The 493,190-nt window shown below is 37.8% G+C and overlaps 1 protein-coding gene and 2 pseudogenes across 7 annotated transcripts; 2 read left to right on the top strand and 1 right to left on the bottom strand.

The window, feature by feature from the left end:
* Nucleotides 1-112,013: 112,013 nt before the first annotated feature.
* On the top strand, nt 112,014-116,243 carry LOC105466508 (plastin-1-like; annotated as a pseudogene).
* A 46,459-nt stretch (nt 116,244-162,702) lies between these two features.
* On the top strand, nt 162,703-419,583 carry LOC105466503 (transient receptor potential cation channel subfamily C member 6). Of its 7 annotated transcripts, XM_011715464.3 has the most exons (14): nt 253,992-254,291; nt 264,816-264,872; nt 365,217-365,991; nt 377,913-378,095; nt 380,602-380,766; nt 386,501-386,717; nt 393,130-393,363; nt 395,997-396,261; nt 397,486-397,681; nt 398,425-398,628; nt 400,644-400,718; nt 416,483-416,566; nt 417,836-417,911; nt 418,451-419,583. In XM_011715464.3, the coding sequence occupies exons 2-14, from the start codon at nt 264,832-264,834 to the stop codon at nt 418,600-418,602; spliced, it is 2,667 nt and encodes an 888-aa protein (XP_011713766.1). In that variant the 5' UTR covers nt 253,992-254,291; nt 264,816-264,831; the 3' UTR covers nt 418,603-419,583. The 7 variants fall into 7 exon arrangements, with proteins under 7 accessions (XP_011713768.1, XP_011713766.1, XP_011713771.1 ...); XM_011715466.3 differs by lacking the exons at nt 253,992-254,291; nt 264,816-264,872 and adding an exon at nt 162,703-162,782; XM_011715469.2 differs by lacking the exon at nt 264,816-264,872 and having other exon boundaries at nt 253,993-254,291.
* On the bottom strand, nt 271,350-272,317 carry LOC105499147 (putative monooxygenase p33MONOX pseudogene; annotated as a pseudogene).
* Nucleotides 419,584-493,190: the final 73,607 nt, after the last annotated feature.

The raw sequence follows: 493,190 nt of genomic DNA, 5'->3' as shown, positions 1-493,190 counted from the left end.
TTTTCCTAGTTGAAAGATACTAGGAAGAAATGGCTGCATGTATAACACACATGGAAACTATACTGCCAAATAACTCCCTAGATGGGCGGCATTTACCAAAGGAGATGAGGGTTGAAAAATTCCACCTTTGGTACAGTGTTAGCTATTTGGGTGATGAGTACACTTGAAGGACAAACCTCATCATTACGCAATATATCCATGTAACAAACCTCCACGGGTACCCCCTGAATCTATAATAAAAATAAATAATTAAGTTTGAGGTGGGGGGATTGCTTGAGCCTGGAAGGTCGAGGCTGCAGGGAGCCGTGTTCATGCCACTGCACTCCAGGCTGGGCGACAAAGTGAGACCCTGTCTCTAAATAAATAAATAAACAAATGAACAAGTGTATGTTACAGTTTTTAAAAAATGATTATCATGTTTTTCTCCCAATCTTTAACTTACTTTAATGCTTCAACTGACTTAAGTATGTACTGCTATATATTATCTGTAGTATCTTCATAATATTCCTGTTGAGGTGTTGTGTTGGGTACAAGAAAAGGCGATGTCAGGAAACCTAACTCATGCTAAACAAGATGATATGCGATGTGAAGCATGTTTTTCAACAAATAGGCAAGTATACACACTGGGCCTAATGTTCATTCCTTACAACTGCAACTGAAGACTATCAACCTTCCTGGAAAAGAGCCTTCCTAACTATGGGGGACAATTAGCATTGGTCTATAAATACAACCAGGTGATTGATTTGTGACCAAAAGGGGGAGCTTATGAGACAAAGAAGCAAATGTAAGAAGCCACGTTGCTCATTTCTGTTTACCAGCATAATTTCACAAAGTCCCTGACTCTGTGTGACGACCTGCAGTTCTCCAAAAAGATGCTTTGGAAACAAGAACAGGCTCCAAGTCTCTTACCTAAGTCACTACACTCCTTAAAATGATCCTAGTCCTTGCCTTTTCCTGTACATAAAATGACACCTAACAGGGTTAATGATTATGCTTCTACAATCAATAACCAAATGTCCTTTAGCAATCTATAACCAGATGTACTCTTACACCCAAACCTCTTTAAGTGGCTAGACTTAATTAAAAATGTCCTACTAGCTAATTACCAGCATGTTAGCTATTAGTCTTTTTGTATTTGAGTTTTGGTCTGAAGAATTATTCAGTTATAACTGATGTTCAAAGATTCACAACTATTTCTGATTTTTTTTTTTTTTTTGATTTGCACGTTAAGGGAGCAGGCATAGGTAGGCTCTGTTTCTAAGCTCAGGTTCTTGTTCTGGACCAAGGTAGGAGGTGGATGGGCTATCCGAGAGGAAAACGATGTGATTCATGGTGCAGGACGTGGGAATGGGATTCAGTGGGAGCTTCATTAGATATCTACTGACACAGATGATGGAGGTCCAGGAGAAGCCCCTTCTTGTTGCCAGATGTTCTTTTATGTGTCAGTAACTTTAGCGCCTTTTTAAGGGAGTGTGTGGGGTCTCAACTGCAATTACCTCTGGCAGTTTAGAAAAACTTGGTACCAGATAAACTTCCTTCTTGAAGAAACATGAACCACATAATGGTCCTGTCTGTAAGTCCCTCAGGAGGGTGGGTCTGCCTCAGGGCAGATTACATATAATCATATGTAATGTAATCATGTACATAAGCATGGGTTACATAGAGTTTGAAAAATATCCAGGCTCTTTTGGAGGGAGACCAAAAGAATTAATAGTTACCAAGCTCTGTCCTCTCTGTATCCTTAAGGATACATTTTCCTCTCAGGGTCTGTGAATCCTGAAAATTTGAGACAGGTCTCAGTTAATTTAGAAGGTTTATTTTGCCAAGGTTGACGACAGGCCCGTGACACAGCCTCAGGAGGTCCTGACGACATGTGCCCAAGGTGGTCAGGGCACAGCTTGGTTTTATACATTTAGGGAGACAGGAGACATCAATCAACATATGTAAGAAGCACATTTGTTCAGTCTGGAAAGAGGGGACAACCTGAAGCAAAAGCAGGAAGACTTGAAGTGGGGAGGAAGCTTCCAGCTCAAAGATAGGTGATACACAAACGGCTACACTCTTTTGAGTTTCCGATTAGCCTTTCAGAAGGAAGCAAATCAGATATGCATCTATCTCAGTGAGCAGAGGAGTGACTTTGAATAGAATGGGGGGCAGGTTTGCCCTACGCAGCAAGCTTGAGTTTTCCTTAGTGATTTTGGGGGCCCAAGATATTTTCATTTCACGGGTACCAGGGGCCAACAAATATAGAGCTAATTTGTGAAATGTGTCTTAGTTGGCAAAGGCTTTACTGTGTCATCGTGACTTTAAACTATAGTCATACACCGCATAATGACCTTTCGGTCAAAGACAGACTGAATACATGGTGGTAGTCTTATAAGATTATGATGGTGCTGAAGACTTCCTATCATCTAGTAATGTCATAGCCATCATAACATGGTGGCAGAGTACCTTATTCACGTGTTTATGGTGACGTTGATGCAAACAAACCTACTGTACTGCCAGTCATGTAAGTCTAGCACATATAATTATAAAATGTACATAATACTTGATAATGATAATAAATGACTGTTACTGGTTTAGGTATTTACTCTACTATACTTTTTATTGCTATTTTAGATTGTATTTCCTCTACTTATATATAAAAAGGTTAACTGTAAGACAGGCTTCGGGGACTCACTCAGGAGATATTCTAGAAGAAGGCAAAATTGTTATCCTAGGAGATGACAGCTTCATGTATATTATTCCCACTGAAGATCTTCCAGTGGGGCAAGATGTGAAGGAAAAAAAGATAGTGCTATTAATAATCCTTACCGTGTGTGGGGCTAGGCTAATGTGTGTGTTGGGGTATTAGTTTGTAACAAAAAAGCTTAAAAAGTAAAAGACGAAAATAAGAATGAGGCTGGGCATGGCAGCTCGTGCCTGTAATCCTAGTGCTTTGGGAGGCCAAGGCAGGCAGATCACTTGAGGTTAGGCGTTTGAAACCAGCCTGGCCAACATGGTGAAACTCCGTCTCTATTAAAAATACAAAAAACGTTTAGCTGGGTGTGGCGGTGCATGCCTGCAATCCTAGCTACTCGGGAGGCTGAGGTGGGAGGGTTGTTTGAACCCGGGAGGTGGAGGTTGCAGTGAGCCAAGATCACTCCATGGCACACTCCAGCCTGGGCGACAGAGAGAGACTCCATCTCAAAAATAAATACATACATAAAAAATTAAAAAGGCTTATGGAATAAGGATATAAAGGATGTATTTCTGTACACCTGTATCATATATTTGTGTTTAAATTGTGTTTAAAGCTAAGTGTTATTACATTTCAAAAAGTTTACACAATCAAATTAGAACTCAAGATTAAGAAACTCTGTCAAAACCACACAACTACATGGAAACTGAACAACCTGCTCCTGAATGACTCCTGGGTAAATAATGAAATTAAGACAGGAATCAAGAAGTTCTTTGAAACCAATGAGAACAAAGAGACAATGTACCAGCATGTCCGGAACACAGCTAAGGCACCATCAAGAGGGAAATTTATAGCACTAAATGCCACATCAAAAAGCTGGAAAGATCTCAAATCAACATCCTAACATCACTACTGAAAGAACTAGAGAACCAAGAGCAAATAAACCCCAAAGCTAGCAGAAGACAAGAAATAACCAAGATCAGAGCAGAATTGAAAGCAACAGAGACACAAAAATCCCTTTAAAAAGTAATGAACCCGGGAACTGGTTTTGCAAAAATTATTAAAATAGACCATTAACTAGATTAATAAAGAAGAGAAGGGAGAAAAATCAAATAGACACAATAAAAATTGATAAAGGAGATATCACCCCAATCCCACAGAAATACAATCATTAGAGAATACTCTAAACACCTCTATGCAAATAAACTAGAAAATCTAGAAGAAATGGATAAATTCTTGGACACATACACACGCCCAAGACTGAACCAGGAAGAAGCTGAATCCCTGAATAGACCAATAATGAGTTCTGAAATTGAGGCAGTAATAAATAGCATAAAACCAAAACCAAAACCAAAACCCAGGACCGGATGGATTTACAGCTGAATTCTACCAGAGGTACAAAGAGGGACTGGTACCATTTCTTCTGAAACTATTCCAAATAATTGAACTGGAGGGACCCTTCCCTAACTCATTTTATAAGGCTAGCATCATCCTGATAACAAAACCTGGCAGAGAAACAACAACAGCAGCCAAACTTCAGGCCAATATCTCTGATGAACATCGATGAAAAAATCCTCAATAAAATACTGGCAAACCAAATCCAGCAGCACATCAAAAAGCTTATCCACCATGATCAAGTTGGCTTCATCCCTGGGTTGCAAGCTTGGTTCAACATACGGAAATCAATAAACATAACTCATCACATAAACAGAACTAAATACAAAAAACACATATTATCTCAATAGATACAGAAAAGACCTTCAGTAAAATTTAACACCCCTTCATGTTAAAAACTCTCAATAAACTAGGTATTGATGGAACTTACTTCAAAGTAATAAGAGCCACTTATGACAAACCCACAGCCAATACTATACTGAATGGGCAAAAGCTGGAAGCATTCCCCTCAAAAACCAGCACAAGACAAGGATGCCTTCTCTCACCACTTTTATTCAACATAGCAGTGAATGTTCTGCCAGAGCAATCAGGAAAGAGAAAGAAATATTCAAATAGAGAGGAAGTCAAACTGTGTTTGTTTGCAGATGACATGATCCTATATCTAAAAAACACCATTGTCTCAGCCCAAAAGCTTCTTAAGCTGATAAGTAACTTCAGCATAGTTTCAGGATACAAAATCAGTGTGCAAAAATCACAAGCATTCCTATGCACTGACAATAGACAAGCAGAGAGCCAAATCGTGAGTGAACTCCCATTCACAACTGCTACAAAGAGAATAAAGCACCTAGGAATACAACTTACAAGGGATGTAAAGGACCTCTTCAAGGAGAACTACAAACCACTGCTCAAGGAATTAAGAGAGGACACAAACAAATGGAAAAACATTCTACGCTCACGGATAGGAAAAATCAATATCATGAAAATGGCCATACTGCCCAAAGTAATTTATAGATTCAATGCTATTCCCATTAAACTACTATTGATATTCTTCACAGAATTAGAAAAAAAACCTACTTTAAATTTCATATGGAACCAAAAAAGAGCCCATATAGCTAAGAAAATCCTAAGCAAAAAGAACAAAGCTGAAGGCATCACAGTACCTGACTTCAAACTATACTAAAAGGCTACAGTCAAAACAGCATGGTACTGGTACAAAACCAGACACGTAGATTAATGGAACAGAATACAGAATTCAGCTATAAGACCACACATACTACAAGGTTACAGTAACCAAAAGAGCATGGTACTGGCACAAGAACTGACACATAAACCAATGGAACAGAATAGAGAACTCAGAAATCAGACTGCACATCTACAACCATGTGATCTTCAACAAACCTGACAAAAACAAGCAATGGGGAAAGGATCCTGTATTTAATTAATGGTGCTGGGAGAACTGGCTAACCATATGTAGAAAATTGAAACTGGACCCCTTCCTTATACCTTATACAAAAATTAACTCAATATGGATTAAAGACTTAAGTGTAAAACCCAAAACCATAAAAATAAAAACCCTAGAAGAAAATCTAGGCAATACCATTCAGGACAAAGGCATGGGCAAAGATTTCATGACAAAAATGTCAAAAGCAATTGCAATAAAAGCCAAAATTGACAAATGGGCTCTAATTAAACTAAAGAGCTTCTGCACAGCAAAAGAAACTATGATCAGAGTGAGCAGACAACCTAGAGAAATGGATAAAATTTCTGCAATCTATCTGACAAAGGACTAATATCCAGAATCTACAAGGGAAACTTCAAAAAATTTACAAGAAAAAAACCAAACAACCCCATCAAAACGTGGGCAAAGGACATAAACGTTCTCAAAAGAAGACATTTATGCAGCCAACAAACAAAAAAAGCTCAACATCACTGATCATTAGAGAAATGCAAGTCAAAACCACAATGAGATATCATCTCATGCCAGTCAGAATGGCAACTATTAAAAAGTCAGGAAACAACAGATGCTGGTGAGGTTGCAGAGAAATAGCAACGCTTTTACACTGCTGGTGGGAATGTAAATTAGCTCAACCATTGCGAAAGACAGTGTGGTGATTCCTCAAAGATCTAGAACCAGAAATACCATTTGACCCATCAGTCCCATTACTGGGCATATGCCCAAAGGAATATACATCATTCTATTATAAAGATATATGCACACTTATGTTCATTGCAGCACTATTCACAATAGCAAAGACACAGTATCAACCCAAATGCCCATCAATGATAGACTGGATAAAGAAAATGTGGTACATATACACCAAGGAATACTATGCATCCATAAAAATCAATAACATCATGTCCTTTGCAGGGACTTGGATGGAGCTGGAAGCCATTATCCTCAGCAAACTAACACAGGAACAGAAAACCAAACACCACATGTTCTCACTTATAAATGGGAGCTGAACTATCCAAACACAGGGACACAGAGAGGGGAACAACACACACTGAGTGGGGCATGGAGAGGGAGAGCATCAGGAAAAATAGCTAATGCATGCTGGGTTTAATACCGGGGTGATGGGTTGATAGGTGCAGCAAACCACCATGGCACATGTTTACCTATGTAACAAATCTACACATCCTGCACATGTATCTCGGAACTTAAAATAAAATTTAACAAACCCCAAAAATCTGAAAAAATGAAAGTTTAAAAAATTACAAAGTTTATGGCCAGGCATGGTGGCTCATGCCTGTAATCCCAGCACTATGGGAGGCTGAGGTGGGCGGATCACCTGAGGTCGGGCGTTCGAGACCAGCCTGACCAACATGGAGAAACCCCATCTCTACTAAAAATACAAAATTAGCTGGGTGTGGTGGTGCATGCCTGTAATCCTAGCTACTCAGGAGGCTGAGGCAGGAGAATTGCTTGAATCTGGGAGGTGGAGGTTGCAGTGAGCCGAGATTGTGCCACTGCACTCCAGCCTGGGCAACAAGAATAAAACTCCATCTCAAAAAAAAAAAAAAAAATTACAGAGTTTATCAAATAAAGAAGTTACAGAAGTTGCTTACTTGTTACTGAAGAATCAAAAGTATTTTAAAATAAATGTAGAGTAACCTGTGTACAGTATTTATAAAATCAACAATAGTTAACAGTAATGTTCTAGGCCTTGACATTCACTCACCACCCACCACCCTCTCACTCTCCCACCTAGAGCAACTTTCAGTCCTCTGCAGGTATACCACGGTTTATCTTTTAAGGTGTATTTTTACTGTACCTTTTCTATGTTTAGATATACCTAGAAACACAAATAGTTATAATTGTGCTACAGTTGTGTACAGTAACATGCAGGTTTGTAGACTAGAAGCAATGGACTATATCACAGAGCCTAGGTGTGTTGTAGGTTGTATCTTCTAGGTTTCTTATGATGTTTGCACAACGATGAAATTGCCTATCAATGAGTTTCTCAGAATGTATTCTTATTGTTAAGTGACATATGACTGTACAAGAAAATGAAATTATGGGTTAGGGTCACATTGAGAAGGGCATTTTTAGAATTTTTAGGGGCCAATTTGATGTACACTGGACCATGACTTCTGATGACTGGGGATGGGGTGGTGTGCTGTGAGGTTGCCTCAACCAGGGCTAGAATTCTCCCAAGTTGTTTTGCTGAAGTTTCACATCAATGATCCCTTAGTCGAGCTCATCTGCCCTGTTTACTGATAACAGTGACAGTGATGATTTGCACTGGATCTCAATGAGGCCTCACAGGGTTCTGCCATTATATAGCAGACTACGCCCACGTGAACAGCAGGGTAGTAGAAGACCAGGCTGTAATGCCATTTTGGCCTCACTGGATCTGAGAGGTTTGTGCATATGTAGGTAGTTCCTGAGCAAACAGAAAAGTGCCTCCATACATCATTGCACAGGGAGAATACTTGGAGCCCACTCCCAGCCTCTTTGGACCCCTCCCTATGAGGCAGCCTTAGGCTGAGATGTATATCCTTAAACTCATGCTGTTGCTATATTGTATCCTTTGCCTGTAAGAAACTGTCTTTGTCAGCATTGCCAGTTTGGATCCTGAGGGTCTTTTTTTAGCAATTGAACTGGACTAACTGCCACCACTAGAGCTGATCTGAACAGCAGTGTGGATATCATTGGAATATCAAATGCAGAGTTCAGACTTGCTAACATAACTGTGTAGGAGGGTATACTCTCCTGGAAAAAGGCAATTTGTGGAATGACACTAACTGAGCTCATCTGCCTGTCCTAATATTGCCTTCAACACGGTTCGGGGATGGTTGCTTAGTCTGACCCAATTCCTAAACCTATTAAATTACTTGTATAGTGACTTTATCACAGAGGGGCTTAGGAAGATGTTCCAGGTTGTCAGGAAAAAAGAGCATAATTTTCTTTTTTTTTCATTTCACAGATGGAGGAACAGATTGCCTGGTTGGCTTACAAGACACCTAGCTTGCAAGTGGCAGAGTCACGATTTCAATGCAGCCCTGTTAGAGGTAAAGCCTACACTTGTCAATTCCGTTAAGCAACTTAATAACTCCTGGTGAATCCTCCATGCCATATATTTCTTAAAGTTTCACTTTATTTTCAATTGATAAATAATAATTGTATATATTTATCAGGTACAATGTGCTGTTTGGATACATGTATACATTGCGGAATGATCAAATCAGGCTACTTAGCATATCTGTCATCTCAAATACTTATTTCTTTCTAGTGAGAACATTTAACATCCTTTTAGCTATTTTGAAGTACATAACGCATTATTACTAACTACAGTCACCATGGTGTGTAATAGATTCCCAGAACTTATTCCTCCTGTCTAATGAAAACTTTGTACCCTTGACTAGTGTCTTCCCTTTCCCCCAGCCTCTGATAACCACGATTCTATTCTATCTTGATTAGACCTTTCCTGCTAGCACTGGGGAATTTTCCACACTGCCCTTTGATTTGAGATTTGTGAGAATGCGGAAAGATGTACTAGTCTTATTTCTCTCCCTTCAACTAGGATTTCTTTGAATTCTCTCTAATTTCTTCCTAAAACATGATCCATCGTGATATGGTTCAGCTGTGTCCCCACCCAGACTCTCATCTTGATTTATAATCTCCATAATCCCCACATGTAAGGGGAGAGACCAGGTGGAGGTAGTTGAAATCATGGGGGTGGTTTCTCTCATGCTGTTTTCGTAACAGTGGGCTCTCACGAGAACTGACGGTTTTATAAGGGGCTCTTCCCCCTTCACTCCTCACACTTCTCGCTCCTGCCCCCTTGTGAGGGGTGTGTTTTCTTCCCCTTCCATCATGATTCTAAGTTTCCTGAGGCCTTCCAAGCCATGCAGAACTGTAAGTCAATTCAACTTCTTTCGTTTATAAATTACCCAGTCTTGGGTATTTCTATCTAGCAGTGTGAGAACAAACTAATACACACAGAATACCGCAAAAGAATCTTCACCTGTAGGTGATAGTGCTTTAGTCTCAAGCGCAGACTACTGGTTCATCCAAGCTGCTCCCTTTCCCTTAGACTACCCTGTGGAAATATTGCTTTCACAATCAGCCCTGTCTCCAACCCAACCATTTAAGTGGACATACCTCCAGAAATTCCCATTTTTCTTACTGGCAGTGCCCATAACACCTCTGTTTAGGGATTAGAAAGTGACTTCCCACACAGCCAAACAAAAGGAGGGAAACTGAGTGTTTGAAGCCCAGTGTAAGATGAAGGCACAAAGGAGAGAGAGAAGGTACCAACACACCTAGTTTTATGCCTCTAAAAACACACTCATATTCATCCACCAGCAGTTTTAAATCTTCCTTAGTGTTTGAAATTGCACTAAGTAGCCTGGGAAGAAGACTGGTTGCCAGAAAGATTGGATGGCAGCTTGAAACACCTGGAAGCCTCTCGGAAGGAAAAACCTATTAACCCCATACTTGCCAGGGTCTTCAGCAAAGTCCCTTATAACTTGAGCAGTTCCTGCTTTGGAAAATAGTAGGGAAAACCTGGGACCTTCAGTAAAATTCCACATGGAGGACCTTAGTATTTCCATAAGGAAATATGAGGATGAAAGCAGGGAACATGAGTCACTGTGTTTCCCTTGGCGTTTCTGAAAGCGATATATGAATCGCTGTAATGCAATTGGGGGCTGTAAATGGGAGATGGAAGTGAATGAAGGAACATAAGTGCTACTCTTAAGCTTTAAAGGTCAAGCTACTGTAGATATGGGTATGAGGGAAAGGGCATGAAGGTCATGAAAGGTGATGTTAGGTTCATTAAGATCGATATGAGTGCCAGAGGACACAGATTGCTCATTAATGTTATGTAGGTAACTTCGTCAAAGGTGAATATTTCACTTACTGCATGGTTAGTGTGCCATTATATAGGACTTAAAGTGACTCCTAGCTATAGGATAGTTATTCCTGGTTGCAGTCACATGGGGAATATACCTAACATTGTTTCATGGTTCTTGTACCATCTGTATTTATCTGTTTATTTTCTCTTTTAGTGTTTTCAAGTTTTAGCACATCCAAGATGTTATAATGGACCCTTAGGGAAAAGTTTTATGTGTACATATGGAGGAGAATTAAAGGGAGACTACCACCTATGCCCAACATGTAGCGAGAATCCAAGTAAAGACAGAAAAAGGATACAGAAAAATGAATTTTCATTACTGGTCTTCAGCCACTTTGGTCAGCATACTTATGGAATGAAATGTTGGAAGTTCTATTTACATGCACATAATGCAGAGAGCAGACAGGGGAACCAGGATATGGGTACCATGAGCAGCTGTGTCAACATCATGGCCTGGGAAAACAGCTTTACAAATGGCTAAGACTAGAGAGTGGTTGGCCCTGATGGAGAAGTGAAAAGAGTACTGGAGGGCTAAACAGGCATGGACCTTGGCCATACAATTGCCAAGGGTCATATTAATAAGAGATTATAACAATAATTTCACCTTCCATTAAAACATTTGACCTTCAACACAGCCCCATGGAGTTGCAAGTATTATGAACATGGACCTGAATATGTTGAGTCAAACCCCCAGCTGAGAGGACACAAGTTGGATGAGGGGACATTGCTGAGGGGACACAGTCTGTGTCACCAGACTGGGCAGATAAAAGAGAAAATTTAGAAATCTAGAGGAAACATACACAGGAAAGTCTGTGTTTCCCAAGACTAAATCTGGGCATTATCTTTCTTTTCATAAGAATTCATTATACTAAACCCATCATCAGGCTTACCTCCTGTTGTGTGTGCCTTCTCAAAGGAGTATAAAGTTCATGAACATACTGATTTTCTGTATTTTTCATAATTGATCCCAGGTGCCTAGAACAGCATCATGCACATTAAAATTATACAAGTATTTGCTGAATGAAGGAATAAATGAATCCCTCCTTTTAGCAACACTTTCCAACTAGAATCCAGCTCAAATGTGTTTAATACAATTCATTAGTCCAGGGACACCAAGTATTTTAGGCTGTTAGCCAATTAGAACCGCCCCCATTGCTTTGCCAGGTCAAGCACGTACATCTTCTAGGTTTTTAAGCAAACTCTAATGAGGGGAAAAGGAAGTGAGTGGATTAGAAGTTATTTGGGCAGAGGCTTGATTTGCATGTGTCTTGTGTCAAGGCTTGTGGAAAACTAAAACTATGATTTTTTCTCTTTCTCCTCACTTTTTTTTGATTTTTCTAGGTGAGATGGAGTAAGTTCTCAGGATATAAGAGCTAAGTTCTAAACCTTGTCTTCAAAGAAGGTCTTTGAGGGACTTTTCTTCCCTTTTTTCCTTTCTAAAAGACACTTGACCTTGAGAGAAAAGTTAGTAGAGTCCCCTTTTTATTCCCCATCTTGGGATTCTGTTTCTTTATTACTCCCTAGGCTTTGTCAGTGAGTATTGACAAAAGAAGTGCTATGGTCTGAATGTTTGTGTCTCCCCAAAATTCATATGTTGAGATCCTACCCCCAATATGATAGTATGAGGAAGTGAGGCCTTTAGAAGGTGATTAGGCCATGAAGGTAGAGCCCCCACGAATGGGATTAGTGTCCTTATAAAAAAAGGCCTGAGAGATCCTTTGCCTCTTCTATCATGTGAGCACACAGTAGGAAGAAATGATTTCAATGAGAAATGATCCAGCATGTGGGCCCTCATCAGACAGTGAATGTGCCTGGATGTTGGACTTCTGAGGCTCCAGACCTGTGAGAAATACATTTCTTATGTTTCTAAACTATCCAGTTTTTGGTAATTTGTTTTAACAGCCCAAATGGAGTAAGAGAAGAAGAAAACTTGTTTTGGGCCTTAGAAGGTTGCTTAGGCTAGTCAGAGTTCCTGTCTGGGAGATTCCCCCAAGTGTTACTTATTTCATCTCGCCTTACATGGCTCTCCCTCCACTGACTCTAGATTTTTATTGCCCACTTAAATGCCTCATCGGCTTCAATTCTCTCTGGCTTAATTTGTGTGTAGGGGTCCAAATTACTTTCCAGCTTTAGAAGACCTGCCTCAGGAGTTTCCCTTGTAAACCTTGCTTATTTTATAAGCAAATGAGAAGGACTAATTGCTGGCTGAATTCATGGGTCTTAAGCTTAATAGCTCCTTGTAGGGAAGTACAGAATATGGCCAGGGTTGGGAGGGAGGTGAATGACTAATACAACACCATATGTGCTCTTCTTTAGGGAGATTAGAGAACCCAGAGCCAGGATATTGTTGAAATGCTTGAGGGTGGTGGCAATCCACACTGTTCAACTGGTTATACTTTGGGTAGCAAGGATGACAGAATAAATGAGAGTGGATGACCAGTCTGGTTAAATAGCAACCAGAAGAGGTGGGTCTGGCGATTAAAGTTCAAAGAATGGTGCCTTTCCATTGGTACCTTCTTGATGGTGTGAGCTCAAGCAAAGCATGGGAAAACATCTAAGCCATGAAGGTATGGGTCTGTGTGGCTCTGATATCTTTTTAGTGGTGGAATTTGGAGAAATTTGAACACTTGTGCTGCGGAGTTATGACTATGTATGAGGATGGCTCTGGTCATCCCAACATTTCTCTACCCATGTATTAATCCCAAACTTTTCTCTACCCATATGTTAACAGGAGATGCTTGTGATGAATTTGCCAAAGTACCTGAGGAGATCATCAGAATCTCTGACTTACACCTTTGGTCTAGATAATGTGGGGTGGGGTGGGACTGAAGAGTAGATTGTTAGATTCTGGGGTTTGTTTCTTGATCCTTACTTCCAGGCATCATTGAGAAACTTCTTTAGCAGCAGAAGCTTCTCTTTCACAAATATAACTCTTGTGTCCTTGTCTGTGGAATGCAACAATTTTCGTGGTTTGAATTGGACAACCAGATTGGATTTCTAGGTTTGGGAATGGGCAATATTCTCTTTGCCATCTCTATTCATGAACAACTGCTGGGTATACTGGCACTGTCCCATAGGTGAGACTATATTTTGCTTATATTTGCTCATAGGTTTTTTGAGAGTCTCATTTGAATAGAATTTCTGGGGTTGCTGCTCCTTTACTTTTTATAAAAAAGATCTGCATATACAATCATGTCATCTGCAAAGAGGGACAATTTGACTTCTTCTTTTCCTAACTGAATACCCTTGATTTCTTTCTCTTGCCTGATTGCCCTAGCCAGAACTTCCAACACTATGTTGAATAGGAGTGGTGAGAGAGGGCATCCCTGTCTTGTGCCAGTTTTCAAAGGGAATTTTTCCAGTTTTTGCCCATTCAGTATGATATTGGCTGTGGGTTTGTCATAAATAGCTCTTATTATTTTGAGGTACGTTCCATCAATACCGAATTTATTGAGCGTTTTTAGCATGAAGTGCTGTTGAATTTTGTCAAAAGCCTTTTCTGCATCTATTGAGATAATCATGTGGTTCTTGTCTTTGGTTCTGTTTATATGCTGGATTATGTTTATTGATTTGCGAATGTTGAACCAGCCTTGCATCCCAGGGATGAACACCACTTGATCGTGGTGGATAAGCTTTTTGATGTGCTGCTGAATCCGGTTTGCTAGTATTTTATTGAGGCTTTTTGCATCGATGTTCATCAGGGATATTGGTCTAAAATTCTCTTTTTTTGTTGTGTCTCTGCCAGGCTTTGGTATCAGGATGATGTTGGCCTCATAAAATGAGTTAGGGAGGATTCCCTCTTTTTCTATTGATTGGAATAGTTTCAGAAGGAATGGTACCAGCTCCTCCTTGTACCTCTGGTAGAATTCAGCTGTGAATCCATCTGGTCCTGGACTTTTTTTGGTTGGTAGGCTATTAATTATTGCCTCAATTTCAGAGCCTGCTATTGGTCTGTTCAGGGATTCAACTTCTTCCTGGTTTAGTCTTGGAAGAGTGTACGTGTCCAGGAAATTATCCATTTCTTCTAGATTTTCCAGTTTATTTGCGTAGAGGTGTTTATAGTATTCTCTGATGGTAGTTTGTATTTCTGTGGGGTCGGTGGTGAAAATTTTTGCAATCTACTCATCTGACAAAGGGCTAATATCCAGAACCTACAAAGAACTCAAACAAATTTACAAGAAAAAAACAAACAACCCCATCAAAAAGTGGGCAAAGGATATGAACAGACATTTCTCAAAAGAAGACATTCATACAGCCAACAGACACATGAAAAAATGCTCATCATCACTGGCCATCAGAGAAATGCAAATTAAAACCATAATGAGATACCATCTCACACCAGTTAGAATGGCAATCATTAAAAAGTCAGGAAACAACAGGTGCTGGAGAGGATGTGGAGAAATAGGAACACTTTTACACTGTTGGTGGGATTGTAAACTAGTTCAACCATTATGGAAAACAGAATGGCGATTCCTCAAGGATCTAGAACTAGATGTACCATATGACCCAGCCATCCCATTACTGGGTATATACCCAAAGGATTATAAATCATGCTGCTATAAAGACACATGCACACGTATGTTTATTGCGGCACTATTCACAATAGCAAAGTCTTGGAATCAACCCAAATGTCCATCAGTGACAGACTGGATTAAGAAAATGTGGCACATATATACCATGGAATACTATGCAGCCATAAGAAAGGATGAGTTTGTGTCCTTTGTAGGGACATGGATGCAGCTGGAAACCATCATTCTTAGCAAACTATCACAAGAACAGAAAACCAAACACCGCATGTTCTCACTCATAGGTGGGAACTGAACAATGAGATCACTTGGACTCGGGAAGGGGAACATCACACACTGGGGCCTATCACGGGGAGGGGGGAGGGGGAGGGATTGCATTGGGAGTTATACCTGATGTAAATGACGAGTTGATGGGTGCAGCACACCAACATGGCACAAGTATACATATGTAACAAACCTGCATGTTATGCACATGTACCCTAGAACTTAAAGTATAAAAAAAAAAAAAAAAAAGATCTGCAGTATGGAATGCATTACTCATGAAAAGAGACTGCATTAGGCTGGATAACTGAAAGACTCACAAGGCCTCGAAGAGCATATTCGATAAAGGCAGAGGATACAGTAAAGCAGGAACAAGAGATTGCAAGCAAGCATCAAAGGTCCATGAAACTTCCAAGCGCAGCTCCCCAGTGTCTTTCTTATTTGCATCAGGATATGCAATGTTTCCAAATTGAATTACCAAGAATTGTGCGATGATAAATCCTTGTTTTGGGAAGGGTACTTAAACATTTCCAACAGGGTCTTTTATGTCTCTCTTGGTCACATAGCCAAGCCAGGATATCCAACTGGTTATGCTGGATATAAGCCGTCATTAAACAAACTGGTTCTGACTGCCACCAGAAGAATCTGAACTTTAATCATCACATCATTAATCATTAGCTCACTAGCCTTGTCTTGCCTAGTCAGGGCCAGAATCCCAGGAATTCCTGAAGATAAGCAAAGAGTTGTCCTGGTCAAGCTCTAAGGTACCTATCTTATACAATCTACCCTCTGACACTTAGTCACGCCTTTTGAAATATATATTACTGGCTCTTTTTCCTGAAATTTTGGCTCTTCATAGAAAAAAGAGAAAGGGCATTTTCCAAAGAAATAACTCTTTTCCAATGGAGTGCAGGTGTTTTAAAGAACCATTTCAGTTTACCCATTTTCCAGCATAAACATGTGCAACCATTACAATGGTTTTACACCTTTTCACTACTGAAATTTCTGGGGAGGAGGGAGTTCCTTTTGTAAACACTGAGATATAACTTACATATCATAAAGTTCACCCTTTTAGTGTATGCAGTTCAGTGAGTTTTGGCGTATTCACAAGACTGTGTATCCATCACCATTATTTAATTGCAGAATGTTTTTATCACCCCCTAAAGAAATCCCATAACCATTGTCAGTAACTCCCTTCCCTCCAACTTCTGCAAGCACTAATCTAGTTTGTGTCTCTGTGGAATTGCTTATTATGAACATTTTATATGAGTGGGCTATATGATATGTGGCTTTTTGTGACAGGCTGCTTTCACTTAGAACAATGTTTTAAAGGTTCATCCATGTTGTAAGGATGTATTAGTACCTCATTCTCTTTTTAAAAACTTTATCGAGATATAATTAACATACCATTCAATTTACAGATATAAAGAGTACAATTCAATAGCTTTTTGTATATTTAAAGTGCAACTGTCACAACAACCAATTTTAGGATATTTTAATTCTGTCTTTGAATGTATCCTGGTTGGAGTTCCTTGAGCTTCTTGGACATGTAAATTAATATTTTAAAATTAAATTTGGAAGCTTTTGGTCGTCATTATTACTTTTTGGAGATGGAGTTTCACTCTGTTGCCCAGGCTGTTGGAGTGCAGTGGCTCGATCTCTGCTCACTACAACCTCCACCTTCTAGGTTCAAGCAATCCTCCTGCCTCAGCCTCCCAAGTAGCTGGGATTACGGGCTCCCACCACCAGGCCTGGCTAATTTTTGTATATTTTGTAGAGACGGGGTTTTGCCATGTTGGCCAGGCTGGTCTTGAACTCCTGACCTCAAGTGGTCTGCCTGCCTTCACCTCCCAAAGTGCTGAGATTACATGCATGAGCCACCATGCCTGGCTAGTCATTATTTTTTAAAATATGTTTTCTGCTCTTTTCTATCCTCTCTTGGACTTCTATTATGTATATATTGGTAACTTGATGATGTCCCACAGGACTCTGAGGCTCTATTTATTTTGTTTATTCTCTTTTCTTTTCTCATGCTGAAGAATCTCAACTTATCTTGACGTTTGCAGATTCTTCTGCCTGCTCAAATCAGCTATTGAGCTCCTCTAGTGAATTTTTCACTTCAGTTAGTTTTCAACTTCAGAATTTATATTTGGTTCTTTAAAAAATAATTTCTGTCTTTTTATTTTTTATTTAATGAAACATAATTTTCATACTTTCCTATAGGTCTTTAGATATGGTTTCCTTTAGTACTTTGAACATGTTTAAGTAGTTGATGTAAAGGCTTTGTTTAGCAAGTTCAATATTTGTTCTTCCTTAGGGAAAGTTTCTATTGACTGTGTGTGTGTGTATGTATTGTGTATGGGCCATACTTTCTTGTTTCTTTGCATGACTTACAATTTTTTGTTGAATATTGGACATTTAAGATAATACAGTGTGGCAACTTTGGAATTCAGATTCTTCCCCACTCTCCAGGGTTTGTTGTTGCTGTTTTTTGTTGTTTGTTTAGTGAATTTTGGGAACTAATTTTGGAAAATCCTATTTCTCATGTGTGGCCACTGATATGTCTGATTGGTTAGTTTAGTGATCCACACGATTGGATAGAAATTTCCTTAAATGTCTGGAATCAATCCTTGTTTGCTAAGAGATTCTGTGTGTGTTTTGGAGCATGCCGTTGACATGCAACTGGGTAGTTGGCAACTTTGCCTTAGCCTTCACTTCCTGTTTGTGCAGAACCTCAAGACTAGCCAGAGGAGACAGTCTAGAGGGTTATCGGGTATTTCCTGAGCATATGCAGAGCCCTGTACATACACACAGCTTTACACATGTAAGTGGCTTCTATAGTCTCAGAGACATGTCACAGTTTTTCAAGGTTCCTATGGACAGCTTATCCTCTAGCTTTCCCTTTAAGCTTTTTAATTAGTCTATTGTTTGCCGTAACTGTTATCCACCACTTCAGGCAGCTGCAATTGCCTCTTATTGTTTTCAACACTTTTGGGGAAAAGAATTTTTCGCAAGGGAGAGTTCTTAGTAAGGTAAAATGAAGACAACCCTGTAAGTGGGCTCTTCTAGGGAACCAACAGGCAATTAACATAACAATTTTCTGTGTATGTGCTTTGAAGAAGCTCCAACCCCATTCTACCTTCACCAGTGTATGACAGGCTGCTGGTTTTCACTGTGATTGTAGGTTATTGATTTTTGAGGCTGTGACTGAGCTGGGAGAGGAGATGGGAAGAGGGAAGTTATAAAACTACAAACCTATTTTTCTTACCAAGATTGAGGTTTTTTTTTTTTTTTTTTTTTTTTTTTTTTTTTTTTTTTGTAAATAAATTATTCCCAGATTGTTGCAAGCCTTTGGTTAATTTCTGTAGTTCTGCAACAGTTGATTCTGGCAACATTTTGTTGGTCAGTATTCTTATTTCTTTTATAGATGAGAAGATTTTTGGATGAATCAGGTACAGTGAAAAAACACCTTGTAGAAGTTTTAATTCAATCTCCCAGTACATTTTATCCTTGATATTAGTAGAATCAGGCTTTGTTAGAAATCAAATCTTACTAATTGTACTAAATAGGGGTTACATTATGAGTTAGAATATAATTATTACAAAATTAATTCATAATAATTAGCTTTTTTTAATTTTAAAAAAACTAAAAGTGGCCTTTGTTCACATGCCACATATTGTTATGGATTGGAACATAGATCAAGGGTCAAGTCTCATTTGAGATTAAAAATTTTGTGGGCAAAAACATGCCATGCTTTATACCAAAGGTTATACTGACATGGGATCTAATGAACTTTATCTTTAAGTGATTGTCATCTTTCCCTAACTGTTAAAATCTTAGTCAAGTTTAATGAGCTTCTATTATGACTAACTACATTCTTATTTCCTGCTGGAGAAGTACCTCAATGTGGGAGAAGGGGCTGTCTGTACACTTTACATATCCCTCATCAGTTTGGTATGTTGATGGAGGATCCTTTTTGGAATAATAAAGATCTACTGCTTTGGAAGTTTTAATCATCTGGGGATATGCTGGAACAGAGTGTTGGTGACCAGTAGTATAAAAAACCTTCAGCTTCCAGAAGTCAGGGAGAAGCTCTGGGTTAAGCCTCCCGGTGAATTAGGCTGATAAATATTCATGGACATAGGCAGAAACTTATTCTGGAGATTCTCAACAGGGATACTGACACCTGATTATAGGCATAGAAACTGTGAACACAAAGAAAGGAGGCAAGTAATTCTCCAAACTTTGCTGAGAATGATCTAGAGAGGGCTCCTGTTCTAGTGAGCACATCTTTAGAATTCATGGTTAGAAGAAGTAAAAATTATGTGATGTAAGGACCCATGACATATACTCAGAAGTAACATCAAGTCACTAAGAAGGAAAACAGCAGCCTGGAAAGAAGTGGACTAACAGCTACCATTAAAGCAGGGCCTTGCTTGCATAGAGGCCAGCCAATTCACAGTGGCCTTGCGTTCCATTCTGGAAGTTGTCTGCTCTATTTAAGGTTGGGTTTTTTGGTAACTGAGAAAGGAAGGATGAGTTGCCCTAACTTTCTTAATGCCTGAAACATCTGATCCCAAATTTTGCATGGATTTTCTCTTGAATGGCCATTGCTGATTGGAAATGTCAATGTCAATGGAATTCTTATGTAATTCCACTATCTTTGGGCTGCTCCCTAGTTCCCCAAGAAACAGTCTCATTGTATGAGCCTGCTACCTTTGCTCTTGTACTACCACTCCCCTCGCCTGTGCAGTACACATATCTATGAATTGTGCCATTTTATGCAATCTTCTCCTCCTCTCTCCCTCTGCAATCTCCTCCCCTGACCCCAATAATCTCAGAACATCAGTATATTTAGCACAGATATCAGTCACTATTTCACTGCTGCTCCCTTTAGTCGCACCACAGTGGACTTGACAGTCTGTTTTCCCCCAGAACTGGTTAAGTGATTCCATCCATGGGTGCTTGGCCTATGATTGCATCACAAGCTGGGTAACACTTGTTTTTCTTTTCTCTTTCACTCCCTGGCTTGTCTTGTATCCTTCCTCATTCCTGTGTTCTTAGGAGCTTGTTTTTGTAGTAAAAATGCATCTTGAATGTAGAGTTACAGAAAGAATTTGAGATTGGTGAGAAGTTTTCTTTGTGCTAACAGAGTCTCTTCTAATACTTGTCTAGGCTGTGCCTTCATTTGCTGTGGGCAAGTTATTTTACTAATTGGAGTGGGGTTATGATGACATATTTACAAACACTGAAGTATGAGCCTGTGAAGGAGAGTCCATCCCAGGACATCATTAAGGGCCAGGGATGAACGGATTAGGGGTATCTCTTGGCAATGCCTTCATCCTCTTTGATAGGACCTCACTGACAAAGCCTGACCCTTACGGTGCATGGGTGTGCATAGACTGTAGTTTTCAATTTTCTGCTTGAAGGTGGCAGAAGGAATTCCAATCGTCATGAGATGATTGGTGTCTCTCTTCAGAGCTCATGGACAGTATTGCTAAAATAAATGCCTCATCTAGCTTAGATTAGCTTGGGTTTCTTTTTCTTATGAGACAGGGTTTTGTTTTGTCACCCAGGTTGGGATTTTATTTGCTGAAACAAAAGATGCTGATGAAATGCAGTAGCTTTCTTAACATGAAAGTTAATCCATGTTGTAGCTTAATTTTCACTCTATCAATTACTCAATGGAATACTACTCAGCCACTAAAAGGAATGAATTAATGGCATTCGCAGCAACCTGGATGGGGTTGGAGACTATTATTCTAAGTGAAGTAATTCAGGAATGAAAAACCAAACATTGTATATTCTCACTCGTAAGTGAGAGACTTCTGCCATGATTGTAAGTTTCCTGAGGCCTCCTCAGAAGCTGAGGAGATGACAGCATCATGCTTCCTGTATAGCCTGTAGAACTGAGCCAATTAAACACTTTTTCTTTATAAATTACCCAGTCTCAGGCATTTACTTATAGCAATGTGAGAATGACCTAATACACTATTGAATTTAGGGAGGCCATTTAATCTTTAGCATCTTTCACCAGCATTGTGCTATATGGAGGACTACTACTCTAGCACTTCACAGCTGTTGGCACACTCCTCTCCTATGTCCTATGTCTTGATGGAGAGAGTGTGCCTTCTGCATCCTTTAATAGGATATAGTTGTTGTGGTGATTATCTGGTTCCTATGTGGTAAATCCATACTAGGATTTCTATCTTGTGAAGTATTTAGTTGACAGAAATTCTTTGTTTACAGTATAGAGGCCAAAATCTAGCTTAGACCACCTTTGAATTCAAGTTTCTATCAAATTAGATGAGAAACAAAAAAGCAACTTCCAGCTGCTTCAGCATTTATAGTTGAATCCAGAATCTGGTAATTATACCCATATTACTAAATAAAGCTTGAGCTAAAATTTAGTACTTGCTTGGTCTAGCAGCCTCACATTTTCCAATCCAATCCCTTGTATCTTCCTCATGTTTTGCTGATTTCAAATAGCAATATCCTACAATCGTTTTGGCAGATGAATTTTCCTTTTATAACCTCATCTGAGTCCCTTCACTACTGCCACCAAGTGGTAGATGTAGAGATGTGCCACCCACTCACTTGTGTAAGTGGAGCCTGGTTGTGGGGAGTGCAGAGCACTTCTGGCTGTCAGCTCCTTTAAGGTCAGCCTCCATGGTAGAAAGATTCCTCATCCAATGTCACTCCCTTACTGGGGAAACCCATACCCAGTAATTAAGTAGGGTACGGTTAAAAAGCCTGGCCATCGAAGCCTGAAGCAGGACAACTGTGATGTGTAATACTGACTGTTGAACTGTCCTTCTGTTTGGTTAGGAGATCTGTTGCATTGTAGTTTGACTTCTTCTGTTCAAGTTTGCTTCCTCCCCCTCCTGTTGATAAGTATTAATTCCTAAAAAAAATCCGGCACCCTGATTTGGTCTCAGAGTAGCTTCTGGAGAACTCAACCTGTAACAATTGTTACCAGAGGTGGTATGGACTGAAAAAGTAGGTGATATGGTAGGGTTTTGGAGCTGGTTTACTTGATGCTCAGCTGGAAATGAGGACCCTGTCACTATTGGTGGGAGGAGCACATACAACTTTCACTGGTGGTATATTGTGTTGCTCCAGTGTCTAGCATGGGTAGAGAAAGCATTGATGGATACAATATTTCAGGTGTTTGGGACACATAGAGGAAAGAGAAGCTATAAGAATGAATAAATTGGATGAATGTCCTTAAGAGTTTCTGTGCCACAGAAAGATAATGAACAGGCAATTAAAAATTAGGTAAGTAGGCAAGAGGAGTTCTTTGTATACAAAAAACTTTTATCTTCTGCATCAGGGAGGCAGATAAAAATGAGGGCCAAGCCCATTCAAAAGTGAAATGATTGAATGTAAAAGATAGTTAAATGTCCCACAAAACAGATCTGTTACATCAAGTTTGGGGCTCTGATTAGGATAATCTGGGGCCCTGACACATAGGATGAGGACATCTGGGTGGATGGACCCCAAAGTTTGACTTCCCAGACTCTCCTAAACTTTCTTAGCATTCAGAAATGGCCCTCAACTTCCTATTAACAGTGAATATGTCTTTGGGCTGAAAGATAATGCATAGGAATCTCTTCTGCAAAGTGAATGACACATGCCCCTCTGAGGACCTGCTCTCGCCTGGCTACTAGGCCTATAATTATGGCCAAGTGACAGCATAACCCAATTTGAGAGGTGATGGGCCTGAAAAGTGCTACACCTGAGGAATGAGGAATGGAACTCCAAAGACCTGCAGAAGTATACAGTAGGAGCTGGGGGAGTGTGATTGAGGCTGGCTTCTCAGCATGCTTGATCATCGGTCTAATATGTATAATTAATAAAGAGTTTATTGATTTGGTAATACTCTACTGAGACAAAGGATTTAAGACACTGGCAAGGATACTAGGAGATAGGACAGTCTTGCTCCTAGAATGAGTTCTAGAAGCATGAAAAATAAAATGACTCAGGCTGAATGAAATTGAAATGTCATAATTATTGTGGTAGACAGCAGAGGGAGGGATTGAAAGGTTCAGCGACATAGGATTGATATCCTGAATCTATTACACATGGCGGGAAGATCTGCTTGATAATTACATTCTATGGGAAGGCCCAGAGGCCACACCGTTTACAAAGGTCTTATGAAAAAAAAGCACCTTGAGAAGGGCACTGGAATCACTAAAATGTTCAGTAATGATTCTCCTCTGTAGGAGAGGCAGTCATAGAACTTGGCTTTCTGATAGCAATCGGAATGATAGGACCTTGAATAAAATAGAGGCCTGATCCTAGCACTTAACCATCAGAAGCTACCATAACGACTTGTAAGGATGGATAGCAGTCACGACCTTTCTTCACAGAAAGTTATAAAGATCAATAAAACATGATAGCCAACAAGGAAACTACTTAAGCAACTAAACCAAGGATAAATCAAATCAAGGGCAGAAGATCTGGAAGCTGAGAACGGTTGTTCCCAGTTTAAAAAAAATCACAATCTCTTGCCCAAAATCCAAACCTGAGTCAGGTCAGATCTCAGAATACATTGAGAGGTAACTGAGTTCTCAGGAAAGGACCCTATAGCACCATGGAAAATGTATGTGGTAATGATCCCCTATGGCTATTTCAGCTAACTGTATAGTGGGGAAAGCAGAATACACAAATAGGTGGAGGACTCTTGAACATGGAGTCTGACATGACATTAATACCCAGACAACCAAAGCATTTTCATGGAAAAGGGATGCCGGGTAATGAATTGAGTCCTGGACAAGGCCCAGTTTACAGCAGATCCATTTGCTTCATGGACAAACCCAGTGGACATTTTCCAGTCCTCAAATGTATAATTGGTTTTGCCATACTTGGTGGTTGGTAGAACACCCTCCTTGGATTCGTAGTCTGTTGGGGAAAGTTATTATTGTGGAAAAGTCAAGAGAAAGCCCCTGAAATCATCCTATGCAATACCAGCCATGATAGTAAATAAAAAGCAAAATCACATATTGCAGGGGGACAGGGAAGAGTGGAGATGAATATCACTGTTGAAGATCTAAAGGATGTAGAAGTGGTGGCCGTATCATAGATCTATTTAATTTACCACTCTGGCCTCTGCAGAAACCATATGGATCTGGGAGGATAACTATAACTAACTGCTACAAGCTTGACCATGTACTAGCCCCAGTTGCAGCTGTCATGTCAGGTATGGTATTTATGCTAGGCTAGATTAATATGGCTGCTATCCCAATGAGAAAAGAGGACCAGAAACAGTTATCACCAAGTAGACAAATATATAGATTTATGTTTTTCTCCAGGCTATGTTAACTTTTTCTCCCTCAGTCTTCTCATAGTCCAAAGAGATCTGGATCATCTAGACATCCTGAAAAACATCATGTGCTAAAATATCATGTTGATAACAGTATGTTGATCAGTGCTGTAGACTGAAGGTTTGTGTCCCACCAAATTCACATATTGAAATCCTGACCCTTAATGTGATGGTATTAGCAAGTGGGGGCTTTGGCAGGCGATTAGATAATGAGGGCAAATACCTCATGGATGGGATTAGTATCTTTATAAAAGAGACCCTGAGAGCTTCCTTGATTCTTTTACTATGCGGGTACACTCTGAGCAGATGGCTGTCTGTAACTGTAAAGAGGGCCCTCTCCAGAACCGGATCATGCTGGCATCCTGATTTTGCACTTCTAGCCTCCAGAATTGTAAGAAATAAATTTGTTTATAAGCCACCCAGTTTGTGGTAATTTGTTACAGCAGCCTAAACTAAGACAATTAGGTAGAATGAACAAGAGGTGGGTAGCATACAGGAGGCCTTTATAATACACACGTACCTCAGAGGCCGGGAGATAAACCCTATGAAGATTCAGGGACTTGTCATATCCATGAAATTTTAGGAGTCCAGTAGTCAGTGGTATTCTGGGACATTCCCTCCAAAGTAAAAGATAAATTATTGCAGCTTCCTCCTTCTACCACAAGGAAGAAAGTCCAATATCTGATGGGCCCTTTGATCAGACAGTAGAGGAGGTAGGGAGCAGGCCTGAAGAGGCCATGTGTCATTTTGCAAGGGGAGTCCCTATGCATTGTCTTTTAGCATAAGGGAGTAATAGTTGAATGACTGTCTTAAAAAAGGGGGTGGGGAAAAATGCCCATTATGTAGCAAAATAACCTCATCGTAGTGTCAAGTTCCTAGAATATTTTAATCTTTGAAGCCATCAGTCTCTTTTTCTGATTACTAATTTGGACTTATCAATTACCTTAATGAGGAGAAAGCATTAGGGAATAATATGCCTCATTTTAACCTACAAATGGACATTGTTTATAATTTTAGCTAATATTAATCTGTTACTATGTGTTGACCATGGTTCCTTAGAGAAACAGAACTGGTAGGAGATTAAAATACATATTAATACATAATACACGAAATATATAATACATTAAAATACATAATGCCCATTTGCTCCTCACCCTTTTTTTATGAGAGAGAGAAATTTTTAAGGAATTGGCTTGTGTGCTTTTGGAGGCTGGCAAGTCCAAAATCTATAGCATGGAGATCCAGGGGACAGTTAATGCTGGAGTTTGAGTCCGAAACTAGTCTGCTGGCAGAATTCCCTTTTTCTGGGGGAGATCAGTCTTTTTTCTTTTTATAATATATAATATATAATATATAATTTATTTATTTTTGAGATGGAGTCTTGCTCTGTCACCGAGGCTGGAGTGCAGTTCCGTGATCTCGGCTCACTGCAACCTCTGCCTCCTGAGTTTGAGCAATTCTCCTGCCTAAGCCTCCCAAGCAGCTGGGATTACAGGCGCCCACCACCACACCCAGCTAATTTTTGTATTTTTGGTAGAGACGGGGTTTCACTATGTTGGTCATGCTGGTCTCGAACACCTGGCCTCGTGATATGCCTGCCTTGGCCTCCCAAAGTGCTGGGTACAGGCGTGAGCCACCACGCCCAGCCTACATATATATTTTAAATGGACAGAAAAATTGTATTTATCATGTACAACATGAAATTTTGAAGTATATATAAATTGTGGAGTGGTTAAATCCAGCTAATTAACAAATACATTACCTCACATAGTTATCATTTCTGAAGTGAGAACACCTAATGTTCATTCTCTGCATTTTTCAAGAACTGCATATATTGCCATTAAGTATAGTTACCATGCTGTGCAATGCTCTTGAACGTATTCCTCCTATAACTGTAATTATGTGTCCTTGACCAATATTGCCCCAATTCTTCTTCCCCAACATTCACCCCAGCCTGTTAACCACAACTCTGCTCTCTAATTCTATGAGATCAACTTTTTTTAGATGACACATATTTTCTTTTCTTTTTTTTTTTTTTTTTGAGACGGAGTCTCGCTCTGTCCCCCAGGCTGGAGTGCAGTGGCCAGATCTCAGCTCACTGCAAGCTCCGCCTCCCAGGTTCACGCCATTCTCCTGCCTCAGCCTCCCGAGTAGCTGGGACTACAGGCGCCCACCACCTCGCCTGGCTAGTTTTTGTAATTTTTGGTAGAGATGGAGTTTCACCATGTTAGCCAGGATAGTCTCGATCTCCTGACCTCGTGATCCGCCCGTCTCAGCCTCCCAAAGTGCTGGGATTACAGGCTTGAGCCACCACACCCGGCCTAGATGACACATATTTTCTATGAAGGCCTTCAACTGATTGGATGAGACCTGCCCACATTATAGAGGGTAATCTGTTTTACTCAGTCTACTGATTTCAATATTAATCTCATTTAAGGTATACCTTTACACAAATTTCTAGAATAATGGTTGACTAAATAACTAGGTACCATGGCCTAGCCATGTTGACACATAAAATTAACCATCACATCACAAAACATAGTTACCTTTCTTAGTCTGGACAACCCCTTCATTTTACAGATGAGAAAACATAGAAATGAAGTGACCTGCATCAGGCTCCGTGGCAAGATATTGACCAACTGGCACTCTTAACTCTTTCTGTGATACCATAATCCACAGATTCCAATACGGAAACATCTGGAATGTAAACATGTTCACTTTCTGCAGTTGAGTTACTTTCCTACCTTACAATGTTACTTATATTACACATGTAGGTTCCCAACATAGGAATAACAATGGTTACAACAGACATAAAAACAAAAACCCACAATTTGTGAAATAATGGAATTCTTAGCTCACAGCCTATTGGAGACTTTCTTTTCATCTAATTTATGTTAACACCTAGGAATATTAGCTATCCATATTTATATCAATCAACATTTGTGAATTTTATTGTTGAACATATACTTAAAAACTGGCCATAAACACCAGCAGCTGCCCATGTGTCATTTCTATGGTCAGTAAATTGCAAAGTAATACTGGTGACGTTCAGTAGGCGATGTGGTCGATTTAAGTGTCTCTGTATCAGTAGCAATGCTTAAGTGCTTTGTTGTAGGTTGTGCCACTTTTTGGAAGGTGAGAGAGTTGTCCAACCTTTTTGGAAGGTGAAACACATGTTGGTCTCTTCCATGGGTTCTGCATATTGTTTCCTTGGGAACAGAAGTACAACCACAGCCAGAGTGGTGGACTACTGACCTGCATTTTTCTATACAAGTTGTAATCTTCCTCCTAATGTATCTATGTATATGTATATCTATGTACATGAATACATATGATTTTGCTTCCCCCTGCCTTTCGATTTTGACACCAGTTGTATTTAAATGAGCAGTGTACTTTTATGGTAGAAAAAGCTCCATGAAAGTGCAATGCTCACTTAAATATGAGTAGTGGCAAAACAGAAGCTCATCGGCTTTCTCTGCTTCAATGCCTTTGTCAAAGAATAATCTCTACCCCGGTTCCTGACAACCTTAGCTTTAGTGATGTGGCTAAGTGTCGTATAGCCTTAGACGTAAGGATGACAATGGACCAAACTCTGAGTGTAAATGAGTGCTCCTCAAAATCCTGTTTGTGTATTTTCCCAAAGCATATTTTATGATATGCCTTTTCTGTGTTCTAGATTTGTATGATGGTTCAATGTTTTTCTCTTCTAAGGTTTTAAATTTTAAAGTGAAACATTCATTGAAAACAATAGCAAAGAGTTAATTTTAAAACAAAATAAGTATTACCTCGTTATATGAAATTCTCAACATTTCCACCAGCAGGTGGCAATATAATCTTAAATATTACTGGTAATAAAAAATTAAATTTATAGAAGGTGAAAATAATATTAAATCCGTAGATTAAACTCAGTTTTACTCATGATTTTTTTAGATCAAGAATTTTTATGTCCACTTAAAAGCCATAAAGGTCATTCATTTTATGACTTTAAAAAATATATAGAAACATTAGAATACATCTTTAATCATAAAATTAAATTATATGTGCTGATTCTGAATTTATGAGAGTTCATAAATTCTCCCATATCCAGACCACACTCATTTCACTTAAATAAGAATCTGAGGGTTCAATCTAGGTATTGGCAATTTTTTTCTTCAATTTTAAGTTCAGGGATACATGTGCAGGATGTGCAGATGTGTTACATAGGTAAACCTGTGGCATGGTGGTTTGCTGTACAGATGGTATTGGTAATTTTTAAAGCTCTCAGTGTGATTTTAATCTGAAGGTAGGGTTAAGAGCCACTGGTTTAGATCAGTTCTTCTTAGTTGACCTTAGTGCACCTGGGCCATTGTTGGCTTTCTTATCTCTCCAGTTGATGCTGATACACACTAAAGTTTGAGAATGGCTGTATGCAAATATCACTTATTTCGAAGGTTCAAAATACCTGCATTTAAATGTCAGGTCTTTATTCATTAGGAGAGTCCTTCTAAAATCAGGTACTTTCCCCAACCAATTAAAAAATCATAGACACTTTTGCAACTAGTTGCTAATGTTTGTATCTGAACACTTCTCTAACTTAAAGGGCTAACATATATGTTATTAAATTCTATTGTTTCGTTCTATACCATATATTATAAATTAAGCTTGTGTACATGTATACAAAATGAAGTTAGTGAAAAGATTAATTTCTTGGAATATTCTTTAATTTTTCTCAAATTTAGTTAGGTTTGTTTTTCATTTATGGGACTAATTAAAGACTACCAAGGAGCTCATCTTAGTTTGGTTAACTTACAAAATAAAATCCAGCAATAGATGGAAACACCTTAGAGCAGAGATTTGCACGTTTTACTATTAGAATCATCTGGGAAGCTTTTAAAACTCCCATGTCCAGGCCACACTTATTTCAATGAAAGAAGAATCTGAGGGTTTGATTTAGGTATTGAGAATTTTATTTACTTATTTATTTATTTATTTTTTATTATTATTATACTTTAAGTTCTAGGGTACATGTGTATAACGTGCAGGTTTGTTACATATGTATACTTGTGCCATGTTGGTGTGCTGCACCCATCAACTCCTCAGCACCCATCAACTCGTCATTTACATCAGGTATAACTCCCAATGCAATCCCTCCCCCCTCCCCCCTCCCCATGATAGGCCCCGGTGTGTGATGTTCCCCTTCCCGAGTCCAAGTGATCTCATTGTTCAGTTCCCACCTGTGAGTGAGAACATGTGGTGTTTGGTTTTCTGTTCTTGTGATAGTTTGCTAAGAATGATGGTTTCCAGCTGCATCCATGTCCCTACAAAGGACACAAACTCATCCTTTTTTATGGCTGCATAGTATTCCATGGTGTATATGTGCCACATTTTCTTAATCCAGTTTGTCACTGATGGACATTTGGGTTGATTCCAAGTCTTTGCTATTGTGAATAGTGCCGCAATAAACATACGTGTGCATGTGTCTTTATAGCAGCATGATTTATAATCCTTTGGGTATATACCCAGTAATGGGATGGCTGGGTCATATGGTACATCTAGTTCTAGATCCTTGAGGAATCGCCATACTGTTTTCCATAATGGTTGAACTAGTTTACAATCCCACCAACAGTGTAAAAGTGTTCCTATTTCTCCACATCCTCTCCAGCACCTGTTGTTTCCTGGCTTTTTAATGATTGCCATTCTAACCGGTGTGAGATGGTATCTCATTGTGGTTTTGATTTGCATTTCTCTGATGGCCAGTGATGATGAGCATTTTTTCATGTGTCTGTTGGCTGTATGAATGTCTTCTTTTGAGAAATGTCTGTTCATATCCTTTGCCCACTTTTTGATGGGGTTGTTTGTTTTTTTCTTGTAAATTTGTTTGAGTTCTTTGTAGGTTCTGGATATTAGCCCTTTGTCAGATGAGTAGATTGCAAAAATTTTCTCCCATTCTGTAGGTTGCCTGTTCACTCTGATGGTAGTTTCTTTTGCTGTGCAGAAGCTCTTTAGTTTCATTAGATCCCATTTGTCAATTTTGGCTTTTGCTGCCGTTGCTTTTGGTGTTTTAGACATGAAGTCTTTGCCCATGCCTATGTCCTGAATGGTACTACCTAGGGTTTCCTTTAGGGTTTTTATGGTATTAGGTCTAACATTTAAGTCTCTAATCCATCTTGAATTAATTTTCGTATAAGGAGTAAGGAAAGGATCCAGTTTCAGCTTTCTACTTATGGCTAGCCAGTTTTCCCAGCACCATTTATTAAATAGGGAATCCTTTCCCCATTTCTTGTTTCTCTCAGGTTTATCAAAGATCAGATGGCTGTAGATGTGTGGTATTATTTCTGAGGACTCTGTTCTGTTCCATTGGTCTATATCTCTGTTTTGGTACCAGTACCATGCTGTTTTGGTTACTGTAGCCTTGTAGTATAGTTTGAAGTCAGGTAGCGTGATGCTTCCAGCTTTGTTCTTTTGACTTAGGATTGTCTTGGAGATGTGGGCTCTTTTTTGGTTCCATATGAACTTTAAAGCAGTTTTTTCCAATTCTGTGAAGAAACCCATTGGTAGCTTGATGGGGATGGCATTGAATCTATAAATAACCTTGGGCAGTATGGCCATTTTCACGATATTGATTCTTCCTATCCATGAGCATGGTATGTTCTTCCATTTGTTTGTGTCCTCTTTTGTGGTTTGTAGAGGTCCTTTACATCCCTTGTAAGTTGGATTCCTGGGTATTTTATTCTCTTTGAAGCAATTGTGAATGGAAGTTCATTCATGATTTGGCTCTCTGTTTGTCTGTTACTGGTGTATAAGAATGCTTGTGATTTTTGCACATTAATTTTGTATCCTGAGACTTTGCTGAAGTTGCTTATCAGCTTAAGGAGATTTTGGGCTGAGACAATGGGGTTTTCTAAATATACAATCATGTCATCTGCAAAGAGGGACAATTTGACTTCTTCTTTTCCTAACTGAATACCCTTGATTTCTTTCTCTTGCCTGATGGCCCTAGCCAGAACTTCCAACACTATGTTGAATAGGAGTGGTGAGAGAGGGCATCCCTGTCTTGTGCCAGTTTTCAAAGGGAATTTTTCCAGTTTTTGCCCATTCAGTATGATATTGGCTGTGGGTTTGTCATAAATAGCTCTTATTATTTTGAGGTACGTTCCATCAATACCGAATTTATTGAGCGTTTTTAGCATGAAGGGCTGTTGAATTTTGTCAAAAGCCTTTTCTGCATCTATTGAGATAATCATGTGGTTCTTGTCTTTGGTTCTGTTTATATGCTGGATTACGTTTATTGATTTGCGAATGTTGAACCAGCCTTGCATCCCAGGGATGAAGCCCACTTGATCATGGTGGATAAGCTTTTTGATGTGCTGCTGAATCCGGTTTGCTAGTATTTTATTGAGGATTTTTGCATCGATGTTCATCAGGGATATTGGTCTAAAATTCTCTTTTTTTGTTGTGTCTCTGCCAGGCTTTGGTATCAGGATGATGTTGGCCTCATAAAATGAGTTAGGGAGGATTCCCTCTTTTTCTGTTGATTGGAATAGTTTCAGAAGGAATGGTACCAGCTCCTCCTTGTACCTCTGGTAGAATTCAGCTGTGAATCCATCTGGTCCTGGACTTTTTTTGGTTGGTAGGCTATTAATTATTGCCTCAATTTCAGAGCCTGCTAGGAAAGAAGAAAAGATAGAAGAATCAAATAGACGCAATAAAAAATGATAAAGGGGATATCACCACCGACCCCACAGAAATACAAACTACCATCAGAGAATACTACAAACACCTCTACGCAAATAAACTAGAAAATCTAGAAGAAATGGATAATTTCCTGGTCACTTACACTCTTCTGAGACTAAACCAGGAAGAAGTTGAATCCCTGAATAGACCAATAGCAGGTATTGAGAATTTTTAAAGCTCCCAGTGTGATTCTAATCTGAATCTAGGGTTAAGAGCTACTGGTTTAGATGAGTTCTTTTTAAAGGTGTAGGTCTATATAAACCACCTGAAAATCTTGTTCATGTATGGATTTTCATTCAGTAGGATTGGGGTGGGTTCTAAGACCCTGTGTTTTTAACCACCTCCCAAGGTGATGATGCTGCTGGTCATGGCTCACACTTTGAAAAGCAGCACCTTAGCTCTTTTAGGTCAGTGGTTCTCAAAATGTTGTGTGTATCAGAATCACTTGTTAAAATTGGTAAAAGCAATGTCACACCTTAGTCAACTTCAGTGTGCCTGTCCATTATTGGCTTTATTACCTCTCCAGTTGATGCTGCACATGCTAAAGTTTGAGAATGACTGCTTTAAGACAGGTAGAATTCTTCAGTTTAGCAGTCCTGAAGATTGCACATGAGCATTTAGTTTCTCTGATAATAACGTTAACGTTGGCTGGCAAGTCGTTTATCCTGGTTTGATGTTCTTTCCACTGGTTAGAAGGGCCATCCACCTCCTCTAGTTGTAGAAATTCTATCTACCTTTAAGGCCTGACACTAGTCAATTTGTCTAAGAAGTTTTTGATAATCATCTCCAGTAGTTTTGAACTCTCCTCCACCTGTGGATGCCTCCATAGGCTCCTGTAGCACTTTTCTCTTTCACTAGTGTCAAAAGTAAAACCAGAAGCCAAATTTTCCATTTTTATATGTCTTCCTTTACTCTGAAGTCTTTCTTGATAAGATTTTATTCCTGTTCTCACCTTGGTCTCTGTTGTAGTCCCTATTCGATGCTTGAAGTCATGAATATTTATCGTCTGATATGTGGGATAAATATTCTCTCTGGGGAAGAGTTAACACTTGATTTTGGCTGCAGCTTGTAACATATGCTTCACAAACATGGACAATGTGGGTCTTCTATGCCACCATATTCACTATACCTTGCATATAGTGGATATTCAAATGTTGCCTTTGGCTTGATGAATGACAGGAATGGAAAGAAATGAGAATGAAGCCATGAAGACATTTGATGGGGTGGTAGGGATTTAAGAGTTGATCTTGTAAGCATTATGACTAAATTTGTCAATAAGAAGGGGGCATGATTCTTTTTTTTAATTTTAATTTTTTAAAATATAGGAACTTTGGTAACAATAGGATGAACTGCAGTGAGAAGAGACAGAAGGCAGAGGGTTCTATTAGGAGTATGTCATAATAATCAAGATCACATTACACACCAAAGTATGAGACACAAGTTGTATGGTTTGACTGTGTCTTCACCCAAATCTCATCTTGAATTGCAGTTCCCATAATCCCCACATGTCGTGGGAGGGACCTGCTGGGAGGTAATTGAATCATGGGGGTGGTTACCTTCATGCCATTCTCATGATAGTGAGTGAGTTCTCACCACATCTGATGTTTTTTTAAGGGGCTTTCCCTCCCTTCACTCTACACTTCTTCTTGCTGCTGCCATGTGAAAGAAGGATGTGCTTGCTTCCCCTTCCACCATGATTGTAAGTTTCCTGAGGCCTTCCCAGCCCTGCAGAACTGTCAGTCAATTAAATGTCTTCCCTTTATAAATTACTCAGTCTTGGGTATTTCTTCATAGCAGTGTGAGAACGAAACTAATACAACAAGTTAGCCACCATTTCGTTGAGTACCTACTATGTACTGAATATAATGGGAGGTGATTATTATACATTGTCTTTTATCTTTATAAAAATGCCACATGGCATATAGTCCCAATTTACAGATGATAAAAATCTAGGCTCAAAGAGGTGAAGTAACTTGTCAGAAGTCAAACATGAGAACTAGAACTTGAATCCCAGACTGTTCAACTCCAAAATCTTACACTGCAGCATTGGGAATGATGGGGATGGAACAAAGGGGGAGGTTTCCGAGATACTTTTATTTTGGGTAGAATTGACTAAATGAGATCACCAATTTGGGCTTCTGAAAAGCAGGATGAGGAAGGAAGAAATAATATTTTATGTAGTACTACTATAATTATTTACCTTTTGCTGCTAGCTGTGATTATAAATGCCATTATGTAGTGAGGGTTGATGTGATATGATCTGGCTGTTTAAGACCTTGGTTACAAATTGCTAGGAGGAATGACCCAGGAGAAACAAAGAGAAATTAGCACTTATATTCAGACTCTGCTTCAGTCTCTCTCATCATTTTTCTGGTTCTCTTAGTGTAATTTTCTAATAGATTAGACACATTATAAAATAAAGGCAAGCAGTTGGAAGAAAAAGAGCTTTTGCTAATATTTAGTGTGGCAGGTGGGTGTGAGGTCATCTCTTATACCTCCATTTTATGTACCTATTAAAATGCAGTGTTTTTAGAAAAACTTCGACAATAAGTGTGCATTCCAGTACATTTTCAAATAATGAAGTTACAGCTTGAAAGATCAACAATAGGGTATTTATTCATATTGCATAAAATAAAAACTCTACCTACTTTCTACTTGTATAGTCTAAATCAATTTAATCCTATTAGAATGGGAGAAAGCATGCTGTAACTCCAGATAAGAATAAAAATGGATTGAAATTTCTGATGACTGTAGTTTGTCTCTAGTTTATAAAATACTATTTCAAATTGGTAGGCCCGCCCGCCCGCCCGCCCTCCCTTCCTTCTTTCCTTCCTTCCTTCCTTCCTTGCTTGCTTCTCTCTCTCTCTTCTCTCTTTTTCTGTTTTTCTCTTTCTCTTCTTTCTTTTCTTCTTTTTGTTCATTCGTTTTTTTTCTTTAGTTCCTGTACAATAGCACCACAAATGATCTCCTAGGGTCATTTTTTTGACATCTGTTGTATTCATGCACATTAAACTGCTTCAGTGTGTCTGGTACCTAAAACTCAGCCTAACAATAGAAACTAATAATAGGAAGAAATGTTTCATGCTACTCAAGGGTATTCTGTATCTTTTCCAATTTTCTTAATTTTGTCATCGCTTTTGTTTTTTAAAATTATTTTGCATGTTCTGAAAAAAAGGTCTTAGAAAACATGCAAAAGCATAGAGAAAAAAGTTCCCTATAATTTTCCTATTCAGTGCCAACTACTGATAACGTGTTCTAAGTAACTTTGGAATGCAAATATGTGGACTTGCTCACCCAATTTTATAATGGAGTACATGTTATCTAATTTTGTAATTGATACCGTGTAGGAAAGTGTTGAAAGTTGTTGGAAGGGAGGCATACTGACACGGATATTGAATGTGAAACTGGACGACTCAACAGAGAATTATATTTATTTCACTGGAGGGCCCAAGGGACATGTTCACCATCAGGAATACACTGGTGAGAGGGAAACCAGCATCATTTAAAAGTATGTGGTGACTCTTCTCTGGCCACTAGGATTGACAGTAGAAAGGTAGTCATAGAGCTGGGTTTTTAATTGAAATATGGATAATGGGGTTACAAAACAATAGAGATTGGTGGTGCTTAACAGAAGCCAGATTACTGTAATGGCCAGCAAGTTTGGAAAGGCAATCCTCAAAGTAGCTTGATCAAGAGGGAATTGCAGAGATGGATAGTAGAACATGGTGTCTCCATGGGCAAACTACGTAGGCAGCCATTGAGGTGCTGTTAAACATGTTAAAATGTGGGTGTCCTTCCTGTTTGTTAGTTTTACTTCTAACAGTCAGCAGAGAAATGCAAATCAAAACCACAATGAGATACCATCTCACACCAGTTAGAATGGCAATCATTAAAAAGTCAGGAAACAACAGGTGCTGGAGAGGATGTGGAGAAATAGGAACACTTTTACATTGTTGGTGGGATTGTAAACTAGTTCAACCATTATGGAAAACAGTATGGCGATTCTTCAAGGATCTAGATCTAGAAGTACCATATGACCCAGCCATCCTATTACTGGGTATATACCCAAAGGATTATCATGTTGCTATAAAGACACATGCACACGTATGTTTATTGCGGCACTATTCACAAGAGCAAAGTCTTGGAATCAACCCAAATGTCCATCAGTGACAGACTGGATTAAGAAAATGTGGCACATATACACCATGGAATACTATGCCGCCATAAGAAAGGATGAGTTTGTGTCCTTTGTAGGGACATGGATGCAGCTGGAAACCATCATTCTCAGCAAACTATCGCAAGAACAGAAAACCAAACACCACATGTTCTCACTCATAGGTGGGAATTGAACAATGAGATCACTTGGACTCGGGAAGGGGAACATCACACACCGGGGCCTATTATGGGGAGGGGGGTGGGGGGAGGGATTGCATTGGGACTTATACCTGATGTAAATGAGTTGATGGGTGCTGAGGAGTTGATGGGTGCAGCACACCAACATGGCATAAGCATACATATGTAACAAACCTGCACATTGTACACATCTACCCTAGAACTTAAAGTATGATAATTAAAAAAAAAACATGTTAAAATCAGAAGAAAGCAGAATCAATGAGTGGGAGACTGACATTGTTCAACCTCCACAAACAAGTCATGATATCTCTCTCAGAATCTGGACTTAATTCATTTCACAGCCCGGGAATCTGTTGACTGAAGAGGTGGTCAGGATAAGTGTGCCAACTAAAATATAGGATGCCTAGTTAAGTGTGAATTTAAGACACACTGTGAATAATATTTTAGTATTAGTTTGTTCTATTTTATAGTATACTTATAAAATACTTATCTTCAAATACTTATGCTAAAAACTATTTATCTGAAATTTGAATTCATCTGAGTGGTCTGTATTTTTATTTGCTAAATTTGGCAAACCTACACTGGAAGAAAGGATCCTGCAATATCACAAGAAGTCATAACAAATGTCTACTGTGATGAGTCCTCTGATCTTCCCCCAAAGACACCCATGGCTTTTACTTAGGGGAGAGTGCACTAGACATTCTGAGGAATATTGGGCACAGAAGTTGAGAAGTTGGGTTGGCATGGATCCCTGGAGACCAGAAGAATCACGTTGGCTGCCTATCTGATGGCTATTTCTTTGGAATTGGAATGTGTAAATGGGATTGATACACAGAGCAATTGGAGTAACCACCATACTTGGTCCTTGCTCTTTTGGGAGGAAGGCCAGGTGGGGGCCTCTGAAACTGCATGGATTCCTTGTCATCCTCTACCTTCTACCAAGATAGCCAAACAAAAACTTTACATCTTGCATCTCAAGAGATATGATAGAGATTCATACTACCTTTAAGGATCATAAGGATGCAGGAGTGGTGGTCCTCATCTGTTTAATTCTCTTGTCTTTCATCCATAGATGCTGATAGATCCTCAAGAAAGACTATAGATTACCATAAGGTTAACTAAGTATTAGCCCTGATTGCTGCTGCTGTGCTGCATGTGGAATCATTGCTAGAGCTAGTTAATAAAGCCTTAGGTACATGGTAGGCAGATAGTGATTTGGCAAATGTGTTCTTTTCTACCCCCATCAGAAAAGAGTATCATAAACTGTTTGCATTCACGTGGAATTGGCAAAAATGAACACGATAGTTTTGACCCAGGCCCTCCTCTGTCATAATGTAGTCAGAAGAGATTTGAACCTTGTAAACATTCCATGGGAATGTTTATGGGCCTTCCCCCCAAAAGGCCAAGGACCCATTGTGGTGGTTACTCCAACTTTTCTGTATATCAATCCCATTTATACATTCCAATTCCAAAGACATAGCCATCAGATAGGGAGCCAACAGGATGCTTCTGGTCTCTGTTTACACTGATGACATCATGGTGATGAAGTGAGATGAGCAAGATGTGGCTAGCACAGTGGAGTCCATGACAAGAAATTTTCATTCCAGAGCATGAAAGATAAACCTGTCAAAGATTCAGTAAACTGCCACTCAAGTAAAACTTTTAAGGGTCCAGTGGTCAGGGTCATGCTGGGATATAAGTATAAGATAATTAGTTGCATATTGCATCCTTAATCACTAAAAAGAAGCACAGTATCTGTTAGGCCTCTTTGAATTCTAGGCCAACACATTTCATACTTAGCAGTTATATTTTAAACCAAATACTGGGTGACCCAGACATCTTCCAGCATTTACTAGGATCTGGGCAGGATATGTATTTACAGCAGGTCCAGGCTGGGTACAATCAGCCCTGCTGCTTGGGTCATGAGTTGGCAGACCCTGTGGTTTTGGAGGCATCCGTTGTGGGAATAGATGCAGCGTGGGGTTTATGGCAAAGCTCAGTGGGAGAATTAAAATACAAGCCTTGAGTTTCTTTGGCAGGACCATGTTTTCTGCAGTGGAGATTTTTTTGCCTGTCAAGGAATAGCTCCCGCTGTGTTACTGGGCCCTGGTAAAGCAGAAACACATGACCATTTTTTTTTCCACCATATGACCATGCTTTCAGAACTGGCTATTATAATCTGATTCTGTTGGACCTACTAAGTTGTAACACTGAGTGGGCCCAGCAGCAGTTCCTCTTCAGATGGAAATGGCACATTCACGTTTGAGCCCAAGCTGGACAAAAGCACGAGTCAGTTGTGTGAGCAGTACCCCAGACAATCGCATCAATTTCAAGGTTGGCATTAGCACCATCCCTTAGCTTGTACCTATGAATTATGAGTTCTGCATAATCAGTTGATGCAGGAGAACTGATTGGTTTGTGAATTGGTTGTATTGGTAAATGGGTACAATTTAAAAATGAATGGCAGGTACTCTATAGCCACACTTAAGGGTAAACTTGAAATATAGTGGCAGGAAAAAAGTTCCCTGATGATGGAACTTTGAGCATCAAACTTGATTATTACCTTTGTGTGGAAAAAGCGGCCTGAGGTAAGAATATGAATATATGTATGTGTGTATGTACATACATGTGTACGTACTCCTTGACAGAAGTGAATGTCTTGCTGGCTGGTCAGAAGCCTAAAAGGAAAAGAACTGAAAGATTGTATACAAGGGAGTGTGTGATGGAGACACATGGATGGACAGATAGGATTGGATGTGAAGTGTGAAGATTTTTATATCACATATAATGCCCACCAGAAAATAAGTGTCCATGGCAGAAGAGACATTGAATAACAAAGTAGATCAAATGTTTTGATCAGTTGGCATTAGCCAGCCTTGTCATTGGTCACCCTGAACTGGAAGGGTAGGCACATAAATGGAATGGCCATAGGGGGAGGGATGGTGGCTGAAAATGGAATCAATGGCATGACTTTCATTTACCAACTACTATATGAATGTATATGGAGAAGTGGGTCTGTTCAGAGCTGCAGTGGGTAGTGGCAGCCATGGAGACTCATTGGTCAGAAATCCTTTTAAGAAAAAAACATGCTGATCAATTGTGAGGAGCACAACTTACAGTCCCTTCCTCTGGATTGTCAGGGTATTTGAGCTACAGACACCGTCTCTTCCCAGGCAGCCCCAAGCAATGACTGGGCTTTGTGAGGACAACAGGGTTTGACACTTTCTGTCCAACAAGAGACTCTTCTACCATGAATTTTTGCTTAGAGCTCCTAATGAGCTTTCCAGAACTGTACCTTGATCTGAGGCTTTTCCTACCCAATGGTCCTTTTCTCTCCCTTTCTTTTCACAAGTTTTAGAACTGTATCACTGTCTGAAGATTTTCCTTGCCTACTCCCACTCCCTTTTCTGCTTTATTTTTCATAGACACCACCTCCAGTGAGTTTCTTTCCATTCTATTTTCTCCTGGTTATCTGCTTCTTGGAGGACCTAATAAATGCAGAGACTTTTCAGATTTTCATTATTGTAACAAGGAATACAATTTTAATCTTAAAAATACATAAATTTGAATAATTCTGTTCTCTATTGTTTGCTTGTTTGCATTAAGCATAATACTACATAGTACATTTTCACCCTAAATCTGAAATGTACTGAGTACAGGGATACCTTGGAGATATTGCGGATTTAGTTCCAGATCACTGCATAAAACTAATCTTGCAACAAAGTGAGCCACAAAAGTTTTTTAGTTTCTAGTGCATTTGAAAGTTATGTTTCTACTACAGTTTATTTAAAGGGCAATAGCATTATGTCTGTAAAGCAATGTACATACACCAATTGAAAATACTTTGTTGCTAAAAATGCTAATGATCATCTGAGTCTTCAATAAGTCATAATTTTTTTGTTGGTGGAGGATCTTGCCTGAATGTTGATGATTGCTGACTGATCACGGTGGTCGTTGCCGCAGGTCAGGTGGCTGTGGCAATTTCTTAAAATAAGAGGACGATAAAATTTGTCATATTGATTGACTTTTTCTCATGAAAGATTTCTCTGCAGCATGTATGCTGTTTGACGACATCTTACCCACAGTACAACTACTTTCAAAATTGGAGTTAATCTTCTCAAACCCTGCTGCTAGTCTATCAACTAAATTTATGTAATGTTCTAAATCCCATGTCATTTCAACGATGTTCACAGCATCTTCATCAGCAATAGAGTCCATCTCAAGAAATCACTTTCTTTCCTTATCTATAAGAAGCAACTCTTCTTCTGTTCAAGATTTATCATGAGATTGTAGCCATTCAGTCACATCTTCAGACTCTGCTGCTAATTCTAGCTCTCTTGCTATTTCCACCACATGTGCAGCTATTTCCACCACATGTGCAGCTATTTCCCTCTCTGAAGTCTTTTTTTTTTTTTTTGGTGACTTTTTTTTTTTAATTTTAAATTTATTTATTATTATTATACTTTAAGTTGTAGGGTACATGTGCATAACGTGCAGGTTTGTTACATATGTATACTTGTGCCATGTTGGTGTGCTGCACCCATCAACTCGTCATTTACATCAGGTATCTGAAGTCTTAAACTCTTCAAGAGTTAAGATTCCATGAGGGTTGGAATTAACTTCTACCAAACTCCTGTAATGTTGATATTTTGACCTCTTCTCATGAATCATGAATGGTATCTAAAATGGTAAGTTATTTCCAGAAGGCTTTCATTTTACTTTACCAAGATCCATCAGAGGAATAACAATCTATGACAGCTATATAATATGTAGCCATATAATAAAATGTATTTCTTAAATAGTACGACTTAAAAATTGAAGTTACTTCTAAATTCATGAGCTGCAGAATGGATGTTGTTTTAGCAGGCATGAAACCAACATTAATATTTTTGTACATCTCTATCAGAGCTCCTGAGTGAGTAGATCCATGGTCAAAGAGCAGTGATATTCTGAAAGGAATCTTTTTTTTTTTTTTTTTTTCTGAGCAGTAGCTTTCAACAGTGGTCTTAAAATATTCAGTATACCTTGCTGTAAACAGATGTGCTATAATCTAGGCTTTGTTTTTCTATTTACAGAGCACAGGCAGAGTACTGACTTAGCATAATTTTTAAAGGCTCCAAGATTTTTAGAATGGTAAATAAAAATTGGGTTTAATTTAAAGTCATGAGCAGCATTAGCCCTTAACAAAAGACTCAGCCTGTCCATTGAAGTTGTCAAGTTTTGATGCCTTGAAGAGAGGTGTTGACTTTTTTTTGTCTAGCTGTAAGTCTTACATGGCATCTTCTTCCAATGGAAGGCTTTCTGTCTACATTGAAAATCTGTTGTTGAATGTAATCACCTTCATCAATTATCTTAGCTAGATCCTCTGGATAACTTGCTGCAGCTTCTCCATCAGCACGTACTGTTTCACCTTGGACTTTTATGTTATAAAAATGGCTTCTTTCCTTAAACATCATGAACCAACTTCTGCTAGTTTCCAGCTTTTCTTCTGTAGTTTCCTCGCCCATCTCAGCCTTCACAGAATGAAGAGTGTTAGGGCTTTGCTCTAGATTAGGTTTGGCTTAAGGGAATGTTGTGGCTCATTTGATTTTTTATTTAGGCTACTAAGATTTTCCTCACATCAGTGATAAGGCTGTTTTGCTTTATAATTCATGTTCACTGGAATGGCACTTTCCATTTCCTTCAAGAACTTTTCCTTTGCTTTCACAACTTGGTTAAATGTTTGGCACAAGAGGTCTAGCTTTTGACCTGCCTTAGCTTTCAGTATACCTTCTTCACTAAGCATAATTATTTCTAGCTTTTGATTTAAAGTGAGAGATGCATGACTCTTTCACTCGAATACTTAGAGGCTTTTGTAGGGTTGTTAACTGGGTAATTTCAGTATTGTTGTGTCTCAGGTAATAGGAGATCTGAGGAGAGGGAGAGAGATGGCAGACTGACCAATTGGTGAAGCAGTTAGAATACATACAACACTTCTTAAATTCCCTGCCACATATAGGCGTGGTGTGTGGAGCCTCCAAACAATTCCAATAGTATGATCAAAGATCACTGGCCACAGATCACCATAACCGATAAAATAATTGTGGAAAAGTTTGAAATATTGCATGGATGACCAAAATGTGACAAAGAGATACAAAATGAACACATGCTGTTGGAAAAATGGCACCAAAAGGCTTGCTTTATGCAAGGATGCCACATACCTTCCGTTTGTAATAAATGTAAAATCTGCGAAGCACAATAAAGCGAAGCACAATAAAATGAAGTTTGCCTGTATTTATGTAAATCATTCATGAAAATCTATTTGAGCATGTTAATGTATCATCTTAGTATAACAATTACACAAAGTAGTAAATTATGACATTAATTATGATGTGAACTCCTACGAGTTAAATGTATCTCCATTCTGTGAGGCATACAGATAATACAGACAGGTATGTCAAGTAGTAAAAATATCCAGCGATTTTGTAGAGTACATCATGGAAACTTTAAATGTAGCCTCAATGTAGTTTGAATGTGTTCATCAATCTTTTGCTGTATGAATGCCTGACGTAATAGGTACTCCCTAAGTATTTGGTGAGTGAATGAGTGCATAAAATAATTGTCATGCAGCAATTGGCCAAACAAGATTTCTTAGAAGTGTTAATGTAGAATCAGATTTAGAAATTATTTTACTGAAATTATGTCATAACTTGACTAAAATTCTGTAATAATTATAAATCATTATTTTAAAATAGTAATTTTCAGCATAATTCTCTCGGGAGCCATTTCACACAAATCTATTTACCTTTGCTTCCAATTATCATGGCTTTTTCCCATACTTTCAGTCCTGGTGGTAGTTTCTTACTATTTCCTATTAATGTTAGACTCAGCATACTGAATTATCCCTCATCAATTTCCTTACTGCCTGCCCAACTTTTATAAGTAGTTCTCTCTTTTAAAAAATCAAATTCATTTCAACTACCCAGTTGGAGTATGACATCCGTTTCTTGCTGGGACCTTGACTTATTTAATACTGAATGGAAGCAGAGCAGCCAGAAAAGATAATGACAAAAGGGCACATGTTTTTAACAAAGTCCAGATGGAAGGACTGTTCACATTCAACCAAAGTATTAAGATTGGTGGAATGATCCAAGGCAAGGATTTTAAGACATATGGCAAAGAAACTTCATGGAAAAATTCTGTAGGAATGTGTTGACATAGTATAGCCAGTCAGGTTTTCTGGAAGTAGATATAGCGAGAAAGTTTAGAATGTAAGATATGTATTAGGGGTCAACATCTACGAAAGGAAGGAAGAAGAAGCAGGATTAGGTAGAGGAAGAAATCGAGTCTGCCTTACAGTTCAGCAAAATTGTGGCCAGTGCAAAGGGGAGCACCAGAACAAGTACTGTCTATCAGTATGACCCAGGTCAACTCAAAATGATTGGGCCTCATTCAGTCATGGGAGGCAGGCTGTCCCAGGAGAAACATGACCTTGGGGTAAGTCAGCTCTTTTAGGGATTGCCTTGGCTACAGAAAACTGGGAGGCTGTGTGTGGACAGTATTCTCCATAGCTGGCTAGCGGGTCCTTACTCAAAGGGGAATTTGGAGGGGATGGCTTATCTCTATGTCTGTATGCACGCATACATATACAATGTTGGCGGTCTTTGGTGTCTAGCATTGTCTCTCAGCTGCCATTAATTTCTTTTTGAGTTAAAATCTATTTTACTGTATGTAAATTATAAGTGTGCAGTTCAATGTGTTTTGATAAATGTAAGCACCCTTGTAATAAAAGAATTCCAGATAAGATGTAGGATGTTTTCATCACCCCTGAAAATTTATTCTTTCCACTTCCTGCTCAACGCTTAATCTTTTATATATTGTTTATTTAGTCTAATATGATATTTTTGAGATTCATACACTTGTGTATTTCGGTAGTTAATTTTTATTGCTGAGTAGTGTTCCATTGAATGAATGCACCAAAATTTGTCAGTTCTACCTAGGGTTGATAAACATTTGATATTTGTTTTTTTGTTTTAATTTTTAAACTTTTATGAATAAATTAGTAATGGATAAACATGTATAAGAATTTTTGTGGACATAAGTTTTCATTTTTCTTGGGTAAATGTCTGAATGTGGAATTGTTGTGCCGTGCGGTAAATGCATGTTTAACCTTGTAAAGAAACTGCAGAATTATTTTCAAGTGGTTGTATGAGTCTGCATTCTTTAGAAGGGTTATATGTCTGTCTTTTAAATTTAGATTTCTTGATTTATCTCAAATTATTATTTTTTGCAAGTTATCCTTATTCTTTTTTTGGTTAAGCTTAGACAGAATTTATAAGTTATACTTTTTTTTTTTTTAAACAATAATTTCAACTTTTTAGATTCAGGAGATACATGTGCAAGTTTGTTACCTGGGTATATTGCGTGATGCTGAGGTTTGGGGTATGATTGATCCTGTCACCAAGGTACTGAGCATAGTAACCAATAGTAGTTTTTCAACTCTTTCTTCCCTAATTCCCCACCTAGTAGTCCGCAGTGCCTATTGTTGCCATCTTTAAGTCCTTGAGTACCTATTGTTTAGCTACCAGTTGTAAGTGAGAACATGCAGTATTCAGTTTCCTGTATCTACATTAATTCATTCAGGATCATGGCCTCCAACTGTATCCATGTCGCTGCAAAAGACATGATTTTTTAAAATGGCTGCATTGTATTCCATGGTGCCTACATAGGCACCACATAGGTGCCACATCTTCTTTATGAAATCCACAATTGATGGGTACCTAGGTTGACTCCATGTCTTTGCTGTTGTGAATAGCACTTGAATAAACATATGCATGCATATGTCTTTGGTACAATGATGTATTTTCTCTTGGCTCTATACCCAGTAATGGATTGAATGGTAGTTCTGTTAAGTTCTTTGAGAAATCTCCAAGCTGCTTTCCACAGTGATTGAACTAGCGTACATTCCCACCAACAGTGTATGAGCATTCCCTTTTCTCCACAGCCTCACCAGCATCTGTTGTTTTTTGACTTTTAATAATAGCCATTCTGACTGGTATGGGATGGTATCTCATTGTGGTTTTGATTTGCATTTCTCTGATTAGTGATGTGGAGCATTTTTGTCATGTTTGTTGGCCACTTGTATATCTTCTTTTGAGAAGTATCCGTTCATGTCTATCATCCGTTTTTTAATGGGGTTATTTGGTTTTTGCTTGTTCTGTTAGTTTAAGTCTCTTATATACTCTTATAGATAGTAGGTTATTGTCAGATGCAGAGTTTGTGAATATTTTCTCCCATTCAGTAAGTTGTCTGCTTACTCTGTTAATAGTTTCTTTTGCTCTGTAGAAGCCCTTTAGTTCAATGAAGTCCCACTTGTCAATTTTCATTTTTGTTGCTGTTGTTTTTGAAGACTTAGTCATAAATTATTTCCCAGGGAAGATGTCCAGAGTGGTGTTTCCTAGGATTTCTTCTAGGATTCTTACAGTTTGTGATCTTGCATTTAAATCTCTAATCCATTTTGAGTTAATTTTTGTAAATGGTGAAAGAGAGGGATCCAGCTTCATTTTTCTGCATGCAGCTAGCCAACTATTCCAGTATAATTTACTGAATAGGGAGTCCTTTCTCCATTGCTTATTTTTGTCAATCTCATTCAAGATCAGATGGTTGTAGGTGTGTGGCTTTTTTCTGGGTTCTCAAATTTGTTCCATCAGTCTGTGTCTGTTTTGTACAAGTACCATGCTGTTTTGGTTAGTGTAGCCTTACAGTACTGTTTGAAACCAGGTAGTGTGATGCCTCCAGCTTTGTTCTTTTTGCTTAAGATTGCTTTGACTATTCAGGCTCTTTTTTGGTTCCATATGAATTTTATTTTATTTTTTTAAATTTATTTTTTATTTAAATAGGTTTTTGGGGGAACAGATGGTGTTTAGTTACATGAATAAGTTTTTTAATGGTGATTTCTGAGATTTTGGTGCACCCAAGCAGTGTACACTGTACTACATACGTAATCTTTTATCCCTCACCCCTTCCCACTCTTTCCCCTGAGTCTCCAGAGTTCATATCATTCTTACACATTTGCATCCTCATAGCTTAGCTCCCACTTATAAGTAAGAACATATGATATTTGGTTTTTCATTCCTGAGTTATTTCATTTAGAATAATAGTCTCTAGTTGCATCCGGATTTCTGTGAACGCCATTATTTCATTCCTTTTTATGGCTGAGTAGTATTCCATGATCTATCTATATAATGGAATATATATACACACATATATATGTGTGTATATATATATCACATTTTCTTTATTTCTAAAAGCTGTTCAAACCTACCAGTATTTAGAGATTTACCAAGACAGATATAATTCATCATTATTTGCAGAAAACAAATAGCATAAGAGTCATGCTGTGTGAGTATATGTGTGTGAGTTTCTTTTTAAAAGTGGTTTAGATTGAGGATCTGTAGACTTTTTATTAAAGGGTTAGGATTTTAGGTTAGGTTTTTTTCTGGCCATATGGCCTCTGTTGCAACTACTCAATTCTGCCATGTTAGTCTGAGAGCAGCCGTAGACAATACATAAATGAATAGACACAGCTGCATTCCAATAATGCTGTTTTACAAAATCGGCACTGGCCCACAAGCTATAGTTTGCTGACTCCTGCTTTAAATAATATATAGATTTGATATAACAATTTTAAATGTCATGATGGTTTATATTATGTGTTAACTTGACTGGCCACAGGATGCTCAGATTAAACACTATTTCTGGATGTGTCCGTGAGGGTGTTTCCAGATGATGAGCATTTGAATACATGGATTCAGTAAAGTAGATTGCTCTCCCCAATGTGGGTGGGCATTAGTCAATCAATTGAAGACTTGAATAGGACAAAGGTAGAAGAAGGATGAATATGACCCTTTTGCTTCCTGCTTGCTGCTTGAAATGGAACATCTGATCTCATCTTCTTCTGCCTTAGGACTGGGACATACATTACCAACTCCCTTGGTTTTCAGGTATTTGGACCCAGATTAAATTACACCACGGACATTCCTGGGACTCTGGCTTGCAGACAACAGATCATGAGACTGCAGGCTCCATAGTCATGTGAGCCAATTCCTCATAATACAATAGATACTGGTACCAAGAAGTGACAGTGCTACTGTAATAAATGCCTAAAAATGTGGAAGTGGCTTTGAAACTAGGTGATGGATAGAGGCTGGGAGAATTTTGAGATGTATGCTAGAAAAAGACTATCCTGTTGACATAAATCATTAAAGATGATTCTGGTGAGGGCTCAGAAATAAAAGAGTAGAGCTGCAGAGAAAACCTCATACTTCTTAGAGAATGTCTAAATAATCATGACCAGAATATTGAGAAAAATACAGATGGTAAAGGCCATTCTGATAAGGCCTTAGAAATGAGGAAGATGTTATTGGAAACTGGAGGAAAGGTGATTCTTGTCGCAAAGTGGTGAAGAAGCTGGTTGAATTATGCTCATAGTCTAGTGCTTTGTGGAAGGTACAACTTGTAGGGAATAAAATTGCATATTTAGCTGAGAAAATTTCTAAGTCGTGTTTAAGGTACAGCTTAACTTCTCCTAACTGCTTATAGTAAAATGCAAGCAGAGAAAAATGACTTCATTTTTAGCTAATGACTTGCTTTTATTAAGGAAAAATAAAGACAGTAAAAGACTGGAAAGAGTTTTGGCCTATCCATATTGTAAAAAATGAGAACACTAAGGGTGTGGCCAAACCACCATTTGATAAAGAGATTAGAATGGATCAGCCATCTCAGTAGAAGTCAGGCACTATTCTTCAAAACTGTGGAAGAATGACTTCAAAGGTGATTCAGACATCATTAGGGTTGCCACCATCAACACAGGCCCAGAGGATATGGGCCTGGAAGGTATGGCGGCCTCCACTTAGGTTTCAAAGGACAGGGCTGCCTAAAGCTGTAGCGCTACAATTCTAGCCTGGAGGTAGCTGCTGCTGGGGCAGGGCCATAGCAGAAATCTGGGGCATGGGCAGGGCCACCGCAGAGACTCAGGGCTTGTGTATTACCCCACCAAGCCAGGGGTGCGACACTGTTGCCCCAGTGGGTCTAGAGAGTGAAGCATTAAGCTGAAGAGGGTTATTCTTAAGCCTTAAGGTTTAATATTGTTTGCCTTGTTAAGTTTCTGACTTACTTGAGGCCCATTACCCCTTTCTTCTTTCCTATTTCTCCCTTTTGGAAAGAAACTGTTTTGTGCCTGTCTCACCATCATATTTTGAAAGCAGATAACTTGATTGGTTTCGCAGGTTCACAACTGAAGAGGAACTTGCCTGTGGATGAATCATACTTTGAATTTCATTCATATCTGATTTAGATGATATTTAGATGAGACTCAGGACTTCAGAGTTGTTGCTGGAATGAACTAAGACTTTTGGGGCTGTTAGATGGAATGAATGCATTTTACATATGACAAAGACATACATTTTTTGGGGCTAGGGGTGAAATGCTATGGACTGAATGTATCTTCCCAATTTATATGTTGAAATCCTAACCTCTGATGTGATGGTATTAGGAGGTGAGGCCTTTGGGAGGTGATTAGGCCATCACAGTGGAGCCCTCAGGACTGCAATTAATGCCCTTGCGAAAGAGATCCTGGAGAGATCAATCCCTCACCCTTTCTGCCATGTGACGACACAATGAGGAGATAGCCATTTATGAACTAGGAAGTGGGCCCTCACCAGACACTGAATCTGCCAGTTCCTTGATCTTGGACTCTCTACCCTCTAGATTGTGAGGAATGAGTGTTTGTTGTTTAAGCCACCCAGTATATTATAGTTTATTATAGCAACCTGAATGGACTAAGACAAACATTAATTCTCAACAACTATATTATCATATGTTGTTTTTATTTTTCCTCTTGGAACAATTTTAAGTGGTGTAAAAACAGAAAAAAATGTAAACATTAACATAATGAGTCTCCCTCATGTACCTCCCCTCTCAGTTAATAATTTACTTGATCACTGGGGAATAGTGAATCTCATTCTTTTACCTCATAAAGTGAGTATAAGAATTTCTCCAAATTTTAATGTAATGAAGTCCAAGTAAATAATTTTACTGTATCTATACCTAAATGGGTCTGTTAGTTTTTTCCAAACAGCTGTGAAATCCCGAATCATTTGTTTCTGGAAGGCATTTTTGAACTTCCCTTTTTAAAATATAGGCAAAATAGTTTTGTCTGATTTGGGAGTTTGTAGCACCGTGAACATAATACTCCTTTCCATAGAGCTGTCTCAGGAAGAATTAGAAAGCTGTCTTACTACTTCATCCTTTGGTAGGGCTTCTTGGTCCTCCTAGCCAGGTACAAACAATTTGAGGGAAAAGATCTTGAGGCTGAGTAAGGTGTTGGAAGATGGACAAAAAGCCACCCCCAAGACCCCAAACCGAAAAAAATCAGGAGAGATGTGCTTCTCAACTTGTTTATTTTTATTTATTTAGTTTTGAGACAGGGTCTTGCTCTGTCACCTAGGCTCACTGTAGCCTCAACCTCCCAGGGTCAAGTGATCCTCTCACCTCAGCCTCCCGGGTAGCTGGGACTTACAGGTGTGTGCCACCATGCCTGGTTAATTTTTGTATTTTTTGAAGATGCAGGGTTTCACCGGGTTGTCCAGGCTGATCTCAAACTCCTGAGCTCAAGTGATCTGCCAGACCTGGCCCCCCAGAATGCTGAGATTACAGGCATGAGCCACCATGCCATCCTTATTTTTATGGCAGAGAAAACGAAAACCTGGGCAAGGTTAAGGAATTTGTCCACAGAAGACAGAGATTTCTCTTGGTGCCTGATTATTTGGATTCTTTTACTATATTGAATTTATTCTATTTATATTCTACTTGATTATGTTTTTGTTTTTAAAAATGGGATTGACCTGACACAAACTTCAGGAGCATTTCTAAAACAATGACGCACAACTTAAGATGTTCACGGTTGGAAAGCAATGTTTTGTTGTGAGGAAAGACGATGTCGCCTTCCTGGATGCAGATGCATCTGCAGTTTGTGCTGTATTGCTCAATGTTGTAATATAAAGTTCATCTGTTCTGACTTTCCAAAACGCAGTGACCCGAGGCCAGAAAGGATGAAAATATTTATTTTAGCATTGTCTTATAAATAAAAGTTAATTTTATTCTTTTTTGAAGTTTAAAATAGTGTGTATTACATTTCAATCCATCCTAATTATAAAATATTTGACCACAAAAGTCTACCTACTTATAATGAACAGATTTAATGATGTGGTCATAGAATTTTAGAGTAGAAGGGACTCCATAAATCGTTTACATTGGTGGTTCTGTTCATTTTTGGATTATAGCTCCCTGTGTTCATCTTAAAATATTGGAATCTATTCTCCAGGACAATATACATGTTTGCATTTTTACTATGTATGTTTGTATTTGTGTGTGTATGTAGTATGTATTTTTTTAAACCACCTCACAGATAGCTAAATTTCATTCATAGATTCTCTTCCTTTGGCTTCTAAGAATACCTGATACATTTACTTTGGGGAAAAAAAAAAACCTACGAAAAGTAGTATTTGAAAGACTTTTAAGAAACAACATGTGGCTTATACTTAAGTCATTCATTATACCAATATAGTATAAAAGAAAGAATGCAAGAATAAAAGTCAGAATCAATGGGCCCTGCCAATAATTAACTGTTCATTCCTGATTTTATCACTTAACTTCTCTGGGCTTTTGTTTCTTGTTAGTAACCTGGAAGACTCTGCGAGTTGAAATACATCTTGGAAATCAAGTTGAAATGCCTAGAACTGGAGAATTCATGTTATTATACAGGAACACCTTCCAAACCTCAAATCTTAATTTATACATACTAATTTTTAAATAGCATTTAAAATATTCATCATGTACTCAAGAATTTTGTTTTAATAGCACTTAAAATATTCATCATCTACCCAAGAATTTTGTCAGACAAAAAAATTAATCACTTAGCTAAGGAGACAAACTAACACATACAACGATTTGGAGAATACTGATTTGTTATATTTTGTGTATACCTGAGTTCCCCCCGTAAAGGCAGACTGAAGCTTGGTTACTTGCCCAAGCTCATGCAACTCACAAGTGGCAGATCTGGGTGTAAACTCAGGCAGCTGGGCATCCGAGTCTGCTCTTCACCATCACACAACCCTACATCTTGAAGGTATGATCAGTGTGAGTAGGGATGGCCAGAGAAGCTCTTTGCTGTGTTAATACTTGAGCTGCCTCTGAACAGGGAAGAGGTTGAGGGGAGGAAGATATACTTTTCAGGATTCTGGAAGGGGATGGGCAGGTTTCAGAAGGAACATACACTGCTTATCTCAATATAGACAATATAATAATGGATATTTAGAGTCTTCTTCCCAGCATTCAGTTCTCTCATAAGGATTACATTAATTCCAGCCATCAAGCATTGCCTGGATCTGAGCTCTATCTAATAATTCTTCCCACCCCTATGATGATACCTCCCTGTGGCTCTCCCCCGAGCATCACAACCCAGCATGTCTCAAACCAACCGCTGTGCCCTTTCTGCTCCACCTGACCTTCTTTCTAGCGTTTCAAATTTTGTTAGACAACAAGTGAAGGAAGATGGCATCATCAAGGTTCCTTCTAACTCCAAAGACGTACCAGCATATCATATTGAGAATGGCAATGTACCTCTTTTTTTTTTTTTAAATAATGTTCCTTATTCAATTCAGAAAGAAAAAAAGATAGTACATTTTTTTTCACTTTTTGTGACATATTTTTTTATCCTGGTCCTGTTGTTCGTGAAAAATTGCATTACCACAACTTTCCTGTTAGAGTAAATTTTGTGTACGTTATTTTAAAATAACAATCCTATTTCTTCTTCTAGCTTCACCCTAAACATTTTTACATTATATAAAATCCACTTAAAATCTGGAAAACACTAGAAATCACCACTTCATCTGACTAAAGTTTGCAATGGGAATACTGGTGTTTTGGCAGGAATTTTAAACTTTACATCAAATGCCAAATTCAAAATGACAAAGGACTGGCAAAGATACATTAAAGATGTAAAATGTTATAGTTTTGACATTTTTGTATATGCCCTATGATCTTTGTTCACATCTTTTAATAACACTCTTTCCAAATGGCATTAATTTTTTCTGAGTCTCTTCCACTGAAGTGTGAGCTCCTAGGGGTTAGGGAGCAGTTTTGTCATCTCAGCCCCTGGTATGGTCATTGTCTGTAGTGCGAATAGGTAGAAGGGATGAATGGGTATATGAAAGATACGAAGGGTAAGAAGGAGAAATTGATCTGCTGAACACAATTTAACTTTTAGAGAACCTGATTTGATTAATTTGTATACAAATACTGATGCTTTGCATATTTCAGTTTCCAAATTGAATAAATGAGTATTTTAAGAAATGCGTGCCGGCGCGGTGGCTCACGCCTGTAATCCCAGCACTTTGGGAGGCCGAGGCGGGCGGATCACGAGGTCAGGAGATCGAGACCATCCTGGCTAACACGGTGAAACCCCATCTCTACTAAATATAAAAAAGAAATTAACCGGGCATGTGGTAGGTGCCTGTAGTCCCAGCTACTCGGGAAGCTGAGGCAAGAGAATGGCGTGAACCCGGGAGGCGGAGCTTGCAGTGAGCCGAGATCGCGCCACTGCACTCCAGCCTGGGCAACACAGCAAGACTCCGTCTCAAAAAAAAAAAAAAAAAAAAAAAAAAGAAATGCGTTAAGACTTCTTAGTTTGCAAGGTACAGAGCTCTACTTGAATTACCTTAAGGATAAGGATGTTTATTTTCACAATATTAAATGGAAAATGTCCAAGTATCTAAAGGAGGAGTTATAATACCTTTAAACTTGATAATTAGAAATGTCCAAATAATGACGATAATAATAAAAAGATAAAAAATAAAAAATAAGATAAAGACAATGTTTTAATATATTTAATATGTTTAACTTGTTAATACCCCACACTCACCATTGTTTATTATTTAGTCTTGGAATGATTTAAAAAATTTTTGTTTGTTTCCTCATTAGGATAATTTTTTTTTTTTTTGGAGACAGAGTCTCGCTCTGTCACCCAGACTGGAGTGCAGTGGCTCGATCTGGGTTCACTGCAACCTCCGCCTCCCAGGTTCAAGTGATTCCTCTGCTTCAACCTCCCAAGTAGCTGGGACTACAGGCGCTCACCACCATGGCTGGCTAATTTTTGTATTTTAATAGAGACGGGTTTCACCATGTTGGCCGCGATGATCTCGATCTCCTGACCTCATGATATGCCCACTTCCACCTCCCAAAGTGCTGGGGAGAATATTTCTATCTTCTAATCATTGTGAGGTTTACATGAGGACTTTTATTTAAAATAAAAAAGCTCAGTGACTGACTTTATAGGTACAAAACTATAATAGTTTCTTTCTCCGTTCCTTGAAAAATAAGAATTATGTTTTGTCTGTGTAACATTACTGATTTTATGCTCATGATAATAAATTATGTGAATGGATTGTGAAAACTTCAAAGAGATTCACAAATACTTGTGTTATGGATAATAATTGATTGATATTAACCACTCAAGGTAGTATCTAAACAGTAAGACCCAGAAACCTTCAGAAGTAGAGTTCTTTTAAAAAATTAAAATCAAGCTGGGTGCGGTGGCTCACACCTGTAATCCCAGCATTGGGTGGCTGAGGTGGGTGGATCACCTGAAATCAGGAGTTCGAGACCTGCCTGGTCAACATGGTGAAATCCTGTCTCTACTAAAAATACAAAAATCAGCTGGATGTGGTGGCAGGCGACTGTGATCCCAGCTACTCGGGAGGCTGAGGCACTAGAATTGCTTGAACCCGGGAGGTGGAGGTTGCGGTGAGTCCAGATTGCACCACTGCACTCCATCTTGGGTGACAGAATGAGACTGTCTCAAAAAAAAAAAAAAAAAAATCAAGAGTATAAATTTATTTGCATGCTTATAAGTAAAGATTAAATTTAATTACATACAACCAAAAAAATTCAATACAATTTACAGTCAGATAGCAAATACAAATCATTAGTAAACTTTAAAAATTGACTAAAAGTTGTCATTTATGTTTGCAGGCACTTCTGTAAAAGTTCTTTTAGATTTTGATTTCTCAATAGGAAGTTGTCTTTCATTTCTTACTTTGAACAAACAGAAAATTCCATTTCTAATAGTAAGTCTTTATAAATAGCTTTATAATTGTTTCCAGTTTATATTTGTAAAAAGGCTCCACTAGAATAGTGAGAATTATTCACATATATTTTTTCATGTCTTTGAAGTTTGTGCAAAGTGAAAAAAAAATTAGCCAGAAGTACCTAGAATAAAAAAAACGATAGCGGCAGAAAGAATCTTATACTTTGAAAATTATATTTTTCAAGATTTTCACCATTATAGCTGAAGAATCTGAGAATCTAGCGTTGAGTAACAAAACTACATCCACAGAGTGTTACTGGAAGTTCTAGGACTACAATTTAGATGGCAGAATCCAGTTCTGAGGCAGTCTTTTTACGTAAAAAGAATCTCCACTGGTCTTTTGTAAAGTGTAAGAAGCTGGCGTGTGTTAGTGTACATGTTAGCCATTCATGCTGTTTAACTAAAGGAAAGCAAGTTTATGTTCTTTAATGGGTAGCTATTTGAATATTTGCCTTCTCATGAACATAGTCTACTACACACCAAATAAAAACAAAATCTCAAACAGATTCTGTTTATTTTTAATAAGAAAGTATTGTGTCTAGTAGCACCCTTATAGCCAAGAGTGTTTTTCAGTAAAATGATGTGACTCTCTTTAAAGACTCTCAGTTCCTACTCACCCTAGGATATTTTCATGGAAAAAAAAGTTTTATTTGTGAAATGAGATCATAATTTTTGTTGAATGTTTCCACTGATCAACTCAGGTAATTTTTTTGGGGGTTATTCTTTATGGACTGAGTAAGATCTCACTATACTGAGGTTACCTGTCTCAAACAATTTATTTTTAGGTGAAAATAAAATTAACTTTTATGAAAGTTCTCAAGTGCCTTCATTATCTTTCATGAAATACAAAAATTATCTTCACAACTATTTAAAAATGTTAAAGTGGGCTCGGCATGGTGGCTCACCCCCCATAATCCAGGTACTTTGGGAGGTCAAGGTGGGCAGATCACTTGAGGTCAGGAGTTCGAGATCAGACTGGCCAATATGGTGAAACCCTGTCTCTACTAAAAATACAAAAATTAGCCAGGTGCAGTGGCAAGTACCTGTAATTCTAGCTACTCAGGAGGCTGAGGCAGGAGAATCACTTGAACCCAGGAGGTGGAGGTTGAAGAGAGCCAAGATTGTGCCCCTGCACTCTATCCTGGGCGACAGATTGAGATTCCATCTCAAAAAAAAAAAAAAAAGTTAAAATGATTTAAACCTAATTGTTTTTATCATAAAACATACATGTTTATTGTAAAAGATCTGGACAAATGAAAAAAAGTTGAATAATAACCTCTAAACAGTGAGATTACACATTAACACTTCAGTGTATACTTCTGGTCTTTTGCATTTTCATGTACACATTTTTCTAAATATATATATATTTATATATAATATATAAATATGTTATATATAATATATAAATATATAAATATATAAATATATATATATATATATATATATATATATTTTTTTTTTTTTTGAGACAGGGTCTTGCTCTGTCACCCAGACTGGAGTGCAGTGTCCTGATCTTGGCCCACTGCAACCTCTGCCTTCTGGGTTGAAGTGATTCTCATACCTCAGCCACCAGAGTAGCTGGGATTACAGGTGTGTGCCACCATGCCCAGCTAATGTTTGTATTTTTAGTTAAGATGGGATTTCGCCATGTTGACCAGGTTGGTCTCGAATTCTTGCCCTCATGTGATCTGCCTGCCTTGGCCTCCTAAAGTGCTGGTATTACAGGTGTGAGCCACCGCACCCACCCCCAAAATAATAATTGAAAACACAATGTTTTAGACTTGTTTTTCTAAATGTAATGTTATGTCTTGGATAGCTTTCTACGGCAATTATAAATTGTTCAATAATATTTCAGTGGCTTATTCTAATATGTCACAAATTTGAAAATATTACTTTGTCAGACATTTGTTTCTATAATGTTTTAAAAATAAACCTTGCTGTGATGAATATCCATGTTATTAAATGTTTGAAGATACAGTTATGTTGATTTCCCTCAGGATAAATTTCAAGAAATAGATTTGCTGGGTCAGAGAAGATACTTTTTAGAAGCTTTTGATTTATACGGCTAAATTGCTCTCCAGAAGTGTGATAACATGGATCCTCTTTAAATAAAACCATGTGAAATATAAAACTTTTTTTTTTTTTTGTGATGGTGTTTCACTCTATCACCCAGGCTGGAGTGCAATGGCCCAATCTCGGCTTACTGCAACTTCTGCCTCCCGGGTTCTAGCGATTCTCCTGTGTCAGCCTCCCAAGTAGCTGGCACCACAGGCGCAGACCACTACGCCAGGCTAATTTTTTTTTTTGTATTTTTAGTACAAACGGGATTTCACCATGTTGGCTAGGCTGGTCTTGATCTCCTGACCTCGTGATCTGCCTTCCTTGACCTCCCAAAGTGCTGGGATTACAGGTGTGAGCCACTGCACCTGGCCTGAAATATATAACTTTTATGTGGCCTTAATAGTGGTCTTGTTTAATAAAAAACACCAGCAGAAAGTTTCTACTGTTAAGAAGTGGAAAGGAAGGATGGAAAAAGACAAATGGATGCAGAGCAAAGGCTGGAAAGTTTATTTTCAATATCAAAGCAAGATTTACTCTTCCAGTTTGGAATAAACTTTCTTTAGCAGACTGGGCTAATTGTCATGATAATAGACCCCAGGTGAGGCTTTGTTTTGCCTTTCCATATTTCTCCTCCTTTTCCACTTTTCTTCAATTTTACTTCCCCATTTCTTCTATTCAGATACTCTTTCTTCCAGAGATGGCGCCAGTGACATTTGGCTGATTGTCCTCTGAGGGTCCTTCCAATGTGAATCTCATGAGTAGTTTAGGTCATAGGCTAGAGACAGTGAAAGGTAACCTAATACCCTGGGGCAGTCCTATGCATTTCATCAGTGTCCCATCTGACTTCTTCAGGGTGTGGAATCCTGACATCTGCTTGTATTTAGAAAGAGCTAGTTTTTGAATCAACTAATATAAATTTTTGTTACCATATTAGGACACAATAGGAGTTATTTCTCTTGTCCATTTAACAGTTAACTTCCCATAAAAATACGTTAATATAAGAGAGTGATGTAATAAATATCATAGCCTGTTTAAGCATCCTATAATTCTCTGTGATTCCCAGATCTGCAGCATCAGTCCAGGGAACTTCTCAGGAATATACATTCTCAGTCCTGATCACACTCCTACTGAATCAGACACTCTGGGTGTGAGGCCCAGTATTCTGTTTTAACAAGCTCTCTGGGTGATTTTCATGAATGCTGAAGTTGGAAAACCGTTGATCTAAGACAATAAAGTCATGTGCCCTATAACAATGTTTTGGTCAACAAAGGACCACATATATAATGGCCATCCCATAAGATTATAATGGAGCTGGAAAATTCCTATTGCCGAGTGATGTTGTAGCCATTGTAACATCATAGCACAGTTACTTTATTTTTTATATATTTAGCGTAGCCTAAGTGTACAGTGTTTTTGAAGTGTACAGTAGTGTACAGTAATGTCCTCGGCCTTCACATTTACTCACCGCGCACTCCTTGATTCACCCAGGGCAACTTCCAGTCCTTCAAGCTTCATTCATGGTAAATGCCCTATGCAGGTGTACCATTTTTTCTTTTATACTGTATTTTCACTTACCTTTTTAATGTTTAGCTATAGGGACACAAATTCTTATAATTGTGTTACAGTTGTCCGGAGTTTTCAGTACAGTAACGTGCTATACAGGTTTGTAGTCTAGCAACAATAGACTACCATATAGACTAGGTTTCTTGTGGACTTTTCCATCTAGGTTTGTGTAAATGTGATGTTCAGCAATGACAAAATCACCTAATGATGCATTTCAAAGAATGCATTCCCCTTTTTAAGTGACACATGACTGTAATCTGAAGTTTTTAGGAGCCTTTAAGTCAATGATTTTGGAAGCCTGTGATTTATAGGAAAGAGTCCTCCACCATCTCCCCAAGGATTTGACTAAGTTGTACTATACAAAGCCTCAAAGATATCTCTAAAATGTGTAGAATCAGCAACATTTCCCTGGAAAAATAATAGGAAAATTGTTATTTCTTAAACTGCTGAGGCTGGAAAGTCATGTTTTTAGGAATGTTTTAATGTTATATTCCTCATTTAGCTTAGTACAGCTGAAAGGATGTTTCCCATTACTGTTCTTTATTTTCCCCAGGGGTTACATGTACCCTCTCCACCAGATTTCTGGTTGCTATGAGTAAAAATTTCTATGTCATCATTCATTCAAATGTTTTCACTTGCAAAAAAGCATACAGACTCATGAGAAAAAGTAACTCCAGTAGTGCTTTTCTCACAAGTATTATCCAATTAAGATAGTGAAATGATTTTTTGATTTGTAAGACAATCTTTGCTCGGGGTAAGAAACAAGGTTAACTATCCCTTTTTAGGGTTCTATGTAGCTTACAGATTGGAAAAATTAAAAAAATTTAATAAATGTGAGACATAAAATATATATGGTTGCAGCTCCTTACTCATGAGTCAGGTGAAAGTATCCCAGCAAACCCCAACTATTTAATGAGGACAAAGACCTCTTCCATCAGTGATGTGGTTTGGCTGTGTCCCCACCCGAACCTTATCTCGAATTAAAGTTCTCATAATCCCCACATGTCGTGGGAGGGACCAGGTGGAGATAATTGAATCATGGGGGTGGTTTCCCTCATCCTGTTCTTGTGATAGTGAGTGAGTTCTCATGATACCTGAAGGTTTTATAAGGGCCTTCCGCCTTTGCTGGGCACTCATGCTTCTCTCTCCTGCTGCCTTGTGAATAAGGGTATGTTTGCTTCCCCTTCCACTATGATTGTAAGTTTCCTGAGGCCTTCTAAGCCATGCAGAACTGTGAATCAATTAAACCTCTTTTTAAAATAAATTACCCAGTCTTGGCTACTTTTTCATAGCTGCAGGAGAAGGGACTAACACAATCAGTTAACATCCATAGCGGGGCCTTGTCAAAGGTTGGCCACAGAGGAAACTATGGGAAGACATAGGCTCTGGGCAGCAGACACGTGAAGGCCGGTTCAGTGAAACAGGCCAGAGAGATTTCTTGTTGCTTGAACTTCACTGGGTCATGGACCTGTTATGGAAAATTATTCTTGTCCTTTTCAGCTCTCCTGGGTATGGTCAGAGCCACTCCTTTCAACATTTGTGAACAGAGGGCAGGAGGAACCATGGTTTCTAGGGGAAGGGGAAGTGTTAAGAAGGAAAGAAAAGTTGAGAGATGTAGAAAATGTGTTTTCTTGCTGAAGCCACCTCATGATGTTTTGTTTCTTTGTTGTTTATAAATAAGATTGCCAACTATAAGTGAATGAAATAAAAACAAAGTATAAAATGACTCTGTTTACTGTATCGTGTTACTCTTTGACTTTTTTCATGAGTGACTATATATTGTCTCGTTGTAAACATACATAATATTCTCTTGTCTCTTTGTAAACATACATAATATTCTCAAGTTAAATTCACCCATGATCTCTGCACAAATATCTGAGCATAAGAATTGGTGTAAAGTGGGTAAATAATGAATTAAATGATGTTAAAAAACATATCAACAAGGTCCCTCAGTTATAGAGAATATGTTAAGAAAAATAAATTTTTAGAAAATGTATACAAAGGCCGGGCGCGGTGGCTCAAGCCTGTAATCCCAGCACTTTGGGAGGCCGAGGCAGGTGGATCACGAGGTCAGGAGATCGAGACTATCCTGGCTAACATGGTGAAACCCCGTCTCTACTAAAAATACAAAAAACTAGCCGGGCGTGGTGGTGGGCGCCTGTAGTCTCAGCTACTTGGGAGGCTGAGGCGAGAGAATGGCGTGAACCCGGGAGGCGGAGCTTGCAGTGATCCGAGATCACGCCACTGCACTCCAGCCTGGGAGACACAGCGAGACTCCGTCTCAAAAAAAAAAAAAAAAAAAAGGAAATGTATACAGAAAGGGAGCATAGAATGAGTGGAATTGTACATAAGACCAACAGTATAGTTGCTTGTAGTTGAAAACAGATGACTAGATAAGGAATTGACATCCAATGTACTAAAAAAGTATTCCTATAAAATAAGCCTTTGGAGCATTATATTAAAAAAAACCTTTTTGGACTGTGTCTTGCATTTATTACAGTCCAGCATTGAGTTCATTATCGGGGCTGATTTTTATAACCAGATCATAGTGTAAAATAATGCATTCAACAAAAAAGTAACAAATATGGGCATACTGAGAGAAATAAGTGAATTTAAAACTAAGGAGCCTTTACAATATTTAACTGTTTTCCTAAAAAAGGGGAACATTTTCACTCTTTCCTTAAGTTATAAATCTTTGAGTCAATTTCACTAATCAGGAAAGGACTGAAACCAAATGATGTAAGCTGCTCACACTGCAGTGAACCACTAACTGTAAAGAGGCCTGGGTAACATTTGCTCAGGAGGAGCAGTAGGTCTGTATAATAGTTATTTGCTTGTGGGCAACACTAAATTTTATCTTAAGTATAATCTTCATTGTGGAGAATGATTGATATAGTCTCATAGGAATCATATGATGAAAAAAAAGCATTATACTTAACAGAGTAGGAAACCACATTTGAAAATAATTCAAGAGAAAACCTATAATTTCCAAGAGCACATAATGACAACATTTAAAATAAACCTTGAAACACCAACACTTGGACTGATTGGGTGGGTGGCATCAAATTAGAAATTTCCAACTAGTTTATTATTCTCTATTTGCCAAACATCTGCTCACTTACATATTTTTTAGTTTGAAAATACATGGCTAGAGGTTGATCCTTGTATTTTTTGAATAACAATTTGTAATAATCATATGAAACTGGGGTATGATTTAAGCAATTATCTATTGGGATTTTGTTGAACTGCAGTAAAGGGAAAAGAAATCAATATTTATTGAACACCTATTATATTTCAGATGCATCATCTATATCTCATCGCTTGATCATTAGAACAGCTCTGTGAGCTAAGTAATCCAACCCCTAACTTAAAGACGAAGACATGGTATTCAAGAGACATCATGTTAAGTTGACCAAAGTCAGTCAGTATATAAGTGATAGCATTAGTTACTTAACCTCTCCAACCCTGTAAAGTCAGGATAATGTCTATCTCATGGTTATAAGTACTAAGTGAGATGATGTAGGTAAAGACCTTAAGGAAGTGCTGCTAAATCGTGGTCCAAACTCTCTCCTCAGAGTTCTTGGTCACCATGCCCATTCACCTTAGGTTGTGACCGAAACAGAACTTCAACTTTTAATTATTGATGTTTTTGCTAAGTACACACTATTGAAACACCACAGGAATCCTGTTGAAGAATATGGGCAATTCTAGTGTTTCCGAAAGAGTTTGCTTCAAGTGTTATCTTTTATTTTATTTTACTTTATTTTGAGACAGAGTTTTACTCTGTCACCCAGGCTGGAGTGCAGTGGTGCCATCTTGGCTCACTGCAAACTTCCACCTCCTGGATTCAAGCAATTTCTCCTGCCTCAGCCTCCCGAGTAGCTGGGGTAACTGGGATCACAGTTGTGTACCACCATACCTGGCTAATTTTTCTGTATTTTTAGTAGAGACAGAGTTTTGTCATGTTGACCTGGCTGGTCTCAAACTCCTGGCCTCAAGTGATCCACCTGCCTTGGCTTTCCAAAGTGCTGGGATTACAGGTGTGAGCTACCACCCTGAGTTACCACCCTGGACCTCTTTATTTTTATTTTAAGGAGGTGATGAGTTATAAACATGTTATTATATTAGGGTTCTCTAGAGAAACAGAACTACCTATCAACTCCTCACTCCCTTTCCCTCTCTCTCTCCTTGTCATAAGGAATTGGCTCACATGATCATGGAAGCTGAGAAGTCCTAAGATCTGCAAATTGGCAAGTGGAAAACCCAGGAGAGCTGCTAGTATACTTGCAGCCTGAGTCTGAAGACCTGAGACTCAGGAGAACCAATGATGTAAGTTCTAGTCCAAGCTCAAAAGCCTGAGATCCAGGAAAACTGTTGATGTCAATTCTAGTTCGAGGGCAGGAGAAAACTGATGTTCTAGCTCAAGTGGTCAAGCTGGCAGAGTTCCTTTTTTGTTCTATTCAGGTCTTCAATAGATTGGATGAGGCTATCTACATTAAGGGAGGGCAATCTACTCATTTTACCAGAGATTCAAATGTTAATCTCATCAAGAAATACCCTTACTGACATACCCAGAGTGATGCTTATTTATTCATTTATTTTTAAAATTTTAGATTCAGGGAGTATATGTGCAGGTTTGTTATATGGGTATATTGTGTGATGCTGAAGTTTGGGCTTGTATTGATCTCATCACCCAAATAGTGAACATAGAACCCCATAGGTAGTTTTCAACCCTTGTTCCCTTCCCTTCCTCCCCACTTTTGGAGTCCCCAGTGTTAATTGTTTCCATTTTTGTGTCCAAGTGTACTCAGTGTTTAACTCCTTCTTGTAAGTGAGAACATGCAGTATTTGATTATCTGTTTCTGTGTTAATTCACTTAGGATAAGTGAATTTCTATGTTAACTCACTCTGGTTGTGTCCATGTTGCTGAAAAGAACACGATTTTGTTCTTTTTTTATGGTTGCATAGTATAAACTAGTGTTTGACTAAATGTATGGGCACCTCATGAACTAGTCAAGTTGACACAAAAGCTTAACCATAACAGATACCTTTTGGTATTTCAGTAGATGTAGGAACGTGTTTTTTTTTTTACAGCTGACAACATCCTTGGCATTATGAAAAGTAGTCATCCTGATTTCTTAACATAAAACTACCTTCTCTCCAGAGGTTTAGTTACTCAGAATATTCCTAACATGTAAACTTTTTATAGTCAGCCCGGCATTTGAGTTCTACCATCAACCTGAAGTCAGGTATTGGTGCTGCTGTTAGTAGTAAATATCCAAAGGTTGACAGGGTCTGGGAAGCTTATATATAAAAACTTCCCAGCGAGCTTTTCACCACATTTATCTCTTAAATGTATTATGTCAGTGTTTATTGGTGGTGTGGGAAACTACTTCACAGGATGTATTACAATTATAGACTAAAACAAAATAGGCATTGCTACTTCTTCTGAAAGATAAGTACTAAGATGAACATTTTCCTTGGTGATTTTGAGATGCAACCATTTCTATTAAATGTTATGAATATATAAACAAACATATTGTTAGAAGATAAGAGCACAACCGTTATCTCAGACAGTTGCCATAAGGTGGCATGTCAATTGTCTAGAAAACTTCCCAGTGTACAGTAGGAGATCAATAAATTCTTCTCGCATTCCTTCTTCTTCCCCTCTGGTACAGAAACCACTCCTTCTATGACTCTGCTGTTATACATTTTAAATGCTCTGTGAAAACTTGTTTGTTTGGTTGTTGAAACTATGACCAAAAAAGGGTTTGGCATTTTAAGTGGCTTAAATAGGAATCAGAAAAGCCTAAAGTCTTGCAGAGTCTAAAGTAACATAATTGTAAATCTAGTTCTGGCAACCTAGATGGTTAGATATTTGGGTAACTATTTGGTGTGTGTGGCTTTTGCCAAAAACAAATTGCATAAGGTCATGGGATTTATGCAGTTACATTGTTACTTTAGGGGCTGTGGGAGTAAAAATAATTCCCCAACTCCTCCATTTTAAATATATTCTTATAATCTTTTTGTATTTTCTCCTGAGAAAACTCAGCTAATCTGTATATCCTAAAGACACACATACACAAAGACACATGTAGGCTAAATATTAAACTATACATTGAATACATAAAAATTACATATATAAACTGTATAAAATTTATATACCTAAACTAAATAGATAATATAAAAGTAAATAAATATATTGATATCTATATTTATGCTTATATCTATTAGAACCATGTCTTGATTTCTTCCTAGGGACTAGAAAATTGTCCTAGGGATATAAGATGAATAAAATGTACAGTCTTTCTCTTCATGAACTTCATATTTTATCTGGTGAAAAGATAAAGAAATAATTAATGTAGTGGTTATGCCTGACATAATGGAAATCTAACACAAAGTAATAATGGTAGAGGACAGCATATGGGGTGGTTGGACAAGGCTTTCTAGGACAGATGACAATTGACTTTTATGATAATTAGTAATTCATCAAGAGGAAAAAATCTGGGAGGGATCAAAAGGATGGCCTGACAAAAGTCACAGCAGCATGACAGCACACAACTTGTCTTCAATAGGAGGTGCATGAGTGTGGGTGGAACGAAGTAGGTTGGATTGAGAGGATAGGTTGTGTAACAGCAGAAGAAGAACCTGAAAATGAATGGAAAGATTGCTGTATTAGTCCATTCTCACACCACTATAAAGAACTGCCTGAGACTAGGTAAATTATAAAGGAAAGAGGTTTAATTGACTCACAGCTCTGCAGGCCTGGGGAAGCCTCAGGAAACTTATAATAGTGGTTGAAGGGGAAGCAAACATGTCTGTCTTCACATGGTGGCAGGAAGGAGAAGAATGAGAACTGAGTGAAGGAAGAAGCCCTATATAAAACCATCAGATCTCGTGAGAACTTACTATCACCAGAATAACACTGAGTAAACTGTCCCCATGATTCAATTACCTCCCATCGGGTTCCTCCCGTGACACATGGTGATTATGGGAACTACAATTCAACATAAGATTTGGGTGAGAACACAGCCAAACAGTATTAGCCACCTATATGGAACTGACAAAGTTTGGAACTATATTCCAGAGACCTATGTGCTATAGGGAATATGCATGATAAATTACCCTTTTTCTTTTGGAAACTGAAAGAGATAAAACAAGAAGACCAAATTAAATTTAAGACAGATTGTAGTAAAACGTCTAAACCAGTTCTTCCCAAATGCTAGTGTAGACACAACTGGCCTGAGGTACTTGAAACAAGTCAGATTCTGACTCAGTATGTCTGGGATGGGCCCAAAACTCTGCATTATTAACAAGCTTCTGGGTAATGCCTAGTTGTTGGTCTGCAGACCACCCTTTGAGCAGGGGCCACAGCCTGAAAGGACCAGGAGGGAAACCAGTCCTGTTAGGAAGCACAGGAACAGATGCAGACAGGGCATGTTTGAAGAAAAATTGGTTTGGAAAAAATTATTAAAATTTCATGGTAGGAGCAAATACACATCAGCAATGACTCAATAATTTTGCTTGTTATGAAATAACATGATGAGAATCAGTAAATTTATTTCCCAAAATACATGAGTGTTCTGTGGGACAGGGTAATGTTTATATGTTATACTTCCCCAAATGACAAACTGTTACTAATACTATTCCATATGCCTAATGTTCTGAAAGTTAGGCTTTTGATCCACATTTTGTTGACAGAGACGTTCTTATCCTTTGAACTTGAAAGTCTTCCCATGACCCTGCATGCTCAGATGGCTCTCCACCACTTATCTCTCATCCTCTTCATCTATCAAAATAAACTAATATTTGCTGTTTTGCATTTTATTCCACTTCTTCAATCCCACTCTTAATGTAGCAGACATCTTACAATATTTGGCTCTTCCATTGTCTAAGGCAAATCCCCAGTGGTTCTATGATTCCATCTTTCTTACCCTCGTTCAGGGATTTTATTTCACTGATTACCCCATCCCCTTCCTGTATCTTAAATCTCTCTCTACAAAGAGACTCTGCCTGCTCCATTGTCTTTCATGTTCAAATGTCTTTCATGTTAGACATAAGTTTCTCTCTAGCTAATGCCCTCTCTTCTTCCCGCTAGGCTATATTTGAAACTTTCTCACCTCTCTTCACCGCCCCTCACATTCATTCACCAACCCACTGTAGTCTGATTTCTATCCCCTCCCTGAAATGGCTTACCTGAAATGACTCTTGCTGAGCCACCAGTGAACTGTTAAATGAAATGGATATTTAATAACTTATTTTACTTGATGTGAGGGCCACTTTTCATGCCACTATTCCCCTCTTAAGAGGCTCCCTCTCAGGATCTTTTATTTTCTACTTAGTGTCTATACTTTGGTTTTCCCACATACACAATATGTAAAAATGAGGATTTTATCAATTCTAGGATTCCTAGGAAGAATATGAATTGTATGCAATGTATATGACACAGCATCTGGACATTGTTTGAACTAGTACCTAGTAGGGGCAATATGGTGGTTAAGACATTAGACTGGACTCTGGATTTCCAGCATTCAAATCCTGTCTCTGCCACTTCTTCGCTTTGTGACTTTGGGCAAATAGCTCAACCTCTCTGTTTCTTCATTTCCTCGTCTGTAAGATGGGGACCACAATAATACTTGCTTCAAAAGATGGTGAGAATCTAATGGTGTAGTGTGCGTAAAGTACTTAGTGCAGTGCCTGGTACATAGGGAAGTCCTCAATTATTATTAGCTATTGATAACATAAATCTTATTTTTCAGTTTGGTCATCAAATATCCTTACACCAGTTTTAACTTTCTATTTGTCATTCTGAAATCTCAAGATTTTCCAACCTCTTACATTTTTAAATTTATTTTTTATTATTTTTGAGTCAGCATCTTGCTTTGTCACCCAGGCTGGAGCACAGTGGCACAATTTTGGCTCACTGCAACCTCTGCCTCCTAGGCTCAAGCAATTCTCCTGTCTCAGCCTCCCGAGTAATTGGAATCACAGGCATGCTGCCACCATGCCCGGCTAATTTTTGTATTTTCAGTAGAGATAGGATTCTGCCATGTTGGCCAGGCTGGTCTTGAACTCCTGGCCTCAAGTGATCTGCCTGCCTTGGCCTCCCAAAGTGCTGGGATTACAGGCATGAGCCACTGCACCTGGCCCCAACCTTTAAAAAAAAATTATATGTATATATACATTTCTTTGAGTAGCTTTAACTGATCTTTTAAAAAGGATTTAAATAATTAGAACACATTTGTGCAAAGCATGCTCTGATTCACTCAGGACCTTTCCCGCTGAGTGAAGTGCACCTACCTCTCCATTCTACTGCTTACCTTCGTCAAGAAGCCAGGTCTACTCTGACTTTGGAAGTTTTTGAAACTACTCAACAGAAGTATAGGGTGCGGAAAAGGTCCTGGAGCTGGGGACTAGAAGCCCAAGGTTCAAGTGCTGTCTCCTTCCACACCTTGCAAGTCACAGGACTTTTGTCAAAACATACCCCCCATGCTTTAGTTTCTACAACTGAAAAAATGAGAGTATCTGCTTCATTATAAAAGCACATATGAAAAACAGTCAAAACTATGGAATTAAAAATTTATAAAATGCAAAATTATGAAGCACTGCATAAATATGGAATGTAGCTAAACCGCTTTATTTCCAATCTCCTTTAGCATCTCAATGACCCAAATTTTGGTTATGGCCACAAAATGAATTTCTGTGTTTTACGGCTCATTAAACTGTGGTGGTGTAGCTTCCTGTGCCCTCTCAATTTGGGCTCTTGATTTCACGCCTACGATTGCTCCTACATCTCTACTCAAAGGGTTTTGGAGTTTTTAATTTCCAAGTTTCAGAACTTTCGAAAAAATGATTTTTCCTTTCTCCCTTAATGGCACATTGAAAGAAAAATCAATTACTGTCCTTACAGACACGTGACTGAAAAAAAGTCAAAGCTGTTAGCTGCAAGCATTGCTTCTCTCAAACAATACCATGTCTCTTCATGTTTCCACTGTAATATTTTAAAACTAGAGGCAAAAAAACTAACATGAAAAACAAGATAGTCTAGTTGTTGATGCAAGTACATTTTCAGTGAACACATTCAGCTATAAGAGGACAATATTGGCTGATGAGTTTCCACCTGGGTGTCTAAGCCAACAGTAATTGCATTGGTGCTAGGACTGGCTTCTAGTTGATTCAAATTTGGATTGTACATGACTGCCACTTTTTTGTGTTATGTATAATCAAGTGAATGAACGGAATATGAAATCCACTTAACACATGCAGTTTAACCAGGAGAAAAATGATTCTGCCAGTACTAAGATTTATCTCTGATGAGTTTTCAGTCTGCTAAACTGGGAAACTTATAATTTTCTGTCAGTTTAGGCTCTAAATTTCCTCCAATGGGAAGTGAGTTGGGGGTGGGTGGGTAGAGATCCTCTATTAAGCTAGCATCCACAATTTGCCAGCGTGGGAATATATGCATTTGTATTTCATGTTCAAATTTTCTGTTGGAAGAATAATGTCATGAACTTTAAATGGGTTGTAGTTTTCTTCCGTCGTTATTCAGCTTGCAATTTACCAAAATAATGGGCTGTTTTGCAAAGATCATTAAGTGGAATTTGTTTTGTTTTGTTTTGTTTTGTTACATATTCCTAATGTCGTGGTTGCAGGAAGTCTTACTTGCTCTTTCCCCAGCTGGAAGTGATCTCTCACATATTTTTATTTTCGGATTTCTTTTATGACATGTGTCACTTCCTGTTTCAGCTTATAGATACCTATGTGTGTTTTATTTTTCCCACTAGAATATTCCCACCACTTTGAGAAATGGTGTTTTATATACTGTATTTCCAGTATTTTGAATAGATTACATGGTTAAAAAAATAGAATACATAAATAAAAAAAAATGCCTAACTTTAATCATAACAGCAAAAAATCTAGAATCCCCAGAATGAACAGGGTTATCTAGTGAAAAATGTTCCCGATTTGGGTAAAAGAATCAGCTCTGCTATTTTCTGGCTACCAAAGGAGTCCTACTTGGTATGACCTTAAGCAATATTCTCATTTTCTCTAAGTTTTTTTCTTTTGTGAAATGGAAATTATTTATGTTTACCTCACAGAGCTGATACACAGCTCTAAGTTAGGTAATGAGTGTATAGGTGTTTTGTGAACTACAAAGCACTGTATAAATGTAAGAAATCAAACCATATGTGAAGAGGAATCCGGAGCCTTTGCTGATTCGCACATTTAACTGACTTTGAAGCCCTTGAGAGAAATTGATGAGCCACATGTAAGTATCTAGAAGAGGGCCCGCCTCATGGTAGGTACTCAAAATGTATTTGATGAACTGAATTATTGATAAACTCCAATTATCAAAAGGGTTCCCTTAGAGAGTCAAAGGTTGAAACACAGGAAGAAGAAACTGACAGCTAGCTGTGTGATTTTGTGATGGTTGTTGGATTTGTGTGTAATTTACAGTTCTACAGAGCTTTGGACCTATTCCTTAAGAGAACTGTTGTTTGAAAGTACTGTATAGGATTTACCTAGAGGGCTCAGCAGGGACCATTTCTTGAATTGCTTAACAGAAGCGGTGCTCAGAAATTATCCTTGAGCCATCCAGCAACTGGAAATCTAAGAACTGTTTCAGAGGCATGATATTCCTCAAACTTAGAGTGATTCAAACAAGCGGTGCTGAAGGCAGTTTTCATTAGTGACTGTTGCCAAATGGAATCACAGCAGTAGCTAAGATCTATCCTTTAATTCATTAAAAAATTTATTGAATGCCTAATCTGTGCCAAATTCTGTTTAGATACAGGGATTTAGGTATAAGCAAGAAGGATAAAAATTCCTGACCACCAGAAATAAAATTCCTCAGGAATAGCCATTGGCAGGTGCTGCCACTAAAAGCCATTGGCAGGTGCTGCCACTAAAAGTATCAGTGGAGAACTCACTGATGGTGGTGGCTCTGTCCCTGGGTCCATGAATGGTGCGCATGGACAGAAGCACCTGCAGAGGAAATCCTGAGGTCTCTCCACCACTCCAATGTGAGCCATCCAAGACTCAGGGGAAAGGGTGGTGGTCACTGATTTTTAAAAAATAAAGGCCGGGCGAGGTGGCTCAAGCCTGTAATCCCAGCACTTTGGGAGGCCGAGACGGGCGGATCACGAGGTCAGGAGATCGAGACCATCCTGGCTAACACAGTGAAACCCCGTCTCTACTAAAAATACAAAAACTTAGCCGGGCGAGGTGGCAGGCGCCTGTAGTCCCAGCTACTCGGGAGGCTGAGGCAGGAGAATGGCGTGAACCCGGGAGGCGGAGCTTGCAGTGAGCTGAGATCCGGCCACTGCACTCCAGCCTGGGTGACAGAGCGAGACTCCGTCTCAAAAAAAAAAAAAAATCTTTTTCAATAAAGTTATGACTTGATTCCCAATGTTAGTTTACCTTGATTAATTCTCGACATCTGTGCACTGTTCTCTCTTATATTGCTTATCACTTTCTAGCTTTTCTTATGGTTAATTTTTCTTAAAGGGAATATAGACTAGAAGGAAGTAGAATTATCACTGCTAGAAAATTTATTAAAGATATCCGTGCTTTAGTAAGAAGTCTAAAGTAGTTTTTAAAAAGTTGAGTGACTCAGTAATAACATTCTCTTCCCACGGCTGCTTGACATAATATTTTGACTGATGGTGGACTCCTTTATACTTTTAGATACTGTCATTTAGAATTCATTATGGCACTAGAAATGATGCCAAAAGATTGAAGAGTGCATGAAAATATTCACGGGTTGGAAATGCATTCTATAGACTATTAAGTGTCATGCTGAGAAATGGAATGTGTTTGGGCAAAATAAGATAATTGAGGTTAATTAAAGATTTTTCTTTTTAAATTTTTGCTATTTGGAATAGTTGCCCATGTTTTATATAAATGTATGGGTGATATTGTCAGATTAAGAGCCTCGGCTTTGATATCAGCCTGGTTGGGTTTCAACATTTAGTGGTTATGTGATCTTGGGGGAAATAATTTATCCTCATTCTACAGATGAAGAAACTGAAACTCAGATCATTATTGCTACCTCTGATACAGGTTATTAGAAGAATCAAATAATGGGCCGAGTGTGGTGGCTCATGCTTGTAATCCCAACATTTTGGGAGGCCGAGGCAGGAGGATCATTTGCAGCCAGGAGTTCGAGACTAGTCAGGGCAACATGGTGAAACTCTATCTCTACTAAAAATACTATATATACACATATATATGTGTGTATGTGTGTGCGTGTATATATATATACACATATATATATACACACATACATATATATATATATATATATATATGCTAGGTGTGGTGACAGGTGCCTGTAGTCTCAGCTACCCGGGAGGCTGAAACACGAGAATCACTTGAACTGTGGAGGCAGAGGCTGCAGTGAGCTGAGACTGCACCACTGTACTCCAGCCTGGGTGACAGAGAGAGACCCCATCTCAAATAATAATAATAATAATATATGCAAAGGAGTTAGCATAGTGCCCACATCTAAGCACAAAATAGATTTTCTTTTTTTTTTTTTTTTTGAGACGGAGTCTCGCTCTGTCGCCCAGGCTGGAGTGCAGTGGCGCGATCTCGGCTCACTGCAAGCTCCGCCTCCCGGGTTCACGCCATTCTCCTGCCTCAGCCTCCCGAGTAGCTGGGACTACAGGCGCCCACAACCGCGCCCGGCTAATTTTTTGTATTTTTAGTAGAGACGGGGTTTCACCGTGGTCTCGATCTCCTGACCTTGTGATCCGCCCGCCTCGGCCTCCCAAAGTGCTGGGATTACAGGCGTGAGCCACCGCGCCCGGCCCTAAGCACAAAATAGATTTTCAATGATGGTGAAATCACTCTTACTTAGTTATATCTGAGAATATTTTGGTTAATTCCCTGCCAGAAACTGTCTTCATTTGCATACTATATATTGGCTCACATACCATTTTAATGAATGTGAACATTTATATTTAAATAGTAACATTTTTAATTCTTTAAAATCAGCTTATAGCTTATTTAAAAGATTTCTGATTCAAATGAACACCTACCATGTGCTAAATATTTTTACAGATGTTTGAAGAAAAAAAGACAAAAGTGCAGTTAACCTTGCAAGAGATGTTTTTATTAATGATATTCAGTGGTCTAATTTGTTAATCTTAACTCTCATATAACCTTGGAAATGTAGATTATTGTATATATCAATCAACTTTCGCTATGTGTTTTCTGTGTGCCAAACATACTTACATAACAGAGAGATACTGTTAATTTGGTAACGAAGGATAAAGTTGGATTCAAGTTCAAATGAGCTTCTGGGGGCAGAATATAAAGAGGGCCACTTATGAACACATCTATTCGGTGTATCAGTTAGCATACTTATATTTCCAAGTGACGGAAAACCTGACACTCATTGACTTAAGCCAAAACAAAAAGAAAGCCATAATAACAAAAGGAGATGTATTTGCCCGTTCAACAGAAAACTCCAATTGTAGTATATAATTCAAAGGCTCAAATTATTAGGTTGATGCAAAACTAATTGAGGTTTTTGCTATTATTTTAATGGCAAAAACCACAATTAGTTTTGCACCAACCTCATATATTATTGAAAACCTGTATATCTCAATCTCTCATTTCTTCTTTCCACCTTATTTGCTTCATACTCCACAGACTACAAAGAAGTCGGCAAAATAGCCACCAGTAGCACAGACCCATAATCCTCCCAGGTATAAGTTGGTAGAAAAGGAGGACTTCCCAGTTTTCTTGGAGTAACTTGTGCTACATATCTATCCCCAAATTAGTTACTTGGCTCGGGTGATTTGATATGCTGGCAAGCCAGTCCTGGGCTATTTATGCAACCCCTGGCACAGGAGTCCATCCTATGAGCCACACAGGGTGAGAGGAAGTCAAGGAGGACTCTAGAAGAAAATTGAGAGTACTCTTTCCAAAAGGAGGGACGATGTGTGCTCAAGAGGAAACAACAAATGTCTATCATAGAGGAGGTGTTATTAATAAGTCAAGGTCAAATCTGTCAGATGTAAACTCTACCCTGTAGAGTAAATTCTGCTTGGAATGAGAACTTGAAGCAGATGACCACGAATGACCTCTTAATTTCTAAAATGTGAATCTGTAATCATATAAGGAGGTGTTCATAACTGATTATCTGTAATAACAGGAAAAGAAAATTACTTAGAATTATGGCAAGATTGTGACAGATTTAATAATACATTCTAAAGTTTATCAAATCATACTAAAAGCACGATTGGGAAGCTTCTTTCCCCAGACTTTTTTTTTTTTTTTCATAAAAACAAGAGCAAAAACATCAGACACTGATTTATCATAAGAAGTCAGTTATAACAGTCACTTCAATTATTGGTGATTCAGAGCTTCTCCATGAGACACACAGTAGTGTTGAAGATGAATTCCCATAAACTTTCCTGAAAGATCTTTGACTATTTTAGAGAGAGCAAAATACTAAGAGTTAACATTCACGGAGTAACTCCTACACGGTTGCCACTACCCTAAGAGGTTCACTTATGTTACTCAGTGAATCCTAGCCATAACCCTCTGAATAGAGTAATATGATTGTTACCATTTTACAGATGAGAAAACTGAAGAATAGAGAGATTAAGTAACAAGTAACGTAGGTTATAAATTATATAATAATTATATAAATATATATTTATTTTAGATTAATATATAATAATATATAATGCTGTTATAAAGACACATGCACATGTGTGTTTATGCAGCCCTATTCGCAATAGCAAAGACTTGGAACTGACCCAATGTCCATAAATGATAGACTGGATTAAGAAAACGTGGCACATACACACCATGGAATACTATGCACCCATAAAAAAGGATGAGTTCATGTCCTTTGTAGGGACATGGATGAAGCTGGAAACCATCATTCTCAGCAAACTATTGCAAGGACAAAAAACCAAACCCTGCATGTTTAATGAGAACACTTGGACACAGGAAGGGGAACATCACACATCAGGACCTCTTGTGGGGTGGGGGGAGTGGGGAGGGATAGCATTAGGAGATACACCTAATGTAAATGACGAGTTAATGGGTGCAGCACACCAACATGGCACATGTATACATATGTAACAAACCTGCACATTGTGCCCATGTACCCTAGAACTTAAAGTATAATAAAAAAATATAATAAGCATGTGATGTGTTTTAACCTGTTTTTAATGCTATTAAATATGATAATAGTTTAGATTTCTAAAATAGAAGGTCTAGTTGTGATTTAATTGAGATTAATAAATACATTAATATTTGTGTATTTTGATTCATTATTCATATAATACATTGATATACTATGTATTCTTGTTTGTGTTGTCAAAACTTTGACAGCCAGGAGTTCAATTATTTTGTATTAAGCAGCCTCATACCAATAATGCCATAACATATGTTTCTTTATAATCTTTACTGATTTATTTATAAAAAAATTTACAAAAATATATTTGGAAAATAACTTGTGGGTTTTCCAAAATTAAGCTAAATAACAGGTGACAGAATGTGTTTATGCTATATACATAATATATATAAAATATATGTTGTATAATATGTATAAAATGACTCAAATTCAAATCTATAAATATGTATATATTTAGATATACATATTTATATATATTTGGGTTTGAATTTATTTTGTAAGTATTTTAAGTATATATGTTTTATATATTTATATATTCAAATATAAAAATATATATTCAAATACATATGTTGTATATATATTTGGATTTGCATTACTTTATATTTCTTTTTTTCATTATACTTTAAGTTCTGGGATACATGTGCAGAACGTGCAGTTTTGTTACATAGGTATACATGTGCCATGGTTGTTTGCTGCATCCATCAACCCATCATCTACATTAGGTATTTCTCCTAATGCTGTCCCTCCCCTAGCCCCCCACCCCCTGAAAGGCCCTGGTGTGTGATGTTTCCCTCCCTGTCCATGTGTTCTCATTGTTCAGCTCCCACTTATGAGTGAGAATATTTGGTATTTGATTTTCTGTTCCTGTGTTAGTTTGCTGAGAATGATGGTTTCCATCTTCATCCTTGTCCCTGCAAAGGACATGAACTCATCCTTTTTTATGGCTGCAGAGTATTCCATGATGTATATGTGCCACATTTTCTTTATCCAGTTTATCATTAATGGGCATTTGGGTTGGTTCCATGTCTTTGCTGTTGTGAACAGTGTTGCAATAAACATAGGTGTGCATATGTCTTTATAGTAGCATGATTTATAATCTTTTGGGTGTATACCCAGTAATGGGGTGGCTGGGTCAAATGGTATTTCTGGTTCTAGATCCTTGAGGAATCGCCACACTGTCTTCCACAATGGCTGAACTAATTTATACTCCCACCAACAGTGTAAAAGCATTCCTATTTCTCCACATCCTCTCCAGCACCTGTTGTTTCCTGACTTTTTAATGATCGCCATTCTAACTGGCATAAGATTGTATCTCCTTGTGGTTTTGATTTTCATTTCTCTAATGACCAGTGATGATGAGCTTTTTTTCACGTTTGTTGGCCACATAAATGTCTTCTTTTGAAAAGTGTCTGTTCATATCCTTCACCCACTGTTTGATGGGGTTGTTTTTGTCTTGTAAATTTGTTTAAGTTCCTTGTAGATTCTGGATATTAGCCCTTTGTCAGATGGGTAGATTGCAAAAATTTTCTCCCATTCTGTAGTTTGCCTGTTGATTCTGATGACAGTTTCTTTTGCTGTGCAGAAGGTCTTCAGTTTAGTTAGATCCCATTTGTCAATTTTGGCTTTTGTTTCCATTGCTTTTGGTGTTTTTGTCATGAAGTCTTTGCTCATGCCTATGTCCTGAATGGAATTGCCTGGATTTTCTTCTAGGGTTTTTATGGTTTTAGGTCTTATGTTTAAGTCTTTAATCCATCCATTTATTTTTCTAAATACAATGGAATGATCTGCATTTTACATCCACCCAGCTTTTAATTAACATTTTAGTTTTCTTTATCACATTTTAGTAATACTTTTTATTTTTATTTTCTTCCCAATTTTTATTTTGATTTCAGGAGGTACATATTCAGGTTTGTTATGTGGGTAAATTGCATGTCACAGAGGTTTAGTGTACCAATTATTTTGAGGTGACAGAATAATTTTGACTAGAGCTATGAGTGATGTTGGTATAACATAGACTTGAAAATAATTATCTTATTAGCTTCCTGTACTGCATTGCCTTTCAGTCTTTAAGTCTATTTTTTTTTAATATGCATTCCTGTCAATTTGATTTTATAACATAATGTTAGAACTTAGAGCTTTTCTGAAAACAAAACCAGAGAGTACACACACACACTTTGGCCAATTTGTAAAGCCTCAAAAGATAACACCTAGACCATCAGAATAAATAAGCCTGGTTAAAAACATTGAACCTGTAAGTATTGCCAATTTTCCAACTTGCGTGCCAATAAATAATTTAAACAAAGTTCCTTACATTGGGCTAGGAAGGATGTTAAAAGGATGGAATTCTGGACCAGTTACTAGCTAGATGGCAATGCAGATACTTCACTGGTGGCAGCTAGACTACTGAGGGCTCCCTTTCTTTTATTGAAAACTATGGAAAGAGCTTAAAATAGGCAGTGCCTTTTAAGATAACTTCCCTTATCAGATCTATCTCTGTCTCTCTTCCTGGCCCTTATTCCATAATTGGGGGCAATTAAAAAAAATTATTTTTGCTGAGGTAAATACGCATCTATAATTTACCATCTTTACAATTTTTAAGCATACAGTTCAGTGGTAATAAATACATGTATGTTCTCTTTTGTTCCCTTCATCAACCTCTCCCTTCTTGTTTTCCCAGCCTCTGGTATCAACCATTCTACTCTCTGTCCTCATAAGATCCACTTTTTTAGCTTTCACAAATGAGTAAGTCCATGTGATACTTGCTTTCTGTTCTTGGCTTATTTCAGTTAACATAATGACCTCTAGTTCCATCCATGTCGCTTCAATGACAGGAGTTTATTCTTTTTTTATGGCCGAAAAATATTCCATTGTGTGTATGTACCATATTTATTTATTTGTTAATCCATGGATGGACATTTATGCTCATTCCTTATTTATGTTGATTCCTTATTTTGTGAATTGTGCTGCAATAAACATAGGGGTGCAGATATCTCCTTGACATATTAATTTCCATTCTTTTGGATATATATCCAGTAGTGGGATTGTTGGATCATGTGGCAATTCTAGTTTTGGTTTTTTAAGGAACCTCCATATTGTTCTCTATAGTGGCTGTATTAATTTACATTGCTGCCAATAGTGTACAAGGGTTTGGAGTCAAATATTTGCACAGTCCAAGTGGGCAAGTATTGGATTGCTAAGGGAAGAAAAATGGTATATATGAAAGGGGGAGCTGAACCTGGCTTACACATACTGCCAGGAACATGAGAGTGTGACTGAGGGGGAATCTCGAGGGTGCTTGATCAAGTGGCTAGGATATGTAGCTGGATTAGGAAGAATTTGTCAGCGTGAAAGCATCTTCCTGTGACACTCTGTAGTCACCGGAGATGGTACTTCTCTGGTTCTGTCATCTCTTTTTGAAAGCTTAGAGGAAAAATATTTCTCATTAAAAAAAGAGTAGGCGTGGAGACTTACCTTTTAAACAAAGAAGAAAAGTGAGAATGTTACTGGGAACTGAAGAATACTCAGTTTTTTGCCTTTCCTGGGAGAAGGAATTCAGCCAAGAGACAATTTAGCCAAAAAAGAGAATTTATTAAAGGAAAATAGAGAGTAGAGAGTTTATTGAGAGAAACAGCACACTATGAAAGATGAGTCAGTGCAGAATGCCGAAGGGAGTAAACCAGCAGCCAACTTGAGGGTTCTGCATTGGGTTTTTATGATGTCAGATTTTTAAATGTAAACTTCCACCTCTGTCTTAAATCTCCACCTTTTTTCTTTGTCTAGTTTTCTTGCTTCTGCTTTAAGTCCCTGCCTTTGTCCCTACCTAGTTTCTGCCCAGGCTTGTGGGACCTTCCCTTACTATTAGTTGGTATGCATGTGTGGTCCTGGTGTTGGATACAAATTCTACCTAATGGTGGCATTGCTCATTACTGCCACTGAAGGGTGGTTGTATACCAGCCAAGTCTATACTCATTGCGCCTGTGTGTCTCTTAGGAATTTCTCTTTCACTCTCTTCTCCTCCTCCTCAGCATGTAGCTAACTACATTCTGACAGGTTAACTGTGCTGTGAGCAATTACCGGGTGTCCAAAGAGGCATTCCTTTTTGTATAGTTATTTCCCCTGCTCTTTACTCATATCTAGCATGCATTTTTTGGGTGGTGTGAGATTATGTGGGGTGTGATATTTTTCAGACCTTTCCACCAGGGACTCCTCCTCCTGCTGCTCATGTCTAGCTATCTGCCTAACAGGAATACTAGAGTGAGTTTGTTATATAAGAAGAGAAAAATTACTAGCTTACTATGTTCCTTAGAATACTCCATTTAACAATGCAATAAGGAATATACTGATGAGGGAGTCACCAGCATCATCCAGGGCTTGAAGATGTTCTTCAGAACTCCCTCCCAGTGGCACTGTGGATCATAGGATCCTGGAACAGCTGAGGCCATGTAGCAATATTTTACCATCATAGGCAAGATAAGGAAGTGTTATCGATACTATTGTGCTTCACCCACATGCCCACTTCTTCAGGGGTGACTCACACCCCAGCTTCTGGGAATACTGGCTGCTACTGGCTTCAAGGAACTATATTATCCAAGGTTTTACTCCTTCTCAGGAAACAGCATTTTGCCAATGATTAGCTAATGAAGGGGATGTAAAGGCCTGGCCCCTTGCCTTAATTTGAGATAATTCTGAAGTCCTTCTAGCTTCAGATCTCCCTGTAAGATTAGTTAAAGTCTCATTTGTAACTTCACTGCTAATGGGCTACCATAAACCTAACCAGGTAGATCCCTAATGCAGTTGTTATACTGGATGTGATTTCTTTGCTGCAGTAGATTAATATTATTTTATCTATATGATATTTTGCTATTGATTTAATAAATGCATACTTCAATGTATCCACGATGAAGAAAGATCAGTAAGAGTTTGTGTGCATAAGGGAGGGTCAACAATATACATTCAAATTCTCATCCCAAGACACTATTTTATTCTGTTTGTGTAATTTAATCAAAGGGGACCTGGATTGTTTGGACTTTCTGCAGAAGACCATTTCTCCCCCGTATTGATAACATCATGTTAATGGAATCTGTGAAGCAAGAACTGGCAGGCATTCTGGATGCCTTTATAAAACAATTGTGTTCTAGAAGGTAAGAGGAGAACCCTACAAAGTTCAGGGATATACCACATTAGTGAAGTGTTTAGGGATCTACTGGTCTGGAGCACCCCTTTGTATACCCTCTACAATTTAGGACAATTATTACACCTTGCACTTTTTACCCCTAAGAAAGAAGCACAAAGCTTGTTAGGGTTCTTTGTGGTTTAGAGTCAACGTATTCTACATTTGGTTAGTATTACTTCCATACTCTATTTATTTGGTGAAATGAAGCCTTCTCACTTTGAGAAGGGCTCAGATAAAGATCAAGAAAAGGTACTACAGCAGGTCTAATGTTCAGTAAAAGCAGCCCTGCTGGGTAAAGAAAGTTGCTGGTTGCAATTTCTGGCAAGACTAAATAGTAAAAATAGTGCAGACTTATAAAACTCTGGAGTAAGGACAAGACTTACGCAGCTTTCAACTACTATATACTGTGCAAACAACTCTGGCATGCTATTGGCTCTAAGAGTAACTGAACATCTCATCATGGGGCCTAAGTAACCATGAGTCTGGAACTGTCCATCATGATCTGCATGCTGTCAGATACACCAAGTCACAAAGTCAGGTGAATGAGAAGCCATTACCTAGCACTGTCATCGATGCTTTTCTTTTCTTTTTTTTTTCTTTTCTTTTTTCTCTTCTCTTCTCTTCTCTTCTCTTCTCTTCTCTTCTCTTCTCTTCTCTTCTCTTCTCTCTTCTCTTCTCTTCTCTTCTCTTCTCTCTCCCCTCCCCTCCCCTCCCCTCCCCTCCCCTCCCCTCCCCTCCCCTCCCCTCCCCTCCCCTCCTCTCCTCTCCTCTCCTCTCCTCTCTTCTCTTCTCTTCTCTTCTCTTCTCTTCTCTTCTCTTCTCTTCTCTTCTCTTCTCTTCTCTTCTCTTCTCTTCTCTTCTCCTTTCTCTTTTTCTTTTCTTTAAGACAGGCTCTGTCTCTCTGTTGCCCAGGTTGGAGTGCAGTGGCATGGTCACAGCTTACTGCAGCCTTGACCTCCTGGGCTCAAGTGATCCTTCTACCTCAGACTCTTGAGTAGCTGGGACTGGAGGCATGCACCACCATGTCCAGCTTAATGCTTCTTTTAAGCCTAAATTTATATATAGATGTTCTCTATGACAAGTTGATGAAGGAAGAAAAGGCTTAGCTTGATCACAGATGGATTGGCTGAAACTGGACAACTGATTGATTACAGGCCCACTCAAGGGTAGCCCTAAAACACAGCAATGAGGAGAAATCCTCCCAGTGGGCAGAGATGTGTGTGGAGAGAAGGGCATCCACAGACTCATAGGCAGCGGTTAATAGATTAGCAGGTTTTTGAGGGACCTAAAAGGAACAAGATTGAAAATGAAGGACAAGGAATGCTTGGGAAAAGACATGGTCATGAATCTGTGGAAGAGGACACACAGCGTGAGGATATCTGTATTAAAATTAATGTCTACCAGAAAATATCCACTTTAGAAGGGGCACTAAATGACTCAGTCAGGAGATATCTGCTATGACATGAGCTCAGGCACTACAGTGGTCTTAGTAGGGATGGAGGCTATCTAGGAGGCACTTGAGGGGAAATTGATTACATAAGATCCCTTCCATGCTGGAAAGATCAGCGATTACTTCTGACAGGATTGACATGAAATCCAGGTCTTGTTTGCTACGTATTGCAGTGCCTCAACCTTCACTACCTTATGGTTCACAGAATGTCTGTTCTACCTTTATGGGATCTTACATGACATCAGATCAAACCAGGTGCCCCCTAAAAGAGTTGAAGTTGAGGGGATATGACCATGAGTTCACTGGTCCCAACTACATCCCATAACATACAGAAGCTGCCACCTTTTGAAGGTGCAGCTGAGATGCCAACTTGAAGGTGATACTTTGCAAGAAGGCGGGGGTTATCCTTCAGAATGTGGTGTTCACTTTAAACCAAGAGCCATAATATGGTGCTGTGTGTCCTGATAGGTAAAATGTAAGCATGTCAGAAGCAAAGGGTAAAAGCAGGAGTAATCCTGGTAATTGAAGCATTGAATTTGTCAATGCTCCTGGTAAGTGAAGAATTTGTGTTTCCCAACTCTTGAATGTTAGGCTTTATAGGTCTAGAAGTTATGGTTTGCAGAGAAGATATGCTTTCATCAGGGAGCATTGTAAGAGTCTCACTAAATGTAAAGCTACAGTTTCTGCCTATTCATTTTTGTCTCCATGTGCTAGTAGTCAAGCAAGCCAAGAAAGGAGATACCATACCTGCAGGAGTAACTGACCTTTATAATCATGAGAAAACAGGGGAAGGATTGAAGCTACATAACAGGAAGGAATAGATTTGTTACTCAGGTCTTCTGCTGAGTTATCAAAGTACTCCCATGCCTTGTTGTGTCTGTTAATGGGCCACTAGGGCAAGTATGAACTGATGAGTGCACAGTAACCAGGCCTGAGACCCCACAGAGATGAGATTCTAGGTTAACCCATCAGGGAGTACACAGATCAATAGAAGTACTAGACAAAGTGAAGGGAAATCTAGAATGGGAAGAGGGAGGGGATATGTATCATTTATGGCCTTGAGACAAATTGCAGCAGCTGGGGCTATAGTTCATGCCACTGAACTTCCTTTCCTTTTCTGGGAAAACTTTCAAGTGGAAAGTTTTCCCAGAAATTGTTACTAATCACAGTCTTGGAGGAGTTGTGTTTCGATAGAATAAACTTAATGTGAAAAGCACATAGATCTGAGCAATGCAAGGGCAAACGGATGTAGTGGATGTCTTGGTGCCCAGACCATCTTTATTATTTTGGTATACCTATCTTCCAGCAGCTGCTTTGAATGTTGCTTAAGAAACAGCTGTCAAATGGAGGAGATTGTCAAACAGAGAAGACTAGCTACCAGGATCTGACTTACCTAGGTGGTTTTATTTCATGTCCCCCCAGGCCCTACTTCCCCAGGCTGACTAAAACCAGTGACTAACATGAGGGTACAAAGGGGTGCAGCCTTCTTCCCTTAAAATGAGACTGTGTTAGTCTGTCCTCATGTTGCTGTTAAGAAATACCTGAGACTGGGTAATTTATTAAGGAAAGAGGTTTAATTTGGCTCATGGTTCTTCAGGCTGTACAGGAAGCATGGTGTCCTGATGAGGGCCTCAGGAAGCTTACACTCATGGCAGAAGATGAAGGCGAGCCAGCATGTCGCATAGGGAGAACAGGAGCAAGAGATCTTCAGTGAACTAATGGAGTGAGAGCTCACTTGTCACCAAGGGGATGGTGTTAAAACCATTCATGAGGGATCTGCCTCCATGATCCAATCACCTCCCACCAGTCCCCACCTCCACCCATTGGGAATCACATTTCAACATGAGATTTGGAGGGAACAAACATCCAAACCATATATGAGAGACCAAATCTGTGGTGCACTTTGCATTCCAGAGCTTTCGTATAGTATCAGACTGAAACTAGTCTCCAGACAAGACCATATTCTTGCTTGGTTATTTTCTTCACCTTATCTTGCTTCTTTTACCTCCCTTCTCCTGAGAACATTCTGTCAATAAATAATTTTAACAAGGATGTTCATCTCAGGCTGTTTCTCAGAGTCTAACCTAAGACAGGAGCCTTTGGCATAATGGTGGTATTTGAAGCCATGTATGTTAGTGGGATCATTTAAGAAGAGTGTAGAATGGGAAAAACTCTGGGGGAATAACAGTGGTTAAAGAGCAGGAATAAGAAGAAAAACTAAGATACTGAAGAACGGGAAATAAACCAAGAATGATGGAGAAGCTAAAAAGAAGTATGTCAAGAAAGAAACAGTAGTTAAAATGGCAAGTGGAAAGAAAGCTGTAGCAGATGCTTAGTTTCCTCACAAGATTTCTTGGGTTCTCTTTCAATTTGGAGGCTTGCCCTTGGGCAATGAGAGGGTCTTACCAGTTGTGCCTGGTAGTTCAAAGTCAGACTGGGGAGTGGGTGCAAAAGCTCTGATCCTTTGCTTTAGGGTGAAATAGCCTCTGCAGTACAATTTATGTTCCAGAGCTTCCTGTGGAATCTCGTGGAGGCTAGTCTTCACCTGAAACCACATCGTTGCTTAGCCTCTTCCTCTTTCCTCACACTATTTTTTTTAATTTTTATGTTTTGGAGATGGAGTTTCACTCTTGTTGCCCAGGCTGGAGTGCACTGGCACAATCTTGGCTCACGGCAACTTCCACCTCCTGGGTTAAAGTGATTCTCCTGCCTCAGCCTCCTGAGAAGCTGGAACTACAGGCCCGCACCACCACGCCTGGCTAATTTTTGGTATTTTTAGTAGAGACAGGGTTTCGCCATGTTGTCCAGGCTGGTCTTGATCTCCTGATCTCAGGTGATCTGCGAGTCTTGGCCTCCCAAAGTGCTGGGATTACAGGTGTGAGCCACTGGGCCCAGCCCCTCTTTCCTCACACTCTTTCAGGCTCCTTCTGAAAGCTTGGGCTCCTTAGAAGCCAACTTGAAGATTCTGGTTCACATAATTTATTGGTGGATTGTTAAGATGAAAGTTCAAGTAAGGTAAGTATCAAAAAATATTTTTAGAATTTGGAAACTAGGATATAAGTCATGATCTTGGGGCAAAAGTCAGATTAGAGTGGATAGAAGTATAAATGGGAGGAGAATTACGGAAATCAATGCATTTAGATAACTATAAATTTTTGTTGTGAAACTAAATAGAGCCATAGAAGTAGACAGACTTGGAAATCAAGTTAAGGGAGATATGTGTGTATGTGTGGGTGTGTATGTGATGTAGGTGTTTTAAAATATCAAACTCTTGGGCATTCTATGTGTTTAGAGAAAATAGCCATTGAAAAGAGAGAAGTTGACAATCCAGGAAAAGACGTGGAACCAGTGTCACTGAACACCTGTGTGATTCTCATAAAAATGTATGTGAATAAAAACCACAAACTCAGAATAAAATATGAATGGCAATTTTTTTTTAACATCTAGTAAAATTACTTGCAGTATTGAGACTCAGGTACTCGGAAGCATCCAAACCTTCTGAATAGAAAATGATGATAATTTTCTCTAAAACAGATAAATGGGACCTTAAAAACAATAGATTGCTGATTGCCTGGTTTGTGCCATATAAAATATATTTCCTGTTGCTAGGTAAGATGTGATAAATGACATGGCAAATTATATGTGCTATTTTAGGAGCTTACCAATGACTTAAAAGGAGACTGACACATCACCAAATTGGACTGGATAAAGGAAACAAAAATCTAGATAAGGAGAAAAGGAACTAAATAAGAATTTGAATGTTTTAAATTCAATTAATAGTCCAGGCATGGTGGCTCACACCTGTAATCCCGGCACTTTGGGAGGCCGAGGTGGGTGGATCACTAGGTCAAGAGATGGAGACCATCTTGGCCAACATGGTGAAACCCCATCTCTACTAAAAATACAAAAATTAGCTGGGCGTGGTGGCACGTGCCTGTAGTCCCGGCTACTCAGATGCTGAGGCAGAAGAATCGCTTGAACCCAGGAGGCGGAGGTTGCAATGAGCTGAGATCATGCCACTGCACTCCAGCTTGGCAACAGAGCGAGAATCTGTCACCAAAAAAAAAAAAAAAAAAAAGAAAAAATCAATGAACATAGACCCATAAGTAGGCTAGATGTGGTAGTCTATTAAAATATTTAGATAATGAGCCCTGTCTCAAGGATCTTGTAATTCTTACCATATACTTGAAATCCTTACTTTAAAGTCTAATAGTTTTTGAGAGCAGCTTAGCCTCATCATGTGAATGTTTCCCTCTCATTTTTTCCATCTGCAGTTGCCAACTGTCCATTGATGGTCATTCATCTTATTTTCCATTTCTCCTTGTTTTTCAAAGAGTTTGTCTTCTTAGCTCTGGAAACTCTAGCCTATTTGTACAGTTTCATCTGTTGGCTCAATTCAGGAAATTTACAAATTGGTAATTCTTCATCATGTTTAGCACATGACGCAAGCACATATTTAAGGATTGCCTCCAAGGTCAAAGATGGAGCGCTATCTTCCAGTCTGAAATGTGGCAAGAATCATTAACTTCATGAGCGTCTATTCTACAATTTTTGTACCTCAGAATGTCCATTCCTTTTTGCTTTCTCCTTGGCCCTTCCATTACATTTTATTCAGAGAAGCAAGTATGAGGAGTTGAGATGCATCTGGTTCACAAGCTTCGGGCAACAGCTTGACCTAAAACGTTAGTTCTATATTTTGCTTTGTGGGTTAACTGATTCAGACTGTGTCAGGCCCCAGTGAGTTAGTCATTTTAAAGGCCACATGCCATCCAGTGAGACTGTCCTCCCACCAGCGTGACTTTTTCTTCTCCTTTCCTACTGTGCTCTTAATACAGTGGTCACTCAGTGTGGTCTGAACTGGAGATGACTTTTCCATGATAGTCAGGTTTGGTAACTGCTTTCCTTACTCTTTATTGTAAAAATAATAATTAGTCAGTGTGAACCTTTGTAAAGATAATCCTCCATTATAGATTCAGCCACAAACCTTCTGTTGCTGAATATTTTCTGTAACTGTTATTATGAGGAAGAGCTAATGCTCTGTCACTAACTCTGCAGACCCTTTCTAAATCCCTCAGTTTTCAAAAATCAGTACAAGTTATCTTTAGATAACTGTAGGGGTAAAAACCTTTCAGATGAAAAAAAAAAATTTATGGGAGGTACCACATAAATCCAAATGACAATGTCAGCAGGTTAGGTTTTCAGCTTGCCAGAAAACCAGCCGCATCTTCAGAGCTAGTCAAAACATTAATGAGAATGCATGTTAAAACATCATTCTAACTAATCTTGGTAGATATAGTCACCAAATATACAAACAGAAGATATGATAAGCACTGCACAATTTTTTCTTTTGTGTCCCTCCTGCTGCACTGTGCTTACCCTGCCTCTTTTCCTCAAGGTTGTACTCCTGCTTGAACAGCTCTGAAGTCTGACATAAGACTGAATAAAACAAAAACAAGAAATAGGGAAAGGATTCCCTATTTAATAAATGATGCTGGGAAAACTGGCTAGTCATAGGTAGAAAGCTGAAACTGGATCCCTTCCTTACACCTTATACAAAAATTAATTCAAGATAGATTAGAGACTTAAATGTTAGACTTTTAACCATAAAAACCCTAGAAGAAAACCTAGGCAATACCATTCAGGACATAGGCATGGGCAAGGACTTCATGTCTAAAACACCAAAAGCAACGGCAACAAAAGCCAAAATTGACAAATGGGATCTAATTAAAGAGCTTCTGCACAGCAAAAGAAACTACCATTAGAGTGAACAGGCAACCTACAGAGTGGGAGAAAATTTTTGCAATCTACTCATCTGACAAAGGGCTAATATCCAAAACCTACAAAGAACTCAAACAAATTTACGAGAAAAAAAAACCCCATCAAAAAGTGGGTGAAGGATATGAACAGACACTTCTCAAAAGAAGACATTTATGCAGCCACAGCAGACACATGAAAAAATGCTCATCACTGGCCACCAGAGAAATGCAAATCAAAACCACAATAAGATACCATCTCACACCAGTTAGAATGGCAATCATTAAAAAGTCAGGAAACAACAGGTGCTGGAGAGGATGTGGAGAAATAGGAACACTTTTACACTGTTGGTGGGACTGTAAACTAGTTCATCCGTTGTGGAAGACAGTGTGGTGATTCCTCAAGGATCTAGAACTAGAAAAACCATTTTACCCAGCCATCCCATTACTGGGTATATACCCAAAGGATAATAAATCATACTGCTATAAAGACACACACATATGTTTATTGCAGCACTATTCACAATAGCAAAGACTTGGAACCAACCCAAATGTCCATCAATGACAGACTGGATTAAGAAAATGTGGCACATATACACCATGGAATACTAAGCAGCCATAAAAAAGGATGAGTTCATGTCCTTTGTAGGGACATGGATGCAGCTGGAAACCATCATTCTCCGAAAACTATCTCAAGAACAGAAAACCAAACACTGCATGTTCTCACTCGTAGGTGGGAACTGAACAATGAGAACACTTGGACACAGGAAGGGGAACATCACACACTAGGGCCTGTTGTGGGGTTGGGGGAGTGGGGAGGGATAGCATTAGGCGATACACCTAGTGTAAATGACGAGTTAATGGGTGCAGCACACCAACATGGCACATGTATACATATGTAACCTGCACATTGTGCACATGTACCCTAGAACTTAAAGTATTAAAAAAATAAAATAAAAAGGACTGAATAAAAGACTGTTCCTCTGCTCCAGGTACCTAGAGTACAGTGGGAGTGTGTGTGGGGGGATATTATGTCAATAAATAACCACAGGACAATGTTTTAAGTGTTCTGAAAACAGTAAATACAAGGTGCTATATATGAGGATGAGAATGAGAATGTCAAGGAAGAGAAATTAAACTCAGGTGGTGAGGGTTGGGGCAAAACGGAACTCATATTCTTCCAGCCTTTTCTTTCTGAATTAAAAATGTTGCTGCTCACTCAGTCTTTCAAACTCCTTCCAAGCTTTCACCATGAACATGCGATCCATCAGCAGATCTTGTAGATCTGTCTCCTCTCCCCTGCATGTGCTAAAAATACAATTCCTCTACTAAAAATACAAAAACTGGCTGGGTGTGATGGCGTGTGCTTGTAATCCCAGTTACTGGGGAGGCTGAGGTAGGAGAATCGCTTGAACCCGGGAGGCGGAGGTTGCAGTGAGCCGAGATGGTGTTACGGGACTCCAGCCTGGTGACAGAGTGAAACTCCGTCTAAAATAATAATAATAATAATAATAATAATAATAAAATAAACAAAACATTTCTTTCCCCCATAATCTTCAGCTGTGCTTTTCAGTCATGTATATTATGGAAATACCATTTACAGGGAAATATGTTTCATGGATTTCCAGTGCTGATTTAAAGAATATTATCTTTCTTAAATATGTACAGATGTGAAACTAGTTATCCCTTCATGCCTGACCTTTTATTACTGTGAAATGAAGACAAATTTATAAAATAAATAAAAACAAAACTACAAGCCTTATGAAAGTCCTATTCATCGTAGGAATTTGAAGCAATAGGTGGTGGTTGGTGAAATTGAGTTGTGAGTTTGAGTTTAATAATAGAAAGATATACCTACTGATATTTATCTATCAATATATTTATTTATTCATTCTTTTTATTTTTACCTAGATTGACCATCCTTAGAGTCACTATCATTATCAGTGTCATTATTATTAGCTAGGTTTTGGCTACTGCTCCATTATTTTGTTGGGTCAATCAATTTGATATTATATAGCAAACAAAACACCCCAAACATAAAAGAAAATTTAATATTTTCTTACCCTTTAGGGTACACTTTCCCTTGAATATTTAATTGTAAGTTGTTTTGAACAAGACAGGATTTGTATAAGCAGCTACTAAAAGTCATTATGGCACTGAGTACTATGGTGGTGGTACCTTTGTGTTCAGAAATCTTTGCTATCAGGAGCCACATGGAAACTCAATTCTTCCAACTCTTTTCTTAAAATAAGTCACAATGGAACTTTTTTTCATACCCTGTAACATGAGGTAGTCATGACTTGGTGCCAACTCCTAGATTACATATTAAGTCTGCCAATGTTTTTTCCTCATTAAACCACAACAACTAAATGTAAGTATGACATGACATATAGTGTTATTTTCCCAAGTGCCAATTTGTTAAAAAGCTTAGCTAAAATATAAAACTTTTAAAATTTGAAATGTAAATGTAAAATATTTTAGTGCAACAGAATTATTTTACAAATTAAGAAAAATGTTATAAGCGTACAATGGTGTAGATGGAAAAACCAGATTAGTTTGTCTTTATTTCTCCAGGTTTATTTTACATATTCTGAGTTTAAGATAGTGATTTATCTAATTTTGATTATTTATTCAAGCACTTAACAAATATTTATTGAATTCCAACCATTCAACATATTTATATTATAGGATATATCATCACAAACACTGCTGAGCTTGAATTGTGTGGAGGTCAGTTGACAAACTAAAAATTTGAACTGCCAAGTTCAGCAGTCCAATTAGAAAATGATGAGTGTCTGAACCTAGGTAAATCAATGAGGATGGAGTGGAGGACGGACATGTTTAGGAAGTAGAATTGACAGCATGCTGCATAAATTTGAGATCTGAGAGTTATCCTAGACTCTCTACTTCTCTCAGCTCTTGCATTCTATAATTCACCAGAATAGGTGTCGTTTAGTTGGAGTAAAACTATGTCAGACTTTTCCTTCCTTCCTTCCTTCCTTCCTTCCTTCCTTCCTTCCTTCCTTCCTTCCTTCCTTCCTTCCTTCCTTCTCCTTTTTCTCCTTCTCCTCCCTCCTTCCTCCTCCTCCCTCCTCCTTCCTCCTCCTTCCTCCTCCTTCCTCCTTCTTCCTCCTCCTTCCTCTTCTTCCTCTTCTTCCTCCTCTTCTTTGGTTGTGAATTCATTTTGGAATCTTTAAGGTGCCCATGGACATTAAGATGGAGCTATTCTGATATGGCCCCTATGACCTATGAATAGACCCATGTAAGAGGAGGGGAGATGCCCCCCTGATTTCCTTGGTTCTTAGGATAAATTGCAAATCTGAAAAGTATCATATATAGAGTTTGGGTAATGAATATTAGCTTCTTGGAAGTGTAAACTTCTCTGAACATATATGTATCTTTTATTTACCTTTTAGACATTTAATTTTATTTTTTGCTCTTATTTTTAATCGATGCAAAGCAATTGTACATATTTATGGGGATATGATACTTCAATACATGTATACCATATGTAATAATCAAATATGGTAAGTAGCATACCCATCACGTCAAATATTTATTATTTCTTTGTACTGGAAACATTAGAAATCCTCTCTTCTAACTATTTGAAAATACACAGTAAGTTGTTAATTATAGTCACTCTGCAGTCTTACAGAACACTGTTATACACTGTTACAGAACTTATTCTATTTATCTAGCTGTACTTTTGCATCCATTAACCACTCCCTTTCCCCTCTCCTCCTTTCCCAGTCTCTACCAAGCATTATTCTACTCTCTATTTCTGAGATAATTTTTTTTTTTTTTTTAGCTTCCACATGAGTGAGAACATTTGGTATTTGTCTTTCTGTGCCTGGCTTATTTCACTTAACATAATGTTCTCAGTAATGGTTAATATTGAGTGTCAGCTTGATTGGATTGAAGGATGCAAAGTGTTGTTCCTTGGTGTGTCTGTGAGGGTGTTGCCAGAGGAGATTAACATTCATGTTAGCGGAGTGGGAGAGGCAGATCCACCCTCAATGTGGGTGGGCACCATCTAATCAGCTGCCAATGGGGATAGAATAAAGCAGGCAGGAGAAGTTGGAAAGTGCAGACTTGCTGAGTCTTCTGGCCTTCATCTTTCTCCTGTGCTGCCCTTAAACTCCAAGTTCCTCAGCTTTTGGACTTTTGGCCTTATACCAGTGGTTTGCGAGGGGCTCTTGGGCCTTTGGGCACAGACTGAAAGCTGCACTGCTCGCTTCCCTACTTTGAGGTTTTCGGACTCAGACTAATCTACTAACTTCCTTGTTCCTCAACTTGGAGATGGCCTATTGTGGGACTTCACGTTGTGATTGTGTGAGTCAGTACTCCTTAATAAACTCCCCTTCATATATACATCTATCCTATTAGTTCTGTTCCTCTAGGGAACCCTGACTAATACATCCTCCAGGCTCCTCCATGTTGCTGCAAAGACGTTCAACTTCTGAACATACTTTTTGGAAAGAGAGAGACAAACTGTCGTAGACTCAGAATTTATTGGTGCAGATTTGACACCAGAGGAGAAGAGTGCTCAAGGAGTGTATAAACTAGTAAGATGTGAAAAAGCATTAAGCGTAGAACTTTGGGAAATTCCATGCTTTTTTTTTCTTAAAACTTTTCATCGTAGTTATTTTTTCAGTAAAGAAAATTTGAGATAGGAAAAGACAGAAAAAATTACTTATATATCTAAACATAACCATTATTAAAATGCTTTTGTATGGATCCTTCTAGCACTTTTTCCTCCACATAAAGTTTTTAAAAAGTTCTAACTCCATTTGAAATGGAGTGGACAATAACATAAAGGGACAGGTGGAAGAAGAGGAACCTCTGAAGATAATTGGAAGGAGGCCGGAGCAGAAGCTGTTAGAGAATTGGCAGAGAACATTACTGTAGAAGCTTAGAAAGAAAACCATTTTGACTGTTAATACCATCTGCATGACTGTGATTGAAAGCCCTTTGGCCGGGCGCGGTGGTTCACGCCTGTAATCCCAGCACTTTGGGAGGCCGACGCGGGCGGATCACAAGGTCAGGAGATCGAGACCATCCTGGCTAACACGGTGAAACCGTGTCTCTACCAAAAATACAAAAAATTAGCCGGGCGCCTGTTGTCCCAGCTACTCCGGAGGCTGAGGCAGGAGAATGGCGTGAACCCGGGAGGCGGAGCTTGCAGTGCGCCGAGATGGCGCCACCGCACTCCAGCCTGGGCGACAGAGCGAGACTCCGTTTAAAAAAAAAAGAAAGGAAAGGATTAATTCAAGATGGATTAGAGACTTAAATGTTAGACCTAATACCATAAAAATCCTAGAGGAAAACCTAGGTAGTACCATTCAGGACATAGGCATGGGCAAAGACTTCATGTCTAAAACACCAAAAGCAATGGCAGCAAAAGCCAAAATTGACAAATGGGATCTCATTAAACTAAAGAGCTTCTGCACAGCAAAAGAAACTACCATCAGAGTGAACAGGCAACCTACAGAATGGGAGAAAATTTTTGCAATCTACTCATCTGACAAAGGGCTAATATCCAGAACCTACAAAGAACTCAAACAAATTTACAAGAAAAAAACAAACAACCCCATCAAAAAGTGGGCAAAGGATATGAACAGACATTTCTCAAAAGAAGACATTCATACAGCCAACAGACACATGAAAAAATGCTCATCATCACTGGCCATCAGAGAAATGCAAATCAAAACCACAATGAGATACCATCTCACACCAGTTAGAATGGCGATCATTAAAAAGTCAGGAAACAACAGGTGCTGGAGAGGATGTGGAGAAATAGGAACACTTTTACACTGTTGGTGGGATTGTAAACTAGTTCAACCATTATGGAAAACAGTATGGCGATTCCTCAAGGATCTAGAACTAGATGTACCATATGACCCAGCCATCCCATTACTGGGTATATACCCAAAGGATTATAAATCATGCTGCTATAAAGACACATGCACACGTATGTTTATTGCGGCACTATTCACAATAGCAAAGACTTGGAATCAACCCAAATGTCCATCAGTGACAGATTGGATTAAGAAAATGTGGCACATATACACCATGGAATACTATGCAGCCATCAAAAAGGATGAGTTTGTGTCCTTTGTAGGGACATGGATGCAGCTGGAAACCATCATTCTTAGCAAACTATCACAAGAACAGAAAACCAAACACCGCATGTTCTCACTCATAGGTGGGAACTGAACAATGAGATCACTCGGACTCAGGAAGGGGAACATCACACACTGGGGCCTATCATGGGGAGGGGGGAGGGGGGAGGGATTGCATTGGGAGTTATACCTGATGTAAATGACGAGTTGATGGGTGCAGCACACCAACATGGCACAAGTATACATATGTAACAAACCTGCACGTTATGCACATGTACCCTACAACTTAAAGTATAATAATAATAATAAAAAAAAAAAAAAAAAAAAAGAAAAAACCCTTTTACTTGAAAACTGGGGATCTTCACGGATCTTAGGTAAAACAATTTTATGGAAAAGATGATTGGCTCAGTTTAATTTTAGAGTCACTTAAAACTGTAGGCCATTTTTAAGCTACGCTTTAAGCATAAATAACACAAATAATTGAAACTACTAACAGCCTACTGAAGAACCCGTATTAACAAAGACTATAAAGAAGATGAAAAAATTACAAATCTTTGTTTGAAAAATCAGGAAACAACTCAAATAACCCATAATATCAGCTAATCATTTCATTCTTCTCATTGGCTCAGTTTTTCTGGGTGATATTTTAAGTCTCTGTATATGTTCTCAGGGGTAGAACATTATTTTGAGGATCCTTCGTTACATAAACAAAAACATGAATAGTGTTTTTCATGTAAATTCAAGCTGTCAGATTAAAAAAATAATGTGGGCCAGGCTCAGTGGCTCACGCCTGTAATCCCAGCACTTTGGAGGTTGGGGTGGGAGGATTTCTTGAGACCAGAAGTTTGAGGCTAGCCTGGGCAACATAGTGAGAGCCCATCTCCACAAAAATTTATTTAAAAAAATTAGCCAGGTGTAGTGGCATGTGGCTGTAGTCCCAGCTACTCTGGAAGCTGAGGCGAGAGGATTGCTTGAGCCTAAGAATTTGAGGTTACAGTGAGCTAAGATTGCGCCACTGCACTCTAGGCTGGGTGACAGAGCAAGACTCTGTCTCTAACAAGAAAAAAAGTGAAAAAATTTATGAGCACACGGGAATTTCTTTACAAGGCATAGCATGATGGGGATTTCGATTCTATTCCCCAAAATGTAAATTACTTTATTAATTTACATAATACATCCTCATCTCTTTGGATTGGGAAGCCCTTGATAATAAGCTAAGGAACTCCAAAAATAGCATTTTATTACCTCCTTCACTCTTGCCTTGAAGATGTACTAATTGCTGCTGCTTGTTAAAAAGCCAATGTGGCTTTTTAAAGTGAATACATTTTCCTCATATCTCATATTTTCTTTTCATGTGCATTGTGCAGATCTATCCCCTTGGCCAGCACCACCTGCATACTGGGGAATATTGCTACCTCTGCATCACTATTATCCCCAACATTTTTCTCAGGACAGTTTGACAGGTTATTAGTCATGCATGACTCATGAGCAAATGAAAACCCAAAAGATATTTGTGATGCTTGATAGTTTTCCCAAAATAACATTTTCTTGGTACATGTGTTTTTCTAACTGTTGTTTGTGCATTTTCTTACATATTTTGGAAATATTTCAGTGATTCAAAGGAAAATTGGAAAATATATTGTTTCTCAGATCCAGGTATGTAAGTCTAAGATGCTTAGAGTTTTTAATTGGTTAGAATGAAGGAAAAAAATTAGATATGTAGTATGAACTTGTCTATTTGGGGAAAAAATGTATTTTGCTTTAATTCAATACTCATCCTTTTGGTATTTATTTTTAGGAAGTAATGAATGTTGGAAAAATAATAAGAATTATGTAAACTCATCACTGAGGCAGTGCTCTGTGGACCTCTCAGATGAGGAAGATGATGTCAGTATGTTTTGGCAATGCATCCATTGTGTCTAGCTCAAAGAACAAAAGTAAAATGTTTAAATAGTGTTTTTGCCTGCAAGGACATTCAATCTTTAAAGAGTACTAATGTGCTTTCACTTAAGAGTTTTAAGTGTTTGTTATTTTACTAAAAACAAAATTAACCTTAGAAGTAAATCCTCTAGACACTGAGAGAAGAAATATGAGTGTAGACTGAAGTGTTTCTCACACTTCATTAAGACAGCTGATCTTGACTGGGATCTGGATTCTAGAAAGATAAGTAGAAGGATTGAGTTGGTAAATGGTGAGATGGGGCACATGGGATTTACAACAGGACCTGATGCTTTCACCCTTGGCTTCAAAAAAGGGCAGTTGAAAAATTTCCTCTCAAATTAACATATGGAAAGCATCTTTTCACCTCATCCAAAGCCCTGCTTGTGGGTATTTTTCCAAAAAAGTGGTGAGATTTTGACCCTGAAATTGAAGCCACCTTATATATTAAGAGAATAGTGTAAAAGCAATGCATATTCATTCCATGAAAATTGCTTTTGCTCAAGCTTGTACCATTTTTCACAAGTAATGCTAATGTCTGTTGCAAACAAAAACCAAAAGTGAGCAGAAGTAGCTATTCTTATATCAGATAAAACAGACTTAAAAGCAACAGCAGTAAAAGAAGACAAAGATTTGGTCATAATATAACAACAAAATGATCAGTCCAATATGAAGGTATTATCTTAATTATATGTACTTAACACTGGAGCTCCAAGATTCATAAAACAATTACTACTAGACCCTAGAAATGAGATAAACAGCAACACAATAGTAGTAGAGGACTTTAACAGTCTACTGACAGCACTAGACAGACCACTGAGATGGAAAGTCAACAAAGAAACAATGGACTTAAACTGCAATCTAGAACAAATCGACATAACAGATATTTAATCAACATTTTACCTAAGAACTGCAGAATATACATTCTTCTCCTTAGCACATGAAACATTATCCAAGATAGGCCATATGATAGGCCACAAAACAAGTCTCAATACATTTAAAAGAATTAAAATTATATCAACTATCTTCTCAGACCACAGTGGTATAAAACTAGAAATCAGTTCCACAAGGAACCCTTAAAACTCTACAAATACATTGAAATTAAATAATCTGCTCCTAAGTGATTTTTGGATTTACAATGAAATCAAGATGGAAATTAAAAAAAATTTTTTAAATGAATGATAATTGTGACACAAGTTATCAAAATCTCTGGGATACAGCCAAAGCAGTGCTAAGAGGACTTAGCACTAAATTTATAGCACTAAATGCCTACATAAAAAGTCTGAAAGCCAATAATGAATGAGTTCTGAAACTGAGGCATTAATAAATAGCCTACCAACCAAAAAAAAAAAAAAAAAAAGCCCATGACCAGAGAAATTCACAACTACACAACTAGATTCTAACAGATGTACCAAAAAAACTGGTACCATTTCTACTGAAATTATTCCTAAAAATTGATGAGAGACTCCTCCCTAACTCATTCTATAAGGCCAGCATTATCCTGATACCAAACCCTTGCAGAGGTACAACAAAAAAAGGCCAATATCCTTGATAAACATTGATGTAAAAATTCTCAACAAAATACTGGCAAACTGAATTCAGCAGCAGCACATCAAAAAGCTTAACCACCACGATCAAGTAGGCTTCATCCCCAGGATGCAAAGTTGATTCATCATAATCAAATCAATAAATGTGATTCATCACATAAACAGAACTAAAGACATAAACCATATTATCTCAATAAATGCAGAAAAGACTTTTGATAATTTCAACATCCATTCATATTAAAGACTCTCAATAAATTAGGTATTAAAGGAACATACCTCAAAATAATAAGAGCCATCTATGACAAACGCACAGCTGATATTATACTAAATGGGCAAAAGCTGGAAGCATTCTTCTTGAAAACCAGCCCAAGATTAGGATGCCCTCTTTTACCACTCCTATTCAACATAGTGTTGGAAGTTCTGGCCAGGACAACAAAGCAAGAGAAAGAAAGAAAGGATACAAAATCATTGTGCAAAATTTATGCATTTCTATACACCAATGAGAGTCAAACCAAGAGCAAAATCAGGAACAAACTCCTATTCACAATTGCCACAAAAAGATTAAAATCCCTGGGAATACAGCTAACTAGGGAAGTGAAAGATCTCTACAAGGAGAACTACACACCACTGCTCAAAGAAATCGGAGATGGGCTGGGCACGGTGGCTCATGCCTGTAATCCCAGCACTTTGGGAGGCCAAGGTGGGCTGATTACCTGAGGTCAGAAGTTTGAGACCAGCCTGGCCAACATGGCGAAACCCCATCTCTGCTGAAAGTACAAAAATTAGCCAGGGGTGATGGTGCACACCTGTAATCCAAGCTACTTGGGAGGCTGAGGCAGAAGAATTGCTTGAATCCAGGAGGCAGAAGTTGCAATGAGTCAGGAGATGGTGCCACTGCTCTCCAGCCTAGGCAACAGAGTGAGACTGTGTCTCAAAAAAAAAAAAAAAAAAAAAAAAAAAAAATTAAAATGACACAAACAAATGGAAAAACATTCTATGCTCGTGGATAGGAAGACTCAATATCATTAAAGTGGCCATACACTGAATTAGAGAAAACTAAAAATCTGTATGGAACCAAAAAAGAGCCTAAATAGACAAGGCAATCATAAACAAAAAGAACAGAGCTGGAGACATCACACTACCCGACTTCAAACTATACTACAAGGTTGCAGTAACCAAAACAACAGGGTACTGGTACAAGAATGGATATATAGACCAATAGAACAGAATAGAGAACCCAGAAGTAAGACCACAGACCTACAGCTATCTGATCTTTGACAAACCTGACAAAAAACAATGGGGAAAGGCCCCCTATTTAATAAATGTTGCTGGGATAACTGGCTAGCCATATGCAGAAGATTGAAACTGGTCTTCATTCTTTACACCATATGTAAAAATTAACTTAAGATTTATTAAAGACTTAAATGTAAAATCCGAAACTATAAAAACCCTGGAAGACAACCCAGGCAATACCATTCAGGACATAGGAACCGGCAAAGATTTCATGATGGAGACAACAAAAGCAAAAATTGACAAATGGGATCTAATTAAACTAAAGAGCTCTGCACAACAACAACAAAAAAACTATTAACAGAAGTAAACAGACAACCTACAGAATGGGAGAAAATTCTGGCAAACTATGCATACAACAAAGATCTAGCATCCATCATTTTTAAGGAACTTAAACAAACTTAAAAAAAATAAAAGTTAAAAAGTGGGCAAAGGACATGAACAGATACTTTTCAAAAGAAGACATACGTGCAGCCAACAATCACATGATCATTAGAAAAATGAAAATCAAAACCACGATGAGATACCATCTCACACCAGTCAGAATGGCGATTATTAAAAAGTCAAGTAACAACAGGGGCTGGCAAGGCTGTGGAGAAATAGGAACACTTTTACACTGTTGGTGGGAATGTAAATTAGTTCAACCATTGTGGAAGACAGTGTGGCAATTCCTCAAGGACCTAGAACCAGAAATACCATTTGACCCAGCAATGCCATTACTGAGTATATACCCAAAGGAATATAAATCATTCTATTACAAACAAACATGCATGTGTGTGTTCATTGCAGCATTTTTCACAATAGTTAAGATATGGAATCAATTCAAATGCCCATCAATGAGAGACTGGATAAAAAAAAATGTATATACCATAGAATGCCATGCAGCCAACAAAGGAATGAGATCATGTCCTTTGCAGGGATGTGGATGGAGATGGAAGCCATTAACCTTAGCAAAGTAACACAGGAACAGAAAACTAAATACTGCATGGTTCCGCTTTTAAGTGGGAGCTAAATGGTGAGAATACATGGACACATTGGAGGGAACAACACCCACTGGGACCTTTTGGAGAATGGAGGGCAGGAGAATGGAGAGGATCAAGAGAAACAACTAATGGATACCAGGCTTAATTCCTGGGTGATGAAATAATTTGTACAACAAACCCCCATGACACAAGTTTACTTATGTAACAAACCTGCACTTGCACCCCTGAACTTAAAATAAAAGTTAAAAAAAAAGTCTGAAAGATCACAAATTGACAAGCTACTGTTACTTCTCAAGGAACCAGGGACACAAGAACAAACTGAACCCAAAGGTAGCAGAAGAAAAGAAATAACAAAGATAAGAGCAGAACTAAATGAAATTAATACAAACGAATAATGCAAAAGATTTCATAAATAATGAAACAAAAAAGTGGTTATTTAAAAAGATAAACAAAACTGACAGGCCATTAGCTATATTAGCCAAGAAAAGAAGAGAGAGGATACAAATAAGTTCATTTAGAAATGAAACTGGAGACATTATAACCGACAACCACAGAAATACAAAAGGTCATTTATTTAAGACTACCATGAACACCTATATATATTATATACAAACCAGAAAACCTAGAGGAAATGGATAAATTCCTGGAGACGTACCACCCCCCTAGATTAAATCAGGAAGAAATAGAAACCCTGAACAGACCAGTAACAAGCAGCAAGATTAAATCAGTAATTTAAAAAAATGCCAACAATAACAAAAAGTCCAGGGCCTGATGGATTCACAGCTGAATTCCACCAGACATTCAAGGAAGAATTGGTATCAGTTCTACTGAAACCATTCCAGAAGACTGAAAAAAAGGAAATTCTTTGTAAATCATTCTACAAAGCCACTATCATCCTGATAACAAAACCAGGAAAAGATGCAACAAAGAAAGAAAAGTGCAGACCAATATTCCTGATGAACAAAGATACAGAAATCCTTGACAAAATACTAGCTAATGTAATCCAACAGTATATCACAAAGATAATACTCCATGATCAAGTGGGTTTCAACCCAGGGATGCAGGGATAGTTTAACATACGCAAGTCAATAAATGCGATACATCACATAAACAGAATTAAAAACAACCATATGATCATCTGAATAGATGCAGAAAAAGCATTCAATAAAATCTAGCATTCCTTTATGATAAAAACCCTAAACAAAGTAGGCATAGAAGGGACTTACCCCAAAGTAAGAAAAGCTGTATATGAGAAACCCACAGCCAACATCATACTGAATGGAGAAAAGTTGAAAGCATTCCCCCTGAGAACTGGAACAAAACAAGGATGACCACTTTCACCACTTCTATTCAACATAGTACTGTAAGTCCTATCCAGAGCAGTCAGGCAAAAGAAATAAATAAAGGTATCCAAATTTTAAAAAGAGGAAATGGAACTGTTGGTGTTTGCTGATGATATAATCATATACCTAGAAGACCCTAAAGACTCCTCCAAAAGACTCCTAGATTTGATAAACAAATTCAGTAAAATCTCAGGTTACAAAATCAATGTACACAAATCAGTAGCACTGCTATATACTAACATCAGCCAAGCTGAGAATCATATCATGAACTCAATCCCTTTTACAACAGCTGCCAAAAAAAGTCCTAGGAACATACCTAAACAAGAAGGTGGAAGATCTCTACAAGGAGAATTACCAAACATGGGTGGAAAAAAATCATAGAAGATACAAACAAATGGAAACACATCCCATGCTAATGGATTAGAAGAATCAATATTGTGAAAATGACCAAACTTTCCAAAGCAATCTACAAATTCAATGCAATTACTATCAAAATACCAACACATTTTTCACAGAATTAGAAAAAACAATTCTAAAAATTATATGTAATCAAAAAAGAGCCCTAACAGCCAAAGCAATCCTAAGTTAAAACAAACAAACAAACAAACAAAAAAAACAAAACCTGGAGGCATCACATTACCAGACTTCAAATTATACTACAAGGCCATAGTTACCAAAACAGCTTGGTACTGGTATAAAAGTAGGCACATAGACCAATGGAACAGCATAGAGAACCCAGAAATAAAGCAATATACATGCAGCCAACTGTTCTTTGACAAGGCATACAGAAACATAAATTGGGGAAATGGTACCCATTAATAAATGGTGCTGGGAAAACTAGCCACGTGTAGAAGAATGAAACGGGATCCCTATCTCTCATCTTGTACAAAAATCAACTCAAGGTGGATCAAAGACCAGAAACCATAAAAAATTCAGAAGATAACTTTGGCCTTTGGCCTAGGCAAATAATTCATGATTAAAACCCCCAAAGCAAATGGAACAAAAATAAATAAATAAATGAGTAAATAAATAGATAAATAAATAAATAAAATAAATAAATGAGAACTAATTAAATTAAAAAGCTTCTGCACAGCAAAAGAAATAATTATCAGAGTAAGCAGACAACTCACAGAATGGAAGAAACTATTCATCTGACAAAGGACTAGTGCATTACTCTGTTTTCGCACTGTTAATAAAGGCATACCTGAGACGATAATTTATAAAGGATAGAAGTTTAATGGACTTACAGTTCCACATGTCTGGGGAGGTCTTGCAATCACAAAAGAAGGCAAGGAGGAGCAAAGTCAAGTCTTACATGGATGGCGGCAGGCAAGAGAATAGGACTTGTGTAGGGAAACTCCCATTTATAAAACCATCAGATCTTGTGATACTTATTCACTATCACAAAAACAGCATGGCAAAGACCTGCTCCCGTGATTCAGTTACCTCCCACCAGGTCCCTCCCACAACGTGTGGGAATTCAAGATGAGCTTTGGTTAGGACAGAGCCAAACTATATCATTCCAACCCTGGCCCCTCCCAAATCTCATGTCCTCACATTTCAAAACTAATTATGCCTTCCCAACAGTCCCCCAAAGTCTTAATTCATTTCAGCATTAACCCAAAAGTCCCCAGTCCAAAATCTTACCTGAGACAAGACAAGTCCCTTCTGCCTACGAACCTGTAAAATCAAAAGCAAGTTAGTTACCTTCTAGATACAGTGGGCGTACAGGCATTGGATAAATACACCCATTCCAAATCGGAGAAATTGGCCAAAACAAAGGGGTTAAAGGGCCCATGTAAATCTGAAATTCAGTGGGACAGTCAAATCTTAAAGCTCCAGAATAATCTCTTTGACTCCATGTCTCACATCCAGGTCATGCTGATGCAAGAGGTGGGTTCCCATGGTCTTGGGCAGCTCCAACCCTGTGACTTTGCAGGGTACAGCCTCCCTCCCAGCTGCTTTCATGGGCTGGTGTTGAGTGTCTGGGGCTCTTCCAGGCACACAGTGCAAGCTGCCAGTGGATCTACCATTCTGGGGTCTGGAGGACAGTGGCCCTCTTCTCACACCTCCACTAGGCAGTGCCCCAGTGGGGACTCTGTGTGGGGGCTTTAATCCCACATTTCCCTTCTGCACTGCCCTAGCAGAGGTTCTTCATTAGGGCACTATTCCCACAGCAAACTTCTGCTTGCTCATCCGGATGTTTCCATACATCCTCTGAAATCCAGGCAGAGGTTCCCAATCCTCAATTCTTGACTTCTGTGTACCTACAGACCCAACACCATGTGGAAGCTGCCAAGGGTTGGGGCTTGCATTCTCTGAAGCCATTGCCTGAGCTTTACCTTGGCTCCTTTCAGCCATGGCTAGAGTGGCTGGGATGTTGGACACCAAGTCCCTAGGCTGTACACAGTAGGGGGGCCTTGGGCCTGGCCCACAAAACCATTTTTTCCTCCTAGGCCTCCAGGCCTATGATGAGAGGGGCTGCCACTAAGGTCTCTGATATGCCCTAGAAACATTTTCCCCATTGTCTCAGTGTTTAACATTCAGCTCCTTGTTATTTATGCAAATTTCTGCAGCAGGCTTGAATTTCTCCTCAGAAAATGGGATTTTCTTTTCTATCACATTGTCAGGCTGCAAATTTTCTGAACTTTTGTGCTCGGTTTCCCTTTTAAAACTGAATGTCTTTAACATCACCCAAGTCACATGTTGAATGCTTTGTTGCTTAGAAATTTCTTCTGCCGGATATCCTAAATTATCTTTCTCAAGTTCAAAGTTCTGCAAATCTCTAGGGCAGGGGCAAAATGCCACCAGTCTCTTTGCTAAAACATAGCAAGAGTCACCTTCTCCAGTTTCTAACAAGTTCCTCATGTCCATCTGAGACCACCTAAGCCTGAATTTCATTGTCTATTTCATTATCAGCATGTTGGTCAAAGCCATTCAACAAGTCTCTAGGAAGTTCCAAACTTCCCCACATTTTTCTATCTTCTTCTGAGGCCTTTAAACTGTTCCAACCTCTGCCTGTTACCTAATTCCAAAGTTGCTTCCACATTTTCAGATATCTGTTCAGCAGTGCACCACTATACTAGTACCATACTGTATTAATCTGTTTTCACACTGCTAATAAAGACATACTGAAGACTGGGTAATTTATAAAGGCTAGAGGTTTAATAGACTCACAGTTCCGCATGCCTGGGGAGGCCTCACAATCATTACGGAAGGCAAGGCGGAGCAAAGTCATGTCTTACATGGATAGCAGCAGCCAAGATAAGAGAACTTGTGCATGGAAATTCCCCTTTTTAAAACAATCAGATCTCATGAGACTTATTCACTATCACAAGAACAGCATGGGAAAGACCTGCCCCCATGATTGAATTACCTCCCACCAATCCCTCCCATGACATGTGGGAATTATGGGAGCTACAATTCAAGATAAGATTTGGGTGGGGACACAGCCAAACCATATCAACTAGTATCCAGAATCTACAAGGAACTCAAGAAAAAAAAAATCACATCAAAAGTGGACAAGTTACATGAATAGACATTTCTCAAAAGATATACAAATGGCCAAGAATCATATGAAAAAAATGTTCAACATCACTCATTATTGAGGAAATGCAGATTAAAAACCATAATGAGATACAAGCTTACTCCTGCAAGAATGGTGATTATTAAAAAGTCAAAATCAATAGATGTCACTCTCTCAGAGTAAAGAAGTGGCTATGCAAAGGGCATTCCTTGAAAACATTGTAAGGCAAATGAACAACTGCTGCCTGGGACAAAAGATTACAGTTAACAGCCTGGGATGAAAAGCCAGAGGGAGAGTTTCTTTGGTAAATCAGGGAATTGAAAGGTGCCTACCTATACTGGGAAATTTAGAATGCCACATGTATGCCCAGGGCAGGATGCATGCTAGGAAAGGACCAGAGAAGACCCAGAGTTTTCACCTTTGGCTGACCTTTAGGCTTAGTACAAGCACAAAGTTCAGGTTAACACAGAGTTGTAAACAGCCTAAGTATTGAAAGAGCTCCTCAATCTCAAGACAGTTTGCAAAGACTAGGAAAGTTTGTTTTTTTCTGTTCTTGGCTCCAGGCATTGAAAGCAATGTCTGTCAACACTAGCTAACCACAAGCTAAAGGAACAAAGAACTCAGAGCATACACTCCCAAAATACAGACTTTACAAAAATAGTTTAGAAAAGTAAACAAACCACTACAATCCACAGCAAGCTGAAACAGAATAAAAAACAATGATAAGGGGGAAGAATCTGATTTCCAGAGCTACCATATTATATTAAATATGTCCAGTTTTCAGCAAAAATTATGAAGTATGTAAGGAAACAAGAATGTATGACCTATTCATAGATTAACAGAAACTGTGTACATTTAAGTGGCTAATTTTTTTTCTTCAACTTTTAAGTTCTGGGGTACATGTGCAGGATGTGCAGGTTTGTTACGTAGGTAAATGTGTGCCATGGTGGTATGCTGCACTGATTATCCCATCACCCAGGTATTAAGCCCAGCATCCATTAACTATTCTTCCTGATTCTCTCCCTCCCTGTGCCCACTCTGCCTCAACAGGCCTCAGTGTGTGTTGCTCCCCACCATGTGTCCATGTGTTCTCACTGATTTTCTGTTCCTGTGTTAATTTGCTAAGGATGACAGCTTCTAACTCCATCTATGTCTCTGTAAAGGACATGATCTTGTTCTTTTCCATGGCTGCATAGTATTCCCTTGTGTGTATGTACCACATTTTCTTTATAAAGCCTATCACTGATGAGCATTAAATGGTTAATTTTATGTTATGTGAATTTCACCTCCATTAAAAAATCATTGGATCCTAAATTTCAACACCTTGCCCCCCCCCAAAAAAAAATGTACCAGAAAATTTGATTTGAGTGATCTTGATTAGCAGTAGAATTAAAATTAAGCTACCCTGGTAAAGTACACATATTAGGTAAAGGGTACATGGGAACTGTCTGTTATTATTTCTCTTCTTTACTGATACCTGATAAATGTACATATTTATAGGGTACAGGTGATATTTTGATACATGCATGCAATGCGTAATCATCAAATCTGGGTATTTAGGATATCCATCACCTCAAAGTCATCATTTCTTTGTATTTTGAACATTTCAAATCTCTTCCAGCTATTTTGAAATATACCATAAATTGTTGTTGACTATATCATCCTACTCTGTTATCAGACACTAGAACTTCCTTCTAGCTAACTGTATGTTTGTACCCATTAACCAACCTCCTCACTGAATCTATAATTATCTAAAAATAAAAACGTTTAATTAAAATATATCAGGAGTTTGTTGAAAAGCTGAGAGGTGGCTTAAACTTTGGGATGTACTTAGACACTTAGGATTTTATATATTTATCTGTTTTCTACTTATTTAGTATACATGTAGCACTTAATATGTATTAGACACAGTCCTAAGTGCTTTACAAAAATTAACTCAGTAAATGAATCATTTTACCAGCCAGTTCCTGGAGCAGTGTCTCTAGTAGTTGGAACACGTGTGGCACTCAGTAAACACTAAGTAGATATTGTTTAATGATTCGATGGTAATATTTTCCAAGTTGCTTTTACTGCCTTCATGTCCCAATTTCTGCTTCTGGATTCTTTCTTCATTCCTGGTTTCTGCTATCTAAATACCTCTAGATTTTAAGATATTTCTGTCTTTGTTTGGGCTCCCCTGAAAGCAGAGCATAGGATTAGAAGTTGGGAAGCTGGGAGCATATGCTATCATTAGGAGGGGAACCCAGGAACCAGTAGTGAAGAAGCTTAGAATGAGATAGGGAAAGAGAAGAAGCCATATTAGGATGTGTCGTTAGAATTGCAGTCTTGGTGGTGCAGTTTTGCAAGATCCTCTGTGAAGCACACAGAATGCCTATTAGGACTGTTTGTCTAAAAGACTAGGGGTTGGGGCATTTATCTGCCGGTTCCTATCCCTGCTGATTGAGTGTGTCTCTGTACCTTTAACTCCCTCATGCTCCTAGGCTGTGCTTTTGTAGGATTAAGCAAGTTCCTTGGTCATGGAAAAAGGCCTTAATGTAGAAAAGCAGAGACAAAAATGCACAAGCTTAAGATGGGATGTTGGCATTTTGCATAGACCAGTCCACTCCTACTGTAGCTGGGATCAGAGATGGGCTGGGGATGAAAAGTGGAAGAGCAAAAAATATCTGCCATAACTGATGAATTGAATTTTTAATTTAGTAAATGATTTTTAAATGATGATCAAAGGAAATGCCATAAATTAAATGCACAATATAGCCATTACAAATGGAGGCATTAAAGAGCTACACATCAGTGTTCATTTTCAGAAAAGAGGTCATTGCCTCAATGGATTGTGGAAATATTACGATGATAGACACAATCTGTACAAACTCTCTACTCTTAGGTCATGAAAACCTTGTGCTGCTTGCTGTCCTGCCACCCACTCACTCGTACTCAAGCTTTTCAGTTTATGGTTCACTCTTCTCAAGTGTCTGTGTTTACCGAACAGCAATTCAAACATTCCCATAAATGGTTTTTGCTTCTCTGCTTTTGTTTCATCATCCTCAGTGGTGAGTACTGCAATTGCCTAAAGTTTAACGGGAATGGTTTTGACTGGTTTATACTCTGATATCATCAGCAGGTCTGCGACCCACCTGGTGTTTGTAATACGGCAGTTTCTCAGATATCAGTCATAGGATATGCAGTTATTAAAAGAAAATGAACACACATCTTTATCAAGAAGCATCAATGCAAGTGTAAAGCTGTGTTTATTTTTAAAACGTAAGCCATATTTCATTTATTTTAAATCACAGAGTACTGTTCTCTAAATGCAACGAGTAGAAGGCAATAAATTCACCCATAGACAAGTCCCTGAGGATGTCTCTCGTCTTTTTTACGAATCTCCCAAATGTCAGAGGGGTAACATGATTGGAAATATGGAGGAAGAGGTAATGGCACATCATCTGGGGGTAAATGTCTCATAGATTATAGCAACGGGTGAGTGAGTTATTGTAGTTGAAGATAGTAATTATGGTCATTTGGGGAGAGGATCTAGCCATTCTGAGAGTAAAGTAATTTGGGATATGGCATGCTGACAGGTGTTGGGGCTTTATCTGCTGAGTTGGGTAGAGGATTTAGGTATTCGGGTGTCTCCTTGTTTTGAGAGCCTCTGCAGATTTAGTACCTGTGGGCTGTGGACACTGGAAGAGTGGCTGGAGGTGGGGAGATGTCTTGTTTCCAGGAGTCAGAATAGGTTTGGTTTGTGGTATTTCAAGTGGAGCAGGCCCTCTAGGGATATTGTGAGAGCAGCATACCACTTAATATGACTCTAAGGGAATTCAGAGCATTTTCTTGACTAGTTATAAGAAAACTTGGCCATAGGGACACAGAAACATTGCACTGCATCCTTAGAGGATAAAGGAAAAGAAATAACCAGTTGGCAACGTCTGCTTTCTCAAACCAAGATGGCAGAATCATATAGTGCTTCTTCAATTTGAAATGTCAGTCCCAGCTTGTCTCAGGAGATGGCTGAAGCCAGTGAGTCTCACCCTGATTAACTCAGATTACAGTTGGCCCGTCCTCATCCCTCGGCCCCTCTCTGTTGCTTCTTTGCTTAAAGTAAGGTTTGGTGATTTCACCTGTGACCTGAAATGGTCAACATTTCCCTTATGTCTTAGAGACCAGGGGCCCTAATTTGTTTTGTGTGTGTGTGTGTGTTTAATAAAAATAACATCCCATAGTATCATCTTCTAGATTGAATTTTCTTACCCTAATACACATACTTCACTGCTTTTATTCTCTGTAAAATTTTGCATTCAAGCACTAAAGTGACCCAGGTGTGAGAAAACGATTTTCTAGAAAGGAGTAACAAGTAACAATATTTTTTAGGTGCTTAGATTTACTTTCTCCCAATTCAACCCTGTCCCATTAAGAATGTCATCTAGGGTAGTTTGTCTTTCAGAGGCACTATTCATGGATGAAACTCCTTCAGAAGCGGAAACATAATAGCCTGTCATTTTGGGAGATTGCCTGGCCATTTGGGCCTATCTCACCCTGTAGACATGTCTTTTGGTAATGAATCTTCATTGTAAGAGCCAAAAGGCACGAATATTTCCATAAAGTGTTTCAGTACACAGTGAACAATGACATTCTTCTTTTGAAGAACTTAGTGTATTTTTTAGTTCACTTTTAACTAAGACATTGAAGAAAATGTGCAGTACATGGTAAATTATCTATCCTAGACTGGATCACCAAAATATACTTCTATGTATTTCTCCATCCTGACACTATATTTTTATTGCACATATAATCATTATGGCAGCAATAGTAGTTAATACTTATCGAGTGCTTATTCCTTTTCAGGTACTATGTTGAATACCTCCTTACAGTATCTCATGTAATTGTTAAAATGCTCCTATGAGTTAGATGATGATTAATCCTGTCTTTAACCTAAGATTTGCTTTCTTTCCTATTGTCACTCAGCTAGTAAGATGGTAGAATTTGAACTCAGCTTTGACTCTAAAGCCAGTTTTTACATACTAGGGAAGGAATACATTATAGCATGGTGATTAATTAAATCCACACAAGAAAACATTGATTGCAGGCTCGCCATATGTTTTCACTGTGTGAGATGCTAGTTAGCTGAGAAAAAATACAGGGAGTGTGTTAGATGGCTGGGACTGCCATAACACAGTGCAACAGACAGGGTGGCTTAAACAACAGAAATTTATTTTCTCACGGGTCCTGGAGGTGAGAAGTCTAAGATCAAGGTATCAGCAGGATTGGTTTCTTCTGAGGGCTGTGAGGGAAGGATCTGTTCTGGGCCTCCCTCCTTGGCTTGTAGATAACTGCCTTCTGCCTTGTCTTCACATCATCTTCCCTCAGTACACATCTGTGTCGAAATTTCCTCTTCTTATAAAGACATTAGTCATATTGGCTTAGGGACCACTGTAAAGACCTCATTTTACCTTGATTACCTTGGTACAAATCTGTCTCCAAATAGTCACATTCTGAGGTACTGGGAGTCGGGACTTCAACGTGAATTTTTGGGAGGACACGTTTCAGCTTATAATAGGCTTCTTGCCTCAATGAGCTACAAGCCTATCAAGATATCTCGATATAAAAGAAAGTTGGATGGAATAATATTTGAATAGAAATAATGAAGTTGTGTCATGGCTGTAGAGAAATGAGTGATTAATTTTCACTGGAGGTAACAGGAGAGACTTCAATGAGGCAAGCGACATTAAAGCTGGGCTCTGATTATTATGTAAAAATGTAAAAGTGTGAGAATGGACAGGAGAAGACAGGATTTGCGTGACCTCTGGTGTACAGAATGCTGTAGTGTGGGAGAAACAAAGGCATGAGGTGAGAGACGATGTGATGTGCTGGCAAAATGGCTCAGGAGAAAAAAGAGACCTGATTTGTATCATTTGCCACGGCCTCTGCTCATGACTAATGAGTGCTCTTGGGAGAGTTAACTCCCCAACACATGCTTATATGTGAAGCGTGCTCCTGCTCTTGCCCACTGAATCCGAGAAGCCCTGGGCAGAAAGTAAAAAAGGGGCAAGAAGCTGTGAGTGCAAAGTGAGTCAAACCCATATGGAGAGTCCACTCCAGCTATGCGTGGAGGGGAAGCTGAGGCACTAAACCAATATGTCAGGAATCTGACATACCAGGTGAGAGGGCACCATGTTAGACAGAGAGCAGAACATACAATAGCCTGTGATGGGAGATAGCATGGTATGTTTGGAAAAGAGGCCAATGCTGATAAAGCATAGAGAGCTGGGGAAAAGTGGCCAGATGCAACTAGGGTGTGGAAAAAGGACGAGCCATGTGCCCACATGCTTTTTGGTCATTCTAATGTTCTTGGTGTTCATTCTGCAACCCAAAGGGCAACCACTGAATTGTTTCAAGTGTGTTACGAACTGCATGAATGTATGCATGCACACGCACATGGTATGGCAGGGACAAATTTAGATTTGGCAAGATCACACTGACTATAGTGTGAGCAAGTGGATGAAAGGAAGCCAGATTTCTTGTCAGAAGACCAACTGAGGATTGTTGCCATGGAGTAGGGTGGAGGTAGTAGACATGGGTTAGAGAAGTCTTTAGGCCATACTCAGTAACAGTAACTCAATGGGCCATGGGATCTAAGTACCATCCTCAGTAAAAGGCAGCAGGTTCCTTACAGTAAAGGCTGTTCACAGGTCTGGAGAAGGGAAAGTAAAAGGAGAGACTGTCATATCTTGTTGGGTCAGAAAGCAAATATGTGTTCAGCAAATGAGAGAAGTACATCAAAATGACTCAGAAGCCAGTTTGGAGGAGTTCTCATTGGCTAAGTGTGAGACAATCTGAGCATCAAAACCATAATAATGGTAATGGATTAAAATACATCAAAGGCAGAAATAGAGTCTGTAACTACACACTTATAAAATAAAGGTCAGTGTGTGGAGGGAGAAACTCTTCTTTACAGAGCATATCAGCTAATTTAAGTGGAGAAAGTGAAATAATTAGAAAACCATTATTTTGCAACACATGTAATAATTCAAGGAAGATTTATCAATGGACACTAAATTCATTGGGTTAACAGAATAGTCTCAAAACATTGCTCTACATGTTATTTAATTACAAAGAGAAAACAGTAACTTTATTGGAGAGATTTGATGACACTACCTTGACTGATGAAATTTAGCATCATTAACACTGGAACAAACTGACATTATGTACTTCTGGTGATGATACATCTTCTGAGACACACAAAATCACCTAAGCAGTATTTTTGCCAACCATACCTAACCTGCATCTAAATATAAAGATTTGTCTCCTATCAGAGAAATCAAGATTGAGATACAAGACAAATTGCCTGGACAAATGCTACTGTCACAAAGAACAAAAAAGAGCGTGTGTTTGTGTGTGTGTGTGTGTGTATGTTCTCCATCAAAGGCTAAAAGGATGTGACAACCAAATGAAATGCATAATCCCTCGATTGAATCCTGGATAGGGGAAAAATAGCTATAAAGAACCTTTATCTAGATGAAGGCTATACAGGTGCTCATTGTGTTGTATTTCAAGCAGAAATAACTTTCCAATATAAAATATATCATGTTATATATGCCATACATGCGTATATTCATATATCATAGAATAATAATTATATCTTATAATCTGTATTCAGAAATAAATATATTGTCAAAATTGTCCTAATTTGCAATAGATGTGTTTCATTATAAGATATAGTTTTTCCTCAAAATTCTTTCCTATGATTTCCTTTTTAAAATTTTGTTCCTCTTACCATTCGATTCTCTACATGTCTAAATTTTCATCACATCTCAAACACAGCTGTTTGCTTTGATTGATATCAAGCACTATGCCAGATGCTGAAGACCCAGAGATAAATAAGAAAAAAAGATTTTCTGCCCCAGATGAACTGATAGGCTACTAGAGAACAGAAAAAAGATAAATTACAATCCAGTGTCTTAAGAACCTTAGCACGACTGGATTTATTTAAGCTGATTCATTATTGTGCACTGCAGTTTAAAATGATGCCTAGATGTAAGCAGCTAATGGGGGTTTTCTCAGCTTCCTTTTAAAAATGCCCATCCAGTCACCATAAAGGAGGAAAACTGACAACATCACTTAAAGTTAAGACTTAGGGGAATGATGGATGAGAAGTCAAAGTTTGTGATTCTGTTTCTGACCCCTTGAGAAGGGAGGCCTTCTCTTCAGCTGTGGGTTTGATGCTTAAACAAGATAGTGAATGTGAAAGCAGCTAGTAAACTACAAGATAAAGAGATATGAAGACCTGATGGTAGTCTTTCCTGTCCAAAGTTGGAAATAGTACTACTACCATTTCTTGGGAGGAGCTTGAAGAAGTAAAAGAAGTGTTTAGTGGGATTATTCACAATAGTGGGTATGTCTGCGACTGTGAACTCCAAGACCTGTTTAATGAAGCAAGCCTTCCTATGCCAGGCTACAAGGTATATGAGAAAATTCTAGCAGTTGCTGACAACAACCAACATGGCAAAATCAATTTGAAGAATTTGTGTCACTGATGCAAGAATTAAAAAGGAAAGATATTAGCAAAACATCCTGAAAAATAATGAACATGAGGCAAATAATTACTGCTGTGAGAGGAACTTCATCTATTTCCAGTAAGGGCACACAACATTCATATCAGGGGGAAAAAAGGGGCTTTTGTTAACTGGATAAACAAAGCCCTGGAGAATGAACCTGACTGTAGTCTTGTAAATGAAGCATCTTATACCCATGAACTTCAATGATGGCAGTATCTTTAAGTTACTTGCAGATCTCATCCTTCTTTGCAAAATGATCAATTTATTTGAACCAGATACAACTGATGAAATAGCCATTAATAAAAAGCTCACCACTTTCACTCTTTCTGAAAGTTTAAACCTAGTCGATATGATTTAGCTCTGTGTCCCCACCCAAATCTCACCATGAATTATAGTTCCCATGATCCCCAAGTGTCATGGGAGAGACCTGGTGGGAGGTAATTTAATCATGAGGGCAGTTATCCTCATGTTGTTCTCATGATAGTGAGTTCTCAGGGGATCTGATGGCTTTATAAGGGGCTTCCCCCCTTTTGACCTGCAATTCTCCTTCCTGCCATCATGTGAAGAAGGATGTGTTTGCTTCTCCATCCACCATTCACCATGACTGTAAGTTTCCTGAGGCTTCCCTAGCCCTGTGGAATGGCAAGTCAATTAAAGCTCTTTCCTTTATAAATTACCCAGTCTTGGGCATTTCCTTAAGGCCATGTGAGAATGGACTAATACAATAAATTGGTACTCGATAGTGGGACACTGCTGTAAAATTACCTGAAAATTTGGAAGTGATTTTGGAACTTGGTAACAGGCAGAGGTTGGAACAGTTTGGAGGGCTCAGAAGACAGGAAGATGTGGGAAAGTTTGGAACTTTCTAGAGACTTGTTAAATGGCTTTGACCAAAATGCTGATAGTGATATGGACAATGAAGTCCAGGCTGAAATGGTCTCAGATGGAGATAAGGGACTTGTTAGGAACTGGAATAAAGGTGACTCTCAGTATGTTTTAGTAAAGAGACTGGCTTTTTTTTTTTTTTTTTTCTTTTTGCCTCTTCCTTTGCCCAAAGATCTCAAAGATCTGTGGAATTTTGAACTTGAGAGAGATGATTTTGGGTATCTGGCGAAAGAAATTTCTAAGCAGCAAAGTGTCCAAGACGTGACTTGGATGCTGTTGAAAGCATTCAGTTTTATATACTCACAAAGATGTGGTTTGGAATTGGAACTTATGTTTAAAAGGGAAGCAAAGTTAGGAAAATTTGCAGCCTGACAATGTGATAGAAGAGAAAAACCCATTTTCTGAGGAGAAATTCAAGCAGTCTGCAGAAATTTGTATAAGTACTGAGGAGCCAAATGTTAATCACCAAGACAATGGGGAAAATGTCTCCAGGGCATGTCAGAGGTCATCCCAGCAGTCCGTCTCATCACAGGCCCAGAGCCTCAGAAAGGAAAAATGGTTTCATGGGCCAGGACCAGGTCCTTGCTGCTTTGTGCAGTCTCAGGGCTTGGTGCCCTGTGTCCCAGACATGGTTAAAAGAGGCCATGGTAGAGCTGAGGTCGTGGCTTCAAAGGGTGCAAACTCCAAGCCTTGGTGGCTAACGCATGGTGTTGGGCCTGAGGGTGCACAGAAGTCGAGAATTGAGGTTTGGGAACCTCTACCTAGATTTCAGAGGATGTGTGGAAATATCCGGATGTGTAGGCAGAAGTTTGCTGCAGTGGTGGAGCCTTCATGGAGAACCTCTGCTAGGCCAGTGAGAAAGGGAAATGTGGGACTGAAGCCCCTACACAGAGTCCCCACTGGGGCACTGCTTAGCAGAGCTGTGAGAAGAAGACCACTGTCTTCTGGACCTCAGAATGATAGATCCACTGGCAGCTTGCACTGTGAGCCTGGAAAAGCCACAGAGACTCAACACAAGCAGTCAGGAGGGGGACTGTGCCCTGCAAAGTCACAGGGGCAGAGCTGCCCAAGGCTGTGGGATCTCATCTTTTGCATCAGCATGCCCTGGATGTGAGACATGGAGTCAAAGGAGATGATTTTGGAGCTTTAACATTTGGCTTCCCTACTGGATTTTAAACTTGTATGAGGCCTATAGCCCCTTTGTTTTGGCCAATTTTTCCCATTTGAAACAGGTGTAATATGCCTGTACCCCCACTGTATCTAGGAAGGAAGTAACTTGCTTTTGATTTTACAGGCTCATAAACGGAAGGGGTTTGCCTTGTCTCAGATGAGATTTTGGACTTGGACTTCTGAGTTAACCAGAATGAGTTAAGACTTTGGGGGACTGTTGGAAGGGCATGATTGTATTTTGAAATGTGAAGACATACAATTTGGGAGGGGCCAGGGGTAGAATAATATGGTTTGGCTCTGTGTCCCCACCCAATCTCACCTTGAATTGTAGTTCGCATAATCTCCTCCTGCTGTGGGAGACATCTGGTGGGAGGTAATTTAACCACAGGAGCAGTTACCCTCATGCTGTTCTTATGATAGTCAGTTCAAATGAGATCTGATAGTTTTATAAGGGTCTTTCCCCGCTTTTGCTTGGCACTTCTCCTTCCTGCTGCCATGTGAAGAAGGATGTGTTTGCTTCCTCTTCCACCATGATTGTAAGTTTCCTGAGACTTCCCCAGCCGTGTGGAACTGTAGTCAATTAAACCTCTTTATAAATTACCCAGTCTTGGGCAGTTCTTTATAGCAGCATGAGAATGGACTAATACACTGGACACAAATTCTGTCTCAACCATTGGTTGTACAGGGGTCAACATCAGTGCAAAGAATCTCAAAGAAGGAAAACCTCGTTTGATCTTAGGACTTCTCTGGTAGATCATCTAAGTTGGTCTTTTTGATGAGATTTCTAGGAATGAAGCTCTGATTGCATTGCTAAATGAAGGTGAGGAACTAGAGGTGCTGATGTAGCTTTCTCCTAAGGACTTACTACTGTAATGGGTGAACTATCATCTGGCTGAGGCAGGATGGTGTACCATCAACAACTTCAGCCAAGGCAATAAGGATTCAAGAGCCTATTTTCATCTGCTTAAACAAATGGACCCTAAAGGTTACTGGGAATATGGAATTTCCAGTCCATCTTCAGGATTTCATAAGAAAAATGATCTGAAGTGTGCTGGACATATGCTTCAAGAAGTAGATCAACTTGGCTGCAAACAGTTTGTTACTCCTGCGGATGTGGTTTCAGGCAATCCTAAACTTAATTTAGCTTTCATAGTTAATCTGTTTAATACCTATTCATGCCTACACAAGTTGGATAATAATGACATGAATATAAACTTATTGGAGGCAGAGAGCAAAGAAGAGGGGACATTTCAGAACTGGTGAATTCCTTGGGAATGAATGCATACATTTATCATTTGTACAGTTACCTTGCAGATGCTTGAGCGATCTTTCAGCTCTATGATATGATCTGAGTCTCATTCAACTGGAGCCATGTTAACAAACCCCCTTATCCTGCCCTTGGAGAGAACATAAACATTGATAACTAACCATGCAGTGGAACTTGGGAAGAATAAGGCCAAATTCTCCTTCATTGGCATTGCTGGGCAGGACCTAAATGAAGGGAATTCAGTGTTTATTCTGGCGTTGGTTATGGCAGCTGATGAGAAGGTGTGCATTGAATATGAACAAAGCCAAATTCTCCTTCGTTGGCATTGCTGGGCAGGACCTAAATGAAGGGAATTCAACATTTATTCTGGCATTGGTTATGGCAGCTGATGAGAAGGTACACATTGAATATGTCATCAGATCTTGGAAAGGGTGAAAGTGTACTTTTTAAAGTGCAAATACAAATACTTTTATTTCCAGCTTCAAGATATGCCACTTCAGTTGCTTGTGAGATCAGTGCCCAGATATATGCATTACGTGTTGACCTTGTGGAAGTGAAACCAAAAATGGTTATGTCAGTGTTTTCTTGTTTAATGGGAAAAGGACTGAACAGAATAAAATAATGAATCATTTAATATTTTTTCTGCCACATTAAATACATCGAATGCCCCGCAGTTTAAAGAATTTTGAAATGCAGTGGGTATAAAACTAGGGATTATTTGTGTGCCCAAAATAGTTATATATTCATTAATGAATTCAATATTCTGTTCATACTAGTTAGAACTTGTCAACCTTTTTGGATAACAGTTAATTCACCAATTGATACTGATAATAGAATATGTTCATTTTCAAGCTCATACTTCATGATTAAATTATTTCTGTTTCTTGAAAATCTTATTAAAATAAGACAAATTCATTCTATTTCATGGTTCAAAAAGATGAATACAAAAAAGCTTTTACAGGTTCTGCTGCAAAATGTGTTTTGATTTTTTTGTTTTACATAATTTTGATCATAACTGTATTTGAACTCATAATTTAGTTTAATCCTTTTGTTTTCTTCCTCCAACTATGTAAAGTGGTCTAAAAACACTTTTCTGTAAGTTTTTATATTGTCTAAAACCTTGAAGTGACGTGTATTATTCATTAATATGAAACTTTTTTATATATGAGGACTAATTATTGAATAAACTTCAAAGTTTGCTCTCTTAAAAAAAAAGACTTAGGGAAAACCTAACGCCAGAATCTGGTTGCAAGTCCCACTGATTCTGAGGGAAGTGATGCTGGACTGAGGAGGACACACACAGGCATGGCTTCTGGAGCAGAGGCTGCTGGAGGACTTCATGAAGACACTGTTACCCCTCCAATTGTGTGTCCTGGGTCCTTGATTTGTTCCTGTAGGAAACATGGCAGCTGCCTTCTCTCATGGGCCGGACTAAGCTCTTCCTCTTTCTCTCTTTCTTTTTCATATTGGCTCTTTATTTTATAGTTAATTATGAAATATTTCAAAATACAGAGAAGTATATACAGAAAAAACTATAACAGAAATTTATGTACTTACACCTAGATTTTAGAAAGGCATGAAATCATTTTTTAAAAAGTGTTTAGCATGTTTATTGAAAAAAGTTAATAGAAAACAATTAAAACATTTGATTTTCCAGATTCTCATTAAAATTCAATAGTAATTTTTAGGATTTGTGAATATTATTGTTATTATTAATTTTAGGGACTGGGTTTTTGTCTGTTGCCCAGGCTGGAGTGCAGTGGAAGCCTCAAATCTCCATAGCATTCGTTCTCTCCATTCCTAGAGGTAACCACTAACTAAATTTAGCATCTATTCTTATTTTATATGTTTTTAAATTTTTGATATTACTTTTAATACATAGGTTTATGTGCACAAAATATATATTATTGCTTCCTGTGTTTCCAAAATAGACATGAATTGAATCATGCAGAAATTTACATTCTTTAAAAACTGTTCTTATTCACTCTATTTTCAATATTTGTCTTTGTCAACCTGTGCAAGTCTTTTTGTATTTCTACACTTACATGGGTTTTTATTCTATTAAAAAGCCATGCTTTGTCTATCTCCTCATCTATCAGGCTCTTGAGAGCTCTTCTTTGTCCTTTCCTGTACTTTTCTACCTGGAAGGGAGGTTGACTTTTTCAGAATATATCACCTGTCTTCCTCTGCTCTTTTCCTTTTGGTTGGATTCAGGAAATGGGAGGTGCTAGCTGGAGAGCAAAATGTAGAAACAGATAAAAATCATAGTATTTATTTGCTGTTTATTTCCTTTCAGGCCAGGTATCTACTCAGGCCATCTTCTTCCATAGCTACAGCTCTCAATGGGTTGTGGAAACGGCACAACACCTTTTCCTTACCCTTCAGGCTAGTGAAGGTGATGGCTTCCTATTGCTGTCAGTCCCCTGTGCTTCTTCACCCCTTGTTGGATCCCTAATCATGTTCTTGCCTCTGTCAATAGACTTTTCATGAACTCTTATCAATAATCCCTTTGAGTGTGTCATCTGGTTTTCTGCCAGGACCCTGACTATTGAAACTGGTTACAAATAAGTATTCTAGCAATGACTAGCAAGTAGGACAGAAAGATGTCTCAGGTGCCAGGGCAAATCTTTATTATTGTATAGGCACATGTATGTTGTATAATGGGTGCTTTGATTTATATACACCTATTTGCTTTTGTACATCAGCTGTCTATATTATGTCCCTTAATAATATGTAAGCAAATCCTATTTGAGAAAAAATAAGCTGCCATGGGACATGAAAAGTAGAAGTGACTGAATTATGCTGCATGCCACATTCTTGAAAGGCTAAGCATTATTTAAAAATCAATTTCTAAATTAATTTATAATGAAATGCCTATAAAAATCCCATTAGGCTTTAGAGTAATTTTGAATGTGGTAGTGATTTTAAAGTACTCCTGAAGAATAAACAAGTAAAAGTAGCTAATAAAATTTTGAAGTCCATTTGAAGAGAAAGCAAATATGTGTAGTTAATGAAATTTTGTAAATGGATTTAAAATGTGGGGGTATTTGATACATTAGATATTTAGCAAAATAATGTGATATTAGCATAAGGATTTAGAGATAAATGGAACAGTAAAGTAACATGAAGGTATTCTTGTGTGCATATGGCTTTATTAAAAAATGCAAGGAATTGGGTAAAAGAGGGAGTCACCCAACGTTTAGGGACAAACGAATAATAATTAGAAAAAATAACATATTAAATTCCATACATGTTGAAATTTTAAATGTAAAAAAATACCATTAACATTTAGAAGAAAATCTAAGTACATATTTCTAATATGGAGATGAAGAATGACTTTTGAACTTAAAGTAATGGAAATCATAACAAAAAAAGTTTCAAAGAATGCTTATACACTGTTTGTGGGGGTGCAAATTAGTTCAACCATTGTGGAAGACTGTGTGCCAATTACTCAAAGACTTAAAGTCAGAAATACCATTCAATCCAGCAATCCCATTACTGGGTATATATCCAAAGGACTATTAATCATTCTATTATAAAGATACACACATGTGTATGTCCATTGCAGCTTTATTTACAATAGCAAAGATATGGAGTCAACCCAAATGTCCCTAAGTGATAAACTGGATAAAGAAAATGTGGTACATATATACCATTTACTACTATGCAGCCACAATAAAGAATGAAACCATGTTCTTTGCAGGGACATGGGTGGATCTGGTGGCCATTATCCTTAGCAAAGTAACACAGCAACAGAAAACCAAATACCACACGATCTCACTTATAAATGGGAGCTAAATGATGAGGCTACATGGACACATAGAGGTGAACAATAGACACTGGGGCCTATTGAAGGGTGGAGAGTGGGAAGAAGGAAAGAGTCAAGGAAAATAATACTAGGCTTAATACCTGGGTGATGAAATAATTGGTAAAACAAACCTCTATGACACACGTTTACCTATGTAACAAACCTGTACATCCTGCAAATATACCCCTGAATTAAAGAAAGTTTTAAACATGTAATAATTTGAAAATTTATTTTAAAATGAATAGATCTGAGTATTATTGTGTTGGTATACTCATATATATCAAATGTATATATGAGTATACACATTTGGTATGTCATAAGATAAATTTGAAAGGTAAATGAAAGTATTAGAAAAGATTTATAATAGAGCCTAATATATAAAGACCTCACACAAATTCACATACACTCAACACAAATTAGCAATAGGGTAACAAAACTACTCAAAATCCCTAGAACAAAGTTTAGATCAGATAGTATGTCATGCTCTATCTTGTCAAAGGTAAAGAGGAAATCAAAATACTTAGTATTGGAGAGGGTTCATAGAAACTTTTACATACTCTTGGTTGGTGTTTAAAATGGATTAACTTTTCTTAAATATATTTAGACAGTTTTTAAAAAGTGTATGCTTTTGACACAAAAGTTCCATGTCAGAAAATATAATTTGGAATAGATATATGCAATATATAAATGGATCTTATAGCACTCTTGCTTAAATTGCTAGTCCTAGGCCTAAGTAGTCAGAGCTAACCTAGTTCAAATTTCACTACCTGCATCTCGGGCCATTGGATGGATCCGGAGAAGCTTGCTAGTAAGTTCAAGAGTCACTCCACACTATTTAGCCTCCAGTTGAATCTCACTCTAGTTAACTTCATTATCTCTAATCACTGTTTTAAGTTTCAGAAGTCCAAACTGTAGCTTTGCCGAGAGGAAAGTGGTGCATTTCATTAATAAACAAACTGAAAAGAATGGGGATCATTATTCTAAGGAAAATATGTCAGATTTTTCATTGAGAAATAAAGCAGTTGCAAATTCAAAGTCTAAGTTGACAATTTAAAAAGGTTTATGCCTGGGCTGGGTGTGGTGGCTCATGCTTGTAATCCTAGCACTTTGGGAGGCCGAGGTGGGCAGACCACGAGGTCAGGAGATCAAGACCATCCTGGCTAACATGGTGAAACCCCATCTCTACAACAAAATACAAAAAAAAAAAAAAAAAAAAAATGAGCTGGGCGTGGTGGTGAGCACCTGTAGTCCCAGCTACTCAGGAGGCTGAGGCAGGAGAATGGCATGAACCCGGGAGGCAGAGCTTGCAGCGAGCCTGGATCATGCCATTGCACTCCAGCCTGGGTGACAGAGCGAGACTCTGTCTCAAAAAAAAAAAAAAAAAAAAAAAAAAAAAGGCCTATGCCTGGAATTGTCCATCTCTAGGAATCAACTTTAAGGACTAAAGAAGAGTAAGATTGATTTGAAAAACCTATTTTAGTCTGATTATCAAAACAGTAAGAGCAGAACCATGGAAACAAAATGAAGGAAGACTATATGGCAGATATTGGTGCCCACCCTTATCTTCTAAATACTTGCTATTCCTCTATATTTCTGCAGCTTCCCATTGCAGACCTCTGCAATACTATCTCTGAGGCCTTTTCTGGTCATGTCCTGCTATAGACTAAAGGTTTATGTTCCTCAAATCCATGGTATCTGGAGATGGATTCTTTGGTTGGTGTTTAGGTCATGAGAGTAGAGCCCTCATGAATAGAATGAGTGTCCTTACAATGCTCACCTCCTTCCAAGAGAGACCTCAGGGAGCTCTCTTGCTGCTTCTGCCATGTGAGGCTGGGAAGACCACCCTCTATGGACCAGGAAGTGGGCCCTCCCTCACCAGACACTGAATCTACTGGTGGCTTGATCTTGGACTTCTCAGCCTCCAAAACTGTGAGAAATAAATTTCTATTATCTGTAAGTCACCCAGTTTATGGTATTTTGTTATAGCAGCCCAAGAGGACCAAGACACATGCTTAGCCTTTGCCCAGAAAAAGGTGGAATTGCCCAGGAAATAACACCCTGGGGCAGTCTTCAGGTAAGGACTGACAAGCGCTGGTGGCTAAACCATCAGCTTCCTTCCCCATGAAATAACTGTGAGACATACATAGATCTCATGATGTCCTCAGTGGGATGGGGCTCACATCAGTAACTTCCTTGTTAACACACACTGTATTGGTGTCATTTCTTTCCTTGTCTCACTTCTCCACTCCCTTATTAGTGCTTCCTGGGATCACTTCCAAAATAGAAAACTTTCACTCAAATCCTTATATCCAGTTTTATTTCAGGAGTGGCTCAACGGAAGACAATGGTTCTAAGGTATATTCCAAAGCAGAGCCTCAGGATGGGATTGTGGAATTGAAACAGTCACTGTCCAAATAGCAATAAGTACCTCACTGCTGGCAGTAAATGTGAGATGGGGAAACATCTGGAATACTGTAGCATCACTATTGCTAAAGCTCCCACCTGTGGAAAAATTGGGAATGAACACAGTAGACAGTAATGCACTGGCTTACTTATGCAATATTTCTAGAGCTTGGAAGAGACTGAAACAACAGTATTTATAGTGACTATGGGGTAGCTCTCAACCAATGATGGACAGGAGTTGGGGGATAAATTCCCCTCTTCTTCATTCTTCAGTGGGACAACCACCCAAAGCACCCATTAGATTGAGTCCCAGATGCCCGCAGAGCCCATCTACTCATAATTGAACACTGTAGTGGCTCCCTCCTCTTTCCTGTCTCATTCCCCACTCCCCTAGTGGTGCTTCCTAGAGCATCGCCTGCCTGCCAAATGAACTGCACTCGCCTTGTCTCAAGGTCTGCTTCTGAGGGAACCTCAGAAAGATAGCTTGGATAAATTGGAGAAATGCAGTATTTCCTTAGAATAAAGGTTAGACCTTAGAGGACAGACTTGACAGATATGACAGGGAAATAAAAACTTGAAGATGAAATAAGTTAAAAAAGGAAAAAGACTTACTCTGCCTACCTGTTTTTTAAAATGGTATTAGAAACTGGATAGATATTTGAATTTTTAACTAGATCAGATGGAGTGTAGCCAAAAAATCAGAGAAAGGGGGCATAATCCTAATGAGCAGACTGGAATGACTGTCCCATAGATGGTCAGAATCCAGAAATCTATGATTGCCACTCAAAGCTCTGAGTAGAAAGTCTTTAGGAAGAGAAATTGAACAACTACTCCTTTAAACTTCAGATAGCTGTACAAAATAAATTACGTGTGTAGAGATTTTTGAGGAGATAACCAGGAAGATTCGAGAAAAATGCTGTAAAAAATTTCTGGTAGGTGTAAAAGTGGTGCATTAATTATAGGTGGGGATGCAGCTATTCCTAGTCTTCTGAGGGACCATTCTTAAGAAATTTATACTATTATAACTTTATAGAAAGGAAGAGTCAAGATGAATTGGATAAGAAGTGGTGTTTAATAATAGCTTAAGCCCAGACTAGGATTACGTGTTGGTTTGTTGGGTGCATTTATTTTTCAAATCAGAGTTAAATCAGGCAGCATCTGAACTTATTTCTTCTTTCACCCTGAAAAGCAAAATCTAAAGGAGATATTTTGGAAAGATGGAAGTTTGGCTAAACAAAAATAAAAGCAAAGAAGACACTCATAAACAGGAAATGGTGCTAGCCCTTGATGCACAGAGGTAAAGTCCAAGTTCAGCTGAGCCAGCCTCCATGATCAGAGCAGAAAGAAATGGTGCTTAAGGCCTGGAACATTCAGTATCTGAGGAAAAAGACAGTGCAGCACCAGCCAGCAGTATTAATCCTCACCAGGCCCCAGAGGCAGTATCAGTTGTAGGAATTTGCAGAAAAAGCATCCTTTTCCAGTTGAGACATATGTGATGACTAGGATCAGATTTTCCTTAGTGAGAGGGTTTCCCAGTCCTCATCAGTGCCTCACCAGACCCTCTGGCACAGGAGGGAAAAATGCCTGTGAATGGGATACCCAAGAGCTGCTGCTGCCAGATAGAACCCCCACTCAGTTTCCAGTTCCCATTTGATTCCTTTAATTTCTGCAATCCCAGGGACAAGGCCAGAGTTTTGAATATGTATAATGGAAGCAAAAAATTACTTCATGTGAGATAACTGGGTCTGACTCAAGGCAAGTTTCTAAATAGATCAAGAAGTGAAGATGGTCTCAATGTCATTCTCTGAGAGAGAGACAAGTTGCCCAGGTAAGTCTCCCTTCTAGGTGTAGTAAAGGCACAATGCCAAGACTAACCTTTACAAATTGGTGAAATTTCTCATCAGGTTCCCAAGTCACAGAATCAAGATTTCATATTGTCAAGGCTGAAAAAAGAGAACATCTTTGCCCGTGTTTTCTCCTCAGGTACCACTAAGCTTCTGCTTCAGTCTCTGGTGTTCTGAGAACCTAATTTTGTCTGGAATAACTGTGAGGTAAGGGCTGAAAATCCACGTTTCCTCAGTTGGTAGGGTGAAATCATTATCGATTGTTAACATTTTGGATCTTTTGAAATTGAGGCACGGAAGAGGCGAGCATTGAGAATGCTGTAACTCAGGGTGCCTGGGTTTTCAGGTACATACTGTGAAAAAGTACCCACTTAAAGTTCCAGGAAGAAGCTCAGGCCCTGAAAGACAAACATCAGTTGGGTCCAGAGATACCTGAGTTGGGGATGAACTTTGGTGAACTCTCCTCATTACCATACTAAGAACCCCACCCTGGGAGGAGCTTCTTGGCCGTTTGCTATTGATACCATGTATGTAGAAGCATGATGGGCATGTGCCTGTGCTGCCTTTACTCCACCTCTACGTACAATGACTCAGCTAACCAGCTCAATCAAAGACCTATTTTCATCTTCGAGGAGACACTGCTTTGGGTAACTATACCGGGTATCCTCTTTACTTGTTGCAAGTAATAAAATCCCCTTTTAAAATCCTCCTTGGTTGTGGGTTGTGGTCATCGGACTGTCACTTGCCAAGCAATTGAACCCACTTGTCATGTGGGTAACAATTTCTGGATGAGGTTGCACACATAAAGAGAGTATCTTTGTAATAAATTTAAAATCTTTCTGCAAATGTGTACGAGTCTCCTCCACCTCCAATAAAACCAAAACTACATTTCCAGGCTTCCCTTCTTGCTTTCTCCCTTCTAGAGGTTTCAGTTCAAGAAAGCCCTTGTGGAATACTGGAGGGAGAGGGGAGAACGAGATTATACCAGTGCTTGCTTCCCCAGGTCTCAGGCAGCCACTGCATTTTGGAAGATCCTGCTCTTATCAGACAGTCCTTCTTCAGGTCCCTGGTAATGCTGGGCAGCCCAGCTGTGGTGGTTCAGCTCCATCGGTACTTTCTACTGTTGCATTCCAAGTCAAAAGGTGGTAGCAAGTTTTTGCTACTGCAGAGTTCATCCCTTGTTGGGCTTCTCCATTCTTTTACCACCGTTAAATAATCTTTTCTTATTTTTATTTTTGTATGACATCCTTCTGTTTAAATACCTAGTTTTCTTCTTCCTGATTGGACTTTGGTAAAATTCTCAAGATTTTACCATATCTGTTTTACTCTTTTTCTTACTGATGCATTTTAGTAAATCTGAGGCATCACTCTGTTTCACTCGTACAAACAGTGAGATGCATCTCTAAAAATATGAAAATGTTCTTACATAACTTCCATCTTATAGGAACTCACAAAATTAATAATTCCTGGGTATCATCCAATATCCTTTCTAAATTCACTTCTCCATGAAAATTTTTTTTTCTTTACAGGTGGCTTGTTTAAATTAGGATCTAAACAAGGATCACACATTACAGTTGCTTTTTATGTTTCTCCTAGCTCTTTCAATCTGAAACCTCACTACTAATCATTGTTTGAATGCTATTGACTCATTGAAGAAATTGTTTGCCGTCTCATAACATGTCTCAGATTCTAGGTTTGTCTTAATGTTTCCTAGTCTTGTTATTTAATTGGTTTCTTTTTTTATTCCCTGTTAACTGAGAGTTAGCTCTAGGAGCCTTTCAGGTTTCAGCCCAACCTGGAGTCTGAGGGTAGTCAGTAGACAGGTGGTAGGTAGTTGAAAGAACACTCGGAGGACATAGACAATTGGGACATGGCTGTATTCTCCCTCTGTCAGCCTTTGTCTCAGCCGCCCACTGGCCACAGCCCCAAAACGTGCATCTGCACTCCCTGGTGCACTCGTGGCTTCCTGGCTCCCTGGCTCCCTGCTGTCCACCTGCAAGGCAGCTGGCTCTCTCTTTGTCTGTCTGCAAGGTGGCTGGCTCCATTATGCAGGTCCTCTCACAGTGTTGGTGATACATTTATGTACCTTACAGGCAACAGTGGTTCAGAGCCAGGTGATGAGCCCACTCATAACATGGTTATATAACTGAGATTATATAATGCATGAGATTGTGCGCCTGCGCTCCATTCCTGCTGTGTTATACTGCACTGGATGTTATACTGCACTCGGCCTACTCTTGCCTACAGTGCAGCTATTTCCTTTACAGGGCTTGTTTACATTAAAATATTTTTGTTTGGTTTTGTCTGGTGTTTAATTTTTCAAGCATACTTCATAGGTGGTGTTGTGTATCCCATATTGCTTTCTATCAGGGGTAGACAGTGACAGATTTTTCTATTACAGATCAGTGGGATAAAATGATGACTGCTTGATCTCTCCTTTGGAAAGGTCCTTCATTAGTGTTGTTCACGCATATTCCAGTTTTCCTCTTCTGAGCACAAGCAGAATTGAACCTCCAAAACTCTCTTGAAATTAGATATAACCATGTGAATTAATTTAGCCAAAGAAACATGGCATTTACAGGTGGAAGCTTTTAAGAGCCAGTCTGCAAATCATCACATAACTTTTTTGCTTCAGAATCAGGGAACAATGTTCTAGATGGATCTCTGAGTGAGTCCGAATGGAGAGGTCCTTTTGTCAGCCAGCATTGGACATGTATCATGAGTGAGAAACCAAAATTATTTGTTTTAAGCTGCTGAAATTTTGGGGTTGTTCATTACTACAGTGCAGCATAGCCCTTCACAATTAGTATACTTATCTGCCAAGTCTCAATTGGTTTCATCCATTATTGATCATTGTCTGAATCAGTTATTTCATTGGGAATTATAAAATGGTGCTCTTTCCCCCTCCCCTAATTCTGGTATTCATTTTACATTAATCAGCGAAAATTCTTTTGCACAGAAGAATTTAATACCATTGATTAATCCTCTTGGATTGGAAAAAAAGAATGAGTGTTTCTATACACTTGTATTTAATATTTTCTAACTTGTTAACAATTACATTTTACTTTCATTCTTGTCTTTAACTCACAGGGTAAGATAATCTAATTTTGGATATTTACTTCTTTGGGGCATAACTTACATGGATTTAATCTTCAGATTTCATTTCTTCTCTGAGAGCTTTATAATGCAAGAAAGTTTACATTAAAATTGGGTATCTAATTGTTAGCACTGAAACATTTTATTATTGCAGTATCTGGTGTTGTCAATTAATCTCAGTGAAGAAATTTAGATGAATTATTTGGCAAGAAAATTTGAAATAAAAATAAAATAGAAGCTAGCTTTTAGTCATAAGAAAAGTCTGCACGTTATGCACATGTACCCTAGAACTCAAAGTATAATAATAATTAAAAAAAAAAAAAGTCTTGTCAGATTACTACTAATTCATTTCAGAACATTTGCCAGGGCTAGAGAGATATGGCATCTAAATGATCCATGAATAGACTTGGAGTAACTCAAATAACTAGGCAAATAGTTTTCTGAAGATGGGAGTAGGATTGTGAATCTGTTCCCCCAATTTTCCATAGTTAGCACCTGGATTATCTAAACCCGGCGTGTTAAGATACAAGTTGGTGGTGAACTATTATTACTGCTCCTCAATTAATTCCCAACCCTGCAGGCTGACTCTGGAAATTAACACCTGGTCAAAGAGTGGACCAAAATGTTCTCTATATAGAGGCAGCAGATCCCAAAAGCGAAGGGAAGGATTTGCTAAATATTCCCATATTCTTCCAAGCTCATCAATCAGATTCAAGTTTTTTCTGTTTGTTTGTTTGTTTTGGTGCAAGAGAAGTTAAGGGTGAAGAGACAGCTTAGGATGGTAATTTCTATTCAGAGAAATGTTAGCATGCCCATTTTATTGAAGACTTACGCAATGTCCTCTAATTGATCTTTAATTATATTTTAAATTAATAATGAAAAAGACATTTTAATGCCCAAAGTCTAATTCCTAAATCTATCCTTTTATTAATTCTGAGCTTGCGTTTGCTTATTGACTTTTGAAAACCAAAGCAATGTTTTCAGTGAAAGATGATATTCTAGGTATGCTTCTCTTTCTCCTTGATACAATTCTCTATTTTTCTCTCCTTCCTGTCTTAATTTTTCTTTGTCATAAAAACTTTAATAATTATTTTAAAATGTATTTAAAACATCATAAAATGATACTGAGGAAGATGAGGTATTCTGTTTTGCACATATTAATTTGAGATGACCAGGAGGCATCTATCTGGAGGAGATTATGCAGATTTGGGTGACATGAGAAAGGTAGAAGCAGAGATTAGCAATTGGGAAGTCATTCCCATGTAGAGCACAGTTGAAGCTATGGGTACAGAAGAGCCTGCCTTGAGCCAGTGTATTGGTAGATGTCTGGAATACTTCAGAAAACAACACTTAAGATTTGGGAGAAGAGAAACAACCTGATATTCATATTAACTCAGTGTCTCTAAATCATTTATGGCATGTACCCTTCCCTGTAGAGCTGACATCATCAGACTTAATCATTAAAAAGTCAACTGCAAGTCCTGGTAGAAGCTTATGGCAGTTTTCTATCTTTGAGGTCAACGGAGGACTGTAACAGCATTGAATGAGCAAGCCATAGGAATTCAAAGTCAACAATGACATAAATAATAAAGAGATTGAGGTTCAACATGGAATTTACTTGAAAGTTCTTAAAGCTTTCTGCATACAGATAAACATTTCTATCAAAACTGTGGGCTTCCTCTGCAGAATTAGTAGGCTCATCAGATTTTTGGTTTTTGTTTCTCCATATCATGCTATTCCTCTGACTTTCATTGAAACAGAGACAATGGTCTACCTCAACAGCATAGCATTATAGTCTCTGTAAGATGTCATTACCTAGACAGTAGTAGACAAGAAAAACCTACAAAAGGTCCAGGCTGGGATTATGAATGGATGTGGAAAAGTTGCTGGAGCCTACCTGGTGAGAGGGAAGCAAGTTTAGAGGGTGAGGCCTTACTCAGGGCCTTTATACTTCTCCCTGGCTGGAATATCTTTCTCTTTGATATCACTGTGAGTGGATCTGAACAGTGCATGGGGTAGACTGCAGCAGACTCTGCCAGTGCCCCACTTCTATCTCGTCAGCCCTGCTATTACCTTATACACAATGCTTTCTTTCTGTAAGACCCTGCAACTCTGAGGGTTTTCTCTGTGAAAGCAGAGTAGGTAGGAAACACCAGTGAGTTGCTTCTCAGGAAGTACTAAGTTGGTGCAAAATACTTGTGGTTTTTGCTGTTAAAAATATGGCCAAAACCGCCATTAGTTTTGCACCAACCTAATAGCTCTCACAGCCAGTGATGAACAGGAGTGGGAGGATAAACTCCCATCTTCCATACTCCTGGGTGTGACATTTCTGAGGAATAGTTACAAAGACTACACCTACACCCAGCAAGATTGAACCCCTGGTGCCCATAGAGTTCATATGTTCATGACTGAACCCAGTGTTGGCTTTCTTCCCTTTCTTGTTGCACTTCTCCAATCTCTTTCTGGTGCTTCTTGAATCTGCTGCTAAATAAACTTGTATTCACTTTGTCTCGAGGTCTCCTTCTGGGGAAACTAAAGACAGATAACTTGGTTAAACTGAAACAAAATACATCCTTAGAAGAAAGCTTGAGCCTTAAAGGGCAAACTTGACAGATATGAAAGGAAAAATGCAAACTTGAAGTCCAATATATTCCTTGAAACATGAAAAAGAGTGATGACTAGAATTGTCATTGTAGATGGAAGAAGAAGGAAATGAAAGGACCAGAGAAGTGGGGATGCCAGAATGGAAATGTTACATAAATCCAGAAAACAAAACGGGTGATTTTATTTCATGGGAAGGTTCGGAAGATACACCATTTACTAGGGTTTGAGGGAATGGTCTGGTGAGAGGGGCACTATTGACACTAAGAAATTAAGCTGTGGCTCCCCTCTGTAGGCCACGGCTGATGGGGGGGGGAAGCAATTACATTTTAATCTCACTGATCTCAGTTGGGATGATGATGCAGGGACCTTATGTTTGAATTATTCATATTCCTTTACATTTCTACTGCATACTAGCCAATTCTCTCTTGAGCTCATGTCTTTCTTTTTAAAAAATAACACTTTGCCAAATGCAACAAGTCACCACCACCACACCATACTAAGTTATGTTTTTCAATGTTTATGAGTAGAGTTATAAGCTTAGTATTCATGTTGTGTGCCTTCAAAATTCTCTTAGGCAGTCATTTATCAAATGCTATGGTATCACATAACATGGATTTCCAGCCATCCAGCCTGCTTTCTTACCCTAATATAGACAGCATTTTTGAAGATGGGTGCTGTCATAACAAAAAGGCTAAAAAAGGGGGCATCAGGCCATGGATAGTGTAAGAAAACAAAAGTTCAAAATCTCAGTGGCTTACCAGAATCCATGTTTATTTCTCACTTACACCATAATTGTTAGGTCTTTCCTGTGTTTTAGGGATCCAGATTCTTTCCACTTGGTGGCCTCATGATCCTCTAGGAATCCATCACTGGGCTCCTGTTTCCATCAAGGAGATGAAGAAGAAGGGGCATGGAGAGGATCATTGAGAAGTTTCTGATGCCAGACTTGGAAAATAATTTAAATGCTTTTGTCCTCATTTCATTGGCCATTAGTTACTTTATCCCCACTTTGTGGGCTGCAGCTTCAAGGGGGCTGGAAAATACAGACTAGGTACTGTGCCCAAGAAAAGGCAAATCATGGGTATTGACGAGTACTAGTATCCTCCAACACTCTGAATATGGATTGTTTATTTTATTTTTTACTAAATTAATGCTAATTTTCCTTATTCTAAGGAAAACTCCATGAAGGCAGAGACTACTGTTTATCATTATGTCCTCAATATCTACAGCATGATAGGCACACAGTAGGAACTCAGATATTTGTTGAATGAATGCTTTACTGAGTGAATAATGAATGAATGGATGGATATGTGTCTATGAATGCATCAACATGTTAGTACAGTAGGAAAAATCATATCCAAGCAGGGAGGAACAAGTGTTGAAGCCCACAGGGAAATTTAAGGTCAAGTTTAACAAGTTTAACTAGAGACAAAGCATACATCCTAAAGCTGGTGTTTTGTTGCTCAGGTGGAGGAGGAAGTATTTTGAAGGCCCTCTTAAATGTATTATTTTTGAGGATAAAGTCTTAGGAAATATAGTGAATTTATGCGTTCAATATTATAGCATACAGAATTACTTAAAAGCTGTATTTTTATTGGAATGGGCTATTGGGAAAGTTTTTAGCCTTAAAAGTCATTGTTTTGTTTAGTCATAAACATCACTGTTTCTAAATTTCTAAAAATTATTTAGAAAATGTTTACTTTAAAAACCTTAAAATACATTTGTATAAGACCACCCTTGTGAATTTTGCAGGTTGAATATATAGATGTTTTGAAGATGTGTGCTATTGAAAAATATTTCTTTGAGTTGATTTATAAGTACTTTCTTATCACCTGTTATGATTTAATGGACTTAATATAAAATTCATTACAGCACATTCAAGGGTTAAGTTTGAGAGCAATTCAATTTACTCTAAACTTATAATAGGAGTTAGTATTTGATTGCTAAAGAAATGGGGACGTGGAAAGAGCCAGGATCTGGAGTCAGTAAAACCTGGGTTGAAATCCAGGTCCTGCTACTTCTCAGCTAGAGATCCTTAACTATGTTATGTATCTTCTCTCGGCATTTTATAAAAATCATTAGTAAAATGAGACTAACATTTCTATGCTAACATTATGGTGTGGATCAAATGGGAGTGAAGATGCACAAATCTTAGCAGTGTCTGACATTTTGCAGGTTCTCAGAAAAGAAATAAACCCAAAACCTAGTTTGGCCTCTCTCTCTCCTCCCCAGGTGTAATAGTATTCTCCAAACAGAAAATTCTTTTCCCTACTCCTCCATCAGTACCCATAAACTAAAATTGACTTATCAACCTGAGGCCATGTTACCTAGTAGAGATAGGCTGTCCCTAATTCTCTCCTCCCCATGTGTTAGGGATGGCCTAACATTGCCCTCCAATGGGTAACATGGCCTCACTTATGCTAAATCAATTTCAGCTTATGGGTACTAATTGAGGGGTGGTGAAAAGATTGCCAGCTTCTTCCAGGTTCAGTGGAAAAGAGCACATGGGTTTGCTGACTGGAGTTCTCTCTTCAATGTCTTGTATAAATCCTACCTATAGGCCTGGCATGGTGGCTCATGCCTGTAATCCCAGCACTTTGGGAGGCCGAAACAGGCGGATCACCTGATGTCAGGAGTTTGAAACCAGCCTGGCCAACATGGTGAAACCCTGTCTCCACTAAAAATACAAAAATTAGCTGGGCGTGGTGGCACATGCCTGTAGTCCCAGCTGCTCGGGAGGCTGAGGCAGGAGAATTGCTTGAATCTGGGATATGGAGGTTGCAGTGAGCCGAGATCATGCCACTGCACTCCAGCCTGGGCAACAGAGTGAGACTCCATCTCAAAACAAATCCTACCTATAATACAGCATTTGCCATCTCCTGTTTCTGCTTCCTTATAAGTGAAGTAACTTAAAAGAACTATACTGCAATGCATTTTGAAAGTGAAACTTTCTTAGGTTTTTATTATTTTGTTCCCAAAACATTGGTCATGTTCCGATGACCAACATCAATTTTACATTAAATTTTATTGGTTTTCCGAAGTAGTCAATGAATTTTTCAGAGAAACAATTTCCCTTTTATACCCCTACTGCTTCAGTTTACATGATATTTAATCAAATTTCATGCTAACTATACAATAAATACAACGGTCATAGGCAGTTCTGGGAAGAAGCACAACTTATTCTTGTTTGGCACACAACTCGGTGGAGCAGAAGAGCAGGCACACATCAGAGATCAGAACCTACGAACACAGCTATTGATAAGTTTTAAAGCAGGAAAGAAAACTTTTGATGAGTCCAGCGAGTCAGTTAAGAAGTAGGTTAAAAGAGCTTATACAAACTGAATTGTAGACTACTACATAGCTTTCTCTTGCAGAAAACACAAAGTGAATATAAATATGAAATGGGGCTACTTCTGTGCAATACTAAACATTCAGAAAAAAATTGTAAGTTAACATCAGCCATCCAGATGTTTTAGTTTGTAAAGACATAATTTTAGTGATTGGATATTTCAGCTTGCATCTGAATGTTCCTATTTTAAACAAAATGTCACTTCATTTTAGGTGCTCAATAAATACTTGTTCAATTTTAAAAGTAAACCCAGTGAATTGAAGCATTATCACCGTTTTCTGATCTTAAATAGCTGTTCAGCTTTGGGATTGTTGAACAAAAATGTCCTGTGTGATGTGCTGCCACATGCTGGCTAGATGAGACTCTCAGATATCCCATGGTTAATAGTTAACAAAGTAAATTTAAAAAAGGAAAAAAAAAAAATCTAAGGGGCTCAATTGATTGAAAACTACATATACCCAAAAGACATGGAACTGTTTCAGTGAAAGGACTTCAAGAGACCTTGGTGGTATAGACAAGGCAAAGAGAAAGTAGGCTATATTTTGAAAGATAAAGAAAGAGGCTGAATTTGAAAGATGCAAATACAACCTCCTGGGCATAGCATGAATATTTCCCGGTGTTCATTAAAAAAGGCAAAAAAGAAAGAAGGCTGAAGTCTAAGCCAGAGGCAGTGAGAAACAAAACAAAGGTGGAAAGAGTGGAATGCATAGGCAAGTTATTGCTTAGGCCAGCAGCCAGGGCTACTGACCTGAGACCACATTTCCCTCCTGAAGGGTCTTGGCCATATTTGGGGGTCTTAGTTTTGGAGAGCTGGGTGTTTAGTCTACACATCCTAGTTCTAATATTGTTAGTTGCCCAGGAAAATGCAAACTTTAATGGTTTTGCAGGTTTTGCCTCAGTGTTTTTGTTTGTTTCTCTCTTGCCCATAGAGATTTCACTTACTTCCTGAATATCTCAGTGATATATCTAAAAGCACAATTGTTATAGAGGACAGCAACTCATTTCACAGTAGAGGAGTTTGTCCGAGTATCCTGTCCATAATATTGGGGGAAGCTTGCCTGATAATTTCCTAGGAACATCAAAACTGAGAGTGGAGCAGATGTCTAATTAGAATACATATATAGATCTGAGCTTGCATTAAATGAAAAGAACGGTTTCTGCATTTTGCTTCAGTCTTTTTCTTCCAATGCCACCTAGCATCTTTCATCTCAGGGCTCTTTTGTGAAGATAATATCAATGTAATATATTTTTTTGTGAATATAATATCAACGTAATATATTTTCTTATCAATATTATATTTGATATTAATATCTAGGTATTATCAGACAACAAAATATTTCTAATATTAATGTGATTGTAATTGTTTCTTCTTATAAAATGGCATTTATAGTTGGTAAGAATACAACAAATTGAGTTCAGTGCTGCTAAATTTCAGATAACAGAAATTTTCCAAAGCTCTCAGATAACCTTACCATAATTTCGGAGATATAATAGGATCATGCTTTGTAAATGGTACTTTTTGGATGATTGATAATGTATCATTCAAAATAAATAACTTTTCTTTTGTTTAGAAAGAAAGTAAAATCATGATATATTTAAAATATTTAGGCTTTTTCTTGGGTCATAGTCCCTTGACCCAAAACTTTTTTTTACATATTTCAGATGAACAGCTAAGTATTAATGTGTGCATAAGGTAATTCAAATAACAGGATAGTGTATATTAATTTGATATGGGATGGATGAGGCCTCTCTGAGATAATAAGAAAACATTAGAAAACTACTTGGTAGGCTGAAGTGAGGGGATGGCTTAAGCCCAGGAATTTGAGGCTGCAGTGTGTTATGATTGTAATTCTGCATTCCAGACTGGGCAACAGAGTGAGAGCTTGTCAGTAAAAAATACTAAAACAAATAAAACCTAAAAAGATCATATTGACTGTATAAAATTAAAATATTCTGTACATAGAAAGTACTATGTTCAATCAGAATATGAACTACAAATTAGAAATAGAACAAATTGTGACAAAAGCTAAGTTAAATATCTAATGTATTCCTGTAGAATAAAAAATTTAAACACTTCAATATAAGAGTTTTCAAAAATACAATTTTACTTTTCTCAGAGTTGAAGTAACAGAACTTTAAATAATGTTATCATATTTTAGCAGAAAGTTTAAAAAGATTATAATGCCCAATGCTGGAGAGATGAAGTATGGTGGATATTTTTTTAAAGATACGTACTTTTATGAACTACTTGGGTCAGCTTATACTAGTACATGCATTTTGTAGGACAAAATGGTAACAAGTGTCAGAAATCTTAAAAATAATATTTTTGATACAGTAATTTTACTTTTTGAAAGTTGTGTTTAAGAAATAGAAATATATATGTAAGATTTAGCTAAAATAGTATTTACTTCAGCATTATTTATAATATAATTGAAATAACATCAAATGTTATTTCATAACATCAAATGATACATTTCATAACATCAAAAATGATATTTTTGATACAGTAATTTTACTTTTTGAAAGTTGTGTTTAAGAAATAGATATATACATAAGATTTAGCTAAAATAGTATTTACTTCAGCATTATTTATAATATAATTGAAATAACATCAAATGTTATTTCATAACATCAAATTATAACATCAAATGTATGATATATCGATATTATGGAGTATTATGCCATCTACTTAATTTAATAGGCTAGAACGTTCGTGGTGTATATTTAGAGAATAGAAAGTTTCCAAAAATATGTATAACACACTTCAATTTTATATGTGTAAATTATACAAAAGATGAGAGAAACATCACAAAATATTAATAGTGACAGTTTTGGATACTGAGATGATGGGTAGGCTTATTTTTATGTATATTTTTTCCATAGATAACATTAAACATGACATACTTTGCAAATACTCTTTCATATTCACATATTTCTGTATTATCAATCTCTTAATGTGATAGTTTTATAGAGAAGCTTCTCAATTGCACCAGGCAGAAGTTTACTTTTTCTTACAGGGTGGAAAGGAGGAGGGAAGTACAGCAGGGGTAGATAAGAAAGGATATAAAGGAGATGTTTTCTTTGCTCTTTAGCTTCAAAAAGTGCCCTGTACCATGTTTCAGTGGCAGGTATGAGTGAAAAAGAAAATAGAAGAAAAACAGATAAATAGATGGATTTTGTGATCCATTTAAATATATCATTGATATGTGTGATGATCCATTGCATTATCTATTCATGGACAGAAATTATTCTTTTAATAAAAATGCAAACAGCCTTTTATTTTTGCTATACATTTGTACCAAATACAAAATACTATTTTGTTGTCATTTCAATTTCCTCTGGTTGCTGAGGATGTACTCTTTGAATTCAGTATATTTTGACAGTCCTTCCATTTCTCAAAGTTTAAAATGTGAGATATTTTCTAATAGAACGATTTGTTCTCATGCATAACTGTGGTCAGGAAAGAGGAAGTCAGTAACTCAGAGTGTAGTCTTGCCTGAGACAGAGGTCACAGGACAGCACAACACAGCATGTTATTACCCCATGTAGTTGAGTTACATTGTTTTGTCATAAATATACGTGGAATATACATTTTTTCTATGTATCAGCAGCCCTTGAACTATCGCTGTCCTTTTCCTGTCTTCACTAGGATCAGATCACAAATGCAGTCACAATCTCCCTAGTTATAAGAACTTTTGCAAATTTCTATGGAAGACTCACCTTTTCGTTTCGACGTCCTTGTCTCTAATGCAATTTCAGATACGTTGGGTTTTCTGAATTCCAGACTTTAATTAATTGCAGGCATTAATTGCGTTATCTGGGCTCCTAGACTTTCTTTTCTTTTCTTTTCTTTTTTTTTTTTTTTGAGACGGAGTCTCGCTTTGTCGCCCAGGCTGGAGTGCAGTGGCCGGATCTCAGCTCACTGCAAGCTCCACCTCCCGGGTTTACGCCATTCTCCTGCCTCAGCCTCCCGAGTAGCTGGGACTACAGGCGCCCGCCACCTCGCCCGGCTAGTTTTTTGTATTTTTTAGTAGAGACGGGGTTTCACCGTGTTAGCCAGGATGGTCTCGATCTCCTGACCTCGTGATCCGCCCGTCTCGGCCTCCCAAAGTGCTGGGATTACAGGCTTGAGCCACCGCGCCCGGCCGGCTCCTAGACTTTCAACATATTTTTGATGATGGTAGACTGTTGACTCCCTCAGTACTGCTTTTGTTTTCATGGCTTCCGGAATTTTAGCTTTACACTGTCCCTGGCCTCACTGAGTTATTTCTAATCCTTCTACTTGCCCCAGGACTCTGTTACTTACTCCAGTGTTATTAAAATGCTTATCTCAAGGGTCTCTTCTTTCTGTTTGTTCCATCTTAATGTAGTTTTGGTTTTCTATATAAATGGAAAGGTGTTGTGTAGAAATATATATTTTCCAACTAAAAGTATGATTTGGTGATCTTTCCAGCCTGATGAATATGGATAAATTTCATTTTTTTTGAGTTGCTACAGAGGAGCATCACAGTATTGTATCATAATATTTATTCTTCTACTGATAAATAATGGATTTCTACTTCTTTTGTTATAAACAATGCTGTGATGAAAATACTCACATATTTCTGTGCATGTGTTAAAAATACAAAACTATGTGACAGAGCAAGACTCCGTCGCAAAAAAAACCAAAACAAAACTATGCAATGGATAAATAAATTTGAATTCTTAGATCAAAGCTTATATACTTTTGAAATTCTGGTAATGAGTTACTTTTAATCAATACTGTCAAATTATCCATTAATATGGCTATATTAGTTTCTACTCTGTCAATCATATTTAAGAGACTGTCTGCACCAGGTGTGGTGGATCACACCCATAATCCTGGCACTTTGGGAAGCTCATGCAGGAGGATTGCTTGAGGCCAAGATTTTGAGATCAGCCTTGACAATGTAGAGACACCCCATCTCTACAAAAAAATTAAAAAATTAGCTGGATCCAGTGGCACATGGGTATAGTCCCAGCTACTCGAGAGGTTGAGGTAGGAAGAATACTTGAGCCTAGGTGTTCGAGGCTGCAGTGACCTATGATTGGGAGCCTGTGTGTAAAAAAGAAACACAAACAAAAACAGAGGGTCTATTTACTCACATTTTTATCCACTTTGACTATAATCACCCTCCTTAATTTTTACCAGTTGGATGATGAAAAAAACCTCTTCTTTAAAGTTACATAGTAAAGGGGAGCATATTTTCATCTGTTTATCGGTGATTTGTATTTCATTTTTGTGACATTTATGATTGATGGCTTATTTTTATATTTAAAAATTTATAAAAGTGCTTTATGTATTACAGAAGTATTTTCTTCTTTTGTTATTTTTAGAAGTCCTTTTCTTATTATGAACTATAATACATATGCAGCCCCAGAAAAACGTATATCAACTTACTAGTAGAGCAAACAACCATGTATCCACTCAAGTTAAAAAAAAAGCTTTCAAAAAGTTTTAAACAATTCTTCCTGTTTCTTCACTTGTCTGTAGTGGAAGGGTTAACCTAAATCAATTTGTTTGCTGTAACCACAAGCAGAAGTCTTTTATTCCTTTTTAAAAATTTTTTTTACATATTTTATGTATTTCCATGGGAATGATAGTAGTTTTATTCACATAGTTTGTTAGACCTATAAAACCTACAGATAAATCTTCTGTCAGTTTAACAAGTGTTGTCTGTGTAGTGAACAGCTCATATTTTGTTTGCCTATCTCCCATTCCTCTGGGAATGGGAAAATCGCTGCCCCCTGACCACAGAGGGTTGAAGTGATAGACTGGGAAATGAAAATATGAGGTCATTCTCTTTCTGGTGGCTGAAAAGGAAGCCAAGAAACGGAAACAAACAAACGTGGGCAGAGGAAGAGAGATTATAGAAGGAATAATATTTGAGTTATTTTTCAAGTTTTATTCTGAGGCCCTGTAACAGTTCTGTACTTAAATTCCATGACAGTTTTGTTAGGATGACTTTCTTTTACGTTTAAGCTGGCTCAGGATGGGTCTTTTCTATGGCATGGGACAGAAACATGTAATGCATATAGAATAACTGCCTGATTTTGAGATAGATTAATTTACTTCCTTTCAATAGAGTTTGGATGTAAATTTCTAGGAAGGGCATTAACACACCACAGAAGCTATGTGCAGGTAAGTTTATTGATGAGATGTTGTTATCCTTCTTCCTTTTGTTTCCATATTTAAAAGTTTAGTAAAATTGAGGGAAGATTAGGTGATAGAATTACAGGGAGAAAGAAAGGATAAGAATTTGTTAAAGGTTGCTAAAAACACCAGATAAAATGCATAATAGGGTTGTACATTTCACTTACTGTGTTTTCTGATCTAGAAGTGCTAGTTAGCTCTCTGTCATATCACTTCTGAGACTGGGTGCATTGACTCATGCCCATAATTGCAACATTTTGGGAGGCCAAGGTGGGAGGATTGCTTGAGCCCAGGAGTTGGAGACCAGGCTGGGCAACTTAGACCCTCGTCTCCACAAAAAATTTAAAAAATTAGCCAGGCGTGGTGGCGCGTGCCTGTAGTTCTACTTACTTGAGGGGCTGAGGTGAGAGGATTGCTTGAATCCAAGAGCTCAAGGTTTCAACGAACTGTGATCATGCCACTGTACTCCAGCCTGGGTGACAGAGTGAGACTCTGTCTCAAAAAGAATTGTCACATTACTTTTTGTAGTTTTTAGTTTCTTTCAGATATTTTAAAGATTTTAAAAATTTCTTTTATCATAATGATTTCATAATAGGTTTGATAATTCTAATATAGGAAGTCTTTATGACTCCATTTCAGTTGTGTCTGATTTGTCTGGATTTGAGCTCAAAGTATCTTGTTTCCTTGCATGTTGGTGGTCTTATACACCACCTTATCCAAGTCCAAAGATTATCCAAGTCCAAAGATTTGGTTATCCAAATCTTTGCTTATCCAAGTCCAAAGATTAAACTTTTCTGTCAAAGTTTAATTTTAAACTAGTAGTTTATTCCAGTTTACTCTTTTTCAGACAGCCCTAATTAAAGAAGGGGTCGTGGTGCTTGTCAGACTTTCTACTTAGGTAGGTGCTGGCTTTTACTTTAGTTATTCACATTCTAAGAAGCTACTAAAATGTCAGATCTCTTCACAGCCATATCTTCAAATAGACAAATACTCTCTGTACCAAAACAGTTTTGCAAGTTGTTCTTATTTTATTGGGCTCCCCCAATTTTCCTAGATTTTGGTCTGGTAATTTTCATCCAAATTATAATTTTTATATATATATGTATATATATATATATCTGCATATATCTATACACACACATATATGTATATCTAATACATTATGCATATAATATAGAGTTTTTTTTGTTTGTTTGTTTTTTTGTTTTTTTTTTGAGACGGAGTCTCACTCTGTCCCCCAGGCTGGAGTGCAGTGGCCGGATCTCAGCTCACTGCAAGCTCCGCCTCCCGGGTTTACGCCATTCTCCTGCCTCAGCCTCCCGAGTAGCTGGGACTACAGGTGCCCACCACCTCGCCCGGCTAGTTTTTTGTATTTTTAGTAGAGACGGGTTTTCACCATATTAGCCAGGATGGTCTCGATCTCCTGACCTCGTGATCTGCTCGTCTCGGCCTCCCAAAGTGCTGGGATTACAGGCTTGAGCCACCGCGCCCAGCCATAATATAGAGTTTTAGCTGCCCTCATTAGGAGAATTGATCTGTCTTACCTGATCCAGCATATGAGAAGTGGAGGTCCTTTCTAGCACTGAAAGTGGAGCCGTGGTTGCTAGAGCCTGAGATAGGAGTGAGGATTAACTTCAGATGGCTGTAAGAAAATGTTTTAGGGTGATGCAAGTGTTCTGAAACTACATCCTGATCATGATTGCACAATAATATAAATTTACTAAAATGCAATCATCTGTATCCTTAATACGAGGAAGTTTTACGGCATGTGAATTATACCACACTAAAGCTGTTTAAAGAAGAAATTCAGAGGTGATGATTAAAAGAGTGACAGAAATCTCAGCTAGACTGAGAGGAAGTATGAAAGTGCAGAGAGCTTATACTCTCATTCCCTGTTGCGTTTCAGGAAGGAGATCTGTGCATAGGGAGCTCCAAGGCCAACATGGTGACCATAGCAGAGGAGAAACGTGATTTGGCATGTTTGGGCTGGGAGAGTGCTGAAGATTGTTCTTCTCTCTTGAATACTGTGTTAGCTGGGTGGCATGGAGAGAGATACAAAATTTCACACTTGCTTCTTGTAGAGGACTTGGAATGTAGCTGAGGAAGAACCAATGGCATCCCTGTGATGAGAACCATGTTGGGGAGGCCATGGCATGGGCAGCTGAGGGAGAGGCCAGATGGAGAAAGTAGAGGAGATCCAGAACATCTCAAGTGCATGCAGGAGTTGAGGCTGGGACGTTCAGGTGAAAGGCAGCAACCACATGATGCTGAAAGAATAGACCACGAGCTACACAAGCTGAACGTTCTAGAAGCAGAGGTGGTAGGGACAGGAACTGACAGATCTGCAAAGATAAAATTGCTTTTCAATAAACCCTACACTGCCTCTCCATCTGGACCTCAACCACAGATGGATGGGAGCCCCTGCCCGTCCAACTCCCTGAGCATGTATGAGCTTTACCTTGTTCCCAGAAACTGTCTTACAGAAAAGGAAGATAGTCCTTTTGAGAGAGGAATGACAGCCTTGATAAATAGTTCGACCTTTGAATTGGCTGAATATTTTTCTAAATGGGACTTTTAAATAAAAAAGACGATTTTGAACCAGAAGAGAATGATTCACCTCTAATTGGCATTTTAACACTCTGCCTCCACCCAACCCCCAGCCATATGCCTGAATGGGTGTTTGGCAGCAAACTCAGTGCATTTGTTTCAAAATGAAGACACTTCACTTTTGTTATACATCTGAGCTGTAGTGTGTAAATGTTAGTTCCCACACCACTGCATCAGCTATCATCTATTAATAACCAAACACATTTTCCATGTAGGGAGATGATTGCCAAATAATATGTGTCCATATGAATAAACAAGAGGTATTTTTCTTCTTGTAGATGAGAAAGCCTCATGGCTCTGTGTGAAAATTTGCAGCCTCTTTGTTTTCTTTGTCAATGCTAGTATATTTCACTCTGCTTAAAAGAGATCATCAAACTGGTTAAGATGGTGCAGATTTTCAATAGTGTGGGTACTGTTTCCATTTCTCCCAGTTTCAACCAAGTTGGTCAACTCTCTGCACTAGAAATAGCATGCTAATTTTTGAAACTCTAAGACCTATTTCTGTTGTTGCTACTGCTTTATATCCTCTTGCTCCTCTCCACTTAGTCCAAATGCTCCCCTTTCTACTAGGCTCAACTTGTACTCCCTCCCCCACAAATTCTTCTCCAAGCACTTTAAATCATACATATTTCCTAACCCTCTGAATTCACAAAACATCTAAATACAGACATTTGGTTCCCCACCACACACTGCCTAGGATAGTAATGTAACCATCTTTTATGTGTTGATCTAAAATCTCTCTCAAGCTTCATGAGGTTAGAGCCTATAGCCTATATTTCTTTGTATATACTCAGAGTGTTTATTACATTGTTTGGTGTCAATCAAATCTGAGCACCTCTGCTGCTCTTTTACTTTATTAGCTATATGCCTCTGAAGCAAATATCTCAGCTTCTTTTAGCCTCAGTTTCTTTGTGAGGTTGTTGAGAAGGCTAGTGAGATTAGGAATGCAAAGACTTTAGCTTGTGTATGTATAAATGATGGCACACAAATACTCAATAAATGTCAGCTGTCATTGGGAACGATCCTTGAAGGCAGAAATTGCATCTTCTTTCTTCCTTCTTGTTGACTAACCTTCAAAAAGGATTCATGTCCAACCAGTTCTCATGTCCTTCCCAGCTACAAGCCTCCACTGATCCTGGGCCCTGTCATCTCTTGCCTGGATGGTGGCAGTACCTCTTAACAACTCTCCCTGACTCTCCCCTTACCAGCCTGAAGTCTGTCCTCCATACAGAGTCCAGGGTGACTCTACTGAACTGAAGAGTCATGGGATCTCGGATAAAGTTAAAACCTTTTGTAGCTTCTTATTTCCCTTTGTGTAAAATCCCAAGTCATTGTAAGGACTGCTTCCATCACCAACTCCCTGTCTTCATCTTCTACCTCTCTCCTCCTCAGTCACTCAACCCTGGTCAAACTGGTCTCCTTTTGTCTGTGGACTGCAGCAGGGATTTATCAATCTCAGGACCTTCATTCTTACCTTTTCACCTGCATGACTGGCTCCCTCATATTTTATGGGTCTCTGCTCAAATGTCACCTTATCAGAGAGGCCTTCCCTTACTACCCAATGTAAATACCATAACTTACGCCATCCCCCAAAACTCTCTATCTCCCTTACTTGGCTTTATTTTTCTTTGATTCACTTATTCTTGGAGGTATTATATTTCCATCTATTCACTTGTTTTCTGTCTTCTTCCACTGGAAGGTAAGCTTCATGTGGATAAAGTTTTATGTTGTTCTCTGCTCTATTTCCAGTACTTTAAAAAGTACCTGGCATAGTCCATAAAAAGAATGAAGACATTAATGAAAGCATAATTAAGTAATGGCGTATGTTTAACAGCTATATGTTGAAAAGTCATCTGAATGGTGTTAGCAATAGGAATGATGAAATTTTTTAATATACAAGTTTACTCTGTAACCTCCAAAGTTTCAGCATTATTTTTTAACTGAATAGGTTCCAACAGTCTATAAATTTTGACTGTGTTAGGATGGCCATATTCACTCTATCACCCTATATCCTATATTGTTTATTGTTGCACTGTATCCTTTTCATGGTGAGTGTATTGTTATTTACTGTGTGGCGATCATAGGATTTCTATTGTGAGCCCAGTCAGACACTGCTGCTATAATTGTTGGAATCCATTACTCACAGAGTTGCCAAATTTAGCAGATATAATACATGATGCCCAGTTACATTTGAATTTCAGATGAACAACAACTAATATTTTAGTGTAAGCGTGACCCAAATATTGTGTGGGTCATACTTATACTAAAAAGTCACTGTTCATCTGAAATTAAAATTTAACTAAACAGCTATATTTTATCTGGCAACTATAATTAGTAGCTGAATTTCCTACCTGTTTATCTTATAGTTCTGGATGTTTTCTACCTTTTCGAAATCCAAATCAAGCAACTTTAGCTTGGCCACCTTGGTCTGTGATCTCTTTTACCACTAGAAGGATTATTTCACTTTTGTTTTTGGCTATTTGTAGAAAGCAAAGCCAAAAGACAAAAAGGATTAGATAAGAATCCTTCTTTTCCCCTGATTCTAGTAAAACAGAGTATAGAGCACACACAGTTCAATTAGAGCTTCATTTTGAGAGGGAGCTTTGAATAATGAGTTGCTTTCGCTTGTCTCAACCATCTATTAACTCACCATCATGAAATAACAGATGGCCTGGTGTGAAATGTGCCTACAGGGCTCTGTTTATGGGAGAAACTTATGCCAAGGGCTGCATTTGTTTCTCTTTTGTAATTACCCATTTGGTGGAGATATTTTTGGAATTTCCAGCAGTGAGCATTACTAGGCTGAGGATATGATTGGAACCTGTATCACTTGTATGCGATATCTAGCATCTAAGCTCTTGCTTTTATATGATTTCAGGCTTTGTGTATTATTGTTCACTGAAACCTGAATAAAATATTTTTGGCCATGAATGAAGAATTCATAAATTCAAGTTATTTATTTATTTATTTATTGAGACAGGGTCTTCCTCTATTGCCCAGGCAGGAGTACAGTGGTGCGATCTTGGCTCACCGTGAACTCCACTGCCTGGGTTCAAGCGATTCTCCTGCCTCAGCCTCCCGAATAGCTGGAATTACAGGTGCCCATCACCATGCCTGGCTAATTTTTTTGTAGTTTTAGTAGAAACGGGGCTTCACCATGTTGTCCAGGCTGGTCTTGAACTCCTGACCTCAGGTGATCTGCCTGCTTTGGCCTCCCAAAGTACTAGGATTACAGGCGTGAGCCTAATCCTAATTCAGGTTTATCTATACAGTGATGGTAATTATTTCCTGAAGGTTGTACAAAAATATGTAGTTTTTCTGATAAATTTCATTTTGTTTAGCTTTAATACTCCTCAGTTAATAGATTGTTCTTACTTTTTAATCCCAGAACAAAGCATCATCAATTGATGTATGTAGGAGTCACTTTATCTAACAAGCTATTTCACCTTACCCCACTTTAAGAGGTGGGCTAGTGGATTTCAAAGGCCATTTGACTCAATAAACAGAGTTGAAATCTCTTATGTTATAGGTTGCTTTTCAGGTCTTCTTTTTGTCCCATAAACTACTTCTAGTTTTGATTTTCTAAAGATATGTAGAACTCTGTGAGGAAATTGCATTCTTAGAATTATTAGACTAAAGTGTAGGGCAAATATTTATAAAGAGAGTAAATATTGATAGAACAGGCAGTATGGTGTAGAGCTCAGATTAAATAATATTTGGTTTGCTTTGTTCTCTTACCTTTCAAATTTTGCTTACTCAAAGGCGCCGTGTGAAGCAGAAGCATCCATTATTGTGTACCCATTGGGATTTACTTCTTGAAGAACATCGAGTGCTCCGTGTCCATGTCCTCAGGGCTGTTTTATTCCAGCTCAAATAATAATAATAATAGTAATATTAAAAAATATAGTTAATTTTTAAGCACTCACTATGTGCTGGTGGCTTTTCATGCAATATCTTACTTGCCCTTCCTACTCGTGGAGAACTGTAATCAGTTGTTAAAATTCTTCCACTCATTATGTTTCTCAGTAAGGGGAGAATAAATAATAAATAGGTGAACAAGAAAACTATTACTTAAAATGTTAGAGGAGGAGGATAATTACTGGATCACTCATAGTAGTCAATTTTTTAAATAATATATTTAAAATTATATTTATTTTACCTTTATTTTTAATATAATATTTGATATATACTAAAGAATATATATATGTGTGTATATATATATACACACACACAAAATAAAGCATGATATAATGACTAATCATGACCTACCATCCAAATCAGATCCTAGATTATTACCAATTACCTACCTATGTATTCCTTCCTTTACCCACCCCCACTGCCTTCCCTACTATGGGGTAATGACTGTTCTGAAAAGTTTATTCATCATTCCACCATTTTTGTTTTTTTAAATATTTGTATGTATGTATGTATGTATGTATGTATGTGTGTGTGTGTCTAGAGATTATATTGTTTAGCTTTGCTAATTCTGTGCCTTATAAAATACGGTGTCATACTATACAAAGTCTGCAGAAACATGCTTCTTTCACATAGCATTATGCTCCTAAAATTCCTCTATATTGTTGCATGTGGCTGTAGTTCATTCATTTTATAAACATATAATATTGAACTGTGTGAATAAACCACAATTTTTAAATTTCTTCTTCTGTCAGTGGGCTTTCGGAGCTTGATTTTTTTTACTTTTTTGCTAGTATAAGTGATACTATCCACATTCTTGGACACATCTTTTAGCACTTGAGCTAGAAACTCCTTCAGGCATATACCTACAATGAATTGCTGGGATGAAGGCTATGTGATTGTTTGACATTACAAGATAATGCCCAATGATTTAAGAAGGCAATCACCTTATTTCCTGGGTGAACCAGAATTGAGAACCCAAAGTTAATCTAATTCAAACTACTTACCTTGTTTTCTATTTAGTTTTATGTCCTAGAGACTGAATATCTGTTAAGGAGCAAATTCCAGTCAAGACAACATTTTACTAGTTATAACTGAGTTCCTGATGAACAGTATATGGTCTACAAAGGTTACTTATTGGGTAAAGTCTTTGAGAGATGATTCTGTAAACTAAAAGTCTAAACTCTGATGGTTGCAAAAATATAGAATGTTATAAGTAGAAGTCCTGAATACTGTAATTCCCAAGAGCTACTTCACTGAAATCCCTGGAAAGCAAAAGTATTATTTTGAGAAAATAAAATGGGAAACAACCTTTCTATCCCTTCTACTGATATGGAGAATATCTTGATACAGGATGAACTCAATGTGTTTAGTTAATTCTTTCTGGAATATTTTTGTTTTGCATAATTTATCCTTCTCTATGTTATGTGCTGGTCTATTGCAGGAAATACAAAAGAAATCTTAGTTGAGTGTGATTTACTGCTAAAAGTATATTTTATCCATATATACAGTAAGAAAACGTATTCACATAGTTAATTATATGTAGTCATATCTTTATTAGACATTTGTATACATCTGCTACAAATTGGAAATTTTTGGCTGGAGAAAAATCTAATACGTTTCCATCTCACCTAAAAGTCTTCTGATCCATTTGCAAGATTACTTCCCAATAGATTCCAATATAATCCAGATTCTTAAATTGCACACACTATTTAAGATTCAGACACAAAGTTACACATTGTAAATGTTACCAGAAAATAGACCAACTATATAAGAAACTATTGATGTTCTGCTTGCATACAGAGATTAATCCCTCAAATGCTGTGTCCATGCTTTTGAACTGATCAAATTACCAATCTTTTGTTTGAAATCTGAGCTGTTAAATTTCATACTCTTACCATTTGGAAAAGGTAATACAGTTGAATAAATAACAACTACCCAGTCTTCAAAATTATGTTTTTTGAGCACATACCAACATGCGTTGTCCTGCACCAGACAGTATGGGAGCTGGCAGAAGCTCCCATTCTGTACATAGCCCCATTCTGTATTGTGGAGCAAAGGAAGAAATTTATATTGTAATAAATGATGAACTTTATAGGGTAGAACATTAAATGTTGAGTGAAAATTGTCATAACTTTTGGGAGAGAGCTATCTTTGGAGCAACTTATTTCTTGTTGTATTTATAAATTGAAAGTCCAATTTATACTGGATCTTTTTTCACTCTATAATTTTTTTGCTTTGAGTAATTAGAGTTGTTAATATTAAAATTTATTCACTGAAGTCAGATGTAGATTTGTAATTAGTATAAACTTCTTTTTCATTTGTTTCACATCTTTATTCTTGTTGCTTATAAATGTGTTGAGCACACAGTGCTAATTCTATGAGCTATTGCACACATTTTAAATAATTATAAAAACCAACAGAAAATATATTAAGCCAACACAATGGTGGGTGTTCAATATCTAGTGATCAAATTGAATGGCCAAAGCTCAAGTAATGTTTGAAAACATTGCTTATGTGATAACCAGAGTTTAGCCAACAGAGTCTAATTTGTCTATCTTTACTATAGACATGCTCAAGATATTTTATTATAAACTGTAGTCTCTGAAATAATATTGGTGATGAGAATTTAGTGACATGCAGTCTATGAAACACTGAATTGTTTCACTTGAGATGTTTGATTTTCCTTAAAGCAGTTTGCTATGTTTCCACTTGGCAGCAGGGTTATGACTAAATTTTGGCTTGAAATGCATTATACTACAGCCATGACTAATGTAGTCTAAATTTCTTACTCACATTTAAGGAGGAAATAGAAGATGGTAAATGATAAACTAAAGATGATAAATAATAAGCTAAAAATGGTAAATGATAAACTAAAATATTATATATATATGTGTGTGTATACACACATACATTAAGTGACACATGACTGTGTGTATATATATGTGTGACACACATATAAGAACATATCCCACATCGTTAAGTCACACACACACACACACACACACACACACACACACACACACAGTCTTGTGTCTTTTAATGATGATGGGGGTATGTTTTGAGAAATGTGGTGTTAGGTGATTTTGTCATTGTATGAAAATCATAGAGTGTTCTTACACAAACTTATGTGGTATAGCCTACTACACACTTAGGCTATAGGGTATAGCCTATTGCTCCTAGGCTACAAACTTGTACATCCTGTTACTATACTAAACACTGTAGGCAACTGTAACACAATGGCAAGTATTTGTTTAAACATATAGAAACATATAAAAGGTACAGTAAAAATTTGGTATAAAAGATGAAAAATGCTACACCTGTAAAGGGCACTTACCATAAATGTAGCTTGCAGGAGTGGAGGTTGCAGGAGTGAGTGGTCAGTGAATTGTGAAGGCCCAGGACATTACTGTACACTGCTGTAGACTTTATAAACACTGTGCACTTAGGCTACACTACATTTATTTTTTTAAAAGTAATTGCACTGTGACATTATGATGGCTATGACATCGCTGGACAATAGGAATTTTTCAGCCCTGTTACGATCTTGGACTACCACTGTATGCGTGGTCTGTTGCTGACTGAAGCAACAAACTCAGGGGAAGATGCTTAACATCATTAGTCATTGGAGACATGTAAATGAAGACTACAATGAAGTATATCTTCGTATCAACTACAATGGATACAATGAAAACAGATACAACTGACAACTGGAACCCTTTATACAATACTGGGAAAATGTAATCCTATAGCCATGTTTGAAAACAGTTGGCAGTTTCTTTAAGATGTTAAACATAACTTCATCATATAAACTAGGAATTCCACTCCAAGGTATCTGCACAAAAGAAAGAAAAACATAGGTCCCTCCAAAGACTCATATACTATATTAATAGCAGATGATTCCTCAAAGCTCCAAACTGGAAACACCCAATGTCTATCAACTGGTGAATAGAATATGTTATATCTATGCAGAGTGGCATGCAACTTAGAAATAAAAAAAGAACAAACTACTGGTAAATACTACCACATGGAAAAACCTCAAAAATATTGTGCTATGTGAAAAAGCCAGACACAAACGTCTATGTACTGTGATTCTATTTATATGGTATTTCTAAAAAATTCACATCTATAGAGATAGAAAGCAAATCAATGGTTACCTAAGAGTGGCAATGGGGATTAACAGCAAACAGGCACAAGGGAAACTTTATGGTGAAATGTTCTAAAGTGCATTGAGGTACAGATTGCACAATTCTATGAATTTACTAAAAATGATTGAACTCTAAATGTGCAATGAATTGTATGGTATTGTATGAATTGTATGGTACAAATTGTGTTTTATATAAAACACAACTTGGTTATTGAGATATTTGGGGCATTTTTCCCCCTAGGACATATGAACTAATTTAGGGTGAATGTTTTAAATCTTCCTTTTGTGATCTGTTTGTGAATATGCAATTCAGCAGGATGTAGAGGCCTTAAAAACAAATGAGGAATTTTAATTGCAGTTCTCTGGACAATTTGTGGCCAGTGGGCCTGTGAACAGAGAGGTCACTACAGGCACTGCAGTTTCCTTGCCAAGATTATAACTATTAACTGTTAATTTATGGAACATGTTTCTGCCTACTCTTCAATTGTTGAGAATATTACTGGTTTAATTCATGCCCTAGGATAGGGTTGGGTAGGGAGTAAATGACAAAATAGATGTTTTCTTGGCAAGTTATGATGAGGAGACTTTTCCAGACCAGACTTTTACCAGGATAATAGATCTAGACTTGTAGTTCAGTTGCATTAAGTTCTTTAACAATAAAATAGTTTCAGACCAGATTTAGCTTAAAGAAGATAAGTTTCTGTAAATCTTAATGATTTTAAATAATAAATATACAAATTTATACTTATTCAAGTTTATAAGAGTGATTTTCTGCTTATTTTTGGAAAAAAATTTAGATAGAGCTAAATTTATACGCCATTTTTTTCCCTATGTTATCCAAAAAAAGGGCTGTTTTCTACTGTTGTAAATTAGTGGTCACTTTATAAATGTTTATTCACAAATAATAGATTGTTATGAAAAGTACGAATGACTTTTGAGTCAATTTTCTAGCCAAATGTTCTCATTTACAAATAAGGAAATTAAAGTGGAGAGGTTAAGAGACTTGTGCAGAAGTCCTTAGCTAGTTAGCAACTGAGTACTATAACTTAGATCACAAGACCCCATCCTATGTTCTTTCTACTCTGCCACAACGCAGATTAAACCTAAAACTTTAACAATACCACAACATGGTCATAGTCCTATTACTCTTTCAGTATTAGTAGACGATTAAATGAAAAGTTTGATCAGGGGACTCAGAAAAAAAAAAAAACTACTCACAGATTTTAAATATTTTGTTTTACATTAAAACCCTAAATAAACATTTTTCACCATCTTTTGGTGTAGGATCCAGGTCATATCTTTTGGTGTGTGCCCATTGATTAGGTTATCTGTGCTTTTTTTTTTTTTTTCCATAAATCACACTGACAGTACAGCATTTACTATTCTAGCATCAATTTCTTTAGGTTATTAGGGAACTTAAATACACTTGCAAGTAATTTGAGTCCTGAATCTTTCTAGATTTTTATTATTTCTTCCAATTTAAATAATTTTTAGTCCAGCAAACATATAGGCAATCCTTCCTCCCTCCCTCCTTCCCTCTCTTCCTCTGTCCCTTCTTCCCTTATTTTCTTCCTTCTTTTCCTCTCTTTGTCTCTTTCTTTCCCTCCCTCCTTGCTTCCCCCCTTCCTATTTCCCTCCCTTTCCCCTCTCTTCTCTCTCCTCCTCCTCCTCTTTCTTTCTCTCCTCTTCCTCCCCTCTCCTCCCTACTCTCTCATTCTTCTCCCTATCTTTGCTTTCTGAGTCCGTCTCCTATCTCTCTCTCTCTTTCTTTTTAACTGACTGGACTTTATGGAGTCTTTTCTAATCTTTAACTTGGTTCTTAGAAACAACATCTGTTTCCCTGCTCCTATTGCATGTATTTTCATGCTAGTTAATTAAATTATAGTATAACAATAATAAGTGTAACTGGCATAAACAGGCTTGGGAAACAATAATAGGCCCTTGATAAACATGATTTAACTGTTGGAGCATTAGTGCTGGAATGTCTTGGAGAGCATCATCCTAACTCCAAGTCCTCAGCACGGATGGGAATCAGAAGAGGTTTAGAGAAGGAAAGGAGGGCGCATTAAGAGAGCTTTTACTCAACATAATTACAGTGCTGAAATAATGATTTAAATGTTTTTTAAAAGTTTTTCTGATGGGAAAAAAAGTATGTTTTCAAAAAGATTAAACAAAGTAAATCTACTTTGAGATTACATTACTATGAATAATTTAATATAGTACCTTCTAGTCTTTTGTGGTCATATATATTTTTATTTATAGATAGGATCATGTTGGACATATAGTTTACTATTTGTACTTTCTATCATTGATTTACACTATGAGTATTTCCCATATTAAATGTTCTTTCAAAGTGTACATTTTCAGTGATTTACTGGATTTCATCTTATACATTTACTAAAATTATTTACGTAATTGCCTATTATTGTATGTTTAATTATTTCTAAGCCTCTTCTCCACTTTTAAAGGAGAAGTTGTATACCAGAGTGAATACAACATGAACTTTATAGTCAGCTGTACTAATTATAGAAAATGGCACATAGTAAGTATCTAAAAGTATTAGTGATAAATAGCAGTGCAAATTGTCTTCCTTATTTTTATGTTTTAAAGAAACTTCTGATTCTGTGTGTGTGTGTGTGTGTATGCGTGTGTGTGATTTTTTTATACAGTTTTCCCAACCATGTACTTTAAGTAGTAATTGGATTTGTACTATTCTTATAAATGAGTTTGACAGGACATAATATATTGTCAGGTATATTTCACTGAGACTTGTCATCAAGGAACACATTTCAACTTTTCATCTCTTCAGGTTTTGTTTTAGATCCCTGCATTAAGTTCCATGGTTTCTGTGATATAGGTGATGCATATTTCTTTTAAAATCTATTTCTTGGTATTTATATTTCTGTCATTATTGTAAAGACAATCTTTCTTTACTATAACATTCTGAATCACTAAATTTTAGAGTTGTTAAACTGTTCTTAGTTCTGAGTTTCTTCATTTGTTGACTTTCAAAGGTCTATTTAACACAATTATTCATTTCAATTAAATGTAGACTAATAAAAATTCCAAGAATAGAAGAAATGAATGTTCATACTAGGAATATTTAATAAAGACACCACTACCTAGGTTGTTTTCCCTATAATTGAAAAGGTCTACATTTTCATAATCATCTCAATTTCATAGCCATATTGTACCTGACTAATGAGATCATAACAATGAATGTCAACACTGTCAGATCAATGATGTCTCTTTTATAATGAATAAACCTTTAGTCCCCAAATTAAAATTATATGCATATAATTATACATTAAAATATCTGTTTCAAAAAATATCAATTTCAATATTTAGGCAGATCGAAACTGTAATGAAGTAGTCAGATGCTTTCACCTATTTGTAAAATATAAATGTGAATTTAAGGGAATAAAATGATCAGAAAACATACCAAAGTGGGAAAATTGAAGAGTATAGACACCAAAGAAGGTTAAAAACTGAGTTAATACTTGACCAGATTTATTTATACTTAAGAAAAAAAGATAAAAGGAAAGAGTTGGTAGAAACTAATTACAGATTTTAAAGTGGAAACCGATGGACGTTTGCTAGTCTGGTAAGTGAGCTCAGCCTTCTTTTACTCCTCCCACTTCAGGCCTTGGATGCAAGTTCCCAAGTATTCTCTTCCTCTTGCCTCTTGCCTAAACCTTTACAAATGGTCCCTCTAAATTCTCCTTAAGTCAGCCAATCTGAGGGTGCCATTTATTTCTCACTGGAGCACTGAGTAATATAGTACTTGGTATTCAAAATGGCTCCATGAAAGACATACTCAAAGTGGGAGTGGATTGCTCATATAATTAAGGAGCAGGGAAAATCTTCCTGATTGATTGGGAGAAATAAGGCACAAGTAAGACATGTCATGTGGTGATACCAACCTTACTTCAGTGGTGCTTGATGTTGGCATGGGGTGGAGGGCAAATAATTGGCTGTCAAATATCTGTAGAATTTAGCAACTAAGTCAACAAATATGACTACAATGATTGTGGAGTTAGTTATCTGGTGCCCTAGTTTTGTTAGTGTCAGTGTATACATCACCATTTGTGGCTTCTCTACTCCTTAATGATGTCTTAGAAAATTATTTATTGAATGTTCCTTATATCACTTAATTTGAATGTGCATATATTTATACTGGCTGGGGCCCTATGTAGTAGGAGAGACTATATCTGTCATTAGGTGACAGAATAAATGATGATCTTTCATAAAAGCATCCATGTGAGAGCTGCCTTAGTCCCTTCAGGATGCTATAACGAAGTACCACAGATTGAGGGGCTTATAAACAATAGAAATGTATTATAATCCTGGAGGGTGGAAGAAATTGGAGGGCCAGCATAGCAGAATTTGGTGAGGGTCTTCTTCTGGACTGCAGACTGCTGTCTTCCCCTCGTGTCCTCACATGGTAGAAAAAGAGTATGAGAACTCTCTGTGGTGCTTCTTATAAGGGTACTAATTCCATTCATGACGGATCCATGCTCATGGTCTAATCACCTCCCAAAGGCTCCACTTCCTAATACTATCACATTGGGAGTTAAGATTTCATATGAGTTGTGGAGGAGCACAAACATGCAGTCCATTGCAAGAGCAATATATTTTCAAATACGTTTCTTTAAGTGTATTCTTATCTAGCTGCTGTAAAAATAGAAACTCAAAAATACTCTGTCCAAAGTAATAATGTCTATGCTTAAGTCCCATAATAATTCTCATCACTTTTTGATACTGATTTGATCTTTGCATCTTAATAAGACCCTCATTAGCTTTTCAAATATATATGAAAGATGTATATCATGTCATACTATTTCAATTTTTAATATTTAACTTTTCACTGGTTGAATGAAAACTTAGTATCAAATAGTAAACAAAATATTTTTAAACAATTTCCTTTAGAAGCCATCATCTTCTCTGTTTAGGATGAAACATTCAAACTCTCCTTCATTGTTATTGCATAGTTCAGATACAACTCTTAATTGTATTAATAGCATTGAACAGCACTCAGTGATTTGTGGAGCTTTCTCCCAAGATACTTGGTGACCAAATGTGGCCAAAGAACAATATGATGAATTTCTAAAGAACTTAGTGCTACTTTTAAAAAGTTGGCTATACATATACGTTGCTAAATATTGATGACATTCCATGTTTTTCCATGTAAAGGCATTAGAAAAAGATTTTTTCCTCTGAAGTAATTATGGTGGTTTCAAGCATCTAATTTTAGATGACACTTTTGTATTCATTTCCAATAATTTTGAAAATAGTATTATCTCAGTTCTTCATTTCACTGGTAAGAACCAAGATATGTGTATAGTAAGACTATTATTCCACAGAACATGTTCATCCTATTGAAATGAAAACTCAGTTGATTGCAACTCATTTTCAGTTGCTTTTGGCAACTTTTATCAAATCGTTTATTCTTCTTGAAATGTCACCATTGTTCAATGACATAGAAAAGATAATTTATTAAAATGTTTCCATCATCGCACTAATCTTTTTTGAAGCTGGTATGACAAGTTTTTATACAAAATCATACGGTTTAACACACTTTGTAATCACTTAAACTATTTTTCAGAGACTTCTCACATCCATTGCACCTGATCACTAAAAACCAATAGTGTCTTTCTAACCTTTGTGACATGCAGAAACACTCATACATGTTTCCAAAATGCCCCTCACTAGGAGGAAGCATCATTCCCTTGAAAAATCACTGGGCTACAGTAACATTAAGCCAATACTTTGAAAGTCATTGAGAAAGATTGATTTCGGGTTATTGAAATACATTATACCATGAGGTTGCAAATTTATTCCAATAGAAAACATTTTAAGGTATCTTGCATTCTTACAATCTCACTCCTAATTAGTGAACACAGCACCTTCACAAACCTCTCTGAGAAAAAAATCAATTTCTGACTAATTTTTCTGAGGACTAAGGGCCCAGTACCTTAAAAGGCAGTCCATCTACTCTCAAAGAATCATACCTTTAGAAAGTCTTTTCATAGAGCGAACACGTGCCTGCCTGGAGTGCCCAGTGTAGAATGAGGGAACTGAATGAATGTGGAGTGCTTCCTAGCACTATTTGTTTTCCTGTCTAGAACATGGCCTGTTCCATTGACCTGATTTGGGCTACTATTCATGTTATAGAGAATCAGACAGGTAAGTGTTTCTATCTAAACAATCAGACAAATAAGTGTTTCTATCCAAACAGCTTCTTTCAGGTCTGATCTGTCTCTTTTTTCTTTAGGTGAAGTTCAAAATCTTATTTCTTCTCACTCCCTCACGTGTGAAACTGCAGAACTATTCTCCAACTGAATAGGTATTACATTTTCCAGGGCAAGAGTCCACAGCGGGGGCCTGTATTTCAAGCTGCTCTTTCTTCTTTTGCCTTCTAAATGTCATATTCCCCAAGCCTCCCTCTTCCCCAGCCCTGCCTCCTCCACATGTAGGACTTCACTAGCCACCAGAGTACTGGTGACTGTTGAGTCAATATCCACGCTTGGGCCCCTCATTTTTGCTCAAGATCTGTTCATCTTCTGTTCACCTGAATAACCGAGGTATATATGTTCAAAACCTAGCTCTCTTCTACCTTGCTGAATTATCCCACCACTCCTTCCATCATCCAAAACAAAAGCCTACAAATGTATGAGTCATCTTGAACTCACAATCCATATTCATTTAATTGGTAAATGCTATCAGAAATCTCTCACAGTTGTTCAGTGTTCTTGAGCATCAGTCTCAGTGCCTTAATAATAATGGTTCTCCGCAAATGAGAGCTGTGGTTTGCCAGGAACTGTGCTAGACTTCTCGCATACATTCTTATTTAGTCTTCTTAAAACACTGAAGGAAAGTAATATCATTCTAATGTTACCTAGGAATAAACTAAGGCTCAATTAGGTAATATAATTCTCCCAAGGTCACGTAGCTGTTATCCGATGAAACCAGGATTAAAACTTATTTCACACTTTCACCAAATCCCATATTTTCAACTTTCTCATCAATTTCTTTCATGAAAATTCTTGAGAGTATTCTCTTGGTTTCCCTGCTTCCACGTGTTTTTCCTCTAATCTCACTTCTATACGGCTGCCAAAGTAAACTTTCTCAAATACAAATTCAGTTGTGTGACTCCTGTCCTTAAAATCCTTCTGTGTCTCTGCCTTCCTTGTATTTCAAGACAAAACCCAGACTCCTTGGCTTAGCCCGCAAGATAATTCATGAGGTGGCCTCTGTCTACCTCTCTAGCTTCATTGTCTGCCATTTCATCAAGGACAGGCACACTTCCCTCTAGTCACAGAAGCAACTTTTAGTTCTCCAAATACATCATGCTGTTTCATCCTTTAATACCTTCTCATGTGCTTTTTGGTCTGCTTGGGTGCCCCCAACCCACCTTCTCTGCCAGGCCAATGTCTTCAAGGCTTGCTCATGTTACCTTCTTTAAGAAGTTTTCCTTGATAATTCTGTCTTTTATTTAGACAATTTCATTTTCATCTATGATGCCCCGTGCATGCTTCCATTTTAGAGACTTCATTTTTTCACCTGTACTTTCCCAAAAGCAAACCCCTGAGTCAAGGATTCAAGTATAAGTAGTTTATTTGGGATGTGCATGGAACACTGGCAGGGAGAGGGGCAGTGACACAGGGAAGAGAAATCAGAAACAAAAGGGTATGTGATTAACCACTGTGGGACAGTAGATCTTAAATCTGACCAGAAAACTTTTAGGAAGGCAGAGACACAGAAGGATTTTAAGGACAGGAGTCACACAATTGAATTTGTATTTGAGAAAGATCACTTTGGCAGCCGTATAGAAGTGAGATTAGAGGAAAAACACGTGGGAGCAGGGGAAACCAAGAGAATACTTTCAAGAATTTTCATGAAAGAAATTGATGAGAAAGTTGAAAATATGGGATTTGGTGAAAGTGTGAAATAAGTTTTAATCCTGGTTTCATCGGATAACAGCTACGTGACCTTGGGAGAATTATGCATGGAACACTGGCAGGGAGAGGGGCAGTGACACAGGGAAGAGAAATCAGAAACAAAAGGGTATGTGATTAACCACAGTGGGACAGTAGATCTTAAATCTGACCAGAAAAATTTTAGGAATTGGCACGAAACACACAACTCAGAATTAAACCACCCAAGGTGGGAGGGGGCTGAAATATTTATACACCAGCACTTGGGTATAAATTAAGAGTGGAAGGTGCTGCTTCTCAGATTTGGGGGGATTACTGTTCTTTGGGCAGAGCAGACTTCTGTGGTTCAGAGTAAAGCAATCAGGCCCAGAGATGTAGATTACGGCCAGGGGTTAGGGTTAGGCAGCTGTAAGTCATCTGGAGCATGTCCAAAGGGTATGGACTGCATAGTGAGTGGTCTGCATGGTAGCCTTTACTATGGTCCTTTGTTTACTTGTCTGCATTCCCAACTAGGCTATAATGAGACTATAATGAGAGCAAGTATCTTATAGTTACCTCTACTTTCTCCACAGCTAGGAAGGTTGCTGCCACAGGGTAGATTACTCCCTAAAAGATAGTGGGATAAAAGACTGAATAATATGAGGCCTGTCAGAAGTGCAAGTAGGTACAGGAGTCCCAGGTGCAGAGGGGTAGTAGACTGGAGTCTTTCCCTGGAGGTTAGGTTGGGGAACATCTTCAGTATTTGAAGGTGTTTCCTGGTGGCTTAGCTATTGGATTTCCTCCTTAGTTTTGGAGACTCAATAAAATCATATCCTAAAATAGTTGTGACATGAATTCACTTATTCATTTATCCACAAATATTTATTAGCCATTACCATGTGCCAGGTACAGTACAAGAATCTAGCATGAACTCTTTCAAAATTTTGTGTCCACTGAATGGAGTTCTTGTTGTTTGTGGATATTTGTGAAATATGTGAAATTCTGTGTAAAAGTATCTGAGTATGTGCATTTTTATGCATGTCATGTTCTTTCACGATTATGACTCATCTACTGAAGACGTTAAATGGAAATTTTGCCTTGAGAATAGCAATACATCACAAGTATTTTGCAAAACCCTTTCATGAGCACAACTACATTAGACTGTTGCAACACTCGTGTGAGATAAAAAGAACAGACAGTATGTCTCTACTATATACGTGAGGAGTGACGTTCAGGGACGGTAAATCACTTGCTCATGGTTATTCATATAGTAACTAGCAACCTTGGCTCCAAATTTTTAGAGTCTAAATTTAGTTCCACTATGCTTTATTATTTTTAGCTTTATACAGAAGCCTTTTATTAGTCACTTAACATTAACTGATGACTAAGAAATGAACATTAACTTATAAATAGATACATACATGACTAAGAAATGAACATTTTTATTGTCTAATTATTACTGGTAATAATCTCCAACCACTTAAAAGATTATAATTTAGCTTATATGCTGAAGTCCAGCCTCTGATACAAATTTTTACTGCAGTGGCACAGAACAGTGTCCACATCTATTTGCATGTTCAGGAAACGCTCTTTATTATCTATCTCCTGCCTACCTTTCTGACTTATTTCCTATTATTTTTTCCCAAAAGACATTAGACTTTAAACACATTAGACAGTTTCCCAAACACAGGATACAATTTCATTTCATTCTGTTTTAGCTCATCTTCTTTCCTCAGGCTGGAATGATTTTGGCCTAATTAATGAATCCAAGAATAAACAAACTCCAAAGTCCCCTCCTTTCAGCAGCTTTCCCTGACTGGTCTAGGCAGGATGAATTGCTCTCTTATCTGTATTCCCACAATGCATTTTGTTGGGAATGTGTCACAACTTTTACCACATTGTCTTATAGTGATTCATGTGTTTCTCTTCCTAGTTACACACAATTTCTTGAGGGCAAACACCATGTCCTATTCATCTTTGCATTCTTAGTGTTTTGCTCTGTCCCTAGCATGGCATGGTGCTTCAATAATGTCTGTCAAATTAACTGATTATAAAGAGCATTGATTATAAACTGCACTCATTATAAGTGTTAATGTTCTTAAACTTGCCTTGGTATCTCTTATTTAATCTTGTTTAATGACATTGCTTCTGCCATGTATTTTGCCCTGGAAAACTGTGGTTTTGAGTCTCTACCTTTACAAATAGTGATTCCTAATTTATTATTGAGTTTTATTTGTAGTTAGTTGATTAAAATTTAGATCATAAATTGATTTCAATTTTTGCTTTTATGACTGTGCTTAAAATATATATCTTAAAGAATTTATTAGCTCACTGCTATTTTTGAGAATCAACTCCATTATCTTTAGAGACAGCTTTCTTAACATCAATGTTTGACATGTCATAGACGTTTAGCATAATGATTTTTAATTCTTCTTCATATATCCCTACCATCTGACTGAATATAGAGTGGAAGGCTGTTTTCCTGTGATTTTAGATTGTGAATTTTCTGAAAATAATTCCAATCATTACTTTCTAAAACACTGTTTTTTTGTTTCATGGTTCAAATTTTATTCATGTTCTTTATATCAGTTCTCTTTTCATATTAAATTGAACAAATTGAAGTAGCTCTGAATGCTACAATGGTGAAATATAATTATCTCATAAAGTACTTTGATTTTGCAGGATAGAAACAGTGGACAGAAAGATAATGAGAGATAAACTGAGCTATTATACCATTATTATACTTGTGAAACAGTGAATCAAGCTTTGTTGGGTTCAACCAGAAAAACACAAATCACCTCTCCACATTTAAATCAAGAGAATGGAATAAAGCATCAGTTACACGGGTGTGTAACAAAGAAGTTATAAAAGATATGTTGAAGCAACTCAGAAATTAGCAAAAGCAGGAAATGCTATCACTCCTTGGCTGGAGAAGGATGTTTTGGAGGCCCAAGGACAGGGTTCTGCAGCAAGCACTGGATCCACTGCAGTCTAACTACTAGGAGCTGGAGCTACAGAGTGGACACAGACTGAGTCAGAGGGAAAAGGCAAAAAAGTACTCTGGTTTCTTCTTTCCTTCCACCCTACAGTCTCCTGACAGTGCCTCCTAGTGCACAAATCCAGTCGGATGTCTGTAAAATAGGGCCTGAAGGGGTGACCTCTATGATGCAGAGTAGAGGAGAAGGGAGAGGAATGAATATGAGATCACATAGGCCAGTACTGGCACCCACATTATTTATTATTTGGTGCCTGAATCGACACGCTCCTAATGTCTTATGGATCATTTAAGCTTGGAATGTTTGGAAGACCTGTGATTGGCCGAGGTATTGGATTAGCTGGTTGCTCAGTCTAGACAAAATATTACTAGACCCTACTGCTTACAATTTTATACTGCTATTATGCACTTTAGCCCCATTTTCTAGTGGCCATTATGAGGTTGTAAATAATGCATCTTAAAAATAGTTTCATTGTGATATAATTCACATATTGTAAAATTCGCTCCTTTTTTTTTTTTTTTTTTTTTTTTTTTTGAGTCAGAGTTTTACTCTTGTTGCCCAGGCTAGAGTCCAGTGGCGTGATCTCGGCTCACTGCAACCGCCACCTCCCAGGCTCAAGTGATTCTCCTGTCTCAGTCTCCTGAGCAGCTGGGATTACAGGCATGCACCACTATGCTCAACTAATTTTTTGTATTTTTAATATAGATGGGGTTTCACCATGCTGGCCAGGCTAGTCTTGAACTCCTGACCTCACGTGATCCACCCACCTCGGCCTCCCAAAGTGCTGGGATTATAGGTGTGAGCCACCACGCCCAGCCAAATTTTACTCATTTAAAGTGCACAATTCATTTTTTGCATATTCACAGATATGTGATATTATCACCACAGTCAATGTTTAGAATATTTTTATCACCTCAAAAAGAAACCCCTTACTCTTTAGTTATCGCCCCTATACTCCCCCATTTGCCCTGCCTCCTAGTCCTAAGAAATATCTAATCTCCTTTTGTCACTTTAGATTTCCCTGTTCTGGACTTTCATATGGATAAAATCATATAACATATAGTTTTTCTAACTTTCTTTCACTTAGTGTAATGTTTTTGAGGTTCATTCATGTTATAGCATGTCTCAGTATTTCATTCCTTTTTATGACTGATTATTATTCCATGTATGAGTGGTTATACCACATTTTATTATTAGTTTGTCAGTTGATTGAGGTTATTTCCATCTTTAGCTATTATGAATAATGTTGCTATAGACGTGTGTAAATGTTTCTCTGCGGATATATGTTTTCATTTCTCTTGGGTATATGCCTAAGATAAAACTGGAAGGTCATGTGGTAAGTCTGTGTTTAACTGTTTGAGAAACTGACTGTTTGCCTAAGTGTCTGTAACATTTCACATTCTATTAGCGGTGTGTGAGTGTTCAGATTGCACTTCATTTTCACCAACATTTGTTATCTAGCTTTTTGATTCTAGCCATTTTAGAAGGTGGAAATAAAACATTTTTATATTAAAGCACAACTTTATGGCAGAAATTGTTCCTTTGACATGAGACAGGAACATATTTCCCAAGCAGGGAAAAGAGCACTGTAGTGCTCTCTTTTTCAGATATATAGTTAGTTCAAGATCTGCTATTTAAGAACTGTTATATGAGCAAGGGTTCAATATTAGATGTGTTCTTTTTTGAGTTTTAATTGCATTTCATTACAGTATCTGAGAGTGATATACTTAGAGCGGTGTTAGCAAAACTGTATGTATTTTTACATTTATTATTATGTTTGATACAAATGAATTTATCTAGTATATTTTTACGTTATAAAGCATAACAATAAAGTCAACACTTCTGAAACAATTGCCTACACTGAGAGACAGAACATTGTCTTAATCACTAATGTTACCCCATGTGCATATTCTAGATATCAAGCTATTGACTCACTCCCCAAAATAACTAATTCCCAGTATCTTGTGTTTAAAATGTGTGCTTTCAAAAACGCATTTTACCTCATATGTGTGTGTCCCTAAATAATATATTGTTCAGCTTGTTTTTGAGCTTTGTAAAAGTGGTATCATCTTATATGAAGTGTTTTGTGACTTTCCATTTTTCATTATTTCTTTTATAGGATTCATGTATATTGTGGGATATAGCTAGAGTTCCTTAATTTTTGTTTTCTACAATAATCAAGTGTGTGAATATGCAATATCATTTAGTATCCCGTGTTTAAACACTTAGGTAATTTTGTTTTTGTTTGTTGCTTTTATGACCAGGGCTGATATAAACATTCTTGTGTATCTACTGGGGTGTATGTGCAAGGCTTTCTCTAGAAAGTGGAGTGGAATTGCTGAGTGGTAAGGTAAGTGCATATTCAAATTTATATTATAATGCTAAATTGCTTTCCAAAGAGTTTAAACCAAATTATTAGAGTTGTAGGGCCTTCTACATAAAACCTACTTTAGCTGACAGTAATACTGCTATACTAGCTTTACTTGGTTTAGTGTTTGACAGTATATAATTTTATCATTGTACATTCTATATTTTGAGCATGCATATTTAAAGAAGATATAGGTGGATTTTTCCTAAATTTTTATTTGAGATACAGGGGGTACGTGTGCAGGTTTATTACCTGGGTATGTTATGTGATACTGAGGTTTTGGGTATAAATCCTGTCACCCAGGTCATGGGCATAGTATCTAATAGGTAGGTTTTCAACCCATGTGATATGGTTTGGCTGTGCCCCTACCCAAATCTCATCTTGAATTGTAACTCCCACACTTCCCACGTGTGGGAGGGACCTGGTGGGAGGTAATTGAATCATGAGGGCAGGTGTTTTCCGTGCTGTTCTCATGATAGTGAATAAGTCCCTTGAGATCTGATGGTTTTAAAAAGGTGAGTTTCCCTCCACAAGTTCTCTTCTCTTGTCTGCCACCATGTGAGATGTGCCTTTCACCTTCCACCATGATTTATGAGGCCTCCCCAGCCACATGGAACTGTAAGTCCATTAAATCACTTTCTTTTGTAAATTGCCCAGTCTTGGGTATGTCTTTATCAGCATCATGAAAATGCACTAATACACCATGCTCCCCTCCCTCACTCCCCCCATTTAGTAGTTTATACTGTCAATTGTTCTCATGTTTATGTCCTTGTGTGCTCAATATTTAGCTCCCACCTATAAGTGAGAACATGCAGTATTTGGTTTTCTATATTATTTCCCATATTATTTTGCTTAAGATTATAGCCTCCAGCTGCATCTAGGTTGCTGCAAAGAACATAATTTCATTCTTTTTTATGGCTGTGTAGTATATCCTGGTGTATATGTACCACATTTTCTTCCAATCCACTGTTGATGGGCACCTAGGCTGATTTCACATCTTTGCTATTGGTAAAAGCACTGTGATGAACATATGAGTGCATGTTTCTTTTTTCATAATTATTTCTCTTCTTTGGGGTATATACCTAGTAATGAGATTGCTGGGTTGAATGGTAGCTCTGTTTTAAGTTCTTTGAGAAATCTCCAGACTGTTTTCCACAGTGGCTGTACTAATTTACATTCCCATCAACAGTGTATAAGCATTCCCTTTTCTCCACAGCCTCACCAGGATCTGTTATTATTTGACTTTTTGATAGTTGTTCTGACTGGCGTGAGATGGTATCTCATTGTGGTTTTGATTTGCATTTCTCTGATGATTGTGATAAGAGCATTTTTTTTCATGTTTGTTGGCTGCTTGTATATCTTATTTCGAGAAGTTCCTGTTCATATCCTGATATGGTTTGGCTCTGTTACCACTCAAAATCTCTTCTTGAATTGTAATCTCCATAATCCCTGTAATCCACATGTGTCAAGGGAGAGACAAGGTGGAGGTAACTGAATCAGGGCGGTGGTTTCCCCCATGTTGTTCTTGTGATAGTGAGTGAGTTCTCACAAGATCTGATAATTTTATAAATGTTTGGTAGTTCCTCCTGCATTCATTCTCCTTCCTGTTACCTCTTGAAACAGGTGCCTTGCTTCCGCTTTGCCTTCCGCCATGATTGTAAGTTTCCTGAGGCCTTCCCAGCCATGCTGAACTGTGAGTCAGTTAAATCCTTTTCCTTTATAAATTATCCAGTCTCAGGCAGTTCTTTATAGCAGTGTGAAAATGAACTACTATATGGCCTTTGCCCATTTTTTACGAGGTTATTTGTTTTTGCTTGTTGAAGTGTTTAAGTTCCTTATAGCTTCTGGATATTAGATCTTTATCAGGTGTGTAGTTTGCGAATATTTTCTCCCATTCTGTAGGTTGTCTATTTACTCTGTTGATAGTTTTTTGTTTGTTTTTGTGCTGTGCAGATCTTTAATTAGGTCCCACTTGTCAATTTTTGTCATTTTTTTGCAAGTGTTCTTGAGGACTTAGTAATAAATTCTTTGCCAAGGCAGATGTCCAGAATGATGTTTCCTAGGTTTTCTTCCATGATTCTTATAGTGAGGTCTTACACCTAATTATTTAACACATTTTGAACTGGATTTTTGTAAGTGGTAAAAGGTAGGGATCCAGTTTCATTTTCTTGCATATGGCTATACAGGTATCCTAGCACTATTTATTGAATAGGGAGTCCTTTCTCTACTACTTGTTTTTGTTGGCTTTGATGAAGATCAGATGGTCACACGTGTGGCTTTATTTCTGGGTTCTCAATTCTGTTCTATTGGTCTATGTGTCTGTTTTTGTACCAGTACTGTGCTGCTTTGGTTAGTGTGGCCTTATGTTGTTGTTTGAAGTCAGGTAGTGTGGTGCCTCTGGCTTTGTTCTTTTCACTTAGGATTGCTTCGGTGTCTATTTGGCTTTTTTTTTTTTTTGGTTCTTATAAATTTTAGAATATTTTTTCTAGTTCATTGAAAAATGACATGAGTAATCTGATAGAAATATCATTGAATCTGTAGGTCGCTTTGTGTAGTATGGCCATTTTAATGATACTGATTCTTTCCATCCATGAGCATGGAATGTTTTTCCATTTGTGTTGTCTCTGATTTTTTTCTGTAGTGTTTTGAAGTTCTCCTTACAGAAATCTTTCACACCCTTATAGAAATCTTTCACCTTCTTGATTTATGTATTACTAGGTATTTCAACTTTTTGTGGCTATTGTAAATGAGACTGTGTTCTTGATTTGACTCTCAGCTTGAGCATTATTAGTGTATGGAAATGCTACTAATTTTCGTACATTGAGTTTGTATCCTGAAACTTTACTTTGAAGTTGTTTATTAGTTCTAGGAGCCTTTTGGTGGAGTCTTTAGGGTTTTCCAGATATATAATCATATGATCAGTGATGCAGGATACTTTGACTTCTTTTCGTTTTGGGGTGCCTTTTATTTCTTTATCTTCCCTGATTGCTCTGGCTAGAACTTCCAGTACTTCGTTGAATAGGAGTGGTGAAAGTGGACATCCTTGTTTTGTTCCAGACAAGGGAATGGTTCCAGCTTTTGCCCATTAAGTATGATGTTGGTCTTGAGTGTGTCATAGATGACTCTCATTATTTTGAGGTATGTTCCTTCAATGCCTAGTATGTATAGGGCTTTTATCATGAAGGTATATTGGATTTTATCAAAAACTTTTTCTGTGTTTATTGAGATGATCTTACATTTTTTGCTTTTAATCGTAAGTGGTAGATCACATTTATAATTTGCTCATGCTGAATCAGTCTTGCATCCCAGGAATAAAGCCTAATTGTGGTGAATTAACTTTTTGGCATGCTGCTGAATTTATTTTTTTTAGTATTTTGTTGAGGATTTTGGCATCTTTAAAATCAGGGACATTGGCCTGTAGTTTTCTATTTTATTTTTGTCTCTGCCAGGGTTTGGTATCAGGCTGATGCTGGCTTCATAGAATCAGTTAGTGAGGAGCCCCTCCTCTTTGATTTTTTTGGGCTAGCTTCAGTAGAATTGGTACCAGTTCTTTGGACATATGGTAGATTCCATTTGCCTGTGAATCCATCTGATCCAGGGCTTTTCTCTGCTGGTAGACTTTTTATTACTGATTCAATTTCAAAACTTGTTACTGGTCTGTTCAGGGTTTCATGTTCTTCCTTGTTTAATCTTAGGGGGGTTGTGTGTTTACTGGAACTTATCCATTTCTTCTAGATTTTCTGTTTTGTGCATAGAGGTGTTCATAATAGTCTCTGAAGATCTTTTGTATTTCTGTGGAATCAGTTGTAATGGCATCTTTGTTATTTCTCGTTGCACTTATTTGGATCTTCTATTTTGTTTTCACTGTTAATCTAGCTGTGTCATTCTGTAAAAGTCATAGATATTTTCTGCTTCAATATTGCCTCTCCTCCATTCTTTCTATTATCTCTTCTAGGGTTCTGATTAAATCTTATTTATTCTTCATTTCTTTTATCTTGTCTTTCATGATTTTATTTTCCTTGTTTTTCTCAGTAATTTCTTTTTCCATTGAATTTGCATTTTAATTACTATGTATTTTTTGTTTCTTAAGTTCTGTTTGGTTCTTTTTTACCCGGTCATTTTTATAGTTTTTTGTCTCTTATTTTCATTTAAGATTTTAATTTGTTAACATTTCATACTTAGTTTTTAATGTTACTTTTCTAATAATTTTAATTTTCCTTATCTATATCACTGACGATTTTTTTTTGTAGTTGTTTTGTTTTGTTTTAACTAATTGTGGCTTTTTCTTTGTAGAGTTAACAATTTTTATTGTGATTTTATGTTTGGTTAAACTTAGTCTATGGAAATGAATTTTCTCCAAATTATGGAGATTTATGTTGGTTTCATCTTGTTTCCAGCAAGTACTACTGAGTTAGTATTCCTTTCCCCCTTTCTGAGGCTGCCAAATTCATGTGCCTCAGGTGTAGCTCCTTGACATTGCATAGAGCGTATGGATATGTCTTCAGTCCCAGTGATTCAGTAATGGTAAGGCGATTGTCCTTGGAATCCTTAGAGCTTACCTTTCTGATTTCAGTTTACCATTTATTATGATCTTTACTGTTGTTATTATTAATCTTACTAGCTCATAGATATTTTCTTTATTTACTTGTGGGTATGATTTGTATTAGAAAGCTTTTCTAAATTTACACTACATCTAATTTTTTTTTGTAGAAGAAAGACCTTTAGATCTAATCTTCCTTATTGCTAGTAGAAATCTCTAGGGTATCTTTAAACAAAATAGCCTTTTATGGCCTCAAAAGACGGGCTCATTTCCTGCCATTTTTTTAAAACCACCTTACACTGCATCAGCTGGTGAAAACAATTGAAAAGTGTTTATTATGGTTGTTTTATGTGTTAAATTGACTGAGCCAAAGGATGTCCAGATAGTTGGTTAAACATTATTTCTGGGTGTGCCTGTGAGGGTGTTTCTGAATGAGAAGAACATTTAACATTTGGATTAATAGACTGAGGAAAGTCGGTTGCCCTCCCCTATGTGGGTGGGCCTCACCCAATCTGCTGATGGCCTGAATAGAATAAGAAACTGAATAAGAAGGAATTCTGTCTTTCTCTCTGACTGTTTTGAGCTGAGACATCAGTCTTCTCCTGCCTTTGGCCTCAAACTGAGACTGGAGTTTACACCATCAGCTCTTCTGCTTCTGAGGCCTTTGGACTCAGACTGCAACTATCCCATCAGTTTTCCTGGTTCTAGATTTAGTCTCTACAATCATGTGAACCAATTTATTATTAATAAATGGTACCTACCTACATACTTACCTTTTGGCCCTCTTTCTCTAGAGAACCCTGACTAATACAATGTTCTAGAAAATATTGGCAATAGCAGACAATGTAAATCCTGTCCCAGCTTTTACTAGTAAGCACTTGAATATGGTTGTTGTATTAGTTCATTTTTACACTTCTGATAAAGACATACCCAAGACTGGGCAATTTACAAAAGAAAGAGATTTAATGGACTTACATTTCCATGTGTCTGGGGAGGCCTCACAATCATGGTGGAAGGTGAAAGGCACATCTCACATGGTGGCAGACAAGAGAAGAGAGAGCTTGTGTTCTCAAAAGCATGTTTTTAAAAACTCCTGTTTTTAAAACCATCAGATCTCGTGAGACTCACTGTCACGAGAACAGCATGGGAAAGACCTGCCCCCATGATTCAATTACCTCCCACCAGGTCCCTCCCACAACACATGGCAATTCAAGATGAGATTTGGGTGGGGACACAGCCAAACCATATCATTCCATCCCTGGCCCCTCCCAAATCTCATCCTCACATTTCAAAACCAATTGTGCCTTCCCTCAAATTCTTAGCTCATTTCAGCATTAACTCAAAAGTCCACAGTCCAAAATATTATCTGAGACAAGGCAAGTCCCTTCTGCCTATGAGCCAGTAAAATCTAAAGCAAGTTAGTTACGTCCTAGATACAGGGTGTATACAGGCATTGCATAAAGACACCCATTCCAAATGGGAGAAATTGTCCAAAACAAAGGGGCTATAGGCCCCATGCAAATCTGAAATCCAGCAGCATGATCCAATCTTAAAGCTCGAAAATGATCTCATTTGACTCTGTGTCTCACATCCAGGTCACACTGATGCAAGAGGTGGGTTCCCCTGGTTTTTGGCAGCTCTGACCTTGTGGCTTTGTAGGGTACAGCCGCCCTCCTGGCTGCTTTCATGGGCTAGTGTTGAGTGTCTGTGGCTTTTCCAGGCATATAGTGCAAGCTGTTGGTGGATCTACCATTCTGGGATTTGGAGGACAGAGACCCTCTTCTCACTGCTCCAATAAGTGGTGCTCCAGTAAGGATTCTGTGTGGGGGTTCCAACCCCACATTTCCCTTCTGCACTGCCCTAGCAGAGGTTCTCCATGAGGGCCCTACCCCTGCAGCAAAATTCTCCCTGGGCATTCATGTGTTTCCATACATCTTCTGAAACCTAGGCGGAGGTTTCCAAACCCCAATTCTTGATTTCAATGCACTCACAGGCTCAACACCACCTAGAAGCTGCCAAGGCTCCTCTAAAGCCATGGCCTGAGTTGTATCTTGGCCCCTTTTAGTCACGGCTGGAGTGACTGGAAAGCACGGCACCAAGTCCCTAGGCTGCACACAGCACTGGGACCCTTGGCTGGGCCCATGAAACCACTCTTTCTTCCTAGGCCTCCAGGCTGTGATGGGAGGGGCTGCTGTTAGCTGTTAAGACCTCAGACATGCCCTGGAGACATTTCCCTCATGTTTTGGGAATTAACATTTGGCTCCTCATTACTTATGTAAATTTCTGCAGTGAGCTTGAATTTCTCTTAAGAAAATGAAATTTTCTTTTCCATCACATTGTCAAGCTGCAAATTTTCCAAACTTTTATGCTCTTTTTTCCTTGTAAAACTGAGTGCCTTTGACAGCACCCAAGTTACATGTGAATGCTTTGTTGCTTAGAAATTTCTTCCTCCAGATACCATAAATTATCTCTCTCAAGTTCAAAGTTCCACAAATCTGTAGAACAGGGGCAAAATATCGCCAGTCTCTTTGCGAAAACATAACAAGAGTAAAGACTTGGAATCAAACCAAATGCCCATCAGTGACAGACTGGATTAAGAAAATGTGGCACATATACACCATGGAATACTATGCAGCCATAAAAAAGGATGAGTTTGTGTCCTTTGTAGGGACATGGATGCAGCTGGAAACCATCATTCTCAGCAAACTATCGCAAGAACAGAAAACCAAACACCGCATGTTCTCACTCATAGGTAGGAACTGAACAATGAGATCACTTGGACTCAGGAAGGGGAACATCACACACCGGGGCCTATCATGGGGAGGGGGGAGGGGGGAGGGATTGCACTGGGAGTTATACCTGATGCAAATGACGAGTTGATGGGTGCTGACAAGTTGATGGGTGCAGCACACCAACATGGCACAAGTATCCATATGTAACAAACCTGCACGTTATGCACATGTACCCTAGAACTTAAAGTATAGTAATAAAAAAAAAAAAAATCTACAAAGCTGTGGCCCAAATTTTTATTATTTGGTTTTCTGTGTAGTTAGAAAGAGGCGGCATCCTTAGTAAGGATTATTGGTTTATTTGTGTTATTTTGTAGTAGATTTTCTAATATTATTTTAAATAAAACATTGTGTAACTATTATAAGGCCTGCTAAAACAACAACAACAACAACAACAACAACAACAACAACAAACCATAACAAGAGTCACCTTTGCTCCAGTTCCCACCAAATTCCTCATCTCCATCTGAGACCACCTCAGCGTGGACTTTATTGTCCATATCACTATCAGCATTTTGGGCAGAGCCACTCAAGTCCCTAGGAAGTTCCAAACTTTCCCACATTTTCCTGTCTTCTTTTGAGCCCTCCCAACTGTTCCAACCTCTGCCTGTAACCCAGTTCCAAAATGGCTTCCACATTTTCGGATATCTTTCCAGTAATGCCCCACTCTACTGATACCAGTTTACTGTATTAGTTTGTTTTCACACTACTGATAAAGACGTACCCCAGACTGGGCAATTTATGAAAGAAAAAGGTCTACTGTGAAACCGGCATATTTTTTTTGTGGTCAGATTCACTGAAGAAAATCCAGGAATGTGGAAGAAGATAAATGGTAATTTAGTGTTCATTAGTTTATGTGATTCTATACTTAAAAGGAGATTACCCTCAATTTTTCCAGGGAAGCGATTTCAGTGCTTTTCTACATGTGATTCTTTAGGAGGCATTCTATTATTAACAAATAAAATGCAGTGAATCAACAAATGCTGGAGTGTTTCTCTGTTATGCATACTAACAGACAATAAGCAATATGACTAATGACAAGAACTATGACTAAGGTATGCTGTTTCTTAATGTTTTCTCTCTCTTTCCTTTCAATCTCTCCTCCCCTGATAAATACAAATATTGTGTTAAGAATTTAAATAGCTTATATACTTAGAATCTTCACTGAGATATTAGATTTATTAAAATTGCTGCTAATTCAATATGTTTTAAATATTTAACATAAAAACTTTTAACATGTTAAATTTAAATCGCCAAGCCAATGAATTGAGGGTGATTGTGAGGATAATTAGATTTCAAAATTGTCTCTTAAATTAAAAAAATAATCACTGTCCAGAAGAAATTCTTAGGAAATGAATTTAATTGACTTGGCTCTTGCCAGGCAACCCCTTTCTACTTTTCTTGTAAATGACCTCAGCTTGATAGAACTTGACCACCTGTTCTGTGTATTGGTTACAGGGCTCAACTTCAGCTTATTACACTAGCCAGGTTGCTTTGATATGAGTCCCAGGTTTCATTCCTGCAAATGTTCCTGCCTCCATAACAGCTGGCCCCTGGTTTCCTAACCCCCCTGCCTTAGAAGTCATAGTGGCAAGTCTCAGCCACTCTGACCCCTTCATCGGCTCTGCTTGGATGAATTTATTTCAGTTTAGGATCTCCTGTTACAACTCCTTTGAAATCTACAAGGAGCGAAGGCAGTCTAGTCTTGCTGCCTGAAGTCTTGGCATCTAGTTATACCATTAGGATGCTTTAGGGTCCAATGAAAGAAACCAGAATTTAAACTGGGGTGAACACAGGCATATGTTATTTTATAAGGGGAATCCCGGGGGGATAGCAAACTCCAGGATTACTTAATTGGTGAATGACACTAAATATTCAAGAGCCAAGTTTCTTTTGTTCCTCCGTTGTGTCCTCTGGGGCAGAGACTTTATCCTCAGGCTGATACCAAATTGCTGGTAGCAGCGCCAGTCATCATTTCCAAATGTAACCATATCCCCAAGATGAAGAGAAGTATTTCTTGCTTTTTTTCTCTGTCATACTGAAACCCTGTAGACTCCAGTGGGGATGGCACCAGGTTCAAGAGGCTGAGGAAGAGACTCAAAACCAGCAAACAACACATGGGGTTTCACTGGGGGCTTACATACGGGGGAGAGAGTCCACTGGTGGCAGGCCAGAGAGAATAATTGCACAGCTCGGTGGGAGCAGACTGGGCAGAAGAACTACAACTAGTTGCAAAAAACATGAGATTTATATAGTATTTTTCTCAACACTCTTTCCCTAACAACCTCCACCTGGTAACCTTCATGCAACCCAAAATGTGGGCCTTGATCCTGTGTGTGGCCCATATGCCACGGGATGGGCTAAGGACTCAGAGTTTCCCATAGACAAGGAACGAATTTGCTGGGTGGCCACTCCTGGATTCCCTAGCTCAGAACACGTATTCAGGTATGTCTGCTATACAGGGCAATTCTCAGGGTATGCTTAAGTTACTGCTATCAGGTGCATTTACTATATACTCTCTAAAGAGAGAGAAAATAGTTGTTTTTTTTTTCGCCCCTGAAGTGCTATCCATCATCTGCCCTTCCATGAGCAGATTTCCCCTTATATGAAATTGGCTAGAATTAAGTTACTTTTGAACCCTAAAGCCTTCACGGCAAAGGGAATGGTAATGACCATTCCAACAGGCACCCCTTGAGTAGGGGATGAGGTCTCATCCTCTGAAATACACAGTGATGTGTGGGAGGATGGTTATCTTAACATCTGGATTTTATTAAGATGAAATAAGGGACAAAAGATGCTGGGTAGGCACCTGCCATGTCCCTTTGCACCACTTACTATGTTATGCATGGATGCCTGGGCTGTGGAACCAGGTAGATCTGGATTCAAGCCCTAAAGAAACCTTGGTCTCTCCAGCTGACCTTGATCAAGTTACTTAACTTTTATGGGGCTCAGGATGTTTTTATCCTTAAAGTGGATATCAGTACCTTTCAGGGTTATTGAAATGATTAAATAAGAATAGCAATAACAACTGTAAAACAAAAAGGGTTTATAGCGTTCTGGACTTACTAAGTTTTTTTCCCTTCTACTTCATTAACCTGTCAACTCCCCATCCCTGGCAAAATCACTTAAAATTTTACAAACTGTATTTATTGCTTTTCTGACAATGATTTTGCTGGAGAAACACAATATCAAAGTTCTTCTACATCAAGTATATGTTATCTTATTATGTTTCCTTTCTGAGTATGGAAGTGTTTGTTGAGCCACAGTGTTAGCAAAAGTTTTATTTATAAAATGAAATGTTAATGGTTATACAACCTGCCTAGCCCTAAGACAGTGCCATGTTGTTCTAACTGAGGGAACTGTATATTATGCAGAAGGATGAGAGTCAGATACATTAGACATAAAATGTTTGTCGACTTGTCAGAAAACCCCAAAACCCCAAACAGACAAGTGGACAGTGACCCGACTGCCGTGAAATCTCATCTGACCTAGTTTCAAACAATGTTTTGAATCAAAGCCAGTTGGAGGCCAGTGATACCCAAGTTGGAATTGAGTGGTAGCCATGCAGTTAAATCCCACACCAATTTACCATTGCAAATGAATTGGATGGTTGTCCCTAAAATATTTGAATTCCCTCTTGATGAGTTCAGTTTCATTAGGTGGAAGGATGTAATGTGTGATGAGTTATGAGAGTTGATTTAGGGGAGAAAATTGACACAAGATTCAGAGCTGCATTCCCTGTGTTGATGATAAGTTCACCAACTGTTGATTTACAATTTGCTAGTAAATATGTCTTGAGAGTATTACTTCCCCTCCTTTCTCAGTCTATAATTTTTACCTTTTTCTCTACGGTAGCCAAACACAGACAAAAAATCTGACTTTCCCCATTTCCTGCCTTAGGGGGTGTGGGCATCTTGAGGCTATGAGGAGGAATGCATTTCCCCTGCATGGGGAGCCATGGCAGAGAGGGAGCAGCCTATTTGAGCTGTAGCTGATTCTTGACACTATCTCCTCACTGGTGTGGGAGGTAGCTGCCTATAATGAAGTGCCATGTTCTCCAGGCCTAGGATATTCTCTAGATACTTGGCCTCACATTTCCTGCTTGGAACTTCTATTCTTATCTAATTTCTCCAGATTTTGCCCTGCTCCCCGTCTCTGTAGAGCCCTTCCAGACCCACAGCTTGACTGCACGTTCTGCCCAACTTTCAGTCTCTGGTCCTCTTAACAATACCAGCTCTCAGTTGCTGCACTCAGGGCTGGAGTGCACAGCCATGGCAAGACACCCTACCACCAGGCTCCACCTGGCTCCCCAGAGGGCAGCCCTGCAGTCCAGACCCTGCTCCAGTGTTCCTATTGTCTTGATGCGGGGACAGGGCATAGCTAAATTGCAATCGATCGTGGATATGGTGTTAGATCTAGGCTTAGTCTCAGTTCTGCTGTTTTCTGTGTGGTCTTCGAGTCACACCTCTTCTGTAAGCCTAGGTTTCCTCATCTAAAATGCTAATTTATTTACCTCAAAAAGTCTGCTTTATGCAACTTTATAAATATTTTCTTATTTTCAAAAGTAATATGAAATTAGAATGTATTACTTGACTTATAGAATAAGGACAAAGTAATCCCTAAACACTTTCACTATTATCCTCTTGTTATCTTAGAGTATATGGGTGAATGCTTGGAAATTTGGATATTAAAACTGTACTCTGAGCCAGGCACGGTGGCTTACACTTGTAATTCCATTGCCTTGGGAGGCTGAGGTGGGAGGATTGCTTGAGGCCAGGAGTTTTAGATCAGCCTGGGCAACACAGCAAAATCCCATCTCTACAAATAATAATAATAATTAGCCAGGTGAGGTGGCATGTTCCTGTAGTTTCAGCCAGTTGTGAGGCTGAAGTGGGAGGGCCACTTGAGCCCAGGAGTTCAAGGTTACTGTGACATATGATTGTGCCACTGCACTCCAGCCTGAGTGACAGAGTGAGGACCTCTCTCTAAAAAAGAAAATGGCAACAAAAAAACTGTACTTTATTCTGAGTGTAAGCATCCTTACTGCTTGAAACATCCATGTTTTTATCCATGTCAGCATTTACTGTATACAATTTTTCCTCTGTGTGAATGTACACGGTATAGAAGAAAAAAATCATTCTAATGTATATTATAATTTGTTAATGAATCAGCAAGTTATTACCTGGAGCCAAGACACCTAAAGGCAACAGCTTTCCATTGGTTTGTGTCCCAAAAGCCTGCTTTGTTTTGTCTGTGGAAAGAAATCACTCCTGGTTCCGCAGATAAGGATGACACTGTTGAAAGGTAATAGCAGACATGCAGTATATATAGTAGCATTGGTTATTCTTGGAGGAATTAATTTTTTAAGCCATTTATTTAATCTGTTGACATACGTTTATGAACATCTACGTTACCTCTGGGACTGTGGTTACAAAGACAAGGATCCCACCTTTGAGGATCTGGAGTTCATCCAGAAAGTTAAAGTAGCGTGTTCTAAAATGGGAAGATGCATATAGTAACTAGATTTTTGGCAGGTGACAACGATACAGAGGGATAGAAGGCTCAAAAATAGCACAAAGACAAGTATTTGCTGGGGCGTGGAGAATAATAATAATAAGTTGTAGATTTAGGTTTTTGGAAGTCATTTTGAAAAAGTCTGAGATGAAGGGAGCAATCAGGTCATATCGGAGATAGAGCCAAAGTTGTACGGGACAGGGGCTTATCTTTTGATTGGACAAAAGATGACAAATTGATGTCCCAGTAATTCAAAAGCCACTTCTATCTCATACTGTATAATGATTAGGTATATTTCTGAACTCTCTACAAAATTGCATTAATCTATTGATAACTGGTACAAAGAAAGAGTGTAGCTTAATGGTTAAGGATGAGGCCTCTCGGGATGGGCAGCCTGGGTTTCAATCTTGGCTTTGTCTTTAGGACCTGTAAACTGCAGCAAGTAGCTCCGCCTGTCTGAGCCTGAGTTTTTAATGTATTAATACTTTAAACAACATACATTTATTATCCCACAGTTTCTGTTGGTCAGGAATCTGAGCACAGCTTAACTTGATCCTTTACTCAGGATTGCACATGGCTGAAATCAAGGGGCTAGCAAGGCTGCATTTTTATTTGGAGGTTTGATTAGGGAAGGTATGTTTCCAAGCTCATTCAGATTATTGACAGATTTCATTTATATTCTAAGTTCCTTATATTTGTTGCAGTTGTATGACTTAGGTCCTATTGGTCAGTGTCTTAGTTTGAGCTGCTATAACAAAATACCATAAATTGGGTGTCCAATAAACAGCAGAAATTTATTTCTCACATTTCTGGAAGCCAGGAAGTCCAAGATCAAGTTGCTGGCAGATTCAGTGTCTGGTGAGAGCCAACATTTTGGTTCACAGACAGTATCTTCTCGCTGTGTTCTCACATTGTGGAAATGGTGAGAGGTCTCTCTTTAACTTATTTCATAAGGGAAGTAATCTCATAAATGAGGGCTCCACTGTCATGACCTAATCAGCTTCCGAAGGCCCCATCTCCTAACACCAACACCTTGGGTGTTAGAATTTTAACACAGGAATTTTGGGAGGACATAGACTGTAACAGTCAGGGACCACTCTCAACAACTAGAGTTGCCCTCACATCCTTGCTGTGTCTCATAGGCCCTCTCGCATCATGTGAGTTTACATCATCAAGGCCAGCAGGACAATCCCTCTTACTTCTAGTCTCCTTAAGGGTGGCCTGGGCCTTTTACAAAATGCTAACCTGATTAGGTCAGTTCTACTAAAGATAATCTTTTTAATTAGTTCAGTCAACCGATTAGAGACCTTAATCAAAGAACAATCTCTTTATCTTTTCCAGGTAGTATAACATAGTTATGAGATTGAAATTCCATCGTATTAACAAGTCCTTCCTACACTCAAAGGAAGAGCAACGTACAGCATATGTATGCTAGACGGTAGCTGCCTTGGGAGCCATCTTAGAATCCTTCCTACCACGTGGGACTATGAAGAAGACTTACCCTTCTTCCCCACCTGCCACCACCAAAAAGGCAGAAAAAAATCAAAGTAACCAAAGAAGAGATGAGGCAAATAGAAAGCAAATAGCATGATAGTAGATTTAAACCTAATCATATTGATAATCATATTAATTTCAAATGGTACAAATATCACAATTAAATAGAAGAGACTATGAGCTTGGAGAAAGAAAAAAGGCCCAACTATGTACTATCTTTAATAAACCCACTTTTCATATAAAAATGCAAATAACATCAAAAGTAAAAGGATATAAAGAGATAAACCATCCTAACACTAATCAAAGGAAAGCTGGAGTGGCTGTATTTATAACAGACAAAGGAGATGTCAGAATCTTGCCAACAATAGAGAGAGTCCTTTGATAATGATGAAAGTGTGAGTTCATCCAGAAGGCATAAAAATCCTAAATATTTATATATTAATAACAGAGTTTCAAGATATGGGAAACAAAAGCAAACAGAACTACAAAAAATAGATCTCTAATTATAATTGAAAAATCCAACACCCATCTTTCAATAGCTGAAAGTACAGTAAAAAGAAAATCAGTAAGCATATAGAAGCCTGAAGTAACACTGTTGATCAATGTGACGGATATGGTTTAGCTGTGTCCCCACCCAAATCTCATCTTGACTTGTACTCCCATAATTCCCACATGTTGTGGGAGGGACCTGGTGGGAGATAATTTGAATCATGAGGTCGATTCCCTCATACTGTCTTTGTGGTAGTGAATAAGTCTCATGGGTTCTGATGGTTTTATCGGGATTTCTGCTTTTCAATCTTTCTCATTTCTTCTTGCCACTGCCATATAAGAAGTGCCTTTCACCTCCTGCCATGATTCTGAGGCCTCCCCAGGCCATATGGAACTGTAAGTAAAATTAAACCTCTTTTTCTTCTCGGTTTCAGGTATATCTTTAACAGAAGTGTGAAAACAGACTAATACAGTGACCTAATTGACATTTTAAAAACACTCTACCCAACAATAGCAGAATACCCAGTCTTAACTGTTGACATTTTAGGCTGGATAATTATTGGTAGGGGGTGTCTTGTGAATAGTGGGGTGCTTATTAGCATATTTGGTCTCTATCCACTACATGTTAGTAACATCTTTCCTCTGGTTATGACAACCAAAATTGTCTCCAGACGTTGCAAATGTCCTCTTGGAGGCAAAAACATCTCCAGTTGAAAATACCCAGTTTAGAAGATAGTTGTGTCATGAAATGTGTGTTTGGGGGAAAAGGAACACTAGCTGGTTTTCTAATTAAGACAGTTCCTGGGTCACAGTGGTCACACGCTGCCTTTTTTTGATACAAATTTAAGGGGTACAAGTGCAGTTTTTTTACATAGATATCTTGTTTAGTAGTTAAGTCTGGGCTTTTGATGTAACCATCATTAAAATAATGTGCATTGTACCCATTAAATAACTTCTCACCCCTAACTGCCTTGCACCCTCTCACCCTTCTGAGTCTTCAGTGTCTATCATTCGATACTTCATGTCCATGTGTATATATTATTTAGCTCCCACTAATAAGCAAGAATATGCAGTATTTGATATTCTGTTTCTGAGTTGTTTAATGGCCTCCAGTTCCATCCATGTCACTGCAGAAGACATAATTCCGTTCTTTTTTTATGGGTGAATAGTATTCCATTGTGTAGATATACCAAATTTGCTTTATCCAATCATCTGTTGATGGACGCTTAGGTTGATTAGTGGGCATTTTGGAATTTACTAATAGTTTTTTAAATTTTCATTTCAAAATGTGGGCTTGGGCTATGGTTTATTCATGGATCTTCATTGATACATTAGTTAGATATTGGCAAATGATGTATCCAGCACTCCTAGTCTTGTGCCATTATTCATTAATTTCATTCAACAGGTATTTATCAAGTGCCTAGTATTACCTAGTTACTGTTCTTGCACTGAGAAGTTATTAGAGAACCAAAACAATGTACTTGCTTAATAGAGCTCACGTTCTAGTAGTAGGAATCAAGCAATAAATAAGAAAACATTTATATGTTTACATTATATGTTACATGGTGATAGAGCTATGGAGGTAAACAAAGCAAGATAAGAAAGACAGGGAGTTGAATGGGAGAAAGTATTCAGGGACCATTCCAATAATAACATAATACTTGAGCTGAGAACCTGAAAGAAGTGAAGGAGTAATGTGGATATCTGTGTTTTCATTTAAGGTAGAAGAAAAAACAATTGCAAAGGCCTTGAGGCAAGAGTTTTCTTGAGAATGTTCTAGAAGGAGCAATGAATCTGGTATGGGAACAGAGTGAGTGAGTTAGAGTGGTAGGAGAGGAGGTCATAGAAGTAGCAGAAGAATCAGATTATAAAGAACATCTAGGTCACTGTAAGGGTTATGCCTCTTGAGTGAAATGGAAAGTCATTAAAGGGTTTTAAGAGAAGAGATATGACATTGAAAATATTGAAAGAGAATCACTTTGGCTCCTGGGTTGAACCTAGGTTGTTGGGGGCCAAGGTTAGAAGCTAGGAGAACAGTCTGAGGCTGGTGGAATATTACAGGTGAGCCATAATGGTGGCTCTACCCTGAGTGGTAGTTGGGGAAGTGTTGAGAAGTGCAGGTTTATTATCAGATTGGATTTATTTTGGAGGTTCAGCAAACAGGATTCTCTGACAGATATGATGTGGAGTGTGAGAAAAAGAGAGGCATCAAGGATAACTGAGGTTTTCGGTCCATGAAATGGGAAGAATTGAGCTGGAGCTGCCATTTACTGATACAGGGAAGATAACAGAAGGACTGTGCATTGGAGGATATGTTAAATTAAATTTGAAATGCCTTTTAGACACTTAAAGTGTCAAGTGAGTTGTTGGCTATAGCCAACAGAATCTGGAGTTTAGGGAACCCTGATCCAGAAAAATAAATCTGGGAGTCATCAGTGTTTAGCTGGCATCTTAAAGCCTTGAAACTGGGTGAGGTATCCTAGGTGCTGGCATAAAGAAGGCGAGAGGTCCTAGGGATGAGCCCTGGGGCAGGTCAATGTGTAGAGTTTCTTTGGTGAGGAGTATATTAGTTTACTCTTGCTTCTATAACAAATTACCATACATTTAGTGGCTTAAAACAATACCAGTTTTTTTCTTACCATTCTAGAGGTCAGATGTTTAAAATCAAGATCTCATCAGGGCTTCAGAATGGTGTTCCTTTTAGAGGTTTCAAGGGATAGTTTAGTTTCTTGGCATTTCCAGTTTGTAAAGGCTGCTTGCATTCTTTGACTCATGGCTCTTTTCTCATGTTACTCCAATCTCTTGTTTCTGTCAACACATCTCTTACTACCGACTTTGATCCACTTTGTGATTCCATTGGGCCCACTTGGATAATCCCTATCCCCAGATCTTAACTGAACCATATATATAAACCCCTTGTTATCACATAATGTAACACAATCACAGGTTTTTGTCCCCTCACCTTTGGGGGACCAATATTCAACCTACCACAAGGAGGAACTGGAAGATAAAACTAAAGGGAGCAGTGTCCATTGAGGTAGATGGAGAACAGAAGTGAGTTCTGGAACTGGTTGAAGACATGCTCCAACAAAAACACAGTGATCACTGCTAAATATCACTCAGGGATTCAGTATGATGATGGGGAGAATTGACTGTCAGATTTGTTCTATGGAAATCAGTGCAGACATCAAGAAAAATCGTTTTTCTTAGTAGAATTGGTGGAGGATGAATGCCTGATTGGCGTGGGCTCAGAAGACAGTGGAACAGGGCCAGCTCCAAGGCCCTATGCTTAGAAGAGGCCACACTGAGATTAATGCTCTGCTCTCACTGTCTTGAAATTAATAATAATTTTCAACAAGGGTCTTACACTTTTATTTTGCACTGGACCCTGTAAATTATGTAACTGGTCCTGCAGTGGAGGAACAGGAACTGGAGACAGTGATTATAGATAATTCTTTTAAGGACTTTTATATAAATAGAATCAGAAAAATGGAGCCAGAGGAGGAAGTGGGGTCAAAGGAGAGTTTTTAAATTTAGGATGGTTACTTTTTAGTCTGGTGCTTACTATGTAATAGTAGAGAGTCATGGCTGACTGGGACCCATTTTCTCTACTGCCAGATGTCCCACATGCAGTCTTCATTGATATTACAGTATAATTTGACGGGAGCCCTGTGTAGGAAGACATGACTCTGTTTCCTGAGTTCACCTCCATTATTTTTCCTGTGGGTTGGTGGTGTCATGCACAAAGAATCAAAATCCTTATAAAGTCAAATTTTAATGTGTCTTTGTAATCTACTAAGCTCCTGTCACTCTGAACTCAGAATTGGCAGAAGAGATTAGTTTTCCAGGCTTTGTTCTTCAAAAAGCCATATTCCTTTAGAAGAATTTGCAGATTGATTTTATCAGAATTTGTTCAAACATTTTCCCAGGCATGCCAGTTAAACTGACTCAGACCCAGAGTCATTCATTGCTGTCTTAAAGAAAGGCACAATGTTGGCATCTGTCCAAGCTGCAGGCATTTCTCCATCTATCATGATAACTGGAAACAAATTTTACTGCGAAGGGCTCGTAACCACACTTAACAAATAATCATCCAAAGAACTGTAGGGAGCAGCCAAACACACCAACCCACCCTTCCACCAAGAAAGCAAAATGTAACACACACACACACAAACACACAAACACACAAACACACCTCCCATGGCCCCAGGAAGTAAACTATCTTTGACATTATGGGTTAGAAACTTTCAGAAATCCCTGAGATGAGTACTTTTGAAACTATTCACTGCAAAGAAAAACTATCACTCTCAAACCATCTTTAATACTTATCTACAATTGTATAACTTGTCGGAGCAAATTATTCTTTTGTATTATAGCTTCAATTTTGCATCACAGGATAACAAATCTTTAATGCAATCCATATTAACAATTACAGTAAAATTCAGATAAAACGCTGTTATCTGATATTGAAAATTTCAAATTTATGCAGGACTTTCCTCTCTCTTAACTGACAGCACTTACCTGCAGTGCCCAGTCCTAGTACTTGCTCAATAAATGTCTGAAGATTGGAAGGCAACAGGTGAAGAAGGATGAAAGGATGGACAGGTGGATGAAAGGACAGGTCTCAAAAAAATTGAAACATACTTTTCTTCACTGATTTACGCAGTTTTTGTTTGCCAATTATATACTGTAATACAAGCTTAGGAAATATAATTCTTGCAATCAAGGTGCTTATATTTTAATCAGGAAGACGCATACATGAACAAGAAACTACAGCATATTGTGAGAGGTGACATGTAATCAAGGTGTAAGTTTATGGGACCCCCCCTTTCCTTTTTTCTTCCCAGGTTTCCTCAATCTTGAGTATTCTCATGGTGCTCAAACTTCTTGCCTTGGTTTAACTTTTATCTTTTTCTTCCTTTTCATTCTTCCATCAACACTCATTCTTTCTGTTTTATTTGTCTAGAATCTCTTTACTCTAAACTGATAAAAAGTCACTCCTAACATGTTAGTAACTGAATAGTTTACCCTATCCAGATAACACGTTAAGAAATATTAGAGATTTTAATTATGAATCTCAAAATACATTTTCCCCTTCTGATTTTATTTGAAAATAAGTTTTAATAGTGACAACTGCAGGCATTTTGGTAGACAAATGCAACACCCTAAAAATTATAATAAAAATTTTTAGAGTATTTTCAGGTACAGCTTATTTAATATTTATGACAAAAATTTGTTCTTTTCATTTTACACGTGAGGAAACAGAGGGCCAGGCCAGAATCACACAGTTGGTAAATGATAGAACTTCAGTTGGTATCTACTTGTGATTTTTAAACCCAGTGCTCTTTTCAAGACATTTTTGCGACCTTTCTAATTCCAAAGTCAAGTTTCTGAAAGTGCTCAGTCATGTATTTGATTTTGAAAGAAAGGAAGGCAGGAGAGAGGAAGGGAAGGAGAGAGATAAGAAGAGAGAAAGAAGGGAAGGATGGAAGGCAGTAAGGAAGGAAGAAATGTAATGTAAGAATAGCAATGGCAGGTGGAAGTTGAGTCAGGGATTGAAGACAGCTATGCTAAGTATAAGACACCTGTGCTAAGTGTGGTACCAAAGAGGAGCTATAAGTTTCTTCCATATACTCCTCTGTTATTGCCCTTCCAAGCAGCAAGTGAAAAGTAAAAAATCCAACATATTAAAAACGTATGCGTCAGTCCAGAAATTCCTTTGTCATATTGAAGTTTGAATTAATAAATAAGTAACAGCTAGAGAGGCATGTTTGTCAGATGATTAACGAGGTATCACCTATACAAAAGATTCACTCTATGCTGTTTGATGATCTTTGATCAGGATAGAATAGCTTTAGCTCTGAAAGATAACATTAACTTAAAGTAGGTTTAATATATTATTCGTATCTATAAAAAGAACAGATCAGAGGTAGAATAATTCAGTGACTGAGTACTAACCTAGAAGGAGGGTATTTGCAAGCAAAGTAGCTCAAACTAATTTCTCTTCTTTCTTGTTTTCTGTATTAATTATTGAATGTACATTTTAGATTTCAGTATTTTTTTTTTTTTTTTTTTGAGACGGAGTCTTTGCTCTGTCACCCAGGCTGGGGTGCAGTGGCGCGAACTCGGCTCACTACAAGCTCCGCCTCCTGGGTTTACGCCATTCTCCAACCTCAGCCTCCCGAGTAGCTGGGACTACAGGCGCCCACCACCTCGCCCGGCTAGTTTTTTTGTACTTTTAGTAGAGACGGGGTTTCACCGTGTTAGCCAGGATGGTCTCGATCTCCTGACCTTGTGATCCGCCCGTCTCGGCCTCCCAAAGTGCTGGGATTACAGGCGTGAGCCACCGCGCCCGGCCCGATTTCAGTATTTTTTTGTAGTTTCCTATGTTAATCTTACATCCCTAGATATTTGTCTTGATGTCAATGATGTGACATGTTTTTTATGAATGAATGATAATATCTAGCAGGGCTTACATAAAGAAATTCAGAAGTACCTATTTTAATTAAAATGGATTGAAATTTTTTTCAAAAGAACTTCTTTCAGGAAAAAAGATCAAATAAAATCTAGTATTTTATTTCGTTTCTTACGTAAAGAGAAAATTTCAAGTGAAACTGTCCACAAGAGTTATCTTCAGCCATCTGCTCGCATTCACAAAACGTTTTACACAGTGAAACCTCTTTATGCTAATATTGCTACCTCAAATAAAAGTAGAAAAGGTGTATTGTTAATTTTTCCTAGTGCTTTTTAATTAAAATATTGATAATTTAAATCTTAAGTCTAAGTATGTCTTTTTTATTCCCTTGAATTTTCATCATTGTATTTGTTGAAATATGTTTTTGAAATGGTCCTTCCCTGAAAATGGCTTATTGCTGTGGAAATAAGCTACAACCTGTGAAATAGATATTGCATTTCATAGTGATAAAGAAAACAAAAATAGAAAGTGACTTGAATAGTCAAATTTCCTCTGAAAATTAGAAAATTTTGTTAGTTATATTTTACCATCTTGCTGAGTGATACCTTAAACATATGGAAAAAGTCTCCTTTAGGAAAATAATACTTCTTTGCTTGAACATTTATATTTTTCATGTATCTGTGTGAAAATAGAAGCTTAAAAGGAGATTTATCAACTTGGACTTAATTCTAAATTTAATTCTAAATCCAAGTTGATAAATACATAAATATTTTAAGTAACAACCTGGAACCACTGAAAGGAACAGTTGGGTTGGTCCAAAAAGCATCCGTAAAAATGAATCAGTTATTTATTTATTCAATATTGTCTTGTCAAATAACTATTTATCAATGCTTTGCTTTTAAAATGTTTTTTTTTTTGTCCTAAGAGAAAGAAAAATATTGTTCTGTAATGTACCTACTAGATTATACAAGCATAAAATGTAAATATTTTTAGCGTTTCTCCATTTTAGGTAACATCTCTTTTTAAGGCTAATTTATCTTGTGAGCTGAAGGGTACATTCATTTTAAACAAGACAGATTTCCATTCTAAGTAGAAAAACTGGGTCATAAATTTAAAAATTATTAGCTACTAGAACATTTTAAAATCAAACTTCTGATTAACATCAGCTTAGCCGGCTAAGAGGGAAGAGCTGTGGGCTCTCGCACCAGTTCTGCACACCCTGTGGTGTGAGATGATGGCAGCACGACTTGGTTCTCTGACTTCACTAAAATGCGAAGCTCTTTCCTGTGCCTGTGGCCACAGCATCACCATTTTCCCCTTCATCTCCCGTTTGTCCTTATTATGCGTAGTCTAAGGTACTTTCAAAACAGCCCTCTAAGTTCAATCCAAACAACCAGACTACATAAAGCATATCTTAAACAACTATGGCTCATAAGTTCTAATAGAAACATAATTTATGCCTCTCACTACCCCCTTTAAAATGTATTCAGCAGGGTGGATTTTGTCTTTGTGTCAGGGTGAAATCTTTGTCTCAAGCAGGCCCCATACTGTTCTGGAACCTTGAGGTCGTGTCAGGAGCTCTGGGTGAGGAGTCCCAGAATCAGAAAGCTGTGATCAGCCCATTCACTTGGGCATACAGCTTCTATTGAATCACTGTGTCTTGGTGGAAACCTCGATGTTAACATCTATTACACTGCTTTCTTACAGATGTCCGGATTGATAAAGGTGGCAAACTATAGCAGATGGGTAATAAGAGGTAGGGAGTTTCAGCTCCACATGAATCATGAATCTTGAGTTTTACTTAGAGATGCTCTCAGGTCTTTTCAATTCTGCCTCAAACCCCAGCCTCTTCTCAATTCAGAACTTGCTTCCTATTTTCCTGAATTCCATCCTACTTCTCCACTATGGTACAGGATAGATACCAGCTGTGTTCTCTGGATAGTCAAAACAATCAGCTCAATTTTTATTTGGAAACATTTTTTATTTCAATTTTCAGATTGCATATATTTTATGTTCCTAGCTATTTAGGAAATAAAAAGCTTATTTGACATGGACTATGCCCTTCAGATTTTTACAATGTATTTTGCTTATTCATTAACAAAACTTTACCAGCTACTTTGTTGATGTACTTGAGAAAATAGAAAAAAATGAATGCACACAAAATACGATATCGTTAAATAAAATATTTGGTACAAATATCAGTAGCTATGGAAGAGGAGAGGGGAGTGTACTGTAATAGAAAAAGCACTATATCTAGCCTTACACTTTGCTAATCAATCTGTGGTCCATATGAACCAGCCATTTCGGCACCATCTACGAGCTTGTTAGAAGTTCAGACTCTCAGAATCTACCCTATATCTACTACATTACAATCTGCATTTTAACAAATCTCAATTAAACTTTGAGAAGCATTACTCAAGAATATGTGGACTTAGTTCTTTTGGGGCCACTTTTGAGTGTATGTCCATGAACTGCTGTATGATGGGAATGACTAAAATCAACAGGATTACTATGAGACTCAAATTCAAGATGATGGATATGAAAACTAAAAACTACCAAATGATATAGAGATGAAAGTTATCTGTGTTTTTAGAATTTTTTTTTTCATGGAGAATGTGTAACTTCAGGATGATCTGTGTGATAAAATGCAACCTGAAGATCTCTTACTTCTCAGCTTCTCCTTGGCTGACAACACTTTCTCTCATAAAGATACACTCTTTGATCTCTATTCCTGAATTCTTTTTTGAGGTGTTTTTAATTTTGTTGCTGTTTTTTATTCTACTCTAGAACTCCTGAGTCATTCTACCCCCGAAAGAGTCAGCATTATCATTTTTTCAATCTTTTTCAATTAACAGTGAACTATTCTCAGTAATATGAATACTTACTTAAACAGTCATACCAAAAGGTGATCAAACACCTAAACTTAGGAAATTAGAGTAATATGACATGAAATACTTAGGGATTATATGTATATCATTTGTTTGAAATTCAGAAGCATGTGGAGATTTAATTGTTTAATATTAATCTTATATCCCATTGATATGTGACAAACGGCAACTAATTCAGTCTGTCAAATTCTTTCCCCTTTGCTTTCCAATATACAACTTCCCTGGAAGATATAAAATGTTATCAACTCATACCATTACCAACAACTACGAGTGACAGTCATTCTATTGCCAGAACATGGAGGGATTTCCCCTAACCATAAGGCTTATTGAACAGAATTAAGATTTACAATTGCTGGCCAAAGTAATTTTCCATTTGAATATTTCATTTCCAAAAGTCATATGGAATATCTAAGGATCACAATACAATTTTTTTCTAGTTATTTGTTGGTTTTGGCGGGGTTGGGGAGTGAAGGAAATGTCAAAGACTGCCATGTGTCATACATTTGGGGCAAGCTTATAGTTGATAGGATTCTGAGTTTGAAAAGAACTTTATATCCAGATAATTAAGCCACATATCAAAAGATTTATTTCAGTTGTAGGTATTGGAATGAAAAGCAATACATCACATATTTTGTCTGTAATGGGGACATAGTAGGAGTAATTAACATACTTAGAACTTCCACTTCTGGAAAAAAATTTTAAAAGTATGTTATAAGCTCTCATTATTCTAATCCATGCCCCACCCCCAAAAACAGCACTTAGTGGGAAAACACTGACTTACAACTGCTTTATTAACTGGTGTTGATCTATTGTTTAACACAAAAGAAAGTTAATGAAACTCTTTTATCTCTGACCCTTTCTATGACATTTATGTTATCCAGTTATGACACAGAACAATTACGTTTGATGTAATGCATTTGAGCATGTTGATATTGTTAGAAGCTTTGTATGTTTATTAAGTCATCCATTGTTTTTCAGTACCCCTGACTGAAAGGTGGAAGGCTCTCAAATTGGATTATTCATATTTGGCAGATTGAAGAACATATCCAATGTTTTGTATTCTTAAGATAAGTGTTTATTTAATCTAAACGTCATACAATGAATTTCATAATTGCTTCCAAGATTTTTTTCTTCTTGGAACCTGAGATTTTACAACTATGTTAATTAATAATAATGTTTTGCAGTTCCGTGGCACTCTTTTGTCTGAAAAAATCTCACTACTTAATCTTCATCATATTTTTGGGCATGTGTGAATCTGCAATATTTACTTTTCTGCTTCTTTTTAAGTATAAAAATGTGTATTAATCTCAATGTTTACTTAATCTTCATCATGTTTTTGGGCAGATAGGAATCTTCTCTGCTTCTTAGGAATCTTTTCTGCTTCTTTCTTTTTATATATAAAAAAGTGTATTAACCCACTTTGTGTGGCTCATTGTACAAGTAAGAGGAGGGTCTCAATCAGTTGTTGTGTTCAAGGAGCCTGAATGAGCCCTAACTAGTCTCCTGCCTGCCTTTGATGAAGGTGCCAGTGAAGGCAGTTAATGAGCATGCAAAAGTACTTAACAGACTTCTTGGAGGTAAAGACTATACCTTTACTTTTTGATAATCATTCAATGTATTTTGCATTATAGGTGAAATCAGGTAACTATGAACTCCACACGTACACACTCCACAGAATAACAGAATGGTAAATTTGTAGCATAAGGTGAACTACAGCCATGGAAAATTTGAGATTAAGTTCAGATTCCTTGTGTTAGCAATCTACCTTGGCATAACAAATTATCACAAATGCTGGAGCTTAATATGGCACACATTTATTATCTCACAGTTTCGGTGGCTCAGAAGTCTGGGCACAGCGTAGTTGATTTCTCTGTTTAGGATCTCAAAAGTTTGCAAGCAAGGTGTTCACTGGGCTGTGTTCACATCTGGAGGCTGACTGGGAAGAACTCACTTCCAAGCCTCTTCAGATTGTTGGCAGAATTCATTGCCTAGTGGTCACAGACCTGAGGACCCTGGTTTGTTGTTGGCTCTTGGATATAGAGACCACTCTCAGCTCCTGAAGGCTGCCCTCAGCTTCTTGTCATGTGGACTTTCAACCTGGCTATTTCTTCAAAGCCAACTAGGAAGACAGAGTCTCTAGAATCTGCTAAGAAGACATAGTCTTACATACATAAACATGGGAGTGACACCTCTTTGCCTTTGCCGTTTCCTGTAGTGAGAAGCAAGTGATGGGTCCTGCCCATGCTGAGGGGAAGGCGATTGCCCAAGGGCATGAGCAGTAGGAGGTGGAATCATGGAGGACTACCCTGGAGTCTGTCCACCTGACTCCTCCACTGTACCAACTGAGATTAAGGGAATCTGTATATAATAGAGATGCCAAGTTGATGGTGACTAAAGCAGAATAGATCTTTATTTCTCTTGTGTAAAAAAAAAAAAAAAAAAAAAAAAAGATAAATCCAGCCAGCTGCAGTGCCTCATACCTGTAATCCCAGCACTTTGGGAGGCTGAATAAGGAGGATTGCTTGAGTCCAAGAGTTCAAGACCAGTCTGGGAAACATAGGGAAACCCTGTATTTACAAAAAATAAAAAATTAGCTTATTAAAAATAAAATAAATTAGCCTGGCATGGTGGCACCCACCTGTAATCCCAACTACTCAGGAGGCTAAGGTAGGAGGATTACTTGAGCCTGCGAAGTTGAGACTGCAGTGAGCCATGGTTGTGCCACTGCACTCCAGCCTGGGTGATAGAACAAGACCCTGCTTAAAAAAAAAAAAAATCCAGAGGAGTGCATGCCATGACTGGTAGGGCAGGTTCATTTGTTCATCTGGGACCAATACTCTTTCTATCTATGTGATGTGCAATTTTTAGTTAATCACTTCTAGTCATGGCATCTGGTCTCACTCAAGGTTACCTCATGGTCTAATATGACTGTTAGCATTTATAGTCATCACCGACAGAAAGGAGGAACAATAGACATAAAGAAATTAACACTGGCTGAAGCAGCTCCCTTAGTCTTCCTGGATACCTCACAGAACACTCCATCTCTTTGACCAATTCTTAGTTACATATAGCTGAAGGTTACATACAACTTAGTTACACATAGCTGAGAGGGAGGCAGAGAGAAACATGATTCTTAACTAAAGGTATTCTTGCTGAAAAGAAAAAATCATGGTTCTTTTACTAGGAAAGGAAAGAATAAATATAGATCATAACTTGCTGTTTCTGCCATGCTGGCATTCAGAGCCCCTTACAATCTTGCCCTGACTAAATGCTGACTCTTATTATCCAATATTGACCTCCTCATGGAAACCATTCACCTGGACCCACCTCTGCCCTAAACAGAAAAACAATATGTTGATCCCTGCCTGTGCTAGGCTAGTGTCTTCACCAGGGAAAGCTCCACACATTGAGTTTTCCATCCTTGCCAGAGTTCCTGCATTGGTAACATGCTGGGAATCAATCAACAGCACTTGGGCTGTGCTTTGTTTTTTTACTAATCCTGCCCTTCATCTCCACTCTTTAGATCCTCAAATTCTTGGGTTAGAGTCCTGGATCAGTCCTCTCTTTCACTTGGTGATTTATTGTCTGTTCTGGAATCCCCATCACTGTTCACTGTCTACATTTCGGGACTTCGGATTATATTTTGCATCTTTGATGCCAGGTCCTTGTTTGGAGCAGATCCTGTTCTCTGTCCTCATGCTCCTGGTTATGAGCTGCTCTATGATCTATGGCTGGAACTAACTTCATGCTTGACATCTCTCACTGTCTGGACCTTGTTCACATTTTATCTACCCTCAGCCTCAGTCTTATGACCGTTATCTAGGCCATGCCAGAGGTAGAACAGCTGGTGATACTAGTTTAAGTGTATAGTAGGTACTTGGTGAATATTTGATTGATTGGTTTGATTGACATATTAATTAAACTGGGCCTAATGAGTATTGTATTTTAGAAAAAGATTATTTGATCTTACTGATGCCAATCTCCCTCACATACTCAGGTCATGCTCTTCTCAGACAACAATTAGGTGCAGGCCTAAGACCATTTAAGTTGCAGATAGTAGACTTGGGTCCTATCTTTGTCAGTGCCAAAGGCAGTTTGGGTGGGAATCTTAATCAGTGGTGAAATATTTGAAATATTTGGGAGCTTTTTAAATGCTTTGAGCCCCCTGTGACTTGGATGCTAAGTTTAGGATTGTCAGGAGGAAGAGAGAAAGGAAAGGTAGGTTAGAATTTTGCTGAGCTGTCTGGGACTTTTGCTGCCACATTTATATTTGCCACTGTTGCTTAAAACCTCCCTCCTTCCTCTTCCACCACTGTTGTTGGAGATCTTACAAATGTTAGTAATGTCGTCTTATAAAAATTATCCTTTTTTGTCAGGTGATTGCCCTAGGTCATCCCACCCACCCTCCAAGCTCATCTTTTTGCCTTAGTGTATGACCTACTTTGAACCCTAGGTTTCTAGTATGAAGTTGCAAGTACAGTGGCCAATATTCTCACCTCTCCAGTAAAAACAACATCACAGTCTCAGTTTTTCATTCCCCTTACTATCTTTTTGAAGCTCTTCTTTGAGCTGTGGTTTCTTTGAACCACTGTTCCTGGTGTTTGGGATACAATGTTTAATAAGAGAATATCCTTACTCTCATGTTGTTTATATTGTAGAGAAATACACAGACAAAGAACAAGCAAACTAAATGAATAAACATGAAAAAATTCAAGGAATGACAAACACATTGTAGGGAATTAAACTATTGTGATAGTAGGTGACTTGGGTTTAAGCGACTAAGAAAGGCCTCTGAAGATCCAAAAACTAAAAAAGAGCTAGTTATGTGTTGATAAAAGTGAGGTTTTTCAACCTTCCCACTGTTGAAATTTTGGACCAGATAATTATTGGTTGTGGGCGGCTATCCTGTGCACTAGAGGATGTTTAACAACATCCCTAGTCTCTAGTATGAGAAGCTAGTAGCACCTCCCCAGTTGTCAAAAAAAAAAAAATGTCTGGGCATTGCCAAATATCCCCCTGGGGCAAAATTCCCTCTGATTTGAGAACCACTGGATTAAGAGAAGAGCATTCCTAGCAAAGGGAACAGCTCGTGCAAAATTATATCATTGGAGATAAGTTTGATATTTTGAAGTAGCAGAAAGAAAAGTAGTATATCTATAGCATGGTGGTCAGGGGAGAGTGGTACCCAACGCAAAAGAAAGGCAAGATCCATGTAATGAGGGGATTGCAAACTGCGTAAGGATTTGAATTTTATCCTAAATCTGCTGGGAAGTCATTGACAATTTCAAATTATGGTGAGATATAATCAGATTTATATTTTCAAAGATTATTCTTAATGTTATATAGAGAATTCGTTATGGAGAGAGTTGGAGTGGTTGATACATGTGACAGTGGCTTGAGCTAAGGGAGTCATAGTGAAGACAGGGAAAAAAGAATGGATTTGAGATATATCTCGGAGGTACAGTAGATAGAAGCTACTCATAAAATGGATGTAGAGATAAAAGGAAAAAATAAGAAATCATGTGAACTCAGATTTTTGGTCTGAGCAACTTAGTACTAGTGATATCATTTACTGAGATGTGGGAGACAAATGAGGAACAAATTCAGGAAACTATGAATTCTGTTCTGGCCATATTAAATTTGAGGTGCTGATTAGACCATGCAGTGGTATTGGGAAGGCAGTTAGATATATGAGCCCAAGGAAGGGTCAGGACTGTAAATACAGTATGGGAATCATTGTTTTTTATGTGATCTCTAAAGTGACAAGACTGTGGGAGGTCACCTAAGATATAGTGTAAAAAGAGAAGAGATCAAAGCCCAGGACTGAGCTTTGAGTACTGCACCATTAAGGAATTAGATGGAAGAGGAGCCAGCAAAGGAGTTAGGAAGGAATTGCCCATGAAATAGGATGGATGCCAAGAAAGTGTGGCATTCCAGAGGCAAGAGGGGAAGTTGCAACTTTTCTCACACCAAGGGCTTTATGCCACTTTTTTAGTTATGCCCAGCTGTTTTTCCTGAGACTCCATTAAAAGTTCAGCCTGTGAAATCGGACTACTTGAGATTAAATCTTGGCATTACCTCTATGACATGTTGACCTGACTAGTTGTTTCCTTGTGCTTCAGCTTTTCATCTGTAAAATGAGAATAATAATCACAGCCCCTACATTATAGAATTGTTTTAAATGTAAATAGGACCATGAATTTAAAATGCTTGTGAACAGATGCTGCTCTGTAGCAAATGTTTCAAAAAGTTAGATTTTGCTATTACTTGTACTCAAATTTTTAGTACACATAACATGTGTCTCAGGGTGAAGAAAATTCTCACATGATAGTGGGAGTAGATATTGGTATGTTCTATCTGGAAGGATGCATGTTAATGTCCATGAAAAGCTTTAAAAATGCCTATGCCCTTGATACGACAGTCTTCTGTAAACTTATAGAAATAACGCAAAACAATACCTGTATAAGGATACTCATCATAATATCATTCAAGAACAAAATAAACTAATAAACTGAGCACCCATTAGTAGAAGACTGATAAAATAAAGTTTAAGTTTAAAAGCATGTACATCCACATAATATACTGCAACTAAAATGAATAATATAGATGTGCATTTAGGTAAAGAAGTGAATGGTGCTACTTTGTGCAAGTTTATACAGCAAAATGTTTATAATAATTAGAAATATTTTTTACACTATGTAGTGAGGTGAATTGTGAACTAAAAATTTTTCCCTTGTTGTTTTTTTTTTTTTTTTGAGACAGAGTCTGGCTCTGTCACCCAAGCTGGAGTGCAGTGGCCGGATCTCAGCTCACTGCAAGCTCTGCCTCTCGGGTTTACGCCATTCTCCTGCCTCAGCCTCCCGAGTAGCTGGGACTACAGGCGCCTGCCACCTCGCCCGGCTAGTTTTTTCGTATTTTTTAGTAGAGATGGGGTTTCACCGTGTTAGCCAGGATGGTCTCTATCTCCTGACCTCGTGATCCGCCCGTCTCGGCCTCCCAAAGTGCTGGGATTACAGGCTTGAGCCACCGCGCCCAGCCAATTTTTCCCTTTTTACTTTCATGTGTTATGTGGATTTTTTTTTTTTTGCAGTGTATAAGATTTTCTCTTATATTAAGAAAAGAAAAGCATAGAAGCACTTAATAAAATAGAAAGAAAGGAGTACAGACAGGCTGCCCCTAAGCATCTCCCCTCTGCAGTCAGAGGTTAGTGACTCTTCATCATTACACCAAGGAGCTGCTCTTCTTATTGTTCCTTACACTTTTTTTTTCTTTTACACAAGATGAAGTACTACCCAAGACTAGATTTATTTGAGATCCAGCTGAACAAGGATGAAGCCATGTGCAGCTTGTAGTTGCAAAGAAATGAAACTTCAGACAGGTTAATAAGAAAAGAAAGAAACAGGCCACTGAAGATGTCTGCTTGTTACTGAGCTATAAATCCTTTCTCCAATTACTTTTCTTCAGCCAGCTGTGCTATGTGACCTGATGCTTTGCTCAGGAGACCATCCATGTTCAACAGATTGTGCTAGAGCAATAGTTTACCCATCCAGAAACATGAATATATTTTCAAAGAGAAGCAAAGTGAAAGTTCAGGAACAATATAAATTCTATACTGTGCTGATTTCTCTTTTATATATAAACACATTTTATAAGCATGCCCCATTAACTTAAATAAAGTTATTTATTTTGAAGATGTATAGCTGGTTCTGAAAGAAGGAATCAGATACATTTTTATACAGCTACATTTGTCCTATTTTTCTGTTTTACTATACCCCAGTATTACTAATATGCTATCTAGAACTATAGTCAGTATGCATTGAATACTGTGCAAATTGTACTAACATGACAACTTATAACTCTTTCAATTAAAATAAACAGATTCATTTCTATGTGTGTTGTGATCTACCTATTGCTCAAAGGCGTATCCAAAGCTCTTAGAGTAAGAATGTCCCTTAGAAATAGTCTTGTCTAGTTTTGCCACTGTAGAGGAGGAGGAGTTTGTTTCAGAAACTTACGAGTACCAAAAAGCAGGCCAGAAGCTGTGAAGGATGTGACCCTTAAAGGAGGAAAAACTTCACTGGATAAGGTACACTTTAACATGGCTTTTTCTCTGTGGGAACTATCTAGCCTGAAAGGCACAGAATAGCTACAAATAAGATGAAAGCTGTTGTGTTACTGACTTAAGGTGCCAGAGAACAGAATTGAGGTCTGCCTGAGAAGTTGGAAATCGAGTGGGAAATCCTGGCAAGGAGGAAGCCATAGAAGAAAGAACCTCCAAATCTTTATGTAAGCAGTCCTCGAATCTTGGCTGCCCTCTGATATGCATATAAGGCGGGAGATTCTAAGGAACCCAGCAGAAGGCAACAGTTGAAATCCTGAGAGAGATTTCAATTGCTGCCCTTCATAAGGGAGACAGAATTTGGAATTTGAATCTGGCTATATTGAAACAGTTTGGTAAACTCAAGCTCTTCATGGAAACCCTATTAATTTCATGTTGCGGGAGTAGAGTATCCCAAAATTTAAACCTTAAGGATTCATACTAGATCTATGCATAAGCCGTGAGACACACTCCAAAAAGTGTGAAACCTCCAGAAGTTTGAAGTGATCATCCAATAATTGAACTGCCTGTTAGAATAAAAACCAACATTATCCAGAAGATAACAGAATCCAGAATCTCTACAAAATATTATCTACAATGTTCAGTACAGATTAAAAATCAGCAGGCATGCAAAGAAACAGAAAATTGTGACTCATAGTCAAGAGAAAAATGAGTCAAAATAAATCAACCCTAAGATAACATAAGTGTTGGAACTAGCAGACAAAAATTTTAAAGCAGCTGTTACAACTATGTTATCAGTTTATTGTCTCTCAGCTCCAAGTCTACCGTTTTTTTTCCCTGCCTTATGATCTATAGCTAGAGTGAATACACTTTTCTCTTTTGTCAGCACAATATTAAGATTTTTAAAATGTTATTTGGATACAAGGTCTTGCTCTGTCACCCATGCTGGAGTGCAATGGCATGATCCTAGCCTGCTGGAATCTCACACTGTTGGGCTCAAGAGATCCTCCTGCCTCAGCCTCTCGAGTAGCCAGGACTACAGGCATGTGCCACTATGCCTGGCTAATGCCTTTTTGTAGAGATTGGGTCTCACTATGTTGCCCAGGCTTGGCATGAGCCCTGAAGGCTTGGTAATAGGAGGTGCTGAAGGAACATTACAGGAGAAGGGCTTCTTTCTCTTCCTCATTCTGATACGCTTTTTATTTTTTATTTTTTTGAACATTCTGGTTGCTGTGTGTGAGGTAGCCTGTAGAATATGACACCCAGAAAGTGGCTTTCCAGTGAATTTCAGCAACACCTGATCAGGCAGCTTCTCAGTAGTACATCACTGGGCTGGGCACTTCAGGAGGTGATTTTGTTTGCCATCCCTAGATTAAACACATCACTAGCTTTCCTACCATCCAGGGAGCCATAGCCACACCCACTCCAATCACATCTGAATCTCAGCCCTGGGAATAGACGTAACTTATTTTATATTTATTTATTCCTTAGTTACTCTGCTTCAGTCCTAGAAACAGTGGCTGCTCTATCTCTAATTTAAATATGGCTTGGAATTATTTTTATTTCTTAGTAGTTAATAATTATTTTAATTACATTTTCCTACTCAAATTTTTGATGAGTTTTCTACTTCCTGACTGGGCTCTAGAATACAGCAATAAAATATGTTCCAAAAGAATAGAAAATCTGGGGCAGAGCAAGATGGCAGAACAAAAGCCTACACCATTTGTCCTGTCCCCAACCCCACCGCTGGAATGCCGAATTTTCACAACTCTACACAGAAAAGCACCGCCACAAGAACCAAAAATCAAGTGAGCAATTACAATTCCCAGTTTTAGTCTTGAATTGCTGACACACCCCTGCCCCCAAGCCCTTAAGCAATGACCATGTGGCACAGAGAGTCTGTGTGCTTGGCAAAGGGAGAATATGGTGACTGAAGGATTGACATTGAACTCAGTGCTGCCCTGTCATAGCGGAGAGCAAAGCCATGCTGGGCTCAGCCAGCACCTGTGCAAAGAGGGAGCACTTGAATCAGACCTAGTCAGAAGGGAATCACCCATCCCAGTGGTTGGAACTCGAGTTTCTTGTCAAGCATCACCGCTGCAGGCCAAAGTGCTGTAGGGTCCTAGTAAAGATAGTTTAGGACACAAGGACTGCAATTCCTGGGCAACTCCTAGTGCTGGGCTGGGCTCAGAGGGTGGCATTTTATTTAGGGAGACAGGCAGCGTTGCTACTGGAGTGGTTGTGCTATGCCTCCCACAACCACAGGCTACACAGCTCACAGCAATGAAAGTAACTCCTTCCTTCTGTCTAAGGAGAGGAGTAAAGAGGACTTTGTCTTGCATCTTGGATTCTAGGATAGGATAGGGCACTGGGCAGAGTGGTGAGGTCCCCATTTCAGGCCCTAGCTGCTCGATGACATTTCTAGAAACACCCTGGGCCAAAAAAGAACCCACTACCTTGAAGGGAGTGACCCAGACCTGACAGGAGGACTCATCACTTACTTACTAAAGAGCCCTTGGGCCCTAAATAAGCAGCAGTGATATCCAGGGAATACACCATGGGGTTCTGGGCTCTGAGACATGCTGACTACAGGTATGACTTAGCACATTCCCAGATGTGGTGGCTATGGTGAAAACTCCTTTTGTTTGAGAAAAGTAGAGGGAAAAGCAAAAGAGATTTTGTCTTGCACCTTAGGTACCAGCATGTCCACAGTGGGATAGAGCAATAAGCAGGGATTTTGGGTCTTGAGTCCAGGCGTAGGCTCTTGGACAGCATTTCTGGACCTACCCTGGGTGAGAGGGGAGTGCACTTCCTCGAAGGGTGTGTCCCGGGCCTGGCAGCATTCACCACAAGCTGATGGAAGAGCCCTTGGGCTTTAAGTGAACATCAGTGGTAGACTGGCAGAATTCCCCCATGGGGTGAGGGCAGCAGTGGCCACAGAAAGAGGCCTGTCTGCCTGTGGAAAGGGAAGAGAAGAGTAGGAAAAACTTAGTATTGCGGTTTGAGTGCCAGCTTAGCCACAGTAGAATAAAACATCAAGCAAATTACTAAGGTTTGTGACTCAAATTCTGGATCCCAGATAGCATCTCTGGACCTGCCTCGGGCCTGGAGGAACTCACCACCCTGAAGGGAAGGATGCAAACCCGGCTGGCTTTGCCACCTGCTAATCATAGAGTACTAGGGCCTTCGGTGAGCATAGGAAGTAGCCAGATAGTGGTTACAGCAGGCTTTGCGCAAGACCCAATGCTGTGATGGCTTTAAGTCAGACCCAGCACAGTCCCAGTGCTGGTGGCCACAGAGTTACTTACATCACCACACCTCCAGCTCCAGTTAGCTCAGCATAGAGAGAAGGCTCTGTTTGTTTGGGAGAAAGAAAGGGAAAAGAACAAGAGTTTCTGCATGGTAATCTGGAGAATTATTTCCTATCTTATCCCAAATCCCTAAGATGGTACTTCTTTGAGTCTGCAAAAACAACAGTGATATTGGGCTTGTGGCCCAAGGTTCTTTCAAATACCTGGAAAGTCTTCCCAAGAAGGATGGGCACGAGCAAGCCCAGACTGAACACTACAGTAAATACCTAACTCTCCAATGCCCAGATGCTGATGAACATCTACAACATTAATATCAACGCAAAAAACAGGACCTTACCAAACTAAGGAGCCAGGGACCAATCCTGGAGCAACAGAGTCATGTGACCTTTTAGAGAATTCAGAATAGCCGAGGAAACTTAAATTTAAGAAAACACTGAGAAAGAATTTAGAATTCTATCACATAAATTTAACATAAAGATTGAAATAACTACAAAGAATCAAGCCGAAATAGTAGTAATAACAGAGAACTTCCCAAACCTAGAGACAGATATCAACATTCAACCACACGAACGTTATAGAACACTAAGACGATTTAACTCAAAAAAGACTACCTCATGGCATCTAATAATTCAACTCCCAAAGGTCAAAGATAAAGAAAGGATCCCAAAAGCAGCAGGGGAAAAGAAACAACATACAATGGAGCTCCAATACATCCGGCAGCAGACTTTTCAGTGAAAACTTTACAGGCCAGGAGAGAGTGACATGACATAATTAAGGTGCCACAGGGGAAGAAATAAAACTTTTGCCCCACAATACTATATCTGGTGAGTATATTCTTCAAGCATAAAGGGAAAATAAAGATCTTCCCAGACAAACAAAAGCTGAGGTATTTCATCAACACCAGACCAGTCATACAAGAAATGCTAAAGGGAGTTCTTCAATCGGAAAGAAAAGGATGTTAATGAGCAAGAAGGAAGTCACCTGAAGGTGGAAAACTCACTGGTAATAGTAAGCACACAGAAAAACATAGAATATTATAACACTAAAATTGTGGCATGCAAACAATCTTTATCTTAAGTATAAAGACTAAATGAACCAATCATAAGTAATATATTACAATAACTTTTCAAGCCATAGGCAGTATAATAAAACATAAAGAGAAAACAAAAAGCTAAGCAGTGGGATGAAGTTAAAGTACAGGGTTTTATTAGTTTTCTTTTTGCATGTTTGTCTGTTTATGCACTTAGTGTTGTCATCAGATCAAAATAATGAGTTATCAAAACTATAAAAACCCTGGAAGATAATCTAGGCAAACCATTCAGGACATAGGCCTGGGCAAAGATTTTATGACAAAGATGCCAAAAGCAATTGCAACAAGAGCAAAAATGACAAATGGGATCTAATTAGAGAGATTCTGCACAGCAACAGATACTATCATCAGAGTGAAAAGGCAACCTGCAGGATGGGAGAAAGTTTTTGCAATCTGTCCATCTGACAGAGGTCTAATATCCTGCATCTGCAAGGAACTTAAACAAATTTACAAGACAAAAAAACCATTAAAAAGTGGGCAAAGGACATGAGTAGACACTTCTGGAAAGAAGATATACATACAGCCAATAAACATGAAAAAAACTCAACATCATTGATCATTAGATAAATGCAAATCAAAACCATAGTGAGAAACCATCTCACAGAACAATGGCTATTATTAAAAAGTCAAAACACAACAGGTGCTGGTGAGGTTGTGGAGAAAAAGGAACATTTTTATGCTGTTGTGGGTAGTGTAAATTAGTTCAACCACTGAGGAAGACAGTGTGGCAATTCCTCAAAGACCTAGAGGCAGAAATGCCATTTGACCCAGCAATTCCATTACTTGGTATGTGCCTGAAGAAATAGAAGTCCTTCTCTTATAAAGACACATGGACACATATGTTCATTGGAGCACTATTCATATTAGCAAACACATGGAATCAACCTAAATGCCCATCAATGATAGACTAGATAAATAAAATGTGGTACATATATACCATAGAATACTGTGTAACTATAAAAAGGAATGAGATCATGTCCTTCACAGTGACATGGATGGAGCTGGAGGCCATTTTCCTTAGCATACTAACTCAAGAACAGAAAACTGAATACCACATGTTCTCACTTATAAATGAGAGTTGAATGATGAGAACACATGAATACACGGTGGAGGTGGGGATGACACACACTAGGGCCTGTTTGGGGGTTGGTTTGGAGAGGAGGGAAAGCATTAGGAAGAATAGCTAATGGATGCTGGGATTAATACCTAGGTGATGGGTCCCTCTGTACAGCAAACCACAATGGTACACATTTACCTGTGTAACAAACCTGCACATCCTGCACATGTACCCCAAACATAAAATTTTAAAAATTGTCTGTATTTGTATTCAGTATTATCAATAAATTTATTTGAGGTTATAAGCTGGTATGGATTATAAGGTAGTATTTGTAAACCTCATGGTAACCTCAAATTAAAAATCATACAGTGCATACACGAAAAACAAAAAGCAAGAAATTAAATCATACCACCAGAGATAATTACCTTCATTAAAAGGATAGTGAAAGTGAAGGAAGGTAAGAAAGAAGATAAGATCACAAACAACCAGAAAACAAATAACAAAATGGCAAGAGTAAGTCTCTAGGTATCAATAATAACATTGAATGTAAATGAATTAAACCTTCCAATTAAAAGACATACAATGACTGAATGGATGAAAAAACACCCAATGTTCTGTTGCCTACAAGAAATCATTCCACCTATAAAGATACACACAGACTGAAAATAAATGGATGAGAATAGATATTCCATCTCAATGGAAAACAAAAAAAAGCAGGAGTAGCTGTACTTAAATCAGACAAAATAGATTTCAATACAAAACCTGCAAGAAGAGACAAGATCATTATATAATGATAAAGTTTTCAATTGAGCAAGAGGATACAATGATTATAAATATATATGTCTCCAGCATTAGAGTACCCAGCTATATAAAGCAAATATTATTAGAGCTAAAGGGAGAGAGAGATCTTATTATAATAATAGGTGGAGATTTCAACACCCACTTTCAGCATTGGACAGATCTTCCAGACAGAAACTCAACAAAGAAACATTGGGCTTAATCTGCATTATAGAACAAATGGATCTAACAGATATTTACAGAACATTCTATCCAGTGGCTGCAGAATACACATTTTTTTTCCTCAGCATATGGATCATTCTCAAGGAGAGACCATATGTTAGGTCACAAAACAAGTCTTCAAACATTAAACAAATCTGAAATAATACCAAGCATCTTCTCTGACTACAATGGAATAAAACTAGAAATCAACAACAAGAATAATTTTGGAAACTATACAAGCATGTAGAAATTAAATAATATACCCATGAATGACCAGTGGGTTAATGAAGAAATTAAGAAGGAAACTGAAAAATTTCTTGAAACAAATCATAATGGAAACAACATAGCAGAACCTATGGGATACAGTGAAAGCAGTAGAGAAAACCTTACAGCTATAAGGGCCAAAAAAGAAGAAAAACTTCAGCTAGGCACAGTGGCTCATGCCTGTAATCCCAGCACTTTGGGAAACTGAGGCAGGCAAATCACGAGGTCAGGAGTTCGAGACCAGCCTGGCGAAACCCCGTCTTTACTAAAAATACTAAAATTTAGTAAAAATTACTTTAAAAATACTAAGAATTAGCTGAGTGTAGTGGTGGGCACCTGGAATTACAATCCCAGCTACTTGGGAGGCTGAGGCAGGTGAATTGCTTGACCCCAGGAGGCAGAGGTTGTAGTGAGCCGAGATTGCACCACTGCACTCCAGCCTGGGTGACAGAGTGAGACTCCATTAAAAAAAAAAAAAAAAACAAAACCTTCAGGCTGGGTGTTGCTCATGCTGTAATCCTAGCATTTTGGGAGGCTGAGGTAGGTGGATTACCTGAGCTTAGGAGTTTGAGACCAGCTTGGGCAACATGGTGAAACCATGTATCCACTAAAAATACAAAAAATTAGCCAGGCATTGTGGTGTATGCCTGTAATCCCAGCTACTTGGGAGGCTGAAGCATGAGAATTGCTTGCACCTGGGAGGTGGAGGTTGCAGTGAGCCAAGATTGCATCACTGCACTCCTGCCTGGACGACAGAGTGAAACTCTGTCTCAAAAAAAAAAAAAAAAAAAAGTAAAAAAACGTTTATATAAATAACCTAATGATGCCTCTGAAAGAACTAGAAAAACAAGAGGAAACGAAACCAAAAATTAGTAAAAGAAAAGAAATAATAAAGATCACAGCCAAAATAAGTGAATTTGAAATGAAGAAAACAATACAAAAGATCAATTAAACAAAAAGTTGGGATTTTTGGAAAACATAAACAAAATTAACCTTTAGCCAGACTAATAAAGAAAGAGGGGAGAAGACCCAAATAGGTAAAATCAGAGATGAAAATGGAGACAGTACAATTGATACCACAAAAATTCAAAGGCTCATTAGTGGCTACTATGAGCAAGTATATGCACATAAATTGGAAAATCTAGAGAAAATGGGTAAATTACTACCTACTAAGACTGAACCATGAAGAAATCCAAAGCCTGAACAGAGTAATAACAAGTAATGAGATTGAAGCCATAATAACAAGTCTCTCAGCACAGAAAAGCCCAGGATCTGATGGCTTCACTGCTGAATTTTACCAGAGATTTGAAGAACTAATATCAATCCTGCTCAAACTATTCCCAAAAATAGGACAAATGCTTGGGAGGATAGATACCTCATTTTTTATAATGTACTTATTTCACATTGCATACCTGTATCAAAATATTTCATGTACCCTATAAATATATACGCATACTATGTATGCATAAAAATAAAAAATAAATTTTAAAAATAAAAATTTGCATGGGAAATCTCAGTGGAGATTCTGAAGCTAAAAATAAAAGGACTAAAATATGAAATACATACAATGAAAATAATATAAATAATATATAAAATATCCAAAATAAAAATGCATGGCATGGGCTTACTTAACAGCAGATTAAACAGGACAAAAAACAAGTATGAACTTAAAGATTGGTTAATATCTCTGTATATCTCAGAAGAAAGGAAAGAATAGAAAACGAAAAAAATAAGTTAGCAGGGCTTTACGGACCTGTGGAAGATGGTATCAAAAATATAACAAACATGTAAGTGTAGTTTCACAGAGAAAGGAGAAAGAAAGAGAAAATGGGACCAATTTTTTTTTTTTTAAATAATGGCCAAAAACATATAAATGTACAGGTTCAAGAAGTTCAGTAAACTCCAAAGAAGATAAATATAGAAAATATAATTCTGGCTGGGCACAGTGGCTCACACCTGTAATCCCAGCCTTTGGGAGGTCGAGGCGGGCAGATCATGTGGTCAGGAGTTTGAGACTAACCTGGCCAACAAGGTGAAACCCCGTCTCTACTAAAAATGCAAAAATTAGCCAGGCATGGTGGCGCGTGCCTGTAATCTCAACTACTCGGGAGGCTGAGCCAGGAGAATTGCTTGAATCCAGGAGGCAGAGGTTGCAGTGAGCCGAGATCATGCCACTGCACTCCAGGCTGGGCGACAGAGCAAGACTCTGTCTCAGAAAGAAGAAGAAGAAAATATTATTCTTAGGCACATCATAGTTAAACTGCTGAAATCTAATGATAGAAAATCTTGAAAGCAGACAAAAATGATTTGTTGTATAAAAGGTAACAGTAATATGAATGGTTGCTGCTTTCCTAGAACTAATGGAGAAGCAGAATATTAGGAACTGCATCTATAAAGTACTGAAAGAAAAGAAAAAGAAAAAAAGGTCAACTAAGAGTTGTATATCCCATGAAAATATACTTAAAAATAAAAATAAAAGTAAAATAAACAATTTTCAGATAAGTAAAAACAGAAAATTCTTCACCAGCAGGTCTGCACTATAAGAAATACTGAAGGGATTTCTTAAGCAGAGAAACAGAGAAAATCACATCTATAGTTGGAAATGAAGAGCACTGGAAATTTAGAAACTTATTTTTCTTTTAATTTGCGTAAAACACATAAAATCAAATGAAACAAAGTTTATAATGTATGAAGATCTATAATATATAAAAACCATAACACAAAGACATGCAGCAAATTGATAATGTTGTAACATTCTTATATTTTACAAAACATGGTACAATATTAATGCTAATTAGCTCAATATTGTGACAGGTTAAAGGTGCATAGTGTAATCCCTAAGGCAGCAATTTTATTTTATTTTATTTATTTTTTCTTTTTTATTATACTTTAAGTTGTAGGGTACATGTGCACAACTTGCAGGTTTGTTACATATGTATACATGTGCCATGTTCGTGTGCTGCACCCATTAACTCGTCATTTACATTAGGTATATCTCCTAATGCTATCCCTCCCCCCTTCCCCCACCCCACAACAACAGGCCCCGGTGTGTGATGTTCCCCTTCCTGTGTCCAAGTGTTCTCATTGTTCAATTCCCACCTATGAGTGAGAATATGTGGTGTTTGGTTTTCTGTTCTTGCAATAGTTTGCTGAGAATGATGGTTTCCAGCTGCATCCATATCCCTACAAAGGACATGAACTCATCCTTTTTTATGGCTGCATAGTATTCCATGGTGTATATGAGCCACATTTTCTTAATCCAGTCAGGCAGTAATTTTTAAAAAAGAGTTATGCCAAAATAGTCAAAAGGAATACAACTATTCTGTTAATCCTAAATAAAGGGAGATGGAGGGGAGAAAACAGAGTGACAAATAAAAACAAAAAATATAACCCTTTCTCCTACTTTTTTGTTTTGTTTGGGCTCTCAGTGAAAACATGCTCACAGATACACTCCAAAATAATGTTTTGTAGCTCTCTGGGTATCTCTTATCCCTGTCAAGTTGTCACATAATATTAACCATGACAGTGGGATATCTTTCCATTAATTTATGTCTTCTTCAGTTTCTTTCATCAATGTCTTACAGTTTTCAGTGTACAGATCTTTCACGTCCTTGGTTAAATTTATTCCTAAGTATTTTATTTTTTGATGCTATTGTAAATGAGATCATTTTCTTAGTTATTTTATTGAAATAGTTCATCGTTATTGTATAGAAACATGACTGATTTTTGTATGTTAGTTTTGTATGCTGCAACTTTACTAAATTCATTTATTCACTTAACTGTTTTTTGGTAAAGTCTTTTGAATTTTCAATATATAGATTATGTCATCTGCAAATAAACAATTTAGCTTCTTTCTTTCTAATTTTTAAGACTTTTGCTTCTTTTTCTTTCCTAATTGCTCTAATTAGAACTTCCAGTGCTATGTTTTTTAGAAATTGCAAGAGTGGGCATCTTTGTCCTGTTTCTTACATAGAAGAAAACCTTTCAACTTTTAAGTGTGGAGTATGATGTTAGCTATGAATTTTTCTATATCTAATTTGTTGAGAGATTTTTTTAAATTATGAAAATGAATAGAAAATGGATTTTGTTTAATGGCTTTTCTGCATCTGTCGATATGACTGCATGGTTTTGTCCTTCATTCTGTGAATGTGTTGTGCCACATTTACATATGTTGAACCGTCCTGCACCCACTTGATCATGGTGCATGATCCTTTTAATGTGCTGTTGAATTTGGTTTGCTTATGTCTTATGGAGGATTTTGCATCTATCTTCATTAGGTAAATTGGTCTGTAATTTTTTTTTCGTGTAATGTCCTTGTCCGGGTAATGCTGCCCTCATAAAAAGAGTTTGGAAGTATTTTTCCTCTTCAGTTTTTTGGAAGAGTTTGAAATGAATTGATATTATTTCTCCTTTAAATATTTGGTAGAATTCACCAGTCCCTCTGGTCCTGGACTTCATTTGCTGTGAGATTTCTGATTACTAATCCAATGTCCTTACTTCTTATGGGTATATTCATATTTCAATTTTTTTTAAATTTATTTATTATTATTATACTTTAAGTTGTAGGGTACATGTGCATAACGTGCAGGTTTGTTACATATGTATACTTGTGCCATGTTGGTGTGCTGCACCCATCAACTCGTCACTTACATCAGGTATAACTCCCAATGCAATCCCTCCCCCCTCCCCCCTCCCCATGATAGGCCCCGGTGTGTGATGTTCCCCTTCCTGAGTCCAAGTGATCTCATTGTTCAGTTCCCACCTATGAGTGAGAACATGCAGTGTTTGGTTTTCTGTTCTTGTGATAGTTTGCTAAGAATGATGGTTTCCAGCTGCATCCATGTCCCTACAAAGGACACAAACTCATCCTTTTTGATGGCTGCATAGTATTCCATGGTGTATATGTGCCACATTTTCTTAATCCAATCTGTCACTGATGGACATTTGGGTTGATTCCAAGTCTTTGCTATTGTGAATAGTGCCGCAATAAACATACGTGTGCATGTGTCTTTATAGCAGCATAATTTATAATCCTTTGGGTATATACCCAGTAATGGGATGGCTGGGTCATATGGTACATCTAGTTCTAGATCCTTGAGGAATCGCCATACTGTTTTCCATAATGGTTGAACTAGTTTACAATCCCACCAACAGTGTAAAAGTGTTCCTATTTCTCCACATCCTCTCCAGCACCTGTTGTTTCCTGACTTTTTAATGATCGCCATTCTAACTGGTGTGAGATGGTATCTCATTGTGGTTTTGATTTGCATTTCTCTGATGGCCAGTGATGATGAGCATTTTTTCATGTGTCTGTTGGCTGTATGAATGTCTTCTTTTGAGAAATGTCTGTTCATATCCTTTGCCCACTTTTTGATGGGGTTGTTTGTTTTTTTCTTGTAAATTTGTTGGAGTTCTTTGTAGGTTCTGGATATTAGCCCTTTGTCAGATGAGTAGATTGCAAAAATGTTCTCCCATTCTGTAGGTTGCCTGTTCACTCTGATGGTAGTTTCTTTTGCTGTGCAGAAGCTCTTTAGTTTAATGAGATCCCATTTGTCAATTTTGGCTTTTGCTGCCGTTGCTTTTGGTGTTTTAGACATGAAGTCTTTGCCCATGCCTATGTCCTGAATGGTACTACCTAGGTTTTCCTTTAGGATTTTTATGGTATTAGGTCTAACATTTAAGTCTCTTATCCATCTTGAATTAATTTTCGTATAAGGAGTAAGGAAAGGATCCAGTTTCAGCTTTCTACTTATGGCTAGCCAATTTTCCCAGCACCATTTATTAAATAGGGAATCCTTTCCCCATTTCTTGTTTCTCTCAGGTTTGTCAAAGATCAGATGGCTGTAGATGTGTGGTATTATTTCTGAGGACTCTGTTCTGTTCCATTGGTCTATATCTCTGTTTTGGTACCAGTACCATGCTGTTTTGGTTACTGTAGCCTTGTAGTATAGTTTGAAGTCAGGTAGCGTGAACATACCATGCTCATGGATAGGAAGAATCAATATCGTGAAAATGGCCATACTGCCCAAGGTAATTTATAGATTCAATGCCATCCCCATCAAGCTACCAATGAGTTTCTTCACAGAATTGGAAAAAACTGCTTTAAAGTTCATATGGAACCAAAAAAGAGCCCGCAGCTCCAAGACAATCCTAAGTCAAAAGATCATATTTCAATTTCTTCGTGATTTAGTTTTGGAAGTTTGTAAGTTTCTAGGAATGTATCCATTTATCCTGTGTCATACAATTTGTTGGCATCTAGCTGTTCACAGTAGTCTCTTATAATCTTTTAATTTTCTGTGGTATCAGATGTAAGGTTTCTTCTTTCTTTCCTGATTTTACTTGAGTCTTCTCTTAGCTAAAGATTTGCTAATTTTATCTTTAAAAAAAAACAAAACAAAACTAACTTTTAGTTTCATTGATCTTTTTATTGTTTTTGAGTTTTTTAGTCCTTATTTTAATGATTTCTTCGTGGATATGTATTATTTTTTCTTTAGGCTGACTTTGGACTTAGTTTGTTCGTTTTAGTACCTTGTGGTTTAATATTAGATTGTTTATTTGAGAGTTTTCTTTTTTCTTAATGTAGGTGTTTATCTTCATAAACTTCCCTTTCACTGCTTTTGCTGCATCCCTTATGTTTTGTTCCATTGTGTTTCTATTTTTATTTCTTTCAAGAACTTTTAAATTTCTCTTTTGATGTCTTCTTTGACTTATTGGTTGTTCAGGAGTGTGCTGTTTAATTTCCATGTATTTGTCAATTTTACGGTTTTCTCCTTCATATTCATTTCTAGCTTAATACTATTATGGTCAGAAAAAATACTTGATACAATTTCAATCTTCTTAAGTTTAAGACTTGTTTTGTGACCTAACCTATGATCTGTCCTGGAAAATTTCCATGTTTGTTTAAGAAGAATGTGTATTCTGCTGCTTAATGGATGGAATGTTCTGTATGTCTCTTAGGTTCATTTGTCCTAAAGTGTAGTTTAAGTCCAATGATTCTTTATTGATTTTCTGTCTGGGTTGTTGAAAGTGCAGTGTTGAAGTCCCTTACTATTATTGTATTGGTATCTGTTTCTCCTTTCAGTTCTGTTAATATTTGCCTTATGTATTTAACTGCTTCTAAATAGATACATTGGGTGTATATATATTTTCAATTGTATCTTTTTAATGAAATGACAATTTTATCATTATTTAATGACCTCTTTTGGAAGTCAACAGTACTTTAATGTGAATATGTTTACTCATTATATTAGTTATCATCTATAGATGTGCAACAGAACTTAAGTGGCTTAAAACAATGAACATCTATTATCTCATAGTTTCTGTTGTTCAGAAATCTGGGTGTAACTTAAGTGAGTGTCTCTGGCCTAAATTGTCTCACGAAGTTACAGTCAAGCTGTTGGCCAGGTTTATGGTCATTTTAAGACCTGACTGGAGCTGAAGGATTCACTTATAAGATCACTTATGTGTTTGTTGGCAGACCTCAGTTCCTCACTGGCTGTTGGCCAATTCTTTACCACATGAACCTCCCATTAGGCAACCCAAGTGTCCTTATAAATGTCAACTAACTCCTCCCAGACTGAGCTGTACAAGAGGGAGCAAGGGCATGTGTGTGCAAGAGCTCCCAAGATGGCAGTCACAGGCTTTGTATAATCAAATGTTGGAATTGATATACTGTCATTTCTGTCATATTCTATTTATTAGAAGACAGTTTCTAAGTCTTGCCCAAACTCCAGGAAAGGGATTACACAAGGGTGTGAATACCAGGAGGTGGGGATCGTTGGAAGCCATTTTAGAGCCTGCCCAGCACATTCATATTTTACTCAATAATAGGCATTATTCATTAGGTAGCCGGGCCCTGAGTACTGGCTGGTAAGGTGAATAATAGACACATATTTGTGTTGTGGTTAGAAATGACAGCCTTGCTGATTAAGTGCCAGCTCTGAAGTGAATCCTATAACGTACCACTATAGAGTCATTATAATTCAAATGATACTATAAATTTGAAAACACATTGAAATCATGGACATAATCAAATTTGACTCCAAAATTAACTCATACAATCTAAATTCTCATACCGATATAGATTTTCAAAGGTTTCAGAATGCATACAGAGATTATTTTTTTAAATTGCCATGACAAAATATTTTATAACTAGAAGTTGCAGAAATACTTCTTAGATTATGAATAGCTTAAAGTAGAATATTTTGAATACATACAGAGCTTACATGACTTACTCTAATATCAAATATTAATAAAAAGAATATTAACTATAAATTTTTCTTAATGCTTTATATTAATATTAAATATTTAACATTAAATATTAATATATGACAGATACTAAAGTAATACTTCTTAATTAATTGACATTAATATTAAATATTAATAAAGAGAACACTAATTCTAATTTTTTTCTTAAATCAACCTTCTAAGGTAGTATCAGCTTAATAGGTACTATCACAGTGTCAGCAGCTTTGGTTCAAAATAATACCACTAAAATAAATAGTCGTGCCTTGTTCATTTCACATTTAATGTCTAAGAACACTTTTAGCAAGGAGCTAGATTACACAAGCAGTAAGTTATGCTGGTAGTTAACTGTGAAGTCATAAAATGTGTCTGTTTTTCCTACAGCTTCAGGGACTAATCTTTCTCAAACTCATTTGCTGGCCCTTTCTCTTTGGCTTGATTGCTGAATGTTGTAGTGCTTCAGGGCTGGGTCATGAGCTTTCATCCCCTCTTTACTTAAATCCTCTCCAGAGTAAGTCTTAGTAAACTTCCTCACTTCAAATATCCCTATATTATAATGATTTCCAGGGTAAATCCTCACACTGAACTGCTCCTCTACATTTTAGACTTGTGGGCCTAATAGCCTACTAGACATCTGTATTTGTATATCTAGTAGGAGTCTCAAATCTCATTAGGCAATGTAAAATTCTTAATTACTTGTTCCCTAATACCTATTCCTTTCCCATGCTTCCCATCTCAGTGAATGACCTCATTCACCTAATCACTCAAGCCAAAAATCTAGTTTTTTTCACTTCTCACATCCAATACACAAGTAAGTCATGTTAGTTTTGTCTCCAATACTACCCGTAGATAGACTTGAGCAGACACTTGCCCTAGGCTTTTGTCTTTGCAGACCCCACTAGAAGTGATTGCCTGGGGAATTTTATAAATCTTTCTGCAACATCTGAAATATGTTAGGGTTGGCAGTGCCATTTTAATAGGCTATTCCAATCCCAGAATGGGAGGTATATAGTTCCCAGTTCCTGTTTCTCTCTCTTGTGCTCTTCTCTTATTTTACCTCCCAAAACACGTGGGCTTTATCAGTTGCTCCTGGAATCTCTGGAACTTGCACCTATGAGGTTATTCCATTGGTCCCAGGCCAGGCCTTGATTCCAGTAGACTACCCCTGATTCTAGTCTAGTGAATGGATTTCTCCCATTGGCCCAGAGATTGGGCCACCAGAATCATGCTGAAACATTGATTTGATTCCCAGTCATGTTGGACACAAGACAATTTAAGGGTTTGAGTTGTATTTGTAGGCTTGCGCATGGGATCTTGCTATCTGTGTACCAAGGTACCACTTCTGGTCTATAGTACTTGAATATATCAGGGGTGGCAATAGGTATCATTAACCCTATATGTCCCCACTGCTGGAACCTAGGGTAATCACCCACACCCTCTGCAGACTCTGCAGCACAAGTCAAGTAGTTCTCTAGGGGTGGCTATGCCTGTAACTTCCACTGCAGGACTGTTGTCCTGCAATGCCAATGACTTAATGTTCTTTCTTGCCTTCAGTTAACGCAGAGAATCTGTGCTTTCCTAGGTTGATCTGTAATCAGGCTGGATAAGGGATGATATTTTTTACAAAATTAAGACAACTGTTATATGTGTGTATTTAAGACATCTTTTCACTTTCTTTCTACTGTCTTTTGATAAACTAAACTTGTCTCTTTACTTTCTTAATACTGTTATTTGATAAACAAGTTATTACATTTAATGTATTAGAATATATCAAATTTTTGTTTAAGGTTAATTCTTTTTCTGTCCTTTCTAAGAAGCATTTGCCTGTCCTCAATGCCATGAAGATATTCATGTGTTTTTCTCTAAAAGTTTTATAGTTTTACCTTTAAAATTTAGATTTACAGTCCATTTGGAATTGACTTACATGCTTAGTTAAGGAATAGTCAATATCTGTTCTATTTTTATATGGATATCCACTTAACTCAGCACCACCTATTGCAAAGAGCATTCTTTTTAGAAAATATTTTCAACCTTTATTCTGAGTTCAGGATACATGTGCAGGATGTGCAGGTTTGTTATGTAGGTAAACGTGTGCCATGGTGGTTTGCTGCACAGATCATCTCATCCCCCAGGTATTAAGCCCAGCATCCATTACCTATTCTTCCTGATGCTCTCCCTTCTCCCACCCCGCACTCTCTGACAGGCCCCAGTGTGTGTTTCCCCCCATGTGTCCATGTGGAAAAGAACACTATTTCCCATTGCTTTGCAGTACCATTTGTATCATAAATCAAGTCTATATATATATATGTCTGATATATATGTGTGTCTGATTTTGGACTCTCTATATATGTGTGTATATACATATTATAAATATATGTCTATATATTATAGACATATGCCTACATATACTTATTGTAAATATATGTCTATATATACACATATATAGACATATTATAAATATGTCTATATATACAGATAAATATATCTATATACATATTATAAATCTATGTCTATATATACATATAAATATGTGTATATACGCATATTATAAATATGCATATATATGCATATTAAAATACGTGTATAGATGCATATTAAAAATATATGTATATTTATATACACATATTATATACACACATAAATATATGTATATATACACATAAATATATAATATATATTTATATATTTATAATATATATTTATATTTATATATTTATATTATATATTATGTATGTATAATATATATTATGTATATATTATATTTATATATTATATAAATATATATTATGTATATATTTACATCTGATTTTTTATTTGAATCTATAAATATATGTATATATAAATACATAGATACATAATATGTACATTATGTATATATGTAAATATATGTATATACACATATTATATGCCAATATAAATATATGTATATATTTACATCTGGTTTTTGACTCATAATTATATGAGTCACATAAATATAAATATATGTATATTTACATCTGATTTTTGACTCTGATTTATTTCATTGGGCTATTTCTCTATCTTAGCAATAACACTATATCATCTGATTGCAGTAGCTTTCTATTAAGCCGTGACATATGGGAGTTTGAATCCTTTAACTTTGGTATGTTACTTTAAAATCATGACTACCATTGGCCATGGGCATTTTCTTGTAAATTTTTGAATCAGCTTGTTAATTTATTCAAAATAATCTGTTGGTATTTTTAAAATTTTGAGCTTACAGCTAATGTATATATTGGTTTGGGGAGAATTACCATCTTAAGAATATTGAATCTGCTACTTCATGACAATGTTATAACTATGAATTCATAAAAGTGTTTGTTTTCCTAAGTAATGTTTCTTAGTTTTTGGTGTTGCAGTCTTGAACATCTTTTGTTATTTTATTCATAGGTAATTGTTGTTTTAATGCTGTCTTTAATGGTCTCATTTAATTTTTAAATTGTGCATTGATATTATACGAATTAGAATTAATTGTTTTACATTGGCATCACATCCAGCAACCTTTCTAACTTCCCTTGCTAAGTATAATGGGATTGTCTTTTGGATTTGACTTTTTATTGACAAAAATAATGTTATCTGAAAACAACCACAGTTCATTTCTTTCCAATTTGTATAACTTTCATTTATTTTAATTTTTATGTATTTTTTTTCCCTATTGCATTGGTTAGAACCTCCAACACAATGATAAATAGAAGTGTCAATAACAAGTATTCAGTGTCACTCCTGATTGCAATGGGAAGATTTCAGTGTTGCATATTAAGAATGACTGCTCAGATTGTGCCACTGCACTCCAGCCTGGTTGACAGAGGGAGACTCCATCTAAAAAAATAAAAAATAAAAAAAATAATTTTGCTATTGGTTTGTGTGAATTTAAGATGTTCCCCTATGTTCTAAGTTTCCTAAGAGCTTTAAATCATGAACACATATTAAATTTTATCAAATACTTCTTTGCATCATTTGAGATTGTTGCAGACACTCCTTGACATACTATGGAATTATGTCCTAATAAATGCATCATACGTTGAAAATACTGTAAGTCGAAAACGCACCTAACCTGCTGAATATCATAGATCATCCTACCTACCTTAAGTGTGCTCAGAACACTTATATTAGCCTACAACTGGAAAAACTTAACTAACAAAAAGTCTACTTTATAATAAAGTCCTGAATATATCATGTAATTTATTAAATACTGTACTGAAAGTGAAAAACAGAATGGTTCCATGGATACTTAAAGTATGGTTTCTACTGAATGCATATTGTTTTTGCATCACCCTAAATGTGAACCATCATAAGTTGGGAGCCCTAAGTATGATTTTTCTCCGTTATTATTTTAATGTGATCAAACACATAGATTGCTTGCTGAATGTTAAGCCATCCTTGCATTGATGAAATAAACTTAATTTGGGAATATGAATATTATTTCCTAATATTTATTTATAAGTTTACATCTATGACTTTTAAAAATTATTTTATTTATTCAGTTCTGGTGTACATGCAAGATGTGCAAGTTTGTTACACATATTTATGTGCCGTGGTGGTTTGTTGCACCTATTAGCCTATCACTTGAGTGTTAATTCAAGCATTCATGAGCTAGTTTTTCTGATGCTCTCCCTCCCCACCAGTACCCCACAACAGGCCCCAGTGTATGTTGTTCCCCTCCCTGTGTACATGTATTCTCGTTGTTTGGCCTCCACTTATGAGTGGGAATATGTGGTGTTTGGTTTTCTGTTCCTGTGTTAGTTTGCTAAGGATAATGGCTTGCAGCTCTATCCATGTCCCTGCAAAGGACATGATCTCATTCCTTTTTATGGCTGCATAGTATTCCATGGTGTATATATACCACATTGTTCTTTATCCAGTCTATCACTGATAGGCATTTAGGTTGATTCCATGTCTTTGCTATTGTGAATAGCACTGCAATGAACATACATATGCATGTATCTTTATAACAGAAGGATTTATATTCCTTTGGGTATATACCCAGTAATGGAATTGCTGGGTCATATGGTGTTTCTAGTTCTAGGTCTTTGAGTAATCGCCATACTGTCTTCCACAATGGTTGAACTAATTTACATTCCCACCAACAGTGTAAAAGCATTCCTATCTCTTAGAAGCATCTCCAGCATCTGTTATTTTATTTTATTTTCAGACAGAGTCTTACTCTGTTGCTTGGGCTGGAGTGTAGTGGCACAATCTTGGCTCTCAGTTCACTTGAACCTCCGCTTCCTGGGTTCAAGCAATTCTCCTGCCTCAGCCTCCTGAGTAGCTGGAACGACAGGTTCATGACCATACCCGGCTAATTTTTATATTTTTAGTAGAGGTGGAGTTTCACTATGTTGGCCAGGCTGGTCTCGAACCCCTGACCTCAGGTAATCCACCCATTTTGGTCTCCAAAAGTGCTGGGATTACATGTGTGAGCCACCATGCCTGGCCTGTTGTTTCTTGACTTTTTAATAATCCCCATGCTGACTGGCATGAGATGTTATCTCCCTGTGGTTTTGATTTGCATTTCTCTAATGATCAGTGCTGTTGAGTTTTTTTTCATGTTTGTTGGCCACATAAATGTCTTCTTTTGAGAAGTGTCTGTGCATGTCCTTTGCCCACTTTTTAATGAGGTTGTTTTTTTTCTTGTAAATTTGTTTACGTTCCTTGTAGACTCTAGATATTAGACCTTTGTCAGAAGAATAGGTTGCAAAAGTGTTTTCCCATTCTGTAGGTTGTCTGTTCACTCTCAGATAGTTTCTATTGCTGTGCAGAAGCTCTTTAATTTAATTAGATCACATCTGTCAATTTGTGCTTTTGTTCCAATTGCTTTTGACATTTTCATCATGAAATCTTTGCCTGTGCCTATGTCCTGAATGGTATTGCTTAGATTTTCTTCTAGGATTTTTATAGTTTTGGGTTTTATGTTTAACTCTTTAATCCATCTTGAGTCAGTTTTTGTACAAGGTCTAAGGATGGGGTCCAGTTTCAGTTTTCTGCATATGGCTAACCAGTTCTCCCAGCACCATTTATTAGATAGGGAATCCTTTCCCCATTGCTTGTTTTTGTCAGGTTTGTTGAAGATTACATGGTTGTAGATGTGAAGTCTGATTTCTGAGTTCTCTCTTCTGTTCCATTGATTTATGTGTCAGTTCTTGTACAAGTAGCATGCTGTTTTTGTTACTGTAACCTTATATTGTATAGTTTGAAGTCAGGTAGGGTGAGGCCTCCAACTTTGTTCTTTTTGCTTAGGATCATCTTGGCTATATAGCTCATTTTGGCTTCATCTAAGATTTGAAATAGTTTTTCAGTTTCTGTGAAGAATGTCAATCGTAGTTTGAAGGGATAGCATTGAATCTATAAATTACCTTGGGCAGTATGACCATTTTCACGATATTGATTCTTCCTATCAACGAGCATGGAATGTTTTACCATTTGTTTGCACCCCCTCTTACTGTCTTGAGCAGTGGCTTGCAGTTCCCCTTTAAGAGATCCTTCACATCCCTCGTTAGTTGTATCCCTAGGTATTTTATTCTCTTTGTAGCAATTGTGAATGGGAGTTCATTCACGATTTAGTTCTCTGCTTGTCTGTTGTTTGTGTACAGGAATACTTGTAATTTTTGCAATTGATTTTGTATTCTGAGACTTTGCTGAAGTTGCTTATCAGTTTAAGAAGCTTTTGGGCTGAGATGGTGGGGTTTTCTAGATATAGGATCATATCACCTGCAAACAAAGATAATTTTACTTCCTCTCTTCCTATTTGAATCCCCTTTATTTCTTTCTCTTGCCTGGTTGCTCCAGCCAGATCTTCCAACACTATGTTGAATAGGAGTGGTGAAGGAGGTCATCCTTGTCTTGTGCTGGTTTTCAAGGGGAATGCTTCCGGGTTTTGCCCATTCACTATGATATTGGCTGTGGGTTTATCATAAACGGCTCTTATTATTTTGAGGTACATTCCATCAATACCTAGTTTATTGAGAGTTTTTAACATAAAGATATGTTGAATTTTATTGAACACCTTTTCTGTGTCTATTGAGATAGTCATGTGGTTTTTGTCTTTAGTTCTGTTTATGTGATGAATTATGTTTATTGATTTGCATATGTTGAACCAGCCTTGTATCCTGGGGATGAAGCTGACTTGATTGTGGTGGATAAGCTTTTGATGTGCTGCTGGATTTGGTTTGTCAGTGTTTTATTGAGGATTTTTGCATCGATGTGCATCAGGGATATTGACCTGATGTTTTCTTCTTTTGTTGTATCTCTGCCAGGTTTTGGTATTAGGATGATGCCTCATAAAATGAGTTAGGGAAGAGTCCCTCATTTTCAACTGTTTGGAACAGTTTCATAAGAAATGTTACCAGCTTCTCTTTGTACCTCTGGTAGAATTCAGCTGTAAATCCATCTGGACCTGGGCTATTTTTGATTGGTAGTCTATTTATTAATGCTTCAATTTCAGAACTCATTATTGGTCTAATCAAGGATTCATCTTCTTACGGGTTCAGTCTTGGGAGGGTGTCTGTGTCCAGGAGTTTATCCATTTTTTTCTATTAATGGATTTTCTAGTTTATTTACATAGAAGTGTTTATAGTATTCACTCATGGTTGTTTGTATTTCCATGGGGTCCGTGATGATATCTTATTTATCATTTTTTATTATCTGCTTGACTTTCTCTCTTTTCTTCTTTATTAATCTAGCTAGTAGTCTATCTATTTTATTAATTTTTTCAAAAAACCACGTCCTGGATTCGTTGATTTTTTTTTGAAGGGTTTTGTTGTATGTCTGTATCTCTTTCAGTTCTGCTCCGATCTTGTTATTTCTTGTCTTCTGCTACCTTCTGGGTTTTTTACTCTTGGTTCTCTAGTTCATTTAGTGTGACTTTAGGATGTTATATATGAGATCTTTTTGATGTGGCCGTTTAGTGCTATAAATTTCCTTGTTTTACCTTTGTTTTTAAATCTTTTTTTTTATTATACTTTAAGGACTAGGGTACATGTGCACAACGTGCAGGTTTGTTACATATGTATACAGGTGCTGTGTTGGTTTGCTGCACCCATTAACTCGCCATTTACATTAAGTATTTCTCCCTTTGCTATCCCTCTCCCATCCCCCCACCCACAACAGGCCCCAGTGTGTTATGTTCCCTGCCCTGTGTCCAAGTGTTCTCATTGTTCAATTCCTACCTATAAGTGAGAACATATAGGTTTTGTTCTCTGTCCTTGTGATAGTTTGCTCAGAATGATGGACATGAACTCATCCTTTTTTATGCCTGCATAGTATTCCATTGTCTATATGTGCCACATTTTCTTAATCCAGTCTATCATTGATGGACATTTGGGTTGGTTCCAAGTCTTTGCTATTGTGAATAGGGCCGCAATAAACATACATGTGCATGTGTCTTTATAGCAGCATGATTTATAATCCTTTGGGTATATACCCAATAATGGGATGGCTGGGTCAAATGGTATTTCTAGTTCTAGATCCTTGAGGAATCGCCACACTGTCTTCCGCAATGGTTGAACTAGTTTACAGTCCCACCAACAGTGTAAAAGTGTTCCTATTTCTCCACATCCTCTCCAGCACCTGTTGTTTCCTGACTTTTTAATGATCGCCATTCTAACTGGTGTGAGATGGTATCTCATTGTGGTTTTGATTTGCATTTCTCTGATGACCAGTGATGATGAGCGTTTTTTCATGTGTCTGTTGGCTGCATAAATATCTTCTTTCGAAAAGTGTCTGTTCATATTGTTTGCCTAGTTTGTGATGGAGTTGTTAGTTTTTTTCTTGTAAATTTGTTTAAGTTCCTTGTAGATTCTGGATAATAGCGCTTTGTCAGGTGATAGTTTCTTTTGCTGTGCAGAAGCTCATTAGTTTAATTAGATACCATTTGTCTATTTTGACTTTTATTGCCATTGCTTTTGGTGTTTTAGACATGAAGTCCTTGCCCTTGCCTATGTCCTGAATGGTATTACCTAGGTTTTCTTCTAGAGTTTTCATGGTTTTAGGTCTAACATTTAAGTCTTTAATCCATCTTGAATTAATTTTTGGATAAGGTGTAAGGAAGGGATCCGGTTTCAGCTTTCTACATATCGTTAACCAGTTTTTCCAGCACCATTTTTAAATAGGGAATCCTTTCCCCATTGCTTGTTTTTATCAGGTTTGTCAAAGATCAGATGGTTGTAGATGTGTGGTGTTATTTCTGAGGCCTCTATTCTGTTCCATTGGTCTTTATGTCTGTTTTGATACCAGTACCATACTGTTTTGGTTACTGTAGCCTTGTAGTACAGTTTGAAGTCAGGTAGCTTGATGACTCCAGCTTTGCTCTTTTTGCTTAAAATTGTCTTGGCAATGGGGGCTCTTTTTTGGTTCCATATGAATTTTAAAGTAGTTTTTTCCAATTCTGCAAAGAAAGTCAGTGGTAGCTTGATGGGAATGGCATTGAATCTATAAATTATGTTGGGCAGTATGGCCATTTTCACAATGTTGATTCTTCCTCTCCATGAGCATGGAATGTTCTTCCATTTGTTTGTGTCTTCTTTTATTTCGATGAGCAGTGGTTTGTAGTTCTCCTTGAAGAGGTCCTTCACATTTCTTCTAAGTTGGATTCCTAGGTATTTTATTCTCTTTGGAGAAATTGTGAATGGGCATTCACTCATGATTTGGATCTCTGTTTGTCTGTTATTGGTGTATAAGAATGCTTGTGATTTTTGCAGATGGATTTTGTATCCTCAGATGTTGCTGAAGTTGCTTATCAGCTTAAGGAGATTTTGGGCTGAGACGATGGGATTTTTGAAATATACAATCATGTCATCTGCAAACATGGACAATTTGACTTCTTCTTTTCCTAATTGAATACCCTTTATTTCTTTCTCCTGCCTGATTGCCCTGGCCAGAAATTCCAACACTATGTTGAATAGGAGTGGTGAGAGAGGGCATCCCTATCATGTGCCAGTTTTCAAAGGGAATGCTTCAATTTTTTGCCCATTCAGTATGATATTGGCTGTGGGTTTGTCATAAATAGCTCTTATTATTTTGAGATACATTACATCAATACCTAGTTTATTGAGAGTTTTTATCATGAAGTGCTGGTGAACTTTGTCAGAGGCCTTTTTTGCATCTATTGAGATAATCATGTGATTTTTGTCTTTGGTTCTGTTTATATGCTGGATTACATTTATTGATTTGCGTGTGTTGAACCAGCCTTGCATCCCAGGGATGAAGCCTACTTGATCATGGTGGATAAGCTTTTTGATGTGCTGCTGGATCCGGTTTGCCAGTATTTTATTGAGGATTTTTGCATGGATGTTCATCAGGGATATTGGTCTAAAATTCTCTCTTTTTGTTGTGTCTCTGCTAGGCTTTGGTATCAGGATGATGTTGGCCTCATAAAATGAGTTAGGGAGGATTCCCTCTTCTTGTATTGATTGGAATAGTTTCAGAAGGAATGGTACCAGCTCCTCCTTGTACCTCTGGTAGAATTCAGCTGTGAATCCATCTGGTCCTGGACTTTTTTTGGTTGGTAGGCTATTATTTATTGCCTCAATTTCAGAGCCTGCTATTGGTCTATTCAGGGATTCAGCTTCTTCCTTGTTTAGTCTTGGGAGAGTGTAAGTGTCCAGGAAATTATCCATTTCTTCTAGATTTTCTAGTTTATTTGCGTAGAGGTGTTTATAGTATTCTCTGATGGTAGTTTGTATTTCTGTGGGGTCAGTGGTGATATCCCCTTTATCATTTTTTTATTGTGTCTATTTGATTCTTCTCTCTTTTCTTCTTTATTAGTCTTGCTAGTGGTCTATCAGTTTTGTTGATCTTTTCAAAAAACCAACTACTGGATTCATTGACTTTTTGGAGGGTTTTATTGTATCTCTATCTCCTTCAGTTCTGCTCTGATCTTAGTTATTTCTTGCCTTCTGCTAGCTTTTGAATGTGATTGCTCTTGCTTTTCTAGTTCTTTTAATTGTGATATTAGGATGTCAATTTTAGATCTTTCCTGCTTTCTCTTGTGGGCATTTAGTGCTGCAAATTTCCCTCTTCACACTGCTTTAAATGTGTCCCAGAGATTCTGCTATGTTGTATTTCTGTTCTCATTGGTTTCAAAGAACATCTTTATTTCTACATTCATTTCGTTATATACCCAGTAGTCATTCAGGAGCAGGTTGTTCAGTTTCCATGTAGTTGAGCGGTTTTGCTTGATTTTCTTAGTCCTGAGTTCTAGTTTGATTGCACTGTGGTCTGAGAGACAGTTTGTTATAATTTCTGTTATTTTACGTTTGCTGAGGAGTGCTTTACTTCCAAATATGTGGTCAATTTTTGAATAAGTGTGATGTGGTGCTGAGAAGAATGTATATTCTGTTGATTTGGGGTGGAGAGTTCTGTAGATGTCTATTAGGTCCACTTGGTGAGGAGTTGAGTTCAATTCCTGGATATCCTTGTTATCTTTCTGTCTCATTGATCTGTCTAATGTTGACAGTGGGGTGTCAAACTCTCCCATTATTATTGTATGGGAGTCTAAGTCTCTTTGTAAGTCTCTAAGGACTTGCTTTATGAATCTGGGTGCTCCTGTATTGGGCACATACATATTTAGGATAGTTAGCTCTTCCTGTTGAATTGATCCCTTTACCATTATGTAATGGCCTTCTTTGTCTCTTTTGATCTTTGATGGTTTAAAGTCTGTTTTTATTAGAGACTAGGATTGCAACCCCTGCTTTTTTTTGTTCTCCATTTGCTTGGTAGATCTTCCTCCATCCCTTTATTTTGAGCCTGTGTGTATCTCTGCATGTGAGATGGGTCTCCTGAATACAGCAAACTGATGGGTCTTGACTCTTTATCCAGTTTGCCAGTCTGTGTCTTTTAATTGGACCATTTAGTCCATTTACATTTAAGGTTAATATTGTTACGTGTGAACTTGATCCTGTCATTGTGATATTAGCTGGTTATTTTGCTTGTTAATTGATGCAGTTTCTTCCTAGCATCGATGGTCTTTACATTTTGGCATGTTTTTGCAATGGCTAGTACTGGTTATTCCTTTTGATGTTTAGTGCTCCCTTCAGGATCTCTTGTAGGGCAGGTCTGGTGGTGACAAAATCTCTAAGTGTTTGCTTGTCTGTAAAGGATTTTATTTCTCCTTCACTTATGAAACTTAGTTTGGCTAGATATGAAATTCTGGGTTGAAAATTCTTTTCTTTAAGAATGTTGAATATTGGCCCTCACTCTCTTCTGGCTTGTAGAGTTTCTGCCGAGAGTTCTGCCGTTAGTCTGATGGGCTTCCCTTTGTGGGTAACACAACCTTTCTCTCTAGCTGCCCTTAACATTTTTTCCTTCATTTCAACTTTGGTGAATCTGACAATTATGTGTCTTGGAGTTGCTCTTCTCGAGGAGTATCTTTGTGGCATTCTTTCTATTTCCTGAATTTAAATGTTGGCCTGCCTTACTAGGTTGGGGAAGTTCTCCTGGATGATATCCTGCAGAGTGTTTTCCAACTTGGTTCCATTTTCCCCCTCACTTTCAGGCACCCCAATCAGACATAGATTTGGTCTTTTCACATAATCCCATATTTCTTGGAGGCTTTGTTCATTTCTTTTTCCTTTTATTTCTCTAGACTTCTCTTCTCACTTCATTTCATTCATTTGATCTTCAATAATTGATACTCTTTCTTCCAGTTGATCGAGTCAGTTACTGAAGCTTGTGCATTTGTCACATATTTCTCGTGTCATGGTTTTCATCTCTGTCAGTTCGTTTATGGCCTTCTCTGCTTTGATTATTCTAGTTATCCATTCTTCCATTCTTTTTTCAAGATTTTTAGTTTCTTTGCACTGAGTATGTAGTTCCTCCTTTAGCTCTGAGAAATTTGATCAACTGTAGCCTTCTTCTCTCAATTAATCAAAGTCATTCTCCGTCCAGCTTTGATCCGTTGCTGGCGATGAGCTGCGTTCCTTTGGAGGGGGAGATGCGCTCTAATTTTTTTAATTTCCAGCTTTTCTGCTCTGCTGTTTCCCCATCTTTTGGTTTTATCTGCCTTTGGTCTTTTATACTGGTGATGTACTGATGGGGTTTTGCTGTGGGTGTCCTTTCTGTTTGTCAGTTTTCCTTCTAACAGTCAGGACCCTCAGCTGTAGGTCTGTTGGAGATTGCTTGAGGTCCACTCCAGACGCTGTTTGTCTGGGTATCAGCAGCAGAAGCTGCAGAAGATAGAATATTGCTGTAGTGCTGCTGTCTGATTCTTGCTGCGGAAACTTCATCTCAGGGGTGTACCCTGCTGTGTGAGGTGTGAGGTGTCAGTCTGCACCTAGCGGGGGATGTCCCCCAGTTAGGCTACTCAGGGATCAGGGACCCACCTGAGCAGGCAGACTGTCCGTTTTCAGATCTCAGCCTCCGTGCTGGGAGATCCACTGCTCTCTTCAAAGCTGTCAGACAGGGTCATTAACATCTGCAGAGGTTTCTACTGCTTTTTTTTTTTCCTATGCCCTGTCCCCAGAGGTGGAATCTACAGAGACAGGCAGGCCTCCTTGAGCTGCGGTGGGCTCCACCCAGTTCGAGCTCCCTGGAGACTTTGTTTACCTTAAGTCTCAGCAATGGCGGGCGCCCCTCCCCCAGCCTCGCTGCTGCCTTGCAGTTAGATCTCAGACTGCTGTGCTGGCAATGAGGTAGGCTCTGTGGGCGTGGGACCCTCCCGGCCAGGTGTGGGATATAATCTCCTGGTGTGCCGTTTGCTAAGACCCTTGGTAAAGCCCAGTATTAGGGTGGGAGTTACCTGATTTTCCAGGTGCTGTATGTCTCAGTTTCTAAAGGGATTCCCTTCCCCCTTGTGCTTCCCAGGTGAGGTAATGCCGTGCCCTGCTTCAGCTCTCACTGGTCGGGCTGCACAAGCTGACCAGCACCGATTGTCTGGCACTCCCCAGGGAGATGAACCTGGTACCTCAGTTGAAAACGCAGAAATCACCCGTCTTCTGTGTCGCTCGCGCTGGGAGCTGTTCCTATTTGGCCATCTTGCTCGCACCCCCCTCTTGTGTCAGTTTCTTAATCTTGAGTTCTAATTTGATTGCACTGTGGTCTGAGAGACTGTTTGTTATGATTCCAGTTCTTTTACATTTGCTTAGGAGTGCTTTACTTCCAACTATGTGATCAAGTTTGGAATAAGTACCATGTGGTGCTGAGAAGAATGTATATTCCGTTGATTTGGGGTGGAGAGTTTTGTAGATGTCTATTAGGTCCGCTTGGTCCAGAGCCAAGTTGAAGTCCTGGATATCCTTGTTAACCTTCTGTCTCATTGATCTGTCTAATATTGACAATGGAGTGTTAAAGTCTCCTATTATTATTGTGTGGGAGTCTAAGTCTCTTTGTAGGTTTCTGAGGACTCGCTTTATGAATCTGGGTGTTCCTGTATTGGGTGCATATATATTTAGGATAGTTAGCTCTTCTTATTGAATTGATCCCTTTACCATTATGTAATGGCCTTCTTTGTCTCTTTTGATCTTTGTTGGTTGAAAGTCTGTTTTATCAAAGATGAGGATTGCAACTCCTGCTGTTTTTTGCTTTCCATTTGCTTGATAGGTCTTCATCCATCCCTTTATTTATGTGTGTCTCTGCATGTGAGATGGGTCTCCTGAATACAACACACTGATGGATCTTGACTGTTTATCCAATTTACTAGTCTGTGTCTTTTAATTGGGTCATTTAGCCCATTTACTTTTAAGGTTAATATTGTTATGTGTGAATTTGATCCTGTCATTATGATGTTAGCTGGTTATTTTGCCCATTAGTTGATGCAGTTTCTTCCTAGCCTCGATGGTCTTTCCTATTTGGCATGTTTTTGCAATGGCTAGTACCAGCTGTTCCTTTCCATGTTTAGTGCTTCCTTCAGGAGCTCTCATAAGGCAAGCCTGGTGGTGACAAAATCTCTCAGCATTTGCTTGTTTGTAATGGATTTTATTTCTCCTTTACTTATGAAGCTTAGTTTGGTTGGATATGAAATTCTGGGTTGAAAATTGTTTTGTTTAAGAATGTTGAATATTGGCCCTCACTGTCTTCTAGTTTCTGGTGAGAGTTCTGCTGTTAGTCTGATGGGCTTCCCTTTGTGGGTAACCCAACCTTTCTCTCTGGTTGCCCTTAACATTTTTTCCTTCATTTCAACTTTGGTGAATCTGACAATTATGTGTCTTGGGGTTGCTCTTCTTGAGGAGCATCTTTGTGTTGTTCTCTGTATTTCCTTAATTTGAATGTTGGCCTGTCTTACTGGGGTGGGGAAGTTCTCCTGGATAATATCCTGCAGAGTGTTTTCCAACTTGTTTCCATTCTCCCTGTCACTTTCAGGTACACCAATCAAATGTAGATTTGGTCTTTTCACATAGTCCCATATTTCTTGGAGGTTTGTGTGTTTCTTTTACTCTTTTTTCTCTACACTTCTCTTCTCACTTCATTTCATTCATTTGGTCTTCAATCACTGATTCTCTTTCTTCCACTTGATTGAATCGGCTACTGAAGCTTGTGCATGCGTCACGTAGTTCTCATGCCATGGTTTTCAGCTCCATCAGGTCATTTAAGGGTTTCTCTACACTGTTTATTCTAGTTAGCCATTTGTCTAATCTTTTTTCAAGGTTGTTAGCTTCCTTGTGATGTGTTCAAACATCCTCCTTTAGCTTGGAGAAGTTTGTTATTACCAACTCTGTGAAGCCTACTTCTGTCAACTTGCCAAAGTCATTTTCCATCCAGCTTTGTTCCATTGCTGGTGAGGTGCTGCGATCCTTTGAAGGAGAAGGGGCTCTCTGGTTTTTAGAATTTTCAGCTTTTCTGCTCTGGTTTCTCCCCATCTTTGTGGTTTTATCTACCTTTGGTCTTTGATGATGGTGAGTTACAGATGTGGTTTTGGTGTGGATGTCTTTTTTGTTGATGTTGATGCTGTTCCCTTCTGTTTGTTCATTTTCCCTCTAGCAGTCAGTTCCCTCACCTGCAGGTCTGTTGGAGTTTGCTGGAGGTCCCCTCCAGACCCTGTTTGCCTGGGTATCACCAGCAGGGGCTGCAGAACAGCAAATATTACGGAATAGCAAATATTGCTGCCTGATCCTTCCTCTGGAATCTTCATCTCAGAGGGGCACCCGGCTGTATGAGGTGTCAGTCAGCCCATACTGGGAAGGTGTCTCCAAGTTAGGCTACACAGGCGTTAGGAACCCACTTGAGGAGGCAGTCTATTTGTTCTCAGATCTCAAGTACCATGCTGGGAGAGCCACTGCTCTCTTCAGAGCTGTCAGACAGGGACGTTTAAGTCTGCAGAAGTTTCTGCTGCCTTTTGTTCAGCTATGCCCTGCCCCCAGAGGTGGAGTCTAGAGAGGTATGGGGGCCTTGTTGAGCTGCGTTTGGCTCCACCCAGTTCAAGCTTCCCAGCCACTTTGTTTACCTGCTCAAGCCTTAGCAATGGTGGACGCCTCTCCCCCAGCCAGACTTGCTGCCTGGCAGTTCAATCCTGGACTACTGCACTAGCAGTGAGCAAGGTTCCATGGGCATGGGACCCACTGAGCCAGGTGCGGGATATAGTCTTCTGGTGTGCCATTTGCTAAGATGGTTGGAGGAGTGCAGTATTTAGGTGGCAGTGTTCCAGTTCTCCTGGTACAGTCTGTCATGGCTTCCCTTGGCTAGAAAAGGGAAATCCCCTGCCCCCTTGCACTTCCCAGGTGAGGCAATGCCCCGCCCTGCTTCAGCTCACCCTCCATGGGATGCATCCACTGTCTGACCAGTCCCAATGAGATGAACCAGGTACCTCAGTTGGAAATGCAGAAATCACCCATCTTCTGCATCAATCACGCTGGGAGCTGCAGACCAGAGCTGTTCCTATTCAGCCATCATCAGATTTCCTTCCTAACACTTTTTTAGCTGCATCCCAGGGATTCTGGTACATTTCCTCTTTGTTCTCATTAGTTTCAAAGAACTTCTTGATTTCTGCCTTAATTTCATTATTTACCCAGGAGTCATTAAGGATCAGGTTGTTCAATTTCCATGTAGTTTTGTGGTTTTGAGTGAGCTTTTTAATCTTGAGGTCTAATTTAATTGCACCGTGGTCTGAGAGACTGTTTGTTATGATTTCAGTTCTTTTGCATTTGCTGAGGAGTGTTTTACTTCCAATTATGTGATCAATTTTAGAGTAAGTATCATGTGGTACCACGAAGAATGTATATGCTATTGTTTTCAAGTGGAGTGTTCTGTAGCTATCTATCAGGTCCACTTGACCCAGAGCTGAGTTCAAGTCCTGAATATCTTTGTTTATTTTCTCTTGAAGATCTGTCTAATATTGACAGTGGGGTGCTAAAGTCTCCCACTATTATTGTGTGGCAGTCTAAGTTTCTTTGTAGGTATCTAAGAACTTGTTTTATGAATCTGGGTGCTCCTGTATTGGATGCATATGTATTTAGGGTAGTTAGCTCTTCTTGTTGCATAGAACCCTTTACCATTATGTAATGCCCTTCTTTGTCTTTTTTGATCTTTGTTGGTTTAAAGTCTGTTTTGTCAGAAACTAGGATTGCAACCTCTGTTTTTTTTTCTGTTTTCCCTTTGCTTGGTAATTTTCCCTCCATCCCTTTATTTTGAGCCTATGTTTGTCTTCGCATGTGAGATGGGACTCTTGAATACAGCACACCAATGGGTCTTGACTCTATCCAGCTTGCTGGTCTGTGTCTTTTATTTGGGGCATTTAGCCCACTTACATTGAAGGTTAATATTGCTATGTGAGAATTTGATCCTGTCATTATTATGCTGGCTGGTTATTTCACAGACTTGTTAAAGTAATTGTTTTATAGTGTCATTGGCCTATGTACTTCAGTTTGTTTTTGTAGTAGCTTTTAATGGTTTTTCCTTTCCATATTCAGTGCTTCCTTCAGAAACTCTTTCCAGGCAGGCCCAGCAGTGACAAAATCCCTCAGCATTTGCTTGTCTGGAAAGGATTTTATTTCTCCTTTAATTATGAAACATAGTTTGGTTAGATATGAAAGTCTGGGTTGGAAATTCTTTTCTTTAAGAATGTTGAGTATTTGTCCTCCAGTCTCTTCTGGCTTGTAGGGTTTCCATTGAGAGGTCCACTGTTAATCAGATAGGCTTTGCTGTGTAGGTGACCGGACCTTTCTCTCTGGCTTCCATTAATAGTTTTTCCTTCATTTCAACCTTGGAAAATCTGCTGATTATGTGTCTTGGGGTTGATCTTCTCAGGGAGTATCTTACTGGGGTTCTCTGGATTTCCATAATTTGAATGTTGGCCTGTCTTGCTAGGTTGGGGAAGCTCTGGATGACATACTGAAGTATGTTTTTCAACTTGTTTCTGTTCTCCTCATCTCTTTCAGGTACCCGTCAGTTGTAGGTTCAGTCTTTTGTACAAATTCCATAGTTCCTGGAGGTTTTGTTCATTCCTTTTCATTCTTTTTTCCCTAGTCTTTCCTGCCTGTCTTATTTCAGCAAGATAATCTTCAAGCTCTGAGATTCTCTTCTCTGCCTGGTCTATTCAGCTATTTATATTTGTGGTTACACTGTGAAGTTCTTGTGTTGTGTGTTTCAGCTCTATCAGGCCACTTATTTTCCTCCCTAAATGGTTTTTCTGGTTAACAACTCCTCTAATGTTTTGTCATGGTTCTTAGCTTCTCTACATTGGGTTAGAACATACTCCTTTAGCTCAGTGAAGTTCATTATTGCCCACCTTCTGAAGCCTGCTTCTGTCAATTCATCCGTTTCAACCTCAACCTAGTTCTGTGCCCTTGCTGGACAGGTGTTACAGTCATTTGGAGGAGAAGAGCCACTGGCTTTTTAAATTTTCAGCATTTCTGTGTTGATTTTTTCTCATTTTCATGGGTTTATCTCCCTTTAATCTTTGAGACTTTTGACCTTTGGCTGGGGTTTTTGTGGGGTCTTTTTTTGTCGATATTGTTTTTTCTTTCTTTTTCCTTTTTTTTTTTTTTTACATCCAGGTCCCTCTTCTGCATGATTGCTACAGTTTGCTGAGGGTCTATTTCAGACCCTATTTTCCTGGGTCTCTCCTGCACCTGGTAGTATCACCAGTGGAGGGTGCATAACAGCAAAGATGATTGCCTGCACTTTCCTCTGGGGCCTTGGTCCCAGAGGGCTACCAACCTGATGCCTGCCAGAACTCTTCTGTATGAGGTGTCAGGTGACCCCTGTTGGGAGGTCTCACCCAGTCAGAAGGTACAGGATCAGGGACCTGCTTAAAGAAGCAGTCTGGCTGCCCTTGGCAGGGTATGTGTGCTGTGTGTGTGGGGGGGCCGGGGGGGGGGGGCGGGGGGTGGAGTTCCACTTGCTTTCCTGACTCCTCAGAGCCAGCAGGCAGGAAAGACTAAGTCCACTTAACCAGAGATAGCAACTGCCCCTCCCTCCAGGTGCTCCATTCCAGGGAGATCAGAGTTCTGTCCATAAACCCCTGGCTGGAGTTGCAGCAATTCCCACAGGGAGGTCCTTCCTGGTGAGGGGGGATGAATCTGGGTTCCACCCAGAAGCAGTCTGGCCACAATCTGCCTCAGTCACTGTGCTGTGCTGTCAGGAATTCTTTCCAGTCCAGACCACCCAGCCTCCCTGGTACTGGCAGGGGAAGATGGCTGGTTGGACTTGCAGTGATGGCTGCTGCCCCTCACCCCTCTGGAATCAGTGGTCTTGGGCAGTCTCTAGCCTGCTGCCACTGCCCAAAACCCGAGCAGCTGCCAAGAGTCTGTACAGTTTTGTGCTCAGGACCCGAGGCCCAGGTAGTATGGGTTCACCAGCGGATCTCCTGATCCATTGGTTGCACAGATCCGTGGAAAAAGTATGGTTTCCCTGGTTGGGTAGCACAATCACTCACCATCTCCCTCGGTTAGGGGTGGGAGTTCCCCTTACCCTGTGTAGCTCCTGGGTGGGCTGTCACTACACCTTGTTTTTCCTTGCTTTCCATTGATTGCACCAACCACTTATTTAGTCCCAGTGAGAGAAGTTGGATACCTCAGCTGAAGGTGCAGAATTCACTTGCAATTTTCATTCTTCTTTTTGGGAGCTACAGTTGGCAGCTGCATCTAATTGGCCATCTCAGCCTCTCCCACATCTATGATTTTTGATCTTAGAAAATCACTCTATATTAATTTTCCTTTCTTTTTTGGTTATATTGGTAATATGTATTCCTTTAGTGTTTGGGGAAATTAACTTTTAAAGCCATTAGATCCAGAATTTTCTTTATAGTGTGGTTTTTCAGTGACTTCAACATCTTTAGAACTATCCAGATTTTTCAGTTTCCTCCTAAGGTTTTTCAAAAGGTTTGTCTCTATGAGAATGACTATTTTTTTTTTGCACTGTTTATATTGGTTAAATTGTGTTTTGTCTTTTTCTCCTAGGGGTTTATGAATTTTACTAGTCTTTTTAAAGGAACAGGTTTTGGCTTCATTAATGTTCATTTATTTTCTATTTCATTAAGTTCTTATTTTACTATTTTTTCTTTCTAGTATTTTTGAGTTTATTTTACAGTTTTCTTTCTAGCTTCATGAGAAAAATAATTGGGTCATGAATGCTTAGCCTTTCTTTTTATCTAGTATATGGAATTTAAGGCTGGAAAATTTCCTCTAAGCACAGCTTTAGCTGAATTTAATTTTTTCTATTGTCTGTTTTTTTCTTGGTTATCAGTCCAATCTTATCTTTTCAATGCTGGATGTTTTTTTCTTTTATTGAATGATAACCTTTATGTGAAAAAATAAAACAGAGAACATTTGAGGTTCTGATAATAGTATATACAAGTAGAAAGAATTTACTTCTTTAAGTATGCTTTTAGACATTAGTGGCAGATCACTGTAATTCAATTGGGAATTAAACTGATTTGAGCCTGGAATTTAGTGTTAGAGTGCAGATTATTTCCAGTGCATTCCTATTCCTGGGGTAAATAGTCCTTTATGTGTTCTTACTGAAAGCCAAAGATGTTCACCAACAGTTCTTCACTTTAACAAGCCCTGAGCATCGATGTTTATTTCCCTAGTACAGTGAGATTATTCAAAGCTCTGAAAGGTCTGTTAGTCTCTAGATTGCCATTTGCGGACTGAAAAAATGCCTAGAGGAGAGAATCAACACAGAATGTTTGGTTCACCTTTCCTTACTGTGTTGCTCTTTTGAATCTTGTTCACTCAGTGTTGGTTGCTTTGTGAGTTTTCTTTTGCCCTCAAAAATATATTTAAAAATATTTTATCCTCATTTATTAATTGTGATTATTTTCCTTGAACTATATTTAATAACATGTAAACATGCAAAACTATTAAAAGATAAAAATCAGATTACAGTTATTACTCTTTTGAAATCATGTACATTTGTGTATATGTGAGCACATGCATGGAACATATTCTGGCTGATGGATAACAAGATATTAGTAGTAACTGTCTCAGAGTGATGGAAGTATAAGTCATTTTTAGTTTCTCTGTCTGTCTCTCTCTCTCTCACACACACACACACACACACACACACACTCATACATACCCTCACCCCAGAGATTCTTGTGGTGCTTCTCGGTTCCAAAGGGTCCAGGTCCAGAGTTCAGGTTCTCAGATTTCCTACAGTCAGATCATATGTACACGTGTGAAACATGTGAAGGAAAGTTAAATGGTTAAATAGTACCTCTTAGTCTCCATCTGACACCAGAAAAGTCACTGGCAACTTTACCGCTAGGCAAGACCTTGATTCCTCAAAGCCTGTGGTTTCCCTCAGGTTCTGGCACACCAGAAATATGTATATAAGTGATTCTTATTAGATAACAATGAATTTGGTATGGTTAGTTTGGGGCAAGGGGGAGTTAGTGAGCAGAGATACATGAAGTTATCTATGTTCCTATGTACATTTTTATTGATACATAATATTTATATGTATTTGTGGGGTACATGTGATATTTTGATATATGCATATAATCTATAATGATCAAATCAGGATGATTGGGATATTCATCACCTAAAATATTTATCATTTCTTTGTGTTGAGAACATTCCAAATCTTCTAGCTATTTAAAATACACAAAAAATTTATAGATACCTATAGTCACCCTTGTAGTCACCTATAGTCATTCTTTTTCCTTTTTTTTGTCTGAGTAAGTTATTTTAAAAGTCCTGTTTTCAAGTTCAGAACGTCTTTCTTCTGCTTAATCTAGTCTATTGTTAATGCTCTTGATTGTATTTTTTATTTTAATGCTTGAATTCTTCAGTTCCAGGATTTTGTTCTGTTCTTTTTTATGATACCTCTTTGTTGATTTTTAAATTCTGGTCATGAATTATTTTCCTTATTTCTTTGTAATGTTTATCTGTGTTGTTTTGCACTGCACTGAGTTTCCTTAAAAGCAATACTTTGAATTCTTATTCAGTTATTTAACAAATTTCCTTTTCTTTGGGGTCAGTTACTAGAGAATTATTGTGTTCCTTTGGAGGTATCATGTTTCCTTGCTTTTTCATGTTTCTGTGTCTTTATATTAATATCTGGTGTAACTGTTGCTTCTTTTAATTTTATTGAGTAGCTTTCATAGGGAAAGACATTTTCATATAGATGTATCTATAAGGTCAATTGGGCAAGGTTCTTGGGCTTTGATTTTGAGTGGGCAACATAATGTAGTCTCCATATGATTACTTTGGTTATAATAAGTATCAGTGGTGTCCTTAGTGGGTTACGCTGTGGTAGGTTGTGGAGGCTTTTCTGAGGATAGAGGTGCCGGGCAGACTGGTCTTCAGGCACCTATCTAGGTGGTTTGTGCAGTCACCAGATGTGGTCGAAATATGCCCTTAGCTGGCTATTCTTCAGGCCTCAGGTGAAGTATGCAGTAACTGGTGGTGGTAGTGTTGGGCACTGAGTGGGGCATGTGGGCACGGGCAGTAGCAAAAATGAGTCAGTCATCAGGCACCTATGTGGGCCTTGTGTATGTCAATGGCATTGATGATGGGTCAGCTGGACTAGTCCCCAGGTCCCTAGGCAGGGCGTGCAGACACTGGAAATGTCCATGTCGGGTCAGTCCCCAGACTCCTAGTGAGCTGTGTCATTCTGCAAGGGCTGCGGCTTTGAATTCAAGTGGGGTCACTGTTGGTAGCTACAGCCTTGGACAGGTGGATCTCAGGCTTTGGGGAGTGCATGCTTTAGTTCCCTATGTCCCAGGGCAGCCTCCCTAATGTACTGGACTGTATATTCCCGAGGGTACAGGGCACTTTGCTGGCTCCGGTGTTGGTGATGTGATCGTACCACTAGGTCCAACTGGTACCACAATGCTGTAACCCTCTAAGTAGATGTGGGGGAATGTTGGTGGGGCTCCAGGGATGTGGAAAATGCAGGGGCTACTGGGCTCCCAGGCAGGTTGTAGCTTGGTGTTGGCTCCACACTCAAAATGGTGCTGTGCTTCAGCAGCTTGAGTCCCAGGGGTAGAACCCAACATAAATTCCTTCTCTGGAATAATACCATCATGTGGACTCCAGGCAGCCCCTTATATTAGGCTCAAGGACTATGAGGGCTGAGGGGCTTTCCTGCAGTTAGAACTGTCAGAGTCTGCAGTGGAAATGTGGACTGCTGAGGACCTCTTACCTTTTCCCCTCATTGGGGAGTCCCTCTGGGCTCTGAGCCAATCTGGCCAGCTCCCTTACTTCCCTCTCTATGCTGTCATGTCAAGCTTCTGTTCCTCATATAGTACCTGTCACTTCCTGCTGGATTCTAGAATTCCCCTCTAGAACATCTACTTGATGTGCAGTTATCTCTGCTATTTTGGTCCTTGTTATGGAGGAGGATAGTGCTGGGTGCCTCTAGTCAACCATGTTGATGATGTCTCCTCCTTAGGTGAATTTTGATATATTCCCCTGGAGGGATTTATCGCAACGTGACTATTGATCATGGTAGTGTGTGGTATCCCATAGGGATGGTTGGGTATAAATCATAGCTAAGAGTAGTTCATCACTGTTAAAGTGGAGTTGTTCTTATTTTTAAGGTAAGTCTAATACAAGATAATCCTCCATAGACAAAAGCAGAAATCCCTACCAGCCAGCCTTTTTCTACAGAGAATAGCCAAAGGGATCTTTTCAATTCAAGATCAGTTCAGATCACTTTTCTAATTAGCACCCCTGGAAGTTTTTCAGAGCACTTAGAGTAAAAGCCATACTCTTTACCATAACTAGCAAGACTTCACATGGTTTGGCTCCTGCTTGCCATCCAATCTCATTTAACATGATCTTCACATTTTGCTATGCCAGCCACCAAGGTCTTCTTCCTGTTCTCAAACTCGCCAAAACTCCTACCTGCCTTGGGATTTTTGGTTCCTTTTGCCTGAACACTTCTACCTCAGAGAGTTATATGGATGATAACTTTTTATTAACCAGGACTTCACCCAAATGTCATCTCTTCAAAGAGGCCCTTCCCCGAACACTTAGGGCTGCTGTGTAGCACAGTTGAGGGGACATTATTCATATTAGGGACTATGGAAATGGCACTGGAATTGGGCAGTGCACAGCCTGTTGTGGCTCTGTGCTTTCTTCCTGGACCACTCTATTTAAAATTCCTCCCCCATTACTCCCAAGCACAGAACCTTACCATTATCTAAAATTGTGTTATTTATTCATTTACTTTACAGAACACATGCTTGCATGCTGCCACTTGCATCCCAAGAAGGCAGGAACTTTGTCTCTGTTGTTCACTCCTATATTCACAGAGTTTAGAGAAGAACCTGGGACAGAATTTGGTACTTCCTATGTATCTGTGGCACTTCCAATATATTTCCTATATAAAATGGATTGTAGGGGTATCTCAACACAGACCATAGGAATGGTCCCTGGTTTCATTTGTTCTTTTTCTTTAGGGGTCCAGGGGACCATATTGGCTTCTTGTTCCAGATATGAAGTATTTAATAAATATTTATGAATAAGATTACAATAAAGATACAATAATTAAGATGGCATGATGGTCATACAAGAATAAATGAATAAATCAATGGAATAGAATAGAGACACGAGAAATAGAACACACAAATGTGGACAATTGATTTTTGAAGATCTCGCCATGTAATTAAAAGCAAATTAAATGTTTTATCAATAGTGGTCCTGAAGAAACTGAGCATTCATATGGAAATAAGTGATTATTTACCTCTAGCTTATACCACATATAACAATTAACATAAGATGAATCATAGACTTAAATGTGAAAGCTAGAACTGTGAAGCTTCTAGCAGAAAACATAAGAGAATAGTTTTAAGACCTGGGTCTACAAAGATGTTTTAAATAGGAAGCCAAAAACCCTTGCTATAAGATAAAAATAATAAATCAAACATTATCAAAATTAAAATTTTCTGCTCATCAAAGATACCATTAAGAATGTGAAAATGCAAGCCACAGGCTGGAAGAAAATGATTATAATACATATATCTGTCAAGGGTGTCATATCCAGAACAGATAAAGAAAAATAAAAACAATCCTATTTTATAAACATAAATAAAAGTACTTTAAAAGTACTTCACAAAATAAAACATCCAAACAGCTGATAAACACATAAAAAGGTGTTCAACATTATTAGCCATCAAGGATATACAAATTAAAAACACAATAATATACCAGCACACATCCAGCCTAAATGACTGATATTTAAATGGCTGACAACGCAAGTATGTTTTTCTAGAATTTTGAGCAAACAGAAACTTTTTTTCAATAAAAGCCCATCAACTGAAAACAACACTAAATGTTCATCATCAGGATAATGGATAATGATGTGAATGCATTACAAACTGATACAGACAACAATATGAAAGAATCTCAAAGCATGTGGAGTGACAGAAGTTGAAAGAGTAATAGTACGTGATTCCTTTTTTTATTTTATTTTATTTTTTTTGAGACAGAGTCTCACTGTGTGGCCTAGGCTGAAGTGCAGTGGTGCGATCTCCACCCACTGCAATCTCCGCCTCCTGGTTTCAAGTAATTCTTCTGCCTCAGCCTCCCAAGTAGCTGGGACTACAGGCGTGCATCACCATGCCAGCTAATTTTTTGTATTTTTAGTAGAGGCAGGGTTTCATCATATTGGCCAAGCTGGTGTTGAACTCCTGACCTCTTGATCCACCTGCCTCAGCCTCTCAAAGTGCTGGGATGGTGGCGTGAGCCACTGTGCCTGGCCTATGTGATTTCTTTTATATGTAGGTCAACAGCAGACAAAACTGATCAGTTAAGCTTATTGACTGAGAAGGTGCACAAGTAAGTAATAGAAATATATATATATATATATATTTTTTTAATGGGGTGGTAGTTACATGGATGTTGTGATGGTTAGTAATGGGTGTCAACTTGGTTGCATTGAAGGATGTAAAGTATTGATCTTGGGTATCTGTGAGGGTGTTGCCTAAGGAGGTTAATATTTGAGTCAGTGGACTGGGAGAGGCAGACCCACCCTTAATCTTTGTGGGCACCATCTAATCAGCTGCCAGCCTGGCCAGAATATAAAGCAGGCAGAAGATCATGGAGAGACTAGACTGACTTAGCCTCCCAGCCTACGTCTTTCTCCCATGCTGGATGCTTCCTGCCCTCGAACATCCGACTCCAGGTTCTTCAGCTCTGGGACTTGGACTGACTTTCTTGATCCTCAGCTTGCAGATGGCCTGTTGTGGGACTTTGTGATTGTGTGAGTTAATACTTCTTAATAACCCCCCCTTTATATATAAATATATATAGCAGCCTCTCTCTAAGGTTGTCATTTTATATATACATATATCTTTAAGGACATCATTATATTATATATATTATATAGTATATATAATATATATAAAATGACATCATATATATATAAAGGGGAGTTTATTAAGGAGTATTAACTCACACAATCACTATATATATATATATATGTATATATATATATATATCCTATTAGTTGTGTCCCTCTAGAGAACCCTGACTAATACAAATTTATATGTATTGCTTATACAATTGGTTATACAATTAAGATCTGTTCATTTTCCTACATTTAAATTATAATTTATTAACAATTATACTAAGAAAAATGGAAAATATATGTTGAATGAAAAAACGGAAATTCTTTACTATACAAATATAAATGTTCAGAGAAGGTTGTAATACATTTTTCCTTCAGAACTACATTTATCTCCATTTATTTCACTTATTAATATTGCCTATTATTTTAAAATATTATATAGCTAAATAACTAATATAAATTGCTATTCAGAATTTCCAGCCAGAAGTTTAACTTAAGAAAGAAGAAAGCCATGATTTTAGTTTTACAAATAACAGAAATTTCCCTCATGTCAGACTATTGCCAACAGACGATATTATACTCTGGACAGCAGTTATGAACCTATAATTGACAACAAGATGACCTTCCCTGATGGTTTCATGAGACAAACAGGTTAACATCCTAAATAAGTTACAGAATGCTTATCTCAGATAGCAGCAAAAATAGAACATATTTAATAACCATACTTTGTATGTTTCACATTCTTCTCCATGGTTTTCAAATTCTATGATTTTTCTTCTCACTGTATCTCTCATATTCACCGCCGCCTTCTCAATCCCAGAAACGCACCATAATTCAAGATCTTGAGCATTTCTCATAGGGAATGAAGATGGTACAGTAAAGGTGACATTTTTGCTATATTATTATTTGATTCCAGTTTTAACAATGACATCTACAGGTTGACAGGCTTTTCAACTGACTGAATGAAGCTCATATTATGACCTCTGTTACTAAATATTATCCCCATTTTATTCCCCATCTTTTTCACATGTGTTCTCCTTTATGTGCTCATGATGTTATTTGCCCAACTTTTTTCTCTATCACTTTCTCATGATCCACTCAACCATACTCTATCATTCAAGGCAATGAGGCAAAGACTTCCTGTTGTATTTTCCACTGGTGCCTTTTGCTGGCATTCTTGATCTGTCTTGCTTATGTCCTTCATATGTTCACATCTTCACACATAATATATATAGAATCACCGGATGTTCTGGAAATTTCTGTTTCCTTCTCCAAGTTCACAGTCCACATTTTCCAGTGGGTTCTGTGCCTTAGGAGCCTGACATCTTTAACTGCATCACTCACATTCCCTCACTTTCTAGTTTGTGGGTGGATTTTGCAGGCGACTCTTATTGGCTAGATATTGGTGAGTCGGAGTAAAGAAAGATGGAGGTGTTTGCTTTTGAGATTCTGCAGTGGTTGCACCCTGTCTCTACGGTCATCATTATTATTGGGTAACTCCTCTCCCACAACTGTAATTTTGCTGAGTTCTGTTAATATTTACCTTCTCTTACCCCATTAGACTAAAGGAGTGTAAAAGTTTCTAGCCATTTCTAGTCCTAGAATTCTTAATCCTTCCTGTGTGTTCCTACAACTTGCCTACAGCTTTTCAAATGATCTCTTCATAAAATTCTCTTTGCTTTCCTCTTTTGGTATGACTTCTCTCAAGACCTTGATGGATACCCGTGTTTGGCATAAATAAATGAGGCTTGAATATGTGACCACCTCTGAGGACACATATGCTACTTTTCCAGCTAGCCATCAAGATTAAACCCATGAGATTTTCATGCTCAGATTCGTGAAATTATCTCAGGAGTCACACAGATTAGGTGTGGGGAATAATCTTGCTATTACCTAGAAATTCCTGGGATTACCATTAGTATGGAAATTTGCTAGGCCTCCTCCTGGAAGGAACAGTGCGTGCAATGAATTATGTCAGTTAAGGTCCTCTGGACACAAATATTATAAAAATAGTTAACAATAGCTGACATTTATCAAATGCTTAGTGTACATTGGAATAATTTCTTTATATTCATTATGTCATTTAGTTATAACTCTACCACCACTACTCCAATAAAACATAATAAAACTCATCTCAGTCTCTGGGGATTTTACTGCATTTGAGTATATAACTCTACACTGTAATGTTTGGCCCCATTAGTTGACAGCTGTCAAGATGATGAGAGGTTGAAAGAGTGTATACCAAGATATCTCTTTTTCTCATTCATTGAAAACATTTTATTTCTCTAATTACATCTGTCACCTGAAACAGTACAATGAAAACTGATGAATTTTCTTCATGGTGAAATGACTTAGGAGGAAGATTCCTTTAATTAGTATTTACTGCATATCTGCTATGTGTAAGATACTGTGTCAACATAGGAAGATGAACTAGGTACAGCCTGTGCCCACAAAATGCTCATAAACATGAACATAAACAAAGTGACCATACAAATACAAAGTGGGACCTAGGTCGCCAGGTTGTAGCACATGAAACACTCTTTGAAAACATCTAATCCGTCCTCCCCATCTTATACGTGAAACCCAACTATAAACCCAACTAGTGTATGCACTTCCCAGGTCTGAATTCATGGAGTCACTCATTAGTTTAATAATTAAAATTTAAATTGTTACAGGGCTGTATTCCATGTATTGGAGGAGTAGAATGCCTTGTACAATGTTAGCAATTTGGCAAGGATTTAAATTTTAATAGTTCTATCCCACTCCAGTTTCATATTTCTAAGAACACTTGATCCTATTCAGGTCTTCCCCACCATGGCCATTCTGTCCTCTTGTCTCTGAGATGTTTAAGTCATTTATCATAGTCCCTGTCTGTGATGTCTCTGAAGCATCACCCACAGAAGTCAGTCTGTAGTTTGGAGGGGAAGGGAGAGATACATTGTAGCATGCCAAACCCTGTACAATTTAATATTAAATATCCTCGTTCATAAATAGCAACTGGACATCCCTACCTGAGGAATTACATGGAAGAGATAGCATAAGTTGGGCCCTGAAGAACAATAGAATTTTTCGAAGTTAGAAATTGGGGGTAGGGACACATAGAGAAGAAACATTCGAAGCAAAGGTACAAGTCAAGGATGGGGCATGCACAAAAATTTTTTTCACAAAAATGACTTCCCTGCTTGTCCACCACTGCTCTGACATACACACCATTCATCTGGCAACAATAGTACCCTGAACTGTCTTAGGGAACAGTGATTTTGCTAAATGGAAGATGTGTAAGTGAGTACTGTGGATAAAACCTAGAGAGGTGGCTTGGGTGAAATAATGGAGAGTTAGCTAAATGTGATGTGTATGATGGAAGCCTGTGAAGGTTTTTGAGCAATGGAGTTGCATTACCAAACCTGGGTTGTTGGAAGATTAATGTGGGAATAATGTATGTGCTAAATTACAATAGGGAGAGGTGAAAAGAGGAAGGCTAGCTGTCACCAATAGAGGGATGTGCTGCCCAAGTGGGGCAGTGCTCCTGGGAGTGTTGATCATAGACAGCCTTCTGTTGTCAGACTTGCGGTGGATTGGCTCACCTACCGAGAGTTCTCTCAGCCAATGGCAGACCCCTTGGAGTAGTGGCTCACTTCTGGTGACTGATGTATGTGTAAGCATAAAGGCCTGGACATACTGGCCCAAATCGGAACGACCCTGTAGTGTCTATCTAGCTTCTGAGCTTCTCCTGGGGTGGGTGGTGGGCTTGGGCTGACCTTAGACCTGATTTTATCTCTATGCACTCAGGTTCCTTCCTCTCCCTTCCACAGGTGTTGATCCCAAGGGCACACTTTAATCAATATTTGGCACCTTAAACGACATCTCAATCTCTTTTCCAGATAAGCCAATCTGAGACATTGGTTAGAACATGATTATCCTAGTCTAGGTTAGGGGCAGTAAAGACCTGAATTAGAACTGTGTCATCTGGAATAGAAAGTTCAGATATAAAGGAATCGGTTCCTCCATGGTATAACTTTGCTGCCATGTAGATGTTACTGGGGATTCTGTAATTAGGATTCACTAGGACCAAGTCCATGTGACTACAGAAATGATTCAGCCTAGTCCATTCAAAGCATATGTGAAAACACGAATGAGTGAATAATTCCATGAATGAATTGGTAAGCACAACAGATGTGGTAACTTCATTTATCATCTCATGAATAGAGTGGGTCCAGAAATACTTATTCTACTGTTTGTAGAGTAACAGTAACAAGCCATAGAGAAGCTGACTGGCTGTCTATGTTGTTGCATCTGATTCGGCTGTACTTGTATATACAAAGACTGTGATCAGAAAAGCAGCACAGAGCATTTTCAATGAGATATTTATTGTACTACAATTGCAAGTTCCACACATGCTAATCAGGAATTTGAGATACCCTAAACAGGTATATCTTACCACAGTCCACTGCCAGCTGGGAAACATAAAATGACCTTTTGTTTTGCATTCAAGGTATCAGACTTAGAAAAGGATACACTGGAATTTCACCCAGTATTTGTTAACTGTGAATCAGCCAGGAAATTGTTTTTCAACACTTTCATTTTGTGAGGTACTAAAAAATAAAATAAGATAAATTTTACGGTAAATGAGCTTGTTCTGTTGTAATTTGTCTCTTTCTCCTAAACATAGAAAGAATAAGACCTGGATAATTTTACATACAATCAGTTAGGTACTTGCTAATTGGGTTTTTATCCCATTAAGAAAAGACAGTTTAGGGGATGGCCTAATGCAGTTAGATTCCTACCCTAAGTATGTCCATAGCTCAGACACACTAATCCTTAGACACTAAAACATACCTACTATCCAGATAACATGTATTGTTGTGTAATGTATTATTCTTATCAAATGTATTTTTATTCCACAAATACTTATTGAGGACTAACAATGTACTAAATAACACACTAAGCAGGGGGATCTAATGTTATAAGAAATAAAAGCACTCAAGGAGAAAGGGAGGAGGGGAGGGAGGAATGGAACTCTTGACAGTGTCACTATTCCTGAGGATTAAAATAACATAAAAACCAAAAAACATTCCTTAGATTTAATATCTTGTACATTATAAGCAACTTTTGAAAAGCAGTTTCTACAGCGTAGAGGACAAAATGTGGTAGGTTCATATTTTCACATCGGGAGAAGGAAGTGGACACAGCAGATTCTTTGAGTTTTTTGTTTGTTTGCTTGTCTGTGTGTTTAAGTTCTGTCACCCAGGCTGGATTGCAGTGGCACAGTCATAGCTCATTGCAGCCTCAAACACCTGAGCTCAAGTGGTCCTCCTGCCTCAGCCTCCTGAGTAGCGAGAACTACCAGCATGTGCCACCACGCCGGGGTAACAGCAGGTCTGAGTAGATTTCAGGGAACTCTATGTGAAGAAAAGGAAAAATGCAGGGTAGTGACTTTGGAAGAGGAATAAAAGCAGAGAAAGAAGCTTTTTTACAGATGTGAAATAATTGATCTTATATGCTGAGAGGAAGAAATAAAATCTACTAGAGAGGAAAATGCAGAAAATACAGGAGAGTGAGGAGATAAATGAAATGGGATCCCTCAAGAGGCAGCATCTAATGGGACTGTGAAGACAGGTGTTGAGGATACGTTTCAACAACCACCAGAGTCATAGCAATAATGATAACTAATAAGCATTGATCTCTATGTGCTATGCCTGCCTAAGGATTATATATGTTATTTAATCTCCCCCATAACATTGTTAGATGTATGTAATTATTATCCCATATTTTAATGATAGCTTAGGAAAGTGAGACACAAAGAGGAGTGGTGTAGATGCCAGGCAAGTTTTTAGGTGGAGAAAGAAATTGAAATGTTTGCTTTGGTGGGCCTCACTTTGGTCTGTAAGGCAGAAGGTGAGTCAATCTGCTGAGAATGAGGAGGAAGCTGATATAGCTTGTGAACTGTGAAGGTAGGAAATGGTTGTGAATGAAACTGGAAATCATATGAGACTTCCTTAGCAGGTCTGAGGAAATGAGGTTCAAGATCATGGATTTTCACAATTCCAATCAACTTAATTGTGCAATCTGCTCTAGGAGCAGAGGAGGAGCTCCCAGGAGCAGAGGAGGTAGATGCTTAGTGTTGACACCAGGATCACAGTCTTTCTCTGTAGCTCCAAGAGCTTTTAGCATCTTGAGGACATCAGTGTCCACATGATGGCCATAAAGTATCCCATTGTTAAAGTTCCTTGACCCTCTCCATTCCAATGACCTTCCTTCTCACTCCATTTCATCCACTCATTTCATGGACATTTCATGAACTCATTATAAACCTTATTTGCACAATATATATTCGGAGACCTCATTAAAACTAGCAGTGCTTAAGTCCTCCATCTTTTCCTAAGCTATGAGATTCTTCCTATCCAGCCCGGATCCAAACTTTCACGATTTTAATTATTTATTTTTAACTTTCTTTCTTTCTTTTCTTTTCCTTCCTTCCTTCCTTCCTTCCTTCCTTCCTTCCTTCCTTCCTTCCTTCCTTCCTTCCTTCCTTCCTTCTTTCCTTCCTTCCTTCCTTCTTTCCTTCCTTCCTTCTTTCCTTCCTTCCTTCCTTTTTCTTTTCCTCCCCTCCCTTTTTCTTTTCCTTTCCTTTCTCTTGCTCTTTCTTTCTTTCTTTCTTTCTTTCTTTCTTTCTTTCTTTCTTTCTTTCTTTCTTTCTTATCTATCTATCTATCTATCTATCTATCTATCTATCTATCTATCTATCATCTGTCTATCTATTTAGAGACAGAGCCTTGCTCTATCAGCCAGGCTGGAGTGCAGTGGGACAATTATAGTTCACTGTAGCATCGACCTCCTGCTTTGGCTTCCTGAGTAGCTAGGACTGACTACAGGCATGGCATATGTCACCACACCCAGATAATTTTTTTTTTTTTGGAGGGATGGGGACTTGCTGTGTTGCCCAGGCTGATTTTGAACTCCTGGCCTCAAGCAATCCTACTTTAGCCTCCCAAAGTGCTGGGATTACAGATGTGAGCCACTGCACTCGGCCTTAATCATTTATTGATACTGTCCAAATTACTGCCTCCCTATTTGTTGTCCTTGCACATGCTCCTCTCTTTGTCTAGTACATAGTTTTCTGCTTTCTTTGCCCGGCAAAAGCTGTCCTATATGTCATATGTAGTATATGTCTTATATGTTCTCTAGGAAACCTTCCTTGGCTCCTCTCATCCCTAAGGATTTTTTAGTTATGTGTCTCCCATAGGCTTCCTCTTGGAGCACTCTGCATGACTCCTCCAGTTTATTTTCTGGTCTCTCATACAGTTAAATCATGAGGCTCTTGAAGCCAGAGATACTGTTTTTGTTTAATGTCTATGTGCATATAATTTACTGTAGTGACTTAAATAGAGCAATTGCTTAATAAACCCTTGAAAGATATAATCAATTTCTTTTTATATTAATTCAAGACTGCATAAATGTTCTTCTACTCATCATTTCCCAAGAACATGAAAATAAAATTCTGAATACAGATACATATTCACTGTGTAAGAATTTAATGAGGCTAGACTAATATATACTAATTTTCAGTAATCTACATAAGCATTCAGAAGTCTTGATGCTGTGTTTATCCTTTTATTATTTCTTAGACAGTGATGCATCACATGCTTATTCCTAAGAAAGTATCTCAATAACAACATGAGTGATATTAGCACTGAGGGGCTGACAAAGTTACTATACTTCAAGGAAAATATTTTTTAAAAGGGAATACATTTTATATTTCTAAGCTTTGTGCTATTTTTACAACCACAGAGAAATTAAATGAGATCTGATAGGGCCTAGCTTTATTACTTGTATTACGCCTCATTACTTGCATCTTGGAGTAGCTCAAATCTGTCCTCACTGGAGATAGAATATTATTTTTATTTTGATATGTAAAAATAGTGATAAACAGTTGATCTTTAAACATTTGAAGAGTTATATATGTTTTTAAAACACTGGAGATTTATGTAGAATTTCTAAGACAAAAGTGACAGAATAGGAGGAATGATCTCATGTAAAAGTGCTGAGAAGGTTATGACGCATCATCCAAATATGGAAGTTTATGATGAAGCCACACAATATTCCTCTGCTTCGCTCCATAACAGGCTCATAAGATGGAGCACCCCTTGCTATTTCAAGCCAAGGGCCTTGGCTAACACTGTTCTCCAACACATACCTCATGGCTTGCCTCCTTCAGGAAGACTTAATTCCCCTTTTCTGTGATCTCGTGGGACCCAGGCATTACTTTATCTAGCCGAGCACTCAGAGCTCTGTATTTTGATTTTAGTATATTTGTTGGTTTCCCTCCTGGACCATGAGCTTCTTTAGGTCATGGATCATGTCTTATCTGATTGTTCATCCCCTCTCTTTCTTAACAGGGAGCTTGGCACAGAGTAACTGCTGAATAACTATTGATGGTTGGATGGATGGATACATGGATGGATGAGATGAATAAGTACAAAATACTAGATCTTTGCCTCTTTCCCTGCTTGTAATGCAGACAGGGGATATGTTAGAGCTAGAGAGTGGAATATGGGAGATTTCTGGTTAAGAGTGTCTCTCTTTTCTCTCACCACCAGTTGTTTTTCATGAGATTTATACTTCCCATATATAGTTAACTTCCTAAAACAATTAGCTCTACTGTTGAATTCCATCCTGCGAAGATCACGCATCCATCAATCTATGCACAGAGCTCACAGAGAGATGACCCTTTTGACACACACAAAAAATCCAATTCTAATGTCACTGAGCTGCCTGCAGATGTCACTCAGAGATAAAGCCAGTGTCTCTGTACCTGTCTTTCTTTTCTTCATTCTGGGCCACTGTCTCTTTAGATAAAGAGGAAGAGATGAGGATTCTGTTGTCTGTTATGTGCCAGGCCTTATTCTAAGTGCTTTACTTTGTGTCATCTCATCTCACCTTCACACAGTACTGCAATATAGGTACAGTTTATAGACAAGAAAACTAGGGGCTAGCTACATTCATTAGAAGCAATGGGACCCATCGAAAAATGCACCAGCTTTAGATTCAAGCATTGACCCAACCATATACCAAGATATTACCTTAGGCAAGCCATTTACCTTTTCTAATATTCAGTTTTTTAGTCTGTAAATGGCAATAATAAATGCTTTCTTTAGAGAGTGGTCATAACAGTTAAAGCAACTAGCACAGTGTTAGGCATGTAGTGTTAAGCGGATCTACATTATTATACAAATAGTCTAATATCATTCTACTCAATAGTAAAATTAACTCCAGTTTCAGAAGCCCATGTCCCCAGCCTGTTTAATGTCTATGTACATATAATTTATCATAGTGACTTAAATAGAGCAATTGCTTAATAAACCCTTGAAAGATATAATCAATTTCTATTTAATATTAATTTAAGACTGCATAAATGTTCTTCTACCCAACATTTCCCAATAAAATGAAAATAAAATTCTGAATACAGATACACATTCACTGTGTGAGAATTTAATGAGGCTAGACTAATATATACTAATTTTCAGTAATCTATACCCTGTTAAATGAGATAGTGTATAGAAAACTCGGCATGGTTGTAGAAGTATAGGTACTAAATATAGAAGTAGTGATAGCAGTAATAGTAATCTTTGGAGGACACTAAAATATTACAAATATTTTTCATAAATTATCTCGTTGTATTATCGCCATCTTACACATGAGAAAACAGAAACTTATAGAACTTTAATCACCTGCCCAAGACCAGGTTAAGTGCCAGAGACGAGACTCACATGTCCTCAGATTCTAAATTCTCTCTGCTTTCCACTATAACAAGTGGCCCCAATGGGAAATGTGTTCAGCATTGGTCATGGTGTGGTTGATGAGGTCAGCTTATTATTGAAGTCAGCTTATCGCCCCATTTGCAGCCTGGCCCCTCCTCTTCCTGTGTGTGGAACCTGGATTCAAACGGCCAGAGGGAAGCACTCTAACAGGGGACTCTGGCCTTGTGGAGAGTCCCTGTTTCCCCCTTTTCTTCCTTTTCACACAATAAAACCCTGCATTACTCACCCTTCAAACTGTCTATGAGCCTAAATTTTTGTGGCCGTGCAATGGACAAGGAGTAACAAATTTTGCTTCATCTTCATCTTAAGACAGGAATACTGGGTGGTCACAGAAGCGAGAAAATGTCAAGCAGCAATTTCATATGGCAGCAAGAAAGGAGCTGTTAAAATTAGCTACAGGCTGGGCGTGGTGGCTCACGTCTGTCATCCCAGCACTTTGAGAGGCCAAGGTGGGCATTTCATGAGGTCAAGAGATCAAGACCATCCTGGCCAACATGGTGAAACCCTGTCTCTACTAAAAATACAAAAAACAAACAAACAAAAATAGCTGGGCGTGGTAGTGTGCACCTGTAATCCCAGCTACTTGGGAGGTTGAGGCATGAGAATTGCTTGAGCCCGGAGGCAGAGGTTGCAGTAAACTGAGATCACGCCACTGCACTCCAGCCTGAGCAATACAGCGAGACTCCATCTAAAAAAAAGAAAAAACAATTAGCTACAATGACAAGAATGAGCCTAGGCTGATAAGACCCTAACAGAAAGGCTATGGGATAACCTGGTTGAAACTGGCTAAGTCCAACATGGTGGTGAATTTGACCCATGCCTTCCAGACCTAATTATATGCTCATTACTATACTAAATTACACACCCACCAGCACCACGACAGATCCGAGCATGCCCATATTTAATATAAAAACAGATGCCACCCCAATTCTAAGAAATCACCACCTTTTTTTTTTCCTAGAAAACGTCATGATTATTCCACCCCCTAATTGAGAGGAGCACATTAAAATAGAAAACCCAAATTCCTTTGTGTGTGACTTGTTCTCTTGAGCATGCCTGCACTTCTCTCTCACGTGCGTACTTTCTCTTCGCAATACAAGCTTCTTGTCTTTCGCATCATTCTGACTCATTCCCAAATTCTTTCTTGTGACAGTGTCAAGAACCTGGATACTGGCTGGGGCTAGGGTTTCACTAGCATCCGGGGACCTTCCTGAACCCTCCAACAATAAGCTGACCTCATCAACCACACCAAGACCAATGCTGAACACATTTCCCACTAGGGCCACTTGTTATAGTGGAAAGCAGAGAGAATTTAGAATCTGAGGACATGTGAGTGTAGTCTCTGGCACTTAACCTGGTCTTGGGCAGGTGATTAAAGTTCTATACGTTTCTGTTTTCTCATGTGTAACATGGTGGTAATACAATGATACAATGAGATAATTTATGAAAAATATTTGTAATAATATTTTAGTGTCCTCCAAAGATTACTATTACTGCTATCACTACTTCTATATTTAGTACCTATACTTCTACAACCATGTGAAGTTTTCTATACATTATCTCATTTAAACCTCACAAAACACTTGATGTGCTGATATTTATCATACAATAGTTACACCTGGAGAAATTAAAGTTTAGAGAGTTTAAGTCACTTTCTCAAGGTAAAAGAGCCATCAAGTGGCTGAGCTGGGATTTCAACATGTATCTTCGCACTCCATGACCTAAAAATGCTACTCTATGGCTTATAACATGGTAGACAAATGCCCTATTCAAGCTAGTTTACCATATGATATGATGGCAGCAGTTAATTGTATCATGTAACTGAATGCTTAATACTTGTAAGAAGGCATTTGAAAATTTTCTGTAGGATTCATTCTCAAATTACTTCCTTCTGAATTAGCAGGAGCTGTGGGTAGTGCTGCACATCTTGCCACTACTCATCCTGGAAGGTCTATTGCTAAGACAGAAGTAGAGGAAATGTTACACACATTTTCAGAGTATTGAGGGCTCAGGCATTGATGAAGATGAGCCAGTAAGATGGGAGTGGGTCCCTGGCAAACTCCTACTGGCCTGTGCACTGGGAGAAATGCTCACTGAGGTGGGTCCTTGGGAAGTTTGCTCCGTTTGCAGCCTGGCCCCTCCTCTTCCTGTGTGCGGAACCTGGAAATCAAACTGCCAGAGGGAAGCTCTCTAACAGGGGACTCTGGCCTTGTGAAGAGTCCCTGTTTCCCCCTTGTCTTCCTTTTCACCCAATAAAACCCTGCTTTACTCGCCCTTCAAACTGTCTATAAGCCTAAATTTTCATGGCCGTGCGATGGACAAGGACCCTGTCTTTAGCTGAACTAAGAAAAATCCTGCAACAAAGGCAGTGCCAGGTACTGAAGAGAGCTCCTGGTTTGATTCACACACACATGAACTAGAAACCAGCTTTGCCATCTTGCAGTTTTAGCAGGCAAGCATTCTATACCTCATTACCCTCATTCACAAAATGGGAATAACTATACTTCAATTACTTCATTAACCTGAAAGCACAAAAGGTGATTCAAAAGCCAAAGATTTCCAAGAAGATAACTAGAAGGGCAGGGCAAGTCTGCAAGCCTTTGCCAGACAGATAGCATTAAAAATAAATAAATAAATAACTCCTCAGTGTGGGACACCTCGTGATCCAAATATCCAAGTTGAACTGGGATTTGTTTCATGAGAAGCAGAGGAGCCAACATGAAGGGGAAAATACAATAGAATGTATGTTGTAATGTGAAGAATGTGATTACAGAGCAATATTTGTTACTCAAAACCCCCCACAAAGTGTGGCGTACTTGCAAAATGCCCATAAATGAATACGCTCTGTCGGGATGAGACACTATAGGACAAGTTTTAGCTTCATCAGCATGTCAGTGCTTATAAGCCCAAGTCAGTTTCATTGCACGATGGAACCACTGCTTTGCAGAGTGCAGGGCAGGGAGAGAGCCTTCTGAGAAGCAGACTTCAGTCCCCTTGCCATAAGTCAAGGTTCACAAAGGAATATCTCAAATCACTCATAGGTCTGCCTACAGGGAAAAGTGTGTGGACATTCAGGCTTTCAGATATTTCCGGGCTCTGAGGCAGGCACTTTTCATGGTTTCTCAACAACTTCCCATGTTGCTTACCACAGGAGAAGAGTGTGCTTGTCCTACATCTTTTATTGCTGTGACAGTTGTTTTTTCTCTGGCTAACACCAGTTCTTTTGTGCATTTTACTAAGCATGAGTCAGGTTCACAGGATCTGACCACCTTGAGGCATTGACCCAATTATGTCTCTGAGCCTTCACAGAAAAGGGCTACATCCAGTTGCATTTTCTTAGAAGGTGCTGCTTCCCCACGCATAAAAGCACAGTCCCACACTCAGAGCATGCACATTTTAGATGAAAGAAATAAACATAGTTAGAGACCTGCTTGGCTGCCATGGAAGGGAATCTTGGACACTAAGGTCAGCATGTGATTTACTATAAAATTACAAGAGAATGTGCTCTTAAAAAGAAATGTAGTCTTCTTCTTCTTCTTCTTTTTTTTTTTTTGCCTGAGGCAGGTCATGGAAAGTGACTGATGCCAACAATTGCCATCATCCCTTTTTGTGACCTTGCTCCCACTTCCTGATTCCTCAGATCTGCATGAACCAGATTGAAACTCGGTAGTGCAATAAAACTTTATGCCATAAAATTCAAAATTCACCCGAATGTTTTAGCCTTAGTTCGTCATTTTCCAACTCTAGTGTGTGAACATTGAACATGCTCAGTGCACATATGTTAACACCACATCCCAGGACAGGAGATGACCATATGGATGAATGAGTGAAGTGTTCCACTTAGCAGCATTCTGTATCTTCAAATTCAGAAGAGCACAAAGTGCACAATACATACATGGAAACTCAGTTAGACACATTTTTCTCTTAAAAACCATCCCCTCATTTACCAACTTTCTTCTATCAGCCTCTTTGAATTCACTTACATGAAAGCATGAGTCAAATACATAAAATTCTCTAAAGACATCATAGAGGAGACAGAAGAAATTCTCCTCATACATTCCACAGCCAAAATTTTGGAAGAAAATACATGACAATAGATTTTTGTTTGTCCAAGTTCTTTTTTAGCCAGGGATGCTGGGCTACAGAGGAGCATTTTTCTTAAAGTAGAATCACTGGTACCTCAATGATGCTTGCTCCCTTTCCCCCAGATTTTCTTCCAGGAATTTGAAATTGCCCAGTCATTTTTGGAGGACTTATTGTCCATCTCAAGAGTCTTATAAGCAGTTTCTCCACGGAGGATAACCTACTGTGTGAGGAATTCTTATACTAGCTTCTAAGAGACAAATATCACAGTTCCTTATTATGTAATAATATAAAGAATACTCTTATTTTTACATGTGTGTCTGTTAATATGCTACAGAGGTGAGGATATTTCTTTTTGAAACATTTAGAACAATGGAAATAAAAATAAACTACAGACTTCTATATTTATAGATTAGAGAGCTATTTAAAAGTAGTGTTCTATACTCTTCTGTGGAACGACTGGTTAATTATATTTAATGACTGAAAAATAGACACATTGAAACAGCACACTGTATCTCATAAATATACACAATTAGTATGTGTCAAAAATAAAACTTTTAAAAAGCTAGGAAAAAAGCTAGTCTACTGTGTTAAAACCATTAGTCATTAATAGTAATTATGAAAAAGGAAATATTATCATAGTGGTCTGTATTTTGGAAAACTTTGGCTGTAGTTGAGTATGTTTCTCAGAAAGAAGACATATGATTGAGGAAAGTCTACTGCAATCACACCTTCCATGTGGTTATATAAATGATTTGGAGGGATAGTTGCTTTATCAGTCAGGTTCCAGCTGGGAAAAGAGAAATCACTCTAGCTCTTTCAAATACAGTTAATTTGATACAAGAAATGGTGGTACTGGGGTAGAAAGGATGAAAAGCTAATATGAGGTGGTGAGGCAACCTAGAGATTTAGCAGCACCAGTAAGACAATAGGGTGATGCCAGACCTTGGACACCAGGGCTGTGTAGAAGGTGCTAGAAGAAGAGTGGGTACCTGGATGGGAGCTGGGAACCCAGCTTGGTCAGATTGTGAGCCATGGTGAAGGTGTAATTGCTGCCAGACACCATAGGAAGCAGACAGAAAGAGGGAGGGAAAGACACATTATAAGCCCAAGTTAGTTTCATTGCATGATGGAGCTGCTGCCTTGCAGAATGCAGGGTAGAGAAAGAGCTTTCTGAGAAGCAGACTTCAGTCCCCTTGCTGTAAGTCAAGGTTCACAAAGGAACATCTCAAATTACTCATAGGTCTGCCTAAAGGGAGCACTGGTTGCTCCCTTCCTTCTCTCCTCCCATCTTCCACAATTGCCACCAAGTACCCAAACTTACCGCCAGACCAAAAGAAATGGCCTAGGCAATGTAGCTTCTTATAATTCAGGGCATAGGAAAGGAAGAATAAGAAGTGGATCTGAGAGGAAATGGAATTTTGACATGCATAAATGCTCTTCTCATAATCTGTGTTCGAACTAATAAGAAACTTACAAGATATAATTTTATTGGACAAGTAGTTAGAGGAAACCTAATCATGCACTTTCTCCACTACCCTTCACCAACCTATTGAGCTCTTCATTGAACCCATCCTTACTCTCTTACCTCCTTTATCAAAGGACTGTTCTTCCTTAAGTATCACAATCTACCTAGGCTCATGTCATCCCGCCATGACTATGTTCCACCAACTAATCCATGTGTCCTCAAATATGTTACATCCCTCTCTATTCTTTCAGCCAAGATTCTTTGCAAAAGAGCATATACATGGTTTTTACACTTTTTATTATTCACTTTAATCTGATTTCTGCTGTTACAGTCTTTACATCTGACAAAGTCTTCCAATAACTCATCTCTCACCAAATTGAATGGGACTACCCCTTATAAAACTTTGAAGCTGACTTTGATTCTATTTATCTCTCCCTCCTTTAAATTGTTTCCTAACTTGTCTCTGTGAGACCAGTTCCTGTAAGTTTTCCCTTTTCTTTCTTAAATAGGGAAGGGTGACATTTCTCCATGGGAAGAAGAAACCGAGGAGAAGGCAATGCTAGGCTGGGAAAGAATAGATGACTCTTGGAAAGAGTCTTGGAAAGAAGTTAGAAGATGAGTTTCAACATCCCCAACAATCTCCCTGGCCAAACCCCCTATTTTGTGGCAATTAAATGGATACCAATAACTGTGGAATCCCTGGTAAAACTACCACCATTTTTCTGAAAAGGAAAGGAAATCTTGTAGTTCAAATAGTTCCCAGCAGAGTGGATTCTTTCAGCTTCCACCCTCAGGCCTAGCTACCAGCCAGTTGCCATATGCAAGCTGTCCTCATAATGCAAGGAGGCTGAGCTGGGCATATCACCCTCACCAGTGGTTGGAAAGGCTCCTGTATAGCTTCATACCCAAGGGCTAAAATATAGAGAAAAATTAAGTTCTTCAGCGTGAGCACAGCAACACTAACAAATGGCCACTCCATGGAGTCCAGTCTATCCAGTGTTTTAGGTTCCAGGATTTCTCTCTCTCTGCTTGGACTCTATCAGGCCTCTCATACTGTATCCAAGCCAGCTGGCTGGGGCCTGCATTCCTCTCTCATTCCTACTCAGCTCTGCTTCTTTGGACTCAGCCCAATTTTGAGTATTCCAGGGTTCATCTCAAAAAGAGATTATCCAGGGCATATCTCTGACATCCGGTTGCCGTGTCTGTCTCTGCTCTGCCCTCCGGAATCAAACTTTTGTTCCTTCCCCAAACCTTGAGGCTCTGCCATTGGATATAAATCTTGTGGCTACACTTTCTTAGGATCAAACATTTCTGCCCCTGGTGGTGCCTTCTTACTCCTGTGAATTACCTCTCCCTTGATGTCTTCCTGTGTCGGATGACAGAAAATGGATGGGAGCAAACAACTGAAATGGTTAAAGCTTGCTCTTAAAAGACAGGTCTCTCATGACTGAATACTTCTTATACAATGAATTAATTAGTTAATCAATATTATTGAGCCTCTACCCATACTGTTCCCAACTGTGCCAAATAGCATGGAGGAGGCAAAAGGATACTCTAAAGAGTGTATGATCTAATCGAGTAGATTAATAAAAAGTGAATACAAGTAGTGAATGATTAGACCCTAGTACCAATCTGGGCTCTCTTACTAGTTGTGTAACTGTGAGGCTTAGAAAGGTAAATCACTTTCCCTTCCTATAGTATAGGAATTTAAAACATATCCTTTTGGATTATTGTGAGGATCAAATAAGAAGATGAAAATAGAACGTGTGGCACACACTGAAAAGCTCCTATTTTTTGAGCACTGCTTCAGTAAGTGTTCAATAGGGTAAACAGAAAAGACTTTGAGTATTTGAAACAGGAAATGCAATGCTCACAGTTAGTTACACAGGTGGTAGAAAATGTACAAAGATCACAGGAGGTGAGGGAGGCAGCCCAGAGATTAGCAGCAGCAGGAAGTCGCTACCATCCTTAGGCTGGGGGGAGTGGGGAAGATCTGGGTTATAAGCAGGGTCACCCATCGAAAGTTGGAACCACAGTGACATGTGGAGTAGGAGCAGGAGCCACAGAGCAGCTGCCCCTACTGCTGGAGAACAAGCCCTTGGCACTGAGAGAGGGAGAGATACTTTGTTTTCCCTTTTCCTCCTTCTTCCTCTACCTGCAGTCTTCAGGAGATAATTTTCATTAGCTGAATCCAGCTTACTCAGAAATAAGGAGAGCAACTGCAAAGATTTATTGCACCCCACCAACTATTCCTTGGCTCCCCTTGCAAAACAGGCACACAAAGGTAAGGACAAGGAAAAGATTTAAGGACCAGCCTGCCCAGCATTGGCACAGCACTTGCCTTGGGTATGCGTGTGTATGGTGGGGTGTAGGGTGGGTGGGGTGGCGGATGGGGTCACAGATGTATGGTGTTTGTGCTGGAGAGATGCCTGACACGACTAGTGTGAGAGATCATGTAGCGGTTCTAGAGAGAGTAGGCCTAGGCCAGCAAGCAGGTGGTCTTCTTCTTCTTCTTTTGTTTTTTGAGATGGAGTCTCACTCTGTCACCCAGGCTGGAGTGCAGTGGCATGATCTTGGCTCACTGCAACCTCCACCTCCTGGGTTCAAGCGATTCTCCTGCCTCAGCCTCCCCAGTAGCTGGGACTATAGGCACATGCCACCATGCCTGGCTAAGTTTTTGTATTTTTAGTACAGACGGGATTTCACTGTGGTAGCCAGGATGGTCTCAATCTCCTGAACTCGTAATCTGCCTGCTTCAGCCTCCCAAAGTGGCAAGTGGCAAGTGGCAAGTGGCAAGTGGCCATATTTAAGAAAACCAGATTGAAGGGGTAGGCAGTAGGGAGTCATTGTGGATTTCTGAGTAAGAGCAATAGCAAGATAAGTATAATATCTAAGCCAGGGCCTTACAAGCAGCGATTGCACTGAGAGCAAAACAGATTATTTTTAAAAACATTTTATTTACTCAATTGCTAAATAAAAATTGTATACATTTATTGTATATGATATGTTGTTTTGAAATATGTATACACTGTGAAATGGCTAAATTGAGCTAATTAATATATGGATTTCCTAACACATGTTATTTTCTGGGGTGATGCAAACACTTAAAATCTACTCTTCTAGCAATTTTCAAGAATTAATTACATTGTTATTAAATATACTCACCATGTTTCACAATAGATCTCCTGAACTTTCCTCCTAACAAAAATTTTGTACCCTTTGACCAACATTTCTGCTTTTAAATACTTTTACATTCAGTGTTTAAAATGTAAATGATGGCTATTCTTAATAATTCTACCTGCTCATGCATATGGATAGTAAGAAACTAAAACTTGTACTTTTCAAGGGAATAGCATATGAATGCAAAGGAGACTCATTTCAAGTGTTCTCATGATTTAGTTGTAATTAAAATATACCTGATTTTATTCAAAACTTATATAACAAGATTAATCATCTTTTTTTTTTCTTTTTTTCTTTTTTGAGATGGAGTCTTGCTCTGTGACCCAGGCTGGAGTACAGTTGCGTGATCTTGGCTCACTGCAACCTCCACCTCCTGGGTTCAAGAAATTCTCCTGCCTCAGCTTCCCGAGTAGCTGGGATTACAGGCATGCACCACAATGACTAGCTAATTTTTGTATTTTTAGTAGAGATGGGGTTTCACTATGTTGTCCAGGCTGGTTTCAAACACCTGACCTCAAGTTATCCACCCACCTCGGCCTCCCAAAGTGCTGGGATTACAGGTGTGAGCCACTGCGCCTGGCCTGATTAATCATCATTTTTAATTCAAAGATTACTTGCAAAATGTTTATACAGCTTCTTTGAAAATTTATAGTCTCATAAAATTCCACTCTCTTAATGAATTTTATTTGAAGCCTTTGTGTAATATAAATCTAGTGATCCATGCAGATTACGATGCAGAAAGATCTCTTTCTTTCCATGGAGGAAATTGACAGTGGTGAGTTCATACCCCAGGAAACTACCCCACAATGTTGTCTCTGTTTATTTGCTGCCAGGCACTGATCTCCTCTGAGGCATTATGTTTCTGAAATATCTTCTTATGCCCTGGACCTAGCACACTGCCTGGCACATGGCAGGAGCCAAGTTCATGTTTGCCAATTTGCTCTCATTAAATTCACTTCAGAATATCCTTACTAAGGAGGCCACAAGAGGATCCCATTTCTCTTCTTTCTGTTACGCTAATGTCACGCAAATGAGGCTTGAAGTAGTGCTTCTGAGGAAGGGCAGACTTCTTGGGCCTCCTCTGATGTTCTCTGACCTGTATTCAGATCTTCATTGTACCAGTCTTGGGTCATGGGAAATTAGCTTCTCTGAAAATAAGCTTTTGTATTTGCAAGGTGGACTACCCATACCCACATTTAGTGAGTTCTGAGGGTTAAAGAAAATCATGTAGCTGGGAGTGAATAACAGTTATTAGCCACCTACTATGAGTCTGGAGTGGTTTCACTTAGCTACTAATCTGCTAGGACACTACTTATTCTCAGTGGGGCTGCCCTGAGATAGTTTCCTCATAGTGACGTGAAGTCTCATTGAATTGAAGCTATGAGGTTAATTTCAAGACAACTGACTAGGTGCATTCCAGTTGCTTAGCTAATCATATCATCATTACATGCCTTTAACACCCGTTCTGTTCTGTTTCCTATGGCACAATATCCTTGTGGTTCTTCCTCTGAAATATGCCTTATATCCCAATTCTTCTATCTTCATTGCCACCATACCTATAGGCTCTAGACCCCAAGATAAATTACTGCAATAATTTCTTAACCATTTCTTCAACTCCTGTATTTCTGTCTCTCTATTTCTATATACACCTGCTGGATTTATCTTCCTGAATCCTCCCCTCTCAACCTTGCATCAATTAGAACTGTGATAACAAAACAGAATTTCAAAGAGTATTTCCAACTAGCCTCAAAAAGCAAAACAAAATAAAAGCTAAAACCTAATTTTCCTTTAACATTTTTTAATGCAATCATTTTGAGGATAGTAGAATAGATGTCTTTTAGCATATAGGCTATTACATCAATGTGGTACTTTTAGTTTTATATAGGATTCACTAGATAGTGTTATTATTTTTACTTTTTAACTGAGATCATTAAAAATTTCACATTGGTTGGCAAAAATAAAAAGAAAAATTTCACCACAAGCATTCAGAAACACTAAAATATACATCTCCTCTAATAGGTATTTGGAGCCAAAAGCAATCTCTAAAACCAAGCCCCAATGAGTAGTTGAGGATGTGAGAGTAAAGGGCAGTATAAGGAGTGGAAATAATTTCTTCCATTAACTCTACTGAACTAGACTCTTTGCTGTCTTTCTCCCCTCTCACCTCTCTAACCTAATTAAGTGTCACATTGCACCATTCACCCATTGCTACTGGGGAGGGTTTCAGTCCTCACAACCCTGATCACACCCATTCTGCATAGTTCATCACTTGGATTGGGGTAACAAAATGCAGAGTGGCCATGTACACCAGATCATGGGTTTCGAACTCAAGAAGCTCTGCATTAGAAGTCTCAGGTCTACTGCTTAACTGTCTGACAAACTCAGACAAGTTTTTAAAAATTTTGGTGTAAAAATGTCTGGTACATTATAGTTCCGGATATATCACAGTTGCTTAATGATTGGTGGTTACATTTTTTTTTTTTCGAGATGGAGTCTTGCTCTGTTGCCCAGGCTGGAGTGCAGTGGCATGATCTCGGCTCACTGCAACCTCCACCTCCGAGGTTCAAGCGATTCTCTTGCCTCATCCTCCCAAGTGGCTGGGACTACAGGCACATGCCACTACACCCAGCTAATTTTTGTGTTCTTAGTAGAGACAGGGTTTCACCATGTTGGCCAGGCTGGTCTCGAACTCTTGACTTCGTGATCTGCCAGCTTCGGCCTCCCAAAGTGCTTGGATTATGCACCCCACCCCCACCCATAACGGCCTGGTGGTTACATTTTAATTTTATTTTAGGACATGAGAACAAGAATGGAATAGGTTAAAGTGTTTCAGAACTGTTTGTAGGTTCTTAGTCATGAACAAAATGGAATTAAAATTTCTGAGTCATCTACTTCCTTTATCTTAAACCGTTTTAATACTATTCACTTTTTTCTACTATTGTACATAGCAGAAACTACAGTCATGTGCAACATAATGACTTTTCAGTGAGCAAGGGGCTGGCTGCGTCTACAATGATGGTCTCATAAGATTATAATGCCATATTTTTACTGTACCTTTTCTATGTTTAAATATGTTTAGATACACAAACCAGTGTGTTACAGTAGCCTACAATATTCAGTACAGTAACATACCATACCGGTTTGTAGCCTAGGAACCACAGGCTATACCATATAGCCTAGGTGTGTAGTAGGATATACCATCTAAATTTGTGTAAGTGTAGTCTGTGATGTTTGCACAAGGACATCACCTAATGATGCTTTTCTCAGAATGTCCTCTTACCAATATGCAGAGAATGAGTTCCTAATTTTTCCTGAGATCTACATTAGTAGTCATCAGAGCTCAACTTATTAATAGAATACGTCACATCCTTTCAGAGAAACAAAAATTAATCAAAATTATTCCCTGAAGTATTAATTCCATGTATATGAAAAGGCAAGCCAAGGAGTATGGGAGCAGGTAAGTACAGGAAATAAGGATCATTGAACCTGTGGTGGAATGTCCAATAAATCCTCAGTGAGAAGCTCAAAGGAAAGAGTAGGTTCTGTTTAAGCAGAATAGTAAAGGTCACCCTTGCTTATTTTTGCTGCTTCAGGGAGAGAAGAGGCAGACCTAAATATATTTAAGAGCTTAAAACAGAATGAAGTTGAGACTGTCTGGGTTATCTGACTGCTGGACTTTTTCAGTTCCATTAGATTCTAAACAGAATCCATCTGTGTTTCCAATGTTCAAAATCCGTACTGAGAAAACAGAGGACATAGAACCACAAAGACTCATTAGAAAGCAAATCATATTGAAAAGAGCTGATGTGCAGGGCTTATGACCTTCCACATGTCAATATCCCCTGTAAATAATTATAAAACAAGGTACTGATTCATAACCCCAGCACTGTATGGAAATTCACTTAACTTTCTTCCTGAAAAATTTGTAAATATGTGAACTTTGACACAAAATTTAAGAAAGGGAATTTTGATACACAGCACCAAATTTCTATTTAAAATTCTTTTTTTAGAGTGAAGAAACATTAGTATAACCAATCAAGTATTGATTTGTCTAGTATCTACTTATCCAATATTCAACATATTTACATAATTGTATACTTCTTTAAATGTGCGTGTGTCCTATGTGTTATTAAAGTGCCTGATGATGAAGACTGGATGGCAAGAGAGCGAGATAGTACTGACTTGTTTCCTCACCAGCAGGAAAGCAGCCAGGTGTAAAAAACAAACCAAAGGCCAGTAGTGACAATCACTCAGATCTGATCTGAGCTGAGGTAGTGCATGCCTGGGCCCTTTACTCTCCTGGAACTCTAGGTTCTTTGGATGAAAGATGGGGTTCTAGGTCAAACCTAGGAAGAATGAAGGCAGGGAACAACAACAAGAAGAATACAGAACAATAAACAGTTGAGAACATTGCACTGGAGTCAAGTGATTTTTAAACTCCCAAGGAAGTTGTGGGTGATGCAGAAAGGCCAGATGGGGTTAGAAACATTTGCGATGTTTGAGTTGCCCTGGATAGTTGTCCCTGGTGACTTGAAAGCAGCCTTGCAGCTTCTCCATCACTTTTGGTCATTGATGGAGGACTCTGCTCACCAGACACCCATTCCTGCCCAACAGCCAGTAAAGGCTATCCTTACATCTTTTCCACGTGGAGTGAGAACCTATATTTTCATGCTAAAATTTAGTTATTAAGAGAGAGTAAACAAAACCTGGGATAGGAGACTACAGAATGAAAATTTGATAGAAAGTTTTTGAGAGAGTCCTGTATCAGCAAAATGGGAACTTGTTATCAAGGCAGGTTAGATAGCTAGTTCTCTGCTTGTGGTACACATGTAATAAAAAATACATAAAAATTTTATTGATTAATTATCAATTTCACTTTGCTCAAAAGGGTTTAGTGTAAGGATAGAGCTCTAGAGGGCATTCTTAGCTTAGATCATGCAATTTTAGAGTTTCAGGGATCTTAGACATCAGATAATCTAACATTTTCATTTTGGAAATGGAGATAAAGAAGGCTGAAAAGGTTGGAAGAGAGTCGAAATCACATAACCCATTCATTTATTTTTAAGTATTTTTATGGTCTACAATGTACCAGGCATGTGGACCAGATAGTGACAAAACCAGGACAAAAACCCAGATATTCTCTGCTGTATCCCAGGGGCCTCACCACTGAACCACTGGTGCTGGGTACAGCATGAAACCCCCAAATCTTTCCAGTTACACTGTTTTCTTCAGAGGAAAATAGAGTCAAGTAGTTCTTTTATGCATAAAGAATCAAGTAATTATAATCTTCCCCTCTGGCCATTGGAGAAGGCAAAGAAAACCTGCACCACGTTGCTGCAATGCAATATGAAGTTGCCCTGACCTTATCGTATTTGCTCTTTGGCAATAGTAGATACTAGGAAAAAGTAGGTTTGTTGCCCAGTTTGGATAGCACTGGGCTCAGATTGACTGAATGGTAGGTGAGCCAATTCCTTGGGTTATATGCATTTTTGTTATTCCAGTACTAAATCCAGGGTGAAACAGACTTGATGCAGATAATGCATTACATTGGAGACTAAGGGCTATGAGGGACTGTATAGATACATTCAGTGGGAAGGGCTACAAATTGAAGGAAGGTGTACAATATGATGTTGAAGAAGTATAAAGAAGCAGGAAGACAGCCAGGCATGGTAGCATACACCTGTACTCCCAGCTACTCAGGAGGCTGAGGCACAGGAAGATAGCTGGAGGCCATAATGTGCTATGCTAGCACTTGTGAATAGCCATGACATGCCAGCCTGAGCAATATAACAAGACCTTGTCTCAAAGCTACAACAACAAAGAAGCCATAAGAGGTAACATGGAAAGTTTTCGAGCCAGAGTAAGGAGTTGGAATTTATATTGCCAAAGAATTCCAAGATTAATTTATAGCTTTGAAAGGTTTCTTAATAAAATCTAACACAATATACAACTTAAATATTTAGCATTAAATTTCTCTAATATATTAAGCAATTATTATTGACTACATATGGGGAAGATGGAATTCCATTAAATGTAAGATCAAGATGAAAAAGCAAAAGTGTTTTTCAAGCAAATGTGAGAAAGGTACAAAGGGAGATTTTGATGTCTCATGACCTCCTCTAACCCAGCAAGGTCCTCTGGGATCCAGCTTCAGCTTTTCAAAATAATGTACCCAAAGTTTTATCAGTAGCAGTTAGAATATAAAAAAAAACATTTATGGGAAAAGCAAAAAGGTTATGGCTTCAGTTCACATATTATCAAATAAGCCTAATTTATGACAAATAGTATGTCTCCTGTCTATAGCACTCGGTGGAGCTGCACTTAGCAAGGTGGGTCAAAGAAGGTGGAGAATAGAGGTTCATGCCACATCCTGTGTTAAAAACTCCTGAGATAACTATACTCTAAGTCTTCACTTAAATTTCCTCTCTGATGAAAAATGCATATAGTTAATAATGTTGAAGTTTTTCTGCCTTGTTGGAATAGTGAGGAAACAGGTAGACCTTCAGAGACCTAAATATTTCATGATATTTGGGGATTATTTAAGTTCTGCTTGAAACCACAGGCAGATCTGATCCTCTGCAGAGAGTTTTCTGGTAACATGGGAGGAGAAATTGGGAGAAAGGAAATTTATTATTCCTTATTAGATTTCATTTAATTTTCTTTCTGATGGGATTGCCAGTAGATCAGGAATCCTTTAGATTACTGCAATTAGTAAGACCACCATGATAGCTCTGTGAGTTAACAGGGAAATACAGGAAAGAGTTTGGTACACTTAGTTTTAAAACTAAGCAGTTATGTCCAATGAGTGCTGATAAGTGAACTGGTGCCAGCTTGGAAGGTGGTATCTGGTAATATGTCAAACATCAACATGAATTTGAATGGGCTTGAGTCCGAAGATTCAAGTGAGTATTCCTATTCTTCCTCAGTATGCTTTCAAGTTTTGTTTCCTTCTAGCCCATCCCCATCCCACACTCTTACCACAGAAATAGAGCACTATTTCTAGAACCTCACTCTGTCACTTGCCACTTTAAAACTTTTCAAAGATTCATCCTATACTTCAGGATTATGACTCAACCTCTAGGCATGGTTCGGCCGTTGGTATTTTCACAGTCTCATCTTTCTTGTCCCTGTCCTCTCTTTTATACTTTAAGAATAATTAACCAGTTTGGGGGTTTTGGACATAATGGCTTTCTCTGTCTGAAACGTCACTTCCCCTCACTCTTCAACTGGCTAACACCAAATCACCCCTCAAAATTCAACTAAAGCGATTCTTCATCAAGGTTCATCTCTGAACCTTTCTTCCACAAGTAGGGTTAGAGTTAGAGTTAAGAAGGTTAAAATTTCTTCACAATCACATAAATTTGAATCAGAAGACTTATTAAATGTATTGGTCCTTTTTCTCATTAATCCTAAATAATGCCTGGCACCTAGATAACAATTTTTAAATGTTTACTGAACGAAGAGAGAATACTATAACCAAAATTCAAATATTTAAGCACTCTAAGATAGCTATTGTTCAAACATTTCTGAAAGTTTGAGCTCACGAATAAACAAACAATACAAAATTAATGAAACCATACAATGGAACACTATACAGACATAAAATGTTATTATAAAAGAATATTTAAAGTATACAGGTAAATATTTACTACTTGTGGTTAGATAAAAGAAGTAGGATACAAAGTCAAATTTATAGATTTTGTAAAAGAGAAAAGTATAAATAGAAAATTTTCAGAAGAACCTACATCAAATGTTAACAATGGTTGTTTTGGAATGATAGAAGTGGTATGATTTTTACTTTCAGTGTTTCATCTGTTTATATTTTGTAACATAAATGTTTGGTCTGTAATATAAAAAGGAAAATATTTTAGGAAATAGAATTAACTGGCTGAGAAGCTCATGATGAGGAAGGCTCTTCAGGGACACTCCTGCATTGCTGATTCCCTTGGGTATGAGTCAGTGGAGACATAAATGTGCATCAGGGCACACTTCCTTTTGCTCCCCACATTATCCTCACATGGGGTGAAATGACCAGCTTAACAAAGTAATGATATGGTGTGTGCTTGGTGGAAAGGGGCCACCACAGTTTTTACCATGTATGCTTCATGAGATAATCTCTATCATCCTTGAGAAAACCACACCAAAAGTTAAGGCCCTACACAAGAGTTTCCTTATGGTGAGCTTCTGGAACTTAGCCATGCTAACATGTTCTTTGCGCCATGTTTCTCTTGTGAGTGTAAATCTTCCTTCAGACCTCCAGAGTGTGAATTCCCACCCACACAATAGCTGCCTGAGCTCTGAGAAATGCATCATTCATTCCCCAGCCAGAGACTTTGCCAAATAGTGTCAGGGACAGAGCAATCTTTAGGAGATGCACCCTACATTAGAAGAACATTATATAGGAATATCAGCAGAATAATTCAGGACTCCAGTTTGGCCTAATTTCACACCTGACATCCTTTGAGGTCTCCTTGCCATATATACACACACACATTGAAATGCTTCCTTCTTTGCTGCTGAGCCAGGGAAATCTTGAGAACACATTTGCGGGGCATGCTCTGTTATCTTCTGTATATGAGAAGGGAAGGCAGTGTGAGGATCTGTTATCCTCAGGTTACGCTAAATGGCAGGAGATGAGAGGGTGGGATGGAGTGTCTATTTTGTGGAAAACAAATTTTCCTAGGTTTTCAAAGTCTGTTAAGATCTTAGGATAAAGAGAGTGAATGGAATCAAACTTCACATAGGAGGGTGTGAGGAAGAAAGAGAGATTTTCAGTATAAACAATATTCAAAAGGAGACAATTGTGTGTGTGTGTGTGTGTGTGTGTGTGTGTGTGTGTGAGATCATAGTTTTATTATTGCTCAAATCAGTCTACCTGAGCATTCAGGGATCAGAGTTTTCAAAGACAGCTTGGTGGGTGGGGGTAAGCCATTGGGCCAGGAGTGCTGATTGGTCTGGTCAGAGCTGAACTCAGGGAGTTGAAGCTGTCTTCTTACAGAGTCAGTTCCTGGCAGGGGGGCCAAGACCAGATGAGCCAGTTTATCAATCTAAGTGGTGCCAGGTGATCCATCAAGTGTATACTCTGCAAAATATCTAAGCCCAAACCTGGGCTTAGGTTTTACAATAGTGATTTTATCCCCAGGAGCAATTTGGGGAGCATCAGAATCTTGTAGCCTCCAGCTGCATAACTCCTAAACCGTAATTTCTAGTCTTTTGACTAATTTGTTATTTCTGCAAAGGCAGTCTAGTACCCAGACCAGAAGGGGGTTTGTTTTGATAAAGGGCTGTTATCATCTTTGATTTAAACTAGAAATTTCCTCCCAAAGTTAGTTCAGCCTATGCCCAGGAACAAACAAGGACATCTTGGAAGTTAGAAGCAAAGTAGAATTGGTTAGGTCAGTTCTCTTTCACTGAAGAGACAATAATTTTTAGGAAGAGAGGGGAGATACTTTGAAAAGAGAACTTAGATTTTGCTTAGGAGTGAGGTAGCCTCTTCTCACTCCATTTCCTGTTTCAATTTTGTGTTCTAATCATGAAGTCTGCAGCATCCCTGAATCTTCCACGCTGCCTTTCACTTCAGGTTATTCCCTCTTCCTGGAACATGACCACCTTCTCCCCTAACTCCTAGGGTTATCAGTCTCCTGATGTCAGATGCTATGATGTCTCTTCCGACGCTCAAAACAAAGTAAGTCTCTGACCCAAGCACCTCCATACCATTGTGTTTATTCTTATTTTAGGTGCTATCACAGTGCATCCATTCTGCCCTCAAGACAAAAAGTAGACAGGGTTTTAGAGTCGGTGCCATATAAATTTTCACCATTGTATTCTTGGTGCCTCCAACAGTGCCAAGCACCAAGTGGAACTCTATACATTTTTTAAAGATATTAAAGAAGAAATGTTGGACTGAGAATAATCTAGACTTAGATTTGAGAGGGAGATCAGAAATATTCAGAAAAACAAAATTAACAAAAAGAATTTTTTCCACTACAATCATTGTGTAACTTACACATGTTTAATGTACTCACAGAGTTGATATCCCTCTCTATTTCCATTGCCTGTAGTATTGCAAAGCAATTACCCTGGAGAGGGCCACTGGAGGAAATGTGTTATAAAAATAAACTTTCCACCTATTTTCTCTATGACTGATAGAAGCTGAGTTATCTTTGGAACATAAAGCCTTTTTAAATGTATTTCAGGACTATCTCAGTGTCATTAACCTGGGAAAAAACAAATTTTTTCTATCCATATTTCCCTCCAATTCTCAAGGGCCTACTAGGGCAGAATCACAGACTAAAAATAGATTAGACTAATTTAGGCTCCGTTAGGCAAGCTATTTCTTCTTTTGTACATAGTTGAGTTTTTTTCCTTCTGAAATATCTAGTTTATTCTATTAATGCTATGAAAGCATCTATGTGGTATGAATAAGACTGACAAGACTGCTGTACATATTGAGTCACTTCCCTGAAAGTAATTCTCAGAATTCAACTTTTGTTGAGCATCTGTTATTTCTCTCTTCAATTGCATTTTGTTACAACTTATGTTTCCGTATTATAGCCACAAATTCTTTATTATCTGCCTGATTATTGACAACACATTCAACTATGCAAACAACCACATTCTCAACACCTAAATATTTTGGTTATAAAAGGAGAAAATTAGTTTTATACATTTTCATTTCTTTGACTTCTGGATTTCATAGGTTACTTTATATTGAGTACCTGAGTCCTTGTAGTTTATATATATATACACACACACATACATATACATATATATATATATATATTTTATACAAGTCAAGATATTTCCTTCATTTTCTTCCATGCACACTGTGATCATCATTCATTAATGTTTTATCCATGTTTATGTTTCTTACTCATTATATCTTTCAAGTTCTTCCTTTAAAGTTCCTTCATGTTCTCCAAGTATATCTATCATCTTGTTTCCTTCATGTGGCTTTTTATGAAGGTTCAGTTTGTGATTTTCTCAGTGTATGGGATTGCTGGAAAGAACAAGGTCAAGGGCAGTATATTTCTAATATTTCTGTCATGTTAAGAACTCTCAAAGTATTGAGTATTCCATCTTTAGGCAATTTCTAACTTCCATCTCACTTTATCACCTCCACCCCCAGCATGTGTGAGGTTCCAGTGCCTTGCATTTTGCTAAATTAATAAAGATTGATTGAGTCAGTAAGACCCAAGGCATAGTCCTGATATGGCAAATAATTATTGAATACGGATTTGCTATGTACTCTTCTAGGCACTAAGAATTCAATGGTAAAATAGAAAAGGTTCCTGCACTGGTGGATCTCATAATCCAATCATGGAAGATGGCCAATTAATACATGAACATTCTATATGTAATGAGTGCAAAAAAGAAAACCGGAAAACAGGATAGTGATGCCCTGTACTTATTTTGCTAGGATACATTATTTAGTTTGTATATTCTGAGAAGGCTCCTCTGATGGGGTAGCAATAAGCAGAGACAAGAATGAAGGCAAGGAGTCAACTGTGCTGATAACCACAGGGAGGATCATTCCAGATGGAGGCAGCACACACAACTAAGGCCCTAAAGCAGAAGCACTCTCTGCCTGTTTGAGAAACAGCAAGAAACAAGTTGAAATGTAGAACCACCATGTTTGCAAGTTTCTGCAGGGTCCATATCTGCTAATACCACAGCCAAGCAAGTTATACAGCCAAACTCAGAGTCAAGGGTAAGAAAATCAGCTCCATCTTTAACAGGAAAAACTGCAAAGTCACATGGCAAAGAACACAGAAAGAGAAATGGGTGAAAAACTGGGACTTGGAATATTTTTACCCATATCCCCACTTATTCTAAGGAATAAACGTCAAAAGTAGGAGTTATGAGACAAATGATCTTTTGAGTTTTTTCCTTTATGTAATCAATGTAACAAATAACTTGTTTGATTTTTTAATATTAAATTCCCCATATGTTCCTAAGATAATATCAACTTATTCATGATGTGCATAATTTTTAGGTATTTATGTAGTGCGTGGTAATGAGTGAAACTGGCTTATAATCTTATTTTCTTACATTTTCTAGTCTGCTTTGATATTAAGACTATGCTGTTCTCATAAAAATAATTGGCAAGTATTACCCCTTTTATTATTCTGTGGCTAAGTTGGTGTGAGATTGGATTCATTGCCTCTTGAAATGTTTGGTAGAATTAGGCTAGTGAAGTGATTTAACATTGTTTTCTTTATGAGACAGTTTTAAACACTGATTCACTCTTTTAATCAGGAACTAGAAAGATTTCTTATTTCTTCTTGTGTTAGTTTTGATGAGATGTATTTTTCTAGGAATTTTTCAGCTTTCATTTGGGTATAACTTTGTTTATAATATCTTTCCATTATTAATGGAACTGTGCACCTCTAAGGTGTACAGTGACATTCTATTTTACAATTCTAAAATTGCTTTGTTTTTTTTTCTCTTCTTGGTAAGCTTGCAATAGGTTTATCAATTTTACTAATTCAAAATATATCATATTATCTATACTACACTACTATTTTGCATTATACTGGTGGTATTAACCAATGCAGTTAGAGAAAAGAAAACAACTAGGCTCATAAGAATTTGAAAAGAATAGAAAAGCTGTTTCTAGTTGCAAATGGTATGATGGTACTCCTAGAAAACCCTGAATAATCAATGACAGAAGTAACTGAAACAAAGAAGTTGGTAGGGCAACAGGATATAAAATTAGCATATAGAAATCAGTGACCTTAATGTAAATAAAAATAACTATGCGTATAACATAATGGAAAATAAAACTATATTTAAATAGATTGATACAAATTTTAAAAATTAAAAATGTGCTTAACAAGAAATATACAAAACCTGTGTGAATAAAACTAAAACAGTTCTGAAAGATGAAGACATAGATTTGAGCAGATAAAAAGGACATCCCTTGTATTTGGATATAATGACTAAACACATAAAGATGTGATCCCAATAAAAATACCACCAGACACTTTTTCCAGTGTCAGGAATTGTGATACTAAAATTCATATGAGAAAATAAGCATACAGGAATAGCTAGGAATATACAGAAAAGAAATGCTAAGAGCCTAGTCTTACCTACATTAAAATATAAACCCTCTACAATTATAACAATGTGGAACTCACAAGTGAATAAACATATAAATGAAATAGAAAACCAAGTCTAGAAGTAGACCCAAGTACATGTGGAAATTTAATATGTGAAAAAGATGCTACCTAAGAACACTGGGACAGAGGTGAAGTTTTTAATAAATGCTGTTGGGGTAAGTAGATAGTCATTTGGAAGAAGACAAAATTGAATCCATAACTCACACCATACACAAGAATAAATTTCAAAATGAATCAGATATATAGATATAAAAACAAAGCCATATAAGCTCTGGGAATTGTATTGTCTCTTATACCTTGGCTGTAAGGAAAGGAAATTTATGACTCAAAATTCAGATTAGATAAGATTTGAAGAAGTTATATCACTACGTTCTGGTACTTTAGAGAGAAATCATTGGTTAATTGAATTGTTGTTCACCTTTGTATATTTTGTGTCTCTACTGGCTTCTTTCAAGATTATCTCATGGTCTTCAGTTTTGCAGTGGTTAAACTATGTGTCAGCTTCTATATGGTAAATTAAGTCTCTACAAGACTCACACCTGCCATATATAACAACTATTAATTTTGGGGAAAAAAGCAAAAAAAAGAAATAATACACAAAGGCACTTGAGAATGAAAGAAAGCAGAATAATTCTTGAGGGGAGTGAAAACTTGAAAGAAGAGTCTTATTTGGAGTACATTTCTCTTTTTTTGACTTTTATGGGAGGCCAGGCCAAAATTACCACCAAATCTTCAGTAGAAAACTCGTAACCTTTATGGCATGTAGACAAGAGGACAAAATTCAGGGCAGTCTCAGCTGCTGGGAGGTCAGGGAAGATTCCTAAAAGAAGAGAGCCAGAATGGGGGTGATTTTCAAATTATGTAAACAACTCTGGGCAAGTCTGGCTGGAACTAAGCATACATAGGGGCAGATTCAAAGTAGCACATCTAAAAATAAAAGAACTGCCTTGAGTGGCCACCCCAAAGAAATATTTTGCAACTTAAGTTTGATCAAAGGAATTGTTTTCCAGTAAAAACATAAGACTTTTGCAGAGTCTTCAGAACCTTATGTTCACTTTGCTCAGGTTACAGTCTCATATATATGTGTATATATATATATATATTTTTAAATTTTTATGGGTACATAGTAGGTGTATATATTTATGGTATACATTAAATATTTTTATTCAGACATACAATGCACAGTAATCACATTAGGGTAAATGGAATAACCATCATCTCAAGCATTTACCTTTTCTTTGTGTTACAAACAATCCACTTATACTCTTTTACTTATTTTAAAATGTATAATAAATTACATTTTATTTATTGTTGACTGTAGTCACCCTGTTGTGCTATCAAATACTAGATCTTATTCATTCTATCTATTTTTGTACCCATTAACAATCCCTCCTCCATGCCCACTACCCTTCCCAGCCTCTAGAACCACTATTCTACTTTCTAGCACCATGAATTCAATTGTTTTAAGTTTTGGCTTCCACAAATGAGTGAGAACATGGGAAGTTTGTCTTTCTGTGCCTGGCTTATTTCTCTTAACATAATGACCTCCAGTTTTATGTTGCTGCAGATGATAGGGTCTCATTCTTATTAAATGACAAATAAAGAACTAGGTGGGGAAACCCCATCTCTACTAAAAATACAAAATTAGCCGGGCATGGTGGCACATGCCTGTAATCCCAGCTACTAGGGAGGCTGAGGCAGGAGAATTGCTTGAACTGGGGAGGCAGAGGTTGCAGTGAGCCGAGATGGTGCCATTGTACTCCAGCCTGTGCAACAAGAGCAAAACTCCATCTCAGAAAAAAAATAAAAATAAAAATAAAATAGGGAAATGTGACCTTTTTATTTTTTTGAGAAAGTAGTAAGAATTTGTATTGTTAGACAAGAGATTATAATAGAAGATGCAAATAAATTAATTGTTCTGATAATTCTAGATTCCAGGCCTCTCTATGGAAAGGTCAATTTCTTATGCAGATGAGATACTATCCAAAACAAAAGTGGGTGTTTGAGACAGTGTTCAAGACAATGACTGAAGTTGTACACAGTGAGGAGAAATAAAAAGGCAGTTTCCCTATTTCTTTTCCTCAGTAAAGTTATGTGTTGCGTAAAGGAATGAGGCACATTTTGGTGAAAAATGCTTTCGTACAAAAACTTTTGAATTCTTTCACCTCCCGGTGCAGACGTTTCAGGCCCTGACTTGAACAAGGATATCAAAATAAGGTAACACTGGTTTCACATGAGCCTCAAGACTGTAATCTAACTGTACCTACCATCTTACTTTACGTTGCTTTAAAAAAGTTTAACATCCATTTACCAATGCCAATTCAGTGGACTGTATTTTCTCTCTTAGGAAGTCTTCGACCAAATTGGAATTAAATTAATCTCACTTTAAAGTGCAAGAAAGCTTTTGACAGACTAGTGTTTGTTCTGTGGCATAGAAAGAGAAGCATGCCTCCCCCAGCACTGGCCTAAGAGGCCCCACATGAAGAACTGGCTGCAGGACAGTGATCCGTTAGGTCTATCAAAAAGCAGGGGGAGTCAAGGTTCAGCCTAGAAAGAGGGGTCCATGCCAAGTGTGGCTTTTACCTGTACCCAGGTTCTAAACAGATCTTGGGTCCTCTAACTGACAAGGCGGGGAGCACGGCACATGTAGTCAAGAGGGTCACAGTCCTCTCAACGAGTCAGTGAATACCTCTACGCCATGATTTGTCAATGCTCATATGGATAGTGGTAAAGGAATCAGGAAGCCTGGGTTTCAGAACAGCACAAACATTCTTTTCCTAGTAAGCAATGATCGAAGTTCTTATCTAGGGTAAATGATGAAAAAATAGGTAATGAGATCCCCCATACATCACTGCTGAGATTATTTAGTCCAACTTTAAAGCAGTACAAAATGGCTTCTTGCACACAACAAGGGCAAGCTTTGTACTAATGTTTCTCAAACACCAATTATGTCTCCAGCGCTAGCCTCAATTTAACAGGTTTTAAAAAATGTACATTTCCCATGTCACAGCCAAGGTAGAGTCCCTAGAATAGAAAGGGCTCTAGAAGCCAGTGGGTGTGAGCACATTCAAGTGAGGCGGTTTGAGCTTATGGGTCCGTGGTGGCTGTTTCTTCCCTTCCATCACTAGGATGTTTGTCTTGGGCAGCTTCAAGGTTACTGCATCTTCAGCCATTCAGTTGGCCTGGGCATGGATCAATTCCATTGGAGAAGGCTTCTGGGCTCTTGGTAGGCCTGGGTGGCAAAACTTCCAGAATCATACTTCTGAAGGCATCTTGGTCCAAAGAGGCTCCACTTATCTGACAAGTTTCTGTCCTTATCCCCACTTCCAGAATCCATGGTGCTAGGATTTGGGCCAGGTAAGGCTGTGGAAGAACCAGAAGTGAACCAGCCTCTGGGCTTCTGCCTAGGGGAGGAATGAGGAGTGGTGCTTGGGGTGACTGGGCTGATACAGGCTGCCTCTCTTCTTTTGTTATCTGTCCACTCTATAGCTTTAGTTTGTGGAGTGTTTCTGCCACTGGAAGGTAGTTGGTCTCCTTGGTGGTGAGGCCCCTGTGGGGTATGTAGCCAGCATCTCTCAGCCCTGCCTGTCACCCAAAATGCTGAATGCTTTCCTGGGTCTGTTTTGTTATCAGATAATTCATGATGACATGGGTAGCTTAGCCTTCACCACTGGGACTTTGTCCACACTGTCGATGGCCAGGGTCATGGCTGGGGAGGGTAGGCTGGCCTCATCTTCCTCCACCTTGGTGAGGCACCGATATTGTGCTCTGGAATAACTGGCTTCCAGGGGACAGTGCCTATGTCCGATGGAGGAAGAGTCATGGGCGCAGGGTCCTTGAGGGCATCATGATAGCTGGATGCCCAATGGTGTATCCTGATGAGCAGGAACGTCTTGCCTAGAGACCCACTAGCCTCAAGAGCAGGCACTCCTGGTTGTCTTGAAGCCATTGAAAAACTGGGATCCAGGTGCTTTTTCTATCTAGAATTCCGAGCTGCCACCACAGTGAAATGATGTGATGACTAAGCTGACAGATGTTAAGAAGAAACACGATCCAGCTGCTGCAAATTAGCAAAACTTCCCAGGAAGTATCCATCCAGAGGTTCTGTTATCCTGCTGCCACGGGGCCGCCTGCAGCCTGGAATTTGGCACTAAAGAGGTTCCGAGGGCCCAGGTCTCCTGAGAGGATGTGGCGCAGTCTGGACCCAAGCCATGGTGAGAGCAGCAATGACACAGAAGGTCTCCAGTTCCCACCAGACAACACTGCCCCAATGCGACCTATTGTTAAAGGAAAAGATAATGAACAAAGATGATGCAGTTGTTGGAAGTAGAAGATAAGGGCTTTAAAGGAGTTGTTATAACTATGTGCAACGAAGTAAAATAAAATATTAATAGAAAATGTCTAAAGTAAAGGAAGATATAGCTCGCATATATATATAAATAAAGAATAGATGTGCTTCTATATTTATTCTTAATATCTTATCCTTTATGTATAAAAAAGTATCCACATTTTGGAAGTAATATCAAATTTAAAAATTTATTTCATCATATTAGCAGAATCAAGATGGGAGAGGAAAAGAACGGAGAATTTAAAGATGACCAATAGAAAATATCTAATACGTAGAGGTGTTTGTAGTATTCTCTGATGGTAGTGTGTATTTCTATGGGATTGGTGGTGATATCCCCTTTATCATTTTTTATTGCATCTATTTGATTCTTCTCTGTTTTCTTCTTGATTAGTCTTGCTAGCGGTCTATCAATTTGTTGATCTTTTCAAAAAACCAGCTCCTGGATTCACTGATTTTTTGAAGGTTTTTTTTTGTGTGTGTCTCTATCTCCTCCAGTTCTGTCTGATCTTCGTTACTTCTTGCCTTCTGCTAGCTTTTGAATGTGTTTGCTCTTGCTTCTCTAGTTCTTTTAATTGTGATGTTAGGGTGTCAATTTTAAATCTTTCCTGCTTTCTCTTGTGAGCATTTAGTGCTATAAATTTCCCTCTACACATGCTTTAAATGTGTCCCAGAGATTCTGGTATGCTGTGTCTTTGTTCTTATTGGTTTCAAAGAACATCTTTATTTCTGCCTTAATTTCATTATGTACCCAGTAGTCATTCAGGAGCAGGTTGTAAATCTAGAAGAAATGGATAAATTCCTGGACACACACACCCTCCCAAGACTAAACCAGGAAGAAGTTAAATCCCTGAATAGGCCAATAACAGGCTCTGAAATTGATGCAATAATTAATAGCCTACCAAACAAAAAAAGCCAAGGACCAGATGGATTCTCAGCTGAATTCCACCAGAGGTACAAGGAAGAGCTGGTACCATTCCTTCTGAAACTATTCCAATCAACAGAAAAACAGGGAATCCTCCCTAACTCATTTTATGAGGCCAGCATCATCCTGATACCAAAGCCTGGCAGGGACACAACTACAAAAAAGAGAATTTTAGACCAATATCCCTGATGAACATCGATGCAAAAATCCTCAATAAAATACTGGCAAACCAAATCCAGCAGCACATCAAAAATCTTATCCACCGTGATCAAGTGGGTTTCATCCCTGGGATGCAAGGCTGGTTCAACATACACAAGTCAATAAACATAATCCAGCATATAAACAGAACCAAAGACAAAACCCTCATGATTATCTGAATAGATGCAGAAAAGGCCTTTGAAAAAATTCAACAGCCCTTCATGCTAAAAACCCTCAACAAATTAGGTATTGATGGGAAATATCTCAAAATAATAAGAGCTATTTATGACAAACTCACAGCCAGTATCATACTGAATGGGCAAAAACTAGAAGCCTTCCCTTTGAAAATTGGCACATGAGAGGGATGCCCTCTGTCACCACTCCTATTCAACATAGTGTTGGGAGTTCTGGCCAGGGCACTCAGGCAGGAGAAAGAAATAAAAGGTATGCAATTAAGAAAAGAGGAAGTCAAATTGTCCCTGTTTGCAGATGACATGATTGTATATTTAGAAAACCCCATTGTCTCAGCCCAAAATCTCCTTAAGCTGATAAGAAACTTCAGCAAAGTCTCAGAATACAAAATCCATCTGCAAAAATCACAAGCATTCTTATACACCAAATAACAGACAAACAGAGATCTAAATCATGAGTGAACTCCCATTCACAATTGCTTCAAAGAGAATAAAATACCTAGGAACACAACTTGCAAGGGATGTGAAGGACCTCTTCAAGGAGAACTAGAAACCACTGCTCAATGAAATAAAAGAGGACACAAACAAATGGAAGAACATTCCATGCTCATGGAGAGGAAGAATCAACATTGTGAAAATGGCCATACTGCCCAAGATAATTTATAGATTCAATGTTATCCCCATCAAGCTACCAATGAGTTTCGTCACAGAATTGGAAAAAACTACTTTAAAGTTCATATGGAACCAAAAAAGAGCCTGCATTGCTGAGACCATCCTAAGCAAAAAGAACAAAGCTGGAGGCATCACACTACCTGACTTCAAACTATACTAGAAGGCTACAGTAACCAAAACAGCATGGTGCTGGTACCAAAACAGAGATACAGACCAATGGAACAGTACAGAGTCCTCAGAAATAATACCACACATCTACAGCCATCTGATCTTTGGCAAACCTGACAAAAACAAGCAATGGGGAAAGGATTCCCTATTTAATAAATGTTGCTGGGAAAACTAGCTAACCATAGGTAGGAAGCTGAAACTGGATCCCTTCCTTACACCTTATACAAAAATTAATTCAAGATGGATTAAAGACTTAAACATTAGACCTAAAACCATAAAAACCCTAGAAGAAAACCTAGGCAGTACCATTTAGGACATAGGCATGGGCAAGGACTTCATGTCTAAAACACCAAAAGCAACGGCAATAAAAGCCAAAATTGACAAATGGGATCTAATTAAACTAAAGAGCTTCTGCACAGCAAAAGAAACTACCATCAGAGTGAACAGGCAACCTACAGAATGGGAGAAAATTTTTGCAATCTACTCATCAGACAAAGGGCTAATATCCAGAATCTACAAAGAACTCAAAAAAAAAAAAAAAAAAAAAAAAAAACCCATCCAAAAGGGGGCAAAGGATATGAACAGACACTTTTTTTTAAAATTATGTTTTATTTTTATTTTTTTTTATTATACTTTAAGTTCTAGGGTACATGTGGATAACGTGCAGGTTTGTTACATATGTATACCTGTGCCATGTTGGCGTGCTGCACCCATCAACTCGTCAGCACCCATCAACTTGTCATTTACATCAGGTATAACTCCCAGTGCAATCCCTTCCCCCTCCCCCCTCCCCGTGATAGGCCCCGGTGTGTGATGTTCCCCTTCCCGAGTCCAAGTGATCTCATTGTTCAGTTCCCACCTATGAGTGAGGACATGCAGTGTTTGGTTTTCTAATCTTGTGACAGTTTGCTGAGAATGAGGGTTTCCAGCTGCATCCATGTCCCTACAAAGGACACAAACCCATCCTTTTTTATGGCTGCATAGTATTCCATGGTGTATATGTGCCACATTTTCTTAATCCAGTCTGTCACTGATGCACATTTGGGTTGATTCCAAGTCGTTGCTATTGTGAATAGTGCCGCAATAAACATACGTGTGCATGTGTCTTTATAGCGGCATGATTTATAATCCTTTGGGTATATACCCAGTAATGGGATGGCTGGGTCATATGGTACTTCTAGTTCTAGATCCTTGAGGGATCGCCATACTGTGTTCCATAATGGTTGAACTAGTTTACAATCCCACCAACAGTGTAAAAGTGTTCCTATTTCTCCACATCCTCTCCAGCACCTGTTGTTTCCTAACTGGTGTGAGATGGTATCTCATTGTGGTTTTGATTTGCATTTCTCTGATGGCCAGTGATGATGAGCGTTTTTTCATGTGTCTGTTGGCTGCATGAATGTCTTCTTTTGAGAACTGTCTTGAACAGACACTTTTCAAAAGAAGTCATTCATACAGCCAACAGATACAAGAAAAAAATGCTCATCATCACTGGCCATCAGAGAAATGCAAATCAAAACCACAATGAGATACCATCTCATACAAGTTAGAATGGCGATCATTAAAAAGTCAGGAAACAACAGGTGCTGGAGAGGATGTGGAGAAATAGGAACATTTTTATGCTGTTGGTGGAACTGTATACTAGTTCAACCATTGTGGAAGACAGTGTGGCGATTACTCAAGGATCTAGAACTAGAAATACCATTTGACCCAGCCATCCCATTACTGGGTATATACCCAAAGGATTATAAATCATGTTAGTATAAAGGCACATGCACATGTATGTTTATTGTGGCACTATTCACAATAGCAAAGACTTGGAACCAACCCAAATGTCCATCAATGATAGACTTGATTAAGAAAATGTGACACATATACACCATGGAATACTCTGCAGCCATAAAAAATGATGAGTTCGTCTCCTTTGTAGGGACATGGATGCAGCTGGAAACCATCATTCTTAGCAAACTATCACAAGGTCAAAAACCCAAACACCGCTTGTTCTCACTCATAGGTGGGAATCGAACAATGAGAATACCTGGACACAGGAAGGGGAACATCACATACCAGGGCCTGTTGTGGAGTTGGGGGAGGGGGGAGGGATATCATTAGGAGATATAACTAATGTAAATGATGAGTTAATGGGTGCAGCACACCAATATGGCACATGTATACATATGTAACAAACCTGCACGCTGTGCACATGTACCCTAGAACTTAAAGTGTAATTTAAAAAAATATATATAATACGAAGAAGAACCAGAAAAATAAGATCGAAATAAAGTAAACAAATAACATACATGTATTTATTTGGAGTCTGAGAAAGAGACAAAAGAATGGGCCAGAAAAAGATATTTGAACATATCACCCAAATTTTATCCAAATTTAGTTAGGCACAGGTTTTCAGATTCAGGTAACTCTTGCTTGCTTTTGATCCATCAATTCCACTTCTAGGAATTCATCCTAGAGATTTACCTCTGTATTAGTCTGTTCTCCACTGCTAACAAAGACATACTGGGTAATTTATGAAGAAAAGAAGTTTAATGCATTCACAGTTCCACATGTCTGGGAATCACAATCATAGGAGAAGGCAAAAGAGGAGCAAAGCCACATCTTGCATTGAGGCAGCCAAGAGCGAGCATGCGCAGGAGAACTCCCCCTGTATAAAATCATCAGGTCTTGTGAGACCTATTCACTATCATGAAAACAGCACAGGAAAGACCCTCCCCCATGATACAGTTACCTCCAACCAGGTCCCTCCCATGACGTGGGAATTATGGCAGCTACAATTCAAGATAAGATTTGGGTGGGGAGACAGCAAAACCATATCAACCTCCAATAATATGACAACACACATGCACAAGACTATTCATTATAACATGATTAATAGTTAAAGATATTGGGTACAGTTTCAATATCCATGCATTGGATATTGTTTGAACAAATTTTGATTAATTTTCACTAAGGGAGAGCAAAATTTTCTTAAAAACCAGGGAGGAATTTTTGGCCCACAGTCTCTCATTTCAATTACTTAATTCTGTGGTAGTAATCCAAAAGCCACCATAAAAAAAAAAAGAAAAACGTATAAACAAATGTGCATGGCACATCAATGAAAGATCACTTACAAAAACAAATGCTGGGTCAGATTTTACCTGTGGGCCTTAATTTGTAAATCCTTGATTTACACAATGGATTTATACAACAATGCATCAATTTAAAAAGATTGAAGAGGATCTCTATAAACTGATACGGAGGGATTTTCAGAGGCTGATCAAAAGTGCCAAATCTAGAACCATTTGAGCAGCAAAATAAATTATGATGATAATGGATTATAACCACTTCAATTAAAGATCTGTCCATGAATCCATGGATAATGAATGAGTGGTAGAAAAAGAAAAAACTTTTCATTCACTAACCATGCATTCATGGATATAAATTTTATGTATTTATACATATTGTTGTATACATATATTTATGTATTCTTCACAGATTACTCATATTTTTATATTATATATATAATAATAATTATTATGTGCAGGGGAACTCCCCCTTTACAAAACCATCAGATCTTGTGAGACTTATTCACTATCATGAGAACAGCACAGGAAAGAAAATAATAACAGCACAGAAAAAAAAATTATTATTATTATTTCTGGGCTCTCTATTCTGTTCCATTGGTCTGGGTGTCTGTTTTTATGTCAGTACCATGCTGTGTTGATTACTATAGTTTTAGAGCAGATTTTGAGATCAGGTAACGTGATGCCTCCAGTTTTGTTCTTTTTCCTCAGGATTGCTTTGACTATTTGGGGTTGTTTTAGGGTTCTCCAAAGAAACAGAGCTGATGGAATATGTAGAGAGATATATGAAAAAGGATTTATTAGACTTGGCTCACTTGATTTCACAGGTTGAGAAATCTTGCAGACCATCTTTAAGTGGGAGAACCAGGAAAGACAGTAATGTGTCTGAGTCCAAGTCCAAACTGCAGAACCAACAAAGCTGTGGTGTAATTTTCAATCCTGAATGCTGGTGAGCGTGAGGGCTACATGTATGAGTCCTGGAGTTCAAAGACCAGGCAACCTGGAGTTCTGATGTCCAAGGGCAGTAGAAGAAGGGTGTCCTGTCTCAGGGAGAAAAAGTGAGAATTCTACCTTCCTCTGCCTTTGCTCCATGAGGTCCAAAACTGATTGGATGATGCCCACTCACATTGAGGGTGGATCTTCCCCATTCAGACCACCAACTCACGTGCTAATCTCCTCTGGAAACATCCACACAGACACACCTGGGATAGCCTGATCATCTAATCAAAACCACAACTACCTGGGCTTCCCTTTTAGCAAAAGAGGGATCAGTTCCTCCTGAAACATTAAGAATAATGCCTTACCTGCTATCCGAGTATGCCTTAATCAAGTCAACTCCAAAGTTAACCATCACAGGGTTTTTTGTGGTTCCATGAATGTTTTAGAATTCTTTTTCTTTCTGGGAAAATGTCACTGGAATTTTGATGGAGAGAATCTGTAGATAACTTTGGGTAGTGTAAACATTTTAACAATATTAATTCTTCTAATCCAGGAACATAAAGTATCTTTCTATTTATCCATGTCTTTACTTTCATTCTTCAGTGTTTCATGGTTTTCAGTGTCAAAGTCTTTTGCCTTCTTGGTTAAATTTATTCCTAAGTACTTTTTTTTAAATTATTGTAAATGGGATTGTTTCCTTGATTTCATTTTTGGATAGCTTTTTTTTTTTAATATAAATGCAATTGACTATTGTATATTGATTTTGTATCCTGCAGATTTACTGTATTGTTTATTAGGTCTAACAGTTTTTTTTTGGTGGAGTCATTAATATTTTCTAACTATAAGATTATATCATCTACAACAGGGACAATTTAACTTTTATAAGATTTAACTTTTTTGAGATTTGTAAACTGCCTTTTCTTTAACTATTGAGATGGTCATATGGTTTTTGTTCTTTATTCTGTTAATGTGGTGTATGACATTTATGGATTTGTACATGTTGACCCATCCTACATTCTAGGGAAAAATGCCACTTGATCATGGTATACCATCCTTTTACTGTATTGTTGAATTCAGTTTGCTAGCATGTTGTTGAGGATTTTTACATCAGTGTTCATTGAGGATATTATAATTTCGTTTTCTTGTAATGCCTTTGTCTGGCTTTGGAATCAGGGTAGTGTTGGCCTCATAAAATGAGCTTAGAAGTAGTTCCCCTGCTTCAGTTTTTTGAAGTAATTTGAAAAGGATTAGTACTAATTCTTTAAATGTTTGGTAGAATTCACCAGTGAAGACATCAGGTCCTGGGCTTTTCTTTGAAAAAGACTTTGGTTACTGATTCAATCTTCCTAGTTGTGATTGGTTTGTTCAGATACTCTATTTCTTCATAGTTTAGTTTTGGTTGATTGTAAGTTTCTAGGAATTTATTTCTTCTAAGCTATCCAATTTGTCGGTGTATAGTTATTTGTAATAGTCTCTTAAGATTCTTTGTATTTCTGTATAAGTTGTAATGTTCCCCTTTTCATTTCTGATTTTAGAGTCTTCTTTCATTTTTTTGTTAGCCTAGATAAAGGTTTATCAATTTTATCTTTTCAAAAGACCCACTCTTAATTTTGTTGCTCTTTTATATTGCTTTCTGGGTCTCTGTTTTATTTATTTCTTCTCTGATCTTTGTTATTTCCTTCCTTCTACTAGCTCTGGACTTAGATTGTTCTCTTTTTTTCTAGTTTTTTTGAGAAATGATGTTAGGTTGTTTATTTGAGGTTTTTCTTCTTTTTTAATGTAGGTGTTTATTGCTACAATCTTTTCTCTTAGAATTGCCTTTGCTGCTTCCCATAATTGAGTAAGTTGTGTTTACATGTCATTGTCTCAATATATTCTTTTATTTTCCCTTTGATTTCTTCTGGGATCCATTGGTTGTTCAGAAGCATGTTTTTAAATTTCCAAATACTTGTGACTTTTCCAGTCTTCCTCCTGTTATTTATTTCTAGTTTCAGGCAATTGTGGCCAAAAAAGATGCTTGATATGATTTTAATCTTCTTAAATGTGTTGATTATACGCTTTAAAAGGCTCACCTGTATCTTTCTTTAGTAGGTTTTACAACTTCTTGAATTACATTTGACTTATTAATGCATGCGATTTTTGACAAAAGTATGATATAAATCTCTTATCCAGTTTGATTTATTCCACGTTCCTTCACATCTCCCATTGACTTAAGATGTGCTCTTTATCATACCACAAAATGTTTTGTATCCTTTATTCTATTACATTCTTTATATATTTCTAGTTTGTGAGTACTAATTTATATTATTTATTGTGTTTTTATTAAATCGTTTGATTTTTTTTAGACCCAAGTTTCTTTCATTTATTTTCTTTTTTGGATTTTTCTTTTAGATATTTATTTTCCATTCTGTAGGTTGCCTGTTCACTCTGATGGTAGTTTCTTTTGCTGTGCAGAAGCTCTTTAGTTTAATGAGATCCCATTTGTCAATTTTGGCTTTTGCTGCCGTTGCTTTTGGTGTTTTAGACATGAAGTCTTTGCCCATGCCTATGTCCTGAATGGTACTACCTAGGTTTTCCTCTAGGATTTTTATGGTATTACTCATCTGACAAAGGGCTAATATCCAGAATCTACAAAGAACTCAAACAAATTTACAAGAAAAAAACAAACAACCCCATCAAAAAGTGGGCAAAGGATATGAACAGACATTTCTCAAAAGAAGACATTCATACAGCCAACAGACACATGAAAAAATGCTCATCATCACTGGCCATCAGAGAAATGCAAATCAAAACCACAATGAGATACCATCTCACACCAGTTAGAATGGCGATCATTAAAAAGTCAGGAAACAACAGGTGCTGGAGAGGATGTGGAGAAATAGGAACACTTTTACACTGTTGGTGGGATTGTAAACTAGTTCAACCATTATGGAAAACAGTATGGCGATTCCTCAAGGATCTAGAACTAGATGTACCATATGACCCAGCCATCCCATTACTGGGTATATACCCAAAGGATTATAAATTATGCTGCTATAAAGACACATGCACACGTATGTTCATTGCAGCACTATTCACAATAGCAAAGACTTGGAATCAACCCAAATGTCCATCAGTGACAGATTGGATTAAGAAAATGTGGCACATATGCACCATGGAATACTATGCAGCTATAAAAAAGGATGGGTTTGTGTCCTTTGTAGGGACATGGATGCAGCTGGAAACCATCATTCTTAGCAAACTATCACAAGAACAGAAAACCAAACACCGCATGTTCTCACTCATAGGTGGGAACTGAACAATGAGATCACTTGGACTCAGGAAGGGGAACATCACACACCGGGGCCTATCATGGGGAGGGGGGAGGGGGGAGGGATTGCATTGGGAGTTATACCTGATGTAAATGACGAGTTGATGGGTGCAGCACACCAACATGGCACAAGTATACATATGTAACAAACCTGCACGTTGTGCACATGTACCCTACAACTTAAAGTATAATAATAATAAATAAATTTAAAAAAAGATATTTATTTTTAGAAATGTGAAAAAATAAACAGTAGAGAAAAACCTGTCCTTAGGAAGATATAAGTATTGAAACTACTACATTCTAACTAAATGTATAAATTTAATACAAGTATAATGAAACTATCAATAAAATGTATTATATAATTTGATACAGACCTTTATTTTTCAATTAGGTCTTAGTGAAGATTTAGAATTTTCATAGGTTTTACAATTCTCTGTTAAATATATTTGTACTTTCTATTTTTATGGCTTTTATTGTATTTTGGCTAGCTATTGCTAATATAAGGGAAAACTACTGAATTTTTAATATTTACTTTTATTATCTGGTACTGTACCAAACACATTTCTTACTTCTGAATCTAACTATTTTTCATTAAAAATCTTGAATTTTTTATAGTAGACTATTAGATAACCTGTAAAGTAATAGATTTATGTTCTCATTTCAAACTTTTTCATCTCATTTTTTATCACGTTTTATTTTACTTATTGTTGAAGTTCTTAGCTATGTAAAATAGTAATGATAATGACAAACATCTTTGATTTCTTATATTAATGGAAACATCTCTGGGGTTTCTCCATGTTGTTTTTATCTAAAATAGTTTTCTTCACCATGTTAAAAATTTGTCTGTTACTCTTAGTTTACTAAGCTTTTTCTTATTTTCTTTTACAAAATGAAGAATAGATATTAAATATTATCAACTTTTTGGATCCATGGAGATGATGATTAGTTTTTGAATTTTAGACTTTTTCTTAAAGGACCTTAGTGTTCATTTAATTTTCCAGAAATATATTAATTTCCTTTGTAGTATATGTGGAAAATTGAGGTCCAGGTTGTATTTGAACATGTTCAGTGAAAAAAAACAAAACAAAACAAAACAAGGCAAAAACAAAATAAAACAAAAAACCAAAAGCAGCTCAGTCCATTCTTGATATGTCTTCATTTATTTAACTTGGGTGACATTGATCTATAAATCAACAATCTTTTCAACGGTCTTCTAACTATTTATGAATCATTCCTTTGTTACCCAGTTCTTATTTTTCAATCGCGCTGACAAACATATCACACAATTGTTCTCTAAGTGAAACCATATTAATCACAAGTGCTTACAAAATAAGCATATGATAATGTCAGAATTTTGGACAACATCTATGTCAAGCTCAAATTAGAGCAAAAATGAAATTAGCAATCCATAGATTCTTCTATTTGTTTCTGATGATTAATAACATAACATTTTAGCTGCAAGAGAGATACCAAATGTAAATTACTATAACCTCTTTATTTTAAACATTAAGAAATTGAGGTTCAAAGATATAGCAGCACCTGCTCAGATTTTACTCAAACTGGAGTTTGCAGAGCACTTTCATTCATAGAGAATCAGCAGCCCCTCTGAAGCTTCTGAGGTGTTTCTGTTTTCACCTGGTCAATTCTACACGTGATAGGAATCAGGGCTCAGGGTTTCCATGCTTTAAAATATCCAGATGAAATCGTGACTAAACTTTTATCTGTACTTCTGGCCAACCAGAATTACATTTCCCAGAGAGACTCCTATGTTAGTGATTTTCCATCAGCAACAGCAACTCACAAACTGCAGGTCTGTGTAACTTTTGAGCTTCTTGAGTCATTAAGCATTTAATGTTTTCTCAACCTTTTGCTCCTGGTGGCAATTTATTTTCCTTTCCCTTTAGGTTCCTTGCCTGAGACTTCCTAGAACAGCGGTCCCCAACCCCCAGCTATGGACTGCTATCCATCTGTGGCCTATTAGGATTGGGGCCACACAGCAGGAGGTGAGCAGTGGGCAGGCCAGCAAAGCTTCACCTGTATTTAGTATTTACAGCTTTTTCCCATCACTTGCATTACCGCCTGAGCTTTGCCTCCTGTGAGATCAGTGGAGGTATTAGATTCTCCTAGGAGCATGAACCCTATTGTGAACCATGCACGTGAGAATCTAGGTTGTGTGCTCCTTACAAGAATCTAATGCCTGATGATCTGTCACTGTCTCTCATCACCACCAGATGGTACCACCTAGTTGCAGGAAAACAAGCTCAGGGATCCAATCAAGTCTACATTATGGTGAGTTGTATAATTATTTCATTATATATTACAACGTAATTGTAATAGAAATAAAGTGCACAATAAATTTAATGTACTGAAATAATCTCCAAACCATCCATCCCACCCCACAGGTCTGTGGAAAAATTGTCTTTCACGAAACCAGTCCCTGGTGCCAAAAAATTTGGGGACCACTGTTCTAGAGGACAACGCTTTTTCTTTACTCATTTTTCTTCTATCAGCTTTTCAAAACACTGTGTTACATATATTATGTGTATAATATATATACACATAATATATATATATATCCCACATGTATATATGTAAGGTATCAATTTTTGCAAAATCAAACTATTAATCAAACAGTGCAGATGTATAATGAGGCAAAGGTCCTCTCTCAGTAACATCTCTTCCTCCGCCCACAGACACACATAACTCACCTTCATCCTCATTTCTCAGAATGAATGAATGTTTTTTTTATTTCAATAGCATAAACATACTATATAAACTTACATAACCTATAATTGCATAGCAACTTCCAACTCTGTAAGAACTATCAGTCCTGCATTCACCCAACAATTTTTTTAACTTTAAAAACTATCGTTTCTTTGTTCACTCAGCTTTCTTCATGACTCCAGATCTACTCAATACTTCCATACTTGATTCAAAAATACATTATTTAATCATATTTGGTCTTTTTAAAAAATTGGTTTCACCATGTTTTTAATGTAAAGTGATAAAACTGCATAGGTAACTACAGAATGCAGGAAGTTAGAGATTGAGGTGTAATTGTATACCAGCTTATTGATGAAAAAACTGAGGCAGAGAGATTTAATGACCTCTCTGAAATCATGCAACTTCAGTTAGGGAAGTGGCCGAAATAAAAATCCAGGCTTTGAGACTTCTGATCTAATGATTCCACTTCATCATGTCATAAGCTCTTTCAGAATCTTGTAACATTTGTACACCACCTTATTCCTTCTGGGTACTCAATAAATGCCTGGGCTTGTTGGTCCGGTACTCACTATACTTCAAAAACAAAAACAAAAACAAAAACAAAAAAACAGAAAAACATGTCTTATCTTCCCACATGATAAATTGATGTCAGAATAAAAGTTTACTGTAGTAATTTTTTCAGTGTGAAGGTTGTTACCTGTGAATGAAAAACAGTGTTATGAGAAAAGGCACAAACAGCTCAACTAACTGTAACAACAGCAAAATAAATTCTGTCTCAATTTTTGTTTTTTTCCTTTTACATGAAAGGTTAACACTTCAACTGACACTACAAGTGTTTACTAATTTGGCTTTAGCTCACAGAATTTGAAATGGGTAGAAAACCTTTGAATATTACTTTTCCCATGAATGTTTTCCCCATACTTGGTGTTGCCAAAGAGATTACCTTGGCACTGTTTAACTTAACATTTATTGACTAATTCATTCAAGCATCAAAGCTTATGAATACTTACAGATAGCAGTTGCCACAAACAAATATTAGGCAGAATATCTTATTGCTAGGTATAAAAACTAGAAAATTGTAAGAATTTTAAATCATGGCTCCGCATGTTGAGAGATCAAAAAGGAAGACTCTAACTTAAATCAGAAAGAACAGACTTCAGAATGATACGGGGGTTGTTTGTTTCCCCAGGAAAAATGTTCTTTCCAGGGCCAAGAGCATTTTCTTATTGTTTCTATATTCCTTCCACCCACCCATACAGGCATGCACCCTACACACCTGTGTCAAATACAAAGCTGGATCCTCAGGACCCAGTGGCTTCTGCTCTGAGTTTCAGTTTTAAATTTAAAGGCAAACTCAGAAGTTTCTAAATGTGTGGCCTCTTTTCCCCTCTATCAAATCAATTGCTTTTTCCCACACTTCCAACATTCATTTTGTTGTCCACCTGTTCATGGGAAGCAAAGGCACCTTTGCAGACAGATTTCGGTCTGGCTTTCTTTCATCCAATTGCAATGGGCCTCTGATCTTTTCATGGCTGGCTGCTTGCCATGCACGTCTCAAGGAGCACCTCCTTGGAGGGGCCTCTTTTAACCATCTCATCTGAAGTAGTCATTCACCAGCTTCCATCACATCAACCTGTTTTATTTTCATTGCAGCATTTGTCCTTGATATTTTTTCATTTGCTTATTTAATTGGTCCCCCTTTCTGCCATGAAAGCTCTATGAGGGCAGACAGGTGCCTCATCTGCTTGTTTGCCTCCGAATTCTGAAATGATTTGAAACGCAGTTGGCATTCATTAAATATTTGTTAACTGAATGAATGGATTCTTAATTGGCTACTACTGCTTGAAGGTCTACACATACTGATTCATCCTTGTTGACAAGTTTTTACTTCTCACACGTGTGCATATTAATCAGACTTTAAAACTAAGTCTTAAAAATAAAAACAGCTTGGAAACGTGGGAAACATCTGGCAGAGAAATCATTGTGGCATTCGCAGTGATGGAAGGGAAATTTTTTTCTCTGAAGTAAGCAGGTTGTTGGCCTCTTTATCGGTATCATTGGAAAATGCTTGCCTATTTTTGTTGATTTTCTCAGGAACTGGGAACATCTGACGTTGGGAACATAAAAAGTTCATTTTTAAAGCAGAGTCATAATAACTTTAGGAGTTGAGAGTAAGAGAGAAAATGCCCAAAGAAAATGAAGGCAGTCTGGAGAAAGAAGAGGCTCATGTCCCTTTTAAGGAACAGGTTTCCCTGGCTTTTCGAGAGTGATACTTAAAGGAAGCTTCCTAGAAAGTCCGCAGTTGGTATCCTTACTAAATAAGCCAACTAAATAGTAGAGGGGAAAAAAATAGTGCGTGCCTGGCTCTCCTAATTCAGGCTTATACCGCCTCCTGAAAGTTGTGGCTACAGCACAGGCTTTGGCTGTTTTCTAGAACGTCGTTCGGATCCCTTTAAAGGTGGGGATCTTGACGGAGAATGCCGGGGGATGAAGGCGGGAGCTGAGGGCTGGAGAGTCTCTGTTGACATAGTAACTCTTCAGCTCTGTCTCCCTTGCTCTTCGCTCTTACGCTTCGCTACCACCAGCGGCCCCGCCTGTGCCCTCTCTGCCCGGGAGTCCCGGACGCATCCTCGCGGGGTCTCCTTGGCCTGACCCGCTCAGGTCAAGGTCCCCTTTGCACCCCCTTAAGTGGTGATTTCTTCCCGGGCCAGTGGGCGAGCCACTTGCGGCGGGCGGCTGCACCCCCTGCCTCATCGCCGTTCCCTGGGCACCGGTCTGCCCAGGACCAGTTCAGCCGCTGACGCGCGCCCTCGGCACCGGGTGCCCGCTGGGACTGCCCACTCGGCTCCCCCGGGAGCGGGACCCAGGCCAGTCGGGCGTTCCCGCCATGAGCCAGAGCCCGGCGTTCGGTCCCCGGAGGGGCGGTTCTCCCCGGGGCGCTGTCGGAGCCGGTGCGCGGCGCAACGAGAGCCAGGACTATCTGCTCATGGACTCGGAGCTGGGAGACGACGGCTGCCCGCAAGCCCCGCTGCCTTGCTACGGCTACTACCCCTGCTTGTGAGTGCCGGCGATGCGGGGCGGATAGGGCGCGGGCTGCGAGGAGGGAGGCTGTGCACTAGCAGGAGTGGCCGAGCCGGGTCCGCGCGCGTTCTGAACCCGCGTGTGTACCTCCTAGGACGGTGCTGGGAGGTCAGCGAGAGCCAGGGCTGGGACCTGAGTGAGTGGAGGGGCGCGCGGGGAGTTGGGGGAAGGGGGTGTCTAGGTTTGCTCCTCGTAGGTACGCATGGATATGTTTGCCCACGAGAGTGAGACCGCAGAGTACCAACACCATTGCAGGTGATCAGATGGGTGGTCGATTTCTCCAGACCCGTTCATCCTGTGCTCTCCAAGAGACAGGATCGCTGCGTAACAGGCGTGATCTGAACACGGGGCTGATTCAGATGTGCGCTCGGATGACTCTTAGCTTCCGTGGGAGAGATGACTAGAACTCCAAGGGCTGGAGCCGCCTGGGTGCGTGCGGGTAACTCCTGAACTCGTGCGCCCAGCGGCGGTCTCCACGCTTGGCTTAGCGTTTCGGGCTGAGCGCTCAAGTCCTTGGACCGTGGGACAGCCAAAGTTAGACCAGGACCTCTCCCCGCTCCTGGGGCCTTGGGGTGAAGACAGAAGTAGAACCAATAAGCCTCTCCACCGGCGGCGCGAAGCTTTTTACCAGTGGCGTCTGGGGAGACGAGGCTGTTAGGGGCGTGGGCTGGGAGACTCACGGGCTGTAAAAGTGAGGGTGTCGTTTGTGTTGGGCTATGGGTAACTACAAGCTTTTGTTTATGAATCTAGGGTATTTTTTTCTTGTGGCTGGGTGGGTGACGGGAGGGGAGGTAGGGAGTAAGCAGAGTGGACTCCAGAAGAAAAGACTCTGCTTCCCCAACACTGCTGTGACCACATGTGCAGCGGGCAGATAGCATTTCTGTCCCATTGCCCCTTTGGGTGATTGAGTAGTTAAGTTTCCTGACTTGTCACATCCACCCGCAGGCGGTTTCCCGAGGTTCTCAACTCTATAAACAGCTTTAGTTGTAGGGAGGATTCCTCCCCATAGGTGCCTGGCCTACCCTCTTGATAGATGGGTGCTGTGTCAGGGCTGCCCAGTTTCAAGGCCTGCGGTGCCCTTCTGAAGTAAGAGGTGAGCCCCAGTAAAGGGAGCACCTAAAAGAGGTGAGCCCCAGTAAAGGGAGCATCTAACTTTTCTCAAAGATAAAGGAAAATAGTTAGAACTGGTTTCATTCGTCTTTGTGCTGTGCAAGTTAAGACCTTTTACAATTATGTATATATTTTTCTTTTTAAAAGTTCAAGACATAATTCTGTACCATACAATTCCCCCATTAAGCTGTACAATGCACTATTGTTTAATACATCCTTAAAGTTGTACAGCCATCGCCAATATCTAATTCCAGAACAATTTCATCGTCCTTCAAAGAAATCTTATACTTCATGTGTTAAATTAGAAGATATTTTTATTTCTCATAGTACAGACTCTTCCAACTTTAATGGGTAGCATACAAATCATCTGGAAATCTTGTTAGAATGCAGATTTTGAGAAGGCAGGTCTTAGGTTACAGCCCAAGATTCTCCATTTCTGACATCCCTCAGATGATGACAAGATTGCTAGTCCATGAATCACCTTCTGAATAGCAAGGTGATATATGACAAGAAAAAAGAGTGGAAAAAAATAAATTAATCCTGGATATTCTGAAATGCTATTTTAAAATTTGCTTTGAAGGTGTAAGTTTAAGACATAGATGGAATTTTTATTGGCTTAAACTTGAGATCTCCGATGTCTGAGGGTTATAGGTTTGGCAACATTACCTCCTGGCTAAACTAGGTGACTAAAAATTTATACTGCTTTTTAAAAATTAGACTGGCCCATGAACAAAACCTTTTTTCATTCTGTAATCCCTATAATCACTTGTCACTGTGTCTGTCAAAAAATTATTTGATTAAAAAAACTTGTGGTTATATATCAGTAGTGAGAGAGACTAAATAAAGTAATAATGCCAAGTTGTCCTGAAAACTTTCCCTAGTGCTTTCTTCAAATGTGTCTTACTGCCTAATTTGTCTAATTATTGTCATTACGTTTTTTAGCTATAGGTTCTCACTGTTACCCAGGCTGTCCTCAACATGCAGTATTTAGTGAATATGTATTTTTCTCCCTTAGTTCAGGAATCCTGGACTATTAAAAAATAGAACTGAGCAGCAGAGTGATCAACAGAAATATTTTAAAGTGCTTCAATTCATAACATCCACCCTCTGCATGACGTCAGAGGTACTATAATACATGTAAGAGTGAGCCATGCTCTAGAATTTGAGCTTGGTTTTATGTGAATCTATTATTTCCAAAAGGTTCTATAGCTACATTTCATCCACTGTTTTCTCTGACAAGGTTTTAATTTTTTTCCAGTTGAATAATCAACTAACAGAAACATTTTAACCAATAAACAAAAGTACTTCACACCTATGATGTATAAGAAAGAGCTAAAGAAAATTACTCCCTCTGGTAGAGTAGAAATCAACTTTTCCATATGCTTTTGACTTGTGAGTTACACAATTTCATTTTTTTTTCAGAGTAGGGGGTATACCATTTCTGAAAGTGGCAATCACTAGTACATTTTAGATATGAATATTGCCATTTTCTCAAATCACTGAGATTTTCCCTTATGAGATTCCAAGTCTTTGTAAGTTGTCATTTCTGTGGAATGAATTATATGACTCTTGCCAAAAATTTCTCTTTCAGTTTTCTTATTTAGAAAGATTTTACATATATTTACAGGGCTTTTACTGCTGAAAATTGTGGTAAATTATCTTATTTGTGAGCAATTATGTGTTATAAGGCCTTAATTGTTAAAGTAGTAACAAACTGAAATGGTGTTCAGAAGAAAATGACTCAGATTTTCTCTTTGTTCAATGTTCAATAGCAAATCAATTAATACACTCTATTGTTTTCAATTTGTAATGGCAATTAGCAAGAAAGGCCCATGTCCTGCCAAGGTCCCAGGAGGCATTTCAGATTTCCTTTATTTAGAACTTTAAAGATATGTCTATAGTTCATCACTTCTGAACTTGGGGAAGAATCCCAGACATTAAAAAAAGTTAAGCAGTTCTAAAATCTCAGGATCTGGAAACACAGTCCAACTAAACTTCCTACTTGGGAAGGAGTAATTGATTAATTATGAATAATGAAACAGTAAACTGTAAACTAAAGCACTGGCAATGCAGTTGACTAAGACAATCTGAAAAATTTATGGTTACAGACACCTAGCAGTACTGAATAAAATATTTTAAATGATTTTAAAACATTTCCCAATTTTGTGAAAAATAAAAGGGTAATCTACCATGTGCTAAGAACAAAGACAAAGATTGTGAAGTGACGATGTGGTTGTCCTATGAGTTATGCATCTCAGTGACCAAGGAGCCTGGAATCTAATGTCCATATGAGACAGAAAGAAGGCAAACTCTTGGTGCCAGATGAGGCAGAGAGCTGGAACTGAGATATCTCTGTCCCCTGCATAAAACCATTAAATAAAAATGTAGGCTAGAAATATATGCCCACCAGCATAGAGTGAGAACAGGAAATTTTATTAGTAAGAAGAACTCTCCCCCTTGAGAATATTGTTTTTGGGATTTTTGTTTTTATATCCTACCTAACTAGCCTAGAAATTCTCAACCTGGAAAATACTCCTGAGGCTCCTGTAAGAGTAAAACATAAAATCATTATGAAAGACTAGTACCAAGCATCTAGATTGCCTAGGCTTTTCAAGAAGAAAGCAAGTCCTGCTAAAGATATGCTTGCTATAATGAATAACAAAATACACAAGGAAATAGTCAACCAAGAGTGAGAGTCAGTGGACGATACGATCTATGAGTGAGAGGCAATATAAGACATGCAGTAGCGAGTGGATTTTTTAAAAAGTTGAGATAACAACATGAAAAAGAATATTTAAAAGTATGTATAAATATTGACAATATAAAACAAGAAATCAAACCTTAAGAAAAAAATGACATTTTTAAAGAAAAGCACAAATAGAACATCTATAAGTAAAAAATACAATTCTTACAAAAATTCAATGGAAGGGTTAAATGCAGATTAGAGCATAATTGATAATACTCAAAATGCAGAGACATAAAAAATATTTTATATGAACATTGTTAAGAGTAATGGAGCTAGAAGGTAAGAATTCCAGGAAAAGATAACATGTAGAAGTGGGAGAGGCAACACTTGAATAGATAATGGGTGAGGATTTTCCAGAAATAATGAATTTTCATTTTCATGAAGTATACCAATATTACTGTAAAACAGAAAAATAAACCCATTTAAACATACCGTTTGAATTGCAGAACACCAAAGACAGGAGGAAATACTAAAAATTAATCAAAACATAGAGATTTGAATGAGAGTTTTAAAATTCAAAGTATTTACAGTGGAAATGCACTCATAATATATTTTGATATTACCTTGGTTATAGAATATATAGCTTGTAAGAACAATGGATTTGCCATTACATAAAAGGTTTACTTTCTAGTTTTTAATGGAGTCAGTGCTCCACTGCTGATAAGGTCTCTGATGGATATGTACTAAAAATTTTTTAAAGGTGACTTATTGAATCACAGTCTTAGGGGAAACTGAAAGGGATTCTTAATTTTATCCTCTATTTCATATGAAAACACAAAAAATGACTTTTTAAAAATGAGTCACAGATCCTTTAAAACTTTATTGACTTCAAGAGGGTTTTGGATGACTTGAACCCCATTTATGAACCACAAGATCCAGAGTTTGAATTACCAGTTTAAAGTAATGTAATATCAGAGACCACAAATAAATAAAATACCCCACATAGTGCTTTCTTTTCTCCAGGCAAAAAAAGTTAGTATTGAACACATTGATAAATAAATAAGGGAATGAAACATTCAGACTATAGGCTAGAGAATCTTTCCTGATATTACTCGCCAATAGGGTAACTTACTCTTTTAAAGAAGTTTAAGATTGAAGAACATGGACTCAGGCCTATGCATCATATTACATTATCATACCCTTGTTATCTCTCCCTTGTTTTTGGCAACCCTGATCATTGAAACATCTGCTACACATTTCTACACTTAATTGTTCACATGTCCTTTTCCTCTTACTAGAGCGTAGGCCATAAGAAGTGGGTCTGTCCTTCATCCCCCTATGCTTAACACAGTACCTAGCAAAGAGAAGGTGCCATGTAATTTATTCCTCAACAAAGATATTTCCTCCTCGGTATTTATTCTAGTAAGAAATACAATGATGCCAGCTGCTTTAATAAAATAGCATCTGGATCAGCTAAGTTAGGTAGAAGAGTGAATGTCCATATCAAAAGAGATACCTTTATCTTATATTCCAGCTGCCTGTCACAAAGACTCGTCTTTCAGGGAATCTTTCACAAATCACTACACGCTTCTTTTAGCTTTCTAGCCTGAGGCTCTTCCCTTAAAGTTCTCTCTGCACACCTGAGGTGAGGCTATATCTTTACCAGAGAGAATTACTAAAAAGGGAAAAACTCCTGGCTGGCTATAACTGCTCTTCCAGCTCATTTATGGAGTCTCCTAGGGACTGACCCTTGCCTGGACACAAGCATCATCTCTCTTCTCTCTGGCAGTGAGTGTTCTTGCTTTCCCTCTGCAGACCGTCCTCAATTAATCTAGTCCTTAGTCCTAGCCCAGACTGAAGAATGACTGCCTTCCCACCTCCCACCACAACCTTTTTCTTTGGTGTAATATCTGCTTTCCAAACTTTGTCTTTTAAAAATTCTCCTTCTTTCCTAGATGATTGACATTAGATATGTCTACTGCTCTGAGCAAAGATACCACCACTGATCCACAGAGGTGTGACTTTACTCTCTGACCTCAAAGGGGAAGTCACATCAGAACACGATAGCCCAGCAGCAGTATAAGGTATTTCCAAATAAAATTAAAGGGCTGATTTTCTTACAAGACATATTTATTGAATGATACATGAAATCAATAAAAGAGAACATGCACAACACCATGATTTCTTATACATACGTAGTGCTTTAGAATGCAGAAAGAATCCTATAATCTATTACACCCTTTGAAATAGCATCTATAACCATAAAGCCAAGACCTGGACTTTGGTGAAAGATTTGCAGTGTGAAAGCTTGCTCTTCCAGGGGAAAAGCACGTGTAAAAACACCTTTGAATCTGGCTCACCTTCTATTAGGAGTAATCATCTCCCCCAACCACTTGGATTAATGGTGGGTCTCATAGCTGATGACTTTGAAGCTCTGTGTTCTGCATGGAAACGACCTGTTTTGTGTTGAAACCTCCCCTGGCTTGAAGTAATCAACTCCACTGGTAACACATTATTATCGTGAAACGTTTTTAGGATGCCAGCATTGTAGGTTGTGGAATGATTGCCAGATGTTCTTAAAAGCCCACCTTTATTCTGTAACAAAATGTTTGCCTCCAGGAAGACATTGCGTAATTTTTTTTTCTCTAGACAGTTATGCTCCTTGAGTTGTAAGAAGTAACTTCATAATGCAATTCATCTTAAAGAAGGTAAAAGTCATAAAAGGAAAACATTTTCTTGAGTCCATTCTTATTTTTCTCCCTCTTTCATAAAAAATGCCAAATATAATTGGTTCCAGTTGGATACAATTACCATGTGTGATTGCTCTTTGTTTAGGAATCTTCTGATGGCTTTCAATACATGCAGAAGTGCTCATCCATATGCCAAATTTCAATTAAACTTTGGCATCTAAAATTTGGTATGCTGCTCAAGAAGCTTTAAGCCATTGGAACTGACTGAATCACAGTTCTTATGGAATCTCTGTTTAGAGCAGAATACAGAAATGAGTGTTACACATACTCAAACAACCTATATGATTGCAGCATAACTGTTCTCCACCTAATTCAGCTCTCAGCCATGACAAAGAGGAGAAATGATGTTAACCAGAATTAGATACAGTTTAATGTAAGTTGCTGTTTCTGTGAAGGACTAATCCAAAATATTTATGTATATTTGGGGCAACTAACATTTTTTGAATACCTATTCTGTAGCAGGTTATTTTCTAGTTGTCATACAAATGTAATTAGATCTTCAGAGCATCCACTCAGCTATTTTTAGCATCCATTTTATAAAGAACAATGTTGAAATTTAGAAATGTTCAACAATGTGCAGAAAGTTATACAGCCAGTAAGTCGTTGTAAAGTGGGCAAAACCCAGTATATTTTGGGCTGGAACACGTGGACCGAAGGGCTGGCAGGTTGCACGGAGTCCTCTATTCTCTCAGTACCCCATATCTCAGTCCTCTATTCTCTCAGTATTCAGCCAGGCACAGCTGGATACAGGTGGATTATGCTCTTCAAAAGTGCACTCACCCCCATTCCTTCTCTTCTCCCTTTTCATAGGAATTTGGAGAGCCACACATTGGCTCTGATCTACTGAACTAACATTCCTTGTGCTGTGCTCATTATATCTAAGTTATATCCTGGGTGCAGGCAGAGGACTGGAAGAAAGGGGCATAAATAGCAGTAATAAGTATGTTTAACCCTCACTTTCTCTTTCTGTTGAAATCTTAGCCATCTTTGAAGGTCAAGCTTTATATCTCCCTTATTTCATTAATTGATTAATCTATTTATTCATTCACCTCTGTTGATTTTATATGATTATGTCCAGCAAGCATAGAAATGATAGCTAGATTTATTAGAGATTTCTGTGTGCTAGGCCATTCTCCAAGTGCTTTGTAGGTATTAACTCATTTAATCCTTATAACCTATGAGATATGCATTTTTATAATCCTCACTTTACTGATAAGGAAAAGGAATCACAGTAAAAAGAAGGTAGGTGACTTGCCAAATGCTACACAGCTAGCAGTTGGCACAAATGGGAAGAAAGAAAGGGAAGAGCAAAGGATTTCGTTTTATCTCTTATTTCAATAAAGAGTAAAACTAGGTTTTGAAAAATTGCCAATCTTTGTCACCAAAGGAAGACTATGAATGTAACAAAATTGTGTGTCGATTGCTAATGTTACCAAAGATCCACAAACTGATCATGACTAAAGATTGTGAAAGGCAAGGCTTTCTTTTACTTTTCAATGCCATCATGTGGATAAAATTGCTTCTGTGCTATAATGCAGGTTGTTTTAGAGACATTGACTCACATGACAGTGTGAAACTGGGGATTTCACCACAAGATTTGCATAATTTTAAAGCATTTACATGGTATTCATCTAAAAATATAAGTTGCTGGGAATCAATTATAGTGTGGATAGTCATGTTAAGATTGACTGCCTATTCAAAGCAGAGTTCATGTTTCAATTGCAGCAGCTTTGGTTTTTGACACAAAAAGCATTTTTTTGTCCTGACTTGCAGTAGCACAAAACCTAAAAAAAAAAAAAAAAAAACCAACACAAAACAAACAAACAAACAAAAAAAACTAGGAAGAATTCTTTTCATGGGAATCGCTAACAAAACTATCTTAAGAGTTATGAGTCGTAATAAGAATTATAAATGGCAATTTCTAAAGGTAACTTAAAAATTCTTTTAGGGAGTTAAACTGTTACAGATAAAAATCATTTTTGTTGTTACTGTGTTAGCCTTCTTGAAACAGAATTTTGCATGGAGTAGATTGAAGGGTGGCAGAAGCAGCTATAAAAAGCTGATCCCTGGGCAGTAAGAAAATCCTCACACTTACCTAGAGGAAGGATTTCTGCAGGAACCCTTTTCTTGGAGGGGCATTGAAGGCCAGACACTATATTCCGTCTGGAAAGATGCTTAATTTATTTCAACAAACATTTGTTTAAGTTCCTTTGGTACATTAGGCACCATGTTAGGGTAACCATGAATACCATATAGCATGAAGTCTAAACTTCTATCAATTGTAACCTGCTCTGACATTTTATGTATCTTTAAGAAGTAAGCAAAAAGAAGGGTTATCAGTTAAATTATATCTTAGATTTTTATTTTATACTTCTTAAAACAGTTCTTCATACTCAATTAGATATAGATTTGGATCATCTATAACTCAAGCACATAATAAAAAAAGATATAAACAAAATACATTTGTTATGGTATTCTTAAGTTCCTTCACATTTAGGGATGGAGTCTTCAGAATCGCTTTTCAACTCAGAAGCTTCAGTGCTCATATTTTTTCACAGTGCTGTGCTCTGTGCCAAAAGGATATTGGTGATGAAGGATTTCTTTAAAACAATCTAAAGAATCCATAATAGACCAAAAGCTTTTGGTGCTAGACAATTAAACTGACTTTGCAATTACATATAACTAGCCTATTTCGACTAACAGTTCCAGAATGTTGCTAAACAAATCTGATTCCACACTGTTCCTCATGTATTCTCCACCCTTCTCAACACACACACACACACACACACACACACACACACACACACACACACATTTGTTTCTCAGGCTTGAAAGGAGCTTCACTACTGTTCCCAGGATTTTTTTCAAGCCATGCCATTCATTCTGAAACTCTGGATGCTATTGTTTTTAATGTTGGCACATGCACTGATGATGAAAACTATGTCACGGTAATGACTGACACTTGACTGACAGTGATTGCAAGAAGGCTTAGATTATAAGACATGTTGTATCTAGAGAAGTTAAAATGGGAGAAATATGTCTCTTAGAATCAATGAAATATGATGTTCAGTGTGCTAGAGTTACTGTAAATGAGGAAGAAGAGGAAACATGGAAGATTACAAGGCAAACAGTATTGTTTATGATCTGTCCAAAAGTTAAGAAGTTTGGATTTTATTCTCTAGCTGACTTTAAAACACAGATAAGACTATGCCAGGCCCTTGCTTTATTTACATTAGCTTATTTGATCCTCACAACAAACCTGGGTGGTTGGTAATATTATTTCTACTTGTAAATGCAGAAAAAGAAGTTCAGAAAGGTAAAATAATTTGCCAAAGAATTAATGGTTCTTAAGTATCTCAGGATTTGGGATCATATTTGACTGTTTTGTTTATTTGGTTGTTTGCTTTTACTGGTCTACGCTTCCTCTGAAGTAGAATACCAGTTTGATGAGAAAAGGATGTATGTACTCTGCAAAAAATGACTAGCATCTGGTAGGGACTCAAGACATATTTGTGAAATGAATAAATCAATGCCTGCCTTATACAAAATTATTTCAGTGTATTGGCCTTATCTCTACAATTCTTTCTTCTACGGACATCATACGGTATCACCAGACTTTGCCTTTAGGGTATCAAGTTTTCATCTTAACATTTTTAGAAACACATTATTGGAGTTTTATATTCTTGAAGCTTAGGTCATTTGACAAGTTGCATTTTTTAAATTAAACTTTAAATTCTGGGGTACATGTGCAGAGCGTGCAGGTTTGTTACATAGGTATACGCATGACATGGTGGTTTGCTGCACCCATCAATCTGTCATCTGTATTAGGTATTTCTCCTAATGCTATCCCTCTAATAGCCCCTCACCCCCTGACAGGCTCTGGTGTGTGATGTTCCCCTCCCTGTGTCCATGTGTTCTTCTTGTTAATCTCCCACTTATGAGTGAGAACATGTGGTGTTTGGTTTTCTGTTCTTGTGTTAGTTTGCTGAGAATGATGGTTTCTGGCTTCATCCATGTCTCTACAAAGGACATGAACTTATGACTGCATAGTATTCCATGGTGTATATGTGCCACATTTTCTTTATCCAGTCTATAATTGATGGGCATTTGGGTTGGTTCCATGTATTTGCTATTGTGAACAGTGCTGCAGTAAACATATGTGTGCATATGTCTTTATAGTAGAATGATTTATAGTGCTTTGGGTATATACCCAGTAATGGGAATGCTGGGTCAAATGGTATTTCTAGTTCTAGACACTTGAAGATTGCCACACTGTCTTCCACAATGGTTGAACTAATTTGCACTCCCACCAACAGTGTAAAAGTGTTCCTATTTCTCTACATCCTCTCCAGCATCTGTTGTTTCCAGACTTTTTAATGATCACCATTATAACAGACATGAGATGGTTTTGATTTATGGTTTTGATTTGCATTTCTCTAATGATAAGTGAAAATGAGCATTTTTTCATATGCAGTTTGTTGACTGCATAAATGTCGTCTTTTGAGAAGTGTCTGTTCACATCCTTTGCCCACTTTTTGATGGGGTTATTTTTTTTCTTGTAAATTTGCTTAAGTTCTTTGTAGATTCTGGATATTAGCCCTTTTTCAGATGGATAGATTGCAAAAATTTTCTCCCATTCTGGAGGTTGCCTGTTCAATTTGATGATAGTTTCTTTTGCTGTGCAGAAGCTCTTTAGTTTAATTAGATCCCATTTGTCTATTTTGGCTTTTGTTGCCATTGCTTTTGGTGTTTTAGCCTTGAAGTCTTTGCCCATGCCTATGTCCTGAATGGTATTGCCTAGGTTTTCTTCTAGGCTTTTTATGGTTTTAGGTCTTATGTTTAAGTCTTTAATCCATCTTGAGTTAATTTTTCTATAAGGTGTAAGGAAGGGATCCAGTTTCAGTTTTCTGCATATGGCTAGCCACTTTTCTCAACACCATTTATTAAATAGGGAATCCTTTCCCCATTGCTTGTTTTTGTCAGGTTTATCAAAGATCAGATGGTTGTAGATGTGTGGTGTTATTTCTGAGGCTTCTGTTCCATTGGTCTATATATCTGTTTTGGTACCAGAACCATGCTGTTTTGGTTACTGTAGCCTTGTAGTATAGTTTGAAGTCAGGTAGAGTGATGCCTCCAGCTTTGTTCTTTTTGCTTAAGATTGCCTAGGCTATGTGGACTCTTTTCTGGTTCCATATGAAATTTAAATTAGTTTTTTCCAATTCTGTGAAGAAAGTCATTTGTAGCTTGATGGGGATAGCATTGAATCTATGAATTAACTTTGGGCAGTGTGTCCATTTTCATGATATTGATTCTTTCTATCCATGAGCATGGAGTGTTTTTCCATTTGTTTGTGTCTCTATTATTTCCTTGAGCAGTGGTTTGTAGTTCTCCTTGAAGAGGTCTTTCACATCCCTTGTAAGTTGTATTCCTAGGTATTTTATTCTCTTTGTAGCAGTTGTGAATGGGAGTTCAATCATGATTTGGCTCTCTGTTTGTCTGTTATTGGTGTATAGGAATGCTTGTGATTTTTGCAGGTTGATTTTGTATCCTGAGACTTTGCTGAAGTTGCTTATCAGCTTAAGGAGATTTTGGGCTGAGACAATGGGATTTTCTAAATATACAATCATGTCCTTTGCAAACAGAGACAATTTGACTTCTTCTTTTCAAAATTGAATACCCTTTATTTCTTTCTCTTGCCTGAATCCCGTAGCCAGAACTTCCAATACTATGTTGAACAGGATTGGTGAGAGAGGGCATCCTTGTCTTGTGCCAGCTTTCAAAGGGAATGTTTCCAGCTTTTGCCCATTCAGTATGATATTGGCTGTGGGTTTGTTATAAATAGCTCATTATTTTGAGACATGTTCCATCAATACCTAGTTTATTGAGAGTTTTTATCATGAAGGGCTGTTGCATTTTGTCAAAAGCCTTTTCTGCATCTATTGAGATAATCACGTGGTTTTTGTCATTGGTTCTGTTTATGTGATGGATTACATTTATTGATTTGTGTATTTTGAACCAGCCTTGCATCCCAGAGATGAAGCCTACTGGATCAGGGTGGATAAGCTTTTTGATGTGCTGCTGGATTTGGTTTGCCAGTAGTTTAGCAAGGATTTTTGGATCAATGTTCATCAGAGATATTGGCCTGAAATTTTCTCTTTTGTTGTATCTCTGCCAGATTTTGGTATCAGGATGATGCTGGCCTCATGAAAAAAGTTAGGGAGGATTCTGTCTTTTTCTATTGTTTGGAATAGTTTCAGAAGAAATGGTACTAGCTCCTCTTTGTACTTCTGGTAGAATTTAGCTGTGAATCCGTCCGGTCCTGGACTCTTTTTGGTTGGTAGGCTAATAATTGCGGCCCCATTTTGTTATTGGTCTGTTCTGGGATTTGACCTCTACCTGGGTTAGTCTTGGGAGGGTATATGTGTCCAGGAACTTATCCATTTCTTCTAGATTTTCTAGTTTATTTGTGTAGAGGTGTTTATAGTATTCTCTGATGGTAGTTTGTATTTCTGTGAGATGAGTGGTGATATCCCCTTTATCATTTTTTATTGCATCTATTTGATTCTTCTCTCTTTTCTTCTTTATTAGTCTGGCTAGTGGTCTATCTAGTTTGTTGATCTTTGCAAAAAACCAGCTCCTGGATTCATTGATTTTTTGAAGGGTTTTTCATGTCTCTATCTCCTTCAGTTCTGCTCTGATCTTACTTCTTGTCTTCTGCTAGCTTTTGAGTTTGCTTGCTCTTGCTTCTCTAGTTCTTTTAATTATGATGTTAGGGTGTCGATTTTAGATCTTTCCTGCTTTCTCTTGTGGGCATTTAGTGATATAAATTTCCCTCTAAACACTGCTTTAGCTGTGTCCCAGAGATTCTGGTATGTTGTGTCTCTGTTCTCATTGCTTTCAAAGAACATCTTTATTTCTGCCTTAATTTTGTTATTTACCCACTAGTCATTCAGGAGCAAGTTGTTCAGTTTCCATGTAGTTGTGCAGTTTTGAGTGAGTTTCTTAATCCTGAATTCTAATTTGATTGCACTGTGGTCTGAGAGACTTGTTATGATTTCCGTTCTTTTGCATTTGCTGAGGAGTGTTTTACTTCCAGTTATGTGGTTAATTTTAGAGTAAGTGAGATGTGGTGCTGAGAAGAATGTATATTCTGTTGATTTGGGGTGGAGAGTTCTGTAGATGTCTATTAGGTCTGCTTGGGCCCGAGCCGAGTTCAAGTCCTGGATATCCTTGTTAATTTTTTGTCTTTTTGATCTCTCTAATATTGACAATAGAGTGTTAAAGTCTCTCACTATTATTGTGTGGGAGTCTAAGTCTCTTTGTAAGTCTCTAAGGACTTGCTTTATGAATCTGGGTGCTCCTGTATTGGGTGCATATATATTTAGGATAGTTAGCTCTTCTTGTTGCATTAATCCCTTTACCATTATGTAATGGCCTTCTTTGTTTCTTTTGATCTTTGATGGTTTAAAGTCTGTTTTTTCAGAGACTAGGATTGCAACCCCTGCTTTTTTTTTTTTGCTTTCGATTTGCTTGGTAAATATTCCTCCATCCCTTTATTTTGAGCCTATGTGTGCCTTTGCATGTGAGATGGGTCTCCTGAATACAGCACACTGATGGGTCTTGACTCTATCCAATTTGCCAGTCTGTGTCTTTTAATTGGGGCATTTAGCATTTAGCCTGTTTACGTTTAAGGTCAATAATGTTATGTGCAAATTTGATCCTGCCATTATGATGCTAGCTGGTTATTTTGCTGGTTAGTTGATGCAGTTTCTTCATAGCGTCGATGGCCTTTACAATTTGGTTTGTTTTTGCAGTGGCTGGTATTTGTTGTTCCTTTCCATGTTTAGTGCTTCCTTCAGAAGCTCTTGTAAGGCAGGCCTGGTGGTAACATAGTCTCTCAGCATTTGGTGGTCTGTAAAGGATTTTATTTGCCCTTCACTTATGAAGCTTAGTTTGGCTGGATATGAAATTCTGGGTTGAAAATCGTTTTGTTTAAGAATGTTGAATATTGGCCCCCGTTCTCTCCTGGCTTGTAGGGTTTCTGCAGAGAGATCTGCCGTTAGTCTGATGGGCTTCCCTTTGTGGGTAACCTAGTCTTTTCTGTCTGGCTGCCCATAACATTTTTTCCTTCATTTCAACCTTGGTGAATCTGACAATTACGTGTCTAGGCATTGCTCTTCTCAAGGAATATCTTTGTAGTATTCTCTGTATAACCTGAATTTGAATGTTGGCCAGCCTTGCTAGGTTGGGGAAGTTCTCCTGGATAATATCCTAAAGAATGTTTTCCAACTTGGTTCCTTTCTTCCCATCACTTTCAGGTACACCAATCAAACGTAGATTGGGTCTTTTCACAAAGTGTCATATTTTTTGGAGGCTTTGTTCGTTTATTTTCACTCTTTTTTCTCTAATCTTGTCTTCATGCTTTATTTTGAGTTGATCTTCAATCTCTGATATCCTTTATTCCAGTTGATCTATTTGGTATGTATGATACTTGTGTATGCTTCATGAAGTTCTCGTGCTGTGTTTTTCAGCTCCATCAGGTCATTTGTGTTCTTCTCTAAGCTGGTTATTCTAGTTAGCAATTCTTCTAGCCTTTTTTCAAGGTTCTTAGCTTCCTTACATTGGATAAGAACATACTTCCTTTAGCTCTGAGGAGGTTGTTATTACCCAGCTTCTGAAGCCTACTTCTGTCAGTTCATCAAACTCATTCTCCATCTAGTTTTGTTCCCTTGCTGGTGAGGAGTTGTGATCATTTGGAGGAGAAGAGGCATTCTGGTTTTTGGAATTTTTGGTCTTTTTGCGCTGGTTTCTCCCCATCTTTGTGGATTTATCTGCCTTTTGTATTTGAAGTCGGTGAGCTTCAGGAGGGGTCTCTAAGTGGACGTCTTTTTTGTTGATTTTAATACTATTCCTTTCTGTTTGTTAGTTTTGCTTCTAACAGGCCTCTCTGCTGCAGGTTTGCTGGAATTTGCTGGAGGTCCACTCCAGACCCTGTTTGCCTGGGTATCACTAGCGGAGGCTGCAGAACAGCCCAGATTGCTGCCTGTTCCTTCCTCTGGAAGCTTCATTCCAGAGGGGCACCCGCCAGATGCCAGCCAGAGCTCTCCTGTATGAGGTGTCTGTCGACCCTTACTGGGAAGTATCTCCCAGTCAGGATACACGGGGTTCAGGGACCCACTTGCGGAGACAGTCTGTCCTTTATCAGAGCTCAAACACTGTGCTGGGACATCCACTGCTCTCTTCAGAGCTGCCTGGCAGGGACATTTAAGTCTGCTGAAGCTATGCCTACAACCGCCCCTTCCCCGAGGTGCTCTGTCCCAGGGAGTGGGGGTTTTGTCTGTAAGTTCCTGACTAGGGCTGCTGCTTTTATTTTTCAGAGATGCCCTGCCCAGGGAGGAGGGACTCTAGAGAGGCCGTCTGGCCTCAGGGGCTTTGCTGAGCTGTGGTGGGCTCTGTGCTGTTAGAACTTCCCCACAGCTTTGTTTGTAACTGTGAGGATAAAACCGCCCACTGAAGCCTCAGGAATGGCAGACGCCCCTCCCTGCACCTAAGTAGAGTGTCCCAGGTGATCTCAGACTGCTTTGCTGGCCATGAGAATTTCAAGCCGCCAGATCTTAGCTTGCTGGGCTTCATGGGGTTTGGACTGGCAGAGACAGCCTTCAGCCCCCTTTCCAGGGTGTTTGCTCAAACAGCTGCCCAGTTTTGTGCTGGAAACCCAGGGCCCTGGTGGTGTAAGTACCCAAGGGAATCTCCTGGTCTGCGGGTGGCCAGGATCGTGGGAAAAGCTCAGTATTTGGGCCTGAGTGCACAGTACAGTCCCTAATGGCTTCCCTTGGCTTCGAGAAGGAGTTTCCCGACCCCTTGCGCATCCTGGGTGAGGTGATGCCCCACCCTGCTTCGGCTGGCCCTCCTTGGGCTGCACCCACTGTCCAACCTGTCCCAGTGAGATGAACTGGGTACCTCAGTTGGAAATGTAGAAATCACCCGCCTTCTGTGTTGATCTGCTGGGAGCTGCAGACCGGAGCTGTTCCTATTCTGCCATCTTGCCAGCAACCTTGATGAGTAATAAGAATTCTGTGATACATTCTTGATCTCTAAAGTGGTGCTTGTTAAATATTTTTTAACAATCCTACAAACAAGATGTGTATATAAACAATTTTTCTTTTCATCTTGATAGAATGCCTGTGAGGATACATCTTTTTTTTTTGTTGTTTTTATTTTAATAACAAGAGGAAAGGGGTATAAATTTTTATTTAAGTTGAAAGAATTTATGAAAACTAAACTTCCTGAGACCAGAGCTCAGTATCTCCAGGAAAAAAATCTTAAATACTGAAATGAAGAAATCCAACTTAAAATCAAGAAAGTTAGAAAAGAATGGGTAAGCAAAAAATGGTCTAAAAGTTACACATTATTGATAATATAATTTTGATTTGTACCAGGTTGTGCCTAGGCAAAACTTACAAAGTTATTTAGTTGATTTTTATTGTAATCTGTCTTCTAGAAATTAGGTCGATCATTTTCAAATTAGATTACAATATGCCCCATATACCCAAAGTGGCTTAGAAATTATCCGCATGTCACTTCTTACCTGCAAGAATCTAATATCCTTTTACTAGAAACTTATGGCGGAAGATATCACTGAAGAAAGAGTGTTGTGTGTTAAGTGAACATAGAGAAAATATTAGCAAGCCCTTGTCTAAACATGTACGCCAGATGATGGGGATTAACAAATGTTTTAATTAGTGGTTTTCACATCTGGTTATATTTCTGAATCACTTAAATGATTTTTAAAAATATAGATTCCCTAAGACTGACTCCCAACACTTTGGGAGGCCGAGATGGGCGGATCACGAGGTCAGGAGATTGAGACCATCCTGGCTAACACGGTGAAACCCCGTCTCTACTAAAAAATACAAAAAACTAGCCGGACGAGGTGGCAGGACGCCTGTAGTCCCAGCTACTCGGGAGGCTGAGGCGGGAGAATGGCGTAAACCCGGGAGGCGGAGCTTCCAGTGAGCTGAGATCCGGCCACTGAACTCCAGCCTGGGCGACAGAGCGAGACTTCGTCCCCCCCACCCCCCAAAAAAAAGAGTCCAAATAAATCAGAATTTCAGAAGACAGAGCCTAGCAATGACATATTTTTTAAAAAATTATCCAGATGATTCTAATATGTAGGTAGTTTTGGAACCTATTATTTCAACTATTTTAGATTCACTATGAAAACCAGAGTTGAAAATAAACCTAGTTTCAATCAAGGAAGCTGTTACTGTGTATTTATCCAATAAAAAACATATGAGATTAAAAATTATGCCATTTAGGATCCAATGATCAGATATTGTCAAATAAATTAGAAAATAATATATTCTAATTTAGCAAATTTTCATCAAATATCTATTATATAAAAGGTGCTATTGTTAATATATTTTAGGAGCAGAAATGATGGGTCTCTATGATATGCTTGATAAGATGTCAGGAGAGTAATGTCAGAGAGTTGTTTTTTGAGAAAGTATATGAAAAAAATTCCCTTTCCAGTTTGTTTCTTAAAGAACCGCCTGTTGGAATAATTTTATATTTGAATTAAAGGATAAAAGAATTTCTCAGAATTTTATTTTTATCTTAATATTGACTTTTTTCCTTATTTGGATTCTCAGTGTAAACTTCAAGGTCTGTAATTTCAGAAAGTATTGAGGAAATTTGACCTTTTTCAAATCACTCAAGATTTTTAGGGTAAAATTTCCCAAAGGATGAAAATTTTGCTAGTAACTAACCTCATTATCACTTAGGTGGGTTTCTTCTTTTTCTGAATATTATGTATTTTTGAACACTTCTTTTCATTTGTTGTTTTCTTTGCTGTGCAGAAGCTTTTAGTTTGAAGAAGTCCTACTTGTTTACTTTTGCTTTTGTTGCCTATGCTTTTGGTGTCATATCCAAAGAATTATTGTCAAGACCAATGTCAAGGAGCTTTTTTCCTGTGTGTTCTTCTAGGAAAAGGTCTTATGTTTAGGTCTTCAATCCATTTTGAGCTGATTTTTGTGTATAGTGTAAGAGAAGGATCCAATTTAATTCTTTTGTGTGTAGCTATCCAATTTTTCCAGTATCATTTATTGAAGAAACCATCTTTTCTTCCATTATGTCCTCTTTGTACCCTTGTTGAAAATTATTTAACTCTATATGCTTGAGTTTATTTATGGACTCTCTGTTCTGTTCCATTGATCTATGTGTCTGTTTTTAAACCAGTACCATATTGTTTTGATTACTATAACTTTCAAATATAATTTGAAATTAGGTTGTGTGATGCCTCCAACTTTTTCTTTCTCAAGATTACTTTGGCTGTTTGGAGTCTTTTGTTGTTCTGTATACATTTTAGAATTGTTTTTCTATTTCTGTGAAATATGCTACTGGAATTTTGATAGAGATTGTTTTGAATCTCTGCATCACTTTGGGTAATATGAAAGGTTTAACAATATCAATTTTTCTAATCCATGAGCATGGAATATCTTTCCATTTGTGCCTTCTTCAATTTCTTTTGTATTGGAAGCATCTCTTTTTAAATTCAGGAGGAAGACAATGATGCCTACACTGCTGCTTCTATAACCATGTACTGGAACCTTAACTAGCACAGTAGAAAGTGAAAGAAATAAAAATGATAAGTTTGTAAAGGAAGAAATAAAAGTGCCACTATTAGCGTAAGATTGTATAATAAAGCTCAAAAATTCCATGGAAAAATTATTAGATACAGTAAGAGAGTTTAGCAAATTGTTGTATATATGGTTGATATATAAAATCAATCATACTCATATCAGCAATGAACTGTTAGAAAACATATGGTTCACATAAACAACAAAACTTAAGGTCACTTGGAATAAACCTAGCAAAAAACATGGCTTTAATGGAATAAAATTTAAAATTATATTGAAAGACATTAAAGAGTATTCATGCAATGCAAAAGTATACAGTATACACCATCTTCACAGATAATAAAACTCTGTATTAAAGATGCCAGTCTTTTTCTTTTTCTTTATGAACTGATGTGTCACATTGGATTCTTTATTGGGGAGGTGGGAGTAGGAAGGACAAGTCTGTTAAATACTGCAATGTGTGCAGTAACATTCTCTGTTTCTGTAGCTTTATGCAGTTAAACATATAACCCTGTTTTCCTCTGGCCATCTCTTTCTCACTCGAAATGTACAAATAGAAATGGAACAAAGAAGGGAAATACTTAATATGAAACTAGTTGGGTGATTCTTGGGTAGAGGGATGCAGAGGCCTGTACTGCCCTCACCTTCGCTCTATACCCCCTCTGTGTGTTCACTTCCTCCTTCATGCTCTGCATACCCAGTTGTGCACAAACCCCCAGTGTCTCCTCCCATCCTGCCCCTCTCTTTTCTTCTCCTTCCAGTCCCATTTTCAGATATTCCCATCCTCTCTATCCTCACTCCATTCATACTTGACTTTTAAAATTTATAAATTAAACGAATGCATGGTGAGTACTATTAGGCAGTAATTATTGTACTAGGAACAAGAAATTAAAAAAAAAAAAAGATTTACAGGACATACACAGCCTACAGACAATAAATAGCTTTAACATTTTTTGTGATGTTTTCCTACCTAAAACCTATTCACTCTTCAAGACTCCTTAAGCTTCAGTTTTCCAACATATCAGCCCTGCCCCACTCTTGCAGACACATGGGAAAAGACAGACACGTGCACATATAAGCATCCTCAGCACTTCACGCAGCTTCTGGTCCAGAACACTCACTCAGTATTTTCACAACTACCTGACTCAACAACACATTCTTATCCTGTTCTAGTCCCTTGGGTCTCTGTTATTCTTGTAATCAATCTCATAATCAGTTTCTAGTACAACACTATGTGGTAGAACTTTTTGAAGTGGTGGACATGTTCATTATCTGCTCTGCCAATGTAGCCACCACTGGTATTGAGCACTCGAAACATGGCTGGTGCAACTGAGGAACTGCATTTTCAGCATTAATTAATTTTAATGAATTTAAATTTTTATATATGGCTAAAGGTTACCATATATACTGGACAACACAATTCTAACCTCTTTACATGGATTGGTTTTCCAGATTACTGGCAGAAGAAATGCTAATAAAGAACATACTATCTGCCAGGCATGATGCTAAGCGTTTTACACATAGGAATCCATTAATACCTCATGACAGCCCCATGAAGTAGGCCTATTATTTTCTTCATTTTTGCAGCTTAGGAAGTGAAAGCCCAGACATAAACTAACTTTCGCAAAGTCACGTAGGTAATTTGGAGAACTGAGATTCAAATCCAAGCAGTCTGACTCCAGAGTTAATTCTTAGGGCCTATTCTTTACCCTCTTGGACAAGGTGTTTTTAATACTTTCAATGTCATATTTCACAGGGGTCAGAAAGAAGGATAAAGGCATTTTACCTATTATGCTTCAACTCACAACAGTAGGTAGCTACTACATTTGAGTATGGCTCGGATTATTTTATTATGTATACTAGGATTTTTGGTATGAGGTCTGTAGAGCAAAATTTAAATGACTAGTTCTACAATTTCAGGTGTTACAGAAACAAGCATTTTCATATAATATGTAAAAATTATCCAGTGAAAAAGAGAACAGAGACAGAATTTTAAAACATGGGATTTGCAAAGGGATTTACCCTGGAAATATTCTGGAACTCAAGATGAAGCCATAAGCTTTTTGAATTTAGGGACTGTCCCGAATTCATAGGTACTAAATAGTTAACTAAATTATGTACTAAATACATAACCGCTCATTTAAATCCTTGCAAGTCCCACTGAAATTGGATTATTTCCTCTAGTTTTATACCTTCCTCTTTGTATTCCTTTCTTCTGTTACCATCTTTATTTTTAAGTCAATTGTGTCTCTTTCTCTTCCATTTTATGACCAGGTTTATCCATTTTCAGGAGTATTAGAAGAGGACAAGAGCTGAGAAATAAGAACCATCCCCAATCAAAGATAGTTTGAATTTTTAGTTTCCCAGGATATTTATTTACCACAAGTTCACTTCACTCACCCAGGCAACCAGCGCCATCTTTTTGTGATCCTATGGTATATCTTAGGCATTTGTGAGCTGTGCCCCAGGCAACTTGTTAGTAATCAGAATAAAGAACCAAACTCTTAAAATGATTTACTTTTAAAAGCATTGTAATGTATATTCTTTAATATCCTTGTATTAATAAATATATATGTAAACTAATATGTATAAATACATAAACTAATATATGTATATTTAATATATATTATTTAATGTCTTCCTATCTATATTATATATATTTTTAATGGGGTCATACTATGCTTACTTATATTGCAATTGTTTTGCTTTCCCATTTAACATGATTATGAATTTTAGGAGGTTTAAGTTTAGCCCTGGAACTCTGATATTGGCATGCTCTCTCACATGTTTCCTGAGTAGAAGAGAGAGGAATCAGGCTTTTGAAAGTCCCAGCCTACACTGTCAGTGCCTCTATATAGCACTATAGCATCTATATAGTAAGGGAGCGCTCTCTCTCATTAGATATCCACCAGGTCAGATGTAGAGTAGAAGGATATAAAGGATGAAAACCACCGTTCTCAAATGTTCTTGACAGTTTCCATGAAAATTTAAAATAAAAAGTATGGAGAGGCTTCTAAGTAAATAAAAGAGTTGGCATGGAACTCATGTATACAATTTATAAGGGTGCTTATTCTAACTGAAATAAATGGCTTACTTTGTATATATCTAATGAACTTGCTCTTTTAACTTATAGTATATTAGAACAAATGAGAAGCAGAGGACAGTACTTGAGACTGAGATTTTGTGGTTGTCAATTTGCTTAATGCTTTATATTTAAAAAGATGAGTTACTCAAGTGGAATATTATTAGTGTAGGAGGAAAAGTCCCGTAACCCTCAAACCCACTGATAGCATTGATACATTATCAGCAGCGTGCTATAATGATTGACATTCATAATGTATTCTTGAGTCATCCAAAGAAACTTAATCTGATCATTGTGAATACAATTTAAGAAAAGAGAGATGTATCCAATGTATTTTAGAAAGATTTCAAATCCAATACAACAAAAATGTTCATGCTGTAAGACATCGTATTAAACTGGGATGCTCTTTTATATGGATTAACTCACTGACAACAATCTGAGACCCTATTGTGGGTAGTTCAGGTTGACTTCTACTCTGACTTCTGCGTTTCCTCATCAACATTAACTCTCCTTACGTTCTTCCCCATCTTTGTGCTCAAATAATAAATGATCAGTGCTTCTGACTGCTGTGCCATTCCTACACTGTTCTCTGCCTAGATTACCTTTGACTCTGAGTCTTTTTTCTTCAGGAAGAGCCCTTCAGAGAATCCTTCCCTGAATTTTCCTCTGCACCCTGGGTTGCTTCTTAGAGCTCTCATAATGTGCTGGGCAGATCTATGCTTTTTTTTTTTTTTAATCACACTGTAGTACAATGATTTATTTCTGTGTCTGCTGTATGGGGCTTTCGGGTATTTGAGGGCAGTGGCTATGGCTTAGTGATATACCTGTTAGTTATAGAACAGTTTGCCACAAACATTATCTAAAAACGTTCAATGCATGGAAGGATGGTTGAATGAATCACTCCTGCCAACTCAAATGCGTAAGTGCAAGAAATGAAAACAAGTAAAGCACATCTGTTGTAAAGGACGGTTGGGGACGTCGTGACCTTGAGAGGAGCCTTACATAAAATTGATAGTGTTCATTCAACTCTGATCAGTTGTTGCCTGGAGACTCTAGAGGCTTGTGTTCCAAAATTCTCTCTCTATTTTTTTTAAAGAGAAGCCAGAATTAAGGTTTTATATATGAAGTGTTCTGATTTTTTCAAATGCTAAATGGTCCAAAAGAAGTATACACCAGGCTCACCCACAGACTAATCATTTTTAAAAGATTTAGAATGAATAATAGGTCAGTTTCCATGAAATTCTAATTGGAAATTGAATACATTTTGCCCACTCTTATGCCACCATAATGAAACCTAAAACTCTGTTGATCCAAAACAAAATTGAAGTTATCTTGTTGTCAAACAGGTTTTATTTTTATTTCGAAACTTGATCTGACAGATGTTACTTTTTCACAAGATGGTCAGCTCTTGCTTTAAAAATGAACTGTAAGAAAAGACATTATAGTAGATGCTTTTAGGTGTAGAGAAAAATAAATTTTGAAAAATGACTGAAATAACAATTCTTTCAAATTGCCAATAAATTCTCTTAGCTCCCTATGAAAAAAAGTTCACTTTTATTTAGAAGTGTATTCACGATATGTCATGATCATTATTCGTTTTGTTAAAATCTATGATGATAACTTCATGGAAAATAACTCCCTGGGGAATAGCTGGGCTAGTGCTCCTCAAACTTTTTAAAATTGTAAATGGGCAATTTATAATTGTATAATTTTATGGGGTACAAAGTGTTATGATTTATGAATACGGCGTGAAATTAGGGATTTAGGCTAATCACTAAACAGACTAGCTCAACAGATTAGTGATGTTGAACATTTAAAAATACGTCTGTTGGCCATTTGGATGCCTTCTTTTGAGAAATGTCTATGTAAGTCTCTTGCTCATTTATTAGCTATGTTTTGTTTTGTTTTGAGTTGTTTGAGCCCCTTATATAGTATGGATATTAACCCCTTATATATATGGCTTGCAAATATTTCTCCCAATTCATAGGTTGTCTCTGTACTCTGTTGTTTCTTTTGCTGTGCAGAAGCTTTTTAGCTTGATATAATCCCATTTGTCTGTTTTTGCTTTTGTTGCCTGTGCTTTGGGGCTTAAATCCAAAAAAACATTGCCTAGATCAGTGTTGTATAATTTCTCCCCTATGTTTTCTTCCAGCAGTTTTACAGTTTTTGATTTTATGTTTAAATATCTAATCCATTTTGAGTTGATGTTTGCATATGGCATGGGATAAAGGCCCAATTTCATTCTTCTGCATGTGGATAGCTAGTTTTCTGAACACCATTTATTGAAGAGACTATCCTTTTGACAGTTACCATTGTGTATTCTTGGCACCTTTGTCAAAAAATCAGTTGACCATAGGCTGGGCATGATAACTCATGCCTGTAATCCTAGCACACTTGGAAGCTGAAGAGGTAGAACTGCTTGAGCCTGGAGGTCAAGGCTGCAGTGAGCTGTGATTGCACTGCAGTCTGGGTGACAGAGCAAGACCCTGTCCCAAACACACACACACAAAATCAATTGACCATACATAAATCAGTCCTGGGCTTTCTATTCTGTTCCACTGGTTGGTGTGTGTGTGCATGTGTGTGTGTGTGTGTGTATATGTGTGTGTGTGTGTATATTTGTGTGTGTATATATACTTATATATGTATACACGCATGTGCATACATGTATACGCACATACATGAATATGCATGTATGCACACACGCATACGCACATACATGTATATGCATGTGTGCATACACACATGCGCACATACATGTATATGCAGGTGTGCATACACGTATGCGCACATACATGTATATGCAGGTGTGCATGCACGTATGCGCACATACATGTATATGCAGGTGTGCATGCACGTATGCGCACATACATGTATATGCATGTGTGCATGCACGTATGCGCACATACATGTATATGCATGTGTGCATGCATGTATGCGCACATACATATGTATGTTTATATATATGTGTGTGTGTGTATTTGCCAGTACTATGCTCTTTTCATTACTATAGTTTTGTGCTAGATTTTGAGGTAAGGTATTATGATAACTTCAGTTTTATTCTTTTTGCTTATGAATTGCCTTGGCTATTTGAGGATTTTTGCAGTTCCATATGAATTTTAGGACTGTTTTTCTCTTTTTATGAAAAACGACATTGGAATTTTCAAAAGAATTCCATTGAAACTGTAGACCACTAATCTGTAGATCACTTTGGCTGGTATAAACCTTTAATAATATTAATTCTTGTAATATATGAACATGGAATATCTTTCCATTTATTTGTGTCTTCCTCAATTTGTTTCATCAACATTTTATAGTTTTCCTTGTAGGAGACAGTCACTTCCTTGGTTAAATTTACTTCTAAATAATTTACCGTTTTTGTAGCGATTGTAAATGAGATTGTTCTCCTGATATGTTTTTTCAGATAGTTCTTTGTTAGTGTATAGAAATGTTACTGATTTTTCTGTTGATTTGGTATCCTACAACTTTACTGTATTCATTTGTTATAACAGGTGTGTGTGTGTGTGTGTGTGTGTGTGTGTGTGGCTGTGTGTGTGGAATCAGTAGAGTTTTCTGTATGTAAAATTATATTATCTACGAGCAGAGAAAATTTAACTTCTCCGTTTCTAATTTGGATGCCTTTTATTTTTTTCTCTTGCCCAATTGTTCTGGCAAGCTCTTCCGGTACTATGTTGAATGGAAGTGGTAAGAGTGGGCATCCTTGTCTTAAAAAGCTTTCATTTTTTTCACCATTGAGTATAATGTTAGCTGTGGGCTTCTCATATTGGACTTTTATTTTATTTTTTGAGACACAGAGTCTCACTCTGCCACCCAGGCTGGAGTGCAGTGGCACAGCCTCGGGTCATTGCAACCCCTGACTCCTAGGTTCAAGCAATTCTCATTCATTAGCCACCCTAGTAGCTGGGATTACAGGCGTGTGCCACCATGCCTGCCTAATTTTTGTATGTTTAGTAGAGACAGGGTTTCACCATGTTGACCAGGCTGGTCTCAAACTCCTGACCTCAAGTGATCCGCCTGTCTCGGCCTCCCAAAGTGCTGGGATTACAGGCATGAGTCACCATGCCCGGCCATCTTTATTTTATTGAGGTACCTGTCTTCTATATGTAATCTGGTAAGAGTTTTTATCATGAAAGAATGTTGAATTTTGTCAAATGCTTTCCTGCATCTGATTAGATGACCATATGGTTTTTTGTCCTTTTGTTTTTCAATGTAGTGGATCACATTTATTAATTTGTATATGTTGAGCCATCCTTGCATCTCAGGAATTAATCCCACCTGATCATGGTGGATGATCTTTTTAATGTGTTGTTGAATTTTGTCTGCTTGTATATTTTGTTGAAGATTTTTGGATCTATGTTCATTGAGGATACTGGCCTATAATTTTCTTTTCTTGTAGAGCTCTCTTCTGACTTTGATATCAGGGTAGGGCTGGCTTCTTAAAAAGAGTTTGGAAGTATTCCCTCCTCTTTAATTTTTTGGAATAGTTTGAAAAGGACTGGTATTATTTCTTCTTTAAATGTCTAGTAGAATTCAGCTGTGAAGCCATCAGGTCCTAGGCTTTTCTTTGATGAAAGACTTTTAATTATTGGTTATTTATTCAATTTCCTTACTTATTATTGGTCGTTCACATATTCTATTTCTTTGTCTTGGCAGGTTCTGTGTGTCTAGGAATTTATTTCTTGTAGGTTATCCCATTTGTTGGCATATAATTATTTCTAGTAATCTCTCTTAGGAGCTTTTGTTTCTATGGCATCAGTTTTAATGTCTCCTTTTTGTTTCTCATTTTATTTGAATCATCTCTCTTTTCTTAGTGAACCCAACTAAAGGTTCGTTGATTTTATCTTTTCAAAAAAGTACTCTTCGTTTGTTGATCTTCTCGATTGTTTCCCTAGTCTCTATTTCATTTATTTCTGCTCTAACGTTTATTATTTGCTCCCTTCTGCTAACTATGGGCTTATTTTATTTATCTGTTTCCTTGAGGTATAATAGTAGGTTGTTAATTTGAGATCTTTCTTCTTTTTTGATATAGGTGTTTATTACTATAAATGTTCCTCTTAGAACTGCTTTTGCTGTATTCTGTAAGTTTTGGTATATTGTGTTTTCACTTTCATTTGCCTCAAAACATTTTTTAAAACCCCCTTTTAATTTTCCTTTCACCCATTGGTTGCTCAGGAGCATGCTATTCAGTATCCATGCATTGGCAAATTTTTCCAAAGTCGTCTTGTTACTGATTTCTGTAATTTCGGTCGTTTGAAATTTGCTGAGGTATATTTCGTGCCCTAACATGTGATCTATCTTGAAGAATGTTTTGTATTCACTGTTCTTCAAGTTCTATAAATAAATTTTATTTATATAAAATTCTCCACATTTTATGTTCCTGACTACAGAAAAAAAAAATGACTGGTTCTCATAGAAATCTGGTACAGTCCACCATAAACACAGATATTCTTTGACATCTGTTTTACATTAAAAGTTTGCATTCTATTACATAATGTTCCCATGTTCATCTAAAAATAAAATTGTTTTTCCACTGTCTCTTCTTCCAAAAAGATGAAATATGTTTATCCATAGCTTTGTGTGTTCTTAGGTCACACCGCATGCTCAGGGGTATTCATACCAGGATGCGGAAAAGCAGATGACTCACATTGATAACTATGAGCAGAATATATCAGCTCAACCACCTACCAAGCTCAGGTCATGAGCAAATATATTGAGTACACAGGACCCTTCCTAGACAGGAAAAGGAAGCCTTTTTGTGGTCGTTGTTAAATAATAGAAGAGAAGTCCATTGCAGGATGGTGAAAGAGTAGGATGCCATGTGACAAAATTGAAAAGAAAGGTACAGCCTTTGGAACGGAAGAAATATCGTGGAGTCCTCATATGTTCCATGACCAGTTGACACCAAGCCTAAAACATCCTGCCTTTGAATAATAGGTGAAGGCTGATTTCATCAAAAAGAGATTTAGGTGTATAGTCATCTAGTGAATGTACACTTCACAAGGATGAGTTCCCAAAGCCTGAAACTCTCCTGCTCATGGCAGTGTCCCTTGGCCTACCACAGAGTGAGGGCTCAGTGACTATCAGACTGCACTGTCGTAGCACTGAACATTATCTAGGTAAGAAGAAAGAGCAAACACGCATGGAACCCGGAACAACCTTAACCCATGGAGTGGCATCTTTGTGGCCTGTTTTAAGACTCAGGCATAGAGAACAAGACAAACTTAGAGAAGACAGAGAGGGAAGGGAGTCAAACGGGGGGCATGCCTACACCCAGCGGGAGGACAAGGTAGGGCGAGGAAATAGGGCTGGGATTGATTGAGGGTGTTACTCAGCTTTGAACGAAGATCAGCTGCTATCCATCTTAGAATGGAGTTTACAATAACTTTCATTAACTTTTAGTTAATATAGAATTTTGTTGATTGGTTATTTTTCATTTTTGTTTTTTAAATTTTTTCCTCACTTTTTGGGTGATGCAGGGAAAGGAATATAGTGAGGCTGATAACTTGCTTCTTCCCATTGCCTGGCACTGGGCAACCACCACCTGAAACTGGCCAGGACACTGAAGGATACTGTAGAGGTCAGTGTCTCACACTGAAACCAGGAAAACCCACCATATTCCCAATTTATATATATGTTTTATATATATATTCATGCAAACATGGGAAACATTAAGGATTCCAACATAATCAGGTTACTGTTTATTCTCTTAACAGGTTATTATTTATTTATTTATTTTTTACTATTGCTCCACTTTGAAATAAGCTTAGATGCCCAGTTAATATTTGTTGTTAGATGCCCAGTTAATGTTTGCTGTTCCAGCTTCTCTGCTACTGGCCTCTTAATGAAAAGCAGAAGTGAAAAGGAATATACACAGTATAGAATATACTGTCTCACACATCCATGTCACTGAATGTGCTGGTCTGTCTGCCTGGAGCGCCGATTTCTCCTTCCTCTTTATTTATGGAACCCTTTTGCATCTGACCACGCGTGCTTTAAAAGTCACGGGCCGGTGAATTCAGTTTCAACTGATGCAGAGTCCATTGTGTCTATATCCGTATTTCCATGTGCATTGTGCATACCTCTAGCATAGCATTTAAACCATGTGTGAAATGTGTTCACATGAACGTTTTCCTCACAGAACTATGAACACTTAAAACAGCATGTAGTATAGAGCAGGGACTTAATTTTTTTTTCAATTGTCTCATTTTCCTTTACATATACCCTATTACTGAGCTTGGTATCTGGAACATGATACATCTTAAGACCCTTTTTGTGGAGAGAATGATGTATGAGTGCACTTGTTCTTCTAAAAGTAACTATGGGAGCCAAAAGAGACGTAAATAAAATAGAGGAGCTTATCCATACATGTGTGCTAGAATATGTCATAATTCTTAGCGAAGGAGATCCACTATGTATGCTAAGTTCTCAGTAGGTGAGCTGGTTGAGAGGGAGGAGAGCTGGAAACTTTTAGAAACACAACCTGGTGGATTCTAAAGTATTGATCAGCAATCTAGAGTATGTTGTCCAAAGGCATGGGACTAACATTACTTGCTTTAAACTAACATTGGTATCCAAGAGGGGCTGATGTGACAGGTGAGGAAGGCAGTAGGAGGTAATAGGCAGGGAGATATTTACATTTAGCCTATGGTTTCATCTCAATTACTCTTTTGTTTATCCAGTTTGAAATAGAATACCAGCTGTGATAAAGGTTCAGGGAGAGGGTTACAAAGTCTAGTCAGGAGGAAACAAAAGCAAAATTAAAAAAAAAAAATAAGGCTGGTATCAGAGTAGGCAGAGATGGGTTAGGTTACAGGAGAGAGTTAGCTTAGAATGGCATTTGGCTTCTGCAGTAAACTTCAGTGTTTCAGTGGTAAACTTCACTGGCTAGAGTTATTACATTTATCAGAGTTGGCTCAGGTTCACAATCTTGAATCAGACAAAGAAAGAGGGGACTGGCACTGACTCTTTGATTATATCACCTATCTTACTTCCCATTAATACTCTACCTCACCCCATCTTACTTCCCGTTAATACTCTACTTCCCAAATTTCTGCAAACCCAGACTTTAAGGAAGCTTCTCTTTTCATATTAGCCAAATGCCACATATTTCTTTGCCATTATCTGATGAAAGAATAAACATTTATTGGTTCTGATATTTTCACTTAATTTCTGCCACTTGAAACAGAAAAACCACACTGGATAAAGTCTGACAATGTTTGTCACTGTCATTTATATTTATGCCATATCATTTACTCATGTTATTCCAAACACCAGAACCCAGAATTAGACCTGATCCTCAGCTGCTATAAGATGTATATTTTAGTACCAATTGAAAAATAATAACGTAGGAATTATAGAGGAACTTTGTGGAGTTTGAGACATTTATCATCTTAATTAGATGGAGAATTTTTTTTTTAAATGAGTAATCTAATAGCTAAGACTAAACTTCTTTTAGGATTTGTTGTTGGATCCTAAACCAGTGTTCTCTTTTTGATTTGGGCAACAAATAAACAAGCCTAAATAGAAGAAAGATGTCTGAAGAGCAAAACTTGAACTGTCTGACTCACCTCCTTAGTTTGCCTTGTGTCAGAATGGATTGACTAAAGCTTTATTATTTGGTACAAATACTTTCTGGACCATTTTGTTTCTTGACATACAAACTGCTGAGACAGAAGGTGATGAAAATATTTAGAGCCAAGTAATTTTGGGTGATTAGAAAAGCCAGCCTCAGGTGGCTTTGTTACTATGTTTTCAAATATAGGCCACTGTGTGTTTCAAATGTGGGTTACCTTGATTTCTCCTCTTCGTCATCTTTCTTGTTTCTTACAGCTAGGGGTGACCTGCTGCCCATTGGAAAATGTGCACTGAATGGCCCTGGCTTCACTTAACAAAAGAAAACTATAAGTTTCTAAGTTCTGAAAATAACTTATAAAGGGTAAATAAAGTATATGATCTTATTGGTGTAAAGAACTGTGAGGGGTCTGAGATTTTTATTTGCAAACTGACAAGATGGCCTGACACAGTTTCATGGATGCTGATAAAAGACACAAACCTCCTGGGCAAAGTTGGACAGCCTTTAATCACAGCAATAATTGGAGCTAGTGTATTCTCATTTTTGTATCAGTTCCCCAAGCTGCAATTTCTACAAGGAGACACAACAGGATGGGATGGTACCTGCACTCACAGTGAGTTGCGTTACAGAAAGGATCTCTGAGCTTAGAGAACCTAAATCTTTTGTAATGAGCAATAACCACGATGGCCCTGAGGCTCTGGTGGGAGACATTCTATCTTCCAAGGCTGTTTGTTTGCTTTAGAGATGTCCTTGAAAATATAGTTTGGATCAAAGGGCAAACATTGCCTTGCACACAATATGTGTAGAAACTCTAGACCCATCTGTAAATAATGGAATTTTAGGAAAGTTTTTGAATCATTAATTGGCAGAGACAATTGTTGGTGGGGGAGGGGGAAGTTGATTTAAACCTTGTTTAGAACTACAGAAAAAATGTACAACTTTATGACTGTATGAGAGAGTAAGAAAAGCAATTTCATGGAGCACTGATGAATCAAGATTTTTTTCTAGAGAATGTTATTTCTTAGAAGAATAATTTGTATTAAGTAATTTTTAAAAAGAGAAATTATGCCAACAAATAAAATACTTTCAGTGGTCAAATCTAATGTATTTTTTGGCCTTCTTTTTGACGAACAGTTTATAAAAATATTTTGTTACTAAGATTGTTACTCCAGATTGGCCATCAATACTGTTTATTCTTTAATACTTTATGGTTGCAGTTAATGACTGCCAGTTCATAATATTGATTTAGTCCTTTGAATTCATTTAGTAGTTTCACTGACTGTATTTAATGATTAAATGTTAAATACTCATTTCCAGGAAGTTTGAAATTGAACTATTTATTTATAGAAGGATGTTGACTTGAAGATATGCTCTTATATGGAGAAACTATTTTCTGATTCCTAAAGTACAGAAGCATTTTCTCTAAGCAAACTAGACTAGGGATACTGACCACTTTGTCCTGTGTACTTATGTATTTGTAATCGTATAGTTGCTCTTAATGAAAAGATTATTTTAATTTTGGTCAATGCAGCACCAAAATTAAATATTTCCTTATTAAATCACATGGTTCAATTTACTTTAAATACTATGATCTAATAAACTATGGGAATCATCTTTTGTATTACAATGATATTAGGTGAGCTCAATGAATGTATGGTTAAGCACATATATTTTTAAAATAAAAATGAAATATAAATATGCAATATTTCAAAGTACTACATTTGATAAGAATACATTTTTTTCAGTACAGTGAGGTCATACCACATACTCTCCATGTTGTGCGTATTTTTTACTTAATCTGTTTGTGTTTTATAATGTATCATCCTACAAAGGCCTTAGGCAACATTTATATATAAAGAATAATACTGTTATTCAATTGCCCTTTATCCTTATTTATTAATGCTTATTACAAATATTACAGATTTTGCTGTTGAAATTATTTTTTCTTTATTTCTGTTGCTTAAAAACACTACTGTGTGTTTTAAGGTTATGAAAATTATCAGTTGAACACATATTTGTATAATAGCATTAGCAGAAATAAAATTGAAATTAAGAAAAAGTATCAATAAATCTGCACTCTAACAAATCAAATTATATTTCTCTCAGTTACCTTACTTTACCTCTCCATATATATGCGTGATTTTACATCCATAGCTTATATACTTGTGTCTTTTTAAATTTAATGTAACATCATACTTGTGTTTTCATATGTGTAATATGTATTCTTCATAATAATTATGATAAAAGGCAGATAAAATTCTGTCAAGGAACTTTTTGTTGAGGAATTAATTATATGATGATTTCGTAACTGTTGGGCATATGTAAGTTGATTCTAAATTTTTATTCTTATACATAATGTTGCAAAAAAATCTTAATTTAAAAAAATTTAGATTCTTTTTAGACTAAATTTCATCAATAATAATCTTCAAAGCAAAAAACCTGAATAGAATTATTTTCATGAGTCTTAGATTATATTATAATTTTCAAAAAGACTGTTCCAATTTCTGTGTCATCAGAAAAATGTGAGGTTATAATTTTGTATCAGTCTTGTATACTTTCGGTATCGTTCTTTAAACTACTAACTCAGCATGGAAAAAATAATACCTCATATTGTTTTTAATTTGTATTTATCTGTCTATTCATTGAATAAATATTTTTCTAAGTATTGCTTTATTAATTATATTTTTAAAATTATATTTACATGAAATTTACCTATTTATCTATTAGGGCCATACTAGTTCTTTCTCAATTTTATTTTATTTATTTTTTGGCATTTTTTATTTGTGTTTTATATTTTTATTATTTAAGTTATTTTGTAATATTTCATTTTACATACAAGAGTTTTCTTTTTTATCCCTTTTTCTTTGTCAATTTTTCTCTCAATTTTAAATATAACTCCTCTTTTCTATCTTATTCAATGTAATGTTTTGCTCTCTGCCACTTTTTATTGAAATGATTTTATCATAAAGATTTAAATATTTCTTTTTATTATAGCCTCTTGTAACATATCAAAGTTTGTAACTACCAATATAAGATCTGATAAATGTTGACTTGCCTTTTTGCTATTTTCTTGGATTTGTTTTTATTTAGCTAGCTAAATAAAACATGTATAAATGTTTTATTCACTTTTTTTTTGCTTTATGGTATAATATGAGGTGTGGATATATAATTATTTTTCCATATAGCTGACCATCCTCACATTGTTTCAGTAATTATTTTTCAATTTTACAGTATCTCCCTTTTTAAATCAACCTGTTGAATACGTTAGATGTATTTCTAGGTTTTGAGTTCTGTTCAACTTACAGAAGTATTTGATTTTGTACTTCACTTGCTCTTAAATCACTTCAGGTGATTAAAGCAGGCATATCTAGTATTCAGCTCCTCCCATTAGTAGGCCTTCGTTCTGATCTGTACATCTCACAATCTTTTCTAGAATTGGATTATCTTTTATTTTAGAAAGTGATATTTGAACATGAAACATCAAAAAATACAGAAGGATACAAAAGGAAAATGTCAGTCTCTCTGCATGAACCCTACCCTTGGTACTACCCCCAGAGTTACCCACTGATATTTCCTTGCACATTCTTTCAGAACTTGTCAATGCATATGCAACCCTATATACTTTTTGACAAAGCTAAATTATATGATATCTTCATACTCTTCTACACCATGATTTTTTTTCACTCAATAGTATATCTATTTTGTAAAATCTTGCATTTTAGCAAATATACATTTATTGTATTCTTTCTAATAGCTGCACTATATTTCATTGTATGGAAATATTCTTAAAAGTTTTAAATAACCATTTTATCTCAGTTTTCTTTTTATAAATCAGCATGATTGTTTATGGATGCAGCATCTCCTCAAGTCAGAGTGGTATGAGCTTTGCTATCACACAGAATTGGTGTGAATAAAAAAAATAGAATTGGATTCTTACTGTGGTTAAAGGGCTTGATGCTTCTTTGGATAAGTTACTTAATCTCTTTCAACCTCACTTTCCTAATCTGTGTGTGTGTGTGTGTGTGTGTGTGTGTGTGAGAGAGAGAGAGAGAGAGAGAGAGATCTCAGTATATATAATTATAATATTATATCAGTATATATAATTATATATATAATTATATATTATACATGATATATTTATATAATTATATAATTACATATAAATTATATATATTTTATATATGTGATCTCGTTCTTAGGCTGTTGGGAAGATTAAATGAGATGGTAAATTTTAAATGCCTAGCATACAGTTCAAGAAGTGAAAGGAGAGAATATTTCAGGAAACCTTATTTGTTGAAGTTCTCTTACAGGTGGTTGAATAGAAATCCTATTTTAGCCCCATTACTGAAATAATAGATTCACTGTACGTGGCAAGACTTCCATACTCTCAATAGTCTTAGGGAATCTTAAAGTCATAATTGGCATCTCCTGGAGACAGTTTATATGTGAGAAGTATGTGTGAATATATTTGCAGCATATTTATTGACATAACAGTTACATTTTGGTGTCAGAATTGTCTAGTAGTCTTATTTCAGTGTTCCTTAGTTTGCTATATGATTCTGAATGTTGGGAATTAATGAGTAGGAGGAGACAGGCAGCAGGCTAGGAGCATATAGTGCCTACTGGGATTAAAGAAGATACACACCTGTGTGCACCTGTTCCATTCTCCATGTCCATTTGTTAGTGTATGCTGGACCTTCAGGCAGTTTTCTAGGACACAAGTCAGAAAGATTACTACCTGGCTACCTGTTAATATAGTATGTCTTCTACACAAAATTTCTGATAACTTGTTGCTTTCTAAATTACAGACAGGAAGAAATATTCGTAACAGAAATTGATGGTCTCAATTGATATACTGGGGGCATGGTTGACGTAATTGATGGGGCTTGTGCTAAACACACAGGGAATGTAAGTTCTCCTTAGTTTGAACCAAGAAGGTTTTGGGAATTTCTAAATAAGCTATTAGATTCCTACAAAATGTTCTTGGCAGCAGAGCCTTTGTTCCATGCCATGCCATCCTATTTGTGCTTTAGAGTACTTGAGATGCTTTGTTATTCTCATCAAAAAGGAAATATTACATTAACGTTTGTGAGTACATGGGAATCTCAGGGCCCATATATACTTAGATGTCATGTGTTTGTGAAAGAAAAGGAACATTAATTAACTAAAAATAATTAATACTTTGTAATAATAATGACATTTTTGTTCTCATTCTTTATTGGGAGACACAATACACACATAGAAAAGTAAATAATACATATAAAGTTTAATAATTATAAAATGAATTTCATGTAGCAATGGTCAAGATCAAGGAACAAAATGCCACCAAACCCAGAAGATTCCCATGGACCTCTTTCTGACCTGACTCTTGTGAAGATCATTTGTTTTTCATTATCACTTAACGTTTATATGTTTATCCTTAAACAATATAATGTGTTTGAACTTTCTATAAGTGGATGATGTCATTTGTATTTTTTTTATTTCTTGCTTATTTTGTTCACCTGATAATTTTTTTTTTTTTTTTTGAGACGGAGTCTCGCTCTATTGCCCAGGTTGGAGTGCAGTGGCGCGATCTCGGCTCACTGCAAGCCCTGCCTCCCGGGTTCACGCTGTTCTCCTGCCTCAGCCTCCTAAGTAGCTGGGACTACAGGTGCCCGCCACCATGCCTGCCTGATTTTTTGTATTTTTAATAGAGACGGGGTTTCACCGTGTTAGCCAGGATGGTCTCGATCTCCTGACCTCGTGATCCGCCCACCTCGGCCTCCCAAAGTGCTGGGATTACAGGCCTGAGCCACTGGGCCCGGCCCGGCCCATCTGATAATTTTGACATTCATAAAATGTTAGTGTCTCTCTAGTTCATTCATTTTATTACTGCACAGTATCTCTTGTATAAATATACCATCATTTATTTATCTATTCTATTATTGATAGATATTTGTGTTACATGTATATAGTCTCTGTTTTGTAAAAGACATCTTTATTAAAAAAATAATGAATAGAAGTAAAATTTCATCAGTTTTCCTGCAGCTGCACTTCACTTTTTTTGAAAGCCATTGCTTCCCAGATGATGTGATAGATGCTTTATATACATCATGCTTAAAACTCAGATCAGAGTTACAAGTCAGTGTTACAATTCCCATCTTGTACATCAAAAAGCCAAAGCTCAGAAAGGCTAAGTAGCTTGCCCAAATTTCTAGGTACTAAGTGGAAGAGCTAAGATTCAAAGTCAGGTTTCTCTGGCCACTTCATTCACTCATTCATTAATTTATGCATGTGTTTATTCACTAACTTGTTACCAAGGAACCTCTATCTTATCTTGAAATCTTTGCAGTGCTTCCTTTATCTCATCACACCGGTCTGACGATAAAGAGTTGTAAATGTGATACTAGATCCATTATTTTTCTGTTTTCCTGTGAACTCAGTTTATCTTCACTCTCTCTTGTTCTTTATAGCCCTATTCACAGAATGAAACAAGTTGAACATCATAGGCAAGCAAATAAATGAAGGGCCTATCTGTGTGAAAACCAGAAAACACCAGGAATGCTACATGTGTAATTAGGTCAGACAAAATCGATGCCTATGTTTAGTAGCTGATATGAAAAATAAAGTCTATCTCAAGCAAGAGGGAAGATGTCTTAATTAAAGGAAGGTAAATGATAAAGCCCTCTCCATAATCTACCTAAAAATTATTTTAAGGAATAGGGGGAAACTCCTAATGTGTTACTTAGAAGAAATGTATTAAGCCTGAATCCAAATGAGTGCTTTATCCGACAATTCGGTTTTTATCGGAGACTTCATGATGTTAACAGAGTATTGGATTAGCAGTCAAAAGACGCAGACGATCTAATAATTTCAAGAAAGCTATTCTACGGATTACAAAGTGAGCCAATGTGCCTTGTAAAACAGAAGTTTATTTCAACTGTTGTGGCAACGTAATGGATATATATACAGTTGTTCCTTAGTATCCATAGGGGATTGGTTTTGGGTTCCCCACTCCCCATGCAGATAGCAAAATTTATGGATGCTCAAGTCCCTGATATAAAATGTTGTAGTATTTTCATATAACCTAGGCACACCCTCCTATGTACTTTAAATAATCTCTAGATAACTTACAAAACCTAAAACAATGTAAATACTGTGTAGTAGTTGTTATATTGTATTGTTTATTTATAATATTTTTATTGTATATAGTTATTATTTATTTATTTCAAATATTTTGGATCCACAATGGGTTGAATCAGTGGGTGTAGGACCTATGGATACATAGGGCTGACTGTATATGATGTGTGTGTGTGTGTGTGTGTGTGTGTGTGTGTAAAGACTAATACAGACCTATTTTTCATTCAGAACAGTAACTCTTATAGGAGTCTCACACTTAAAGGCTAGGTGATCTTCATAAATTGAACGAATTCCTACAATGTTATTTCACAGGGCAGGGTTTCTACATATAGCACTACTGGTGCTCCAAGTACATTCCTAGAAAAGTTAACAAAGTGTCAATTAATTTGAAGACCACTGAACAAACTTTTAAAAAAATTATTATTATACTTTAAGTTCTAGGGTATATGTGCAGAACATGCGGGTTTGTTACATAGGTATACATGTGCCATGGTGGTTTGCTGCATCCATCAACCCGTCATCTACATTAGGTATTTCTCCTAATGCTATCCCTCCCCTAGCCCGCCACCCCCAACAGGCCCCTGTGTGTGATGTTCTCCTCCCTGTGTCCATGTATTCTCATTGTTCATCTACCACTTATGAGTGAGAACATGTGGTGTTTGTTTTTCTGTTCCTGTGTTAGTTTGCTGAGAATGAAGGTTTCCAGCTTCATCCATGTCCCTGCAAAGGACATGAACTCATCCTTTTTTATGGCTGCATAGTATTCCATGGTGTATATGAGCCACAATTTCTTTATCAAGTATACCATTGATGGACATTTGGGTTGGTTCCAGGTCTTTGCTATTGTGAACAGTGACACAATAAACATGTGTGTATGCGTCTTTCTAGTAGAATGATTTATAATCCTTTGGGTATATACCCAGTAATGGGATGGCTGGGTCAAATGGTATTTCTACTTCTAGATCCTTGAGGAATCATCACGCTGTCTTCCACAATGGTTGAACTAATTTATACTCCCACCAACAGTGTAAGTGTTCCTATTTCTCCACATCCTCTCCAGCATCTGTTGTTTCCTGACTTTTTCATGATCATCATCCTAACTGGTGTGAGATAGTATCTCATTGTGGTTTTGATTTTCATTTTTCTAATGATGAGTGAGGATAAGCATTTTTTCATATGTTTGTTGGCTACATAAGTGTCTTCTTTTGAGAAGTGTCTGTTCATATCCTCTGCCCACTTTTTGATGGGGTTGTTTTTCTCTTGTAAATTTGTTTAAGTGTTTTTGTAGATTCTGGATATTAGCCCTTTGTCAGATGGATAGATTGCAAAATTTTTCTCCCATTCTGTAGGTTGCCTATTCACTCTGATGATAGTTTCTTTTGCTGTCAGAAGCTCTTTAGTTTAATTAGATCCCATTTGTCTATTTTGGGTTTTGTTGCCATTGCTTTTGGTGTTTTATTCATGAAGACTTTGCCCATGCCTGTGTCCCAAATGGTATTACCTAGGTTTTCTTCTAGAGTTTTTATGGTTTTAGGTCTAACATTTAAGTCTTTAATCCATCTTGACTTAATTTTCCTATAAGGTGTAAGGAAGGGATCCAGTTTCAGCTTTCTGCATATGGCTAGCCAGTTTTCCCAACGCCATTTATTACATAGGTAATCCTTTCCCCATTGCTTGTTTGTGTCAGGTTTGTCAAGGATCAGATGGTTGTAGATACGTGGTATTATTTCTGAGGGCTCTGTTCTGTTCCATTGATCTATATATCTGTTTTGGTATCAGTACCATGTTGTTTTGGTTACTGTAGCCTTCTAGTATAGTTTGAAGTCAGGTAGCATGATGCCTCTAGCTTTGTTCTTTTTGCTTAGGATGGTCTTGGCTATGCTGGCTCTTTTTGGGTTCCATATGAAATTTAAAGTAGTTTTTTCCAATTTATCTTGGAGTGGGACTGCATGGTCATACAATACATGTAAGCTGAACTTTATAAGAAATTGCCAAAGTGCTTTTCAAAATGGCTACACCATTTTGCATTCCCATCAACAATGTATGAATTCTAGGTGTTCCACATCCTTGCCAAACTAGATGTGGTCAGTCTTTCTTATTAGCTCTTTCCTGATTAATTATGTAGCACCTTTTCACATGCTTAAGGACATTTGCATATTTATGTTTTCATTTTTTGCCCTTTGTTTTGGGTTGTTTGTCTTAATTGAGTTGTAATAATTCTTTATATATTCTGGATAGAGGTTCTTTACTGTGCATATATTTTGTAAATATTTTCTGTCTATAATTTGTTTTTAGCATTTTCTTGAGTATCAAAGAGCAGAAGCTTATAATTTTAATGAAGAACTGTTTACCAATTTTTAAAATAGTTAATGTTTTTAATATCCTGTCTATGAAACCTTTGTCTAATCTAAGGTCACAAAGATTTTCTCATGTTTTCTTAAGGTTTTTCTCTTGTGTTGAAGTCTGAAGTTCATAGAATTTTAATCTGTTTAGGTGTGTCTTTTATTTTCATTTAAAAATTATATATATATATCACATTCACTAGGCATAATATATTATATAAATCTAACTATAAAGATAGTCAGAATTTGTTTTATTCACTGGTCTTCATAATGGCAAAGTGTGCTTATTTTTTAGTAGACACTATTCTCTCTTTAGTTTTCTTTTGTGTTTTTTTTAAATGTTGTAACTTTTTAGGATTCATAATAAATGGTTTAAACTTTAGACAATTAATTACTCATTCTGAGTAAAATGCAGGATGCAAAACCCAAATATATCATTTGGTTTCCGCATATGAGTTGGGTTTGACTGCTGACTTTAGTGGTGACTATCAGCTAGTTGAAATCAGCATTTACACAATACAAACTTGCAAAACTACCTAACAAAGCTAGATCGATCCCAGAAAGATGTATTTTAGATTTTTACTTAAGGGGACTATCTTTATCAGTGGGTCTGAATAGCGTGGCTAATGTACATTTTTTCAGTCATGAGGAGTTAATTGGCACCCTATTTATAATTGATCCTGGTATTCATTCATTATATATTTAGATAGGCTGCCACAGGCAGGTGCCCAACAGTCCTTGCACTTCTCTTTTACTCTGTGTCTCATCTGATTCCATACTTGAAATTACAATGGTCAAAATTGTAGATTAAGACACAGTAAATATGCTAAGTACAATTATGGCTCTAATTTCAGTTCTTTCAATAATTAAAAAAATTTAGGAATCCTTCGTTTTCTCTTCCAGTAGAGAATGCACCAGCCATTCTACCGATTACATTTTAGACCTGACAATTGCTGATTTCAACTGAATTATCCAAGAGTTGCCCGATATTTTCCAGATATTCCAAACTTCTAGACATAGTATATATTTCAAGATAATAGGGTGGTTCTTGGTTGGAGGCTCTCTGCTTGACTCCTCCCTGTAAGCCCCTTGAGAGCCCATTGTCATTACTAATGCTAAACATGCATATACATTAGCATGCTCTGCGCCTTAGCTCTTGAATTATTAAGAAAATTAATAATGTAATACTTTTTTGCTTTTGCGCTGCATAGCAACTGAAGAAGGCATCCTACAGCCTGACATCCTCCAAGGTGTTCTTCAGCCCTTGGCAAAAGTAGGCATGAGTGGAGCCCTTAATCAGAAATTGCCCATGGAGAATTCCCTCACCATATCCATCTACTGCCTCTGGCCTAAGCTTTCTGTCTTATATAGACTATAAGAAACACAGTAAAACGTCATTTCTACTAAAAATACAAAAATTACCCGGGTATGGTGGCAAGTGCCTGTAATCCCAGCTACTTGGGAGGCTGAGGCAGGAGAATCGCTTGAAACCAGAAGGTGGAGGTTGCAGTGAGCTGAGATTGCACCAGGCCACTCCATCCTGGGCGAAAGAGCAAAACTCCGTCTCAAAACAAAATTAAAAACCAAAAAATACAGTCACTTTAAGAAGAAATTTATTTGTTTAAAGCATTATAACTCTTCTACCCCATTTTGTCAAAAACCTCACATAATTGGATGATAGATAACCAGCAAGCTGAATGAGTTTAAAAATTTGAGATATGTTTTCATCATAGAAAATTTGGAATGAAATTCAGTAGACTCCAAGCGTGTAGGATACGACCATTTAACACTACATATGCCTAGGAAATGCAAAGGAAAAAATACTTTATGGTGTGAAGAATATCACATTGTTCTTTTCCTCCATGTCTTTAAGAAAAATTAAAACATCACAAGATAATTTAATTTGCTGTAATTTAATGTCCTGCTCTGAGTACCTAAGTCTGCTTAACTCTCCCAATGTTTCTTAGACCCTGCGTTATTTTGTTTCCTCATCTGCTCTTGTTCTGCCTGTGCCCTTCCCATCACAGCTGAAGAGCAGAGGCCTCAGGCAGTCTTCTATGTGTCTACCCCATTGGTGTTGCCTCATTTCCACTGCTGATAATTGTTTCAGCATTTCCTAGAGAACAGGAAATTTTACACATATGTGTTGTTCACAGCTAAGAGAAGCTAAAGAACTTTTGAATAGCTTTTTAATCTTATATAACTCGCTCAATTATTTGCTGTATTTTGACATAGCTAGAGGTTTAAAAATGATTTCGTATTTCAAATCTATAATTAATTACATAATAAAAACAAATGCTCCCATTGAAACTTCCATGATTGACTCTGAATGGCTGTTCCTTCACCACCTGCCAATTCTCCAGCATTGGTGTCTAGACAGGTGGGCTTCATTTCACAAACACTCCCAAATTCATAAAACAGATGGCCTAGGACTTAAGTTAAATAAATTTTAATGTCACTCTCCTTATGCAGAAACTTATTACTAAATTTCTTTATAAAGACAACTGCCATTAGAAGATTGAAATATGGCCTGTTTTAAGAATAATATGAGTAATTTTTCTAAAGTATGTTTAGATTAGGCCCAGGATTCTGGAAAGATGCTTATGGCAGAAGAAGCATAGTTTTTAAAAATGTCTTCAAACTCCCTCCTATAAACAGCCAAGGCAACTCTTTAGTAAAACCAAAAAATGATGGACAATATTTATGACAAAATTGGTGACAAGGTTTCTCCACAACGCCAAAATGTACGTTGATGAGGCAAGTCAGCAATAGCCAAAAGGTCTGCTTAGAATAAGTGCCTTCAGAGGAAAACTCAGAGTGGCATCTGAGAAACTGAGAACAGGTTAGCTCCACACAGAAACAGATATTTAATAGAAAGCCCAGGCAGTCTGAGAACAGCAGCTGAAAATGGGAGGGCTTTCCTCACTCTAATAGCAAAGTGCACAAGGCTTACGGTCATTTCTAAACGTAAGAGCAGTCTAGCCTCAGAGGTGGAGCAGTCTAGCTCCAAGGAATCTGAAAACTGAGACTTTAGCGCTGCTTTCTAGGACTAGACCTCACAGTGAGGGTTGGAGTCAAAATTGAGCGTAATAAAGATGATGGAAAGAAACGAAAAATATTCAAATACAAGTGGATGTGTTTGTTTTCAAATTACTAGTGTAAAACACTGCCACAAATTTAGTGACTTGAAACATAAATGTATTTCTCGCGGCTCTGCAGGTTAGCAGTCTGGATGGGCATGGCTGATTTCTCTGTTCTGAGTTTCACGAAGCACAAACCAACGTATCAGCTGTCTGGGCTCTTGTTGGGAGACTTTAGAAATCGTTCACTTCCATGTTCATTCAGGCTGGTGGCAGAACGTTGTAGTGTGTAGCTGAAGGACTGAGGTCTCTGTTTCCTTGCTGTCTGTTCTGGGGATCATTCTTAGCTTCTAGAGCCTGCCAGCATTCTCCGGTTCATGGCTCTCTTCATCTTCAAAGCCGACAGCAGTGGCCTTCTCACATGGGTCCAGTCTTTATCATGTCTCAAATCTCTCTGATCTCTCATTCTGCCTTATGTCTCCTGCCTTCAGTTGGAGAAAGTTTTCTCTTTTTAAGGGCTCATGTGATTAGATTGAGTTTACATGGATAATCCAGGAAAATCTCTCCAGACTATTTCATAGTCTATAACTTTAATTACATCTGCAGAGTCCCTTTTGCCATGTAACGTAACATACTTACAGGTTCCGAGGATTAAGGCATAGACATCTTTGGGAGACCATTCAACCTCCCACACAGGATTTGGTTGAGGGGATAAGGTAAGGGGCCACAGAGCCAGGAAGTCTTGGGAAGCAAAGCTGCTGTACAAAAATGACAGAAGAGGGAGTTTTGTGACATTAGAAGGTTACCCTGAACTATATACCTCCTAAAAACTCAAACTAATTTCATAGAAAAATAGGCAATAGAAAAGTATAGAAATAGCTTTTTCAAAATAAGCTAAAATACTTTAAAAAGATGATATAAGAGCAATATTCATCAGAATGAGAAAAATTCAGAAAGGAGGTAACAGAACTGAGGTATTAGAAATAACAAAAATCCACACAAGAGAGAAGAAACACACTAGAGAGTGCTAAGTAAAAAATTTTTTAAAAATGAAGAAAGGGATTTTAAAAAGAATTAGAAAGTTAACAATTGTGAATAGGCAAGGAAGAATCAACATAAAGGTAATTGAGATCTCTGGAAAAAAATTAAAAACAAAGCAAGCGGACAGAAAAATATACTAAGAACTGCAATCCAAGAAAACTGCAAAAAATATGTATACATTTAAAACTATATATTGAGGGTACATGGAGTACCTAATAATATCAACCCAAAATGACCAACATCAGACACATTCTAGTAAAATTATTCATTTTAAAGAAAAAATAATTTGGCATCTAAGCAAAACCAGTAGGTGAATTATAAGGCAAAGAAATGTAAATTATCATCAGACTTTTTTTTTTGACAGCAATTTCTTTTTTGCTAGCAGAAAATGGAATAACATGTTTAAGATACTCCAGGAAAGAAATATTAGACAGTGATTTTTATATTCGGCAAACTGACCTTCAAGTAGAAAGGGTGCAGTTTAACTGTGAACAACATACAAGAACTCAAGGAAATAGTTCCTAAGATCCATTCCTGAAGAAGTTTCTAGAAAATGTGCCCCAGACATCCAAAATGACTAGAGGAACATCAACATAAGGCCGTGTGGCAGCATTAAAGAATTCTATAAGTTACTTATAGAATTCAGACAAGTGTTTTTGAAAGAGAGAGAATGTAGTATATATGGCCAAATGTTCAGACAGAATATGGTGTAACTACAAAAAAAAAAAAAATACAGGGAGAAAAAAATAAACCTATTCTCAGTAACTGCATAGGCAACAGTAGCATTAGTGTAACAGTGAGACTTAATGACTGTAATGTGGGATAAAGTAAATGAATATATATTGAATATTCTATCATCCCTTGTGTCCTTGGGAGTCAGGATTCTTGGTGTAGTTGAATAAAAGATATAAAAGAGATTAAGTGAAAAACATTGTAGTCTTGAATTTGGATTTAAACCGGAAGTACTATTTTGAATATTATCTTAAAATTTTCTAAAGGAAGTGAGGTTCAAAGTCTGCATTATCTTATCCCAAAGTGCTCCAAATGTAGATGGCAGCACTGTAACCCCAGATGTTCAGTCCTGACACTTGACACTTGGTAAACGCATTTAACTTTTTACACCCTTAACTCTTTGCTCACAGCCAGTCTGTAAATCCTGTTTATTCTACCTTTCCAAGATTTCTCAAATTCATCAACCCCTTTCCATCCTAATGGTGCCATCTCTCACCTGGAGTACTGCAATAGTCTCCTAACTGGTCTCCTTGCATCTAGTCTTGCCACCCTCCCATCTGTTCCTCAGATTGCAAAGTATCTCTACAAAACAAATCTGATTGCATCACTCCAGGTTTTAAACTCATCAATGACATCCCAAAATCCTAAGAATGGTACAGTGGCCTGAATGCTCTGGCCCCTGACTAATGACTGAGCCCAGAGAGGCATCATTCTCCTTTCAGCTCTCTGATCCCCCAGACCTACTGGACTTTTGGCTCCTCAAACATGCCAGGATCTTAAGGGCCATGATATTAGTTATTTTCCCTCTCTGGAATGCTTTCTTCTCCCCTCTACTATGTCTTACTTTTTCTTTGGTTTTCATCTTAAAAATCATTTTCTCTGGGAAGATTTTCCTGATTCCTACCCTGGACTAGAGAATATACCTGGGAGTGTATTGCATTCTGCAGTTCTTATCACATTCTGAGCACTTGCAGTGGCCTTTTCTTTTCTTCGCTTTCTCTTTCTCTTTCTTTCTTTTCTTTTTACAGGGGCGGGGAGGGGTAGGGGGCCGAGTCTCGCTCTGTTGCCCAGGCTGGAGTGCAGTGGTATGATCTCGGCTCACTGCAACCTCCGCCTCCTGGGTTCAAGCGATTCTGATGCCTCAGCCTCCTGAGTAGCTGGGATTACAGGCACCCACCACCAAGCCTGGTTAATTTTTGTGTTTTAAGTAGAGACAGAGTTTTGCCATGATGGTCAGGCTGGTCTCAAACTCCTCACCTCAGATGATCCGCCCATCTTGGCCTCCCAAAATGTTGGGATTACAGGCATGAGGCACTGAGCTTGGCCTGCAGTTACATTTTCAATGGCAGTTTTTCTCATCCACATGGAAGTTCCATGAAGAAAGAAATCTGTCTGCTTATTTCCCACAGTTTCCCCATTTCCTAGCACATAGCAATGCTGATTAAATAAATATTTATTGAATGGATAAGGGAATTACTGTCTGAATAGACAGTATTGGAGCATTTTAAACAGTCTTCCATTTTGCTTGTTAATCTTTGCATTAATTAAAATCAAGCGTGATGTCATCTATTTTATTTATAGGAATATTATTTAAAGGATATTCTCACATTCTATAGCCATTAATCTGGTTACAAACTTTTTTGTTATTAAAAATTTTCCAAGCAGGTCATTTCATTTATCTACAGAGCATTTTATTCTTTCCATCCTAACTTCTAACTTCAATAAAAGCTGATTGGCATGCCTAATCAATAATGCTTTTATGCTCTGCTGTGATCACACTAGACAAATCACAAAGGAGAAATAGTCTATTATCAGGGATTTTACTAACAAGTAAACAAAAAATCTATTAAGTCATATCCTAGTCAGCCCAGTTTTCTGTATGTTCTATATTTGAGGTAAACATAAATGTTCAGAATAATGACTCTGTAGTCCTCAGAAGTTCTGTGTCATTAAAAAGATTCAGAAAGTTTCAAACAAGTAGACAAATATCTTTTATGAATACTTTCAGTAACAAAGGTTTAAAGCAAAAGAAAAAAAAAGATTAAGGAATTAGTTGGCGAGTAACTAAGGTATCCATAAAAATAAGTTAACGAGAACATGGTACTTCTGAGCATTCTGGAAAGTGTTTACCTTTACTTTTATGTTATGATACATTTCTTAATCACGTTGGTTCCTCAAAGGCTTTGTGTTTGTGTCCTTCTTTTCTTTTTCTTTTCTTTTCCTTTTCTTTTCCTTTTTTTCTTTTGCTTTTGTGACAGAATCTTGCTCTGTCACCCAGGCTGGAGTGCAGTGGTACGACCTTGGCTCACCGCAACCTCTGCCTCCCAGGTTTAAGCGATTCTTAATCCTCAGCCTCCTGAGTAGCTGGGATTAGAGGCATGCACTACCATGCCCGGCTAATTTTTTTTTAATTTATTTTTATTTTTTATTTTTAGTAGAGACAAGGTTTCACCATGTTGGCCAGGCTGTTCTCGAACTCTTAACCTCAGGTGATCTGCTCACCTGGGCCTCCCAAAGTGCTGGGATTACAGGCATAAGCTACTACGCCCAGCTTGGTGTGTGTTTATTTTCTCATATAAATCTTACAGGTGTATATGAACCATTTATGTTTCTGGTGTTTAGAAATCTCCTAATAAACCTTTTAAAATTTTTTCTGAGATGCAGATTGGATGGAAACCTCACTCAGCTGTGAAGTAGCTGTGTTAAAAAGATGTGAGCCATCTCTTGCTAAATGAACCACTAATTCTAAATATGTATCAGTTGTTATTTAATCTTTCTTTTAATTAGGAATACATGGAGTTATTAATCTTTTTTCTATAGTATTATTTAGCAACCTGGGTTTTTTTTTTTAATAAACATCCTGGACATTTTCAAAACATAATTCTAGGTGAATTCATTTGTTTTAGGATTATGTTTACACCAAATCCTTACTATCATACCTTGAAATGATACTTTAGTGTGGGCAGTAGTAGTTCAGATTATATAAGAAGTGAAGGGGTGCCAGTCACGGTGGCTCATGCCTATAATCCCAGCACATTGGGAGGCTGAGGTGGGTGGATCATTTAAGGTCAGGAGTTCGAGACCAGCCTGGTCAATATGGTGAAAGTCCACTTCTACTAAAAATACGGAAACTAGCCAGGCATAGTGGCAGGTACCTGTAGTCCCAGCTACTTAGGAGGCTGAAGTAGGAGAATCACTTGAACTTGGGAGGCAGAGGTTGCCTGGAGTGAGATGGTGTCACTGCACTCCAGCCTAGGCAATAGAGCGAGACTCCATCAGAAAGAAAAGAGAGAGAAGGAAGGAAAATAAGGAAGGGAGGAAGGAATTGGGGCCCAGTTCAGTATCCATCATTGAGGAAGGATCAGAACAGAGGGACCTTCCTGATGGCAGAGCCTGATTTTGGAAGAGCTGCCTCCTGAGCTAGATGGAATGGGAGCTTCCAGACAGGCATATAGCACACAGCATCAAGGAACCTATTAATAGCTAATGTGGAGTTACAGGAGTGGATGATCATCAGCCATAAGCCAATATATTATGGAGCCCTCAGTTGCCTGAGTGGGGCTGTGAATACATCAAACTGGCCTTTGATATTGGGCTGAGGTTCAGGGTAGGATTAAGTCCCAGAAAGGAATGGAATCCTAAGCAGAAAGTAAGTTAGAATAAAGGAATGGTGAGAAAGATAGAAGTCCCTGTATATAAACTGAAATACCATTAAAAAAAAATGGCCAAAGCTTAAGCAAAGCCCCAGTTAAATTTAGGAGTGACACCAAGATCCCAATATGGTCAGGCTCTTTCTGCTGTGACTCCCTGAACCTGACACTTGGCACTTCAGACCTACAACTGCTGATATGGTTTGCATATTTGTCCCTGCCCGAACCTCATGTTGAATTGTCATCTCCAATGCTAGAGGTGGGGCCTGGCAGGAGGTGTTTGGGTCATGGTGGCAGATCCCTCATGACTTGGTGCCATCTTTGTGACAGTTCTAGTGAGATCTGGTCATTTAAAAGTGTGTGGCACCACCGCCCCCCACCCCTTCCAACCCCTCCCCACAACCAAACTCTCACATTCCCATTCTTGCCATGTGATGTGCTTATTCCCGCTTTGCCTTCCACCATGATTGGAAGCCTCATGAGGCCTCCCCAGAAGTAGATGCCACTATGCTTCCTGTACAGCCTGCAGAACTGTGAACTAATTAAACTTCTTTTCTTTATAAATTGCCCAGTCTCAGGTATGTCTTTATAGCAATGCAAGAACAGCCTAATACAAACTCTTACTCCCATCTTTTTCATCCCTGGTCACCTCCCAAAGACTGAAACTTATTCATTGTTCATTTTCTGTATTCTCAAGCCCATTTTTCTAAGTGCTTCCTCTACCCTGACCTTCTTGGTTTGTGGCTCACCATGGCACTGTTGAACGTCTAGCCATGCAGCTCAGCCAGCACTGAGGTTTTGTGATGCTTTTTTTCTGAGGAGCTCAGAGTGGCTGCTGGCTTGGCAATGAATCCTCGGGGAAGCTGGGAGGAAGAAGGATCTGAGGCTGCCACATGGTCTCAAGAACCTTTGTTGTTGGAAATCTGATGTGCCTTCCCATACACTGCCTCACCCTCTTAACTGCCACCCCCAAGTGACATGGAGGGGAACAGCTTCTCCCTTTCTCCCACACTCCTCTGTCATGCTACTGGGTGCTCTTGGCTAATTCTTTCTCCTCCTCAAAGCATCCTTCTTAGCAGCCGAATTTTACCAGCAAAACAATGTTGGCTGAGGGCTGGAGCCACACTTTTCATTAGCCCTCTTCTTTTTTCAGGAGTTGATTAAATTCACTACATTGTCCTCTCCCAGTTACTTCCACCACTTGGACAGTCCTGATGAACAGGCCATGCATCTTTCAGTTGTTCTCATGCCATGCTATGAGTGACTCTCATGCATACTGACCCTAGGCTAGGACTCAAAATGCTGGCAAATCATTTTTATTCCTGGATGCTTTTAGGAAAAGAACAAGATCTATCTCAAACTCAGGTTAGCTTCAATAATTTATAAAACAAATTAAGAATTCCTCAAAGGTAGGGTGAAGCAGACTGTAGGACACCAGATACACATTTTGTCTGGTTTCCAATTTTCTAAATAGCTGAACCAAATTCCACCTTGACGGTGTGATTAAAGCCGTAGCTTCAATGAGAAGATTTAGGTTTTGTGGATTCTTGCACTTATATAATTTTAGGGACCTTTGTTAGAGTCTTTCCCAAGACTTGGAAAGAGACCTGTACCATTGAGATACTCTGAAGACTGAGTTACTTCGTTTCAGGATGCATGTGCCCTTGGGTTCAACTGTATGATGTTGTTGCTTGATCTAAACCCTGGACTTGCTTTTGCTTTAGCACCATGAATGATCTCATTTTGGTCCTTGTCCATCTAACTGTGCATCTGCCTCAGGACACTTCTTGCAATGCCCAGGAACTGCAGAGCCGACACCTTCCCAAGTCTCCCAAACCTGCAATCTCTGTTATGACTAAAACAGGCAGACAGGAGAGGAAGAGAATGCTTAGGGCAGTTCTGCAATAACCCGGGAATGGGCTTTTGAACCTCAGTGGAGCAGAAAGAATGGGGAGAAGAGACAATGAACTCAACTGATTATAGAAGATGCAAATAAAATGTAATATATAATGTCAATACTAACTGGAAGAGGGGACAATGGATGTGGAAAAGCTGCTGATTTGGGCCTTGTATATTTAGATTGGGTGAAAATACGGTAGGTAGTAAAATAGTATTAAATACAAAAAGTCTCAAATTATGCCTGCTTCATTCATCCTATTCATAAGATTTGGGAAGAGTAATTAGCAAATAATCTTCTTTCAGTAAAATCAGATATTCCCAGAATCAAGATTGTGAGTCAAATTCTTTTTTAGAATAAATGCTATGCATGCTGTTCATACACACTAACACAATCTTTCATATCTAGAAAAAGTAATACTGAATGCCTACCAAGGTAAAAGGCAATGCATTTGAAAGGTTTAGGATGCAGACTTTGGGTGCAGACCTCCTGGAGTCAAGTCTCTGTTCCACCAGTAAGCAGCTGTGCTACCAAGACCAAGTTATTTATATTCTTGTTCTTCAGTCTTCCCACCTGTAAAGTGGTGGTACTAATATTATGTACCTCATAGAGTTCTTACAGGGATTGAATTTTTCCCCAGATTTATTAGGGTGTAATTGACAAATAAAAATTTTATGTGTTCAAGGTATACAACATGATGATTTGATATATATATGCATTGGGTAATGATCACTACAATCAAAGTAACCAACTCATCCACCACCACACATTGTAACTGGTGCGTGTGTATCTGTGTGTATGCGTTAAGCACACATTAGGTTACTCTCTTAGCAAAGTTCAAGTCAACAATACAATATTATTTACTATAGTCACCATGCTGTACATTAGATTCTAAAACTGAAAGTTTATATCCTTTGACCAACACCTCCCCATAGCCCCAAACTCCAGGCCCTGGCAATGCTATGTGTTTGACTTTCTAAGATTCTACATTATAAGTGAGATAATACATATGTCATTCTGTTTGGTTCTTTTTTTGGTTTCTATTTATTTATTAAATATCTTATTTTGTTGATGCATTGGTTTTGTGCTTGTTTGGGTCCCAGGGCTGATGGGATTGCCTCCAGATCACAGTTTGTGGTTGGCAGGCCTGTTACCAGGGGCTCGAGCTGGCATGAATATTGTCTGGTCCCTGGGCAGACTGGACTTCCAAGATCTTGGTCAGTAGGGCTGGTAGTGATACAAGGATCCACTTCAGGGTCTGCAGACAATGGGCCTGTTACCAGGTCTGTAGACAGGCGTGGCTTCTTCTGGGTCCTTGGGTGGGTAAGACTGACCCCAGGCTGCAGATAAGAGGAGCTAGAACTGAGTGAGTTCCAGCTGCTTCAGGGTCTACAGCCCAGCCTCATGTCTCAGACCTGCCTCTGGAGGCACAGATGGACGTGTCTCCTGCCAGGTTCCTGGACAGGCAGAACTGACCATGGATCACAATTGAAGGACACTGGAGATAAATTTCTGGGCTGTCTTAGGATCTGCTGTGGGATGGAGTTCCGCAAGCCTGCTTCCCAGGGTACATACAGGTGTGACTCCTGGAAGGTTCCTGGGTAGGCAGGACTACTTTCAGATTACAGTTTATAGGGGCTACAGCCAAGTTAGAGCTTTTTCAGGGTCTGCTGTGGGACTGAGGGTAGCAAGCCTGCTTTCCGCGGCACAGATTGGTGTGTCTCCCAGCAGGTCTCCGGGCAGGCATGATTGTTCTCAGACTGTAGATGAGGGGCTGGAGCTGAGTTACAGGGGCACTTTAGCATCTGCTGCCAGGCCTGTGGTTAGTGGACCTCTCACCCCAGGCATGAATGAGCACGACTCCTTAGAGGATGGTTCTGGTGGCAGGACCAAGGCTAAACAGGATTGTAGCTGGGTCCACAGGGGATGGGTTCATTTTTGATCAATGGCTTATACCATAGTCAGCAAAATGGCCACCCAAGTGTGGGCCTGCCCTATTAAAACAAGCCCACTTGGTTTTGGCCTGTACCAGAGTTTTAAAATCTCCCTGGATCCCAAAGCTCCCACTGAGGCACTTTTATCAGTGGATGGCTGCCAAATCCTTCCTGCTGTGTGGGTATGTGAGCAGGGGGCCTCCTATTCCATTATCCTGCCAACTGTGATTGACTTATCATTTATAAAATCATGTTGAAAATTGTACCTGGCATGTACATAGGAAGCAGTATCTGTAGCTCATAAATAAGTGCATGTTTTTTAAAGTCCCTCCTAATTCCGAGATTATCAAATTCTGTAGGACGATCTATTCTAGCCAGGCTTTAGCATTGGTTTACTTTGCATTCAGATGATTCTGCATTAAAACAAACAATTTTGAAGTACTACGTATGTCCGAAGTCCTAGTTAAAGGGCAAGAGATGACTCAGTGCATGCTCATGCCTTTATCCAGGCAATTTAATTCCTTTGATGAAGCAGCAGCATCTACTGTTTCCCTTAGGGGAGTGCTCCAAAGGCAGGAGCTTTCATTGCCAAGATGCCGCCCTGATATTTAGCGTAGACCTCTCATTTAGTCTATGTCTCACCATCCCTCCTAATCGACTGTATATGCATTATCCTACTCCCATCCTCAGGAGTAGAGTTCACTGCCCAATCCCTGGTATTGGGCAATGAACTCCCTTCATCCTTTCTGATCTTTCTAGGTTTTTAGTGAAGTCTGAAGCTTTTTTGAACCGTTTGATCTGTGAACCCATGTGTCACAACATGAAGTCTTGTGGATCCAGAAGTCTTTATTTAAAGTATGTGGGAATTCCTTAGAAAACGTACTTATTATTTCTTACTTTCAACTAATGTTCAGTACATGAGTTGTTCAAAGGAGAAAAATGGTGCCTATCCACTGTTCATGTCTCCTGCTTGCTAATGCGGCTGTGTGCTCATTAGTTGGAATTTTCCAGAATATATGGCTTGGGAAGAATCATTAATATTTTCATGATTCCAGATGCCAATTGGCCTGTAGTATTTTTTACAAATTATTTCTTCATATGCATTCTTAGGTCAACTCAGCCTTCCAGAAATCATTTAAGAATCTTTCAGTCTGTTGAAATTCCGTTTGGCCCAATGAATTTTTATTGATGCAATTAATTCTTACCTCATACTGCTAAGCATGTTTATGTTTTTCAGATATGCACAGGCTAAGAAAGTACCATATGGCAAAGGTGATGGTCCTGCATCTGCACAGATTTCTGTAAGAGAAAGCAGACTACACATAATATAAACAATAATACAATAGTAATAAGCTCATTTATTGAGTGCATATTATGTGCAACTCTTTATAACATGTTGCCTCATATAATATAGATGCCAACAACCCTCTAAAGTAGTATTGATTTAAAGATAATTTTAAGTATTTCATAATAGATCATATAACAAAAATAAGATCATATTGCATATATTAAGCTTTATGCAGTGACAGTGCCTATGAGGTTTGCAATGTGTAGGCAATGAGGTTTATCCAAGGCACAATATTGCTGATTGAAAACTCTTCCCATATTGCATATACCACCCTATGATCTACTTCATTTTTCCAGGTCCCATGTGGTAGACAATTTTCCATGTCAGTAGCTTAAGTTCTAATGATTAGATAATACTCCAGTAATCTGACTTTTACCTTTCCCATTACACATTCTTTAAGATAATAAAGAATATGTAAATATAATATAGATTTATTTATTCATATTGATAGAAATAAATCTATAGATATGGATATACAGACATAGACATATATATATATATATATATATATTTTTTTTTTTTTTTTTTGAGACGGAGTCTGTCACCCAGATTGGAGTGCATTGGCATGATCTCGGCTTATTGCAACCTCCGCCTCCCAGGTTCAAGCGATTCTCCTGCCTCAGCCTCCCGAGTAGCTGGGATGACAGGTGCCCACCACTATGCCTAGCTAATTTTTTAAATTTTTAGTAGAGACAGGGTTTCACCATGTTGGCCAGACTGGTCTCAAACTCCTGACCTCATGATTCGCCCGCCTTAGCCTCCCAAAGTGCTGGGATTACAGGCGTGAGCCACTGTGCCTGGCCGACAAAAATATTTTACACTCCATCACATTCCAAAAAATGTTTGTACTATCATGAATTTTATCAGAACTATAAAAAAACTTAATCAATTATTTAGTTGCTTTATTTTAAAATGTCTTTCTGCAAATAACTTTATAAAGTCAATTAGCCAAATTCAAATTTTATACCATTGTTTTTATAAAGGCTTCAAAATGTCCATGAAAAGAATTAAATAAGGTGCATGTGTGCACACCATCCACCAACTACACATACTTCACGAATGCATATAATCTCCTGTTAACCTAGGATACAGTATTGGAATTCTGTCATCAAAAATGTAAATTTTGAAATGCGTATTTCATTGAATGTTATATAAAAACACGTACTAGCCCAGTCAAATCGTGATGGGCATAAAATGATCAAGCAAAAGACTTGCTTCATAAAATTATTAAGTGTCCTAGAGGTTTCTATTATGATTATAGTGCTTTCAAGTATTGTTTTTCAAACTTCAGAGTAATTAGTGAAAACATAAACATATTTAACCAAGACTTGGAGGCAGTAATTCAACAGAGCCTTGTTAAACCAAGAAACCCTATTTAGTATTTAAGAGGAAGTATAGATTTCAGAGGCAAATAATATATTGCAGTAAATGATTTAAAAAACAAATTTTATTCCTGAATAGTCATAAATAATTAAAACTGTTCATATTTCCAGCATGTTTTTCTTCTCCAGTGTTAGTAGTGTGCTGTATAAAATACTACACAGTCTTGTAGCTATACAATAGTTTTTGAAATTGTAGCCTTGTTCATTCATTTAACATGTATGTAAACAGTGAATAGTATTACTCACCAGAAACATGACCAAATCAGATATACTTTAAAAATACATTTTCTATTGTCCAGGAACTAAGACTATTTAATTTTTTGTTGTTGTTGTTTTGAGACAGAGTCTCCTTCTGTTGCCCAGGCTGGAGTGCAGTGGCGCCATCTCAGCTCACTGGAAGCTCCACCTCCTGGGTTGACGCCATTCTCCTGCCTCAGCCTCCCGAGTAGCTGGGATTACAGGCGCCTGCCACCATGCCCAGCTAATTTTTTGTGTATTTTTAGTAGAGACAGGGTTTCACTATGTTGGCCAGACTGGTCTCAAACTCCTGACCTCATGATCCACCTGCCTCTGCCTCCCAAAGTGCTGGGATTACAGGTGTGAGCCACCACGCCCGGCCAAGACTGTTAAATCATCTTCTAATCAGAAAATTTTGGAAAGAATTTATGTACAGAAATAAAGAGACAGTTTAGGAATAACACATCTGAAAAGATTCACTCAGTAAGAAAACAACTATACTTACTGATCTTGACTTTAATAAAAGGAAGAGAAACTATGCCAAAATGTATTTTTTTAAGTTCAAAGCAAGTATCTTATATAAAAGTTTCTGAGGTCAGAAAATGTGCCATATTTAACTTAATGTTCAGCATGTAATACCATTTCACATGGATATTGGCACTGAGAGTTTCTGTAAGAATAACAGCGGTCTTCTATCTATTGGAGGAAACAGTTCCATTAATTAGAGGGGTCTGCATCATGCGCATGAGTGGTCATTGTTAAAAAGAGAGGAACAGAGAGAGACTCATATTTACACCCTTTCATTAATGTACATATATGGAACTCTTCAGGTGCCAGAAATCACATGAGGGACTGGAAACAAGACACATCTCTTGTCTTGTTGGAATCTGTTCTACCATGTAATTAAAATATACTGTGATAAGCACTCTGAAATGAGGGCCATGAGTACAAAGGACTATGGATCACGGAAGAAAAGGAGCTGCCCCGCCCATCCTATGGAATCAGGGGAGGTTGTCCTGATGTGTTCTCTTAGTTCCTGCTGGTGATACCTCCTTTAGGCCATCACTGCGGCTTGTAGCCATAGTCTCTTGCCTGGTCATCCTGCTTCCTGACCCTTCTCCTCTCAACTTCAAATATGATGTAGAAGTTTTCAGTGTCTCCACATTATGCTCAGGATAAAGTACAAACATTGCATCATAACTCAAAAGTTTCTTCATGACTGGCTGCCCTTTCCCTCCATCTTAATCTCTAGCTATGCTGTTGTACTTGACTGTCAAAGTATATCAAATTACTTTTGAGTTCCAAAAATGTGTTATGTTCTTTCTTACCTTCTACCTTTTGTTCATGCACTCCCAAGTTCTACAATAGTCTCTTTCCTTACTGAACGTTTACCTGGCTGATTCATACTCATCCTGTAGGTCTCAGTTTGTATCTGTTCATCCAAGCCAGAACTATGAGTGTTGTCCTAGTCTCTTCCCTTTACTTCCTCCTTTCTGTTCAATTCATCACCATGTCTTGGAAATTCTAAGACTAAGCATCTTTGCTGTGGGTTACTTTTTAAATTTCCCCTACTTATTAAAATAAAACCGCACAGTTGGTTTTCTTGTTCCTCTTTCAAAGGCGGTGAAACTGAAGCTAAGAGATACTCAGTTAGTCACTCAAGATCACACTCTTAATAACTCATAAGCTAAGATTCGAGCCAAAGTCCATTTGACTCCAAAGCCAAAATGCTCTACTACCTTGCCTTTCCATTGCAAGAGATATGCTAATGACCATTACGTGCTTGTTCCAAAATAATAGTACTTTGATACTTTTCATTTTGTTTAATTGTTTCTTCTGTGGTTATGCAAAAATCAGTGGCTAATGTAACTGGCACCAGATTCTTAAACATATTCATCTCTTCAACACTTCCTTTAAGATTTCTACTTAATTCAAAGGCTATTTCAAGTGAGGCAATGAGACTTGATTGATTGTTGCTTAGGTATTTCTAAGGCATAGAAATGGAGAAATACTTGGAAAGTGAATTGAAGCAGCATTTCATTTTGTATCAAGGAAAAAAGTATTATTTAAAAAGTATTGCAGGCACACCGTGGGAAATTCATAAAATAATGACAAAAAACAAGTGAAAGATAAAATCACCTGTACTTATTCCTTCTATGGATAACACTGCATCAAATTTTGCTGTCTGCTTTTCTTAAATGAAGTCTATGTATCACATTGTATACATACCACCTACTACCTGCTACTCACTATTTTGATAAATGGAGAATATTGACATAGAAAAACAAAAAACAAAGTGCTGAAATCAAAGCTCTTGCAGCATGGTAGAATTATATTTAATGGTAGAATTACATTTATGATTTAAATACATTTAAATTTAAGGGATAAAAATGGCCTGAGGCTGAAGCCCCTACCTCTCCATTTGTTGGTAAATTCACTTAAGGGACCTTGATCAACCTATAATCCCAAATTTGAAAACGGAAGACTTGTAAAGTAAAATGAATGAGAGGCTACTTTTAGATTGGAGGAATGTGGACTAAACAATGGGATGTAGGCAGCTGAGTATCTATGGGTAATTCTATGTTGACTTTGACAAAGACAATGGCTGTTCCTTTCAGAGGAATGTCTTCTAAATTAACAGCCATTATAATTTTAAAACCACAGAAGAATCAGGGTGGGAGAAATAACGGGACAATATATTTTACTAAAATGTAGGCAGGGAAAAGAGCAGAAAATTTCACATGAATCACCATCCCCATTCTGAATCATTTTATGCAATAATAGAAAAATTTTAAAACAACCTTGTTTCCTACTTGTATGCACATGCCTTAAATCATCACTGTAAGTGGAGCAAAGTGTTTGAGTAGAGATTAGATACATTTCATCTCCAATGTAGAACCACTGAAATGGTTTAGTCTTTTTCAGTTTACTCTATTCGGTTTCAGCTAACAATAAGTATCTGTGAAATGAACTCCTGTCTAAACTAAAAGAAAATGTGGAATTTTTGCGTTTTTACTCTCCAGTGAAGTTTGAAATTGGTTTCTTCAAAGATTTAGTCTACAAAATTTAGTGTAATCTATTTTATTTCTGCTATTATTGATTTAAAATGTTTTATGAGAAAGATAAGAGAAAATTACAGATAGTTGAAGACAATGACAACTGTTCAGTTCCATTTTCTAATATATCTTAGAAATGATATAGACTAAGAAAGGAGAAATAAAACTTCACAGATGTCATGCCCATGGCATAACTTGAAGACAGAGAATCACCAATTTCAAAATAACTCTGACCAGTAAAAGAAAAAACTCTACTAAATCCTAATGCAGGTCTCTCATCCTCCTGCTCCCTGCTTTCACTCTGACCTGTTTTGGGACAAGCAAAGACAGCTGGTGAACAGCCACAAGTTGATCTAAAACCACTGCCAGAAAGACTCAGTTGACCTTAAGTCTGAAGAATACTGAAAAAGTGCCTTGGTAGATCAGAGCATGAAGAGTAAGGATTCTTTCTTTTGATGATGCCCAATTTGTCAAATTTTTAAATTCATAGAATCATGCTTTTGGTGTCATATCTAAAAGTCTTTTGCCAATTCAAGCTGTCAAGTTTATAGGCATAAATTAGTCCACAATATACTATAATCCTTCTGACATCTCTAGACTCTGTAATGATATCATATCTCATTCTTGGTATTGGCTATTTGTATTTTCTAACATTTTTGTTTCTAATTAGTCTGATAGAGCTTTACAAAGTTTATGGGTTTTCTCAAATAATTCTATTATAATGCTGGCACTGAGGCTATGCCTAACATTTCCTTGCAGACATAGATACCTAGGTTATTTCTATGCATGCTTTCATCCATTCAAAGATATGTGCTGAGTACCTACCAGGTGTAGGCCCTGTTTTATGCACTGGGAATACTTTGGGGGAAAATAAATGCTTTCATAGAACCTACATTCTTATGAAAGAGACAAACAATAAACAAATAAGTAAAATGTATAGATGTTAGTGATAAGATGAAAAAAATAAAGATGGGAATGTAGACCTGGAATGTTAGAGGTTGAGATTTTACTTTTAAATAATAACCAGGGAAGGCCTTAGTGAAAAGGTGACTGTATTAGTCTGTTCTCACATTGCTGTAAAGAACTACCTAAGACTGGGTAATTTATAAAGAAAAGAGGTTTAATTGACTCACAATTCTGCAGGCTGTACAGGAGGCATGGCTGGGGAGGCCTCAGGAAACTTACAATCATGATGGAAGGCAAAAGGGAAGCAGGCACATCTTACATGACCAGAGAAGGAGATCTTGTGAGAACTCACTCACTATCATGAGAAGAGTAAGGGGAATATCCACCCCCATGATTTGATCACTTCCTACCGGCCCTTTCTTCAACACTGGGCATTAAAATTCAACATGAGATTTGAGTGAAGACACAAATCTAAACCATATTATTCTGCCCCTAGCCCCTTCTAAATCTCATGTCCTTCTCACATTGCAAAATACAATCATGCCTTCTTAATAGTCCCCAAAGTCTTAACTAATTTCAGCATTAACTCAAAAGTCCACAGTTCAAAGTCTCATCTGAGATAAGGCAAGTCCCTTCAGCCTATGAGCCTGTAAAGTAAACAACAAGTTACTTACTTCCAAGATGTGATGGGTACAGTCATTGGGTAAATACATTTGTTCCAAAGGGGAGAAATCAGCCAAAGGTAGGAGCTATAGGCCCTGAACAAGTCTGAAACCCAGCAGGGCAGTCATTAAATCTTAAAACTCCAAAATCTCATTTAACTCCATGTCTCATATCTAGGCCATACAGATGCATGGGGTGAGCTTCCAAGGCCTTGGTAGCTTTGCCCCTGTGGCTCAGCAAGGTTCAGCTCTGATGGATGCTCTCAAGGGCTGGTATTAAGTACCTGTGGCTTTTCCAGGTGCACAGTGCAAACTGTCAATGGATCTACCATTCTGGGGTCTGGAGGACAGTGACTATCTTCTCACAGCTCCACTAGGCAGTGCTCCAGTGGGGACTTAGTGTGGGGGCTCCAACCTCACATTTCCCCTTACCACTGCCCTAGTAAAATTTCCTCATGAGGGCTCTTCCCCTGCAGTAGACTTCTGCCTGGACATCGAAGAGTTTCCATACATCCTCTGAAATCTAGACAGAGGCTTCCAAGCCTCAACTCTTGCCTCTTTGTACCTGCAGCCTTACCATGACATGGAAGCCACCAAGGCTTATGGCTTGCACCCTCTGGAGCAGCATCCTAAGACATATCTGGGATCCTTTCAGCCACAGCTGGAGCTGGAGTGGCTGAGAAAGAGGGATCAGTGTTCTGAGGTTGCATAGGGAAGCTGGGCCCTGGGCCTGGCCTACGAAACCATTCTTCCCTCCTAGTCCTCCAGGCCTGTGACAGGAGGGGCTGTCACAAAGGTCTCTGAAATGCCTTTGAGGCATTTTTCCCATTGTCTTGGCTATTAACATTTGGCTCCTCTTTACTTATGCAAATTTCTGTAGCCAGCTTTAATTCCTTTCCTGAAAAATGGATTTTTCTTTTCTACCACAGGGTCAGGCTGCAAATTTTCCAAACTTTTATGCTCTGCCTCCCTTTTAAATATAAGTTCCAGTTTCAGATCATTCCTTTGCTCATGTATATGAGCAAATGCTGTTAGAAGCTGCCAGGCTACATCTTGAATGCTTTGCTGCTTAGAAATTTCTTCCATTAGATACCCTAAATCCATCACTCTGAAGATCAAAGTTCTACAGTCCCCTAAGGGAGGGGCACAGTGACTCCAACCTCTTTGCAAAGGCATAGCAAAAGTGACCTTTACTCCAGTTCTCAATAAGTTCCTCATCTCCATCTGAGACCACCTTAGCCTGGACTTCATTGTCCATATTGCTATCAGCATTTTGGTCACAACAATTTAACAAGTCTCTAGGAGGTTCCAAACCTTTCCTCATCTTCCCATCTTCTTTTGAGCCCTCCAAAACAATTTAACAAGTCTCTAGGAGGTTCCAAACCTTTCCTCATCTTCCTGTCTTCTTCTGAGCCCTCCAAACTGTTCCAACCTCTGTCTGTTACCTGATTCCAAAGTTGCTTTTACATTTTTAGGTATCTTTATAGCAATGCTCTACTTCTCTGGTACCAATTTCTATATTAGTTCATTCTCACATTGCTCTAAAGAACTACCTGAAACTCAGTAATTTATAAAGAAAAGAGGTTCTGCAGGCTGTACAGGGAACATGGCTGAGGAGGCCTCAGGAAACTTACAATCATGGTGGAAGGCAAAGGGGAAGCAGGCACTTCTTACATAGCCAGAGAAGGAGGAAGAGCGTGAAAGGGGAGGTGAGACACACTTTTAAACAACCAGATATCATGTGAACTCACTATCATGAGAATGGAAAGGGAAAAATCCACCCCCATGATCTAATCACCTCCCAGTAGGCCCCTTCTTCAACACTGGGGATTACAATTCATCATGAGATTTGGGCAGGGACACAAATCCAAACTATATCAGTGACTTCTAAGTAAAGAAGTACACTAATGAATTGAGAGTGTGTGCTCAGGTATCAGGATAAGAGCTTCCAGGCAGATGGTAGAGAAAGTGCAAAAGCACAAGCATGCTTGGTACATTGAGGAAGAGCGAGAAGATCAGTGTGGCTGGAGCAGAGACACTGAGTGAAGGGGTCAGAGAGTTAAGAGAATTAGTACAGGTGAGATTGTACTGATTCTTTTAACTCTCTGACACCCTCGCTCAGTAAAGATCAGATTGTGCCAGGCCTTCAGGTCATCGAATCTAGATCTAGTATCTAGATGCCTGGAGTGTGGTGGTAGCAAGAGGTGTTCAGATTCTGGATACATTTTGAGATACAGCTCAGAAGTTTGAAAAATAAGCAGGATTTCCTGATTAAATGTTTTTGGAGTATGAAAGAAAGAAGCCCAGGACACCACCATGATTTTTTTTTCCTGAGTAACTAGAAAATTGGGGTGCCACTAACTTACATAAGGAACAAGATGGGTGAAGCAGATATGGGAGAGAACATTGTTTTGCAGCATGTTTTCACCAAGTTCTCACCTGACTAGGTTATTTAGCTTAGTCTTTGTCCTCAAAGCTGTTGAAAATGAAGGTAAATGTTCCACTTAGTTAAAACAGAGAAATAGAATTCAATGTTGTATTAACTGGAAGGGTCCTTAGAGGTTGCTTTATTTATCTTACTTTATTTTTTAAAATTATTTTTAAAAATTTTTGTGGGTACATAGTAGGTATATATATTTATGGGGTACAAGAGATGTTTTGATAGACATGCAGTGTGAAATAAGCACATCATGGAGAATGGGGTATCCATCCCCTCAAGCATTTATCCTTTGAGTTACAAACAATCCAATTACATTCTTCACATTATTTTTAAATACACAATTAAGTCATTATTGACTATAGTTAACCTATTGTGCTATCAAATAGAAGGTCTTACTCGTTCTTTCATCCTTTTTGTACCCTTAACCATCCCCAACTTCTCCCAAACCTCCACTACCTTTCCCAGCTTGTGGTAACAATTCTTCTACTCTCTATGTCCAGGAATTCAATTGTTTTAATTTTTAGCTCCCACAGATGAGTGAGAACATGCAAAGCTTGTCTTTCCTTGCCTGGCTTATATCACTTAACATAATATCTCCATTTCCATCCATGTTGTTGCAAATGACTGGATCTCATTCTTTTTTATGGCTAACTAGTCCTCTACTGTGTATAAGTACCACATTTTCTTCATCCATTCATTTGTTGATGGACACTTAGGTTATTTCCAAATCTTAGCTATTGTAAACAGTGCTGCAACAAACATGGGAGCGTAGATATCTCTTTGATATACTGATTTCCTTTCTTTTGGGTACATACCCAGCAGTGGGATTGCTGGATCATATGGCAGCTCAATTTTTAGTTTTTTGAGGGGAACCTCCAAACTATTCTTCATAGTACTGATTTACATTCCCACCAACACTGTATAAGGGTTTCCTTTTCTTCACATCCTCAACAACATTTGTTATTACCTGTCTTTTGGATGTAATCCATTTTAACTTGGGTGAGATGACATCTCATTGTAATATTGATTGGCATTTCTCTGATGATCAGTGATGTTAAGTATCTTTTCATATTCCTATTTGCAATTTGTATGTCTTTTGAGAAATGTCTATTCAAATATTTTGTCTATTTTTTGATTAGATTATTAATTTTTTTCCTATATGATTGTTTGAGCACTTTATATATTCTGGCTATTGATCCCTTGTCAGAGGGGCAGTTTGCAAATATTTTCTTTGATTCTGTGGATTGTCTCTTTACTTTACTGATTGTATCCTTTGCTGTGCAGAAGAGAGATTACTTTAGAAGCAAGGAAACAGAAGACCAAAGAGGGCAAATGATGCTTTTCTTTCAACTGAAATGGTGGCAAAAATCTGGCTGATTCTATTGATTAAGTTCTACAATAACATCTCATGAGCAGATATACTGGTATATCACAACTCGGGGCTCCAGCTAAGATCTGAGAAATATTGACTCAAACAACTTCTTAATCTAGGCCAATTCTTCTGCTTTTATTTGGCCACAGTATAAATGGGAACAAATTTAACACCAGCTATTGGAATATGTAAGGAAGAATATGTTGTTTATTGAATTGGATCTTCATCATAAGAAAATTCTCCTTAACAGGACCAGAAACTAATTTCCTTTCAATAACATTTGTTTTTAGGTAATAGCATTTTGGAATAAAAATGAATTAACAGCTCAGGGGTCTAAGCAGCTGTTTAACATTGGGCAAGTTAGTTTGTATCTTGGTTTCCTCAGGTAGAAATTAACTATATAATTAATAATTTTTATATACTCCCTCCTCTAGGAAAACTTAAAGTGGTACTTGAAAAGTGACAAGGTTGAAACAGACAATTTTAAGTACCCTTCTGGTACTTACAATTTGTAGGTTTATCATTATTACTTTGGTGGGTAAAGTGGAAGTAATGTAGAAATGTATTCTATGCATGCAAACACTTAAATAACTAGCATTCAGTCAGTGACTAATGGCAGTAATAAAGAATCACCGAGTAGGATGCATAGAGGAAATATAAGCCTTCGGCAGAGTTCTCAAATTTAAATTTACTAGCATAGGAATAAAAATACAATTAGTAAAAATGGTTTGAGTTATATCTGTAAAGACTGAAAACGGGAGTTCTTACCATAAGAGAAAAAGGGTAAGATAAGAATCACTTGTCCATGGAAAATAGAACTTTTTTTTCATGTTGTACCAAAACACCAAGGCTTTAGTCACTAGATTTGCTTTATGGTGTACCAAAGCAATGGCTTCACTAGTTTCACTGAATTTGTTTCCCTTTTCACCTTCCTTTAGGGAAGTCATATAACTTTTATAGCTTGAACACACTATTCTAAGTAGAGGCACATTGATCATATCCCTGAAAGTTGAATACAGCTGCAAATGGATATAGACAAATTCCATTATTGGCTCAACATAATGGGTAGCTTTCCAGCTACTGGCTGCTCATATTATGTAGCTTTCAGTGTTTTGCTTTTGTAAAATTGATTTTTTTAAATGTGGGCAAAAGGGGAAACATGGCAAAAAACCTTGATTGACAACCTTACTCTTAAAGGCAATGTGGAAGAGTTCAATGAGGGTGAGCCCTCTCTCGCCTCTGAGGTAATGTGTTCTGACCTGCTCTTTTATAGCGGAGTAGGGAGTAGAGAGCAGCAGATGCATGGCCAGATGCCCTGCTGGCTACCCTGCCAGCTGCTGCAGCTCTGAGGAGCCCTGTGTTCCAGGATGAAATTCATGGTCAGCCTTTGACCAACCTACAGGGGCTCTTACAAACTCTCAGGGAAGCTGGAGCCAGATAATGAACCACAGACTCTGCTCTGCTTATCTTATTTTAAGAGCCTTCCTCTAAGAGTGTAGCAGTCCCTTCCTTATTCTACCAAGTTTGTGCTAAGTACTTACTTTTTTTGAGTTAATTTGTGTTGTTTAGGGCATGCAAAGCTGGAAAAGCTATAAAAAAATAAGAGAATTCTTAACATAAAAACCAGATAATGGTTGGTTGTTGGGGTTCAGGGGAAGATAATAATTTAAACAGGCACACAGAGGTCTTCAAAGTGATCAGTGATCATGTTCTTAAGTGGAGATGGGTAGGAAAATGATGTTAATTTTGTTATTAATCTTAAAACTGTAGTTCTTTTCAGCATGTGTGCTTCACAATAATAAAAAATAAGATTAAAAAAATGAAATAGGACATCTGCAAACCTAGGTTTACAGTCTTGCCTTACCACTCATTGCCAGCATGAACTTAAGAGGGAAGTTTCTAGATATCAACCAGTTTATAACCAATTCTAGGTATTGTTGAAATCCACAAATGTTCACAGTTTTGGGGGAGGGGATATTGAAACTCTGCTTTTTTTTTTTTCTTCAGCTGCATTATGAAAGAAATTCAGAAAACAAAGAAAGCCCCCAAACGTTTTTCCTTATATTGCCATGCCTGTTCAGGAGTGATCTCCAGACAGCGAAATAACAAAGCCAGCCTCACCAAATGCTGTGAAAATTAAATAAAATAACACCTATACAGTTAATTGGTCATAGTAAAAACTTTTAATAAATATCAGGTTCCATCCTCCTAGCCTTAGTCAAATTAATTTAATATATGTGTACTTACAAGTTTATATAATATTTTTATTGATAAAGCTAGAGAAATGGGTAAATATATAGTAAACTTATAATTTACTTGACACAATTAGTATGCTCAAAAATCAAACTCCATCGAATTGCTGTATTTCATTTTTACTTAGGGTGGATAAGTACATTTCACTTTATGACAAGTAAAAATTAGTTTAAAATACTGTGAAAAAATACAATTATGACTACTGAGAAATTACTTGGTAAATACAGGATACACTTCCTTGCAAAATTTAACTCTGACAGTAGAGGTAGTTTGTGTAGTAGTATGTTGTTATGCATTTGATTATTGATCGATAAGCGAAATTCTATCTAATTTTTAAAAACGTTTTTGATAGGGAGTAAAATAGTTTGAGAAACTCCTAAAACTGTGACAAACTAGGGTGCTCTCCACTCATTTTTCTTTTCATATTCTTTTTTTCTATTGCTTTTTTATTCATTTGTAGATGCATAAAACATTTTGTGCCTGGCTCTGTGCTTGGCACTGGAATTCAAAGATAAGTTCAGGTTTAAAGAATACAAGTTAGAAGGGAAAGGGAAATATATAGTCAGAGATGAAGGTATAAGAATAGAACACACTTTAAGAACAGTGGTAGCAAAACAAAACACAGAGTATTCTGAAGATTAAAAACATAATGCCCTTTTGGCCATGTTGACATCACAGCAAGGGAAAATACAAAAACAAGGGGGATCAAACTGTGTTCTTTGGACACATGGTGCAGATTTAACAGCTGGCATTAAAGGAAGAGAAGCCATTTAATGATTTCTTAGTTTCTATCTCATTTATAAGCAGAGCATCTTCAAACTGGAAAGTCTTGAATAATTATGATTAAGAAGGATTTGAGGTCCATGACAGATGAGGCATTGAATTACCTTAAGCAGAATTCCACAAATCACCAATTTCATAGTAACGCTAACAGGTAACTGCCATCCTTGATGCTGTTCTCTTTCCAGTTTTACAGTTAAGGAATCCGAGGCTGAGAGGGATGACACAGGTAGTACCTGACAGAGTAAGGATTCCCAACTCAGTTTATCTTTCTTTAAAGCTTTGTTCTTCCAAATATTTTGCAAGGTTCCCCAAAGTTTTCTCAAGTTTAGGTCCCCAAGGACTCAGTTCTCGGTTTCCCTCAATTTGTCCACAATTATTCTCAACTTGAGATCTTGAATTATAAAAGCTCCAAACCCCTCAGAACAAAACCTTGTGGGGTGGCAATCCAGTCTCCGAGTTTTGAAGCTTGAATCTCCTAAATCGGAATCCTGAGCTGTTAAGGAATTACCTAAATGTTTACCTTTCTGCCCTATGGTGGAAGTGCTAAGTGCTAAACTGTGAATATCAATGGATGTTTCGCTTCTAAACCTGAGTGCTAGACCTTTAGTTAAACTGAGCCCGGAACCAGAAATCATGTTGGGGATGGGAACTCTCATGTGTTCCAGCCATAATAAACATTTTTCAGGGTTTTTTCTGGGCTGCTGACTTATACAACTGTGATTTTCTCTGCCTGCAGGCTGAGTCTCCTCTTCCCTCCTCTCAACTAACTCTCCTTCATTCCTTAGGCTAAGTGACATGTCCTCAGAAGGCTTTCCCTGACCTTCCGATTGGGTTGAAAACTGTTTGCTAATCATTTATATGCCACACTACTTCCTTTTTGGTAACATTCATCACCCTGTAATCTTTTGCTTATTCTCTTTTTTTCTGCCATACCCTATTTTTTTCTGGCTGTACCCCCATGTGCCTAACACAGTACCTAGAACATGTTGAAGCTGAGGTTCAGTACATATTTGAATTGACAAATGAATGAATGAATGAACTGTCACGATCCCAGTGGTGGTGGGTATGAGGGTTGATAAAGATGTCTGAAATCATACCACATCAGCAAAGAAAAGCATTTCACAATTTTGGTTTCAATAAATGAAAGCTATGTGCTGCATGGTCCTGCCAATTTCTCTGTCCATGTACTCTATTACACATAGCAGTCTCATACAGACTGAAACCTGTCCTGTGAGCATTTGGAGCTGTCCCCCATTGTGGAGATTTAGAGCATGTTCCAGACCTATTATTTAAAATCTTTCTTCAGCACCATTATCTCTGGTAATCAGCAGCTTCAGCGTGTGCTCTTCACATTTTGAATGTTTCTATGACATCAGATTATCCTTCTTCTCACCCTCCACATCAGAGTTGTTCATCCTAAGCCTCATATGAACATCAACTTAGAATTTCTATGGATGAATCTTAGTTACAGATTAATTTTTTAAGATAATGGACTGCATGAACTTGAATGTGGGTGTCTTTCCTGACAGCTTAAAGAAGGGGAAAATAAGCTCAGAAAGGTGTGAACTGATGATGCCATAATTACTCATCATCAAAAATACACTTACCATTTTTTTGGTGCATATGTTTTCATCAGTAATTTCTTTTCCCCTCTCTCTCTCTCTCTAGTAGTTTAAAATCTTTTTAAAAATTATTTCAATAGGTTTTTTGGGGAACAGGTTGTGTTTTACATAGATAAGTTCTTTAGTGATGATTTCCGAGATTTCAGTGCAGTCATCACCGGAGCAAGGAGTTAATTATGGCAAAGTCAAATTATCATATATAGAGCACATGCTGGGTGTTGTTGACTTGGTCCTCTTGGCCTAGTCTTCATGCTTTGCATACTGTTCTCTGACTGTGGCAATATCACCAATGCAGACCTGTGTGAACTGCATCAATGGGCTTCTTTGTCCCCCAGCACTGGGCTGAGTTCAACTCATCAGAGGCACTTGTGAGATATCAGAGGGCAGGAGAGTGAGGTCAGAGTATCAGTTCCCTTGGCTCTCTCCTTGATGGTGGGCTGTCAGCCTTTATAGAAGGTCAGGGGCCACTGTCAAGTGTCCCTTGTCTTATAGTTATCCTGTTCTGGTAACTGTTCCCTCCTTATGCCCCTTCAGACTTAAGCCTACATTGTCCTAGATGTGAGCACTGCATGGTGCCATGTTGGATTTCCCTAACTTCAGAACACATACTCCTAGAGTTCCTTCATTAACTTTTTTAGATTGTCTTACAATTGAAGTATGTTTTTTCCTCCCCGGAATCTATCTTATGCACAGGATATTTGTGGAATTGGAAAATGCTTGTGTAATACACATGATTATGGCAGTCATTGATAATAGAAGCAAAGAATTTAAACCTCTTCTTTGATGAGATAATTTGGATATAGTTTGCTAGTATTACACAGAAACTTTTTAATATTCCCAAGAGTACTCTATTTTGTTCTTAAAGCTTTGTTCTTCCAAATGTTTTGCAAGGTTCCCCAAAGTTTTCTCAAGTTCAGATCCCTAAGGACTCAGTTCTCAGTTTCCCTCAACTTGTCCTTAATTATTCTCACCATAAATGTCTGGTCCCCAGAACTCTTCCAAAGAGCATTTCAAAGTAGGAAGACATGACACATGAAATAAATTAAACCACCAAGGAGAAGCTAAAAGGGAACAATGACATTTCAGACGTTGTTTTATAAAAAGGCAAGTTCCTATAACTTCCATTATTTACTCACAATTTCATTCTGTCACACAGTTTGAGTTTTAATTTATACAAAAAAGATGTCAATTGATGATACAGACAAACCAAAAATTTGTTACATGCACCTGACATTTTTCAGTCATACTTTAGCTGGCTCCTGACTGAAAGTGACAAGCAGCTCAGGCTCTTATCATTTCATTCATAGAATACTAAGGCAGGGTGTGATGTAGTGTGACTGATCAAACAGGAAGTTCGTATTTGAAGAAATGAGAAGTGTTCATGGGGAAAATTGAAACTAATTGAATCAAAACGAAGAATTGCTATCTAGAAGACTATTTGGAAGTTCAAGGGATTTGGTAGTGCATTGTGAAGATGGATGCTCACACTCTATGTACAGTGTAAACAAGAGGGAGAGAGAACAGGGTAAGAAAATATTAGTTCTGGCTTTATTTTTGTTTTTTTTGTTTTGTTTTGTTTTGTTCTTTGAGACTGAGTCTTGCTCTATCACCCAGGCTGGAGTGTGCAGTGGTGTGATCTCAGCTCACTGCAACCTCTGCCTCCTGGATTCAAGCGATTCTCTCACCTCAGCCTCCCAAGTAGCTGGGATTACAGGCGCCCACCACCATGCCTGGCTAATTTTTGTATTTTTTAGTAGAGACAGGGTTTCACCATGTTGGCCAGGCCGATCTCAAACTCCTGACCTCAGGTGATCCACCCACCTAGGCCTCCCAGAGTGCTGGGATTACAGGCGTGAGCCACCGTGACTGGCCCTAGTTCTGCCTTTAAAGTCAAGAAAATCTCTGCTTCTGGATCATGAACAAGTCACAAGGATGCCATTAAAAACATGGCTTTCAACTTCCTTTCTCCCCTGTTGAGCTCACTACTTATTTGAAATGAATATAAAATATTATATATACACTAGAACACACTGTGGCTCAACCTTTGTATTTTGTTCCTTTTTTTCTGTGTAGGGTTGTACTTTGTAGTCATTTGCAGTCAGGTTAATAGGGAACAAACAGGCTTTAAACTTTACTCCTTTGACAGGAGGGATTAATGTATTCCGCAGTTATGTTCTGAGAGTTTACAGTGTGTCCCTCTGCAAAGAGGGGTGAATTCAGTGTGAATAAGGCAAAGTCATCATTGCTCTCATAGGACTAAGGAAAACCACTTTAATTGTTTATTGCTTCCTCAACCTCAGAGGAAGGGCCTAGGGTATGTGCCCAGAGATTAAGTAGTCAGGGCAAAAACAGTGTCAGTGTTGTAAAATGAGAACCAATGACTTATTTCATTCCTCTCCCTAAAGTGGTTTGCAAACTTGCTAGTTGTGTATAATGTTAATCTCTAAATATCTGAGTCTAATTATTCCCATTGATAATTGCGCGTGTAATAAAATGCAAATTCTGGAATTTCTTTTATTTTTACTTTCCTAGGATGAATCTATATTACTCTTGTGGCTGACCACACTGCCTGGAATAGTTACATTCCATTTACAATTTTAAAACTTCTGCTGTAATAGAATTGTGCTTTAAAATATTTGTAAGGATTTTTAAAGCACAAAGTCAAAGTTAAGCTGAGTACTTAATATGGAGCTTAGTTTGTATAAAAGCAGTTCCATGTGATAAAAGTGTATCGTAGTTGAACAGGAAGTAGAGAAAATTACTACACATGCTCTGGACTCAAGCATGCAATCCACTCTACTCAGAAGCTAATTTACATTGCTGGCATTTTCAATAGAGATGGATTATTCCATCTCTCACTATGTGGGGCAACAAGCACTAAAGGGATCAGGAAAATGAGGTATGTAAAAACACGGTTTTCTTGACCTAATCTATATTTGAGTGCCATAGGGGTGGTGGCTAGTTATATTCTTTCTTAGAACCAATATTTATATGTTGTGATAAACACCTTATAAAAATACAGACATGAAAATGTAGGTTACTAAGCTTTTAACCATGCTAAATGTGGCTAAATGGGTGAAGAAAATTTCTTAATAAATATTTTCATAAGCAGAAGAGCTGTATTTGAAAAGTGCGCCCTTGAGCTGAAATGAACAGGTCTTTTGTTGAAGTAGTGCTATGGAGCTATGGGCTGAGTTGTTCCTCTTTTTAATAGATGATTTTGCTGGGTTTCATTCGCTATTAATGTAAAATTCTACAACATAGTTTTATAAAAACCATTTGCAGAGAGGTTTGTAATATAATCTAGTAACATCTAGTATCTTTCTTGAATTGCTTTCAAATACCTATTACTTAAAAAGTTGTTTTACACATTTTGCTTTTGCGTAGGAGAGGCAGGGATTAAGCGACACCACTTGTGACATAAAAATACAAATAGAATCTTGTATTGCTTCTCCAGGCTGCAGTTAAGAAAGCTAAGGAGAGCAGCAAGGCATGCGTTTTGTTCTGTCAACAACATGCGAGCAGCTTTTACTGTGTTCACTGCTCATGCAAGGGGTGCTGAATCCATTGTGCCTGCATTTGTAATATGCCTAAAACAATAAAAATTCATTGTGCCTGCAGTTGTAATATTCCTAAAATCAGCAAAAACAAACAAAAATGTATCAGATACATTCTGGCTTTTCAGATGCAGAATGACAGAGTTATAATTCTGTCACAGACTCATATATAGTTGACAGAGTGCTAAAGAGATTATGATAATCCAGGACTTTTTATAAAAATGTATCTGAAAATTATATGATTGCATATGATTAATATGTGTGGTCACAACAACTAAGAAGATGCTTTAAAACTGAAAAAGAAAATTCTACTGAAATATCTTTGCTGTTCCTTCAAGAAGTTATAAGTAAAAAGCGATAGTAATTTAGAAGGAAATAGGACACATCATTAGGATTAGTGGCTTGCCAAGATAGCACTTGTCATTTTTCAAATAAATGGGAAGGAAAATCATAGATTGTTATTTTTAAATTTTAGAATAAAAGACGTCATAACTCAGATATTCTATTTAGCTCAATGTAAACTTAGTATTGGATGAAAAAATAAAGTTTTGTAAACCAGATTAAAAATTGAGATATAAGTAAAGTTGCTAATTATTATTTTTCTTTCTTTAAAAAGACAAACAAAGGGCAGGTGTGGTGGCTAACACCTGTAATCCCAGTATGTTGGGAGGCTGAGGTGGGAGGATCACTTGAGCCCACGAGTTTGAGACTAGCCTGGGCAATATGGCGAGACCCCGTCTCTACAAAAAAATACAAAAATTAGCTGGGTGAGGTAGCATGTGCCTTTAGCCCAGCTACACAGGAGGCATAGTCTGTTGAGATAGGTCAGAATAATTGTTTCTCCCATTTTAATGGATGAACAAAATGGAGGCTTGTTCTTGATGTTTTAGTATGTTACTATTTTGTGTCAGTTTTGTGTCATTTTTTTAGTTACATGAGAACTTATCTTGCAAGTTCTCAGTCCCAGTTCTTTCATCTTACTTTTATAGATCCCTGATCCTATTTTTTTCTCCCTTAATTTTACAGTTTTTCTTTTTCAAAGCATTCTTCATGTTTGGAATATATTGTCTCTCCCCCTAATTTTTGAACTTCCTCTTGTCTACAATAGAAACTATGCAAAGCAATAAATACAGAAGATAAGAGAGAGGAAGTGAAAACCTAAAGAGGTTAGTAGAAGCCAGAAAAGTGACAGAGAGAAGGGAAGAGGGTTAAGAATTTCAGCAGGAAGATGATGGATGGTTCCTCATGTAACAAACCTTGATGATCTCCTGTCTCTTCTACCTCATCCATCTTGTTAACTCAGAAATAATGTGATTCTTCTAGAAACTCACCCCTTACTCAGGAATCACCTTTTGCCAAAACCAACATTAGGCTCAGTCTAGTTTTTATAAGGGGAAATTATACTCTCTTAGAAAAGACATTATAAGGAATATTTCTTTAAAAAGAAGCAAAGAATAGCTACTAAGAATCACTAGCTATATGAGGAAAAATTCTATGAAATACAGAGACCAAACCAAACAAACACAAGAAAGCAACTCAGGAGTAAGTTCTCTGAATTGTGATCTGTGCAGTCTTTATCATTAACATCCCCAGAGAGAGAAGAGAAAATTTTTGTGCCTTTAAAAGCAGAAAAGTCTTATAAAAAGTAACATTTGAAAATAAGGTTTTTTGAAAATCAAAAATATAATTTTCATAGATATAATCTAAAGTTGAAGAAATTTCCCAGAATATAATAAATAATATTGAACATAAATAATTGGAAAGAGAAAAGATAAGAAAATTAAAGGACAATTCCAAGATGTCCAATCCAAAAAGGAGGAGTTCCAGAAATGGTACATTGGAAACAGGAAACAAAATGATCAGATAAATAGGGCAAGAATATTTCTTAGAAAAGGACACATTTTTTTTCCAGATTAAATGGTCAGCACTGTGGAGAAGAAGAGACTCCCTTCAATAAACAACCATGTAATTTTAGAACACCAGAGACAAAGAAAATATCCAGAATCAAAATCGCATCATGCTTCTCAGTAGTAGCCATAAAACTATAATTTATTAGAGCAAGCCCTCCAAAATTATCCTCAACTTGAATTCTCTACCCAGCCAAACTATCAGTTAAGTTTAGAGGTAGGACAAAGTCAGTTTTAGATGTACACCTTCTTTAAAAATTCACCTATGCATGCTTTATTAGGCAGCTGTCAGAAGATTCACTGTACTAGAACAAAGAAGTCAACTCATAAGAAGATCTGGGATACAGAAAACAAGGACTACAATACACAGAAGCAAAGTAAAGAGAATCCTGAGAGTGATACTGTAGGAAGATTCAAAGACAACATACATGCATAAAGTCTAAACAGCAACTGGTCCAGATTTTCCAAAATTGAAAAAAAAAATCCACATAATATGTCGAATGTATTAAAATAAGACTTACACTGATGGAGAAGAGAGCTTGATTGAATTAGTCATATGTATATAGAGCACTGAGAAAATGAAGAGAATTTTTATCTACTAGGTTTGAGGTTTTAAGGAAGCTGTACCTGAAAAGACACTATAGTTTACCACTTAGCTGTGATTAGCACTTGCATTGTCATATTTTAAACAGTAAATAGTTATCTAAAAAAAGTCATGATATAATGATTCTGGAATGATACGGCATCATGAAGGGGGTCTGTGTGTGTGTGTGTGTGTGTGTGTGTGTGTGTGTGTGTGTAAGAGAGAGAAGTGTGAAGATATGGTGTAATGGGAAGTCCATAGGTAATGCCAAACCTGAAAAATCAAGAAGTAACAATATAACCAAAGCTATGTGGTTATAACATTTAAAATTATAAAATAGCCAGCGAAAATAGTTAAATTGAAATGTATTACCTCTGGAGATCAAGACATGGAGAGAATAAACTAAAATATGCACATGTTTAACTTTACTAAAATTAAAAATGGAATTAAAAATAAAGTAATAGCTACAGGACAAAATAGTCACAGATGCTATCCCTTTATAATAAAAGTTGCATATATATTATCTACTGACCCATTTTGGAAATTATTATTATATTGTATAAGTTGATATTGGTCCTTCATGTCATTTTTGAAACTTACAAATTATCTCTTTAAAAAAACATCAGTTTGGTTGATTTTAAATGGGCCTTGGGTAGCTAAAGGAATCACTGTTGAATGAAAATCTATGAAAAATATTTGTGAATATTGCAGCATACTCTTCAAGCTCCTCCAAGAAGTAAAATTTGTTTGTGAGTTGCTGAAACTTTACTGTCTTCCTTTCTATTCCTGGCCATTACACTGCCACAGACAGCATTGTCTGGAGACGTGGAATCAAGATTGATAAAGGCCAGTAGGGAAAGCAACTAAGATTCTCCAGACCTGAACATATTGGAGGGAAAGATGGCTTATGAGGTCCTTGGATCTTTTTATTGTCCTCTTTATACTGGGAAGTTTGTGACAGTTTTTAAAGAGGGATGAATCTTGGAACATTCATAAAGAGAAGAAACAATACTCATTTATCACACCTTTTACTTTCTCTTTAGCCTCCCCTATAACCTGGCCCTGTCCCAGTTCTGCAAAAGCATGCCTTCTTTGGGTTCAGTTAGTGATACCAGTAAGAGTTGAACCTCTAATTGTAATGAGATCCCTTCAAGCTCAGAAGACCTTAAGACACAAAGTTATGAATTAATAACAAAAAAATCTTCATTATAGCATTTTGATCAGAGGAAGAATCACATCCCCTCCCCCCCACTTTGATACAGGATTTTGTTCTATCATCCAGGCTCGAGTGCAGAGACAGAATCATGGCTCTCTATAGCCTTGACCTCCTGGGTTCAACTGATACTCTGCCTCAGCCTCCTGAGTAGCTGGGACTACAGGCATGTGCCGCCATGAGCCGCCATGCACCGCTAATTTTTCTATTATTTGCAGAGATGGGGTTTTGCCATGTTGTCCAAGCTGGTCTTGACCTCGTGGGCTCAAGTGATTTGCCCACCTTGGCCCTGCAAAGTCCTGGGATAATAGGCATGAGCCATAGCACCCGGCTCACTTTCCCTTCTTATAACAGATTGAAGGACTACATTGAAGGCTGGCCACTGCTCTGACCACTGCCTGCACCACAAAAGTGTTTTTTCCTACCTGACACCTTGATCGCAATTTTCTCCAGTTTGCAGTGATTTTTAGGACAACAGAGTTCAAGCATTTATTGCCCTTATTAATGAAACCTATACTCTAACATCTAGCTGATACCTCTGCTAGAGAAAACTTTCTACCTATACTCAACCCCTGTCTCACCCTCCCGAAAAACACTCTCACCTGACTTCTACTCATACTTCCATTTTCAGCTTGTCATTTTCCCTCAGAATCTGGGATAGATGCCCCGCTATAGGCTTATCATTATAATTAAGCAACTGATAACAAATCAATATGCTGATTGCCCATCTTTCCCTTTAGTCTATAAGACTTGTAGAGGCAGGAAACCCATCTGTTTTTTTTTTTTGTTTTTTGTTTTTTTTTTTTTTTTTTTTTTTTTTTTTTTTTTTTTTTTACGATTATCTTTCTTGGACCTAATATAGTTCCTGGACCTGGCATCAGAGGGACTCAATAAATATTTGTTAGCTTGGCTGGATTTGTTATTGTCTCTACTTCTTAAAATGTAGTCTTATATTCTCTATTACATTGTGACTGATTATGGATAAGAGAGTCCATCTTTCCTAAGTCTATACCATTTATAGTACATTAGTTTCTATTTGAATGGCACAGAGTAATTATAGCAATTGCTAGGCTCCACCCCAAATTGGAATGTTAAAATCTGTAAAGTGCTTGGCTTTCTTAGATGTGAAGTTCTTGGAATCCATTAACAAATAAATGCGTCTTCATTTTATAATATAGTAGGTCTAGAGATGATGAGACAACATCTAATATACTTGAGGATTGTATTAGATAAATGGCAAGTCATTTGGCACACTAAAATCCTCTTAATATGATTTGTTTACAATCTTTCTGTTTTATTACAGCCGGGGATCTGACAACAGACTGGCTCACCGGCGGCAGACAGTTCTCCGTGAGAAGGGGAGAAGGTTAGCTAATCGAGGACCAGCATACATGTTTAGTGATCGCTCAACAAGCCTATCGATAGAGGAGGAACGCTTTTTAGATGCAGCTGAATATGGTAACGTCCCAGTGGTGCGGAAGATGTTAGAAGAATGCCACTCACTCAACGTTAACTGTGTGGATTACATGGGCCAGAATGCCCTACAGTTGGCAGTGGCCAATGAGCATCTGGAAATTACAGAACTTCTTCTCAAGAAAGAAAACCTCTCTCGAGTTGGGGATGCTTTGCTTCTAGCTATTAGTAAAGGTTATGTTCGGATTGTGGAAGCAATTCTCAGTCATCCAGCTTTTGCTGAAGGCAAGAGGTTAGCAACCAGCCCTAGCCAGTCTGAACTCCAGCAAGATGATTTTTATGCCTATGATGAAGATGGGACACGGTTCTCCCATGATGTGACTCCAATCATTCTGGCTGCCCACTGCCAGGAATATGAAATTGTGCACACCCTCCTGCGGAAGGGTGCTAGGATTGAACGGCCTCATGATTATTTCTGCAAGTGCAATGACTGCAACCAGAAACAGAAGCATGACTCGTTTAGCCACTCCAGATCTAGGATTAATGCCTATAAAGGCCTGGCAAGTCCCGCTTACCTGTCATTGTCTAGTGAAGATCCAGTCATGACGGCTTTAGAACTCAGCAATGAACTGGCAGTGCTGGCCAATATTGAGAAAGAGTTCAAGGTAGGTCATTAACAACAGAGACTTCACCCTCCACAAGCCACAGTCAAGGTGTATTTACCAGCTTCCACCATGTGCTCAGCACTGTGCTAGTTACTGTGGACACTAGGTAATTTTATAAGTTTATTCAACAAGCTTTTTATTATAATCATTGTAGCAAAAGTTGTGATCGCTACCATTTAGTGATGCTCTACTGTCTGCCAGACATTTTACATTTATTATGTCTAATCTTTATCCCTCCCCCTTGAGGAGACATTATTAGTTCCTGTCTAGATGGGTAAATGAAAGCATAGAAAGTTTTGGTAATGCCCAAGATCAACAAATGGGAAATGACACAGCTGGGTTCAGAATCCAGGTATAGTGCTCTCTGAAAAGTCCAGGCATTTTCCTCCCAGAAAACACTATTTCTATGTTCAGAGCACAGTGATAGATGCTGTTGAGGTCAGAAAGAAGAATAAGCTTAAGGAAGTCACAGTTGACTTGAGAGACAAATAGACACATGAATAAACAATAAAACTACCAGGTAGAGGTAAAAGCAACATACTGTAGAAATTCAGAGAAAACAATATTTAATTCCTATTAGGCTGCAGGGAAGTTATGTGGAAGATGGCATTTCAGCTGTATGTGGTGGAACAAGTAGGATTTTGGAAGGCAGAGAACGACAGAAAAGATATTTTAGGCCAAGGTACCAGCAAAAGCAAAAGATTGGAGATATAAAATAGTAGGAAATTAGAACTTTGACCAGTCAATCTCTTAATAAGAGGTATATGGAGAGATAAATGGTGTCAGATGCTGCCATTGTCCACATGGGCTGTACTACATGTGGAGAGGATGAAAGCTTGCATCCCTAGCCAAGATCTTCCCCACGGGTATCTCTAAACTCCCTCTACCTGTTTGAGGTAGTTCTGATCTGTCTTCTAGTGCCCATCACCTTTTACCATGGATTATTGTTATTTATGATGTGCTTACCTCCTTTACTAAATAATGCAGGTTGGAAACAGGTTTGATTCATCAAGTACAATGTTTTACAAAAGTGAATATTGGTTTCATTTTTTTCTATTCTATATGCTGTGAGAAGGCTTGTTTTTCTATACTCTGTTCTTGAGGTATTGCAGCCCAGGCTTTCCTGGGCAGCTTCTTGGTGCCACTGTCACCGATGTTTCATCCCAGTATCGGATGTCATGTGTCCATCTATCCTCAGGTCCAGTCTATCCAGAAAGGATAGAAGGAGGAAATGGCTACGGAAACACTCAGTATGTGCTTGGCTCTCAAGGTAGAGGAAGGTGTTTTCCTGCAGCTACCTGGCAGCTAACAGGGCAAGACAAGCAAATGGTCCTTTTCAACGCTGTCTCAGATTCTTACCTACTTTTTGCTTGCCTCCTAGGACACAGAGAAATTCACCTGATTCAAATTAAAGCATTTTGAACTCTAATGAATATTAATTATTTTCAAAATCTATATTACTAAATTTGCCTAATTTCAACATTTCTGTTTGCTTTACTGTATCCCTGTTTACATGCTTTCTCTAAACCACTGAAGGCTATTATATTCTCTATTTGTTCATTAATTCACTTGCCTACATCTTTTGAGTCCCTGCTCTTTTTTATTGGGGATAGTTGAGGATGAGGATGGCGAGGTAGTACAAAATACAAAGATAATTCAGTCAGCAATCCTGTCCTCAATTAGTTTATAATCCAATGTGATAGAAAAGACCTGTGTGTAGTAACTATCATATTAGGCATGACCTTATGAAGTGAGGAAGGGGCTAGTGGCTCAAAGGTGGGAAGAATCACATTTAACCAGGATGTAAACTCTTCATGGTCCCTAAATGCATTGCAAAATGTTGAGGTCTCCACATGATGATGAAGACGTAAAGATCTGGACATTCTTCTCTTTGTTCATCACATCCTTCTTTCTGCTCTCATCAGTGTGAAGTGTATGGATTAGCCACTTTCTTCCCATTTATGCTTCTCTATTTGCTCCATTGTCTTCAGCAGTTACCCAGAACCTCTGAACATGCATACCTTTCTCTAATGCCCTGCCTCTGTGAAGGTTTCAAGGCAAAGAAAAGATAAATCTAACCAAAAACATGAATGTATTTAGGACTATGTTATTAATGTCTTTTAAAAATCACTTTCAAAAATTTGATTACTGTTAAACAAGAGTAGCAGTTTAAAAAAATGCTTTTATAAAGTATATCCTAGAACTTGACAATTTTTATAATTAGAAACCTGACTCAAAATTATTGCACAAGGAGAAAGGGCAGTTGTTGGCTTGATTTTTAAGGCCTTTTTACAAAAACAAACAAGAAAAGATTTCTTCCCTGCCAGGTATCACACATTAAAACAAATACTCTTTTTCTCTGAGATTAGTTTGGACAGCCTTGCTGCATACAGGGCTGAGCCTCCCTTGCCTTCACATGTAAACTAACAGAGAAATCACATTCCGCCACCACCCATGGCTACTGCGACACTCACTCTTGTCCCAGCATCCCAGCCTCAGTTTACAGCAGGATGGGACCTTACAGGAATAGAGAAGTTGATGTCTCAGAGGTGAGGTTTGCTGCTGAGTCTGCTGCTTCTGCCCTTAAAAATAACTTCTTTTTTCTTACTTTAAATAATATATCGCCATGTTAGAAAATAATAATATCAAAATGAAGGACGCTTTAAAAATCATTCCTAATTTTGGCCCTCAAGAAATAAACACTGATATACTACAAACATGCCAGCACATACCCTTTTGGTCTTTTTTTTTTTTTCTTTTTAATCTTTTTAAATAGTCAACTCCCTTAGAGTCTCAGGAAATAAATGTCACTGAGGCTGGATAGCTTAGGCGTGGTCAGCCTCACAGAGACCTGAGAGATTGTATTGGCCACAGGAGATCCTCCCTGTTCATGGTTGGTAGGTAGGTAGGTAGGTAGGTATGTATGTATGTATGTATGTATGTATGTATGTATTTTTCTCCCTTTCTGTCTGAAAGATGTTTGAAAAACTCTGTTCATGTGTTCATTTGCACAGTTTAAAATTAATATCTATTTTTTTGTCTTCTGTAAGTATAAATGTTTTTAAGGGATATGATTTCTGCATGGTATACATATTGCCATTTAAGAATAGAACTCTTGAATTCTCCTTCAGATACATGCAAAGGACTCTAAATGTTATAATGATTTCATGCCCACCATCAACTAAGCGAACAACATCTTTAATGTTCAGAATAGCTGCATCTTTCCTTTTACTCCTGAGGTTATATTTTCAGTCCAATTTCCTTCACAACTATGATTCCTCATATTATAGCTTTTTATTATTGTAAAGTCTCTTAAAATTGCTTTATATAGATATCAACATATATAATATATATAAATAAAATACATATAACACACATATATATGAAATTGTAGAATTTGTTTCATTTCCTTTTGCTAAAAGGCTCTAGATATTGAAAATACTCTGGAAAGAGTTGTCACTATATCTATTATTAGCATATTAGATCAAAAACTACAAAAATAAACCCAGTTGTTAAAATTAATTAATATGGGCCAAGCGCAGGGGCTCATGCCTGTAATCCGTGCACTTTGGGAGGCTGAGGCGGGCGGATCACGAGGTCAGGAGTTTGAGACCAGCCTGACCAACATGGTAAAACCTGTCTCTACTAAAAATACAAAAAAATTAGCTGGGCATGGTGGCGTGCACCTGTAATCCCAGCTACGCAGGAGGCTGAGGCAGGATAATCACTTGAACCTGGGAGGCGGAGGTTGCAGTGAACTGATATCATGCCACTGCACTCCAGTCTGGGTGACAGAATGAGACTGTGTCTCAAAAAAAAAATTTTTTGAAAAATAAATTTTAACTATGTGACACAATTCTTATTGGATGTATTTTTTAGTGGTATTAATCATGTTCACGCTTTTGCTATATATTTAAGGAAAGAAAAATGTGTGTGTGTATATATATACAATATAAAATATGTATATATACACAATTTATATATATCTATGTATATGTAGCTAAAAATTAGTTGGTATGGCAACCAGTATGTTATTTTAGTCTTTGTTAATAGGATATATAAATTATTAAAGATTTTATAGAATAAAAATTAAAAGAGGATAAATAGTAGTAGGAATAAATATTTCTAGATATGATTTGATAACTATCTTACTGGATTAAAATTCTAAATCACAAAGAAATCACATGTAAGTTTCATCCATGGGTTTTGACCATTTTCCTGTAAAAATTTTGAATTCTGTAAACCATTCCAAGTCACATTTAAAATAATCACTCTTACTAAGCTTTTCTGCTTTACCTGTTTGAGACACTTTTCTTTTCTAGCTAATGATACATCTGAAAGATATTAAGAATAATATAAGGAATAATTTACATTTCAATACTTGACAAAGCATTGTTTGGTATTCGGTATTCCCTACTGATGCTGTCTTTGCCTAACTCTTTCTGGACTCTCACTCAAGAAGTGTTCATTCTTTGACAATTGTTGGCAAATGAAGGGGAAAAGTCATTAAAAATGGCCTTTGTTTCTGTCTCCACCCTGCACTCGCCATCTGAAATCAGAACATCCTAACATGAGCCACGGTGCTGCATTTCTATCACTAAGCGTCATCTTCAGCAGAAGTGTGTATTTATTCAGGGAAATACAGGAAGCCCTTCAGGGTTTATAGTACCTGGATACTATACAAGGGGGACTGTCTGTTGTTTAAAGGGGGACTCTCTTTTGTTTGCTACATGGGTGGGTGGGTGAGCCAAAGATGCATTTTCAAGGAAATCCATTTTAGGAAAGCTGAAGATCTGCAAATTGATTCCCTAAAATTTGTCCATATTCTACAGCTCCTTGGAAAGTATTCATGTACCTCTGTGTGAAGACGATTCATCTATTTTATGACAGTCAGAGAATGAGACTTTTCATAAAGATTTTATAAGCTCCAATATATAGCTTGCTTTTCTAAGCATCTTCCAAACTGTCTCCTACTACCATAACCCATAGTCCATTAACAAAAGAGACCATGGGAGATGTTACTGGGTTTCCGAGGCAGTTTTATCCTGTGCCTTGAACCTTCTAAGCCTAAATTTTTTGTTACTCATATCACCACATGTATAGCTGGTTCCAAGCAGAGGTGACACCAGACCTCAGCAGAGAAATCTAACAATTAGGTGAAGCCACAGGAACAAGAAGAAAACCAAGAGATGTTGGGGAGTTGCAGGTTTTAAAAGAAACTGGGGAAATATAATAAATATTTTTACCCATTCAAATTCAATTTTTATACTGAATCTTTATAAATAGTTTTAGGTTTTGGTAGCATGAGACCTCAGCCATCTTAAGCTTAAAATTGGGTTAAGACAATTTTGGCAACACACACAAACTCAGTAAAAAACAGAAAACCCAAAACTTTGACTGGTTTTGATACCAAAGAAGGACAGCAAAAGCTCTTGGTTTCTCTCCTTGACTTGAGTTTTCATTCAAATAAGGGATAACAGACTTAAAGACAAGGAGATCAATACCAGGGATGGTCTTGTCCACAAATACATTCCCCAGCAATCTTAATTTCTTTTTAGTTCTCAGTATGTGTCTATGACTTACGTCTCTAATTCCCTCTTTTTTTGAACCTATTTACCTTTTAGGTTTGTGTCTTTGTAGTGACACACAAGGTTTCCTTTTGTTCCCCTTAAAAATCCTCTCTTTTGGGGCTTGTCAGAGGGTAGGGGACAATGGGAGGGAGAGCATTAGGACAAATACCTAATGCATGCGGGGCTTAAAACCTAGATGACAGGTGGGTAGGTGCAGCAAACCACCATGGCACATATATACCTATGTAACAAACCTGTACGTTCTGCACCTGTATCCCAGAACTTAAAATAAAAATTAAAAAGGGGAAAAAAATCGCCTCTTTTATACAGCAGGAATCGTCCTCTTCTCTGTCATTCTGGATAGAGAGCTTTTCTGGAGGTCTTCCAGCTCCTTTACATCTTCCTAGAGGTCTGCGCACGGATGTGCACATGGCCCTCCAGATGCCTCTGCTGCTGACTCTGAGAAAGAGGAAGAGTAGAGAAGCTCCCGCCGTATCTGTTTTTAAACTGTTGCTATGTGTATAATATTCAAAAAATGCCTGGCATTGTTTCAAAGATAACTATCCTCCAAGAAAATGGCTGCTTTCAAAAGTACTTTTTGTTGGGACAAAGATGATGTGACTGTTATCAGACCTTAACAGGCTGACAAAGGGTGTCACATGCAAAATAGTCTGTGAGGCAGAATCACAGCTCCAGAAGAAGAGAGCTTGGATCCTGACCAAAGAGGAAGAAGAAAGTGTACCTTAGCTGAGCTTTATGAATTATTCTGTTATTTACACTCTGCTATAGCAAAATTTAAGTTGTCCATAATGACGTGAAATTAGGAGAAGGCCAGCAAATGAAATAACCTTTTCAAGGTCATATAGTTATTTAAGTGGCAGGGCAGAAATTCAAATCCAGGTATGCTTTCTACTCAGCTATGTTCCTTTCGTTACATCAGTTAGCAAAATGTGTTGATTACCTACTATGTACTTCACACCATGCTAGGTTGGGAGGATTCAAAGGTGAGTAAGATATAATCCTTGTCTTGAAGGATATTGAGTCTATTCAAGAGAGGCAGAAACATAAACCAATAAATGCAATAAAGTGATATGGGGGTGTGTGTGTGTGTATGTGTGTTATTGTCTTTGAATGTCCTATTGTAGTTTGAAACAGATGGGCAGAGAAAATCTCATTCTCATAGGACTGTAGGTCTGTGACAAGTCAACAGTTAGGGAGGGAGTTAAGTGCAACAGTTTGCTTGAAGAGCAACCCCAGCCCCTGAAACTCTTTACCTTCATCGCTGCTCTCCAAGCTTCGTAGCTTCAATGGGACCTGAAAATTCTTATGCAAAGGCAAGAGTGAAAGCTAATCAGACATTATGCTAAGTGTATATAACCAAACACTATATTAACTAAGCAGCCACTGCTGATGGCAACAATCAATAGAAAAAACCTGACATATCTAGGAAAATGTTTTTCTTCAATTCTTGTTTTGAAATTGTATTCCATTTCTTTTTACCTTTTCTATAGAATAGTGCCTGATTAACTTTTATATCCTCAGAATCCCACATAGTAGATGCTTTATAAATGCTTGTTAATCATCACCACAGAGCTCCATGATCAGTGTGCCATCTGGTGACATTTATCCTGAGGAGCAAGCCAGCCCCAGAGTTACACTTGGTCCCAAGAAGCATGGCTGGCCAATGCAACATTGTATATATCATAGTATTATACACTCATCTTACTGATATGGTTTGGATTTGTGTCCCTGCCCAAATCTCATGTCTAATTGGAGGGTGGGCCTGGTGGGAGATGACTGCGTCATGGGGATGGATTTTCCTCTTGCTATTCTCATGCTAGTGAGTGAGTTCTCATGAAATTTGATGTGTGTGAAGTGTGTGGCACTTCCCCCTTCACTCTGTCTCTCTCCTGCTGCCACGTGGAGAAGCTGCTTGCTTCCCCTTTGCCTTCTGCCATGATTGTAAGTTTCCTGAGGCCTCTCCAGAAGCAGAAGCCTGTATAGCCCATAGAACCATGAGCCAATTAAACCTCTCTTTTTTATAAATCACCCAGTCTCAGGTAGTTCTTGAGTGTCAGTGCCTCTGTTGCTGACTGAGAAAGAGGAAGGGACTAATATGCTTACTCTTCACATATGTAATCTCATTTTACAAACTCCCATCTTAGTAAGAGAGTGGTATCTATCACAGTGCTGTGCATAAACTATTTGTTGTGAAAATACATGAATAATTGTTTTATTTCCAACATTTGCAGATGATATCCAGGAATTCCAACATGACTTGATATTTGATAGCATAGCTTTGTGATGGGGACTGCAAAGAGCTAGATACTGTTTGTGAAATAATGAAGACAGTAATAATTATAATTACCATTGATCTGCACTACCCCGTGCCAGGAAGTTGGCATTCATTGTCTTGTAAAATCTTCACAGCAACCCTAATTCATGGGTACTAATATTATTCCCTTTTTAAACATGAGGGTTAGAAGCTTTAAGAGATTAAATCATTTATCTAAAGTCACGTAGCTAGTAAGTTTCAAACCCAGGTCTGCCATCTCCAAAGCCCACATAGTAGATTACTGAGAATCAAGGCATACATTTTTCTCTACCCTGTTAATTTCTATGAAGTAAACTTCATTCTTTATATAGAAAGAAGAGCCAGAGATTAAAATCACACATCATAACATTATTTAAAATCCAGCTAAGAGAAACTTTCGAAATGATCATTTTAACAGGGGTATTTTTTTGTAGTTTCTAAACTGTGTTTCATTAGCCCACTATGATTTATCTCTTTTCAACTTTTCAAAGGTTAATAGGCAAGCACCCATATCTGATTAATGAACGTACGGTGTAGGTGTGTGATCCAAAGACATGACCCAGAATTAAGTTAACCCACCAACTTCACTTTTCCTCTCACGGAACCAACATCATAGTGCTGCATTCTAGCTAATGAACTACCACCAACGTTGTATTTGAGGAGCTTACATGTCAGTTACTGAAAATATGAATTAATAGTAATGTCAATAACTTAAAATAGGAAAATATTTGTAAATGATTTCCCAAGTAGAAAAAGTACATATTTCTGAAATCATAGTCTTATTCTTTCTTTCTCTCTCTTTTTCAATAGGTATTTTTGCTTAAGAAAATGTCTTAGGAATTAGTGATGAATTGGACAGAAATTTATAGATTAAGGTATTAAATACCACAAAACTCTTGCACTTTACTTTTTCAGTCCATGTGGTTTCTGCTTTAAAAAAGTGTTACCTACATTTGTAAGATCATACGTTCTTTTCCAATATCTAAATATATCTGAGCTTTCTTAGAATTCTAGAGAGCACTGATTTTGACAATTACTTTGTTGCTTTTAAAAGGACTAAGAATTCACTATACTTGAACTCTACATTCCAGAGAAGCCAGGTGCATTAAATTTTGTCTTAGCTCCATGGTATGTTTTGAATGTCAAGTGATGGCCTGTTTTCAGATCTTCTCTTTGATGATGTAAAATAAAGTAGTTACCCTTTATCGAATGCTTGCTAAATGCTCACAACCATGCTAAGTCCTTGGCATGCATAATCTCTTTAATACTTATTTAATCTCACTAAACCTCACTGTTCTTATCTGTAAAATGAGAGTAATAAGAACCCCTACCTGATAGACTGCTTCTGACTTATTAAAGGTTACATAGCTCATAAGTAAAAGAGTTGGGATTTGATTACATGTATCCAGCTCTAAGCTACCAAGTCGTAACTACTATAGTATAGTGGACACGGACAAATATGTACCTCCGTGTCTAAGAGTTTGTCCCCAGGGCCCTAACAGACTATTTTATAAAATGGGCAAAGCCATTTCCTTGTAACACTCTATATACTATCTGCCTAGATGTCTGTTTATAAGTAGTTTGAGCCATTTTCAGCTAGACATTCTCAAGTAAGACACAATTTGCTTTATCAATTTGCTTTTCTGGAATCTTTTTGGACCTGCATTTTAGCGAATTGTAGCCTGTTTAGCAGTTACTAAACTGCACTGATACTCACTTTTGGCATGATTTACAGAAAGGAGCCCAAGCAGGTACCTTACACATACCTAGTATTAAGCTGTTCTCCATGCAGACACCCCCTAAATATGGCCTTATTAACTGACATCCAGAATCACATATATTTCTCTGGATCTTTCCAAAGAAATCTTTTCATCCTACAACACACTGGTTTCAGGAAGAGGAGACAATTAACTTTAAATCTGCAGCGCTGGGTTTAAGAGAAAAGTCTGTCATTGAAGCTGTGTAAGAACCTTAGTTTTTTCATGTGCAAAATGGTAACAGTATTTGCTCTGCTTGCCCCCTCAGTTGTTTCAAAAATCAAAGTAGAAAAGCACTCTGCAAATAAGAGAGATAAAGTGGCATTATCCCAAAGGCAAAAGGCTTGGGGCCAAGAAGATTTAGGGTTAAAGCTTGATTTTGGTGCTTACTAGCTGCATGATTTTGGACACACAATTCAACCTGAGCAATTGTAAAGATTAAATGAGATAATACCATCCACCTGCAATACAATAAGCTCTAGCTCAAGTTTGTCCAACCCACACCCCAGGGACATGTGGGTTGAACATGAGGCCCAGGATGGTTTTGAATGCAGCTCAACACAAATTTGTAAATTTTCTAAAAACATTGTGAGATTTCTTTGTGAAAATGTTTTAAGTTCATCAGCTATCATTAGTGTTAGTGTGTTTTATGTGTGGCCCAAGACAATTCTTCTTCCAATGTAGCCCAGGGAAGCCAAAAGATTGAACACCCCTGCTAATAGGCTTTCTTGATTAGCATTTAGTTATAGGTGGTCTTAGTGTAAGAAAATAGAGGGAGGAAATGTTAGAAAGGCATGAATGAAGATGTAAAATGATGCCATATAGAAGCATGACATGAGTTTATGGTAATCTGAATGTGACCTGCACAATTTAAGTCTTCCCAATAGAGTATTAGGTCATCAGCAGCAAACTACAAAACTACAACAGTGTTTCATTAAACTTTCTTTTCTCTAAAGAGATGAGTCTCAAATTGCAGACTCTGTGTCTAGATTTCATCTTTTGAGGCTGTGCCTGCCGTACAAAGTTCTTCAATTAAAATCTGTTAAATAGACATGTACTTGCTCTTCTCTGGAAACTTTCCAAATGTTCTATGCTTCTCAAGTTTACTAACACAGTTTACAAGGTCTTCCAAAGACCTATTAAATGTATATTGCATGCCTAACTGATGAAGTTGTGCCCATGAAGGAGATGATATATGCAGAGGTCCTATGATCATGCTGTGGAAAAAGTTGGTTATTTTTTATTTCTTCTGAATCAATAGGTGAGTTTGGTACACCATACTCTTTTTTTTTTTTTTTTTTTTTTTTGAGACAGGGTCTCGCTTTGTTGCCCAGGCTGGAGTGGCAGTGGCACAATCATGGATCACTGCAGCCTCAACCTGCCCGGGTGATCCTCCCATCTCAGCCTCCTGAGTAGCTGGGACTACAGGAACACACCACCACTCATGGCTAATTTTTTCTGTATTTTTTAAAAATTATACTTTAAGTTCTAGGGTACATGTGCACAACGTGCAGGTTTGTTACATATGTATACATGTGCCATGTTGGTGTGCTGCACCGATTAACTCATCATTTACATTAGGTATATCTCCTAATGCTTAGAGACAGGGTTTTGCCCTGTTGCTCAGGCTGGTCTCCAACTTCTGGGCTCAAGTGATCTGCCCACTTCAGCCTCCCAAAGTGAGGGGATTACAGGCGGGAGCCACCACACCTGGCCAGCATACTCCTTTTTAAATAACTTTGGTTATGCTTTAGATAAATTTCCTTTTTGAGGGTATGAAGAAAATCTTCATGTGCTAAAATATTTTAGAGGTCAGCAGAAACTGCAATTGAAATATGATAAATGAACAGTAAAACTAAAAATGGAATGTTTCTCGGGTGCGGTGGCTCACGCCTGTAATCCTAGCACTTTTGGGAGGCCAAGGCGGGCGGATCATGAGGTCAGGAGATCGAGACCATCCTGGCTAACACGGTGAAACCCCGTCTCCACTAAAAATACAAAAATTAGCCGGACGTGGTGGCGGGCGCCTGTAGTCCCAGCTACTCTGGAGGCTGAGGCAGGAGAATGGCGTGAACCCGGGAGGCGGAGCTTGCAGTAAGCCGAGATCGCGCCATTGCACTCCAGCCTGGGCGATAGAGTGAGACTCCGTCTCAAAAAAAAAAAAAAAAAAAAAAAAAAAGTAGAATGTTTCCCCTGAAGTGTAAAATCCTTCAAGTCTCTGAAGCATAGTGAAACGAGCTATTCTCCATTATTGCTTTTGTTTTGCTTTGTCTTTCTTAGAATGACTACAAAAAACTGTCAATGCAGTGCAAAGACTTTGTTGTCGGACTCCTTGATCTGTGCAGAAACACTGAAGAAGTCGAGGCCATTCTGAATGGGGATGTTGAAACGCTCCAGAGTGGTGATCACGGTCGCCCAAATCTCAGCCGTTTAAAACTTGCCATTAAATATGAAGTAAAAAAAGTAAGGTCAGGCATGAAGCCTATTTACATTATTTTGGTTCTTGTTAGTGCTAAATAAGGATAAAGGGTTGATATTTTTAGATTAAGCTGGGATTTACTTTTTTCTTTCTTTTCTTTCTTTTTTTTTTTTTTTGTTTTGTTTTGTTTTGTTTTTTGAGACGGAGTCTCGCTCTGTTGCCCAGGCTGGAGTACAGTAGTGCGATCTCGGCTCACTTCAAGCTCCGCCTTCTGAGTTCACGCCATTCTCCTGCCTCGGCCTCCCGAGTAGCTGGGACTACAGGCGCCCACCACAGTGCCCAGCTGATTTTTTGTATTTTTAGTAAAGACGGGGTTTCACTACGTTGCCTAGGCTGGTCTTCAATTCCTGACCTCCTGATCCGCCCACCTCAGCCTCCCAAAGTGCTGGGATTACAGGCGTGAGGCACAGTGTCCAGCCGGGATTTTCTAACAGTTGCACTAGGCAGATTCTCTAACAAATCATAAGCATCTATACTAGTTGTGAGGTACTTTACCTACACTAAATGCCAGTCGTCTTTAAAATCTAGACGTATTTATGTAGAACCTTACAGGGATTGCCACTTTCTTTGACTGGGCTAATGATATAACAATGACTTTATGAATCCAAATTCTAAAACATTTGTTATAAGACAGGAACATCATTATTTGAGACTCAATTCCATTTTCCCATTTCTTCCTGTTTTCCAATAATGCCTTCAATTCCTTCTTTGCCACATTAGACTTTCCACCAGCTGCATTTTTATTTGTGAAATATTTTTAGTCTCCGTCTTCAAGCATTGGTCCCATTCTCTGCTTTCTTAGATTATGTGAGGTATCTTTTAAAAAGCTGGCCGGGCACAATGGCTCATGCCTGTAATCCCAGCTCTTTGGGAGGCAGAGGCGAGTGGATCACTTGACGTCAGGAGTTGGAGACCAGCCTAGGCAACGTACTGAAACCCCGTCTCTACTAAAACTACAAAAATTAGCTGGGTGTGGTGGCATGCACCTACAGTCTCAGCTACTAGGGAGGCTGAGGTGGGAGGATCGCTTGAACTCTGGAGGCAGAGGTTGCAGTGAGCCAAGATCATGTCACTGTACTCCAGGCTGGGTGACAGAGCGAGACTCTCTCTCAAAATAAATAGATAGATAGATAGATAGATAGATAGATAGATAGATAGATAGATAGCTTTTAAAGGTAGGTTTTTCTAATAAAAGTAACATATGCTTATGGTAAGTTTTCAAATAGTATAAACATGTCTCCTCCCAATTTTTCCAGTTCTGAAGGGAGAATAATGAACCATTGTTATGTTTCTATACACAAATTTCTTTCTTGGATAACTTTACATTACAGTCAATAAATGTCCACTTTATCTTTTTAAAGGTTGTATTGTTATCTCATTATATTCACATCTGTTTACTATTTAGGGATGTTTATTATAATTTTCAGATTTTTGTTATTAGATTTTTATTTTTTATACAGTAAACATTTGTTCATATAGCTTGCTTACTTGCATGACTTTTACTTGTAAACAAAAATTCTTAGATGTGGAATTAATATGTCAATTTTTATTTTTAGGTTTCCAAACATTTGCTAGGTTTCCCTTCAAAAATGATGTACCAGTTTCCATAAACACCAACAGTGTGTGACAGGGCCTATTTCTTCCACCCACAGTGGGTTTTATCTAACTTTACCATTCTGAGTAGATAAACATTCTATCTTGTTTTAGACTTAACTCCGTTTTCTACCTACCTCTCAAACTGTCTTTGAGGTTAATCACCCTTAAGAGTCACTTGTAGTTCTTTTATATAACCTGCCCTTTGTCATATTTTATATTAATATTAAATATTGTAACTTTTTAATATCTTTACCAATTTTTATTTTGGGATATTGCTTTTTGTATATTAAATAACTCTGCCATATGTATGTTTCAGTTGTAAAAATAAATACATGAGAATTTAAAGATTCCCTCAAAAAATAAATATTGAAAATTTAAGTCTTCTTAATTGAAAGAGTTCTTGGCACAAGAATAAAAGGAGAGATCAATAGAATAAAATAGGCAGTCCAGAAACAGACCCATATACAAATGGGAATTTAGTATTAACTGTGTGACATTGTAGGTCAATGCAGGAAAGGTGATATTTTTTAAAAAGTATTTAGGCACCTGAGTTAATACGATCTCTTTCTAGATGAAAAACTATATAATCATAAGAGCTCTACATAAAATGTAGATTAATCTTTTTATAATCCATTAAAATTTTTTCTGTGCTTTGAAAGAAAGCTTGTTTGTTATAAAGGAAAAGCTTGATAAATTGGAATCTTCAAATTTATGTAAAACATATTAGAACCTTTTCCCATTTGCTTGTTGCCTGTTAATTTGATGTTTTATGTTTGCTCTTTAATTCTAACAATATATTTCATTGGAAAGCATGGAACTATTAGAACACATGAAAATCATTTATGCTGAACCTTTCTTTAATCAAACTTAAATGTTTTGTCACTTCCCTGCTAGTTTGTAGCTCATCCAAACTGCCAACAGCAACTTCTCTCCATTTGGTATGAGAATCTTTCTGGTTTACGACAGCAGACAATGGCGGTCAAGTTCCTTGTGGTCCTTGCTGTTGCCATTGGACTGCCCTTCTTGGCTCTCATTTACTGGTTTGCTCCATGCAGCAAGGTATGTATGTGAAGCCTACACCTCTATTATCTACTAGAAGAATGTCTTAAGTGGGGAAAAAAACTTACCTTCAGAGTGAAAATTTAAGGAATTATAGTTGAGTTTCAGTAGTCTTTATTGTTTTTAATATTATAAAATAACTCCTGTTTGGGCTTAAATAATTTTCTTGCTTTTATTGTCATAAAATAATACATGTTTGCTATAGGAAACAAAAAAGTGGAAAAGATAAAATTCACCTGTAATATCACCACTGTTAATGTATGAAAGGAAACTCAGTAACTATATTAGTTTATTTCCTTTTACTCTTTTCTCTATGTACATCCATGCATATACTTTTATATTTCTTAATGAGGTCATAGTACCATTGAGCATATATTTCAAATGACATCCTAAAAGATGAAAACTTTTTCTGTTTCTCCTCTGGAAAAAATTGAGATGAAAGTTTTGTCTTGTATTTATTTTAGCTAATATGACCAGATAAATCTTAAATCAAAGGCAGTCATGTAAATACTAGTGTAATACTTGTTTCAGTAAAGAATATATATATATATATATATATATATATATATGGGACTAAGTACACCAGAGCCTGAGAGCAAAAATAGCCTATTTTCTTAGCAAAAGCTATCTACCCATGCTTTGGTAAAAATGCTATGTTCAGATGGATCTAGCCTTTCATTAGCGTGACAGGACAGGTTTGAGAAATATTGACCTATCATTCTGTTAACAAGTGGAGAAATTTGTGTCCTGCATTGCTAACAAGCCTATTCTTTATGTTTTTGAAGCCACATTTCTGGATCTGTTGAACTCGGAGAGGCAGATTGAAATAAATCTGAAGCTTAGTGGCTAAATGTCTGCTGGACCATCTATTAATGTGCTATGTAGAAAGAACTATCAGTTGGGTTACTTCCAGTGCTTACACATGGGCATGATTCATTTTCAAACATCTGTAATATGTGGGCGCAAACACAAACATCACCATTACTAACATATTGTTTTCTAATTACTTTGTCATATTTTTGGTGTTTTAGCCATATAAGGACTGTTCAAAATGACTCATGCTAGAAAGCTTGTGCAAAGCCTTTTAGACAGTGGAAACATCCTAATTATTTCTAGTGATGATGATAGGAACTACAGGAAACTGGACGTTTTTCTCATGAGAGTAAAATCCATCATCATAGACATTTGCCCCTTAAAATATATAAGGCCAAAATTTGGTATCTTAGATACGTAAAATATAAATGAAGAACATAAAATGAAAATAGTGCAATTTACTAGAAATGACATCTATAGTACAGATTTTCATCTAGAAAGTTGAAATTTTTCCCCTTTTTACTAGAAATGACAGATTTTGCCTGGAAAAATAATGTGTGTACATGGACATGGAGTGTGGAATGATAGACATCAGAGACTTAGAAAAGTGGGGGCTCAGAACAGGGACAGGTGGCGACACATTATTTAATGGGTACAGTGCATATTATTTGAGTGACTGGTACACTAAAAGCCAGGACTTCACCACTATGCAGTATATTCATGTAACAAAATTGCACTGGTACCCCTTAAATTTAGACAAATACATTTCTAAATGTATTTCCCTAGAACATGAGTTATATCTATGTAGGTAGTCTCCTTCTTCTTCTTCTCCTTATATTTCCTGAGTCATCCGAGATTTAAACTGAATTAAAATAGGGGGAGTTTTTGAATTATCCCTGTTCTCCTTCTGTGACCAGTTAAATTATCATCTCTTTCCTAAACTGAATAATTTTCCTTTTCCATAACCAGTGTGTTCGAAAGCATAATGTATTCCAGAGTGTCTGGTGCTTTGACACAGACTATTTTTGGCAGTCCTTAGAGTTACATATTTCTTAAATTTTGATTGAATTCTAATTAAACTGATTTCCTTTACTCTTTCTTCTTCCCTGGCCATATTTCTTTCTGGCATCTGTTTTCCATCCTCGTTTATGAACATTGAGGCAAATAATCAAATTAAAAGGACATTGTCAAGGTATTTTTTTCTCCTATCCAATACCTAATTTTACTGTTTTTATCCTTTGAGTCATGATGATAAAATCTATTTTATAGTTTTCCATTTGTAATGAACATAAATATGCTTTACAGGCCACAGGATTTTTTTGTGGGAGGAGATTGCTTCAGCTAAATTGGTGCTTTTATTCCAAATATATTTTAAAAATTTTGGATTTTCCAATATATCCGTGAACATCAATAAGATCAAATTGCAGGCCTATGCACTGTGACTGAGTCCCCATTTCTATTTAAAGTTGGTTTTGCTATAGGAAACAAAAGTTGATGTTCTTTTTTCCCCTTTCTGAAATCCCTTTTGTTTTTACTTGCCCTCTTTCTTCTACTGTAATCCAAACATCACTTGTTTTTGTTCATTATAATAAGAATAGTCACACTGCAATTACAAATCATTTTAGTTTAAGGTAGTCTCAACCTTTTTCATTTCTATGTGGTGTTGAGTAGCTAGGTATTTAGTCATCAATAAACACCTAAAAAGAGTCTGACATATAATATTTAAAGACAAGTATTTATTTCAATGCTTACCCTCAGTAATTTTCCAGGTACATCAGTTGTTCAATTTCTTCATCTAGCTCTCCTCCTTTACGATTATTTTTTGGAAATTTGTCTATATCCCAGAGTATATAGATGGCAAATCTTACTAAAAAGGATAACTCACTTCAATTCCTAAAGTCTAGTGAGAGATGCCAAAATCTCCCTCAGTTTAAAGAGAAATATAATTCTCAACTTTTGTAAGAAAAATAAAGGCTATGAGGTTTCAAACATGCCCATTTTAGTTTCTAGGCAACCAGCTTTTTGTTTGATTGTTAAAACAAAACAAAACAAGAAAACACCAACAAACAAACCTAAAAATACCCTAAGACTTTTAGTAAGCAGAAGAAGATGCCTGGATTGACACTCCCTTTAGAATAAAATAAAGGAAGAGTAATATTATGTAAAGGTCAGTAGGCCAGTGGAGGAAGAAGGGAAGCCAGGTAGGGGCCAGGCACACAGATCAGACACCTTGCCCTGAAAACTGAAGATTGACTTTAGAGGTGTTCGGGACAGTTAAACTAAGGTTCCAGAGTTTTCAGATATCAATAATGTAGATAGCTTTATTTCAACTCCATTTTATGTCCCCAACCTCATGTTTTCTATTTATGTTATTTATTTGGTTCTATTTTAACTTATGCTCTACTGTATGATGTCCTTGAAAGCTGCTTCTCATTCTTCCTGTAACCAGGCAGGTGATAAATAACATTTTCATGAATTTCACTAACAGTCATTGCCTCTAATCCCAGTTTTCCCCAAACAGTCAAATAAATTGAGAATTTAAAAAGAAATAGTTTAGGATTTATAATGGATTTTCCCATGAGATAGATATGGATTCCTGCAATAACTTTAATACGCAGTTAAAACAAATCATACATAAAACATTATAGAATTAAAATTTTATGTATAACACATCATGGAAATATAACATTGATGTTTATTTTTAACTGTTTATATTTAAAAAGAAAAATAGCAAAGGACAATAGAAGAAAATCAAACTTACTTTTTCTACCATTTGTTTTAATTTTGCCATCATTTGATTACTTGAGAGTTAGATTTTAAAAGGATCTTAAAAAAAACAAAAAAATTTAAATCAATTCCATAGGTGATAGTATCTAAGCATTTTTTTTACAGCAAATTTTTACAAAGTAACTTTGGATTGGCTCTGCAATCCTAGAATCTATTGGCTTAAAACTCTGTGTGTGTGTGTGTGTGTCTATGTGTCTATGTCTATTCTTTGGCCCTCTGTAACTGTGGGTTCTGCATCTGTAGATTTAACAAACCACAGATTGAAAACATTTGAAAACAATTGTGTCTGTGCTGAACAGGTAGAGACTTCTTTTGGCATTATTCTATGAACAGGATATTGAATATTCTCAACACAAAGAAATGGTAGATGTTTGAGATGATGGCTACGCTAATTACCCTGATCTAATCACTATATGTTGTATGTATTGACACATCACTGCGTACCCTCCATAAATATGTACAAATATATGTCAATTTAAAAATGTATCTTATAACAAAAATTTACATAGCATTTACATGATAATATATATTATAAGTAATCTCAGTATTAAAGTATATGGGAAGATATGCATAGGTTATTTGTAAATATTATGATTTTATATCAGGAACGTGAGTAGCCTCAGAGTTTAGTATCCATGGAAGGACCTGGAACCAATCCCTCATGGATACCTAGGGACAACTGCACACACACACACACACACACACACACACACACACACAGCATGAGAGAGAGAGAGAGATACAATACAATATCTCCTGTTTCTGGCCTAACATTCAGAATGTCAAGATAAGTTAATTGGTTCCAGCTCTAAGTTTTATTATTTTGAAAACCATATAGACAAATAAAGTTATGGAAATAGAGAACACCAATTGTTTTCCTTCCATGATAGCATTTATCTTTTCCGAGTCTTAAAAGATAATTCCTAATAATTTACATATGTAGGCCCATTGATGAGAAAGTATGAAATTATTCTGTAAACCAAATAGAAGTATTAAGTTAGGGACAAGAATGCCTGGGTCCAAGTTCCAGCTCTACCACTTATGAGATATGTGACCTTGAACAACTTTCTTGACCTCACTTCCTCAGTTTCTTCATCCAAAGTGGGCATTTGAGGGCATCTACTCTTTTGAATTGTTGTAATGATTACAAGTTAACAGTGTAAAGCACTTAAAAGAGTGCCAACTAAGTGTTGGTTGCATTTTATTAGTTTGTAAAGTTTTCTGTGGTAATAAACTCATTTGAAAAGCTGTTGAAAGCTATGGACCATCTTCTAAAGGGCGGGGGAAACTGTGCACACAGTTTGAGTTTTGTTCATTTCAGAGGATGTCCAGACCCCTTAGTCATATCCTAGATCCTCACTCTGCCGAAGTGAAGATCTGTACATCTTAGACAGAAATTAATCTTATACTATAAAAGGCACACTAGCTTTTATTGTCCCCATATTTCATATAAGAATCTGGTTTTCACATAATTTAGGAAATGTGCTCATTGTCACTCAGCTAATGAGGGAATGAAACTGGAACCTGAACTTAAAATGTTAGACATTAAATCCAGTGTCCTTCCAGGACATTGTTCCAGTACACTATAGGAACTGCCCTGCTGCCCTGTCCTCACTTGGGAGTTCTCTTCTTGGTACTCATGACTTTTACTGCATTTACAAGATCACCAAAATAGCAACATCCACTCAGGCCTCAATTGCATGCCTGTCAATGGAGTATATGTGAGGACACCCACCAAGGTTCTATACCTTGCAAAGTAGACTCAGTTTCATATTTTCATTGCCACTTCCTCAATACCTCAGGCCCACTAAATTAGTTGCTTTATATGAATAATGCTGACATTATTATGCTCCATATTTTGTCAACAATATTATATATTTTAAGAATTTAAATATCGTTTATTAGAAAAACACATGTATTTCGTTATTAATCAAGAACATCAGCACATGTAGGTAAGGAATGTGAACAAAATTTTATAACAACATAAAGATATTACTCTATCAGGAATTGCATAAATATAGACAATTAGGAGATGGTTGGAATATGCAGATGTTTATTCTTGCATGTATGTACGTGTGCTTTGCAAAGCGTACAAAACAAAGTTAAGATTTTCTTTTGGTGTGTGTTGTGGCAGATGGGGAAGATAATGCGTGGACCATTCATGAAGTTTGTAGCACACGCAGCCTCCTTCACCATTTTTCTGGGACTGCTTGTCATGAATGCAGCTGACAGATTTGAAGGCACAAAACTCCTTCCTAATGAAACCAGCACAGATAATGCAAAACAGCTGTTCAGGATGAAAACATCCTGCTTCTCATGGATGGAGATGCTCATTATATCCTGGGTAATAGGTAAAGACTGATTTTCTGTCATGTTTTTTCTTTGCAGTCTTAGCAGTTGGACTGAATGACACTGATTCTTTCACACATCAGTTATACAAATGTATGCAGCATGATACAATGCACCGCACATCATAATTTTCTTTGTGTTCTTAAAGTACAGTTCCTTGGGTTCATTATCGGTGCCATAGTCTTCTCACATGCTGTGCGTTTTTTTTGCATTTCCAAGGAAAACCCAGGAAGAAAACCAACAGGATATTATCAATCACACCCCACCAGTGACACAAAGCTATTATGCCATTCATATTTTGAGAGATAGCTGTGATTTCAAGCTTCAACACAACCACAATTTTACATTGAGATTTGACAGGAATTGAAGCTAATAGACACTTGCATTTATTGAACATTTATTATGTGCCAAGAATTATTCCAAGCACTTTATAGACATCAAATCACACCATTTCTCTGCACCTCAGTTTTCTAATCTATAATGTATAATCACATCTGTTTTATAGGATTTATCTAAGGATCCAGTAACTTTCTTTAGGACTCCTGGGTGGTAAGTGGAAGAGAAGGAATATGGTCTTAGTTGCTATACTATTTGTCTTAAGAATCAATCGTACATGTAGCATTAAATATAATACAAACAAGAAAGATATTTCAATTCGACATTTATGAATAAATAAATCCAGTGACTGTTAAGTGCCTTTGTTAAGTAATGAGGATACTAAAGTGAATGAGACATAGTGCCTGTGCTCAAGGAAGTTAAGTCTGGGAGGCAGGTCAGTAAGTAAATCAATAATTAAAATTCAAGGTGACAAATGCTGTAATTGAGGAGTTATTGGGGTATTATGAACATACACAGATTGGGAGTATCTAAATCTGAGGTGGGCTGTGAAGTGGAGGGGGCAAGAAGCCCTTCCTGGACAGTACCTTCAATTTGATACTTTGAGGATCAGAGAATGTTAACTAGACCTGTTTGGGGGACAAGGATACTACAAGGCATGGGAACATTAGAGATGTGAGACTACGGCAACACCTGGCACACTTGGAATATGATGAGTTAGGCAGAGAAGGAGTCAAGGTGCATTTATGGATGTGAGTGATGGGAGATAAGGGTGGAGAAATGGCTAGAGGATGCTTTTCAGCAATTGGTGATCTGATCTGATCATGTTTTAGAAAGGTCACAGTGGTTGTGAAATAGAGGGTGGCTTAAAAGAGTCCAGAGGCTGAGACTCAGTGGAAGTGCTCCCTGCTAGGAGGATGAGGCCTGGAACTCAGGAGCTAGGGGAAAGGACTTGAGAGCACCCTAATAGGTAAACCCCAAACAACTTGGTGATTATTGCACCTCAGAAGGGAGAGCTGTGGATTCTGCCTTGGATCAGTAGGTAGTGACTACAGTCTCTAAGAGGGAGAATACAGAAGGAAGACCATGCCTGGGACTGGAGGAATGAAAAGCTGATAAAGTTTAGGTTATGATTGACTTTGAAGTGCCCACGGAATTTCAAAGTGGAAATGTCCATTCAGTAATATAAAGTATGATCCCTGGGAGTATTTGGGTTTTGAGTAAAGTTCTAGCAATCCTCAATTCCAGATGGTACTTAAGGCCCTGACTATGCATAAAACTACCTCGGGTTAACATATGTAAGATGTAAAGAAAATTAGGCTCAGGGGTTTTCATATAAATCCTTTAATAATCCACAGACTTCTCCATTCCCCCCATAACATCCCATCTCCCTCTTTAGGGACCTGGAGAAGCATTGTCAGTTTTGTATCACTTCTAAGGCAGGACATGTCTTCTTGGTTTCATGCTGGAGCTTGATGAGATGATCAACCAAAATATTAAGAAGCATTTTTCAAATTACCATAGGAATATTTTAAATGTAATTCAATAGCATTTGAGTTATTCAAAACTTTCAAATCACTTCATTTCCTGAATATGTTTTAGGGAAAAATATGGATAGTGGCATAAAATGTGAATTGTATCACCAAAGTAATGATACATCTTGGACACAGAAGATGGCTTGATTTTATTCTAATTCTTTTCTAATTTAATTGATGAGGCTATAAAAAGAAATTATATTTCACTTCTAATGTCTGATTTAAAATAAGAATAAACAATCACTTTTGCATGGCCTTTATCTTATTAAACTAAAAGCCCATGTCTCATAGTTTATTTTTTATGTGTTAGCATATGTAAGGTAAATAATACAGTACTTGGCACAATGGACATGTTCAAGAAATTTCAGAAAATTATAATTATTATTCAACTTTTCACTAAGCGTTTATATGTCACTTTTACATAGGAGTGCTATTTCCTATTAGGCAAAACATGACTGTTTTAGGACAAGATGAAACTTTGAAAAATTAAATTTTCTATAAGGGGTAAATAATTTTAAAAATTAAATTTTATATAGAGGGGTATGAGGAGAATGATTTATGGCAAATAATAAATTGAACATATTATATTCTACATATAAAAATACATATAAACTTGAGAGCACCCTAAAAGGTAAACCCCAAACAACTTGGTGATTATTGCACATCAGAAGGGAGGAGCTGCTAGTTCTGCCTTGGATCAGTAGGTAGTGACTACAGTCTCTAAGAGGGAGGATACAGAAGGAAGATCGTGCCTGGGGCTGGAGGAATGAAAAGCTTTGAAAACAACTAGACTGCACAAGTTCAGCGAGTTATGTTTTATATAACATGTTCATTTTATTCTTTACCATAAATTATCCTCCTCATACTAGTCTTAGTTTTATTTATTTTTTATTTTATTTATTTTGAAACGGAGTTTCACACTAGCTGCCCAGGTTGGAGTGCAATGGCATGATCTTGGCTCACCGCAGACTCCACCTCCCGGGTTCAAGCAATTCTCCTGTCTCAGCCTCCCGAGTAGCTGGGACTACAGGCATGCACCACCACACCCGGCTAATTTTGTATTTTTAATAAAGACGTGGTTTCTCCATGTTGGTCCAGCTGCTCTGGAACTCCCAAACTCAGGTGATCCACTCACCTCAGCCTCCCAAACTGCTGGGATTACTGGCGTGAGCCACCGTGCCCGGCCGTCTGAGTTTTATTTTAAACTTTATATATATTTTTTCCTTTTTCACTTAGAAACCTAATGCGGGAATATTAAATGAGGCTTTAATCAAAAGCAATTTCCTTGTAACTTTTGTCCCACCAGTCTTTGTATTTGACTTCAGAGACTAGCTAACAGTGTTTATTTAAAGGGAAAATAATGAACAACTCAGGACAGCTGATGCTTTTGTAGCATATGTTAGATTCCTGGTTCCGTTTCTGACACTGGTATTTTTTTTAAAGTTATTCTTGAAAGAAAGTTGTTGTACTTTCTGGAAATGTTAATAAGAAGTGGCCTACTTAGATGAGGTGTTGGGTGTGTTATGTGGGCTTGAGGGAGAGGACAACACTGTTAGTCACAAAGCAGATTTATCTAATGTTTAGTTGAAAGGCTAAATGACAAAACTGATGTGTCAGGAGATGTTGACAAGGCAGAACAGTGAGCTCAAATCAATGAGAGGACGTATAGCAGGAACACAGGGAGGCGGACATGCTTGAAGACACTTGTGAAAAGGGCCTTAGGAGCACTTGTCACTTAATGGTCAGTCTGAGCTGCTGAGAAAGCAGATGCAGTCCTGGGCTGACTCTTCAACAGAAGGAGAGGATGGCAGTTGAGGGCAGTAATTACCCAATGGCCAGACCACATCTGCAGGCCCCGGGTGCCCCGTGCAGCCAGTTGGCAAACTAAGGAGCATTTCAAGCACAACAGCAGTCTGGAGAGTGAGTCATTCTCAGAACAGCACTTGAGGCGCTGGGGAAGCTTACCCTAGAGGGTGAGGCATGGGGTAAGACCCAGTGGAATCTGAGGCTTGTTTATTCAGAGGGCCCCGTTTAGAGAAAAAGAAGACAAAGGGAGGACTTAGAAGAAGCCTGGGCACGTAAAGACATCTTGAAGCTTCAGTTTCATGTTTAACCTGCCTCTGCTAGAGAAAAACAGATTTAATGAGCACACAGGTAGGTTTTTTGGTTGTTTTTTTTGTAAAAATAAATTTGAAGGCAGAGGGAGCTGACTCATTTGCTACCTCTCTAGAGGGCAAAAATAGAACCACTGCATCCACGTTGAAGGAATATTCTGAAAATTCAACAGTGGGATGAGCAGCCTTCAGAATTAGCGAAGCACCTTATCGCAAGATCTGTATGAGCAGAGGCTTGATCCCTGTGAAGTCTCCTGCTTGCCGTGAGCTTGGACTTGATGCGGGATTTCAAACTCTCCTTGGCAGCTCTCAGGGGTCCTCAGGACAAATGAGACAGGAACTTTTCCTTTGAGCAGAATAGCTCACTTACTTGTTTTAGTTTTTAAGCTTCAGGAAGACATCATTTGTGCCACGAATTCTACTTCTTAGAGAAAGAGAAAAGAAGATGGAGAAGTGGGAGGAACAAGAGGAAGGGAAGTTTTGAAAACTAGGCTGCATGAGTTCAAATGTCCCTTTAGTCCCCAAGCTTGTTACTCTGCACCATCCTCATCTCCTAGTGAGGCTGACAGGAACCTGGTGACCACAATGGGGGGAAAAAACTGCCGTATTTCCTGTCACAAATTTGATCCCCCAGATTTTATATTAAATCAATCCTAGTCCCCTCTTAACTTGAAACAACTCAAAATAAGTAATGAAGTCTTCTCTTAAATCCGTGTCTTCTATGTTGCATTGAATACTGGCTTTAAGAAAAGGCACATGATGTGCTCTTGGAGATTAGAGATGGGCTGTTTCCTTAATCCCCACAGGGCTCTGCAGCTATTCGTATAGCAGGTTCTGTGATTGACATTTAGGACCAGTGTGAGAATTTGAGGCAGGTGGTTGCTGAGAGTAAAAGATTAATTTCAACTCGAGGCTGTGAAGGACTTCTTGATGGAGACAAGTTTTGATCCGTTGTTGGAGTTTGGGTTGTATTTCTCCAGATGGCTGCAGAAGGAGACAGGATGTCAGAGTAGAGTATCTTAATAGGGATAAAGCAACTTCTTTTTAATTAAAAAAGCGGGATTCTTCAAATTAAGAAAAACATACATGTGCCAATCGTGGAAAATTTTAAATAGTAAGCACTCAGTAAACGTTAGTCATAATTTTTTCCAAGTGCCAGACACTGAGCTGTGTATTTCACATGAACTATTTTGTTTAAGGCTCATAACAATCCAGTGAAGCAGGAATGAACCAATATCATTTCCATTTTACAACCTGAGTTTTAGATAGTTTAAATACCTTATCAAAGACTTCATAAACTGACAAATGGAAGAACAAATTCTCAAATCCATGGTAGCCTGTGTACCTAAATTCCTCAAATCCAGTGTTCCTAAATACTACACTAAAATTTTGAAGAAGTAGGCAGTACTATTAATAATTCCACCAGAAAAAGGCAACTACTATTAATAAGTTCGTGTCATCCCATCTAGGCTTTCACTGTGCTGGTTTTAAATATAAACCATACATCATAACATAACATTTGAAACATTTTTACTTAGCATTACAACATAAAGGTTTTTGCAATGTATGTTAGTCCAGGTCCTCCAAGAAGCAGGCACAAAGATGAAATGTTCAACCGGTTTATTAAGGGAAATGGAAATTTTATTAAGGAACATTTCTTGTGAGAGGAAATGGTGAGAAAGCTGAGAAAGGTCTCAAAGGCTCTCAGGCAGGGATATAAGTCAAACCCCAAGGGACAGAGAGAAGGCAGGAAGGTTGAGTAGAAGCATCCTAGATCTTTACACAGTCTAAGGAAAGCTTGGCAAGACTGTCATGAAATCCTTGAGCCAAAGTCAGCCATCAGAAGAGTCCCATGTCTCCCAAGAAGAGGTAACCTCAGTAATTGGCTGAGATCAGTCTGGGGGAGACATGGCCTTGGACAAAAATGGCAATGGTTTTCAGAAGACAGTAGGTGAGGCCTGTGACCAATCAAATTCCTATAGTTGGATGTCACTGAGGCACATTCTCATGGTCACTGTCCCATGGTAATTAATAAAATATCACATTAAATGGCTTCATAATACTCCATCTGTGGAAGTCCCACTTCCATTTTACTTCTATTGAGTGTGTGGGTGTGTTTGGGTTATTATAAAGTATCCTACAATAATCATCTTTTAAATATATTTTTATGTGTGGAATTAATTGATCAGCAGGACATTTGTTATTTTAAGGTGTTCAATGAACTTTGTCAAATTGCTTTCAGGTATGCACTGATATTTCTGGACTATGATATTTGTGAGGATATGGGAATTATGGTGGGACGGCAGGCTGGGGCCAAATTTTGAAGGGTTTTGTAATGTCAGGCTGAGACCTTTCAAACATATTTTGTTTTAAAGAACAGCTAAGACTGAATGCAATTGAATTGATATTTTAACCCCTTTCTGACACAGGCATGATATGGGCTGAATGTAAAGAAATTTGGACTCAAGGCCCCAAGGAATATTTGTTTGAGTTGTGGAATATGCTTGATTTTGGTATGTTAGCAATTTTTGCAGCATCATTCATTGCGAGATTCATGGCATTTTGGCATGCTTCCAAAGCCCAGAGCATCATTGACGCAAATGACACTTTGAAGGACTTGACGAAAGTAACATTGGGAGACAATGTGAAATACTACAATTTGGGTGAGTTTACAGTAGAGTCAATATAATTAAAAATGTAGAATTTTCTTGTAAAACAGATGTCAGTAGTAGTTTGGTTACTGCCCAATTCTCATAAAATTGTTCGTTTCCAACATCTGTATCTGAAGAATGAGCATCTATATGTGAGGAAGCATGCTTTCCGCTTCTTCCTTTGATTTTTCTACTCCCTGGAAAACTCTCTTAATCACAAGACCCATCTCCCTTTATCTCTTGGATCAATTGGCTAGTTACCAAACTTCATTGAGAATACATGTCTTATGTCCTGGATTTATTTTTCCCTCTTTTTTTTTTTTTAATTAAAAATAGTTCACATTTGATCTAGCTAGCTAGATATCTGTATCTCTCTCTCTGTATACATATATATGTGTGTATATATGTATATGGATATATACGTGTGTATATATGTATATGGATATATACATATGTGTATATATATGTATACGGATATACACACATATATGTGTGTGTGTGTATATATATATGTGCAATGGAATACTATTCTACCTTTTTTTTTTAAAATTTATTATTATTATACTTTAAGTTGTAGGGTACATGTGCATAACGTGCAGGTTTGTTACATATGTATACTTGTGCCATGTTGGTGTGCTGCACCCATCAACTCGTCATTTACATCTATTCTACCTTTTAAAAGAAGAAAATCCTGTTATTTGTAACAACATGAATGAATTTGGAAGACATTATGCTGAGTGAAATAAGGCAGGCACAGAAAGACAAATGGTATATGATCTTACTTATTTGTAGAATCTAAAAAAAGTCAAACTCAAAGAGATAGAAGGTAATGGTGGTTGTCAGGGGCTGGGTTAAGGGGCACAAAATGGGGAGATGTTGGTCAAAGGTACAAAGTTTACAAAGGGTACATGGTTAGGGTGAATAAGTTCTGGAGATATACAGTATGGTGGCTAGAGTTAATCATCATGTACTGTATACTTGAAAATTCCTGAGAGAGTAAATTTTAAATGTTCTTACCACAAAAATGTATGCGAGGTGATGAATATGTATGTGAGGTGATGAATATGTTAATTAGCTTCATTTAATCTTTGCACAGTGTAGACGGACACATATGAAAACATCAAGTTGTGCCCCATAAATACATATAATAAAGTTCACATTTGAGTGCCATTTGCATTTAAGATATATAAAAAGTATTTGAAAACAAAGGAATTGTTGGGATCTCTGAGAGGTTCCCCAGTCAATAACACCACTGCTTCCCAACCAGTCTTAGAATTAGTTGAGAAATAAAACAAGACATTAATATGGAGGCCAGATCATCACCTCTAACACTGATAAAATCCGGGGTGGATGACATAGGTCTGAGTCTATTAGCTAATGGGTTCAGTAATACTGAACCCCAGAATTAGGCAGACATATCCTCCAATTTCTAGATAGCAATGGACCAGGGCAGTCCTCCCCACTAAAAGAGGATGACAGCTCCATGGAGGACCAGAGGAGAATTCCCAAGACAGAGAAGGCAATGCTGAGCCAGCTATGCCCAGTTATTCATCCCAATTGAGCAATCAGATAAGTCGTTCCAGCTTTCCAAGAAGAAACTGACTAAGGGATGGAAACTGGTTCAGTTATTTACTTAAGGAGACTACCACCTCGTAGAAACCTGGATGGGGAAAATATATTCCCTTTGAATACTCATTTCAAACCCTCTGATAAGAAATTAGTTAACATTCACTTGTGAGTTTATTGGCAATATCACATAAGGGCTCCATTATTATTAATGTTTATTTTAATGAAAGATTTTTAAAAATGCACTTAATTAAAAAAATTCAAAGCTATTTGTAGATAATACTTATATTCAAAGCACTATAAAAAAGGAAACTGCTTTTATTAGTTTCTTGTTATCCTTTCCTAATTCCACTTCTCAACAAATAAGCAAATTCAAATTTGTAATTATGTTTTTCCCCTTTCTTACACATTGTTTTGTGTTTTTCTTCATAATGGTTTCTTAATTGCATTTTTGATGACCTGATGTAATAATGCCAGAAAAATTCATAAGTGAATAATTGCTACATTTTATGGTAAAAAGAGACTTGAGTGTCCAATAAAAGTTACTCCTAATAAATTTAAATGACTACAAATATGCTACAAGCCTAAAATTATAGTGTAATTATAGTTTAAGACTGAATAATAAACACTACCATTTATTAAGTGCCAGGCACTTGCTAAACACGGAACATATGCTGACTTATTGAATTCTCACAAAGACAAGAGAGTTAGAGGGGACATTGTCTCATTTTCAAAAATCGGGAAACAAAACTAAGAGAAGTAGTTTTGTAAGTTCTTTGATATACGTGTATGTGCATACATATATATACATGAACTTTTACAGATACTGAGTCTATAGTCTGAACTCTTAACTATTATGCTATCCCCTTATGGGAAATTGCTAGCAAACCAGGAGAGTCATGTTCTCAATAAACTAAGAAGCTCAACTATAGCAGACACTTAAGAAGCCCTTTAAGATAGGAGACTTCCATTCAAAAACTGGATTCTAACGTAACTATATTTCTTTTGCAGAAAAAGAAGTTACCTAAATAAACAATTTGAAGAAACTCACACAACCCTTTATCTTTGCTTTTTCCTAGCCAGGATCAAGTGGGACCCCTCTGATCCTCAAATAATATCTGAAGGTCTTTATGCAATTGCTGTAGTTTTAAGTTTCTCTAGGATAGCTTATATTTTGCCAGCAAATGAAAGCTTTGGACCTCTGCAGATATCACTTGGAAGAACAGTCAAAGACATCTTCAAGTTCATGGTCATATTCATTATGGTGTTTGTGGCCTTTATGATTGGAATGTTCAATCTCTACTCCTACTACATTGGTGCAAAACAAAATGAAGCCTTCACAACGTATGTGATCTCAGATGTTCTGATGATAGTTACTGCAAATTAAATAAATATTAGTTTAACAGTGTTTATGTAAGTAAGTCCATGGGATAAATAATGTTTTGGTAAAGACTTCATCTCTAGTTCCTCTTTTGCAAAATGAGGGGATTTTAAAAATGAGTTAGAGGGACTCTAATATGTAGGAACCTTTCTAATATTAAATAATAACTAACATTTTTAGAGCCAGGTAAATACCTTGCATGCCTCCCTTTATTATCTCTATTTCACCAAGAGGAAACTGAAATTCGCAAAAATTAAGTAATTTGCTGAATATTCCATAGCTGTATGTGGAACAGCCAGGGTGTAACCCTTGCTTGCTCACTCTAGGATCTGTTGCTCTGAACTCCCTTACCCTCCTGCTTACAGGGGACTCCTGGGGACACTAACTATGAAAACAGCTGCTTTCCTAATTGAATTGCTCAGATCTTATTACTGAGTAGATCTGACTTATCAATAGTGACAAGAGTTTTGACTTATGTTCACCATGGACACTTTTTTTTTTTTTTTAAATAAAGAGTGTTTGGAATAGATTATTTAAATATTAGGTCTGCAGTGTTACAATGAGAAGCAACAACTGAAACATAAGCTTACTGTTTTCCATATTTCTCTGAAATACAGTTTGTCAGGGAAATGTAACCACCTAAGTTAAGCAAATTGCCTTAGCTTTGGTCAATAATTAGACCTACAGCATTGAAATTCCTACCTAAGACATGTCAGTGATTTTGGTAACATTGTCTGTTTATATTGTTGTATTTTCCATTAAGATGTATATGATTATTATCTATTTATTGGATATGAGTAGAAGTATAGATCAGCAGGAAAACTAAAAGGATTCTAACAAATTATGTTATTTTTAAGTAGTACATTTAACAATTCCATTGCCAAAGCTATGGATTATTTAAGTGTTCATATCTGTGGTTAGAAATTATGTTAATAGCATTTATTGAGTGCTTTTTATGTGTTTATTGAGTTATGATTATGTACTTCATATGCACAATATTACCCCATCCTTGCAGCAATCCTATTGTAACCATTTTACAGAAAAGAAAAGTGAGCTTCCGAGAAGTGAAGATTTTTTTTTTTAATAAATAGTAATTTGCAAAGACACTAAATCAACTCACTTTTATTATGGTAATATTGTTATTTACTTATACACTTTATTTCTTTTCTTCTTTTATTTTTCCCCAGAGTTGAAGAGAGTTTTAAGACACTGTTCTGGGCTATATTTGGACTTTCTGAAGTGAAATCAGTGGTCATCAACTATAACCACAAATTCATTGAAAACATTGGTTACGTTCTTTATGGAGTCTATAATGTTACAATGGTCATTGTTTTGCTAAATATGTTAATTGCCATGATCAACAGTTCATTCCAGGAAATTGAGGTATAATCTTCAATACATTTTTATCATTTGTGCCTACATGTTTTAATTATTCCAGGGACTAACTCAGCAATGAGGATGAAAGTATGGATTGCTCTTCCCCCTTTGTTCATTCCCTGTTTTTTACACTCGTTTGACCAGTAATCTGGAAAATTTTAACTCTTTGCTTCTACATGCAACATCAATAAGGTGTCATGGGGCAGTAAGGCATAAGAAGCAGAAATGCTGATTTGATATCGATTTAATAAAAAAACTTTAGAAATACTATATCAGCATGAATTTATATTTTATTCAAAAAATTACTACTTATGAATACTATTATTCTCCAAGTCTTTTTTGAGTGATTTTCAAAATTGACCTTTTCTCAAGTTGAGATTAATAGTGTAAATTTTTATTCCAGAAATCTTTCTCTGTGTCCCAAATAAATGAGTGGTATATTGTGGGATAAAAGAATAATTTTTCATAGCGTTTTTCAGAACGTAGGAAAATACATTTATATCTATCAGGTATTTATAAACACATGGGAACTTGGAGATTCACAGTCTTGTACAACTGTCAAAATTTTAGACAAATTTAAGAAAGAGTGTGTGAATAGAATGTTAACGTTTTGAAAAAATCTTGGAATGATCATTGGGCTCTGGGAGTGTTTATAGGCATTGTCCTCCATCTAGCCACACAATGGTAAAAGCATCCCAGTAATTCTGTTTATGCATTTCCTTGCTGACCTGTCATGTGTATTTGTATAGGATGACGCCGATGTGGAGTGGAAATTTGCAAGAGCCAAACTCTGGTTCTCCTACTTTGAGGAGGGGAGAACACTTCCCGTACCTTTCAATCTGGTGCCAAGTCCAAAGTCCCTGTTTTATCTCTTACTGAAGCTTAAAAAATGGATTTCTGAGCTGTTCCAGGGTCATAAAAAGGGTTTCCAGGAAGATGCAGAGATGAACAAGGTAACTTAGCTTGATAATGTATAATTGTATTCTTTAATGCTGAGACTACTGTAACCATTGTGACACATCCCTTTTTTTTTTTTTTTTTAACTATTATTATACTTTATGTTCTAGGGTACATGTGCACAACGTGCAGGTTTGTTACATGTGCCATATCCCTTTAAAGAGAATCGGTTCCTGATGACTTGTCCATTCATTCCCACATGCAGTCACTTCACACAGCACAGTCCTTTGGCTTGTGTCTGTTCAACATGAGCACACTGGACATTTCCTACTTAAAAGAATGTAAGAAAAATTCATGAAATATAACTAAAATAATATGTTATCTGGAGCGAGTACTGAAAGAAGAGCTATTCTGGGCTGCTTTTTTGCTGTTGTGGCTACATGTCCCTCACTTCTCCTTCAATTTATAGAGCCGGGTAAATCAGCAGCAGCTCATTATGACTGGGGGGCAGCTTGATTAACTCTTAGATAACTTCTATGTTAAAGTTCAGAAATCAGTTGCTCACATGTAATTTAGGGGACCAGACTTGGCAATAAGTAGTTCAAGAAAGAAAGAGCTAAGGATATTGATTGAAAACAATAATCCCACAAGGCGATGCAATCTTTAAAAAGAATAAAAAGATTTAGTGCTTAGATGAGGCAGTAGGGCGATCACAGCATGTTCAGATATGTTTAGAGAACATGTGGAATTTTGTCTAACTGGAGGTGGAAGGTGAGGGGTTATGCTGTGCAAAGATCTCTGCTGAGCACAGACCACTATACTCAGAAAGAACACTGAGATACCAGGTGCATCCAGAGGAGGAAGACCAGAATGGGACACATAGGGATACGGTGTCATATGAGGGAGAACTGAAGGAGCTGGCTGTTTCTTCTGAAAAAGGAAGATTGAAATTGACTAAAAATATCTTTGTCATTTCCATCTTTAGGAAGTATACTTGTTTTTCAAAAATGGGAAGAAAAGCAACGAGCAAAAAATTTAAATAGTTAATTTTTTTTTTTTGAGACGGAGTCTTGCTCTGTCATGGTTCACGCCATTCTCCTGCCTCAGCCTCCCCAGCAGCTGGGACTACAGGTGCCTGCCACCACACCTGGTTAATTTTTTGTATTTTTTAGTAGAGACGGGGTTTCACCGTATTAGCCAGGATGGTCTCTTATCTCTTGACCTCATGATCCGCCCGCCTCAGCCTCCCAAAGTGCTGGGATTACAGGCGTGAGCCACTGTGCCCGGCCTCAAATAGTTAAATTTTAATTCGATATAAGAACAAACTTTTAACGAGAAAATCTGCCCAACAGAAGAGTGGGCTGCCTTTCAAAGTAGTGAGCTTCCCACCATTGTAAGCAGTCAATAAATTCCAGATGGCTGACAGTGGGAATTTATTGAAGATTTTTCCTTTTTACACTGCGTGGGCAATTGGACCAAATGATTATAAGTTTCCTTGCAATAAGATTCTATCATTAAATAAAAGGAAAATGTTGTAATTCCTGCACTGTTTACCATTTACTATTTAGGGTTCTCAAGTATGTAACACATTCTCTGAGTTCTAGTTTCCTCAACTGTAATATGTGAAAAAAATTATATCTACATCCTGAAGATCAACTCAAATAAGTATATAAAATTACTCTGAGAATTTTAAAGCTTTCTTTAAAGAATTTTAAAGCTTTCTTTAAATGTAGTTATGATTAATTTATATAGTAATTTTTGGGAAAAATACCATCTATGACATTCTTCCAGAAGTATAACTTGTAGAATTCAGTGGATTGAGTGGCAAAAATTTCCTTTCCTTTTTTTTATGTAATTAAATGAGTGGTTTACAGGTCTGGTTAGAACTGCAACCTGAGGGAATTCAAAGTCCAAAGGAAATGTCCAAGCACTTGCAAAGGGCAGAACCCCGTATGAATATGTTTCTCTCATTAAAACTTGTGGGGAATTAGACGAAATGGCTTTTAAAATACAGAATGAAGAGTGAAATTGGTTATGCAGTTATACTCATTTTACTATCTATCTTTAAAAGATAAATGAAGAAAAGAAACTTGGGATTTTAGGAAGTCATGAAGACCTTTCAAAATTATCACTTGACAAAAAACAGGTAAGCTCATATTTGAAAATATGAAGTCATGCACATGATCGGGCTCATCTTTTCAAAGAAAGGGACAGATGTTCAGAAGCAATTTTAGGAAGTAGAGAGCAGACACATTAAATAATTCAACTATTTTAACAGTTCTCAATTCCGTTATTGAGAGGTAGAAGTAAGCTATATTTCATAAGCAAAAAAGAATAGCATGTATATTTAAGACATACACTAAGCAAATACTTACATATACTTATGGTGATGGAATATAAGATTAGTGATATACAGAAGGGAATATTAAGAGATGAATCTGTCAGGAACCTGATGGAGGTTATGATTAACTTCACTCTTTGCAGCTCAGGTAAAGAGCAGGCATAGTCCCCAGTGCCTCCCAATTTGTCAATAATCAAGAAGTGATGGAAAAAGGCACTGTGGGACCTTAATGGCTATTGTGGTTGACACTGTGTATAATGAACAATGTGCGCTAGAGATCTATCAGCTCCATAACTGAGAGTAGCAAAATCCTCAACGATGAGGACATGTTTCCTTTTTTGTGGCATGTACATAGTAGGGGTACAATAAATGCTTGTTGCTAAAAGGAAATGATAAAGGAATGAATCAGGAAAAGGGCAATATATCAGGTAGGACCTGCATTCAATTATGCACAGTAATATAAAATCCACATCATGGTGGTTTAAACAAGACACGTGTTTGTTCCCCGCCTCATTTAACTCTCCAGATTTAGGCAGTATGGGGCTGTTACCAGGCATGAGTTTCTGTGATTCTTCTGGATTTTTGTCATAGTCAGATGCAAGAGGACAGCTTTACCTTTAGCTATTATACCTACTTTTCAGGCATGTAGGAGTAAGGGCAATGGAAAAGTAGGGGATGCTAGCTAAATCTGCCACCACCTTCAGAAGAATCTCCCAACGATTTCTGTTGTTATAGCTCATTGACCAGAACTGTGATACATGGCCATCCCATGGAATACAAATGACAAGGAGGGAGACCATTTTTTTGTGTGTTTTTTAAGCTGGTTATGTTACTTCCCCCAACAACATAGGAATCCTGTTAAGGCCTATCTGATATCCAACCTCCCAGCTTCCTTTCTAACCATCCCTTCCACTAGCATGTCAACCATTACCTAGTACATATCAGAAAACAGGAGAGCTTTAGGTAAGGGGAACCCTAAGCCATTAGCCCTAGTAAGATTGGGAAGAACTTCCAAAGAACAATATCACAGGTGAGAAGGGCTTCAATGGGAGGTAACATGTGGGTGAGAGACCTGTGCATGAATTCTGCGAGCCCTGCCACAGTCTGGGGCTCGGTCACAGCAATGGGGCTGCATGAGCTGAGAGCAAGACAGCAAGAAGGCAAGTGGAAATTGTCCCTGCTCATCCAAGAGAGTCAGCAGATTAGGGTCATTGCAAATTGGCACATTCTTGCTGTTCAGACAAGTTTTGTTTGGGTTGCCTATCCAGGTGAATCTAGATTGCGTTTAAAAATGATGCCAATAAAGGAAATTTAAGAAATGGAAAATAAGGAATGTAACAGAGCTACAAAGTCATTTCACTCTAGAAAGGATAGTTTAGTGGTTAGGAGGCTAGTGTATGGGGGTCAACAAATCCTAGCCCTCAGACCACATTTAGTCTTTAGCCTGTTTTCAGACTGAGAGTTAGAGATTTTTTAAAAAATTACATTTCTAAATAGTTGTGAAAAAAATAAGGATATGTGAGAGAGACCATATATGGCCCACAAATCCTAAAATATTTATTATCTGGCTCTTTACAGAAGAAGCCTACCACCCCTGTTCTCATGATGATGGTTATGATGAAGAGAATACATAGGAAACACAGAATTAAGCTCAAATATTTTGTGAGCAATTTCTATGATTCTAATGCACGCCTGTGTGTATTCTACTTAGAATGTTGTCTCATTAAGACTCTACTTGTTCACAGGTTGTAGGCAGTAATCACACCAACACCCAAATGTTCTTTTGAATATTAAATTACTTAATACTGTAAAGTTCTGACAACAGGGCCTGGCACATAGTGGGTATGTAATAGCTACTTATTATTTTTATTGCTATTACTAGAGAGCGGGAACAGTAAGTATACCACAGAATTTGGTAGTGATATTAATCCAGTGAGGACAGAGAAAGAATACTAAGCCTAAAAGCCCTATAAAAAGAATGCAAAAAAATGAAATAAATGAAGCAGTGAGTGGAAGAAACAAAAACAGGATTTCTGGCAAGATGGCTGAATAGGAACAGCTGTGGTCTGCAGCGCCCAGCGAGATCGACGCTGAAGGCAGGTGATTTCTGCATTTCTAACTGAGGTACCCAGTTCATCTCATAGGGGCTGGTTGGACGGTGGGTGCAGCCCACAGAAGGTGAGCCAAAGAAGGGTGGGGCACCACCTCACCTGGGCAGCACAATGGTTTGGGGAATTTTCTCCCCTTCCCAAGGGAAGCCATGAGGGACTGAGCCTGAGGAACCATGCACTCCGGCCCAGATACTGCGCTTTTCCCATGGTCTTCACAACCTGCAGACCAGGAGATTCCCTCTGGTGCCTACCCCACCAGGGCCCTGGGTTTCAAGCACAAAACTGGGCGGCTGCTTGGGCAGACACTGAACTAACTGCAGGAGTTTGTTTGTTTGTTTGTTTTCCATACCCCAGTGGTGCCTGGAATGCCAGTGAGACAGAACCATTCACTCCCCTGGAAAAGGGGGCTGATGCCAGGGAGACAAGTGGTCTGGCTCGGCGGGTCCCACCCCCATGGAGTACAGCAAACTAAGAACCACTGGCTTGAAATTATCATTGCCAGCACAGCAGCAGTCTGAGATCGACCTGGGATACTCAAGTTTGGTAGTGGCAGGGGCATCCGCCATTGCTGAGGCTTGAGTAGGCAGTTTGGCCAGGAAGTTCAAACTAGGCAGAGCCCACTGCAGCTCAGCAAGGCCACCGTGGCCAGACTGCCAGATTTCTCCTCTCTGGGAAGGGCATCTCTGAAAGAAAGGCAGCAGCCCCAGTCAGGGACTTATAGATAAAACCCTCGTGTCCCTGGGACAGAGCACCTGGGGGAAGGGGCGGCTGTGGGCGCAGCTACAGCAGACATAAACATCCCTGCCTGGCGGCTCTGAAGAGAGCAGCGGATCTCCCAGGACAGTGTTTGAGCTCTGCTAAGGATCAGACTGCCTCCTCAAGTGGGTCCCTGGCCCCCATGTATCCTGGAAGGTGCCCCTCTGGAACAAAGCTTCCAGAGGAAAGAACAGGCAGCAATCTTTGCTGTTCTGCAGCCTCTGCTGGTGATACCCAGGCAAACACGGTCTGGAGTGGACCTCCAGCAAACTCCAGCAGACCTGCAGCAGAGGGGCCTATTAGAAGGAAAACTAACAAACCAAAGACCAAAGGTAGATAAATCCACAAAGATGGTGAGAAACCAGTGCAAAAAGGCTGAAAATTCCTAAAACCAGAATGCCTCTTCGCCTCCAAAGGATCACAACTCCTCGGCACCAAGGGAACAAAACTGGACGGAGAATAAGTTTGACAAACTGACAGAAGTAGGCTTCAGAAGGTGGGTAATAACAAACTTCTCTGAGCTAAAAGAACATATTCTAACCCAGTGCAAAAAAGCTAAGAACCTTGAAAAAAGGTTAGAGAAATTGCTAACTAGAATAACCAGTTTAAAGAAGAACATGAATGACCTGACGGAGCTGAAAAACACAGCACAAAAACTTTGTGAAGCATACACAAGTATCAATAGCCAAATTGAACAAGCAGAAGAAAGGATATCAGAGATCGAAGATCAACTTAATGAAATAAGATTAGAGAAAAAAGAATGAAAAGGAATGAACAAAGCCTCCAAGAAATATGGGACTATGTGGAAAGACCAAGCCTACGTTAGATTAGTGTACCTGAAAGTGAAGAGGGAGAATGGAACCAAATAGGAAAACACTCTTCAGGATATTATCCAGGAAAACTTCCCCAATCCAGTAAGTCAGGCCAACATTCAAATTCAGGAAATACAGAGAACAGCACAAAGATATTCCTTGTGAAGAGCAACCCCAAGACACATAACTGTCAAATTCACCAAGGTTGAAATGAAGCAAAAAATGTTAAGGACAGCCAGAGAGAAAGGTCAGGGTACCCACAAAGGGAAGCCCATCAGACTAACAGCAGATCTCTCTGCAGAAACCCTACAAGCCAGAAGAGAGTGGGGGCCAATATTCAACATTCTTTTTTTTTTTTTTTTTTTGAGACGGAGTCTCGCTCTGTCACCCAGGCTGGAGTGCAGTGGCCGGATCTCAGCTCACTGCAAGCTCTGTCTCCTGGGTTCACGCCATTCTCCTGCCTCAGCCTCCCGAGTAGCTGGGACTACAGGCGCCCACCACCTCGCCCGGCTAGTTTTTTGTATTTTTTAGTAGAGACGGGGTTTCACCGTGTTAGCCAGGATGGTCTCTATCTCCTGACCTCGTGATCCACCCATCTTGGCCTCCCAAAGTGCTGGGATTACAGGCTTGAGCCACTGCGCCCGGCCTCAACATTCTTAATGAAAAGAATTTTCAACCCAGAATTTCACATCCCAACTAAGCTTCACAAATGAAAGAGAAATAAAATCCTTTACAGACAAGCAAATGCTAAGAGATGTTGTCACCACCAGGCCTGCCTTACAAGAGCTCCTTAAGGAAGCACTAAATATGGAAAGGGACAGCTGATACCAGCCACGCAAAAACATGCCAAATTGTAAAGACCATCAACACCATGAAGAAACTACATCAACTAATGGGCACAGTAACCAGCTAGTATAATGACAGGATCAAGTTCACATATAACAATATTAACCTTAAGTGTAAACAGGATAAATGCCCCAATTAAAAGACATAGACTGACATATTGGCTGAAGAGTCAAGACCCATCTCACATGCAGAGACACACATATGCTTAAAATAAAGGTATGGAGGAATATTTACCAAGCAAAAACAAAACAAAACAAAACAAAAAACAAAAACATACACAAAAAAACAGGAGTTATAATCCTAATCTCTGATAAAACAGACTTTAAATTAACGAAGAACAAAAGACAATGAAGGGCACTACATAATGGTAAAGGGATCAATGCAACAAGAAGAGCTAACTATCCTAAATATATATGCACCCAATACAGGAGCACCCAGATTCATAAAGAAAGTTCTTAGAGACCTACAAAGAGACTTCGACTCCCATAAAATAATAGTGAGAGACTCTAACACCCCACTCTCAATATTTGACAGATGAACAAGACAGAAAATTAACAAGGATATTCAGGACTTGAACTCAGCTCTGGACCAAGCAGACCTAATAGACATCTACAGAACTGTCCACCCCAAATCAACAGAATATACCTTCTTCTCAGCACCACATCACACTTATTCTAAAATTGACCACATAATTGGAAGTAAAACACTCCTCAGCAAATGGAAAAGAACAGAAGTCATAACAACCACACAACTACATGGAAACTGAACAACCTGCTCCTGAATGACTACTGGGTAAGAAATGAAATGAAGGCAGAAATAAAGATGCTCTTTGAAACCAATGAGAACAAAGACACAACATACCAGAATCTATGAGACACATTTCAAACAGTGTTTAGAGGGAAATTTATAGCGCTAAATGTCCACAAGAGAATGCAGGAATGATCTAAAATTGACATCCTACATCAAAAATTAGAAGAACTAGAGAAGCAAGAGAAAACAACTAAGATCAGAGCAGAACTGAAGGAGATAGAGATGTTTAAAAATGCTTCAAAAAAAATCAATGAATCCAGGAGCTGGTTTTTTGAAATTATCAGCAAAATAGATAGACTACTAGCCAGACTAATACAGAAGAAAAGAGAGAAGAATCAAATAGATATAATAAAAAAAATGATATAGGGGATATCACCACTGATCTCACAGAAATACAAACTATCATCAGAGAATACTATAAACACCTCTACGCATATAAACACCTCTACACAAATAAAACAGAAAATCTAGAAGAAATAGATAAGTTATGGACACATACACCCTCCCAAGACTAAACCAGGAAGAAGTGGAATCCCTGAATAGACCAATAACAAGTTCTAGAATTGAGACAGTAATTAATAGCCTACCAACTAAAAAAAGTCCAGGACCAGATGGATTCATAGCCAAATTCTACTAGAGGTACAAAGAGGAGCTGGTACCATTCCTTCTGAAACTATTCCAAACAATAGAAAAAGAAGGAATGCTCCCTAACTCATTTTATGAGGTCAGCATCATCCTGTTACTAAAAACTGGCAGAGACACAACAGAAAAAGAAAATTTCAGGCCAATATCCCTGATGAACATTGATGTGAAAATCTTCATTAAAATGCTGGCAAACCGAATCCAGCAGCACATCAGAAAGCTTATCTACCATGATCAAGTCGGCTTCAACCCTGAGATGCAAGGCTGGTTCAACATACCCAAATCAATAAATGTAATCCATCACATAAACAGAACCAATGACAAAAACCACATGATTATCTCAATAGATGCAGAAAAGGTCTTTGACAAAATTCAAATTCAATAGTGCTTCATGCTAAAAACTAACTAGGTATCGATGAGATGTATCTCAAAATAATAAGCTATTTATGACAAACCCACAGCTAATATCATACTGAATGGGCAAAAACTGGAAGCATTTCCTTTGAAAATCAGCACAAGACAAGGATGCCCTCTCTCACCATTCCTACTTAACACAGTATTGGAAGTTCTGGCCAGGGCAATCAGGCAGGAGAAAGAAATAAAGGGTATTCAATTAGGAAAGGAGGAAGTCAAATTATCTCTGTTTGCAGATGATATGATTGTGTATTTAGAAAACCCCATCGTCTCAGCCCAAAATCTCCTTAAGCAGATAAGCAACTTCAGCAAAGTCTCAGGATACAAAATCAATGTGCAAAAATCACAAGCATTCCTATACACCCATAACAGACAGAGAGCCAAATCATGAGTGAACTCCCATTCACAGTTGCTTCAAAGAGAATAAAATACCTAGGAATCCAACTTACAAGGGATGTGAAAGACCTCTTCAAGGGCAACTACAAACCACTGATCAACGAAATAGGACATAAACACATGGAAAATCATTCCATGCTCATGGATCGAAGAATCAATATCATGAAAATGGCCATACTGCCCCAAGTACTTTACAAATTCAATGCTATCCCCATCAAGCTACCACTGACTTTCTTGACAAAATTGGAAAAAACTACTTTAAACATCAAATGGAACCAAAAGAGTCCACATAACCAAGATAATCCTAAGTAAAAAGAACAAAGCTGGAGGCATCACACTATCTGACTTCAAACTATACTACAAGGCTACAGTAACCAAAACAGCATGGTACTGGTACCAAAACAGAGAGATAGACCAATGGAACAGAACAGAGGCCTCAGAAATAACACCACACATCTACAACCATCTGATCTTTGATAAACCTGACAAAAACAAGCAATGGGGAAAGGATTGCCTATTTAATAAATGGTGTTGGGAAAACTGGCTAGCCATATGCAGAAAACTGAAACTGGACCCCTTCTTTGCACCTTATACAAAAATCAACTCAAGATGGATTAAAGACTTAAATGTAAGACCTAAAACTATAAAATTTCTAGAAGAAAACCTAGGCAATACCATTCAGGAAAATATGCATGGGCAAAGACTTCAAAAGCAATGGCATCAAAAGCCAAAATAGACAAATGGGATCTAATTAAACTAAAGATCTTCTGCACAGCAAAAGAAACTACCATCAGAGTGAACAAGCAACCTACGGAATGGGAGAAAATTTTAGCAATCTGTCCATCTGACAAAGGGCTGATATCCAGAATCTACAAAGAACTTAAACAAATTTACAACAAAAAAACAACCCCATCAAAGTCGGTGAATGTCTCAAAAGAAGACATTTATGCAGCCAACAAACATATGAAAAATGCTCATCATCACTGGTCATTAGAGAAATGCAAATCAAAACCGCAGTGAGATACCATCTCATGCCAATTAGAATGGTGATCATTAAAAAGTCAGGAAACAACAGATGCTGGAGAGGATGTGGAGAAACAGGAACACGCTTCACACTCTTGGGGGGAATGTAAAATAGTTCAACCATTGTGGAAGACAGTGTGGCAATTCCTCAAGGATCTCAAACCAGACATAACATTTGACACAGCAATCCCATTACTGTGTATCTACCCAAAGGATTATAAATCATTCTACTATAAAGACTCATGCACACGTATGTTTATTGCGGCCGTATTCACAATAGTAAAGACTTGGAACCAACCCAAATGTCCATCAATGATAGACTGGCTAAAGAAAATGTGGCACATTTACACCATGGAATACTGTGCAGCCATAAAAAAGGATTAGTTCATGTCCTTTGCAGGCACATGGATTAAGCTGGATCAGCAAACTAACACAAGAACAGAAAACCAAACACTGCATGTTCTCACTCATAAGTGGGAGTTGGACAATGAGAACACATGGACATAGGGAAGGGAACATCACACACTGGGGCCTGTCAGGGGGTAGGGGACTAGAGGAGGGATAGCATTAGGATAAATACCTAATGTAGATGTTGGGTTGATGGGTGCAGCAAACCACCATGGCACATGTATATCTATTTAACAAACCTGCACCTTCTGCACATGTACTGCAGAACTTAAAGTATAAAAAAAAGGAAACAAAAACAATAATGGAGAATTGTAATATCAGAATGCATTTGAATGTCAGTAGACATTATTTGCAAAATGGCAACAAAATTAGCATTTGTCAGGTATGTTTGGCAGCAACACACACTTACATAGTACACACACACAGGGTCATGCTGGTTTCCCACCACTTTCCAGCAATGGATGTAGATACACTTTATGGCCTTCACAGGCCTGAGTTTCCTCACTTGTCATTACTACAGCCTTGAAGGGTCATTAAATTAATGAAATAACATACCTAGTAAGGAACATGGTAGGAAGTATATTTTACTACTCACATGCCCGTTTCTTCCTCCCATTCCTCTTCCTTGGTGAAATCACATAGGTCATGGTGTGTTAACCAATCCCCCAGACCAGGAAGAGGCAAATGAACTGATGAAGGTGTGGGTTCTCGAAGATAGAGCCCATGTCTTAGTTTAACTCTGATCCTTAATACTTCTTTAGTTTTGGTACCTGCAAGTGTCTGTGGAAAGAAAGAATGCATGAATGTACAGAGGGAAAGGTATATGGACAGAAAGATGAAGGGAAAAAGTTACTGAAAGAATATGAAATAGCTTATCTCCAAAACGTGTTCAACTCAAAACATTTTATTTTTTTTTTCATTTTATTTTTTGAGACAGGATCTCCATCACCCAAAATGCTGGGATTACAGGCATCAGTCACCGTGCCTGGCCCAAACAATTTTATAATTTGCTAGGACATTTTAGTAAATTATTTTGTGTGAATTAAATTATCTGCACATATCACATAAGAAAACTGGAGTAAGGTGAAATGATTTAATTTCTCGAAGCCTTCCCTAGTTAGTGGATGTATTCAGAAAAGAATTCAATTATTCCTGGTGACATATTGTTTGGTCTCAATCATTTGTAACATGTGTACCAAGCATTATATAATCAAGTCTATCTTACAAGTTTAACTTCACTGTATGTATTTTAAATATTGAAATGCTTAAATATTTAAGCATTTCATGGCACCCCTTAATGGCATTAAGGGGTTCCATTTCAGCTAGTCATATTATTTAGTCTTTTTTATGAGAGTTGTGTTATAATTGACAATGTGGCCCATTATGTTTTCTTACCGATAAGAGGTTATGGATTATTAATCTCAAGAATAACAGTATCCCTCTCTAAAACCTAAATATTCATAGCAATCCTTGGAGTTGGCATATACAGGCAACTGACTTCTTTTTTATATTTATTTTCATTGTTATAAAATATATATAGCATAAAATTTACCATTTTAACCATTTTTAAGCGTATGGTTCAGGCGCATTAAGTACATTCACAATGCAGACAACTAATTCTTAATTGAATATTCCAAGGAGATGGTTCTGGCTCTTTTCCACCTACCTCCCATTTATGAGCTATAAAATGTGTGATATGACAAAATTGTTTTACAATTTTGCAAAGGGCATTTCAATTAAATATCACACACGCACACGCAGTCCACTCTCCATGTCCATATGTTCTGCATTCGCAGATTCAACCAACTATGGGTCAAAAATATTAAAAACATCAAAAATAATATGATCATAAGAATAATAATTTTAAAAACAGTACAGTATAACAATATTTGTATTATAGTTACATAACATTATATTGGGCATTGTAAGTACTAGAGATGATTTAAGGTATACCAGTGGCTATGAATAAGTTATATGCAAATAGTACACCATTTTTTATAAGGGGTCTGGGTGTCAGTGGATTTTGGTGTGCTCAGAAGGGTCTTGGAACAAATCCCCCGTGGATACCAAGGGGTACATGTACTGACTTTATATAATATGCAATTGACTGCATATAACATATATTATGGATCAATATGAATATATAAAATTCAGCTTGTTTGATCAATATTTTATATTCACTACTTTTCCTTATCAAAACTGCACTTTGGAAATTGATATAATAAGAGTACTGAACCAAGTACTCAGAAGATTGAGATCTTATAATAAGTGTACATCTCTGCCCCTTCAGCAATTCATTTAACTTCTCTGAACCTTAGTTTCCTCATCTATAAAACACAAATAATCAAGTTGTACAACCCATCACACAAGCATATTGGAAAGATTATATTGGTACTTTGACAATCACAGACACTATGCAAATGTAATATACTCGTATTATAAAGAAATGGCTCTTTTTGTTATTTGGTTGTAAAAAACTCAATAAATTTTTTGCAAAGATAGGTCAGTGTAATTGGATCTTATATTTTTCCGGTAAGAAAATACTCATCCTGAAAGCGTGAAGGATGTATAAGTCACTGGACAGATAAGAGAAAAATTCAAATAGATTCAAAATGCCTTTTCTTTATGATAGAAACTATGGTATCTATCAAATGAAATAATTTTATTTTCCCTGTAGCTTCTCTAAAAATGTGGAAAATTAAAATTTATTTTAATCATCAGCAAAATATATATGATATATTGTAAACGAGTTACAGTTTTCAATAACATATTTTAATCATAGCTTAAAACCAATTGTAGAAGAAATACTAACCCTGTGATGTCCGACCTCAATTGTGAAGTTTGGAATAAAACGTTGATTCCACTGTCCATTTAAGAATCTAGAGAGCCTTTTGTGTAATTGTGTATTGTGGTAGCCATGGAGATGTGCCGCTCCCCCTTGGGCTGACTGACTTTCCCAGACAATCTTCTTACCTCTCCCCCTTTCACAGGTGAGCAGAGCCTCACAGTGGAGAGGCTTTCTCTGCCTTCTCTCGCTCCCACATATTATACCACAGTGGTTAATATATAATATACCATACGTATAATCCTGGGTACATCTCATACTTCCAACTCAGTCTTGGCATTTGATTCTTGAAGGCTTAAATCAACAAAAGTATCTCTTTTCCCTTGCCATATGAGCCTGTGGTGAGCAAAACTTGAGATACATTTCACATGGTTTGGTTTTACTACATACATTAAACTGTATTCCTGAGAAAAAATTTTAAGGCAATCATTTATATTTCAAATAATTTTTGCCCATTGCTAATGAGATGGTTTGGCCCTAGTGTATACATACTAAGAAAAACTCTCATGGTTCATTCTTTCCTACCCAACTCATATGGCTTATGCTTAATCTTATTTTCATAACATCTATATCTAAGATGGTAAGTGAATTTCTGATTCACTCAAGTCTTCTCTCTCTGACCTCTTGAATTTTAAAGTATTTAGTTAGCTGCACAAACACTGCTCCAGGTGCACCACAGATATAAGTAGGATGAACCATATATAAAAATACATTTTGAAACAAGGTAAGCAGACCTATTCATTATCTCTGACTGTATCCTTTAACTCTAAAGGTCACTGACTTTGGTGGTTGCTAGCATTAGCTTTTCATATAATAAGCAGACCTATTCGTTATCTTCAATCATATCCTTTAATTCTAAAGGTCATTGAGTGTGGTGGTTGCTAGCATTAGCTTTTCAGATATACAGTCTGAAAGGATAGCATAAATTAAAAGTTGATCTCTTCCATAGTCTATTACGTGTGTAAACCTGAAAATGCCAGATAACTTCTTGAATAACTGCCCTGTTCCAACTTCTGAACAGATCACATTCCAGTTGTCATCTTAGGGTAGGTGTTTAAACCATGTAGGGTAGAGCTTAGGAGATTTTAATGCTCATCTGAATGTGGGAATCACTGTTCATTCCCTGAAGGACTTAGTCATGGACTTGGGCACATCAGTAAAAATATTTGGCAAAATATCTCTAGGATGAATTAACTACAGACAGTCCCAGACTTACCATAGTTCAACTTAATGATTTTTCAACTTTATGATGGTGTGAAAGCAATATGTGTTCAGTAGAAACTGTACTTCAAAGTTTGACTGTTGATTCAAATTTTGTGTAATAACTTTAATATAAAATAGGTGTTGTGCTAGATGCTTTTGTCCAACTGTAAGCTAAGGAAAGTGCTCTGAGTATGGTTAAGGTCAGCTAGGCTAAGTTATGATGTTCAGTAGTTAGGTGTATTCAGTGCATTTTCACCTTACTTACAATGGATTTATCAGGACATAACCCCATCATAAGTAAAGGGATATGTGTAGATTAAAGTTAACCATGAAATAGACCTAAAGCCACATAGTAGATATTTATCTTTCTTCAAAATAATAGCTATTGACAGTTATAGAATGTCCAGTGTATTTCAAGCTATATATTCTCTATACCTCATCTCTTTAATTGTAATAGCTCTGGGAGGTGGGTAATACTATTTTCCCTGTTCTATATCTGAGGATCCTAAGGATATAGAGGTGAAATGATTTGCCTACAGTCCCATTTCAAACAAGTGACAGCCTGAATTTGAAACAACATCCACTTGATTCAGAGCAGTATGTTTATAAGCCCTGTATAACACAGCTTCATTTCATATCTACATTCACTGCTGACTGAATATATTGTCCATACCTTTTCAGTTCATTGCTCTGTTCCTGGCTGCAGGACATTTAATGCTTGTGGGAAATAGGTGACTCCATGAACTCTTCCTATATCCAGCAATATAAGAAACTTTAAAGACTTAAGATTACTTGTTCTTTTTAATGAATTAGAAACAAATTATTAGTGTCGCTCACTCTAATCCTACAATGAACCTACAAGATGAGAAATGTTAATATCAAACTAATTATTAGGAAATGAAAAAGAAAATGAATAAAGAATGCATAAAATGTGGTAGAAGGTATTAACAAAGGGGGCAGGCAATGGTTCATTCAGAATTGGAGAGAGTATTTATTTGCATATTAGGAACAAAACGTGCATCCAGTCCTTCCTGCTTATAGTCAACAAGCTTCCCACTTCCAACCTCTGTGGCAGTATACATGTTGGCACCATCTATAAATACCCAAATCCTTAAGCTTTAAATACTATTCAATTTTCAAATTGAATTTTCTTTTATGTATAAAAGTGTTGCAGACTTGGATTTCCAGACATTAAATAATTGTCTATTAGGATTTTCTGCCACCAAGTGGTAATAATACTTCCTTGCACCATTGGATAGGTTTACTCTTCTCTGTATCATTCCGTTTTTTAAGAAACATTTACTGAATTTCTATGATGTATTAGAAACTGACTAGAATTTTTTTCTGAAAATAAAATATGTTATATATGCATCCAAAACTTGGTATTTCATACTTAGAAAAAAAACTAGTCACATAAAAATGCTCCATGTGAATTTATAGATATCTAGTTTCATACCATTTAACTGTGCCATGGGTGATTGTGCCCTCCACCCCAATCTAGTGCATTTGATAATACCTGCAGATATTTTTGGTTGTCACAATGGGGTGTGGTGGGAGCTGTGATTGGCATCTAATCTGTAGATGAGAGGCCAGGGATGCTGCTAAGCATTCCATAATGCACAGGAAACCACCCACACTGAAGAATTATCTAGCCAAAAATGTCAATGGTGAGTTGATGAATAGATAGTAAATAAATCAGAGACATGATGGTTATGAGCCTGTCCTCACCTGCACACTTTATCATAATGGGCTTAATGGGAGCTTCACACTGGTCCTCACCTTTTATGATAGTCTTAAGGCATAAATCATAGTTTCAAACCAGGGTTCCCATTATATTATTTAAAATGTTATGTGGAAGTTTTTATGCATTTCACAAATTTATAAATTGGTGGGGCTTGAATGATAGAAGCTAGCTAGACCACTTCCTTCATTGTCAGACAAGGTGATAGAACATTGAAGCATCTTGCCTACTGTTCCATGGCTAGCTTGTGGCAAAGCCGGATGGCATTTATCTTTCAGGTTCCCATCAAGTGCTCTTTTTGAGAACCTAAACTGCCTCTCTTTGGTTAATTTGATGAATTATATAATTTATCAGAGTGATTTTAAAATTCACTATAAGTAAAAATATATGGACACAGACATTTTTAGAGTGAAGGAAAAAGGAAATAGATACATGAAAAATGATGCTATCTAAATTATTTTCAAATTTATATATTGTTTATTATCAATCTTATCAATCTTGTCATATTTTTCATAATTGAGCTATTACCATAACTCAGCTACACCATAATTGCTTATGTTCATTTATACACAGAGCCTAGCACAGCAGCTTACGTTTTGAGGACCCTCGATATATACTTGTTCAATAGATGAATGTCTGAGTAGCTGTTTTAATTCAGTATGTGGCTATTTAAGGTATCAAAGCAAAGCACTGAAGTTAATGCAAGGATTTTAATTCAGTCTCATTGAGCTTTACTTACAACAACATAGATATTACCAGGAAATATGAATCACTGTGTATCTTTGAAGACAATCTCGAGGTGTCTCTTCCCCTAGGAAACAGTTGTGTATCATAAACATGCAAATTTAGAGCTGCTTGTTTTGCTTCAGTTCTTCTACCTATTTCTTTGTAAAACCAGTGGTTTTTTTTCCTTTAGAAAATGCATTAAAGAGGTTTTAAATCATCCTCTTAGCATGTTAATATGATATGCTACCACTTTTATTGCAGATTGCTTTAATTTTTTGTTATTTGCCTATTTGGGTAAATGTATTTTAATTTGAAAAGTGCTGCCCAAATGGGATAGTATTCAGTATCTAAAATTCAAACATTAATTAGAGCTTTTTTTCGCGACTGAATTCTGTTCCACCACAGTCTTACCCTGGTGTTTCTGCAGGATCCACATCAGACCCTGCTGCAGGTGTGTATGTCTTAGGTAATCAGGTGACACTGTTGATCCCTCATCAATGGACTTCTGAGGTCACCACCATTATTTCCTCAATTTGTTTGGCTCTTTGACTACCATGGATGTCTCTGTGAGAAGGTTGAAGCGTGATTCTCATGACAGCGTGATTGGCAGCCACAAAGTCTAAGAGACTCCTCAGACAACCTCTAATAGCCATTAACCTAACACACCTAAAATGTCACTGATTTGTCTTGGAAGACAGAATATTAAGCACAATAAATGGCACTATACATACAGATAATTTGTGTGTATGAGACTCTTAGTTCATTAGATAACTAATTTCATATTATTATTTGAAAGAAAATTTAGGAATCCATTTCTAAATCTTTTCAAATTACAGGTTGGGTACAATAAGCAACCAAGTGTAAGGAGCTCAGAAGATTTCCGTTTCAATAGTTTCAATAATCCTCCAAGACAGTATCAGGTAAGCATGGATTTTTAAAGGAACAAGACTAGTTATTTGCAATATTTAGATTCTTGAACTATGTGATTCTTTAAAGTATTAGGATATTTTTCTCAATATCAAATAATGCATTAATTCAACAAATATTTATTAATTACCAGTACCAGGCATTTTGTAAGTGATAGAGATATATAAGTTAAAAAAATAAAATCTTGGAATCACAGATCTGAGAGTCTCCGTGTTCACTGAAAAAGGCAAACTTTACAAAAAACATAAGAGAGTAAAATTCATTTCAGATTCCACCAGTGAGAAACAAAGACTGCTTGTTTTTGGTGAAAATTCTGCCAGCTGATTATATGTCTAGATGTGCATAATTTTACATATATTTTATTATAAAATGCATATATATAATACTATATGAGTTAATTGTACTTATATAATGAGTAATCATTTTTAGCTTGTGATTTTCTCTCCACAAAATATATATTCCTATTAATTTCAGTGAATTATCATATTCCCTTATACAAATATATAATTTACTAAAAATAATTCCTTATTGATGGACATTTAAAGTTTCATTTTTGTCTGTTATATAACTAGTTCTATGAACATACTTGTTAATGTACTAAACCATATCTTTAGAATAGATTCTTGAAGGTAGAGTTTTACTATCTATCATTTAACCTTGGCTTAGGTGTAAAATTTTGTTTAGTTCTAAAACCATCAGGACTTTCTGAGCACCCACTAAGATGCCTTCTTTTTATGAAAATTATATAGTAAAAGCAATGTTTGCATGATAGAAGCCCAGGTACTTGAAAAATGTATTACATTGAAACTAGCCATTCCCAAATTAATAGAAAGTTTAAAATAAAAAGTGGTTCCAGTTTTTGGTGGGTCAGACGTGGGGCTCCAATGAGTAGACCTTAGCTTAATCCCCCATTTCCATGAGCGGTAGTGTATATCTTTTACCTACCTTACTGAAAGACTGTCTTGCTCCAATACTTTTCAAATCAAATACAGACAATGGACATAAAGGCTTACATACTTGCTCTAAACATTCTTTTCTAAGAACTCACTTTTGAGTCATTAGCCCAGGTGACGTGAAGGCTGTTTTAAAAAGGAAAGCAAAATGTGGCGATCGCATGCATCCCGCCTGAATCATCTTAGTCTTTGACAGACATCACTTCCAAAGGGCTCACTACAGGGACGAGGACTCTGAAACTTGTTCCAAATGAGAGATTTATCATGAATCTGAAGCTGACATAGATTTCTCCTTTCTCTGTCTTCTAGAAAATAATGAAAAGGCTCATTAAAAGATATGTACTGCAGGCCCAGATAGATAAGGAGAGTGACGAAGTGAACGAAGGTGAGTTGAACGCAGAAGCAAATCAGCCCCTGAATGTGAGTCAGGATGGCAGCCTAATGCAGAGTGGCAGGAAAGCTGCAGAGATGGGCATGGGGAGAGTGAACTTCAAGGAAGTTGCAAAGTAGAACAGGATCTCACCAGCCACCATTCTGTTAAAGGTGGGGAATAGGCTATTTCTCCACAGGCGGGGACAGGTACCCCTGGCTAGATAAAAAGCTCTCATTCTTATGGTGGACTTGGAGGGAGGAGGAAGTGGGTGGGAAAGGCAAGGAAGGGGCTGCTGCCTCAACCCCTGAATGATTCACCACCGTTTCGTTTTAACCTACTTGAGGGCTTTTGTTATCATTCTTCTATAATCTCTTCATTCACCAAAACACTGAGCTTAGAAAACTTGGTTCATTAGGAAGTTATTTCCTTTCAAAGAATTCAAAATAAAATTGTGTGTGAAACTAGAGCTGATTTCCTCCTGTCCCACAGTCACTAGTGAGTCACTGCAGTGAGTATTTATAGTTGACTTCTTATCACTCTTGCTTTCAAAGGGGAACTGAAGGAAATTAAACAGGACATCTCAAGTCTCCGCTATGAACTCCTTGAAGAAAAATCCCAGAATACAGAAGACCTAGCAGAACTTATTAGAGAACTTGGAGAGAAATTATCCATGGAACCAAATCAAGAGGAAACCAATAGATAATGTGAAGACTTCCTTAGAAATTCATATTTATTTGTCCACTTGAAGCCATATTATTTTCTGATTTATTTTCTTAAGTGCCAATGTGCCCACCTTTTAAACAAGAAGAAGTTAAAGGATACCTTGGGCCATCCTATCTTCTGGAACCCTAGTATCTAATTTTTTTGGTGATTAAACTCCACTGTTCAGGGTAAAGGCTGTAGATTATGATGAAAATTATGTCCAGTTGTTTGGTGCTTGTTTTATAAACTGCTTTCTTGGATATAACTGTTGTGATGATGTCATTGCCATGTAGTGTCTGCCTGAAAATGGGTCCCAGCAGACAGGGGCTGACCTACGTTATTCCCCATGCAGTTTTTCCTCTGAAGGTTATTTCAGGTTTCTTTTTCCCTGCTCTGTGGATCCCCTGCTGGGGTCTCCCAGCTCTGAAATTTTGGAGAGAGTCATCCATGGGCCTTTAGAATGCTTTGGTCCTTTCTTTAGAATGCTGTTTAACCACCATTTACCCTACTTACCCCTCAAAGCACATGGCTGATACTGTTCATACAAAATGGGCTTATATCTATGTAAAATTTCCTGATTCATCTATTCGAAAACATTACACTTAACAATGAAAAAAGTTTTTCCTCCACTGAACCCTGGAAACATGATCCAGTTGTGTGTGTGTGTGTGTACACACACACATACATACATATGTGTGTATACATATAAATGTGTACACACATACATAAAGTAATTGCCCTATTTATTTTGTGGCTAATGTGGGCACACGAAAGCTCTTTATGTTATAAATTTTTATTGTGACTAAAAAATTACTGTCTAAATAAGTACGTTTTATTGGAGAAAAATCAAAACCCCAAACATTGTGGTTATTTGGTTCCATTATAGCACAATTTTGTGCCATTTCTGGGGGCATTTACAGATGAATTCCCACACTTAGCCATTGAATGTAAAGGGGAAAAATAAAGTGGGAATTTGTAAATACTTATCTGTTATTTTCAATATGTTCTATCCTACCCAAATATATAAAACAGGAATTTGCATTCATGTGCATTTATCAAGAGGTGGTTGTTGTTATTTACTGATCATGTGAAGTGGTGTCTTAAACAACTAAAAGAGATGAAGGTTCGTATGTTTACTCAGAGACCATTGGCATTCAGAGGATGATGGACATCAACTGGAAATGCTACTACCAATTCAATAACAGGAGATTTCAAATGCAGATCTTTAACTTCATCTTAAAGATGAAATGGTCGCAGAAAATCTGTTTTAGCTCCGACTTTGGCTTAATTTAAATCAAAGAATAGTTATGTAAGCAGATCAGAAAATACAGCTGAAAATTTATATCCAGTGATTTTGTATTTGTGGATGTTACTTATGGAAAAGTTACTTGGTGATACATAAAGATCAATTTTTAAATATTTTGTGACAATATTTGAATCAGTAGTTGTAAAAAGTCAACCTCATACTAAATGCACTACCAGCAAATTAAAATAGTCTAACATCCACAAAAAGTGTGTGTTGTGCCATGCAAGAGATGGACCTTCATCCCAAGGATGCTCTATGACAGCACATGGGCTTGACTCCAGAAGACTCAAGAAAAGATATTCAGATTCCTCAGTGTCTTCTAAGTTGGATTGACTTGACAAGATATAAGTTTTGGGAAACTCAACAGGCATGACTGTGGGTTCCTCAGCAAAAGGCACTACCCTCCTGGTGGCTCCTATGGTTCAAATTAATGTCCTAAAGTCAGATTTTCATCAAAGTGCAACCTAATTGACATATCTTCGAATTTCATCTTCCAACTTAGAATAATTGGCATTTCTTCTAAGTTGCAAGATGAAAAAGGAAATTAAACGTATTTTAAGAAATCTTTTAAAATTCTGACAAGAGCTTAATTACAGGCACATTGCCAAAAGGTGGTCATAAGCCTGGGAAAAGTCTCAAGACCACTGGTTTTAAATCCTACCTTCACGTCGCAGTCGTCTTCATCTTTGAAACTAAGATGATAAGTTGAAACGTTTTTATCCCAGTTGCTCTCTCCATCCTATTTCTCCCCTCCGAGTGGATGCTTTCTGGAGTCTCATGCACCCATGAGGAGGATGAAGCAGCGCTGCTTTTCTCTGTGACCACACAGCTGCTCCCCAAGGGCTGAGCCCTGCCCACTCTTCACCGTCTCACCACAGATTCACCACCAACGAATAGAACAAAGTCCTCGTTTTTGTCCATCAATGCCTGGGTTTCCTCTCTGCTGCTCTTATTACTCTGAAACTGAGAAATAGCACAAACTCAGTATGATTTTATGAGGCATATCAAAGAAATTAACAGAAACTGCTGTCTGCTTAAAACTACCAGGGATTGAAAGGAGAAGAAAATGAACTCAAGGTACTTGCAACCAAATGGGGTAATGGGCCTTGATACAAGTATGAGAAATGTTAAATATTTTCTATGAATTATCAAATGTAATCTAACTTAATGCTTACAATGACTGTATGAGGTAAATGCTATCACATTTCTCATTTTGGAAAGGAGACAACTGAGGGAGTTAGAGGCTAGGTAACTTACACATGGAGTGTCAAAGCCAGAAATGAACACTATGCCTGCCTCGCATTCATTGTAGGTCTTGATGAGCCCTATGGAAGAGCGGTCGTCTCATTGTGTAGCTTATATTTAAGTTTCTAGGTGAGGAAGAATACGTGGTACCTGAACACCCTAGCTTCTGTTATATGTCCAGTCTAGGGAAAAATGAGCATTAGGCAAAGAAGGCTGTGGGTTAAGAGAGGATTTGGTTTCAAAAGGATTGTAGATATAGGGGAGGAGAAATATCTCTCACTCATCCTATGTTCATGACTGAGGCCTCTATAACCAAAGACACGTTAACCAAAGAAAAGCGTACAAATTTATTTACTGTGTTTTATGTGACACAAGAGCCTTCAGAAATGAGGACTCAAAGAAACCCTTAAACTTATGTATTTTTATGTTAAGTTTGACGAAGAGTAGAATTGGACGGGGGGGTATTATGTAATGGTACTGAAGTGGTGGGAACTTAGCAAGGCCTGTTCAAATTCTTCTCTTATTCTTTGGTTCTATAACAAGAGTCTTTTATTCTTTTAATCATTTATGATCTATCTATAACATTCTCTTTAGGGGTCTGGGTAAAGTTGAGTATCTTTGAAAAACCACTGATGTGATTAAGTATGTGATTAAATATAGGGTACAGAAATCTATTTACAGTCAATAAGCCAATAAGGCCTGGGGCTTTGAGAGATGTGAAGCCTGTGTGTGTGTGTGTGTGTCTTATCTGTGACCCCATGTCTTCAGAGATAAGGAGTTTCCTGTCTTCCATGTATAGGAAGGACACTTCTGGAATGAGGGTCTCATGACCTGCTTCAGTGGAAGATCATTAAGTTTTCCCTGGAAAGAATTTTCCCTAGAAAGGGAAACCTGCTTCAGGAGAGAAGGATGAGGGGAAGGTGAGAATAACCTTCCTGCTTCTGCTGTTTCTTGAATTCCTTCAGCTCAAAATATTCAATATGCTAGGGTGCCATATTTTCGAGTAGCATGTCCTGAACCCTGTCATAGTTATAAAAAAAGAATAAAAGATGGAGATGTATATTTCTTGGCAGGGACAGTATGAGGAAAACCAAGAGCTGGCCATGAGTGTGGGACACTTAGGGAGTTCTTTGGCAAGCAATAGTAAATGCAATGGCTATGAGTCAGTGAGGAGAATGGATTGACTCAGGAGCAAATGTTTTCACTTTATTTGGACGGTCTTTCCCACCCTTCCAGGACTGTTTCGGTATGAAAGAATTTTACTGCCATGTGAATAGTGAAAACAAACTGAACTTTCAATTAAAATGGAGAGACTATATGTCAGTATTTGCCTGCCAGCCAGTCCCCTACTGAAATCACTGTCAGGATTGATTACCAGCTTCAGACCAAGGAAGAGCCCCAGACACAGATGATGTTCCTCCAGGTGGTACGTTCTAAGCATGCCCCGCATCAGTTCTGATTTGAACACATAAATTTCATCTCCCTCTTGGCTCTGAAACCCTCCTTCATCACTGTGTGCCAAGTAGGGTTTGTGAGCGTCATGCCAGTCATCCTGGTAGATCTGATGAATGGTGCTGAATATGAATTCCTACACTTTAAAGTCTCTGCCCTTTGATGTAGACAGCACATGTTTCCAAGTTAAACCAAGGTTGTGCAGTAGTGCAGCCCAGAACCCTAAAATGATGGAAGCTGAAACTTCAGCTGTTATCTGTTATTGTACAAAACACGGAATGCTAGTCCAAGTCTTTACTTCTATATGTGGTTAGCTGAGGTGAGAGACACAGCAGAGACTCTCTCAAAGACCTGGTAATTAAAGCAAATTCATTTTTTCTTTTCATGAATCTTGGAATGATTGCTTGAATTTTCTTCCTTACTCTGTGTTCATAGCTACAGCTATCAAAGTTACCAGAAGTGCTTTTCAAAAACGCTTTCCTGGGATGGATTTAATGATAAGACCTATGAAAAATATTTCATTTTAAATTAGAGATTTTGTGTAGCTGAGTAAATAGCTAGAGACATTGGCCAACTGTATGATCATTTCTTTTTTTAATACTAGTGCCATTTGATGGATAATCAATTTATCCAATATAAGTGGATCACAGACATAGTGGCTCATATTTTTCAAAATCTCATGAAAATTACGTATCAAAAGGCACTTTATTCAATGGCAAAGGTAATTGTATCTACTAAGAAGATCATATATTCATAATGACTATAATACTTCGTAAGTATAATGTTACCTGGAACACTGAAGAAAAAACAGAAGAAAAATGGATATTCTAGTCTATTTGGGCTGCTAAAATAAAATACCATATTGGATAGTGTATAAACAGCAGAAATTTATTTCTCACTCTTCTACAGGCTGAGAAATCCAAGATCAAGGTGCTGGCAGATTCATTGTCTGGTAAGGGCTCACTTTCTGGTTTTTGATAGTGTCCACTTGCCGTGTCTCACATGAAGGAAGGGGCAAGTGAGTCCTCTAGGGCCCCTTTCATAAAGGCACTAATCCCATTCATGAGAGCTGTGGCCCCATGACATAATCACCTCCCAAAGGCCCCATCTTCAAATGCCATCACATTGGGGGTTAGGATTTCCACATATAAACTCGGGGAGGACGCAAGTATTCAGATCATAACAACTGGTTTGTATAGAATCGAATGAATTTTTAACCTTTCTTCTTTTTCTAATGTCCACCCTGGAAGCCACAAGGCTTTCATCATTGTACATTGATAAACTGTAGGGGCAGTGTATCAAAAGTTGACAGAGAGGTACATCCTCTCGCAAATGCATCGAAAGCACACTTTTTTTCCCCCTAAATAATGAAAGAAAACCTTGATGCTGACATTCAGGAAGTGAGTTTGGAATTTCACGTCCCTGCATTTTTGTCCTAATTATTGTCTATGAAAAGATACTCTTATACCACCATAGGAACAATTTTTTCAAAATAAAGTAAGTTTACTTATTATTATGTCTCAGGCTAAAAGAACTGTGGCAATGCTTTAACCTTTTTAGTAGTCTGTGATTCAGCCGTGTGACATTTACCCTTCACTCTTCTTCAGAAAATGGACTTTCACCAGAATCATTGGAAAAGGTCAAATTGTAAAGTGTCTTCTTATATTTTGAAAAATGTTAACATGTCCTGTTGTTGCTACTCTTTGTTAACATTGGGAAAAATGTATACATACACACATACACAAATATATAAAGTCTGCCATGATATACAATGGATAGCCAAAGAACACATACATATGTAATTGTATATATATGCTCAAAGACATTTTTCAAAACACAGCTATCTATAATTCTATCAAAAATTATAAATATGGATCTTTTTCTTTTCCCACATACCCTTTTATATTCTTTTTTTCTTCATTTCAATGATTTTACTCTCTCTCTAGTCTCTCTATATTATTTATCTCAGTTCTTTTCATGCCGATGGTTCAGAGTATAGCATCTATAGCCAGAAGTATTGGGTAAATCCCAGCTCTGACAATAGCCGTATACTCTTCACCAAGTTTCTTAACCTTTTTGGACCTCATTATCCCAATTCTACAGGTGAAAAACAAAACACTAATATCTTCTACATTGAGTTTTTGTGAGGATTAAATGAGTCAATACATTTTAGGCTGATGATAAGCATTCAGTTAATACTAGCAATCATAGAGAAAGCATGTGGCTTCAAAATTTCTTTTTCCACTCTGTCTTAAACATCTCTCCCTTAAACCTCACAAATCTATTGAAACTGAGGTTCTAACTCATGTTTCTCTGATCACTTGGTACATCATGTCTAGTGCATTGTGCTAAGGATTCTGAGGCCCAGTCAGAATTGGTAGGAAAGAATGACATAGAGACATTGAATAATGCTTGCCATGGCCATGGGAAGTTGGCCCTCATGCCACATATTTGCCATTTTTGAAAACGATGAGTCACATTTGAGCAATATGTGGGAAAAATTCAAATCACTTTTATTACTTTTGAGCATGATAATTTGTATCATTTTATAATAGTATCATTCATAAGATGGCTTAGGGCAACTCCCATACTAGGTCCAGCTCACAAAACTTTTATTTGAAACCTGTGAAATTCATTGCAGTGTTCTGGGTGCTACTGCCAGTAACAGTACTAGAAACAGAATACAAGTAGTCTATTTATAAGCAAAAGACCTGATTAATACAATCTACTTCCATGAGGCCCATCTTAATTTATTCATCCTAGATAGCTATACAACCCTTGAGAATGAAGCCTGGACTAATTTGTGTTGGGTTAATTCACCTGCCACAGCTTGTGGTTTCATCCTGTTTTGTAGAGGGCATACCAAATCCATGTAAGAAAGCCTTGACATTGTCCAGTCACTGAGTGGCTCCTGAGTGATTTGCATCTCCGTCTTGGAAGGTGATGACTTTTGACTCATTCACTCATACTTTTGTTTAATAAGAAAGCTATCTTTTGGCTGAAGAAGTGGAAGTAAACAATCAACGAATCACATGCCAGCTTTTTCTGCTAGTCCATTTATGGGTCTAGTCTATCAGGCCGCCTCGGAGCCATGATCCAGTTGTCTTTCATGATCTACTAATAGGATAGAATTAATCCATACCTTGTGTCATTAGTTCATTTGACATTTAGCCTCACTGACAAGCAGGACACAAAGAACCTATCTCAATTTCATCACTTCTGCCTGATACTGTCCACTCTGAGACCTAATTACTTTTTCTTGTAAATCCCCAAAACATTTAGGTTTGAACTTAGGGTAGGTGTTTCTCTCCTAAACCACTGACATCTCACTAATGATTTAAGAGCCCCGGGGGAGTTTATAAAGAAAACCTGTGTGAGGAACAGTTATGGCCCCTTATAGCCTTTGAATTACTATCAATCAGGACAAGCCAGAAATCTTCCAATATTGTGGTTGGTAAAAGACATTTAATATGTCACAGGATCAGCAGTTATTTTTTAAAATAAACTTTTTCCAATAAGAAGTCTGGCCTGAGGCTGACATCATGAGGACATAACTTTTCCAGCAATTCATATATTCTTAGTGTTACAATCTAGACATTAATTGTAACCTACCTGCTGCTGACTGCATCCAATTAGATAATCTAAATCATCCCCAATTCCTTCCTCTCGAAGCAGGCACCAGGCCTACAGCCTTCTAGTATTTTCCAGTATTTCATGAGAATTGCAAAAATAGCCATAAGAAATGCATTATCAGAAAATCAAAATAATGCAGTACTCCATGTGTCTTGACCTGTGCTTTGCAAGAGAAGTATCTAATGCCTTTTTCATTCCAATGACTTTTATGTGTCTCCATGCTTGGAAGAGCTCCTCGGACTTTGTGGCTGCCCAGCAACATGTGATTTATTCACTCTCTAAACCAAAAATAAATTCTAAGCTCTGCCCAATTATCTGAATGGGCCCCTCCTCTCAGCCAAGGACATTCCAAAGTTATCCTAAAAAACTCATTAAGGCCATGATGTGAACGGGGAGCTAGAATGCTTTATTATACCCTCCTGTGTTTTGGAATTACTGGTAGAACAGACTCTTTAAGTCTGATAAGAAATATTCACAATCTACTCTGTCTGAAGCCTGCTACCTGGAGGCCTCGTCTATATAAAATCTTGGTTTCCACAACCCCTTATAACCCAGACGTTCCTTTCTACTGGTAATAGCTCAACCAGTTGCCAATCAGACAATGTTTAAATCTGCTGATGACCTGGAAGCTCCTGATTCGAGTTGTCCTGCCTTTCCGGACAGAACCAAAGTACATCTTACATACATTGATTGATGTCTCATGTGTCCCTAAAACGGACAAAACCAAGCTGTGTCCTGACTGTCAGCGGCGGTAAATCCTTACGAATCTGCAGTAACCTCAATTCTTGCTACTTCAGAAGAAAGAATTCAACCAAGGGGGCATAAAGCAGAGTGAGAGACCAAGGCAAGTTTTAGAGCAGGAGTGAAAGTTTATCAAAAATCTTTAGCGCAGAAATGAAAGGAAGTAAAGTACACTTACTTGGAAGAGGGCCAAGTGGGTGACTTGAGAGATGAAGTGCACAATTCTGCCTTCCGACTCACTGGCATGCGTCCAGGATCTTGTGCTACTTCTGCCCTGATTCTTCCCTTGGGGTGGGTTGTCCACATGCATAGCGGCCTGCTAGCACTTGGGAGTGGACACATGCGCAGTGTGTTTACTGGAGCTGTATGCATGCTCACTTGAGGCGTTCTTCCCTTACCAGGCAAACGTCCCCAGAAGGTCCGATACCAGTTAAATTCTGCGATTTTTTTTTTTTTTGGCCTCTTAATGTGCACGCTTGAGCCCATTCCCCCAACTCCTGAGATCTTGTCAGGAAGCTGCTGATTACCAGTTTCAGGTGTTTCTGTTTATAGGGAGACTGCCTTTCCCTGGTGCTGGCTGCAACCAATTATTTTAGAGATAGTTTCATAACTGTCCATCACCTGATGGTTGCCTGACATTCCCGGTTGAGGGGGACCTTCTCCTGCCTGTTCATGTCTGTCTGACTACCAGCTATAACACAATCACCTTGGGCACATGTTGTCAGGATCTCCTGAGGCTGTGTCATGGGCATGTCCTCAACCTTAGCAAAATAAACTTTCTAAATTGATTCAGACTGGTTCACAGTCATTTCACAAATCATTCTGGGATCACAAATCATTTCACTTAAAATTCAAACAATAACTAAGACACTTTATGCTCTCAAAGAGTTCTGAGCCAGACATACAGCCTACGAAATTAGCTGTGAAAGCCCCCAGGAGAAGCATCTAGGTATGTATTTGGAAGGGGGTGGGTGGGCTGGAATTTCAGGTCAAAGATGCTTCTGTTTGGAAGTAGCATACATTTTGGGGAACCCTGCACCGAGACTGAAGCATCGTTACTTCCATTCCTTGGGACAACGATGTCAGAAGGAGACCCTAGAACAAGGATTCATGTGCAATCGATTTATGAAGAAATGCTCCCAAGAAAGAACTGAAAGTGGTAGGGAAGGCAGGACAAGGAAGGAGAAAGCCAAGCAATTGTGCAATTCAGGCAAAATCCTGCTAAGGGTAATTTCAAACAGATCTTGCACAGGAATTCTCTGAGCTGGACTTTCATTTTCCATTTTCTATCAGTCATTGGCTAAGGGCTGCCTCAGGCGGATGTAAACTCTTGGGCACTTTCAGCAAAGGCTCCAGTGGCACAAGGGTAGGCGTCCAGAGAAAGCAGCAGGTGTAGGCATTTAGAAGCAAAACCACACAGTCTTCATGGACAGACACATTGATAAGAGATGATGGAGGAATGCTAACAGCATCCACTCCACACCCAACGCACAGCGCCAGAAACAGTACTCTTTGTAGTCATAGATTGCATCAGAATTATAAAATGTTACTTGGTGGCAGATTTTTTGGTACTTTGTAATTTTGGAATTTTGTTTTGGAACTTTGAGATTTTGAGAAATTGTTTTTTTTCTCTCTTTGTTTTTGAGTCTGTAGAGAAAATGCATTGTATCCTCTTGAAATCAAGGAATGTCGGGGTTACATGGGGTTAAACCAGGTGACATCTTTGTCCCCTGGGGACACGGCTGTTTTTATAGGTGGCTGCTTACTCCATTAAGTTATATCATTTGGTTACAGTGATATCCCAGGCCCACCTCCCCACCTTATGAGGCAGCTAGGCCCTTCAAATTGCACACTCATTGTCCTTCCTTTAAGTGAAGATATGCTTCTTTGAAATGAAATTTTAATGAGGGTTATATATGAACCAGTTATCATGAGAGAATTTATCTGGACCTCTAAAGGAGACCCAGAATCGATAACTTTAAATGAGGGTCTAAGAAAATATCCAGAATATGGGGTCATTTTGTTAGGCTGCGTTGTAACCAAGAATACCATAGCAATGTCCTTGGCCTGAGGGGCAGCAGTAATGTATCAGATAACTATGGGAAATGTAAGGGCCAAGGGCGGCCTTGAGAATAGGCAGCCGGCAGCACGAATGACTAATTTCCCTTAGGTGGCCTTGTTCACAGTACTCACATTCCTATTGCCACAAAAAAACAACCCTGCACAAATTTTAGAGACTCATAACCCAAGGAATTAGTTCACAGTCACTTTCAGGCATTCTAGCACATATTGGGTACTCAAAAATATTGACTGAATGAATACATTTGTTGAATGAATCCTTTGTTTGGTGCGACTTGCAACCCCAGAGGGGCTGGTAGCCGCAGCCTGGGAGGGAAAAGGTGGAACAGGCCTTAGGTAGAGAAAAACTCCCAAGGGACCATTTCAAGACTTTCTGGCTGAGTCTTGTGACATAGATGCCTCAGTAACCTTCTCCAGGCTTAGTCAGCTTTGAGACTTGGTGGAGGACACGCTGTACGGTAATAGGGGAGCTATCTCTGGCTGGCTGGCACAGGGATCTCCTTCCAGACTGCCAGAAAGAACACACAAACCTGGCTTGACTTGGGCTCTCTTTGTTTCCTGTACACCTGACTGCTGGTCAAAACACACAGTACTCTAGATTGAGAGGTCACACTGACACAGTTCAGGCAGGCTGGTGACAAGGCCTGTGAAGAAGTAGGTGGGAAGCACCCACTCCCTGCCGCTGGTGCTGATGTCATGTGGCAAAGTGGTTCAAGGAAACGTACACAGCTCCAGAGTCATAGCTGGAGCAAAGCCTACCAGCCTCCACTCATCACCTCCCAGGTGAACTTGGGCAAATGTTGAGCCTTTCTGAGACCCACTGTCCTCAGCTGCTTAAAAATAACCTATTTGATGAGGCTGAGTGATGGTTAAACAAGAAAATGTATATGAAGGGCTTTTTCTTTGAGGGTCTTAAAATTGAGCATCCCTCTGAGGAACTGGGCTAATACCATGCCTTATACATCTGCATCAGGTCTGCCCTACAGGCCTAACTCAACCCTGAGATGATATTTGTGCCTGTAAAATAATCCCAGGACAAGACCCGGGGTATGCATCTGGCCTAATAAAGACAAGGCTGAGACAGGAACAGACCAGTCTTGGGGAGATGGGGAGCAGACAGGTAGCAGAGTGGGAAATGGGGAGCTCTGGCCCAGAGCCGCAACAAGACAAACACACCTGCTCTTGTCTATAACTCTTGGTTAATCTAGGTGCTAAATTTCGCCTCCACACTTCACCCTGGTCTTCTCTTCTATATGTGGCTGCTGTCTCTGGGGCGGGGACATGGCTTCAACCGGGCTTTATTTTCTGACACTTCCCTGATCTTGATGATAGGGGCTTAGTCATTGGTACCCCAGTCTTATGCCTGTTCTCAAAGTCGGCTGGGTTATGATCCCATAAACTGCCGGGGATCTATTGCTGAATCTTAAACACTCTGTAAGCATTCCTAGGCACCACTGGACTACAGCCCCTTCCTTGATACTTCTGTGACAGCCCCATCTGCTCAGGACTTAAGACTCCCTGGAGCATGTGTGCCCCATCAGAGATACGGTGCTGAGAATTGCAAGTGCAAGATACATTTGTTGACAAACCAACACGCTGAGTGCCTGACATGTGCCAGCAGCTGTGCTGAATGATGAAGACAACAGGGAAAACCTCTGCGTCCCCATGGAACTTGTATTCAAGGAGGTAAAAACAGACTAGAAGCAAAATAATTAGAGGTAAAGGAGTTGCAGTTTTAAATAGGGTGGTCAGGAAAGGCCACCCGAGCAAAGATCTAAAGGAGCTAGAGGAGGGAACAAGTAGATATGTAGGAAGAACATTCTAGGCTGGGTGAACCTGAGTACAAAGACTCGGATGCGTGAGCATGTCTGGCAGGGGGTTGCGGAACGGCAAGGAGGAGAAGGGGGTTGGAGGGAGGGAGGGGGACAGCAGGAGGAGATGAGGTCAGAGAGGCCACAAGAGGGGCCAGAGCATGGACAGCTGTGAGAGCCACAGGGAGACTGTGGCTTTTACACTGAGTGGAAAAGGAAGGCCTAGCAGAATTGTGAAGACAGTGAAAGTAACATTGTTCTCTGGCTGGCTGGCTGTGGGGCCTGTTCCCACCCTCACTTCTAGAGCTGAGACCTTCCTTTCCTCATCTTACTTGGCCATCATCTCCTGAACGGCAGTTTCTTGTGATATTGGGAGCATCAGAACCGGCTAGGTCGGGTCAAAGACCCACATTGTGACATTCTGTGCAGACTTTCGCTCTGACAAACGGCCGGAGCTGAACTGGAACACACTATCCGGTTCACACTATCTCCAACACCAGCCTACCCTCCCCACAAGCCTTCCTCCTTCCTGCTAGCTTCTAGCTGAATCTCTCTGCCCCTCCTTTCTCCCACCCTTTCCCCATAATTTCCTTCACATGGGCTCTTTTGCCCTAGAAAACCTGATGCTAACCTCAGGGTTTTCTAAATACCTATTAGAAGCCAGTGTTGACAGTGTACCAGGCTACCTGGTCTTTCCCTGGAAGCTTCCACTCCTTCATCTTCCCACCTACTTATGTAAAGAAATGGCAATAAAATTAGCATAGGGCTTGCCTCAGGAAATTATAGGCCCAAATGAACACTGATTTCAAAAAGAGTTTCTAAAATCTCTTCATTTTTCTTTCTGAAATTGACTAACTTGAGCCGGCATTTCAGCACAAACCAACTATGGTTTGTGACTAAATCAAACCACAGCCACGTTGAGCCATAGTGCCCACATCACTCTCTAGCACTACCCTGTGGTGGAGAAGGGGTGATGCGTGAAGTTGTTTTTTTTTTTTTTTTTTTTTTTTAACTCTTGAGTTCAGGGGTACCTCTCTCTAGCACTACCCTGTGGTGGAGAAGGGGTGATGCATGAAGTTGTTTGTTTTTGTTTGTGTTTTTTTTTTTTTTAACTCTTGAGTTCAGGGGTACATGTGCTGGTTTGTTTAATAGGTAAACTTCTGTGTTGGAGGTTGTTGTACAGATTATTTCATCACCCAGGTATTAAGCCTAGTACCCATTGATTATTTTTACTGACCCTCTCCCTCCTCCCACCCTCCACCCTCAAATCAGCCCCAGTATGTGTTGCTCCCCTCTATGTATCCCTGTGTTCTCATCATTTAGCTCACACTTATAAGTGAGAACATGCGGTATTTGGTGTTTTGTTTTCTGCATTAGTTTGCTAAGGATAATGGCTTCCAGCTCCATCTATGTCTCTGCAAAAGACATGATCTCAATCTTTTTTTATGGCTGCACAGTATTCCATGGTGTATATGTACTACATTTTCTTTATCCAGTCTATCATTGACTGGCATTTGGGTTGATTCTATGTCTCTGCTATTGTGAATAGAGCTGCAATGAACATATGCGTGCATGTGTCTTTATAACAGAAAAATTTATATTCTTCTGGGTATATACCCAATAATTGAGAAATGGCCACATTACCTTCCACAATGGTCAAACTAATTTATACTCCCACCAACAGAAGGTAAGTGTTCCCTTTTCTCCACAACCTCACCAGCATATGTTATTTTTGACTTTTTAATAATAGCCATTCTGACTGGTATGAGATGGTATCTCATTGTGGTTTTGATTTGCATTTCCCTAACAATCAGTAACACTGAGCTTTTTTTCATATGTTTGTTGGTCACATGCATGTCTTCCTTCGAGAGGGGTCCTGTTTATGTCCTTTGCCCACTTTTTAGTAGGGTTTTTTTTTTTTCTTGTAAATTTAAGTTCCTTATAAATGCTGGATATTAGACTTTTGTCAGATGCAGTTTGTAAAACTTTTCCCCCAATCTGTAGGTTGTCTGCTTACTCTGTTGATAGTTTATTTTGGTGTGCCAAAGCTCTTTAGTTTAATTAGATCCCATTTGTCAACTTTTGCTTTTGTTGCAATTGCTTTTGGCATCTTCATCGTGAAATCTTTGCCCATGCCTACACCCAGAATGGTATTGCCTAGGTTGTCTTCCTGGGTTTTTTTTATAGGTTTGGGTTTTACATTTAAGTCTTTAATGCATCTTGAGTTGATTTTCATGTACGATATAAGGAAGGGGTCCAGTTTCAGGCTTCTTCATATGACGAGCCGGTTGGCCGTCTCCAAGGCAAGGAGCAGCCAGCAGGGAGCAGCTTGTGCTCCAGCTCTGGAGCAGCCTGCCAGGAGGCCTGGAGCACTGTGACATGGACTGGTTTTATGAGTAACTGGTAGGTTCTAATAACCCTGCTCATAACAATGGCATTGGAGATGGGGCCCTGAAGACCATTCATAGAGTCAAAGCAACTATGGCCTTGACTTGTACATGGGCCATCTACAAGTCATTCCTTCATGTCATCTTCCCCAGCAGTGAGTGAGATGCTGCAATATTTGAGTTTTGCAAATAAATATATTCAAATATAACATAAATATATCTGAAAAAATAAAGATTTTTAATAAATAACTTATTTTTAATTTTTACTATGTAAAAGTCCTAATTCTTGTAGAAGATTTAGTAATATTAATCAATAACTGTCATGTATTAAACAGACATAAATGGCAGATTCTGTGCTAGGTCTTCTAACTACTTCACCTCATTGAATATGACAACCCTACGATGTAGATATTGTTTTTTCAGAGATGAGAACATTCGAGTTCAGTCAGATCAAATAACTGGCTCAAAGTTATGTAGCTAATACGTGATAGACTCAGGATTTCAGTAAGATCTGTTTGGAAATAACAGTAAAACGTAAGAAGTACAGCTATTGGAGTTAAAATGCCTTAATTCACCTGACTGTGTTTGACTTTTGTGGATGGAGGATGATTTACACACATTTAATGGTGTTGCATCGGTATGTTATAGCATTGCAAAAATGGAAGGATATAGTTTCAGCTCCCACTTTATTTCCCACTCTGAGAAGAAAAGCAACTCACTCCACACACTATCACAGCCCACCAGGAAAGCCAGTCACTCAGAGGAGCTGTGACGGGCAGAGCACTGTAGAAGCTCAGGTCATGGAGAGAGAGCCCATTTTGCACTGCCATGTCCAGAGTTCACACACACACAAAAGACTTATTTTTGTGGGTTATAAAGACACAAAAACATAAAGCTAGCATACAAAGAATGATCTGTTTTGGTGACACTCTTGATTTTGTTGCTGGTTTATTCTGAATTCTATTTCCTCATCACATAGGTTAAAACAAACGCTAGCTCTTTAGTAAGAAACCCTTGGAGTCTAAGCTCTGCAACTGATCACAGATGGGTACAGAAGGTTCTGATAAATGCATGGCATTTCTTTATTTTTCCTTGCAGAGCATTTGACTCAGTACCTTGTGGAGAAGACAAAAAGATCTGCTAATCATCACTGCACCCCTTTTTTCATATATATATATGGATCCCATCTGACTATTAAAGTTGTACTTCATAGTGAGAAAAAAGTAGATGGATGCTTACATAATGCTTCTTTAATATATCTTATTTTTCTCTGGGTGCACTTCATGTTCTATGTTAACACATTTGCTAATTTAATTTTCACAGTAGTCCCCATCTTGCATCTTAGAGAAGAGAAGTAGCAATCATTGTTCTTGCTGAAGACCAGGATTCTAAACTCAACACTTTGAAGACCAAGGCCAGTACTTTATGTATGCAAGCATGTAGAGTAATTGCAGAAGAAGAAGCTCTCTCAAGAGGAAGAGTGTTGAAGCAATTTTCAAACTCAGGTCAAGTTGCTCCTGTCTATCAGCAGTGAAGTTAAAGAACAATTCGTCTTTCCATTTGCCAATGAAAGATAGAAGCAAAAAGCATCTTGACCTAGGTAAGCCAGCAGAGGGTGCCGTTGCCCCTTCCTGTAGATGTAATCATGCACACCCACTGGGCTCACCTTTCTTGCCTGAAGGAAAAGGTCCAGGCGAGAGGTCCCAAACTTCTCAGGTCATAATGCTCCTGCATCTTCTTTCCACAAAATTGAGAACATCAGTAAAAAATTTTCCAATAAGCAAACAGGGAGTTGAGCTTTATGGATACAGGTAACTTAGTATCTTTGAAACTGGCTTTAAATAATTTTTTTGAACTCACTAGAAAATGTTTTTTTCAATGACTAAATGAGACCTGAGAGGACAAACAATAGTCCCTGCTGTCTGACTTCGAATAACTTTAATTTTCTCTTTTAGGAAGAGAGGATTAGTCTGTGAAGCAGCAGCTTTTCCCAGCCCTACCAGAAGAATCAGAGTTTAAACTGTCCTAGAATGATTTCTAACCCCATCCCCAAACCACCACCACCACCACTAATCCTAAATTCTCATCCAGCCACCTTCCCGGATCTATTCAACAGTGGACAACACGAGGACTTCTGTCCACAGGAAGCACGTAATAAACAGTGGTTGAATGTGCGAGTGCCGCCCCTGCTTCAATACTTAAATACCCCCAACAGCAACAAAGTGATCTGAACATTCCCCAGCTATGCATCCTGCCGCAGTTTTGAGCTGCCCTGCTTGTATGTGTCAGGAGTGAGCATGCTGAATATCAAGCATAGAAGATGTTTACAAGTGTCTTGTCCCTGCCAGTGGTTACAGACACAGCCTTAGTCTCACCATATATGCTTCAAAAGTATCTGGTGAACTGAGTAAGTAGGAGCTGGCTCTAATTATGAGTAATAAATGGAACTGGAAAATTGAGTATGAAACAGTTTAAGGGGGAGCCATTCATGATAAAATCTGCTCGTGTGTGTAATTGCCTCCCACCAGCAGCAATGGCTGTCCCCTGCCTTAATTAACTTAGTAAAAGAAATAGTTCAGCCTAGAGCTCTTCATGTAGGGATGCAATGACAGGATGAAGGAGGCAGGGGAAAGCACAGCAAAGGTGCCCTAATGGGTTTTCCACATCTAGGTTGATTGACTGTTGAGAAAAGAACAGCTTGTACTATTCTGGGTAGCATGAGCACTGTAATTTGTGACAGCTATAGGTCATGTATCTATTTTTCTGTCTGACAAGGACGAGGAGCAGCTGGTGGCTGGTACAAACTCAGACTGGCTTGGTCAGGCTGTGAACTATGAGGATAGAGCCTCAGTTTTCAGCCTGAGCTACAATGGAGGAAGGGTTTGTGGTTAATGCTTGCATGTCTGTGCAAATTTAGCTGTAGTTAACAGATTTGTTGCTGCAGGTGGAAAATGAAGCTTAATGATTCCAAGAACTCTGTCCTTAATTTCCTTCTGATTCTGAAAACAAGGTAGATTTTATACCTTTCGTATCTCTCCCCACTTCCACTGTGGCCACCTTCAATTGAGTCCAAAAACATTGTTTTAGTTCTTGTTAAATACTTGGCACCATGCTGGGCATTGAGGAAGTGAGAAGAGTGTGGCATACTCCCTGTCCTTTGAAGATTCATTTAATACAGAAGACAGATAAGTAATCAAATAGGGTGGTAATTGTGATAACAGATCTATGCACAAAAGCTACAAAGATGCAGTACAGATAAGGGAGCACTTTCCTCTATTGCTGTAGAATAAGGAGAATGTAGAAAACATCTCAATTCATAGAAATGAGAAGACCATATTAAAGAATGCAACTTTCCAATGCATAATTCAAATTCTTCCCTCCTGTAAGGTGATTTAAAAAGTGTTGAAGGGTAAAAAGACAGCCTCATCCTTATAGAGAGACTTTCTTCTCTGCTTATCCAAACCTCCCATGCCAAGTGATGGACCTCTGCTACTGTGACCAGACCCCTAGCAGGTTCCCTGCTCATGACCCCCACCCCTTCCTAGGTCGCAGTGTCATGGCCTCCAACTACATTAATATCATATATTTTTTTGTCTTGCAAAATATTCTGTGATTTTTATTTCCTTTGGACATTAAAAAAAATCCTGGAAAATGCGTTCAACTGGAGCAGGAGTGTCCAACTTCTGGCTTCCCTGGGCCACATTGGAAGAAGAAATGTCTTGGGTCCCACATAAAATACACTAACAGTAGCTGATGAGCTAAAAAAATTGCAAAAAAAAAGTCTCATGTTTTAGGAAAGTTTACATAATTGCACTGCAAAGCCATCCTGGGATACATGTGGCCAGTGGGCTGTGGGTGGATAAGCTTGAGCTAGACTGCTTTTGTCTCTGCAAGCCTGAAGTGTCAGTGTTTCCCTTAGGAAAAGAGCATTATATCAAAGCTCCATGTAGTTAAACCACAAGACAAATGCATGTATTGAAACTGTGAACTTCAGAAAGTCAAATACACAGTTTCCTGACATCTTCTTGTTCCTAACATGCTCATTAATTCTGTCCTCATTTCCCCTTATCCCTTCTTAACCACACCTTCCATCACTCCTCCCTTTATGGACCTTCTCCCTGTTATGCCACATGCCAAAACAAACAGGTCTCCCTCATAGACACTGTCATCCTTCACGAGGAAAAAAATAACCAAGTGGAAAGAGGGAGTTGCAATGTCCTATCACTATAGGAATAGCAATGTGGTTCGCTTTTGGAGGACCAGTGCAGAGTGAACAACAAATTAATAGAAACCAAGTCTTGTGTATTTGGAAAGATCTCAGATTCTTGGAATAAATCCATGCCCTCAGATCTTCATTGGAAGGAAGTGAGTAATAAATATATAAATAAAAATAAATATTGAAGTAAATCCTCAGTGGTGTATAAAGAAAATGTATGGAAACTTTTAAAGAAATTGCAAGTAATAACTGAATATTCCACAGTGTGACAGCAGTCCTCTTTATATTCCCAGGCTCATTGAGTTATTCCTGGAGTACTTAAACATTGAATTCTGTCCAACCATCAGACTGAGCCTCAAGATTGTAAGAAAACCACCAATAAGGGAATGTCCCCTGAATTCTAGATCCCTAGGATTTGCTGTATTAGCCAAGCACTTAAATCTTTTCAATTTGACTTAGGCTGTATTCCCCGCCTGGGTTTGTCAGGTGATCTACATGGAAAGGTGTCCCTAATTCCAGAGAATAATTGACAAAGATGTTCATTCTAAAGCAATTCAGGTTATGTTTAGACCATAGTACATATCAGGAAGTCTCTGAATGTATATGTATCCTGCAGTTTGCTAAACTTTGGGTTTTGATGCGCAATAGATTGGAATATAAACTGCAATTTAGGAGGCCTTCGAACAGAAGTACAGTCCGGACCCGTGGCTTATGGTGTGTCACATAAACAGGAACAGTTTGTTTAGCAAAAGCTTGGAAGTTTTAGTGTTTCCAAAGCAGATATTCAGGGACATAATCCAATATCCTCTATTGCCAAATGAATTCCAACTGTGACCTGTTTTTCTCAGCCACGATGAGCTTTGTGTTTTTGATGGGACCCAAGTGAATCCAGGAAGAAAAGGAACTAAAATAATTAACTGCACATCTCAAAGTCTGTGTCTGGCAGTGTTTAAAGTTGAAGGCAGGGACTAGCATTAAACCCTTTTATGTTGCCATAGAAGCACCCAGGACGTTAGAATCAAATCATTCACAGTCTCGATGTCTCTCACTGCAGGAAGCTCCTTGGAGGGGCAACAGGGATCAGACTTATTTCAGTAGAGACTCCTTATCAGGGTAAGGCACCCCACACCCTTCTCAGCATGCAGCCCTGAATTTTGTGCATGCTAGCCCCTGAGGCATCAGCTGTGAAGTTACTGCAAAAATCAAAATGGACTCCATGAATTTTGTGGTAAGTAATTTTGGAAGTTATTACATACTTTATCTTCCTCCTGAATATTCACCACACTCTTGATCACCTTAAAGACCCTGAGAAGTCTTAAAGCCAAAATGTTTTATGTGTTCCTATACATAATGTATTTTTTAACACAGACTTTTCTAATTTATTTGACTCTGAAGCCATTTTTGCAGAACAATTATTAACATCTCAAGGAATCGATGTTCTATGATACACATTTTGGGAAAGGCATATCAAAGTAACACACACTTCACACAGCAAATGAACACTGGCAAGTAGGTGCACAAACTACTCACAGGTGAGGAGGGATGCAGAAGAATATTTATAAAAATTCAAAATATAGGAGCCTCGGGGAAGGCAGCCAATATCAACCAGGTGATTCTTGCTCAAAAGTGAGGGTGTGTTTGATGAAAGTGAAAGTGGCAAAGTAAAAGTAACTTCCCTCAAATGGAAGGAAATTGGCACAAGGTGGGCTCTCACTTCTACATATTTTCATTAAACCCCAAGGCAGATCTTCCGGTCAAATTACAAAAGCCCTGGGCAGGGTGGAGCCTGAAACCTAATCAGAACCACACAAGGATTTGTCTGCGGTGGGTTCTACGTGGGAACAGATCTTATGGCTCCCTAATGGGTCACTGACAACATTATTAAGTATGAAAGTAAAGGGAGGGATGGAGACACATTGCACACAGAGAGACCACACAGGACTGCGATCAGCAAGCTTCCTTTTGTTTCCATAATTATCAGCTTAAAACTGACTTGGAATGGGAACTCTGAGGATAGAATCGGAGCCCTTTGGCCTCAGAAGTCTAAATTGGAGCTCAAGCTCTTCAATCTCTGCTGTGTGAGTGTTATAATTTATATTCGCCTGTGAAGGGGAGTACCCTTGGGAAATAGAATTCTAAGTCTGAGGGTATAAGGATAGCTTGGGGACAAACAACTCATTGCTTGTTTACTGGAGATTTGGGGAAAAATCCAGGGAAAATAATTCCTCAAGAAAAACAAGTTCTTATGGAGTTTCTACCTCTTCCTGGCTTTTCCTCTCATAGACTAATACCAGAATATTCCTGTATGTTAATTTGAATTCCTCTTAAAAGCAGACACCAAGACGAGATATGTTGCATATAAGAGATTCATTGGGGGAAATACCTATAAGGATAAAGAAGAGGGAAATTCAAAGAGTGGGCAGAGACAGACAGCTGTGAAAGAGGGGAAAAGAAGAGTGGGTGGAAGGCAATTCAGCCTGCAGCAAACTGCAGTGTAGTTCTAAGAAAGTGTCAGCCAGGCCAATGGCAAACACATCAGCTGAGGGTGCCTGTTGAAGTACTCCAGGCAAAACTGCATTTCTCACAGGAAGGAGCCTGCAATTTACCTCCACAGTGCTCCAGGCTTCTAATAGCCACCCTAGCAGTGAGTTTGCCCTATCTCCAGGGGTCCTCACGAGAATGGAAAATTCAGTGTCAAGAAAGTTCCCCCAAGTCAATGAATTCTTGCTTGTCCACTCTTACATTCCAGTACCCTCCATCAAATATCCCTAAAATTCCAATACAAGTATAAGCTAGCTAAAATTCATAGTTTCTCTAGTATATAATTTCTTCCTTCCCTTATCTGGCCCAGCACATCTTCAGCTGGAATCATAGTTATCAGCGTGGAATCTAGGAGAGGAAGTAGGGGCAGCTCTTGAGTGGGATTCTTCTTGACTCACTGCTTTATCTTCTAGCAAGAGGGTTGTGTTAGTTCTTGCTAGGGAAGGGTTGCTAACTGCTGAAAGCTCTGAGAATCGTCAGCATGGGGAGAAGTGTGCAGAGTCAATATCCTCAGGAAATCCACCCAGTTGCCCCCATCTCATTTTTTGGGGTCCCAAGTTTTCTCAACCATTTTCAACCTTTCTCAGCATTTAAACATCTTTGGGGCTTAGAAAGGAGAAAGTAAGAGGGATTAAGTAATAAGACTTCCAAGCTTTAGCACAGTTCTAAGAAGGCTTTAGCCATATGCAAATTCTCAAGTAAAGTCACCAAAAAAAGGAGTCCTGTGTTTTACAGGAATAGGCCTGCATCTATTAGGCCAGTATCCCCACTATGCTCATTTGTTATCTGGGAGGAATTCATGGGAGACATGATCTTGTCTCAAACAAATGAGCAGGGAAGAGCCAGAAGAAGAGCAGCTAAGGCTACCAATCAGTTACGCTCCCCGAAGCAAGAGATCTGATTGGCACATTTTTATGGCCATCCCATCCTTCCAGGTACTGTGTGGCTGCCCTGAAGACCTGTCTGACATTGAAATGACCTTCTGGGGAAGTCTGTCTATAGCTTGAAGAGGCCAATTCTATAGACAGCAAACTATCCCTCTGTCTGATTCCTGTTGATACTCTCCAAATGAAAGATGGGTGAAAGCCAAGAGGCAGAAGAAGAATATGGAATAAAGTGGAGAAAAAAGATAACACAGACTGAAGGGTGGAGCAGTGCCTCTTTTATGTCAAAATGAAAACTCAAAAATGAAGTAGCAGCCAGAAGATGAAAAAGAATAACAACAACCACACAATTCAAGAAATACGAGGGGAAGAAAGGTTGCTTCTCTGTAAGGCTGTGTGCTGGACTCAGAAAAAGAAACCTTAAGAGACTGTTCTTGCCCTCCTTCTTCCCTTGCAATTGCTGCTGATTTTTGACTCTGCCATGTGACGTTTGCAACCACTTAGCTGCCTTTTGTTAACATGTCAAACGAAGTTTCTTCTCTAATTACCTCCAGCAGACAATTTAGCGAAAATTTAAAATGGATTCACTGATAGCCATCAAAATGGCAAAGTAGGAGCAATCTGGCTTCACTCATAGGAAAGCAAAAATAACTATCCAGTGCCAAGGTTATCACCCAGAATATCCCAAAACTTACAACTGAGGCTATGACAATCCCTAAAGCCTCAGAGAAGTGAAAAACCAGGAGCAGAAGGTAGGGGAAATGAATTTCTTTAACCTTGATGCCCCTCCAGCAAGCTGCCAGGCAGCACATGGAAAACTGCCCCTGGACTTCTACAGTGGAAAAGTGTTGCCTCTACACTTGGAAAAACTGAGATCAGTGATCAAGGCAGATGTCTGGCTTCCCCACCATCCTGGGTTCCTTAGAAGGAAAAACATTCCTGCCTTAACCTGTGGGAATCATTGCAAGTATCTGTAGGGTAAAAACTCCTTAGGTCAGCCAGAGACAAGAAGTGGAGGTGAGGCTAGCAGCAGTCAGCATGCAAAACTGGTGGCTGCTCTTCATTTCTGCCTTGGGAGGCAGAAATCAGAAAGGCTACTCAGAAGCATCATGCTATAGGAGGCATTATCCACGAGTGCTTTGGGCACAAACCTTCAGCCAGCCTTCCCAGACAGCCATGTATCCACTTTTCATCCCACCTCCAGGCCCATCCAAAATGGGCACTATGCAAAACTCCGAACCTGTGAAAGAGCTACAGCAAACATTAGCTTAGGGAACCATCTAGTGCTGAAAAGGAGTCAGCAATCTTGAGATAAGGGACCTTAACAGTCTGCCTAGGACCTTTAGACATATATACTCTAGAAAGATCAACACAAACCCAGACAGACAGAAAGCCTGGAATAAATATCTAATACTTCAGTGCAAAGACACAGACACATACATCCAAAATAAACAAGTGCAAACAGGAAACTGTGGCCTCAAAAATGAACAAAATAAGAAGCCAATGACTGACTGTAATAAGATGGCAATGTGTAACCTCTCAGATCAAGAATTTAAAATAGCAGTTTTGGGGAAACTCAGTGAATTCCACAATAACACAAAAAAGCAATTCAGATATTTAATCAGATAGCTTTAACAAAGATATTGAAAAAAATTTAAGAATCAAACAGAAAGTCTGAAGCTGAAAAGTGTGATGAATGAACTCAAACATACAATAGAAGGTCTCGACAACACAATTGATCAAGCAGAAGGAAGAATCAGCAAGCTAAAAGATACACTAGTTGCAGATAAACAGAGGAGAAAAGATTTTAAAAATGAAAAGAAACAAAGCTTACAGGTTCTAAGGGACAACATCCAAATAGTAAATATAAGGGTCACTGAAGTTTAATGACAAAGAGAATGCAAGAAATGCTAAAGGGGGTTTTTCAAACTGAAAGAAGAGGTGTAACAAGAAAACACCTGAAAGTTTAAAACTCACTGGTAAAATTAAGCATACAGACAAATTCAGAATACAATAATATGGTAATTGTGGTATATAAACCACATATATCCTTAATATGAAGAATAAAAGACAAAAGTTTAAAAATACTTGTAACTACAAAAGTTTGTTAAGGTATAGGCAATATAAAAATACGCAAATAGTGACATCAAAAATTCAAAATTTTGGAGGGGGCAGAAATAAATTTAAAGAGTGGAGTTTTAATTTGATTATTTCTTTTTGACAGGACTAAAGTTGCTATCAGGTAAAAAATAACTGGTTATAACTATAAGATGTCTTTTGTAAGCCTCATGGTAAGCACAAAGCACAAACCTATAATGGATACACAAAAACTAAACACCAAGGAATCAAAACACATTGCTGAAGAAAATCACTTAACCACAAAAGAAAACAGCAAGAGAGGAAAAAAAGGAGAAATAATCTACCAAATGACTAGAATATGAGTAACAAATTAGCAGTAGTCCTTACCTATCAAGAATTATCTTGAATGTAATGGATTGAATTCTCCAATGAAAAGATAGAGTCACTGAATGGATTTTTGAAACATCAGAAAAACAAAACAAAAAAAGACCTGATGATATGTTATATACAGAAAACTCATTTCATTGTCAAAGAAAAATATACACTGAAAGTAAAAGAATAAAAACAAAATCCATGCAAACAGAAACCAAAAGCAAGCAGAAGCAGCCATACTTACATATGAATTAGACTTTATATCAAAAATGGCAAAAAGAGGTCAAGAAGGTCATTATATGATGACAAAGAGATCAACACAACAAGATATAACAACTTTAAATATTTATGCACTCAACACTAGAGTATGCAAATATATAAAGCAAATATTATTAGATCTAAGGTGAGAGATAGACTGCAATATAATAATAATAGGGAACTACAATGCCCCTCTTTCAACAGTAGATAGATCATTTAGACAAAAAATCAACAAAGAAACATCAATCTTCTGGCCAGGCATGGTGGCTCATGCCTGTAATCCCAGCAGTTTGGGAGGTCGAGGGGAGTGGATCACCTAAGGTCAGGAGTTCAAGACCAGCCTGACGAATATGGTGAAACACTGTCTCCACTAAAAATACAAAAATTAGCTGAGTGTGGTGGTGTGCACCTGTAGTCCAAGCTACTCAGGAGGCTGAGAGAGGAGAATTGGTTGAACCTGGGAGGCGGAGGTCGCAGTGAGCCAAGATCGTGCCACTGCACTCCCGCCTGGGTGACAGAGTGAGACTCCGTCTCAAAAAAAAAAAAAAAAAAAAGAAAAGAAAAGAAAAGAAAAGAAAAGAAACATCAATTTTCAATTACACCGTAGACCAAACGGTCCTCACAGACATTTACAGAACAGTCTAAGCAACAGCTGCAGAATATACATTGTTCTCAACTGCACATAGAACATTGTCCAGGAATGATTACATGTTAGGCCACAAAACAAGTATAACAACTTTAAAAAGATAAATGTCATATCAAGTATCTCTTTGGAACACAATGGTATAAAACTAGAAATTAAAGAGAAACCTCAGAAACCACAAAAATCCACGGAAATTAAACAACTTGCCTCTAAGTAACCAATCCATCAATGAAGAAATTAAAAGGGAAATATAAAAATGGTGTGAGACAAACAAGAATGAAAACAAATTATACCAAAACCATGGAACACAACAAAAGCAGTTATAAGTGGAAAGTTGACAGCAAAAAATCCATACATAATAAATGAAAAAGATATCTAATAAACAACCTAACAATGCACCTCAAGGAACTAAAAAAAACAAGAATAAATTAATTTCAAAATTGCTAGAAGGAAATAATTAAGCTCAGTGAAGAAAGAAACAAATTAGACACCAAAAAATGCAAAGTACCAACAAAACTAAGAGTTGGTTATTTGAAAAGATTAGCAAAATTGACAAACCTTCAACTAGAGTAACCAAGAAATAAAGGAAAAACGACCCAAATAAATAAAATTACAGATGAAAAAGGAGGGAGACATTACAACTGATATCAAAGAAATACCAAAAAACACGAGACTCTAACGAAAAATTAAACGCCAACAAATTTGAGAATATAGAAGAAATGGATAAATTGCTGAACACATACAACCTACAAAGATTAAATTATGAAGAAATAGAAACTCTAAACAGTCTGATAGCTAGTGGGGAAATTGAACTAGTGATTAAAAGTATTTTATCAAAACACAAAACATGGCATGATGGCTTTACTGATGAATTCTATCAAACTTTCAAAAGTAAAGAGGAAGAAATCCTTCCAAACTCATTTTATGAGGCCAGCATTACCCTGATTCCAAAGCCAAACCATAACACAACAACAACAAAAAAGTACAAAGCAATATCCCTGATGAACATAGATGCAAACATTCTTAAAAAGATATTTGCCGGTGGGCTCTATCCCAAGTATACAAGAATGATCCTACATATGCAAATCAATAAATGTGATACACCACATTAACAAAAAGAGAGGAAAAAAACTCACATGATCATTTCAATAGATGCAGAAAAAGCATTTGACAAAATTCAACATTCCTTCATGACAAGATGCTCCACAAATTAAATATAGAAAGTATGTGCCTTGATAGAATAAAGGTCATATGTGACAAACTCACAGCTAACATATTAAACAGGGAAAAGCTAAAAGCAAGACAGGGTGCCCACTTTCACTATTCTGTTCAATATAGTACTGGAAGTCCTAACCAGAACAATTAGGGAAGAAAAAGAAATAAGGGAATCCAAATTGAAAAGGAGAATGTCAAATTGTCCCTGTTTTTAGATGACATTATCTTATATATAGAAAACCTTAAAACTCCACCAAAAACAAAACAAAACAAAACAAAACAAAAAAACCCAACTGTTAAAAATATTAAATTAATTCACTGAAGTTGCAGGATACAAAACTCAGTAGTGTTTTTATTTGTGAATAGCAAACTATCTGAAAAAAATAAAACAATTTCATTTACAGTAACTACAAAATTAAAGGTACCTAGGAATAAACTAAATCAAGAAATTGAAACAACTCCACATGGAAAACTATAAAACACTGATAAAAGTAATTGAAGAAGACACAAATAAGTAAAAAGACATCTTGTGTTCATGAATTGGAAGAATTAATTTTGTTAAAATGGCCTTACTACCCAATGGTATCTACAGATTTAATGCAATACCTACAGAAATTCCAATGACATTGTTCACAGAAATAAAAAAAAAACTCTAAAATTCATATGGAAATACAAAAACCTAAAACAGCCAAAACAATCAAGAGCAAAATGAACAAAGCTGAAGGAATCACAGTATGTAATTTCAACATATACTACAACGCTACAGTTAACAAAAGAGCATGGTACTTGTAAAAAAAAATAGACACATTGATCAATGAAACAAAATGGAGAGCCCAGAAATAAATTATTGCACCTACAGCCAACAGATTTTTGACAAAGAACACACACTGGGGAAAGAACACACATTAGACTTAAAGTCAGGGTTCTGGAAATAATTCAGTTAGACAAAAAAAAAAAAAAAATCAAGAGAAGAAAAAAGAATGAAGTAAGCCTTCTTGACATATGGGATAACATTAATTAAACAAATGTTTGAATTTTAGGATTTCCAGAAGGAGAGGAGATAAGAAAAGGCATATAAAATTTATTTAGTGAAATTATAGCTGAAAATATCCAAAGCCTTAGGAGAGCTATAGACATCCAGATCCAGTAAGCTCAAATACCCTGACTTAGATTCAATCAAAAAAATGTCCTGTCTCTCAAAAGTCAAAGGCAAAGAGAGAATTCAACAAATAGCAAGGAACTGTTCCACACACAGTCAAGCCACACATAAGGGAATCCCTATCAGACTAACAGCAGATTTTTCAGCAGAAACTTTATAGGTCAGGGGAGAATGAAATTATATATTCAAAGTGCTGAAAAAATTCTTTAAAAACGCTTCTAGCCTAGAATAGTATATATATTCAGCCAAGTTATATTTCAAAAATGAAGAAACAATAAATTCTTTCTCAGACAAGCAAAAACTGAGATGAGATAATTCATCACCACTAGACTAGCCCTCCAAGAAATACTTAAGGGAGTTTTACATATGGGAAAAAAAGACAATTATCTGACATTATGAAAACACATGAAGGTATAAAACTCACCAATATAGCAGATACACAAATGAGAAAGAGAAAACAATTAAGCATCATTACTGCAGAAAATCATCTAACCACAAAGACAAACAACAAAAGAGGAAGCAATAACAAAGGGTACATAAAACAACCAGAAAACAATAAATGAAATGACAGGAGAAAGTCTTCATCTATCAGTAAAACAACTTTGATTGTAAATGGCTTAAATTCCCATTTACAAGATACAGTCTGGCAGAAGGAAGTAAAAAAAAAACTATACCCAACTATATGCTGCCTACAAAAAACTCATTTCACCTGTAAAGACACACATAGACTGAAAGTGAAGGGATGTAAAAAGAGATTACATTCCAATGGAAAAAAATATATACAGTAATACTTATATCAGACAAAATAGAATTGAAATAAAAAACATAAAAATATTCAAAGAAAGTCATTATATAATGATAAAGGGGTCAATTCAGCAAGAGGAGATAACGATTGCAATATATATATGCACCCAACACTGAAGCACCCAGATATAAAAAGCAAATATTTTCAGAGTTAAAGAGAGAGGTAGACCCCAATACAAAAATAGTTGGAGACTTCCACACTGAACTTTCAGCATTGGACAGACTATCTTGACAGGAAATCAACTAAGAAACATTGGACTTAAACTGGACTTTAGACCAAATGGACCTACCAGACATTTGCAGAACATTTTTTTTCCAACAGCTGTAAAATACACATTCTTCTCATTAGCACATGAAACATTTTCCAGAATAAATGACATGTTAGCCCATAAAACAGATATCAATAACTTTTCAAGAATCAAAATCATATCAAGTATCTTCTTATACCACAATGGAATAAAACTAGAAATCAGTAAGAGAAACTTGGAAAACTGTAAAAATACATAAAAATTAAACAACATACTTTTGAATGACCAATGGGTCTTTTAAAAAATTAAGAGAGAAATCAAAATAGCTTCTTAAAACAAGTGAAAATAAAAACAGAGTCAATATGGTTTGGATTTGTGTCCCTGCCCAAATCTCACGTTAAATTTTAATCCCCAATTTTGGAGTTGGGGCCTAGTGGGAAGTGATTGGATCAGGGGGATGGTTTCTCAAGGTTTAGCACCATCCCTCTAGTGCTGTTCTCATGATAGAGTTCTTACAAGATCCAGTTGTTTAAAAGTGTGTTGCACCTCCCACCTCTCTCCCATTCCTCCTGCTCCAGCCATGTAAAATGTGCCTGCTTTCCTTTTGCTTCCACCATGATTTTAAGTTTTCTGAGACCTCCCCAGAAGCAGAAGCCAGTGCAGCCTGAATAACCATGAGTCAATTAAAACTCTCTTCTTTATAAATTATCCAGTTTCGGGTATTTCTTTATAGCAATGCAAGAATGGACTAATACAACAATGTACCAAAATCTATGGGAAACAGTAAAAGCAGTACTAAGAGGAAAGTTTATAGCAATAATGTCTATATCAAAAAAGTAAAAAGATTTTAAATAAACAACCTAACAATGTACCTCAAGAAAGTAGAAAAACAGAACTAAGACCAAAATTAGTAAAAGGAATCAGAAAGATCACAGCAGAACTAAATGAAATAGAGACATAAAAATAATACAAACAAAAAATTGTTTTTTTAAAAAAAGATAAATAAAATGGAGAAATCATTAGGAAGACTAAGAAAAGAAGGAAGAAGACCCAATAAATAAAATCATAAACAACAAAGGGGATATTATAACTGATACCACAGAAATACAAAGAATTATTACAGACTATTATGAACTATACGTCAACAAATGGGAAGACCTAGAAGAAACAGAAGAATTCCTGAACACGTATAAGCAACCAAGATTGAACCAAGTAGAAATAGAAAACCTGAACAGACTAATAATGGTAACAAAATTATATAAATAATAAAAAGTCTCCCAACAAAAAGCCCAAGATAGATGGCTTTACTGCTAAATTCTATGAAACATTGAAAGAAGAATTACCACCAATTCTTTTTAAACTATTCTGAATAATTGAAGAGGAGGAAATTCTAATTTATTCTACATGACCAGTATTACCCCACTACTAAAACCAGACAATGATACAACAATAAAAGAAAACTAAAGACCATTATCCCTGCTGAAAATAGATGCAAAAATCCCCAATAAAATACTAGCAAACTAAATTGAAAAGCACAATGAAAAGATAATACAATACAATCTAGTGGGATTCATTCAAGGGATCAAAGGATGCTTCAGTATATGTAAATTGATAGAGGTGATACATCACATCAACAGAATGAAAGATAAAAACCATATGATCATTTCAATAGATGCAGAAAAAGCATTTGATAACATTCAACATCCCGTCATGATAAAAATTCTCAATAAATTAGGTATAAAAAGAACATACCTCATCACCACAAAGTCCCTATATGACAAACCCACAGCTAACATCATACTGAATGAGGAAAAGCTGAAAGTTTTGCCTCTAACAACTAGAGCAAGACAAGGATGTCTACTTTCACCACTCTTATTCAATGTGGTACTGAAAGTCTTAGGCAGAACAATTAGGCAAGGGAAAGAAAGAAAGGGCATCCACACTGGAAAAGGGAAAGTCAAATTGTCCCTCTTTGCAAATGACAGATGATCTGCTATAGAGAAAAATCTAACAACTTCACCAAAAGACTCCTAGAACCAATAAGCAATTTCAGTAAAGCTGCAAGATATGAAGTTAACATTAAAAAACAGTAGCGTTTTTCTACTAGCAATCAATTAGCTGAAAAAGTTTTTTAAAAAAACACTTAAAATAGCTACAAAAATACAATACTTGGGAATACATTTAACCAAGGAGGTTAAAAATCTCTACAATGAAAACTATAAAATATTAGTGAAAAGAACTCAATAGAACACAAAAATAAAAGGACATCACGTTAATGGATTAGAATATTACAAAAATGACCACACTACTCAAAGCAATCTACAGATTTAATGTAATCCCTATCAAAATACCAATGACATTCTTCACAGAAATAGAAAAATAAAACCTAAAATTCACATGGAACCACAAAATACTTCAAATAGCAAAAGTAATACTGAGGAAAACAAACAAACAAACAAACAAAACAAAGCTGAAGGCATCATACTACCTTACTTCAAAGTGTATATTCCAAAGCCACAGTAACCTAATCAGTATGATACTGGCATAAAACCAGACACACAGACCCACAGAAAAGAGTATAGAACTCAGAAATAAATCCAAATATTTACAGCCAACTGATTTTTTCCACAAAGGCATTACCAACATGTAATGGGGAAAGGACTCTTCAATAAATGTTCACCAAGAACATGCACTGGGGAAACTCTCTTCAATAAATGGTGCTAGGAAAACTTGCTATCCATATGCAGAAGACTGAATCTAGACCATCTATCTCTCAACATACACGAAAATTAACTCAAAAAGAATTAAAGACTTAAATGTAAGACCCAAAACTCTAAAACCATTAGAAGATAACACAGAATAAATTCTTCAGGACATTTTCTATACTTTGGATTTTCGACCCTCCAAACCTCATGTTGAAATTTGATCCCCAATGTTGGAAGTGGCGCCTAATGGGAGGCATTTGGGTCAGGAAAGAGGATTCCTCATGAATGACTTGGTACTGTCCTTGAAATGAGTGAGTTCTTGCTGTAATAATTTCTGAGAGCTGCTTGTTAAAAAGAGCCTGGAACCTGGCCGAAAGCGGTGGCTCACCCCTGTAATCCCAGCACTTTGGGAGGCCGAGGCAGGTGGATCACAAGGTCAGGAGATCGAGACCATCCTGGCTAACACGGTGAAACCCCATCTCTACCGAAATAAAATACAAAAAAAAAAAAAAAAAATTAGCCGGGCGTGGAAAATTAGCGGGGCGTGGCAGCGGTCGCCTGTAGTCCCAGCTACTCGGGAGGCTGAGGCAGAATGGCGTGAACCCAGGAGGCGGAGCTTGCAGTGAGCCAAGATCGCGCCACAGCACTCCAGCCTGGGCGACAGAGCCAGACTCCGTCTAAAAAAAAAAAAAAAAAAAAAAAAATTAAAAAAAAAAAAAAATGCTGGAACCTCTGTCTGTCTCTCTCTTGCTTCTTGTCTGACCTTTACGCACCAGCTTTCTTTCACCTTCTGCCATGAGTGGAAGGAGACTTAATCCTTCACCAGAAGCAGATGCTGGTGCCATGCTTGTACAGCCTGCAGAACTGTAGACAAACAAACCTCTTTTCTTTTTAAATTACCCAACTTCAGGTATTCCTTTATAGCAACACGAAAAGACTAAGACAATGTTGGTCTTGGTAAAGATTTTATGGGTAAGACCTTGAAGTACAGGCAACAAAAACAAAAATAGAAAAATGAGACTGTATTATACTAAAAAAGCTTCCGTACAGCAAAGGAAACAATCAACAGAGTGAAGAGACAATCTGTAGAATATAAGAAAACATTTGCAAACTATTTATTTGGCAAGGGACTAATATACAGAGTATAAAAAGAAACAACTGAATAGAAAAAAAAAAAACCCAATAATCCAATTAAAGAATGGGCAAAGGATCTGAATAGACATTTTTTTAAAAAGATATGCAAATGGTCAACAAGTACATGAAAAAATGCTCAGCATCACTAATCATCAGGGAAATACAAATCAAAACCACAATGAAATTTCATCTCACCCCAGTTAGAATGGCTATTACTAAAAAGATAAAAAGTAAATGCTGGTGAGAACATAAAAGGAACTCTCATACACTGTGGATGGGAATATAAAATAGTCTAGGCATTACAGAAAACAGTATGAAGTTTTCTCATAAAACTAAAAATAGAACTAACATACAATCCAGCAATCCCACTACTGGGTATATATCCAAGGAAAAGACATCAGTATATTGAAGAGATATCTGCACCCCTATGTCTACTGCAGCACTATTCACAATAGCCAAGATATGAAATCAACTTAAATATCTATCAGTGGATGAACAGATAAGGAAAATGTAGTGTATCTCTCTCTCTCTGTGTGTGTGTGTGTGTGTGTGTGTGCATCCCCACAATGGAATCTTACTCAGCCATTAAAAAGAATAAAATCCTGTCATTCAAGGCAACATGGATGAGCCTGGAGGATATTATGTGAAGTGAAATTAGGCACAGAAAGATGAGTATTGCATGTTCTCAGTCACATGTGGCAGCTAAAAAAAGGTGGGCTCATGGAAGTAGAAAGTAGAATTGTCATGATTAGTAGCTGGGAAGGGTAGGAGGGAGAGGAAGTTAGGGAGAGTTAGTTAACAGATAGAAAATTACAGTTAAGTAGAAGGACAAAGTTCTAGTGCTCTGTAGCACTGTAGGGTGAATATGTTTGTTTGTTTGTTTTTTAAAGAAACTTTCATTTTAGGTTCAGGGGTACATGGAGAAGTTTATTATATAGGTAAACTTGTGTCGTGGGTGTTTGTTGTACAGATTATTTCATTGCCGAGGTATTACCCAGTACCCAGTAGTTATATTTTCTGCTCCACTCCCTCCTCCCATTCTCCAGCTTTAAGTAGACTCCAGTATTTGTTGTTCTCTTCTTCGTGTTGTTCATGAGTTCTCACCATATAGTTCCCACTCATAAGTGAGAACATGTGGTATTTGGTTTTCTGTTCCTACTTTAGTTTGCTAAGGATAATGGCCTCCATCTCCATCCATGTTCCTGAAAAAGACATAATCTCATTCTTTTTTATGGTTGCATAGTATTCCATGGTATGTATGTGCCACGTTTTATTTATCCAATCTGTCATTCATGGGCATTTAGGTTGATTTCATGTCTTTGCTATTGTGAATGGTGCTACAATGAACATTCACGTGCATGTGTCTTTATGGTAGAATCATTTATATTCCTCTGGGTATATACCCAGTAATGGGATTGCTGGGTCAAATGGTAGTTCTGTTTTTAGTTCACTGAGGAATTTCCAGACTGCTTTCCACAATGACTGAACTAATTTACACTCCTACCAACAATGAATAAGTGTTCCTTTTTCTCCACAGCTAAGCAGCATCTATTATTTTTTGACTTTTTAATAATAAAGATTTTGATTAGTATTAGATGGCATCTCATTGTGGTTTTGATTTGCATTTCTCTAGTGATCAGTGGTATTGAACTTTTTTATAGGCTTGTTGACCACATGTATGTCTTCATTTGAAAAGTGTTGTTCATGTCCTTTCCCTACTTTTTAATGAGGTTGTTTTTCTCTTGTATTTATTTATTCAGCCCGCAGCTCTCAACACCTCACAGGAAGGGGAACACGCAGGTGAGCAGGTACAGGGGCTTGGATAGGTGCTTCTGGACACCAGCAGGAATAGAACCCTGTGAGGCCTGTGGCAGCATCTAGGGGAGTACTCGTGACCCCTGGAGCCCAAGAGGGCATATGTTACCGTGTGCTCTTTTAGCTTTGCTTAAATGTTTAACAGCTCAGTGAAGGGTCAGGGTAACAACCTTTTGCACCCACCCTCTTGGTACCCGAGTTGTTGTCTGGCATCCAGGAACAATTAGATTGCATGAATGAATCGAAGGGTGGTGAATGTGGAGGAATTTATTGAGCAATGGAAGTGGCTCTCAGTGGGATGGGGAGCTGGAAAGGGGATAGAGCAGGAGGGTGGTCTTCCCCTGGAGTTTGGGCATCCCTGGCCTAGGTCTTCTCCAAAGTCCTGCCATTAAGCCATCCCTCTGAAGTCAAGCTGCTTCTCTCTGACATCTGGCGGCTGCTTCTTTTCTCTCTTTCTCTGCTGCTCCACTCTGCCACTCAGCCACTTTGCTGTCCCTCTGCCAGTGGAGCCTCAGGTTTTTTGGGGTACGTGATGGAGGGTGGGGCAGGCCAAAAACAACATTTGAGCAGGAAAACAGGAATGCATGTTCTCACTTTGGGCCATGGATCCAGGCTTGAGGGTGGGACTTCGCCAGGAACCCCACCCTTTTCTACCTAGTATTTCCCCGCCTCCTGTCCACATCAGTTTCAGGATGGGGGAAGAGGTGGTAGCACTTAAAGTCAAGGAAATATTTGCACGGAAAAGTGACTTTGAACATCATTGGTGAACTTGAAAACCAGTCTCAATGAAGTTGAGGAGCTGAGGCCAGCTTATAGAGGCTTTAAGCATGAATGAAAGATGAAGAAGTGATAATAGATATAAGAAACCACATTATAGCAGCTGGAAGTTTATTATTTTGGAGAGAATTTATTATTCTTAGGAGAGACATTTAAGCATAATTAAATCCTGATGGGCCATAAATTGAAAGAGGCAAGGGACTGGTAAAGCAGGAAAGTCAGTCACCTATGGAAATGAAAGGATGTGCAGGAATACAGAGAGTTTATTTTTAGGCAGGAAGACAATATGTCTTATTTAACAGACAAATAATAAAGAATACTGTGTGGACTCCATAACTATGTGAATTTGGTGGGAGAGTATATCAGGAGTTACCATTAGCTGGCTTTAATTTTCTCTTTAAAGTCAGAGACAAGGGAAATTCTTGTTTCTAAACCATTCAGTGCCTTGTTATCCCTTGATCATTACTTCTATCTCTTTTCTCTTCCCAACATTTACATGAAGCTCTTTATAATTTTGCATGGATTTCAAAAACATTATCTCTTTTTTATCTAGGGTGACCATATAATTTGTCTTCCAAACTAAGACATTTTAGTGAGTGAAGGAAATACTAACGCTTAAGCCAGGCAACAGACTATAAACTGGTTCTGTTCTGACCAAACAGGGATATAGGGCCAATCCTATTATATGTATATTTCCTCTTTTCAAAGAACTTTCCCTAGGCCTAACTAAATCATAGCTGTTCTAGAAGATACAACTTCTTCTGAAGGTACTTCTATGAGAACTGCTTATTCTGTTGCATTTTACATAAGAGAAGGTCAGAAGGTGAAGCCCCATCCTTCTAATTCTCAACGATGCTTTCATGGCTTAATTCCATTACTGCTTGAGGCTTATACATTTGGCTTCTCATCATTTTGTCTGTCACTAACCCCTGCCATGGTTATACATTAGAACTTGATCTTGTCTGAAATTGTTCTACTTAGGGATTTTAAGCCCTGAATCTTTTTCTAAGATATCAATTATTTTTACGATCCTCTCATAACCTTACAATGACTACAGATCCTCTGCATCAGCATGATTTAAAGTATTTTAGCAGAATAGACCTTCTTTTAATCAGGTTGATGGTTAAATGCTCATGGAACAGTTTATAAAAACCGACCAAAGTTTAAGTCACCAAAAATTCTATAAATTTACCAAATTAGAAATTATCTGACCAACATGCAATATAATCAGAAAATAATTCCAATGAAAAGAACAAAAACAAGAAAACCCATTACTTCAAATTTTTCAAAAATCTCCTAAATTCAGATACCTTCAAAGATAAAAAACAAAATTTCAGAATGTCTAAAAGATACTAATATTGAATTTATTATATATAAAAATATTTAAAAATATAAATATGACTAAATCTATGACGAAAGAAATTCATAGCTTGAATTTGAGTGTTTGCATAATTTTTAGTAAGTATTCAACTCAAGAAGTCAGAAAAGGACCACAAAATGAATCTAAGCTATAAAAAGAAAGGAAATAATGATAACAAGTTAGAAATTGTTACAAAAGAAAGAAACAGTGGGATCACTAATATATGTGTGATATGCTTTAAAGGTACACAAAATAGATAAGATACTAGCCAATCTAATTAAGAAAAAAGGAAAAAGGCCCAAGGACAAAAAATGAACAGTAAAAAATAAAGTGGGTTTTATCAGGAATTAGTAAGAGTAGCTTACAAAATATGCCAAAAGATCTGAATAGCTTACTGAGATGAATGAACTCCTAAAGAAATACAAACTACCTATTGCTTGTTAGGTCATTTTGATAACTTCTATATTTCCTGTAAGGCCATAGATCTGTTTCAGTTTTCTAAGAGTTAATTCCTCATAAAAGACCAACAAAGCAACTAAAATATTTAAACAGAGGAGGGAAGAGATCAAAACTGAATTGTAAGAGATCACTCCTATCCTCCAGCCATGACATTCCTTACTCTGTAGCCAAACTGAATGTCGGGAGACCAGTTAAGAGGCTATTACAAGATGCCAAAGAAGGATGTTGGTGGCTTTGACTGGTGACTGTAACTGAGACATATGCACAGATTCAAAATGTAGTGAGCAGAATGAACAGGATGGATGATTAAGTAGATAGAAGTGACGGGAACCGCACACAGCAAAATGATCGTATTCATTTCCTCACTTGTCTCTCCCCTTTAATTGTCTCTGTAGCCCCAGGACCTGGCATAGTATCTGCCCAAGTTACAGGTATTCTGTGAACTGTCCATCAGTTTACTCAACACATCTTTATTTCCAAATGACACTGAGGAAATATTGATTTACCTTTTGAGTGTTGCTATTTAGACAGTAAAGGTTACAAAAAAAATTGTCTACATGGGAAATTGCTTAGGAAATAAAGAGATTTGAATAAACTCACCATGACTCTTGATTTGCAATCAAAAGGACTATGGTGGATGCATTAGTAACACTCTAAGAACTTACATTATGTGAATGACATTTGGGTGGCCATTTTCCTCAGAAAAAGTCTATTAACTCAGATGTGTGACTCCATTCCCAACGACTGTAGAAAATATCTTTCACTTTGTTCATGCTTGGTAAAAGCATAAGCCCATATAAATGAATTTGAAACTAATTCGGGGATTTTTAAAAGCATACCAGAAGTACATAATGACAAAGCATATTAAAAACCCAGTAGACTGAGATTCTACAAGCATACCAGCATACCATAAATCTCAAACTGTAGTCAAACTTCCTATTCAAACAAAATTTCTAATTTTCGTAATTGAAAGTCTCTCTGACCCAGACAGAGTTCCTCGACCGTTCCATTACATGACTATCAGAGCACTTACACATTACATAAAAATGATTGGATTTTCGGTCAGCCTCCCCTCAGTTCAGTTTGAACTTCCTAAGGACAGCAGCCATGCCTTATTTATTTTTATGTCTTCATGGGTAATATTTGGCACACACCAATGTATAATAAATAATGAATAAATGAAAATCTGTGTTAACTGCTACTAAAAAATAAAAGCCTTTGGAATGCCAAAAAGTAGATGAGTTAAAATTAATATCCAGTTTTAAAATGCTTCTGTTCATTCAACTTACTTGAATTCATGTTTACTGCTAATCTAAGACTCATCTTTTGTGATGTAGTTACCCAATTCAATTTTTTTTGTCCAAGGTTTCTCAACCTCAGCACTGTTAACATTTTCGAATGAGTAATTCACCATCGTGTTTCACTGTGCATCATGGGATGTTTAGCGGCATCCTTAGACTCTACCCATTAGACACTAGTAGTACCCTCCTTGTTGTGACAATAAAAATGTCTGCAGACAATGCAAAATGTCCCCTGTGGTGTAAAAATCACTGTAAGTTGAGAACTACTGCTCATGTCTGCCTTGGATTTTATCCACAGAGGGATAAGAAAAACAAAACCAAATCCTTGTCTAAGACAGGCTAATTGGCACGTACCAAGTTATGTGACTCAAAAGTTACAATGGGAATGAAGGCAATTCTAAACGTTCATGGTGGGAATTACATGTGATAAAATAGGTAAGCATCCTTGACAAATTTCCTAGCACATACTGGGTCTTAGAAACACTTGTTGATTCTGAATGCTGGTGTGTGATGACTCTGGAAAAATGTGTAATTTAGCAAAAACTAACTGACAAACTGAGACATTTGGGGTTTGCTGTCAACATGTTCAGCTGCAATGATATGGCTTTATTAATATGAGATTTTTTAAAATTTTGTTCTTTATCTTGCATTACTGTTTATAAAAAGTAGAATGATAGCCTTATTTTTAATTGAATTATTCACTTTCACCAAATTTTTAATCTGGCATTGTTCTTCTAAAATTTATTTTGACATAAATAGAGCCTCACTATCACCAAAGTCAGCATTTGACATGAAACCATTCCGTAAACTTAAATACATTAAATCTTCTAGAATGCTTTAGCTATCTTTAGTTTTGACTTTGAATACAAATGGAATTATGAATAGGAATTAAACCCGATTCTCCATATATTTCTTGACAAGTCATTGAAGAAAATATTAAATAATTAAACAAAGGAACACTGTCCTCTAAATTTTGTCTTTCAAAATCATTTTTTCCTCATATTCAAACATTTGCATCAATCAAATCTTAAACGAGAAGCTTTTAAAAAAATACAAGTATACTACATGGTATTTTCTAGGAACTTGAATGCAAAACAATTTCATAAACTAGATATATGGCTTAAGGGGCAGAATCTGCCACTTAAGCCTAAAATGGAATGGGAAAGGTCAGGGTGTCCTAGAGAACGGGTCTCCATGGCTTTGGGTATGCTTTCATTTTGCTGTGGGAGAAAGAAAGAATAAGGAACTGTTCTTTCCTCCTTAGGGGAAAGGCAGCTCATCCCTTGGCAAGCCTGCTACATTCCTCCTGGTTTTCAAACAGCCCACATAAGGTCCTGGAAGTCTTACCAACCTTGGACTTCTCTGTGAGCCTGAGACACTTTTGAGATTGTTTTAGAGACAGGAGCCATACACAGGCTAAGAGGCAGCTACCCACTCCTATACAACTATTATTTGGGTGTTCAGATCTTGACAGTCCATACTATACAGTCAATGTCTGTGTCCTTTCAAAATTCACATGGGGAAATCCTAACTCTGAAGGTGATGGTATTAGGAGGTGGGATTTTGGAGAAATGATTATGGGATGAGGGAAGAACTTTCATGAATGGGATTAGATCCCTTATAAAAGGGACCCCAGACAGATCCCTCACTCCTTTTGCCATATAAGGATGCAGGGAGAGGGCATTATCTAAGAACCAGAAAGTGAGCCCTCACCTGACACCAAATCTGCCAGTGTCTTGAGTTTGGACTTTCCAGCCTCCATTTAGTTCTCCGTGAGAAATAAATTTCTGTTGTTTCTAAGCCAGCCAGTTTATGGTATTTTGTTACAGCAGCCTGAACAACTAAAACACTTCACCACCACCCCATCCCCCTTCCCCTTTTAAGCTCTCAAACCCCATCCCACCCCCCATCTTGATGCAGGTGTTTTAAAAATGGTTTCCTCAGGGCTGCCTTAGGGATCTTCCACAAGCGCCACTCTTCCCAGTCCCACCACTGCTCTAGATGCTGCTACAGATCTGGTCCCTGCTGTCTGCCAGCTCCATGATCATGACTTCTTGCTTCTCATGGCTACCGTCATCAAGGAGCCTCATTTCTTTTTTTGCAAGCACAGAGACCACAATTGCCTGTGGTTGAAGATTTACTCCTTTGGAAGGTGATATGTACAAGAATTTGGAAAAGAACTATACGGAAGGACTTGCATACTTATGGAATATACCTTCCTTAGCAGGCAGTGAGAATCTAATACTCGCTTTTGCAATCATCAGTACTGGATGTTGTGTCTACACTGATCTAAGCTTAAGGCAGAACGAGTACCATTCTCACTTTGAGATGTAGTTTCTGAGGAAAACAGCACTGTTTCTTGTGCTCTACAGTAACCATAAAAATACCTGCATGAGGCACCCTGGGAGCTGGAGAGATACTCTCTGGCCAGCAGCTGGATTGAAGCTACATTCTGCAGCAGGACTGTTCGTTTGCAGATCAAATGAACTGGAAAGAATTATGAAAGGGGGACTCATAATTATAATAATATCTGTAGATAACGTTTTAGTGAATCCTCCTATAATCCTTTAAATAGGTACAGTGATTATCCCTATTTCAACCAAAGCATAGAGTTGTTAAGAAACTTGCCAGTTTTCTGACAGCTAATAAATAATGGAGGCATGATTTAAAAGTAACCCTGTTGGTTTCCAGTGTCAGTGTTCTCCACCACCAGGCTCTTTTGCTGTAGACTACTTAAGTTAATTTAAGTCCTAGTTCTTAGTTGTCACTTCAGCTTGCTTTGCCGTGGCTACTTCACTCATTTACAGCATTTGAAATTTGCTAAGAGAGTAGATCTTAAGTGTCTTCACTGCACACATACACAGACACACACACACACACACAAAATGGTAAGTATGGGTATTGATAAATGTATTAATTTGACTGTGATAATCACTTCACAGTATATATATATATGCTATATATATTTATAACATAAAATATATTTATATCTATAGTACAAGTCTAATTATATGTATATAAATATGTATTTTATACATATATTTATATAAATATATAAATTATATATATTAAATTATATCTAATTATATATTAGATAAAGATATATTTATATATAATTTATATATATGTTGTATGTAAATATATAATATATGAATAAAATATATAAAATAATTAAAATTTTATATAAATATATAATATAAAAATTATATAAATATATTTATATAAAAAATATATATTTATAAAAAAATTTATATTTATATAAAAATATATTAAATGTGTATTTATATATCAATATATTTATACTGTACATATATACTATGAAATGATTATCATAGTCAAATATTTATATATTTAAATTGCAAATATTTCTATATTTCTATATATAATTATATATATATACTGTGAAATGATTATCACAGTCAAATGAACACATTTATCACCACCCAGTTACCATTTTGTGTGTGTGTCTGTGTGCATGTGCAGTGAAGACACTTAAGATCCACTCCCTTAGCAAATTTCATACGTTGTAAATTAGTGAACATGTATATATATAATCATCACATTATACACCTTAAATACATACAATTTGTATTTGTTAATTATATCTCAAAACAGCTGGAAAACATAAATTTTAAAATAAATAAAGGTTAGGCAACATCTTCCTCAGAAGACCGTTGTGGAAATGAGAGAGATAATGGATGTGGGAGTGAAATATTTCAATTTTAGGCTATCTCATTGCTATGGCAAGATGTAGTGCATTGTTGAGCTTATGGTAATACAATGGAGTGGCTTCCAAGAGATGCTTTTCACAGCTGAATTTAAAAGAGTATGTCTCTATCTCTGTGACCTGATCTTTTAGAAATTCAATTCAGGCAACATATTATTTTGTGACAGAGTTGAGTTTCAAATAGAACAACTTGACACGGGTGTTGCCAGCCTGGATTTATAGTCAGTTTGTCACTGTGATCTTAAAAGAGGAAACAGTGTAGGTTGGAACAACATCTGACATGTTTATCATGGGAAGTCATATGTTAACAAAGAACTTGGGGCTTCAGTCAAGGTTTGTATTTGTAGAAAGAACCAAACTAATGCTATTTAATAACCTTTCAGGAAATTGGATACTAATGTTTTATTAATGCTGCAATTATTCTGAAAAAACTACCAGACACTGGAAACATAAAATGACCAACTCCCGGAAATAAGATGTAGAATAAGAGTGGTTGAAAAGAAATAATGAGGCTTGAGGACTGGTCTACATGAAGGTCAGGTAAGTGCCATTTGTACAGGCACAGAGGTATTTTCCTTCCAGAAATTTGCTGCAGTTATTACAATTGTAATAACTTCTAAGTTTCTAATATTAGAAAGCCCTTTTTTTTGGTCTAAGTGTCCAACTCTTCCTGCCCCTTCCATTGTAAAAGGAAAGTCCTTATGAAAGAGAGCACGGGAGTCTGTGAGCGATTTATTTAGTTTCCCAGATTATTTTCTGGAAAAGAATCTTATAATGGAAATGGAACTTGTTTTCAAGTCAGACATAGCAACTTCATTTCAAATTTCAGCCTTGCCACTTTCTAGCTTTGCGAGTGCAAGCAAGTTTCTAGCTTTGAAAATGTAAGCAAGTTGCAAAAGCATTCTGAATCTCAATATTCTTCAGTATAACAGTAAAAATAGTTAACTACATTGTATACCATTTCACATAATCTCACAAGGTATTCTGGGGGCTGCATGTAGATCTGGGTCTGCCATATAGAAAGGCCTAGACAAATCATCGCTTCTCCACCCATCTTCACCATGATCATTCAAGTTTGATGTCAGGGGATGAAAGAAAAAAAAAAGTAGTGAGCTAGAAATGGAAATCACCTTAGGAATAGTCATATTAGTTAAACTTAACCAACATCCTCTCCCTTGGGTTATTAGTCTAGCTTTGGGAGTATTCTTGACTGCCAAGGAGAGATAAAGATCCTCCCCTAGGAAAATGCTGGCATCTACTTCTGATACCACCATTCTCTGTCCCTTACTCCTTAGGCTGCAATGAGTGTCCATTTGTCAAAGCAAGTCTGCCAATCTTGCTTTCAACCTTAAACAGCACAGTGGTAGCCTGACTCTTTTGAGAGCTGAGAGCGACACTATTTAGCTCCCACCAAAACCAGAATTGTATTTGTGCTCTTTAAAAGTCAGTCATGTGGTAGGTGCTACAGAAACAGTAGTAAACAGGACAGCCTGTCATTTAAATAGCTCACATTCTGGTGAGAGAGAGGGGACGAAGAATAAACAGGAACATGTTAGAAACTGGAATTATTTCTTTTAAGGTGATTAAATAATTTGGGCACTGAGACGGAGAATAACAGAAAAGTCATTTTCTAAATGGGGCAGTCAAGAAAAATGGTATTTCAACCTAAAAGGAGCAAGTCATTCAAAGGGCTGGAGAAAGAGCAGTGCAGGTGGAGCTTGGTGGGAAGAGCCTAGTGCATTTAGAGGAAACTCTAAGGGATTGTAGGTCGTCTGGGGCAACAACCGTTGGGGAAGTAGGCTGAGAGATGGTTTAGAAATGGAAGCCAGGGGAGAGAGGAGCATTCCTCATAGTCCTCTTGTCTTCATTCAACAGGGTAGATGGGAACATCTTCACAGGAACCTCAGGTCAGGATATTTGGTTCTTGTCTTGAAGTTGGGTTCCAGAGGAGAAAGGTCCCAGTATCACCTGCTGTGTCTGTTTTTCCTTAAGATGCCACAGTGAAGGTAGAATGAGATGGGTTTCCTTGTCCCTTCTCAACTTCTTCATTGAGCGCACTTTAGCGAGAGAGCCTGTCCTTCCCCTCATCTCCAAGACTGAGGTTTAAGGACCCGTTCAGTAAAGTCATCAAGGAGATCAGGCTGACCCTCTAATCTTCCTGAAGTTTTTACTTTCCTTCCGTCCATGTGCCCCAAATTCCTCCATTTACTCTGAACAACTGTCCTCAGCTACTATCCTAAATCTGCTATCACAGGGCAATTTTCAATAACCTACAATCACCCACGCCTACTGACCACATTCCTATCAAATCTCTTTCCCCTAAAGAAAAATATTTTCTTGGCTATGGTTGTTGCTGGGGGTGGGAGTGGAGAGATGGCTTATTAAAATAAATAGCACTGAGGAGGTATGAATAACTAAGTTTCCTCTTAATACCTCCCAAAGATACTTACATTCTTGAAGAATAGCTTAATGCACACAAGATAACAATTTTCTATGATAGAATTCTAGAAAAGATAAGCTTTCTGTCTTATGAATCCATGAAATATATAAAATTTTTAAAATGCACTGAGTCAAATTGGCTTCTTTTGATACATACTCATGCAATAAATACTTGGGTCAATCATGGCATACTTTTTATAGTCGATGGAAAGTGTTATTGATCTAAAATTTATGAGTGTTCTATTAAAGAATGCTGACAAGAAGAATAATGTTTGTAAAAGAATAGCAGTAAAAATACTCCACAATAATAAAATTCTATTTTTAAATGTTATGTTCAGGGGTACATGTGCAGGTTTATTACACAGGTAACCTTACATTGCTGGGGTTTGTTGTACACAATTTTTTGTCACCCTAGTGTCCAGTAGTTATTTTTCCTGATCCTTTCCCTCCTCCCACCCTGCAGCCTCGAGAAGTCCCCAGTGTCTGTTGTTCCCCTCTTTGTGTCCATAAATTCTCATCATTTAGCTCCCACTTATATAAGTAAAAACATGTGGTATTTGTTTTTCTGTTCCTGTATTCATTTGCTAAGGATGATGGCCTCCAGTTCCACGCCATGTTCCCATAAAAGACATTAGCTCATTCTTTTTTATGGGTGCATAGTATTCCATGGTGTATATATACCACATTTTCTTTATCCAATTTGTCATTGATGGATATTTAGTCTTTAATATTGTGAATAGTGCTGCAGTGAACATTTGTGTGCATGTATATTTATGGCAGAATGATTTATATTTCTTTGGGTATAAACCCAGTAATGGGATTGCTAGGTCAAATGGTATTTTTGTGTTTAGCTTTCTGAGGAATTGCCACACTATCTTCCGTAATCGCTGAACTAATTTACACTCCCGCCAATGGCATATAAGCATTTCCTTTCTCCACAGATTACCAGCATTCGTTATTTTTTGACTTTTAATAACAGCCATTCTGACTTGTGTGAGTGCCATCTCATTGTGGTTTTGATTTGCATTTCTCTAATGATCAGTGATATTGAGCTTTTTTCATATGCTTATTGACTGCATGCATGCCTTCTTTTGAAAAGTGTCTGTCAATGTCCTTTGCCCACTAATCAATGGCGTTGCTTGGTTTTTGCTTGTAAATTTGTTTAAGTTTCATATAGATGCTGGATATTAGAGCTTTGTCAGATGCACAGATTGCAAATGTTTCTTTTGCTGTGCAGAAGCTGTTAGGTTTTATTGATCTCATTTATTGCTTTTGTTGCAATTGCTTTTGTCATTTTCATCATAAAATCTTTGCCAGTTTCTATGTCCAGAATAGTATTGCCTAAGTTGTCTTAAAATCCATCTTTAGTTGATTTTTGTATATGGTGTAATGAAGTTTCGATCTTCTGTATATGGCTAGCCAGTTATCCCAGCACCATTTATTGAACAGACAGTCCTTTCCCCATTGCTTGGTTTTGTCAGCTTTGTTGAAAATCAAATGGTTGCAGGTGTGTGGATGTTGTAAAAATGGAAGAAACAGATCTGGCGTTTTGTTTTCCGAATAGCAAACAGAATACAAAAATTTTAAAGTATATATTTGGCAAAGAATTATTTATGAGAAATTATATATATTTGGTGAAGAATTCAGATTGTTTATGCTGTAGAGCACAGTTACAACACATCCAGCAGAATGAGAACCAAGTTTATGTAGTAGCATTCACACAGTGAGATGGTAGTAGGACTCAGAGGACAACTCTAAACCTAATTTGAAGGTTTTTATAGAGTCGGCTGAGTAGCATGACCCAGAGATTAAATTGAGGCAGGATTTTGACCAGATTTGATTTCTGATGACAATGTAAGAGAAGATTGGGAACAATGCTGAAAGGAAGAAGCTCATTCCTTAAATAAGCTAGTTTCACCTTTTTCCTCTAACAGCTCATCTTACCCTTCATTCTGGGCTTTTCTGTTCATGAAATTTTGCCTCATTTTGATTTGTAGCATAATTGCATCCATTCTTGAAAGATTTATCATCCAGCATAGTTCCTAAGTACTTGGATTTAAACATCTTTTCTTGTGCCATGGTGTTCTTGCTTTATATGTCTTTTAATTCTCCGCCCTAATATCCCTCCAAATTTTACATTTTGTCATTTTATTCTAAAGAAAATTGTCTTCCATTTTCCCAAGGAAATCTCATCTCTCTGTCTCTGAATGCTCAGGTTCTGGGCATCCCTTCATTATAAGGGACATTAGTCACTATGAGGTATCTCATTTCCTGAAATTCAAGCTGTTGATCTAAGGGAAAAGGCCAAAAATCAAGTTGTAAGTGAATCACTCATACATTTTAAGGATGCATCACAGTTTTCTTGTATCAAGTTATTATGCTACTTACTACAATTTCTGTTTTTTATATTAACAGTGGAATTTCCAGTGTTCTATGGAAATTCCACACTGAATAAAGAGATGTTCCTATGTTTAAATTACTTATAGTTTTTTTTTAGAAAGACAGCTTATGTTCCCTATCATATTTTCTAGGGGCCAAGTCTATTTAGACATAGCTCTAGGCACAAGAATTAGTCCAGATCAACTCTAGTGGGGTCATCACTGCCAGACATGGTTCCTCTCTCTCCATCTACATGGTTAGTCCTTAACAAATGGATATTATTGTAATAATAACAATTATTATTTACCACGCACTGTGTTAAATGCTTTATTGTATCCCATTTAATATTTACAACAGATGCGTTTGCTACCATTAGGGAAAACGAAGCTCACAGAAGTTAAGTAAGCTGCCAGAGGTCACGCAGTTTGAAAGTGATAGAATTACACTAATTTAGTGATCCCTCAAGCTTGTACTTGATCCTGTGATCTCTCTGAAGGCTGGTATTCCAGATACCAAAGTCAAAGTCATATTGGTTTCAGGAACTTAGTATTACATGAATTTCGGTTTCCTCCTGTAACTTCTCATATGCAACAGGAATCAATTTTCCATTCTTTGTCAGTTTAAATCAGACCTAAGGCAGATGCCTTAGGTCTGTTTTCATTCATTCCAATTTGTTCACGCTCAAGATAAAACTGCCTCATTCAACAAGGTTGATTATTTGCTCCATGCATCCTCTTATTTTTTATTCATAGTTTGCCCATCAATTAAGATACATTTTGCCACAGGAAGCCATATCCAAACTGGCATTAAAGAAATGTATTCTCACACATAACAAGAAACCTAGACATCGTGTGGACTCCAAGCTTGGTTGTTTGATCCCCAACACTGTCTTCAAGGACATAGGCTCTTCACATTTCTTCTTCTCTAATAAAATGGCAGGAGCAGTTCCAAGAGTTACCTCCGGAAACAACAGGGTCCCGGAAAAGAAGAGAAATCATCCCTCCATATAGACCTCTTTATAAAGCTTATCGATAATAAAACATGTAGAAAGTGGGCAGAAATATTACTGTTGACTGGAATGTAATGGATGTTGGACAATCCAGAACAATGTCTGCTTCAACTTGTGAACCACTTCTACCTAGGAAAGAACTTACACTTAACAAAGTGTTTCTGCATATGTGATTGTAAAACAGTGCTGTTGGGTGGATATTACCAGGTTTCTAGTTTTACAGTTGCAGGAACCGAGGCTCAGAGAGGCAAGTGTCTGTCCATGATGAAAATGCTAACACAGTGAACTAGACCTGAAGTCTGTGCTCTTTCCACTCAAAAGAAGAATATATGTGATTGTGTATTTTCATACTCTTTACTGACTACCCAATTTCTGAAGCAATGGTTCTCAACCCTGACTTTGCATTAAAACCAAAACAACAGACAAAGAAACAAATAAGTAAATAAAAACTGAGGAGCTTAAAAAAAAAATCCTGATGCTATGCCCTGTTTAATACAAATTAAATAAAAATCTTCAGAAATGGAATCTAATTTTTTTGCAAAGCTCCCCCAGGGGATTCATATGTGGCCAAGATTTGAATCATAGTTTTAAAAATAAAAGCCAAGCTGTTTTACTTAAAACTTATCATGATCTGACCTCTCTTTCTTGTCTCACCGATGAGCCTAGTGTGTCAACCAGCTGGTCCCCTCAAGGATCTATATTCCAACAGTACAAGATTGTTCCTGAACTCCTGCGTATACTAGGCTGTTTCATGATTCTGAGCCTCTGCATGCATCTACCTACCTACCTACCTACCTGTGTACCTATCTTTTTATGTGAAATGTTTGTTCTATCACTACCTATTCCCTATCACAGCCACCTAATAAACTCCAATTAGCCTTTCAGTTGCAGCTCATATATAACATCTTCTGGAACATCTTTCTAGACCGTTCCTCAGTAAATAAAGATTATCACTCTCTCTGCTCCTTCCTCATTTTTGATTTACATGTCCAAGGGCAATACTAAAATCATGTGTCAAAAAAGTGAAATTGCCATGTCCTAATGGGCCATAAGTTTTTAAAGGACAGGGACAGCATTTTATTTATCTTGGTGTCCTAAGAACTTAGCATGATGACTAGTACTTGGGCAACACTTAATAAATGTGTGGTGAATTAATTTCTTTTACTTTTTTTTCTCACTTTCAGGAAAATTTTTCTATTTCAATTATTATTTTATTTTCACAAAGCTTCTTCTTATCCAGGCATTCCTCTTTAAAAAATAAAACAGGCTAGAGAAGTAAGAGCAAACAAATTCAAGAGCTAGCAGAAGGCAAGAAATAACTAAGATCAGAGCAGAACTGAAGGAGAGAGAGACATGAAAAACCCTTCAAAAAAATCAAAGAAGCCAGGAGTTGGTTTTTTGAAAAGATTAACAAAATAGATAGACTGCTAGCCAGACTATAAAAAAGAAAAGAGAGAAGGATCAAATAGACACAATAAAAAACGATAAGGGGGATATCACCACTGATCCCACAGAAATACAAACTACCATCAGAGAATACTATAAACCCCTCTATGCAAATAAACTAGAAAATCTAGAAGAAATGGATAAATTCCTGGACACATACACCTTCCCAAGACTAAACCGGAAGAAGTCAAATCCCTGAATAGACCAATAACAAGTTCTGAAATTGAGGCAGTAATTAATAGTCTACCAACCATAAAAAGCTGAGGAACAGATGAACTCACAGCCAAATTCTACAAGAGGTACAAAGAGGAGCTTGTACCATTCCTTCTGAAACTATTCCAAACAACAGAAAAAGAAGTACTCCTCCCTAACTCATTTTATGAGACCAGCATCATCCTGATACTAAAGCCTGGCAGAGACACAACAAAAAAAGAAAATTTTAGACCAATATCCCTGATGAACATCGATGCAAAAATCCTCAATAAAATACTGGCAAACCAAATCCAGCAGCACATCAAAAAGCTTATCTACCACGATCAAGTCTGCTTCATCCCTGGGATGCAAGGCTGGTCCAACATACAAAAATCAATAAATGTAATCCACCACATAAACGGAACCAGTGACAAAAACCACATCATCACTGGTCATTAGAAAAATGCAAATCAAAACCACAATGAGATACCATCTTATGCCAGATAGAATGGTGATCATTACAAAGTAAGGAAACATCAGATGCTGGAGAGGATGTGGAGAAATAGGAGTGCTTTTACATCTCAATAGATGCAGAAAAGGCCTTCAATAAACTTCAACACCCCTTCAAGCTAAAAACTCAATAAACTAGGTATTGATGGAACATATCTCAAAATAATAAGAGCTATTTATGACAAACCCACAGCCAATATCATACTGAGTGGGCAAAAGCTGGAAGCATTCTCTTTGAAAACCGGCATAAGACAAGGATGCCCTCTGTCACCACTCCTTTTCAACATAGTATCGGAAGTTCTGGCCAGGGTAATCAGACAAGAGAAAGAAATAAAGGGTATTCAACAGGAAGAGAGGAAGTAAAATTGTCTCTGTTTGCAGATGACATGACTGTAAATTTAGAAAACCCCATTGTCTCAAGCCCCAAATCTCCTTAAGCTGATAAGCAACTTCAACAAAGTCACAGGATACAAAATCAATCTGCAAAAATCACAAGCATTCCTATACACCAATACCAGACAAATGGAGAGCCAAATCATGAGTAAACTTCCATTCACAATTGCTACAAAGAGAACATAATACTAGGAATACAACTTACAAGGGATGTGAAAGACCTCTTCAAGGAGAACAACAAACCACTGCTCAAGGAAATAAGAGAGGACACAAATGGAAAAACATTTCATGCTCATAGTTAGGAAGAAACAATATTGTGAAAGTGGCCATACTGACCAAACTTATTTGTAGATTCAATGTTATCTTGATCAACCTACCATTGACTTTCTTTACAGAATTGGAAAAACCTACTTTAAAGTTCATATGGAACCAAAAAAGAGCCCGTATAGACAAGACAATCCTAAGCAAGAAGAACAAAGCTGGAGGCATCACGCTACCTGACTTCAAACTATACTACAAGGCTACAGTAACCAAAACAGTGTGGTATTGATACCAAAATAGACCAATGTAACAGAATAGAAACCTCAGAAATAATGCCACACATCTACAACCATCCGATCTTTGACAAACCTGACAAAAACAAGCAATAGGGAAAGGATTCCCTATTTAATAAATGGTGTTGGAAAAACTGGCCAGCCATATGCAGAAAACTGAAACTGGACCCCTTCCTTATACCTTATACAAAAATCAACTCAAGATGAATTAAAGACCTAAACCTAAGACCTGAAACCATAAAAGCCCTAGAAGACAACCTAGGCAATACCATTTAGGACACAGGCATGGGCAAAGTCTTCATGACTAAAACAACAAAAGCAATGGCAACAAAAGACAAAATTGACAAATGGGATCTAATTAAACTAAAGAGCTTCTGCACAGAAAAACAAACTATCATCGGAGTGAACAGGCAACCTACAGAATGGGAGAAAATTTTTGAAATCTATCTGACAAAGGGCTAATATCCAGAATCTACAAGGAACTTAAACAATTTTACAAGAAAAAACAACCCCATCAAAAAGTGGGTGAAGGATATGAACAGACACTTCTCAAAAGAAGACACTTATGTGGCCAACGAACATATGAAAAAAGCTCATCATCACTGGTCATTAGAGAAATGCAAATCAAAACCACAATGAGATACCATCTTATGCCAGTTAAAATGGCAATCATTACAAAGTCAGGAAACAACAGATGCTGGAGAAGATGTGGAGAAATAGGAACACTTTTACACTGTTGGTGGAAGTGTAAATTAGTTCAACCATTGTGGAAGACAGTGTGGCAATTCCTCAAGGATCTAGAACTAGAAATACCATTTGACCAGCAATCCCATTACTGGGTAAATACCCAAAGGATTATAAATCATTCTACAATAAAGACACATGCACATGTATGTTTATCGTGGCACTGTTCACAATAGCAAAGACTTGAAACCAATTCAAATGTCCATCAATGATAGACTGGATAAAGAAAATGTGGCATGAGTTCATGTCCTCTGTAGGGGCATGGATGAAGCTGGAAACCATTATTCTCAGCAAACTAACACAGGAACAGAAAACCAAACACCACATGTTTTCACCCATAAGTGAGAGTTGAACAATGAGAACACAAGGACACAGGGAGGGGAACATCACACACCAGGGCCTGTTGGGGTTGGGGGCTAGGGGAGGGATAGCATTAGGATAAATACCTAATGTAGATGACAGGTTGATGGGTGCAGCAAACCACCATGGCATGTGTATACCTATGTAACAAATCTACATTCTGCACATGTATCCCAAAACTTAAAGTATAATAATAAAAAGAAAAAAAAATTACATATAACAAACAGAGCAGGGATTTATTATTTTATAATATATCTGTGTATAATTGGAATGTTTTTCTTATCACTTATCACTCAACCTTAGCAGAAAAATGCTGTGCTGACTCTCTGACAGCTGTACTAAAGCAAATGAGAAAAAGCAGCACCTTTTCACTCTGGAGAAAAATTAGGCTGTGGCTAATATAGCAATTTGATAAAAATTCACTGTGTTCTTGTGTGTAGCATTTCAAGTTTGGGACAGGCTAGAAAATCTGACAGTCATTTTGTATTTAATCAGAGCAAGAAGAAAACAAGACTGTTGGAATACTGTGCTATATCATTCAAAGTAGCCATCCGCATCGTGGCTAGTCTGGAAAAACAAGTGAATATTCTACAGGTACATTTAGATTCAAAGTGTATGTAGAAAGCTAAGTGAATTTTTCACATTCTTCTAGCCTAGCTTGGGCAAGGAGACTGCACAAAACAAGAAAAGAACTCAGTATCCAATCCAAAATTAAAAGTACTTGTAAAGCTATGAATCCAAAGGGAAGAAAAATTACTCAGAATGGCAACAGGATTAATGACAGGGAATGCATTTCTATAAAACATAGAATTAATTAATTATGAAGGAAGATGGAAGAATTATGTTTTACATAATCCCTGACTTGGATGTTCACTTAAGTACTTATACTCTTAGAATAACACATATGGAAACAAAGAAGGAGATGCCCACGGCAGTGACAGAGGAGCTCTGAGAGCTGCTCCAGGTAGGGAGGGTCCAAATGCCCCTGCACAAGTGTGGGGGCCAGTTACCCACATATAACAATTCTTGATCAGTCTTCTTATTTTAGCAATATATTCACAGCTGCCTATTGAGATCACCACAATCCTTCATTCTGGTCGCTGAGAAAGCAACCTGACCATCTAAAATAACAATTCTCATCTTGCTGTCTCTTTTTTCTTTTTTGAGACAGAGTTTCACTCTTGTTGCCCAGGCTGGAGTGCAATGGTGTGATCCCAGCTCACTGCAACCTCCGCCTCCCATGTTCAAGTGATTCTCCTGCCTCAGCCCCCTGAGTAGCTGGGACTACAGGCACACACCACCATGCCCAGCTAATTTTCTTATTTTTAGTAGAGACAGGGTTTCACCAGATTGGCCAGGCTAAGTTAAATGCCTGACCTCTAGTGATCCATCCACCTTGGCCTCCCAAAGTGCTGGGATTAGAGTGCATTTTCTTTATAGTACTTATCACAACCTGAAACTACTTTTTAAAAATTATATATTGTCTCTAATCTCCACTAGCATAAGAGAATATATTTTATCTAGTTTATTTACCATTTTTTATCAACTAGAATATTGCATGATGCATCACATGTGCTCAGTAAATACATATGTGTTTATATATGTGTAAGTGTGTATATGCATATATATGTATACACACATATTTTAAAATGCATCAATTACTTTAATGAGATTTTCTCTTCTGTGGCGAATATTTTGGTGTAGTTGCTAGTGAATCTAAAGCATACAAAATGCAGGTATTTGGCAAAAAATATATATGTATACACACATATATTTGTATACACACACGTGCACACACATACTCACATATATATCTACACTTATGTAGTCTCCTCACAACTGAAGTAAAATTGTCAGTGAAAAGAAAGAACGAAATAGGTTGAGAATGTCTCTGTTCCAGTCAGGAGTTGAGGAGAAGTGATCCAGAGGGCCTAAGAAATTTGGTATCCTCAAGGCTAAGTGATTGTAAGAAAGTTTCCCAATATAATGCAGACCTGGAAGGAAGTAGATATTCTTATAAACTTTTATGTTTATAAAACAAAAATTATGCTGACAGAGAGGACACGCACCTTGCAGGAGGACCCGGAAAGGGCTGCTGGCAGAAGATGAATCCTTATGCTATGAGATAACTTCTTTCATTTAAAAAAATTGCTTGAGTTCAACAGAAACCAGTAAGAGGCAGTAAAACAATAAACTACCATCTGGATTTAAAATTACTCTTAAATTCTCCCTTTGTTTCTCCTAGCTCAGGGGCAGAAGTTTTCCCTTTCCCTAGCCAGCAGCACAGGGTGTAATGAAACCTATGAACTCGTACTACCAAGCTAACAAGACACAAGAAGGGGCCAAGGAAGGGTCACAGCCCGGAAATGCAGGGCAGATGGGGCCTCCAGGGGAAGCTTGTGCATTAAGAAGGTGAGATTATCTCCATGAGGATATGCCTGGAAGCTCTGCACAGTGATAACGGGTTTTATTTGATTCTTGGGGACATTTTAGATAGTTTAAAATTTCTATACTCAGATTTCTGTCCTACACCTTACTTGGTTTGGAGTCTACCATTATTGAAGTGTGGTAAGAACCTTTGAGACAATTTTTGAGGTCCTTGGCACAAAGGGAGAATAAATCATTTTCTGAAGCCCCACCACAGCCCCTGCAATCACTAGTAAGCAAAAGACATCATTAGTGAAGGCACAGGACTGAAAAGAGACAGTCAAGCTTATCGCCAGGTAAAGGTGAGGCTAATTTCCCTTACTGCAGTTCTTACTTGGGAAGAGGTAAAAGGCCAAAAGCACCAAAAACCAAAAATCTAAGGCTTGTGGCACACAAAGAAAGAGAAGCCTACCCTGATTCCACAATTTTAATATTGACATGTAATGCAGTGAAAGAAAAACGTATCAGTTGGCATGTCTTAAGCAGTTACCTCAGTACAAAATGTAAATGAAGTTATTGAGTTATACAAAATACTAAAAATAGAATCTGGTAGTATATTAACATACAATGATAAAGTAAGGTTTATTTCAGAAAAGCAATACTTAATCATTATTAAGACATAGACTTGGGGAAGAATTTCCATAGATCTTATTCTCTTACTGTCTTACGATATCAACTTGAGTTTCTTTACAAGTGAGTCCATCTCTTTTTCATTCCCTTATCCCTATCCCTACTGATAGTTTTTAGAGGCTGTATTGATAAGAGGTAGTTTGGGTGTAAAGGTAAAAAATTACAAGGTAACACCACTGACAGAGTAAACAATCAGGATGTACTGTATAAATGTTAAATCTATTCTTAATAAATTATAAAGAAAAATGTGTCATCAAAATTGACTCAAGAATTACTTATAAATCTAAATGACTGAAAAGTTTTTCAAATTCTTCTATAGCTAGTGAATGATTTTCTCAAAGAAAGATTCTAGATTTTTTAAATCAAGATGGTATATTGAACACATAAGTCCACCAAAATATCCATGAAATAGAAAAATAGAAAGGAGTATAAGAATAAAAGCATAACAAATGTGTAAAACAGGAAAGAGTGCCACCAAGTGGAATGATGTATTATTTAGGGTTCTTCTGAGAAACAGGACCAGTAGGAGACTGGTTCTCCTATTCTCACTAATAAAGCTATTATATATGTACTATGACATATTATTTAATTATATATTTATATATATTCTTATATAATATATATTATTTAATGATATATATGTATATATGGGCTCATGTGGTTGTGGAAGCAGGCAAGTGTAAAATCTGCAGAGTAGGCTGACTGGCTGAACACCTAGGGAAGAGTTGATGCTGCACTTCAAGTTCAAAGGCAATCTGCTGGCAGAGTTTCCTCTTCAGGGATGTCAGCCTTTTTCTATTGAGGCCTTCAACTAATTGTATGAGGCCTACCCATATTATGGAGGGTAACCTACTTTACGCAAGTCTACTAATTTAAATGTTAATCTCATCTAAAAAACACCTTCACGAAACATATAGAATTATGTTTGATCAAATGTCTGAGTACCATGGCCTAGCCCTATTGACATATAAAATTGATTATCACAGATGATACTTGAGGAATTCCTAAAAGAAACTGAAAGCAATCATATTTGCTGAAAATATAATAAAGAATCACTGTCACCCCATATGAGGAAAAGAGTGAGTTTAAGGTTTTTCCAGAATCCATTTTCTTCTCCACAAAGTCACCAACAGGTAACAATGAGCAGAAGAGAGCCATTGGACAATTGTTGGGATAATTGACTTCATCTCTATATTCAGAGCAGGTAAACCCTTGGCTCCTTGCCCTTCCTGACTTGAGCTGAGCAATGGGCAGCAGCAACGTTAGCTGAGAGGTTTCAGCTCTGTATGGATAATGGGGTAGAAGGGGCAACACAGAACCAGGGGATAGGTTCTGACTCTCAGAGAGAAAGAGATCACACACTGCTAGAAGCCAGGATGAGGAACACCACATTTAGTGGCACATGCCACACTTTACCATGATCACATAATCAGCACTTACTAAAGGGAAAACAGAAACTCTTAAATTCAGAAATAAAATCAAAATCACCACTCATTTGAATAAGGAATGCAAAGAACTGTAAAAAGAGCAGTATGACCAAAGCACAGAAGGTCAAGAAGTAATGTGGCATGAGAAGTCACTGGAGCATTAGGAAAAGGGGATCATGCAGGGTTCTGTAAGCCAATTCATGTTTTAGCTTTATCCTAAGAGAAACAGAAATCCATAAAAGGAGTTTCAGCCTTGATGTAATATGACAAATTAAAACAAAAACAAAACAGATAATGTGGTTGTCAGAAGAAAATAGTTTGGACAGGCTTTCCATTTCCAGTTATGATAGACTTAGTAACCAAGCCAAATTTCCCTCTGAAAAAAAATTCTAGATGAAACACACACACAAAAACCCCATCAACCGCATGGAAGAAATATACAGAATATTGACTTTAAAATCCACATGCAGATAGAAACTCATATGAATGAAGGTAACACAGAAACCACTTTTGGCCTAAATTCGGCTAAAGATATTGAATTCAAGTTTTGTTCTTCGTCCTTTTTGGGTACAGGCAAAATGAGGCACAGTGCAAGGCCAACCAAAGTATGGAAGATAACAACAGCCTTTATTTTTATAAAGCTGGTACCCTAAAAGGCACATCCTCAGTACTTGAGTGAATTAGAAATAAACACAAGATTTCCTAATCCTGCTCTTGCCATGGAATGTTTCCTGTTCCAATGATGTTACTGAGAAAAAGGGGGAAATAGCTCTGAGAAATGTGACATAAGGTAGCTTTCTTATGGATCTGTAGCTCAAATTCACAGTGACTGGGTAAAGCAAAATACCTTAAGTAGTGATTTTAACTAAAATGGTCCCACACAGGTAGTAGCTGTCAGAGACGTGAAACAAATCTACATGAAGGGAAATTACCTTTATCCTAAGCATCGAATAATTCTCACAAATAAACCCACAAGGAAAATGAGCAGCTTACAGTAAAAATATAATAAAAATAAATCACTAAACACTAAGTAAAACAAGTCTTCATGAGCAAAAACCAGCAGAAACAATGAACAACTGAAACATACCTGTAGAAAATACATAATAGTAATGTTTATTATATAAAAGGAAATAAAAAACAAGCTTGAATATCAGTTCAGGATACAGAAAACCAAAGTAACCTAGAAAGAAACATTAAAGCATCAAATAAATATTCAAAAAATTAACAATTAATATTTAAAATAATCAATGGATGATTTTAATAGGCTATACAAAATTAAATAATTTGTGAACTGGAAAATATATCAGGAAAATAAATCTACAATGAAGAAAAAGCGCCAAAATATATGAAAATATGATGGAGAAAATAACATACAGAGATCATAGAGTAAGAAAGTCCAATATATATCGATCCAGATATCCCAAAAATAAATAGGACACCGGCAATATTTGAAGCAATAAATACTAAGCACTTGCTCAAATCTAATGAAAGACATCAATTCACAAATCTAAAAAGTTTAATAATTCCCAAGCTGGATAAAAAGAAATCTATATTTGAGCACTCATAATGAAAATATTGAACACCAAGCATAGAGATAATATACAAAAACAATAGTTTTTCAAGGAGAGTAGTTAGATTGGGAATTGACTTATCAATAGCAACATAATGCAAGTGGAGATTTAGTGGAATAAAATCTTCAGTGTGCTGAAAAAAAAACAATCAAAATATTTTACCAGATGATTCTGGTAATTGCAAATAAGATTGCTGTCGATAATTACTTCTTTCAAAAACAAGTAGAAAGTCTGAACAAAATACAAAGCAAAAGAAAAAAAAAGTATTTGAAGATGTCAGAGAACCACCTAGGAAGCAAAAACTTGATGGGACAACAGAGAGAAGCAAACCTGACATTCATTGTTACTTTTATAACTGGAGCATTTGCTGTCTTGGAAGCAGGTATTGAGGGACTGAAAATGTGCCCAACCTTTTCAGTAGGTTTTTAAGGCTAGGGGGAAAATGAATGTGGGTCTAGAAAGAGTTGGGGACCCAATTAACACTGTAGGCTATCAGCTGGAACTCCCAAAGGGATACACTCTAGGCATAGCAGTGAATTAAAAATAAACACAAACCCTGAAAGCTAGCTTTGAAACAATTATAATCTCTAATTAAATTGAAATGATCTGTCCCAATTTTAACTGCCTAACACAAAGTAAATCCTCTCTCAGGGAAGATTTATCTTCAAAAAACAAAAAAAGGGATTAGTCATCAGGAAAGTTAATGTAAATAAAAATCATAATGAGATACCACTGGATACACAACAGAATATCAAAAATTAAAGAGACTGACAATTCCACATTTCTAAGTGTTAGCAAGGATAAGAAATGGTTAAATGTTGTTGTTGAAAGCACAATTAGGTACAAACACTTTGGCAGAATAACTGTGGAACATGCATATAATCATCCCCAAGCAATTCTTCTCCTAGGCATATAACCAGTAGAAATTAATATATGTGCACAGGACAAGTACAAGCAGGTCACACTGTTTTATTGTAATTGCCCTGAACAAGAACAATCCAAATGTCCATCATCCATAGAAAGGATAAATAATTTGTAGTATGTTTATACAAAATAGAAAGGATAAATAATTTGTAGTATGTTGATACAAAGGGAGCACTATAAACAATGAAAATAGCCAAACAAATGCTGCACAGAGCATGAATGAATTTTGCCAATGTGATATTGTACAAAATAAGAAGTCAAATAATACATACTATATGTAAAGTTTGAAAATAGGCAACTTGTATCTATGATGTTAGATACCAGGATAGAAGTTACCTCTGGAAAGAAGAGAGAAGGGAAGGTCACTAGGGCCTCGGAGATGTTCTCTGTCTTGATCTAGGTAATGGTTACACAGGATGTTCAGTTTATAATTCATGAAATTGAATACTCAAGAATTATTAATCATTTGCAAATGATGCAGTGTAAAAAATGAGGGCAAAATAAAGACATTTCTAAACATAAACAAATAGAACTTGTTACAGCAAACTCTCCATAAAGGAAGTTCTAAAGCATGTACCTCACTTAGAAGGAAAGTGATAACTGAAGGAAACATCTGAGGTGCAAGAAGAAATAATGAACAAATAAATAGTTAAATATATAAATAAATGTAAACAAATATTAACTCTAAATAATAATAATAACAATATCTTGTCCAGTTTTAAAGAGAGATGAAAATAAAACATATTAAACAGTAGTATATAATTGGGGAGTGGGTTTAAATGGAATTCAACTGTTTTGAGTTCTTGTATTGCTTAGGAAGCAAGCAGGTCACTGATTAAATTTAGGTTTTGAAAAGTTAATATGCATGTAGTAATTTCTAGCCTATCTTCTTGTAGTGAAAAAAGGAGTAAAACTTTCAAGCTAGTAGAGAATAGAGCAGAACAAAAATTTGTCAGTCCAAAGCTAGTGAGCAGAGGGAAATAAAACACAGAAGAGATAGAACAACTAAAAAGCAAAAAATAATATCATACATACAAGCCAAAATCTATCAGTAATCACAAATATAACTTAAATTCTCCAGTTTACAAACGTTACAGATTAAAACTATAAAAACAGACAAAATAACCTCTACAACAAACCCCTATGACACAAGTTTACCTATGTAACAAACCTGCACATGTACCCCTGAACTTAGCAGTTAAAAAAGAAAAAGAAAAAAATAATAATTATATATATATATATATATATATATATATATATATATATATATATATATAATGTAGGTAAAGGATGAAAATTATATTTTAGTCAAATATGAATGAAAAGAAAACTCAAAAAAATTATGTAAATATCAGATTAAATAAACTTTGAGGCAAATATATTCGCAGAAATGAAATTGAAAGTTCAATTCACCAAGAAAAATTTACTATTAAAAAAATGTAGTTATTTAAAACAGTAGGAGATTTTTCCCGGGTATGTTGATTTCTCCTTGTTCTGTGATTTTTTGCTATATAATTGCTGAGTATAGAAATACGTTTGCATAAGTAACTAATAAGCAGATAAATCAGTAAATTATAGAATATTTGAATGAAACAATAAGCCATATTTAATGGACGTAACATATAGAACACTGAACATATTACAACAGGGTAGATTTCTTTTGTTTAGCCCACATAGAATATTTATAAAACTGAACTGCAGACTGGACAATAAAACAAGACATATTTCAAAGAAAATGAATCACAGAGATTTTTTTCTACGATCAGCAACATTAAAATGGAAATAATGACAAAAGATAGCAAAATAAATTCTGTATGTTGGAAGTTAAGAAACATTGAAAAAATTTAAAATATATAGAATCAATAATCACTACCTATCAAATCTTGTGGGGTGCAGTTAAAATAATACCTATCATTTTATAGCCTTAAAAGATTACATTAGAATATAAAAGTGGCTAGTATTTATTGAGCTAAGCATCTGTCTTTAGAAGCTGGAAAAATAACAGCAAAATAAGCTCAGAAAATGGATAGGCAGAAGACAGTAACAAAAGTAGATATAGGGAACCAGTTAAAGATTAGTGAAATGTCCTATTGGAAGAGGCTCTTTAGTGATATGAGAGATGGAGAAAAGATCAACTCTAGAAATAATATGAGGCAGGGAAGCAAATCTCTGTGAATTAATTGATATAGGAGAATGAGGGAAGGGAAGTTGTAGGATTATTCCCCAACTCTGGAATTGATTCAAATTATTTTTCATTGGAAATTGATGAACAACTTGGCCAAGTGTAGAAAATGGAAGTGAAAGGAGATATCATTTATTGAATGCAAATGCACATACCATTTTTGAACAGCCAGCACTGTACCATTCTGCACATTGGTCTTATTAATCCTCACAATAGCTTTTTGAGGTGAATCTATTAATATACTCCTTTGAGCTAAGGCTTCAGATGTATTAACTAGCCAAAAGCCATACAGCTTATGTATGAGTAAACAGAGACTTAATTTAGGTGTTGCATTTAAAGTCCATATCCATTCTTGATTTTGATTCAGACATGTTACATTTGAGTTGTCAGAAAAAAACTAAGAACATTGGGCAAAATACATATGAGCTGGCCAACAAAATAAAAGTAGCCAAATATAGGATGAAGATATATTCCAAACTGAGAAATTTCATTAGCATATTATTAAATTGCATCTATTAAATTTTCTTGTGGTTCACTTTATTTTCCATGATGATATAGGGGTACTTCTTTGTCCAATAATAACTATAATGCAGGTTTAAAAAGAAGCAGGAACTTGATAAATGTTGTTCTTACAAACGACAAATCATTTCAATGTGTTCTGCTTGTTGACTTATGAATCACTTACAGAATTGATTGCAACTCTGTGGAAGTGGAAATAAATGAATCAAACTCAATTCAGTGTCCTTAGAAGTCTCCCAAACCAAAATTTGCTGCAGTCTTTTGGCCAACAAATTAGAGTGCTTCATCAGAGGTAACACAAGGCTTGATGGTAAGCAGTCTCTATCTACTTAGTGAAATAATCTTGAAAAATAATCTTATCAGAAGAGGAAAACAGGAATTGTTTAGGGGAATTTTCTATGGATAATAACTTTACATGAATAATTGGTTTTTCCACAAATTCTTTCATGCCTGTATAATCATTCACAATAAGGAAATAAGTCAATTGAATGCATTATTCTGCCATGTTAATTTTGGACAGCAAAATTGCTTACTATATTCTAAAGAACATTTACCCACACATGGCTGCTTCTTACTGGTGAAACCACAAAGATTATTACAGTAAAATGAAAGTGCAATAGGACTCAGAAGGAAGAATATTTTTTAAAAGTTATTTCTAGAACATGGAGTCAATTTTCAGAATATAGCAGGTAAAGTTAAAGGAACAGAAACTTCACTTTTTCCAGGCAACTCTCAAATATTCAAGGATCAAAAAACAAAGCTGTATTCTATTACAAGAAAATGTAATATCTCTCCACTAAAAACAGCGGGCATTTGAGCTCAGTAATGAGGAGGCAGAAAACATTTTAATCTTGTTTTACAAATGAAGGTAAGTGAAGTGAAGTCTTTCATGTATGACAACTATATAGCAAAAATTATAAGAAAAACATCATAAGGGAGAATGAACACACGTTAAAACAATGAATATATGAAGTGTTAATATTTTCCATATATATTATTCTATTTTTTTATTGTTCTTATTTCTCTGCAGGATTTATTTATCCCTTAAGCAAATTTCTATACCAACAAAATGTAATCTTTTAAGTGCTCTCTTACAAATGATATCAGGATTATCAGCAGCCATATATTAAGCCAAGAGGGAGAAGGGAGGGAGAAATGGACCACGAGTTAGGACACTTTGGTAAAAGTTGTAGTTTCACCAATGAGGCCAGTACTATACACTACTTATCAATAGCCATTTTGCCCCCCTCTGTGCTTCCACACCCTGTTTTAGTCAATATTTATCTAAATGTCCAATGAAATATAACTTTACAGTGTGAATTTAATAGCTAGGCTTATTAATTTATTTGCTAAATATTTATTAAGTATCTGTTACAGACCAGGTGAGAAGCTTTGCAATATAATACTAAACATGTCTATCCCCTCAAGTAGTTGTATATTATAGGTAACATTTCTATCATTGTATATTTTTCATGTTCCTTTTTATGAACAACATGGACTTTCATTTTTCATTCTGTCAAATCTAAAAATATCTTTTAATTGGGAAGTTTAGATCATTTACATTTATTATGATATATTTGGTTTTCTGTTGCTGTAATAGAATATATTCGAGATTGGGTAATTTGTCAAGGAAAGATAAAAGTTTTCTTTGACTCACAGTTCAGGAGGTTGGGAAGTCCAAGACTGGCGGCCAAATCTAGTTAGCTTCTGATGAGGGCCTCTTGCTGTGTCATAACATAGCAGAGAAGTGAAAGGGAAGCAGGCATCTGTGAGATCACAAAAGCACACAGGGAAAACTCACTGTAACAACCTGCTCTCCCAGTAACTAACCCACTCCTGCTATAATAATATGAACACATTCATGAGGGCTCCACTACTGTGACCCAAACACTTCCCAGTAGGCTTCACCTCCAAACACTGCTGCCGTGATAAGGAATCTTCCAACACATGAATTCTGGGGAGCACACACACAAACCACAGCAATATATAAACACACTTGCACATACATAAAACTTTCTATCTACTCTCTATATTTCTTATCTTCTATTTTATATTTGTCATCTTCTTATTTCTCTATGTGGTTGTCTGAGAATTTATTCAGGCTTATATTCTAAAGATTATGTCTTCAGCTTTGACTAATATTCTGTATAACCAGGTATGAAGTTTTTAATTTAAAAATTTAAATTCTATCTAAAATTTCTATTTTGTTCTTTTACAGATCTGCCTAGTAATTTTGGTGTTCTCTTAATTCTTGATCATTATTTATTTACCATTTATAGAATTTTATGAGATACAAGTACAATTTTGTTACATGGAATTATTGTGTAGTGGTGTAGTCAAGGTTTTTAGTGTATTCATTATCTGAATAACAAACATTGTACCCTTTAACTAAGTTTACATCACCTACCTCCCTCCTACCCACCCCCAACCTTCCAAATTTCCATTGCCAGCATCGTCACCATTATTCAATACTGTATGCCCATGTGCACAGATTATTTAGCTCTCACTTTTAAGTGAGAACATGTGGTATTTGTATTTTCGTATCTGAGTTGTTTCACTTAAAATAATGGTCTCCAGTTCCATCATGTTACTGCAAAAGACAAGATTTCATTCTTTTTATGGCTAAATAGTATTCCATTGTGTATATATGCATCATATTTTCTTTATCCAATCGTCTGATTGTTGATGGACACTTAGGTGGATTTCATATCCTTGCTATACAGTGAATCGCGCTGTGATAAACATACAAGTGCAGGTATCTTTCGATATAACTTATTTTATTTTCTTTTGGGTGGATACTCAGTAGCAGAATTTCTGGATCAAATAATGGGTCTATTTTTTATTTTCTATTTTACTTCTTGAAAATTTTATACATGTTTATTTTATATATAGAACCTGAAAACACTAATATCTGAAGCTCTTAGATGTCTTGTTTACTAATTTTGCTGGTTCTCTACAGTGATTTCTCATCTTGTGGGTTTGAAAATGCATTCATGTTCAAGTTCATATTTTATTGAACTTAATCCAGAATTATAGGCAACTACAGTGGAAATGGTTTCTTCCAAGAGAATTTAGTTATTACTTTACAGGGCATCAAAATATGCTACTAATTGTCTATGGCTTCATTTCCTTATTGCATCACTAATCATCAGGACTCCATTGCCTTTCATATTCACAATTTTATCTTGGGGAGGCTGGGGGCTAGAGGTAAGCTTGTCGGTTTCATTACTTTCAAGGAATACAGGGAAAAAATTTATTTTTGTAACATGTAGGATCTTGTATTTTAGCAGACAGGCTTTTCATAAAATCTAGTCTATCACAGTACCACCAAAAATAGTCCCCTTTATTTTTCCAACTGAGGTAGTGGAAATATAACATTTATTTACCCAGTAATAAATAGATTAAATCCCATGTGCTCAATTAGTTACATAATTAAGACCGTAGTAATAGGCAAGGAGCTTCAGTAATACAGAATTAAAGCTGGTATTGGTAGACATCTGTATACATCTATGTAACATCTAGGTGAGTTATTTTAATTGAGTACACAAACATTTTAATTAGGATGATATCTACAGAGAGAGTTTTGTTTTAAATGAGGATGAGAAGGTAGAAAAAATAGGATGAGGAACAAACTTTTGAACAAAAATTATATAAATTACATAGTAGTTATACGTAGTATAATTACAAAAATATTTTCATTTGCATATGTTTCTAAATCTGGTAAGTCACTTTCTTTCTAAAAACCCTTAAATGATGCCCCATTTTTAAAGGATAAATCTGAACTCCTTAGCATAACATACTAGGAATGTTATGACCTGTTTCCTCATCAGATCTTATAGTTCACCACTCTCCACTTCATAGTTTACACTCCATCTATATTGAATTACTGAATGCAGCAGGCATCTACCTAACCAAAAGCTAGTTGTTTTCCTCTGTTTTGCAAACAGAATCTTGAGTTTGTTGCAATATTGAGAAGAGATCTTTTTCTGTCAGAGAATTCTGGCCTATTAAGTAATATGGAAATGGGCATATTCCTGAGTTCTGGGTAAGAAGAAGTCTTCTAAAAAATATTGGGAAAAGATCTCTTATGAATAAAAGAAAATATCCATTTTCCCTGTATTTATTTTGCTTGTGAAAAACCAAGATGCCTAGCGCTACAGTAGCTATCTTACAACCATGAGACAGTAAGACTGGAGCCCAGATCTATCAGACTGTAGTGTCCACATTCTTCTCACTACCTCTTTGACTCTTGAACAACCTTGAGGTCATTTGGCTAAGACTGCCATCTCATCTGTGAATAAAATGAACAGAAATTTCAGGTTTAATATGCCAAAGCTGAATTTCAGATCAATCCCACTGCTACCCGACACATGAAAGAAAAATCTTGATTCACCTACAATGTTCCCATTGTAGCTGCTGTGACTCTATACAATTTTAGTTGCTGAGGCCATAAACCTTGAAATTGTCTTTGACTTCTCTTTTTGCACATGTCCCACAGACAATCTGACAAGATAAATCTAGTTGACTCCACCTTCAAAATGTATCTGGAATTTGATCACTTCTTATCACAGATCCTGCCACCATCCATGTGTGAGGTACTGTCCCTTCTCACCTGGATATTTGCAACAGCCCGCAAACATAGCAGACAGAGTGAGCCTTTACAAAAGTAATCCAGATAATGACATGCCTATGCTTAAAACCTTCCAAAATCCCTTCAACGATTTCTATGTTCTGTCCATTAGTCCCCCATGGACCTCACATCACAGACCCTGGAATGTTAGAAGTTAAATGACTTACCCAAAGTCACAGAGCCTATAGTAATAGGGCTAAGGCTAGAACCCAACTTAAGGCAACAAGATGAAGATGGCAAGTGTCAGGTTCTTATGTTATATTTAAACATGAGTAATTTATCTAATTTAATTCATAATAAAGAAAATTTGGGAAAGGACTGTCTTCCCTACCAAAATGAAAGTTGATCAAAGGCAATGATAGCCCTTATGATTCTGGATTATTCTCAGGTTATTTCTTAAATTACTTCTCATAATGACCAAGTGAGCACAATGACTTTCTAAATGTATACTGTGTTCTATGTAATGGATATCATCCATTAATAATCATCAGAGTCAGGATTCTCCTACTATTCTCCATTGTGCAATACCCAGCAAGTCATTAAGAAAGTCTTCTGATAGTGTATATATTTGTAACCAAGTGCCTAAAAATTACATGTATAGTGAATGAAGAAAGTATTAGTTCAATAATATCTTTATACCTCTCAAACTCAAACACCTTCTTCACTAAAGTCTCCTTGGCTAAAAATGTCCCCTTCCTCTCATCTTCCCTTCTATTCCTACACACATGTGAAATAAACTCTGTTAACCTGAACTCCTTCCTTTGGAAAACAAACATTAATTATCCAGTTTGCACTAGGGCTGGTTGAAAATGTTATTAATCTATGGTGGATACTGAAAATGGAAGTCCCTTTGCTAGCACTGCGTAACATGAGGCTCTCTTTCAAGGGGAAGCAGGCCCCAAATTACAGATTCTCCCACCCTGAATTAATGCAAGTCGAGTAGATAAAGTTATAAGGCAAATGCCCATTGCCCTTTGGCATGATTCCAATCCTACTTGATTCTAGGGAAGAGGGTTGTTGATTTCTGATAGGTAATATTTTTACTAGCAGCCCTCACCAACACAGTATCTTGGTAGTGGTAAGAGATAGATATGTATAGACCACCAAAATAAATATTGTGTTCTATGTTTACATATCTATAACCCCAAAACTCTGCATCAAAAATGACACTCCTTTCTTGAAGTTAGCCGATATCACGCCACTGCACTCCAGCCTGGCTACAGAGCAATATTCCATCTTAAAAAAAAATAATAAAAAAGGAACATAACTGGTACAATTTTTAGTTTAATTCTCTGAGTTTAAAGTCTCTTGAATACTTTGTGCCAGGTCACACTAGACAGCAATCTTTATAGGTCACTCATTCTTTCTCATTTCATTGATGAGGATCAAATCATTTTCCCAAAGGCACAGAACAGAGAATGCCAGCACCAGACCCCATGATCCCATCACCCAATGTAGAGTCAGACAAGGCCATTTGTGATATTCTGATAACAACACATCCGTGGAGAGAAGAGGAACCAGAGGCCCTAAAAGCTTTGCTCCAATTTCCTTGATTGAAAGTAACATCAAAATTGCTCCTTATTTTTCACAGTGAAAAAATGCTGCTCTTGAAGAAGTTTTTAAAAGGTTATATTAAGGGACATTATCTGCGAAACAAACATTTCCCAGGTTGTCTACCATCATAACAGTCACTTGCATTCAAGAGCGTAGTTTGTTTTTTATTTCACTTAAAGGATTTTGTTCAGAAATTGGAAAATAGATAGAATATCCTCAACGAAGAGCTCCTTTAATCTTTTGAAATATAAGCTAGAAAACAGAATCAACAAAAATCTTTTAATAACAAGATGATAGTGCCTGGGGAGGTTACTGAAATGCAGGACACAGTGTTTCCTGATGGTTTGAATGAGACTTGCTGTAGAGAAAAGGGCCAAAGAATGCACTTTAGACATTGTTGACTCACTCCTCTCAAGGCCCTTTAAGAACATGAAGGAAGAACTACAACAACAACAACCAAAAACTACGTACTAAAATCCAAAGGACCTGGTACTCATACCAAATCTGCCACCACTACTGTGGTACTTTGAGTAAGTCGTTTAACCTCTGGAAGGTTTGATAAATGAGAGGGTTAAACCTAAGTGATCATATAAGGTTTTATTCAGTGTAGAAATTTAAAACTCTACACTTTAGCTTCAACAAAATGTTTACTCTAAACTCCATTGCATCCCTTGCCCACAACGAACATCTATATCCAAATATTCCCCACATTGAAAAATCTCACAATGTTGGATAAACTGCAGTTCTGAGAAGTCATTCCACTCTCTGAAATCAGAGTCATCATTTTATAACACATGTCTAATCATGTCATTCCCTAGATTAAAACACATTATAATTCAATAGCTAACATTTATGGAGTGCTTACTATGTTCCAGGTTAAGTACTTCAGCTATTCTATGTACTTTATGGGGTTTAAATTTTTCCACTGTTTCAACAACCCTATGAGGGAGGTTTTGTTATTGTCATCCCCATTTTACAGATAGGAAAAATAAGGAATGCAGTCCATAATCCTAAACATTCTATTTTGCTGTGTCTTCTTATAGGACTGTTGAGAATGCATTGTCTCCATTGCCCTTCCGATAAAGCTCAATTCCTAATTAAGGTGGGTTGAGTCCATATTCAACAGCCTCGTTTTGGTCAGATCCTCTCCCAGTACTCTGAACTCACTGCAGTTCTTCTGAAATGCAGTCTTCAAGAGATAAATAGGGAGAGACTGATGTTTCCTCTGCCCCTACCATTGCTCTCTTAGATCATAAAAATGTCGTAGTTCAGAATTCACTTCTTCTAAGAAAAGGTTAGTTGGTTGGGTTGGTAGGCACCCCTTTCTCATGCTCCTATATCTTTCTGTATTACTTTTACTGTAGCATGTCTTGCAGGATATTGAAATTAACTGTTTACCTTTATGTTCCTCAGTACTGTAAGCTTCTTGGCTTTTTTCTCTTTTTTCTTTTTTAGAAACAGGGTCTTACTCTGTCATGCAGGCTGGGATGCAGTGGTGCAGTCATGGCTCACCGCAGCATTGAACTCCTAGGCCAATAAATTTTCCCATCTCAGCTTCCTGAGTAGCTGGAATTACCATGATAAACCAACATGCCCAGGTCATTTTTTTAATTTTTATTTTTGTAAAGATGGAGTCTTGCTGTGTTTCTCAGGCTGGTCTCAAACTACTGACCTCAAGCAGTCCTCACACCTCAGCTTCTCAAAGTGCTGGAATTACAGGTATGAGCCACTGTACCTGGTCCTGTAAATTTTTTGAACATGGAAACTATGTATTCTCATGTTTATGATCTTAAATATTTGTTGAATTCATGTAGAGAAGGAAGCATATTTGCCTTTTTCCTGTTTACATTATACATCCTCAAGACCATTATGTGACTTTTGAGAAACCTAGTGGATTCCATAGTGCTCCAAATCCATTTTTCTTCTTTCCCATTAAAAGTTATCCATTCTATGAACTTCTCCGTCAGAGTCTTGATCTACTTGCCCATTTGTCTAATACTGCTTACATTTCCCCACAAGTTTTCCAAAGGAGTTATTACAGGCAATCGAAGCACTGAGGTAGATGAGATACTTCTGACCAAGTCATACCGCCAAAGGGCCTGTCTGCTCTATCAACACATCAGGGGCCTTCCCTGCTGCAACATTATGACGCTCTTGATTTTCAGAGGCCTTCCCTGCTACAGCATTATGACACTCTCAATTTTCAGAAATTTTTGATATTCTGCAAATTAGGATGATCACTTTTATTCCTGGAAATAACGTAGAAAAAAAATTGCTAATTCAGAGAAAAGTTATTTACTATTTATAAATATTTGCCTGACATTTTCAGATTTTGAAAAAACACTTCTCAATTATTATTTCTTTAATCCTCAAATTGATACATGGATTTATTTATAAAGATATCACTTTGACAATTCCATCCAGAGAAAACAACATGAAAAAGATTTGGTATCAGAAAGTTAAATTGTATCTTCCCATGAGAGAAAGTATAAAAAATGTTGGGAAGAAAATTCTTCATTTCACGGTTGGTCCCATGCCTGTTTAAAAGCAAGGGGTTCTCAACATTTGCACTTCTACTGTTAACTGCCTCACACAGTTTTTTGGATGTAAGGTTTGAGGTTTCTAGATTGTAAACACAGAAACATGACAGAATGTGACTAAAGCAGCCAATAATGTCTGTTGCCAGTTCGAATCACTGTAAGAATCCTAAGCATTTTTTTTTTTTTTTTGAGACTGTCTCATACTGTTACCCAGGCTGGAGTACAGTGGTATGATCTCAGCTCACTGCAACCTCTGCCTTCGAGGTTCAAGTTATTCTCCTGCCTCAGCCTCCCAAATAGCTGGGATCACAGGCACATGCCACTACACTGGGCTAGTTATTCTATTTTTTAGTAGAGACAGGGTTTCGCTATGTTGGCCAGGTTGGTCTTGAACTCCTGACCTCAGGTGTTCCACCACCTTTACCTCCCAAAGTGCTGGGATTACAGGCTTGAGCCACCATGCATGGCCAACCTCCTAAGCTTTTAAGTACCGTTTAAAAGAAACCAAAGAACACAGATTGCCCATAAGAGAACAGGAAATAGCATATTGCTAGTCTGGAGAATTCTAAGTCAGGCAAGCACAAATTGACTGGAGGTTTGTGGTGTGGAGCAATAACATTAGCAAATCCAGCAGAATTTGGTGGCATTAAATCAGCTTCTGAGATATCCAGATTTGGGCTGGAATCTAAAGTTTAGTCATGCACGGAATGGTAATTTATTTGGCAGCATCAGGACTATAAGAATCATTGCAGAAACTATCACTTAAACAAAACTCTTTGCCCATTTCACATTAGTACTGACATGTTTAACCTTTAAATTCTATGAAAATGTCCCCTTTGGAATTTAGATGATTTTGACTTCTGGGACTTTCCAAATAACAGAACTCTAAAAGCAAGGAGGGGGGAAATCTGCATACCAGTCTTCTCCCAGTCCATTTCTCACCTGAACATTCTCAATTTTTAGTGCACCCAAGAACTCTGTACCTTCTGTCCCTTCAGCCAGGGGAATAGAAGCGAACTGTTACAGTAATATTTGGCAGAGTACATAGCACATGGACATGTATTACCTTGGTCCTGTCAACACCCCTGAAGTTAGGCTGGGGGCAGTTGCTACTATCACCATTTAGGAGACAAACTGACTACCAAAATATTAAATGACTTAACCAAATTTGCAAAGCTAAAGAATAGAGAAACCAAGATAATAATTCCAGCCTATTGTTCCTAGGACCAGCGATTGCTGTATGTCTTCTTCTACTTATAAGATCCTGATATATAATGGGGGGCTGGCAAGATGGCCAAACAGGAACAGCTCCAGTCTGCAGCTCCCAGAGACATGAACGCAGAAGGCAGGTGATTTCTGCATTTCCAACTGAGGCACCTGGCTCATCTCACTGGGTTTGGTTAGCCAGCGGGTACAGCCCACAGAGGTCAAACCGAAGCAGGGTGGTCAGGGAACTCCCTCCCCTGGCCAAGGGAAGCCATGAGGGACTCTGCCAGGAGGAATGGTGCATTCCAGCCCAGATATTGCACTCTTCCCATAGTCTTCGCAACCCACAGACCAGGAGATTCCCTCAGATGCCTACACTACTAGGGCCCTGGGTTTCAAGCACAAAAATGTGCGGCTGTTTGGACAGACACCAAGCTAGCTGCAGGAGTTTTTCATAACCCAGTGGCACTTGGAATGCCAGCAAGACAGAAATGTTGACTCCCCTGGAAAGGGGGCTGAAGCCAGGGAGCCAAGTGGTCTAGCCCAGCAGATCCCACCATGACGGAGCCCAGCGAGCTAAGATCCATTGGTCTGAAATTCTCACTGCCAGCACAGTAGTCTGAAGTTGACCTGGGACACTTGAGCTTGGTGAGGGGAGGGGCGTCCACTATTACTGAGGCTTGAGTAGGTGGTTTTCCCCTCACGGTGTAAACAAAGCCACCAGGAAGTATGAATCGGCCAGAGACCACCGCAGCTCGGCAAAGCCTATGTTGCCAGACTGCCTCTCTAGATTCCTCCTCTCTGGGCAGGACATCTCTGAAAGAAAGGCAGCAGCCCCAGTCAGGGGCTTATAGATAAAACCCCCATCTCCATGGGACAGAACACCTGGGGGGAAGGGACGGTTGTCGGCACAACTTTAGCAGACTTAAACATTCCTGCTTGCTGGCTCTGAAGAAAGCAGTGGATCTCCCAGCACAGTGCTCAAGCTCTGCTAAGGGACAGATTGCCTCCTCAAGTGGCTCCCTGACCCCCATGCCTCCTGATTGGAAGACACATCCCAGAGAGGTTGAGAGACACCTCATACAGGAGAGTTCCAGCTGTCAACTGGCAGGTGACCCTCCGGGATGAAGCTTCCAGAGGAAGGAACAGGCAGCAATCTGTGCTGTTCTGCAGCCTCTGCTGGTGATACCCAGGCAAACAGGGTCTGGAGTGGACCTTCAGCAAATTCCAGCAAACCTGCAGTGGAGAGGCCTGTTAGAACTAAAACTAGCAAACAGAAAGGAATAGTATTAAAATCAACAAAAAAGACATCCACTCAGAGACCCCTTCCAAAGGTCACCACCTTCAAATACAAAAGGTAGATAAATCCACAAAGATGGGGAGAAACCAGCGCAAAAAGGCTGAAAATTCCAAAAACCAGAATGCCTCTTCTCCTCCAAATGATCACAACTCCTCACCAGCAAGGGAACAAAACTAGATGGAGAATGAGTTTGACAAATTGACAGAAGTAGGCTTCAGAAGGTGGGTAATAACAACCTCCTCAGAGCTTCACAGAATTAAGAAAAAAACTACTTTAAATTTCATATGGAAACAGAAAAGAGCCCATATTGCCAAGACAATACTAAGCCAAAAGAACAAAGTTGGAGGCATCATGCTACCTGACTTCAAACTATACTACAAGGGTACAGTAACCAAAACAGCATGTTATTGGTACCAAAACAGATATATAGATGAACGGAACCGAACAGAGGCCTCAGAAATAATGCCACACATCTACAACCATCTGTTCTTTGACAAACCTGACACAAGCAATGGGGATAGGATTACCTATTTAATAAATGGTGTTGGGAAAACTGGCTAGCCATATGTAGAAAATTAAAACTGGACCCCTTCTTTACATCTTATACAAAAATTAACTCAAGATGAATTAAAGACTTAAACATAAGACCTAAAACCGGAAAAACCCTAGAGGAAAACCTAGGCAATACCATTCAGGACATAGGCATGGACAAAGACTTCATGACTAAAACACCAAAAGCAATGACAACAAAAGACAAAACTGACAAATGAGATCTAATTAAACTAAAGAACTTCTGCACAGCAAAAGAAACTATCATCAGAGTGAACAAGCAACCTATAAAATGGGAGAACATTTTTGTAATCTATCTATCTGACAAAGGGTTAATATCCAGAATCTACAAGGAACTTAAATTTATAAGAAAGAAAAAACCCCATTACAATTGAGTGAAGGATATGAACAGATACTTCTCAAAAGAAGACATTTATGCGGCCAACAAACGCATGAAAAAAAGCTCATCATCACTGGTCATTAGAGAAATGCAAATCAAAATCACAATGAGATACCATCTCACACCAGTTAGAATGGCGATCATTACAGTCAGGAAACAACAAATGCTGGAAAGGATGTGGAGAAATAGGAGACTTCTACATTGTTGTTGGGAGTGTAAATTAATTCAACCATTCTGGAAGACAGGTGGTGATTCTTCAAGGATCTAGAACCAGAAATACCATTTGACCCAGCAAATGTGAGAACATTTGAAGTTTGTTTTTCTGTGCCTGGCTTATTTAACATAATAACCTC

The sequence above is a fragment of the Macaca nemestrina genome, chromosome 12 (assembly GCF_043159975.1).
Source record: "Macaca nemestrina isolate mMacNem1 chromosome 12, mMacNem.hap1, whole genome shotgun sequence".
In the NCBI taxonomy this organism is placed as follows: Eukaryota; Metazoa; Chordata; class Mammalia; order Primates; family Cercopithecidae; genus Macaca; species Macaca nemestrina.
The sequence above is the reverse complement of the archived record's forward strand: the minus strand, read 5'-3'. Positions and strand labels throughout refer to the sequence as shown.

Excerpts from the sequence above, each read along its gene's own strand:
- LOC105466503 (XM_011715463.3), top strand. The coding sequence starts at position 287,745 with ATGAGCCAGAGCCCGGCGTTCGGTCCCCGGAGGGGCGGTTCTCCCCGG. Across the intron at positions 287,915-365,216 it reads TACGGCTACTACCCCTGCTT|CCGGGGATCTGACAACAGAC; the intron begins GTGAGTGCCGGC and ends GTTTTATTACAG. Across the intron at positions 380,767-386,500 it reads GGTTTGCTCCATGCAGCAAG|ATGGGGAAGATAATGCGTGG; the intron begins GTATGTATGTGA and ends GTGTTGTGGCAG.